Below are 576,716 nucleotides of genomic sequence, written 5' to 3'. Positions count from 1 at the left end.
AATAGCCCCCTCAAGGATTGAACTCACAACCCTGGGTTTAGCAGGTCAATGCTCAAACCACTGAGCTATCCCTCTCCCCCGCCCTGCAGCATGTATGGGGCTCTGACCCAGAGTGACCGTTTGCCTCCTTTATCTTTTGGCCTTTCTCCTTCACCCATCTACGCTGCAAGCAAGAAGGACACTCTGAAGACTTGAACTGAAAGGACTGGCCCAGATTTCAAGGGTGAAATCTGTGTACTATGAACTGCAATATCCAGTGGGTCCCCACAGAATTGCAAACGAGCTCCAGCATGGACCAAAAGGGAGACACTGGATCTGATTGCTGTATGGGGAGAAGAATCTGTGCAGGCCGAACTCCGATCAAAAAGAAGAAATGCTAATATATATGCCAAAATCACACAGGGCATGGTGGAGAGGCGCTACATCAGGGACACACAGCAGTGCCACGTGAAAGTCCTTGAGACACTTTTGAAAATATCCATTTCAGGTGATAAATTATACAGTATAGAGACCCTAATTAGTAAATATTGAGCTAATATAATTATTCTTACTGTCACAGGGTGCACCACTGGTCTGGTGCCTCTTCCTGGTTATTCTGGGGATTAGCTCTTGAGGTCAACACCCCCTTCCATGGTTTGCAGGCTGTCGCTCTGTCTCGCCTTCTGGTCTGCAGCCACACTCTTAGCCCCAGGAACAGCAGCATCCTCTTCATGACTCAGCCCTCTGGCTCAGTCACTCCAGGGTTCCCCGCTTCCCTAGTAGCAAAGTCCTTTCTCCCTAGCAGTTCTAGGCAGTCTTCCCTTCTACTGCCTCAATACCACTCCCTCAGTGGGTGGTAGGGGAACCCAGGCCTGCCCTCTACTGCAGGTTCCAGCCCAGGGACTCTCATTCAGCAGTCCTGGGCTTTCCTCTCTCAGCCCTCACTGCTCCTTCCCTGGACTGCTTCCTACCACACCTGGTCGGTCGGGTTTTTGTTTTTTTTTTTTTTTTTTTTTTTTTTTTTCTCTTCTCTCTCTCTCTCTCTCTCTCTCCCAGCTCTAAAACCCTCCCCCTCCCCAGGAAGGGTCTGTTGCCTACCTTCCTGCAGCCTTTCCCAGCAGCCCCTATCTGTTGCCAGCCACCTGGCTTTATACAGGCCCTGCCTGTTCCTGAACAGGTGAGCCTGCTTGCAATCAATTAGTTCTCTGCCCCCTGGCTCCTCCTCCAGGTGCAGCCTGTGGAGTTAATAGGCCCACCTGGCTACCTTAATTCCCCTTTCAGTCCTGTGTGGGATGGTCACGCCAGCACACTTACCAATTATATGAGTTAATTAAAGTCAAGCAAAGAAAATGCTAATGAAATAAAACAGTCAACCATTTTCATTTAAGATTACAATTTAGGGATTATAACTGAAGCTAAAAAGAAATTAACAAATCTGCTCTAATTAAATACTCCAGGAAACATGTCTCTGCAGTCTCATCTATTATCCAAATAGGTCTCTGAATGTTACGACTTAACCTTAGTTCACAATAACAGACGTGACAGAAAATCCCCATATCAACCAAACAATCATAACCACTCTGTACTCTTCAAATACTACCAAGTTAAATAGCCACACTTCACTCAATCTTCAAAATGTTAATATCTTGATAACTGGTATTAACAAATTGATTGAAGTCTACAAAGCGCACTACACTCAACTCCATATTCTTTCAAGATGTCCTTCCCTGTCCAGAGCTATCTTGTTTATTGACAGGCACCATGATCTGGATGGTTAGGCTCAGGAGTGGGAGTTGGGAGACCTTGTGGCCCAATTCTATTCTTTCCCTTACACTTGGGTCACCACGAAAGTCAATACACAGCTGTGCCATTGTAACATCCCTTGTTGTACACATTAACCTCTCTTGGCTAAAACCATCCCATGATGGAATTTGACCCCTTGTCTCTGTATCCTCTTCTCTAAAATGGGGAGATCAATATCTACCAACCTCTCACAAGGTTGTGGCATTAGTGTTTGTAAAGTTCTTCAAACATGCAAATGCTTAATAGATTTAATAATTATTATTATTATTATTATTAATTATTCAAAGAAAGAGAAAAGTGACAAGGGTACGGAGCAGAATTGTGGATTTGTGTATTTTTCCACTTCCCTATTTCTTTCTGGACTTTCTCATCTGTCAGTTCCTAATAGCCTGGCATGTCTCACAAGGCTAAAATTCCAGATGACTGGATCTCAATTTTGCCTCTGTTATATTTGGGGTGTCATAGTCAGTCTCTCTTTCACACACAATTTAGTTATTGAAAATTGGATTGATCATTGGTAGTGGAATATTTGGTATAGAGCCCAATATCTGTAGGAGAGTTTCCTCTTGAATGGAGCAAAGGGCTTTTGTTCATAACACTGGAAAGGATTAAAGATGGTTCCCTTTTGGATCATTAGGAACTCTTTGTATATCCTCAGAGTCATTTGAAAGAAGATACCCAGCTCCTATTTAGGCAAAGAAATGGAAATAAAATATAACATAGGGTTTGATGGTTGAGTTTTACAATAAGAGCTTCCAAAAGTGCATTGTAAAGTGTGTCAAGGGAGTGTAAATGGAATGAGGGGGAATACATACTAATTCATTCGCAGTGTAGGATACACAGGGTAGCTTTTAGCATCTAGAGATGAATAACTTAGATATTAAATGGCAGGTGCCAGTCAAGGAGTGACATATCTGCATAATTCATTCCAGGTAAAGAATTTTGCCAGACTGCTCAGAAATGAATGTAGGAACCATCTGCTCCGCCTCTGAATTCTATCTGCTGAGATAGTGAGACAGCTGAACAAGCTCCTCAAGGCCTTCAGAGCATCTAAAATTAATTAATGTTTCAAGTTGTTTTTGATGCATGATAAGGCACATGAAGTGAAGAGTGAATTAGATGAGAAAAATGTGTAGAACTAATCATATTTGTGACACTACACTGAAGATCATCTAGGGAAGAGATTATTTTAGGACTCAAACCATTCAAGAGAGCTATATTTTACAAGTAAAGTTTGGTTTTCTAGTAATAAAAGAGGAATACAAATGAAGGGATTTGTCAAGGATTACAAGTCAGTCATACAGTTCCTCTCAGCAGCCTTTGTAACATAAAAAATGGGGAGGCAAAGCTTCCAAAAGTTACAGTTCTTTGCACAATAAAAAAGGAGCCAATAATAATACTTTTACACTTGCATAGTGCATTTCATCAATAGATCTTCACATGCTCCACAAAGTTAGGTAGATATTATTATTCCTATTTTATTGATCAGAAAGCTAAGGCATTGAAAAGTTAAGTGACTTGTCCAAGGTCACTCAACAAATCAGTTGGCAGAGTTGGGAATGGAAACCAAGTCTACCAACTCCAACTCCCTATTGATCGGGCCACACAGCCTAAACTTTATAGCGTAGTTTCATTAACTAGAAAGGGAATGAGGTTAGTGGTCAGAGGAAGGGACGTGGAGTCAATAATCATGGCATCTATTTCCAGCTCTGCTTCTGACATGCTGATTGGAAAATTCTCATCTCAGATCTATCACTGATTTCAACAGAAGGATAGCAATCTAACAGAGAAAAACATGGTTTTAACCTCTCAGTGCCTCCGTGGACATGTCAATGAAATGAGTATCATTCTTATCTATAATGTGTGTAAATCTCAGAAAATCAATGTGATATAGGTAAATGAGGATTAACATCATGACAGATAGGAAAAACTATTTGAATCTGAAACCCAAAGAACTGAGATTTGGGATACAGGCCATTCAACAATAGCTCACTAGCAAACATGGTGAACCTTGGCTTTTCTGTTTTGTGATGAGATCAGAAATATCACTACCCTAGCATTCCTACAGTGTAACAATCATAACATGATACAAGCCTGATGCAGCTTTCCTTGGGATCTGACAATGGCCTGGAACATAAAATCAAATGTAAATGTTTATAGGCACTAATCTAAGAATTTGTGCCAAAATGGCACAAAGTATTAGTCAGACAAGGTTTCTGAATGTCCAGTGTACTTGGCTCTTCACTGTTTGGCTCTGCTCAGAACAAGAGAAGCAACACTCTTATCATCTGTGATTCCATCTATCAGACTTCAGCACTCTTAAGTAACGGAACCATCTCAGACGCATGGTAATAAAGCCTTTGTACCACCCCATTGTGTATTCTCTGTATTCATTATTACTCTTCTTAACCTCTAACTCTCCTCCAGCTCTTTCCCCTTACAATATAAGCATGCTTTAGTTTCTCCCATCTTAAAAAAAACCTACCCTTGATCCCACTTCCACCTCATCACTCTTCTCCATTTCATCTCTAAACTCATTGAATGCACTATTTACAGTTGCTGCCTGGAGTTCCTGTCCTCTAACTCCATGCTAGAGCCTCTTCCACCACTTGTACTCCACTGAAACCACTCTTGTCAAAGTCTCTAACAACTTCTTCCTAGTTAAAGCTCAGAACCAGTACTCCATTCTCATCCTCCTTGATCTGTTAGCTGCCTTCAGTATAACTGACCATATTCTTCTTGAAATCTTGTCCCCCTCTGGCTTCTGTGACTCTGTCTTCTTCTGTTCTCCTCCTACCTCTTTACTCCTTCAGCATGTCCTTTGGAGCCTCCTCATTCCCCCTCCAATTTTCTGTGGGGGTTTTACAGGGCTCTGTCCTTGGTTCCCTTCTGTTCTCCCTCTATGCCTTATCTCTTGGTAATCTCATCCACAAACACAAATTAACTATCATCTCTATGCTGACAACTCACAGATCTATCTCTCTACTCCAGACCTGTCTCTCTCTGTCCAAACTAAATTTAGTCTGTCTGACATCTTCTCGTGGATACGTAACTTCAGATCAGCTTGAACATGGCTAGAACAGAGCTCTTAGTCTTTCCCCCCCAAGTCTTTCCTCCCCCTACTTCCTTTCTCAGTCACTGTGGACCACACTCTACCCTGCCTGTCACTCAGGCCAGTAACCTGGGTATCATGTTCGCCTCAGGTCTCTAGGTCCTCACATCTAGGCTATGTCTAAATCCTGCAGATTGTTTCAAAATAACATTTCTAAGATATGTCCCTTCCAACCTAACCAGGCACCTGAAATTCTCTTCCAGGCTCTCATCATCTTTTGCCACAATTACACAACAGCCCTTTTTCTGGCCTTGACAAATGTAATCTTGCCCCACTTGTATCAATTCACAATGTTGCTGCAAAGATTATTCTCTGACCCCCATCATTTTGCCTGTGTCACCCTCTCTTTTTAAATCCCTCCATTGGCTCTGCCTTCTCTAACGCATCAAACATAAGCTCCTTGTATTTACTTTCAAGACCCTTCAAAGCACATCTCCTCCTACCTATCAAATCTCATTCACTCTTGAGATGTCTACTCCCACCTGATCCAATGTTGCCAGCATCCATCGCCACTTGCTAAATTTTCAGACAAGCACCTTCATGCTTTCCCATGCTGCCTTTCATACTGTAAACATCTGCACTGCTTCCAGCACTGCACTGAAAGTTAAGTTTTACAATGCCACATTGTATGGGGATGACTAAAAATGCCTCTTCTGTGGCCTTGAGTTTTTAATCACAGAGCAGTAAAAATGAAGCCTTGAGACATTTATGAATATCTAGCAATCAAATTAAATTCAGCACTAGAAGGAAGTGGGGGGAAAAAACATGTCCATGAATATCCATTTTAATTTTTAGTAAATTCTCTTCAGTTGTGTTTGTGCATCTGTTATTATTAATATTATTTTCATTACAGTGGGTCCTAGCGGCCCCAACCCAGATGAGGCACTATACTAACACATAGTAAGAGACAGTCACTTAGGGCATGTCTACACATACGGTGCTGCAGCACATCTGGTGAAGAGGCTCTATGCCAACAGGAGAGCGCTCTCCCGTCAGCATAATAAAACTACCTCCGGGAGCGGCAGAAGCTATGTCAGTGGGAGAAGCTCTCCCGCCGAATAAGTGCCGGTGTGGACAGCACTATGTCAATGTAACTTATGTCACTCAGGGATGGTTTATTCACACCCCTGAGCAACATAAGTTATGCCAACATAAGCTGTAGTGTAGACATGGCCTTATAAACACAGATGAAGAGACAATCCCTTCCCTACAGGGCTTATTATCTAAACAGACAAAGTGTGGGGGAAGGAAGTATTATTAACTGCATTTTACAGATGGAGAACTGAGGCACAAAAAGATTAAGTGACTTGCCCACGATCACACAGGAAATCTGTTTCAGAGCTGTGAACTGAACGAGGCCTCCTGAGTCCCAACCCAGTGCCTTACCCACAAGGCCATTATTCCTCTCTTCTTTCCTTTTGCATTCATCGTCCATGGCCTTTCAAATGCTTGAAGCTTATTAGCTCACAAGCATGTGGATATGGGTGTCTTTCCCTCTTTTACAGACAGTGAACTTGACAAAGTTCAAACACCTCCGTTTTTAGAAGCTTTTCCAAGCAGAATGCAAACTGTAAACTTTTGAGAACAGCCAAGTAACATTGTTAGTGTCATATTGCTACCACCAAGCCATAGTAGGACTGAGATGTTCACAGGATAACCAGGCAAACATCAAGTGTAACGGAACCACACAATTTGGCAATCAAAGGTTCCTCTTAACTTTTATTAATTATTTCCAAACAATGATTACATATACAGCATATTCAATATACATGCAGCTCTTGGACACCACTCTCGCCAGAGACCAAAGTCCATATCCTCCCCATATGACAATTGCTCCATACAAGTCATAAGGAGATACACTGATTTACACCAGCTGAGGATCTGGCCCCAAGGTTACAAAACAGACAGCTTGAGCTGCTACTCTGTGGCACTAGTTTTACATCCCTGTGACATGACTGATCTCAACAGAATTATACCAGTATAAAAACTGGTGTAACAGTTCTCTGAATCAGGCCCAGAAAGTTCCACCAACTAGAATAATAAAGTTTTAAACAATACCAAGTAAATCCAAAATATTCACTAATTTAAAAAAAATCGATTTTTCTTATCAACATTCGCAATAAAGCCATACAAATACGTGCATCACACAGTGCTCTTTCTACCACGGTACATTTTACACTAAACAATTTAAAAATTAGTATCATTTACTCATGTTTTTAAATGATCTATTGGGTCTAATCTCAAAGCAGTCATGAAAAGACGACTCATTAAATACTTGATCATTCTTATTATTTTTGCTCAGTAAAAATCCAACAAACTAGTCAGAAGTGAAACATCAAGTCAGACATTTGCATGAGTAAAGCAATTGGAAATCTGCATTGAGTACCTTAACCTCTGGCACTAGAGATGAAAATAATTTTCTTCAAGTCATAGCGCATTGGGTTACAGCTGGAAAAACTGATGTAGTAATGACCTGTGGCAAATTGCCGGTACGATTATGATGGGTCCCACGCTTCCTCTTCTTGTGGGGGGATTCAGGGTGCAGTTTCTTGCCCCTGAACTAGGATATTTACTGTCCCACTAGTAACCCAGAGAAGGGTAGTGGAGAGGGAGGGACCTGGGCCCACCCTCTACTCCAGGTCCCAGCCCAGGAGCCCTAGGGATAGTGGTAAACCACTTGAACTAGTGCTTCCTTCCCCTGGACTACTTCCCTCTCCTGCTCTTCAGCTTGTGGGGCTTCCTGCCCTCTCTCTCTGCATAAGCCGGGTGTCTCTTTACCTAGGGTCTTGGCCTTCTTGCCAGCCACCGCACTTCTTCAAACTCTCCTCTACTTCAACTCCTTCAAACTGCTCTCTGCTCCAACTCCTTCCCCTAGCTGATTGAAGCAGGGGTTTTTTATCAGGTGACTAGTTTCAGGTGCTCTAATTGGCTTCAGGTGCTTTTAATTAATCTATAGAAACCTTTCTTCCCTCTACAGGGAATAAGGCTTCTCCTCATCCTGAGACTTACATATCTCTCCTATATCACTCTCCTGCTGCCTTCTGGCCATGCTGTATCACAGACCTCAGAGCAAAATATCAGAGACCTGTCATGCCAGTCTCAAAACCCAGTTCCTATTTCTAGGGAAAACAAGGTTAAGCCTCTTAAATATTGAGGCTTCTTTCTATGTTGCAGGAACAATTTATGAGCCTAAGATAACGATATGAAAAGGGCGATGTAGAGCAGAGGTGGCCAAACTGTGGCTCGCGAGCCACATGTGGCTCTTTTACCATTAAAGTGTGGCTCACAAGCCCCCTCCACCTTCACCCCCCATTCTCCACCTACCAGCCTTGCAGCGTGGGGAGCTCGAGACCTTTGCCTTGCAGTGGGGTAGGAGCTTCTGCCCAGTGGGGAGGAGGTGTCTCGGGGCTTCAACCCTGCGGGGCGCACCTGTCCAGGTTCGGGGCTTCAGCAGGAGTGGGACTGAAGCCCCAAGCCCCGGCTCCCACAAGTGTGCTCTGACTCTCAAACTTCTGAAGATTGTCATATTCAGCTCAGAGGGCCAGTAAAGTTTGGAACAAAGAGGAACAAAAGAAATTGTTTTCAACTTTAAAGAGGACAGGCCCAAAAGACCCATCAAGACTTTTACACAAATATTCAGCTTTGCAAGATTCCCTCAGAAGGTTTGTGGTTTGAAATTTTAAGAACAACCAGCATTACATGTCGTGGCCTAGATTCTCCAATCTGGCCAAGCTCTGTACATCACAGGGCCAGAAGGAGGGGTTAAAATCCCCCTCTGACTGGAAGTGGAACTAGCCAGGCACTGGACCAGTGTTCAGCATAAGTCAGAGCAGCATTAGGGTCTCCTCTGTTGTCTCCTCTGAGTGACATTAAAAATCTCTTCTTGTAAATGTAGGAGGTTCACTGTGGTGTACTTGGCTAAAATTCCTCTTCCCTCCACAGCCGCGCAGAGTTCTCCTGGGGTAGCAGTACTCTCCCTCCTTAGGCCAGGAGGCCTGCGCTTCTCAGACACCTCTGGCTGAGCCCCATAGACTGGGCTTGGTGCTCGCCCCTGCCTGAGCCCCATAGACTGGGCTGGAGCTACTGCTCTGCCTGACTGCAGAACAGAACCTTGACTGTTGGCTGTCTCGCCCTACTTGAAGGCTCGATGTATAAACTGTTACAGCTCTGCCTGACTGCAGGCCAGAGCCCAGACTGTTTGCAGCTCCACCCTGCTTGAAGGCCAGGGCCCAATGAGTACCACTAATTCCCCCTTTAACAGACCAAACTGCGAGGAGACGTGGCCTCCCTCAGAGTCGGACGCAGAGCAACAGCCAAGCCAGCTTACAGAGGGACATATGTATGTAAACACCGGGGTTCCAGTGTATATTACAGAATATGCAAGGAGGTACACTACTACTGCTATCTCAAAGCTCATTGCAGAATAACGTGTTACAGAACTATTTACGAAGCTGCAAGCACGTCTTATTTGCACCTACCTTCAATAAAAGCTGGCAATGCAATGTATTGAACGTGCTGAGTCTGCTGTCATGCCTGTTAGACTTTGAAACACTATTTGCAATAGCTTTTTCTGGCATCTTCTGTTAATCAATAGCTACTAATTCAGGATAAAACCATGAATTACTTACTCAGGCACTACACCTGTTGTACCAATAAATTAAAAACCAGCAGGATCTTATTAAAGGGAAAAAGGCAAAATACCACATTTATTGTGAATACAGAAAGAATCATAGTAAGCAGTTAGTTACAGCTGTAACATTCCATTCAATCTCATCTTTATTCACTCATTCATTCATACAAACACACACACACACAGGTTCTGCAAGGTTGTTATCATAGTAAGCAGTTAGTTATAGCTATAACATTCCATTCAATCTCATATTTATTCACACATTCACACACACACACACACACACACACAGAGGTTCTGCAAGGTTGTCATCATAGTTACCAGCCTTAGAGTTGCTCATGCCAAGCCACTGGCCAGGTGGCCTGGACATGAGGAGGGAGCAGGGCCTTGTCAGATGCTCATCTGATGCTCCTGGAAGTTGGTTTGCAGAATCAGACCCCAAAGTTCTCACCTTTTAAGAGTCTATTTTTATAGGAATTTCTTCCTATGCCAGTCTATGGGAATTGCTTCATCATGCTGTTGCTGAATCAATCAGCAGATAGCACATTCCTGACGGCTCCAAGAAGTTATCTTGTTCTTTGGTTCTCCCATTCTTGAGGCTGTTGGGTGGATTCCAGTCTGCCCTCCGGGGGTCCTCTGGTTATTTCCACTTGACGCCTTCTTCAGCCGATGGACACTGGATTCTTAGGCTGGCACCTCCCTGATCATTCAGTTGTTATCCACACCAAGCATCCGTCCACATACATCCTCTATCTCTATTTTAATCACAATTGTTAATACAACAAAAGGGCGGGGAGTCTCTGGGTGCTGTTTCTGTTGTTAGAGTATTGCTTTGAGTCTCTGTGAATTGCTTTGAGAACAGATTCTGTCTTAGAATGTACTAACACAATTAGCAGCTTGCAAGTTTCACACATAGAGGGAGAGAAACAGTACCAAAACCCAAGAGACCTCTTAATTAGTAATACCCTGGAATTTAAACTATGGGGAATCAAACTCATTTGTGATTTTAATACAGAACTTCTTTAATATGATCCAACATAATCCCCCTTTTGACACTAAGATTTATAATCGTCAGTGTCACTTTCTATGTAGCCTATTCAAGAGAAGGTACTGTGAGGCAATTTGAGTTTGTGATTCCAATTCATGCCACATACACGATCCTAGTGATGTATCTTTACTACAAGGTTCTGGGGCAACAGGCAAGGTGAGGCACACCCACTTTTGAGGAGTCCATTCGATACAACCTCTAGTGTCCAATAGCTTCCCTCCCTCCCCAGCCCACTGGCTCAAGGTCCAGGGTAGCCAGAAGGATCCCATGTGTAATATGGGGAGTGGGTTAACCTTCAATACCTTTGCCTCCAGGGACTGTTGGTGTGCAATTTTGACAACAATTTCTCCCATTAACAAGTCTGGTTTCACAATACTGGAAACATATTGCATCCATTCATGTTGATAAGTGTCAAACAATGATCTCTTTCTTTGTTTTAACAAATGCATCAAACCCTTAATATTTCCCAATATGACGCAGAACATTTTGTGTTCCAAAGTAGCTCGTGCAAGTATCTGCATTTCAGTGCATCCCAGAGCTATGGCTGTGTAGTTTCCTATTTCTAATATTTTTTTTTTAATGGATAAGCCATGTGGTAGTATTAAGCCATTACTAAAGATTCCATCGGCCTTTTAGGTTAACCAGACCAATTTGGACCAAGTCTACGTTGGCATGTACTTGTTTTTGTATCAGGCTGTCCTGTAGCTGGGACAGAGAGCTTAATTTATTTTTAAGTTCCTGCAGGTCTTCAGTATCTTTTTTTTTTTTTTTAACACACAACAGTGCTAGCAACAAGACAAAACACAAGACAAAACATAGAACACAAAACACAATTTCTATTGTGACAGTAGATTCATGGTATTGGGTTACTTTTCAGCTGGCATCAGCTTTTCCTGATTTTTCTGAAAGACAAAAAGAACATGTTTCTACCCCTTTTGGGGTGGCAGATTATTGCTTAAAATATTTCTTTTACAAATACCCTTGCTGATTGCAGGCAAAACAGAGGAATTGCCCCCACATTTTCCTGTTTTTGTTCTATAGGTGGGCCAGGTTTCAATGGCTTTTATCTTTTAAGGGTTATGGGGAAATTATCCCACTGTTTAGTCATTAAATCCCTGAGTTTTCCTTCTTATACAGCAGACCAAGTTTATAATGTTTTTCCTGCTGTGTTAAGCTTTAAGTTTTATTTACAGGTAATAACTGAGAAGCATCATTACCATACGACCTTAAAGGGTTTTTCCAAAAATCATACACACTATATGTTGTTACAGGGATACTTATTATCATTAAATTTATTAAAATTATCTTGTTATCCCATGTCTTTTATTTAGACAATTTGTTTGCTGACCAGGTGTGTCCTTTATCTGCAGCTCCTTTGTGCTGCTAGTTCTTTCCTTCCTTTATCATTTAGGTAATTTGCATTTTCACAGACACTTCCTGCTTTTGGATTTAAAGCCATCAGCAGCTCAGAGACTCTATCTTAAAAGGGACACAATCAACTTTCACCAGAGTTTTGATTACTTTTAACTTCTGCTTCCAAAACACACAGCAATCTGAAAAAGAAAACCCAACCTATTGTGGCTCCCTTTGGAGCCCTAATAGCATTTTAATTAAGTAGCATGGTACGTTTGCATTTCTTTTGCCCCTTCTACAATATACCCTGCGCATGTTCTGGGGCAAATGCACATTCCTTCCATAGTTTAACTTCTATAACATTATCCATATCAATTTTTACATAAGGTGTAACTATTTCTTTTTTTTGCTTACAGAGTTTTCATGTACCTTTATCAAAGTGACAGTCTGATTACTCAGAGCCATTTTAAGACTCAGTGTTTCTAACATTGCTTCTTTTTGTTTTGTGCACCTCACCCCTGCTGTTGCTTCAGAGGGCCACTGTCTTTTTTAAATTTCGTATTTATTTATTTTTTTTACTACAGCTCTCATCTGCTATTTTGTTACAAAATCAAACAAACAAAAAGAATCCAGATTTTTTTTTTTTAATATTCTCCTGATTTTGACTGCCCTGCTGCAGCCACAACTTAAAAACATTTTAAATTTTGTAAAGCATTGAGTTACCTTTTAAGGGTTAAATGCCAAATCCAAAAGCCAAACAACACTAATTACCTGTGTCTAGCAAAAAGGTCTGTCAGTTTTGCAACTTTGAATTAAAGAGTCAAATGGATTTTTAGTGGCATTATTTAAAACAAAAACAAAACCAACTGGTCCTTAGAACTTTACATATTTACACACACAGAGATAGATACATACACATTTTCTTTAACATCCCTTCCACACTGCTCTGGTTTTTTTTACATCTTACATTCCCTTTATACATTTGAGGCAGCTAAGTTCCAATAGAACCCCCTTATGTTCTTTTAGCAAATTTGACTAAATTGTCCAGTCAAATGATTTTAATCAGTTTCTTTTGCCTGGCTAATTTACAGACATTCCTTTGGAAAAGGGCCCATTTTTCCCTCAGAATGGCTGCAAAGAAACCAAGAATGCTCTTTCTCTAACACTTTTTTTTCCTTTTTAACATTTTCACAAAGTTTAGCTGCTTAATTCCCTCCAGCCTCTGCAGAGTTAACTTTTTTTTTTTTTTTACTCTTTCTCTTTGTAATTATGCCTGGGGGTGCCATACATAGGACCTTCTCCCCCTTTACCTGCCTCCCTCCAGCCTCTGCAGAGTTAACTTTTTCACTCTTTTTGTATTCCTGGAGTGCCTCTTTCACTATTTTCAGCTGGCTTTGGGTATTTGTAGCCAGCACCTTCCAATTGTCTGCTCCCTTTTCCGTTTGTGCCTTTTCCTCTTTACATGAAGACAAGCGGAGGGAAGAATCCTTACATGCCTCCCACAACAACCAAATTGCTGCTGCATCTCTTTTGGCAGCACTAGAAGGTTTGTATATGAGGATATACTGAGCCAATCTATCCTCTAGGTCCGAAATAGTGCAGAGATCAGCTAGGGCTTGTTTAGTCCAAGGACTGTGCCCAAATTTTTGAAGGTTTTGTTTAAAAGGTGTAATTTCTTTAACAAAAGGTGAGGTTGGAGTTCCTTCTGACTCCATTCCTCCCTCTGGTACTGGCTTACCCTGTTTTCTTTTAAACATCTTAACATGGATATTTCAATCTCTTTGTCACTGCTGGTATTACTTAGCAAGTGACACAGCCTAGATTCTGAAATCATAGCTTAATCTATGCGTTTTTCCCCTGCTACCTTCCCGGAGGCCAGCAGGTCCCCTGCTACCTTCCCGGAGGCCAGCAGGTCTGGTTAACCTATTTCTCCCCGCTACCTTCTCGGAGGCCAGCAGGTCCGGTTAACCTGATCTTCCCTGCTACCTTCTCGGAGGCCAGCAGGTCCCCTGCTACCTTCTCGGAGGCCAGCAGGTCTGGTTTAATCTGTTTTCCCTGCTACCTTCTCGGAGGCCAGCAGGTCTAGTTTAATCTGTTCTTCCCTGCTACCTTCTCGGAGGCCAGCAGGTCCCCTGCTACCTTCTCGGAGGCCAGCAGGTCTGGTTTAATCTGTTTTCCCTGCTACCTTCTCGGAGGCCAGCAGGTCTAGTTTAATCTGTTCTTCCCTGCTACCTTCTCGGAGGCCAGCAGGTCCCCTGCTACCTTCTCGGAGGCCAGCAGGTCTGGTTAACCTAATAGAAATGCCTAGCTCACTAGAGCTGGCGGTGTGCACACCAATATTTACAATAACTGAGGTTTTTTACCAATATTCCCCCTTTCGCAATTCTCCACCAAAATGTTGTACCAATAAATTAAAAACCAGCAGGATCTTATTAAAGGGAAAAAGGCAAAATACCACATTTATTGTGAATACAGAAAGAATCATAGTAAGCAGTTAGTTACAGCTGTAACATTCCATTCAATCTCATCTTTATTCACTCATTCATTCATACAAACACACACACACACAGGTTCTGCAAGGTTGTTATCATAGTAAGCAGTTAGTTATAGCTGTAACATTCCATTCAATCTCATATTTATTCACACATTCACACACACACACACACACACACACAGAGGTTCTGCAAGGTTGTCATCATAGTTACCAGCCTTAGAGTTGCTCATGCCAAGCCACTGGCCAGGTGGCCTGGACATGAGGAGGGAGCAGGGCCTTGTCAGATGCTCATCTGATGCTCCTGGAAGTTGGTTTGCAGAATCAGACCCCAAAGTTCTCACCTTTTAAGAGTCTATTTTTATAGGAATTTCTTCCTATGCCAGTCTATGGGAATTGCTTCATCATGCTGTTGCTGAATCAATCAGCAGATAGCACATTCCTGACGGCTCCAAGAAGTTATCTTGTTCTTTGGTTCTCCCATTCTTGAGGCTGTTGGGTGGATTCCAGTCTGCCCTCCGGGGGTCCTCTGGTTATTTCCACTTGACGCCTTCTTCAGCCGATGGACACTGGATTCTTAGGCTGGCACCTCCCTGATCATTCAGTTGTTATCCACACCAAGCATCCGTCCACATACATCCTCTATCTCTATTTTAATCACAATTGTTAATACAACAAAAGGGCGGGGAGTCTCTGGGTGCTGTTTCTGTTGTTAGAGTATTGCTTTGAGTCTCTGTGAATTGCTTTGAGAACAAATTCTGTCTTAGAATGTACTAACACAATTAGCAGCTTGCAAGTTTCACACATAGAGGGAGAGAAACAGTACCAAAACCCAAGAGACCTCTTAATTAGTAATACCCTGGAATTTAAACTATGGGGAATCAAACTCATTTGTGATTTTAATACAGAACTTCTTTAATATGATCCAACACACCGCATGAGTAAAAACATGAGGACTTGACTCCAAATTTGCAATGTGCTTGCTATATATATAGCAAATGCCATCTGCCAGTTTGCTTTTGCCATTCACAAAGAACAACTGTACACACTGGTTCTTGTGGCTTGGGGTTATGCTCCTTGTCTACTGCTTGGGAAAGTTTGTAATATGTATCATAAAATCAGCTGGACTGGCTCCTTTGTAGGCTATCCCATAGTGCTATTGTCTGCCATGGGATTTCCTGCTCACAGAGAGCTGGTGAAAAAGACTCTCTGATTACATATTGTATGAGACCCCTGCAGGTCATAATGGTTTTCCCAGACACCAGTGCTTGCCATCTGCAAAACTACCTCTCTTGTCGACGGCCAGGAGTGTTCATGAAACCCACCTTACTTACTTCCATTTTTCAGCAGGTATTTTGGTTTATGATTGCAAACAGATGTCGATACCACTGAGGCATCAGCACTGGCAGCACTGCCTGGCCCCTGGGCTCCAGGGTAAGAACATGACATTTTTAAGTAGGCACCATGACATCCAAACAAGACAGGAACACTAATGTAGGCTCTGAAAATCCAGATAATTAAATAAAAGAAAAGGAGTACTTGTGGCATCTTAGAGACTAACAAATTTATTTGAGCATAAGCTTTCGTGAGCTACAGCTCACTTCATCAGATGCATTCAGTGGAAAATACAGTGGGAAGATTTCTGTACATAGAGAACGTGAAACAATGGGTGTAACCATACACACTGTAACCAGAGTGATCACTTAAGGTGAGCTATTACCAGCAGGAGAGCGGGGGGTGAGGGGGAACCTTTTGTTGTGATAATCAAGGTGGGCCATTTCCAGCAGTTGACAAGAATGTCTGAGGAACAGTGGGGAGCGGGGGGGCGGGAAATAAACATGGGGAAATAGTTTTACTTTGTGTAATGACCCATCTACTCCCAGTCTCTATTCAAGCCTAAGTTAATTGTATCCAGTTTGCAAATTAATTCCAATTCAACAGTCTCTCATTGGAGTCTGTTTTTGAAGTTTTTTTGTTGAAGTATTGCCACTTTTAGGTCTGTAATCGAGTGACCAGAGAGATTGAAGTGTTCTCCAACTGGTTTTTGAATGTTATAATTCTTGACGTCTGATTTGTGTCCATTTATTCTTTTATGTAGAGACTGTCCAATTTGACCAATGTACATGGCAGAGGGGCAGTGCTGGCACATGATGGCATATATCACATTGGTGGATGTGCAGGTGAACGAGCCTCTGATATTGTGGCTGATGTGGTTACACCCATTGTTTCATGTTCTCTATGTATATAAATCTCCCCACTGTATTTTCTACTGAATGCATCCGATGAAGCAAGCTGTAGCTCATGAAAGCTTATGCTCAAATAAATTGGTTAGTCTCTAAGGTGCCACAAGTACTCCTTTTCTTTTTGCGAATACAGACTAACACGGCTGTTACTCTAAATGTGGTTTGTGACAACAATATGCTTTTTGAAATGGGAATCCATCTTGAAGCTTCCATGACAATGGAAGACTTTCCATAGCCATGGTAAAATGGTCCCCACTCATCCAGTACTGAGGTGGGCTGGAATACAAAATGAAAAACATCATAGGCACATCAGACCCATGTTGGGTCCCACTGAACCAGACAGAGCTGAAGAGAGCAGGGAGGGTTAAATATTAACAGGTTTGGGCTTCAGCTCTTGTTCAGCTGAGCATGCTTATCCAAGCCTTCTAAGACCTCTTGGTTATGCATAAGTGGGCTGGAAATCTTATGAAAGAACAGGACATCGCATCAAGTTTCTGGAACTTGTGGTCACCATCAGAATCTGCATGTGAAAACACATGCACACCCCTTCAGAAACTTAAAAAGAATCAGGTGAAATTTGAGCGTAGGAAATGTGGGGATTGATATTTTTTTCTGAATTAATTTGTTGCCTGTCCATAAAGGGGATCTCCACAAATCAGGCTCCTCATCCATGTCTCAAGATAGGCTCCCTAAAATTAAGGCACCCCAAAAATCACGAGTCAATTTTGAAAATGTTGGCCTAAAAGCCAAATAGATTTCTTTTTTAAAATAATCATTACCCTTCCTTGGATGGAAATTTCCAGCTCAAAATGAAATTTATGGCTGAGTTCCCCTGAACAGAGGTGATAATAATGGAAACAGTGACACAAACCGAACTACAGCACAAGTAGCAATAAAGCTTAGTGCATGCTTAGTTATTTCATTCTTCTTATCGAATTGGGACCTGCTCCCACAAGACACCGTGACACTGGCTTGTGTGTCTGACAGTTAAAATCCCTGATATATCTGTGGCTTTACAAACAGCCAGTCTGATTGCCATTCAAAATATTAGGATAAAGATAACTATAAAAATTTAGAAAAACCACTCCCCCACACACATACAGCTAAAGCCAATATATGGTCCTGTTTCCCTCCGAAATGCACTGTCCCTGCTATCACTACTGTCAGTTTAATACAGTAATCTGCCACTATCCCAACAGAGCTGTCATTTAATTAGCCCTGCAGCATGGAAGGGAAGGGAAGGGAAAATCCCCTTGCTATGACAATTTGATGTCCTGTTTGGTGTCACCTGCTGTTGACCCACTGGCTTCAGCTCACTCCTTCTTAGCATGTCTGATAGGGGAATTTGTGGAACCACTGTTCCTTATATTGCCAGGCTGACACACCACACCACTACAAATGGGGAAGGAGAGTCCATTAAAAAAGGATACAAACTGATAAACTTGCTTAATTCTTTATTTGTGGTAGCATGCCAAGTTGTGCTATGCACTTTGCAGCAAATACAGAGCTATGCTGTCCCGAAAGTTTATCATCTACATGATGCCTATTAGGCATGAGGAAATGAGTGAGGGTGACAAACTGTCCAGAGGGGATGACGAGGAGAAGGGCAAGGGTTATAACAACACAAACCATGCAGTTACTTGGCACAAAGCAGGTATGTGTCCTGACATGAAATACTGGCCCCACTGAAGTCAATAGGAGTTTTGCTATTGATTTCAATCAGGCCAGGATTTCATACTAGGTGTTTTGTTATTGTTACTATGTTTTTAATAAAGAAAAATAAAAACAGATAGAGCTGGTCAGAAAATCCCATAGAAAATTTCAATTTTTTGGTGAAAAATCAAAATATTTCAGGCAAAAAATTACACTAAATAGCCTTTGACAGCTATTCAATGCCACGACAGTGCCTCTTGGGAGTTGTAGCTTGCGTGCCTCATGTTGCCATTTTCATCTATAGGTTGGGCCCTGCGGTTGGCCTACATCTCTTATGATGCACCATAGTCTCCTCTTGGTGATGGCAGGCGGTGTACTCAGGGAGTTCTAGTCACCCTTGTGTCAGCATCTAAGAAGACATGTCTTGAGGAGACACATGAATGAGTCAAAGATCCCCCTGGAAGTTTTGACTAGCACTCTCTGGACACAGAGCCTGGCTTGGCCACAAAAATCTGGACTGTTCAGCATCTGGATTGGGCTTTGAACCCATGTGAAGTCAGCCAGAGTCAGCTCTGGAGGGTTGGCATCCTATCTAAAGGAAACTCTTTTCCCATTAGACTATCATAAAAAAACAACATATTAGCTCCTATGGTGACGCAGCTTAGCCATTTCTCTAAGCACCTTTTATTTCCTTTATGATAAGCTTCCTCTCTTGATTTAAAATATTCTGCAATTTAAAGCCTGAGAGTAAACACTCACCCACTTTGATATAACCCATTTGTTAGACTATTGACCTGAGACAAACAAATTCAGCATTTACAATAACATCTTTGCAAAATCCAGAAGTATTAATAATAATAATAATAATAATAATTTTTTAAGACAGTGCAGGCTGCAGACAAAAGGATCCTTCCACATCAGGAGAGAGGTGCAATGATGTATAAGAGGAAAACCTCTGACTAAACTCTAATATATTGAATAATAAAACACAGTATAGATGATATTCCCCAACAGCATTTGGAACCCATTCAAGAAGGAATTAAAAAAAAAAAATTTAACTTCATAACGCTGGCCTTTTATTATGCCATTTAAATTATATTAGAACCACATGCAAAAATAAATAAATTTTAAAAGGAAGATTAAAAAGAGCAGCCATGCAGGCATTGTCTTGATGGAGTGCCACGATGATGTTTTATTCATCTGATGAGCACGCAGCTGTACAGGGAGAGCTGTTGTACATACGCGCGGGAGGACAACGTACAGCCTTGATGATGTTGTTAAGCGATGGGGGAGTAAAATGGGAGGAGGGGAGTTAAGCAATTTCAAATGAGATTCTTCCATGCTGAGGAGGCTCAGCTGGCTGCTAATCAGGGCAAGGCATTTATCCCAGTTGAAAGGAAAGGCATGTGATTCTGCTGATCTGCTGGAGGCAAGATGAAAGAAATCCTCAGGCCAGAACATCATGCTGCTCTCGCTGTATGACGGCTGATGAGTGGCTTGTGTGAAATGAGTTGTTCCTGGTATCAGTCCAGTTCCTGAGAAAGAGTAGAGATGAACTCAAGCCATAGAACTGGATTCTTGTGTTTTTGCAGTTTATAGGGTTTGAGGATTCGGGTTAGCTTAGCCATTACAGAGTTAGAGGTCATTGGTGAACCGTGGCTCAGGGTGCAAATTTGGAACACTCCCAAATCTTGGGAATGTTCTGCGGATTCAAGGTTTTGGTTCGGCCCCATTTTTAGTGGATAGGTGTCTACCTCAAAAAAACCACCATCACCACTGACACCATTTGTGATCACCCAAGTGAAAACCAAAGGCCAACGATGGAATAGGCACGGAAACTGGTGGTCTCTCATTTCAACCTCATTCACCACCATGGTAGCTGAACACGTTCAGGCATAGCAGCTGGCTGCTTGAGGGAAGTTGACGCTGCCACTTTCTTTGCTGTGCCTGTCCTGTAGCTGTGGACTGAGAGTTACCCTATCTGCACCTGCTTTGTTAAAATAAAACAATTCCTTTCCACAATTGGATCTGGCTGATTTTTTTAGCAGTCCTATGTGAGGCTGTGCAGCTTCTACTGTGTTCCCAGGAAAGCATTTCTATGTGGAAGGGTGATACTAACCTTCATGTGGAGTTTTCTTCCCAAAGAGCCCTTTGAGGTATAGGATACAAAAGCCATTGGCATGTACCTTGCTACACAGGTGGATTGCATCCTGGCTAAGCAACTAGACAATACATAATGTCTGCCTGGAACAAGTGGCAGAGAACTGTACGTGAGGTTTAAGTTGACCCTACCACAATCTGAGCCAGTTGGCCTGATTTTAAACAGCCATGCACCCTGGGTGGTCACTTTCCCCTGTGCACAATGAGTGAAAAGTGCAGATAAAACAAATTAGAATGAAAGGGCTCAATTCTGAGTTCGGGTGCGTGGAAAGTGGGGGTTGGCAGGAAGCCATTCATGGCACCCCAATCCTCAGGTGCCCAGCCCTACTTGAAGTTAAAACTTCAGGGGACCAACTTTACTTTACATTGCTGGTGGAAGCCTTTCCACCAGCAAATAATGGGGCATAATGGAGCCTCATTCACCACACACCCCCTCCTCACTAAACACGCCCCATCCCATAGTCCCACCTCCCTGCTCCTTACACAATTCTTCCCTCCTTATACCAGGCATAGGAGGCAGCGGCAGAGCAGGGGCAGGAAGGAGCAGAGCCACCTCTGCCTGCTTTACTCCATCTGAAGGTTCCCCCAATCTAGGGGGAAGTCTCCAAGGAGAATCTCCAGCTGGTGTGAGTTCACTTTGTGTTTCTGATCCTCAGTGTTTCAAACATGATGCTCAGCTCGCCAAATCAAGAAGTATTTGGATTAAGGCTCCCAAGCCACCATGGCCGGGACTTCCTGCTTTAGGCAATGCAGCTCACACAGTTGTCTATCAAAAGCACCTGTCCTCCCAATGAGTATCACTGAAGAAGTCTCCATTCCACCAATCAGCTCTGAGCATACGGTTGGCTACAAATATTTTTTGCACCACTTGTTTGACAGCATTACTATCTATTCCCCAGGAGTCACCAGGGTACATGACAACATCAAGTCAAGACAGTATTACTTTAATATTGTTATAAACTTCCTATCTCAGTTTAGTGAGGATTTAGTTCCCTGAAGCTGAGAGACATGATAGAATAATGAGCAATGAGTGTTGGAATCTGGCAATTCAGAGACAACCTAATAAAATAGATCAAAGTAGCAAGTGACAGAAAAAATAGTTATTCCCTGAAGTATTTTTCTGCAGACCATGTACAAACCAAAAGACATGTACAAAGAAAAAGACATGTACAAGGAATGTTCATAATGCCACTTTATAAAAATCCGTGGTACTCCCATACCTAGAATGCTGCATGCAGTTCTGGTCACCCCATCTCAAAAAATATATTAGAATTGGAAAAAGTACGAAGAAGGGCAACAAAAATTATTAGTGGTATGGAACAGCGTCCATACAAGGAAAGATTTTAAAAACTGGGATTGCTCATCTCAGAAAAGAGACAACTGGGGGATATGATAGAGGTCTATAAAATCAACAATAGAGTGGAGAAAGTGAATAAGGAAGTGTTATTTATTTCTTCATATAACACAAGAACCAGAGGTCACCCAATGAAGTTAATAGGCAGCAGGTTCAAAACTGACATAAGGAAGTACTTCTTCACACCACACGCAGTCAACCTGTGGAACTCATTGCCAGGGGATGTTGTGAAGGCCAAAAGTATAACTGGGTTTAAAAAAAACTTAGATAAGTTCATGAAGGATAGGCCCATCAGTGGTTATTAGCCGAGATAGTCAGGGATGCAACCTCATGTTCTGAGTGTCCCTAAGCCTCTGACTGCCAGAAGCTGGGACTGGACACCTGGATCACTCAATAATTGCCCTGTTCTGTGCATTCCCTCTGAAGCATCTGGCACTGGCCACTGTAGTTAAATAGGATACTGGGCTAGATGGACCATTGGTCTGACCCAGTATGGCCATTCTTATGTTCTTATGAAAGGCAGCAGCATCGGCGGCTTGAGCATCAGTAGAGCTGGTTGGAAAAATTCCAACATAACATTGGTTCATCAGAATATGCCAATTAGACAGAATTAGAACATTTTCCGGAGGCAGTCTATTTCACCAGAGTACCAGTGGAACCCAGGCAGAATTCTGATAGAAACCTAATTTCCTGCCACCCCCTCCCACCCCACCCCACTACACCCCCATTCTTCAGCTGCTCACCTGGCAGTTTGCTGGGGAGCCTTGGCTTCCAGTGTCTGCAGCTCCAGAGCAATCAGCCATACGGACACCCTGAGACCAGGGACTTCAGGGCTTCCAAGGTCTGCAGCATCAAAGCAACCACAAGATTGCCCTGGGGCCAAGGACCCCAGAGTTTTCAAGGTTCACAGCTCTGGGGCAGCCCACCAGGTGGGCTGCTCCAGGGCTTCATTCCCTTTTGCAGAGAATTTCAGTGTTTTTGGTTTTCGTGCCAAATCAGAACAGAACCAAACTTTAAACCATCAAAATCCACCATGACACAGAATTACCTTTGTCTGCACCACTCTAGTCAGGGGATCTGGGTTCTATCCCAGGTTCTGCCATAGACCTTGGGCAAATCAATTACTTTCCCCATACCTCCACTTCCCAATCTGCAAAATGGAGATGATAATAACTGCACCAAAGAGGGGCTGTGAACCTTAATGTTCATAAAGTGCTTTGAAATCCTTGGATAGAAGGCACTAGAGAAGGGTATCGATATTTTTGAGAGAATACCACACATCCCTCTAGTAGATGAACATAACCAAATCTTATCATGGGCAGATTTTCATTTACACAAAGGCCCCTTTACACTGCATTATCAGTGTAAAGAGGCCAGAAAGTGAAAGTTAATTACCCACATTATACCCACATTAAAAGCCCCTATATACTACCAGAGTTGTGTAAAGGGGTCCCAGAGCAAATGAAAATCCAGTCACCAAGTCTTTTTAATGCATGTAAGCAGGTGTTGATGAGTTATGGTGATACTTTGCAGATGTTTGGCAGCCTGTGCTACCCAGTAAAATACTGTAAATAGATCCATTACAGATTCCATTACATGCCATAAATTGTGAGAGGAACAATATATTTTGCAGTCAGTCTGTGTGTGCATTCTGATCTGCTTGTTCAGAGCGGTAAGCATTAATTTCCCAAGACTGGTGTAATTAATTGTATCTGTGCTTTTCAGCTGTACTGTGTTCCTTACTTGTGTACTGCCGCTGTTCGTCCCTATTGGGAATTATCCCTAATGAACACAGGACTGACTGTCATATCGCCTTAATTGTGCAAAAAGATCAGAAGGCAAATGCATTGCTAAGGCAAATGTATTATTCATACTGTTTTAAAACAATATTTAATAAGTGACTTATTATCATTGAATTATTAATTTAATTCCACGTTCTGAAAATCCACTTTAGCCACAATCTGATCCTCAGAGCAGAGGCAACAGAAGCACCATGTGACTGCACATTTTCGGAGTCCTTAACCACTTTCCATTCTACCTCTGCTCCCTCTACCCCCTGCCTCCTGTCTGAATGTGTATCCTGGGACCTGATCAAAGTGGGGTCAGTAGGTTTAAAAACGTCTTCAAGTGAGTGTTCTGGCTCACAGAACTTTCATGCTAGAGTGCTGCTCCTCTCAACTCTCAAACTAAGCAAGGAGAGGTCAGGTCTACACCACACACTTACTTCAGTATAACTACGTCACTCAGGGATTTGAAAAATCCACACCCCTGAGCGACGTAGTAATACTGACCTTAACCCCCCCCCCCCCCATGTAGACAGGGCTATGTCAGTCAGTCGGAGAGCTTCTCCCGCCAACATAGCTACCGCCTCTCACAGAAGTGGAGTAACTACGCTGATGGGAGACCTGTCTCCCATCAGCTTAGAGCATCTCCATCGAAGTCATACAGTTGCCTGAGCAGCATTTGTAGTGTAGACCTGCCCTTAGTCAGTATCTGGATGGGAGATGTCTACAGACACCTATGGGTGCTGCAGGAGGTGGGGTTGATGCTTCAGTTGATGGCTTTCTTCTTTTTGAGGCCCTGCTGAACCATGTCTCAGCCTGGTGCTCAAGGACACTATGCTGTTAGGGATCATTTTCATTAGCCTAGATCAAAAGTGTGGGCAGTGTTCACAATTGCCTTAACAAATGTGTTAACTACCTCGATTTGACTGGGAATCGATTAACTCAAGCTACAATAGCCTAGTGGTAGACATACTCCTAGGAGGTACCATCATTCCGATGAGATATAAGAAGGAGGTCCTCCTGATCATTTTTATTTCTTAAAGAGAGATGTTAGCTGTGGTGCTCTCACCACATTTCAGTGCAGGTACCTTCTGCCTCTGTTTATTCTCCACATAATTTCAAACTGGATCTGATCGTTTTCTTTACTGACGACCTCAGCCATTGCACTCAGTGTTACCTGCAGCCATTCTAAAGGGAAGTGGGCAGTTAGTGGCAGAATCCCACCCTTCAAATCAGCCACACTAAATGTTTGAAATGGCAGGAAATTCATTTCCTGAGCTTAAATTCTCTGTCATACTTTAGGAGAACAAAAGAGCAAATCCCAATTGGTGCTGAGCACCTGCTAAGACTCTAAAATTCCTGTTGATTTCACTGGCTCCAGAGGCTCCAGGATTTGGCTCAAATATCCTTACTTTGAGTATCACTTTACTCCATAATTAATCATTGATTAGTACCTTGAATAGCACCATATTCCCTATGAGTATGGTTCTCAGTCTGAAACACAGTAAATACCAACACCACTTTATATTATTAACAGCTCTTTCCTTATGTGCTGCTACTGAACCACTAGGTCAGAGGTTTCAATAACGTTCATCAAGAAAAAAATCTCTACGTGTAAGCACAGAAAAAAAAATTCTTTTGTGACTGATTTGTTTCATTTGATGGTCTGTGGTGCCCAAGGAACAACAATGGACCATCTCTAACAACCGGCTGCAAAATCCCAGCCGAAACCACTTAGACTAGAGTTCTGAGGAATTAGGATCACCCTCTTGGCCAAAAATCTCCTTAATGTTTGCCAGACAGGCTCATATGCGAGGTGTATGTAGCTTGTGTCTGTTATATTTGTTTTCTGTGTACTACATCTTGAGAGAGAAATCCCACCCTCTGCCCCCTCCTACCCTCCCAAACAGAGACAGCAGCCATTTTGTTCACAGCTGTTGCAATGTTTTATAGAGGATATACACATACACTTTCTCACAGTCACTCACTTTACTTTGGTTCTTTCTTATTAGTTGTTTCAGGGCAAGAGTCCCTCAATCTAAAATCAAAGTAATTTTAGACTGGCAGTATATGTTTTGATCTTGCTCATGAAAACTTAACATTATGTAATGACTGAAATGACTATACTCTCCAAGGAGAAAGGAAAACAAAATCTGATCCTTTCTTCTTACAGTGAAGAAACTTCCTAAATATTATGCAAACAAAATATATGGTGACAAGGGGGAATATTTTCAAAAGGGCCTCTAAGTCCCATTTTCAAAAGTTACTTTGGCACTTAGGTCTCTAAGTCCCATTGACTTTCAATGAGACTTAGGGTAAAATTTTCATAGGCATCCGCTTTCAAAAATACCTCTGGAGCCTAAATATCACTGAGGACTAGTCTACACAAGAAGCACTACAGCTGTAGCACATCTGGTGAAGATGCTCTAAGCTGACAGGAGAGAGCTCTCCCATCAGCATAATTACTCCGCCTCCACAAGAGGCGTAAGCTATGGCGGCAGGAGAGTATCTCTCAACATAGCGCTGGTGTGGATGGCGCTTAGGTCGCTGTAATTTGCGTGACTCTTTCACACCCTTGAGCAATGTAAGTTATATCGACATAAGCAGTCGTTTAGACCTGCCCTGGAAAACAATGGAACTTAGGCTCCAAGGTGCCTAGTCACTTAGGAAAATGGGACTTCAGACTTCTGATTCACTTAGGCACTTTTGAAAATTTTACCCAAGACCTTCTGTCATGGAAATTAGCCCGACCATTTGAAAAATTTTGCTCTCCTATTTGACCTATATGAATTTCACCAAAGCCGCCATATCTTCACAAAGTAATTATCTTTAGAGTATCTCATTATTACATTCTAATTTCTTAAAAACCCATCACTGTCTCTTCTGGCTTAGCCTTGACATTCTGATGTAGTAGTGCCATACATCACTGAAGCACCACTCTGAGCTGATGACACATTCCAAACTTGGCAGCAGCAGGAAGGATCCACAGGGAAATCATTTTCATTTGATTTCATTATTTTTCAACACTGAAAATGAGGGTTTTTCAAAAACAAAATCAGATATGAGTGTAGATGGGGTAGGGAGTCTGATAGGAAAGAGATGGTGTTAAAACTTGGCTCCAAATCTATTGGTGGTTCATGAACCTGAGCCGAGTTTCACGTTCATGATGAAATATGAAACCAGGGAAGTTTTAGGTTACATGATGAAATATTTGCCCAGCCCTAACTTTGAGCTGCGCACCAGCAACTCCCATTGAGTCCAAATGGTACCTCAGCACTTCACAGGTTCAGACCCTACATGCACACTTTAAATCTGCTCTCTTAATAAAAATATTTTCTTGTTCACCAGCCTGTTGTCAGAATAAATTTTTACCAACACAACAATATTTTCCACTGTCTGCGACTGAAAATTCCACTTGTGGTAACACTGCCTTTCATTGCTCTGCATCTGAACATGTCTTGAACTTTTCTCACAGACTAGACCACATAATTGATGCCTGCTTTGATTTAAATTTCTGGGGATCAGCTAACAAAATAAAAACTATCTGGAGCTTTACTTTCAGATTAAACTGTACCAGGCATGACATTATGACTTGAACTAAAGTAATGCAGCAGATTGGGTTATAACAACTGTATTAAAATTCACTTCAAAAGACAAGAGTGTGCAATAATGACACACGGATTATGGATAACAAGATAAAGAAAACCTTACTTTCCCAAACCCTGAACTGAATAAAAATGACAGTTCCAGTACACATGTTGGGAGAAATTAATTTACTTAACCGGGAGAGGTTAAAAGGATCTGATCTTATTTAAATCCTATGTCTCACAGCTTTTCTATTTAAGATAGTGAACAGCACAACTTCACAGGTCTTTGATCTTATTGCAGCTCTGCTTTATGTCTATGAACTGGAAAAAAAACTGGTACAGAACAACATGATTTCATCATGAAATCATCTTATAACAGGATACTTGTCAAGGCAATGCTGCAAGAATGCCCATGTTGGGGAATAATATATTTCAAAGCATATTAAGGAGAAACAACACACACACAAAAAGTTCTTAGTGGAGAGAAATATGCCTTGAATCAATTTACCATGTAGATGTACAAACAAAATAGAATCTCAAATGATTGAGCGTTTAATACATCGCCAGAGTCAAATGAATGACTATGTTTAATACAGAGACAAGGTGGGTGAGGAAATATCATTTATTGGCCCAATGTCTCTCTCACCAACTGAAGCTGGTCCAATAAGAGTTATTACCTCATCCACCTTGTCTCTCTAATACTGTGGGACCAACATGGCTACAACAACACTGCATACAATAGTGTTTACACTGTTTCTATTTATTACCAAATAACTAGAAATGTGTTGAAACCCACTTAACCAACAGTGAATCACAACTCAGTTTTGAGAGGTGGCCCTTCCTCCATTCAAACACCTTAAGGTTCTTGAAACTAAGACCCTTCAGAGGTAAAGGAGTATCATCATCCCCATTATACAGGTGAGGGAAAAAGCCACAAGGAGATTAAGTGGCTTGCCCTATGGACACAGGAAGTTTGTGGCAGATCTAGAGATACAACCCAGGTCTCAGAGTAACAGCCGTGTTAGTCTGTATTCGCAAAAAGAAACGGAGTACTTGTGGCACATTAGAGACTAACCAATTTATTTGAGCATAAGCTTTCGTGAGCATACACATTGTAAGAAGAGTGATCACTTTAGATAATCTATTACCAGCAGGAGAGTGGGGTGGGAGGAGGTATTTTGTCATGCTTTGTGTGTATATAATAAGATCTTCTACACTTTCCACAGTATGCATCCGATGAAGTGAGCTGTAGCTCACGAAAGCTTATGCTCAAATAAATTGGTTAGTCTCTAAGGTGCCACAAGTACTCCTTTTTTTTTTGCGAACCCAGGTCTCATGATTCCTACGTCTATATTTTAATTACAAGACCATTTTTTGGTCCCAAGAGGCAGCAATTGAGCTAGCTGAGCACTGAAGATTTCAGAAGCTTATCTGATGTTCTTTGGCACGCAAACAGACCTACTTGCAAGGTCATCAGTACTTTCTGGCTTCAGTAGGATCAAACATAGCCTCTCCCATGGTTTCTTGTCCTTCCTCTTTGCCTTCTCATCCTTCCTCTTTGCCAGTGCTTAATTTGTGCCAGAGCTTGCCAGGGCTGAGCCCCAGCACCTCTAGACTTGGCAGTTCATAGCCCCAGCACTTCTGGGTTTACTGCACCAGTTATTAAAGTAAAAAAATTGCCTGAGCCCCAGGATCTCTTTCATTACAAAATAAGCACTGCTCTTTGCTAATTTGTTTTAATGTAGCTACTGTAGGGTACACCTGTCATAAATATGCTGATTGTGCTTTAAAACCAGCATGGCCTTCTGCTAACTCCACCCCCAGTTGATTGAGAATTGTTGACGACCTCATGAGTACGCAGTCTCCCCTGGCAGATTTACCATCGATGGGTCCTGCACCCTTCTGTTGGGATAAACAAGAAGTGGCTCTAGTCCAATTGATTCCAATGTATTTGGGGTTAACTACAGGGCTGATCAAAAATTTTCCATCAATATTGTTTTCCAATAAGGAAACTGATTTTCAGCTAAATGAAACATTTTGCAAAAAGTGTCTGCTTTCCAGGGAAAATGTTGACTTTTCATCAAAAAAAAACAAAACTTCCAATTTGGAAATGCTGAAACAAAACATTTAAATGTTTTCAATCAAAATGTCTTGGTTTGGCTCAGTTTATCACTAACGTGTGTCCTCCTGAACTACTGTAGTGTCTCCAGGGAGTTGTGGATGAGGTGCTTCATGATTTTCTCCTGTATGAGCCAGGTTTTGCAGCCACACTAAATTATCATGATGCACCACAATAGCTCAGCTAGAGAGGAGGCGGACAGAGTCCAATGTTAAATTGCACCTAACCAAAATGTGTCAGTTCACAAACCAAAGGATTTCCTGATCCAAAACAAAATATTTCAAATTTTCCTCAACAGAAATTTTCAGTTTTTGATGGAAGGCTTTCCGTTTTTTGTTGAAGTCACCATTTTTTGTCGACAATTTTTGATAAAAACAAAATTGTTTTGATTTTGATTGAAATTTTCCACACACAAAAAAATAAATACCGCTGTCCCCATTTTCTGACCAGTTCCAGTGAGTCATCATCTTCTATAGCTTACAACATATAGCCCCACCAGTTAAGGAAGAAATATTCACTGCACAAGGCCTAGGTAGTCATCTGTATGGCTAGAGGACAATCTTTATTCATGTAGACTTCCAAGAAAGACTAACAGGCTGTGAGCAAAGGATCATCAATAGTGTTACCCCTTTTCAACCCAAGTACCTTGTCAAAGTTCATGGCTCTGGAGATATTCAGATTGGGATCAGAAATTAACGGAGTCTGGTATTTCCTTTGATGCAGTCTTGTTTACTTATAAGGAATGTGCAGAGTCTTGCTTCTGTGTGTGCAGAAGAAACCAAAGGCAAAAGAAACAGTTTCTTCGCTTGCAGGCCCAAGCTTCTTTTTCACACAGTACTCCCAACCCAGAAAGAAAAGGAGTACTTGTGGCACCTTAGAGACTAACCAATTTATTTGAGCATGAGCTGTCGTGAGCTACAGCTCACTTCATCGGATGCATACTGTGGAAACTGCAGAAGACATTATATACACAGAGACCATGAAACAATACCTCCTCCCACCCCACTCTCCTGCTGGTAACAGCTTATCTAAAGTGATCAAGTTGGGCCATTTCCAGCACAAATCCAGGTTTTCTCACCCTCTGCCCCCCGCAGAGTGAGTTTGGGGGGGGGGGGGGGCGGAGGGTGAGAAAACCTGGATTTGTGCTGGAAATGGCCCAACTTGATGATCACTTTAGATAAGCTATTACCAGCAGGAGAGTGGGGTGGGAGGAGGTATTGTTTCATGGTCTCTGTGTATATAATGTCTTCTGCAGTTTCCACAGTATGCATCCGATGAAGTGAGCTGTAGCTCACGAAAGCTCATGCTCAAATAAATTGGTTAGTCTCTAAGGTGCCACAAGTACTCCTTTTCTTTTTGTGAATACAGACTAACACGGCTGTTACTCTGAAACCAACCCAGAAACTCTCTCTAGGTTTCTCTCAGGGTCACACAGTTCTTACGGGCTTGTGCTTGGATTTCTGCAGGCTGTCTGTGTCTCTCTCTACTTCTGTATTCTGCCTTCCCACATCCACAGTACTCAGCAAAAACCCCTCCACACTCAGACAGTCCTGAACAAGTTCACATACCTCTTGTCTTAGGTGCGGTATTGTGATTAATTTATTCTTACAGTGAACTGTTAATTGAAGGGTATGTTCACATCCATCAATTTCAATGAGATTAAAATCATCCCCATAACATGGTTCCACACAGCTAATAACAACAAACAGGTAAAACAGTGTTTTGTGATTAAACATCAAGAGCCCTATTTATACATGCACAAAAAATATATGTTTAAGCATTTTTCCCCATTTTTATCCATTTAAATTTTCAGTTGAGCAAAAGTATGAGTTTTATGCATTTTTTCCAATTTTTATCAATTTAAATTTTCACAGTGGGGTGGGCAATTATTCAATGACAGTAGACTCATTCAAAAAGTTAAAGCTTTATAACCATTAAAACACCACCAACATGTCAGAATATACAAAGTAAATGTCTACTCCTGGGGGAATTCTGCACCAAAAAATCCAAAATTCTGCAAAAATCTGCATATTTAATTTGTCAAAATAATGCAATATAATCATACCAGTTCACTTATTTTGGTAATTTATTTAAACTACCATACAGAAAAAACCCACAGTAACTGTTCAGCATTTCCTAAACACATGAAAGTTAAGTTACAAATACTTGGTTAGTAATACTCTGCATTCCAGTTATAATCCTGGATTTTCATTTAAATTACATTACATTTATTTTGGTGTTCTGTAAAGTAGAATGTTGCTTTAAATTGCTCAGACTTTCACACATGAAAGTCATACCGTTTTGCTAATCATTGTCCTGCATATTTTTAAAATGGATAAGTACAGCTGTAATCTAACCCCATTGTGTATCTCCGGCACAGGGAAACATGCGAGAAAGCACATAGACCTTCCTAGCAGAGGATTCCGTTACTGTCATTTACAATAAGGCTCCTTTACACCACTCTGGCAAGGTAAAGGAGCCTTAATTGACTAAGAATGGGAAAAATTAACTAAGCCTGCCTACTTAGTTGGTACATTTCTGCTCTGCCTCAGGGACAGAGCCCGCTTCACACAGCCCTAGGCCTCCAAGCCTGGGATGCAGCAACAGTGAGAGTGAGAGGGACAGAGTGAGTCTCTTCTGACTCGTTCATAGGCAGGCATGTGCCCAGACCCGCCCCCTTAATGTCTTTATGCCAGACCTGTCCCTTTAACGTCTTTATACCGGACGGATGCACACACACCCAGCCTCCCTCCTGCCCCCACCCTCCTCGCAGTGATCTGCTCTCTGCTGCCAGTTGCTCCCAGCAGACGCGCGTGGGCTGCCGCGGAAGGGATGTGTGTTCCCCACAAATTTCTTGGCTCCCCCATTTTTCTGCGGGGGAGCCAAGAAACCTGCGGAAGGTATTAATTCTGTGCCCACGCAGGGACACAGAATTCCCCCAGGAGTAAAATGTCCTTACGTCAAACTCTAATAAGTTCTCAAGCAGCATATTTCTTACTTTGCCTATCCGTACATTTCTGTTGTTACTGATGGAAATATTTTTGTGGGTTTGTGTGTGTGGTGAAATTGAAGTTAACCAACATTTACTGACAAAAATCTAATCCTTCTAAGTCTATTTATAGCTGAAAGACTAATTGAAAGAAAGCCAAAAATGGAACCACTAATTCCAGGCCACAAGAGGCAACATAAAAAAAAACTAAGGAAACCACAGGAACATAGTGTTGGGTGCTTGGTTGAGTTGCCAGCCCTGGAGATTAAAATTACCTCACAAGAGGCACAGCTCAAGCAGCAGCGGTAGGAGCATCCCTCACACTGCCATCTTCCAATACACCCTCCATCCTTGACCCAGAGGGACCTCCTTTAGGGGAGAGAGCAGGTCAGTCTGATGTCAGACTGACATAACTGATGTCAGACCGTGGCTTCTCTTTTGAAAATGCCAACACAAAATGCTCAATTAATGCCATGTATGGTGATTTTTGTGAGGTGGACACTTCTCCAGTCCAAGAGGGATTAGAATGAGGCCACCAACTGTTTTCAGAGATATTAGATACTAATAACTTTGGTTCACGATTATTAACCTGTATTATTGTTCACTGATTCTTTTCCATGCTACCCAGAATGCACAGGTTCACAGACAGACTCTTGAGATGAAGAAGTATGTCATTTATTAGCTGCTTCAGTGTATGATCAGTCCACTGAAACAGGGCACAGCATAGGGTTAAACGCAAGCACACACCCACTTCCGGGTGCTTGCTGTAAATACATTGTTACGAAGTTATTCATTATATATTGTATAAACACATTTTCTGCCTTAGCACTAAGATTAGTTTGCTAACTCAGTTGTTCGCCTGATCAGCTTTTCACCTGGCTCAGCTTTTCTCCTGGCTGTTCTCTTTCCTTGCCAGACAAGCAAGCATCTTTTCACATGTCCCAACACCTAAAATATACATTTTACATATCACTTCCTACAATTATTTATGTAATGTCCAAAAGTGTGCCAGGCAACAATCTTGTAGACTAAGTAGATTATTTGTATCCCTTGTCTGTAAATTAAGACTCTTATTTTGTTCCGTTTACTAAACTCCACGCCTAGATGATGGTTAAGAAACAATAAAAACTTTTTGCCTATTGTCTTCCATTTTTCTTATCCCAAGCCCTGCCTAGATGCACTGTTTGGGGGTTGTTTTTTTTTTTAAATTAACACCTTCTCTATTTTCAGTTACTGATTTTCAAAAATGGGTTCCCAACATTAGGCTCCTAAATCTTTAGTGAGATGCCTACGTCAATGGTCTGTTTTTGAGAAGGCCTAGCCACCCTCCAGTGCCAATTCATAGATATTTAGGTCAGAAGGGACCATTATGATCATCTAGTCTGACCTCCTGCACAACGCAGGCCACAGAATTTCACCCACCAATTGACTCAGGAGCCTAATTTTAGGTACCCAGTTTTGAAAACCTTGGCCTTTGGCTAGATTTGACAGAAGGGTTAATATCCCATCACTAATCCTCTGAACCATCAGGCCTTAACTGGGCATCTCCTAGTTACTTTTAAAAGTAATTTAACTGTAATTTGTGTAAATCCATCCAATTATGGAATCAATATAACAAATATAATTACATATCGACAGTGTGGAATTTTAAATAGCTATATCTCGAATCATAAAACTATAGAATTTTTATTAACTATCATGAAAGACGTGTGCACCTGCTACATGGCTCAGCAGTTTTGAGCAGTACAATATGCTGCTTTTTACAGCAGTAGATGAAAGTGGTTAAGGGCACAAAATCCTTTTCCAGCATTTAGGACAAGGGGAACACTCAAAATTGTTGTGAAGTAGGACACCTAACTCCTGCCCTGACAATCCATGGGTTCTCTACAGATCACCAGTCTGTCTTTGGGTATATTAGTTACAGTACTCAGGAACTCCACTTTAACATCTGTACAGAGTAACAATTCTCAGTCCCAGAAAACAATTATTCCAAGTGCTCTTCTTTATTTGTTATCCATACAGCAGTACTCTAAAAAGGACCTTTTATCGTAATTTAGGACCCGGCCCAGCTCATCACTGTATCATGCAATATCAGCAATGGAGATTGTGAATATATATGCCCACGGTATTTTGTGTTGAGCCCTTTCTCTTTAAATGGAAGAACTGTGAGCATTGGTCCTCCTGGCTCTAATTCAGGACAGTGCTTAACTACATGCCTTGACTTCAATGGGACTTAAGTATGTGGTTAAAGTTAATCATGCGCCTAAGTGCTGTCTTGAATAAGACATGCTTTCCCGAACTGGGGCCTCTGTGAAGGAAGGGGAAATGAGACCAGGCAGGTAAAAGGTTGGTCTTGGGAGAGAAGAGGTGACTGATTCAATTACCCATTGGGGCCTATAAGTAAGAATGTTTGCCTCTAGAAACTACATCAGTAGGTGCATTAGGAATGATTAGACAGAGAGTTTAGATTCCTTGATTATATTCCTGTTGTAAAGTGACACTTGTCAAGAAAGAACTGTGCATATTTAAATAAAACAACTTTCACTGATTAAAACTATGCATCTGGGCAAACAATCTGACTTGCATCAAATAAGCTGAATCCAGGGAATCAGTTGCATCATGCATTCAGTTTAGGAGAGTTCCCACAGTCTGAGAATATGATTGATACATAGGAATTGTCATCCTGGATCAGACCAATGGCCCATCAGTCTAGTATCCTACAGTGACCAGCACCATATGCTTCAGGGGAAGATGCATAACACCCCACATAAGGCAGATGGGGGACAAACTGCCCCGATGGAAGTGTCATGACAACCTCTAGTAGTTAGACCCTGACGCTTGAGCTTTAATATCCCTTCCGATACTATTATCGCTAGCAGTAACTATTATAAACTATTGAGCCATGACTGATTTTTATGATTTCTGTGCATTATATATATTAAGTCAAACCTTACACTAAAAACTCTTCTCAATGGATAGCACTAATTGCTCCCAGGCCCATACTGCCCCAGTCACCTCCATCTTCTCTGAATTGACTCTTATACAGTCTATTGTCTTCCAGCCCCCATCTCAACCAGGGAATGAAAAAGCACCATTCAGATATGATGAAAAGTAGACACAGAGCCGAAAGGAATCACCAGAGCTATATTAACCTCCCACCTGGATTGCTGCACAGAAATCCAGGCACAAATCAAGGGATGCTGCTTTGGCCAGGAAGTTCCACTACCTCCTGCAGGAAACTATGAGGACACATCAAAGAGTCAGGGATGAGGCCCATGTCACTGAAGCAGCAAAACGCACACAAGGAAAATAGAAGATCCAAGCACAGATGATCCGCACTACACACAGATCCCCAGGAGACAGGCTCATGAGTGAAATTACGCCATTGTTTTTTTAGGTGTTGATAGTAGAACAGAACTACAGTCATGCTGTCCTGAATGAAAAGACCCCATAAATTCTTGGACTAATGATGCTGCCAGGATCACTGGATGAAAGTAACCTGATATAACAATTACAGTACAAGAGTGAGGGTAGGGTTATGCCATGTAGATCTTTAAACATTTAACAAATCATTATTTTAATAATTTTTGCTTTTAAAAGCTGCAGGATAGCTTACTGTTATGCTATACAAAGCACACGGGATCTTTTATAAGAGAGAAGGCAAATACTCCATATTTATTGAGAATACAACAGTTAGCATATGCTTTTCAGTCACACACACGTACACATCATGCACACAGTCCTGCCAGTTGATGTTTTTAGAGTTACCAGTCTGTTGTAGCTCAAGTCAATCTAATGGCCAGTTAGATTGAACACAAGTGAGAAGCTGGGCTCTGTCGGTTGCGATCCGATGCTCCGAGGTTTTGGCAGGACTGAACCCAGAGTTTCATGGCAAAACACCCCAGCTTTATACTTACAAATTCCCATCTGAGTCCATGCATTTTGCAATGTCATCCTGTAATCAGGTTTCAGAGTAGCAGCCATGTTAGTCTGTATTCGCAAAAAGAAAAGGAGTACTTTTGGTACCTTAGAGACTAACAAATTTATTTGAGCATAAACTTTCGTGAGCTACAGCTCACTTCATCGGATGCATCCTGTAATCATTAGTCCTTAAGTGGCGGTAATCTTGGGGTTTTCTGCTGTTATCATTTGATGGTTATTGTCTGGCTTCCCATCGTTATCTCCTATTTGTTGTCTTGCCTTCGGGGGTGGTTGCCTCACCTCTGAGGCCGTCAATGCTGCTAACATGTTTAGCATTAGATGTTTTCTGATTGTCTCCTGGTGTTTCCAAGTCTCTCACATTTTCTTGACCATCTGGACATTTGTGATGGCTTTCACACCTTATCTTTTCCCGATGCATGCATTCCTCATTCACACAAACAATCTCTCACAGAGAAGACAGCAGTATTTTATATTCAGCAGAATACATTGTAAATTAAACTTCACTAAATCTTGTGGTCAAAACAGTTTACATTGTGGCTCAGGCCTTTAACATTCCTTTAATCTAATTAACATAGACACAATACAAGATCCTGTCTTTTACTCACTAAATCTTAAACCAAAGAAATGACTAGAGGGACGTTTATAATGCATATAGGAAACAAGATCCCAGCCTCAGACGGTCATTCCTTTCTGTTATTCAAAAAGGGTGGCTGGCAGAATTAATTCAAAGTTTACATCAATTTTTATAGTACAATTATAAAATCCTGTCCCTACATTACCCCCTGCCCCCATTTAGATATTGGTTAGATTAGATCAGGGATCGGCAACCTTTGGCACGCACCCTGCCAGGGAAAGCCGCTGGCAGGCCGGGACAGTTTGTTTACCGAAAGTGTCCGCAGGTTTGGCCGATCACAGCTCCCACTGGCCGCGGTTCGCCATCCCAGGCCAATGGGGGCTGTGGGAAGCAGCACGGGCCAAGGGATGTGACTATAAAGGGACTATAAACACAAGAGAAAGAGTCTAGTCTATTTTCAGGGTGGGATCTGTAGAGGTGGCTTCACCCTGTGCCAATTGAAGTCACTAGTAAAACACTTATTGAGCTCCCTGAAAAACAGTCCAGTGTGAGTGCTATAGACAATCCCAGTCTCCTCATCCAAGTTGAGAAAAATGCAAAAAGGTGAAAAGTAAACTTGTTTTGAAAACCGATTTCAGTTCTAATAATCTCAGCTATTAAGATATTGTTAGTAAGACAGGAAAGGATACTTTTTTTTTAAAAAGTATGACTTTTAACTAGATATTATCCCTTTATCTTCTCATGTTTTTCACACTGCCCGGGCCTATTTAAATTCGGGGTCACTGAATAATGCCCGTCAACCCAACAAAAGGCCATCTTCTCACACAAAGAAGGAGCCAAAGGACCCAGAACATAACCAAGTACCAGAATGGCAGCCCTGGAGAATGAAATCTGCTCTTTATCCATAACCAGCACAGCACAAGCACTGGGGATACCAGTTCCAATGTGCCTCTGCCCTACCATGGACAGACCAGCCTCTGAGGGTCAGAGGCTTTTTCAGTCTCAGTGGCTCATTTAATTTTTAGCCTCTCGGCTGAAAGTCACAACACAGGTGTCAACTAGTGCCAGTTCCTGTGATGCTGGCATTTGTCCATTAGGAACTGGACTGGGAACCACTAACTCATTTAACACAGGCTACCAAGCAATCATCAGGTGGTAAAAAATAATTATAACCAATCTGGGCTGGATTTGAACTGCTAACAGATAAATGATAACTTCTGTATCTACTCCCAACCCCTTGCAACATCCAATCTCCCTACCTGATTATTTTTGGGTGACAGCTTGGAGCCACCTGAGTTCAGCCTGAGAGGAAACTAATTGATAAATAAAAAGCTTTAAGACTCCCTGAAGAAATATGCACTGTTTCCAAGTCCTGGCAACTCCTGTTTGAAACAGCATAGAACTATTTGGATACGAGCAATGATTAGTTAAGAATGGCAATTAAGCTATCAAATTCGTAATTACTTTACCTCTTCTTTCTTAGACTGTCCAATATATTTCACAAGAGCTGCTACTGAAAGGGTATTGTTAGGTCAGAGAACACAAACACACTTCATCTCCTTTAGTTAACGCTGATATTCTCCACACGGCTTTCACTTCTATTATCCTTGAACTTTGGTAATGAAAGTCATCATTCTTGGCCCCGTTACCTGACCGAAGAACGTATCAACTGTAAGTAAACAACCCACCTTTCATAAGAGTGGTGGAGAACTCTAAACTTGTAATACTGTATACCTGAGAAGCAGTAGCTTGAGCTGGGGGCCAGATGAAGCATTCTGCCTGTGTTGTGAAAAGTTCATACATGCATCTCATACAGGAGACATAAGATTTAGGAGGCAACTCATTCTGTCCTTCTTTATGGAGGAAGATGAGAATTTGCATCACTCATGATTCATAACGATGTTAAGTTCCAACATACCGATCCAGATGAGATTTCTATTTTAGAAAGGGAGGGCCTGTGCACTGGTACTCATGAAACATCCCAGAGAAGTTTTGAAGAGCAAGAGTCTTATGTATTCCTGCTGTTGTGTGCAATTAAATGTGTGGGTACTAGAGATGGCTCAAGCCACAGCATTTGGATCCATACTGCTAAAGTTTATGGATGTTCAAAGCCAGGGTCTATATGCAGATCTATATCTGCATCCAAAACTTTCCCAAAATCCTGGAGTGGGGTTGACCCACTGATCTAGTTTAGGGCAAGTGATTACATTTAGGCTGGTTATATATAGGGTGACCAGATGTCCCGATTTTATAGGGACAGTCCCGATTTTTGGCTCTTTCTCTTATATAGGCTCTTATTACCCACCACCCCGTCCCGATTTTTCACATTTACTTTCTGGTCACCCTAGTTATATATTGCATCAAAACATCTATCTGCTTTAAGGTGTTGCCTTTGAATTGCATTTGTGTCCCTTTATTGTCATGGAAGGGAGTGCCTATGGGTATCCAGCTGGCTTTTCCTTCATGTCATTCACTATTTTATATATTCCTACCATATCAACTCTTACTATTCTCCCCCCACCAGCTCTGCAGGCAGAAAGTGTTGTGCCTATTTGCAATGTGCATTTACCTATTAATGAAGTTTATGTGGATAATAAATTGAGACATGCACATCTAGGTTCTAGATTTCCAAACATTCACTTGCACAGATTTCAAACAAAATTGTATTATTTTGATTCTAGGAACTCCAGATGAGATCAGGGCCGCATTGTGTTAGACACTCTATATATGCATAGCAAGAGAAAGTTCCTGTCCTGAGCAGCTCAGTCTAAACAGAGAAGTCAAGCAACTGGTGGAAGAAATGATATATTATCAATCCCCATTTTACAGCTGGGGAATAGAGGCACAAGGATCAAGTGATATGTAGCAGAACCAGGAACTGAAGAGCTCTCATGAGTCCAGCACCTTAACAGCTGTCCTCCCTTTAGTGGATTTTTTTTTAATCCTTTTTTTATTTGTTTTATCTCCTAATTTATATTTCAAACCCTTTGTTGCATTTTGTTGTTTGGAATATTCCAGTTTAGTTATGACTTCCAAGCCACACTCAGGGATTTATGCAATTAGCAGCTCTTATCTGACTGCTATGATGGAGGCTTCACTTTAAAATACAATTAAAGATCAAAGAAAAAATGTTTGAAGCAATGTGATCCTATGTCTAATTCAACCTTTTGAGCCAAAACTGGTACAATACATACCCTACAAACACAACTGTCTGAGCCCTCTGACATTAGACCAGGGATAGTCAATAGGTGGACCATGGGCCAAATCTGGACCACCAGATGCTTTTGAATGGACCCAAAAATCTTTTCATTTACTTATTATCATTATTGTTGAGGTTTTTTATTATTTTCTTTGGAGTCTGGACCATGACCAAGAAATCTGGACCTTGAAAAAAAATAATTGACTACCCCTGCATTAGACCATGTGTAGTATATGGGTAGATAAACTGATGTGGCAAACCACATACACATATATCAACCATCAGCCAAAACTAAAAGCAAACCCAAACTGATACCTTTTTAATGTTCAAAATATTCAGTTGTTTTCTTCCCCCATTGTTTTAGAGCCCCAAACCTGCTCCCCGGAAAGTCAGCGGCAAGACTTCCATTGACCTCAATAGTGCAGTATCCAGAAGCACAAGGGCTGAGATATCATAAAAAAGGGGGTTTTTTTTGCAGTATATCCAGCTGGCTAAGGATGGACCAGAAGAGTTCAGACCAAGACAGACAATGATGCCAGAAGAATTAGGCACAATCACTAATCTTGTTGCAGTCAGACCCAAATGTAAAATCTCTCTCTTCACTCAGGCTCTCTCACAGTAGTAGCCCAAAACTCCTAAGCCTCCTTCCTTATGCCACGGAAGAAAGAAAAAAAGAGCGACAACATTGTCATCTTTAAGTATCAGGAAATGCTGGTGTTCAGATACTGCGATTTAAGAAGGTCAGATAAATACACAGATAGATGGACATACGAGCTAGGTAGAAGAGTTTCTTCTTATGAGTTTCCCAGCCCAGGTTTGCAGATTATAGAGTTTAGCTAGTCCACATGGACACTGGATGCTTCAGATAATGATCCAAACCTCTGACCGCCAAAAACAAAACACCAAAACCCTGTCCCTAAAGGCTTACAATTAGAGCAGGTCAACATCTTTTAAAATTTCTACAAAAAAAAGTTGCAAAAAATTTTTCCCATGTTTTGACCATCTCCATTTACAATCTAAATTAAACCAACAGCAGCACTATTCATTATTATTAGTGAGCTGTTATGTTTAAAAAAAAAGTCACTGATATAATTGTATAAATGTACATGGTACTTTACAATCGCTGGGCCAGATCTTTCTATCATTGAAGTCAGCAGCAAAACTCACAGTGAATTCAACTGATGCATAATTGGAGCTATCTGGTGAGCTGCTGAGCACCCATGAAATCCTATTTATTCTTGTAGGCTCGGATATTTAATATGACAAAACAGCTCGTGCTCAGTTAAGATAGAGTGTGGAGATTATTGATGATGAGAAGGATTTCAGTTCTGACCATACAATACATTAGCTGACAGTCCAGTCTCTAAACAGTGTTGTTGTCGTTAAGGTTACTCCTTGGTGGATTACTACTGCAAGTGAGTTTTAAGAAGGCATTTAAATGAAAAGAGACCAGACATTTGGCACACAAGAAGTGGGATTCAATATTAAGTGGGATTCAGTATGTAAGAGGGCATGAAAACAGGTATGGAAGAGATGCAAAGGAAGCAGTTAGGACACAGGCTTGGTGAAGCAATGATATTATAGCTACTCTATACAAGATCCTGTTCTGAGCTTGTATCTCAGTTTCACTTCCGCCCAGTAGACACTTGTACAAACAGGTTTTGTCCTTTAAGATAGTGGTTCTCGACCAGGGGTACGCGTACCCCTGGGGGTACACAGAGGTCTTCCAGCAGGTGCATCAACTCATCTAGGTATTTGCCTAGTTTTACAACAGGCTACATAACAAGCACTAGCAAAGTCAATACAAACTAAAATTTCATGCAGACAATGACTTGTTTATAGTGCTGTATATACTATATACTGAAATGTAAGTACAATATTTATATTCCAATTGATTTACTTTACAATTATATGGTAAAAATAAGAAAGTAAGCCATTTTTCAGTACTAGTGTGCTGTGACACTTTTGTATTTTGATGTCTGATATTGTAAGCAAGGAGTTTTTAAGTGAGGTATAACTTGGGGGCACACATGACAAATCAGACTCTTGAAAGGGGCACAGTAGACTGGAAAGAAACCCCTCATCCAGAGGGCTTAATTTATTAGTAAACAACTGACACAAGTAAACATCACTTCTAAACCATTTTAGTCTCTAGTTTATTCTCTTTAAATTCTTGCTCTTCTTTCCCTGAAAGCAGTCACAAGCCCTCGGCCTTCTTGGCCAGCTGTTCCTCCCCATCCTGGCTGGGATAACAGTCTCTCGCTCAGTGTTGCCTCTTTTTTGGGCTACACCCACCCTGGAACCACACTCTCCCTCAGGATGCCTGTCAATTCCTGCTTTGTCCCGGGGAGCCAGTCTCTTAGACTTCCTCAAAACTCTCTCTCTCTGGTGCTTTCTAGCTAGCTTCTCCCACCCTGAGAACATACTCCCCCGCACAGGGTGCTTTTCAATCACCTACTCCTTCCCAAATATCTTTTAACTGCAGGCCTCTCCTCACCAGAGACACCTCCTTTCCTTGCTGTCTAAAGAGCCCCTTTAGGCCACTCAGGTGGCCTCATAGGGAACAGGTGCGCCACCACTAACTGGCCAATAAGTCGCTTCCTGGAGTACTCAGTTGCTACCAGGTGGAGTTAAGAGAGCTGTCTGGGGCAAGTTAGGCCCTGATTCCCTTTGAAGGGCCACTTGCCCAGTGACACTCCCCCAACTCTTTCAGGAGTGTGTTGAACACAGAGGATGTGATCCTGCAAGGTGCTGAGCACTTCAATTCCCACTGAAATCAGTAGGCTCGATCCTCAGGTGCACTAGAGCTATCTCCTCTCCCCATCCCACCCTGATCATGGGGCCAACAGGGGCAATGGGGGGAGGCAATTAGAAGAGAACTTAGAGCAGACTTACCTTGAGTTGTAACAAGCCCCTCCAACTCCTGGCGAGTCCCCTAAGCCAGGCATGAGGGAGAAGAACCAGCATAATCAGTGCCATATCAGCCAATGGTTGCCCATGCAGGTCTGCTTTAGCATAGTCCATGATCTGGCCCAGTGATGAAGAAATGTTTAAAAAAACCCTACATTCAGCTATGAAAAATGGATGAACAAACACAGGAATGGACTGACCCTAAAAGAAATGGTCCTCTGGTGCACTGAATATTTTTTAGTGCTTGGAAACATGTACATCTGTGGAACCTGGCCAGATACCACAGAACCGTTGCATCTTTTTCAAATGTATTCACTCTCTGAAGGAATAAGATGTCCCTAGGATTGTCAGGCTTAGATAAAACGTCAGCACATTTGTGTACAGTATGTATAACCCCGCTAAAGCATAACATTCCCTGTATTTATGGTCAGATGGAGTTTAAATTCCTGAGCACTCCAGGGATGTCATTATTTTTCAGTTTCTCAGCTAAAAAAAAAAATTAATTATGAATACATAAATAACAAAATCCAATTTTATGGAGTTATGCAGTCTTTGGATACACAAGGACTTTGAATTGATGGATTAAGACCAGTAAAACAAAGATCTAACTAATAAAATATAAAATAGCTATTTGTTTAGTAAGATTGTTAACACTCAGGTAATGGGTTTTTATGGACCAGTGGGCAGGTTTTTTTAAAAAAATAGTCTTTAAATTGCTCTGCATTACATTTCAAAAGAGTTGTAATATGTTTGCTTGCCAGCGTGAACTACAACAAACTAATCTTAGATGATGGCCCAATCTGAAAAGACATGGAGTGATTCATTTATTTAATGTGGAACTCATTCTTCATTTACCAGGCTGTCTTCCTGAGAAATATACTATCATTTTGCTTCGGGGGGAGAAGATATGGGAAGGAAGAAGGGACATTGTGATGTTACCTCTCTTACCAGGAGCACTGTAAAGGAGGAGAAAATTGGTGTCTGAATTATTAATAACATGTTGATCCTCTACGGCACTTTTAATCTAAGAATCTCAAAATAGTTTAATCATTAATGAAATAGCTACCTCACAGGGGAACTGGGCTTAAGTGCTGCCTTTTCTACAGCTGCGGAAAGCTAAATGACTTGCCAAAACAAACCAGTGCCTGCACTAGGTATAAATCCAGGACTTTCAGCTTCCTTCTCTCACCACTCAACAATCACTACCTCAATTTACAAACAAATCAAGTATAAAGTGTCATGCAAAATGTTAATATAATGTTAAATATATACCACAATCAGATTACCATTGTAATTAGTAGGTACATTTCACACTTACCCACAGCTTCCTTACAAGGGTCCTTAGACAGAACCTGGATCAGAATCTAATTTTGATTCAAATATTTATAAATCATAACAACACCTATTGGATCACTCTAGGTTATTCTGCATTATTCCAAAAGGGTCATTGCATTTATACATTTTAAATGTCTCTCAGGATTTCCATCATAAGGCCCTGTTTTCAGGGAACTGTAAATCAGTTGTAAAGCTTCACTTTGGCACACCAGGCTGGGAAGGATTCTTAATACAGTTTTTATTCTATTTTGTTTTTATTTTTAATTATATGAGATGAAACAAAATCATTTAATTTAGCAGAACTTTGCCCTCAGTTTTCTATAATTGTCCCTATACAGACCATCAGTAGGGTGTGAACATGGGACTTTCAATACTGAAAGAATGAGTCACTCCCCTTCAGCTAAAGGACTAGGTCCGACAGCTTGCAGTTGTCAGAGACTCACTAATCTCTTATGTTGACCAGCCACTACAAGGGAACAAAGATCTATATTTTCCTTGTTTGTGTTACCTTCCGTACTTTGATGGTCAAGAGCATTTTTTCTTGGGTCTTTTTAAGGACAAACTTAGAAGCTGGTTCATCCGTGGGTTTTTTAAAAGATATTGTAGTGAGCTACTTAGAAACTATACGTGCCATTGCCTTATCTGCCAATCTATCGTCACAAAAATCCTCCTGTGACCTTAATATCTAAGGGCTTGATTCTGTGCTTATTGAAGTCAACAGCAAAGCTCCCACTGTAGGATCAGTCCCTGAACACCTCCACTGAATGAAATCAAGTGTACTCAGCTGGTTTCACATGTCTGTGGTGCCGGAGTCCCAAGGCTATGACCATTCTGTGTTAAGTTATTTATTTTCTGGAAATGATGTGCCAAAATCCATACAAAAATGGAATATGCCTTTAAAACACATCACAAATATTATGCCATCAGTACGTTCCTCTAGTAGTGGAGGTGGAGACTCTAAGGAATGCCCCTCTAGATAAATACTCTCCTGGAGAAATCATCTGGGCAATGAACATCTAGACAAAACCCCTGCTAAGTAGAGTACCTCTTTGGAAAACACAAGGGGGAAAAATACTTCTAAGACATACCCCTCTAGACCAGTGGTGGACAACCTGCGGCACGTGGCCCATGAGGGTAATCTGGTGGCGGGCCGAGAGATAGTTTGTTTACATTGACCGTCCGCAGGCACAGCCGCCCGCAGCTCCCAGTGGCCTGGGACATGGGTCGCCACTTCCCTCAGCTCCCATTGGCCTGGGACAGCGAACCAGGGCCACTGGGAGCTGCGGGCGGCCATGCCTGCGGATGGTCAATGTAAACCGTCTCACGGCCAGCGTGCCAGGCAGCGTGCAGGCCGCAGGTTACTCACCACTGTTTTAGACAGACTCTTTACTAGCTGTTTCTCTCTGAGATTTCCAAACGGAGACTTTTATAAGGCAGAGCCTGAACAGGTGAACTAAGCTCTACTATTACTCCATCTCAACGAGACCCAACAAAATCCCTTATAAAAGAGGACCTGGTTTCTTTCTCAATTTTTCCTGGCTTTTGGATAGCTACACTTCCGTAAGTCCCTGTATTGCTGCTAGTTATTAGAGATGCTCCTTCAGCTCAAGTGTTTGTGTTTTCATACACTCTTCAACACGGAAGATCTGATTTCTATCTTCACTGTTGCTGTGAAGTTATGAAAGCCACAGTATTCAGCATATAGTGATAACCATGAAATCCTACATGGCCATGGATTTATCATTCTATATATGAAAAGTGAGCTAAAAAAAGTCGTTACCTGACAAGACCTGATTCTAATATGCTATATGTTCCCTGCAATAGCTAATGAGATACCAGATTTTCACTACAGAGCAAGAAAATGCTTTGGTTTAGGGGTTTAGCAATACCAGAAGCAAGGGGAAACACAGAATCCTGAGCTCATGTCTAGGTACAGACATAAAGCAGTGGATGTATTGTTTCTTGACTTTAGCAAAGCTTTTGACACGGTCTCCCACAGTATTCTTGTCAGCAAGTTAAGGAAGTATGGGCTGGATGAATGCACTATAAGGTGGGTAGAAAGCTGGCTAGATTGTCGGGCTCAACGGGTAGTGATCAATGGCTCCATGTCTAGTTGGCAGCCGGTGTCAAGTGGAGTGCCCCAGGGGTCAGTCCTGGGGCCGGTTTTGTTCAATATCTTCATAAATGATCTGGAGGATGGTGTGGATTGCACTCTCAGCAAATTTGCGGATGATACTAAACTGGGAGGAGTGGTAGATACGCTGGAGGGGAGGGATAGGATACAGAAGGACCTAGACAAATTGGAGGATTGGGCCAAAAGAAATCTGATGAGGTTCAATAAGGATAAGTGCAGGGTCCTACACTTAGGATGGAAGAATCCAATGCAACGCTACAGACTAGGGACCAAATGGCTAGGCAGCAGTTCTGCGGAAAAGGACCTAGGGGTGACAGTGGACGAGAAGCTGGATATGAGTCAGCAGTGTGCCCTTGTTGCCAAGAAGGCCAATGGCATTTTGGGATGTATAAGTAGGGGCATAGCGAGCAGATCGAGGGACGTGATCGTTCCCCTCTATTCGACACTGGTGAGGCCTCATCTGGAGTACTGTGTCCAGTTTTGGGCCCCACACTACAAGAAGGATGTGGATAAATTGGAGAGAGTCCAGCGAAGGGCAACAAAAATGATTAGGGGTCTAGAGCACATGACTTATGAGGAGAGGCTGAGGGAGCTGGGATTGTTTAGTCTGCAGAAGAGAAGAATGAGGGGGGATTTGATAGCTGCTTTCAACTACCTGAAAGGGGGTTCCAAAGAGGATGGCTCTAGACTGTTCTCAATGGTAGCAGATGACAGAACGAGGAGTAATGGTCTCAAGTTGCAATGGGGGAGGTTTAGATTGGATATTAGGAAAAACTTTTTCACTAAGAGGGTGGTGAAACACTGGAATGCGTTACCTAGGGAGGTGGTAGAATCTCCTTCCTTAGAGGTTTTTAAGGTCAGGCTTGACAAAGCCCTGGCTGGGATGATTTAACTGGGAATTGGTCCTGCTTTGAGCAGGGGGTTGGACTAGATGACCTTCTGGGGTCCCTTCCAACCCTGATATTCTATGATTCTATGATTTACTTGTGCTTTTTAACTCTATTCATACAGTTTCCTAGGAATGATTTGAAATCTTAAATGACTGTTTTAAGGGGGAGAAGGGAAATTTTTTCTAAATCAATAGTCTCTCTTCTCTCCATTTTTTCCACTGAAAACATAAAGGACTTAAATGGAAGGCTTTTAAAGTCTCACCTCTGTCCATATCACATAGTCAATCAACACAGCAACGGCAAGAGAGTTCTTGAGGTGGGCTAGGTAAAGGACCAGGGATAGCTACTAGCTTTTTTTAATTATGAAAGGGAAAAGCACATGATTTAGAACTCTGAAGGTCAGCATTTTATTAGTTTATGTAACTACATTCTTAATGCTGTTACCTTTGCCTCTCCTCTCCCCAGTCCTTTTGTTTGTCACACTCCTCGTGTCTCGTGTAAATAAGAGGTGATACACTTTGGGGCAGGGACGTCTCCCTATTCGCTTGTATGGTGCAAAGGACAAGAAAGCCTGACCCTACCTGGGATCTACACTACAACAGTTATATGTACGCCCACTCTTTTTAGATAGAGAGGCTGTTTCTGTGAGAGCTGAATTCCTCCTGTGGGGTCTGGTGTGCCCTCAACTCCCACTGCCTTCAATAGCAGAGTGAGCAGAAATCACTGAGAGTTGAGAAGATCTCTGACTACCTCAGAGGAGACACTTGAAGGATCCGGGGGTAAACAGGCGAAGTTTTCAAAGAGGCCTGCCTCCTAGATTACACTGCCAAGATGCATGCAGTCAGGGGTGCTGGAACAATTTTTATAGTGGGGGTGCTGAGAGCCATTGAACCAAACTGTAAACCCTGTATATAATGGAAACCACTTCAAGCCAGGGAGTGCAGCAGCACCCCCCAAGCTCCTAGTTCCTGCACCTCTGTATGCAGTCATCCATGCCTTCAATACCTGCATTTTCATACCTAAGACTGCAAATGCAAATTTTCTAGACTCAATTTCAGAAGTTCCTGCGAAAATATGGCCCCATATGTTCGACAGTGGTTCCCTGTTAGACAAGCCCACAGCCCCACAGCAAACTTCATTTCCAAGAATGACACACTTGAAAAATCAAGATTTAGAGCAGAAATGCTGATGGACTGAGACATAGCAGCATGAACATAGGTGCTGTGGCAATGATGACTAACCCAAAGCCCTCCATGTTTTTTCAACACTGCCTGGCAGGTTACAGTCAGCTTTTTCCTTTCCCTGGGGAAAGGGATGTAGTAAGAGTTAGCCACTGGAGTTACTGGCAGTAAATCACTGGATTAACAGTATTTCAGGATTGTAGGTTAGGAGGTCATGCAGCATTTGTTATAGACCAGTAAACTTGAAAAGATTTCTTAGCTCCACCTGCTGGGCAAAAAGAAACTCAGAGGCCACCAGCGTTCCCTTGCATGACTCGTGATTTTATACCTGAAAGAGATTCTTATGCCAAAATGCCTTACTTTGTTTCTCCAGTTAAGAACTTGATTTACAAAAATGAAATGGACCACAGTTTTGGTGGGGTTATTTCCTGCACAATCTGTTTCTATTTCCCCACATTTCAGTTACAGGACAATGTTCTTTTTCGTTGAATGGAAAAGAAAGATTGCACCCTTTAAAATAAAATAGTACATTTTTCCAGCATACTCCCTGTGATTCCATGTATCTCAATGGAAGAAGGGTGTGCATAAATGCCAGACAACTCATGAATACCGTTCTGGGGGAAGATATCAGCTATCTGGATCAGACAAGAATGCAACTCCCCTTCATGTCTGCAGCCAATATCAGGTTTTACACCCACAGACCAACATCTGTTTACATGGAGGGGTGGGGTATGTGTGTAATGCACACAGCATGCTGGCAAATTGGGGGCAGTTATGGTCATGTATGGTACACTGGTTTACCTGTTGTGTCCTTTGCTTGTTACACAACAAAAACAAAATGGAGAAACCACATGGCTTTCTCAAACTATTTAAAGAGATACTACCCTATCCCTGTATACTACACATGTTCCTTCCTGTCTAGCCCTGGTTGTGGGAGGAAGGAGTCTGCTACAAGCACTGCAGGGATTCTAGAGGTTTCCTCCTCCACTAGGCAATTCTTTGGTCCAGTCTCAGTCCAGACTGGGGATAAAGAGCTGCAGCTTCTCACCTGCACCTACCTGCCTTTCCAGATGACATTGCTCTGCTACCCCAAAACACATTGTGCCATAGAGCTACAAAGAAGTGATTCCCCTTGCTTTTTTTGCCATTTGGCCCTTATTTTTAGATCTGCCCCTTCAACTGGTACAGCAAAGATATCCTAGAAATATGTTATCACCGTGCTTAGAAATGGAAAAGACCTACCAAGTCCTTGAGTCTATCCCCAAGATACAGTCATCTGACAGAGCATCCATCTAGCAATACTATAATGGGTCCAAGAGCTCATTGCTCTTGTATTGTGAGAATAATGGATTTATTATTGAAGGGGTTCATAATTCTCTCCTTTTGAACAAGCTCACAGGGAAGGTGGATGTTTGTCAAAGCAGCACTACAAGTGGTCTTTCAAAATGACTGTGATGCTTCTCAGGGCACCCAGGGCTGTGAGTCAGAGCCCTGCGCAGGACTTTTTAAAATCCCGCTCCTGCTATTGTGCCAGCAGGTCCTGCGGGACCCATGGGATCCCAGTCCCCCTGCAGGGCTTTACACTAGCCCCCGCAGGGCTCTACTGTGAGTCACCTTGTTACCACTTGCCTCCAGTGTCTTGCCTGTACGATTTGGGTGTTAGCTCTCTAGCACCACCAATCTGTCAGCCACTCCAGCATTCTCCTCTGGGCTACACCAGCCCTGTCTTTGCCCCTGCTGTTTACCTCTTCCCTTTACTTTCCTTCCCCAGTCTCCGCCAGCTCTTCATTAGCATTTGACTTAGAATGCTAATGACTCCTATTGTATGACATACAATATGGAATGGTCCATCTGGAGAGGAGTTGGCTCCTACCCCCTGTCTGGAGGAGTTTGTCTCAAGACCTTTGAGTGACCTATTTTTATTACAGACCTTGAGAACAAAATCTTCAGCATATATACATAACTCCTGACATATTCTCCACACATACATTTCACAATGATTACGATGTCCAGTGTGACACAGGCTTTCAGTAGACACTTTACATGACATTATTTTGGTGAATGCAGTGAACCTCTGCACCCCTCTATGCCCCAGTTCCATCTGCCATTGGATCAAGATGTTCTTGGGTCACAGAGATACCGGCAGGTTTGGAGGCTAAGTCATGTGGTCAGTCACATGCACCAGTTCTGAAAGTAAAATAATATTATGTCCCAGGGTACAGCTGGGAGGAGTGCACAGAATCCCATTCAATCTGGAGGGAACATCTGGCACCGGATTCAGCTCAACATGAAATGGCTTTGATCCACAAGATGGAAGCAAATCGAGAAAGAAGAAAGCAGAATGCTGTAATCTTGGACTCCAACTCAGACAACACATGGATCTATGGAACTTGTAACAAGCTGTGTCACTGTCAAATTGGGTTTGTCAGCCATAAAGCAGATTCATCGGACACCTGACTAGACCTTTTATATGTACACCATGATCCAGTGGATCAACAGTTGCCTATTACGATTATTAGTTAGATCAGAGGTGAGCAAACTACAGTCCGCGAGCTACATCCAGCCGGGGGACCGTTCTGCCCAGCCCCTGAGCTCCTGGCTCGGGAGGCTAGCCCCCAGCCCCTCCCCTGCTGTTCCCGCTCCCCCCACAGCCTCAGCTCACTGGCCACCAGCACAATGCTCTGCGGGTTGGGGCTACAGAGCCTGGCCTCACCCAGTTCTCTGTGCTGCGTGGTGCATGGTTGGATCCAGCCAGGCGGCACGGCTCCTTGTCCTGGTGCAGCCACGTCGCCAGCCACCAGTGCTCCAGGCAGCATGGTAAGGGTGCAGGGAGCGGCGGGGGGGGGGGTTGGATAGAGAGCAGGGGCATTCAGGAGGTGGTCAGGAGGCAGGGGTGTGGATAGGGGTCGGGGCGGTCAGAGGGCAGGGAACAGGGGGGTTGAATGGGGGCAGGGATTCCAGGGGAGGTCAGGGCGAAGGGGTGGTTGGATAGGGCAGTGGTCCCAGGGGGGGCAATCAGGAAGGGGGGTTGGATGGTGTGGCAGGGGGCAGTTAGGGGCGTGGGGTCCGGGGCGGTCAGGGGACCGAGAGCAGGGGGGCTGGATGTGGCACGGGTTCCGGGGGGGACCGTCAGGGAACAAGGGGGGCTGGATGGGGCAGGAGTCCTGGGGGGGCTGTCGGGGGCAAGAAGTGGGGGGGTCAGATAGGGGGCAGGGGCCGGGCCACGCCTGGCTGTTTGGGAAGGCACAGCCTCCCCTAACCGGCCCTCCATACAATTTCTGAAACCTGGTGAGGCCCTCAAGCCAAAAAGTTTGCCTGCCCGAGTTAGACACATAAACTACAGCTAAGATTCTGGCCCCACCTATGTCAATGAGGCCAAGATTTCACATCTGACTTTTACTTACCATGGCCCCAATCCACCCAACTGAGCTCTGTGTGGGTGCAGGGGTCTGCCAACATAGAGCTGATTGCAAGAATTAGGACCCATGTCTGCACTGCAAGAGGGGATCAATATAAAACCTGGAATGGCTTCTCAAGGAACAGTCTCTTCTTTGGTCACCCAAAGTCTGGCTCAGGTATCTGGAAGGGATGTCCCCAGGAGTTACAGTTAACAGTGCTAATGTGGCACTTTCCATTAACAGTGTTACCTAGAAATACATGACCATTATTTCTTTGTTGAGTAGATGGATTATAAGAGAAGCTCATGATAAAGAGACTCAACAATAAACAACCAAATCATTGAGTTCGTCCTTGTCCTGGTGACCCCAAACAACAAAATGTAAATATTAAATAGGTCAAATGAAAGACATGACATTAAAGTACATGGTTTCATTTAAACTCTTGATGGATTTTATTTGTCAGCCCTGGTGGCAGACAGAGTAATTTTTCATCCTGCATTATCAGATTTCTATATTAAAAAATAGGTCTCATCTCTGCCTGTTTAATTGAACCAAACAACAGGATAGTCCCAACCATTTTGTCTATGCACCCAAGCTAATGGTAGAGGCAAATAAAAGATGTTTAGTTAAATATCATTGTCTGCAATTTGGATTCAAAACCAATGGCATTAACAGTTCAGTAATCTTCCCATTCAGACAGACATATGGACAAAAGCCCCAGATTATATCTCTTTAATTGTTGTTATGACAAGTTTCTAGCCTCTGTATTCTGTCCTAGGGCATCAGAGTCCCTACTGGTACCATTTATTCACTGATGTTAAACCAATCAACTTTCACACACTGAGTTTCTGATTGAGTCAAATTAGTATTGCTCTAGATTTTTCATTTTCAGGTTTCTCTCTCTCTCTCTCTTTATCTTATTTTATTAGATGTGAATTAGTTTATTATGAGATAAAAACAGTTTCCCGATTCAGAATCACTCACAATTGAAACTGAATTCCAAACATCAAACTGTTCTTTTATTTGAAGTGTGGCTCTATATGTAAAAGTGGCTTCTTTCCAAGCAGATATGTTCCCTTTATGTCATAGTTACTCATTTTTGTTTCAAAAATACATTTTAATCCTTTTTTTCTCATTAGCAATGTAGAGCCAGCACATCTTAGAGCAAGATGTCATAGCAAAGCGCTTCAGAAAGGGGGGCATTATCCCTGTTTTACAGCTGGAGAAGCTAAGGTACAGCAAGGTGAAATGACTTGTGTAAGGTCCACAGGCAGTCAAGTAGCAGAGCTGAGAAATGTATCAGATTCTCTGGACTCCCAGTCCAGTGCTCTATCCATTGGAATAATGTTAGATCCCTTGTACATTGTAACACAATGGCTGCATGCTACACTTGTTCAGGGGGTTTTAATCACTGCAATGGTTTTTAGTGGCAGCCCTGAAAAAAGTGCATATTCAAAATCCTATTACTAGAGAGTCTGCTTAAGCTCAAGGTGGCAGGCTCGTGGTTTTGTATGTATTGAAGGTTGCAGATAGTTGAACTCTGTAGATACTTAGATACACGTATATGATTATATGAGTGATGAATGTGAAACTTTACCTATCTAGTCTAATTGCATTCAGTCTCCTAGCTACCCTTTCTACCTGAAGTGAAACAGTAATAACATTCAAAAAAAGATATTTCCCAACCTCTTCCCCTTTTCTTTTTTCATAAAGAACTGAGTTCTTGAAGTAATACTCCAGGGCAATATTTGAATGCTACAGTGAACAGCGGCAGTCACACAGAAAATTAGAACTAGTCCAAAAACAAAAAACAAAAAACCCAGCAGCTAAAGTACATGGCTGCCCTAATACCAATTTAATAGTGGGAAAGTACTTCATCTGTTTAGCCTTTTTTAAAAAAAATACTCAATTGATGACAGCAGCCAGGCACTAATGAAAGCACAATTAGCATATCAGCTAGAATGTACAGGTGGAGCAATGGATTGTTCTCTGCTCTTATGTTAAAGAACCACCACAGCCCTATCCAGAGAAGCTATTCGGTAGGAGAGATTTAGCTTCATAAAATACTCCATTCCTCAGGCATCCGAAACAAGTGAATGTGCCAACAAATGCAAAATACTGATGCAAGGAGATCAATGCCAATTATCTCTAGTGTTGAAGGGCACTCATTTGGGCCTAATTCCAGAATAAAGGCTTTAATTGCTAATTGATTTTGAAGATTTTGTTGATCATTTGCTTGTAAAATCTGGAGGTCAGACCTTAATGGGGTCTATGCAAACATTAGGCCTGATCCTGCAAAGAGATGAGTACCCCAATCATGCCCAGGCAATTGTTCAGATGGCAGGCAGCAGTTACAAGGAAATGTGGTTCCTGGGGCAAATAACAAGGGGTAAATGTAACACAGAAACTGTAAGTTGACTCTAGGCTCCCCAGACCTCTGCCAGACAATACAAATATGTACTTTTCTGTGAGCTGCTCAACCACAGTGTATTATGCTCTCCACATATTAAAAACCTACATCAAGCTTGTGCACCGTGGAATAGCAATAGTGTTCTCTTATAAATCAGAGACTCTCAGGTTTGTTACTCTGCTGCCCAATTTGGGCCTTTGGAATTCCATAACAACAATGGGGATAAAACCCATATTCTTCTGCTGTAAAAGCACTTGAGATAAAGAAGAACTGTTGCAAGCAGTATGGGGGCTATTACACACATTTGAGTAGTTCTGATTCTATCCAGTAGAGGGCAGTGACATATGCATGCCAGCCAGTTTGTTATAATAGAATTGGTTTAGGGGGTACGTAGGAGCAGCCAGCAGCCTGTTAGGCCATAAAGAAGTAGGGTATAGTCTGGTGTGAATCAGGCTCTAAGTGATTTGGAATAAAAAAAATGCATCACTGATTACTTTTAGTTTCCAAAAAGAAAAGGAGTACTTGTGGCACCTTAGAGACTAACCAATTTATTGGTTACTTAGTCTCTAAGGTGCCACAAGTACTCCTTTTCTTTTTGCAAATACAGACTAACATGGCTGTTACTCTGAAACCTTTTAGTTTCCAGTCATGATCAAAATAATGAGGAAGTAGAGAGGCCGTAAGAGACAAATCACTCAGGCAGTGAGAGAAGTACCACAGGAGATACAATAATAACCTCATGGTGAGAGGAATGTCAGAAATGAAGGGATTAATTCTGAAGCTGGTGCTCCCACATGGAGCTCCTCTAGAATTTCTGTGCATGGAACAAAAGCAGAATCAGACCCAGGGTTGTTAACACAGTTTATAGAAATATTTGATTCTGATAAGGCAGTGCTCATCAATATGTTTTAGACTGAGAAACTGAAAACCTGTACTTACCCACACAACAGGCTGATCATGGGCAGAGGGTGTGCATGCTTCCCCCACATAGCCTCAAGAGTGTGCCTCAACCATCTGAGCAATGGGGAATTCAGGTTTATTCCCCTTCACTCTTTGGCTTCTCTGATGAGGCTACTAGCTAGGGTGCCACTTCGTTTAAATTGATTTCCAGAAGTTCTGAGCGCTTATCACGCCATCTGAAATAAATGCGAGCTGCATGTGCTCAGCTTCACTGAAAAATTAGGCTCTGAAGACTACAAAGTTGAGCAAGACCACCAGCCTATTTCACATAAGCCGCCAAAGAGCTTTAATCACCTACTCCCTGAGTTACCCAACTTCCTTGTCTGGCTGTGATACCTTTGGAAATTACACAAAAGCAGTCTGTAGAGATCAGGAAAATGATAGGTAGGTGAAACTGGGAACTAAAGAGCGTGCTTAGAAAAAGAGCTATTATACCTAACGGCTTTTCAGTCTGAATCCATGTTCACCACATATGTACTCAGTCACGCATAACAGTGTCAGACTGCTGCCAGTTTTCACTACAGAGAAAAAGCAACAAGGCATCACGCTGGAAAGTCTAACAGGAAAATGTTACCTTTGGGCCGTTACTAAAAATGGCTGCATTGTCAAGAGCCCAAGTGTAATAAAAACATTGGCCTCAACCTAGGAAATAGCCATTATATAGCCTTCTGTTCTTCTTTATGGTGCTTCATCAAAATCTGATGTGTCCTTCAGCTCCTCCTCTAATCCCTGGTTAATAATGTTTTATAGACCTACACATTTTAAAACACTAGAAGCCATAATATTCAGACTCACTCTAGGAAGGAAGGATATTATTTTCAAGTTGCTTTTCTCTCTAATATTTTCCACTTTGTTGCTTCAAAGAAGGAACCTACCAGAGAGCCAGGATAAGAAAAGTGAGACCCAATTCTAGAATACCGGAATGACTCAGTATGTTTCTTTTCAACTGGTACTCTTATCTTCTAAAAATGATCTATAGGAAAGAAGAAAAAAAACAAGTTCTAACTCTGGGGCTGGCTCCTCCTTGCTAAATGATGTATTTAGTCTCATCACTGCTGGTGGCAGATATTATTTTGTTAGCTGCATGTAGGCATTTTATTTATGTTAGAAATTTTCTGATGGGTTTACATTTATTCCCATTGCCTTAAAGAAAAAACATCACATTGATTGGCCCTAAATTTTAGTTGCCTATAAAATATGTTTTACAAAATTAAATATGAATAGAAACTTTTTTTTTAATCCACTACAAACAAATCTTTTGTTTGGCTTTAAACATTCCCCCCTCACTGTTTGCAATTCAGACACCACAGCACTGTAATGCTATATGTGAGCCAAAAGTGAAAAACTAAAAGTGAAACTGATATTTTTTTCATCATTATCTAATCTCAGTGAAAAGCAAAAAAAAACCCGCATAAACAGTGAAAAATGAATTTGTTATTTAACCGTGTGTCTGTTTCAATACTTTAAATGAAAGCCCAGCTAAGTAGAGGAATCTGAACTTGGCAGTGTCCCCTTAACATAGTACAGTGCTGTTAAAACACAAACACACACTATTTATTATGGTTCGTTTGGCCTATAGGGCAATAGAGGGAGTCTGGCTAGAGCCTCTAGACAAATCTCTTCTGATAAAATAATAACTGGCCTGAATCTTCACCCCTACCTCAGAGGAAAAACCAAACATTTTTAAGCTATGGAGAAGTTTTCTCCATCCACCATCCTGCATTTTCACACACCCATAGAACATCTAGCCGCCAGGACTAGAAGCAAAAGTGCCAAAATATCACAAGACAGACTACTGTCATGACATTTCCTCCCCAGAGAGGTTTGGATAATGAAGATAAGTGCTTGGCTCTCCACTGCCTTGCAACGTGAAATAATTTACCCCTGTTTAGTGTTGGAGCAAAATGCTACCAAACCAGAACTGTAGGGGTTTGCACTCACTTTGTTCAGGTGTAAATTAGCTTCCCAAGGCACTGGGGTCTGCTTTTGCAGAGTATGTGCATCTGCATATAGGAGAACTGGCAATATACGAGGGCTAAAGGCAAAATAAGGAAATTAATGGATTCCCAAAGACAGACACTTCAAATGGCTCATATTCTGAACCAGTGATGAGGGCTATTAGTCCTTTACTTGCTTTCACCAGCTGCATTGGAATATTTGCAATACAAAACATTAGGATCCTTTGTTTTGTTTCCTGAGATGACATATTTCAGAAAATCTTGCCTTCACAGTACTGTTTTTCAGTTATTTTCCCCAGGCAGGCTGTGCCTGTAGGAATGTCTGATTACCCAGAAACACCTTCTGAAAGCTCAGATTCATTACTAAATCACAACATTTAACTTTTTCATGCGCACAGGGCAATAATTTTTATGAATGACTGCCAGTAACATTTCAGTAAATCAGAATGCATTTTCAGAGTATTCTGACATTCAGATACCACCATACCTCTTAAGTGTGCCTCATTCTGAGGGGATTCATTCATTTTAGTGCCAGAATTCCTATGATCCACACCAATTTGGTGTTCTCTCCTACACCTTTTATTGCTGAAAATTATTTACGTCAGAAATGAAGAATTATGAGACTGGGGGATGGGTTATACAAACAGCTAGAATGAACAGAACAAATCCAACAGCATTTAATATCTCCAGCCTGAATAATTATTGGTATCCCTGATTTGGGGTCTGTGTCACACATTACATTCCGCATTTGGGCTTTGGCAGGTTAAGCAGCATGGATACCATGGTGAGGTGCACCTTAGAAATACCATAGAGCTATTGGATAGAGAGAACTGTAGCACATTTCTACATTATCCTAGGAGCTGAACCACACTAAGCATCTGAAATATCCAAATAAAGATATTGGATATCTTTGGCTGTCACTATTTTTTAAAGAAAAAGACAATATAAAGAAAAGATATAATATATAATCTAGTATTTTGAGACGATAGATTATTTTTTGACTAAAGCACTGGAGAATGGGGTCAAATTCCTGGCTCTGCCACAGATTTCATGTCTGATATTGGGCAAGTTTTTCAACTCTGTGTCTCAGTTGTCCACCATAGAATGGGGATAATAATACTTCCTTTCTCCTGCCCTCTGTCTGTCTTTTCTATTTACACTGGAAGCTCAGGGCAGGGATTGTCTCGTATTGTGTTTGTACAGCACCTCAGGTCAAGATTGGAGGACTTCAGTAACTTAGCCAGAAGTTATGGGTCTATTATACGGGTGGCTTCTGTGGGCCTGCATTGTGCAGGAGGTCAGTCTAGACTGGGGTAGGCAACCTATGGCACGCGTGCCAAAGGCGGCACGAGAGCTGATTTTCAGTGGCAGTCACACTGCCCGGGTCCTGGCCACCGGTCTGGGGGGCTCTGCATTTAATTTCATTTTAAATGAAGCTTCCTAAACATTTAAAAAACCTTATTTACTTTACATATAACAATAGTTTAGTTATATATTATAGACTTATAGAAAGAGACCTTCTAAAAACGTTAAAATGTATTACTGGCACGCGAAACCTTAAATTTGAATGAATAAATGAAGACTCGGCACACCACTTCTGAAAGATTGCCGACCCCTGGTCTAGATGATAATGAGGGTCCCTTCTGTCCTTAAAGTCTATGAGTCATGGGGCACCATTCTTGGTTGGGTCCTCCACAAGTTATTATAATACAAATAATATAGAACAATAAAATCCAAAACAGATGAGCAGACCATAGCTTTCAAATCTGGGGAGGAGCAAATGGAGAAGGATTTAGAAATTAAATAATATGATCAGAGAGGAAGCATGTGCCAGACACCAGAGGTAAAATTTTCAAGAGCAACTTTACTCCATTTTCACCACTGACTTAGGGTCAGATTTTGAGAAGTATGTAAGTGCCTAAACATTCAGATAGGCCCCTAGTGGGATTTTTTGTGGCATTGTGGATGTATAATTTTGAAAAGTATACCCCCTCTGAAAAGTAAGCTCTCTCACAAAGGTACTGAAAGGCTTAACTCATTAGTATTTGTAAAACACTTTGCGATGCTTGATGGAAGGCTTTATAAACAGTGTAACCCATCTCTCAAATGCAGTTATCTCTGGGAGGGAACAAGAGCTGTTTAACAGCACAGACCAACACTACATTTTTAGTTTCCCATTGAACCTCTTGGAGCAGTTTAGTGGCTGATCCTGAAAAGTGTAGAGCACCCTCAGCGATTTAGATACCTGGCAGATCTAGGCACTTTGGTTGGCCAGGTGTAGCTGCTCACCCGGAATTTGAACAAAACCAAAATAGGGGATCTTCAAGGTCAAAATGTCAAGAGATCATTTTTACACCTTCGCTTCCATCAACACAATGTCCCCAGACACCATCCTGGAGCGCTGGGTTAGCAGAAGCTCAAAGGGGTGAGTGCCACTTACTGAATCACTCACATCACTTCAAATAGTACTGTTACTCCTTTTTTGACCTGAGCAGCTCGTCAAAGTGCAGGGCTCTGGGATTGTTCCAGCTGGGAGCAGAAATTAATGATGGAGTCTGGTATTTTCTTTGACGGCATCTTGACAAGGAGCCACCTACAAATGTCACAGTTAAACTTCTTTCCTTTTAATCTTAAAAGGCTTGCCCGCTTGCTTCTCAGAAACTGTGTTCAGCCAAGACTTCCTCCTCAAGCAGCTCCAGTTGTCTGGGACTTGGCTGAATTACAGTGAGGAAGAGTAGGTTGATGCAAAGTACCTCAGAAGCCCTGGCCATAACTCCTTTTCCCTTGTCCAGATCTTGCTGCTGCTTCTTTCATAATATTTCTAAGATTCAGCCTTTTCTGTCTGTCCACCTTTTTGTTCATGCCCTCATCTTCCTTTATGACTATTGCAACTTCCATTTCTCTGGTTTTCTTGGCAACAATCTCACTCATCTCATGTCCATTCAAAACGCTGGTGCTAAGATCATGTTCCACTAATTTACTCCCTGGTTAGCATGTTCCTTGTCCATCATTATGACCATGGCACTCCCTCCCCTTTGAGTCCATTCAAGAGACTCATGAGGTGAAACACGGCAAGAGGCATTGTTATGTGTGCTGAACAAGAGTTAGCTTGGAGACGTTTTTATTGGTACACAATAGGCACTGGGTCTGTTACGTGCTAAAGGTGATCCTAACACCACAACAATAGAGACAGTGAACACACACGATAATATTACTACTTTTAGCCCAGTAATATTGTCTAAAATTTCAAAACACAACCATAGTTACTTTGCTTTAGAACTTTTTTCTCAGCATGCTTTTTTTAGTTGGAGGGGTCTCACTTTTTTCTGCCTGGATGTGATTCCATGTCACTGTGCATTTAGTCTGACCCTGTTGCAAAGTTCTATGGTGTCTTTTTCTTGTGGAGTGCAATGGCTTGCTGCTGCTGATCAGCCAGCCACAGGCTTGCCACAGGCACAGTTAAAACCTTCCTAGGTGCTTTTCTAATGTATATCCATAGGCAGTTTGGAGGACTTAGAAACATGACTGTCTACAGCAAGCTTGTGACTGACTGATCAGCAGCAGCAAGTCATAGCCACAAGACTATATAGATCTGCTATCATTTTCGACTGACATATGTTTTCCACCTAATATGAAGGCAAGGAGTTCAGTTTTGACTATGTGCAGTTTTTGTTCATGGCAAGATACCTAACAGGAGATGTTGAAGAGATAGATTAAGATGCAGGATAGGATGGACAGATCTGGAGTAGAGAGGTAGATTTCTGAGTCACTAGTGTAGAGATGGTCGTGGAAGCCATGGAAGAGGCTGAGATCACTCACGATAGGGTGCAGATGGAGAAGAGTAGTGGGCTTAAACATAGGTCCTGGAAATAGGGATGCAGGGGGTGCTACCACGTTGGATCATATTAAAGAAGTTCTATATTAAAATCACAAATGAGTTTGATTCCCCATAGTTTAAATTCCAGGGTATTACTAATTAAGAGGTCTCTTGGTTTTTGGTGCTGTTTCTTTCCCTCTCTGTGTGAAACTTGCAAGCTGCTATCCTAAGACAGGTTTCAGAATAGCAGCCGTGTTAGTCTGTATTCGCAAAAAGAAAAGGAGTACTTGTGGCCCCTTAGAGACTAACCAATTTATTTGAGCATAAGCTTTCGTGAGCTACAGCTCACTTCATCCAAAGCTTATGCTCAAATAAATTGGTTAGTCTCTAAGGTGCCACAAGTACTCCTTTTCTTTTTATCCTAAGACAGAGTCTGTTCTCAAAGCAATACTTCGTAACAACAGAAACAGCACACAGAGACTTTTGTTGTATTTATCTCGCTTTGTTAACAATTGTGATTAAAATAGAGATAGAGGATGTATGTGGATGGATGCTTGGTGTGGATAATAACTGAATGATCAGGGAGGTGCCAGCCTAAGAATCCAGTGTCCATCCGCCGAAGAAGGCGTCAAGTGGAAACAACCAGAGGACCCCCGGAGGGCAGACTGGAATCCACCCAACAGCCTCAAGGATGGAAGAACCAAAGAACAACTTCCAGGAGCATCAGATGAGCATCTGACAAGGCCCTGCTCCCTCCTCGTGTCCAAGCCACATGGCCAGTGGCTTGGCATGAGCAACTCTAAGGCTGGTAACTATGATAACAACTTTGCAGAACCTGTGTGTGTGTGTGTGTGTGTGTGTGTGTGTGTGTGTGTGTGTGTGTGTGAATAAATATGAAATGGAATGGAATGTTATAGCTATAACTGCTCACTATGATTCTTTGTGTATTCACAAAAAATGTGGCATTTTGCCTTTTCCCCTTTAATAAGATCTTGCTGGTTTTTATTTTATTGGTATAACATTTTGGTGGAGAATTGCAAAAGGGGGAATATTGGTAAAAAACCTCAGTTATTGTAAATATTGGTGTGCACACCACCAGCTCTATTGAGCTCTGCATTTCTATTTGAGTAACCAGACTTCTGGCCTCCAGGAGGCAGAGGTAAAATATACAGAGCTCATATTACTAAACTACGATTACAGAATCCAAGTCCCTATTGTTCACTGAAGTATCAGGGGCAACAAGAAGGCCTAAGGGCCAGGCAGTGCTGCTCGCTAGAACAAGGAATAGCAGGATCAGAGAATCTAGGCTGTGTCACTCGCTGACCTGTGCCAGGTGTGACGAGGAAATTTGATTTCAGAATCTAGGCTGTGTCACTCGCTGAGTAATACCAGGAGTGACAAAGAAATTGAAATACCCGTGTTAAGATGTTTAAAAGAAAATAGGGTAAGCCAGTACCAGAGGGAGGAATGGAGTCAGAAGGAACTCCAACCTCACCTTTTGTTAAAGAAATTACACCTTTTTAAACAAATCCTTCAAAAATTTGAGCACAGTCCTTGGACTAAACAAGCCCTAGCTGATGTCTGCTCTATTTCGGACCTAGAGGATAGATTGGCTCAGTATATCCTCATATACAAACCTTCTAGTGCTGCCAAAAGAGATGCAGCAGCAATTTGGTTGTTGTGGGAGGCATGTAAGGATTCTTACCTCCGCTTGTCCTCATGTAAAGAAGAAAAGGCATCTTTACAGGAAAAGCTAAACCAAACGGAGAAGGGAACAGACAATTGGAAGGTGCTGGCTACAAATACCCAGAGTCAGCTGGAAATAGGGAAAGAGGCACTCCAGGAATGCAGAGAGGGAGAAAGATTCCTGGCAGACCAAGCTAAAGCCTCTGAGAAAACTGAAAGAGAGAATCATGTACTCCAAGGTATGGTAAAGAAATTAACCTTGAAGCAGGGCAGAGCACCTGCAAATCATAGTCGTTGTGAGTCACTAATTAAGAGTATGAGACAAAAATTGGGCTTTGCCACTAAACAGATATCAGCCATTAAGGCGGGTGAGGGGGGAGACGCTCCTATGTACGGCACCCCCAGGCATAATTACGAAGAGAAAAGAGAGTGAAAAGTTAACTCTGCAGAGGCTGGAGAGAATTAAGCAATTCTCTTAATTCAACTTTGTGAAAATGTTAAAAAGGAAAAAAAAGTGTTAGAGAAAGAGAATTTTTGGTTTCTTTGCAGCCATTCTGAAGGAAAAATGGGCCCTTTTCCAAAGGAATGTGTGTAAATAAGCCAGGCAAAAATAAACGATCTGATTCAGATCATTTGACTGGACAATTTAGTCAAATTTGCTAAAAGAACATAAGGGGGTTCTATTGGAACTTAACTGCCTCAAATGTATAAAGGGAATGTAAAATGTAAAAAACAGAGCAGTGTGGAAGGGATGTTAAGGAAAAGAAAATGTGTATGTATCTGTGTGTGTAAATATGTAAAGTTCTAAGGACCAATTGGTTTTGTTTTTGTTTTAAATAATGCCATTAAAAATCCATTTGACTCTTTAATTCAAAGTTGCAAAATTGACCGACCTTTTTGCTAGACACAGGTGATTAGTGTTGTTTGGCTTTGGGATTTGGCATTTAATCCTTAATCCTTTGGCATTTAATCCGTAACTCAAAGCTTTACAAAATTTAAAATGTTTTTAAGTAGTGGCAGTAGCAGGGCAGTCAAAATCAGGAGAATAGGAAAAAATTCTGGATTCTTTTTGTTTGGTTGGTTGGTTTGTTTTTGTAACAAAATAGTAGATGAGAGCTGTAGTTAAAAAAAAATAAGAAATTAAAAAAAGACAGTGCCCCTCTGAAGCAACAGCAGGGGTGAGGTGCACAAGACAAAAAGAAGCAATGTTAGAAACACTGAGTCTTAAAATGGCTCTGAGTAATCAGACTCTCACTTCGATAAAGGTACATGAAAACTCTGTAAGCACAAAAGAAACAGTTACACCTTATGTAAAAATTGATATGGATAATGTTATAGAAGTTAAACTATGGAAGGAATGTGCATTTGCCCCAGAACATGTGCAGTGTACATTGTAGAAGGGGCAAAAGAAATGCAAACATACCATGCTACCTAATTAAAATGCTATTAGGGCTCCAAAGGGAGCCACAATAGGTTGGGTTTTCTTTTTCAGATTGCTGTGTGTTTTGGAAGCAGAAGTTAAAAGTAATCAAAACTCTAGAGAAAGGTGATTGTGTCCCTTTTAAGATAGGGTCTCTGAGCTGCTGATGGCTTTAAATCCAAAAGCAAGCAGGAAGCATCTGTGAAAATGCAAATTACCTAAATGATAAAAGGAAGAAAAGAACTAGCAGCACAAAGGAGCTGCTGCTAAAGGACACGCCTGGTCAGCAAACAAATTGTCCAAATAAAAGGCATGTGATAACAAAATAACTTTAATAAATTTAATAATAATAAGTACCCCTGTAACAATGTATAATGTGTATTATTTTTGGAAAAATCCTTTAAGGTCATATGGTAATGATGCTTCACAGCTATTACCTGTAAATAAACGTAAAGCTTAACACAGGAGGAAAAACATTATAAACTTGGTCTGCTGTATAAGAAGGGAAACTGAGGTACCCCACCTCAGGGATTTAATGACTAAACAGTGGAATAATTTCCCCATAAGCCTTAAAAGATATAAGCCATTGAAACCTGGCCTGCCTATAGAACAAACACAGGAAAATATGGGGGGTAATTCCTCTGATTTGCCTGCAATCAGCAAGGGTATTTGTAAAAGAAATATTTGAAGCAATAATCTGCCACCCCAAAAGGGGTAGAAACATGTTCTTTTTGTCTTTCAGAAAATCAGGAAAAGCTTATGCCAGCTGAAGAGCAACCCAATGCCATGAATCTACTGTCACGATAGAAATTGTGTTTTGTGTTCTGTGTTTTGTCTTGTTGCTAGCACTGTTGTGTGTTTAAAAAAAAAACCTGCAGACCTACAGGTAATTAAGAATAAATTAAGCTCTCTGTCCCAGCTACAGGACAGCCTAATACAAAAACAAAGATTGTTGTTTGACACTTCTCAATATGAATGGGTGCAATAAGTTCCCAGTATTGTAAAACCAGACTTGTTAATGGAAGAAATTGTTGTCAAAATTGCACACCAACAGTCCCTGGAGGCAAAGGTATGGAAGGTTAGCCCACTCCCCATATTACCCATGGGATCCTTCTGGCTACCCCGGACCTCAAGCCATTGGGCTGGGGAAGGAGGAAAGCCATTGGACACTAGAGGTTGTACCAAATGGACTCCTCAAAAGTGAGTGTGCCTCACCTTGCCTGTTGCCCCAGAGCCTTGTAGTAAAGATACATCACTAGGATCATGTATGTGGGATGAATTGGAATCACAAACTCAAATTGCCTCACAGTACCTTCTCTTGAATAGGCTACATAGAAAGTGACACTGACGATTATAAATCTTAGTGTCAAAAGGGGGATTATGTTGGATCATATTAAAGAAGTTCTGTATTAAAATCACAAATGAGTTTGATTCCCCAGAGTTTAACTTCCAGGGTATTACTAATTAAGAGGTTTCTTGGTTTTTGGTACTGTTTCTCTCCCTCTGTGTGTGATACTTGCAAGCTGCTAATTGTGTTAGTACATTCTAAGACAGAGTCTGCTCTCAAAGCAATTCTTTGTAACAACAACTACTCACACAGAGAGAAACTCAAAGCAATACTCTGTAACAATAGAAACAGCACCCAGAGACTCCCCGCCCTTTTGTTGTATTCATCTCGCTTTGTTAACAATTGTGATTAAAATAGAGATAGAGGATGTATGTGGATGGATGCTTGGTGTGGATAATAACTGAATGATCAGGGAGGTGCCAGCCTAAGCATCCAGTGTCCATCCGTCAAAGAAGGCGTCAAGTGGAAACAACCAGAGGACCCCCGGAGGGCAGACTATAATCCACCCAATAGCCTCAAGGATGGGAGAACCGAAGAACAACAAGGAGCCGTCAGAATGTGCCATCTGCTGATTGATTCAGCAACAGCGTGATGAACCAATTCCCACAGGCTGGCATAGGAATAAATTCCTATAAAAATGGACTCTAGAAATTGAGAAATTTGGGGTCTGATTCTGCAAACCAACTTCCGGGAGCATCAGATGTGCATCTGACAAGGCCTTGCTCCCTCCTTGTGTCCAAGCCACCTACCCAGTGGCTTGGCATGAGCAACTCTAAGGCTGGTAACTATGATAACAACCTTGCAGAACCTGTGTGTGTGTGTGTGTGTGTGTATGAATGAATGTGTGAATATGAAATTGAATGGCATGTTATAGCTATAACAAACTGCTTACTATGATTCTTTCTGTATTCACAATAAATGTAGCATTTTGCCTTTTCCCCTTTAATAAGATCCTGCTGGTTTTTATTTTATTGGTATAACAACCACACCCCTTGGTTAGAAGTGGTTTCCATTATATACAGGGTTTACAGTTTGGTTCAATGGCTTTTTGCACATCCCCACTGTAAAAAAACGTTCCAGCACCCCCGGGCTTAGAAGAGAGGCCACTGGGCCTTCCTTGGAGAATGGCAGAGAGGAAAACATGCTGAAGAAATGACCATAGAAATAGGAGCTGGACCAGGAAAGGATAGAGTCACAAAAGCCAAGAGAGGACAAGATTTCAAGAAGTAGGGTATGATCAACAGTGTCAAAGGCATCTGAGTGGCCAAGAAGGATGAAGGTGGAATGGAGGCCTTTTACTGTGTTAACACTGCTGTCATATTCAGATTCGCTTCCCTTAAATTTCTCCCCTAAAGCTTTAATCGGTGATATTCTTTTCTTACTCATTTCCTGTCCTAAACTGATGTGTGAGGTGCTATGTCCTGTTCAACAGTTGTCATATAATACCCTAGACATGGCTGCACTTTGGCGGTTTCTGACCTCAGGCCTGTAAACCACTGACCTAATATGTAAAAGGCTTAATTTTCCATAAAACACCATTGTAAAGTACTTTGAGAGCCTCAGACAAAAAGATAGGATTAAAATGCAAAGGAGACAGCATGATTCAATGGATAGGGTAAAATAAGACTTGGGTTCTATTCCTGGTTCTACCACTGGCTGGCTGTTGTGAACTTGGGCAAGTCTCTATACCTCCATTTCTTAAAAAATAGAGAATAGAGACTGTTTATCCACCTTTGTAAAGCATTTTGAAATCCGCAGATGAATGTACTACAAGTCATTATTTTAAGACTGTTTTTCAGCCATATTAATCATATATTACAGCAACCCATTTCACTGTGACCTTCAACAATGGCCAAAAACTCAAAGATGTGTGATTGCTGTATTCTACACTTCAGTTTTACATTTTACGCAAGGTACAGTGGAGGTTTTTCATGTAAATTCTAATTAGTAGCTCTAATAAAACTGGTCTCAGTAACTTTATTCCAGCAATAAATATCAGTCATTGGCACCTTCCCCAGTCTGTTACTGTCCAAAATATACATGAGCTGTAGTCCTAAGGATTGTTCGGAAAAGGTGATTCCAAGGGAAATTACCCTGCACGGAAAACACTTCATTATAGTATACCAAATGCAGAGGCAATTAAAGGTCAAACCTGGATGAGTCTAAGCAAAGGAAGCAGTAAACCATTAAGAATATTCTGATATTCCTTGTATCCCAGTGGTCCCAGTGGCTTTGTATAGAACGATTTTATGTATTTTTATTTTACAGTCAGCTCCAATACCCCTCAACTTGGCTCGGTCTTCAGACATCCTGGCTTGCTTAGGTACAGACAGAATGTATCTAATCATATTTTCAAGTCAGCCATATGCAGCCAGGGTTTACTGTATTTTGCATTTGTTATGGCTTGATCTAAAGGAACAATAGCTTGATAAGAAAACTGCATGTGCACAGGGTAAGATATATGATCACTTTGCTTATACTTTAGGACAAGGAGCCTGCATCACTGAAGACACTCAATACTTTGGGGGACCAGGTCATAAACAATATGACAGTTCCTTCAACGTCTTCCCTGGCTTTTTTCCACCTTCAGGATGCCAATCCAAATCCAGCCCAGATTAGTAGTGACCAATGATTGCTGCCATCTGACAGCTGTTCGGTGCTCTGCATGTTAGTCCCTTTCCAGTTCTCAAAAGACAGTCCACATCACAAGAACTAAGACCACCTTTGGCACTAATTGACACCCTTATGAGCAGTCTCAGCAGAGAGACCAAAGATGGAATGGCCATGGAGACTGAATTCAACTCCCACCTTTCCTGTAATGCTTGAGGCATGCTGCTATGGTGGAGACATTTCCGTTGCTGTCACCCTATGCTATACCTGTTTGATTGATGAACAGAGAATGTAAGCCTACAGAGCTGTCAACCCATTAATTTCCCAGGCATTACAAAAAACACATGTGGGGTTTTTTTTAAAAAGTACCTCTGACAAAGGAAGAATCCAGCATTAGAACCACACCTCTGAAGTTCATTAAGCAGAGTTGCTTATCCTTATACAACAATAGTGCCACATGCCATCTTCCCCACCACATGTGTGATGTAGCACACAAATATGCCTGCCATGTCAGCTTGAAGTAAAAATGAGAAGCCACTATTTCCATGCAAAAACCATGTGCTAAAGAGATGATGCTGAGAAATGCTTGTGGGTAACGGTCCATATTCTGCTCTTAGTTACACCTGCACACTTTCACTCGCATCAGAGGATTAGCAGTGGGTTCAAATGAGAACAAACTCTGGCTTTTAAGGGCCTGATCCAAAGCCCATTGAAGTCAGTGGGACTCTTTCCCGTTGACTATAATGGGCTTTGGATCAGGCCCTAATCTTGGATTGTTATATAATCTGTGCTCCCTCTTCTGGACACCTGCATCTGCAGCAGTAGCAGAAAAGAGTAACACAAAAACAGCAGCCCGTTGTTTTGTTTTTTAAATTCTTGACAATGTATTTATCTCAAAGAACATTCCCCACTGAATCCTTGACAGGGACTCTTAATTATTCAAGGAGGCCCACAATTGTCTTGCAATGCCAAGAGTCAAACTTAATGGACATGTACATTTACATGCTTTTAAAAAGGATAAATAACTACAGTGAGTGCAGGCCTGGAATCTTAAACTCCCATTTGTCAACCAGAAAAGGGGGTTTCTTTTCCATAGGAACTCAGAACTACCCAATGGAGTTTAGCCTGTGAGATAAGTGAAATTTTCTGGCTCTTGAATTGTATAATATTTGCTTGTGTTTGTCTTTCCTAGATTAAGAGAATTGAATTCTTGCTTGAGTTTACCAGCAGTGAAAACTTGCATTCTCTCCTCATGCTGCACTTGGCCATAGAAATGTGGCCTGTGGCAGGCCACTATCCGTCTTGGGTACGTATATGGCCCCTATTACCATAACATGAGCACCTCACAACATTTTCATGTCTGCCTCCTCGCAACACCCCTGTGAGGTAGGGAATGATGATTATCCCCATATTGCAAATGGGGAATTGAAGCACAGAGAGATTAATTAACTAACTCGCACAAGATCACACAGGAAGTCTGTAGCAGAGAAGTGAATTTCACTCCAGTCTTCCAAATCCCAGACTAGCACCCTAACATCTGGACCATCCTTCCTCACCGTTTCAGGAGCTGGTGCGTTGCCTTTGCCCCATGTGATACTGTTTGCCAAGCCCTGTTCCGGCTTTATTGTCAAACTTATTTCCCATTGCTCCTTGATAATAGAGAACTGGATAAGGTCTTCTCAGCCAAACAAGTACAGCATGTAGTTGCATACACAATGGGCCAAATTCTGCCCTCCGTTATATTCAGTGGCACTACACTAATACAAACAAGAGAAGAATTTTGCTTGGTATTTCATTTAGAATACAAATTAAAAAAGAAAAAAAAATTACCTATCATCCATCAGTGTCCCAGTGTTCCCAGGTTCTTTTATTGCATGTTCCTGTCTCTTTAATTACAATAAGCAGGATGTGAACAGACCCTTATTGGACCCGGCAGCCAACTGAGTTAGGTGAAATTTTAGCTATTAGTATGTACTTTAGGCAGCTGACTCATGCAAATCATATGTGCAAATCATCCACTGATTGTCCACTGGGTTCGCATAGGCCTGGCTCATTGACCACAGCTGTCTGCAATGAGTGTCCTGAACTGACAGTTGAGTTCACAGTTTTGTCATCAGTTCAATTTTGAAAAAACAAAAATTTCCGTAGTAGAAAAGTTCACTGAAATTTTGTCTGTAGTTTGAGCCTCAAGAGCTGAATCCATGTAAGAATGAATCACAGGTTGAGTGTGTTGCTTAAGTCATGCTAAGGAAAGCAGAGAATAGGACATGGGCCAAAATTATATCCAAAATGCAGGTCTCTCAGTAAAACAAGTGTGGATATTCATTGGGAATCGGTACCAAAGATCTAGGTAGTCTAGAAATGCAGCCTGTCTCTGTAGCTGCAGGACAAAGAAACAAAGTTAACCTAATGCAGATTTTCACAACTGGTGAAACAATATGCAAATGTAATTAATTTAACAACCAAGTCTAGCTCCACAGCAGTGGCTGCTGCCATTTTGAGTTCTCTTACTTCTGGAAGAGCTGTCTGTCCTTTTAAAGATGATATCACACAGCATAGCTTTTGACTGTTGCTTTGAAAGTATTTCCAGATTTACACCATCTGGAAAGAGAGATCTCGGAGTAGTCAGACTGGCTCATTCCTGTCCCTCTAGTTACCCAATGCACTTGACAGCCCATCCAGCACTAATGTGGGCCAGAAACAGTCTAAAACAATAGAAATGACATTACAGTTTTGTAAAAAGAAAAAAGAACAGGAGGACTTGTGGCACCTTAGAGACTAACCAGTTTATTTGAGCATGAGCTTTCGTGAGCTACAGCTCACTTCATCGGATGCATAGCATATCGTGGAAACTGCAGAAGACATTATATACACACAGAGACCATGAAACAAAACTTCCTCCCACCCCACTCTCCTGCTGGTAACAGCTTATCTAAAGTGATCATCAAGGAGGGCCATTTCCAGCACAAATCCAGGTTTTCTCACCCTTCTCCCCCCCCCCCCCCAGACACACATACAAACTCACTCTCCTGCTGGTAATAGCCCATCCCTCTTTGAAACCTCTCTTTATAATGCGCATGATAATCAAGGTGGGTCATTTCCAGCACTAATCCAGGTTTTCTCACACCCCCCCCACACACACACCCCCTTTGAACTGCCTCTTGCATTCATGGAAATGTCAGGAAAATGGAAGCTGTTTTTGATAGGCACTTGCCTCATTCACAGTTCCCATTTATGTAGGCTCTGAAAGAGGAACAGACATTTCTAAGAAAACTTTAAAAAAAATGAATTTGTGCTCAGTTAATAGTTTCTAGGGTGTAATTCACCCCCTGAGCTGAAGGCCCATATTCCACTGAAGTCCACATGCTGGGCTTTTGTACCGGGTGAATTTCAACGTAGGGTATTAGAACTAATTGGTGCAGGTTTTCATTAAAGGCAAATTGAATGAATCAAACTAGGACGAGGATGGGATAATCTGCCCCTTAAGGGCACTGGGGCCTGCTGGTCATCCCACCTCATCTTTGCCCCAAATTAATACTTCATTATTTAATTAAACAGTGGAACAACTTCAGCAGGAGAGCTAGAGGAACATTCCATAGCCTAGTGTTTAGGGCACTCCTCAGGAGGAGAGGACTTGACCCAGTGGTCTCCTACATCCTGGGTGAGTACCCTAACCATTGGGCTAATGGTTATAAGACCTCTTACCCCTGGCTTCCCCCTGCCAGCTGTTTTGGATCCTAATGTTGTTCCTGTGATATTCTAGGTGCCTAAAAGTTAAGGGCCGTGACACTCAGGATCGCAATGCCTCAGTCCCTTTGCGAATCGCTTCCTAAGAGCCCAGCCCTGTGAAGTGCTCAGCATCTCTACAAATATCAAAGAGAGCTGAGGGCACTCAGCACCTGTGGGAGACCATCAACTCAATTTGCAGGACTGGGCCCTAAAATTGGAAACATGTATGTCAGAAGGCCAGACCCAAAACCCATTGAAGACAATTGCAGTGACTCCAATGGGCTTTGGATCAGACTCAGAGTACAGAAAGCAAAAAAAATTCTCCTCCCCACCCTCAAAAAATACACTAACTATCCAGCCTCGTCTCTACCCAAGAAAACATTGAATTGGTTTAGAGTCCTGCTCTTAGGTCCATTGGGGGCTCCTTAGTTTTTATGTGAAGAATAATGTGCTATCAAAGCACAGCACAGTAGGTGAATTTAAGTGAAACTGGAACATCCACATATTTTTTTACATTGTTTGCTTCGAGGTCAAAAAGCTGCTTTTTGTTGGTGGAAAAAACGCTTCTCCCAAGCAATATGTTAGTGAGTCTATTAAATCTTCTAGCTTAGTCATCAGAGAAAAGGAGAGAACAGCGCATTGCTCATCACATTTTCTCCAGAAAAAAAATCCATATTTTTGTCTTGCATATGCAAAGACTGAGCTTGGCAGTGACTTTTCGGATTAGGAGATTGCCGCGTCACCAAAAACAGTTATCAACAATCCTCCAGAGAAGTTTGTAAATCCCAAGGAACCATAGCAGAGAGTTATCATCAGTGCCTGGTGCTAATACCATAAATATTCAGTGAGAGCTGAGATGCTTAACAGTAGAAATTCCATTAATTATAACAACAACCCTACAGATTCCTCAAGCGGAAGAAGCAGAAACAGTATACACAGATACAGCACAAAGGTTTTGACGTCTCCCTGTCTTTTTGTGGGGTATTTTCTCTTTGTGTTATGCAGAAAGAATTGGCAAGATTTAGACATAGCCTGGATGTGAGGATCTAAAAAAGGTCTGAGTCAAAGATGACTCCAAGACTACAGGTCTGAGTAACGTCAGGATCAAGAAAGGAGGTAATGGGGCAGTCTTGGGGAGTGGGGAGATTAGGAGCTCTGTTTTAGTCATGCTGAGCTTGAGCTGGCTGCTAGACATGCACCAGGAGATGTTAAAAAGACAGGCAAGATTTTAGTTTAGAAAGAAGGTGACAGCTTTGGAGTAGACAGGTAGGTCTGAGCCATCACCATAGAGATGGTAGTTGAATTTGTCTTTGCCAATGAGATTACCCAGAGCTAATGTGTAGAGGGAGAAGAGAATGGGACAGTGATGGGGTATACAAACCTTACACTGGGACAGAAGGGGTTAAAGGACAGTACTGGGTCTAGCTAACCCCACCCCTCCAATCCTGCAAAGCATGCTCCAGTTGGAGAGAGAGTTGAAAAGGGAGCCACCCAGCTCAGAAGGCTGGAGAGAAGTATAGACCTACACTGCAGACTCCTACCAAAAGGGGCTAGAGATGCCTCCCTGAAGTATCAGGGCTGTATGCTGAACTGGATTGGGGGTTGATGGTTTGGTTTCCTTTTCATTTTTACTTATCTGGGACCAGAAGCAGAGGAAGCAGTGGCAGGAAACAACCCAGGAAGGGTAACTCAAAGCGTCCACACACACCCCTCCAGGAGTCAATGCTGCTGACCCTCCTAGGCCCTGGGTCAGAGCCCAGGGGAGTGGGTGGGCCTGGGCTCCCCTGCCACTATTTAATGGACTGAATGGATGCTAATCACTAGGCCACCCAGCCCACCAAGGACCCTACTACAGAGACCAAGGAGAGAGTCACAAGGAGCCCCCATAGAAAGTTGAAAGGTATGTGCCATAATTAAAGAACAATGGAGACACTTGATGAAAAGTTAGAGATGTGCTCAATACACAATGGCCCAGGTTCTCCAGACCAACTGAGAAGCATTTGGCACTAATCCCGGTGAGGGCTGGTCTTCAAACCACTGATTTGCATCTCTATGACACTCAGATCTCTGGGCACTCTGACTGGTCCTGGACACACAGATCGTTCCAGTAGCTGACTATCAACAGATTCAGGGGTGCCCCCTTTTCCCTGGCTATGTTGCCTGCCACCAGTGGCACAGGTTCCATGTCACTGGAAGATCCTCTATCATGGGAAAATCCTCCAGTAGCCAGATTCATTGTTGTTTTTGTTTGTTGGTTGGTTGGTTATTGGCATCACCAGTGCATGGGAGAATCTGGAATAACTTTGCATCTGGATCCAGATGGTGAACACCTCCTAAATTCCAAGGTGTTCAAATCCAGGTTTGGGCTCAGATCTAGATAAAGCTAAGAGACAAGGCATTAAAAGAAATGAAGAGCAAAAAGTGTGAACTGTGGCTATGTTGACTGTTATATTGAAAATGCTTTCAGAGAGTACTTGTTTTTTTTAATAATTATTGTTATTTATGTGTTTGATTTTTTTAATTAAAAAATGAACAAATAGAACAAAACAAATGGTTGCTATTGGTACATATGACTCAGTGATTATTGGGGTTTGCTATTTTCTTGTACCACACTATTTCCCCATAATAGATATAGCTCCAAATTGGTAAGAGCTTGATTGTTCTCTTGTTAGATTTGAGGTTTTTCCCCCATTTCCCTGCTTTTTAGTGCAACCTAAATTTATTTTATTTTATTTTTTGTAATTAGAAGCATACATATGTATCCTCAACCTGTGATATTCCCTCCCCCAGGATATTGTTAAGGCAACTAAAAGATGTTTTTTTAATTAGACACACATGAAAAAAACCCAGCATCTGCCCTTATACCCAAGGCCATATGCTAATCACCATCTAGGATCAGGGAAGAATTCTTTCACGTACATGCCCACACTACAGCATTGCATATACAGAAATTACTCCTGCAAGTTTAAGAGCCCTCGACTCCTGCTGAAGTGAGTACTAAATCAGATCTTAGTCAGATAGGACCCTTGGCCGGGTATTTTAATGATAATATTTAAATAATTGAGTTTTAATTACATAGGATTATTATTCCAAATATTGAAGTTCTAACTCAGTTAATACTTAGTCCTGATTCAGAGAAAACTTTCATTAACTTTAATGGGACTTTTGCCCAAATAAAACCTGAATAAAGACCTCAGGTCTTTCAACACCCACACATACACACAAAACTGTTACATCCATTTTTGTGCTGAACAAAACCCTCCACCTGAACACTCCTGAAATTTGAGTATTTGAAATTGGCATCTGAATTTTACAGCTGGCCTCTAGCTCTACAATGCGTCAAACCCAACACAAGATGTGAACATGTGTCCTAGATCTGAATGGGCTTGGGCCTATTTCTAACAAGAAGTGATTATGATAATTCAGTAGGGACTATTCCATATTAATCATTACTACCTTAGCCTGGTGTTGTGGAGCACTGTGCTGATGAAGATTAGTCAAATGATATGTAAAGAAAAAGACTTGGACCATTATTGTCAGTTTAGATCTGAAAACATTTTGGCAAGGCAGGGCTATTAGCTGCAGTGTTTTGGCCAAAATTCTAATTACAGTTGAATGAGATACATTTTCTTCATGTTATTAGCTATTGAACTGTATATTGCTAAATACCTGCAATACCATCCTCAACAGTAGGCTGCATTTCATTAGCAGGTGAAGTGATTCTTGTATATAGCTTCTAAACTGGTTACATTTCAATATTCATGAAAGACATTATCTATAAGCAGGTGCAACACAGACAGAAACACCTGATTTGCAAAAAGACAACAGAAGCTGTATGGTGTTCATTATGTATGAATGAAATTCTCTCATATGAAGAGGGCCTGTCCACCAACTAAGTCCCACTTAACCTCTCAAAGGAGGGCTTAAATGGGATTTAATTGGTGCATAGATCTTTTGCTGGTCCTCTGCAGAGGCATGAATTTCACACAGTGTGAATTTATAAAATCACACAGTGAGGATTTATAAAACAGCTTATTGAAATAACTAGCACTGCATGAGTGATGAAAGTTTTTCCATAAAATTGTGTACAAAAATGTGAGCCATTTCATAACCACACATTTTAGTTTCTAGGAATTTTTTTTTTAAATGGGTATTACATATTTGCAGAGCACAGTGATTTTTGTCACAAGAAAATTCTGTTTCAGAAATCACAGTTTTGCTTATTTTGCTTCTGGGGAGATCAATTTGCAAAATAGAACAAAATGATTAAAACAAAGAAACAATGAAGTGATAGATCTGATTTGTTCTGTAACTGGATAACAATCAACTATATGGTTGATTAAGAATTCACTAAGTAGTCAGTTCATAAAGGCATAGTTCAGAAGAACACCAACTGAGGTGTGTAGATGTTATCTGGTATAACCACATACATTGTGTATTAATACTTTACATTTATTTCATCCCAAACGATTTTATAGCTATGTACATAGAGTACCTCTGAAATTTTTGCAGCCTTCTCTGGGAGGGAAGGTTGTGGGCAGACAGCATATTGTTCAGCAGTGTGGAGAGGGGACGTTTTGGCCAAGATTAATAAGCAAACCCCTAATTTCACTGTGAAATCTTTAATGTCCACAGAGAACCGTGGTTGTTTAAGATCACATCTAAAAGATCTATCCAAAGTAAACTTAATAGACATCTATGTTTCTATTTCAAAAAGAGGAAGAGCTGTGTTAGCCCAGCCAGGATTTGAACCTGTGGTTCTAACATCCAGGTTGGGCAATCCTTGGACAATTGAACCATCCCTAATTTACATGCATTCATTTTATAATACAGATTTTTGGTATTCCCCAAAATGAATATGTCAGAATACTTTTCATTTTGAACTAAAGTTTCTCATTCCAAGATAAATGCTCTTTTGAGAGTATGTATGTAGAGTTGTAGTGACATCCAGTGGTTACTAAAAGGCTGACAAAAGGTGGGTTTTCCCTTTGTGAAAGATTTTATAATCTTCCTAGGCCATCCTCCTTATAAAAAAAAAATAAGACATTTTCTGTGAGGAGGTGGGGAAGAAACAAAAGGGTTAATTGAGTTTTAATTACATATTATTCCAAATATTGAAAAGAAACAAAAGAAACAAAAATGAGGCATTTGAAGCTGAGTTGCTTTTTAAAGAATTCACAGAAAAAGAAATCTCGGCAGCAGCCAGTCCCATAAACCTTTCCTCATTATTCATTAAGAAAGAGAGTGAAACTATCTGGTGCTGTACAAATATTATCTGCACACCATTCCTGTGAGCTGGCTAAGTAACTACTACTATCCCTCTTTCAGCTGAGGAAGAGGCACAGTGTAGTTAAGAAATTTGACCAGTCACACTGAGTCCATAGAAAAACACGAGAATTGTAACTGAAGGGATCCTTGCTCCCAGGCTTGTGTTCAAACTACTAGACCAGAGTGGCTTCCTATTTATTTTGAAATAATTTTACAAACTATGATGACTGATATCTCTGTAACACATAGGTCACTGTATTCCCAGCATAGTTTCTAATTATTATAATTTCTTTGTCTCTTTTCTCTTCCAATGCACAATCTGAAATGAAACATAAATATTCAGTTTAAACAAAGTTTCCGTATGGAATGGTACGGAACAGAGCTCAGATCTGTCATGTGTCATCTGTCACGTGTCTCATGATCATTATATATAGAAGTTATACATTAAAATCTAATATTTATTGGAATATTTTCATTGCAGTATCAAGGGCACCTCACAGCAAGTTAAAAATAAACACAAAAAAACCACCAAATCTAGATAGAAGCCCAAATCCTGCACCCAAACCATAGATATGGTCACAATTAGCTTCCTATCTAGATAAGCCAAACCAAAATTCTGTATCAGAAAGTTTGTGTCTGGATATAAATTCAGCCAAATGGTGGTTGCCCCAGCAGTGAGCAAATAAATGACCACAAACAGAGCGAAAAGGAGTACTTGTGGCACCTTAGAGACTAATCGCTAAGGTGCCACAAGTCCTCCTTTTCTTTTTGCAAATACAGACTAACACGGCTGTTACTCTGAAACCTGTCACAAACAGAAAGTCCATCTCATGAGCTGTTTATGAAATGAAGAAATGTAACACACTAAGGCTTAAATTTAGTAGTCTCAACCAAATCTTATTGGTTCATTGAGACGAATTCTTAACCTTCACCGATTTCCACAGCATTCCAAGAAGCCTCCAGTACATAGAGCTATATCCAAATTGCCTCTACCATTCAAACCTTGACAATTGTTTTTTTGACACACCATGTTTCCCCGAATAATAATGCAGCACATGTGGTTCCTATAACACTAAGCTATATAGGGTGGCCTATCTGATTAAAAGAGCATTATATCATATGACAAATTCAGCAGAATTGAGCAGCAGCATGAAAGCCAGGGAAACACAGCACTTGATTTATAGTACTAAGTGGAGGTCTGCCATGTTTTTGTACATTTTGCTATGTTGGCTGACCTCTCTCAGAGACTTATTTTCTGCACACCAACAGATTTCATATGTTTTCAAATATGGTGACAACTGGGAATACATAAATAATGAATCTCCATTGAAATATAACTGCCATGAAATATAGTCTGAGCAGTTCCGGCTCCAGGCTCTATCTGTGGTAAAGGCTTGGTGGCTTAAGTTTATAACAGCAGCTCGCTACAAACTGTAGCTGTATTATAAAAGTTTCTATGCTGCACTCACTGCCCAGATGTAGAACACAATTAGACTCAAGCTAATAATGCCTAAATATTAACATGAATTACTGCCCCTTGTCAAGGAAAGTTATACTCATGGATGGTGAATTGAGTTAGGTAAAGCCACAGAAACATATGTCAGACCAAATCTTATTTCAAAAACCAAAATACAATCAAATTATTTAATTTATTCATAGGCTATTCTATGGCACTCATCACCAGAGCATCTGAACTTCTCAGAAATGTTAATGAATTTATCCTCATGAGGGGTTGGAGCAAATGCGGTTGTATCGCAGAGCTTGGCTGTAGACGATGGATCGTGTGGTGTGGTCAGGGTGAAAGCTGGAGGCATGTAGGTAGGAATAGCGGTCAGTAGGTTTCCGGTATAGGGTGGTGTTGATGTGACCATCGTTTATTAGCACTGTAGTGTCCAGGAAGTGGATCTCATGTGTGGACTGGACCAGGCTGAGGTTGATGGTGGGATGGAAATTGTTGAAATCATGGTGGAATTCCTCAAGGGCTTCTTTTCCATGGGTCCAGATGATGAAGATGTCATCAATATAGCGCAAGTAAAGTAGGGGCGTTAGGGGACGAGAGCTGAGGAAGCGTTGTTCTAAATCAGCCATAAAAATGTTGGCATACTGTGGGGCTATGCGGGTACCGATAGCAGTGCCGCTGATCTGAAGGTATACATTGTCCCCAAATGTAAAATAGTTATGGGTAAGGACAAAGTCACAAAGTTCAGCCACCAGGTTAGCCGTGACATTATCGGGGATAGTGTTCTTGATGGCTTGTAGTCCATCTTTGTGTGGAATGTTGGTGTAGAGGGCTTCTACATCCATAGTGGCCAGGATGGTGTTATCAGGAAGATCACCAATGGATTGTAGTTTCCTCAGGAAGTCAGTGGTGTCTCGAAGGTAGCTGGGAGTGCTGGTAGCGTAGGGCCTGAGGAGTGAGTCTACATAGCCGGACAATCCTGCTGTCAGGGTGCCAATGCCTGAGATGATGGGGCGTCCAGGATTTCCAGGTTTATGGATCTTGGGTAGTAGATAGAATATCCCAGGTCGGGGTTCCAGGGGTGTGTCTGTGCGGATTTGATCTTGTGCTTTTTCAGGAAGTTTCTTGAGCAAATGCTGTAGATGCTTTTGGTAACTCTCAGTGGGATCAGAGGGTAATGGCTTGTAGAAAGTGGTGTTGGAGAGCTGCCGAGCAGCCTCTTGTTCATATTCCGACCTATTCATGATGACAACAGCACCTCCTTTGTCAGCCTTTTTGATTATGATGTCAGAGTTGTTTCTGAGGCTGTGGATGGCATTGTGTTCTGCACGGCTGAGGTTATGGGGCAAGTGATGCTGCTTTTCCACAATTTCAGCCCGTGCACGTCGGCGGAAGCACTCTATGTAGAAGTCCAGTCTGCTGTTTCGACCTTCAGGAGGAGTCCACCTAGAATCCTTCTTTTTGTAATGTTGGTAGGCAGGCCTCTGTGGATCATTATGTTGTTCAGAGGTATTTTGGAAATATTCCTTGAGTCGGAGACGTCGAAAATAGGATTCTGGGTCACCACAGAACTGTATCATGTTCGAGGGGGTGGAGGGGCAGAAGGAGAGACCCCGAGATAGGACAGCTGCAGTGTCCTGGACACTACAGTGCTAATAAACGATGGTCACATCAACACCACCCTATACCGGAAACCTACTGACCGCTATTCCTACCTACATGCCTCCAGCTTTCACCCTGACCACACCACACGATCCATCGTCTACAGCCAAGCTCTGCGATACAACCGCATTTGCTCCAACCCCTCAGACAGAGACAAACACCTACAAGATCTCTATCAAGCATTCTTACAACTACAATACCCACCTGCGGAAGTGAAGAAACAGATTGATAGAGCCAGAAGAGTTCCCAGAAGTCACCTACTACAGGACAGGCCTAACAAAGAAAATAACAGAACGCCACTAGCCGTCACCTTCAGCCCCCAACTAAAACCCCTCCAACGCATTATTAAGGATCTACAACCTATCCTGAAGGATGACCCAACACTCTCACAAATCTTGGGTGAAAGGCCAGTCCTTGCCTACAGACAGCCCCCCAACCTGAAGCGAATACTCACCAACAACCACATACCACACAACAGAACCACTAACCCAGGAACCTATCCTTGCAACAAAGCCCGTTGCCAACTGTGCCCACATATCTATTTAGGGAACACCATCACAGGGCCTAACAACATCAGCCACACTATCAGAGGCTCGTTCACCTGCACATCCACCAATGTGATATATGCCATCATGTGCCAGCAATGCCCCTCTGCCATGTACATTGGTCAAACTGGACAGTCTCTACGTAAAAGAATAAATGGACACAAATCAGATGTTAAGAATTATAACATTCATAAACCAGTCGGAGAACACTTCAATCTCTCTGGTCACGCAATCACAGACATGAGGGTCGCTATCTTAAAGCAAAAAAACTTCAAATCCAGACTCCAGCGAGAAACTGCTGAATTGGAATTCATTTGCAAATTGGATACTATTAATTTGGGCTTGAATAGAGACTGGGAGTGGCTAAGTCATTATGCAAGGTAGCCTAACCCCCCCTCCCAAGACGTTCTGGTTAAACTTGGATTATTGCTGTGCACATTGTAAGATGAGCTATTGCCAGCAGGAGAGTGAGTTTGTGTGTGTGGTTTTTGGAGGGGGGTGTTTGTGGGGGGGGTGGTGGTGGTGAGAAAGCCTGGATTTGTGCTGGAAATGGCCCTCCCTTGATGATCACTTTAGATAAGCTGTTACGAGCAGGACAGTGGGGTGGGAGGAAGTTTTGTTTCATGGTCTCTGTGTGTATATAATGTCTTCTGCAGTTTCCACAATATGCTATGCATCCGATGAAGTGAGCTGTAGCTCACGAAAGCTCATGCTCAAATAAACTGGTTAGTCTCTAAGGTGCCACACGTACTCCTTTTCTTTTTTCTTTTTGGTATCTGAAGTTAGGAATATAGTCTATGTATCTATTACAAATATGTTTACACCTCTGGAACACCCACTAGGCAGAATGCACTGAGTCTAGATGGCTGGCTGAGAAGGGCCATTAGGGAGAACAATAGATCTTAGAAGCTGCTAATCTCCCACCAAGGAGCCTTCCTGAGGACGCTACAAACAGCCTCTGAGTTATGTCTGCTATAGCCCTTACAGGGACATGTGACCAAGTCACCTGGTACTGGACTCCATCTTGGAATACCAGTTTTTCCACTGAAAGGGCTGGGAACTAAAGCTGGATACAGAGGGTTCCCGCCATATGCAAAAGCTATTTAAGGCAGGGGAGTGACATCATCGTGGTTCTTCTCTGATTCCCCGCCCAATGGAAACTGCTGGAAACACCTGAGGAAGAAGGACTGAACTGGGGAGAAGGGCTGGACCCAGCCTAGAGGGATTCCTAGCCTGTGAAAGGAATACCTGGGGTTTTAAACTGCAAGCAAGGGCAGCTGGACCCAAGAATCTCTGCAAATTGCCTAAATCAACAATTAGGGTGAGAATTTGCTACTTATATTCAATCTCTTTAGTATACTAAGCTTAGATTGTGTTTGTTTTATTTGATAGGTAATCTGCTTTGATCCGTTTTCTATCCCTTGTAATGACTTTAAATCTATCTTTTGTAGTTAATAAACTTGTCATTACTTGGAGCAAAAAGATCTTCACATTGAGGGAGAGGTCAAATGTCATGAGCTTACACTGTACAGTTCTCTGTGCAGCGCAAGACGGTATAACTTTGGGTTTACCCTCCCAAGGGGGGTGTACGCTTGAGTAACTGGGCAGTTCCTTAGCTGAGCCTTCCCATGCAGAGCTGATCTCAGCATCTGTGTGTAGCTGTAGCTGGGTGTGTCCCTACCTGTATGCGTGCTGGAGGGGGCCTGAGGGCCTGTCACAGCAGTACAGTGTAAAGGTAGCCCAGGCTGGTGGGTCAGGGGGGTTCAGTGGTACCCCAGTTCCAGGTGGCACCCCACGGAGAACCTGTCACAGTGGGATTGCAGTTCTATGGTACATTCCAGCTTCACATGGTCAGCTGCAGAGCTGCCACAAATTACGTGTACTAGAAAAGGCTGTGGAAAGCATCTGTTCTGCACAGCATGTGCCCCTTCCTAAGTGGTCTCTGAACCATCCAGCCATTGGAGGGGCACAAAGCACAAGCAGCTCAGGAGGGTCCAAAAGACAACAGGGTAGGCAGGCATAGGAAGGGATCTGTGGGGTTAGGGACAGGTTTTCCTGAGATTCCCTGGTTTATGCAATAAAAGCAGGTGCCATTCCCTACCTCTGGTGGGCCCGGTGCAGAGGAGGAGATGTAGCATCAGAAATAGAGCTCCCCAGAGGTTTTGAAGCAAGCATCCTCTCCTTTCCCTTTCTTCCTGGGAGGAAAACACAGGGAGCTGGTTTTGGATTAAACCCATTTTCTGCCCCATTCTGTGTCCTAATCAATGTTTAGCACTCCTGTGAAAAAACTGTTCCCCCTCCTTAAACTCCAGGGAGTTCTGCAGATTATTCTCACTGGAAATTGGATTCTAACCAGTACAGAACAGAAACATACCATATGACCCACAGTTTGTTCCCTGACAAAAGTAACAAAGACAGTCTGCATTTTGGAGTATTGAATTATTGCAATGTGCTGCTAGGGAATGGTATACACCTCGAGAATTATACACAGAAATTATCCTGCAAATAATTTTGAACAAATAAGCTCAGAAAAATTGTAAGGTGTCTGGGACAATGTACGAACAGAGAAAGAGGTGAAATTAAATTGTACAGCACTCTTTGTACAACACCTAGTATAATGGGAGGCCTTGATCTGACTGAGGTCTCTAGAAATTTCTGTAATACTAATAACACATAAATAATACAAATTGTGACATAAATTACTACAAATTAGTCACCCTGCTCTACATTTGCTCCTACAGCCAAGTTTTGCATAGCTGGCCTCATAAATCATAATCTACATCTGTCCTCTGTATTCCTACATGGCTTATAGCCTTAACTGCTGCCAAAAGGCAGATCTTAAGAAAATGGAAACGCTTTCCATGTCCAATGGATATAGAATGGATGTTTGTACTAGTTAGCACCTCTGCTGCAGGGAATAATAAAAATGTGTAATAAAAACTGGTCTCATGTCTAGTTAATAGAGGCAATTATACAAGTTTGTATCCTCTGCTGCACTCCACAGAATGAGGACTTGTTTATTTTAATATAGTTAGATATTTAAATTTCACTTAATCTAGTTTTTCCATGCCAGGCAACTTCTGTCTTCGGTGGGATCCATGTGTTTTGTTTGTTCTCTTGTCTTCGATGTTTAAATCAAAATATTCTTTAATGAAAATTATTGAAATTTTTTTCAGAAGGAGTCACATTCTATGGAAGTCAACCTTGGCATTGAGGAGTCATATGGGGTGTAACTGGGGAGCAGAATCTGACCTTTTAAAAATAGGTTTTATATAGCTGAGTGGAGCTCTCTGGGATTCTAACTTGCACCTCCAGACCATGTGCACAGTTAGCTTCACCTGATGCTTAGAGTACTAAGCCCCGCCCCTCTGGATAGTTAAATACAATCACAACATCTTTGGTTAGGGGGACTCTGCTCTCATTCACATGAGTCGAATCAGTGGAATTTCTCTGAGTTGACTGCAGAATCTGTCCTGCTATGTCTAACCAAAGATGTTGTGGTTGTATTTATTTTAACCTTTATGCCACCACAGGAAGGACTAAATAGTTCACTCAGAAAAACATTTCCCAAACCAAGGATTTCATTTTCCCAAATCTAACTATATTGAAAAATACTCCGAATCCCATAACTGTAATATTGATATGTGACGAGTTAAATCTCCCCTTGAGGTAAATAAAAAAAGTCTCTTTCTGCTCAACTGTTTGGATGTCTCTTTTGCCAAAGGAAAATTTCCTCTGTATAAAATCACTAATGCTTCTCTCTCCCAGTAGCATGTTCCCTTTCCTGCTTCAGACACCTGCTCTGATATTTCAGTCTCTTTGATTAGCCCTTTGATCAGTGCATGATTAAATTAGTTCTTTATAAAAGTAAAGACTTGCTTTAAAGAAAATTATTTCATTCATAGGAGTTCAAATATCCACAGGTGTCTCACTAGTGAATTTTCACCATCGTAGACTGAGAAATATATTTACCTGGAATTCTCATTTGGAGATCTGATTTTTAAAACCAGGCCTCTCTCACTTTGTGTAAAAATCAGCAACCACAAATAAATGCAGGTGCAATTTTGCAGGAGCAAAGAAAGGCATGGTGATGTCTGTCAGTCTGCTTTTGCCCACAAATCAGGTAGGTAGGGCCCAGATCTACAAATTGACATAGGCACCTAGAAAATCAATAGAACAACGATAAGATCCACAAAACCAGAGTTAGATGCCTAGCTTCCTATACAGTGCATGGGGAGAGATAGGTCCTTAAGAATGGGATGCACAAAAGCTAGCATGCAATTGGAAATTGTCCTAAACTAGCCAATGGTAGATTACAATGAGAGGGCTGTGTCCTAAATCCTGCCCCATCATAGAGTTCAGCACCTAAATCCAGGCTGCAGGGAGGCATCTATCTCTGCTTGCAATCCACAGCCAGGAACCCATCTCCTGGAGTCAGGTGGTTTAGGCACCTAAGTCACTCCTTGTGAGGAGGAGGTAGTGGTGATGCCCACTTTATTACTTTTAGCCCAGTGGTTAGAGCATTCACCTAGGATGCGGGAGACCTGAATTTAATTCCCCCCACTTTGGATAAACAATTTAATAGTTATTGGAGCAGGGGGATTGGACCCTGCATCTCCCACCTATAGAGTCACTCTCAGTCATAGGAGAGACTGAGGAAAACCTACATCAGAATATCCCATAGCCTAGCAGTTAGGGCACTCACCTGGAAGATCCCTGTTCAAATCCTCACTCCCACTCATGCAGACAGGGGAATTGAACCCAGTCTGACATCACAGGTGAGTGCTCTAGCCCCTGAGCTAAAAGTTATACGGTCACCACCAACACCTCCTCTGGCCAGATTTTGAATGCGACCTGATCCAGTAGGCATGCTCTGAGCACACATACCAGATTGGGCCCCACAGGCAAGACGGGTGTTCACCCACACACATAGGCGCTGACTCCGTGGGTGCTCCAGGGCTGGAGCACCTGTGGGGAAAAATTAGTGGGTGCTCTGCACCCACCAGCAGCCAAGTTCCCCGCCTCCCTCACCTCACTTCACCTCCTCCTCCTCCCAGCGTGCTGCATTTTCCCCCCTCCCAGCGCTTGCCTCTGCCAAACAGCTGTAGCAAGCTCTGGGAGGGAGGGGGGAGGAGCGGGAACTTGGGGTGCTCAGGGCAGGGATTTGGGGAAGAAGTCAAATGGGGTGGAGTTGGGGTGGGCACTTTGGGGAAGGGGTCAAGGACCCACCAGTGCCAGAAGAAGTTGGCATTTATGCCCACACATCTTCACCTGGTCTGCAGATCACGCTGGGGCTTAGGCCGGAAAAAGTGTCTGGATGCCTAGAGTGAGGCAGTAGTGTGCATGCTCGGAGGCAGGAACTTAGGTGCCCAGGGAACTTAATGGTGAAAGTTTAGGTGCCTAGTGTATTGATGCACATACAGAGTTAGGCAGCAGCCAAGCAGGGGTTTTGTGGATTGAAACGGTGCCTAAAACTGGGACTTGGTTGTCTAAATCCCTCTGTGGAGCTAGGCATAGAGGTCTATTATACATAACTCCATTTGCACCAACAGTTAACTACTTGGACAAAAAGGGGGTACAAGTTAAGTTTCCTTTAAAAATCAAGTCATTAACGGTAAATTACTCTTCGTTCAGCTGACAACAGGCAATACTTAATGTTTGTCAGCACTAATAAATCTATCCAAGACCCTTTATTTTGTTGTCAGAACAAGCGTAGCCTTCTTACCCAACTATTAGGTCATGTGTTTGGAGCCCTACTACCCTAGGTTCCAACTGAAGTTTCCGTTCACTTTCCATGGAATCACAGTGGTGACAAATCCCTACAAACACATACTTATTTTATTCTGCACCTCATAATACGTTCCTCATTAGGGTTTTGATCCTGCACCATTAAAGTCAATAGGAGTTTTACCAGTAATTTCCATGGGAGCAGGAACAGGCCCTGGGATGAGGAAACTGATTCAGTGAAACTAAGAACTGACTTGAACCTTCAGCCAACAATCAAAATGAACCAAAGCAAATTCTTTCATTGGGGTTTGAAATAATTTCCTCATTTCTTATTGCTTACCAGAGATGGGCCCAAACAGCAAAATTCACATCTGTATTTTAGTTACTACATTTTATTATTGATAAACAGGATTCTTGAAACAACTTAAATTGAAGGAGTGTTGAAATCAGTTCTTTTGGGGCCAGTGACAAATTCAGATCCAGGTCTGGCCCCCAACCACACCACTCTCAAAGTTTGTGTGTTCAGTTTTGTTTCTTCATTCATTCTAATTTCATCAAATTATTTTCTAACTTCTACCCATATCTGCACTTTCTGGTTTCTGCTGGGAAAAGGCAGAAAATAATAAAATAGCTTTATATTGTGCTATACATATATCCAATAAAACAGTAAAAGAGAGTACTATTCAGCCCTATTGCACTGGTAAGTGCAGTATGGCTGAATTAGCATTGCTACTGGAACCTTAACTTTTGAATTGCCAGACATTTTGCTATTTTAAATGTGCAATCTTAATGTTGCCTTAACATAGGATTTTGCATGTATAATATAAATGTGTACTTAGCCCCTTAACATAGGATTTTGCATGTATAATATAAATGTGTACTTAGCCCCTCAGTCTTGTATTTTAGGATGATGCATAAGGAAGCTTCCTGTAGTCTTCATATTACATGCCCATATCCCTTATTAACTATGACAGCAAGGTTTCAGCACAAGGTAATGCAGCTCAGTAACAATTTGGTTGAGGATTAATTATGTACTCTACAAAAACGTAGGTGGCAGGCAAAGAAAATTAGGCATCTGTCAGTTAACATCTTCTTTTAATGTAATAAATATTCCCATGGAAGCCCCTCTCTCATTTTCTCTTTATTTTTTATTCTTTTAGATTGAGAACTGAAAGGCCGCCATTTCCTCAGGGAGCTTTGCATTAATCTCATCACTGAGTACAAGCCAGCGGGTCTCATGGCTGAAGGGTAAAATCAGTGACAGGATTTGCATCTGATGCTTGGCAAACCATTACAGAATTATTTGGGAGAAATAAAACCCTTAAGAGTGCTAATTGGTGATTTGTATAAACACCAAGCAAATGTTATGGCTGTGCTATTTCAGTGTCATAAGGATTGTGTGATGGTTTTGGTGACCTTTAAAACCTGATAGGACACAGAACTACTGTGAGAGAAGAAAAACAGGCTTATCTCCTGACTGGAGAGCACCAGTTAAGCAGCAGGAATAGTTATGGAATCATAGAAATTAAGGATGGAAAAGATCTCATGTAGTCCATTCCCTCTTTGCCAATGCAAGATTGTTCCCCGCAGTGTATCCTCGGGTGCTTTGTGTAGACCATCTTTAAGGGCCTTATCTTCCTCCAACTGAGGTTGATAGAAAAACCACCATTGATTTCAACGGGAGCATGAGCAGGTGTGCTACCTCTCTGCATCTTGAGAGTGACCAGGCGTGACGTCTCCAAGATTCCAGATCAGAGGAGACCAAAAGTTAGCCAGCTAGAGCCCATTAGCTCAGGGGTGGCCAACCTGAGCCTGAGAAGGAGCCAGAATTTACCAACATACATTGCCAAAGAGCCACAGTAATATGTCAGCAGTCCCCCATCAGTTCAACCCCCCCCCCCCCGCCCCGACTCCCAGCGCCTCACGCCCACCAGCAGCCCTGCTGATCAGCGCCTCCCCCTCCCTCCCGATCAGCTATTTCGTGGCATGCAGAAGGCTCTGGGGGGGGGCGGGGGGGAGGAGCGAGGGCATGGTAGGCTCAGGGGAGGGGGTGGGAAGGGTGGAATGGGGGCAGGGCCTGGGGCAGAGCCAGGGGTTGAGCAGTGAACACCTCCTGGCACACTGGAAAGTTGGAGCCTGTAGCTCCGGCCCCGGAGTCGATGCCTGTACAAGAAGCCGCATATTAACTTCTGAAGAGCCACAGCTCTGGAGCCACAGGTTGGCCACCCCTGCGTTGGCTGGTGCAGATAAGAGGAAGTATGAATTTATGGGAGAAGGAAATGGGAGTGACTGAACTGTAAAAAAGGCTGGTTTCTCACTCAGGGTATGTCTACACTAGCTTTTTTAACGTGACTTCATTGATTTACATTCAGCATATGGTCAACTGAATATGTTTGTGCCCCAGAACAAATGTTTGTGGAGCATTCTTCTGATTAGCATCTACAAATGTCTTAGCTAACTTGAGTTCATGGACAGTGAATGAACTTGAGTTAAAAACCTCTCAGTGAACCCAGGGGCAACATGATCAACTTCAAGTATAAGGCCATGTGGAGCGCACCACTCCACATGTCAGCAGCAATACTGTGACAGCTGGTCTTCTGCTCCTGGAATCTTGTTGGGAAAAAGGAGGGGAAAGAGGAGGAGCTGGCCTTTCCGTCCCCTTGTCGCCTCAAAAGCTGGCAGGAAATCCTATCCCTACTTCTTGTAGGGATGCCAACTTTCTCATTGCCCAAAACCGAACACCCTTGCCCTGCCCTCCCCTTCTCTGAGGCCCCACCCTTCCACTCACTCCATCCCCCTTCCTCCATTGCTTGCTTCTCTCCCACCCTCACTCACTTTCACAGGTCTAGGGCAGGGGGTTGGAGTGCAGGAGAGGGTGAGGGCTCCAGCTGGGGGTGCAGGCTCTGGGCTGGAGCCGAGGGGTTCAGAGTGCAGGAGCAGGCTCAGGTCTGGGGCAGGGGGTTGGGGTGCAGGAGGAGGTACGGGCTCCGGGAGGGAGTTTGGGTGCGGGAGGGGGCTCAGGGCTGGGATTGGGGTTTGGGAAGGGGTGCAGGCTCCAGGAGGGAGTTTGGGTGCGGGAGGGGGCTCAGGGCTGGAGCAGAGGTTTTGGGTGTGGGCTCTGGGAGGGAGTCAGGGTGCAGGAGGGGGTTCTGACCTGGGGCAGGAGGTTGGGGTATGGGAGGGGTTTGGGATATGGGCTCCAGCCAGGCAGCACTTACCTCAGATGGCTCCTGGTCAGCGGCACAGCAGGGCTAAGGCTGCCTGCCCTGGCTCTGTGCAGCTCCCAGAATCAGCTGGCATGTCCAGCTCCTAAGTGCAGAGGTGGCCAGGTGACTCTGCATGGTGCATGTTGCCTGTGCCTGCAAGTGCCACCCCCACACCTCTCATTGGCCATGGTTCCTGGCCAATGGGAGCTGCAGAGCCAGCGCTCGGGACGGGGGCAGTGCGCAGAGCTTCCCTGATCGCCCTGTGCCTATGGTCTGCAGGGACATGCCGGCTGCTTCCAGGAGCCGCGCAGAGCCAGGTAGGAGGCTGCCTTAGGCCCTCTGCACTGCCGACTGGACTTTTAATGGCCCAGTCAGTGGTGCTGACCGGAGCTGCCAGGGTCCCTTTTCGACCGGGCATGCCTGGCAACCCTAATTTCTTGCTGCCAGCTTTCCTCCCACTGGAGGATGGTACTCTAGAAGAGACTGTGCAGTGGACATATGTGCTGTTGCTGGGATACAGCAGGTCCAGAACCTGAGCTCTTGAACTGTGAGACAGGCCTAGGCTGTGACCTGAGTGCATGGCCACGAGAGGCAGGGCTTCCACAGTATTGCATGCAAGAATGGCCCATTGCCCAGAGGGAAGGAGGTGACCCTGGGGTTGAGAGACCAAGACTAGAGGGGCTGTTTGGTTACCAGTGGGGTTAAAGCTCTTTTGTTAAGCATCTTGGGGTTTGTCTACGCTGCACTTAGACGGCTGCCTCAGGATTGTGGGGCTTGGGCTAAGGGGCTGTTTAATTGTGGTGTAGACATTCGGACTCAGGCTGGAGGTCAGACTCTAGGACCCTGCAAGGTGGGAGGATGCCAGAGCTCAGGCTGCAGCCTGACTCCAAACATCTACACCAAATTAAACAGCCCAGCAAGTGCGAGTCACAGTCAGCTTGCATGGGTCGGCAACTTGTTTTTAAACTACAAAGTAGATATACCCTTGGATTAATTTCATTATACTCAACTCTTCATTTCAATGACACTGTGATGAGAAAGGTGTTGGAATAGATCTTTGTGTTGCAGTGACTGCTGGGTGAATTCCTGCTTTCCCAAAGGTTGTAGGGATAAGCACCCCAAAATAAGGGTGGGGAGTTTGGATCAACATCTCTAAAAAAGGGAACCCCCACCACAAGACTATCTTGTTTAAAGATTTTATTTGTTAAAGTCTAAAAGGCTTTACTTCCTCTGCAGTCAGAAAAGGAAAGCAGCTGAAAGGTGGTGTTTAATTGCCACCTATTTAAAGGTTGCACTTTCTCCTTATTCTAGAGAGGGAAAGGATCCAAAAACTGTGTAACTAGCTCATTGGAAAGATTTACTCTTGTACTATCCTAGAGAGGAAGAGAGAAACAGATCCTGGGGGAAGAAAGTCGTCTCAGGAAGGTAGGAGTGCAAGATTGGAACTCCAAAATTCAGGGTGAAAAGGAGTTCTGCTCAGCACTGAAGGGCTATTGTCAGGCTACCCTGCTGGGACAAGGTCCCTGTATGACACTAACAACAGAGCTTCCACCAATTCTTCTGGGAGACTCTTCCACATTAACAGGTCAATTATCAGGACAATTTTCAGACAAATTGTATTTTCTTTACTTCCTTTCACATTATTTCATACTTATTATATCCTTTTGTGGACACCATTATCAATTCTGCTGCCTCCTTTCACCTTTCAAATGTTATCTCTCTCCATGGGCAACATCCATTTCATGTACTCACATCACATCTCTACTTACAATTCTAGGCATTATCTTATTCTGGACTCTAATGAATGGATGCTATTGTGATAACTGGCCCTGCAAATTTACTCTAATTGTGAGCTGAACTGTTAAAAGTATGTGAAAGTTCATGATGTCACAATAACCTATAGTAACAAATGTTGGTGGGAAAAGACAGGAAAAGGAGACAAACTGAATTAGGCTATGGCTACACTGTGCACTTTACAGCAGTGCAGCTGTACCGCTGTAACCACGCCATTGTAAGGTGAGCTGTGTAGTCGGTCTTTATCGCCAGGACGAACGAGGGGTGGTAGCTTTGTCTCTGGGAGCACAGCTCCCACTGACGAAGCACTGTCCATACGGGCGATTTGTGTCGTTAAAACTTTTGTCGTTCAGGGGGGTGTTTTTTCACACCCCTGAATGACAAAAATGTTAATCACAAAAGTACTAGTGTAGACAAAGCCTTAGTTTAAACTAAAAGGCCTACTGATATAACTCCAGGACTGTGTCTAGATTGTGCTTGGTAAACAAGAAAATGTGGGTCCATTAATCAGTGAACCAAAAACTGGTGTTGGACACTAGGCCTAACTGTTGGACAAAAGAATGAGAGGATGAATTATTCCACCCACCATTACCTTTGTGGGCCCTTAAAGAAAGAGACTTTGGCGGGGGGGAAATGAGGAAGAACAGATAGAGGTTACCAGAGCAAGCTTCATCATCATGGCCACCACCTCCACTGTTTCCTGGGACCTCAGGCCTTTGTCATTCTGATCCTGAGAGATGTCCTGATCAGAGCGGGCCAAAGAGAGGGACCCAGATGACACTGCTACCCCTACTGGCTCTGGCTCAATCCCAACCACCACCTGGGATGTGAGACTTTGTCACAAACTATCCCCCACCTTATGTGTCCTAGAATCATAGGAAGGGACCGCAATAGGTCATCTAGTCCAATCCTCTGCACTGAGGCAGGACTAAGTAGTATCTAGACCATCCCTTAGGCATTTGTCTAACCGGTTCTTAAAAGCCTTGAATGATGGATAACAAGCTCCCTAGGTTATTTGTTTCATTGCTTCCCTTACAGCTAGGAATATTTTCCTCATGTCTAACCTAAATCTCCTTTTCTGCAATTTAAGACCCTTACTTCTGGTCCTGTCCTCAGTGGTTAGAGAGAACAACTCCTCTTTATAACAACCTTTTGTGTACTGTTTTCATGTCCCTCTCACTCTTCTCCAGATTAAACAAACCCAATTTTTTCAATCTTCCCTCATAGGTCATGTTTTCTAGACCTTTAATCATTTTTGTTGCTCTCTTCTGGACTTTCTCCAATTTGTCCATCTTTTCCTCCAGTTGAGGCCTTGTCTGTGCTGAATAGAGTAAAAGAATCACTTCTTGTGTCTTGCTTACAGCACTCCTGCTCATGTGTCCCAGAGCACTGGGACTGTTTTGTCCTTTTCCTTCCCCAACCTTATTTTCTCTTTCCTAACCCTCTCCTTTTTCCTTCTGTCTAAGAGCCTGGCTTAGCCAGCCAGGACTGCATAGTTTGCAACACTGCTGTAAGCCTCTGACCAAAAGATAGCTTACAGTAATACCCTAAACAGCTCAACGCTGGTACAAGTTTGCCTGGTCTCAGAATGGCTGATAAGACCATCTGCCATGCCTGTGTTTTTCCAGCAGCGAGGTCCAGCAAGTGACCATCAGGACCAGACACAAGGTGCATTTTCTATCTTTACTGTTCTGTTCTCTCCGCTTTTGTCTATGTTTGTCTTGTTTTGTCTTCTAGGAAGTAGGATTGGACTCTAATAACAGCCCCAGCAGTGACAGCTCCTGCCCATCTTAACTAACTTCTCCTTTCCCCAAAAGGACTATTGTTACCATCTTTAATATAATCTAAGAAACTATCAGCCAAAGGGGCTTTTCCTTTGCTCCAGCTAAAGGGAAAGGGATGTTGTTAAGTATTAAGTAAGGCTTTAATTTTTACCTATTTTTCCTTCTTTTTGGTATCTTTAATAAAAAGTTTTAAAGGATTTTTAATGTTGTTTGCCCTTGTACTAAGCAAGCTTAGGTCTTTATATCAACCCCCGAACCTTGTTTAAAACTGTTTAATGTTGGACAGTGACTGACTCCTGTTAACACCTTTGGCCTATTTATTACATCCAAATTAACACAACAGTGCCAACACACCTTGCACCCTATACTCTCTTTCTCCTCCCCAGAAATAAAACAAAACGAGTATCATAGCCTCTCAAGATATAACGGACACTAGGAATGCCTAATCACTTCACCTGAACACCTTTAGCATCAGTTTTCCACCTGGTCCAAAATTCTACTCCATCCCAATTCATTTCATTCCAATTAGACTTTATTGGCATCATGAGCTACACAAGTGTTGCCAAAGTATAAGAGAAGACAGACCCTTCAGGCATCTGTCAAGTGTGGTTATGACCCTCACAGAATAGGGTTCACATTGTGTTTGTGGCCTGATCCCCTGTGTCCATTTATCCTTACCGTCCATTCCAGATCCAGTGGCAGGTTGCTATGTAACATGATTCTCTCACTTTCCTTGCTCCCAGGGTCCGGCACAGTGAAGATTTTTCCTCATCACTTTGCAATGAGAAGTCTTTTATGATTCCAACTCACAGGGGTCACTGTCTACCACTTAGGAAAGTCTTGAACTCACAATGCTCTGAATGCATTCTCAGTTCTGTTACCCAACTATCTGAGTGAATTAAAGACAAGGCTTATTTTTCCTCCAGTATAGTCAGGGCCAGTAATGCAGGATGATTACACTTTATTTGTATCTATATAGTTTTAGTTCCATTTTTATCAGAGGATGTTTTATACTGCTGAATAAAAGACTGTAAATGTTTTCAAGCTTTTACAACCACACCAGTCCCATAGACCAGCCATCCTCAGACAAGAAAGCAGTTAGCAGGTCTGAATCACTGCACAAATAATATTCCAATTATTCAAGGCATCTTTAGATATCACTGGCATAGCTAAAAAGCCAAGCTCAGTAGAGATTAACTTTCTAGAGCACCTGAGATACACTTATAGCAATTTCACTGAAGGCTTTTTATTATTATTATTTCTATGCCTAACCATTCTAACAACATTATATATATATATATGACTAGTTAAATGTATAGCTGGCTATAAGTGTTTGCCTGAACTTCTCCACTATTGTTACAAGTTGACGATCCTTCCAGGAAAGAGTTAAGTGGGTTCTGATCAGTTATGATTAGCTATCCCACCAAAAGACTGGATCTCTGAGGGGACAAAGACTCTACGGGTGTGAAATGACTAGGCCTGAGGGAGGAGCAGCCAAGGTTGAGGTGAAGGCGGGAGCATTGTCATCTTTGCCATAAAGCCAGGTCTTGCAAGCAGGTGAGTTTGGATTGTGCATACTGTGTGGACTGTTTGCAGAGTAGGTTGGGACAGGTACCTGCTAACAATAGGGTTTCAATTTGGGTCAGGACTTAATTTTAAAAAAAACCACTTATTAAAATCTCTACTGTCAATGCCAACCTCCCTTTTGCATATGTATTACAGGTACACTTAATAATACAGTGCTTCATGATTGAGTACTGGCTCAGGGGGAAGTGAACCGTATTATCCACTGAATGTCCAACAGCACAGAGGCTTCCCAGCTAAGCAGTGCCCCAGTCTATCACAACACATAGCCTGCCTCTTGATTCAGCCATTGCTGTTTCCCCAGAGTTCTGTTTGCTTTCCAATATCTAATGAGGAAGCAGGCAGGGAGCCATTAAGAAAGCAGTTGTTGAATCCCATATACGCCTAGGCTGCCAATGCACTGTGGTCTGGCCCTGGAAAACATCCCAACTCACTCTAAGTTCGTGCAACCTTACACACCTTTTCTGGTTTAAAAGACAGCCATCATTCAATAGGATGATTTAATGGCTGAATGCCTTAGAGAGCACAATAACTAAGAATATACCATATGCACATAAAAAAAATCTCAATTATTTGATTCCTTTTCATGTCTGGCACTGAGAGGACCATATGCTCAGTGCTTTGAAGGCTAAATAAATGCACATTATATTCATATCTCATTTACATAATGGATGCGTAGTAAAAAGCAAAAACAAAACTCAGTGGTGCATTAGTATCCACTTTAGGGCCTGGACAGGCATACTCAGCAGTAACACATTGGAGGAAAAATTGCTCCAGTCCACACACGTACACATGTACTTCTCACTAAGTCTCAATCTACACTTGACTGGGAACTGTGTTTTCTGAACAGTGTCTGTTGGTAAGGGCCTAGACTAAAACACTGCTATTTATTTGTAAAGCACCGACAATGTGCATGGTACTGTACAGTCCACAGAGAAATAGGGGGTAGGTCTCAGCTGGTGTAAATCAGCATAGCTGCAGTGGAGCGAGGCTGCCTTACAACAGGTGAAGATCTGGCCCACAGTTCCTGCTCCCAAGGACTTTATGATCTAAATTAGTTTATAATAAAAGTGGTGTGGATGACCAGAGAAAGTTTTTCCTCTTAAGGTGCCACAAGAGGTTGGTGAGAGGGGAGGGCATATTTAAGATGGGTGTGTTTTCTAACACAATTGCCAAGATTGGTTTATAAAGGGCTTGGGCCCATCCACAAGAACCAGCTACACTGTGGCTGCCTGAACCCTGCCCTCATTTCTGATCCATTTCCCAATGTTGCTAAGTCAGCTTGGATAACCTGGTGCTCTGAGCACAGGTAAAAGTTCTGGCAGCAGCCTCGTCTACACTACAACTCCCACTGTTGTTCCCGCTAGTGGAGCTGGATTGGTATTTGCAACAAGGACGACGTTCTTCAGAAGAACAGCCAGTGACAACAAGGCCTGTGGTTTAAGCCAAGCTAGCCTAAATTTATTCAAAACCATGGTTGAAGCTGATTAACTGAACACAGTTTGTGCCTGTGTGTGGATGGGCCATTAGCCATTCACTGTGCTTGCTTTAGAAACCATTATGGTCCCCATTAGCTTATTAGCACAGCAGCTGGGGCCCACTTTGAGAGTTACGCTGCCAGGGGACAGTGTCTCCTCATGAGAAGGCTCGCAGTAGGATAGGTACCATGACGTAAGGTTACTTCAAGGGAAGTGCACTGCAGTCAAAAGCTGTGGCTGGAGTATGGGGCTCTTCATTATTGGCTTTGCAGGAGCCTGTTTCCTTTCTTTCATTGGAAAGGTCCGGAATTTGATTGAAATATAACCTCTAACTGCCAGTGCCAACAGTGCTTCTTGTCAGTACAGCAGCCCCATGTATCCCTCAGACCTGCCTGGTGGAATCCTTCCCTACAGAGCAGGCAGTTGGGACAAAATGATGCTTCTGACACGATCCCTGCCCAGCAGTGGCTAAAGCAGCATTTGGTCCTGTGCCTACAGCACAACTGAAATTCAGTCATCCTACAGGGGAAAGGGTGCAAGCCAACCTCCACATTGCATAACAGTGGGGTGAAGAAGAAATTTTGGTGAGGTCACTGGGACAAATCTTTACCTTATGGAAACTCCACAGGATCCTTATTGTTCACATGACACCTTGTTTATAAAATCTCATCAGTGATACTTCCCCACAGTAAACAGAATTATTATCTACCTCAGAAGTCTGAAGAGCTGAGTCAACTCTTCTGGAATCTGAGCCTGTGATTTAAAGTCTAAGAATTGCAAACCTGGGGTCACGTCATTCCCCCAAGATACATCCACTAGAAAGGATAGCATGCCCTCTGTCTCCAGTCTTCTGGAAGGCTCACTGGGGACACATGCATGGGGAAGTTCTGGAAAGAACGGGGCTAGGGGACATGCATTGTCATCTCTCTCCCTTAAGTAAACATCTCTTTAAGGAATTCAGGGCAGTCCCATTGGCTATGGAAGTCTTGGCAGGAGCTGGAGACAGCAGCAAAGAGTCTAGGAATTCGTGTGAAGGCAGACGGCTACCTCACGGCTAGCCCCATGCCACCATGGGAACTTGAGATCCACATAGATCTTGTGGAGTCTTCATGTTATAGGGAAAGGCCCACTGCTTCTCCCACTAGGTGCTGGGGGGCAAACTTCCTCCACCCCAGCAGAAGAGTTTGAAGGAAACTTCATGAAAAAGACCCTTTGCCCACAGCCCCCTCCATGGCAGTTTCCATGGGAGAGTAATTAGGCCCTTGATGTTTAAGGCACTCACCCATTTCCTCCCTCTCCTCATTTGAGACAATGCATTGAAAGTGTTGCAATTATATCCTTCTGCGGTTAGGGAATAAACTGTAAAATTCAGAACTTGGAACAAAAATGTGGGAAAAGACTAGAGAGAAGGTTCTCTGTGGGTCTCTTTAAACTCAGTTAAATGGAAAACTAACATTCTTTATTCTGCTAGCAATATAATTTCTGTACTTGTTACCTGCACTACATGTTGCCATCACAGATGAGAGCCTGGGGTTGAGGAAAAAGGAAAACTGAAAAAATAGAATGACTGGAGAAAGGGATTGGGAGCTGCTGGAAACTGCTTTAAAGTACTTTATAGCCTTTGTCGCTGCATTTACAGCTGTCACTATTTTTTTTCCTTTGCGAGGAGGCAGCATTGTTTAGTGGTTAGAGCACTGAAATGGATGTTAATCTATGAAAGTATTATTGTTTGTATTGTAGTAGCACCTTGACACTCAACTGAGATCATGGCTCCATTGTGCCATGCAGTGTTCATACACATAGGGTATGTCTACACTGCAGTTAAACACCCACAGCTGACCCATGGGCTTTCAGGGCTTGGAATATGGGGCTATTTAACTGTGGTGTAGACATTCAGGTTTGGGCTGGAGACCATGCTCTGAGTTCCCAGGGAACATCCCGGAGCCCTATCTACCCTGCAATTAAAGTGTCCCTGAAAGTCAGTCTGAAATGGCTGTAGATTGTAATTGTAACTGTTCCCTAGCTCCCTGTCCTTCCCTTTAGCATCAGACAACCTCCCTGTGGTCAGTGTAGAGCATTACATGGGAAGATTGATGGATTTGGTGATGCCAATAGTGGACCATGAGCCAGCATCCTTTGGTCTGGCCAGCACTCTGACACACTATGTGGAGATGGCCCTGTAATAATCTTTTTATTGAAAAGGTAGGATTTCAGTACCTGTTCAGCAACAAGCACACTTATTCAATGGCCAAATGACCTTCTGGCATCTGATTTTTTTTTTTTTTTTTTTAAGAACATTTATGGACATCTGCTTGGAAAAGAAAGCTGGAATGCATAAACTAACAGACCTTGGAGGTTGGGGGGGAGGGTTATCTGGCATATAACACATAAATGAGACAGGCAGGTACAAAAGCTAGAGAGAAAGGAAAGATGATCCAGCCTGGGCTTCAGGAGACCTTGGTCTGATTCCTACCTGTGTCACAGAATTCCTGTATGACTTCATCTCTCCATGCTCCAGTTCCCCCCTCCTCCCCCCCATCTGTGAAATGTGGATAATTCTCTGCCTCAGAGAGGGGTTATGAGGCTGATTAAAGACTGTAAAGAGCTCAGATGTTACAGTAACCGAGGCCTAATAGACAGATAGAACCACTGTCCCAAAAGCAGAGTGGGCTTTACAGCAACCCCCGTGTATCCTAATAACTGCCGTACAAACAAAATACCACCAGGGTTTGGTTTGCTTTGGTTTTTTGGCCAAGCAGAAATGCTACAAATATGGCAAGAAAGTTGTTGTATTTTTAGCTTAATCAATCAAAACTAATGAGCCCCTAGTACCTTATGTTTCTCTCAATCAGAGCATCATCGTCAGTGACACCACACTAGCCCTTTTCCAACAAAGAGCAGCCCAGGATCCTCAGATGCAACTCCAGAGCGATTGCCTTGGAGTTTCTCCGTACCGTAAAGTAAAGCTTGCCTAAATTTGCAGAACAGATGGCTGAACTGTGGGACAATCCATCAGATGGCTCTGAAGAGTTTAATACAATTAAGGTTATGCAATCTGGAAATGCCCCGGGCTCAGACAATTTGTCCAATGATTTCTGTAAAGCTTTCAAAAACAAATCTGCGCAGCCCCCTTTTTGCATAAGCTTAGTGATTTCTTGCCAACTGCAAGAGATTCAACCATTAAGGGAAGCAAATAAAGCCTCTTAACTCCTTCGCTACTATGTGGTGTGCAGGGAATGGAGAAGAGAGAACAGTAACTGTTTTAATAAATATTAATGAAATATGAATTATTAATAAATACTTTGCAGTTATAGTACCTTTTATCTAAGGAATTCAAACATTAATTCTCACAACACCCAGAGAGGGCTGTAATTACACCCAGTTTGCAGAGGGGGAAACAGAGGCACAAAGTGATTAACTAAATTTTTTTCCAGGTCACACAGTGGGTTGGCAGCAGACCTGAAAACAGAACCCAGGAGTCATGCCTTCCTAGCTCTTGCTCTAATCATTAAACACCCTCCCTTTCTTTCTCAACTGCCATCAATCAGCTCTTCCACTCTGTTGAATTGGCAGCTCCAGAGTAACTGACAGCTTTCCAAACTAAAGAGGATAGCCTGCCTTTGACACCAAAAGAGATAGATGGCTCTTTAGAAGACACAAGTATATGTGTGCGCGCACACACACACACACCTTATTTCTAAGTGAGTATGAATTGAATCATGAAAATACGGTCCTATAGCATTAGCCAACAACAGTACTCCAGTTTCAATAGTTCTTTAGGAGATGTCCAAAATGTACTTTGCAGTTCTGTTATGCCTGCAGCATAGTTGGGGGTTGGAAGAGGGAGAGAGAGACCCCCGTTTGCCTACAAAACACCCTGTAACACAGTGGAAGTTGCACTAACCTAAAAACGCAGGAGGGGTTGAGTTCATGTTCTTTAACTTATTAAATTTTTGTAAACTCCGCAACCTCTAAAGGATTAGTGGAGGTGCTAGTTACAGATTTATAGTTAGGATGAGTTGAGTTTTGCACTTGAAACAGGGATTCAACCTCTATTACATTTCCAGACAAAACCTATGTGAAGAGGGAGTTAAGGTCAAGATATCATGTCAGTAACTGAGGGTAAATTACATCATCAGGAGGTTGTAATTATCCCAGAAACAAGCATTATAAACCCAGGAAATTCAGGGTTATGGTTAATCTTAAAAGAAATCTAACCATATTCCAGTATGGAATGCACAGTGAGGGCACCCATATCTTGTAAGGATATTATGCAATAACCATATGCATATAAGTAATGTATATTAGTGCTTGAGGACTCAGATTAAACTGATTTTAAAAGACATTTTATTTTTAATTTTTTCCCCCTCATCGTGTCCCTGCAGGGGGGAGTTAAGGTTGTTTGGGTGCCCTAACTGCACATTTCCATTGCTTATTCACCAGCTGGTTTATAGGCTAGTTCACATAGAAGCTAACATCCCTCTTCTACCCCCAATCCTACAGCTCAAGTGCAAGAGATATGTCTTGTGTCTATGATGGCCCAGAGTTTAAACACTGCTGAAGAACCAGCTAGGGAAAAAATAGTATCCGATCATGTAATTAAGGACTGTATTGTACTTCATATGCACAAAGGGACCAATGAAGGCTGTATGGGTAACTTTAATTCTGCCATTACCTAACATTTGAGTGCTTGACTTTGCAACCTCCCTTCTTTTCTCTTAACATTTTGTATGTAATATATAGGACACTCAAATTCGCTTGAGAACTCTGAAATAATTATAATTGTTTATATGATATATATTGCACAGTGTATTTCAAAGTGAATTGGAAAGTTAATATTTGTTTTGTTGTATTTTTAATATTTGTAGTCTAGTTAATGGAACACAGTGGGCCACTTGATTGTAGAATGTGTTTGGAGTGTGAGAGTTGTGTGAGAGATTTTTGTCTGTATTGAGTGAGGGAAAGACCTCACCTGTGTACACTCCAGAAAAATCAGAACTTGATTTTCTAAAGGTATCTATCCAGACCTAATGTTTCCAACTCTCATGAGTCTTGAAATATTCAGTAAGCCCCAGCTCCTGGAGACATGTGAGTATGTGAGACTTTCAGCTTTAATTTTGTAAAAAAATAAAATGGTTGCAGAGGAGAGCTTGAAAACATGAGTCAAGTGCACCCTAAAGACTCAAAAAACAGAAGGCAAATAAAAAGCCTCCCAAATTTATTATTAATTTATAAATCTCATGATTTTTAAGCTGCTTCTGACTTTGGGGGGGGGGGCAGGAGCAGGGTCTGACTGAAGAGTTTTGAATGTTTGGTTCTGGCAATACTGCAAAAAGCAACCCAGCTCCTCAAAGATGTAACAGTAGCACTTATTGGGAGACCAGATGCCTCATGGCATTGCTGATAAACTCCAGAGCCTTTCACATGTAGGTTTATCGCTTTGAAGCCCACTCCACTCTGTGGGGATTAAAAGTTTTTCCCATCCAAAGGTTGTATGGGATGAGTTTGGTGGATCTCAGTTCCAGCTGCTACCTCACAAACTCACCTCCACACTTTTGCACTGATTGGCAGACTCAGCAGAGGGGTCAAGAACCAAATGAGCCCTGGTGCCTGAACTGCCCTTGTTACCACTAGATTAAGTTCCCACCCTTCTCCTTGGATCAGGGTTGTACACGCTGGCAGGGCAATGTGGGGGAAGCTTGCCCTCCTGCTGCCTTTGAGATAAACAGAAGACTTCATTCACCAGAGCTCTCAAGCAGTATGTGTCACAATGTTAATGCAAATTATTTGCAAATTAGCTCAATACATAATTTTTCATAAACTGTTGCACAGAGATCTGCACAAAACTTAGCAGCTATGCTTTAGAGTTTGCGATCGGCTTTCCTAGTTCTCACTAATGCACATTGTCACAGATGTCTCTCTCCCACACTCTGCTCAGAGGTCCTCTCTTTTACCCCCACACTCCTCACTTGACCAGTCTCATACACAAACTCTGCTCACAGGACCTTTCATTCACACACCTCTACAGGGCCTCTCTCAACTTGTTACATGCACCAGTCCCATGGAGGAAACATCTGTTTGAGGCAGCTGGCTTAAAAAAATTCCTGTCTGTGATCAACAGCCTATATTCACAGAAGAAGGATGCATCTATTAGGCAAGATAACTGGGTCATTCTGAGTCAGTGTCCCCTGGTACACTTCCATAACATTTTCTTACTTTTATTCCACAGAACTACTGATAAAAGTCAGTGGGTGATGAAGATAAATAGTAAAAAGCAAACAATGTATTCATGCATTCTTCCACAGACTTACTTACAAAGACGTACAGCATCCTGCCAAATGCTGAGCTTCACACTACATGTGCCCCAGAGGATTAGTGGCACCATATATTAGCAGCTACCTTGCCCTGGCTGGAATGTCAAAGAAAGACTGGAGGGATTATACAAGGCAAAGACATATATGCCCCCACTGAATAGTATGGAGGTCGACAAATCACTTCATCCTCTAAATCTCTGAGGTGTGACATTTTGGCTGACAAAGATATCTCCCTTATTTTCCTTTTGATAGCAACTTTGGACGAATTAGAGTGTAGCACTTTTATGTATTCTGATTCTGACAGCTTTGGATGATGCCTTTCCCTGCACAACTGTGACATTTTCAACTTCAGTGCATTATTCAAATCTTATCATTTCATTGAACAATTGCAAATCACAACTCTGAAAAGGTCTCGCTTCTTTTGCTCTTTTTTTTTTTTTAAACCTGCCCTGGAGGCAAAAATGAAAACCTGGGGAAGTATTTGATGGAGGTTTTACTTACGTGATCGGTTATAGCTCTCCCTGTTATTTTGCTTGAATCATTTAGACTGAGACTTAAAAGAATTTTTAGTAAGTGGCATCCCACATATTAAATGATTTTTCTGGTCTGCAACAACCATCACAGAGAGAAATGGAAACAATATCAGACACAAGCAGCCTAGTTCCTGCACATGGGCACCTTAACAGGATGTCCAAATCCTGAATTACATAGCAAATTGTCACTCAAAAATGTAGGTCCAGATCCTCAGCTGGTGTAAATTAGAGTAGCTCAGCTGAAGTTAGGATCTAGTCCATAAGGAGCAAATATGGTCTGGCAACTAGATCAGAGGCCTGGCAGTAAGAAATTCTAGGTTCTCTTCCCTAGTTTACCACTGACTTGCTGTATATATACAGCATATGTACAAAACTAAATTTAGTTTACTTAAGAGTGTTACAGCTATTTTGCTTAACTGCCTGGAAAAGAAGCCTTCTGACCTGTGTATTTTTGTAATCTCATGTGATGGATGGATGAATATTGCCTTCAGTCTCCAATGTTGCTTAAGAAGTAGGACTACTTGAAAAGCTCATTAACATTGTTTACAGAAAAGTCAGTCCACCACTGGAAGCAACACAGCCAGAGTCTCATCATCATCTAAAGAAGCATCCAGTTCAGATAATATAAGTAATCTTCTGTGTAAAATGGATTCATTGGGATTGCACTGGTGTAAATGGGAGCAGAGTTTGGCCTTTTACATATTCAACATACACTTCTCTCACACCATGTCCCTGGAACATCAGTAATACACAATTGCCCCACTGGGTCAGAGAGTTACTGCTAGGAAGGAAAAAAAAAAAAGTGCCTCACAGGCATAGCAGGCATAGACTATACCTGGATTGGTCCGAGTAATTTAAATGCCTACAGAACTAAGATGTACGAGCATATAATAAATACACCACTCTTATACCCCTCTTTGCAAATATATTTAAGATGTGCGCCCTATCCCAAAGAGCTTACAGTCTGAACAAGACAAGACAAACGTAAGATAAGACATAGGATAACACGGAATAAAATTTGCAACTTGCATTTGAATTGTATCGTATATAATTAGTGTATATCCTATACATTGGACTTATATGAGCTAATATATGATCTCACATGAACTAATATGAGTGGTCCACATCATATATTCCATACAAGAATGGAGTGTAACATATAAGTGTATAAGATATACAGAATGTAAATTACATGTTCTTTCCGCACGGGGCCACTATTCAGGAGAAGGCGAGAGGGTGTGAGGATTACTAATGAGAAAAAGAAGAAGGGATAGCTTGAAGAGATAGGTCTGGAAAGATGAAAGAAATGAAATCTGTCAGATGAGTACAGAAAGACTGTTCCAGCCATAGGGGCAGCATAGGAGATGTCATGAAGATGAATGTGGGGACAGGCATGAAGGACCTGATTCAGCAAAGCACTTAAGCACATGCTTGATCCCCACTGAACTCAATGGAACTTAAGCATGTGCTGAAAGGTAAACATCTGCTTATGTGCTTTGAACTGAGACCTAAAAGTTCAGGCCTTTCTATTCTGGTAAACTGGACTCCACTATAAAATCTGACATGTACCTTTAATTAAACACCACATCTATCTGACAAGTGTTCTGCTGCATTCTGACCCTGATCCAACTCCCAGTGAAGTTTATGGGACCCTTTCTGTTGACTCCAGTGGGAGTTAGATCAGGACTACTTCATATTGTGGAAGTCATGACTTTATATATTCAATGCCTCTGATGCAATCCTGAATGAAGATTCTGAATGAGTCACTTCTAAATTTGCTTATATAATTTAGATTGAAATGAGCATTTATCAGTACAGTAAGTGAAGTGTTAATTCATCAGTTACTCAAATGTATTAGGATGTTCTTGTGTTTATTCATCAGACAAGTCCTATGGTGGGTCAAGGCTTCCTTTAAATATAGATTTCATTTTAGAAGGGGAATTTATATGCATGTATAAACTTTAAAAAAGGTCTGTCATGTATGAAGAGCAGCTGCTAATATTTATGCCCCACAGAGTCTCACACAGAGTCTAATTACAATAGTTTAATGTTCTGATTTATGGATTAGACTCAAGAATAATTTATCCCCACATGCAAATGTGAGGCAGCTTCATCATTCTCTTTTGACATTCTCAGTGGTGCTTTTAAAGCTTTTGGCACATTTGATCCCAGCATTAGCTCAACAATTCTGCTTCAGGGGATTTGTTAAAGCTATCAAAGTTCAGATTTGAAACCAGTGTTTGAACTATGATATCACCTGTCTGATCTCCCCACCTTGATTATCCATCTGAGACCAAGATATTATATCTTCACGAGTAGAGGGTGAGCCAATTTGAATGAAATAAGCACCAACCTGAAACTTTCCACAAAACGTGATCCAAATCTTCCCTGAGATTCAAGAAGATTTGGCTAGCTTTTCCCATTATTCTTTCAGTTCTGAATGATTGGTCCTATTTGGGACTGCCAGGAAAAGTGGAAAATACTATGAGCAAGCCTATTCTCAGGGTATTTTCAGCCCAACCTGAAGTAGGAGGAATTGTATATTAGATCTGGGCCCAAGAGAAAGCCCAAACTTCCTCAACAAGTGGGATGTTCAGATTTGTGGTGAGGGTTTAGACTTTTATCAACAAAGGGCCAGATTTTAAAAACAGTGCAGCATCCAGTGTTTTGGAAATCTATCCATAAGTGTCTCAATAGGAGCTTATGATTGCTGAGCATTTTTGAAAATGTGGCCCTTATTAAAGTCCTTAAATGGGAGCTGACCTCTTTTGAAAATCTGCCCCCCAAAAGTGTGGGGCACTTGAAAACTGGCCCTGAACTCTTTCAAAAATCTGGCCATAAAGACCAGCCACTGCATCTGGGAATGGATAAGGATCCAAACATTTCCAAAGTTCAGGGAAGTATGAAACTAGTGTGTGTTGGTTTTCTTTGGTTGTTTGTTTTTTCTGCCAGTTGTTAACATAAAGCTCAGATCAGGATCTCAATTTCCCCCTATTCAGGGGAGTTCATATCTCGGGCTCCGATTCTGACCCAGCTGTACTGGAAACCAGAGCTATGGGAGGGAAACTCAGCAGGCGTATACTATACTAACTGGAAGGTCACAACAGCAACTTAACTAGATGGCATTGCACCTATGTAGTATTTTCTATTCCTGATCACCTGGTTAAACATATTATTAAATATTATTTTTTGTTATGAAGTATGTGTAGCACCCTTGCCGTATTGGCAGCTACCAGCATGCTCCACAAAGAACAGAATAGATGCAGAGGCTGGTAAAATGAAACTGCCTACTTAAGCTGTGTTTGAAACAGACCAGGAGTGGGAGCTGGGGGACTAGATTGCAACCTAAGAAACACCAAACTCCATGTGTTTTAACAGAGAGCTGGAGAGTGAACCCTACTCTTGTACAGGGCCGGCTCTAGGATTTTTGCCGCCCCAAGCAAAAAATTCTTTGGCCACCCTGCTTTTTTTTCATCGTCGCCCCCCCCCCCCCCGGCTCTGCCCCAACTCCGCCCCTTCCCAGCCCCTTCCCCATATCCCCAGCCCCCTGAACAGCATGCTGCATTTCCCACCCCCCACCCATTGCTTCCTGCGGCTCCCCCGCAGCCCCCCGCCCTAGCTCACCTCTGCTCCACCTTTCCCCCCGCCCTCTCAGGCAAGGGAGAGGCAGGGCATTCAGGGGAGCAGATGGAGCGCAGATGAGCGAGGGTGGGGGGGAGCACAGGAAGTAAGGGGGGGTAGAGGAACCGCTCCCCACCTCAGCTCACCTCCGCTCCACCCCCGAATGCGCCACCGCCCAGCTTCTCCTTCCTTCCCCACTCCCAGGTTTGCTGCGCCAAACAGCTGTTTTGCACGTGGCAAGCCTGGGGGGGGGGGAAAGAAGCGGAGCGGCAGCGGCGCGCTCAGGGAAACGGGCGGAGGCGAGCTGGGGAAGCAGAGGCACATTTCTAGGGGCAGCATGGCCGGCACTGGAATGCCGCCCCTAGAAATGTGCTGCCCCAGGCACCTGCTTGTTTTGCTGGTGGCTAGAGCCGGCCACGCTCTTGTAGTCCCACGGGACAGGGAGAGAAGCCAGCCCTTCCTTTCAAGCAATCACCCAGCCGGGAGAGAAGAGAGCCAGCATGTAGATGCAGGGGAGAGGAGAGGAGCCTTCAGATTCCATTGTTCAGAAGAGGACTGTCTGCCAGCCTCACTCTGTATTGCCAACCCTTAGCCTTCAAAAGTCATCTGTCAGGCCTCAAAAATCATGAGATAGACTTAAAACTCACGAGATTTTTAAAGAAAACAATACATTTTAGGTACTTTATTTTTGCCTTCTGGTTTCTGACCTTTCAGGGTCAACTGGGTCACGCTTCCCCACTTATCTCTACAGTGATGAGGGCTATTTGCTTACTTTTTTAAAAGACAAAAACTGAGATTCTCACTTGACTCCTGGATCTGGGAGTTTTTTAGAAAAAACAGCAAATATTATAAATCTCCAAATAAAGATCACGTGAGTTGGTAATGCTGCTCACTTGTTAGGCCTCCCTTGCATCAGAAGCCCAGGGAAAGCCAGTTTGTTCCATTCCACAGGGTGGTCTGTGTGTCTCCCTGTTAAATGATATCACAAAATGAGTATTGCTTATACCCTGTACTTAAATCTCTCTGGAGTCACTCCCTAACTAGCAAAGACTTGGTCCCAGGGGCTCAGTTAAGTGGGGTGGATGCTCACAGAATTGAAAGGATATTTTAGTACCTCACTGCATCCAAGCAACAGGTAGGCCTGCAGTGTTTGAGATTATTTATCATTGCAAATATACCTTTCCTTGGTCTATCCTCTACAGACTCAGCACAAGGAAGAGTGTGTACACTGATCCAAAACCTGCAGATTACCCATCAGTTTTCACCCACTTTACTTTTATATTGTTTGGGGATTCTGATTCAGTTTAGTTGTCAGAGGGAATGTGATCATCAGAAAGAGGGCATAAGGATATTGTTATAGGGCTAATTTATTCATTGGTACAGCTGTTCCCCATGACTTCCCCTCCCTTTTCATTGACACAGTGGACAAAGCACTGCATAGAGGCTCAGGAGACCTGGATACTATTCCCAGCTCTGCCCATAGCCTGCTGAGTGACCTTGAGCAAGTCTCTGCACCTGAATTGTTCCCCTCTATAAAATGGGGATAATGGCAGTGGCCTCTTTTATAAAGCACTTGGAGATCTAGTAATGAAAAGTTATAGAGCAGAGTATATACACATAGAAACAGCTGTTCTTTGTAGTAAAGCCCACTTACTCTTCCCTCCTAAAAGACTCAGGGCATGATTTAGGACCCATGTATAGGATTTTTCATACAAATAGTATGAGCAATATGGCTGAGTTAACATTGCTTCTGCAACCATAATTTTGACATCTTATTTTTTTATTAACTGAGAAATAGTATGGGATAAGTGTCATTAAAACTGTATCATGCTGTGTGTGGGGAAGAGAGCAGAGTTAACTTTTTCTGAGATTTAAATGCTTATCTGTGCAAAGCAAACATGGGGGTATTTCCCCCCCCCCCCCCCAAAACTCAGTGAGACTGAAAACTGTTGAACCAACATTTGTGCCTTTGTTGTGCATCCTCATCCTCTGGTGACCAGGATATTCACAGGTCATAACTGGGCATGACAGAGAGAATGTAGCCTAACAAAGTTAGGGACCCATGTCCCATTGAAACTCAATGGGAGCTGGGTGCCTATGTTCTTTAGTCTCTTTTGAAAATTTCAGCCTAAATGGTTTATGGTAGAACAAAGATCTGGAGTGTATTAGAGTGTGTGTCAGAAATCAGGTCACAGTTCTGAAAACAGCAGAAAAAACCAAACCTGCCCCGTGATCAGAAATGCAGAGGCTGGAAAGGTTTGTGTTATGATGTTGGTGTAAGATTTTTATTTGATTACAGCCCACTTGAAATTCTCTGAGGCTATTTTTACAATATAAATGCTGAACTTTCATAGAGCATGCAACAAATAAACTCATCTTGCCATGCCTCCGTGAGATAGGTAGGGAAGTGTTGGACAGATGGGAAACTGTGCAGAGGGATTAAGTATCACACAGCAAGTCAGAATTAGAACTGTGGCCCTAGTCATAACCAAACCTTGTGCGCATTCCTGCAAGCCCTGATGTCTCTTCACAAAGATTTTGCAAAACCTGCTTTAAAAGTCAAGCCTATCCATTTTTAATGTTATAAACCTCTTGAATTGCAAAAGCTGAAATCCTTTCCTTGTAAAACCAAGTACCATTGTGGCAGCTGCTCTCTCGGCCTCACATTCAGTGTTTTGCTGTCTTCAGGCCAGACTGCAAAACCTAGGTCTGATCTACGCTCCAGACTTAGGACAATGCAAGGCAGCTTATGTCAACCTAACTATGGAAGCGTCTACACTGAAATTTCACTCCTGTTGACGTAACTGCCCCGCTACACCAACTTAATAACTCCACCTCCACGAGCGGCGTAGAGTCAAGGTCAACGTAATGTCATTGTAGACACTGTGCTGCTTTCATTGACTGTCACTGGCTTTCTGGAGTCATCCCACAATGCCCCACTCTGACAGTACAATCAATATAAGCGCTCCTGGTGAGGACGTGCATTGCTGACACAAGGAACAAAGTGTAGGCATGCACAAGTGATGTAATTACTGTGGCAGCTGTATGCCAACATAAGTTAGGTCAACTTAATTTTGCAGTTTAGACATGGCCTCATACACAACCCATAGTAATGGGGAGTGTGGAGCCACATCAGCCTATAGGGAGCTCTGGATGGGAGTGTACCAGTTCCAGAGAGCATGCACTGCAACCTTTAAGATGCTGCAGCCTTTGTATAGAGAGGAACGTGGACATTATATCACCCTGCCTCCCCACCCCCCCACACACACTCTTTGAGGTGGTTTGCACTTCTGGATACACCAGCAGTGAGTAATCCTCATGTTCTCCCTACTAGTGCCCTGCAAAGACCAGCCACAATCTAGCCTCCTCTGTGCTTTGAAAAGTATCGTGTCCTTCAGCTAGGAATTAGGCCCTCTCGATGTATAAAACAAAGGAGAATTTTTTGCTGTAATATAAAGAGACACCAAATGTTTTCCACCCAAGGCATGAAGGAAGAAATGTTCCAGCCTTTTTAAAGCTGTTTAGCTGACATAAAAACATCTTTCCCTTGTAGCCAACTCAGCCTGGTGCCTGCAGCATCCTCATTATCATCAGGCCACACTCTATTACAATTAAGGACTCTTATGACAGACAAAACCTAATCTGACCTACATCAAAGTGGCATCTCTGAAGTGAGTAAAATTAAATTAGCCCTTTAGAATCCTAGAGAAGACAGAGTTATGTAACATACCAGGAGACTGTCTCAGAAACTTGGACACTCCAAATTAACCCTACTACATAGGTTTAGGTTAGCTCCTGTGGCAAATTGCTGGCACTACTTTGATGGGTCTCACTCTTTCTCTTCTTGGGGAGGGTTCAGGGCACCGTTTCTCACCCCTGAACTGGGATATTAAACTGCCCCACTAGTGTCCTAGAGGAGGAGAGTGGAGAGGGAGGGACCCAGGCCCACCCTCTACTCTGGGTCCAGCCCAGGGGCCCTAGGGATAGCAGTAAACCACTAGAACTAGTGGTTCCTTCCCCTGGGCTACTTCCCTCTCCTGCTCTTCAGCTTGTGGGGCTTCCTGCCCTCCCTCTGCACAAACCAAGTGTCCCTTTACCTAGGGTCTTGGTCTTCTTAGCCCACCGCAGCACTTCTCCAAACTCTCCTCTGCTTCCTCCAAACTGCTCTCTGCTCCAACACCAATCCACTCTGCTTCAACTCCTTCCCTTGTCTGATTGAAGCAGGGGGGTTTTATCAGGTGACTGGCTTCAGGTGCTTTAATTGGCTTCAGGTGCTTTAATTAATCTATAGCAAACTTTCTTCCCTCTACAGGGAATAAGGCTCCCTTCTGGCACTCTCCTGATGCCCTCTGGCCTGGGCTTTCCTTGCTTTTTGCCCCCGCTTTCAGCTTCCCCCCCCCGACCGGGCCAGACACTCTCCCCCCTTCTCCCCCCTTTTTTCTTTTTTTTGTTTCTCTGCTGTTGCTTGGGTGCCGGTCGGCTGACGGCTGGCTGTCGGCCCCGCCCCCCTGCCCGCCCTCGGATGCTGCTGCCGCTCCAGCTGGGGCCCCCTGGGGGGGGGCATGCTGGCCCGCTCCCCGGAGGGGAGGGTGGAGGGACCCAGCCCCCAGACCCAGCCGCTTGCTGTTTGTTTGTGGACCAGTATCAGGCCGAGAGAGACTCTTATCATCTGTTCCGGCATCCCTGGAATACTACACCTGCAAAGAAAGCCCGGAAAAGAAAGGGAAAAAGCCGTCTACTGGAGGAACACTGCCTGGGGAATCTACAAATCGCCGTGGAGGGGGCCTTAAGACTGAGTAACTTTTGAACTGTGCTCTCGTGTGGGGGGAGGCCTTGACTGTGTCTTGACTGTGTTTGTAGGGACACAGGGGGTGTGGCACGGAGCTGCCCTCTGATCCATCTGTGTCCTCCCAACCCCCACACTACTATCTTCACCACTGCCCCCCTCCACCGTCTTTGCTGGCTGTTTAACATCTACCTCTGGACTCAGCTGCTCGCCCTGATTCCACCGTGTGGGCCAGAAGCACCAGCCAACCAAACAGGACTCTCTGTACAAGCGTACGGTGGTTCATGTGCCCCCCCCAAATTGTCCACCCCACAGCTTGTCCCTTTTTACCTGACCCCAACTCCTGTTAACCACCTGCCACTGCCCCCGCTGGGGCATCAGCAATGGAGGGCACCAGGGTGACCTCCGCCGCTGCCATGCCCATCACCTCCCCAGACTCTAGGGGAGCCCCCCCAGCCAGCGGGAAAGGCCAGGGCAAGAAGAAGGGGAAGGTCCCCGCTAAAACCACCAGGCCCTCCATGGCAGGGGCCACCCCCACTGCTGCAGCCCCGCCACCGACCACGGCGTCCTTCCCCGCTGCCTCCTCCACCAGCTCTGTGGATGTCCCTCCCTCAGCCCCCAGGACGTATGCCTGGGCAGCAGGAACCCCCCCGCCTGCCGCCTCGTCATCTCTCCTGCCCACTGCCTCCGCCACCATCAATAGTGGCCGGGGCCCTTTTTCCACCATGACAAGGAAGCATGGTGTCCAATGCCTCCTGGTGCCCACCTCGCCCCACGTGGAGACCTACGTGCGGGTGTTGGCGAGGGTGGTGGGGCCCTCAGCCATTGTGGCAGCCTCCAAAATGTATGGGAAGGTCGTCTTCTTCTTAGCATCGGAGGCTGCCATCCAGGAAGCGGTGGAGAGGGGCCTGGCGGTGGGGGGGGGGTGTTTGTCCCCCTAGAGCCTCTAGAGGACCTGGGCGTCCGCCTGGTCCTGACCTCTGTCCCTCCTTTTCTCCCCAATGCTGCCCTGCTACCTGCCCTTTCCACCCTGGGGAAACCTGTTTCTGTTATCAGCCCTCTCCCGTTGGGCTGCAAGGACCCCACCCTCCGTCACATCTTTTCCTTCTGCCGGCAAGTGCAACTTTTACTGCCGTCGGCGGCACGTGACGGAGTGGCGCTCGAAGGGTCCTTCCTAGTCCCCCACCAGGGGGCCCGTTACCGGGTGTACTTTTCCATGGGGGAGGCCCGGTGCTACCTCTGCCGGGCGTCGGGGCATGTGCGGAGGGACTGCCCCTTAGCCCGGCAAGGAGGGGCACCTGGGATCCCCGAGACCCGGCAGGACATCGGCCCCGTCATTGCCGATGTCCCTGGCCGCCCGGTACCTAAACCCGCCCCCCCTCCTCTTTGGACCACCGCTACTCCCACTCAGGCCCAAGGGGCACCTCCCCTACAACGCCCAGATGAGCGGGAGAGCCCCGCCCTCACTGTTGACAATCTGGCGGGGCCTATGGAGGAGGGTGTGGCAGAGGCATGGGAGAGAGCCTGCCCCAGGGAGAATCCTCCCTCCCTTACGCTGCCCCACCATTCCCCCACCAAGTCCCTGAGCCATCGCCTCTACCCCCTGACACGACCCCTGCTAACCAGCCCCCAGATGATGCCATGGAGGGCTGGGCCCTAGTCCAGGGGAAGCGAGGCAAGCGGAAGGCTCGAGCTCCGCCTCATCCACCCGAAGCGGAGAACCCCCGGAAGACCAGGAAGGGGGGCACCAATGCCGAGCCTTCCGCTTTGCTCATGAGTGCGTCCCATCCACTGGTATCAGCCGGGAAAGACGTGGCAGCACTGGAAGGTAGTGTCTCCCCTCCACGGGAGACCCTCCCCTCCGAGACCCTCGAGGAAGCCCCTTCTGTCCTGACACTACCCGAAGCCCCCGTGAACCCCGAGGCAACCGTCGTGGCAGGTGCCAGCGGGGAGAACCCTGGGGTGGCGGAAAGTGTCCTCTCCTCCATGTTCGAGGAGATCGAGGCCCTAGATCTGATCCCGGTTGCCCAGGGGGAGGACGACCTTTTGCCAGCAAACCTCGATCTGGGCATCCTCACTCCACCCCTCTTTTCCCCATGCTCCCTCCCCCTAACTGCTGCTTCTGCTCCCACCTCCGAGGAGCCCCTGGACTCCTCCATCAACCCGGCCGCTGATGGCACCCTGCTGACGAACACCGAGCCTGGTCAGGTGACAGCTGGCGCCACACGGCCGGGACACAAGTCACCAGGGGCACCCCCCGTTGGTGCGGAGCAATCAACTTCCTTCCCAGGCGGGGGCCCTATAGAAGATAATCCACCTCCTGGTGCTGTGGCCACTAAATCCACCATAGAGCCAGCAGCCGGTATCACTGAGAGCTCCCTCCCCATGCCCTTAACCCTCAAGCCTGATCGGGAGGTGCCACCATCCAGCTACTTGCCTCCCGAAACCCAGAAACTCGCCTCTGCCCCTGCCCCTGCCCCTACCCCTATCCAGTTTACCTCCTGCAATGTTATCGCCGTCCCCGGGGCTGTCTCCTTCCCTTTTCCAACTGATGACCCCCAGGGAGCGGCCTTTGTGTTCTCCTGCCCCGACACATTAGGGGCTGCTATTTTCCCTCCACCGCCCCCTATTGCCCCAGGGTTTGAGGCGGGCCTAGAAGCTTCAGCCCACCAGGCACCCCGTCGGGGATCCGCACCCTGCTTGCCCATTTTAGTGGGCCACGGGGCTGCACCAAGGGCCCCGCCGGGGAACAATCGGGAAACCATAACCCCACCCCCCCATGAGCTGCAAGGAGCACTGCGGAAGTTTTTAGAAGATGCCTGTGGCTCCCGCAACAAAGTACAGCTTGCTCTCCAGCGATGGGGGGACTTTTCTCAAATCCTCCGGGCCACAAGGGCCCTCATGGGGGAAGGTAAAGGGACGGGGAAGCGGGGTGCCGCGGCCTACTGGCGGGTCTGTGTCTTCCGTGAACAATTACTCACCTACGGGATGGGTCAAGGACTGTTGCATGGCCCGCTGGGGGATGCGAGCATCCCTGCCAGTGAGGATCTCCCCCGGCCCTCCCCATGACACCTCTCACCATCGCAATGTTGAACACCCAGGCTTGTAGGATGGCTCTCCGCAGGTCCCAGGTGCTCTCCTTCCTTGGGGAGGGAGGGTACTCTGTGGTTTTCCTGCAGGAGACCCATACGAATCCGACTGCCAAAGACAGTTGGCGGCTGGAGTCGGGGGACAGGGTCTACTTTAGCCATTCCACGGTTCGACAGGCTGGAGGGGCGACCCTGTTCTCCCCCGACCTACGGCCCGAGGTGCTAGGGGTTGCCGAGGCTGTGCCGGGTCGCCTGCTGCATCTCCGGGTCCGTATGGAGGGGCTCGTGGTTAATCTCGTTAACGTCTATGCCCTGACATCGGGCCCGGAGCGGCTGCAATTCTATCAGCAGGCGTCCACCTTCCTCGGCACCTTAGATTCTCACAAGTTCCTGGTCCTGGGAGGGGATTTTAATACCACCCTCGAGGAGCAGGACCACTTGGGGACTGAGCAGAGCCCGGCTGCCGCGAACACCCTCCGGGAGATAGTCGAACATCACTCCCTAGTGGACATCTGGCGTGACCACCACCTGGATGACACTTCCACATTCACCTTTGTCCGGGTGGAGGCCCATCGGTCGCGCCACTCCCGGTTGGACCGCATTTATTTATCACGCTTCCATCTCTCACGAGCCCAGTCCTCCAGCATTTGGCTGGCCCCATTTTCTGACTATCACCTAGTCACTGTGACAGCCTCCCTCTGTGCGGAGAGGCCGGGGCCGGCCTATTGGCATTTTAACAACAGCCTGTTGGAGGATGAGGGCTTCGTGACGTCCTTCCGGGAATTCTGGCTGGCCTGGCGAAGGCAGCAGTGTGCCTTTCCCTCGGCGTGGCGATGGTGGGACCTGGGGAAGGTGCGCACCCGGCTTTTCTGACGCGACTACACCCAGGGCACCAGCCAACGGAGAAATGCAGCGATAGAGCAGTTGGAACGGGAGGTCTTAGAGCTGGAGAGGCATCTGGCTGCCAGCCCCGAGGACCTGCTCCTCTGCGGAGCGTGCCAGGAGAAGCGGGAGGAGCTCCGGGCCCTCAAGGACCATCAGGCCCGGGCGCCTTTGTTCGATCCCGCATCCGCCTCCTTCGGGAGATGGATCACGGCTCCCACTTCTTCTATGCCCTGGAGAAAATGAGGGGGGCCAAGAAACACGTCACCTGCCTCCTGGCAGAAGACGGCACCCCCCTCACGGAACCGGCAGAGATGTGCGGGAGGGCCCGAGCCTTCTAAGCAAGTCTTTTCTCCCCGGATCCGACCGACCCTAGCGCTTGCAGAGTGCTCTGGGAGGAGCTCCCTACGGTCAGCGTGAGCGACCGAGACCGGCTAGAGTTGCCTCTCACTCTGGCCAAGTTCTCGGAAGCCCTCCATCGTATGCCCACTAATAAGTCTCCAGGCATGGACGGGCTGACCGTGGAGTTCTACCTCGTGTTTTGGGATGTCCTCGGCCCAGACCTAGTCACCGTCTGAGCCGAGCCTCTGCAGAGCGGGGTCCTCCCTCTTTCATGCAGGCGAGCTGTGCTCACCTTATTGCCGAAGAAGGGGGACCTCCACGATTTATGAAATTGGCGTCCCATCTCGCTCCTCAGCACGGACTACAAAATTGTAGCGAAAGCAATCTCTCTACGGCTAGGGTCTGTGCTGGCGGACGTGATCCACCCAGACCAGACCTACATGGTCCTGGACCGCAGTATCTTTGATAACCTATTTCTGGTTCGGGACCTTTTGGAACTCGGGTGTAGAGACGGTCTGTCGTTCGCCCTCCTGTCCCTAGATCAGGAGAAGGAGTTCGATAGGGTGGACCACGGGTACCTCCTGAGCACTCTGCAGGCGTTTGGCTTCGGACCCCAGTTTGTGGGTTTTCTCCAGGTGCTGTACACTTCCGCAGAGTGTCTGGTTAAGCTCAACTGGACCCTGACCGAACCGGTCAGCTTCGGGAGAGGAGTATGGCAGGGGTGCCCCCTCTCGGGGCTGCTGTACATTCTGGCGATCAAGCCCTTCCTCCATCTCCTCCACAGGAGGTTGACAGGGTTGGTGCTGCAGGAGCCGGAGCTGCGGCTGGTCCTGTCGGCGTACATCGATGACGTGCTCCTCGTGGTCCAGGACCCGGGCGACTTGGCGCAGGTGGAGGCTTACCAGGCCATCTATTCGGCAGCCTCCTCTGCCCGAGTCAACTGGGTCAAGAGCTCTGACTTGGCAGTAGGAGACTGGCGGCAGGCGAGCTCCCTCCCACCCGCACTTCAGACCATCCGGTGGAGTGCGGGTCCGCTGCTCTACCTCGGCATTTACCTTTCTGCCACGCATCCCTCTCCGCCTATATTCCACCTTGGTTCCGAGGCCCGTCGGGGACATCAGTTGGCGGCTCCTTCATGGAGCTGTGAGCACAGGCACGTACTTGGTGCAGTTCACCCCCATCCCAGATACTTGTCCCTTTTGCGGTGTGAGGGAAACTCTGGCGCACGTATATTTGGAGTGCGCCAGGCTGCAGCCCCTGTTCCGGCTCCTCACACATCTTCCTCCTCACCTTTTTATTTATGCACTCCCCCTCCATGGCCTCACAAGGTCGCGGGATCTCTAGTTAACCTCCTCCTGGCCCTGGATAAAATGGCCATCTATAAAACCAGAGAGAGGAGGTTGGCCGATGGAGTTTCCTGTGACTGTGGGGCTGTTTTCCGATTCTCGGTCCGTTCACGTATCCGGGAGGAGTTCCTCTGGGCAGTGTCCACCGACTCCCTTGATGCTTTTGAGGAGTGGTGGGCGCTGTCCGAGGTTCTCTGCTCGGCGTCCCCGTCCGGTTCCCTTTGTTTGACCCTTTGATTGGGGGAGAGAATAAGGGACCCCAGCCCCAGCCATTGCTGCTGCGGACACCACCACCTTAGAGGGGTCCTTTTGCACGTGGGTGCACATCCCCCCCCCCAGATTGTCCACCCCACAGCCTGCCCCTCTTGTTGGGTGCTTTCAAAGGAGGGAATTGTTGATGACACTGGGTGTGGCGCCAGGTAACTCGAGGGGGTGGCAGACCTTGAGAGTCGATGAAGCCACCTTGCTCTGGGCCACCAGGTAACTTGGAAGGGTGGAAGACCACGAGAGTCGAGGAAGCCCCCCCGCCCTGGTCCCAGGCAAGCTTGAACACTTCCCTTCCCTGAAGCTAATGAGAAAACAACTGTGATTGGTTGCTGTGTTACACATTGCATGTGCTGTTGTTTTTGCTTGTAAGTGTGTTATGCAAATAAAAACACTTTTTTTTTTTTTTGCTTCAAAAAAAAAAAAATACACTCTCCTGATGCCCTCTGGCCATGCTGTATCACACTCCCGAATAAAAAATACTGCAATATTCCACAATAACAGTCCAGAATAAGGCAGTAATACTATTGTAAATAGTAGCCTTTTGTAGCATTACGCTAACATATTGCTGTATTTCTCTATAGAAAAGTATTGATGCTCAGATACAATAATGATGGGCCGATTAGAAATACCTATTTAGCAGGGTGGATTTGATTTAAATCAAATTGATTTAAATCATGATTTAAATCACTAGTCAGGGAGACTTGATTTAATCATGGTTTTCTACATAAAAGTGCATTCTTGCTGGTTGTTATAACCTTAATACGTATTCTTCACAACTCAGAGATAGATGTAGGTCTCATTTTTAGAAGGTACACACTATGCATTTTTAAACAGTGATTTATTTTGAAAACTTTTCAGATTAGTTTTACAGCTATATCAGAAAATGAATGGTTGTTTGGTTATTTCATTTACCAAAGGTAATTGAAGCAGATATTTATGAAGTCATTGGGAGGTGAACTATCTCCAATTCAACAGGTTAATCATCAATATTTGGAGGATTTTCTTGCCATTCTGTATTAGGAGGAGAACATCACCAAACAGACATTTAAATTGTTTTATTTAACTAAAACAACAATGTTAAGTATTCTGGATTTTTTTTTCTTCAACATCAAACAAAACAAGCATATGTTTTAACAAAACAAGCATATGTCCCTCGCTTCTCACATTTACCTCCAGACTTCTTCTCCTTGTCCAAATCTATTTTTCCCCCAACAATCTTCTATTCATTGAACTTTTTGAAACTTTGCACTTTTAGAGATAGGTAAGAGATTGACTCTGTGTACACAGATTTGCAGAGGGACAATATATTTCTCACCTCTATATATTATTTATTTATTTAAAAACATTTTTTGCTGTTAACAAGCATGTTACCTCTGGAGACACAAATCCACAGTTTGAGAACTGCAAAACTAAGCTTCTCTGATGGTATCTTCTAGACTGAGCACTGAGTCCCATTGAGTAGATAGAAAGATTGACCTAAATAGTCTATACAGAAGCCTGTGGAACCCCGTAAGATTGGGTCCCTAATCCATGAACTATTGGAACTCATTTACAAAACTTTTCTTAAACACTACATGAATATATTGTCTCATACTATAGAATTAGAATTTATAATCCGTATTCTATGATGAGATATCTTTGAGCTATAATGTATCTTAATTAAAACTATCTTTAGATAAGTTTTTTCCTCAAAAAGCATTTTATCAAAAAAATCCGATTTAAATAAAAAAAATCCAATTTTTTTTCTTAAAGCATTGATTTTTATCCACTCTGTTATTTAGATTAAATATGTAGCTGGCCCATTCACAAACAGAGACCCATGAGATAGTGATGAATACAGCTGGTGTCCTTTTAGATGAGATTTTTATTGGTAATTATTTCCCCAAACTTCTGTTTCACTCCCACCTCTGTTACTTAAACCGAAGGATTGTGGACTTTTGTCCAGCAAAGGTGGTAGAATGAAATCCCCAAACAGCAAATCTATAGTGCAGGCTTCTTCAAACTCCTTTTACCAATGTGTTGTAACCCTATTGTAGAGGGTCCCCCTTTTCTGGAGGAAGAGGGGAGTTTAGTCTCTGTGGTTCATTCAATTCTTGGTCTCACTCCAACCAACAAGGTTGCCTATTATGGTGGTACTTCTTTTGTGTGTGAGATGAGGACATTTGTCCATTAGGAACTGGACTGAGACCACCAAAGTTATTTCACAAAGGCCTCCAGACCAACCTTCAGATGCTTACAACTTTCACCCATTGCCAGCCTGGGCTAGATTGGAACCAGGTGTGCAATCCTGGACCCATTGAAGTCAACAGCAAGACTCCCATTGACTTCAGTGGGGCCAGGATCGCTCCCCAGCATGCTACAGGTAAAAGACTTCATAACCAGTCCACCATGCCACATGGTGCACGATAATGAAAAACAATTGTAATTTGTTTTTGTTGACACTTATCTGGCTGTATCTTATACCTTGTTTTGTCCTTCTGTGTATAATGGCCAAATGGTTCGTGTCTGTAACTGAAAGAACAATACTTTTTTTTAAAAAAAAGTGCACATCTGAAAACACAGAACAAAGGGTCAAGTCCTGATTCACCTCATTTCTCCAACTCCCTCTGAAGTCAATGGCAGCGTGGCCTGAGGACAGTGAGTAGAAATTGAGTAAGGACCTCACGATTTGGCCAAATGAGAATATAAACCCTCATGCCCAGGGTAGAAGTCAGAACCAAAACCATAACTTCAGTGGGTGTGGGGGAGTCTCTGGACCTGGCCTACCAGCCTCATGGGCCTGATCCAAGCCCCACTGAAGTCAGTGGAAAATGTTCCACCTCACTGAAACTCACTGTCATTTGGTTGTGAATTATTAGGTTACTACAGAGTTTTAGGGGTTGGGAGGGGCTGCTCATTTGTTTTTTAGTCAACAGTACTAGATCCTTCAAACAAAAAGCCGGTGGGACTGTGAAAAGACAGCTGTTGTGCGTAGTCCTTTCACATATAGGCTGCCAAGGAAAAGCAAGTGGGCCTGTTTCGCTGATCTGTATTTATGCTGAGCTTATCACTGGTGCATAAGGTTGTCCTGTGGCACAGTGATGTGTACATGAAGAGGACAAAGCTGGACAAGACACGACAACCTGTTATGAGGCATGCCACATTTGTAAAGGGAGGCGTCACGGGTATTTATTTCAGATTACTGCCATCCAAAGCAGGTAACTGGATGTGTGTGACCAGAGGGTGATCTTACAAAACAACACAATTTGACAAGTAGCAGGATAATTAGTCTTGCAAAGAAGTTTGGAACTCTTTTAACATGTAATAGATATTTCAGGGATAGTTTAAAGCCTAGTTACCTGAAGAGACATTTCAGCGGTTTACTTCTTATGCTAACATTTGAATTCACAGCAATGCAGAAAGATCATATGGAATGTGAATTCTAAGAGCCAGACTCTGATCCCAATTAGATTGGTGTAAATTCAGAGTAATTCCAGATTAAATCACAAGTTTTGCCCTTAGTGTGGAGAAGGACATTTGGGGAATCCAGCGGTTAACCAGGATGAGTTAATACGTTTAAACAGCCTTTGTCCACATTAAAGGCAAAATCGTGTTTGACTTTGTATTAGATAACACATTTTCTAGCTTGAGGCTTTGTCTGAAGATTTGCTCCTCAGATCTTGTTCTCTGCTGTGACTCTCTCCAGGAAGAGGAAGTAGAGTCATGATGCAGCACATAGAAAGGAATAACACTCTCCCGCTCACAGTTTCATGTCCCTCTCCAAATGCCACCACAAAACCTTCATTATATTTCTTTATCTTGCAACAGACTCTCTTGTAAAAGGTTATTGTGAGCTGACCCTCTGCATGAAGAATGATACCATATATATTAAATGTGTATTGTGCTGGCATACAGGAGCTTTGAACTTGTCCTGTCTCTAGCCAGGTGCTATTAATCCCTCACTTTTATCAGCACTATCTCACTGAACACCTGAAAAGAAATAATGCTAAAGAAAGCACTGCAGGGTTTAGTACATAAAACATGTTTAATCCTTCAGTAAGTCACCATTGATTTTATATAGTGTATCTAGAGTTTGGTCTTTTCTTGTCTGGCTAATAGATTTTAAAAACTAAATTGTTATACTGATTTTTTTTAAATGTGTGAAATTCACTCTCTTTAGCCTTCTGAATCTGCTAATGCTGCTCCCCCCCCCCCTCTTTAATACAGTATTTAGGTTCCACCTAGTGGCTTCCCGTAACCTCTATATCACACTGAGGGCTAGATAGTAAGGCATGTAAACCCATGCTAGGGGCAACTAGCACCCATGCAGATTGGCATGTGCCAAAAGTGAATGGGAAAGGGGTGCATGTGATGGTCTGAAAATATCACAAACATCTGTGTCTAGTGACCAATAGATAACTGCTTTTTTGATACATATACACACAGTTTAGACAGAAGATAGCCAAGTTTCTTTTTATCGCCTAAAAAGCATTCTCTGGGCCTATTCATGATATATCTTGGTGCTATGGCTTTACACATAATGTAGCTACTAGGGGCTTGTCTGTGAGGAAAAGTTTTACCGGTCATATTGATATAGTCCCTGGACCTACATTCATGATATAAGAGTGACTTTCTGCTGTTTATCTTAGCCCTTCTCCCAAGCAACATAACTGAAAAGCGCCTTTATTAAGACCATGATTTTTAACAGCTTACTACTGCAATCTGTAACCCACTAGCTTCCTTTTTTTGTCCTATGACTGCCGGCATGTTAACAGGCCACTTCACCTTGAATGGTCCCTTAGAATATGTTCTAACCACTTCTGCTAAAGAATCTGTTCCACCTTGTATTTAGCTGTGACACTCTTAGTACCTTCCCCAGACCTAAAGAAGAGCCCTATGGAGCTCAAAAGCTTGAACCAACAGAAGTTGATCCAGTAAGAGAGATAATCTCAGCCACCCTGTCTCTCTAATATCCTAGGACCAACACTGCAAACTCAAGGTAACCCTTTCTGGGGCTGCCTGTTAAATATTGTTTTGTGCTATATTTCTATTTCAAGTCTTATTTCTGTGGGGATGGCGCTGTCTCACGTAAATGGTCACAGTGTTAGTGTTTGGTGGATTTGAGTCCTTCAGTCTGCTCATCTACTGAAAATAATACATTAGCACACTTTTTACCTATGTCAGCTGCAAGAAAATCCTAATCAGGAGTGTTTTGTCCATTATAGTGTCTGGAGTGTACTGTAGACCACACCTGATGATCATGTGCTCTGATTACATACTTGGAATAGGCTGAGCCTGATATAAACATATTGAGTGTAATGTAAATATGTAGATACTTGTACACTTATCTTCCTTTTTATTCAGTTACTATCAATGGCCATATTATTGCTGACATTTAAATTAGTCTATTTATTGCAACAAAAGGTGGCTCCAGATTCTCCCCACATCAAAGTTTGGGACGGTTAGGACCTGGGGAGTTTTTAACTCAGCTCTGACAACAAGAGAGTTTTCATTTTTTATATATATATATATATATATATATATATATAAAGTGATTTTAAAAAATAATAGTAAAAAATCTGCTACTGAACCAGGGGAGTTTCCCAGATGCAGTAGAAAAGAGGTTAATTCAGATTCAAGACGGCCCAGGTAGACAGTAATAGCTTATTAAGTCACACTAGACACAAAGATGCAGTACAGTACCAAGCATTTAGATTAACTAAAATGATAGGTGGCTCCATAGCTCAGTGGTTAGAGCACTGGTCTTGTAAACCAGGGGTCGCGAGTTCGATCCTCGCTGGGGCCTCACATTTATTTTGTTTGTGAGAACCTGCTAAATAAAATCATTTTAGGGCAGCAAGAGAAGGGGGCAGCTCCAGCCGCCCTGTTCTGTTGCCCACGCTCAGCGCGGGGGCTGCGGCGCTCCCGCCCCTTGCAGAGCCCCGGGGCTGGCTCAGAGGCACCGAGCCGGGAGACGCAGAGCCCCAGTCTCTGCCCGCGGCACGTGGAAGTTGTTAGGGCCTCCAGCCCGTTTGCTCCCCCGTCAGCACCGCACTGGGGTGGGGCTGGGAGCCCGCACGCCGGCCGGGCGGAGTGCAGGGGGACAGACACGGGACGCTGCAGCCGCTGCTCTTCTCCTGCGCTACCGGCAGCTGACGCTGCAGGACAAAGCCGCGGCGCGCCGGTGTCACCCCGGAACCCGCGACTCCGGCCCTTGGCACGTGTGTGTGTGTGTGGCCCGGGGGGAGGCCCCAGCGCTGTTCCGCAGGGCGTGGGGCCCCTGACTTGCCCGCTGGGGCCCCGGCCCCGCTCCCCGCTCGCGGAGGCAGGGCTGGGAGCTGGCGCTGCCGCACCCGTCCCCGGGCTCCCCCCCGCGGGGAGCCGTGCCAGGAGCGGGGCTGGGCTGCGGGCAGGCGGGCAAAGCCGTGGGGGAGGCACGCCGAGCTCCCCCCGCCTTGGCTTTGCCGGCCGAGAGCAGGGACTGCCCTGCCCGGGGAGCGGAGAACACGCTGCCCCGGCTGGGCTTGGCACCTCTACCAGCGTGCGTCGGTCTAACTCTCCTGTTTGTTGGCCAGGGTGGGGCATATGCCCCATCGTCCCACTACTGAACCTGTCTGGTTTTTTAATCACAGCTCAATTAGACCCCCACCCGCTCAGTGAAGTAAGTACTGTAACGATCTTCAGATTACCAGATCCTAGGCCCACTTCATGAAATCCCCTAGATACTTTTGTTCATTGGGTTTTTAACCAGTCTAAGTCTTAATCAGGCTTTTCGTGGTTCTTTCTATTTATAGAAAACAGCTGCTGCTTCTACAGCACCCAGCTTTAAATTATCTCATTGCATGATGTTTTGCATAAGGATAGGGTGACCAGATGTCCCGATTTTATAGATGTCAAGAGTAGCAGCCGTGTTAGTCTGTGTCCGCAAAAAGAACAGGAAGACTTGTGGCACCTTAGAGACTAACCAATTTATCTGAGCATAAGCTTTCGTGAGCTACATCCGATGAAGTGAGCTGTAGCTCATGAAAGCTTATGCTCAAATAAATTTGATTTTATAGAGACAGTCCTGATTTTTGGGTCTTTTTCTTATATAAGCCCCTATTACCCCCACCCCCGTTCCGATTTTTCACGCTAGCTCTCTGGTTACCCTACCTAAGAAACAATATCCAACCTCAGAGTTACCAGCAGTAACCAAACTATGTGCAGGGGAACTCCAGGGAACAGACTCACTGACAGCGGAGAGAGGAGCAGTATTGGCCCTCTGCATCTGGTGAAAGGGGTCAGGATTAGGCCCTCAGTTTATGTGATTTGGGGAGTGTAAGTTGCCATGACGGATGTCTGCCAAACTCTTTTCACAGTGTTTGGTGTTCAGTTTGCTTCAGTTGGGTGGTTTGGGTCAGCTTGAATTTTTGTTCAAAGCAATTGCCCAGCCATGGCTGGCCTGACTTTCAGCTGTGCTGAGCAACTCCAGCCCCCCTGGAAATCAGTGGGACCTCCAGGTTCTCAGCAACTTTGAAAATTAGGCACATAATAACAAATATGTCTAAGTAGACAGCTGCCTAAAATAAACACACATTCAGATTTTCTTTTGGAGTATTTAATAGAAGGTGATTCTTTTAAAAATATATTTTGACAGATAAGAAATTCAGTGGCAAAGGATGATAAAATACTGACCAAAAAAATCGGGCAGCTTCAATGTATTTATTCTATATACCGTGATTAAAATATGAACCCCCTCATAACCAGTTAAGCCCACCGATAGACACCTGCTGTCTAATCCTGCAATCCTTATTCAGGCAATATCCCTTGAAGGTTAAAAATCCAAATGCCTGAAAACCAATTCCTACCCTCACTGCACCTGTGGGACTGTCACTGAAGTCAGTGGAGGTTTTTGTATAACTGCTAATGTCAGAAAATGGCCTTCAAAGCAAGATTTGCAAAGAATGTGAAATTTATGAGGATGGGAAAACCTTGCTGCAGTTAAAGTCATAATAGGACATATAGTCCACTCATGCTAAACTCATGAAGTAGCACACATTCACCAAGACTGAATTTTCCCCCACATAATCTTATGAACATGTTATAGGCACAAAAACTGCACACAGGTCTGATTCTTCTAATAAGGTCCATGTTGGAAACCTCCAGTCCACGCCACAAACTGGTCTTCTTTTTCTCAATCACTTGCTTTCTTTTTGGCCCATTGGGAGTTCATTTGTGTTCAGAGGGAACTCCTTGATCTGACTCCTTTTTTCTTCTGTTTTTTCTCCTTCGCTGCTGTTGTTTTCTTGGGGAGAAGTTTCTTCTTGGCTCTGGTTAGCTGGGAACCTTTCCTGTCTGGCAAAGATGTCACACGTGATGCTTTGGATACCTTTGGAACCTTTGTCTTCTCTTCTGCTGGATCTAGTTTAGTCTTGGATCCTTTGGCCTGCCTCTTTTTGCCAGACACAGTTGGCTTTGCTGCTGACGGCTTGGTGGAGCTTTTTGGGGAAGCTGGCTTCTTGGCTTTTTTGGAAGTTGTTGTTGTGGTGGCTCCAGTGGAGATGGAGGATGTGTTGGGAGGCTTGGTTGTTGGGGGTTCATTAAGCAGTTCAAGGACAGTCTCTGTGAAAAATAATTAAAATGCTTCAGCATTCCTGGTTTAAGGCAAAACACTAACTCAGACATATCCCTGAAAAAGAGCCTTAGCAGACTGACAAGCAGGCAGGCAGACTAGAAACATATTTGCCTGTCAAAAGAGATTAAAAACTGTGATGCTTGAACACTGCCTCACTTTTTTCTCATTTTGAATCTGCTTCCTCCATTAAATATGAACCCTGGCTGCTTCTTGTAGGGTTGTTAAGAATAAGTTTGTTTTCTCTTAGAATGAAAAAAGATGATGGAACATTTGTTTAGAAAAAGGCCAAAATGCATAAAGAGTAAGATGGAATTTGCAAGCAGATTTTAATAAAAGGGTAGATGAAGTTTCTCTTCGGCAGCTCCAGTTTGTTGACAGGTCGTTATTATGATTAGTATTAATTATTTATCTTACAGTTGTATCTACAAGCCCAAGTGGGGCCTCATGGTGCAGGGTACTGTTCAACCTACATAATGAGAGGCAATCCCTGAGTCATAGACATTACAATCTAAATATGCAACACAGCAAAGGGCAGGGGAACTGAAGTATTATTATCCCAGTTTTACAGCTGGGGAAACTGAAGTGCCGAGAGATTAAGGGTTAGAGTCACAAAGAGAGTTAGGTGTTGTGAATGCATAACTTTTAGCCCAGTGGTTAGGGTAATTGCCTGGGATGTGGGAGACCCCCAGTTCAAGTTCCCCCCTCCACATGAGGAGGAAAAGGGATTCCACAGTGGAACAGCTTCAACAGAAGAGACTGAGGGAGACCCACAGCCTCCCATAGCTCAGTGGTTAAGCCACTCCCATGAGAGGTGAACCAGGCATCTCGCTCATTAAAGGGCAGTGCACTAACCAGTGGGCTAAAAATTATGGGGGAAGTGGACCTCCTCCTCTCCCCTTCCCTGGGTGTTTTTTGTGGAATTAGGTGGCCCATGAGCATGTCTACCAGATTAGGCACTTCAGGTAATTAAGGTGGAGGAGCACCTGTCTTCCCCTGGCTCATGAATCACTCGGGGGCCTAGGTGGGAGATAGGCATTTGGATGCCTAGAGGGAGGCAGCAGTGTGCATGCTCAGAGGCAGAAATTTAGGCGCCCAAGAAACTTTTACAACAAAAACCTAGCCACTGAGTGAGTTTAGGCACCTACAGGGTTTGGCAGCAGCCAAGCAGGAGTCTTGAGAATCGCACTGGTGCCAAAAACCTGGACATAGGTACCTAAGTCAGGAGGGTAGGCACCTAAATACCTTTGTGAATGTAGTCCACAGTGACTTTGGCTACACTGGGAGTCTGTGGCAGAGCCCAAAGTTGCACCTTGGTCCCCTGAGTGTCCCAATCTAGTGCCTTACCACAACACCATCTGTCCTCTCGTGTTTTCTGCTCATTCTGTTGCTGTAGTGAAGACTAAAAAACTTTCACCACTTCAAAACTCCTCTGAGGAGACTAAGCAGAAGCAGCATATTTAATATGCAACAGAAACATGAATTAACATATTTATTGTACGACAACAGCTGCTGCATAGTACTTTGGCTTTAACGAATGCTGTACATTTCAACCTGACAGCTCTGAGATTCTACACAATAAAATGAAAACCTAAGGACTTACTTGCCAGAGGAGCAAATGGGATACGCTTACTCTTTGTTTTCACTGGAATAGGCTTGTGTTTACACTTCCCAGGTGGAGCTCTCCTTGAAAATAGATTTAAAAGATAAAAAGGCACATGTGACTATCTAGGAAATGATCAGGAAGTTTACTTTTTCCAGAGACAGAGATCACACATCAGTCCTCCTTGTTAGGTCATGTGCCCTCAGGAGAAACCAGACCATTTGCAATTAGAGAGGGTCAGAAATTAGGAATGCTTTTCACAAAAAAAGTGTGCCTTTTCTCACTGAAAAATGTTCACGTTTTATTATTGTGGAGTAATATTTTGGTGAGATTATTGTGAAAGGTGCTACATAAAATTCTCTGTTCTTTGCTAGCTACCTCACTCTATAATATCACCAAGGTGCCAAGCTCCTCACATCTGGTCACCTTCAACAGAGAAAAGTAGAATAAAACAAAACTACATTAAATTGCAATGAAAGAAAAATCAGGATGGAAGAGCTATGATTGTGACACAACCGAGAGAGCTAGACTGCTACCCAACTCACTCGCTGTCCCTATCTGTTGAGATGCCAGAGTGTGTGAAGCCCTAAGGCCCTGACTTTCTGGAGCAACTCAGCTTTCATTGGAATTGTGGATGCTGAGCACTCCTGAAAATCAGGCCCTCACTAAAGTTAGATGCTTAATCAAACAGACAAGCAATGAGACCTAGTTAGCAGGGAACCCAGATGAGGTGCAGAAAAAAAGAAAAAAAAAATCTCCAAAGGACCATGGGCAGTGGGTATTATAGGCTGGGGGAGGCTGTACCTCCTCAAACAGCCAGGTGTGGCCCTGCCCACACTCCGCCCCCAACCCCCCTTCCTTCCCACTTGCTGCAGCTCCAGTCTCCTTGTGGGGTGGCTCAGGCCACGCCACCTGCCCTCCTGGTGCTTCAGGGCTGGGGAGGCTGGTTCTATGCTGCCCACACTCCTGGGGCTGGGGCTGGGGCTACGCCGCCCACCCCCCTTCCCGGGGCTGGGGAGGTGGGGGCTGTGCCGTGCCACTCCTCCCTCCCAGTGCTCCAGGGAGCTAGCTTCTGGCTTGGGGCTGGCGGCTGTGGGGCTCTGGCAGGGGGTGTGTGCAGAAGGGCTGGGGCCTCAGGTGGAAGGAGCAGGGTTGGGGCCTAGCCTCCCCCAGCTGGCAGTTCACCACCCATGCAAAGGACCAAGGGAAAGATTAAACACACAGTCATGCTCTAGAAGGCAGGTGAGGGGAGAAACTTCTGAAACTCAGCAAAGAAAATTGGTTCATTTCAGGAAAACTTGTAGAGCAAGCAGCAAGTCCTCCTGTGGAGTAATGCTGTTCATTAGTGAGCTGCATCCTTGCAGGAAGCTGGCCACCTGGAAACTCTCTTCAGGCTTCTTGGAAAAGGTAAAGCTGGGTTTCTCCATTTACACAGTAGAACCTCAGAGTTACGAACACCTCAGAACACATGCAGTAGCCTCTTGCAAGCCAGCTTTCCTTGTGTGCAAATCCAGAAGAAATCCCTACAGTACATTTGCCAAGTCATAGATGGCAACAATTCAGGAAAGTGCCAGCATATCACTGGTTTTCAACAGCCTCCTAAGATTATCAAAATGTAGCCTAATAGACCCACCCTGGAGAACTGATTCATAGCTGACCCTGCTAAACCCTATTAATCTAAGTTCATAACATTGGAATTCACAGGAGACTTAGAGAGTACAAAGCATTTTTAATCTGTTTTCAATTTAAATTAGTTTAATTGGGTTTTTTCACCTTTCTCTGCAATATGGGTCATGACTTGCCTGGATATGGTTCACCTCATCAGTCAGGCATTAGTGGCACCTGGGTGTCTCCTGGTCTCTGCCTGTGGCACATAACAGTTGAGTCTCCTCACGACTAACATGCTTTAGTTTAACTGAAGTCATTGGGCTCAACATAGGGGCACTGGGTGAAATTTAATGGCCTGTGATATGCAGGGGGTCAGACTAGATTAGTGCTTCTCAAACTGAGGGTCCCAACCCAAAAGGAGGTTACAAGGCTATTGTAGGGGGGTCACGGCCAGAGAGCCCAGCTGTGAAGGCACCGCCAGCAGCAGCGCAGAAGTAAGGGTGGTATGCTATGAGGCGGGGGTCATCACTTTTTTGTGAGGGGGTTGTTACAGCCTGAAATGTTTTCAAAGGGGAGCCCAGCAAAAAAAAGTTTGAGCACCTCTGGACTAGATGATCTAAATGGTCCCTTCTGACCTTACACTCCAGGACATGGGCACTTCCCTGGCACCGCCACCAATCCACTGCCAGACACCTGGGCTGCGGTTGCCCCACCCCATCCCCAAGAACCCCACCGTCTCCTCCAGTACACACACACCCCCAGGTCCCAGCTGCTCGTTGCCTCCCTCCTCCTCGGGGCGGAGAGAGCTAGCGGCTGGCGGAGTGAGGAGGCTTAGCCAGGCACTCTGGGGCCAGTGGGGGGGGGGGGCTCCAGGGGTGGGAGGAGCTGGCGCTCGGGGGGCTGGCAGCTTCAGAGCAGGGATAGGCTGGAGGCTTGGGGAGCTGGTGGCTCAGCACTGGCAGCCAGTGGCTTATCTGGGGGAGAGCCTTCAGGGGCGGGAGGGGCTAGTGCTCGAGGGGGCCAACCCAGCACTGGACCAGCCTGGTGCTCAGGGGGCCGACAGCCTGTCACTGGTGGTAGGGGCCAGCGGCTCAGGCGGGGAAGGGCCTTCAGGGGCAGGGGGCCAGCAGCAGAGGCTCAGCCCAATGTGGCTGGGGCTCCTCCAGTTGTGGGGACCTGTAGCAGGGTAGTTACCCCGCTCTGGCCCTGAAGGGGAAGCTGACTGTGTAGCTGACCACAGGTGTGACCACCTCAGTTAGGGCCCAGCTGGCCCTGATAAGAGGGCTGTGGGCCAGAAGCTGGAGGAGTCTCACTCTAGCCTTGGAGTAGGAAGGGCTAGCTGCCTGGGAACAAGATATCTAGAGCTGGAGCAGTGCTGGGGAAGGACAAATGGAGCTGAGGTGCTCCAGCCTGGTAAACTCCCAGGCTACAGGCCTTGGTAAAGGCCCAAAAAGGTACTGGGGTAGCCCAGAGATAGGCAAAGGTAGCAGGTCCTAACCCCTTACCAATGATGAGTGGCCATTACACTGCAGTCTGCCCCAGTGAGCGGGGCCTAGATGATGACTGGGGGTAGCCACTGAGGCAAGGTGGGTTTAGAGGGTTGGGGGTTCCCCTGGGAGGGGAGACCCAGAGCGTGGGGGTACTGCTGAGGCAGAACCCCAGCGTAAAGGGCACTGGGGTCTGGGAGGGACATGGAGCAAGCAGCCGGTGAGATACCAGCCTGCGGAGGGTGCTCCATATGCTGGAGAGCTAATTCCCAAGATGACCATCAGGAGGCACTGCACTGGTGAGTCATTGCTTTGCTACAGGGCTGCTTAGGGCTTCTCCTTTTATGGAGAGGGGTTCAGGGCTCCAGGGGGTGGGGCCTTGGGCAGCAGGGGGCAGGGCCAGCAGGCTAACCTCCCCAAAGCGGGCGTTTACCCGCCTGTGTTCCAAGACACTATGAAGTAGTGAACAATGTTGGCATGACAATGCTAAACACTTAAATCCTTTAAGCACAGAACCGATGCAGCAGGAGGCGTGGCGATCAAGCTCCCCATGCATGGCCCATTCAGTTCTTGGCTTGTTTGCTGAGGCTGACGGACAACAATGGGGCCAGTCTGCATTAACTGTGATCTGAACAAAAACTAGGGCCCTCAGGAATTTCCTAGAGAACACTAATTTCACATAACTCATTAGTGAGACAGTAGCCTTATGCAGGTTGGATTTGAACTAGTGGCCTAGAGGTAAAAGCACTGTAACCCATTACTGATCCCCCTCGTGTCATGTATCGTCAGCCATTTACCATGTTTTAATACTTCGTAGGTCACTAACCCCTTTGTGATGAGAGGAACATGCCAGCCAGGCTAAAGTTATGTTAGGTAAGAGAGAATTTTTGGTGAAAGGCCTTTTTGGCATTACAAAATTAATTGATGTTTATTTTATAGGGTCCTTGGCTGACATATAGACAGAAAAAGGCTACCTCCGTTGTGAACCTGAAGGGTACTGATTATTACTTTGTACTATTAAAACAAGTTTGTATCTTTGACTTGTAAAAAAGTCAACAGTTTTTAACCTTATTGTCCCCAAACTTTTAACAGATTTTGGACCAGATTCTATTCTCAGTTGTACCAGCCTAAGTCTGAAGTAATGTAAATGAATACAAATGTCAGTCTAATTCTAGAATTAACTTCACTCAAGCCAGTGGAGTTGCTCAAGATTTACAATAGGGTAACTGAGATCAAAACATAGATGGGTAGATTACTGATATATATATTCCACATCTATTGAGCCAACTAGATAATTTGTGGTGTTTATAAAGCAGCATGCAAGGGAAAACCAGATCTTAATGCTAACCTTGCAGGATCAACAAATTTGTAGATAGCTCCATGAGGTGCATAGGCACTGGGATAAGAAGTAGCCATAAAATAAAGCTCCCCTAAACAAACAGAGAAAAAAAAAGAATATAAGCTGTTTCAGATGCAAATGCACAGAATAATTGCAGGTATACTACCATTTTCCCCCCTTCCCTTGCCCCTCCATTACATCACATAATTGGAAAGGAAGACACAATCCTATTTGTTTCATTCAAAATCTTTCTTCACACCTTGGGCCTGGTCTCACAGTGTGATCCATGTGGGCAGATTGTAATGCCCACACGCAGACCCACTGATTTCAGGCATAGCAGTCCTGTGCCAATCACAATGCAGCATCAGGGCCATTGTGTCCCCCTGTGGAGGACACCCCAAAAGGTTATTTTATTGGGTATATCTTATAAGTGTACTTTCTAAAAGGCTTGTTTTTATCCAGTAAAGCAGCCAGCACTTATAAATAGAGGAAACGCACACAAACAAAATATTTAGCTGACTTATAAACTACCAAAAAAATCAAACAGGCTCTAGAATGGTTAATCATTTGGGACAAAAGTCTCTTGTTACTGGGCTGTTCAGGTTCATATTTGGAGAAATTGACTACTATCCCTAGAATTCGTATTTTTCATTAGCATCGGTGTAATATCTAGGGAGGTTATTGTAATTTGAGCAAATACCAAGCGAAACTATTATTGTAGTTCAAATTACATTACAGCACTGTGACAATTTTTAGAGGAAGAGTTGATACCGCAGTTTAACATCCATCCCTGCCACTTATTACTAGAACAGAGGCTAAAGCCTGTCAGTGTTTTACACTAAAACAACATTTCTCTATTCCCCAGGTCTCTGTGTCTCCTGCCTTATTTTTCATTTTCTAGACATGGAAGCCAAATGTGTAAGAACCTACTATTCCCCGGTCTGAGATCATCCAGGATCTTTTCCATTACAAGCACAGACCGATATCCATATTCTGCTGAACCATAAGCTATTATTGGAGGGCTTCCCCCTCTTCTTCCAAATTCTGCCAGAGCACAGCTGCCTGCTATCTAAAGCTTTGAGATCAGTTTTGCGTTATGCACTGGAGAGCTCTTTGTACTCAAGAAGCCCCAAAGGCATGACCAATGGATCTGCTGGTAATTTCACTTTTGTTATAGTCATGATGACATTTTAAATCCTTGACCAAGCTTTGAGACATTCCTACCAGCTACAGAAAAAGGAATTGTTTTTCCCCCCCGCCCCACTCTCTCTCTGCCCAAACCAGGGTCTCTTCAGACCAGAACTCCTAGTGTTGCCATTGTGAATGAGAATAGTGTCTTGATGAGGTAGAGATTCAGCTGGCTGCAAGAACTGGAGTGAAGAGGATCGCATTGCAATGACCCATACTCTTACATTGTTTGTTCGCTTGTTTAAATTTTAAAAATGTATATGGGCATGAATCCAACCACCCCACCCAACTTTGAGTGAGTTCAGATCCAGATTCAAATTTCAAGTGAGTAGTGAGCTCTATATAATGAGCTGTCATGAGTTCTGCATCACATGTGTCCGGGGCACGTGGGAAAAACTGACAAGGTCTCATGACTGGGCATATTTCTGAACTGTCTGAACCATCTGCGAACCCCAGCTGCAATGCTGAGATATTTTATCACCCCTGTGCAGTCGGTCGGTCTTCACTAACATTTCCCAAGGGCAGCCAAACCCCATATATTCGCCCTGAAACACAGAACCCAGTTTTCTGTACAAGTATGGTCAGGGAGATGCATTACCTGCCTCGTCTTCAGCAAAGGAGATGATGAATTTGTTATAGGAGCTAATCAGCCCAGGGAAAGCACAGGCTTTAGTGCTACCAATACAAATATCTTGTTTCTTCCATTTGTTTTCCCTCTCCTCTTCCTGCAAAGCCATAAGGTGACTGGATGAAAAATAAAACCTTTGTTGTAGGATTCAAATTTTCCATTCTCAGGGTTAATTCCTGCAAAAATCATGCATCACTGGAAGTAAAAGGTTAGTTGGAACCCTGATCCTTAAACTGGCTTTAATTTTCTTTTGTTGGGCCTGAATTAAAACCCCACTCCTGAAAGCTCTAACTTGGGTGAAGTTCAGATCCAGATCAGAACTTTACAGGTGCTGTCTCTGTAATGGACCAAACCAAACCATTGATCTAAATACGCTGACTGTCTAGGACGTTCACTGACTGGGCCAGAGGGGTTCAGAATGGTCAGATATGGAAGCCATACAAATATAAGGATAGCTGGATAGAAAAGAATGGAAACTTATCTCCCTCACCCACTCATGAAATCACCAAAAATGTAGAGGCCATTCAGGTTTGGGGATTCACACCCCCGGTACACGTATCCTCCAGTGATGGACTTCCCCACAGCGTGGCCATAGGCAAATATCGGAAGAATGTCATCTGTTAAATACACACAAAAGAAAAAACAGAACAGCTTTCACGGACTCGCTGATCAAAGAGCAACTGGTCAACAATACTGATGTATACAATGGAGGCCAAAAGGGCTAATGCACATGGGAGTGGCTTGGTTCATGTCAATGGGGTTTCACCCGTTTACACCAGCAGAGAATTTGGCCCAGGCTTTAAGGAGCTGCCTATGTGGCTTAACAAGACTCAGCTAGTGAACTTCATTATCATGCTGGACCAATATTCTTTACATCAGGTAAATGCTGCAGAGAGAGTTCATGAAACATTACATTTGGCTAAGTGGATCAAGCATTTTAACAAAGATTAACATTAAAAATTCAGTTTTCTACTGAAAAGACAAAATATGGAAGTAGGAAGTTGCAGCTCAGCTCAATAGATTTATACATTGCAATGCTCCCATGGGCGGCAACTGAAAATCATTCTGCTGGATCACACATATTACCAGAAACATAAGTTACTGCCACCCTTTCTGCCTGGCACCCTGAAAGGTGGTTCCAGCCCTTTTTGGGGGGGACTGACATTCTGCTCCTGAAAACTTTCAGTCCTGTCTGCACTTTTTCAGTATGACTGAGATTTTCTTTTTATGCTGAACAGCACAGATAGAAAAATGTAAGGAGTTAAAATCTGAAGCCTAGCAGCCAAGCCTAACACAGGCACATGGTAAACTTTCTGATCCTTAGGCCACAGTGCTGGACCTCGTTAAAAACTACTGGCGTATTCTGCAATAATGGCACCATATGGCAATCACCACCACATATGTGGTGTGTAGATAGATACTGCATACCTACACTCATATGCCAAGCTTAGTTCCCAGAGTCGTTTACATTTTATTAACTTAAGAGTGTGTTTGTAAACAAAATCCTTAAGGAACATAATTACACCCAGCTCTTATATTGTGCTTTCCATCAGTTGATATCAAAGCACTTTACAAAGATGATCAGTATCATTATCCCCATTTTACAGATGGGGAAACTGAGGCACAGAAAGGTGAAATGACTTATCAAAGACAGTCAGCCAGGAGTAGAACCCCGGTCTTCTGAGGCCCACTCCAGTGCTCTATCCAGTAGGCAACACTGCCTCCCACATAAGATTTGCTATAAGATCATTTCACCAAGCCTGGTAGCCTGCCTTCAACAGTGGCCACTACGTGACATTTCAGAGGAAAGTAAGTATTCCCCATAATGCATTTAGCCCATAATGCATTGAGGCCCCAATCCAGTGCCCACTGGACTCCATAGAAAGACTTCTGTTGACTGCAATGGGCACTGGCCCTTCGCCATTTGTGCAATGTGATGCACAACACGGAATTCTTGAGATGCCAGGATGTTTTGTATTTTGGTGCCTCTGGACTGGAAAGCTGGGAGGCTGTATGTTTTCTTATCAGACAGGAACATATTCCCCATCCTCCTGTACATGACTTCAGATTGCAGAGGTTCACTGAAAAAGCAGCAGTACAGTCATTAACTAAGTACATATTGCACAGTGTACTTAGCATATTGCTTTGCCTCTCCTGGAATTGACACCTCCTCATCAATTATTGGGAGTGGACTACCTCCACCCTGATCGAACTGGCCCTGTCAACACTGGTTCTCCACTTGTGAGGTAACTCCCTTCTCTTCCTGTGTCAGTATATAATGCCTGCATCTGTAATTTTCACTCCATGCATCTGAAGAAGTGGGTTTTTGCCCACGGAAGCTTATGCCCATATAAATCTGTTAGTCTTTAAGGTGCCACCGGACTCCTTGTTGTTTTTATTGCATGGGGTGTGCTTTTTCAAGCAAAGCTCCCACAAGAAGCTGTTGGCTTACCTAAGGAGGAATTATAGCAAAGCTTTATGTCATAACATTCAAATCCCTCCTTAGCTCTCCAGCCGTAGTTCCCTCCTTTAACAATGATGTCAACTTCTTCAAACCTGTTCTGTCCAACATCACCACAGAATATTCTTCCTCGTCCCTTGTGAGTGACTGGGTCCCCTCTGTCAACAGCACAGCGCCACATATTCCTGACCCCGTACGCATAGACCTCAGGGAGAGCCTTGGGGTCAGAGACAAAGGGGTTATCTGGTGGGATGCGATAATGCTTTCCATCTGGACTTTTTCCATTCACATCTATCCGTAAAACTTTTCCTAGTAATGTACTCCTGAAAGTAAGGCAAGGCATGAACAATAGGTTAAGGAGACTGTCAGGTAAATCAAGGTTCATAAATGTTAATCTCAGAGTTGGTGGGAAAATGGGAACATTGTGAAAATTTTCGTGAAAAATTTGTCCCTTTTTTCATCAAAAAATATTTAAAATTTTAAAAAATTTCAACCAGCTCTAATAAATATTGTAATGAACTGGATTAGGGGAGTGGAGGGAGTACACAAGCATCACTGCCCTCTCCTGAAGGGCATCAGAACTGCTTGGCTGTGTGCGATAGGCCCTCTGCTGCACACAGCTAATGGAGTTTTTCCTTTAGCTCACATAGAATCTGTGTTTTTCTGGCGAAGGGAGATATCAGGTCTCTCTCTGCTTTCCCTGTGAAGTTCCACGTGGCCACAGTGTGACAGCCATGAAGCCCCATTACAATATTCTTCAATCAACACAAAAACTACCGCCATAAATGATACTCATTAGCACCCTTGTCTCAGCAGAGGGGCAAAAGAATGGATGGACCATGGTAGCAAAACCAACCCTTAGAGGTGGTTCCACCAGGTCAGGGCTGAGGCACGGGGCAGAGTGGAGGGAAGCCTGCACTGCTGCTCCATGGGATGTACTGGTTCTAGGTGTGCGCAGAAGACTTCATTCTCAGGAAACATCAATCTACCATGGGAACTAACATCACTTTCAAGTTTTTGTCAAAAGCAATGTGCTATTTATATAGGTATATTCAGCTGCAAAAATAGCTTACATTAAAACTGGATTCACAAAGTGTCCCTTGTAAGGACATAAAGACTGGACTAATATAGTTATCCCGTGTAAATGACTCACTCGTGCTGTTTGGCATGGAAAACAAGGTGCTGTCTGCAGTCGCTGAATAGGAAACAACATCAATTTACAGATTTTCAACTGTCATGTAAAATTGCTCTTCACTTCCCTGGTAGCCAGTACTAGTATGCAGTTCTTCCAAGATATTAAGGCTAAGATCTTCAAAACCACTTAGGGGATTCGGATGCCAATTCCCAACAGGATTTGGACATCTGAATCTCCTACGCTTTTGAATTTTCAGGCTTTGAAAATCTTCATCCTAAAAGTAAACTGAGGATACTGTCTGATATACTGTAAATTGGGGGTAATCCTGGTTTACAATGACTAGTACAACAAAAATGCTGCTTGATCAGTCCATTCTCTTGTTTTGTTAAAAGTCCAAGTTCTGTCTCATCATGCATTAAGCCAATGCATTGCACTAGCATGAGAGATGCATAAACCTGTCCTCCAGCTTACTTGTTCTGAGCATTCCCAAATTTTCCAAAAGGGTCCCCAGCTTTCCCTCCGTCCCCGATGAACAGATATAGATAGCTATCCATGCCAAAGAGGAGCTGCCCCCCGTTATGATTTGCAGCTGGTTCTTCAAGTTCCAAAAGACTCCTAAAAAGAAAGAAGAGAGAAATAACCACAGATGTAGCCCCTGGACAAGATTCAGTGTCTTGTTGGGTTAGAGAAACATGTTACTATTCAGTCCGCACAATAAGTGGAACCCCTTATCTGCAGAACATATCCTTCCAAGATATCTTACTGTTCCCAGGCTAAGCAAGGACCTTTCATGTCCTTTGCTAATCACATCCCTCCATTTATGGGTATGTCTACATTTGAGGTGTGATTCCCACCTTGCGTGGACATAAAAGGAGCATTGTCTCCGTGGCAGCACAGGTGGCCTCTCGGGCTAGCCATCTCGAGTACAATCCTGCCTGCCCTGGGTATATGGCTAACCCAAGCTGCCGCCTGTGTGGCTGGGGACACATTGCTATTTTCAGGCACTAGCTTGAGCAGAGCTAATGCAGGTAAGTCTACGTGAGCTGGAAATGACACCTCCCAGCTCAAATGTAGAGACATACCCTAAGTCTATGATAAGTGCATAACCAGCAGGTGGGCACTGATTGTTCCCATTGATTTCATCTTGCCCTTTCAGCAAATGGTAAAATCAAATAGCTCAGTGGATCTTGTTCTTTTCTTACTGTAAAGGCAGAGCTCTCAGAAAGTTTGACAGTCCAGAGGCACTTTTCAGCCATAATAAACTGTGAAATCTATATTTACAATTGGATTTTTAAAATCTAATTTTGTTGGGTGCATTTTCTAGCACTTGATGATGAAGGTGTCAGGGGTCTGTTAGCGCCCAGGGAAATGGGCCAGACATCAAGGCCTTGGGGCGGAAGTTCTCTGTTGATCCACAGAACATGTACAGCATGGCTGCACCCACGCTACCCCACCATTGTACTTTCATCTTAACACAGACGAGCCACCTCTAGAAGTGAAAGGACACTTCAGTCCCCAGTGTCCATTCAATCCTTGACCTCTCTCCTCACACTACCAACAAGGACACTAACAAGTGCCTCAGTTTTCCCATCTGTAAAACGTGGACAATAGTACTTCCTTCAGAGGGTTCTTCGGAAACTTATTTCCTTTGGAAATTGCTTTGGGTTCCCTCTAGGAAAGGCATTACAGAAATGCCAAAACTTCATTAGTATTATTTATTAGAAGCAGAGTGCCCATCGTGCTGGGGGGTTTCTGTAATATGGACACTTGCCACTGGGAATAGGAATGAGACCCATCAGCTTTATTTCACCTGAGCTGCTCTGCAGCTATCAGCCACTATCCATATGGAATGGTTTCAGTCAGGTGACCTAACACCATTAGACTTTTTTAACCTGCTACTGGTGGGGGCTTAAAAATGTGATGTCATCTGTGCCCCTTGTGGCACAGAATCCACCACCAGCTGGGGCGCAACCAGAATTTTCCTAAGGAGGGGGCGTAGAGCTCTCCCTCCCCTGCACTCAGCCCCAGCTCTCTGCCCCACACTCTCCCCCTGTACCCAGTCCAACCCATCCACACTGCCTCTGCACCCAGCTCTGAGCTCCCTACCCCACACCCAGCTTCGTGGTCTCCACACCCCACACTCAGTCCGAGCTCTTACCCAGAAAGGTGATCAAGCTGAAGAGTAACATCCCCAGCAGGGCACAGACTAATCCCCTCCTCCTGCTGCATCTCTGCTTCCCCAAGAAGCACCAAAAAAGCCAAGATCCAGTCCCCCCACCCTCCTGGGCACTGGGAGTTTCCACTCCCCCTGCTCTACTTCTCCTTAGGAGCTGGGAGTGCCAGTGCTCATGGGCACCAGATGGACTGCTGAGGTGGGGGGCCAAGCAGGCACAACACTACTCAGCTTTGGCCTGACCATCCCAAAGTGACTGAGCCAAATTTCCAGCTCCGGTCAGGGGCCCAGGGGGGGCCCTGGGTCCCCCCCAGCTCTCCCTTAATTGCACCCCTGACCACCAACCACCAGCACAGAAATAAAATAACAGTGCTCATTCAAAAACACGAATCTTCCAATACATTTCAAAGTTTATTCTGGGTGAAAACTGTTTCTTGCCTTTTAAATGTTCACTGTGAGAAACAGGCACTGGATTTTTGTTTTATATCTGTCTTTCAGCAAGACTGTGAAGCTCACAAGCGACAAAATTATTACTAAATCCTTTTCTATGAGTGAAAGGGACGGAATCAGCCTCCCCAGAAAAGATGTTCTCATTCTGAGCAGTTTAACTTTTATTAGAGGTGAGACCAAGCTGGTGCCACTAAGAACTTCTGTAGTTCCTTTAGCCCTGTGATGTGTGTGTGATATTTATGTTATCATTGCAATAAAATGCCTTTGCAGTGGGCTATAAAAACACAGCCTATTTAATATTATTGTCTATAAAGCAATTTCAGAGCAGGAGTTAATTCTCTACGGGGGTCACAGTTTGAAAAGGTGGTGTGTTTGAGGCTGCCACTGTACTGCTACATTTCACAGGGCAAGGACAGGAGGCAGTGTGTCTAAAGGTTAGAGAAGGAGAATTTGGTGCTGTTTTCCATTCTGCTGTGGGCTCACCGTGTGACGTTGAACCAGCACTCACAACACTTTCTGTCTCTGTTTAGCAATCTCCTTAATGGGCCCAGCCAAACACCTGGATCTGCGCAACTTAGAATGGTCATGAGCTCAGTATTCAGATCCAGATGTTGCAGTTGGACAGGAACCTGTCCGGTCATATGATAAATTGATACATTCAAAATGGCTCTGAATAAGCTTTACCTTTCTGAGCGTGGATCAGCTTTGTTGACATCAGACGTTAAAACTTTGAATTCACTGATCCGGATCTTCTCCGCTTTCTTCTTGTCCATGTATGAATAATAGATGTAAAATTTTCTGTTGTGTTTGTGCTTGGGGTGAAAAGCCATCCCTAGGAAACCCCTCTCATCCCCTATCCATGGGGTAGCTAGCACTATTTTCTTAATATCTAGAAAGGGCTCCTCCAGTCGGCTCCCATCAGGCAAGTAGACCCAGATGATCCCCACCTGTTCAGCTACAAACATGCGGTGGGTGTTGTCATTAGCATGGAGCATCAGTACCGGATTCCTCAGCCCATTAGCAACCTCTGTCAGGCACAGCTGAAGGCATCCCTTGGGGTCCTCCACTACTGACCCCAGGTTGCGATTGAGGTCTGTGTTTTTCAGCACATTGGGGTAGCAATAGTCTTGGTCCTGTATGTTAAGGAGGTTACAGAAGCGGGTTTTGTTCCTCTCACAGCATTCTTGAATGTGTTTATCATTAGTCAGCAGTGTAATAGCAGAGCGGCAATTGAAATGGAACTCAGAGCAGTAGTCAAAGCAAAGTCCTGGGAGGTTCCTAAGAGGTGTCTGGGGGTTTTCTGCATCATAGAGATGTGCAGCATATGGGGAGCACTCCTATGAAAATAAATACAAACTAATTACATGTCTGTCTGTGTATACAGATTCCTGATGCACTGAGTAGCCTTCATCCAAGCAAATTGGTCAGTAACTTGCAAATAATTAGTAAGACAAAATAACCCCAATTAAACAATCTTGGAAGAGCATTTTCACTGCATTTTTCAGAGATATTTAGGGTCTTGATTCAACAAAGCATTTAAGAAAAGCTTTAAGCATGTGTGGAGTCCCATTTAAGTCAGTGCATAACCTTGAATTATGATCAAATTTAGCTTGAACTGGGATTTAAAACTTTTGGGTTCTATTCCAGGATCCCCCACTGACTCTCTGTGTGATCACAGACAAATCATTGAGGTCACCATTTTCACTCTTGCATGCCTAAAGATTGCATGCCTTAATCAGATTTTTAGATGTGCAAGATTTAGGTTAAGTGCCTAACATTAGGCAACCAAGTTTGAACATTTGGGTGCTCACAGCTCTGTGCCTCATTTTCCCCATCTGTATAATGGAGGTATTAACACTTACCTACCCAATCTTGCAAAATTCCACTAGTCTTTCACCCAGCTGGGTTTCTGTGTTACACCCTTCAGGAAATAATGTTTCTATTAATACTTGACCTGTATATTTGTTGGTGCAAGCTCTATAGAAACTAAAATACAATCAGTTAAATCCTGATGCTCCTCTCACCCTGGTTTTGCGCTGGTGTCATTCCATCGGCTTCAGGAGTTCTCTCTGCTGTACCTGTGTGAGGTGTTCAGGAGGCTAAGAACTATGGCAACTGCTATAGTATCCAAATGTGCTTGCATGTGAGCATAGCCACCGACTTTTCCCAGCGCCGGTGGGTGCTCCAGGCCCCTGCCCTCGGCCCCACCCTGACTCCACCCCTGCCACACCCCCTCCCTGCCCCATTGGACTTCTTCCCCAAATCCCCGCCCCGGCCCTGCCTCTTTCCCAAGCGCACCGCGTGCCTGCTCCGCGAAACAGCTGTTTTGTGGTGGCAAGTGCTGGGAGCTAGGGGGAGAAGTGGGGATGCGGCACGCTCAGGGGAGGAGGCGGAGATGGAGATGAGCTGAGGTGTGGGGGCAGGGCGGGGAGGTTGGCTGCCGGTGGGTGCAGAGCACCCACCAATTTTTCCCCATGGGTGCTCCAGCCCCAGAGCACCCACAGAGTCAGCGCCTATGCATGTGGGGGAGATATGCATTTCTCACTGGAGCAAGAAGCAACCTTAGCACCTCTAATCTTAATGAACTCCCTCCAGCCTCTACTCCTTATCACTGTAGTGCAAGGTCTTCTACAGTTTAAGGTATTGAACAAAGTGTACCCTCTAAGGGGACATTCTTTTCCAGCCATTCACTTAGTAGCCTTTGCTGTTTCTAAACTATTCACATTTCCAACTCATTGTTAGTGTTGCAAGGAATGCAGACAACCACCATTGTTTTGGCTAAATGTCTGAGGTGAAGGCATTCCTTAGGGTCTATGTAAAACCACCATGATTAAGCAATCTCATACTAATCACTGGTCATTTCCCATCTCTGTGGAAGGAGGGGACAGTGGGGGATGAGGAAAGGGAATGAATTATTATTTCAATTAATTAATAGAGCTGAAGATCCTCATATCCAGACGTCACTTGTCTATCATTTTCCCTTCACGACAAATGACTGATTTCTCACTAAGTGTAACAAATTGTAATTGTGAGCATAACACAATTAAATTAATTGTGACAAATCTGGGGCCATTTAGCATATCACAGTTGTCTCACTCATGTCACACAGACCTTCCTGGAAACAGTGGGGATAGAACTCTAATGCTTCTGCTTCAAAAAAGCACAGGCCCTTACCACTTGAGCTAAAGGAGAATCTCTATTAGCTATTAACAGACAGGCCCTGTGACACTCACATCTCATTCACAAATCATGAGTCAGCCCCCACCCCAATCATGATACTGGCTTAAGGGTTGGGAGGGATTTGGGGGAGGGGAGTTACAAAAAGAATAAATATTGTGTCCTTTGTAGTCATATTCTGGTTTTGAGCTTTTAGGATTCCCCCTAGCACATGCCAAGTTACAGGCACTGTGCCTCATCTGTATACAAATCTTAAAACATGCCAATTATGACATTAGCTAGCACATGCTAATATCACACCTTTCAATCCTAGTCTAAACAAGGTTTTATTCACCTTCCCCCTGCACCAGCCAGCTGAACAAGGAAACCTTACATCCTCTCAAAGGATGATGAAGCTGCCATTCTAGTGTGTGCTACCAGGGATTGCCTCCTGGGGCATCAGCTGCCACACAACCTCCACATACCTTTTTTCAGTGCTCTTTCTTAAGGACATCAAGGGCAGGTCTTGACCAGGGCTTCACATGGACTGTATGGACCAGATCCTCAGCTGGCATATCTCAGACTAGCTACCCTTTTACAGCCTCTGAGGATCTAGCCCTAAATGTTTTCAATCAGTCAATCAAATAATTAGCAAATATGGCCCAGACTGTCAGCGGGTGTAAATCAGAGCAGCTCCAGTGATGTCAGTGGAGTCATGTCACTTTATACAAGTTGATGAGTTGATCTTTTGCTTGCACTTCAGCTGAAATTATAAAGAGAAATGCAGGTGATCTAGGTTGTGACAGAGGCAAAGCTGTTCAGAAAAATACTTTCTGAACCACTCGTTACAAGAGTGCTCTGTAAACAGATATCGATAAGGTGCCAGGAGATGGCACTCAGGAACGTGTAGCATGGCTCCTGGGTTTTGTAGGACCAATAAAAGGTGTTGTGCACTACAAATACCTTCCTCTTTCCAGCGCATTACATCAGCTCTTAACACCAACTTGCTACCAAAGCAGGCCTGTTTGCTCTCCACTATTTCTAGCACAGAATGGATGCATTGGCTTCCACGCACCTGACTGAAAGGGCTTTGGCCATGTCTCTGCTACAAGTGATACAATGGCATAGCTGTGCTGCTCTAGCCCCGTAGTGTAGATGCAGACTGTACTGATGCAAACATTTTTTCCATCGCTGTAGGAACTTCACCTTGGGGAGGCAGACGCATCCTTCCGTCGACTTAGCTGTGTGCAAGATTGGATCCTGACATTGTAAGCTTCTCAGAGTCTGTTTTGTATCGTGTGCAGCACTCACCACGTGTTAACATTTAACAATCATTACTAATTATTCATATGTCCTTGATTTGGTGGAATGATGATCTGTCCTTACTACTTATTGGATCAAAGAGCTAGGGCTGACTTCACTTGAGGGGAAAAAAGCATTATGCAGAAGAACCTTGCTGACTGTGTTAATCCAATAAACAGTTGAATCTCAGGAAGTAGCCTAGCCTGTTCCCAGTGTGTTGACATTAACAGCAATAGAAGCAGAAGCAGGTCATTAAAAACTAGCAGTCACTAATCACTTTTCATCAAAGAGTTAATAGATAAGTCATTATTTTAGGATCTCAAGTTACTAAGACAATTATTTTTAAAAATATACACCAATATTTTTATAATATGCTATGAAATATGATTACAATGAATTCACACTAAGCTATACATATCAGGACTTATGATCAAAGTATAAAGATGCAACAGTCTTAATTGTTATTATTATCGTGTGTGTTTATTTTCTAACCGTCACATACAGAAAATCCTCCACAGGCCACTCAGTCATCAAACATTAGTGTGAATTATCTCTGCCATGGCCACATTAAATTTTTTCTTAGTTTATTGGTTGTAAGTGACTGATGAAATGTTGACGTTGTTTTTCTGAAAGCTGGTTTCTCCAAGGTGACTCCAGACTCTTACCAATGAGACTATAAAAGTGGAAGTATTTAGTAAACATGGATAATATTTGAAAGCTAAGAAGGATTAGCTGGAAGAATGTTATACCTTTGTGATAAGCAAAAATATGTTTTTTGGCTGCTTTGTGTTGGCATACAGTAAATCATGACCAGCATGATTAGCATACCTGTTAAAAAGTCAAGTCCTTTCTGCCCACAAATCATTGTGCACGCAGGAACCCAAGAGCAGCTTTTACTACTGAACTGCCTGCTTCCATGAGCCAGATGGGCAGTGGGAAGAAAAGTATAGGGGAAATGCAACAGCTGAAGCTTCCGGATCTTTCAGCTGCATGAATCTTCTAGCTGTTTCTTAATGTTGTTCTACTTTAATAACCACAGCGTTTGCAGTGTACTAGGCAGGAGCACAATCTAAACACATCCGTCATGAGACCTGGGAATGCAAACACTGTGCTTCATGTCCTGTATAATCTGCCATCCAAGTCACCCTGTATTTATGAGCAGAATGAAAAATAAATATTGATCTTTTTAATCCTCCCTTAGTTACAAAGGGGCTAGTATTGTCCCCCTCCCAACAGCGGGATACACTCCTCCTTCATTTCATCAGCACTTACAGCTATCAAAAAATAGTAATTCATTATTAACTATTGTTCCTGATGTTGTCACATGCAGTTATAGAACATCTATCCCTGTGGTACCTGGCCACACTTTGATCCCAATGCAAACTATGCAATAACCATTATCTAGTAACATTACCCCCACTGTCCCCTCTCCCCCAAATCCACACATCCCCACAGCATCACAAATGTAAAAGGGATGACGAGGAGAAATCACCTTCTAATGAAAACCTATAGCACATGAGCGTGCACACAAACAACTGCACAAACATACTGTAAACTTCAGGTTGAAACCCTCTGCCCTACCTGACACAGGATATCCTTGATATACCCTCCACACAGCTGGTGGCCCTGGGGATCAATGTAATCCATGATCTCCCAGTATTTAGCTGCAATGCTGTTGTCCTTATCCTGGTCACAGCAGCCAAAGGTCTCATAGGCAGAGCAGAACTCCAGGTGGAAAGGGGGCTGGAAAGGGGGTCTGTAGTCCAGGCACTGGGGGTGCCCCCAGAGCATGCCTGCTTGGCACAGCAAGGAGACAGAGAGGCAAAAGAAAAAGTTGGGGGACAAGTTGGTAACTCCAAACCTGCTGCTGTGTGGCCAAACATTAACCTTCTCCACTGGAGGTTTCTTGAGGTCAGATGTATAGGAATCCTGGCCATCTTTAAGATAAGGCCCATTCATCCTCTGAGCTTTACAAATTGCCAGCTGCAGAACTCAGTGTTTGCTCAGGTTTTTGCTTGCTCACTCGCCCTCTCCCAAGCTCTCTCTCTCTCTCCCCCTCTGAAGTTTACTATTTGTGGGCTGAGGAGAAACCCTGCAGGCTGTTTCTTTGGTATTTCACACGGCACATTGCAAGAATCTTCCCCCTCCCCTCTGCACATTTCTCATGCCCCCAAGAGCACTCACAGATCTAGTCCCTACAACTTAGTTTAAACAGGTTTCAAAATCATTCATTGAATATGTATAACAGGTAAACAGGACAATGCATGATCCAAATATATCCAACCTGATCTGCTCTCCCTATTTAGAATGCAAAGCATGCTGCAGCTGTGAAAATATTAGGGAAGGAAAATGAATGAATCACTTTCAGTCAGTACCTACCCTCTATTTAATTTTCAAGAGCTGGGTCAAACCTGGATCAGATTCTACAGGGATGGAAGCAGGGGGTCTTCCACCCTGTTTAAGATTCACTTAATAATCCCATCTTAAATTAATATTGAGTGTATGTGAGGATAAAAATCTTTACAGGGATGCTATTGCCAAGTGAGGCATTCTACAAATTCAGAGCTAGAGTTAAACTTAAAAGAAATCCAAACATGTGAAGGTAGGAAATACAAATTAAGGCACACAAACAACTTTAACTCTACCCTGTAATGATGCCAGGCAACAACCACACTTTTAGGACTGTGTGAGCTCAGATTAGTTTAAATTGTTTTTTAAAGACCCATTAGATTTTTGCATTTTTCCCTCCCAGTGTCCACTGCTAGACTGTGGCCTTTTGAGACTATACTTCTTAAAAAAACTAGTTCTCATAGCCACCGAGGATGTGCTAGGTTCTGTGTGCTGTGCTCACTGCTGATGACTCAAGTCATTTGTCCCAGACTCCAGTGCATGAGCAAACATGGCAAACAGATTGAGGCCACCTCAGCCACGCTCCAGCTTTGTCATAGCTTCTCCTGCAAAGTTTTCCTTGCTCTTTTGCTGCCAATCAGAAATTGGTACAGTAATATTCATGCAGCATATCTGGTTTGTAACACTAACAAATCCATGGCCTCTCAGAACTCAATTGCCACTATGCTAGATGCCACAGCCCACTCAGAACATCAGACCAACACCATGCAAATGTGCTGTTTCAAACTACAGGCCCCTATCACTTGAGCTAAAGAGAATCTCTCTTAACCTATTAGCAGTGTAGGGCCAATGACACAGGCCTGAGCAGTTCTGATTCCACCCCAAACAGCAGTGTTTACATGTATGTCCACACCCACCCACCAGTTCATTACAATGCAAAGCTGGCTGAAAAAAAATAAACATTTGTGGAAAATGTTTAAAGTTGTTTCCATAACCTATCACATAACATGGGGAAGTGTTAGTAGAGAGCAGGAGAGTTCACATATCTCAGCCGGGGACAGTTTTTTTAGAGATGGCGCCAGCTGAAATGACACCTCCCTTCCAAAGAGTCCATTGAAGTTGGTAAAGTGCTTTGAGCTTCTTGGGTAGAAGATGCTGATAGAGGACAGAGTACTATCAACAGACCAGGTCGAAATTTTTGTCATCAGAAATTTTTTTTTATGAAAAATGGCTTTTCAAATGCTAATGTTTTGTAGATTTTCATATAATTTAAGATGCTTTGATTTTTCTTCAAAATTAAAAATTTAATTTCAAATTGAAATGAAAAGTTGAACTGATTATTTGGGTAAACCCTCAAACATCTATATCCCGGAACAAATGTTTGTGGAGTATCCAGGTTAGCTTTTACAAAGGGGTTAACTCCCTCAAGTCCATTGGCAACCAACCAACTCAAGTGAAAATCTCTTGTAGTTGTACTTCATGGCCCCAGTTGTTCTTCTACATAGAAAAACTCGTGCAGGGGACAGGAAATTCCACAAAGTTCCCTTGAGAAGTGTGTTTCCAACAGATCATCTTTGGGAGGCAATTTATGCCCTGCAGAATAGGCGGGAGTTCAGACCCGCACAGATCTCGGGGAATCCACCTCAGCTTCCTGTGTTAAGGTCTTTGGTTCTGTGCTGCCCTGACCCACGGAAGCTCTCCCACAATTTGCTGTGACTCACCCTGAGCCTCCACTGACCTCTGCCTCTGTGTGAAGGAAGAGTTCTTGGTCTCTGCCCTTGGGATATCTTCAACTTCCTCCCTTCAGAAAACCCCATTTACTATCTGCTTCCACAATCTATTTTCGTGTGTCTCACCCTGAAAATATTGAAACTCTGGCCTTACAGCCAAAATTCGTTGTCTGCACAGTACCTCTGCAAAGTGACAAATGTAAGCACCAGATGAAAGAATGCACAGTTGCACTGTGATGGTCACTGATACCATATCCGTACTAGGAAACTGTTCAGCCCAGAGATGTTAAATAGTGACAAACTTTTGTTGCTACCACAGGTTGGAGAGCTTTGACTGCATCAGCCAGCTGCTCAGTACCCACAATCTACCAGCTTTGGTTAGGCTGCCAACAAACTGCAAGTACAGCACAACCAGAAGATTCAATGCTGGCATGGACTAAAGCAGGGGTTCTCAAACTGGGGGTCGGGACCCCTCAGGGGGTCACGAGGTTATTATGGGGAGGAGGGGTCACAAACTGTCAGCCTCCACCCCAAAGCCCGCTTTTCTTCCAGCATTTATAATGGTGTTAAATATATAAAAATGTGTTTTTAATTTATAAAATGCCTCAGTGGCTTGCTATGTGAAAGTGGTCACCAGTACAAAAGTTTGAGAACCACTGGACTAAAGTACCTTCAACAGATTTAAATACTCAAGGCTCAGTTTTAAGCCAGGCCTCACCCTGGCCTGCCCTTCCCTAACATACCTATTATCTTTGTGTAGCACCAGTCACTGCAACATCACGATGTTGCTTTTGCATCTACAAATAATTTCATCCTCATTTTTGCATCCACAGTGAACTGCAGGCACAAATATTAATGGACACCTAATTATTCAATTTGCAGGTGCCAACACAGGCTGTCTCTGAAAATCAGGCCCTACAAGGGGTTTTCGGTGGCTTTTGTTCTTTTAGTGCTACGGTTCTTCGATGTGTGGTATCCTTCCTCCTCACGCACTCTCCTCTTTCTAAGTGGCAAGAGCATTTCAATTCAAGCCCATCTCTGCCGTTATGCAAGAAGTGCTGCATCCAGCCTCATAAATTCAAATGCTACAGAGTCAGTTGTGTAGAAAATTGCAACTACTGAGTTACTTGATATCTCTACTTGTAGACAAGAGCATTCCCTGTCTCTCCTTTGAGTAAGGAAAAGCTAGTGTGGCTTTTCGCAAGTTTGGGCTGAGAGAATGAGAATGTTGGGTGCTCAGAGACTGCACAATACACCACAGAGAACACTATTAAGCAAATCCTCACCCCCATGGCCCAGCCACCAAAGACTTTTTAAACTAGGCTTTTTTTCTTAAACAAAAAAAAGGCGAACGTTGTCTGAAGGCAACAAAACAGGACCAAAAGCAAATGCACCAACTGTTTATACTATGAAAATGAGACTCTGGTAATGAAAAGCATTAAAAGGAAAACCGCAACTGTGGAATCAGATCTTAGCTGGGATCTCTTCAGATTTATTGAATATCTTTCTTTGTTTAGTGCTCACACTGTGCTGAGGGCTGCACCAGATGTCAAAAATAAAGACAGGCTCTGCCTTAGACCGTTTACAATGTGACAGACGGACACTCATAAGATGGCTACACTGAGGCCCCGTCGACACTGGCAAGTTTGTGCGCAGTAAAGCGGCTTCGAGTGCTGTAACTCCCAAGGTGTACACACTGCCAAGCCACTTAGTACGCAGAAACTGCCCAGCTGTAGCGCTCTAAAAAACCACCCCGACGAGAGGCGTACAGCTTTCTGCCCCAGGGCTACAGCGCTGCGGTACCAGCGTAGACACCATGGCGATTACAGCACTGCGATTGGCCTCCGGGAGGTGTCCCACAATGCCTGTTCTCACCTCTCTGGTCATCAGTTTGAACTCTACTGCCCTGCCCTTAGGTGACCAACCGTCATCTCCACCCCGTAGAAACCTTTGCAAATTTGAAAGTCCCCTTCCCGTTTGCTCGGTGATGTGTGCAGTGGTCTCAGCGCATCTTTCCAGGTGGCCAGGCCTGCTCCATGTGCCAGGCGATCCCCCGCTTGGAGCAGTGCCGAGCTGCTGAACCTCAACGGCATCTGGGGAGAGGAAGCTGTGCAGTCCCAGCTGCACTCCAGCCATTGGAATTATGATACCTATGGACAGAATTCATGACGCATGACAGAAAGGGGCCATGACCAGGACACACTGCAGTGCAGGGTCAAAGTGAAGGAGCTGTGGAACACCTACCACAAGGCGCGGGAGACAAACCGCTGCTCCAGTGCTGCACCCACGAGCTGCCGGTTCTACAAAGAGTGGATGCGATACTCGGTGGCAACCCCACCTCCACTGCGAAGGCCCCTGTGGATACTTCATTGGTTCACGTGCCAGTCGAGAGTGGACCAAGCCAGGAGGAGGAAATCTTGGACAAAGAAGGGGAGAGGGACCGAGAGGCAGAGGATGTCTCGGAGGCCAGAAATGCTTGCACTCAGGAGCTCTTTTCTACCCAGGAGAAGCCTAGTCAGTCACAGCAGTTGGATCTTAGCAAGAGCAAACAGGAGAGGAGGCCTCTGGTAAGTGGATCTAATGTTGGGAATTCCTGAAGCGAGTTGTTGGGGGCAGGATGGTTGCAGAAAGCAGGCTTGTCTCCCGCCGCATGCCTATTCTGAGCGGCGGAACAGGCTGTTGATAGACTCTCTCACTTCACGGGAATCTCCCTCAGAGATTTCTGGGGAACTCTCATGGAGATACTGGGCAATCCACTGCCACAGGTTCCTTGGCAGAGCTGCTTTGTTTCTTCCCCCATTAATGGTAACTTTCCCGTGCCACTGTGCCATCACAGGGAGGTGGGAGCATGAGCTGCATAGGGGCCAGGGCGGAAACTGCAGGCTTGGAGAAGACCCTCCCTTGATTCCCTGCTTACCCTCAGCGCGATATCTTCCATAATTATCACAAGCTGTGGAAAGTGTGGGGTCAGGAATGATTATCAAGCCACCCCCTACAGTGCTGGCTCTCCCCAAGAGCCACGTGCGCAGTGTACATCAGGGTCTGGGAAGAGTGATTCACCCTGCCCCTGTGGCTACTTACCATTTTGGGGGTCTTGTGGCTCATATGTGCTTGCCTGGGGTCAGCCAGTTAGTGACAGGTGTGTGAGTACTGGCTTTGTTTTAAAACACTGTCAGTGTTGTCTGTGTTGCAAACAATACTGCTTCTGTAAAATGCTTTTAAACTTCACAGAGATGACCTTGGGAGGCCAGCCTCCCTTATCAGTGGCACAATGGCTGAGCAGAATTAGAAAGCGTCCAAGAAGAACTAAGGAGGACTTTCTGTGTGAGGTAATGATGCACTCCGCCCCTGAGAAACAGGAATTGAAGGAGTGGCAGGACAGCAAAAAGAGGGACTGAAAGGAAGATGCAGCACGCCAGAATAAAGCCACGGAGTGGCTCTTAAATGTTATGGAGCACCAAGTGGACATACTCTTCAAACCGAGCAGCTCCACACCCACCCTCCCCAGCAGCCGCTGTCACAAAATTCTTGCCCATGTGCCCCCACCAACCCAGCCAACACACTCTTATTAACCTCCTGGCTCCAGGCTCTACCCACAGCATTCCAGTCTTCCCTCCTCACAGTCCAGCACTGTGGACTCCCACTACCCACTGCACTCAACACCTGTCCCTCTGCAGTTTGGCCCTGCTGAAGTACAGCACCTGCTGCATTGTACTGCAAAGGAGAAGGTTGGGTATGATCCCTGGACATACACAAGTCTTTAGCTGTCCTGGGACCCCTCCTCCTCCTCTGGAGACCTTCCCTTCCCCATCCCTGCTGATGTATTTTTGTCATTTGACTCTCTCCTCTGGTTGTTGTCTCTTCATAAAAGAATTGTGTTGGTTTGAAAGCAATCTTTAGTCTATTAAGTGAAAGCAAAAAGAGCACTGCAAAGCAACATACAATTATGTTAAGGCCCCTTCTTGCATCATGTGAACCAGTCAACTCCTAGCATTACAAGCACTGCAATCCCAAGCATAGCAACAAATATTAGTGGCTTTCAGCCTCAAATTGCTGCCTCAAGGCATCCCTGATCCTTATGGCCCTGCATTGCGCCCCTCTAATAGCCCTGATCTCTGGCTGTTCAAACTCAGCCTCCAGGCGCTGAGCCTCTGCGGTCCAGCCCTCAGTGGATCTTTCACCCTTCCCTTCACAAATATTATGGAGCATACAGCACGTGGCTATAAGCATAGGAATACTGTCATGGGCCAGGTCCAGCTTCCCACACAGGCATCGCCAATGGGCTTTTAAACAGCCAACTGCACACTCAACAGTCATTCTGCACTTGCTCAGCCTGTTGTTGAACCGCTCCTTGCTGCTGTCAAGTTGCCCTGTGTATGGCTTCATAAGCCATGGCATTAAGGGGTAGGCGGGGTATTCCAGGATCACAGTGGGCATTTTGACTTCCCCTACAGTGATCTTCTGGTCTGGGAAGAAAGTATGTGCAGCTTCTTAAAGAGGCCAGTGTTCCGAAAGATGCGTGCGTCATGCACCTTTCCGGACCAGCCTGCATTAATGTCCGTGAAACGTCCATGGTGATCCACAAGCGCCTGGAGAACCATTGAGAAATACCCCTTGTGATTAATGTACTCAGTGGCTAGGTGGTCTGGTGCCAGAATTGGAATGTGCATGCCACCTAGTGCCCCTCCGCAGTTAGGGAAGCCCATTTGTGCAAAGCCATCCACTTTGTCACGCACGTTACCCAGAGTTATGGTCTTTCAGAGCAGGATGCAATTAATGGCCCTGCACATGTCCATCAACATGAGTCCAATGGTCAACTTTCCCACTCCAAACTGGTTAGCGACCGATCAGTAGTAGTCTGGAGTAGCCAGCTTCCACAGTGCAATTGCCACACACTTCTCCAATGACAGGGCAGCTCTCATTCTCATGTCCTTACACTGCAGGGCTGGAGCGAGTTCATCACACAGTCCCATGAATGTGGCTTTCCTCATGCAAAAGTTCTGCAGCCACTGCTCGTCATCCCAGACATGCATCATGATGTGATCTCACCACTCAGTGCTTGTTTCCAGACAGACAAACACAAGCTCAGCACACAGCAAGTAACCCCCAAACACAAACATACACTACAGACAGCCATTTACCAAGGGTCCCGTATTTACTCCTCCTTCACCTGGAGAACTCGCTCTCGAAACTCCCTGTTAGCGGTCCCTGTTTGCAAGGAGTAGAAAGGAGCAGTTCAACTATAGGCTGAGCAAGTGCAGAATGGTGGTAGAATGTGCCTTTGGACGTTTAAAAGCTCGCTGGCGCTGTTTGCCGACTAGGTTAGACCTCAACACAACCAACATTCCCATTGTTATTGCTGCTTGCTGAGTGCTCCATAATATCTGTGAGAGTACGGGGGAGAAGTTTATGGTGGGGTGGGAGGTTGAGACAAATCGCCTGGTGGCTGATTTTGAGCAGCCAGACACCAGGGCGATTAGAAGAGCACAGCTAGGTGCACTGCGCATCAGAGAGGCTTTGAAAACCAGTTTCATGACTGGCCAGGCTACGGTGTGACAGTTGTGTGCGTTTCTCCTTGCTGCAACCCACCCCCTTTGTTGATTTAAATTCCCTGTAAGCCAAACACCCTCCCCCTTTGATCGCAGCTGGCAAAGGAAAAAAAGCAACTATTGTCTTGAAACCATGCATTCTTTCTTTGTTAATTAAAAAAAAAATGAGATAACTGATAAGGTAGCCCTGGTGGGGTGGGGCGTGGGAGGAGGGAAGGACAAGGCCACATTGCTTATTGTAGCCACACTACAAATCAAAACTGTTGAATGACAGCCTTCTGTTACTTGGGCCATCCTCTGGAGTGGAGTGGCTGGGTACCCGGAGCCTCCCCGCCCCACGTTCTTGATTGAGCATCTGGGTGAGGAGGATATGGAACTTGGGGAGGAGGGCAGGCGGTTAAATAATGGATGCAGCGGGGGTCTGTGCTCTTGTTGGCTTTCCTGTAGCTCCAACAGATGCTTCATCATGTCCGTTTTCTCCCCCATCAGCCTCAGCATCACCTCCTGCCTCTGCTCTTCGCGCTCACTTAATGCTTTCCTGGCCTCTGCCACTGAATGCCTCCATGCATTAAGCTGTGCCCTATCAGTGCGGGAGGACTGCATGAGCTCGGAAAACATGTCATCGCGAGTGCGTTTTTTTCGCCTTCTAATCTGCGATAACCTCAGGGACGGAGATGATAGGGGGAACACAGAAACATTTGCACCTGGGGGGGGATAAAAAGGGAGAGTAAAATTTAAGATGATACATTTCTGAGAACAAAAGGGAGACTCTTTCACAATGAATCAAGCAATTCACAGCAGACAGCACATGTGCTTTAGGTACAAGGCCGCATTTTGCCTTTTATATTGAGCACCTGCTGGTATGGTGACACATCACAAATGGCTGGGCAACAGAATTCGGTTTCCAGGTAGCCATGGTAAGCCTTTTGGTATGTGGTGTTGGCTTCTTACGCCTTCATAACATGTGGGAATGGTTTCAAACTGCAGCACCATCCTTTCCCAAAGCAAGCAATGCCGGCTGGGTTTCACATTTAAAAGGAGGGGCTGCGGTTTTTGGGTGGATGTGCAGCACACACCTCCCCCTACATCACCGCATGGCTATTCTCTGGGATGATCCCTTCACCCCTCCCCCTGCCGCGTGGCTATTCTCCGAGATGATCCCTTTTAGCCAAGCGCAAACAATCCAGCATGAACAGGGTCATGTTCCCTTACAAAAATTCCCCTATTTCAACCAGGTGACCATGAACGATATCACTCTCCTGAGGCTAACACTAAAAGATAAAGACCAAATGTTGCTTGAATGCGACCAAAACCCAGGACCATTCGCTGCCATGCTTTGTGCTGCAATGATTCCAGACTACTTGCTACTGGTTTGGCATGGTAAAGTGTCCTACCATGGAGGATGAAATAAGGCAGCCCTCCCCAGAAACCTTCTGCAAAGGCTTTCAGAGTACCTCCAGGAGAGCTTCATGGAGATGTCCCTGGAGGATTCCTGCTCCATCCCCAGACACATTAACAGATTTTTCCAGTAGCTGTACTGGCCACAAATGCATCCCAATTCTTCAGAGCAAATCAAACATTAAACACTATTGCTTTTAAACCCTGTACTGTAGTTACAAATGTGCACTCACCAGAGCTGCCTTCTCCGGCTGCAGGGTCGGGGATCCCACCTTGGGAGGGTATTGGCTCCAGGGTGATGAAAAGGTCCTGGTTGCCGGGGAGAACGGATTCACCACTTGCCTGCTGCGCATTCTCCTCCTCCTCCTCTTCCTCATCCACAAAATCCTCCTCCCTGTTGCGTGAGACTCCCTCCTAGCAGGTGTCCACGGACAGTGGTGGGGTAGTGGTAGGGCCCCCCCCTAGAATGCCATGCAGCTGATCATAGAAGCAGCGTGTATGGGGCTCTGACCCGGAGCGACTGTTTGCCTCCTTTGTCTTTTGGTAGGCTTGCCTGAGCTCCTTGACTTTCACGTGGCACTGCTGCATGTCCCTGTTGTAGCCTCTCTCCACCGTGCCCTGTGCAATTTTGAATATGTATAATATATATAATATTAGTATATGAATATATACTATTTATATATATTAGCATCTCTTCTTTTTGATCGGAGTTCGGCCTGCACAGATTCTTCTCCCCATACAGCAATCAGATCCAGTGTCTCCCTTTTGGTCCATGCTGGAGCTTGTTTGCGATTGTGCGGGGACTACATGGTCACCTGTGCTGATGAGCTCACCATGCTGACCAAACAGGAAATGAAATTCAAAATTTCCCGGGGCTTTTCCTGTGTACCTGACTAGTGCATTGGAGTTCAAAGTGCTGTCCAGAGCAGTCACACTGGAGCACTCTGGGATAGCTTCCGGAGGCCAATACCGTCGAATTGCTTCTGCATTACCCCAAATTTGACCCAGCAAGGTCAATTTTAGTGCTACTCCCCTCGCCGGGGAGGAGTACAGAAGTCAATATTAAGAGCCCTTGAGGTCGACGGAACGGGGTTGGTTGTGTAGACTCATTCATTTTAAATTCGACCTAACCACGTAGTGTAGACCAGGGCTAACTAAACCATACAACAAAAACTAAAAGGGCCTAATTTGTAATGCATATGGGAAACAGGATCCCATAGTCCCAGAGGGTCATTCATTTCTGCTTATTCAAAAAGGGTGTCCGGCAGGATGGAATCAAATTATACATTAATTCTTACAGTACAATTATAAAATCCTGCTCCTATACTAGCCCCTTAAGAATCTGTAGTTTGCTTGTATCATCTCTTAGGGTGACGATCTGCAGTTCATATCCAATAGTATATTAAGCTTGGATTGTGTTTTTGTTTATTTGTTAGGTAATCTTCTTTGATCTGTTTGCTTATAATCATTTAAAATCTATCTTTTGTAGTTTATAAACTTGTTTTTGCTGTGTCTAAAACCAGTGTATGGGAGTCATAACTTGGGGTAGAAAGCTGTTGTGTATTCTTCTCCACATTGAGGGAGGGGATGAATTTCATGAGCTTAAGGTGTGCAGCGCAAGATGGTATAATTTTAGGTTTACACTCCAGAAGGGGTGCGTGCCTGAGTAGCTGGGAAGTTCCCTATCTGGAACTTCCCCATGCAGGGTTGGTCACAGCATCTGCATGTAACTGCAGCTGGATGTGTCCCTACCTGTATGTGGGCTGGGCAGCTCGTCACAGCAGTACACTGGAAAGGGATCCCAGGTTGGTGGGTCAGGGGAGCTTAGTGGTACTCCAGTTCCAGGTGGCACCCTAGGGGGAACCTGTCCCAGGTCCAGGTTGCAAATTTTCAACAGTTCCCCTGTGTTCTTGAACATAGTGTTCAGATTCACAGTTTATTCAGTGTATCATTGATCTGAATATCCCCATCATTTGGTGAGATCTGCTCCAGATCTGAAATTGGCAGTGTAGTCTTATCTGTAATTATTCTAATGATGATATTTTGACAATGGTATAAGATTCCTAGCAGAAAAGGCCAGATAGAACATGATGCAAGAAAGAGATATCACCATATTTTCTTCTCAGGACATGGACATTCTTCACACCACTTGTCAGTTGCTGGCTGTGTGTGTGTTCTGTCTGGGTACTGCACCAGCTCTGTGCAGATAGCTGAGGCAGCAAACCTCAATCAAACTGCCCAAGATAACCCCAGACTCAGGTCAGTGGCGGCAAAGGCGCTCGGCCCGGTTTATTACCGACAAGGCACGGTATTAGTGCCCTATACGTGCAACAGGTACACTTAATACATGTATGCCTGTGACAATGGACTCCGCTCAGTGAGTGGCAGGACTTTCCAATCCTCCCCAGGGCGGACAAAGGGTTAAGGCGAGGCATCCCACCATTTACAAATTGAGATAAACAATCTGGGATAAACAACTTATGTATCTCCTAACATGACATATTTGTTACCTCCCCTTGTAACTCTCTCCTGGTGCTTCAGACCAACCATCCCATTTCAGCACCTGTCTTTGTACTTTTTCTCCTCATGTTTCAGGCAAAACATCACTATTCATCACTTCTATCAAATCGTCTGATCCTCTGCTAGGTTGGGGTGTTCTTGTCCTAGCTTGCTGGAATGTGTTTACACATTGTGTTTTAGCAATGTTAGCAATACCAGTGCCAAGTTCATATATCGGACAGTGAACTTGCAGGCAAGCATCTGCTTTATGACAAGGCCTAACTCTTGCTCATAGCGTAACGTTTGCCAACTTTGGTTCAGGCCTTAGGTCTTGCACCAGGCCCATGCTTTCTACTACAACACTCAGAAACAGTAAGATCTCTTCTAAAAGAAATTCTGTCCTCTCCCCCAACCCCCCAAAATGCAATCTTTCCAAAACTTGAGCTAGGAGCAGCTAGTGATTAGAGTTTTTGTTAGGAAAAAACATTCTAAATACCTTAGAAAACCTGAGGACGGACAGATACAAGGGTGGTTGTTGCAACAGTGAGAGTTATTACTGAAGGCAAAAAGGATGAATTCTGATTTCATTTATATAATGTGTATTCACTGAAGTAAATTGTACTTGGACTTTCAGAAAGCCTTTGACAATCCCTCACCAAAGGTGCTTAAGCAAAGTAAGCGGTCATGGGATAAGAGGAAAGGTCCTCTCATTTATCAATACCTGGTTAAAAGATAGGAAACGAAGTGTAGGAATAAATGGTCAGTTTTCACAGTAGACAGAGGTAAATAGTGAGGTCCCCCAAAGATCTGCACAGGGACCTGTTCTGTTCAACATATTCATAAATTATCAGAAAAATGGGTAAACAGTGAGGAGCTAACGTTTGCAGATGATACAAAAATAGTTAAGTCCAAAGCTGACTGTGAAGAGTTACAAAGAGATCTCACAAAACTGGGTGGCTGGGCAACAAAATGGCAGATGCAATTCCGTGTTGATAAATGCAAAGTAATGCACATTGAAAAATGTAATCCCAACTATACATACAAAATGAAGGGGTCTAAATTAGCTGTTACTACTCAAGAAAGATCTTGGAGTCATTATGGATAATTCCTTGAAAATATCTGCTCAATGTGCAAGAGCAGTCAAAAAAGCTAAGAGAATGTTAGGACTGTTAGGAAAGGGACAGATAATAGACAGTAAGTATCACAATGCCACTATATAAATCCATTGTACGCCCCATCTTAAAAAGAGATATATTAGGATTGGAAAAGGTACAGAGATGGGCAACAAAAGTGATTAGGGGTATGGAACAGCTTCCATACAAGGAAAGATTAAAAAGACTGGGACCGTTCAGCTTGGAAAAGAGATGAGTAAGGGGAGAATATGATAACTGTCTTTTAAATCATGAATGGTGTGGGGAGAAAAAGTGTTATTTACCCTTTCCCGTAACACAAGAACCAGGGGTCACCTGATTAACTTAATAGGCAGCAGGTTTAAAACAAACAAAAGAAAAGTACTTCACACATCGCAGAGTCAACCTGTGGAACTTGTTGCCAGCAGATGTTGTGGATGCTAAAAGTATAACTGGGTTAAAAAAAGAATTAGGTAAGTTCATGGAGGATAAGTCCACCGAGGATAAGTCCACCAATGGCTATTAGCCAAAATGGCTAAGCCTCTAACTGCCAGATGCTGGGATGGATCACTTGATAATTGCACTGTTCTGCTCATTCCTTCTGAAGCATCTGGCATTTGCCACTGTCCGAAGACAGGATGTTGGGCTAGATGGGCCATTGGTCTGACCCAGTATGGCCGTTCGTATGAGTTACTCTGGATTTGCATTGTTGTAACTGAGATGAAAATCAGGCCTAAATAATGTGAGGACGGAGATAGGGCCAAATTCTCCTCTCAATTAGCCTGGTTTCACACTGGTGTAACTAATTACTTTAGTGCAGAGATACTTCAAAGCCATCAAGCTGTTCCCTACCCTCTTATTTCCCTCACCTGCACCCCAATCCTTGCTGCTTTGTTTCATGTTTCTTTTTCCTAAATTAAATAGATGGAGTCTCAGCTACTGTAAGCTTTAATATGTAGTGCACATATTTCCTCCCAGGTGGCTGATGCTAGAGCTTTGAAGGGTTTGTGGTTCTTAGTTAAGGACTCCATCACTTGCCAAGCAGGTCAGACAGCAGGGTCTACAGGAACTGACTTTTTAAAAATATTCTAGAAAGGTTTAGCAATTGTTTTTAGATGAGCCTAAAATCAAATACCATTTTTCCTTTTCTTTGGAAGTTACTGGGCTTAAGTTGTTTAACATCTCTGTTCTTTAACCTCCCCCTCACTTCCCCGATTAATACTTTTAATTTCAGGAGACAATTACGATTCAGAAGGATTATTGGAAACCCCTTCTCTTCCAAGGGGTGATATGCACCTCTCAATTCTTGTCGAGTCAAAGAAAGATGGAGCCATCCTGAAGTGCAAGACCCCAGAAGAAAGCACAGACCAGAAAAAGAACAGGCTGACAAAGTAGCCTTAAGGGAAGCAAGTACCTTTGTGTGGACCATTCCAGAAACATGCTAAACCCGAAAGACAATAGTAATGAGATCTGGAGAGAGAACTAACATCAGGGTGTATCCATGTTAGTCCGTATCCACAAAAACAACAAGGAGTCTGGTGGCACCTTAAAGACTAACAGACTTATTTGGGCATAAGCTTTCATGGGTAAAAAACCCACTTCTTCAGATGCATGGAGTGAAAATTACAGATGCACGCATATATTGACACAAGAAGAGAATGTGTCAGTATACCTGCATCTGCAATTTTCACTCCATGCATCTGAAGAAGTAGGGTTTTTTACCCACGAAAGCTTATGCCCAAATAAATCTGTTAGTCTTTAAAGGTGCCACTGGACTCCTTGTTTTTGAGGGAGAAAGAAACCCTCCCTAAACCCAGGGAATTTTGCAAACCCTCTCTTCAAGTCTATCTAGCTTGACTACTGGTACCTGTGATTTCTAAAGAAAAATCAAGCATAACTTCTATGAATCTTGTACATTAAGAAGTTCATCCTAGCTAGGATATGTAGAATGAACCTAAACTTTGTCTCTCAGAAGTTCTGTTCTTCTGATGAAAGTCTAATGCTAGCAATCATATAAATTTGACTTGTAATCTTGTCAGATTTCACAAATAAGGCCTGATCAAATCTTGATTTAGAGACTGCCAAGAAAAAACAAAACCCCAGGGTATTGCAAAAAGTGGTGTTACCATTCTTATTACTAAGTCCCAATTGAATTAATGTCCACTTTAGTGCTGGATTTGGCAGGGATGGAATGTCTTTCAGATTAGTTTTACATTTAAGGTCCTGACCATTTGATGTTATTAAAGATCAGCTAGCACATTTCCCATGAGCCAATATTACTCCTGGCCAAATTCCCACTTGGATAATTACAGTCTGCCTATCTACACTTACCATGCAGTTTCAGTTGGACATGCTGTTCTATCATTATTCACTTGCTATTGCGTTGTTGAAGAACTTCTTCATTCCATCCCAGTGGCAATTCACCAAAACATGCTTTACAGGTTATGTACAGAGGAAAGACCCTATATACCTCTAAGTTGTAAGAACTGGTTGTTAGCAGTAACAGTTCTAAGTAACTACTGTGTGAAAGGTAGTTGTATGAGTTTTATTTTAATATAAACAATATGTGAACCTAACACCTTTACCAAGTTTGTAACCAGGTTGCATCATGACTGATTTCACATATAGTTCATGACCATATGATATTAACACCTGAATCCTAAGAAGGGGGGGGGGGGGCTGTGAAGGATCCACAAGGTGCAGCCTGGGACTGTGGGACCACTGTGCCCCCTGAACTTTCCCCAGCTTGGGCTGTCTCTCACATTGCCTTGCTAGTGACCAGCACAAGCCCCTCCAGGTACTGTGATCAGTCAGCACAACAGCATGTGGAGCCCCACACCCAGCTAGATTGCATGAATGCTTCCAGAGCCACTCATGAATCACGCAGAGAAAGGCACCAGCCAAATCCCCCCAGCTCCCAGCACTGCACCTCAGGAATATACCGTCTTGCACTGTTCAAGACAAGCAATGCAGATTTATTAATAGGTTCACCACTTCATCAATGGAAAGTGGCTATACACCAGCTTTTGCAAAACCCGAGCAGATTTGCCACACACATCATACAAACTTACTGGTAAAGATAAACAGTTAAACAAATTTATTGACTACAAAAGATAGATTTTTAAGTGATAGGCAAAGAGTCAGAGTTAGTTACCAAAAGAAATAAAAAATAAGCATGCAGTCTAAACTCTCATCCCTATTAGACTGGGCAACAACTAGATTAAGCAATTTTTCTCACCCCACTGGATATTGCAGTTCATAGTACACAGATTTCACCCTTGAAATCTGGGCCAGTCCCTTCCGTTCAAGTCTTCAGAGCGTCCTTCTTGCTTGCAGCATAGATGGGTGAAGGAGAAAGGCCCAGCGTGTGGGCACTGTGTCTGTTTTATACCCTCGGTCCTGTGTGCTTGGGGAGCACAAGTCTGGGCATGCCTAGGGGCATTTCTGAGACTCCAGGCAAGGTTGAGCAATTCCCCTGGGGTGGCCTCATGTAGGCGAGTCATTGCATTGTAGCTCCCTTGCTAGACAATGGCTGTTGATGGGTTGTTTGATACCACGCCTGGGCGTTGGTTACTTTCCTTGCTGTTGCCTCTGGGGAGCTAATATCTGGCTGATTCCCCAATTTGCAGCATATTTTAGTGACAACCATACAACACAATTCTCATAACTTCATATGCATTAATGATATACATATATGGGAAAAGAAATGACTTTCAGAAGATCATAGCCTTTCCCCTGATACCTTACAAGGCATGCTTTATATGTAAGATCACAAAAATGAGGAATATGGAAGTTACAAGATGCTTCCCCAAGGTACAATATGTCACACCTCCCCCCTTAGTTTACTGCAAGGGGAATAGCCACTGACTATCTCGAAGGCAGTTTGTGTTATACTTCTCTTGGCATCCAGCCATCAAGGCCATGAGGTGACATGCCTCAGTTTCCCCTTTACACAGCAAACCAGGTTTCTCTGCTGTGATAAGCTTTAAGTCTGTTTACAGATATTAACTGAGAAGTAGCATTAGCATAAGGATTAACATTAGTATCAAAATTCTTATCCCAATACTTAACATTAATAGCAAAATTTTTATCAGAGATGGGTGTTTACAAGTATCATACCATACCCTTTGTTCAGAGAGTCTGGTTTGAGGTTGATTTGTTCATTACCCATGGTCTCCTTTGACTCTCTCCCATGTAATCAATTACTGGCTTTTCTTTCCCTCCAGTGTCCCCCTCTGCCTGGTTTCTTACTTTAATCATGTTTCTGGGATTTTGGTACCTCAGGGTCTGACAAGACAGGAGTTTTGGGGGATCCTGCATATTGGCTGGCTCTTTGGGGAGCTGTCTTTCAACCCCAGGACTGTACATATGCAAAAAATCCAGTTCCTTTTTGAGGTTACTCTGTGTTTCCCCCTCCCAGCACTGAGTTCTTCCCTGCCCCCTAGAGGGCTGTGATCTGTGCTACGTTTGTTTACCCTTTGATCAGATGCACCTTTTTACAGCAGCTTTCCCATAACTGCTCTCTCTGTCTCACCAGCCTGGGGGAAGACACCCCCTTCTCTGCCAGTTGGGTCATTTGCATTCTCACAAACCACCACCTGGCAATTTCCTGGTCTCAACTCCTCTGCTATCACAGGCATTGGAGCTGCACTGCTGGCAGCTAACAATTGGGACAATTCTCTCCCTGACAGGCATTACACCCCTCATCCCTTCCGGATGTGGTGTTGCCTCCAGATACAGTGCAGGAGCTGGGCTCAACCACACCCACACCTGGAAGCATGTGGCTTCCCCCTGTTGTAGGGGAATCAAGGAGGCTCTCCCCCATTCCCTCAGCAGTTTGAAACCTTATCCTTTCCCTCGGAGGTCCCAGCATAAGACTCCCTCCCGCTGCAGACAAATACTTTAACTTGAGCTACATGAAAAAATCATTACCAAAAAACAGGGACACTTCCTAGTTGACAATTACCCCCCCAGTCAAAACACTTTCCAAACCTTCCCACACCACATGGATTTAGCTAGTGGTATGAGAAATCCGCTTTTGCCCACCCCCACAATCTCTGCCATTTGGCCAGGTAATATACTAGCCTTTGGGACCATGCTCTGCTTAACCAGAGAAATCCGGGGCCCTGTATCCTTCTGCCCCAAGTACTCCCTGCCATTAATTCTGACAATCTTAACGTGCGCCATATCTGGTTCTGCAGAGGCTAATCTCACAAAACCAGTATGATAGGTTTCAACTGCTTGGGGGGGTGGGGGGTTCTGTGTTGAGGACGCAGAACTAACATGAGCTATTCATTGCCTGCTTCCTCTGAGCACAGGGCATTTATTCCTCAGATGATCAGTGAATTACACTGATTGCACCTTTTGGGCTCTTCTGCTTTTACAGGAGATTTGGGATGAGGGTTAGAGGAATGATTTGGGAGAGGTGAGTACCCAGCATCCCAGCCACCCTCTTTGTTGCTAGGAATAAAATGGGATCTTCCCGTCCCACCAGCTTTAAACACCTCTTTCAGTGGTTTGTTTTCAATAGATGGCTGGGTCTGTTCAAAGGCAACAGCTAGAGATGCCATCTCATCCACAGACTTTACATCTTTGTCCCATAGATACTGCTTTACATCCACCTTACATATACCTAGGAAATGCTCTTGAGCAGCAAGATACAAGCTTTGAGGGAATGTTGGAACACGTTTGCCCCTCACCCATTTTCCCATCCGTTCTTTTATTTTGTTCACATATTCCCCATTACTCCATACCAATATCCCTCTTACGGTCCCTAAAATTTAACTCTATGTTTCAGGTGTAATCTGAAACCTTTGTAAAACTGTTTTTGAATTTACAGTAGTCTAAAGCATCCTCAATAGGCATTTCACTGAATACACTCAGAGCTTTACCAGTTAATTTTGCAATCAGGGTAGGAACTCTCTTGGCATCAGGGATTTCGTGCACTGCATACAGCCTTTCAAAGGTGACCAGATATTCAGCAATATCATCTGCCTCATTGTATGCAGGACATAAATGGTCCCAACTGTGGATTTTTGCCGTGACGGAAATCACTGGGGTTGGTGGATTCTCGTTCTGCTTCTCTAGCAGGTTCAGTTGGTGTTTTTGATTTCTTTCTTTCCGCTTCTCGTTTATCTCCCGTTATTTCACTTCCAATGGTCTCTGGTGCTCTCTCTCTTTTTCTGCAACCTGCAGTCTAAAAAGCTCCAACTTTGAATGACTTCACTGCTTTCAGTCATTTTCCTGCTTTTCTGCCTACTTCCCTTTCCCAAAATAAGCAAACAGAAAACAACAAATCGGTAGCCTCCTCCTGATTGTCCTTAGCCATCACACTTAAAATCTTTATAGCAGTGTATGAAATGCAAATCTTGTTCAATACAAGCAGCTGTGTATTTCACCCTGCTTGCTGCACCACTGAGATGGGATCCCAGGGTGCAGACTGTGACTGTGGGACTGCTGTGCCCCCTTAACTCTCCCCAGCCTGGGCTGTCTCACACAACGCCGGACACCGTACAAGGCATGCTTTATATGCAAGATCACAATTATATAAAAATGAGGAATATGGGGGTTGTTCGAGTGATTGTTCATGTCCATTCATATTAGGAGTGTGTGCTCGCCCCATGCACCGGTGCCGGAAGTTTTTCCCTTAGCAGTATCTGTAGGGGACCAGCTCTGGTGCCCTCTGGAGTGGCACCCACCTGGTGTGGTATAAAGGGCACCGCCAGCTCCCCCCCACCCTCAGTTCCTTTTTGCCACCAGTGACGGTGCTGCAACTTCTGCTGCTTCGTCTAGCTTGTGCTTAGTTCACGGTCTCATGAACATTTCTTTGTAAAATAGTTGTCTATAGTTTAGTATTTACCCTTAGTATTAGTTCTAGTTAGTTGGCCCCGGATGGGACTCAGCCTAGAGATGGGGCATGCCCCGATCGCCAGGCTTTAAAACCATGCGATCGTTGTAAGCAGCCTATGCCCATCAGCAACCCACACCTTAGCAATTTAAGGCGTCTAGGAGAAGGACACGTAAGCGACAAGTGTCGCATCCGTAAATCGTTCAAACCCAGAACGGAAAACGAGAGACATCCATCTCAGGGCACTCCTGATGGAGTTGGCGCTGATCCCAGGACCAGAGCAAAGGTCTGACTCGGCCCCGAGCACCACAGCATCAGTATGGAGCGCCCCGCCGGTGCTGTTTACGAGCCAGCACTGATTCTCTCTCTCCCCCCTGCTCCCCGTCCAAGAGATCGATGAGGGGAAGATCTTCCACTTCCCATAAGGGAAAGGAGGGGCCAGAGGAGAGCCAAGACCCGCGCTGGGTGGCTCGACACCTCCGTCAGGGAGTTGGGCCCCAGCTCATGTTGAGCAGTCAAGCCCCTCCTTTACTATGCCTGCCTGTTCTATGCCTGCCACAGAGGACAGCGACAAGGGGCTCTGTCAACTCAAAGTCCCGTCGATGCCTGAGGCCCTGCAGGAAGTGCAGGAGATCCTGATGGTAAACCTGCCTTGGGACCATTCTGAGTGTCCCTGCCTCAGCAGCACCACTCCCCATTGCGGGGGACATCCTGCTAGCGCTTGCCTACACGGAGCCGTCAAGCCTCGGACTTTGGGAGGCAGACTCAAAGAAGCCCTCTTCAGACTCCAGACCCTGGGCACCGACAGCGGGATTCGAGGTGGCGCAGACCTGCAGAGGCACGCGTCCCTGGTATGAGCGTTGAGACCGACCCATCGGGTCTCCAATGTCTCAGCACCAGTCGTGCAACTAATCGACAAAACGGGGTCACCAGTCACCCGCCCCCTGCACCCATCACCGACACATGAATGCCCTCGATCGGGGAGATTCTATCCACAACCGGCCTGCTCCGACTCCTGGTCCCGCTCTAGGGGATACAGGTCAAGCAGCGTGAGGTGTAGATCGCCAGTCTACCAATGCAGATCTGCTGAACGCTGAAGATCCCCAGGGTCCCACAGGAGGAACTCGTTCCAGACAGGTCGGCATCGAAGCACAGCGGCTGGCACTGTAGTGAGGCGGGCCGCCAGGCCAGCCAGTCACAGTCAATCCACAGCGTCTGTTCCGCTTACGACTCCGGTGCTGATCAGGAGTCCCTGGTAGCAGGATAGGCCTCATCAACCTCATCGGTGCTGCAACTGACCCCATGGCCTCCAGGCCAATAGCCGGCAGCGTAGTACCCTCGAATCCATGGGAGTTCACCCAGCCTTCCCGATCAGTGGCGGGGACCTCAGATAGGCCATCGGCTGCACATCCCCCCCTTCTGCCGGAGGTGGAGGTCCCAGAGGGGAAGACCCCCCAGGCCCATGTGGACCTAGGGGAGCAGCCAGTTGGACCATCAGGGGAAGTGGTGGAACCCTTGGTGCTGGTTTCATCCTCATCATCGCCAGACAAAGCGATTATGGGTCCCCCTCACCCAGTTCTGCAAGATGACGCCAAGGCTCATCAGGAGTTTTGAAGAGGGTCGCCTTTGTTTGACATCCTTTGCTTCATGGCACCTGTTAGGGTGGCTTTACCCCTAAACGAGGGGGTATCGAAAGTAATTAATGCCCTATGGCAAGCCCCCTCCTCCCTGCCACCCATCTCAAAAAGGGCTGAGAGCAAATATTTTGTGCCAGCTAAAGGCCATGAGTACCTCTATACTCACCCGGCCCCAAACTCCCTCGTAGTGGAGGCCGTTAACCAGAGGGAGAGGCAGGGTCAACCTGGGGCTATGCCCAAGAATAAATACTCTAAGAGACTGGATCTGTTTGGGCGAAAAATGTATTAGTCTTCCAGCCTTCATTTGAGAGTGGCCAACCACCAAGCCCTCCTTGGCTGCTATGACTACAATATGTGGCAGTCTATGGCCAAATTTGAGGTCTCGCTACCTGAAGGGTCCAAGCAAGAATCCTTCCTGGCGCACATCCCTATCCAGGACATCTGTAGAGCCACAACATGGTCCTCGGTTCACAAGCTTTCCTCTCATTATGCCATCACCCAGCAGGCCAGAGACAGACACTGGGTTCAGCAGGGCTGTGTTGCAATCTACACATCCGTGAACTAATACCCACCTCCAGGTGCACTGGTTTTGAGTCACCTAATATAGAATGGACATGAACAAGCATTCCAAGAACAGAGTGTTACCGTAACTGGTGTTCTTCAAGATGTGTGGCTCATGTCCATTCCACAACCCGCCCTCCTTCCCCACTGTCAGAGTTTCCGGCAAGAAGGAACTGAGGGTGGGGGGAGCCGGCGCCACTCCAGAGGGCACCAGACTGATCCTCTACAGATACTGCTTAGGGAAAAAAACTTCCAGCACCGGTGCATGTGGCGAGCACACACACCTAATATGAAATGGACATGAGCAACACATCTCAAAGAACACCAGTTACGGAAAAGGTTACTGTCTTTTACAAGACACTCCCACAAGGTATTGTATGTAACAGGGTGTTCCATGTTCAGTCTTGCCCATGAACAGGACTGCAAACAAGTTCTATAAGGTTTCTTCTGCAGAGTGGAGAAATCTTACACAGTCCTATGTCCTTGGTTTCTCCAAAGATGTCGTCTCCAAGAGCACAGTATCACATGAAAAAATATCCACAATTCTCTGTCTATAGCACCAGCCACTGAAGGAATATGGAAAGACTTTCCCAGTCTCTATTGATGCAACCATGCAGTGTAGTATGGTGGGTGTGGATGAGTCAACAACATATGGACAGATGGCCTGGGAAAATGATGTTTGGATATGCTGAACTTTAGTGGTTTTTACACTAAATACATAGCAACCATGTTCAGTGCGACCAGATTCTGATATGCTACAGTTCAACACATGGTCCACAGTGGCAAACAGTTATTGATTTTCCATGTTCCTGACTCCGATTCAATTTTCTAAATGCTTCACATAGTCTGCTACCAAGCCAACCTTCATAGTTTTTTGTCTGGATGAGTGTGTTCTGCCATGTACTGTAAGTAGGTTTGGAAGGACCAGATTTTTATTGGTAAATGTCTGTAAAAGTCATACACACAAATCAATGAGAAAAAATATTTCCATAGATAACTAAGTGTACAATTTAGTCACAGAGATCACAGATTCCATGACTTTACTGGACCTCTGGTGACTTCTTCCACTTCAGCTGTCACCAACTGAAACCAGGGCTGGAGGCGGGAATGAGCACCCCTGCCCTACAAGTGGGCTTGGATGGCTGGAATCAAGACCTTGCAGTCACTGCCCTGCGGTTTGAGGGTGGAGAGGGGACCCTGTCCAGCAGCTGCAGCCAACTCTAGAGTGGGGGCTGTGTGCACCCCCGCTGGCTCCAGCCGGAGCTTGGCAGGGGCTACAGCAAGGGCCACGAACCCCTGCCCTGCAGCTGCGGCCAGCTCCAGAGCAGGGACTGCGCGCCGCCCATGGCTGTGCCCCAGCCCTACGACTTCAGCTGAGGTCTGGAGCATGGACCGTGCACCCCCACCCAGTGGCTGCAGCAGGGGCCATGTGCCCCCCTTGCGGCTTCCCAAGGCTGCGGCTGGGGGTTGGCGGGGGCTGCAGCCGGGGCCGTATACCCCTGTTCTGCAACTGCGGCCAGCTCCAGAGTGGGGGGGGCGTGAGCCCCCCTGTGGCTGTGCCCCCCACTGGAGCCACGGCTGTGCCCCCACCATGGTGGGGGGGCTCAGCCTGTCAGTCCTCCCTTCCCCCATGATACTTCACTCCTCCCTGCTGCCCCCCCGGTTATTTTTAGTAAAGTCACGGACAGGTCACTGGCTCTGAATTTTTGTTTATTGCCCGTGACCTGTCTGTGACTTTTACTAAAAATAACTGACAAAATCTTAGCCTTAATGATAACAGAAACTTATAAATGGGCAAAGTAAGAAAAATGCTGCTTGAAAACCTATTGGAGTTTGATTTATGGTTATTTATTTTGTATATTTTGACTATTTGTATTTTCATGGTTATAAAGCTTTAACTTTTTAAATCCGTTTTTAATCATTAAATAATCACTGTCTGACCTGCCTCCTATTGTCCAACCCCCCCATCCCCACCCCCACAAAATTTCCTGCAACTGTGAAAATTTAAATAAATAAAAATAGAAAAAATGCTTAAAAATAGATATTGGCCAGTGACATTACTTAAAATATAAATATATATATCAAATTCTGCCAAGTCTAACCATAAGCCACTATTAATTAAGCCTATGTACTCCACACACTTTTTTCATAGTAATTGATTCCACAGATTTCTCAGCACAGAAGATAATTCCTAGATGGAGTCAACTAGCAACATGTCTTGCTTACTTGTTTAAGTATTTCTCAGACTGCATTTCTTGCAACATAACAAGTGAGAGGGTGGGAAGTTCCCCTATGGGAACACATGACTTGGAAAACTCCAGCTGCAGCCAGACATTAACTATTTTATGTCACTGTCAATTTGACTGGATTTGAAACATGGCCTTCCTCCGCTCCCATTTAAGGCAATGTCAAAACTCATTTGGACTTAAATGGGAGCAGGATCAGTCCCAATATCAGCAAGCCATAGGTACATTGCTCCACAATTACTAAATACCTCTCAAATATATTCTTGAGGCATCAGCTCTGCTTATTAAATCTCACACAAACAAATACGGAATAAAATATTAAAGAAAGCAGATTCCCTTACCAATGGATTTACTTCCCTTTTATTATAAATAAGAATACAAACCAAAGAATGTGGCCAGCAATATACTGAGTCTAGTACTGAGCTAGCAATCCATTCTCAAAGTTCTTTGTAGTGAGAACCTGTAAAGAAAAGCCTCACAGAAAAACTGGGAAAATAATTTAGCATTTTTAATAAGAGGACCTTAAAAGATATCTTGTAAACATCAAAGATGCGTGCAGGAAACCAAAACACCAGATGCTCTCAAATGGGTAGAGCTGTGTTTCTTCACAAATTTCTTCATTGTCCGAAACTTTTCCTTCTTGGCTTTGCAGCCTTCATGTGAAACATATTTGAAGTATTTGCAATCTAAAACAAAATGAAATGACGTTATAAACCACAATGTGATACAAACTGAAGAACACAAAATGCTTTTAATTTGCACAAGAGGCATTTCCCTGAGCATAAATGTTCCCTTAAAAGAAAAGTTTCTATAATAGGAGTCACATGCATAAGGTATATCACCACCACCAAATAAGCAGGTATAATATTTAGACCAGGAAAGTCTTCCACACATCCTCAAACACAGTGATAAGTTAGGTGTAGGTAATTATACATTTCATTGGGTTTTTCTGGCAAGTCTAATTTTGTAATGCCCTTCAGATATATTAGGACTTAAGAGTGCAAAAAAAAAGTTTATTTTGCCCCAGAAAAATAAGTATATATACACAAGTCCTAATATTTAGTAAAACTAACGTGACCTATTCTCTCTTCATCGTGTGCATATCGCTTCCTTAGCTTAATGGGCTTCAAGAAAGTCATCCTACATCTGGAACTAAATTAGTTAACTGCCCACTTACTGGAAACAGACAGGTGTTCAGTGGCTGCTTGTTGGAAGTAAAACTGGGCTCCTGATATTAAAAATAAGTCTGGAAGGTGTTAAAATGGAAAAGCTGACCCATTAAAAGATGAATGACACTGCCTTTTGTTGGAAAATCCCAGCTACTTCACAAACTTCAGACTAATGCCTGAACCATCTACTCTACTACTATGGGCAGAAGGGACCTTACTCAGACAGGTCTCACTCTGGGGGGCAAGGAAGAAGGCGTAGTGCAGCCTCCATGGCATTGTGCAGCCCTCCTTGGGAATCCACAGGAAGTCCTCTGCCAGAGTTCTGGTGAGAGTGCTCTGCAGGAGCAAGGGACCAGCCATTTTCCACTACAGTCATCCCCCTCCTGATAGCATGGATTTTTACCTGGAAGTCTGATTAAGAGCTTATGCCGTTTGCAACTCCTCACAGCCACATGAGGATTCTGCGCCTCTTGAATACAGGCCTATTTGTGGGGACGATGAGAAGTGGGACTTGAACTGGAAGAACCTAGGGCTACTGAAGCAAATCAGAGCTGTGCACTGATGAGCCACAAGTGATTCACCCAAACACAGCTCCACTCCACATCTCTATCCTCCCTGTTTCAATTCCACTTCTCCCACGTGGGCTCCATGAGTTGCCATCAAGCTACCCACCTCCCATAACTCCGCTTGCCTGGGCTCGACAGACAGAGGACTGCTATACTCCAGTGTCAAGGCTTATAAATCAAATCATTCTCCTTGTATGCAAGTTTGGACACACAACATTAAGCAGGAAAGCACTAAATGCACAGCGTATATTCAAGCATTAGGAAATTTGTTTGAATGATGACATGATGGTATCTCTCAAGCATACACATCTTTCTATATGGGAGACCTTATTGATATCTTAGTGGTCACCGCAGATCTGTTCTCAGAGTCAGCCACCCAACTAAACAACCATGCCCCTAAAGACAGTTTCCAGGCAAACCACACCCAACACAGGCCTAGCTTTCTTGGGGTCATTCATTCAAAACAGGATGAATGTAGCTCTGTGTCCTTTCAAGGGACCCATAGCTGCAGCAAGACCTGTGAGATGTGAACTACACCTCAATGGCAAATACCAAGCATTTTAGAGCCTCTCTTGTATTCAACCTTGCAGGATCAAGCCAGCCTCTTTTTTCAAATGGCAAGGCTGAAAATTCTTCCAGAACACAAATTAGACACGTCCCCTGCCATTAAAGCTTGAACTAGCCAATATTTCTATTCCACAGAGTAAAGAAGAAGATTTAAAATTACCTTTTCCCAACAAGATTCCAGCCACCAATGCTTTTTCACAAGCAAGACTTTCATTTTCCTGCCAATTTCTTTTTGCCAAGTAGTGGCTAAAGTGGAAGGCTGGCCACCAGTCCTTTCTGGATTTCCACTCCTCCCTGACCCAGTCAAGATGCTTGCTAGAGCTGGAGAGAGTCAATAGGTTACAGCTAAACTTGAGTTTGGTGGGAGGCATCCCTTTTTTTTAAATAAAGTGGAAGTTACCAAAGCACTGCTCTGAGTGCTGCACCTTTCATATGTTGCTTACAGGGACCTGGACTGTGTGTGGTACTCAATCTACCACATATTTGATAGCCCTGTGGTGGCCACTACCACGTTTTTTCTGAGTGGCACTGCCAGCTGAAAAGAAAGCATTACACTGCAGAATGCAGCACCATCTCATTTAAAGTCTGCATGCTGGCACTAATTAGGGTTTGATATGAGAACTAAATTTTATACAAAAAATGGAGTGACATTTTAGCTGGCGTGCCAGTTTAGTACAATAGTAGGAAGCAAATTTTATAACTAGGTTTGCGAGAAATCGGATAGTGAAGTTGTTTCAGTTTAAAGGGGTGTGTAAATTTGAAGTGATGCCAGGGATGAATTTGTCCCAGTTACCACCTAAGGGATGACAAACTGGCTGTTTTATGGAGGTAATTCTTCAATAAAATTAGAACTGTTACCAGGTCATTTGGATATACTCTGGGGTTGGCTCACGGACCAGGAGATTGCAGATAAGGCTGGTCTTTTGAACAGATTTCACTAAACAGAAACACCACTACGACATTCCTGGTTTAATAGGTCAACCGTGAAAATATCTTAATTGACCAGCCACGAGCCTAGGAACATTGGTTGATCTTTAAATAAAGGCTGTATTAAATCATTGAACATTGGCCTATATGCTTTTCAAACAACACTTTTACTCAACACCAGATCTATTTGTAAAAAAGCATTACATTTACAGGGTATTTTACACAGTGAGATATAATCCTGGCCTCATAGAGCTTACTATTTGAGAAGTGTTTTTTAAAGATGGGAGCTAGAAACAACCTGGAGCACCTTTTACATACAAAATGCGCATACTATGTTAAAGGGCACCACTGACACACTCAGCCAATCTTATGAATGGTTCAAGTGCACAGTTTGCCTTTGACAGAGTAGAGAAGCCTCCAGGAGCACCCCTTTGAATGCCTTCATTCACCACTCCTCTGAAGTCTACTCATCACAGTAAACTTCTAACCAGGGTGGGCTGCTTGGAGATGGCTTCCTTTGGAGTTGTAGTTAATGTCACTCAGTGCTAGCCAAAGAAGATAATCCCTAGTGGCTCCGAAACTCACTATCCACACAATGATCACCTTTTTAAAAAAATTCTTGCAGTATTCTAACAGTAGCAGACCAAACACTGTAGTGTAGCCACTGAAAGGACTTGCTAGTTTACTCTTCTGTTCAGTAACACGGCAAGCATGTGAGAGGATATAAGAGGACAATTTTCTTGCTACCGAAGTGCATATATCTTAGTTTCTATGTGGACTGACACTGTAATGTTTAATTCTCCTAGTATGGCAATAGAAGATATACTATACTTACTTCTCCAAGATCTGTTTTGCTAAACAGCTCCAAGCTTTTACATGCTCCTTCCACCCAGCAAAATCCAGGAGTGTGAAAATAATCTCCAGCCCCAGTCTATGGTGTTTTCTTTTTTCTGGAATTAGAATAGGTCAAGTTAATGAACAATCCTGCATTTGTTCATAAGACAAGCAGCAACAAGAGGTAGTTTGCCTTCATTCTGCTGGCCGTGGTGATGCCCTCTTCACGATTCCAGACCCAGTTCTTCCTCCTCCTACTGGAAACCTGGCAAGGTATATCTGTACTCAAGGACAGCTGCTTAGTTTTTGGAACACAGCTTATATTGGAGCTGCTCTCTGTTCTTTTAATCCTGCTCAATGACTGCTGACTGAAGAGGCTGCAAGACCAACCATGCAGCAGAACCAAGTTCACTCATCCCAGATTGACTGTCTTAAAGTGTGGCTGCTGCCTCTGATCAGCAGATCCCTAGAGCTCAATAATGATGCTCCTGACTGGTCAGTAATGGTTGCTACCAAAGATCATCTGCCCTTCCCGAGGGAACTGAACACCTGCTTCTGGTTTGTTCCAAGTTCCCTCAAGCCCACAGAGAAAAAAAACTGACTCAATCACAAATCCCTACAGCAACCCACAGTGTTAGTCCACAGACCTCCAGGCTAGTCCAACAAGACAACATTTACTACTGTTTACTAGATACGATACTTTTCTCTTATAGTCAGACCCGTGCTATGAATACAGTTCTTAAATTTCACTTGCAGCATGTCAGAGTAAGAGATCAAGGAAGCTATGTTTGTTCCTCATTTGAAGTGACTCACCACTACACAGAGTAAAATACAATAATGAACAATAAATCTTAACACACATGGAGGCTAGGTAGCAAACTAATTTAAAAGCATCTGAAAAATTATCCTAATATATGAGATGTTCCCTGCCAAACTGATCATTCAAAACAGCTAAATGGATTTTCCAAAAATATCATGTGTGTGCTGATAACACACGAGCTACTTCAGCCTAAAGGGGAACTTTATAAGGAAGACAAGTGAGGCCGGGGGAAAAGGAAGAAAAGAACTTGGAATTAAAGAACCGTCACCACACTGCCTACATGCTACACTATACTACATTTCAGAGGATCAGTTCAAGAAAAGAGTCCAACTTACATTGTAAGTGATTAGCATATCAAGATGGGGGGTAGGCCAATTCTGGAGATTATTTTGGAGGAGATGTGGGTTTTGTTCTTGGATTTAATGAGTAAACATACTGAATTCAGGCAGAGTGTTGCACATCAATCCTTTCTGAAAGTCAGAGGCCTCATTAAGGTATCACGTTGGGCACATGACACTAAGGTACCCCAAATCACTAGTCAATATTGAGATCTTGGTTGTTTGCCTACACACTCTGACAATTAGTGTCTGCATATTTTTATTTAGACAAGCATTTGGTTGCAGAGGTTTGTAACTATCTGTCAATGCAACTGTCTTCTAGACTCCTGTCCTCCTTACACCTTAGTTTTAGTATGTTTAAAATACATTTTTTTTTTTTAAAATAGGAAAAAGCCAACAGCCATTCTAGGAAACTTGTATTTAGAATAACCTAAAGGAAAAGAACATGGGTATCCAAAGACTTACTTGATTTTTGAAGCATGGCATTATAGTCTAACATTAATTCATGAGAGGGAACAATCTCGTGCAAAATCTGGAAAAAAAAAGTTTCTGTTATAGAATCTTCAAAAAGATTTGCAGAGTCCACACTTCTGCTTCACCCAGATATCTGGTTTTTATTAAAACAAACAATTTGGTCCTTTAATTTGATCATACAGAATAACTTCAACAAATAACACTTAGGGCTAGATTGCAGTTTTAAGACACTTCCTATGATGGGGAGTAGCAGTAGCTTGGTGGCAGGCAGTTCACAGAGGCATTGTGCCCAATGCAGACAACATTTATCAGGAGCTGCCGGAGGCAGCATATAATACACCCTTTAGCAAAGTGCTGTGCGCGCTCCTCTTGGACAGACCCAATTCCATTGGCTAGTGATGCACTAGTGCTGGTCTCATTTTCTCCCACATTCGTTCTCTCTGGAGTTTCTAATGCAACAGATGGTGCTAGTCCACAATCCTTGCATAGCAGGAGCGCGCAGACTGAGAATTTACTGCAGAGGAGCAAGGTGTGTTCCTTGTGCCTGCCCTCCCTTTTGTGTACCCACATAGGACTAGGCACAACCTAGCTCATAGTGTTCATTACTTCCCTCTTTTGCATTAATTTCACTCTTCCCCCAGGGTTTCTTTAGTACACTAGCTCTACACAGTCTTTTCCATTTTGACTGACCCAGTCAGATGTTCCATTTATTTATTTTAATGACTGGAGTAAAGAAATCTACTAGGACCAGAAAAGACATCATCCAACAGCTGGAGAGAACTAGATTAATTAAACGTTTATCCAGATGGTGAGCTTTAAGAGGTATATCTTGTACTTATTTGATATTTGATCATTAGACTATAGAAAAATGCATTAGTTAGTAGAAAGAACAGTATATGGAAATAGTCTAAATCAAAGACTTAAGGTACAGTGGTAAACAGCATTCCCCTCATTAGGTACTTTTATGGTCCTCGGTACCATAGTATCTCAGCATCTCAAAACACATGGTGAACAGAAATAAACTTCAAAATACATAACAAAGACAAAGAACAGCCACTGATTAATTGGGGAATTCTAGACAAGTAACTTCATCTTACTGAGTTTCACTTTACCTCGCTATAAAACTGTCTATAAACCATTGCCCTCAAAGGGGCATTGTAATTACTAGACCACATTGCCTTTTAGTTAGTGAGGAACTGGGAAGAGATACCTGGTTTCTACGCCCTAACCCAGGCACTGACTATGGGCCCTTGGATAAGTCACTCAATCTGAGTGAGCTCATGGAGTTTTGCTATTGTCTACAATGGTGTCAGGATTGCACACTCTGTGCCTACTTTCCCCATCTCGAAGATTAGGCTATTGGCTTTTTAAAAGCACTGAACCCCATTATTTATATCGCTATATCTGTGCCTTATAAATACTGCGATATGCACACTGTGTACACATGTATTATTGGTAAAATGGTCTGTTTTCCCATTTTCAAACAACTTATATAAATAATATATACAATATTGATTTTAAGATACTACAAGTGAAAATCAGCTATATTGAAAGAGAAGAGAGCTTTCTTAACTGCCAAATAGTTTGTAAGCTTTTTTTTTTTTAGAAAAATTGTGACAAACTGGTAAAAATCATCCTTGTGGTCTCCCTCAAGAAATTTCAATGCAATTTTTTGCTTTGACTCTAATTTGTAGAATGGGGTTAATTTGCAGAACTATTGTTTAGTTCATCCCAAACTCCTGGGTGAGATGAAAATCGCAATAGTACTGGGTATATGCAATTTTGTAAAATATAGGAACATTTGGTGCATCAACGTTTAAGTTAAAAACAAGTCAAACTTATGAAGCAATGTTAGAACATACACATGAAAGTGTTTTGGTGCCACCAAGTGGTTAAAAATATTATAAACACGGTAAGCAAAAAAATTTACTGACGTTTGGGGAGCAAGGGCAAATCAATTCATAATTACCTAAAAGGAACAAAATTAGCTTAGCGTAGAGAGGGCACAACTACCAATGGACAACAGTAATAGGAAGTTTTACTGTATCTTAGTTCCACAGTTCACTGAAAATGTCAGAGAAACCAACTGCTAGGCAGGATGACTGAAATCAGTGTGCAGAAAGAGCAAACACCAAATTGTTTTCTTCAGTAAATTAAATGTAAAGATAAAACTAGGACAACAGCAATGTATGTTGTATGCAAGCCTATTTACGTGGGTCCAGAAAACTATACCAACACCTTTTCTGAACTAACTGGAAACGGTTAACATATAAAATGGAGAATCAGTCCCAAAACTGATCAAGACTAAACAGACAGATTTGAATTTAGACATGCCGTGTGAAAGTAAGACAGTAGAAGACGTTATTTGCTCTGCACTCTACCAATTCCAAGTTTGAGTTTGCATTTTGGTGTCCTGTCAATCTCACCTAGGCATCCCACTTCTTTTATGATCAGTGTACACTGCAGACTGCAAAATCCGACTTACCAAAATGGTTGGATAAGTTCTACTTTGCAGCAACACCATGTGCACACTATACAAAGAAATGAAACAAGATAGCCAAGAGTTCTCATGTGCTGCAAGCTATACAATATGAAACTTATTGAGTTAACTGTGTGATTGGCTGAACATAATGGGAATGAAACAGTAGAGAGAAAGAACAGAACAAGAAGCGGATGATGCTCTGGGCTGTAAAAACCAAAAGAAAAAGAATTTTTTTCAGAGACTAAGATTGTGATCCTGCAAAGCCCTTAAGCATATATGTAAGTTAAGCACGTGCTTGAGTGTTTTACTGCATCAGGGCCTACATGGGCATGCCTATACTGCAACTGGAGGTGTAATTTCTAGCTTGGGCTAGCGCACTAAAAACTGCAGTGTAGCTGCCCTGGCACGAGCAGCGGCGTAGGCTAGCTGCCCGAGTATAAATCACACCCAGGATCACAGTTCTGTACTCAGCCAGTTAGCCTGAGCTGCCAGCCATGCTGCCACAGCTACACTGCTATTTTTAGCACAGTAACTCGATCAAAGCTAGAGTACATACATCTACCGGAGCTGAAAATTACAGCTCCATGGTGAGAGAATCTGTAAGAGCATTAACAAAAGGAAAAGAATGTGTACGTGTTGAACTTATTGTGTGCAAGTACATCCCATCAACCCTCCTCTTCTGTCTGCAGACAGATACCTATCTTTCACCCTCAAATGCCTTGCAAACTGACAAAATGACCCTTAAACCCCCCCCCCTTTTTTTTCCTGACAACCTTTGTTAAGTCACAGGCAGATCAACATTAGTGCTAGAGAAGTAGAGAGTTTCTTTCCCCAACAACTCTCTGGCAGGTACTCTACTCTTCAGAAATAATTTGTATGTTTAATCTCAGAGGAATACCTGTTATAGTTATATGGTAAATACAAATAATCTAAAAAGGAGAACTACCATGAGACAAATTCTCAATCCAGCATGGTGCCTAAGTAATTGCCCATGTGCTTTTTAAAGCTAACAAAGCAGACCATAACTATGGCATACATTAAATAAAACATCAACCTCTCCTTCCCTGGAACAGGTTGATCCAGAAATTTCCTGACATTTCAGTTAAACACAAATATAAAACTTACAGGGCTGTAGAAGGTGATACCAAACATGTAGGGGGGAGAAATTTAAGGGTTTATTTTAAACTTCACACAATTTGCTATGTGGTGTCAGGAGGCTCGCAATATTTTGAGGGTAGAATTTGGTTTCTCTTCTGTCCAAGTGTGTTAAAAATTTTGGACAAAATCTGTAACAGCTGATACAGGTCATCAGCATAAAGCGGAGACAGACTTTTGAAAAAAATTTTAATTTAATTTATGTTCTGTAAATAAAGTTATAAAAACATCTATTAAAACAGTCCAAAACTTGTACCTTGAGCACAGACATCAGTGTCTTCTTTGATTCACCACGTCTCTTTAGGAACTGATAGTAATAAACATGAGCATTGGGATTGGGAGGAAACTTCGAGTTGTAAGCATACTCGCTTAACACCTGCCGGACTTCATCATAATCCTCATAGAATTCCAATAGCTATGGAAAAGAAAATGTGAGCACACTGTTGGTGCCTGACAGCGTAATAATGATCAGAAATATCCACAACTAGTTTTAGATTGTCAAACTGTACAGTTATGACAATCCTGTTCATACCACCACTAGGATGGAAAGGAGCCTTTTGCTATCGTTACACAAAGTAGTTCAAAATGTTACTCTTAAACCCATTTTAGTGTTTGAGAGGTCCTTGTTTGACAACCCTGAAGAATTAAGTCCTCTACAGGTCAGATAGAAGTAACTGCACTGCAAGCTTCCCCATACTCTTGCCCCACACAACCTCTAATGCATTCCAACTTTAACCTGGAGAGATCCTCTCTAAGCACCAAGTTAGTGCTCCCAATGACTAATTCTATCCTGGACGTCTTTGCAGCTCTGAAAAAGACTCCGATCCAAATTCTACTGGAGTCAAAGGAAATACTCCCTTAGATTTAAATAGGAATTGGACTAAGACTAGCGAAAATTAAGGAAAAATGTGGTGAAGCTTTTCTGTAACCATGTGAGGCACCAAATTTTTGATTTTACAGTGCACAATACAGTAAGCCCAGCAACACTAGATGCTTCTGGACTAGTACTTAACAATGCTAATAGATTTCCATTTAAATCTAATGTCTCTTAATAATGCTCCTCTTACATGCAATTCACTTTCCACTACATATATGAAAATATTCATATCTAGAAGTCATTAAAAGCACTGCAAATACATTAAACAGCTAAATATTTATATATTAAATAATTGCTCTCACTGTTTCAGTATTTCTTTTCAGTGAACAGGACTGCTGTCTCTCAATGAGACAGCACAGCCCCAGGAGGAGCTGGAATCATGTGAGGCAGGCAAGCACTAAAGAAAATCAAGGGCCATTAGCAACTCTAGAAAAATCAAACTGTTTCAAAGCTATTTTAAGTTTAATTCAATTTTAAAAGTTAGTTGATTTAGCGGTTATATTCAGAAAATCAGACTGTGGGATTCCATATTTGTTCTGTGACTTCAATATCCAACTACAATCAGCTGATAATTAAAAGAGGATTGTTCCGTTTGTGCAGTAGATACAACCTGTGATCTGAAAAAAAAAAAAAAATCAAGCCATGCTCTAATTCTGGCACCATCACCAATAACAAAAAAGTCTAATCAGTTTACCTCATGATTTTACTAGTAAACTCCTTGCTTGTATTCTCATAGTTATGTTGGACTTGCAGTGCCACCAGGAATAAAAACTTGCTTTCATAAGTAATGTAAGCAGATCTGACATGAAGACACTACATATATTGTTTTAAAAGGTAGCATTTTCACAGTGTCCCTTTCCTAACTATAACGTAATTGCAAGTGGTGAAACATCAGAAAACGTTACGCTTTGATCTAAGCACTTTGTCTAAGATTAGACAAAGGAGCATTTAAGTAATATTTGCAAAAAAAAAAAAAAAAGAAAAAAAAAAGTGCTCTTACGTCCACATAGCACTTCACAAAAGGGTCCCAAACTCCAGGTATTTTAATTATCTCCTTGAGATTCACTGCTGCCTGCCGAAAGAAACTGTGCATTTCCTGTTCAACAGAGTCTGCAAAATCACCATCTGCCAAAAGATAGAAGGTTTTTTAAAAATTTACATGAGTGATAGTCTCACAAAGTCAGGACTCAAGCCATGGTGGGCTTTACAGAAAAAAAGTCAACACCTTGAATCCAACTTCAAAGAAAGCACCTTAACCCAAAAGAATGGAGCTCAGTGAGAGCTAAAAATGAGAAGGACAACGGAAGAGTTAGTATATTTATAAAACAAGTGCAGAAGGTAAGAAATATTTTTATACTGAATAGAGTTTTAAGGAGCTCAGTTTGGGAGGATTAGATCTTAGCTGAAAAATATTAGTAATCATCTTCCTGCCTCACCTCCCCCCACCCACCAACAGTTAAATGAACTGTGGAGCTAACTAGTCTTGTGGTGTGGGTTTTTTAGCAATTAAGTTAATTATCAAATTATAACTTATACAAATCTTAGGGATCTTGCCTTATAGACATGACAGTCTGACTAAATTATCTGAAGCTTCATTTTCTGTTACAGCAAAATAGGTAAATAAAATAAATCTAAATAAATGTCCATTTTATTCAAATAATACATGCAATCCTGTCAGCTCTACAAAGGTAATAAACTAAAGAATTAACAATTAAATATGAAAGTCAGCTTCTAAATATGCATATATGGCAGGCAGCTGACATGCAGAAAAGACTACCTATAAACAAAAGTTTTCTGATGGAACTCCTTTAATTAAGCATTCTCCATTAGGAACCAAAGATCTTTGAGACTCTCATTTATGCTGTTGCCAAGTTATCTGAACTCAGTAACTGACAAGTCTCTTTAGTAGTATAGTTTTAGAATATTTTCAAGGACACGGAGCTTCAGGTAGGTGATTTTTTAATGTCTACTTGCAAAAATCTAAAATAAATGGTGTTTCTCTTAAGAAGAAAGTATTTTTATAGTTAATACTTATAATTTTCATTCAGATAAAACTCTCAGTTGCTGAATGTAAGAGGAATTAAGGGCTCACACAACTTTTTTAGATGACCAGGATCCTGAGCTTGGATTTTCCTCTACCTTTATTTTAAATTTGGCTTATAATAAATATGACTTCTTGCAAAAGTTTCAGGGCACATAGATACAACAAATGACTTTTTAAACAAATGTCAAACAAGATTCCAGTGTGACTTTCCACCTCCTCCCCCAACTATCTGGCATGAAAAAGCATGAGAAAGGAATTCCAGAGTCAAGGGCTTGCCCTTGAGAACACGAGCCAGCTTCCCCTTTTCTTCATTTAAATGTGGGGACTGTTAGCTCCTATGTCCCAGCTGATCTCCACTCCCATGGTGGTACACGGAGGTGATTTCTCAGGAAGCCAAGACACTGCCACTATAAACCTGGCCTCAATCAGATCGAGTTTATCATGAAGTAAATAGAAAATTACACCCAGAAATTCAGATTCTTCTCACTGAGAAGGCAGCCAAGATTCTTGTCCTCCACTCAGAACAGTTCTTCTGGAGGAGACCTTGCAGATCCAATGGATGAAAGCATTTTATTTTTAAATAAAAAGCATGCATCAGAATTTTAAAAGTTCTGTGCTGCAAGTAATCAGACTGAATGCAGCGTTCACCACCAATGTTCTAACCTATGTCCATGTTTCCTCCTTCAAGAATCATCTGCAAGCCACGGTGACTTATGAGAATGACTGAGCTGAACAGCTCCTTTTATCTAAAGAATGCAGCACTGGTACTCACCAAGCTCTAACACGGCTCTTCTTTTTTTGGCCCAGTTATAGTAGTCCAGCAGCCCCTTGTAAGCTTGAATGAGTTTCAATTCTTTATCCTGAGCAATTGTTTGTTCTCCATACCTCCAGCCTTCTGCCAGGGACAGGTTTTGGTAGGCATCATCTATCAGTCCATTACACAGGAGGTGAAAGACATGCTCTAAACAGACCTACAACAATTTACACAATTTATAATACTGAATTTTATGTCATACAGATCAGACTGTCCTGACAGCATACTGCAATTTTACCTCCTAACCATACACCTGAAAAAAAGAGCCATATTATTGGCATCAATACAACGTAGTCTAAATACATTTTAATTAGAACTGTGACTGAATTGGAATATTTTAATTAGAAGTTATTTTTAGGGCTGTCAAGCAATTAAAAAAATTAATCGCAATTAATCACACTGTTAAACAACAAATTACAAGTATTTGCACTGTAAAAAACAAAAATAGTATTTTTCAATTCACCTCATACAAATATCGTAGTGCAATCTCTTTATCATGGAAGTTGAACTTACAAACCATGTAAAATTTTAGAGCCTACAAGTACACTCAGTCAATGTCACCTGAAAGTGAGAATAGGCATTCACATGGCACTGTTGTAGCTGGCACTGCAAGATATTTACATGCCAGATGCACTACAGAGTCAAATGTCCTTTCATGCTTCCACCACCATTCCAGAGAACATGTTTCCATGCTGCTGATGGGTTCTGCTTGATAATGATCCAAAGCAGTGAGGACTGACGCATGTTCATTTTCATCTGTCAGATGCCACCAACAAACATTCATTTTCTTTTTTCGTGGTTTGGGTTCTGTAGTTTCCGCATCAGAGTGTTGCTATTTTAAGACTTCTAAAAGCATGCTCCACACCTCGTCCCTCTCAGATTTTCGATGGCACTTCAGATTCTTAAACCTTGGGTCCCGTGCTATAGTTATTTTTAGAAATCTCACACTGGTACCTTCTTTGTGTTTTGTCAAATCTGCTGTGAAAGTGTTCTTTCTCTGAGACTGCTATAACATGAAATATATGCAGAATGCGGGTAAAACAGAGGAGACATACAATTCTCCACTCATGGAGTACAGTCACAAATTTAATTGATGCATTATTATTATTATTATTATTTTTAAGGAGCATTATCAGCATGGAAGCATGTCCTCTGGAATGGTGGCCAAAGGATGGGAGGGGCACACAAATGTTCAGCATATCTGGCACTTAAATACCTTGCAACGCCGGCTACAAAAGTGCCATGTGAATGCCTGTTCTCACTTTCAGGTGACATTGTAAATAAGAAGCAGGCAGCATTATCTCCTGCAAATTGTAACCAACCTTGTTTGTCCGAGTGATTGGCTGACCAAAAAGTAGGACTGAGTAGACTTGTAGGCGCTAAAGTTTTACATGGTTTTGTTTTTGAGTGGAGTTACGTAACCAAAAAAAATAAAAAAATCTGCATTTGTAAGTTACACTTTCACAATAGATTGCACTGCAGTACTTGTATGAGGTGAACTGAAAAATACTATTTCTTTTATCATTTTTACAGTGCAAATATTTGTAATCAAAAATATAAAGTGAGCACTGTGCACTTTGTATTCTGTGTTGTAACTGAAGTCAATATTGAAAATGTAGAAAAACCATCCAAAAATATTTAGTAAATTTCAATTGGTATTCTATTGTAAAAGTGCGATTAATTTTTTTTAGTTCATCACGTGAGTTAACTGCGACTGACAGCCCTAGTTATTTTGCATAGATTCTTTCATTCACATGATGTATCTGCAAAAGTGTTGGAGATAAATACAATATTAGGAAAAGGAGAGAGAAAAATGTATGGATATAGGTAAGTGTGGACATTGCTGAGAAAAGAAATGATTTTTTGCATCAGTCTTCACCGTAGAGGATGATGCTGGGGAGACATATCCCAGACCTGCTCTTTTGTGGTAATAAATACGAGGTACTATCAGCAATGGAGGTGTCAAAAGAAGTAGTGCTAGTACAAGCAGTTTATAAAGCAATAAGTCACAAGCCAGATGGTATACATCCAACACTTCTGAAGGAGCTTAAGTATGAAGTGGTTGAGCTGTTAGCAAAAATATCCAATCCCTCACTAAAAACAGCCACTATTCCAGAGAATTAGAAGATAGCAAATATATTAGGCCCTTCATTTTCAGTTTACTGATTTTTACCAAAAATTTCCCAGGTTTTATAAATGCTTTTTTGTTATTGAACTGCTTTTCACCTGAATTTTGAACAAATACATGAACATACTAATTATGTTAAGCAAATCCAACACGTTACATTAGGTCAATGTGTTTTTGTTAATAAATTTGTCTAAGTGTAAATGAGAAGCTGTCTGCTAAAGGCAGGCAGTGTTGGGGAAGATACAGACAGACACACACGTTTATGTACTGGTAATGTACAGTTCACAAAATAAGTCACAGCAATAAACTGCTTTTACTTACAATACCCTGATGATTCTCTATTGGTTGATTTTTTTTTCTGTCCTCCCATCCCAATATTAACTCTGATATTTCCCCAGAAAACTGAGGTTAATTTTTGCATTGATTTTCACCCACTTTTTAATTTCTGTAATAAACTCTGGGAAATTTTAAACAAAATAAAATCCTGAAAACGCAGGAGATTGCAAGTGCTGTAATTTAAAAAATACAGAGGGTTTGTTTTTTTGTTTGTTTTTTTCTTAAAAGGAAATGGTGGCGATCTGGTGAATCATACCAGTAAACCTTGCATCTGTAAATGTCAAATTGGTTTAAAACAAACTAGAGCAAGAAAACGTCTGTAAGATCACAATATGATGGTGCCTTAACCAGCACAGATTCAACAAAGGAAAATCATGTCTCACTAATCTATTACAATTCTTTTAACAGGTTGATAAAGTAGTATATAAAGGAGAATCAGATGATAATTTATTCAGATTTTGAAAAGGCCTTTGAAAAGGTCCTTAACGAAAGTCTAGTAAAGAAACTAATTAGACATGGCATGGGAGTCGAAGTAAACCTTTGGGGGCAGGGATTCTCTTCAAGTTCTGTGTTTATACAGCACTTAACATAATTGGGTCCTGTTCCATGACTAGGGCTCCTCAGTGGTATGGCAATAAAAAATAATATTGTCATGAATCACAAATTGGCAAGGAGACAGAAAGCAAAGAGTAGGATTAAATGGAAAAATTTAATCATAACAAAAGACTTACAGAAAAGTACCTCAAAGTTCCTGACTAGTCTTGTGTTTTGTATATGTATTATGAATCTGGAAAGGGGGGAAAAGGAGTTAGGCAGCAAAATTTGTAGATGACCAAGTTATTTAGATTAACCAGGATCAAAGCAGATTGTGAGGTGCTACAACAAGACCTGACTAAGCCAGGTGAACAGGTAACATGATGGTAATGGAACTTCAATATTGATAACTGCAAAGTAATACACATTGGAAGGGAAAAAATTACAGGCTATCCATATACATGACATGGTTCTAAATTAACTATCAACTTAGGAAAGGGACCTGTGGACAGCTCAATGAAGACTTCAGCAGAATGTGCAGCTACAGTCAAAAAAAGCAAACAAGATGTTAGGCTATATAAGGAATGGGATGAAAAAATAATGCCATTACATAAATCTAAGGTGCGGTCTCTTGATTCTATAATCAATCAGAGATAATATTCTTAAGAGTTTCTTAAGAGTTGCTTGTAATACCAGAAGGTAAAATTTTCAGAGAGAAGCATGATTTAAGTCTGTAGTGTCCCTTTAAGGCTATCCTCACCCCTAAATACTTTTTCACTCCTAGATTTTTCATCCGCTCAGCAAAATAGTTGAACTCTTCAATGCTGCTCTTGGAATGATGGCACAAAATTTCAGTTCCTATTCTCCAAATCACCTGCCAATGGAGAAAAAAAATCCCAAAACAATTAAAAATTTCAGAAGTGAAAACACTCTGCGCACAGCAGCCAGAACAGCATTAGTCTCTCATCACTGCACTATGGCTGTTATATTTAACCATATTATGTGTGGTTTAAATTGCAAATAGAAAATATTGTGTATTATTTGCTGCTATAGTAAAATATACCGGCATGTAGTAAAAGTGAAAATAAAGTTTAAATGCAATGGAAACTTCACAAGTGGTCATCAAAATCCCATACTTCAACAAAACGCACCAAAACCATATATAGAAGCCAGAAGGTGCCTGCCATGGACTGACAACAACTCAAGCAAACAAGAAATTTTCCTTTCATGTTACCCCACTAAAATGTAGGGTGTAGGTAGCCCACATTACCTTGATACAACAAAGGTGAAGGTAATCAGATGAAATTGTAAATTGAAATACATCCCCTCCGTCCGGACACACCCTCCCCTCCCCAAATATCTCTGTGATCAAGATTTGTCTACAGAGTTAGATCAGCAATTCCAACAAACTGGCAGCATCCAATGATCTCTGCATTGAATTAATTTTTTTAAATGGCTGTTTGTCAATGTAATTATTACCCTTTCCATCTGTTGAGATGCAGAGGAAGCAGGGAAGGGACTAGCAAAAAGGTTCATGCAGTACTGGAGAAAGATGGTGGAGAACTAAAAACAAGATGCAGTTTTCAAATGGACACCAATATGTACGGGAACCCAGTGGCAAATGTGCTTATTTCTCTGTTTCAGAATGAGATTATGAAAACCTGTATTTTAAGTGGAACATGCTACTGGTGTGACATGTGGCATATTTATTCATATTTGGGCCCATGTTCTTATCTGTTGTGCAAACAGATGAGAGGTGACACCTGAAAATTATGAAAACATCTCTGACAATTAGATTTTTGTGAAGTTTTAGGGATTTATATTTTACATAAACAAAGCATCAGTATGGGTCCTGGATTATCTCAGATACCCCTTTAAATTATTTCCATCAACTAAGGAAAAGAGTACTGATTTTTCCTTTGTACGTACCTCTGGGGCAGCCACCCGTTTTTCAGCAGAAGTATTCTCCAATGTTTCCAAATAGTTCGTCATGAATTCTGCAGCCCTCTGCCACTGGTGTTGTAGCAGGGCATCCTGAATGTAATTTAAACAAGCTTTCTTAGTCTCCTGAAATTCTGTTGACTTTCGACCTCTGGTTGCTGAAAAAATAAGGTTAGTGGCTAACTACTGACTGTGATCTTTAAAAAAAAAACAAAACAAAACAAAAAAACCAAAACAGCACAGCTGTTACTTTAGTATCTATATCTTTGCCAATAACAAGGTTCTAGTCTTCCATCCTTTGATCTTTAATCCCTTTAGAATACCTTGACAAGGGGGTAGGACAAACTCAGGGAGAACAGGGATTTAAAAAACCAGCTCCTAAATGAATAGAGAAGCTAGTGAACAGAAGCAGCAAACACAGGAGTTTAGAGAAGGAGCATAAAAGCCAGATACACCTAACATACGCTAAACGGAGATCTCTCCCCCCCCCCCCCAAAAAAAAAAAAACACACACACAGAACAAACACAAACCCTGAAAGAGTAGAAATAATGCTGACAGAAGTCCAGCAGCAGAGTGGGGGTATCCACTATACTGCACTGAATGCAGCATTTATGATTACCTGCCTTATGGACTGGTGGCATATACGTCCATTCAGAGCAAGCAGCTCATGGCCCTCAGAGACTGAATATGGGCTCTTGAGACTAGCATGGCTGAACTGAAAGAGCTAAGGGAGACAGGGAGATACACAGGTGAGAATTTCAGGGACCCAATAAAGCAGTCCCACCCCTAGTCTGACAGCCTCTGTGCTGAGGATGAAAGTCTTGAGGAAGGGGAACATCAAGGTGGAGTGGAGAGAAACAATCCCATCTTTGGGATCCTCCTTCCAGATGATGTCATGTTATCCTCTCACACGGAGGATACACCTTCAAGGACAGGGAACCCCAGTTATAGGGAGAGGCAGGTAACAGTCATGGGGGATTCAGTTATTAGAAACATATATGGGTTTGTCTTACACCAGGAGAACTGCATGGTGAAATGCCTGCCAGGGGCATAGGTTGTGGACCTCTAGATAGATATATGAGCAGCGCTGGGGAGGAGCCAGGGGTCAGGTACCACTGACATAAGGAAGGTAGGAGAGAGGTCCTGGAGATCAAATTTAGTCTGATAGGTAAGAGATTAAAGTCCAAGACCTTCAAGGTACCATTCTCTGAAATGCTTCCAATTCCACATGCAGGGCCAGTTAGACAGGCAGAACTGCAGGGTCTTAATGCGTGGATGAGACAGTGGTGTTCAGAGGAGGGATTTCAGTTTATTAGGAACAGGGGAACCTTTTGGGAAAGGAGAAGCCTACACAGGAAGGATGGGCTCCATCTAAACTAAAATGGAACCAGATTGCTGGCATGTAAAATTAAAAAGGTTATGAAACTTTCAAACTAAGGGCTGGGGAAAAACCAACAGGTGCAGAGGTGTGGAGCACCCGGTTCGAACAGAAACATACCTTAGGGGAGGATTTATTAAAGGGGATGGTCTATATCTTAATAAAGAGGAGAGAATAGAAGTTGATAAAGAACAGGTGGGAAATGAAGAGAAACAGTCAAAGACACCATCCCTTTCAATTATGTCACATGAAGGCAGACAATTAAATATTGACAAGTTTTATAAGTGCTTGTATACAAATGCTAGAAGTCTAAATACTAGGATGGGGGAAAATGAATGCCCAGCTGTAAAGAAGGATATTGATATAAGGCGGGGGTGGGCAAACTATGGCCCGCGGGCTGGATCCGGCCCTTTGGATCTGGCCCACGGGATTGCCCCCCGTGGTGCCGCAGGCCCCGCGCCACTCTCAGAAGTGGCCGGCACCACGTTCCTGGGGCCCTGGGAGGCGGAGGGAAGCGCCAGAGGTGTTCGTCTATTGCCCTTGCCTCCAGGCACCACCCCTCCTCCCCCGCAGCTCCTATTGGCCGGGAAAGGGGAACTGCGGCCAATGGGAGCTTCGGGGGAGGTACCTGGAGGCGTGGCAAGGGCAGGGTGCAGAGCCCTGTGCCCCCACTTCCCCAAGGGGCCGTGCAGGGACGTGATTCCGGCCGCTTCCCAGAGCGGCGCAGCATGGGGCCAGGGTAGGCATTCAGGGAGCCTGCCCTGGCCCCAGTGTGCGCCACTGCCATCCTGGAGCCGCTTTTGGTAAGCAGCTCCAGGGCCGGAACCCAAACCCCTCCTGCACCCTGCCCCCCAACTCCCTGCCCTGAGCCCCATGCACCCCAACTCCCTGCCCTGAGCCCCGTCACACCCTGCACCCCTCCTGCACCCCAACCCCCTGCCCTGAGTTCCCTCCCGCAGTCCGCACCCCTGAGCCTCCTCCTGCACTCTGCACCCCTCCTGCACCCCAACCCCCTTCCCTGAGCCCCCTTATACACTCCGCACCCCTCCTCTGCCCCAATCCCTTGTCCTGAGCCCGTTCCTGCACACTGCACCCCTTCCCACAACCCACACTCCCTCCTGCACCTCAGCCCCCTGCCCTGGCCCTGCATACAGTTTCTCCACCCAGATGTGGCCCTCAACCCAAAAAGTTTGCCCACCTCTGATATAAGGTATCAAAGAAACTTGGTGGAATGTGAATAATCAATGGGACATGGTGATACCAGGGTACAAAACATACGGGAATGACATAGCAGATCATACTGGTGTGGGAGTGGCACTATCCCATGAAATAAAGCATAGAGTCAAATACAGTAAAAATCTAAAATGAATCAAACACTACCATAGAATCTCTGTGGAGAACAATTTCATGCTTAAATAATGAGAGTATAGTAGAAATATACTACTGACCATCTGATCGTGATGGCAATTGTGAAATGCTCAGGGAGATTAGAGAGGCTACAAAAAACAGAAAAACCAATAGTAATGGGGGATTTCAACTATCCCCTACTGACTGGATATATGTCACCTCAGGATGGGATGCAAGATAAAAAGATGTGAGATCAAATTTCTAGAAACCATTAATGACTGCTTCTTGGAGCAGCTAGTCCAGGAACCCACAAGGGGAAAGTCCTAAGTGGAGCGCAGGATCTGGTCCAAGAGGTGAATATAGCTGAACCGCGCAATAATAGCGACCACAATGAAGTTAAATGTAACATGCTTGTAGAGGGGAAAATACTAAAGAAACCCATCACAGTAGCAAGTAACTTCAAAAAGTGAAATGACACAAAAATAAGGAAGCTAGTTAAACAGAAATTAAAAGGAACAGTCACAAGAATGAAATGCCTACAAGCTGCATGGAAACTATTTAAAAACACCATAATAGAGACTCAAACTAAATGTATATCCCAAATAAAAAAAAAGTCATCATCGCTAAACAACCAAGTAAAAGAGGCAGTTACAGGCAAAAAGACATCCTTTAAAAATTAGTTTCAGAGTAACAGCCATGTTAGTCTGTATTCGCAAAAGAAAAGGAGTACTTGTGGCACCTTAGAGACTAACCAATTTATTTGAGCATAAGCATCGGAAGCTCACGAAAGCTTATGCTCAAATAAATTGGTTAGTCTCTAAGGTGCCACAAGTACTCCTTTTCTTTTTTTAAAAATTGGGAGTCAAATCCTACTGAGGAAAATAGAAAGGAGCATAAACGCTGGTAAGTCAAGTATAAAAATATAATTAGGCAGGCCAAAAAAACCTTTGAAGAGCAACTAGGAATAGACAAAAACTTAACAGCAAAATTTGTTTTAAGTCCATCAGAAGCAGAAAGCCTGCCAAACAATCAGTGGGGCCACGGGATGTTGGAGGTGCTAATTGAGCACTCAAGGTAAACAAGACTGTTGCAACAAATTCTTTGCACTGGTCATCACTGCAGAGGATGCGAGGGAGATTCCCACACCTAAGCCATTCTTTTTAGGAGATGAATCTGAGGAATTGATCCAGACTGAGGCATCAGTAGAGGAGGTTTTGGAACAAATTGATAAATCAAACTGTAATAAGTCACCAGGACCAGATGGTATTCACCCAAGAGTTCCGAAGGCACTCAAATATGAAATTTAAGAACTACTAACTGTAGTATGTAATATATGGCTTAAATCAGTCGCTGTACCTGCTGCCTGGTGGTGAGCTAATATAATGCTGATTTTTAAAAAAGGCTCCAGAGGCAATCCTGGAAATTACAGTCAGCAAGCCTAACTTCAGTACCATGCAAATTTGTTAAAAGTATGGTAAAGACCAGAATTCTCAGACACATAGATGAACTCACTATGCTGGGAAAGAGTCAATACAGCTTTTGTAAGGGAAATCATGTCTCACCAATCTATTAGAATTCTTTCAGTGGGTCAACAAACATGTTGAGCCACTGTACTTGGACTTTCAGAAAGCCTTTGACAAGGTCCCACACCAAAGCAAGCAGCCACAGGATAAGATGAAAGATCCTCTCATGGATCAGTAACCAGTTAAAAGACAGGAAACAAAGGGTAGGAATAAATGGTCAGTTTTAACAGTGGAGAGAGGTAAACACCAGGGTCCCCAAAGATTTGTACTGCAACCATTGCTGTTCAACATACTCATAAATTATCCGGAAAAGGGGGTAAACAGTGAGGTGGCAAATTTTCCAATGATTCAAAATTACTGAAGATGGGTTAAAGTCCAAAGCTGACTGTGAAGTGTTACAAAAGGGATCCCACAAAACTGGGTGACTGGGCAACAAAATGGCAGATAAAATCCAATGTAGATAAGTGCAAAGTAATGCACATCAGAAAATATAATCCCAACTACACACACAAAATGAAGGAGTTTAAATTAGCTGTTACCACTCAAGAAACAGATCTTGGAGTCATCGAGGATAGTTCTCTGAAAACATCTGCTCTATATGCAGCAGCAGTTAAGAAAACTAACAGAATGTTAGGAATCATTAGGAAAGGGATAGATTAGGCAAAAAATATTATAATGCAACTACAAAAATCCGTCAGTCATCCACACCTGGAATACTGCATTCAATCCTGGTTCTCCTATCTCAAAAAAAAAAAAAAAAAATCAGAATTGGAAAAAGTGCAAAGAAGGGAAATAAAAAATGACTAGGGGTATGGAATAGCTTCCATGTCAGGAGAGATTAATAAGACTGACACTATTCATCTTAGAAAAGAAATGACTTAAGGGGGATACAGTAGAGGTCTATAAAATCATGAATGGAGTGGAGAAAGTGAATAGGGAAGTGTTATTTACCCCTGCCCATAATACAAGAACCAGAGGCCACCCACTGAAATCAACATGCAGCAGGTTTAAAACAAAAATAAGGAAGTACTTCTTCACACAATGATCAACTAACCTGTGGAACTCGTTGCCAGGGAGCACAGTGAAGGCCAAGAGCATAACTGGGTTCAAAAAAAGAAGTTCATGGAGGATAGGTCCATCAATGGTTATTAGCCAAGATGATCAGGGACTCAACCCTGCAAGCTCTTAAAACTGCTCACCAGTAGGAATGCAGCTCATCTAAACAAACGTGCTCTGGGTGTTCCAATACCTTTGACTGGATGACAGGGGATGGATCACTCAATTTAACAGGATTCACCTGTTCTGTTTGCTCCCTCTGAACTATCTGGCACCTGCCACTGTCAGAAGACAGGCTACTGGGTTGAATGGACCATTGGTCTGACCCAGTATGTTTTGTTCTTAAACTATATCTGCCTTGGAAGCTATGGGAAGTGATCTTCGCCTATGTGGATCTGAAGTTATTCAGAGAAACATATTGTCTGAAAAATAGCAGAGGAGCAAAAGACCATAGCAAGGGCTATAAATGCAAAGTTAAATGGCACTCTCACCTGTTCGAGTTAAGGAAATTTTGGAATTATACAAGGGTCATTCACTGTACACTACTGCCCTTGAGATGGGTCCATGCTGCAAAATTCAGATCCAGACTCTCTCAAAATATAGAAGATTTCTGTTCTAAAGTTTTGGTTTTGACCCATTCTCTATTTTTACTAAGCATTTGTATTAGAAGCTAATAGAGGCCTCAATCCTGGCTAAGGAGCCAGGTACTGTATACTATTAACATAGTAGCATTAAAGATGTTAGAAGTTTGCAGCGTGGCATTTTTTTTTTAAATTGGGTACAGTCGGGTCTGTGTCAAGACACAGAAAGCAGTGATAGCATCTTTATGGCACTCCCACCTCCCAATCCTGTACTGTGGGAGAGCCCTCAACTCCCAGTGAGTTCAGCGGCAGTGACATCTCTACTGCTACTATGTTATTTACCAGTATGTGCTAGTAAGGATAAGCAGTCAACAGAGAATTACACTTACTTGGATGCAGAAGGTACCGTGGGAGTAAAGGTAAATAGATAGCCGGAAGTGAACTGCTTGTGGTGTTTACTGCAGACCCATCCCATGCAGACTCTTCTGTAAACTCTTCCTCTGTCCCCCTTTTCAGTTGTTCAACAAAACTGTCCATGTCTTTAAAGTGCGAGGAAATCTTTTACACCTGAAAAAAATTCACACACATGAAATAATGAAGATATGTACTGTTTCTTTAAAGTCTCATAGGAGAGGAGATAGGGAAGCAGAGTAGTTTTATTACAAGAGCACCACTTTACAAATGGGAAACTGAGGCACAGAGACTAGCTTACCCAAATCACACAGGGGGCCCCTGTCAGAGCCAGTAGCTGAATCCAGAACTCCCGAGTCCAAGGCTAGTGCCTAATGCCCAAGGCCACCCCAAGGTTGCCAACTCATGGTTTTTTCACTGGCCTTAACTCCCCAGCTCCGGGAGTCACGGGATTCTCCGCTTTCAGCCCAGGGCTGTGCAGAGGCACTGCGGCTAAGCCCACTAAACAGGAGCCAGGGATCCGCCCAAGCCCAGCCCTTTCACCCCTGGCCCCAAAGGGCAAAGGGCCCGAAGCGCCCCACCGCCCTCCTGGGGCCCCAGGGCAGCGCCCCCCACGAGGCCTGCGGAGCTAGCCCGGCTCGGGCTGCAGCCTAGCCTGGCCCTGACGCTGGGTGCTCGCGCCTGGGCAGAGCAGGCGCCAGCCCCCCAGCGCCGCTTCGGGAGGGACCCTGCGTGCGCACGGGGGGGCGGGGGCGTCCCCGCTCCCGCCTCACCTGCGTGAGCCGGGCCTGGAGGTCCCCCGCCGACCTGTCACGTGGGCAAGGCCAGGCCCCCCCGGGGGTGGGCGAACCCAGCTCCTAAACACGCGGCACGTGCTGGAAGTTGGGCCGCTCCCAACGGACGTTTCCGCACGGCTCCAAGGAGGCGGCCACGGAGGATTTGCGCAACCGCGTCTATCCGGGGGCTACTCACATGGCCGCGCGCCCTTTCGGCGACATTGCGGTTTAAAAGTGGGTGCCGAGAGGACGGTCTGAAAACGTGCTTACGCGTGACTTTGACCCACGGGGCGGAGCCGCCGAATTGATGCGCACGCGCGGTGTTGGGTCCGACGGCGGAGTCGGGAGTGGTGAAGCTGCCTGTGACTGATGGAGGGATCGGCGCGTGCGCCTGGGTGTTCGCGCGCGCTGAGAGCCGCGGCAGGTGCGGTGTGTGCGGGCCCCTCCTGCCGCCTCCCTTGTGGCGGGGCCCGCTCCCTAGTGAATGGGGGAGGGGCCAGTAGGCAGGAGCCGCCGCCGCCGCCGCCGCCACCAGAGCCAGGCTGCGGGGCGGCTCTAGCAGGGGAGGCGCCGGCAGCCCGGGCACGCTGAAGCTGGGCTCAGCTCAGCCCCACCCCCAGCCGCGCGGGGCGTGTCCGGTCCTCGCTGGCGTGTCCAGCGCAACCCCGCTGGGCGCGGCCCTCTGCCGCGGGACCGGGCTCCGGTATGACTCCGCGCTGCGGGCTTTGATGTGATTCGGGGCCTGCTGTGACCGCGGACGCTGGCACTGGGTAACGCAGAGCCAGCCCTGGACTCCTACCTGAGCCTGGATCTGTTGCCTCGTGCCGCGCTAGGGCCGGGGCCTGGCTTGTGAGATAAGGAAAAAGCCCCACTTTTTGCTGCTGACGGTGGGGGAGAGAGGGGACGAGGGTTACAGCAAGGTTATGTGTGGCGTTGTTTGTAGCCATGTCCGTCCCAGGACATGAGAGAAGCAAGGTGGGTGAGGTAACAGCTTTAATTGGACCGGCTGTTGTTGGTGAGAGAGACGAGCTTTCGAGCTACACAGAGCTCCTCTTCAAGTTAGGTGGCTGTTTTCATGTGCTATGATATAACTCTGTAATTTCTTTAAAAATAGGTATACATCTCCTTTATTTATTGACAGGGAGCTATTCAGTGGCTTGGATTTGCAAAGTAGGGTTACTCTGATCACTTAGATAAGTAATTGTCCTATAAGTATGATGATATTTAATGTAAAACCAAATTAAATGCTAAAAAGCCAAGATACAGTAGCAGCATGTAGTTAAACTGGAGTGCGTACAGTACAGGATAAGGGCTGGTCTACACTGAGAACTTATATTGGCATAGCTAAGTCTGTCAGAGGTCCATACCCCTGTGAGATATAGCTAAGATGACCTAACTTTGTGTAGCCAGTACTAGGTCAACTGACAACTTTGTCCATCAACCTAGCTGCCACCTCTCAGGGCGGTGGATTACCTACGAGGATGGGAGGGATTCTCCTGTTGGTGTTGTAGGTAGTGTCTGTACTAAAGCACTTGTAGCTGTGCTGCTGTGACATTAAGTGTGAATAAGTCTTAAGTGTAGACTTACCCGGACACCATTGTTGATGGGAGAGATCTCTCCCATCAACATAATAAACCCAGCTCAATGAGCAGCAGTAGCTTTGTTGGTGGGAGAGCATCTCCCAGTGACATAGTGCTGTGGAGGTGAGTGCTTATGCTGGCAAAATTTGTTATTCGGGGGTGTTTTTTTTCACACCCCTGAATGACAAAAGTTTTGCTTACATAAGTGCTAGTGTAGACATGGCCTAAGTGAGGCCCCAATACTGAAAATGTACATGCACTTAACTTTACACGTGAATAATTTCATTAACTGTGGAAAAAGATGCATTAAGTATATAGAATCATTGGGTTAAAAGGGACTGCAAGGGTCATATAGTCCAGGGGTTCTCAAACAGGGGGTTGGGACCTCTCAGGGGGCTGCGAACTTATTACATGGGGCGTCGTGATCTGTCATTCTCCGCCCCAAACCTTGCTTTGCCTCCAGCATTTATAATGATGTTAAATATATTAAAAAGTGTTTTAAATTTATAGTGGAGGGTTGCACTCAGAGGCTTGCTGTCTGAAAGGGGTCAGCAGTACAAAAGTTTGAGAACCACTGATCTAGTCTAACCCCCTTCCAAGATGCAGGATTTGTTGTGTCTAAACCAGCAGTTCTCAAACTGTACGTCGGGACCCCATTTTAATGGGATTGCCAAGGGCTGAAATTAGCCTTGCTGGGGCCCAAGGCTGAAGCCCGAGCCCCACTGCTCAGGGCCAAAGCCCAAGGACTTCAGCTCTGAGTGTGTGTGGGGGGGGGCGGCTCAGGTTACAGGCTCCCCACCTGAGGCTAAAGCCGTTGGGATTTGGCTTTCCCCCCACCAAGAGCAGTGGGGCTTTGGCAGGGGGAAAGCCGCCTGCTGCCCAAGGTCACCCTGCCTGGGGCGGCAGGGCTCAGGCGGGCTCAGGCTTCAATTCCCCCTCCTGGGGTTGTATAGTAATTTTTGTTGTCAGAAGCGGGTTGTCATGCAAAGAAGTTTGAGAACCCCTGGTCGAAACCATCCAAGACAGATGGCTGTCCAGACACATTTTGAAAACCGCCAGAGAAGAAGCCTCCACAACCTCTCTAGGCAGTCTGTTCCATTGTCCTACTGCTCTTACACTTAGGAAGTTTTTCCTGAGATCTAATCTAAATCTGCTATGCTGTAGTTTGGACCCACGGCTTCTTGTCCTGCACTCTGTGGCAAGAGAGAACAACTTTTGTCCATCTTTTTATGGCAGCCTTTCATGTACTAAAGACTGTTATCATGTCCCCCCCTTAATCTCCTCTCTTCCAAACTAAATATACCCAGTTCCTTCAGTCTTTGCTCCTATGTCTTGCATTCTATCACTTTGCTCATCTTTGTTGCTCGCCTCTGGATCCTTCCTGGTTTCTTCATATCCTTTCTATACATTGGTGACCAAAATTAGACCTCAGCTAGAGTACTGTGTCCAATCAGTGCCAAGCAGAGCGGTACTGTCCCCTCCCCTGACTTGCATGCTATGTCTGTTAATACAACCTAATATTGCATTTGCTTTTTTTGCAACAGCATCGCATTGCTGACTCATGTTGTGGTTGTAATACACCACAACTCCCAGATGCTTCTCAGCAGTGATGCTGCAGTGCTAGTTATCCCTCATTCTGTATTTGTGTTTTTGTTTTTTGCCTAAGTGTAACAACTTATATTTGTCTTTGTTGAATTTCATTTTGTTCTCCAATTTATCAAGATTCCTCTGAATTTTTTAGCTGTATCCTCCAAAGTGTTGACAACCCCCCACACCCCCCCAGCTTTGTGTCATCTGCAAATTTGATCAGTATGTGCTGTCTTCCTACATCCAGGTAATTAATAAAGACGTTAAACAACACCGGACGCAGAACAGATCCTTGTGGAACACCACTTGAGACCGCCTTCCAATCTGACATCATTCCATTAATAGTTACTCTTTGTTTGCGATTATTTAACCAATGATGTATCCACTTAATGGTAGTTCTGCAGAGCCCACATTTCTTCAGCTTACTTATGAGAATGTGATGTAGGTCTGTGTCAAAAGCCTTGACAAAGTCCAGGTATATTATGTCCACTGTATCCCTCATCCACCAAACCAGTTACCATGTCAAGAAGGAAAGCAAAACGGTTTGGCATGATTTGTACTTTGTAAATCCATGCTGGCTGCTAGTGATTACCCCTTCACTCTCCAGGTATTAGCAAATTGAATATTTTATACATTGCTCTAGTAGCTTCCCAAGTATTGAAGTCAGACTGACAATAGTTTCCCCAGCTCCTCCTTTTTCAAAGATGGGCACTACATTAGCCCTTCTCCAGTCTTCTGGGACCTCTCTTGTCATCCAGGAGTTTGTAAATATTGCCAGTGACGCCAAGATTTATTCAGTCAATTCTGTTAGTACCCTCGGGTGAATCACATCAGGCCCTGCTGATTGGAATTCTTTCAACTTGTTCAAAAGATCTCTGACGTGTTCTTTACTTATCCCGATCTGCATCCCCTCCCCTTCATTGTCTCTGATATCTTCGCTAGTCGTCCGGTCGCTTTATTTTTTGTGAGAAGACTGAAGCAAAGTAGGCATTGAGCAGCTCTGCCTTCCTATCATCTTTTGTTACCAGCTCACTGTCTCCATTGAGGAGTGGACCCACACTGTCCCTGATCTTTCTTTTTTGTCTGACATATTTGAAGAACCCCTTCTTGTTGTCTCTAACATTTGTCAGCTATAACTCATGCTTTGCTTTGACTTTCCTGATTTTTGTCCCTACACACTTGCACTAACCCCATATATACTTTCCTTGGTGATGTGCCTCTCCTTCCATTCCCTGTATGTGTCCCTTTTGGTTTTTAGATGGCTTAAAAGCTCCTTGTTCAGCCACGGCCTCCTGTGGCTCTTCTTTCCTTTCCACTGCGTTGGAATAGCTTGATATACAGTATCTAGTATTACATAAGAATAAATTTCACTCCAGGTGTATTAGATGATAAACAGAATGGTTGACAAAATAGAGATTACAAACTCTTGAGAGAAGATTAGATAAGTTAAAGATTTTAACAAAATTAAGCTTTATTTGAGAGCATTGGGCAGGGCTGAATTGGGGGGACAGGTCAGGATTTTAATGGGATGGTACAAGTGGAATGGACTTCCTTTTAAAAGTGTCTTATCATATTTCAGTAAAAAGCAAATTCTACAAATGTAACATTTTACCTTGAGGAGTCCAATAGTCCTTTTTAAAGACAGAAATAATAGTTTAAAAAAAGGGGGGGGGGCAGGGGTGAGCTCGTTTAAAGGCTCGTTCTATTACTAGAGTACAACACTAAAAACTTTCAGAGCTTCATTGTCCATCCCACAGGAAGTGAGTGGGGCTGTTTACTAGACAGTCTGTTTTGTTAGTGCCTGCAGCTGCAGATTAAATGTGTTTGTCCTTGTTTGGAGGTGAAAGTGGGGAAGGGGCAGTGTGGGGGACAGACAAGGAAGCGGAAATGGATAAGAATGAGAGTGAAAGGTTTGGTGGGCTTTTGTATGAATGCTGTGGAGGACTGAAATGATGGGGGGTGGGGGGGGGACCGTGTATGGCTGGAATGGGATGGGGTAGTGTATAGGGGAACGCAGGTAGGGAAAAGGGAGAATAGTTTCTGGATATATGTAGGCAGAAGAACAGGAGTGCAGCAGACTGGAAGTGGGGGAGTTCTCTGAAGTGTGGATAGGTAGTCTATGCAGGGATATAGCAGAGGATGTTGAAGTCAGGGATAGGTTTGTATGCACAGTTTAAGGAAAGAGGGTTAAGTAAGTGAGTCATTGGATTTGTAGGGATTAGTAATGCATTTGAGGATTGGAAACAGAGGGTCTTTGGTTGTAGGAACAGGTGTGTATATATGGGGACAGGCAGGGAAGCAGAGTTTGGAGGTAAGGGATTGTGACCCTAAGAACTCCTGAATGGCAACTGGTAAAGGGGGTTACAAGAATATCGTGATTCTGGTGTGTACATCCTGGTTCACCAGAGAATATTGTGCAAGGAATCAAAGGAAAACCAGTGTCACCCTGGTTATAAATATTGTTGTAAAATATATGTATTGCTACTATATAAGGAGTGATGTATATGTACTGAAAATGTTCCTACAGTTTGTATCAAGGTGTTACTCTGCAGTAGAGGTGAAAAACTGGCTTCCTGCCAGACCAGAGATGTATGTTTATCTGATGTGAATGAGACATTACTCAGTTTTCATTTCAATCAGCAGTTTGAGCTAAATGCAGATGAAGAATTGTGAGATTTAACAGAAAGAAGAACAGCAGGGGGAAAAAAGCATAATCTGAGGGTGCACCTCAAAGATTTACTGGACTATACCTGGGGGACAAGGAAAGCATCCTGTAATCCTGCACCTAGGAAGTAAATGGACAGTATGTTTACCTTTACAAAAACTGGACTCTAGGCAGCCTTGATTGGAAGCATTGCAAAAAGGGCTGTGTGTGAGATAAGACTCTAGACAGGAGGTTAGCCTATTAAAGGTCCCTAGAAAGCATGTATTGATTTTGTTGTATATGTAACCCTTCTGTTTCCATTATCCTTAATCACTGCTCACTTGAATCTTTGAATCTCTGTTCTTTGTTAATAAACCTATTCTTGTTTTCACTAAAAATTATATCTAAGTATTGTGGTATTGTACAAGGAGCTAAACCGGAGCTGAATCATTCAAGCTAATGTGTATCCTATTCCCTTGGGGCAGCATACTTGGTATTACTTGTAGCGTTCAGCTCCTCATACACTGAACACTCAAAGGGAATGCTTCAAAGGGCTTGGGGACTGGGGTGCCCCCGTTAACCTGCAAGGCAACGTAAGGGCTAGCAAAGCCCAGAGATTGTTAGGGTGCTGACAGGACACCCAGTTAAGCACAAACAAGTCTCCCTCTCACTGGAGACAGGAGGGTAACAAGGTGACTCTCAGTCCTGGGCACCCTGTGAACAGTCACACTGGTGTGTGGAGGGGACAGTCAGGTGTTAATCCCCACCTTTTGAAAAACTAATAATCTTTTATTTTGAAATGGTGCTAATCTTTTATTGTGAGATTATAGTACAATTTGATCATTTTATAACAAAATGATGTACCACAATGAACTTGAGCTCTTAGAGCTGGACTTTCTCACTTTCTGTATTTTTGGTTTGTTGCCTGATTAATTTTAACCAATTAATTACACATGTGTTTCTTGTGGCCATGTGAAGATGACTACTGTTGTATTTTTTTGTAGATGGTTTTTCTAAGTAAAAGAAAAGTTGAATACAAGATCTCATAAAATGGATGAAGTACTTCATCTGGTTACCAAGTCTCATTTTGATACTTGTTGATTTGAGTTAACTTGAAATATTGGGCAAAGTCTGAGAATTGAAACAGAAGCAGTGCTGGAAAGCTACTATAACCCATTTGCTACACAGCTCTGTTGGGCTGTGTGTTTGTCCAAGTGCTAAAACATTTTTTATCTCAGAAATATTTGAGACTGGGCAATGTGCTTGTGTACAGAATGCCAAAAGGGAAGAGGCTGGCAAAATCAGACTTGTGTGTGCGTTCCACCATGGTGAAGAAGCTGGAGGAATAAGTCAGAATGGCTTTTCTAGTACCAAAGACTACATTCAGAGAAGCCCAGTCATGTTGGAGGAACTAACAGCAAAATCAGATAAAATACAAAACATCACTGATGGAAAAAATTGATGTTCTGGACACATAGCAAATGCCATACTGGATCAGACACCTGGTTCATCTAATCCAAGGATCCCATCTTTGACAATGACCAGCACCAGATGCTTCAGAGGAAGGTGTAAGAAATGCCACAATAAGATGATGTAAGATAATCTACCTCCCAAAAGAGTATCTCCCTAACCTCATAATAGTTAGAGATTTGTCTTAAAACCTGAAATGTAGTGTTATTCCTTCTGACTTTTTTTTTAATAGTGTGACTGTGGATATTTGTATCCATAACACACAAATTTAAATACTTGGATCTCAGCTACATGATAAACCTAAAGTCAGGAAAACAGAGAAGGAAAAAGACTTCTGGGTTAGATTCACAGTTGACCGTGTAGATTTCAGTAAAGAACTTACAAAGCAGCAATTTTTTGCTGACCAGAGAATAGAAAACCACATCAGAACTAGGAACGCACCCTGTGGTTTCCAGTTGACAATGAGATATCTGAACCAGTAGCCTGGATTGAAATAAAATCTGTTTATCGGAGCTGGCAGTAAAGGACTATGTATACACTACAGTATTCCATAGAGAGAGAACCAGAAGCAATCGGAATAGAGAGCATTGTGACTGCTACAAGGTAATAAGACAGGCTATGCAGATTTTTCACTGCTGTCTGTAACAAAAGTGACTTAGTAATAGATGGATGTTCTCTGCTGAATTTTCCCAGACCTGAGCCCAAGTAAAACAGTAATAAAAACTACAAAACATTAACAGAGAAGGTTCAAAAAGGTCCATAGATGCTGAAGTCCAATATTTAGATGCCATTGGCATTCACAATACCCCTGCTCAGGTGCTGCTGTCTAACCAATGGAACAGCTTCACTAGGAGAGGCTGAGAGAGACCTACATCAGAATATCCCATAACCTAGTGCATAGGGCACTCTTGTGGTAGGATTTGAAAAAGTGTCTCCCATCTTTCTCCCCATCAAGTAGAGGAGAGAATTGAACCCAGCTCTCTCACATGCCTGGTGAGTGCTCTAACCACAGGGCTAAAAGTTGTAAGATAGGCATCACTGGTACCTCCACCACCTCCTCAGCATTTCTTGCAAGAAATGCCTAAGCTACTTGTCTCCAGAAATGTTGAGAAACCTATTACTAATAAAAGTACATCTGTAGGTACTTATATAGCCCTCAGCACTGTAGTAGACCTACCTGTAACTATTTTATATGATCAGTATTAATTAAAACAAAAAAATTTAGAGACAAGGATGTTGCCAAACTCATGGAGGCTCAACTGACAAAGATTTTGTTGCCTGAACTTGGTTCATATGCCCTTTGCTTTATTCAGGCTTTCAAACCTGCGAGCTGCTGCCCCTTACATTGTAAACTCCTTCATGCTGCAGTTGTCTTTTCCTGTTCTGGTCAGGGTACGTTGTGGGTGCTGTGTATACTTTAAATATTTGAAGCTGATTATTTATTCTCCTATCCTCTCTGGTAGTCATTTCAGCAGACCTGCACATGGTGGTTATTTTAAGTGTTGAGGGGTTTTTTCCCCAATGGAAATAAAAGGTGAAGTTGGGGATTCACCTCAGTATTGCACTCCTGGGCCACATCTATACTCTTGCAAGAACTATGTTTATGTGCAATTCAGCTAGCAGGGTGGGAATGTGTTTTCCATAGAGAAGGGCTGAACCATGTCATGATCTGTGTTTTAAGAATCACTATAGACTAAGTTCTTGTATTAAAGTTTCTCCTGTGGATCTTTCAATACTACTTTTGTTGGCAATTCATTTAGAATATAAGCTCCTTCATTCAAAGAGTCTGGCTTCTTCTGCGTCTTATGTCATACAAAGCAATACTAAAAAGCCATCCAGCTCCCTACAGCAATAGCCAGTTTCTTGAGGTCCGAACACACCAAGCAACAATGAGGAGTATATAAACCAGGGATGTGCAAACTTTTTGGCCTGAGGGCCACATCTGGGTATGGAAATTGTATGGTGGGCCATGAATGCTCTCAAAATTGGGGGTTTGGGGCAGGGGGTGAGGGCTCCGACTAGGTGTGTGGGGACTGGGCATGAGGGGTTTGGGATGCAGGAGGGTGCTCTGGGCTGGGACTGAGGGGTTTGAGGGCAGGAGGGGGATCAGGGCTGGGGCAGGGGTGCATGCTTTGGGCAGCGCTTACCTCAAGCAGCTCCCGGAAGAAGTGGCATGTCCCCCCTTCTGGCTCCTAAACACTGCCCCATCTGCAGGTGCTGCCCCTGCAGCTCCCACTGGCTGCTTGGGGCAGGGGCAGCGGGCGGAGCCCCCGGCTGCCCCTGCACATAGGAGCTGGAGGGCGGACACGCTGTTGCTTGCGGGAGCCACGCAGAGCAGGGCAAGCCCTCGACACTGCTCCCTGGATGGAGCGCTGGAGCGGGACAAGCCCTGGACCCCGCTCACTGGCAGGAGCTCGAGGGCTGGATGCGGCCCCCGGGCCGTTGTTGCCCACCCCTGATAAAAACTATCAAGGAACTTGTTTCACTAAACCACTTTCAAAAGTGTTGGGCTTGACCCAGTGTTGCTTGTAATGTTTGCATGTCCTTTTGTGTTTGTTTATTTTTTCCTGAAGAATAGTTTGCAGAGTTTTAGAGTATTCATAAGAATGGCCATACTGGGTCAGACCAAAGGTCCATCCAGCCCACTATCCCGTCTGCCGACAGTGGCCAATACCAGGTGCCCCAGAGGGAGTGAACCTAACCAGTAATGATCAAGTGATCTCTCTCCTGCCATCCATCTCCACCCTCTGACAAACAGAGGCTAGGGACGCCATTCCTTACCCATCCTGGCTAATAGCCTTTAATGGACTTAACCTCCATGAATTTATCCAGTTCTCTTTTAAACACTGTTATAGTCCTAGCCTTCACAACCTCCTCAGGCAAGGAGTTCCACAGGTTGACTGTGTGCTGTGTGAAGAACTTCCTTTTATTTGTTTTAAACCTGCTGCCCATTAATTTCATTTGGTGGCCCCTAGTTCTTATATTATGGGAACAAGTAAATAACTTTTCCTTTAACAGCCGTGTTAGTCTGTATTCGCAAAAAGAAAAGGAGTACTTGTGGCACCTTAGAGACTAACCAATTTATTATAAATTTATAAATAAATTGGTTAGTCTCTAAGGTGCCACAAGTACTCCTTTTCTTTTAACTTTTCCTTATTCACTTTCTCCACACCACTCATGATTTTATATACCTCTATCATATCCCCCCTTAGTCTCCTCTTTTCCAAGATGAAGTCTTAGCCTCTTTAATCTCTCCTCATATGGGATCTGTTCCAAACTCCTAATCATTTTAGTTGCCTTTCTCTGAACCTTTTCTAATGCCAGTATATCTTTCTTGAGATGAGGAGACCACATCTGTTTGCGATATACAAGATGTGGGCGTACCATGGATTTATATAAGGGCAATAAGATATTCTCCGCCTTATTCTCTATCCCTTTTTTAATGATTCCTAACATCCTGTTTGCTTTTTTGCTGCTGTACACTGTGTGGACACCTTCTGAGAACTATCATACACTCAAATAATATAAATATGAAAATATGTCTTAGTGATCACACTGGTAGGTATTTGATCTGGTATAGTCCCCTGCTCAGGAGGACAGAAACAAAAAACAGGTTATTATAATACAGTCCCTAACCTTGCAAAGATTTACTCGTGCCTACTTTTAGTATGCAAAAAGTCCCATTAACTTCATGGAGCTACTCACATATATAAAATTAAGCACAGGGCCAGAGATATTTTCTCTCAAGGAACTTTTGCCCAAGCTACCCAGTAAGTTCAATTACCTAGAACATTTCTATGCTCTAGATGGATAACTGAACTTACAGGGTAACTTGGGTAAAACTTTCTTTAGAGGAGAAAAAAGAAGTTACACAGGTATCCATAAATACTTTAAATTGTAATGACTAGCGAGAACTTGGAGTGGTAAATCCATGTTTGTAAGCCAACAAAAGCCATGAGGCTTTGAGAGATGGTGATTACTAGAAAAAAGGGATCTTGCTTCTCTTTGTCCGTAGCAAAGACTTGTCAAAGTGGCATGTTTCATTTCCCCCTTGCTTCTGTCCATTAAACTGTCACTATTACCTGTTTTGTTTTTTCTGTTTCAGAAACCAGTAGTGAGAGGTCATTATCAAACAGCTGTGTCTTCAGAAACTAGCACCTAAAAATCTGAATGGGAATTATGCTACAAGAAATTCTGACATCAAACTAGTCAGCTAAACTTCATTCTTTTGTTCTGACATTATAGAACTTATGAGCTCCATGTACATTGAAGCACATTATTAAAATATTTTATACATATGTATATGTCTTCTAATTTTACAGTGTTTACATGTATATTGTTTGCTCTTCCATAAAATCTAATTTTACGGCTAACGCACTCTTGGCAGGGTCTTCAGTCACTTAAACATCAATCTTGGAAAGCTATATTTCAAAAGAGAATTTCAGACTAAAACGATTTAAATTCAGGGTGGATATCAGAACTGTGTGTGGCTAAATCCATTTGTAAACTTCATACTACTTAGAACCTATTAGGGCTTTTCTATGGTGAGTATCAGTATCCACAGTCTACAGATGGGGGACCTGAAGTAGAGAGAGTAATGAACTGATTTACAGAGATACTTATGCTGCATGGTACCATCAGCAGCACTGTGTTGTACAGTCAAGGCACTATGCTAGGGAAGTACTGGCTTAGAGAAGGGCCCCAGCTACTGATACATCCTGCAGCAGCTGAGTGTTTCTTGATCATCTCCCAGCCAAGTACAGAGAACTAACAGGATGCTCAAAGATACCTGTACCCAAACTTGTCATCAGAGATTTTTTCTTAACATTGTTAGGTTATATATAATATAAACTATTATTTTAAATTCTCTTACCTTGCTGTTGTCTGGGGATATGATAACAAACTGATCTTTTTTGGGGTGCAGCAAAATATAGAACCTATATTTTTCCAAGGGTATGTAGTATTAACTTTGCTACATCCTTTGGGCTCTCAGTTCTCCTCCTAAGAGAATGTAGAAATGGGTTATAAAGCAAAAATCAATAACCATGAGCATATGATAAGAACACGAACAGTAATTCTAATGTGATTAGTTCTGGTGATGATTGCTAATCGTTTGAGATAAGAGCTGATAATAAATTGAAGAGCACGAAGGACTGCACTTTCTGGGGTCACAGAATAACCTCCTGAGCATTTAATTATTAATAATCCTTTGTGCTTCAGTGATGATCTCAAAGTGTTTTTCAAATGTTAATTACTTTAAAAGGACTCTGAATCACAGCTTGCCAACTCCATTTTCCAACGTGTACGAAGAAACAAAACCCTTTCACCTTGATCATCAGACAGCTCCACTGGGCATCCCCATTCATAGCATCAGAGAAATGTAGGGCTGGAGGGAACCTCAAAAAGTCCTCAACTCTAGACACCTGTGTTGTGGCAGGACCAGGTACAACTTGACCATCCCTGACAAGTGGTTGGCTAACCTGTTTTTAAAGACTTCCAATGATGGGGATTCCATAACCGCCCTTGGGAGCCAATTCCAGAGCTTAACTACCCTTATAGGTTTTTTGTAATATCTAACCAAAATAAAAATATCCCTTACTACGGATTAAGCCTATTACTTCTTGTCCTAACTGTGGTAGCTATAGAGAACAATTGATCATCCTCTTTATAACAGCCCTCAATATATTTGAAGACTGTTATCAAGTCCCTCTCAGTCTTCTTTTCTCAAGACTAAACACCCATTTTTTTAACTTTTCCTCATAGGTCAGGTTTTCTAAAGCTTTTATCATTTTTGTTGCTCTCCTCTGAACTCTCTCCCATTTGTCCCCATCTTTCCCAAAGTGTGGTGCCCAAAACAGGACACAGTACTGCAGCTAAGGCCTAACTGGTGCCAAGTACAGTAGGACAATTACCTTCCATGTCTTACATATGACACTCTACTTAATACGTCACAGAATTATATTACCCTTTTTCACTGCTGCATCAGGAGTGACCCCTGCAGTATGCCACTAGATATGCTGTCCCAATTTGACAGCGAACCATACATAACTACTCTTTGCGTGTGGTCTTTCAACCGGTTGTGCACTCACCTTATAGTAATTTCATCTAGACCCCGTTTCCCTAGTTTGCTTTTGAGAATGTCATGTGAGACTGTGTCAGAAGCTTTACTGAAATCAAGTGATATCACATTTACTACTTCCCCCCACTTGGTCAGTAGCCCCCCTCATTTCAGGATCCAGTTCAGAATTTGATTTTAAATCTTCTCCCCCCTCCCCCAAATTTGCTCCCATTGAACCTAAGGGGAGTTTTGCCATTGACTTCAACAGAATCAGCAACAAGCATCTATTGTCCATCACCTATTCCCCCTAAACTATATCCTTTTGTCTGCTTGCAGCCGAGGAGCCAGGTTGAATGTCTACAGATAAACTGAGTATATGGAAGGAAGGAAGAAAAGACATTCCATGTAGCCACCTTTACCCTTCAGACAATTCTCTGTGGCTTTCTTTGCCCTGAACTGTTAAATAACTATAATGTAATGTAAGAAAGCATGCAAGGTACAGGTACAAATGTAAGGAGCACGTATTTTATTTACAAAACAGCCGTAATGTAATTCATATTAATATATAGCAGCAAATGCAATTTACAGAACAGTTATAATAAGCACCTTCAGGGCCCAATCCTACCAGCACTTACCTGAGTAACTTCTACCATAAGCAGTTGCATTTAGTTCAATGGGACTATTCACATACATTTATGTGCTTAAGCATTTGTGAGATTGGAGCCTAATCAGCCAGACTTGTGTGAGGACAGGTATGGCTTTTTTTCTCCAATAATGAAGTCATGAAGCTCAGATCTAGATCTGAACTTCTGCAAGGATTGATGGGGAGAGTTAAGATCCAGTGTTTGGTTCAGCCACATTGCTACTGTTAACCTTTCAGAAATACATTTTATTACTGTACCATATTCACAATGTTGATGTGTTCTCGTTAGTTATATATGTACACTCATCTAGCATATAGATACAATGTACTCAAAGATAATATGAAGAGTTACCATTATTTTTGCTTCACTTCTTGCCCCATTTTGAGCATCGCTACCCACCAGAAATATGTACAACAGATAGAACCTATTCCACCTTTACACTCGAAGAGGGAAAGTACCTGTTAAGTCATCTAGTTCCCCTAGCCAAGGGAGGCAGGATTACTCCTTACAGTGAACTGAAAAGGAGGGAAAAGGTTAAAGGAGACCTCTCGACTTCTGAAAGAGCTCATTCCCCACTTCCAGGCCTCTTATCCTGTTAACCCAGCCTTGCTCCAGACAGTGACTTTGGCTCAGTACTACATCTGAACAGAAAATATTTTGCTTTTTGGAATGCACTAGATTACATGTACGTTCAGCCAAATTTCCCTTCGGAAATGAGCAGGACTCTACTCCTGTATACAAGTTCTCGACCTCCAAGACTTCACTTTTTCCATACGTGGAAAAAATTCAGCCCTTCAAGTGAAGAAATAATCACCGCACCCCAACTCCCGGGCTCTGAACAAAAGCAACGACTTGCCACCTCTTTCAAGGGTGAAGAAAGTTCTGCAGGGAGCTCCTCTGCCATGCACTACCCAGGATATCTCTGCTCCCTTCGTATTAAAATCTGCATGTAGGAGCTCTGTGGGCATCGGGCGTCACGCCAGGAGGCTCTCAAAGCTGGGACGGTAAGTGTTCCTAGGAGGGAGGGGAAATGGGGTGGGATCTGGCCGAGGTTAGATGGAAGTGGTAGGAGTCTCCTGAAAGCAGCCAGTCTCTTGGATGGGGCACCAGGGGGTCCCTAAATTCCTCCGGGGCTAAAGTGAGAGGGGAGGGGTCCTTGTCCTCGAGGGCTGGGACGGCCGGGGAGGGGTTCCTCGCCTCCATTCTGGGACAGGCGGTGGATTTCTTGCTCTTCCCCCTCCCACCCAGGTCCCTCCTCCCTCCACATCCTCCTCCATCCCGGCTCTGCTGACGTGTCGGCCCCGCTCCCTCCTCCCACCGCTGCCAGCCCTGCGAACATGGCTGCAGCGCGGCCGCGCGTCTCCCTCCTGCTCCTCGCCGTAGTCGCCCTGCTCCTGTCCGCGCAGCGGCCCCTCTGCTCGGCCGGCAAGCACCTGGACCGGCGCTTCGCCGAGCGCAAGCGCTGCGCCGACCCGGAGTGCAGCAGTAAGTGGGTACGGGGCGCTGGGGTCCCCGAGGGCGGTCCGGTCCCGGTGTCTCTGCTCGGCAGCGGCCAGGAGCTGTTGGCATCTCCAGGGGCCCCTCCCAGGACGGGGCAGGGCTTGGGGGCCTGCTGGGGTCACTCCTGCTGCGGGGAGGGGGAGATGCTGGGGTTTACCACCCTGCGCCCCCACACCACTGCTGCACCCCGAGCGCCCTCTTGTGGGGCGGGAGATGCTGAGGTTACCCTTCTCCCAGCGCTGCCTCTCCCTTGTCGAGGGAGGGAGGGAGGGATGCCTGGTGCCCTTCCCGCTGCCCACAGCTTCCTAAAGATTGCTTGCAAACTTGTTGCTTAGTTTATTACAAATAGTTGTTTGCAAGTACGCCGCCTGGTGTGTGGTATATAGGGAGAGGGACAAGGGCCCGGGCTGGTTACTGGGGGATCTGGCTAGGGAAGGAGACATTCTCTTGTTTTCTGTCTAAGCATTTGCCCCTACTTATGGGAAGAAGCGTGTTTAAAAGCTACTCCGGTTTTTGGAGGCGCGGTGTCAAAGCGGAGCTGGGTGCTGGTAGAAAGCTCCTGCGTTCGGGTTATTACCCTTTTTGGTGGCTTGCTAGCCTTGTTGGTCTGAGGATGGCCAAGTCCCCTTCCCAGTTTCCTGGTGTATTACACTGTTTGTGTTTTAGATTTTTAGTAAACATCAAAAGTTTCCCCTTCCATGTAAACAAAACCGTGTCTTCCAGCCAGAGAGGATCCATTCTTAATATTTCTTTTTAAACAAAGAGCAAAGAAAATAGATTTCACACAAACAAGCAACACTTGAACTCATCCTCCTTATGCGTGGGTTTGCTATTTCTTTCCCTACATCAAGTAAACCCAGAGCAACCTGAGTTCTTGGAAATATTATACAAATATTCAGGCATTTCCTGTCTCCCTAGGGGACTTACTGTATTTATTTTGTCTGACAGGGAATGCTATGCTCCAGAGTTCAGTCTGAAAAGGTACCTGACACTTGGCATATTGACAGTCCAGCAGAAATAATTTTCCATCATCTTTGCCACGGATTTGCAAGAATAAGCCTTCCAAAATACTTAGGAAACGAATTGTTGTGGCATAAGCCACAAGAGTCTGATTTTTTGTTTTGTTTTTACTTTTATACAAAAAAAATCACAATTATTTAAAACTGTATATCACAAAAAAGTCTTTGCCTTACTGCATAGACTTCCTAAAGACTTGCCTTGATCAACTTGCCTTTCATAAATTGATAATCTTGACCAGTTTTTTTTAGCCTTCCCCAGCTCTCTTCCTCCTGCAAAAACCCTCTTCAAAAACAAAACAAACCTCCACCCTCTACAGGTATAGTTTCTGCACTGAGTAACATGAAAGCTGGTTTGTCATGAAGCACACATTGGATCCATCTAATTTAAAATTATTATTATTAATAACACCTTTTTCTTAGTGTGCTTTTAACATTTTCAAAAGTTCTTTGTAAAGGTTGTAACTTTTAACATCACATCATGAAACAATCTTAATATCACCCTATACGTTTTTGTCTCTTATACCAGTCATATTCTTATCCCTTGACAGATGCCCCTAAATATATTAGTCATATTCTGCATACAACAAGGCCTTCTTTCCTGCTAATTAATACAGATACTGTTCAGGGAACTGTGCTTTATTTAAAATGCTATATTTTGTTTTCTTTGCACAGTGTTGATGTATCGAGGGAAAGCAAAGCAGGATTTTAAAGGTCCGGACTGTCGCTTTATAAATTTGAAAGAAGGAGAAGCAGTGTATGTGTATTACAAATTAATTGGAAAATCGACTGAGCTTTGGGCTGGAAGTGTAAGTATTGCAAAACGCTTATTTTATTTCAGTTGTATTGGCCATTTTAGCTCTGTACATTTCAATAATCTTTATTTCTTTTGCCCCTTTTCAAAAATATGAAAACACTTTACCTTTTTACAGAGAAGAGATAGTATAACAGATGTAATTTTCACTTGAGACAAGATTTTAACACGCACTTTAATTTTTAAGGGGTGCTATTGGGTCATATTTGGATCAAACATTAGGTTTTGTAAGAGTGAACTTCTCATATATTAAATAAAGCAAGAGAAATATATTTCCATTTTTAAAAAATTCCCCTGCAGTGTTTGCAGACCGAACATTGTGCTAGTACATGAGAACCTGAAAGTGATTAGAAACTAAGATCCCAGTCCTGCAAAGCATCTGTTTAAATTTGCACTCTGTGTGTGGTCTCATTGGCTTCAGTGACACAACACACACTGCATAAACTTAAGCAAATGAATAAATCTTTGCAGGATTGTGGCCTATGGCTTTTTATATACTCATCATCCTATCATTCAATTGACTAGGTATTGTTATTGTCCAAGTTGAGTAAAAAGTAAGAAAGAGAGGAAAAAAAGCAAAAAGAGTGTAAAGTAAATTGGACTTTGAAAATTATTTCAGTTTTAATAAGGAAGTGTTTGTAAAACTTAGGGTCCTCAGTGGTACTCACTGATTTTTCATAATCAAACTGTGACAGACCTTTAGACAAGCCTGTCTTCTTGTTTTATTCTGTTTAAAGATAAGTCACTTGAGTAGGAAAAGAAGAGCCCTTCAGCAAACCCTCTCAGACCCTGATCCTGAAGTCATTACAAGGCAAATTCCTGTTGACTTCGGTGGGAAGAAGTTTTGCTTACATGAGATCTGCAGGATGGGGACACTCACAGGGAAGAGGAAAGAAGATTATTAAAACATACAAAAAGTCTAACCTTGCAAGGTGCTGAGCAGCCTCAGATTCCACTAATATCTCTGGCAGTTGATGATGCTCAGCATCTTGCGGGGTCATGCCCTTAAAGTCTTTATTCCTGTCTTTCCCCTGCTCTTCTCCATGTCTTTACTGTTTTGCTCCAAAAGATGAATGCTGCTGTTGACAACTAAGTCTTTGTGCCTCAGTGAGCTGAGCTGGACTGGACCTTCACAAAGCCATGCTGGCTGTTATTGTGTGACTACTGGCTTCATGCACTGGCAGGAGGTGTTGCTTAGGGTGGGGACAGGCAGCCTCATAGTAATAGTAGGATCCAATTAAAATAGCATAGAAGAAAGTGGAAAGCTGTGCCATGTTGGTGAAAGAAGCAGAATTTATAATTATATCATGCTGGCAATTCCCTTCTGACACGTACTGTGCCATAAATAACCTGGATAATTAGATGGCACCAGTTTCCAGGGCTGCCTGTTCTCCACAAACACAAAGAGCTAACACCTGGGCCAAATCCTGCAGCTCCTACTCACAAGCTAGCAAGGGCTGCAAGATCAGGCCCACAGATTATTCAACAAAGAAGAAATTGCAGAATCAACATTTTAACCATATTCATTAACAGAGCTAGTGCCAGTAGCTTAAAGACACGTTGTCAGGCTTATGGTAATATACTTAAAAAAACCCAAATCAAAAGTCCTTATTTGTGTTAAAAAATAACACCTTACATTATTAAATTTGAAAGAATTTTAAAAATCCAATTTATTTTTCACTATTTAGGCGGCTTTCTGCATGTCTAGCCAACAATGAAAACAGACTAACCAGTTTAATTTTTGTATTTTTAGCTTCAAGTCAATTTCACTTTCAGCTTCTCCTGATAACACAATGCTGCAATAACTAGGTTGCAAGCTCTTCAGAGAAATACTTATTTATACATGTTTTAAAATTTTCAATTAATGTATGTAAATAGAACCTTTTCTGTTCATATTAGGGCTTTGTAAATGTGCCTTTGTAAATGTACTAACTTTTGGAAAAAATTTGACTTCAGTGCCCTCTTATGAAGGGATAAGAGGGAGTTATAAAACAAAGAAATAACTACAGGGATACTGTACTTATTTATCATACAAGGAGTTAAGCTGATTATATTGCAACCTGCATAAACAGTTTATCGTCTGAAATGTATTTCTACAAATTTCCACCATGAACTTTAATTTTATTGACTCTTAAATATGGGGAATTTTATTTGTTTGAATAATTTATGGCTATTTCTAACCTACTTATAGTTATTCTGTCCTTGCTTTGGGCCACCAGATGAAACTGTATTTAAGGATCTGAATTACTAAAGAACTGGGCCCATTCCAAAACAAAATTTATACATATAGTCCCCATCTTGCAAGTGACTGTGCCCAAGTGGAGTCATTTGTAAGATCAGGGCCATAATAAATATGGGTGACTTAAAGGACCATGATCAGATGAGCAAGGGTTAATGCAGGTTGGAAAATCTAAAGCAGTTGTTCATTGTTTTACATGCTCCTTTACTTGCCTATTAACTCATCCCTCTATTCAAGCTGTTGTTGATGATTGCAAAAATCCTTCAAGCTGTTGCAAGAATAGAGTCTTAGTCTTGAGTTCATTCTTGGATGCCCTCAGTATACAGATTTCTCATTGAAGTGTAGGGGAATTCTGCATGCGGAGGGTTTGCAGGATCTACTCTGTGGTTAGTACAATGGAAGATGCTCAGAGTGTTACAGAATAATTCTGTTTTTAATTCCATTGAAACATCAGTTCAGAGAAAATATTGCTGCCGGGTTTTCCTCAAAGCACGAAGAGTTGATGGTCATATCATACTTCAGTTTTTTAACTCTATACATTATCGTCTCTGTAAGGTATCCTCCTCCACTCCCCCTCCCCCTTGAACAGTCCATAACACCAAAATAAAGAACACCCTACATTTATAATCATGCCCACATTTTAATCAGGATCTCTAATATCCCAAACTTCTGAGCAGCTGCAAACAGCTGCTCCTTTTTAAAGTAACAATTTTTCAGTGTTAGACTTCCTATTTCTACCCCACAAAAGTATATATTACTCTGTGGTGCAGGATGAAATATTATTCAGTCCTGCACCAGATAAATGTTTCCTTCTGTTTCCTTGCCTCACATCCAAAATAAGAACTTGGCTTGTGGCCATCTTTCTCTGGAATCATGGTTGTGGATGGAGTTACTTTAAAAACAAATTATGTGAGAGAGAATTAATTTCTGGAAGATCCACATGGAGTTCAGGAATTGCTCTTAACGTTTGGTTCTAATCTTTCTGAGTGATATACAAAGGCTACATAAAACGGTAGAGCAAACTAACCCTCTCTTTGCACTTGTAACTCAGACATAGCAGGATAATATTTCATCTTTCTGGCTTCTGTCATTGTGGTATTCAGCAGGTGGCGTGAAGTGATTGCTTTCTGTGGTATCAAGATGTCAGTATCATTTTGTGAATCAGCTACAGGAGGTCGCTGTCATAGGGAAACACTACAAGTACAACTATCTCAGACACATACAGACTTCAGAGACTGCCAGTTCTTTAATTCTAGATGCAAGTTTGTTTAAACCCATGTCTCATTTGCAGATCAGTTCAGCTGCCAATTAATTTGGAGCATCTTCCAGACAGGCTGCAGGATGCATTTTTTCCCCTCCATTCTCTGCCATGACATTCTATTTTCCTTTCAAGCCTCAATCACTACTGAATAGAATAAAGAATATTTTTCTTTGCATGCATGGCAATATATAGGAATAAGTTTTTCTGTCATAGGCCATGTTAAGTTGCAAACTGGGTCATGGCAAGGGACTTGTATGCTTGGAAGCTTGGATTATAGTAAAGTAGTGTGAAATCGTGATGCCTAATTGTCGTCATTACGATTAGTCCCTAAGGAAGCTACTTTGAGGCTTTGGCTTTTGCACGTGAAAGAGTCTTTGAAAAATGGAATATTAGCTGGCAAAGAAAAAGATAGAATAATACTATGGGAGTAAAGGGGAAGGGATTTAGAACTAGCCTTTCTAGGCTAATTGCACACTCCCTGTTACTTGGCTTGCTCCTATCGCAAATATAATACACAGGGTTTTCTTTAACATGGTAGCAGTTACTTCTCCCTGCAGTGTATACAAAAAATTGATATCAATTGCGTAAACATTACTGTTACGTAACTAGGTTCCACAACTATTTCATTTAGGATTTGAATGGTAAATATTTTAAAAAGGTAACTCCATATCCCTTCAGTATTTCATTCATTTGTGAGTGTATTACTAGGTCTATGTATTGCACACCTAGACCAAGTTCTAATATTATTTGCACCGTGGCAAATCCAGAGAGCTTCACTGAGCAGTTTGAAGCTACTCTGGATTTATAAACCAGTGTAATCGATATCAGAGTGTGTCCCATCTGAGGGTGAACTATGTTCTTTTTTTATTTTGATCCTTAATTGAACGATCTTCACGCATACTCTCCAAGAAAATTGGCAATTGCCTTCTTGCCCCGACAATAAAAACATCAAGATATCGAGGAAGTGAGCAGTGCTTTCTTCTTGAGCATATTTTGGCTTTCTAGGGACTCTGTACTCTTAATAGGGTGTCCACCAGTTTCTCATTGCTTTGGCTATCTAATCTTTGAAGCAATACTATGCTATTCATATTGGCTTCCTGACAGCAGCTATCAGAGCTTCCAAGTGAGAGCATTATTCTGTGGATCTTTAACTAGTGAGTGATAAGAGAGCTTTTTGTCTCCTACTGTTTGCGTTTGATCACCACATCACCTTATTCTTAACTGACCACCTGCAGCTATTGCTCACATGGAAACACTAGCTACCGAAGAACAAGTGTGTTTGCAAAGAGGGTCACATTTTACACACTGATACTAAGGTAGATAATACTAGTGGTGATAAAAGGCTACTGTTCAGCAATTTGCAATAGCTCAGGTGCAATTATGTGTTTTCTAACAGCTGGCTTTAAGAAATCTTTCCAAAATGTGAAGTGAGAGGTATAAAGTTATGGAGAAGGTTGGTTGTCTGCTTTAAAAATGTAACATTTTTGCAGACAGGTAGGCCTTATCACGAAAAGATATTTTTGCTAATTGTGCACAAGAAAGTGGTCGGAGCATTTGTGAAGTCAGTGAGAGTATGTTATGAGCCATGACTCCTGGGTTTCATTCCAAACTCTCCCCATAACTTGCTATGTGGCCCTATGCCTTAGCTGGCCCTGTCTTTGAAAGGGGTGTAGAAATACTTCCCTACTTCTCAAAGGTGTTGTGAGGCTTAATTAATGTTTAGAATCTCAAATTAAACCATTGAAAGTGTAATGTATTACTGTTCTGTTTCTCCAATTTATTGTGGTAACAACCTGTATGTCTAGAAATATTTAGGTTTGATATCTAACTTGATATATTCTTAACTACTAATTGTATTTTTAAAGTCGCTTTTTTCCTAATGTGGCTTTACAAGCGTCTTTACATTGAAACTTTTCTTTTCGTTTTGTTGTTTTTTATTCTGGCAGGTTGGCAGTGAATTTGGATATTTTCCAAAGGATTTACTTGAAATAAATTATATTTATAATACCAGTGATGAGCTAGAACTACCAACAGATGTAAGTTTTGATTGTGACTTTTTTGACTGGCTTTATTATACTTATGGCTCATTCCTGAACTGTGAGTGAAATCAGTGAGAGAGAGAACTGGAACCTCAATAACCCTAGAAGAAAAAAAACTGTAATTACTTTTCAGTCCGTGAACTAATATTGTGTGTATATATGTCTATATCCACCATAATTTGAACACTGGATTTGTCTTAAATGAAGCATTCTTTCTTCTGACAAAAAGTGACTAAATAACTATACATAGAATGGTCTCAGAATCCCTGAAGAAGTGTTACTAGCTGGGTTGTATGGAGGCTGTTTCATACAAACTCTGAATGAATAGGTTTGTTTCCCAGAACTTCTGGAACTTAGAGAAAAACTTTGGAATTGTGTAAGCCTCTTTGTTTGCTTTATTCTATTAGCGTATAGATTATCAGTCTGATTCGGCAATTCTTATTGACATGGCTAATGCGATTGTAGTTACTGGAAATACATATGTGAGTAAGGGTTGCAGGATCAGACTGTATTTTGGCCCATATGTATCGTGTAAGTACAAACCTTTAGTTTGTGTCACTATTTATTTATGGCGGCACCCGCTATGTGCTAACCACTTGATAAAGAAGAACTTGTCCTTGCCATTTTACTGACAATAGTTCCAATTTCAAAGGTGCACCTGATAGTTTATTTAAAATATAACCAACTCTGCCATTGACTCCCTATCTGTTCATTACTGCTTAGGATTTAGCCCGCTGCTTGGAATCCTAAGGTCCTTACTTGGTTTTCCTGCTCAGTCCTTACTCAAGCAAAACTCCCATTGAGTCAATGGAAGTTTTGATTACGGACTTAAAGATTTAGTCCCCAGTTAATGGAAAAATGTAGAAACATACATAATGGTAAAGAAAATTGTTTGAACCTTTCACATCAATGTAATAGAAAAAACTCTCTGACAACTGACAATGCTTTTTCCCCCTCTGTTCCAGGAAACGGATTTTGTTTGTTTTGATGGAGGAAAAGATGATTTTGATAACTATAACGTGGATGAGCTTTTAAAATCTTCAGAAGAAACTGTGGTGAACAGGGGCAAAGCTGAATTGAATGCTCCAGGGACAGAAGTTTTTGAAGAAACCAAAAAGGAGGAGGAGACAGAAGGGTCTGATACTGTAAAGCCCCTTGATGTTTCTGAGACTGATGTTCTTGAGCCAGGTCCAGAAGAAAACGAGGAAGTCCTCACCAAAACAGAAGAAAAAGGCAGTTTTCTTTCTGAAAACACTGAGAATGTACAGGGACTCCTCAAATCTGAGAGGGATGACCTCAACATATATAGCCATGAAAAAAAGTCTCAGGGAGACCAAATTGCACATCCTCACTCAGAAGGAATGCTACAAGAAAAAGTGCTAGAAAGTGAAAATGCCAAAAATTCTAATAATCCTCAGGGTACAGCCAAAGAATCAGATAAGGAGAGTGAGGAGATTGATGCCTATACACTTTTAAACAGAGAACTGTCTATGGACTTGAAAACAAAATTTGGTTCAACTGCAGATGCCCTTGTGTCTGATGATGAGATGACTAGCCTTGTGACATCACTGGAGGATGATTTTAATGAAGATTTGAATACTGATTCTCATGACACAGAGTTGCTGGAAGATCTTAAGGAACAATCTGAAGAAATCCCTTTGCTATCATTTACAAAAGAAGAAACCCCAGTGGACTCAGAAGCTGAGAAGCATTCAGCTGATAAATATGCTGACCGTGAGTCAGAAAAGAATAAACCTTATGAAACCATTGAGGATGCTGCAGAGTTAATTACCCAAAGAAATAATGAGAAAAAAGACTATTTCGGTTTATTAACAACTGTAGAGGATACCATCTTTCCAACTCTCAGACGGGGTGCAAGAACAAATGATGATACGGATGTGGGCAAGTCTGATTCGTTGGAAGAAAAGGAGGAAGAGGATGAGGTGATCCCAGTTAGTAAGGAGGATAAAACAGCAGCAACAGCTCAGCTTGACAATCTAACTGAAGAATACCTTCTCAAAAAGGAAAAACATGTTGTAAATGGCCAAGATCCAAAGGAAAAAACAAACAAAACTGAACAGTATGAGGAAGAGTTCCTGGATGATAAGACAGAATCATTTACTGAAGAACTGCGCGGCACATCTGTGCATGATCCTAGAGCTATTCCTAGCCTGGAGTCTAAACTATCCATTGAAGAAAAGCAAGAAGCTTTAAAACCACCTGTAGGCAACATCAAAGATGATCCAGAAGGAATTACTCTTCATAAAATATTGAAAGATAAAGAAAAGGCAGAGGAGGAGATTTTGGAGGACAGCTTGGAAAATGATACAAAACCCAACACATTATGGAAGAAAATAAAGGGGAAAAAGGCAGCTGGGGACCAGCAATCTGTGAATTTTCTACCAGAACCACTGGAGGAGCTAAAAAGTGCATCCCAAAGTGACCTAGGGGATATTGACCTCTTAGAAGGCAAAAGAGAGCATGAAACATCTGCTACAGAGAAACAAGATATTCAACAAGATGGAGAGGATTTTGAACAAACAAGGGTGCCTGAGAATGAGAATCAAACAAATGTTGCTATTAAGGAAGAAACTGAAATACTAAGGGAAAAAAAGGAAGACCTGAACAATCAGCATACAAGTAAAGCAGCTGTTGAGCAATCTAAGCAACAAGAAAACAAGACCAGGTATTCGGAGGAAGATGTGGAACAAGAGCTTTCCAGAAACACAGGCAAGAAGACACTAGAAAAAAGTATTGGTGAAATATCCACAGAGACTGCACAGGATGTTGACACAGAGAGGCTGACCCAACAAGACACTGCTCATAGTTGGGATGAAACTAAAGACAAAGCTCTTGGAACCGATATAGTTGGAGAAAAAACAGTAAAACCAGAACTTCAGTCTGAAGAGTTGGAAGCTGAAGAAGATGATGACCTAAGTCAAGCAGAGGAAGAACTATTAGAAGATGACAATGCTGCAAGTGCAGCATTGTCAAAAGAGAGGCTTGCAAATAGACAGAGTAATAAATTAGATGGAGAAAGTACAAACCTAGAATTGGAAATACCAGATGGAGCTATTTCAGGAACTGCTAATCCTGTTTATGAGAGCGATGAAACAGGAGAGGAAGCAAACACAATGTTTATGCATGCCAGAAAGAACAGCATGCAAGATTTGAGTGAGACCAAGAATGAAGAGGAGGATATACAATTCAGTGCAGCTAAACTGAATGAGATGGAAGAAGACGATGAGTCTCCAGAAACAGAAGACACATTAGTAGCACCTGAAGTGGAAGAAGAGGATGAAAGGACTTTGCCAAATGACAAGTCTCTTGAAACAGTGGACAGCAAAAATGATTTTAATCAAACAGAAGATCCTTTCCTAGAGGATCTCGTGCAGAAAGACCTGAAAGATCTTCAGAACGTAACAGAGCAGACAGGGCCTGCTGATACTTCTGTAACCACAAATGAAGCTGTGGAGCCAGAATACAGAGAGGCTGTGAAGCAGCTTATTATAATAAAAGAATTTCTTGATGAAAAGCGAGTGGCACGTTTACAAAAGTATCTTGGGCCCCAGCACATTGTCAGGGTAGAAGCCATGTTTCACAACATGAAGTTGAAGCTGGATCTTGCTCAGGAGGGTAATCATGATTATCAGGATATCCAACAAGCTTTGGACCAGATCCTTACATTTTCAGAATCTAGGATAATGGATATTGTGGAAAATGTTTTAGATGCAAGGCAAGCAGAAAATAAAGAAGAGGTGGTGAAAGAAATAGATTTGTGGGATGAAGAAGCTGCACTGATGGATGATGTTCAGGAAATAATATATTTGTTAAGGCACAAATACTCATCTGTTAGTGAGAGTGCACCACTTGTGTCCGTTTCAGAACATGAAAAGGATTATAGCATGCATGATACAGGTAGGATCTTAGGTTTGACAATTGCTCAGGGGAAGTTGAGGGTTTTTTTTTTTTTTTTGCTTGTCTATGGAGGAAAAAAACCCTAAAACAAACATATAATCCTACTCCAAGTAGAGTTTTTATAGCATAATTGGGTGGGGTAGGGTGGGGAGGGGAGGAAAGAAACCCAGACTCCATTTGGGACTTCACTGTTGCTAATCAATTTTTATGTGGAAGGGCCCAGATACTGTGCTGATGGCCATATAAACCCTGAGAGAGATGATGGTTATTGAGCCTCAACCATCTGCTTCATTCTGATGAACAGGCCTCCTGCATATGAGACTGAAGTGATTGGATGTGGCAGGAAAGACCCATCCACATAGGGCCTCATTTAAAAAAAAATTAGAGGCATGCAGTGAATTTTTAGAAATATGTAGTAGGTGCTGAACTTCCATAGCAACAAACTAAAAACTATTTCCCCATGCTAATTTTCCCCACTACTGTTACTCACACCTTCTTGTCAGCTGTTTGAAATGGGCCACCCTGATTACCACTACAAAAGTGATTTTTCCTCCTGATGATGATAGTCCACTTTAATTGAATTGTCTTGTTAGAATTAGTAAGGCAATCCCATCTTTTCATGTACTCTCTCTCTATATAGATCTTCCTACTGTATTTTCCACTCCATGCATCTGATGAAGTGGGTTTTAGCCCACAAAAGCTTATGCCCAAATAAATTTATTAGTCTCTGAGGTGCCACAAGTACTCCTCGTTGTTTTTCCCTTTAACTAGTGTGCCATTATCTGATATGTGCAATGATTTTATATTAAACTTAGGCACTGAAAAATTATCTAGATAAGAATCCTATCACCACAATATCATCAAAACACTGTGAATGAGTGGAGGAAATACTCAGTATGCCAACCTTGGCAAGGAAGGTGAGCCACAGGCACCATGAAGTCCACCAGAGACTTGCTGATGCCTGCCTGATTAGTCAGATAATAGTGATGGGGACAAAGATAAAGGGCAGTACAAAACCCTAGTATAAATAGGGCCCTTTTAACAGAAGCAAATAGTTGGCCGTTTATTTTCTGATACATTCTTGTTACTGAGACACAGTAAAACTAAATTCTTCCATCTGGTCAGTGTTTTTACCTGGCATAATTTCCACGCAAATATTTAATAGGGTGTCACTGAAATTTGCCTAAAAATATGCTAGAACAAAAAAATAGCCATCTGGAAGAATATATTTAGTGGATGATATCGGTAAGGCTTTCTCAATCACAGTCTTCAAATATCTTTCACTGAACACAGCTGCCAGTGAGAAAGACAAGCCAACTATGCCACATCCATGCTTTTCTCTCTACTATAGATACTGTAAAAGAAACTGAATATGACAGCCATCTTGTGGGAAGCCCAAGTTCAGCTGAAGAAATTGGTCAGAAGTTCCCACAAGTTGAAGATGAGAGGCCAGTACAGCATATTGAAGAGGAGGAGGAGGAGGCTCTAAACCTGAGGGAGCCTGAGCCAGATATGAATATTTTGGAAGAGGTGGGGCTCTTGGATAAAAAGGAAACCCAGGAAATCCTTGATACTGAGAAGGGATTGCCACTGACGGATATGTCCCTTGGGCCAATTCAGAGTAACAGAGAAGATTTGGCTGCAGGTAACTTTCTTGATGTTTTAAATTTTTTTAAAGAGAAGTATGGCTGAAGTGACATTAATATGTTATGCCTGGCAAATTCTGCCTAAAGCTTTGAATGATTCTGATAATTGCACAATTCAGCTCCTGTTGAAGTGAACAGAGAGTCTTTTGCTGTGTTTGTGCACTACAAAAACAGCACAAATGCAGTTTCTAATATTAATACTCAGACTGGTGTGCCGAACCTGATGGACAATCTAACTTTGTATCTTAGGTACCTATATGGCTCCCATTACCATAGTAATTGAGAGTACCTCCCAGTCTTTAATGTATTTATCCTCACAACATCCCTGTGAGGGTTTCCCTAGGCTAGCTCCCTAACCACTAGACCAGGGGTGGGCAAACTTTTTGGCCCGAGGGCCACATCTGGATATGGAAATTGTATGGCGGGCCATGAATGCTCATGAAATTGGGGGTTGGGATGCAGGAGGGGGGGGTGAGGGTTCTGGCTTGGGGTGGGGCTGGGGATAAGGGGTTGGGGGTGCAGGAGGGTGCTCCAGGCTGGGACCAAGGGATTTGGAGGGCAGGAGGGGAATCGGGGCTGGGGCAGGGGGTTGGGACGCGGGAGGTAGTCAGGATTGCAGGCTCCAGGCGGCTTACCTCAGTCAGCTCCCAGAAGCAGCGGCATGTCCCCCCTCCGGCTCCTACATGGAGGTGCGGCCAGGCAGCTTTGCGTGCTGCCCCATCCGCAGGCGCCGCCCCCCTAGCTCCCATTGTCCGCGGTTCCCGGCCAAAGGGAGCTGTGGGGGCGGCTCTTGGGGTGGGGTCAGCATGTGGAGCCCCCTGGCTGCCCTTACGCATAGGAGCTGGAGAGGGGACATGCCGCTGCTTTCAGGAGCTACGCGGAGTGGGACAAGCCCCCGACCCTGCTCCCAAGCTGAAGCGCCAGAGCAGGGCAAGCCCTGGACCCCGCTCCCCGACGGGAACTCGAAGGCTGAATTAAAACGTCTGGAGAGCTGGATGTGGCCCCTGGGCCGTAGTTTGCCCACCCCTGCACTAGACCATCTTTTCTTCTCACTTTACTATTACACATGATTGAGAGAAAGTGATTCACATTAATCTCTAGTTACCCAGTATAAAACTTCTATGACATATCAACACACTATACGAATTTCAAATTTAAAATAGTCATAAGCTAACTATAAAGAGGAAATGGAAGTGATATGGCTCAGAGGATTGGTAGCTGGTTGTTTTAAAAAAATGTATACAGCGCTGTAAAAATCTACCCAGTGCTGCATACAATAAGATTTTCACTTTAGGGAATGGAGCCTGTCCTTTTCTGAATTCAGCCCAGGCTCACAGGACCGTCTGATGACTGTTTGGCATATGTGAAATGGCAACTATTCAATTCCCAGTGGACAAAAATGTCCACATCTCCAAGCCCGTTGTTTGCAGTCTCAGTGGAGAGGATAAGGCTTGAATGGGCCTGGAGCTGTCCTTTTACTCCTACAAGTGAGTCCAGGTTAGGACTGAGTCACAATGGCTGAGCACTGTAGAGTAAATTGCAATGGTACCATCGGTGCCTTTGTGTTATCTGTGGCTAGACAGAGGACTTCAGTCTGCTGGGCCAGCAATTTCAGAGAACTATCCACAATGACTCAAAAATCTGTTTCTTGAGTGGTAATGGCTAATTTTGACCCCATCACTTTGTATGTATTGTTGGGATTATATGTTTTCCAATGTGCATTACTTTGCACTTATCAGTATTTAATTTTATGTGCCATTTTTTTTGTTGTCCAGTCACCCAGTTTTGTGAGATCTGTCTGTAACTCTTTGCATTCAGCTTTGGTCTTAACTATGTTCAGTGATTTTTGTATCGTCTGCAAATTTTGCTACCTCAGGTTCACTCCCTTTTCCAGATAATTTCTGAATAGGTTGAACACCACAATCGTAGTGCAGATTCCTGGGGAACCCCACTATTTACCTCTCTCCATTGTGAAATCTGACCATTTATTCCTACCCTTTGTTGCCTATCTTTTAACCTGTTACTGATCTGTGAGAGGACCTTTCCTCTTATCTCATGACTGCTTATTTTGCTTAGAGCCTAATGATATATACGATGTAATGACAGTAAGAGTAAAAAAATCATGTTAGGTATTTTAGTTAAAGATCAGCCAGAGGTATGCTGGAGAGAAAGATGATGTAAAAATATAAATGCTCATGCTTTAGGGCATAAACCAACCTCTAATTTAAAGGGGTTAGGAAAAACCTGCGCTAATGGCCTGCTGATTCCACAGTTGTCTGGCAAAGGGTTTCTTGCACCTTCCTCTGAAGCCTCTGGTACTGGACTAGATGGACCAGATTAGCAGTCTGACAATTCCTATATTTCTATGAGATGGGTCAGAATTATTAAGTTTGGATCCAGAGTGAAAGGTCCTAAAACTAAAGCGGATTCAGGCCAGACTCATCTACATTTAGTATATTAACATTGCCTTCTAAGAACGCTAAATCCCTCGGAATCCTGCTTTTGCACCTACAGAACAGGAGAAAAGTATCACCATTTACTGAAAGAATTTAGCAGAGATTCCTCCTCAACTCTCTCCATGTAAAATTAAATTAAAAATCGTTTACTCGCTTGTAAGCAAAGTAAGCTTAGAAATGAGTATATACAGTAGTAGGAAACCAACAGGGCTGGCAGCAAGTCCTTCCTGAGATGACCAACCCTGAGCCTATGTCTACAGTACCCCCGCCCCATCCACACCCCGGGGATCGATGCACTCGGCTCGATTTAGTGGGTATAGTGAAGACCCGCCAAATTGACCGGAGATCACTATCCAGTCGACCAGTACTCTACCCTGAACGAGAGGAGTAAGGTAAGTTGACAGGAGAATGTCTCCTGTCAACCCAGCGTAGTGTGGACCCCGTAAGTCAACCTAAGATACGTCCACTCCAGCTACATTATTCATGTAGCTGGAGTTGCGTAGCTTAGGTCGACTTACCGTGGTAGTGTAGACATAGCCTTAGACAGGCAAGAGATGAGGCACTAGGGAGCATGTGGAGTTTATGGACTCTGTACCTCTGCCATTCAACTTCTGCAGAGCTAATTTCTATCATCCGCTCTTTCCAATCTGACTTTGATATAAGATAACCACTCCCAAAAAATTAGCCCTAGTTTTTGGCTGACATAAAGCTGAACGTAAGTACATATACATGATAGCCCAATTTTCGATCAGGAGTGGCCAAACAGCACTTTCAGGTGCTATTAGTAGGAATTCCCGGTAATGGTGGAGAAAGAATTTGCACATGCATCTCTTGCCACAGCAACAATTCCATGGTGAAGAATTGTTAGATCAGAAGTCTATGAGCCAGGTACTTCTGAGGTCCAATCCTTGGTCTCACAACCATGTGAACGCTCATTTTAGAAAACTTCCATATTGTAGACAGGGCCTAGGAATAAATACTAAGGAGTACTGTAGGTTTACTTAAAATATTTCCAAAATTAACATTTTCCTCCTTTTAACGAAGGTATAGTTACTACTCTGGATGATACTGTGAAGACTGAAAGTCCTCATTTAGAAGCAGATCCTGCTGTACCGCATATAACTCTCAATGATGTGGTTGTTTTAGCTAAAGAAAACATGCGACCATTCACTGATATTGTAAGTACAGTATGGCATGTACTTTTTAAAATTATTTAATTTTATGTTGATTTTTTTTAAATTGAGCATTTATAGTTGGCCTACTGAGGCATCTCCAAAACAGTTTTGTGAAATGTATGAAAAATGGGTTGTTTGCAAAGAAAGCTGTTTAGGGAGTGGGGGACTAAATCATAGAATCATAGAATATCAGGGTTGGAAGGGACCTCAGGAGGTCATCTAGTCCAACCCCCTGCTCAAAGCAGGACCAATCCCCAATTAAACCATCCCAGCCAGGGCTTTGTCAAGCCTGACCTTAAAAACTTCTAAGGAAGGAGATTCTACCACCTCCCTAGGTAACACATTCCAGTGTTTCACCACCTAGGTGGTGAGGAGAGGCTGAGGGAACTGGGATTGTTTAGTCTGCAGAAGAGAAGAATGAGGGGGGATTTCATAGCTGCTTTCAACTACCTGAGAGGTGGTTCCAAAGAGGATGGTTCTAGACTATTCTCAGTGGTAGAAGATGACAGGACAAGGAGTAATGGTCTCAAGTTGCAGTGGGGGAGGTTTAGGTTGGATATTAGGAAAAACTTTTTCACTAGGAGGGTGGTGAAACACTGGAATGCGTTACCTAGGGAGGTGGTAGAATCTCCTAGGTCCTTTTCTGCAGAACTGCTGCCTAGCCATTTGGTCCCTAGTCTGTAGCTGTGCATTGGGTTCTTCCGTCCTAAGTGCAGGACCCTGCATTTATCCTTATTGAACCTCATCAGGTTTCTTTTGGCCCAATCCTCCAATTTGTCCAGATCCCTCTGTATCCTATCTCTGCCCTCCAACGTATCTACCACTCCTCCCAGTTTAGTATCATCCGCAAATTTGCTAAGAGTGCAATCCACACCATCCTCCAGATCATTTATGAAGATATTGAACAAAACCGGCCCCAGGACCAACCCCTGGGGCACTCCACTTGACACCGGCTGCCAACTAGACATGGAGCCATTGATCACTACCCGTTGAGCCCGACAATCTAGCCAACTTTCTACCCACCTTTTAGTACATGAGTATAATATTTACTATACTATAGTATAGTATAGTAAATGACCCCATCCAAATGGAAAATTGTTTATAAAGAGGATTGTATTGTAGGAATACATGAAATTAAATTCGGTGTGTGAGTTCTGAGGGCTTGTATAAACAGAGAAGTTGCACCACTTTAGCTTGAATGGGTTTAGATTATGCCAACCGCTTTTGGGTGTGGGCTCACATTGCTTGAAAATCGTCCATCTCTATTTAGCTTGCACTTGCATATCTACAGACACAAGCTAAACCTGGCATGTGCCCACACGCAAGCTGTACTGGGTAACTAAGATGATATCAAATCACCCCCCCTTAGTGCTCGGTGCCCGCTAGGCATAGCCAGGGATAGCGGGACAGGTCAGCCCGGCCGAAGAGCTGGCTGAGGCTCTCTGGGGCGCAGGCTCTGCTGGCAGCTGCGTAGGCTGGGCAGGGGGAGCGGCCTGGGATTGCAGACACGCGGGCAGGACACGGAGCCGCCGCTCCTCCAGCGCAGCCTGGGGCCCGGCCCGGCGGCGCGCGGAGCACAAGGCATCGCGGCTCGCGCACTGCCCGGCTCCGCCCGGCGGGGTGGAGCGTCTCCCCCTCCCCACGTGGCTCAGGCCGGGGACTCGGGGCCGCCCCGCTTCCGGGTTCCCGCGCCTCCCCTGCCGGCGCCGGGCGATGACGCGCGCGGCCGGCGCCGGGGTCACCGTGAGGTGACGTGTGATTGTGGGCTAGCGAAGGAGGCGAAGTTCGCTCAGCGCCGCCGACCGCGGTCCCCTCTCCCCATGGAGCCCACGGCCCCCCCCGGGGCAGCCGCCACCGCCGCCGGCCCCGCCGCGCTCCTGCTGGGGCCCCTGTCCCGCGGATACGCCGCCCTCATGGGCCGGCTGCTGCAGGTGGGAGCGGGGCGCGGGCAGCCGGGGAAGGGGGGAGCCCCCGGCCTCCCGGCACCTCCCCCTCCCCGGGCGGCTCGCGTGGATTGCCCAGAGGGCGCCCCGGGATCCCGAGCCGGGGCCCGAACCCTCTCCCCCGCCCCCTTTGCCCGGCGCCTCCCAGCCGCGTGTGGCAGCGGGTGCGGGGGCCGCCGGGGGAGCGAGCGCCGCGAGCTTGGCCCGTAGTCACTGCACCACCCGCCGGCCTGTTCCCCTCCCCCTTCCCGTCGTAACACACTGACCCGGCGGGGCGGCGAGCCAGCACGGAAGCCTGGCCTGGGACGGGGCACGGAGTGGGGCGACCCCCTCCTCGCCTGCAGGCGGTGGGTCAGTTGTCAGTGGGCGGCGAGGGGGGTGAGAAGGAGGGGATGGCTGGTTATTGAGAGCTAGGCCTTGGGTGTGTTGGGGGAGCAAGAGAATCTTCCTTTCCTCAGTGTTCAGTAACTTCCCAGCCAGGGAGTACATTCTCTTGCCATTACTTGTTCTTTCCATTTTGCTGCTGTTTGTTATTTTATCACCGTTGACCAAATATATTCTATTATAATGCTGTCATGGACCTCGGCTTTGTCAGGTGACTCCCATTCTCTTCCAGAATGTCACAAATCACTTTTACCTAAAGCTTGCAGGTATGAGAAACAAAGTAGGAAAATCGGGAGGGGTTTTTGTCCCTCTAACATTAGATGGACTGTTGTGGGCTGTGTTGTCTTTCGCTTAGGCTTGTGGATTGGTATTATGATTTTTTTGGTATGTAAGTGCATTGTATAGTCAAAAAGACTGTTGAAACAATACAGAACTCTGGATGAGCTGGATCTGGAGCTTTTAACATTTATTTTTTCAAAGGTTATTGAAGATTGCATGTTTTAGTTGTGTGGTTGAAAAGAGGACTGTGGGGCTAAATGTGTTTAAAATTAATTTAACTTATCCAGCCTCACTTTTATATCAGGGATGGGAAGAGACCATTTGACAAGGATGAAGCTAGGGAAGTGAGAAATTGTTCAGACTATCAAGTTTCATTATATTTTCTTATGGTTTCAGTATAGTGCTAATGACAGGAAATGTAAAAAGGAATGACTTCATGTGCTGAAGAGCTAATTGATTAGTTATGTATAACCACAAATGTCTGTGATCCACTTGGCCTTGTTTTTAAAAAGAAGCTGGTGGCTTCTAGGGAGTGTTGGATGGTTAAATTGTATAGAAGCCCCTTACTTCCAGGTTCTTCAGATATTCAAAAATATTTTCAAGTAGAAATGTGATCAGATTGCTTGCATCTTTGTTGCCAAACCCAACCATCAAGCTTCTTCATGGCTCCACAGATGCTTCTTTAGGCTAATTACATTTACTTGGCATGTTCTAGTGCTGAGCTCTTTGCAGGCCATTTGAGACCATTATGACTACCCTAGAAGTCTTTGGATAGTCCTCTCTGGTTTTATGGGTAGATGATTGTTTTCCTTCTTTTGCTCTTCCTGTGTATTTTATTAAAAGGTCTGTTTTTGTTTTGTTTTTAAATCATGGTTGTCAACCCTGTTGTTTTAGTTGATTGCTACGCTGCCTGAGGACATTCGGCCTGGGCCTGACTTCCATGGACTTCCATGGGAGCCCATCATTATCACTGCCTTGGTGGGAATTGCTACTTTAGGTATACTGTTCTGGAGAACCTGCCTTTCAGTAAGTACACTTCAAGTTTATGAGCATACTGATGTTTAGTCCTTTGTGATGTTGGGCCTTTATGGCTGAGTACTTGTAATGCTACAAGTATCAAAGCAATATTTTTCTTTCCTTTACCATCTAGATCATTAACATTAATTTAGTGTTTAACAGTTTCTTTTAAAACTGAAACCAATATTCTTTAAGTTATGGAGTGAGTCTATCAAACTATCACAGTGAAAATGTCAGTAACTGTCAATGTATAATTCCAGGATTGCAGGGAGTTGTTATGGAAACCTTAGAATGCTGAGGAAGAGTAAAATTGTCTATGCAAATTGTGCCTCCTAAATGCCTGATTGAATCCCCAACCAACTACATAACAAGCATTTGACCACTCAGCTGACCATTTCAGGTTCCCTGGTAGGAGATCTAGTCTTCATTGCAGCTGTAGAGCCCCTCCCCATACTCACCTCTTGCCCACTCCACATAAAATGTTTAACATTTCCCTTTCCACAAACAAATCCCCAGGCAAAGTATTTATCCCTGACCAGCCTTCAAATTTCTTTTCCAGTGTCATCTATGTGGGAATTAGTATTTAAAGTTAGATTGTTAAAGTGCCAATTTATTTTGCAACCTTTAAATTAAAGGAGAGTAAGCACTTAAAAATTCTACACATTTGTCAATGCCACTTACTGTGTTAAAGTAGAATAATATGGAAAACAAACATGTTTTGGGACAGCATTGATTTTTCATCACTCTAGCTTTGTTGGTTAATTCACTGGTTCCGGATCTCACGCAAAGTCTTCTTAATTTATAAGGGCATAAGAAGGAGAGTTTTATGTTTTTTTGTTTTTTTTTTTAAAGTAGTATTTGCTTGGAAAATAGTAATTTCCATACAAATGTAGTTCATTTTAACTAGTTGATTGCAGCTAGGTTTGTGTGTCACCCTTTAACTTCTACAAATTCAGGATGATCATTTGATGTACAGTTGGTTAATATTTTTTTAATTTATTCTAATTTGGGTTATTTGTGCCCTCCTAATGGTTGAATAAACAGTCCTTTTCCCAGGCTCTGAAATAGGGCATTAGCCTAGAAGCTTTTATTAGCTAAGCTTGTTTATTCAATGTTACTTGACACTTTAATTGGCAGTGATATATATGTAGATCTTTCCATACGCTAATTCAGTCCACATACATTTAAGGCTAACTATCTCCCTCTCACAATTGTTTTCCCCCCTTTGGGGGGGGGATTCATAGAAGCTTTTGAATAACTCTTTTTGTGACCACTTCCTTTTGTTCTTGTTTTCTCCTGTAGGTAAAGAGTAGAATGTATCAAGGTAAGATTCTTTATGCTTTTCAGTGTTCTTGCTGTCGTTGTTTAAAGACTTTGAACATGTTATGAGGGCTAGTATTAGTCATCTTTTCCTTTCCAAGAGAACACATATCTAAGATTATTGTATATGCTAGGGGAAGCCAGTATGAGCCATGTGTGCTGTGCTGTGGCAGCGCTTAATATTAAAAGATACGGTGCTGCACAAATTGGCTGCCTGGATTAAGATGAAACATTGGATACTAGGCCTTCTGATCGCTACAGCCCACACCTCCAAGTTAAGGATAAAGGCAGAAGCCACACGCAACACTTCAAATGCCACCCTCGGTAGGGCAGAGGTTGGGTGTCAAAACCCCATGTGTAGTGGGGAGGAGAGGGGCAGCAGTTGCACTGCAGTTTATGGGTTACTGGAGCAATAACTGGGGCCCCATGCCATGGATGGGGAGGATGCATAACTTCCTTGCAGATATTGTCACTGAGGAAGCTGGAGGTTTTGAAAATGGGAGAATTGGCGCTTATGACACCTGGGGAGATGTGGGAAGCAATTTGGGACTTGGATAAGCATACTAGCTGGATGTTTCTGCAAAAAAAATTAACATCAAAATAATATTGACACTTAACACTGAAACCTAAAGATGACAATTTTAGCAAGCTGTTTAGATGGAGGAGCAAGTTCACGCCTCTCCAGGCTATTGCTTCATCAGAGAAATACTCCCTATAAGGACTCTACTGGTGAGCAGTGCTCCATCAAGCTCACCAGCACCGCTCACCAGTTTAGGATCTGTTCATGTTCTCAGTGTTTCCTTCATAGCCATGAGAAGTAGAAACCTTGGCCTAGATTCTCTGCTATATAGATTTTAGTTTTGGTGCAGTACAGAGAGCCAGCCATCAGGGAGCCATTTACCGTTTCCTGCGTCTCGGGGCAGATCTCTGCCACCACCTCAACCTCCACGTGAGTTGGAGCTGTCTGAGGTTGCAGTGGTTCCCAAGGAAACATGCGCTGTCTGGGCATAACCAGAATGCATCCTACTCTGACCATGCTTCCTGTGCTCTGTGAGGAAGGATGCACAGGAGCCAGGTACATCAGCTCTACACCAGCTGAAGTTTCCCCATGGCAGGGGAATACTTAACTCTGTGTCCAGTTGCTTTCCAACCCTTTATGTAAATGAAAGTTTAAGTTCTATAGCACAGTTGTGCAGGAAGGAGTGAGTGCCATGGAACTGTGGAATGCACAAGGCCCTGCTTTGTGATATAGTCCTCTCTTGAAAAAAGTCCACAGAGTGGTGACAGCAGCTTTGTTTTCTCTCAGGACGTGGAGTACAATTATTAGCTTTATCCTTTTTCCCTTAGTGACTGAAAAGCAACTTGCTGAAAAGATTAAAAATCTCCTACAAGAAAAAACAGAAATCTTAGAGAAGATGTCAGAATATGATCAAAAGGTATTGCACTATTTGCCTACTTCATGCCTCTTAATTGTCTGTCGTTGGCTTACTGTACAGTGAATAAACAGCTAATGTCTTAGCATCATTTCTGTAACCTACATGGCATATTGTCTTCTGTCACGTTTCTCTGTTTGGCATCTGGGACACAGTTTGTAAATAACATGCACGAAACTTTTATTGTAATACTATTTTTTGTTTGTACTGCCTGTGGTGTTATCGTATTGTTTCTGTGCACCTAGATTAAGGAAGCCAAGGAATCTGTGAAGGTGGCCCAGAAACAGAACACTAGTCTCTCAGATGAAGCTGCAGGACTTAAGGTAAGGAGCAGCTCATGCTTTCTATGAGGTGCATGAAAATACAGAAATAAATACTGTGCTTTAGTTGGTTGGGAATTGTTTCTGTTACAGGATGTTATCAAGGGGCTTGAAGAAACAAACCATCTCCTAGATGACAGATTGAGAAACGTGCAAACAATGCTAGAAACAGAGAGACAGCAGAATGTGAAGAAAGAGGACAAAGTAAGATATCCGTAAGGGCCAGTGGTGCCCTAAAGGGGTTTATGTCAGGAGTCACTGTGCCTGAATTACTGAGGTGAGGAGGGCTGGGTGAACTAGTTCAGAAAAAGAACTGAAGTAAACCTTCTCCCAAAACTCAAAGTAGAGTTTTGGCTGACTTTTTATTCACATGATTCTGCACTTCTTTGTCTCAACCAAAAGCAGAAACACTGAAATCCACGGAGAAAGATTGCTTTCTGGGATTTCCTTGCAATATTGGTTTCAGACTATGTTCCAATAGTTATCCTAACCGATCTTCTGAAATTTTACCATCTCCCTAGGAACCTCAATTTTGTTACGAGGATGAAGTTTTCTGAGATTTCCCTTGCCCTTATCCAAGTCTTTTCATGTTGATCCTCCTAACACAAAGGATATGTCTACACTGCAGCTGGGAGCATGTCTCCATGCCTGGGGAGAAAGACGTGCCCTAGCGCTGGCCAAGCACAGCGCTTCTCAAACTGTGGGTTGGGATCCCAAAGTGGGATGTGACTCCATTTTAATGGGGTTGCCAAGGCTGGCATTAGACTTCCTGAGGCCTGGGGCTGAAGCTGAGGCCCTTGGGCTTCAGTCCTGGGCAGTGGTCTCAGGCTTAGCTTTTGCCCTCTACCCACCTTTCTCCCCTCCACCCTCGTCTGGGGTGGTGGGGCTTGGGCAGGCTCAGGCTTCAGTCCCACCCCTCCCTCCTCCCCCCCCGGGATCGTGTAGTAATTTTTGTTGTCAGAAGGGGGTTGCAGTGCAATGAATTTTGAGAACCCCTGAACTAGCATATTCAAAGCAGCAGTCTGGCTGTTGCAGCATGAGCAGCAGCGTAAGCTACTCACCTGAATATGGACCCTAGAAGCAGGGTGGGCATGTACTCAGGCAGCTAGCCTGTTTCTCAATATCCGCATCGCTATTTTTAGCATGCTAGCTTGACCAGAGCTCGTGTGTGTCCTGGGAGGCATGCTCCTAGCTGCAATGTAGACGTACCCAACGATGGCTAAACTCAGATTCCACTGAGTTCCGGTGGTGGTCTTTCGTTTGGTCAAAAGTTGTTGCTAGGTGGCAGCAGCAAACTGCACCTTTCACTTCAGGCTGGAGAAACTGATCCTGAAACACGGTTAGCTTAGAAAGCAAGGGTCGTAGCTTGGTCCCAAACTGATCCTTTTCTTTTCATTCCCCTGCCCCTGGTGTGGCAACGTGTTTGTGCTCCAATTAGTATGAGGGCTGGCTCTGAAACTCTAGTTTGGTTGGAGTTTCGGGTATGTTCAAATACCTCGAAAATATATTATTTAATAGTAACTGAAATTAAATTTCAATTGTGAAGCTAAAATGGAATCACCTTTAATTCTTTCTTATGCAGATATTTGAAATGCAGACGGCTTTGGAGAAACTCCAAGAAGTTATCATGCTGCATTCTGTAGAGCTTTCAGAGGTAAAGCACTTTCTAGATCTTCCTTCAGAGTCACTCTCGGAAGCTGGTTTTTGTACCAGCTATCTTCATGTATTAAGATTGTGACCTTAAGCACTCATGTATTTACACCTTACCTAAGTTCCCTCTAAGCTGCGCAGCTGCCTAATAAGCACCGCACAGGCCCTCAGGGCCATGGCAGGGAGCGATGCCCTCCCCAACCCCTGGATCTGCTGTGGCTGGGGGACAGGCACCCCTCCCCTGGCCCCAGCCCAGCCCCGGACCTGCTGTGGTTGGGGAAGAGGCGCCCCCTCCCCTGGACCTGACCCAGCCCGACCCGGACCTGCCAGGGCTGGGGGACAGGCGCCCTGACCCAGCCCAGCCTGGACCTGCCTGATCTTAGGCAAAGATTGTACCTTGCTAGATTAAGCTTTAGACTTTTACGTGCACGTGTTCACTTTTGTTTTACTTGTAACCCTTTCTAACTTTCTTTTACATGGCATCACTTAACCTATGTTCTAATGTTGTTAAATGTGTTTTTTTATTACTATAAACCAACTCAGTGCTGTGTTTAAATGGAAGGATGTATTTATCCCAGTTAAGCTTGATGTGCTTTGTCTCTTTAGAGGAACAAACAAACCTTTATTATTTCTCTGAACTATCCAGGAAGTGACGGGACATTACAGAGCATATGGTTTTGGGAAAATTCGGGATGTTGAGTGTGTTGGTGTCACCTTGCTGGTTAGTTTAAAAAAGAAAGAAAGAAAAAAAGAGAGAAAAGGCTGATGGAAGCCAGAGTGGGACTGTAGACAGGCTGATCGGGTCAGAGCTGCTGAACCAGGGCTGTCTACCACAGAGACATTTAAGGGTGTGACCTGAATACTTGTAGTTTGGTTGTAAGCATCCCACATTGGGAACTACAACAGCAAAGCATTGTGAGGCACCCGGGGTTGCAGGGCAAGCAGTGACACAACTCCTCACCAGTCTAAATTGCACCCCCAGACTGTCACAAATATCTGATAGCAAATCTTAACCTACCAGGTTGGGGATGGGGGAGGAGCTTGCTTTTAACCTTTTTTTTTTTTTTTTTTTTTTTCCTATTTTATAATCCGTAATTTACAATTCTTAAATGACATGTTGAAATTTTGTAGGTTCAGATAGTCCTCAATGAAGCTAAACTAAGTGAAGAAAAGGTGAAGTCTGAGCTTCGTCATGTACAGGAAGAGAATGCTAGACTCAAAAAGAGAAAGGAGCAAGTAAGCATTTCAGGCTCACTAGCCTTTTGATGCTACCTGCATTTCTTCCTTGAATTCTGTAGTATTTTACACTGTGCACTAGGTCTGTTGGAAAACTGAGCATTTTGTTTAAAAAAAAAAAAAAAAAAGTCCCACAACTATTTCTTCTGCAATTAATTCTTGTTGTCAAATACTAGAATAAATAAACCTATGGGATTTATAAGGAGGTTTCCACAGCACATGCAAACCTTAAACTGTTGCTTTTCAAGTATTTATACACTGATACACCAAGCCTTTCTGCACTTTGTGGTCTTAGCACATTTCTTCCTATCATCCTAATATTAGTATCTTATGTTGATCGGATCATCTTGGTATGAGCCAGAGGTATGATAATACTCAAGCCCACTATTTCAGAGTTAGTCCTGATTGACAGATGTCTTCCAAAGCTTTACAGGCAGGTTGATTCCCATTTGTATGTTGTGAAAGCTTCACCAGTTCCAGTGAGCCAGCTGCTAACCCTTCTATGAAATTGTTGCACTGTTGATGTGGTGGCCAGTGTCTGATCAGAAGCAATATTTCAGACACTAATGTTACCACTTACGGACAGGGCCGATTGAAGCCCTGGTGAAGAACTGGTACTCTTGCTACATATTGGAATGCAAGAGGCCATTCTGAAGCTATGTCTTTTCCTTGGTCCTGAAACGTGACCCATCTTTGTAACAAAAGCTACCTCTTGTGTTGTGTGTCTTTCTTCTGCCCCTCTTTAGATTGATTACTATATTAGGGGTGTGGCTGGGATGCTGGTAACCTTCAGGTAATTTCTACTATTTAGGAAAAAATGAGCCCTTTGACTCTAGTGTTGAATAATAGATGCGTGAAGAGAACTAAAATTCATAGAACTATGTAACAATACAAGTTGCAGAAAATTTTCTAGCACCTAGATTTTCAAGTAGTCCGGGGATTATCTATCCTCTCATGTTAAATGTCAGGTTAATTTAAGCATACGCTCTCCATAGTCACTGGTGATCAGTTACCATTTCAAAGTTGGCAATACACTCTGCATACATAGTACTAAAAAATAAAGCCAAAAATCATGTTGACTTGTTGCTTTTTTAGCTGCTACAAGAAGCAGAAGGCTGGAGTGAGAGACACACTGAGCTCAGTGAACAGATCAAACAGTATCAGAAGTCTCAGAAGGACATAGAAGAAGCACTCGCCTACAAGGAAAATGAAATCGAAGTATGTTCTTGCTAAAGAGCAACCATCTTAAATATTCCATATGTTAAATGGCTGAACTACTCTGCAAAAGTAGAGTGACTTCTATGTATTGTTCCTTTGATTTCTTCATTAGGTTTTGACTAACTGCATTATGCAGCTAAAGCAAACTGATCCAGATTCGGAGGGCAAGAAGGATGGAGAAGGAAATGGATGGGACACGGGGGATGATCTGGCCAATGGAGAACTGCCAGGTATAGAGATCTTAAATAACAGCTGGCTTGTGCATGAGGTAATTAAACATATATAGATGATGAGGTGCAGAACTCAGGCTCTTTGGATAAGTAAAATGTCTTTAAGGACTAATAAATTTGTCCCGAATGATGGTCCTGGAACAGTGATATGAGAGATTTAAAGTCTTGACTCTGTTCTTGTTTCAGCATTAAAATATTTGTCAGATAATTTTTTTAAAACTCTGTATTTTCTAAACAATATTGGAGAGAAGAGAATACAAAGCAAGGAAAACAATTACTTTTCTCTTCTAGATAACCAGAGTGAGAAGATGAAGAATCAGATTAAGCAGATGATGGATGTCTCAAGGGTATACCCCATTATGTTGTTTAACAAATAGTTCCCACATAACTTTTAATTCTGTCTAGGTTTATAAAATACTGTTGTTTCCCTCTTTACAGGTAAAAACAACATTATCTATAGTTGAAGAAGATAGAGATCTTTTGCAATCCAAACTGAGCGATGAAATAGCAGCAAGGCATGAGCTAGAAGGTAGGCTCAGCAGAAGAGCCACTTAGTGTGAAATACTCTGTCTATGATTTATAAATTGCTTGGTAGCAGTTCCTATCACTGCCTTATGTGCCTCTTTGTCTCCTGCAGAGCAAATAAAAAAGCTGGAACACGATTCCTGTTCAATACAGACAGCCAAAGCTAGATTTGAAAATGAATGTAAAACTCTGCAACAGAAGGTGGAGATTCTCAATGAGCTCTATCAGCAGAAGGAGATGGCGCTTCAGAAGTAAGCTTTCTACCTTTTAGGAAAGGAAACAGTAGTTACTCTTTCCCATTCTGCCTATATAAGATGCACCATCTAACTGTTTCTTCTCTGTCCTATCCTCACTTTGAGTTGCTTGGTTAAAATTTTATATACAAAACTCTCATAGAGCGTTGATAGCCACTGCTTTGATAAGGTTGAAGCTAGCTTCTGGTTGTAAGCCCAGTATATGATCACAGCTTCCCCAGAAACTTGACTTTCTTGAAATTTTCACATATCTGCTCCTAGAGCAGAAGCTTTCGGGGGGAAGTTTTGCTGAAAACTTTTGATTTATCTAATCTCTAAACAGTTTGTCGTACAAACTCAGTAAGAACGCCATCACAAATAAAGAGACGTTCCTTTTTAGTATCTTGCAGAGAGAATAGTAAATACATTTCTGTTCAGTAATCGGGATCAGTTTCCAATAATTTTTCAGCATTGCATTTTGTCTCTTGCATCTATTTTTTGCATTTCTAGGGGGAAAGTTAAGATGGGTAGGCAATGTCTGGTGGAGTGAGTGGTGAAGGGTTAGGCCAGGTCTACACTATTAAATGTACATCGGTATTACTGCGTCACCGAGGGATGTGAAAAATCCACACCCCTGAGCAATGCAGTTATTCCAACCTAACGTCTGGAAGTCACCATTGACATAGCTTCCACTTCTTGCAGAGATGGATTAACTACGCCAAAAGGAGAAGCTCTCCTGTCAGTATAGTAGCGTCTTCGCTGAAGTGCTACAGTGTAGATATGCTCTTACGCAGCACTGGGAAGTTAGTTAAATCCCTTTACTGTTCATTCCCTATTTGTTAATGTTCGAAATTTTTTAAAGTTGTAGAAATGTTGTTGAAGTACAAACCTGCTTCTTTGGCAGGGGGACATGAGCTGGACTCTGAGCCACACTTTCAGCTAAAGGGCAAATGTGACTAAGAATAACACGGTTCTGGAAGAGACAAGTGTTTAAAACTATTGTTTGTGTGGAAGAAAATCAGTAAGGGATGGAAACTTAAGGTACTATAAGGCCATCACAAACAGGACATAGTACCAAAGAAATTGCGTTACCTGATTGGACCAGGGTCCGTCTGCTCCAGAGTCCTGTAACTGTCAATGGCCAACATCAGTTCTTTCAGAGGAGGGTGTAGGAAACCCTATAGGAGGCAGTTATGGGACAACTTGCCCTCGGGGAAAGTTTTCTTCTAGCCTCCAGTAGTTCAAGGTTGGCTCATGCCCTGAAGCATGAGGATTCAGATCCTTTTCAAAACTGATTTTTTAAAATGAATTTACTGTTAAATCTGGATAATCCTCTCATCCATCTAATACTTTCTCTTTGAATGAAACACTTCCAGTGGACAATTCTCATCCTCTGGGAAGTCTTTCCAAATATAGCTAATAAGTAAGGCAAAGATTTTATCATGGTTATTTTTAGTAAAAGTCACGACAGATCACGGGCAATAACCTGTGGGGGCTGTGGGTGCCATCCCTGCTGGGGAATGTGGGAGGGGCCCACTGCCTGCAGCAGCTGGGAGGTGCGGTGCGGTGCGGGGGGGGGCAAAGAGGGGGCTGACAGCTCCAGTCCCACTGCCCCGGGGCTGAAGTGAAAATGTCAGGTCTCTGGAAGTCACCGATTCTGTGATTTCCATGACCTCTGTGATTACATCTTAGCCTCACTAATAAGGAAATCACCCACCCAAAAGCAGCTGCTAGTAGTTATTAGGTTTAGAGTTACTACCAGTTTCTTCTTTTTTGAGAGAGTTACTTTTAGAGTTGCCTGTAACTTGGATACTTCAGACTGATTGCAAAGGAGTCAGAAAGAAGGCGAGTGGGAACTAAACACAGGGTGAACAAGGGGCGCTGGTAACTGGTCACATAATAGTAGTAATTGGCAGGGAGACTGTTTACCAGAGGCTTCAGTTCCCTTAAATAACCGTTGTAGAAAGAGGATGTTTTCTCTCTGCTCTGTTCCCAGACCCCCAGAATTCCTGTTTACTTGTACTTACACACACTATTGTACTTCTTGAACCATTTGGATGTCAAGTGTAGAATCTGTCCATCTCTTTATCAGTGTCTGTCTCTAGAGCTGAATTAACATCTGTCATCTGCACAGCTCTAGATAGGGAAAACTCTCCCAGAAACAGAGAAATTGGGAGTTGTGGAGCTGAGCTGCCTACTAGTAACAGACCTCTGAGGCTCTCGCACTCCTGGTCAGCTCTGCACCTGAGATTTTGGGTTCTGAGGATATAGATTTGGTTTGCTTGTCTGGCTCAGAAGGCTGTGAATATTCTGGGTCGGGAGCATTTTTCTCCTCTTTTGTACTCATGTTTCTCTAGTGCAGCGGTGGGCAACTGTCAGGGTAATCCGCTGGCAGGTTGCCAGACAGTTTGTTTACATTTGCATGGCTGCCCACAGCTCCCAGTGGCCGCGGTTTGCTGCAGGCAGCTGTGCAAATGTAAACAAACTGTCTTGTGGCCCACCGGCAGATTACCCTGATGGGCCACAGGTTGCCCACCATTGCTCTAGTGTCTCCTTTCTTCTTGTAGGTAGAAGGCATGAGATACAGCCAACTGGGTTTCTAGTTTTCGTCTCTAAGATCTTAGATGTGTAGTATAGTGAAGTAACTTTCTCTCTCTTCCGTCCAGGAAGCTGACCCAGGAGGAGTACGAGCGTCAAGAGAAGGAGCAGAAATTGTCTGCTGCAGATGAAAAAGCAGTGTTGGCTGTTGAGGAAGTGAAAGTTTACAAGTAAAGTTCAGATACTGGAGGTTCACAGTCTTCTAACTTTGGATATTGGGGAGAATTTGTTTTAACCTTTCATATTTTACAGGCAAAGAATTCTGGAAATGGAGGAAGAACTGAAAAAAACAGAGAGATCTTATAAAAACCAGGTAAAAGACATTCCTGCTCATTGGTCATAGTTGGCTTGGTTTATCTTATTATATATTCTGATATATGGGGAGGAGTGTGGGATAGAGTAAATATTGGATAAACCAAGCTAAAACCACTTTTTTCCTTTTTCTTAAATCGAAGATTGCTGGTCATGAGAAGAAGGCCCATGACAATTGGGTAAGAGTGTGTTCCTTTTTCTGACCCTTGTACTACAGTTCCTAAATAGTCTGCAATGTTAGATTCATTGAGTTTACATTTAGCTTCCTGAGTGGAGCAGTTCGTGCAGTTAGGAAAACAGATTGAAACTTTGGTTTATTTTTTTGGTCCCAAGTGCATTCAGTTTCTACTGTACCTGTTTTGCTCTTTCCCTGAACAGCTCATTGCCCGTTCTGCAGAGAGAGCTTTGGCTGAAGAAAAGAGAGAAGCTGCCAACCTGAGGCAAAAGTAAGCATGTGACAAGCTATTTGTGGAGTTTAGTCAGTGTGCTCAGCACTATTTGGGCACAAACTAAAGGAAGTCGCAGTCCTGTCCCAAGTAGTTTACACTTTCTCGATTAAACAAGCAGGTCAGCCATACAATTCATTTGAGTAGTGGTGCACCTTTTTAAAATTCACTTGACTGTTAAATATATCTTCATGCTGAAAGACATTAGTAAGCTTTTACAATACAGGTGGCCTGAATAGTATATTGTAACAGACAAAGTATACTCAACGTAATTATTTTTTAACTTGTGCTTATTTTTTTAGATTAATAGAAGTGAACCAAAAAATTGCAATGCTTCAAAGACCATTAGTTGTAAAACCAACTGCAGGCAGACCTGACCGTCAAGTCCCAGTACGGAGAGGTAAATACTGATCTTCCCTCCCTCACCTGCACCATTCCTCTAAAGATTGTGAAGTCCTGGGTGTATTTGCTCTAAATATTTATAGAGTGAAATAACTGTGCTGGACTAATGAAGTATTGTTGCACCCTTTACACAGGTCCACTGAGCCGTGATGGCTCTTTTGGGCCATCACCTGTGAGTGGAGGAGGTCCTTCCCCACCACTGATGATGGAAGCTCCTGGTCAGCCCCTCTCTGCCACAAGAAGGGAAGGTTCAAGAAGTGAATTTGGTAAGGAGTGAAACTTCTCCTGCAGCCATAGACATTTATGGGAGGAAGCCCTGAACACAAAAATTCTGAGGTCTAATCTCAGTTCCCACTATGGCCTTGAACAAGTCAATTGACTTCTGTGCCCGTTTATCCTTATTTGAGAGAGGTGTTGAGAATGTATTATTGTTTGTGGAGCTTTTTGGGGAAATACGCAAATGCTAAATACTGCCTTTTACTAGTGCTTATTGTCCCTAGATAGTGTTACCAGTGAACTGCAAGAGAGAACTTGAGTAAAGCTGGCATATACCCTGAAGGTCCTCACTTTAACCACATTGAGAGGGGCAGTCAGCACAAAAAGGCATTGCGTGACTCACGTTCTTGAAATTATTTTTTTTGTCTTGTGAAATTCTCTGGATAGGGTGAACCATATCTGTGGTGTTGCAGAACAATGCATTCTAGTTTGCCAGGGACAGCCCAGAAAGTCCCAGAGAACTCATTCAGCACAAGTTTATGGGTTCATGTTAATTTTCATTTTAGCTTTGAAGCTTATTGTTTAACGTATGGGTTAGTCCAAATGCAAATTTGTTAAAAAGAAACTGCAGTCTGAAAGTCTCAGTATTACTGAGATCAAGGGTGGGGGGCCTGGTAGCAGCATTTGACTTTATTTTTAATCAGCTTGGTTTCAGCTAGGGATTCCATCAGTTATGCTTATAAATAGATGTATTTACACCTCTGAGTTTTTCACATGCAACACAATGGTTGGAGAGACTGCATCTGTCCACATTAGATTAAGTAATGAGCTTACCGTCACTGTAAGGGTTCACTTGTTTAAAAAAATAAATCCATTTCTTACTCAAGTAATCCAAAATGCTACACCTTGTGAAAATTCTTAGAAATCTATGCTGTTTTATGTCTGGAGGTGCTAAAGTGTCAACCCGTTGCCTAACTAAGGATTTCTTGCACTTGCACTGCTGGCTCGTAGGAGGATAGTGCTGGGAAGTGATCTCCATCAAAGGGTTCAAAAGGAAACTGCTCCCAAAATTTAGTTTTCTCTCTCTACCCCTAGTGGTGCCACTGAACCTGTACGCAATTAGTGACGTGTAGGTGCCAGTGTACAGAAGATATGGATTTGCTATAAAAGTAGGTAACTGAATTAACAAGTCTGGGTCTGAGCTCTGTGTTTTATATTTCTTTTAAGGTGCGGTGGTGGATGGCCCTTCAGCTCCAAGGAGGCCACCTGAGCTGTCTGGAAGATCATCTGTCCCAGGTGAGTTACATGAGCTGCAGCCTCCAAGCCTTTCAGTTAGCTAGCTAGCTGTTTATTGACTGGAAACGTGTATTTGAAGGCCCGGGTTCCTTTTCCAAAGCAGAGTAAAGTCACATGAAATTTCTGCTTTTCTTACAGATCTCGGCCCTGCTGTAGCAGCCCTGGTCAATAGTGGGCCAAGAACCTCCTCACCTTCCACATCCATGGATGGAGTGGTAAGCTGAAAACTTTTCCTCTGCCAAGGGAACACTTTAGGCAGCATTTCTTGTGACCCACTGTACCTGCTGCTTCTCTTCTTTAATTGTGTATCATGTTCTATCTTGTCTGTATCCTCTGTATGTCATTTACTGCCAAAAACAAAAGCAAAACCCTCCCAAAGAGTCTGAAGCCCCCTGTGTATCTACTGTTCTGCCTTCATCTTCGGAAGCAGCAGCAGTGAGTATTTGGCAGCTGGATATGGTGCTGGTGCACTCCTTGCTTTGATGGAGAGAAATAAAGGGCATGGTGTTTTAAATTGCTGAATAGCTAAATGCTCTGCAAAACTAACCATGGGTGCTCTGTTTTTAAAGGTTTCTTTACTCCTGTTGATGGCTCTGTTACAGTTTTATGTCTGATTTTTATTGCAATATGACAAAAACCCTATTGCTTTTGTCAAGGACTGCATGCAAACATTTCTTTGGGAAGAACTTGTAAGAGTAATCCAATGAAATGTGATATTTGTGGTACCTAAATATTTGTAGTACAGAAGGATTTAGATGATCTCAACCCGTACAACAGGAAGAAAGGTGGTATTTTGTTTTAGTTTTTGACATCCAGCAATATTGTATGGGCCTACTGGCATCTGTGAGGTGGGGTTAGTCTAGACTGTGGTGTACTATAGGAGCAGTCATCCCAAAGGTATGTTTAATGTGAATGCATTTGAGTGGCCTAAACCAGATTCTTCCAAAGGCAGCAAACTCCATGCTCTGCAAAGGGCTGGGGGAGGTTTGACAACTTGTTGCTCTTTGGCTGTTTGCCCTTACTTGTGTTTAGTTACCTTTTGGCACTCAGGTTAAGTTCTGGTGTTTTAGCATCAGTATGTTTGGTTATTGTCACAAATCATATTTATTAAAGTTTCAAACCAACATCTTGAACAGGTAAACCTAGGTCCTAAAGGTCCATCTTTTCCTGGGACACCGATAATGACCTCTCCAGTGACTGGACCGCCACCTCCAGTTCGATTTGGAGCACTGCCACCTCCGCTGCGTGGGCACTATGGGTCTCGGCCCCTTCCTCTACCCTTAGGTATGATTACCTTATGCTTGAGTTTAACTTAACTTATTTTTTTCAGCCATGCCTCTTCTTACTTCCAGTAGCTCCTCCATATCCTATTGCAGCAGTGAGAGTCCCTCCTTAGGGGGGAGGGTCCCAGAGCCCAGCCCTGAATCTCTACACTTGAATTTTGCAGCCCAAGCCTGTCCTGGGTGTGTGTTTGCTGAGTAGACCTACCCTGTGAGTTCCTGTAGCACTTTGCTGAGCATGATTCATCAAGCTTCCAAAGGAGCCACATTCAAAGCATCATTCATATATATATATATATATATATATAATATATATATATATAAAATTTGATTTAATTGGGGATTGGTCCTGCTTTGAGCAGGGGGTTGGACTAGATGACCTCCTGAGGTCCCTTCCAACCCTGATATTCTATGATTCTTTTATATCTGTTTATTGTACAGTAATAAAGGAAATGCTAGCTGCCAAAAAATCCCCCCAGGCATTTGTGGCCTTAAATGTTTGTGTTTGCAGTTTCTATTGGCACCTATCTTTCTTTAGCTAAAATGCTTTGGGCCAGGATGGGAACAGGCTGACATGGGGAAACTTCTGTATCATTTCCATTAAATGAGTGTAGTCACTACTTCAACATAATCACGACTTCCATCATCACCCACTTTCCCCTTTCCTTTCAGTTTGTGGTCCTCCACCACCACCTCCAGCTGCAAGAGACTATTTACCTGGCCCACCATTAGGAATGAGAGACCTGTCTCCTGGCCCGTTACCACCTCCTGATTCAAGAGGATATGTACGTTTCCCTCCTCCTTTTCGACCTGGAGGCCCTCTTGGCCCACGAGATTATCCTCCTGGTCCACCGCTACCCCCACAAGGCTTAAGGGACTATCCTCCTCCTCCAAATAGAGACTTGCCTCCACCAGGACCTAGAGACTACCCACCAGCCCCTCCTTGTCCACCATCACCAGCAGGTCCCAGGGACAACACACATCCTCCAGAACGAAAACCATAACTTCAACAGTTGGATGGCAGCTCTGTGGAATGGATTCTAGCACATTTCATGCAGTTACGACTTTAAATGCCTTCAAAAGACGACTGTCTTTTAATTTTATTCTTAAATTTGGTTTCAGTATATCTAGTTTTTGAAGAATTACTTTTCCCTCAAATTTCCCTAGTCATGTGCATTTGAGATCACTTTAAAGAAAAGTCACCCTCTGGGGATGCAAAAATCATATGCTATGATGGACTTGAAGCCTGCTTCTTATAGCTGTGGTCCACCTGCAGCTCTTTAAATGTGCAATACAAAAGTACCTGTGTGGTTGGTTTTAATTAATGTAGCCTATGTAACCAGTTATTGAATGACTTAAAATTTCATGAAAAATGTAATCAGAACATTTCCTGTGGAAATATTTTTGTAAGTAAAATGCTACCCAACTTGTCTTCTCCCTCACATTAACCTGCAGTTACTGTAGACCAATGGTTTACAGAAAGACTCTAAAAATATTTACCTTTTTTAAGATGTCTGGTCAGAAAGATTGAACATGAGCTACCCTGTACTTGAAGGAAAATTCTAATAAAGAGCAAAATAAATTTGCTAGATCTTTGAGCATGCAAGTGAATCTGTCCTGGAAGCCACTTGTGAGAAGTTAACAGTAACCTTGTGTAAGACTTGAGCCACTCATGCAAGCAGTTGCACAGCTCTTTTAAATTCAAGATCAGGCTCTAGCAAAACCCTGAAATTTATGTCACTTCGGTTTTATGGAACTAATCAGACCTACATCACTTGTGCCCATGTACACAGCCTTGAACTGACATATATGGCAGTGAAAACCAGGCTAGCCTGTGACCCATTTGCTTAACTGCACTACAGAAAAGTTTAGGGTCCAATGCAGTTTAAAAAAATTCATCTTCCCCAAAGCACAACTCTGTATATCAAAGTTTTGTGCATAGTTTTGGGCTTTTCAAAAATATAGAGGCTAGAACTTCAGTTAGTGGGCTGAATTCAGATTATAAATAGTAAATAAAGTGCCCTTTACAAAGCACCTACTTTGATCCTGTGTAATCATGGAGTTTAGCAAATTGTTTAAACAAATGGAACTATACAAAATCAAACTTCAGGGAAGGTAGATTTATATTTTAAGCTTACAGGATTTCCCCTTTATCAAATGGTTTGGGAGGGAAAAAAATGTTTCCTGTAAGGCTGAAGTGGTGCTAGTCTAGAAGCACCAGTAGCCTCTACTGGGCTTCAGGTGAGGTGGTTAAATAGCTACAAGGCAAGACAGGATCTCACTTGAGCTATTCCCTCATACTCTTAAAATAGAGGTGTGGCTAGTAGAAACTCAGAGTTACAAACTGACCAGTCAACCCCACACCTCATTTGGAACCAGAAGTAAACAATCAGGCATCAACAGAGATAAAAGTACTGTATTGTGTTAAACTACTAAAAAAATAAAGCAGCATTTTTCTTCTGTATAGTAAAGTTTCAAAGCTGTATTAAGTCAATGTTCTGTTGTGAACTTTGTTCAGAGTTACAACCAACCTCCATTCCTGAAGTGTTCATAATGCTGAGCTTCTACTGTACTGGGAAGCTAGATCCATTCCAGGGAGAAAAGTGAAACCCTCTGCCATACAAAGCTTTGAATAGTTTCTCTTTTGAGGAGAGGGATAGCAAAAAAAATCTAGTGCAGGGCCAATTTCAGGAACTACATCTTTACTTGCAGATACGAGCAGCCATTAATTTGACTTGTAAGTGTAGGTAGGTTATTCAAATACCATAACAAGAAATGACCTTTTAGCTAAACAGACATCTGACAGATATAGCAGAAGTGTAGATCACCCCTGTACATAGCAATACAAGCAGCACCCTGTGTTTCACTTTTGGGAAAGTCTTTCAGGGATCACTACATCATGAAGGATGGAAAAAATGGAGAGAGAAGGGACTTTAAAAAACATTGTACAAACATTCATCTACAATTAAATACAAAGCTCTACTTGTATATTAAACAAGGTTTCAAACTGTACTGCACATGACATTCCGTACAATTGCAGTTAATGGGGACTTCAAGGGTGATAGTTTAGAACAAGTGGATCTGTTTCACATGAAAACATGTTTAATTTGTAGGCACTAGTGTACAAATTGGCTCATTAACCATTCACCAGTAGACATGTAACTGGTTAACTGTACACATCTATAACATATGCATTTTAAGGACACCCATCTTTGAAAATCAAATCCCTCAAGTTGAAGTTTAACCTATTATATTCCCCCCAAAGCAAGTTTATTCCATTTCATTTAACCCCCCTAAATTAAAATCTTAAATAGTTCTTAACTTTGAAAGGATTATCCCCAGCAGTCAGTATAACATACAGAGGGTGTGAGTACATCTTATCAGAGACAGGACTAGACTCAGTTTCAGTACTTTTCACCTTTTCCCCATTACTGACTGACAACCGGACAGTTTATATGGAGATGCATTTGAGTACTTCATGTGTAGACAAGTACATAGCCACAAAATATTGTTTAGTATGACAGATGTACACATCAGAAAAAATGGAAGCCTCTTGGACTTTTAGAAGGCTACATGAGGCCTAGAACCTTATTCAGCAAAGCACTGGTGCATGCAGGGAGACCCACTGACCTTAACTTTAAGCATGTGAATAACTGCAATTAAGCAAGTGCTTTGGATGATCAGGGTCATACACTACACCTTTTGGTGAAAGATTGTAGTTTTGCACCTATAAGATACGGTCAGTTTATTTAATGAATGTTTCCTTCCTTTGTACAACACCAGCAGACACAATGGAGGAACACTGTCAGATTATATTTACATTTATTTTAACAAAACTAATCAAGATATTTAGTGTTTGTTTCAGGCATGACATTCTGTTGTAAAAGGTTATAATGTAATTGGGTCCCTTTAAGAACTGTTAACAGGAAAATACACAGTTCTTCAGCCATTAGCCAAATAATTGCTCACAGAGGTGAACTCATCCACAATTAAGCCAGAGGAGAGGAAAGAAGGGGAGAACACAAGATTAAATTCAGCTTCTAACTTCCACAAGGCCTTATTTGATCCCCGTTACAGTTCAGTTCGATTGCTGTACTAGAGGCAGAAAGGAACACCCCTGACATACTCCATAAACAGACTGCCATGAAAAGTGAAAAAATCCTTTTCCCTCACTTCTTTAAACAGTGTTCTGGAGTGAGTTAGTATTACATGGTGCAGAAAGAAAGGCATTAATGGTACATTTACATCCAAGCAATTAGAAAAAGCTAACATTTGACACTGCATTCTCCTGGAGCTGGTCCTTTGTTAGCATAGCAGAGTGTATGTAGGCACTATTTAAGATACACATGAAGCACATCAGACCTTGAAGAACTGTATTAAATATTCCACTCATTGAATATATGAAAAGTTTGAATGGGTTCTACTTCGGTCCCTTTATTAAGTCAAAAGGTGGATGCAAATATTCATGTTATAATAAGCCAATGCCCTGCAGCTTATTATACACTATGCATCTCAATAATATAGAAAATAAATGATAATCCTATCTACCTACATAAAAACCAGGTTATTTTAGACTAAGTTTCCAGACTTGCATATGAACAGAGGTATGCAAAGATCCACAATCAGGTTTTATGAAAACAGTTTCTCATGGGAAGGCATGTCTGTCTTCAGTCGACAGCTTGAGATAGCCAGAGCACTTCTGAGCTGTTCATGTTTTTGGTGGGGGCTTTATGCTGAGTAGTAAGGGCCCGATCCTACCACCTGTGAAATCAATGGTAAAACTCCCACCAACAGCAAAGGGAGTAGGATGGGCCCCCAAAGCTCTCCCACACACTGGCTGGGAAAGTGGATAGGAAATACAAAGTATAGAAAAGAGAAGTTTATTCCCTTAAATAAGTATTCATGATTTTTAAGGGATTCCAACACTTGTAATAATAGACAAGTTCTACCTGAAATCACATGATACACTGGATGCTGCAAGTCTGGGAACTATCTGAATGGGAATGGGATTGAGATCAACAGTTGACAATTTGGTTGTCTCATCAGCACCTTCCCTTTTATCCTCAAAACACTCCTCCCTCCTTTCCTCTGCCACTTAGCCAGCTAAGACGAAAGAGCAGGCTGACAAGATGTTCTTGAGCAGCATTTCAACTTTGGATTGAATCTCTCTCTCTAACCACCATCCCCTGATTGCTTCTTAAATCACTCACAGACACTTTCTTTCTACAAAATCCCTTTTCTATCACCTTCCCCCACCCTCCCAACGAGACAGAGTGAAGGACTCTAAAACCTGAAGGACTGCAATAGCAAGCATAGCAAGAGTACACAAGCTAGCAAACTTGCCACGACATTTTGCGGTATCAGGCATGGTGAATGGGGCACTTCCCATCCTCTAGCAAGGTTTTTGAAGGAAGGGTAAAAACAGAGGTAAGTTACAAAATTGAAATTTTACAAACAGCTCAATTCTGAAGAGAAAGTGTCACAAAATACTTCAGTACACTTGTGATAAACCTGGTATCCAAAAGGTACTGGAAGAAACTTGCACCTGAATGGTAGGCTTAACCTCTGACCCTGTGGTATTGCTGTGCAGTGTGTGATGGTCTCATCTGACCTACTGGCATGAGTACAGCTGTTTTCCTGCCTGTTGAAGGATGGGGGTGCTACACATGCAGCTACCGTGATTTGTGACAAGTGGTTTAGTTCACAGAAGTCTCACAAAAGGGTCATTCCTTGTGCAACGTTTGATGGAGGTGAAGATAAAGTGGTTTCTTGGTCAACAATTGCAGTTTCTTCCTTTTAAAGTCAGTGGGTTTTTTGTATCTGTAACCACAAGAAATAAAATTGAAGGCGAATGCTAATGATGACTAAATGCATCTGAATAAACCCAGGCACAAATGCCCATGTTCCAACAGTACCCAGACCCCCATTGACACTATTTGGGAAAGTGCTTCAGGTATGAATTTAGGATTCATACAAGGGAACATAATGAAAAGTAGGTTAAACTGAGTTTCTGCATTTTCTGTTCTTTGGATTAATATTTTAGAACAAGGCATGGCAAGTTAAACTTTCAAACACATACAAGCCTGAGTAGAAGAGAATTCGGTTGCAAGCTATTCAGGTTACCTTGCTTTGCCTCACACACACGTGCAACCTGTTACTGCAGGTTTAATTCTATTAGAAAAAAAAAAAAACTATCTAGTAATTCTGACATTTAGATTTGTTTAAAAAAAAACAAACAAAAACAAAAAAACAGATCTTACAAAATTGCTACTATCAGGAGCCTTTTTCATTAGATGTTTCCCACTAAAGTTACTTCTGATTAAAACACTTCCCCATGTGACACAGTAGTTGAGACCATCAAAGTAGGACCTTCTCCATCCCCCCTCTTCCCTAAGTGCATGACTGCTCTTAACAGAATTACTTTGACCTGCATGCCTTTCTGGGATTGGCCCTTTAAATTTGGGAGAGTCAAATAGCTGCAGTCCTAAAATGGCCATTTTGCAACTGACACCTCACAACTCCCAGCCCTTCTCTTCCAGCTGATAAATAGCGATAAGAAAGAAAATAAAGTTAAGGAGATGAGGCAAATTGTCATACCCCTCAATGTTTGCAACTCATATTACAGCACTACAATAGTGGCACCAGGAAAGTCAGAAATCAATACAGATTAACCAAAAAAACCAACTAGCCAGTTTACTTTAATTTTCCAATCAGAAGACAGTACAAGTAGTGAGTCTATAACTGTGAAGGGGTTTTAACATTTTCAGTTTTAATATTCAAATTTACTGTAGTAGGTCATTTGTTTTTGAAAGCTATTTTTGACCAGATCGCGTCCCTTGGGTGTGTGGCAAGCCACAGGGATTTCATTCCAAAAGAAGGCCTGCGTGGTAACCAGGAAGATGTTTGTTATTTTAGGAGCAGATCTGATTACTTTAGTTAAGGATCAAAACATATATAACCTGACACCTTTATGCTGGTGTGTTCAAAGTTCCTACCAAACCAAATGCTGGGGTTTGTAATTGTATTTTCAGGATCATAGGAATAAAGTAGCAAGAAAACCAGGAGGAGATAAAGTGGTAAGTTTGACAGTAAACAGTTTCCTATATCTAATATAGCAAAGCATCAGCAGACAATACCAAGCTCTAGATTAGTTCCTTTGTATCATGTCACTGGAATCTACCATGTATATTTATATATCATCTATATATCAGATTGTATGCTAGGTCACTTACAGTTCTATAACAATTGTCCCAGGTTTAATTTCATCCATCTCCATGAAAGCAAAGCACTTGGTGCTGGTAAATCTCTTCTTGGGCTTATAGTGTTTGAATTCAAAGAAAATAGCTGCACCTAAAGGTGGAAAAAGTTATCAGAGAAAAACTAGTCAAATGTTGCCTATAACAGATTCCTTGGCATGAAAACATGACTGTCATCATAACCTGTTCTACATATATCAGAGACAATTGCTTCTATTATTTCTCTAGATCTCCTGAATCGATGAGAAAATTCACGTTTCTTGAAATGTCAGAATTACTCCCCTGAGCTCGTACCCCCATTCTGTTACTCATGAATGGCAGAACCACAGCTAGACAGTGTGACTGGTCCAAACAAGTGTAACAGAGTGTACTAGTTGAAAGCAAAATATGCCAAGCCACTACTCTAGGACTTGCACTGAGCTATAGCAGTGATCACACAAGAAGTTGCTACTGCACTGTAGATTCCGACCCTGGCTTGCCATGCAGTAACTTGCCATGTAGACAACCCCTGGGTCTTGAGCCCCATGAATCTTCGTGGCAATAGTCTTGACATTGCTCCTACTCTGGCTGCTCCTCCAAGTAGAAGCAGTGTTAAGACTACGGCCCTGAAGATTCATGGACCCCATTTCAGAAGTCTAAAATTACCCACCTTTTGTTAGTTTTTCAACATGTTTCTGGATCTCAATGTCCACATTAAAATGAACATAGGTGTCCTCTTTCCTTGAAGCCACCGGAGTATCCTGCACAGGGGTCAGGTCTACCCCATTCACATCTGGAGGAAATAAAAAATTTGCCCCTTTTAAGGTCAAACCTCTTAAAAAAAACTTGTCATTTTATCATTAGCATACATGCACTTTCCATCCTAGTATTAACAAATCTTATCCATAATCCATATTTATTACATCCTATCATCAGTTCATTGGGTTCAAATTCCAAAACCAGCACTTTATCTAGAATCTGCATCCTCTCTCTTCTGCTTCAAAAAGAGCCCCCTGAAATCAGAGTCACTATTCTGTCACCTTCCTTTTTGCGACAGGTCAGAACTAGTCCATTTTATTTTCAAAAAGGGCAATTTTTATGCTTGCCAGTGAAGTATCAAATTCCCTTTTGAGGAAAGTTTTCACATAGAGCTTAAAGGTCTATTCTGAGAAAAGTCTATGAAAAAATACAGTTGTAACTCATTACCTCTAACTGTCCAGATGCAGATATACCTGCTTTCCTGGCTAGAAACAGTACTCACTACTTTTCACTCCTATCGGCACTCTAGAGCCGGCACAGGTATCGGGGAGGGAACTGGATTCCGTTATGCGAGCACAGATTAACAATTGTGTTGCTCCAGCATAAGCCAGAACAAGCAAGACTGCTGCTTGTTCTACTTATGGTTGTTTGACGGTTACTTTGTCCCTTCCCACTTCCGCCCTCCTCCCCCCACCTGTTTGTTTCATCCATCTGTTGTGCCTAAGCATATGGTAAGGTCGTGAGCTCTTTGGGGCGGAGGCTGTCTTTTTTATTGTGTGGGCACGTGTGTGGCAGTGCCTAGCACCTGAGCCCTGATGAAGGCATCCAGGGGCTGCTGAAATACATTAACAATTAGTCAGTGGCAGAACTCTTATGGTTGAAGAGTTAGCCACCAACTTTCAGATTCCAGACAGATTTTAAGGGTATGGAGTCAGAAACAATGAACGCGGCCTCACAATGCCTTTTTTTAAAAAAATTAAACCAACAGTCACTTTTCTGAGTAGACTCACTTTAAAAACTGGGGAGGGGAATTAAAGTACACCCCTTCTCATTTCAAATAGGTGGTACAGTCTCCCACTGGGGAGCTAAGAGATTGATAGGTAAGTGGAAAGCAGAGTCAGACGATCATACAATTTGATAGCATAGCATTGCTTGGTAATTTCTGCTTCTCAGAAAAATACCACATGTACTGTAGGTCAGGACTGAGGGGCAGGGTTATATGAGGAAAGCTTGCACAGCTCTTGTACGCGCTACCCTGCCTCCTGCCTGCAGCTACTAGCATTTGTGGTTTTACAATATATAATTAGCAAAGGGGAAATTTAACACATTTCGAACAACAGAATAACGTGACAGTTTATAAGATATTTGCTTTTGAACTCTGAAATTTCATTACCCAATATTAGGATGGTGTTAAAAATTGGTACTTTACTATTAGCCAAAAGTGAAATGCATTCCTTCATGCTTGATTTGACCTAGATCGGATGTTGGACTCCAACAATAACTGTAACCCCTGGTCCCACAAATCTAGATCTCTAAGCCAGCTGGGGGGGCAAAAGAACAGAACAAGAAATTACTGACAAGGAATACTTGGGAGGGATGCGAGGAATGACGTGTAATTAAAGAGTCTAAAAATAATGCTGAAGAACCACAGCAACATTATTAAAAATAAACCTTTTGCGTCTTCAGCGTCTCACTGGGAGAAATGCTGGGTGAATGTGTGTCAGGAGAGAGCAGGATTCAGGCTCCACAGTTTTCCATCAGACAGAAGAGGCTTCAGACTGAGGGCTTCTCTATCCAAACAATTAGTTTGCTGCAAGCGGGGGTGTGAATCTGCTCCACACTAACTGACATGGACCTAGTGTCCATGTGCACCCCGCTGACATGCACGAGCAGTTCGTTAATGCACTTTGGTCTAGTACTCTCTTTGAGGCAAGGCTAGATCAAAATACTCTTAATGAACTCTTAATACAAGTCAGCAGGGTCCACACAGACAAGCACAGCGAGTGCAGCAGGCTTGTGAGGGTAGATTCACACCCCAGCTTGCCACAAACTAAGTGTTCATGTAGACAAGCTCAGAGACACAGGGTACATCTAACACTGCACTTAAAAACCCGTGGCTTGCCATGCCAGCTGACTCGGACTCAGGCTAAGGGGCTGTTTAATTGTGGTGTAGTCATTCAAGCTCAGGCTGGAACCCAAGCTCTGGGACCCTCCTACCTTGCAGGGTCCTAGAGCCTGGACCTCAGCCCGAGTTTGAACATCAACATTGCAATTAAACAGTCCTGCAAGCCTGATTCAGCTGGCAAGGCCCAGCCACAGGTGTCTAATTGTACAGTAGCATACCCAGAGAAGCAGGGGTCTGAACGTTTAATATATTCACAGGAATCAAGAGAGCGGAGGAAGGGTCATATCCACTTGTTTTGGTTGATGGATGGTGGAGGAGATGCAGGACCCTACCCAGAAGCAAAATCAGAATCTTCTCATCCTTGACTAAGATAACTGCCTCGTAAAGCCACAAAACGATTGTACAGAGAGAGGCGCTCTGAGTGCCAACAAGAGTGCTTCACTGTATGGGGAAGAGGGAGCCTAATTTCCCTAAAACACATACGTCCCTTCACAGAGAACAGAAGTCAGAACACAGCAATACTTACCCTTTACACTAACTGTGATATAAGGATCAATGCACTGCCCAGCATCTTTCAGACCAATTTTCTCTATTCTGATAGTGAGTAACGTCATCCCGGGTTCCGACGGCAACCTGGGTAATAAAGTACCTGGCAACAGAGAGCAAGCCAAAACATTAACCCTTTGGGACTCTTACAGCTAGGGCCCTACTTCAGTCCTTCCCCCATTTGCATTGCTCACGGAAGCCTTTGTCCACCACAACGTACAATGGACAATGAGAAGGGATAGGGATTAGTCCTAAGGCCAAGGATTTGTATCCTGATGAGACACACAGTTATCTAACACCAACAGATCTCAAAGTGGTTTACACATTTATAGGGTGCAAAGAAAGTGACCAGCTCTGAAGTGGACAGTGGCAAGTCAGTGCATAACATATTAAATAACACTGAGAGAGACGGGGTAACATCTGTTTACAGGAAGTGCTGTGGGATCTTTAATGTCAAGCAGAGCAGACAGGACCTTTGGTTTTCAGGTCTCTGATTTGCATGCATTGTAAATTGCGATAGAATTCCATTTCTATAGCTCTTAAGGGCTGAGACCACCCTGCTAGGATTAGAACTTGTGGTTACAGGGTGTCCAGGCATCCATCCACCAGCTTCATGCTTATCATTTACAACTAGTAAAAGAGATGGGAGCAATAGAAAAGGGACTGTTGCACTGGTATGAACCCCACCACCTAGTGAGATAAGAGAAATACCAGATCAGCAAGGTTCTTCTAGAGCAGTGTTTCTCAATGACCAATCCGTGGACCAGCGCTGGTCCCGGAGATTTCCCTGACACAGTTTAAGGAGGCAGCAAGCTGGTTCCTGGTATCAAAAAGGTTGAGAAACACTGGTCTAGAGTATTTAGCATCTATTGGCATTAGACATCAAAAGGCAGCAGCATAAAAAAATAAAAAAGCATTTGCCAGAACTGAGAGCATGTGAGGGATGCCAAGTCATTTCCAACTAAACATTAAGAAAATCAAAGATGTTCTTATGCTAAGATACAGACTGATGTTAATGGCAACATGGGTCAGACCAATGGTCCATCTAGCCTAGTATCCTGTCTTCCGACAATGGTCAATGCCCAGTTCCTTACCCCTAAAGCACCTAACAAGGCAATTATCGAGTGATCCATCCCCTGTTGTCCAAGAAGTCAAATACCCTTGAAATCAACCATAGAATATTTCCTTCATGCTGATTTTAGACAAAGCTGGGAGGTTTTAAGACAGAATCTGGTGTTAGTGGTGCTAGATTCACAAACAATGTAAGAGAAAGTAATCAAACTCATGAGCAAGTCTGATGTAAAGCCTTGTTTTTGATTGCAAGTTTTATGACTCCAGAAATGAAAAGAAATAATTTCCCTTGGCAAATGGAGTCAGTCATCCCCTCCACATGTTTAAGTTTTCTTTACTACATTATGACAGAGACACAGGCTTCAAAATAAAGGACCAAATATTCTGCCCATAGAACTGCACCCCCAGCAACCAGGACTTCTATAGGGGTTGTCTGACTACTCCCACCACCTCATTGGGGTCGTTAACAAGGTTGGAACCCAGAACCTTCAGTAACAAAAGCATGAGTCTGTATGGCCTCAGTTGACAGCTGTAATGACTTATGGCTTCTATACACCAGCCACCACAGGGGACCACATCTCACAGCAGAGTGGGTCATAGCTCCACTCAAGACAGGATTTGGCCCCCAGCATTTAATGTTGATGGGACAAAGACTGCTAACTGTAGAGTTGGGAACAGATGAATACAAACCAAAGACTGAATTGGATAGTCCGCAATACCAATGAAAACAGGCACCTTTCATGTTGGGGAAAGTTGCTGACACATCCTGCTTCAACACAGAGCCCTTTCTCTGGCACTGTGGTTAGCCATGGGTTTTCCTCCCATGTTTATTAGACATGCTTAAAATGAGGGCTTGTATCTCAACCAGCCCTTTCCTGTGCTCCCTACATGCTTGTAGGTGTGCCCTGCCTATCCTGTATCAAACACAAAAATGAAGGAGGCATGCCAAAGCCATCTCCAAACAGCAAGGAATCCAGCCAGGGGCATAATATAAAAGCTATGATTTCAAGTCTTCGCCAGCTATTGCTTGGGAGGACAGAGGGTTTTTGTTACCAGTGGGATATTTAATAAGTAAAAAAAGCACTTTAGGAAGGGGGCAGACTTGGGCCTTTTCCTTGGGTTTGTTTTAAGAATTTTATTTTTTCCCATGTTAATTTACTAATCCTGGAGGGTGCTGGATTGACTGTGTGAAGTCCCTTATTTGCTCATAGGGTAGATGATAAGGAATAGCGATTCAAGCTTCCATCAGATGTCCCTCTCCACCTCCTGGGTCTCTAAGGCAGCCCAAGTCTCCTTACCATTTTAATCCCTAGCACCTCTAAGACCACTTAAGAATGTGACAGTTATGTATGTCCATGTCATACAAGCCATCATGTGTGTGCCTCAGGATTTGGATTGATCCATCTCACACAGGCACCATTAGTTGGTAGCAACCTTTGAAAAGAATTTGATCCTGTGGTCTAGTGGAGAAAAGACTAGACATGAGAATGCCAGTCCCTCCCTCCAGGGGCCTGTCAGTTTTTAACAGTCTTGAGTGAAACTATCCAGGAGATAAACTTCAGTCACTTTAGCCTAAGCGACAGGGAACCCTACTTATTTCCATGCAGGACACAGAACACACTGGGGTAACATGCAAGAATGAAATAGTGTATTTGTGAGGTCACTTTGTAGCCCAACTTCTGCCACAAAGCATTTCCGGTTAGCAATGCAAAGCCAGCTAGGCATGCACCCCATTGAAAGAAACCCAGCTATACATGCAACCAGCAATGCTGCTAGACAGAGAGCAAGAGAAATCAAGACAAGGAAAACAAGCAAGTTTCTAGAGAGACATCTAAGGTGCTACACTAAAACATGATCCTTCCTTTCTCTGTAGCTGCAAGTCAGCTCACCGGTTACTTATACACAGAGAAGCCCTCAATTCTTTCACTACAAAAACAATTATACTTTGACACTTAGAATTAAGATATAAATGAAAGATGCCACAGCAATGACTATACACATTAAAATGTTATCATACCTTCAATGACTCCTGAGTTAGATGAATGGTTTAGCATGTGATAACATGATGAAGCCATGCATGCAGAAGACAAGACCATGGACAATTAGACAATACAGTAATCTAATGTGAATTAAAAGCATACAGAAGCAAAGTCTACAAGTGAAGAAAGTACAGTGTAACCAACTGAATCAATTAGGACAGTCTGTTGCTTAGATTCATAAGCCTCAAGTCATGAATAGTGAATAGTTTATTTTATTTTTAATTTAGTTTGAGCCACAGAAAAGTGACAAGCCAACATCCAAGATTAAGTAATTACGCCACACAAATATTCCTGCATGAAAGGCAAAAGAAACCCAGATTGTGCCAAGTGGCAAGACAATTCAAAGCCGTTAGATTGTTTGCATTAAGGCTGACTTCCTTTTTGAAGGCAACATCAAACTAAGTGAAAGGCAGGGTGTGCAATTCATGCTACAAGTTGGGCAACAAACTAAATGTGTTAATACTAAGTTTACAGGGTGCCCTTACCTACTTTTGAAGGGTGGTCCTATCCTGAAAAGTGATTCTGTAAGAATGGCTCTGTGGGGCCCAATGTGTATTATTTCACTCTGATTTTATATCTAGTGTGCTAGGTTTACCAATAAATGTGTCTTTTCTAACAGTCAACCCTGCAAACCCAATTTAGCTTCTACGTCAAGCTGGGTTCTTCCCTTCTTGCACATCACTTGTACTAAAGGTTCTACAAGTTCCTAATTAGTGGCACCTGCGCAGCTCCACTGCCTTCACTGGGGTTGCAGAGGTGTATTTGATTGCAGCTTAGTAACTGTGCTGTTTATGAGGCTCGAGGAGGAACAGAATCCTGCTCATTCTCTCATCCCTGCAGAGCCAAGACATCTAAAAAGGAACTAAAAGCAGTAAACACAATTCTGTAACAACAATCAGCAGATCTGTGACCACACCCCGGGAGTCCATCTGCTCAGTAAGAAGGTACCATGTGTACCTCATTACTTTTCAGAACAGAGCTGTGTTCTGTTCATGTGAACTGAATGCTTCTTTAAGAAGTGGTGGGTTCAGAGCTCTGTGCATTTACCCTCAGAACAGGTGTACCACTGGGAGGCCAGTGCAAGCTTCTCCACACTGCTCTGCCATTGTACCTTCACCGACTCTGAAATGAAGATGCCACCTCTTGGAATGAGATGTTAATTCAGTCTCTGCGGCTCATTCTTGGTGTCTAACATTGGCATCAATGTATTTTTAACTGTGGTAGTTCTGAACTGTAAAAGACCTGTGAATTGAACTGGAGGCCTCAACCCAATTCTTACCAAGCATCACTCACTATATGGTGGTATTTTTCAATTGCTGCCAGTATGGGCAGGACTCAAAATAGGTGACCTAAATGCAATATGGTTGCACATTTCTCTGAGTTGCCCAGGGCCCTTCCAACTCTTTACCTACTTTAAGCATTTTAAGTAGCCAGTATGTTGAATGTTAGACACCCTGTTTTATTTAAGCATCTCCCTCTACCCCAAACCACTGTAGCAATTTTGCTTCTTACTAAGGTAAGATCATTTGGCTACAAAAGTAGTCCCCTTACTATGTGTAGGATTTAATCCTTAGATTCACTAAGAATATCTTCAACTACAATTTGTCATGTTACTTCTCATTAATAGAACTTCAGAGGTGACAAACACCAAAGACAACACAGACGTACAGCCATACCGAGAGGAAGACAAAAGCAATACCCTGGGAGATGCTTATTTAAAACTGACAGAACTCATATTTACACAGTTTCTCATGATAACAGCAAGACAACAGCATTCAGAAATTGCAGTTATATACTATACCACAAAGCTAGTCATGTGTAGTCTGCACACTGGCATTAAGATTTCATACTTATACTAAATCAGCAGTTGCATATATGAATCATTTATATTATAGTGTATATGCACAGATGAATAGAGTCGCTGCCCCAATTATGTTGCCTACAATTCTAGTACCAAATTTTTTCCCCCTTCCCAGAACTTAAATTTGGTAATTTGCTCTGAAGAAATGAGGAGAAACAATAAGGAGGTCAAAATCCCTCTGATTCTAATTTTCCACTCTCTTATCCCCATGAATCTTCAGCAGACAAAAATGTAATTAACAAGGTGTGTCTTCACTAGGACCTGTAGATGTAACAACTGCACCACATGCTTTCATATGGACAGTGATTTATCCTTTGGATAGCAAAACCAAAGCAACACCCCACAATAGTTTAATTCAAACTAGTATCTCTCACAAACGATTCACCATGAAAGCAAGACAAAAAATACCCAGCTATAATTTCCATCTCCTCACTGAAGGGACAAATATGGCTCTCACTGATTAACTCCATCTGGTTCAGCCACTAGTCCAAGATTCCTATGAGATATGTATTGCTTTGGTGTCTAACCATTCGAGAAGTTCTGTTGAAGATGATCCACGAGTGACTGGAAATGGCTTCCCCTTACAACAGCTTCTAAATAAGTCCCACGTCCCTTCCTTGGCATATGAAATATTTCAGATGATGAAGCTGGTCACCCTACCTGGAACTCTGGCAGGAAAAGAATCTGGAGACCCTGCTCCAGCTCCACCATCCTCATCATCTTCCTCAAATTCCAAGTTCTCCTCTTCTCCAGGTGCTAAAATCTTCCTGTAAGACAAAACCTAGTGACTTATCTTAAAATAAAGTTTACGATTGGAAAAAAGTCACCAACTCCCAGGTTTAGCGCAGAAGCAACACATTGTCCCAAGACACACGCTTAGCACTTTTGATCATCTGAATGCTATACGCACTAACCAAATTGAGCCTGCAAAGCTAGCATACAAATTAGACAGACAGACAGAGATTATGGGCCAAATTTGAGTGGACTCTAAATTTGGATACCAAGGGCCTGATTTTTCCACTAATTTCAAGTGACATTGAATGTTTAACAAATCTGAGGCACGAAAAAAGGCTATGGGCATCTAAAGTTTAGGTACCCCAAAATACGACGCTGCTTTAAAAAAAATTGTCTTACCAAAGCAACATGGCAAGTATGCGACCCAATGAGTTCATGTCTCCCACTTTTTTGCTCTAACCACTAGACCATGCTGCCTTTCATACCAATTCAGTTTTTACATGTACAAATCCACAGTTTTCCTTACCTGAGTGGGACAGGCTGAACATCAAAGGGGAATTCTTTATTATAGGTGAGGATATTCTTTAAGACTATAAAGAAAAAAAAAAAAGCAGACTTCATTTGCTAAGAAAACCAAGTTTACAAAAACAAAACAAAAACAACCTACCCTGCACAACTTAATGGTGCTTTCTGTGTCCATTCTCATGGTGTCCTTGTGACAGATACATCAAAATGCACCAAAGAGCCAGTGACAGTACAACTAGAATTACATCATCACAATAATGGTCGCTTCCACGTAATAGCTTAGCTCAAGATGATACAGCTACCCAGAAAGGCGAGGGTTTAGCCACATTTACATTGTCAGAAGTATGAAGAGAAACAATGAGCCTTAGTGTAGTGGGAACAATCCAGGGACAATAACTTTGGTACTGGCAAGCCTTGGCAGGAGTTCTCAGATGTTAGCATTACAAGCATCAGCTCCAATCAGATTGACAATTCCCCAGAACTGACATTCCTTAATACACACCTAGGATACATTTATAGCAAATACAGATTTATAGCAAATACATCTAGAACAGGTATTATTAAAGTCTGACTGTAGTGCTGTTGAAGTGTAATTTGGTTGAGACTTCCTAACCCACGTAGGCATACAAGGCAGGCTAACATGAAGAGCCAGGAAAATTCAGAGCAGAGCAAAGATTAATATGAGACCCTTAGGAAACCAGTGGATATTGAAGGCTGTAGCTGCTCCCAGGAAAGTAGCAGCAAATTTGCAGCTCTGCGCTTAGTACAGGAAACTTACCCATTTCAATTATGGGGTCTTATTCTCTCTTTCACATGCATTTCTTTTTTAAACCAGTAGATTCAAAAACAAAGTGGGATTTTCAGAAGCACCTCAGCTGGGGATCAACCTCCCTTCAGCACTTTTGAAAACTCCAGCCTCCGATGTTATCATCAGAAAACCCAGATGAAACTCCCCAATTTAAATCTGTCAATTTGTATGGCGGGGGTCCAGTTCAGGAGCAAGCCAAACTGGTTCCAAAGGCACAAATGGCAGTTAGGTGCCTAACAGCTAATGACTCTCCATGTGTCTTGGGTGCCTAATTGCTCTTTGTGCTTCTGAAATTCTCCCCCTAAATCTACATTCCAGCCAAAAAACTACGTTAAGGGTGTAAAGTCAAGCATTCAAAAATTAGGAAGTGCCAGAGTTACGGTTGCATATGCAACCTTAATTTGGCCTGCTTGACTGTATAGGTCACAGGGTAACCGGCACCTGTAACTGAAGTAGGTCCACCTCCAGTGTGTCAGAGCATTTGGTCACTTAAGAGGGTAGGGCAGCACCTGGGACTATAGAGGGAATTCCAGTGAGGGAGGACTGGCTGTAAGAACAGAAGTGGCTGAGAGTTACAAAGCAGGAGTAGCAGGACTGCCAGAGTCCCCTGGGAGAGAAGGCAGTGAGACCAGAGATGTGAAGGATGAGCTGAGGAATAGTTTTCTGGTCGATTGGTTAAGTATAGACAATTAAAAAAACTCTTAAGAGACTGTGGGAGTGGCAGTGAGTCCTTCAGAAGCTGGGGAGAAGCCTGTCTTGTGACAGTATACATTATGATACAGTCTTTACTTAAACGGCCATGTACTATTTCCTTCCACAGCACCCCTGCCTCATTCTGTACACAGAATGGATGGTGCTCATGGAACGGGTAGCTAGTCAATATTTATCCTCATCTGTCACCGTGCACACCATCCAAACCCTACAGTACATAAGGAACTATTCATTACTCATGGGGTTTTCTATGATGTTTGTGTCACATCTTTGTTCTTCATAAATATCAGTGATTTAATCTTCACAACACCCCTATGAGGTGGGATTTATTATACCAATTTTACACTTGGGCAACTGAAGCACAGAACTTAAAACCAATTTAAGAAGCCTAGGGCTTGATTTTTAAGAGCATTTGGCATTTTAACACATTTTATATGTTCAGAGCCCAGCTCCCACTGACCTCAGTTGCAGCTGTGACTACTCAGCACATCTGCAAATCAAACCCCGGGTATCTCAAGATAGATACCCAGTAAACCCCTCCCTACAGCCCCAGTTCCCTTCCTCCACTCCCACTCCCCAGCTGCTGCCCCTGCTGGGTTCCTGTGCCCATCATCCACCACATTCTTCACCCCCATATCATTTGATTTGGGTCAGGCAGCTTCCTCCTCCATGCTGCCTGGGTACTGGTAGGAGGGAGTACAGGTGGGATGCTCCTGCTCTCAGCTCCTTTGCCTGATACCACTACAGCCTGTGGAAGTGGGGAGAAAATTGCCAGGAATGTCCTGCTTGGTCCTTCTGAGTGGATGACACATGTGCAGTCTGGTCACAGATATGAGCTGTGAGAGGATGGAGAAAGCCCCGAGTACAGACCAAATCTTCAGAGAACTTAGCCGCCAAATTCCAATAAGTCTAATGAGCATGTGCCAACTCCAAAATTTCAGAAGCTCATAACCTGCCAAAATTCAGGCAAATTTTCATGGGAACCACAGAGGGCACCAGGGTGACATCCCTTCACCAATCAAAGAATGGAAGTAACAGAGTTTGCCAACTAAACAACAACTGTAAGAATTTTACTCTGGCATAACATTTTTCTCAAACCTATTCTACATAATTGCAGTAGAAGAACCTATTTACAACAGTACCTGAACGCCTTCAGCAACATAATTAACATCTGTCATGTGTGTGTTCTTCATGCATTCTCTCATCCTCCCCCCAAGAAGAGAAGTGTGGCTGCAGGGGAGCGTTTTGATTTGGGGAATATTTTTTAAATGTACATATTGCTATGCATTTATTAGAGAAGACTAGGTCAAAGTGCACCTTTACCTTAAGTGGAAGGTAGTGAGGTGTGTCATGGTCCTTGCTCCTGTTGGAGTTCACTCCACAGTCTCCATCTTCAAGGAAAGCTCCAACTCCTGGAAGTGAGCTTTATTCTTATGGTAGGAAGTTCCACTGTACCCAAGGATCAGAGCTGATGACCAGAGTCTGTATCCTGGAGCTTTAGGTGATATTTTAGATACCCTGGGCTCAGGCCACTCAGGCCTTGAAGATAAGGACTGAAACCTTGAACTTTATTTGACATTCTCTGGCATTCACTGATGCAGCCACTGCCACTTCTAAAATGTCAGACTGCCTACAGGAAATTAACTCTTGGCTGAAGAGCAGCTGGCTCAAGCGGGATTACTGTAAATCATTTTATCAGAAGCTGAATGTGAAACTGACTCACAGCATTCATATGGTACAGAATGTAGCTGCCCCGATTCTCCACGGCTCAGGCTTCCTTAAGCATATCATGCTTGGGCTAAGCTCCCTCCCCAGCTCCCAGTTGGCATCCAGTGTCAGTTTAGGGCCTTGGTCCTAATTTTCAAGGCAATTAATGGATCAAGCTCCACCTACATCAATGACCAAACTTTGATCTGTGAACCCCCATGACAGCTGCGCTCCTCCGGGACAATTCAGATCACAAAGACCAGGATGAATCATGAGAGCTCAGACAAGCATTCTCTGTGAAGGGACCCAGCTCTGGGACAAACTTCCAGAGGAGACCCAGGGAATCCCAAGTCTGACCCTGTCAGGGTTCCCTCCCCACTCTGAACTCTGGGGTACAGATGTGGTGACCCGCATGAAAGACCCCCTGAGCTTATTTCTACCAGCTTAGGTTAAAACTTCCCCAAGGCACAAATCTCTTCTTGTCCTTGGATGGTATTCACTGCCACCACCAAGTGAGTTAGACAAAGATTCAAGGAAAAGAACCACTTGGAGTTCCTGTTCCCCAAAATATTCCCCCCAAGCCCCTTCACCCTCTTTCCTGGGGAGGCTTGAGAATAATATCCTCACCAATTGGTACAGTTGAGCACAGACCAAATCCCTGGGTTTTAGGACACTAAAAACCAGATTCTTAAAAAAAACCCCAGAACTTTACTATAAAGAAAAAAAATTAAAAGAAGCACCTCTGTAAAATCAGGATGGAAGGTAATTTTACAGGGTAATCAGATTCAAAACACAGAGGATTCCCCTCTAGGCAAAACTTTAAAGTTACAAAAAAAAAAAAAAAAAAAAAAAAAAAAAGGGATAAACCTCCCTCTAAGCACAGGGAAAATTCACAAGCTAAAACAAAAGATACATCTGATGAAGTGAGCTGTAGCTCACGAAAGCTTATGCTCAAATAAATTGGTTCGTCTCTAAGGTGCCACAAGTACTTCCTTTTTTTAAAAGATACTCTAACGCACTTCCTTGCTATTACTTACTATTTCTGTAATTTTAGATGTATCGTTCAGTAGGAGCTGGATTACTTGCTTGGTCTCTCTCTGTCTCCTGAGAGTACACACACAGAGCACAAAAACAAAGCCTCCCCCACCAGCCCCATTTGAAAATATCTTCTTTCCCCATTGGTCCTTCTGATCAGGTGACAACTAGGTTAATTGAACTGATTAATCCCTTACAGGTAAGGGGATTCTGTACCTCTGGCCAAGAGTGATTTTATATTACTGCATACATAAAGGTGGTTACCCTTCCCTTTATATTTATGACAGACCCTCTTTAGAAAGTGGTGAAAAGCCTTCTTCTTTGAGAAAGCCTTTACACCATACGCAGTGCTTAATTTGGCAGGGCTTGCTAGGGCTGGGTCCCAGCACCTCTGGGCTTGGCAGTTCATAGCCCCTCTAGCGCTGCATCAGTTATGAATGGAAAAAAATTGCTCGAGCACCGGCACCTCTTTCATTACAAATTAAGCACTGACCATACGTGATACTCACTTCGAATACCCCTTCTATGACGACACACTAGCCTTTCTTTTTGAAGTCTGCTCACTTATTCACTAATTTGAAAATTCAACCAACCAGTTTCCCAGTCACGGATGTAAGCGAGTGAGGTTCGTCTGTAATTATTCACATTTGCCTTGAATTCTTTTTAAAAGGGATATTCTATAATCACTGAGGACTTGCCCATTTGCAAATTAGGGTTAGTATTGTTCCAGCCTTTTTTAGGAGGCCTGCTACTGAACTATTAAAAAACCCCAAACATTTTGCTTTCAATACTAACAGCATAGAGGGCTTTAAAAACATTGTACACCTAAACTTAGGCCCAGAATGAAGTTTTGTAGTATAACATTTTTGCAAAACCTGATAATTGTTTAATACTCTTAAATGTTCAATGGAAAGAATCATTTGGATTTTGTATATTTAACCTGAAACTCTCAATTTTACTGACATTATCTACCTAGGTGAGGATAACTGCCTCATCATCACAGTAGCTGAGTACCTCAGACACTAATGAATTCACCCTAACTCACCCTTGTGAGTAAAGTGGGTATCACCATTTTGCAGATAAGGAACTGAGGAACAGTGAGATTAAGAGATTTGCCCACAGTTCCACAGGGAATCTGTGGCAGGCTAAGAAGTGTACCCAGAGCTCTGGAGCCTCACTCCAGTGCCTTAATCCCCGAAAGGTCAGTAAGGGAGATATAGCTATTGCTTCTTGGAAGGAAAGCAGTTTTTAATAGCACACAAACACTACAAACAAACATTTTGGGTGAGGGACAGAAGAGGTTTTCATGAATTTCAAAATTCCCCTGCAGTGCTGGAAAACATAGCTAAGCAGTAATGTGTATGAGACACTGAAAGTGAAACCATCCAAGTTTAGTGAATTGCAAGAGGGAACACAGCCTAAAGACAGAAAGAAACTTGATCAGACTTTTATATTAACCCAGTATCAGAAAAAAAGTTTACACTTCATTTTTCATGTATAAGCAGCATTAGATTCTTCTCTGTTCTCAGAGAGAAATAGACGTGTTACTATGAATACACAACACTCTGAAAGACTTATTCAGTAATTCACCTTTATTGCCACTGGAGGACAGACAACAGTTATCAGTTGTAAATAGGAAAAAATTATAGCTCTGACAGGATAACAACTTCAGATATCGTCATGTATTATGCTATATGGGTAAAATGTAAGTAAAATAACTGAAATAAAGTTAGAAACAGCATATGTCTTCACAGGCAAAATGTGTAATTTAATATCTTAAACATGTTTCTCATGACAGAGCCTTTTTAACAAGATACCACAATATTTTCTGTCTTTAAATTAAATTACTACATTTAATTTGTCTGTTCTACATTTCAGGTGAGATTCTTACTTGATGTTGTTCCACTGATTTGAGCTATAGTGATTTACATCAGCTGAAAACTGTGTCAAACACCCACTAATGGTGGGATTTTTGAAAGCATCCAAGGAAGTTAGAAACACAAAGCCCATTGAAAGTGATTTATGCTCCTAACTTTAACAGGCAATTTTGAAAATCTCACTATAAATCTTTTACACAGCATTCTTTTGGACCATTGTAGAATGCTGACGAGGGGATTTTCAAAGACATTCAGCATTGGCCTAACTACTTGCCAATGCTGTATGCATTTGAAAACCTCAGTATTGCTCCATGCTTACAATTAAATGTGCAGATCATGTCAGAGCAAACGGATTAACGTACAGATGGCAATAACTTTGTATAATGCTATGCAAGCTTAACAGAAATCCATCAAAATGCACCGTGCCATCTGAGGACCTGATATGTCTGGAGTAATCAGCTTTGCTCATTATTCATTGCTGTAGGTAAAATGTGGGCAGTACGTTACGTTCCCCTCCCCTCCCCTGAAGCTTCTTGTGTATTCTTCCCCGCATCCCTCACTTTGAGAGCTTCTGGTTTATAGAATATGCTGAGCAGAAAGCTAAACAAAATATTAATACACTAACTTCACAAATGATCACACTGACAACAAAAGACTTGAAGGGAGAATACTTGCCCTTTAAGGCCAGAAGGGGAAGTCTGAGAGGCCAGGTTACCCTGTTCCAAGAATTCTGAAGCAGAGGAGGGCCTAGGAAATGGCAGAGGAAGGTGACCCTGGGGTGATAATGTCTGGGAAAACCCAGACTATTGTTTCTTTACATGTTCGGGATAGGGAGCCTTGTAGCACAGGGTCAGACAAAGCTCCCCTCTCTCAGCCACCCAGGATAAATTCTGCAAAAGAGGTCAACATATAATCTGCCTCTTTCCTTACACAGGGGGACACTCAGGGAAGGACTGTCTGCCTGCTAAGCCTTCCCATTCACGGGAGAAGGGACTGAGGTGGTGTGACCTGGCCGCCAACTGGCAGAGAAAGGCTGGAAGACTGCACCCAACAGAGATGCCTGGGAGGAAAGGACTTTTGCTATGAAGGTTTGTTTGTGTTCAGTTTGGTTTTTTAAAAGACTTTGTGGCTGCCTGGGTGGAACCAGCTGAAGGAAATTTAAAGGGGCCAGCTCAGAGAAGCTGCCTGAAGGACTGCAGCCTGCTACAGACGCAAACACTGAAAGTACAATGGAGGTTATAATCAGTAGTTGACAAAACGTTTATTATTTTTGCAAATAGCTCGGAGAAATATATATTTCAGACCACAGTCTAATCCCAAATCTACTGTTGTGAATGCCAGGATGCCAGACAGGGGAGGTGGAGTATCAGAGACCAAAATATGGCCTTCCATTTCTAAGAATGGCATTTAGGCCCCAATTCAGGAAAGCTCTTTAAAGCATAACTTTAAGCACATGCTTAAGTACTTTCCTCAGTAAGGATGCTTTCCTCAATTAAGGTCTTAATAACCTGTCTCCACTGAAGCACAGGGACTTCAAATGCATTGTGCCCACTGCAAATTGTGCCCATAGAGATGGAGGCAGGATGGCCCAGTGGTCCAGGACTTGAGACCTGGGTTCAATTCCCTGCTCTGCCACAGACTTCATACATGGCCTTGGGCAAGTCACTTAGACTTAGGCACCTATGTCACTTTTCAAAATGAGACTTTGGCACCTAAACGCTGAGCAGAGCAATAGCCAAATATCTTTCCCTATCTCACAATGGTGTTGCAAGTACAAATACATTAAAGATTGTGAGGTGCTCACACACTACAGCAATGGGGGTCATATAAGAGAGAGAAACCTCAGCAGGAAAACTTGCTTTTATACCCTTCTTGGTCCCAAGAAAATACCTTGAAATATCCAGACTCCATATTTTCATCAGCAAAAGTATGAAAAAGTTATTTTGCTGCCCAAAACAATCATTTAAGTGATGCGCAGTCTGATATCTGAGCAGAACGTCAGACAGCCACATGACAATGCACCACCTCTGCTTAGTCTCATGACAATGACATCACATGATAATAATGAAATATCAGATCGGTCCAGTAGGAGATATGACTGAGAGGCATGTTAGAACAAGTGGCCTGGGCTTGCTAATTTTCACTCTTTTGGGGAAAAGGAAAAACGTATTTGCTTATGAAGGAAGCGTTAGAAGCTGACTGTCTTGTAGACATTCATGGTACTTTGCATGGCTGCAGATCCTCTGACTTCAAAGACAATGTCTGGTGTTAAGTCAATAGCCAATATTACCAGAAGGAGAATGGAGCAGACAAATTTGGTTTATTTCTGAAATGGAAAAATGACTTCTGAATTGAGAGATACCAACATTTTGTCTCAGTCATTACTGAAATAGACTTAGGACATAAGGGTTTGAGATTTACCTGACATCATAAAAACATAAGCATGGCCATACTGGGTCAGACCAATGGTCCATCTAGCCCAGTATCTGGTCTTCTGACTTTGGCCTGTGCCAAATGCTTCAGAGGGAAAGAACAGGGCAATTTATTGAGTGGATACATCCTACCATCCAGTCCAAGCCTCTGGCAGTCAAGAGATTTAAGGACACCAGAGCATGTGGTTGCATCCCATTTTGTCTAACAACAACAGATGGACCTATCCTCCATTAACTTATCTAATTCTTTTTGGAACTCATTTATACTTTTGGCCGTCACACTGCCACCTGGCAATGATTTTCGCGAGCAGTCTGTGCATTGTGTGAAGAAATACTTCCTTATGTTTGTTTTAAAACCGCTGACTTAATTTCATTGGGTGACTTCTGGTTCTTGTGTTATGTGAAGAGCTAAATAAAACTCTTTATTCACCTTCTCCACACTATTCATGATTTTATAGACTTCTATCATATCCCTGCTTAGTCATCTAAGTTGAACAGTCTCAGTCTTTTTAATCTCTCCTCATATGAAAGCTTTTCCATACCCCATCTCTGTACTTTTTCCAATTTTTACATATATTTTTTGAGATGGGGCAACCAGAACTGCAAGCAGTATTCAAGGGGTGTACAATGGATTTATATGGTGGCATCATATTTTCTGTCTTATTATTTACCCCTTTCCTAATGTTTCCTAAAATTCTGTTAGCTTTTTTGACTGTCATTGCACACTGAGTGGATGTTTTCAGAGAACTATCCACAATGATTCCAAAATCTCTTTATTAAGTGGTAACAGCTAATTTAGACCCCATCATTTGGTATGTATATATAGTTGGAATTATGTTTTTCAACCTGCATTACTTTGCATTTATCAACACTCCATCTGCCATTTTTTTGACCAATTGCTCATTTTTTGAGATCCCCTTGTAAATCTTCACATTCAGCTTCGGACTTAACTATCTTGAGTAATTTTGTATCATCTGCAAAACTTAGTCTTCTCACTGTTCATCCCTTTTCCCCCAAAAAGAATATTTATGAATACATTGACCACCACCGGTACCAGTACAGATCTTTGAGGGATCCCACTATTTATCTCTCTGCCTTCTGAAAACTGACCATTTATTCCTACCCTTTGTTTCCTATATTTTAACCAATTACTGATCCATGAGAGGACCTTCCCTCTTACTCCATGACTGCCCACTTTGCTTAAGAGTCTTTGGTGAGGGACCTTCTCAAAGGCTTTCTGAAAGTCCAAGTACACTATATCAACAAGATAATGCTTGTGCATGTTTGACAACCCCCTTCAAAGATTTCTAATAGATTAGTGAGACAGGTTTTCCCTTTACAAAAGTTGTGTTGACTCTTCCCCAACACAATGTTCATCTAGGTGTCTGACAATTCTGTTTATTACCAGGCAAACTGTAACTATAGTAAAGTAGTTAGACTTCCTGACCTGTACTTACCAGGATCACCTCTGGAGCATTTGCTAACCACCAGTCAACTAATACAGAAGCTGATTGAATTGACAGTTCTGCAATTTCATATCTGAGGTCTTTCAGAATCCTTGGTTGAATATCAAGTCCTGATGTCTTATTACTGTTTAATTGATCAATTTATTCCAATACCTCCTCAACTGACACTTCAGTCTAGGACAGTTCCTCAGATTTGCCACCTAAAAAGAATGTCTCAGGCGTGGGAATCTCCCTCACATCCTCTACAGAGAAGACCAATCTAAATAATTCATTTAGCTTCTCTACAACAGATTTGTCTTCCTAGAGTGCTCCTTTAGCACCTCGATCATCCAGTGGCCCCACTGATTGTTTGGCAGGCTTCCTGCTTCTGATGTGCTTAAAAAAGTTTGCTGTTAGAATTTGAAGAGCAACTAGCAGAAGACCCAAAAAAAAAAATTAAATTTTTTTTTGGGCTTGCCTAACTATACTTTTACACTTGACTTGCCATAGTTTATCTTCCTTCTATTTTCCTCAGTAGAATTTGACATTATTACAATACCACCACCAGTGTGTTGGGTAAGAGTTGATTTGGTATCAGAGTATATTCTGAATTATTTGCAGAGGCCTGGTGTATTTGGCACTGTACAGAGAAATACATGTTTCCTGCCCCACTGAGCTTACAACTGTAATACAATACCATTCAAAAAGATACATGCAGGTTGAAGATTCAACTAAGCAGTGTAGAATTTTTAAAATGCTTGTATTCTATACTGCAGTGGTTTTCAAACTGCGGGTCACAACCAAGTACTAGGCCGCAGAATGTAAGGCACTGGGTTGCGGTGGCTCTGGTCAGCACCACCGACTGGGCTGTTAAAAGTCCCATTGGCAGTGCTGCCCAGCTAAGGCAGGCTCGTTCCTACTAGTTCTGACACCACACTGCGCCCCATAAGTGGCCAGCAGCAGGTCCAGCTCCTAGGTGGGGGGGGGCCACAGGGCTCCACGCACTGCCCCCGCCCCGAGCACAGGCTCTGCACTCCCATTGGCAGGGAAGCCAATGGGAGCTGAGGGGGGCGGTGCCTGCAGGCGAAAGCCACACGGAGTCGCTTGCATGCCTCCGCCTAGGAGCCGGACCTGCTGCTGGCCGCTTCCGGGATGCAGCGTGGTCTGCGGTGCCAGGACAGGCACGAAGCCTGCCTTAGCACCCCCGCTGCGCCACTGACCAGGAGCCGCCCGAGGTAAGCCCGTGCCCCAACCTTGCGCCCCAATCTCCTGCCCAGCTCTGATCCCCCCCCACCAAACCCAGAGCCCCTTCCTGCACCCCAAACCCCTCATCCTAGAGCCTGCACCCCCAGCCCAGAGCCCCGACCCCCTCCCACACTCCCACCCCCTGCCCTAGCTCAGAGCCCCCTCCCATACACTGAACCCCTCATTCCCAGCCCCAGCCCGCAGCCCTCACCCCAACCCTCTGCCCAGCCCTGAGCCCCTCCCACACCACAAATCCCTCATCCCCAGCTCCATTGTGTCGTGGGCATCAACAATTTTCTTCAACTGGGTCACCAGAAAAAAAAGTTTGAAAACCATTGCTATACTGGATGGATTCTGCTGTGCTATAATACTATTAGTGACCCTAAAGAGCACTGGCCATTCAAGGGAGGACAAATTCCTAGACTACTGAAGTGTAAGGACATCCATATATAAATCAGCACTACACTAAAGCCTGGTTATTAAAGAATGTATGTGGTAGCAAACATTTGGAGGAATCACCTTACCAGCATTGCTGTCTACCCACATTTAGGCCAGTCAGCATTACTGTGGCTATCAGACTTTCCACTGTAATTATTAAAATCACCCACTTAAAATGTCAGATACTACTTACTTGGTTCTAGCTTCTTCAGATCCTCCAGCTTAAATTCCTCCTGCGACTGCGTGGACTAGATAGTTACAAAGGAAGATAGTATTAGGTTTCATTATGCACCGTCTGTTGCTATTTCAGAATGGGCATGCAGAATTGTTCCAGCTTTTAAATCAAAACCTTGTAGTCTTAACATATATTGTACACTAGACTATGTTTAAAGTCACAAAAAGCAAACAGAGCTTATATTTTAAAATTTTAAAAGCAAGACTTTTCTGCTATAATTTTGACAAAGGCCAGAGCTACTTTACCGGCAAGACTGAGTTTGAGGAATTTCTTATAAACCAAATCATATTTAACACACACAGTCCATAAATCATCATGAAGTACATCCCCTGCCCGTATTTTTTGTGACTGTAACTATTAATTATTGTTTCATAAGCAGCCAGGATAATAGAAGGGGATTTTAAATAACTTGCTCATTAGCTACTGAAAGGGGTGGAAAGGTATAGAAAATATAAGCCAAGGTCAAAATGCAGGAAGAAACATCTTAAATTGATTTCTACAAGACCTTATTTAGATGAATAATGGAAGAAACAAAACCCACACCACAGCTCAGAGCCTAAATTCATTTTCTGTCACCTCGTCTCCCATTTTTAGAAGTCCCTCTCACCTCCTTTTTAAAGTTAACTCTCTTCCCTCTGCCCCCCAACATTTGTATCTGCACAGCTTCCCCTGGAGGAGGAGTAATGAGGACATGAATCTATGCAGAGTGAAAATTGCTGAAGTGCTTCCTTGAGGTCTAGGAGGGACAGCGTGAAAACAGCTAGGCTTGTGTGAAGTTCACTCCAGTGCTATTTCTGCTCCTGTCTGTACAGCCTCTGTGCAAACCACCAGCACCGTCATTTTCTGTGGAAGGAATCTAAAGTGACAAGGAACAGGAAGCCTGCAGTTTCACGCCCATTTAAACCCATTGAAGCAAATGCCCCGAAGTATTCAGAGGCTTTCAAGCAACTACCTGGTGGTGGAAGTCCCAGCATTCAAAGAGATCGCTAACTTTGTCAGCCAGAAATCATTACCTACTTCCCCACTTCATTCCACTGAAACTTAGAGAGAGGAACAGAAACATTTAACATTAGAAGCAAAGTCACTTTCCCGACAGCACAAATCAGATTTCCATACAGAATTGTCTTCCCATGTTTTTGGTTGACAATCATTAAAACACAAAAGAAAAAAAAAAGAGCATAACAGGATATGGCAGGGGAATACATTAAGTTACTACACCTGCAAAGCTGCACTCCGCAATTCTAGGCATGTTGCAATTTTAGCTATGGTTTTCTGTAAGGAAGAGAAGGAAATTACTTCATTTGTTTGCCAATTAAAGCTGCATGCAAGAAAACAGCCCCCTTCTTTAAAACAAGCTTACAAACACTTCTTCACACCCCCCAAAATTTGATTACACAGAAATATTAACAGATTAACATCAAACATTCTTTTAATATTTGCATCGAGAAACAATATATACAAGCCAGAGAGATTGAAAGTGGAATGGACAATATTACATAACCATTGGCAATTGAACTCCTTCCACATAGCTCATTGGTACAAATGTGTCAGTGAATGAACTGCAGACTGGGGCACTGCCTCCCACACCATAAATTGGTTATAAACCTGATGATTACTCTGGGAGTGATGGGGGACATGTCTGAGAATAAGATCAATTACTTTGAGAATATGAAATTACTTGTTCTCATTTGCCCTTCCAGGAAAGATTTGTAGATTCCCCCCCCAAATCGATTACAAAACTAAACGAGGACCTGATCCAGAGATGTATACTGATCACCCTTCAGTGGAAGTTGTGGATGCTCAGAATCTCTCAGAAGCAGGCCCTATTGTACCTTAAGCATAGGTTTGTTTTTGTTTTGCTGTGTGTGTTGTGGGGAAGAATAGAAGAGGACTCCCTTGAACAACAAAACAACAACTTATTGGTCCATATAATTGCAACAGCTGACATATTCTAGGAATAGCAGTCCCTATGAATTCAAAGCAAGTCTTGTAAAACTTTTTAGGCTACTTAAACTCTGTGAAACGGGTTAACAATTTCACCCAAATAGAGATAACTCTTCAGTTAAAGTTTGTTAGCCATGTAAGATTGCCATTGATCAAGGGTAGGTTGTAATTTCTCCCTTCATATACAGAAGTGATGCGCGAGATGCTGCAGTGAGATTACCGCAGGTGGATTCCCTAAAAGACCTCAGTTCATCTAGTTGTGGAGGAGAGAGCCGGAGCCCTAGACAAGACTAGATAAGTCTTTCAATATATTACATCTCTCATAAAGGCCTTTCAAAGTGGACAGCTAGAGAAATAGAGAACGTTAGAAGGCTTACAAGCAATGATGCAGATAATCTCCAGTGCCACCAGTATAAAAGCTTTCAGGAAGAACAAAGCTTCCAATCAGGTAGGCGCTAATAATCAAGACTACCCATTAGAAGCATTTTGCTGCAATGGCTACAGTTTTGAAAGTCACAAGATTATTCAGCACCTAGAAGAAAATGTCTTGGTGATGATGGGGACAAACTAACTAGCAATAGGTTAACAAAAGATAGACAGAAAAGTGCAATATGGCCAATAGGACAAAAATGGTGACTATGATAAAGCTATAGAGAAAAGCAAGTTAAATACAATGGGTGATAAAGTTTCTCGGGTGAAAGTCCAATAAATGCATCTGTTATTGCCTAGTTTAAAAAAAAAAAAAAAAAGAGTTTGGGTTCCTGATGTAGCAATTCTACTACCTAAAAATAGAAAAGAGGCTGATCTACTACTGAGTCCAACAGTGTTTAGGTCAATTCCCAAGCCATGCATGTCAGCCAAAAGCCAATACCTACTGTACAGTGATCCTGCCTTCTTTTTTTTTTTAAAAATATTGCCTCATGAGATGGTGCTGATCTAGGCATAGCTTCCTTGTAGTTTATACTATGTTCTGTTCTATACTACACAGGTTCTTATACCATGCTTAGCACTGTAGTATCTGAGCGCTTTCCAGCAGTGCACTAAACAATGTGCCTAACACAGTGGACCCCAAACTTTTGAGGGTCGTGCCCGCCCCCAAAGCCAGGAGTGGGGCCACGGCTCTGGGGGAAGGGGCTGGGAGTGGGGGGAACAGGATAAGGGGGCCGAAGCTGGGGGTGGATCTGGGACCGGGAGCAACGAGCCGAACCTGGGGGTGGAAGCAGAGCCGTAGCCAGGTTGTGGTGGAGGCTGGAAGCTGGGTGCGAAGCCATGCTAAAGGTTGGGGGCAGGACCAGGCACGGGGCCGGGACCATGGCTGGGAGGCGCTCCCTCCCTGACGCCCATGGGGGCTGACCTGGGCCCTGCCCCCCTGAACATTCCTGGGGTGGGCCCTACTGTTTGGGAACCTCTGGCCTAACATCTGTCACGTGTTTGTTCTCTTCTCTCCCTGGCAGAGAAGTGTGTGCAGTGGAGTGTTATGTTTTGGAGTTTTTTGTTTATAACATATATACAAACACATTCCTATGTGTTTACATTAGAGAAGGCAAAAATCAAAGAAGCGTGCCTTGCACTTCCACTGGAAGTTGGTGAGGTTTGTGATGGTCCTTCATTCTTATGGGAGTTCATTCCAGTCTTGGGCTGGACCCTGAGAAAGCCCTGTCTATTTTGTGCTTGAATGACATCTGCCTCATGTTAGAGGGTAAACAGATTGGAAAACTATGCTTCTCTGGCCTCAACCAATACACATTAGAAATCATGTACATCCTGCTCTGGAGTACGCTCAAATACCTTAGAGTTAAAAAGATTGGAGTACCATGTTCCACACATTCAGTTTAATGAATGGCCTCGTCTCGCGGTCAGGGTTGGGAAGGGGGTGGGGGAAATCAAAGATAGTAGGGCTACAGATGTAGCATGCTCAACCCCCAGAAGGGAATGTCTGGTATTCTCTCTAGTCAGTTAAGCAGCAGCACTGGGAGTTCTTTATTGTTGAAAACGGGAAAGAGGCTGTCCACAAATGTAGGACCTCCCCTGAAGTGATGGAGAAAGACAGAGGACTCCTCAGAGCTCCCCTAGGGGGGCAGAATCTCTACATATAAAATGTAATTCTAATATTAGTGCAAAGGGGCAGTGAGCATGCCAACTGAGTGTTAAGAAAATACAACAGATAGATAGTCTCTAGAATCATAATCTGGTCTGAGAGCAATGAGCAATTGCTCTTCCAATTAGCAAGAGGATTGGTACACTAAGAATCTCCAGCACTGTGTGATGTAGGCAAGACATGTAAACATAATTTAACTTCTGCTCGGCCTCACACACACAGTATTGAGCCTGAGATGTAAACGAGATCTTCAGAAATGCTACTTCGTTTCTTCCCCCTCTCCCACCCTCACTGACATGCTTAGCAGACCCCATCCTGAAGTTAGATTCTAACAGCTGCCTGGACTAACCAGCTAATTCCTTGCAGTGGCGCAAATGAAACTTTGCAAAGTGTGTCGTTAGGCTCTTGGGAGTTGAAGAATGATAACACAGCATTAGGAACAGATTAACTTTGGAGAGATTTGGAGTTTAAAATAGAAAAGAACAGGTTTTATATGGAATCTATTGAATTATGGCAAGATACCAGCAGCCATTATTCATAACTATTTTTAAGGGACCACACCCAACCCGAAAGTACAAAATGCAGCTAAACACTATCGTTTTCAGCTGCAACTATCCCATGCAGAGGCTCCTTTTACAGCAATGAAAACACTTAATATCTTATTAGCAGTACTGAAGCTGTAACAAACTCTGCTAGTTAGAGCTGTTAAAGATCCAGTTTCAATGTAAACTAGTGTTTAGAAGAGAAAAAGTCAGTTGATCTAGTAGTCAAGGCTTCCTCTGTACTGTTGTGTGAGTAATGACTGTGCTAACTGTAATGTAGTTTGAGATGTTTGCATAAATAGAGAGCCTAAGCGAAGTTTGGTTTTCAAGAAAGGTCCAAGTTGTTAGCAGACCAGTAGTTTAATGAGACATGCTAAGATTATACAGCTGTGCAAGTGTTTCAGCAAGTTATCAGCACACAAAAAGTAAGATTTTTTTCAACACTGCATAAAGCCAAGAATAATTTTTAAAAAGGCTCATGCAAGCACTTTTTAGTCAGAAACTTGAAAGGTCACATGCATTGTGTAGAGATCTGGATGAAAACAACTAACACCCTGTGCAGAAGGGCAGGCTGACAGACATAGCCAAAGCTAAGGAGATCAATTAATGTAATAAGAACAGCCACACTGGGTCAAACTAAAGGTTTCCGACAGTGGCCAATGCCAAGTGCCCCAGAGGGAACGAACAGAACAGGTAATCATCGAGTGATTCATTCCCTGTCGCCCATTCCCAGCTTCTGGCAAACAGAGGCTAGGGACACCATCCCTGCCCCTTCTGGCTAATAGCCATTGATGGACCTATCCTCTAGGAATGTATCTAGTTCTTTTTTTAACCCTATTATAGTCTTGGCCTTCACAACATCCTCTGGCAAGGAATTCCACAGATTGACTGTGTGTTGTGTGAAAAAATACTTCCTTTTGTTTGTTTTAAACCTGCTGCCTATTAATTTCATTTGGTGAAATGTTCTTGTGTTAGGAGGAGTAAATAACACTTCCTTATTTACTTTCTCCACACCAGTCATGATTTTATAGACCTCTATCATATCCCTGCTTAGTTGTCTCTTTTTGAAGCTGAAAAGTTCCAGTCTTATTAATCTCTCCTCATACGGAAGCTGTTCCATAGCCCTAATCTTTTTTGTTGCCCTTTTCTGAACCTTTTCCAGTTGCAATATATCTTTTTTTTGAGATGAGGCGACCACATCTGCCCAAAAGATGTGGGCATACCATGAATTTATACAGAGGCAATATGATATTTTCTGTCATCTTATCTATCCCTTTTTCTTAATGATTCCCAACATTCTGTTCGCTTTTTTGACTGCCGCTGTACACTGAGTGGATGTTTTCAGAGAACTATCCAGAATGACTCCAAGATCTCTTTCTTGCGTGGTAACAGCTCTGTCATCATTTAGACCCCATCATGCATAGTTGGTTCAGGGGTGTGTGTGTGTATATAGCTGGTATGTATATATGTATAGTAATAAGCTATGCTTGCTCACTATAGGTATGTCTGCACTGCAAAGAAAGGTGTGATCTTAATGTGAGTTAGCTTGTTAGCTAACTCACAATAAAATAGCAGAAGACACAACAACTCTGCTCTTAACTCAGGTTAGCAGCTCAAATACAATCCCCTAATAGGCTTTTACTCAAGCTGCTAACCCAAGTTAAAAGCAAAGTTGCTGTGTCTTCACTGCTATTTTAACCTGAGTTACAACCCCCTGCCCTTTTGTTTTGCTTTGTTCTTTTGCAATGTAGACATACCCTAACCAAGTAGAAATCTACTTGGGTCCCGGCCAATGGGAGTGCAGAGGTGGTGCTCAGGATGGGGGCAGCGCATGGTGCCCCGTGGCTCCCCCGCCTAGGAACTGGGCCTGCTGGCCGCTTCTGTGGTGCGGCGCGGTGCCAGGACACGTAGGGACTAGCTTGCCTTAGCCCCTTAGCACTGCCAACTGGATTTTTAACAGCCCTGTCAGCAGTGCTGATCAGTGCCGCCAGGGTCCCTTTTCAACCGAGTGTTTCGGTCGCAAACCAGACACCTGGCAACTCTACCAGGCCCTACAAGAGAGATGCTCCACAGGGAGCAGCCTTCCCCTCCCCATGACACACACACCCTTACCTGGGGCAAGGCACTATCCACAAAGTTCAAAGAACCCAGCTTTGTGATCATCTTGAAACAGTGAAGTTCATATTGATACACAGCATAAAGGACAGCATGCTGTTAATCACAGCCTGCCATAAGTGAGATTAACACCACCTGCTAACAAACCACACCTTCCAACTCTACTTCCAACAATGGGTGGGGGTTGGAATATACAATCAAAATTGGTGGGAAGGGGGAAGTGAAACTATAACAAAAGACTAAAAACTATCTGCAATGACAACAGAAGCCATTAAAGAATCAAAATTTGCTGACTTACCAAAGAGATCTCCTTAGTCCATGGGTTCTTGCCGGGGGGGGGGGGGGGGGGGAGGAGAGCAGGAAGATGATGGTCACAATCCCCATGGGGGCCCAAGACAAGTTAAGGGGGGGGTCATGAACATGCTCTCTTTATGACTAGATAAAGGGGAGAAGAGTCCTAAAGCTTTTTTGTTTTAATACATGGTATGGAAAAGGTTGAGAACCACTGTCCTAGCATGTGTCTCCGTGTAGTAACTAAAGGCCAATGTGGACATTTTAAAATAGCAGCATATTCATTTCTCAGATTTTTTTATCCACCTTGAAGTTCTCAGTCCACAGCAGATCATAAAGCATCTCTTACTAGGTTCTTTTTCTGTAATCCACACATAATTCTGTAACTTGTATATTGAACTGAGTTGTGTACTAGAAAATTCCATTCCCAAATAAGCTATTGCTCCCATAAACAATACCTGTAATCACAAGTCTTCTCCACATGGCCATCACTCCTAATAAAACCCTGTCCCTTCACAAAATATCACAAGGGTAGCAAAGTCACGTGTATTACCAACATCAGGGTGGGGGAGGTTAATTATACTGAATACACATCACTAAAACTGGTTTTCAGTGCTGAGAAAGTCTGTTGGAGTTTCCATTTTTAACAAACCCCCTTCCAGAATTACACTAACATGATGCTGACAAAATACAACACAACACACACCAAATACACACTACAATCTTGTTCAGTCGAAAGCATGTGAATACTCTTGATCAGTGGTTCTCAACCAGGGGTCCGGGACTCCCCTGGGGGGCCACGAGCAGGTTTTAGGGGGTCTACTAAGCAGGGCCAGCATTGACTTGCCGCATGGGGCTGAAGCCCAGGGCCACGAGCCTTGCCACCCAGGGCTAAAGCCTGAGCAACTTAGCTTCATGGGGCCCTCTGTCGCATGGAGCCCTGGACAGTTGTCCTGCTTGCTACCCACTAATGCTCGTCCTGGCTTTTATATGCAGAAAAACAGTTGTTGTGGCACAAGTGGGCCATGGAGTTTTTAATAGCATGTTCGGAGGGCCTGAGAAAGAAAGTTTGAGAACCCCTGCTATAGAAGACTTTGGCAGTCCCACTACCCATCAGGTGTTACATGTTAATTTAACATCCTCCCCCACACACTAGACACATCTGCAGTTCAAGACATTTTACATTTGGACTTTACAAAATTAAATTAATTCTTTGCCAAAGTTCTATAAGTAATTTATCAAAAGGTCACCCAAAAAGAAAAAAACTCTGGTTATGAAGGATTCTGGCCAGATTGTAAGACATGACTACTGCACATCAGAATATCTGTCACATCTAATGATAAACATTTCAGCCATGCTGTTCTCTATTTTCACAGTACTTTATACTTCAAGGGAGAAGAAAAACAGAGGGCTCAGTCCTCTGAGAGCCTTCAAGAGGATTCAGGTGACCAGGATCTTGCAGGATCAAGCCCCCATGGACTGAACGAACAGTAACATACCTTTTGATCTTCTGTGAACTCTGAGTTGTTGTGTTGAGACTGGGCCTCTTTCTGTAGGTGTCTTGCTAATCTGGATGGGGAAAGGGGTGGAGAGGAGTATCAAATATTTTCTGTAGATTGGGAACAACATACTGAATCCCATGGTGCTGTCTTCAGAAAACATGTTAGTTAGAAGTTTTGTAGACTGTTGTGCTTGCATATTCCTAATATTAAAAACCCTTAGACTGTGGACATTGTACTGGAAAACACATGATCATACCAGAAAAGTAAACAAGACTTACAGGTGATCTACAAAAGGTAAGAGTGGGATTGCATCTTTTTATGATGTATAAGGACCACTTAAACTTTCTAATGTGAAAAACAAGCACAACATTTATTTAGAAATACAGGTCTTGTTTACCCTGGATAATTCTGTAATGACTGGAAAACTCCTGAAACTAAAGCATCATGAGAGTCAAAGTAACAATTTTCAGTCTAGAGTTAACTAGGTGTTAATAAAGTTAATGACAGACATTCTGGAGAAGAGATGTCTGTTTAAGATTCAATACAACTCCCTCAGTTAAGATGACTGATTATCAAGACACAAAAGATCTTCCAGAAAAAGCAGCTTTTACATCCCTGACACATCTAAAGTAAAAACAAGCAAACACTTTTCAGAAGCACCTTTCAGGCCTCATATATCATAAAAGAGCAAAATGAGGATAAGCTCAATTAAAGAGTCATTTTTGTGCATGTCATAGTAGAAGGGACTGACGAAATCACTTGCTTAACAGAAGTGGTCTTCTCACAAAGCTGTAGCAGAACTGGACTTGTTACATTTGGGGATACTTTAGACAACCTCCTGCCTTGAGAGCCCTCCAATGAAGGTGATCTCTTCTATAGGTTTCATTGTACTTTAAATATCAAATATTAAAACAAGTTTAATATTCATATCTATCATACAATCAGAAGACTGTCACACTTCAGTGCAGATACCACTGTATAGCCCCTCAGAATGCACTACCAGAAATTAGGAGACCAGAGTTCTTCTCTTGAATTGATCACTGACTCACTGTGACACATTGGGTAAGTCATTTAACTTCTCTGGACCTCAGTTTTCCCATTTATCAAGCAAGGACGGTAATTACCAGTCTCTGTAAAGCACTTTGACCCTTGGTTGGAAAGCACCAAGTGCAAAATATGCATTTATTTGATTTCATCATATTTTAACAAATTGGATATTGTTTAAAATGTTAATTTTCTGGATAAAACTGAGAGTAAGGCTCATAAAAACCAATGCCATCTGCTAATGGGCAAGAAAGCATTAACAGGTCTATCCGCTATCATAGAGCATGAGAGTCATGGAATTTAATTAAGCCAAGGGAAAAAAGAGCATTGTTACTTATATAGAAGAGAACTTGGAGGAATCTGGGGTATAGCCCTGACCATACCATACACAGGAGGACTTGATTCTTTGAACAAGGGAGCACATTTTGAACTTGTTCCCTCTCCAGTTTTGTGAGTGGCATTTCTAAATTTCTTTCGCTGTTAATTAAAAAGTTTAAAATGTCCAAAGTGAGAACAAAACATTCTGTTTGATCCGAAACAAGGTGGTTGGATGGGGTGGAGCGGCATTTGTTTTTGCTAGGAAAATAAAAATTTGTTTTGGGTCAATCTGAAATTTTTTTTTTTTTCCAGTTCAGACAGCAAACTTGCACAGCTCTATTCATTTACCATTGGAGAGAGGATGCCAGGATTAATCCTAATGGTGTTTTTGTTTAACTTAATGCTTTTCTAATGTGGCTGTTTTTACAGATGTCACATGTTAACAAGACCCTTACTCTCTCTCTGTAGCTCAGTTTTCTCATCTGTAAAATGGGGACAATGATACCTACCCTCCTTTATAAAGCACTGAAATCTATGGATGAAAAACTCTATAAGAGCTAAGTATTTTTAATAGATGAACTGTTACTTTCCAAAAATCTTTTCAGAAGTTAAACTTTTAATCCTGTTCTAACACAGCAACTGACATCCTCCATTCTAATGAAGTAAGAGATGTTAGAGCACAGGTTTATAATTCCAATTTGGAAACAAGATGAATTAAAAAGCTTTTAGAGGCAGTTTCGTCAAAGATCTATGGAAGAACAAGTAAACTCATTACAAGTTTGCAATAAGTTACTGACAAGGAACTATTGGGATTGCATTCCATGTGAACCTGAAATAGAATCTCAACCTTTCTTTTAAAAAAATCCAATATATCAGCACTTCTGAACTTTCTGTACCAGTAGAAGTACAGAACTGGGTATACGAAAGGGAAAGGAATCTCTCCCCACAGCTGCTTATCATTCTGAAAGGTCACTTAGGAAACTTTTTGGAGGAGAAAAAAACCTAGAGAAATTCAAAAGCTCATTCTTGATTCATCTCTCACATGCCTACTGTACTTGCTAGTACTTGCTAGTAGTACTGTACTTGCTGTACATGCCTTCATTGGTACCCGATTCCAAAACCTTATTTTTTGTGAGTGTATCTTCCTCAGTGAGAAACATAATATTGAAAAAGCAAAACCTAGTTTTTATGGTCTTTTTAAAGTTCCACTTTAAAAACTGTATGCGAAGGGGGAAGGGGGAAGAATGGATGACTCAGCAGATTAGAATTGGGATATAGTGACTTTCATTGTCCTTCCAAACTTGGCTTAGGTCATTCGTGATCAAAAATTGCTAGCATTAGACGGCTGTTCAGCGAAGAGTCTGATCATCTCAGTCAGATTCCCAGTGAATGTGTTTAACACAAAACACCCTGCAACACCTTATATCAAGACACTCTTGCTGGCAGTCTCAGAAAAAAAATATCCAAGGACTGAATGGGCCCTGGTTCCTCTCACTCCTAGACATGGTCCTTTCAGAACAGGGTTGAGATACGTTAGCAGGACAATGTGTGGAAGAAGCTTGTACTTTTGCTTATTGTATTGTTCTTGTTCTATGAATAAAGAGACTTGGGCTGTTAGTCCAAACACTAGCGCGCGCACGCATGCACGCACCGTACCTGAACACTGCAAATTTGGTTTGTTAGTTATTCTTGGATTAACTTTAAAATTTTAATTGCCAAAAAAAAAAAAAAAGGTCTAGAAGCCACATTGTCCTTTTTCACCATTCAGCATGTACTTTCCTGAATTAAGAACATAAGATTTGAGAGAGAGATTGGATGGAGGGTATTCAATTTAGAGTATAAGCTTCTTGAGTGGGGACTGACGTCCTCTGTGTAGCACTGAGTGCCCCAGTGGACCTCTATAAATGAAAAATAATGCAATGGTCACATGCCAGACTTCAGCATTTGATGACAGCAAGAGCGTTCCAGTAGAAAAAACTGGGCATTTTCTTACCAGCCCAATTCTTGTTTTTAGATGTTAATGTAGTGCTCATGTAAGGTGTCTGACTGATAACATGTACTGTAGGAACAGATTTTCCCAAGCCCAGGTCACCCAGAAGGGGCCATTTTCCAGCAGTCAGAAGGTAGTTTCATTTACACGGCTCATTGGCAAAATAAAAACAAAGGGGGAAATAAGGATTCCACAAATATATGAGGGGTGTAAATGTTACAGAGGCAGAGTATTTATTTAAGAGTACTACTTGGGATATAACTAAAAGTAGTGGGATGAAATTTTAAAGAGGAACACGACATGTTTTCCCTTGTTGCATAGCAGGGGGAAAAGAGCCCTGGCAGTTAGATCATGGAAATTTGACAACGCATTTGAAGATGTGCTCTAGGGAATGAGTCTGCATTGGGAGATGGACTGATAGAAGCTAGAGATGGAAAAAACCTATTTGTTCAATGATTCTACACCACATTTCAGCTCATGAGGAACTTTTAGGATTAAGGTACAACTCCTCAAGATTGCATTGTTACAAAGCATCTTCAGATCTTGCTATGGGGCACTGGCCTGCAACACACACCCCTATGGGACCTTGAGATACATTGCATTCAGTTGCTACTCAGGTTGTTTCAATCACCCAGACTAAAGTGGTTCAAAACGCATACCTGTAACAGTCTCTATCCCTATATCCGCCCCTTTTGCAAGGCTATGATAAATTTTGTACAATGAAATCTATGCCTGGTAAAATAATAATCTGAAAACTCATGATTTGCTAATCTTTATTGTCCTGGTAAAATATGTGTGGCAACGTATGTAAAGTTAAGATTTCTACTGTACGATGTTACTAAGGGCTTGTCTACACTTGCAAGTTTTTTCGATGAAACTAATGTCGCCAAGGAAAAATTGACAAAAGCAAAGTCGCCAAAGCATGTCTACATTTGCTCCCTCCGGCGACAGATCGTGTCCACATTTGGGGCACCTTTGGAAACAGCGAGAGCAATGGACTGTGGGTATGTATCCCACACTGCCTGGTGACACCATCCATCGCTAGGTGTTGTGGGAATGCGGAAGCTGAGCGCATCCGGGGATGGGCAAAATGTACCGTCATGCACCGCTTTGTGTCCCACCCCTCCAAACGTCTCTGGCTTCCTTTTGCGCTGTTTTTCCAACTGTCATTCTTTTACAGTGCGCACCAGCATCTGCAGTGAGAGAGGATGGATCCTCCAATTCTCTCCTATGCGCTGTTAGCTGTCCTGAGGACATCGTGCATGGCAGCAGAGTTACTCACCGAGTTGCTCACAAAGTTAGCAGAGGATTAATTGCAGGCACCCGAGTGTGATATGGACAGCAGCAACTTATCAGTGCTTTGTGCATTCACAGACCAGCTGCATACAGTAGACCGTCGCTTTTGGGCTAGGGAAACAAGCACTGATTGGTGGGATCGCATTGTCACGCAGGTGTGGGATGACGACCAGTGGGTACAGAACTTTAGGATGTGTAAAGCAACCTTCATGGAGCTATGTGCTGAGCTGTCCCCAGACCTGCAGCACAAGGACACCAGACTGAGAGCTGCCCTTCTGATAGAAAAGTGTGTTGCAATCGCTGTGTGGAAGCTGGCAAATCCAGACTGCTACCGGTCAGTTGCAAAACAATTTGGACTAGGAAAGTCCACTGTTGGGGCTGTATTACTCCAAGTGTGCAGGGCAATAAATCACATCCTGCTGCATAGGACTGTGACTCTGAGAAATGTGCATGACATAGTGGATGGCTTTGCAGAGATGGGTTTCCCTAACTGTGGTGGGGCGATTGATGGCACACAATCCAATTTTAGCACCAGACCACCTTGCCTCTGAATACATCAACAGGAAGGGATACTTCTCCGTGACGTTGCAGGTGCTTGTGGATCACCGGGGGTGTTTCACTGACATCAGTGCAGGCTGATCTGGAAAGATTCATGACACATGTATCTTCAAGAACAGTGGCCTGTACAGAAAGCTGCAGGTGGGGACTTTCTTTCCAGACCCCAAGTTCACAGTGAGGGATGTGGAAATGGTAATCCTGGGAGACCGGGTTTACCCCTTACAGCCCTGGCTCATGAAACCTTACACAGGGCACCTGGACAGCAGCAAGGTGTGTTTTAACAACAGGCTGAGCAGGTGCCGCATGGTAGTCGAATGTGCCTTTGGCAGTTTGAAAGCTCGCTGGAGGTGTTTAAATGGCAGACTAGACCTTACCAAGGATAATATTCCCATGGTCATAGCCAAATGCTGCACTTTGCATAATCTGTGTGAATCCACGGGTGAAATGTTTGCTCAGGTGTGGAGCACTGAGGCAGAGTGCTTGGCTGCACGGTTTGAACAGCCAGATGCTAGGGCTATCAGAGAGGCCCAAGGGGTTGCTATTAACATCAGAGGGGCTTTGAGGAACCACTTTGACAATGAGGGGCAGTAACACAGGTCTGCTTTGGAGTTGCTTCCCTGTTGCATCCATACACAATTTTGGGGCCCAAGATCCATGCAACACAATGCTTTAGAAGCCTGTCCCCAAGAGTGAATTGATTGTTATACGCTTTTGTAGAACACAGAATAAAAATGTTGTACCATTAGATACCTTAGCCTTTATTTATTGTGAAAAACGATAAAACCTCACAACTGAACGTAGCTCCAGGTATCTTTGTGCAAGCTGTAAGAGGGGGTGGAGTGATGGGGAATGGGAAGTGAAAAGGAATGTGTGGGCATAGAGGGGGGTGGGGTTGGCAAAGAATTGTATATCTGCTGCAGTGGCGCTCCAACTCGGATCTGCTCAGTGTGCAGCTGTATCAATGACTTGAGCATCTCTGTCTGATCCTCCATAACTTTTATCATCATGCCTAGCAAAAGCAGTATTCTCTTTTCTGTCCTGCCTTTCGGTTTCCCAGCACTCTTTCCATTCCCCGGTCTGTCTCTCATCATGCTGTAGAACCTTGCAGAGTACGTCTTCTTTGTTATGCCTAGGTTTTTTTCTTATCTGCCGCTGCCGGTCTGCGGGGGTGCATGATATGTTCTAACAGAAGGGGGATTGTTACATTCAAGCAAACGACTGAAACATTTTAGTAACAAGGGCCTTTTGCTAGTAGAAATCACTCTCTCTCGGAGACTCTAAGCAGGCACACGGCTCTGCAAGCACCCCAATCATGGTGAGTTTCAGGAGTGGGGGGAAGCTGGTTGTGTGTACAGACAAAAAGGTCACGGCTTGCAGGGAACTCATTCTAAAATTATCCCATACTTTTTCACAGGCGGCCAACCTGCTGGCTGACATCCCCCTGCTGAGGGTGACCAGAGAAACCAGGGCTCAGCCGCTGAATGCTTGCAGCTTGCATCCCAGTCTATATGCAGCTCAGCTATGTGCTGCTTTGGTCCCAGCTCCAGTGATTGCTAAATGGTATGGTACAGTTTCGTACAATGGGGGAACTAACAAGGCTGCAATCCCTTGGAATCTGAGGCAGAGGATTAACAAGTACCTCCTGGAAACTTTCCAAAGCCTCCCTCTCTGGAGGATTCCCTGCAGAACTCGATGTACATCGACACCCTGCTTGGCCATGCAGATTAGCTTCACAGGACAACGTCCAGCTCACAGAAAACACTACCTGCCTCCCACTTTTCAATTCCCTACACAAGCCACAGCAATTTACCTGGAGTCTCATCTGCTTCCTGCTCTCCGCTGAGCACTTCTGCAGTGGAGAAAAGTTCCTGGCTGCCTGCCCCACTGGGGGACCCCGCTGGGAGTACCACATCCTCTTCTACCTTGACTTCTTCATCCACAATTCCAGCCTGTGGGTTTACCCCCTCTTTCCGCTACATGTGAAGTATCCACAGGGCAATCGGCAATGGAGGTGTGGTCACCACCGAGGATAGCATTCAGCTCCTTATAGAAACAGGAGGTCTTAGGTGAACCACAGGAGTGATGGTTCGCCTCCCGTGCCTTATGGTACGCCTGCCTCAGCTCCTTTATCTTCGCTCTGCACTGCTGCATGTCCCGATCATAGCCCTTTTCGCACAACCCTTGAGAAATCTGCCAATGTGTCCTGATTCCTACGGGTCACTCACAGCTGCGACTGAACAGACTCCTCTCCCCATATATTAATCAGATCCAACAACTCAGCAGTGGTCCAAGTGGGGGCGCGTTTGGTGTGATAGCCCACCATGCTCACCTGGGAAGCTCCTCTGGGAAGCCAGCAAACAGGAAATGAGATTTAAAAGTCCTGGGTCTTGCATGGGGGAGCGACGGGTTGGCTGCAGGGCAGTGGAGTTCAAACTGCTGACCAGAGCGGCAGCATGGGAATTGTGGGATACTTTCTGGAGGCCAATAAAATCGAGAGAAAAAAACCTGTGGTCGTCTACATTGGCTGTTTGTCAACAATAAAGGGAGGGGAAAAGACAAAAGTCTCTTGCAGGGGTGGAAGTTTTTTGTCGCCAAAACTAGGGATTTTTTTCTGAAAAAAGTTACCTTGCAGTGTAGACAAGCTCTAAGACATATTCCAAATTTGGGGAAGCAGCCACAAATCAGTTCCTCAGAGATAAAAAGCAAACTGACGCCTTAGCCAGGTGTCAATGAAATCAAATAGACCATTACCTGGTTAACTGGCCATTCTTTGGCAAGAAAAAGAGGGTGACCAAAAAATTTACATCTTTCCCATCCCCACAGACTTTGTCTCCTGAACCCCAGCTGGAAACGATTCTCAAAAAAGAGGGAAAGGTATAAGAATGGGGAACAGATGCCCCAAAACGTCCTCCCTTTCTCAATCCACAGCAGCTACGATATCTGAGGAAAAAAGTAACAGCTTTGGACTGATGGAGGGATCCTGTCTGAAAGGAATTCTGCCAGTAGGACTACTGAAGCATGTGGTGAGAGACAGACCTTTCGCTTTCTAGCTTGTTAAGTGAGATATTAATTGTGAAAAGAAAAGGAGTACTTGTGGCACCCTAGAGACTAACAAATTTATTTGAGCATAAGCTTTTGTGAGCTACAGCGCACTGCATCCGATGAAGTGAGCAGTAGCTCACGAAAGCTTATGCTCAAATAAATTTGTTAGTCTCTAAGGTGCCATAAGTACTCCTTTTCTTTTTGCGAATACAGACTAACACGGCTGCTTCTCTGAAACCTGTCATATTAATTGTGTTTTACTTTTAGTTTCTTTGTAACCAATTCTGACTTTTATGCCTCATTATTTGTAATCACTTAAAATCTATCTGTAGCTAAACTTTGTTTATCTAAACCAATGTGATTGGATTGAAGTGTTTGGGAAACGCCATTTGAGATAACGGGATTTGTGCATATCATTTTCTATTAATAAAATGACATACTTTATATGAGCTTGTGTTGTCCAGCAGAGGCCTGGGCAGTACAAGACACACATTTCTAGGGGCAAGTCTGGGACTGAATTTGCTGGTTTGCTCTGCAATGTAATTAAAGAGTGGCTGGCCATACACTCATTGTATAGCTGGGAATACTTACATGCTGTAGGCTGTGTATGAGTGGACCTAGAGTGGTTGCCCTCACACAGTGAAGCAGTGTAAAAGGCACCCCAAGTTAGAGAATTGAGAGGACACAGCTGTTCAACAGTCCAGATTATACCTTGGGTAATGCCACAGTATCCCTTTTGTGGGGTCTGATTTATTAAGTCTTTCTATGAAGTGCAACTCAGTTTAGTAGTTGACCCAGTTCACACCCATTCCAGGCCCATATAACAGTCCTGGTCAGCTTTCTTGCCCCTGTTCAGGAGGCCCCTTTATGGAGCTTGGGTTGTACCCTAAACAGTTACTCTCATGCCAGGAATCCCCTGCTTTACTCCCTGGAGCGGAGGTGTAACTTAGGCCAGTTGTAGGGCCTTAACAAGTTTCTTCTTCAGCTGCCTTCTTTTCCCCAGTTAGTCCTCAGGCTTAGAGAGTTCAGCACCAGCCTTCTCCTGCTGGTATGTGCCATGCTATGAGGGAGGAGGCAGCATATACACTAGTTCCCTTCTCCCAGCTTATACCCGATTGGTGAGGGGAGCCTTGTCCTCTTCCTTCCTCCTCACACACTCTGCAATGCTCCTGGCCTTGGGTCCTTAAAGAAACAATAACCGATTTTCTCCAACACACTATTAATTCCCGGGACTGCTTCCCCTCTACCAACACCCTCTTATTTCCTAGGTCTTTGCAATCATCGAAACCTTTCAAAATCTTAATGGGCCATTTCAGGTGACAGGGGTTGGGCTGACCCCTAGGCACCACCACCCATAAGGGGTAGACTACCCCATCCCAGATTCTTAATCATTATACAAACATGTCACTGGAACAGGCATTCATGGAGATGTTCACTCAAGTTCGATGGGGGGGGGGGGAGGGAGGGGAAGAAACAGACAAAATATACTCAGAGCAGCACCAAACACATTAACCTCTTTTTAAAAAATGAAAAAAACAAGGTACCATGGGGCTTTAATATTTGCTCTAAGCAAACTGGGAAACTAATGCCCTTCACAACCTGCAGCCACTTTCACAAACAGGTACTAAACTTGATTTTGTTTTCTGGGGGTTTTTTTAAAACCAAACCAAAAAATTAGCTCTAGGCTATACTGCCAGTAGAGGAAACCTGGTTTAATGAAAGTCAATGCAGGCTTTATAGCAGCTGTCAGATCCCCCCATAAAGTTTCCACAGGTGATGGGTCTAGGAGGAGAGTAGCAACTGGTGCAGTAGGTAATAACCACATGTTCTCTGATGTTGGAGATAAAATGCAGGCAAGGATGGGCTGAAACTGTATTGCATAGCTTAGTTGACATTTGCTCCCCTCATCATCACATCCTGAATGGAGACTCCACCCACAATCAAAGAGAGAGGAGCATCAAGGGGTTGGACTGGAAAGTTACAGTAAGCAAATAGCCCAAGAAAGTGAAAGGAAACTAAGGGGCATTTTGAAGAGAATCCATGGGAAGAGCTACAATTTTCCTTCCAGTGAGGAAGGAAAAAATTAAACAAATGGAGCTTCAGTGTCAATTGCTGTGATTGCCTATAAATAAAGGGACACCAAAACAACAACAGTACTCAACATTTTTCCAGCTCCTTCCATCTAGGATTTCCCCATAACTTACACTATTGAATGAATCCAGCTTTACAACCCTTGTGAGATGTACATTATGCCATTCTACAAATGCAGAAACAAAGGCAAAGAGAGATTAGGTAACTTGCCACTGGAAGTCTGAACTCCCAGTTCTGTGTCTTAAGCTCAAGATCCTACAAATCAAAAACCCAGCAAGAGGACATGTGGAGTTGGAGCAGTTATTAAGTTCTTATAGCACCTTCCAACCAGGGGAGGGAAAAATAGCATAGACACAACACAGTGGTTTTAATCTCCCTTTTATAGACAAGGAAATAGAGGCAAAGAAAAGTTACATGACTTACGCAAGGTCACACATGGCAGAAATAGAGCTCAGATCTACTGTCCCCGTGCTGTGCTTTAACCTGTGTGAAGATACACTGTATGCACAGTAGTACTAATTGTAATGATTTATAAAGAATTTATTCCCATAGCAGAACCACTGCTGTTGATTATAGAAGTATCAGCACAACCATCTTTCCATTTGTCAGAAATGTAAGAAAGCAATTAAGTAAATGCGTCTTGCATTGTTCTCTAAAGTTTGCTCTATCTGAACTGCCCAGGGAAGAGAATTCCAAGGATAAGGGGTCTTTAATTGAGAAGGTCCTGATGCCAATCCACAGGTCTTCCAGCCAATCTGAACTGCTAGGATGGTTCAAGAGATGGTCACTCAGACAGGCTGTCCTTGTCATTCAGGGCTCTACCAACACTTTGCATTGCTTTTGGAAGTGCAGGAAGCCAGTGCAAAGACCTGACCACATGTTCACAGACACTTGCAGGAGGCAAGCAGTTGTTTTGCCCCATAAGAATGACCATACTGGATCAGACCAATAGACCACCTAACCCAGTATCCTGTCTTCCAATAGCAGCCAGTGCCAACTGCTTCAAAGAGAATGAACAGAACAGGGCAATTTCAAGTGATCCATCCCCTGTTGTCCACTCAGAACTTCTGGCAGTTGGAGGTTTAGGGACACCCTGAGCATAGGGCTGTCCCCCTGACCATCTTGGCTAATAGTCATTAACAAGTCCATGAACCTCTCTAGTTCTTTTTTGAACCCACCAACAGCACTAAAACTATGCTATAAGCCAGCTTGTACTCAGGAAGCCATTATGCAATGCAAGCAAGCTTGCCAGTGACCACCCCATCTCCAACCTCCACTTCCCGGGTAAATTGATACCATCGGAGCTAGTCAACTTCAGCCAACTGCGACAATTTAGACAGACCCCTTCTAATATGGCTTCAGACTAGGGTTTGACATGCAACAGCATTAAACCATGCTGGTGTATCTCCCTAGGCTAAAAAATAGGTCAAAATATCCATGCTAGTGCTGTTATTTATTAGCGGCCTCCATGGGCCTGATCAAGAGATGCTACTAACCTGCCTGTAGTACCCAGAAGATGTGAACAGAGTCATGTTAAACTGGCTTTGCTCTTTCCTATGAAAGATCAGAAGACTGCAATGGGACCCTCTTCCTCCTCATGAAAGGTCCCCTCTTGTGGGGTTCTTCAAGGCTCATGCCTATCACTTCTCTTATTCAACATATAAAACCACTGAGATCATCAGCAGATATGTACTACACTGTCACCAACATGTTGATGACACCCAGCTGAATGGTTGTACACTTGTGTTAGAAAAGGAGTCTCCTGTTACAAATCAGACAGAAATAAGAGTGCATGTGAAAGACACCTGCTTCAGCTCAGTCCTGACCAGAAAGAAGTGAAGCTGGTGAAAAGAGAGTAGTAATTAGAGCTGATGTTCTCAAACTGGATTGTTCTGCAGAATTAAGTATTTTACAAACCAAGCAGTAAGAAGATACATACTCTCGGACCCGGCACCCTCATGAAGTGACCTCAGAGTGAAAAAGCCTGGAGAAACCTTCACTTTGGGAAACTGATTTCACCCTCTACTGAGATTTTATGTTCTTAGATTGCCAAGATGATTTCAAACTTTCAGGTTATGGTTGACTCTTTTTTCCTTATGGATGTCCACATAACAATAACTATTGGAAACACCTTTTACTTTCACCTGGTGAAGGAACTCCACCCCTTTTCAAGTACTGCACTAGCAACAGACCTCCTTGTTTTCCTTCCCAAGGTTTTATTATTACAATACCCTGTCCTTATTCAGAAAACCAATAGGAAACCAAACTGTTCAACTTGTGTCACCCCATTTGCTAAGTGGAGAGAGGTGATGACAGCATAAACATCAGTGTTTTATAATTTACTCTGATTTACAAGCCCAATTTCAGATAAAATTCAAAGTCTTGGCCCTTGTCTTCCTAAGTCATTTAGGATTTTGATCAGGCTATCTTTCTCTGAGAATACTACGAATGATGGAGCACAAGTGTGAACCTGAAGGATTTTCCAAGCAACAGGCCTCTTAGGAAATTCACCACCCCATGATCAAGCTGAGCCCAAGATCTGCAATCTTCAGATCACAGTGCAAGATTCTTCTCTTTTGGTAGGCATTTTCCTAACAGCCAAGCTGTGGCGCAGCCCAACCAATCAACTGTCCAGATACTGTTACTGTATGAAGTACTTTAAAATATAGAGCAAAAGAGAGGGGGGCTTTTACGGGAAGGATGAACTTGCTCAGCACTGAGACCTTTCCAAGTTTAAGGAATTAACTCATGGAAGAGTTGCCGTTGTCCACCCCTGCAGGATTCCACAGGCAGTCACCACCATTAAATCAATGGTGCATCAAAAAGTTGCGGATGGAACAAATATTAACAGACAGTTGAGTTTTTTCCATCAGTAGGAGGAGATCAACAACTGATGCCACTGCAGTCTGTTCTATACACAGAAAAAGGGATCAAGGAAATCTACAGACTCAGAGTATAGCTGAAATAGTCTCATAATTACCTTGATAATCTTCCTATCCACCTCCATCCCCCAAAAGGAAGTTAGAGACAGGGCAGTATATGGCAAAGGTTATTGGTTTTTTGGTTTTGTTTGTTTGTTTTACATACACACACACCAAGGATGATCAAAGGTCTAACCAGTGCTGCTGTGTGCGCTTGGCAGCTTGCCCTCTCAAGAGAGGCACTAACAACTGCAGGCAGTATCTGCCCTCCACCCCAAGGGTAGTTCCTCTTCTTTTATGAGGGAGCCTCCATGATGCAAATGGGGCAGTAAGCCCTTTGCCCATGCAGATTGGGCTCTGACCCCCGCCAAGTGAACAGTGGCTCATACATGCCAAAGAGCAGGGTGGGACAGCCCTTTCTCGTAAGTAAGTAGGGACTAGGCCCATCAATGCCCCATCTGCTTCCCCCCAGCCCTGGCACCCACATCTCATACTCAACTATTCCTTCCAACAGCTGTTCCGAGCCATTGCCAAGTCCCATGCTCAGGTGTCACCTTCAGCTGCCCACAGGCTCCATGATGCCCACAGGCTAACATCCAAAGCAAATCGACAGCCTCCCTAACTTCCCCAGATCCCCCTTGTGGAGCCCCAACTCCACAAGACAGACCCTTAACCCCCCCTCCAAAAAAAAATCCCACACCACTCATACTCTAATCCAGGGGTTCTCCAACTGGAGGTCAGGACCCCCCAGGGGGTCACGAGATTACATCATAGGGAGTTGCAAGGTTATTACATGGGGGGGCACGGTGATCACGAGAGATCAGCTTTCACCCCAAACCCCACTGTGCCTCCAGCATTTATAATGGTGTTAAATATACAAAAAAGTGTTTTTAATTTATAGGGGGGGCTTGCACTCAGAGGCTTGCTATGTGAAAGGGGTCACCAGTATAAAAGTTTGAGAACCACTGATCTCATTGCTGTGCCCAGCAGCCACCCAGCCTGCCCACAGCCCCACCCCTGCCACCACCCCTAGGAGAGACCAGCCACAAGTGCCAGCCCTAGAGGCAGCAGGATCAGTTCAGCTGCCTCAGCTGGGTACGTTACACGGTGCCAGGACAGGGAGGGGCGCTGCTCAGGTGGGAGCGGCCTCTCTGCCCCCGTCCCTCACAGGGCACCTGACTTCTTGGACTGTGAGGGACAAGACCTTGCGTGGCGCGTACAGCACCGGGCACGCCAGGGCCGGGCACTACTGAACCAGTCCCTTCTCTAGCCCCAGTGCCCCCTCCCGCCCCCAGCCAACGTCCTGCCGCCCCACTCCCAGCCGGTGTCCCGGCCCGGCCCCGTTCCCAACCCCCAGCCAGGATCCCAGCCCCCTCCATCCCTGCCCGTCTCCGCTCCTGGCCCCCCGCCCGCGTCCCGGCGCCGCCCCGCACTCACATCTGATACTCGTCTATCGCCTCCACCAGCTGCCCCCACGAGTCGAAGTCGGTTCCCTTCCTGAAGCTAGCGCCCCAGCGCTGCAGGAGGCTCCGAGCTGCCTCCGACATGGCCCCCGCACTAGGGCAGCATGCTCAGCCCGGGGCCGGCCATCACACAGGCGAGCCGCTCCCTCCAGCCCAGCAGCCACCCCAGCCACCGACCAAGCCCATTTGCGGCGGCAACCGAACCTGGCGGCCGCCTGCAGTCAGCCCCGCCCCTCCCAGCAGGCTAGTCTGCGCCGGCCACGCCCTCGGCCCCAACGGGCGGGGGAGGCCGTTGCTATCGAAGCCGCCTCGCCCTCAGCTCCAGGAAGTCGGCGCAGACCCTTCCGCTTCGGTGTGTGTCATGGGACAGGAGGTCACGGGGTCAGCCGGCAACTCTGCTCGTCCTGGGCGGGCCTCAAGTTCGGTGTTTGGTCGCTGGGAGCAGCGTCCTGCTCCTGAGCCGGTGCAGCTCCAGCTGTTCCTGTGCGGGAAGTCCCCAGTGCCAGGTGAGCAGCAGGTGCCTCCCCCATCCCCCCCAGCCGTAGTTGGGGTTGGCTTGCGCCTTTGGGCAGTAACGAGGCGGCCCGGCTCCCAGTGCTGCTCGGACCAAGGGTTGCGCTGGGGTGGGTGTCCTGTGTAAGTGAGTAGGGGGCGGTTCGTTCCTGTCAGAGGGCGAGTCTCCTTGCAGTAGGGAAATCCGTGTCCTGGCTGTCAGCGTCTCCCTTTCCTCCTCCTCCGGCTACCGGGGAATGTGTTTAATAACCCTCGCGTCACACCCTTCCCTTTCCTCGCTGGGGGTCCGTTTCCCGGCAGTGGTTAGTCTCCTCTCCTGAGGCAGGTGTGTTTTCCTGCCTGTATTTGGGAGACCCACGTGGCTTTCCCAGATCTAGGTACAGTTCAGTTGCAAACGGTCTCAATCAGACTGCCCCCCATAGGCCGATACAGTTGCTCCCCCAGGCTGTCATGAGGCGCAAACACGAGGTGCTGAGGATTCCTCCCTTCAGTGGCCCCTGAAGGGTGGGACTGGCTGGGAGAACCAATCGAGCCGCGTTTTATGCGCTTCCTGTCTGTAGTGCTAGAGCGGGCACAGTTCAGACGAGCTGGTCTGGGTGAAGGTGTTGTACTTGTCAAGTCTTGCCTGGAGCCAGTGCAATTGTAATGATAATAGGAGGCCATCTGTGTGGAGGAGGAGCAACAAAAACCTGGTGGGGGTACTAACCGAGTATACATATCACCTACACGGGGACTGAAACTCGGAACACTGTGCCGGGCTAGATGTTAAGTATGTGGGTGGATGCGGGATTTCTGAATTTGATGGGGGTTACGTTAATAACGTGTGACCTGTTTGAAGGGAGCCGCAGCTTTGGGAAATAATGAGAGCGGCTCTCTTTTTCTTCGGACTGGCTGCGCATTAGCCGTTACGGAAGGCTCAAGTCAGGACTTCAGCTTGTCATCAAATCAGTCTCCGAACAGCATCCTCTGGGGCTCGAGTGGAGGGACCAGTTTGTAACCTCTGCATCGCCTGTAGCATAGCGCTGGCTCCATCTGTCACTCGCTGCGAGTGGGGTAGCGGAGGAAAGACACTTGCCCTGTCAGAGGTGCTCGGATATTGTGTGTGTGAGAGAAAGGGGCGGGCGGGCTGGCTGCGGGCAGAGTGTGACACACGCAGCCTCGAGAAGGGAGAGCTTGGCTGGATATTTCAGCCAGACACTCGCACCTCTCTGTGGATCTGCTCATTCAGAGGTCTAGAGCCCGAGTGGGGGGGGGGGGGAACAGCGGTAGGGTGACCAGATAGCACGGGTGAAAAATCGGGACATGGGGTGGGGGGTAATAGGAGCCTATATAAGAAAAAGGCCCCAAATATCGGGACTGTCTCTGTAAAATCGGGACATCTGGTCGCCCTAAACAGCGGCCTCCATTCCACCACCTTCCTTGGGGTGCGGGAGAAGCAGGTCTGTATGCTTAGTTGCCAGAGATTTGGGGGAATCCGTTCTCTAGCACAGCTGGCAGGGATCAATGCCCCCGATCGTCCGCAGGCTCTCAATGAGATCGGCTCTCCTCTACCTGTGCCTGCGTGGCGGCGGCCATTTTGCGCACGGACTGGCGTGGGCTCCATACTGCGCCGGCGCAAGCGATGAGGGCGGAAGTAGGGCTGCTTGGAGGGGGAATCTAGGAACAGTAAGGGCGGAAGCGGTCTCGCTGTGAGCTGAGGTTGCTGCGCCAGCGCGTAGCGGGGCGGGTTCTGCATCAGAAGCAGGCTCGTCCACGGAGGTAAACAGCAGCCCCCACCCATAGTGTAAGAGAGCGAGGCGGCGGCTGGGTTGTGCGGGCCCGACGCCTCGTGGGGGTGTCTGCCCGTGAGTGAGCCTGGCCAGGGGAGGGGTCGGGGCGGGACTCCGTTGCTGTGAGCTTGGCCTGGCTGTCGCGCTGGGTTTCTTGGCCTTTGAGGGCGCTGGGAAGTGCGGCCCTCCTGCTTTGGCTCGTTGCGTGGGCTAAATCCTGGCTCTCAAGCTGGGGACCACAGACGGGGGACAGGGTTGGGAGCGCTTTGGGAGAGGGGTCTCCGGGGTCTAGACAAAGTTGTACCCCACTGGTGTAGCTGTGGCAGGCGGGCCCGCAGTCCCTCGCGTTCCCCAAGCAGCTGGTGAGGCGCTGTAACTTTCCCAGCAGCTCTCCATGGTCGTGTGTATATTACTTGCAATACACCACGAAACGTGGTAGTGATACTACCAAGTGCAGGACAAACTCACCCAGCTCTTGACTTGGCAGATTTACAAGATCTTTAAAATTGTCCAGGTTACTAGTCCCAGTTCTTTAAATATTCTGGGTTTCTGCTTAGCAGAGTAATTTAATACAAGAATTATTGAACAGTTTTCATACATACTTGTAAAAGGACATAGTTATTTGTAATTGCTCTGAGCACTTTCTTTGGCCGCCTGCTTCCTTGTAATGCCCAAAGAAGAGATTGCTTCATCGAAAGTTGCTGAAGTGACAGTTTGCTCAGACACTTGACCACCATGGTTGTCATTGTGCTGCTATATTGAGGACAGGATTCAGAACAGAAAAGAGAGCTCTCTAGGTGTAGTCTGATACCTTCCTCTAGTTCATCTTATTTTGAAGCCTCTCAAATCTTCCCTCTTGCAAATGTTACTAGGTGCATTATGCCTTGGGGAAAAATACAGTGAGGCATTTGCTGTCCACAAAAAGATTCTCCTCTCTTCCCCATGCCAGAAAAAAAGTTGACTAATTATCTAGGCCAACAATCTGTTCTTTTGCTTCTCTCCACCTCTACTCCAGAAAGATCTGTAAAAACAGAATAGCCACACACCATGGCTCTAAACAGTAATTGACTTTAGAACTGTCTGAAATACATTCTGATGTCAAGGGGCCTCTGCTGCATATTCTGTACTATTAGACCCAGACAGTTAGCTCTAAAGACTGTTAGTATGAATATTATTATTTGTATTACTGAATTGCTTAGGAGCCCTAGTCATGGACCAGGAGCCACTGTGTGAGGCACTGTACACATAGAAAATGAAAAAAAGGTGTCTCGTAGTCAGGATCCTCTCCATAAAAGAACTTTCTAAATCAATGATGCACCCTACCCAAAAGTCAGGACAGTCTTCAGAAGAATCTTTCTGCTAATGCTATAGGGAAGCAGTCTTCCAGTCTCCAAATGTAGGTTCAAATAGCAGGCATTGCAATAATTGAGTATGGATATCAAAAAGGCATGGATAACTGTGCCACAGGCCACATCAGACAAACTATTGCCTTACCAGACAAAAGTGAAAAAAGGCACTTCTAACAACTGATGTCTCCTAAAAGTATGTTGCTGTATGGAAACACCCATCAGATTGCAAATTGCCTTGATTGTGGTTGAGCATGCTTTGTAATTGAGCGTCCAGCCCTCTGTTAAAGGGAAAGTCGTGAAGAGTGGAAGACTTCTTGGTGCTGAGGAAGCATGGGAGGAAAGACAAGTAAAACTTTATGGCCTACCACCTTAAAGAGTTTCTCTTGTACTATAATAAGGGCTTGCTGCTGTGGGTTTTCCTGTGCAATCTCCCATTTTTTCAGTGTGAGCTAAGCCTGTAAAAGAGCTGTGGAATAGTGCCCTACAGTGGTGAGTTCAGAGTTTCAAAAAGTATGTAAATACATATCAATATATCTAACAGGTCTGGGATCTCCAACAATTCTCCCTCCACCCCCTTTAAAATTACTTATAGCGCTTTGCGAATAAAAAAAATGTATCTCACGTGCACTTTATAGACCCAAGTGGAGCATCAGATGCACTAGAGAAATAGGAGACCCCAGTTACCGTCATGTAACTGTTTTCTTCCAATCTTTAGGTTTCCAATAAGTAACATTGCAAACAGTACTTGAGAGATATGACCCACTGGTTTCATCGCAACCCTTTAAAGGCTACAGCTCCTGTCACATTCAATTTCTATGGGGTAGCCAGCAGTCCTGCTGCAACAAAGATTTGCAAGTAAGTATGTTTCAGACTAACACTGACTTCTTTTCCAGTGTTCAGGGTGTATAATGGACATCTTTCTAGTGTTAGTGTTTTGAAGAGACTAGAGATTTGTAGGCTGGGAGACAATAAACCACTGATAGCATTCTCAGCATCTAGTTCTAGATAATGATTAATCTAATCTTACAAATCTGATGCTGCATAGAAAAACCTGTTGTAACAAAACAGAGACTAAAAGGACTAGACGTCTCATCACTTTTTTTGCTCTGTGTGTATCCTATTGTGGAAGGATTAGTGTAAGTAACGTACATAAATTAATAAACCAGAAGTGTTCTATTGTAGAGATAAGAGTGTCTCTGAAAAAGCATTTAAGTCAAGCTTATAAATACAGCAACATGATTACAATTCCATCTATTCATGTAGTGTAAAATCCCAATGCTGATATTGCCCCTGCCATGTTAACTTCTCTGGAGAGGATGAACATCAGTTCCTATGCATTCTGGCATACAAACACATGGCTTCATTTACAAAAGCAAGAGAATCAATTACACTGTGTGTGCATATATCTTTGATTAAGAGACTTTGAGTCAGGGCTCCTTGGTTTTATCCTTAACTTCTGTCACACTCTTGCTGTGTGGCCTTGAGCAAGTTACTTACCTTCTTTGCTTCCGTTTATGGATCTGAAATGAGTACAACACTGATCTATTTCATGTGAGGCTTAATTCATATAAGGGATGTAATTTGAGATCATTGCATAAACACAATTATAAAAAGGTACTATTGGAACGTGCCATTACGGATTTACTTCTAATTATAATGTACTCTACTAGTGCACCACTGGTACAGTGATCTACCTCTGAAGTTTTGGGTGAATAACAAATATTTCTGTTGGGTTAAAATTTGGGTTAAAAAGTAGTTAAAATTGTTCATTTACTAACATTGATAACTACTACATATTATGTGTCCAAAATGAGTCATACTTTAAACTGAAAATACCAATGTTGAAGTGACTGTTGGGTCCTACAAGAGATAAAAAGACTTGTTAAATCTGTTCCCTTCCTGAGAAGTGTTTGATGTGTCTTTTTTTTCCAGTGGCTATCAGATATTAAATTGGTACTTCACTTAGCTAGAAGGATAAGAAATAGTGTGGGGGACTATTAAAAGGATCACCTTTCGTATAATTTTTTTTTTTTTTTTTAAACACAGTGACTTAAGATCATCCAGGGTACGACTCTTGGAGCTATTTACTGATTTGAGTTGTAATCCAGAAATGATAAAGAATGCAACTGATTTGTACTTTTCACTCTTGCAAGGTAAGAACTTTGCAAGCTGCAAATAAAAGGTTTTATGTAATAATCTTAGGTTTAGTGAAACTCGTAATCATTTGTTATACCAGCTTATGTAGGGGCATTATCTGGTCACCAGGAAATACAGTGTCTCCTGTTCCTGTTACCCATTATAACCGTAGAAGCTTCAGTCAGCATCCTGGCAGTATTAGGAGCATGGACGATCCTTTGCTCTCTGCCTTTTAACCAAGTTTTCCAGGTTAGGTATCTCAACCACCTTCTGCTTTCTGGGGAGGCGAGAAGTTCATTTTCCTTGTCTCTGGGAATAGACTGCATTACTCCTAAAAACAGGTCTATGACTTCTCTCAGAATGGAGAGGATACCAAATCAAAAGTGTAAAATAGTATCAGGTCTAACATTAGGTAATAGTTTAGCTAAGTAAAGCAGTCTTGCAACTACAGTTATCCAGGTGCTGATATGGCTTTTGTCACTTTGGTATCTGAGTTTTCAGTAGATATTCATTTACATTTTATGGCTCAGATGTCTGTCATGCTTCCTCACGTTCTTTCTTGCCCCTCAGCATGCCAAGATCTCAGTAACCCACTCTGAGTCAGCATTTTCCCTGTGTGTCCAAATTGCTCTACAGGCCAGTCAAGTAACATCATTGAATTCTGTGCAATGGGCAGAGCTGAGCTTAAATGAAACACGTTAGTTATGGCTTTCTAGGCTATATTGGCCTACGGACAATTACTCTTTTTTCTGCAGCCATTTTCATTTGAAATCTGCCCCCCTCCCAGCTCCACTGTACTGTATAAGTTTATTCAATATTATATGAACCTCTGCTTCCTTGTCCACCTCCGTTCAGTTCTTTCCTACATTGATTTGAAACATTGTTTTGAAATTACATAAATAATAACTTGCCTTTTCCACAAACAGTGGTGTTCTGTCTGTTAGTGATGGTTCATTAGTATGCTTATAGCCTTCTATGTCCCAGCCTGACATGTGAATCTTTCAAATCAAGTTACCTTTGGCTTAAATTACAATTACGTATTCTCTCTATCAGCCTTAAAATCCCTTGTATGTTTAATCACTCATTTTAAAAAAATATAATAATCTATAGTAAATATTCCTCTGTGTCACACAAGGGTCTTGAGACTGCAGACCAATCAGGTTCCCCAGATAGAGGAGAGGTTACCGTCCGAGCTGCTGCAGAGAAGACAAGTGGAGGAGAAGGATGCCCTCAATAAAGGGAATCCATATCCAGTCACTGGGACTTGTCTTCACAGTTAGTTTGAGTGAGTTCATTTGGTTTATTCCACTCAAGTTAGCCTACCCTGAGTGAGCGTGAAAACAACACTCAGGCTACCTAGAGTGATTGGATTAGCGTCTGAGTTGTTGCTTCCCCAGTGCATTACTAATGTGAACAAGTGTTGCCAGTACTGAAGCTTCAGTCGCTCCCCTGACAGGCCAACTAACTCAAGCTTAAAGCACCACCTAAGAGATTTGTGTCTGTGGACAGGAATCAGGTTGGGACAAAATTCAAATTATAAATTGAACTAACACTGCAATGAAGAGGAGGCCTAAAACCTTTTCGGTGTCAAATAAATTTTTCAAATATTTCCTATCAGCGTTAGCAGTATTAGGAACCCTACTTTAGAGGATGACTCTTTCAAGCACCATGTTGATTGAACCTCTCCTGAGTATAGTTAGATGACAAGGTATTTAAACTGCCAGCAGTCCATTTATACCAGGAGCTTAGCAACAGTGAAATCTTCAGCAGTGTTTCCCTAGTGTACACAAGGCTCACAGGGCTGAGGCAATAGCTTGTTGGAGCAGGGAGTGTCTGATAAGACCAGTTGGTCTTTTCTGTTGTAAATCTTGTTCTCTGAACTTTCTGAAGAATAAAAGCTTTAAGGAGTAACATGAATGGCCTGAGAGGGACTTTTTGCTGTTCCAACTGTCTACATCTCTACTTGCATCTTTATATCGCTGCCTTCTAATGTTTAAATTGCCTGTTGGCGTGTTTTTTGTTTTGTTTTTTTTTGTTTGTTTGTTTGTTTTTTGGACAGGCTTTATAGTCTCACTGGATAACTCTTCCCAAGACTGCAAGTTGCGATATATTCAGAATTTTAAGTGGACAGACACATTACAAGGACAAGTTCCAAGGTATATGTTCTATGGAGTCTGCAATGTCTGTGGCCAGGTTCCTTAGATTATAGTATAGATCTGCCACTGTAGTAAATGTTGCACAATGCTGATCATTAAGTAGTTCCCAAGAGGCTGATTACATTAGTGTTTTAATAATTGCCTTGTTCTTCTGCTTTATATCTATTACTGTGTTGTTCTGGAGATGCCAAAGTGCCTCTCTTTCATTTATTTGAGGTTAAGACACAACATTGAAATGCTGGATCCAGTCTGTTGGGGCTTTCTACATCCTCTATATGCAGCTGAAGACAGACTATTATAGTGCAAAATAGGAAATAATCATACAAAATTAATAATATAAAATAACAATTAGAATGTATATAATTGTAGTGGTTTCTGGTGCTGGAAATCTGAAACTTAAGTCTTACCTTTATATTTTCTGGTGATATCCTCACTCCCCTATTGTGTCTCGCCTGAAACGTAGACAAAACTGTTCTCGTCAGGGTCTTTCTCCCTGTCTTCTGAAGCATATAGCATGCTTTTGGGTGCTGTTGATAAGCTGTAAACAGATTCTTTAATAGATGTTTTTTCTATGTGTTTTCCTATTGCCACATCCTTAAATCAAGCTGAATAAGTTACCCTTTAAGTGCGATGAACTTGTTGTCATAAGAGTATTTTAACATCTATGCAACTTTCTATTCTTACATGCCTTTTATTTGTAATTAGTAACTGCATGCAGTAGAAAGCACTTCAGAATAACTGCCAAGTTAACAGGTCTGAGACTACATCTTTTTGTTTGTTTAAACTAGTTATCCCAGACCTTGGTTTTCCACAAAACAAGCATTTTAAAAATAAATGAAAGAGAAATGTTAACAGGTTTCAGAGTAGCAGCCGTGTTAGTCTGTATTCGCAAAAAGAAAAGGAGTACTTGTGGCACCTTAGAGACTAACCAATTTATTTGAGCAGCTGTAGCGCACGAAAGCTTATGCTCAAATAAATTGGTTAGTCTCTAAGGTGCCACAAGTACTCCTTTTCTTTTTGAGAAATGTTAACCTCGCTCAATAAAGCATGTTACCCTGTTAACATAAAAATTCTACTAAACTCTCTTCCCAACCCCAGAAAAAAATCCATGTGAAGGCACATATTTGAACACCCTGTGGGATTTTTTCACCTGACTTCTTGGGGGATAAGCAAAATATTAAATTATTGTTAGGAAATCCAAGAAATAGAAAAGCTATAAAATGGAAGTTTCTGACATTATAAATGAAAACCAAACCTACTTTATGCAGGTAGCTACAATTTGTTATGTTGCAGAAGTACAAGTTAGAGAACTTGTCTAAACAAATTGGAAAGCATGAAATTGCTTGTTTTGCTTTATTTTTTTATTTTTAGTGCCCAGCAGGATGCTGTGTTCGAACTGGTTTCCATGGGATTTAACGTGGCTCTATGGTACACAAAATATGCATCGAGACTGGCTGGAAAGGAAGAGTAAGTGTTTTTTCCTCCTTTAGCAATTCTGTTGCAATAATATCCCAACAAAAAGGAAATCCTCAGTTAAAGCAGACTTCATTCACATGCTTTAACATTCAGATGCACTCTGGCTCCTTGTCTCCCCAGCAAACTTCATTTCACTTACAACATGTAACCAACCACAATGCACACACCAAATTTCTCTACATCATGGTCAGATGCATAATTTAAACTTCAGCCACTCCTAGATCTAACATATTTTTGTAAGCCTATTTTCCACTGAAATCTACAATATTTTATTTCTGCATAGAAAAATGTCACACTGGAGTGAAGGCTAGTTTCCCCCATGTTCACATAGCTCCTCCAACATCTCTTGCTGCCAAGTCTACCTCCCTGGCTCCCCAGGGTCTGTTGACTGGGCAGAGCTGAACATTAAGGGAATTGGGCTAGCAGCATCAATGAACAGAAGTAACTGGCAGAACTTGACAATTTATTGGCTTTTCTTCACAGAGGTAAAATAAGTTATAGCAAAGAAAGGAAATAACTCTTTGTAACTCAGATTGTCTCAGCCAGCTACTTTTCATTTTCTAAATGAGTGTGTGTGGGAAGTTTCTAGTCACTGTGGCTCTTCACTTGGAGAAGCCTGAAAAATGTTAATGTGAAGGGAAATCTTAGTGTTTTCTATGCAAATGATTAAATATTGGACTGGAAATATAGAAAATTCAGTTCTCCCACAATGAGCATGTTTAATGACTGGATTTAGTTTTGAAATTTAAGTGTGAAGTAGAGGGATTGAAGTCCTGCTTAAAGTGCAGATATAAACACAGCCACTATGGTGTCCTCATAAGTAGCATTTTGCTGAGGAAAAAGTACAGCCAAGCAGTTCTGATAAAGGTCAGGCAATAAAACTAAGGATAGTGAACAAGTAGAACTACTCTACAAGAGCAATGTATGGACAAAATCCCAGCCTTTTAGATATAAGGCAATTAACGAATGTTTGAGTAGTCACTTATGTGAGATTATGAGCTGGTAAATAATTCCGCTGTGTAATATTAACTTGAATGCAGAATTACATATTTCATTAACAATCTTTCAGTATAACAGAAGATGAAGCAAAAGATGTTCACAGAAGCTTGAAGATAGCAGCTGGGATTTTTAAACATTTGAAGGTAGAAAACGTACCTTTATTCCTATTTCTTAAGTTGTAAGTTTCTCTGTACAGAGCCTTTGTCTTCTACTTGTCCCGTACAATGTTCAGTGAATTGTCAGTGCATTACAAACAGTTTTTTTACAAAAAGACTTTTTTGGTTCAGATGCAGAGGATTTATGCAGCGATAGTGGAGCTTTTGAATGCTGCAGAAAATAATGTACCATCAGTGAGTCATGCTACTAGTCAGTTGCTATGGCTGGCTGTTAATCAAGGTAGAAGGGTAATGGCAAGAGTGTATTATAGTGAAATGGCCAGCTATCACCTTGACTCCTTCACTTGTAATTTGTACCCATTTAGTAATAGCATATGTATTGTGACAGGGTCAGGCCAGATGGCTACAGGAGAGTGTGAGAAGGCAGATATATTAGTCCCAGATTAAGCAGGTCCATTTTCCCTGGGTAAGGTACCAGGGGCAGTTCCAGAACAAGAAGGAACTTGCTGGAACAAATTCAGGCAGGCAGACTAATTAGGACACCTGGAGCCTATTAAGAAGCTGCTAGAATCAATTAGGGCAGGCTGGCTAATCAGGGCACCTGAGTTTAAAAAGGACCTCACTTCAGTTTGTGGCATGTGTGTGAGGAGCTGGGAGTAAGAGGCACTAGGAGCTGAGAGTGAGAAGGTGTACTGCTGGAGGACTGAGGAGTACAAGCATTATCAGACACCAGGAGGAAGGTCCTATGGTGAAGATAAAGAATGTGTTAGGAGGAGGCCATGGGGAAGTAGCCCAGGGAGTTGTGGCTGTCGCGCAGCTGTTCCAGGAGGCACTCGAGACAGCTTCAGTCCACAGGGCCCTGGGCTGGAACCCGGAGTAGAGGGCGGGCCCGGGTTCCCCCCAAACATCCCAACTCCTGATCAGAAACAGGAGGAGTTGACCTGGACTGTGGGTTCCACCAGAGGGGAAGGTCTCTGGGCTGTTCCCTGAACCACGTGGTGGATCAGCAGAGACTGCGGGGATTGTTCTTCTTCCTTTTTCCCATGCTGGCCAGTGATGACGTTAGCTGAGTGAATGGCAGGTTTGAGCCACTAGCAAAAGTGGCCAAACCGAGGGCTGCCATGCATCTCTGAGGCAAGCAAATCTGCCAATAAGCGCAGGACCCACCAAGGCAGAGGAGGAACTTTGTCACGGTATCTGGAAAAACCCATGACATTTAGTAGTGGTGTCTTAGATTTGAACTAACTTTGAAACTGAGTGTCTGTCTCTCTACTACTTAGGAGAGCCATATCCCCAAGCTGATTACACCTGTAGAAAAGGGAAGGGATTTAGAAGCTCGACTTATAGACTCCTACATCATCCAGTGCCAAGCTGAAGCTCAAGAAGGTAAAAAAATAATGGGGTATTTATCTGTGGATTTCTTTTGTGGTTCATAATGTCTCCCGGATGGTGACAGCCAGTGTTCTCCCAGAGTACTGCGGTTTGGGGTTGATTGCATCGCCAGAATCAAACTCTTCACTTTTGTTACACAAATGACAATAAAACATTACAATTATTTGTTGATCAGTTTTAGAGAAGTTCTCTAGGAGATTCTCGTTCTCCACCCTTCTCAGGCACCCTTGCTTAACGCAATACAAAAACGTCTAATAAACTAAAGGTCTAAATATTTTGAAATAAAGAAATTGAAAACTAATCTCCCTGCAGCCTACCATGCCCATATTGTCAGGTTTTCTTTTGTACTCATTTAGAGCTATTCTATTCAGACAATAGTTATGCCTTAATTTTATCTATAAAGTTGACTGTCTGCAATTACATTTTATTAATGGTTTTAGTGACAATTGCCCGAGCTATTGAGCTGAAACACAATCCTGGTCTGATAGCTGCTCTGGCCTATGAAACAGCCAATTTCTACCAAAAAGCTGGTAAGTTAAATTACAATGTCCTTTGAGTCCTTAGTGATTTAGTTTGTATGCCTTGCAGAAAAACAAACAAACCACTAACATTGCAATTAAGAGATGTAACCCTGCTGCAGTTTCTTTGTGGACAGTGTTAACAGCATGTCTGTGCTTCCAGTCAGTAATTTGAAATCATGTCCTAAGTGACAATCATCAAGTGTCAGTTCTCAATATAACAGATTTATAGTGGGCGGGTCTAGAGGCAGTGTCCTTCTAGCTCTGTGGGTGATTTTGTTCTGGTTCTGTTCTTCAGCCAGCTATGATAGTAAATTAGTAGACAAGAGGGGGTGGATGAAGATTAAAGGAGTGTCTTGAGTTGTTCAACAGCAGCTCCTCAGGGCAAGGCTGGCTATTTCCTAGGAAAAATTAGTTTCTGATAGGGCACTGGTAAATACCAGTTTGAACTGGGGAAAAATAAAATTATTATTAGAATATACTAACGAAAATTACTGAAAAATATTTAAAAGTTTTGTAATAGTTTTGCAGTAATATGGGCTGTTTAATTTAAATAAAAGGAAATACAGAAAAGCTTCAACCTGAAGCTGTGTTCTTTTGCCTTGGCTACCTCAAAAAGAAACTGAAACTTTTGAATCTGGGAATTCCTTGTCTTTGTTTAGCAATGAAAATTGCATGTTTGTTTAGCAAACAAAAGGGAATTCCCAGATTTTTTTTTTTAATTGGGTTTTTTAATCATTTTTTAACTTGATGCTTTCATGCAGCTTAAGTCTCTTTGCAACTGCAGGTATAATTGGTGCACTTAATTGAGGTTACAGCTATTTCATACTTATGATCTATAGATACACTTAACTAGACCAGAGTGCTGCTTTGAATATGGGGGGGGGTTTTTAATGATTTAGAAAAAAATATTGTTTATGTAATTCTAGATCAAATGTTATCCAGTTTGGATCCAGCATACACTATTAAATGGAGAAAGTACTTACACTTGAAGACATGTTTCTATATGGCTTATGTGAGTACTCTGTAACCAATCTGTGAACACTTCAAAAGGGTTTCTAAAGGTTATCTAGGAGTTAGATGGGGAATAGAAGTCAATTATCATTTGTCCTTGTCACCACATTGACATATTGCAGTCCCTGTAGTATTTAAAAATACACTGTTCTAGAATAAGGTGCAATTTGTGCCCTGTAGAATTTAGTGTAGTTACTCACCTCCACAATTGGGGCAGGTCAATCTGAGCATTTAGTACTTGTGCTCTATTCTCTGCACTGAGATCCAATCTACTTCCAGGTGTAATTCAGAGTTGATCACATCTCTAAATTTATGAATCATAGACTATCAGGGTTGGAAGGGACCTCAGGAGGTCATCTAGTCCAACCCCCTGCTCAAAGCAGGACCGATCCCCAATTTTTGCCCCAGATCCCAAAATGGCCCCCTCAAGAATTGAACTCACAACCGGGGGTTTAGCAGGCCAATGCTCAAAGCACTGAGCTATCACTCCCCCCTGTTATTCCTTTAAGAGAATAATATGCACATAACTTGTTACCCCAAATAGAGTCATCCAGACCCTTCAACTTGAACACTTTTGGATTAGATTTAGATAATAAACTGGTTTTACTGTTTTAACTACAGAGAGATTTGGAGTACAAGTTATGAGGCATAAAAGTCAGAAAGTTAACCAAAACAAAAAAAGAGGTAAAATGCTTACTGGTGCCTAACAACCTATATTAGATTCAAAACAAATTTCTTTTGCCACATGCTTTCAGCGGTTTTACTGACCAAACTCTTTAGGTCAGTACCCCTCCCACAGAGTCCAATGGCTGCTTCCTTTGTCTCTTTAGTTGCAGCGAATGTGATGGGCAGGGAGAGAGAGGGGGGGTGTGTCTATCCCTTCTTTCTATAGTCCTGTCCTCACTTTAAGAAGCATTTCCAGCTGGGAGCAAGGCAGCAGGCAATCTGTGTAGAAGGAAACTCCATGCTATTTCTTCACTAATACGTAAATTTTTGCCCTGCCTCCCCTTTCCTGCCAAAGAATGGTCACTTGGCAGGTAACTGTCCATCAGCCTTGTTTACACATGGCTCAGGCATCAGCTTGCCCTTTGTCTCTGAGGAACTTATAGGTCACTCCCCAGACTTCTCAGGAAAAAACATACTTTGGTCATGATTTTAGCTTGTTTATATAGGGAAGAAGTTTATAGTTTCAGATATTATGCTACTATTTTCATTTTGCCATAATAATGCTGATCAGCAAATCATGCATTTTTAAATCAGTGCATCTAAAACTGGGGGTCCTAACACAAAAGAGGGTCACAAGGCTATTGTAGGGGGGGGTCATGAGATCACAAAAAATATTGCCAGGAAGAAGGGGAGCTGGGGGTACAGCAGCTGCTGCTCTCCGGCCACCAAGCTCCGAAGGCAGTACAGCCACCAACAGCAATACAGAAGTAAGGGTGGCAATACCATGAGTATGCTCCTGTGAGCATCTACAGTAATTTGCTATCACTTCTGGGGGGAGGTCATCACAGCCTGAAATATTGAAACCAGTTTTAAATGATACCTTACAATGCATACTTTGTAGATTGCGAACAAAGGTGTATATTCTGTCTACACTGGGATTAGATATGGATAAGATAGGACCTGATAACATCAGTTGCCACCCCCAAGCTGCCTTTAGCATGCATGTTCTGCTAGAGCCTGGTTGATCTCCTGGCGTAACATTCTCCATCAAGAACCAGCAGCTCTGTAATTAGTTGCTGCTTCTGATCTGACCATATTTTAGTTTTAAAAAGAAAAATACTTGGACTTTCTCTTAGTTTGTGTCTGTAGCCAGAGGCTGTTTATCTTGTGAATGGGTGAGAAAATTAAGGCTGGGCTGGGTTTGATTTGTGCTATTTGTTAAGACCAGCTGTGTGTAACCCTTGTAATATGGACAATGATGGAATACGGTAATGCTGTTGTATTCAGCTTCACAATACAGCAGGGAAAATATATATATGTTGCATCTTGAGAATATTTATATTGTGTGTTGGGCCTAATCTAAATGGAGTGGGCTTTTACAAGTGAAAAGGAGCATTTGATATTGCACTCCAGTAGGAACCCTATTTGAGCATAGGAGCCCAAGCTAGTTTTATGAAAGGGAGAAAATGGGAGTGTGGTGAAGTCGCACTTTGACCTTGCCATTACAGGTCAGAAAAGCTGGAATGTTTCTGTTGCCTTTCTGAATTCAGTGAAGTTTTTTCATAGATGTAAAAAACCTAAACTCTCATTGTACCTGGTTTTCATCACGAAAACTGGGTTTCTTCCCTGCTGAAGGGACTTGTGCTTAGGCACCAGTGAGTGCTGCGTCATGTTACCTCCCTGCACCCTCTTCTGGTTGACTGTGCAACTGATGGCAGCCGCAGAGAGATGCAGATCTTGCCATTCTGGCTAGTGTTCAGCTGTACACGATCCCCATCCAGTGAGGAGGAAAAATAGCAAAACTGATGTGGTGACAGGAAATTGTCGATTGATGCCAGTACCTATATTCTTCTCTCATCAGTCATACTGCTACCATGGTCAAACTTTGCTGGCCAGTGATAAATGTGGAGAAGCAATCAGATCTCTGCAGGAATCAGAAAAATGTAAGTATGGATGCCACATTCTCAAATCCCTCCTGGAACATCTGCTGTCATACTGTTTAGAGAATATTAAAAAAAATTTTAGTTTTCATAATTCAGAGTAGCTCACAAAATATCCAAATATTTGTGTTAAAGCCAAATAAACACATTATCAAGGTTGTATTAGAGTAGGCTGTTAGGGGGCTTATTCCTTCACCTGCTTACTTCCCTGGTCCTTCTCGCATGAACAGAGAGCAACAATACCCAAAGACCAAAGGTGTAAACAATTCAGTGTTTATTGGGGTGAACTTCTTCCAGCAAGCATGATTCCAGGTTCCTTCCTTAGTGTCCCCCTTCCCAGCTCTGACACCACAGAGCCTTACCTGTGTCCCTGTTCCCATTTCCCCCCGCCTTAGCAAAACATGATTCCAATTTCCCCACCCCCATTCCCTGTTCCCATTTCGCCCTTTTCTTCCTGATTGACTGCAGACTATATCGTAAAACTTGAGTTCTGCTTAGCTGTACCTTAACCAGTCATTTTACTGGAATTTAACTAACGAATCCTAACATATTGTAACATGATTATTTAACCAATTATATCCCATCACCTTAATTAGTTTACACCCAGAAAAAATAATTATACAGCAGACAGAAACAATCACAGAACCAGACAGAGATTATGCAGACAAACAATAGGGAAATGGGGACTACAGTGATAGAACAACAAAGAAAGGAGGATTTCACATCCTAGCTATTGATAAGCGAGTTCTTGCCAGACAGGATGCTATCAAACTAAGTTTCCTTTTACATCTTCTAGGCACTTCCCTTTCTCTGGAGTTGACAGTGATTTTGATTCTTTGATGCCTGGCCCTATCAGGAAATATGTCGCCATATGTCCTATGCTTTTCCAGGGATACCTGGACAGGCAGATCCCAAAAGAAAAAGAAAAAAAACCGGGTGGAGTGTTAAGATATAGACATTCAAGCCTGTCTGTAAAGGCCTGTACTCTAAGAATTTAGGTGTATTCTTATCACTTAACTAGTTATAGAGGTATAAAAAGAGAGAATCAAAATCACTGTCAACTCCAGAGAAAGGGAAGTGCCTAGAAGATGTAAAAGGAAAAAGTTCAGTCTTACCTAATATTACAGGTTCTACCCCTCATTTTGGGCTGGGCAGACTGAGTGTGCATGGTTGTACTGAATGGCTTAATATGATGTAGTTAAAGACTGAAGTTCCTGCGAGAGGGAGTTCTGTCAGTTTGGGGAGGAGAGAGATCGTCGGGAGACTCCATCAGGGGAATCCAGAGAGGAAAGAGATCTTTAGAGGATCACAGAGGACTGTGGAATGAACTGTCCATGCTAGCCAGGTGAAAAGGCCTGGATGGAGCAACCTGTATTGGGGGAGGGGGCAGAAGCCTTAAGAGGGAAGAGACTTGAGGAAATGCCAGGCAGCAGAACCTGGGTTTGAAACAAACTATGAGCCCATTAAAAGTCTGCAGAACTCTGGTGTTGGGAAAAGACTTGTTTTAAGTTGACATTTGTACTCTGTTTTAATAAACCTGACCCCAAAAAGGGATGTTGTGTGACTTGCACGACAGTCTGGGTGCAGTTATTGGAAAGTCCAAGAAAGGGAAACAGAGGCAGGGTCCAACTCCTTGTTACATCTGGTAATGCAATATTCCATTTTATCATAATGTACTTTATCCTGTTAGCCTAAAAACACCAGATAAATTGAAGCTTTTGGCAGGCTTAAAAAAAGTGTCCTAAAGATGGCACCATCAGGAGCTCTTGAATTACCTGAAAATCATAGGGGAATCCCACAAAAAGTAGAATCATGGATGAATTCATCTATGAATCATGAATTGCTAAGGAAGAGTTACAAAAGAATAGCACAAGCATGTAGGGACAAAATCAGAAAGGTGAAATAACAAAATGAGTTACACCTAGCAAGGGACATAAAAGGCATTAAGAAGAGCTTCTTTAAATATATTAGGAGCAAGAGAAAGATGAAGGAAAGTATAGGTCCTCTACTTGGTGGGGAAGGAGAGCTAATAACTGATGCCATCAAGAAGGCTGAGGTGTTTAATGCCTATTTTGCTTTAGTCTTCACTAAAAAGGTTAATGGTGACCGGATATTCAACACAATATTAAGAACAAGGGGGAAGGAACACAAAGCAAAATAGGGAAAGAACAGGGTAAAGAATATTTAGATAAGTTAGATCAGTCGTTCTCAACCTATTTACCATTGTGGGCCGCAGCTATATGCCAGTTGGGCTGCATGTGGCCCATGGGTTGCAGGTTGAGAACCACTGAGTTAGATGTGTTCAAGTTGTCAGGGTCTGATAAAATTCATCCTAGGGTCCTTAAGGAACTAGCTGAAGCAATCTCAGAATGGAGGACAGTTGAGGTCCCAGAGGACTGGAGAAGGGCAAACATAATACCTATCTTTAAAAGGGAACAGAGTGGATCCAGGGAATTATAGAACCAGTCAGCCTAACTTCGATATCTGGAAAGATACTGGAGCAAATTATTAAGCAACCAGGTTGTAATCACCTGAAGGATAGTAGGATTATAAGAAATATGCAGCATAGATTTGTTAAGAACAAATCATTTCAAACGAACCTAATTTACTTCTTGACAGGATTACTGGCCTAGCGGATGGGGGAAGCAGTAGATGTGGTATATTTTGATTTTTAGTAAGGCTTCTGACACAGTCCCACATGACAGTCTCATAAGGAAATTAGGGAAATGTGGTCTAGATGACATTACTCTGAGGTGCGTGCACATCTGGCTGAAAGAACATACTCAGAGTGTAGTTATCAATGGTTTCCTGTCAGGCTGGGAGGGCTTATCTAGAGGGGTCCTGCAGGGGTGAGGCCTGGATCTAGTACTATCTAATATTTTCATTAATGACTTGGACAATGGAGAGGAGAATCCACTTATAAAATTTGCAGATGACATCAAACCAGCGAGGAGTTAGAATTTTGGAGGACAGGATTAGAATTCGAAATGACCTTGAGAAAGTAGAGAATAGGTCTGAAATCAACAAGATGAATTTTAACAAAGACAATTGCAAAGTACTTCACTTAAGAAGGAAATGCACAATTACACAACGGGAAGTAACTGGATAGGTCATGATACTGCCGAAAAGGATCGGGGTGGGGTATAGTGGATCACAAATTGAATATGAGTCCACAGTGTGATGCAGCTGTGAAAAAGGCTAATATTCCAGGGCAGGGGTGGGCAAACTTTTATGCTCAAGGGCCGCATTGGGGTGTGAAACTGTATGGAGGGCCAGGTAGGGAAGGCTGTGCCCCCCCAAACAGCCTGGCCCCCATCCCCTATCCAAGCCCTTCCACTTCCCGCCCCCTAACTGCCCCCCTCAGAACCATCCAACCCCCCCAGCTCTTGTCCCCTGACCCTTGCCCGCGTCCCCCCCCCAGAAGCCCCCTCCCGTTACTCCCCCCCAGAAGCTCTGCCCTATCCAACTACCCCCTGTTCCCCGTCCCGACCGTGCACCCCAGAACCTCCACCCCATCCAGCTGCCCCCTAACTGCCCCCTGGGACCAGCCCCCTTACCATGCTGCTCTGAGCGGCATTTCGCCCAGCCGGAGCCAGACACGCTGCCGTGTTGCCCTGCAGGAGTGCGCAGCCCTGCTGCCCAGAGCGCTGCGTGGCTGCCGAGGAGGGCTGGGGGCTAGTCTCCCCAGTGGGGAGCTTAGGGGCCGGGCAGGACGGTACTGCAGGCTGGATGTGGGCCGTAGTTTGCCTCTAGGGTGAATTAACAGGAGTATCTTTTGTAAGACAAGGAGGTAATTGTCCTGCTCTATTCAGCACTGGTGCAGCCTCAGCTGTAGTACTGTGTCCAGTTCTGGGCGCCACACTGAAGGAAAGATGGGAACAAATTGAAGAGACTCTAGAGGAAAGCAACAAAAATGATAAGGTTTAGGAAGGGTTAAAACACTGGGCATGTTTAGTCTTCAGAAAGGAAGACTGAGGGGGGCAGAGAGGGACCTGATAATTGTCTTCAAGTATGTTGACTATTTTAAAGAGGACTCTGAGCAATTGCTCTCCATGTCCACAGAAGCTAGGACAGGAACTGTAATGTTCTCTCGATACAAATTAAGACTTAGAATTTTTTTCCTTAATATCTAACCTAACTATAAGGGTAGTTCAGCTCTGAAATAGGCTTCCAAGGGAGGTTGTGGTATCCCCATCACTGGAGGTTTTTAAGAACAGGCTGGACAAGCACCTGTCAGGGATGGTCTAGGTTTACTAAGTCCTTCTACAGCGTAGGGGGCTGGATTTGATGAGTTCCCAAGGTCCCTTCCAGCCCTACGTTTCTATGAACTTAAATATTTGTATCAAGGGACTAATGGTAATATAAAATTTGAGTTAATACTCAATCATATAAATGAAGATATTATCTAAGCTCCCATGGCTGGAGAGCGCAATTATTTTACTTGATCTTGTTTCTAAAGTTGCTATTATAGATGTCTGTAACCTCATGTCTACACAGGGATAAAAGACCTGTAGCATGGCCATGGCCAGCCTTGAATCACGGGGCTTGGGCTGCAGAGCTAAAAATACTGTCAATATTCGGGCTCGGACTGCAGAGTCCCAGTTGAGCACGCAGGTCTACACAGCAATTTTTCAGCCCTGGAACCTGAGCACTGCAAGCCTGAGTCAGCTGACCCAGGCCAGGCACGGGTTTTTTTATCCCTGTGTAGACATACCCTTATTCCCCTATTCCCACCATTCCTCACGGTCTGCTGGCTTTCCTCAGGACCATTCCTGACTGCAACTTGTATCTGGGTTTACTTCTGGTGCAGCTTTCTCATCTAGGTGATCCAGGGTAGGTACTGTTTCCTTCCCAATGACTATACCCCAGTAACTTTACCACAGCGCAATTGACGATTCAAATGGAGTAACTTTAAAACATTATATATATTTTAAAGAACAAATAGAGGAAAATCAGTTGAAAAGTCTACATAACATATGTCTTGTCTTACACTTGGCAAGAGTGTCTTACACTTTGGATTAGCTTTATTAAAGTAAGCCTTGCATTTCTAGAGAGCACCCCCCCCCCCAAAAAAAAAAAAAGGCTACGCAGAGAAAAGGGTCATAGAAAAGCATCCTTCTTGAAGTTTTCCCTTGGTCCTTCAGGGCACAACTGTACATTTCAGGCTTCTTTCATGTGCTTGGCTTATCATCATACCAAACACCCACAGTGGTGGTCCCCTTAGTCTGTCCCTGAATTCTTTTAGGACTGTGTTCAGTTCCGTAGCTATGTAGTTCCAGTTCTTGTTTTACAGTCCCACTTCTACTTGTCTCTGCAAATAAGAATACTTGTCTGTCCTCCTCACCCAAAAAGTTGTCTACCTCTTTTACTGACTATACTGATGTTTTGGCCATGGTTGGAGGAGTCACCCTGAAACCAGCTGCTTCTGCTTTATCTAATCAGAATCCTGGAGGGATTACTGGGTCTGTTCTTATCTCTTACTTGAATTGTAAGTGCAGTTTTATGCCAATTGTAACTTTTTCACATTCCTTTCTTGTGAAGTTTTTGTCAAGGCTGAAGCGTTATGCAAAGAATATGGTGAAACCAAAGGGCCTGGGACTACTGCCAAACCCTCTGGCCACCTCTTCTTTAGGAAACTAGGAAGTCTGGTTAAGAATACCCTAGAAAAATGCCAGAGAGAAAATGGATTCATGTAAGTATATGTTTCCTACTTGTTTTTTTTTTTTTAAATCCTTCATTTATTATTATTTTTAAGGTTAGATTGTTCTTCGTAAAGTTTAGAATCTTGCCCTTGCTAAAGAATTTGCTTCAGTGTGTTAAAGAAACTGGAAGAGTGTCTATGTTCTGCATGTGTATGTAATATAAGTAAACTTTGAATCTTGTCTTTGCTTGTGGCTTTCCTAAACTTAGCCATTGTTTTTATAGGACCTAAATAAAAACCTATATTTGTACTTTAACTTTAGAAAAGCCAGCAAAGAAATCTATAATATTGCCTGAGCTGTGTGGCCTTGCTAATTGCACCAAGTAACTATGGTAAATGCGGCATTCAGTTAACTGATTTATCAGCTTACTCTTGAAGGGACATCAACTTTTAAATCTAGTGAGTTCAGAATAGTTACAAGAACTACACCAGCCCCTGAATCCCCTTGCCAATCGTAGAACACAAGTGGTGTCAAATAACACAGTAAACTAAAAATAGAGAAATTTATTTTGCTAATCTTCAGTTACATGGATTGTATTTCTGACTTGTAACAGTAGTATATAAAGAGATTCATAGAAGTCTGATGGCATGTCCCTTCAACAAAACACACAGTCAGATGCCCAGGGCCTGTTCCCTGAGATGTTGTTTATGCCATACTGCTGACAGAGCAATAGTCACAGAACTCTGCTTGAGCATAAACACGATATGTGTTGAGCATAAGGTAAGTGGCAGTTTCTATTGTGTGGTGTGGCTTTGCAAAAGATTTTGATATAAAATACTGTGTTTCAGGTTTTGTAATCTAGCAGGGCTCTCTGGTGGTTGCAGTGTTGCCAGCATCAGTGCATGCTGGCATGCCAAACATCTGACTTCAGGGAGATTGAGGAAAATGGTTGCGTCTGCCTCTTCCCCTTTCTCCTATAGCGTTTTAAGTATCTGTAAATTGAAACATCATTTATCTCCGCTTCCACCAAAACAAAGGGGAGAAAACCAATCTGTTACCAGATGGAAATGACTAAAGTAGCCACTGGGGAGGAGGAAGCACAAATGGGAAATTGTCTGTTCTTGTGAAGCATCAGGGAAACCTGCTGAACTGAATGCCTTTTCATAATACCAGCATTAAGATTCTTAAATAAAATGGGACCACTTCAGCAGTAATAGTGTGATGCCTTTGGAAGTGGCCAGATTACTCCCAAAAGTGAAGAAAGATGAACTAACTGCAAATCTTTGTTTACTGTGTTTTTAAAATATTAAATTCTGTCTTAGTTACTTTCAGAAAGTGCCACCCGAGGCTCCTCAGCTGGAGCTGAAGGCGAACTATGGCCTGGTAGAGCCCATCCTTTTTGAATTTCCTGCCTTGCATGCACACTGGACCCCTGAAACACTGGCTGCATTTGATCTCACCAAGAGGCCAAAGGATGACAGTGTAAGAATATTTTACTTAACATTGTTCCTCCTCTCCCTCCCATCAGCTTTATCCCGCACATAGTAGAGAGTTGGCATGCTGCTTTTCCACCTCTGCCCTATGCTACTCAATAGAGCAAACACAGAGGAAGGATGGTCTTGAGGTGTAGGCTCTATGCAGGGGAATTGGGAAACCTGGGTTCTATTCTTGGTTCTACTATGTGACTAGGCAAGTCACTGAACCTCTCTGTGCCATAGCGTCCCCAGCGGTGAATCTGAAGTAATGCTGTCACACCTCAGGGGTGTTGAGGTTAAATTCAGTGAAGTTGGTGAGGTACTGAGGTACTATAGAAGCTAATGCCATGGGACAGTGTAATGTAATTAAATAAATAAACATTGTGTACTTGGGCACAGAATGTTAATGCATCTGCTTTTAGTAGCTTGAGGTATTGCTAAAGAGCATCATAGGACAATATCCTTCTGCCAGTCCTTACTATTTTGCCTTTTTATAGCACTCTTCATTTGAGGCTTCATTTAAGCTTTGTCACTCCCCTGTGAGGTAGAGATAGATGGTGGAATTCTCCCTTCAAAAAAGGCACACATTGAGTCAGTCATAGGTCAACAATCCAAGCTCCCAGCACCTTCTCTCCTCATGGAACAATTTCTGTTAGTCCAGAGCCTAGAAGCTACATTGTTTCCTAGTTGTCTTTGGCTCATATAATGACATTTACCTTCTTTGTAAAGCACTTTGTCTCTGAATGAAAAGTGCTAGATGGGACTTAGGTGGTGGTATTATTCTGCCTGTCTCCATTTCTTAAGGTAGAATTTAAGGGTCATGTCATTAAGAAGGCAATAGCCTTCAAACTCACTGCAGCTGTACTTCTAAAGTAGGTGTAGTAAGTTGGATGAACTTAGTTTAGTCCAGTCTCTGCTTTCCATTTCAAGCCATCATAAAATACAGCAAGTTTAACATTTTTGTGTTGGAGAAGCCAGAAAGCCCTGAGCTGAGAGAATAGAGAAGACTAGTGGACAATTATATCTAAACTCTGCATGGTCTTGCTGCTGAAACCTATAATATGGACATTGTGTGAAACCCATGACTCTTTTAATTAATCTTTTTCAAACTCTTTTCTTGTCTGCAGGCTAAACCAAAACCAGAGGAAGAAGTGAAACCTATGAAAGAACCAGATATAAAGCCTCAAAAAGACAGTGGATGCCAGATCTCTTAAACACCATAAGTGCTTTGAATTCCTTCTACAAGTCGTATTTAATGAACTCTGGGGCTTTCATTTCAGATCCCCTTTTCTAATTCTTCTTAATCCTAAAGTTTAATTTTACTGATTTATGTTTAGTAAAAGTCTCTTAATTGAGAATGTGGCTGGATTTATAAATGAAATTATTTATAGCCATGCGCTTTTTTTTTTGTTTGTTTGTTTTAGTTGGGACCTCAGAATGAGCTCATGCTTACAGAAAGTGTTTTAAGTTTAGGTGGTGGTTCTCAGGCTAGCTTCTATACAGAGAATAGCATACTGAAGTTAGTATTTCCCACCATAGGAAAGGGTGGTAAAGTTAAGGATATGGTTTCTTTCCATGAGATTTAATTCTTTACATACTACTTAGTGTCAGGTGCCCAGAACAAAAGAGATACAAATGGAAATTTGCCAGAAGCAATCTTCTAGTCATGGTTGTTCCAAAGGCTTAAAACCCTAACTCATTCCCATTCTCTTGTTTCTGATAAATAAGAAAAGTAATTCTCATTTGGGCTTTATCCATGTGAAAACTTCTATAGTGAAGTCACTTTACTATACTTCAGAAGCAGAATTTCTCCATAATCCAAATGCAGTTTATACTCAGTTGAAACAACTGGACACTCCATTCTACTTCACTTTAAATCAGGTTTCCCTATACCCAAGTTCATAGTAACCTGCTTCCGCTGAAGCTTGTTTATTTTATCCAACTGCTTACTTTTAAGCCTTTTAATCTCAAACTGGGAGTCTTCTGGTGGCATGGGAGAATTAGGCAGCAAGTAAGTGGAAAAAAATCTTAAAATGAATATATCATGGTGTCAGACTTCCAGACTTTTTCCAAATTTAATACTGTGCAAGGTCCAGAATGATTGATTGAATTATGGGTACTTAAAATTCAGTGGCTTCATAGAACTCGGATGAATGCATTTAGCTGTAATTAATGTGCTGTATTTTCAGTTGGGTAATACCTGCTCTGTCAGTGGTGTCATAGAAAATGAGTATTGCTGGTGTTTTAGCCCAAAGGAGACCCATCTCTAGATCTCCTTTTTCTCAAACATAAATGGCATCTTCTCCCAGCTTCTGTAATGGCTATCTGAAAACAGCACCTTGATAAAGAGCAGTTGTGGAAAAAATGACCCCAGGCAAGACTGAGGCTGATTGGAAGAGGGAAGTGCTCTGCAGAACTTGTTCTTTCTATAACTTCCCCACTGTTGAGGACTTATGCTCTCAGACAAGTTAGTTTGCAGCCTTGGTGTCCTATGGGCATTCAGCAGTAATGTGTTCAATACAACTGTGACAACAAAAACGTCTATTTTCATTTGTAACTGGTCAGAAGATTCTGGCACACACAGCTAGTCACAGTGATCCTTGTGTGTATGTATGTCTTCCAGGCTTGAGCTTTGCAAGTCATTACACCTAGGAATGAAGCTACACACCTTGAAAAAGCCTCAGCTGATGATAAACACAGCAACCCATATGGTTAGCATCGCAGGTTACAAGGAAAGTATGCTCCAGTGCTCTGCTGTCTCCATTCAGTACAGAGTCCAGTTCAATGACTCTGTCTTGATATTAAAAATCTTCTGTGGAACTGGATGTAGCTACCTGGCAGATCGTGACTTTCCACAACAGCTGGAGCAAAGAAGCTGCTGGCCAATAATAGGCAATTTATGAAGTTGGGAAACTGAACTTCCACAGAAGCTGGACTGGACCAGGCAGCTCATTGCTACAAGACATATGAATGATTGTGGTGCTAACCAGTATGGACAGACCAGATGCAAAACTCTTTTCAGTTTCCTAGAATATCAGGGTTGGAAGGGACCTCAGGAGGTCATCTAGTCCAACCCCCTGCTCAAAGCAGGACCAATCCCCAATTTTTCCCCAGATCCCTAAATGGCCTCCTCAAGGATTGAACTCACAACCCTGAATTTAGCAGACCAATGCTCAAACCAGTGAGCTATCCCTCCCCCCTTTACCTTTAAGTTTACCTTTCTCCTAATCAGTTCAATACACATGTCCCTATAAACTAATCAAACTATTTCTCCCATGGGTTGTGAAGGACAAGATCATTTCTATTTTTAACTATTTGAGGTGTTTAGATGTTTGGGGAGGGGGGCAGGGCTGAAAGTACCTGGATAGATATTTCTCTCTCAAAACTTCTCCACTTTTCTTTTCTTTTCTTTTCTTTTCTTGTTGCATCCCAAGTTTTGAAGGAAGGGAGCTGAGTATGTTTGGCCAAAGTTTCACCAAGTGTTGATTTACTGATGAGAAACTTCTGGTCTCCTGCATAATTATAGGGGCCGTTTTAGGATCTCCCACACTGGTAGTGGTGATGGAGTTGAAGGTGGAGGATGGGGGTAGGAAGTAGGACAAATATGTGGTGTTGCCAAAAATTCAATTATTTTAAAGTATATTCTATCCTTACAATTACGTGGCTTTCATTTTACTGAAGGATAAGCTGATTAGCTCCATGCTCCCAGTCCTAAATTTGCAGTATGTACTGTTACTCTTTTTTATTCTTAATAACCTGTATGAGGCATTTTTCTACTGACAGTTTTCTCCTCTAATCAAAGTTAAGATTTAATAAAACACAGTTTTCTGTTAATCCCTGCTGCTGACTATTGCACAGATTCGCCTAAGTGTTTTTATTTTCTTGCACATGTGTGTTCATGATTTGTACCTGCTTTGGTGCATTTGACCATGTGTGTGCTGTAGCATATACATTTTTTCCTAAAATCCAAATCTATAGTTTTTGTGTAACCATTGTCCAGATCTTCCCCCAAAAACCTTCCAAAAGCTTATTTTATGAACTTGCATATTTACTGGCATTTGGACCTTGGCATTGTATTATCCCCTACTTTCTGGAACTAAGTGGCTTGTTTGATTGAAATTCACTGTAAATGTTTGCTGGCTGTGTACAACTCAAGTGTTAGATAGTGGCATTACATAAGCCAGGCTGTAACCTTGTGTTGGTCCCAGGCTGTAGCTGTTTTCAGTAACCACAAGACGAGTAGCTTTAAAAACTGATTAAAGGAAGGAGTTTGTGCTCTTAAACTTTGTTGCTTCTCAAGACTTACTTTTGTTTACTTGTATTTTAAAGCCTATGGTATGTAGTGAGTAGTCTTGCTTGTGGGCAAGGAATATATGCAGTGTTATAGCCATGTCAGTCCTGGGATAATGAGACAAGGTGAGTGAGGTAATAGCGTTTACTGGACCATCTTCTATTGGTGAGAGAGACAAAGCTTTTGAGCTTACACAGAGCTCTTCTTCAGAACTGGGAAAGTAAGTGTCACAATGCTGTGACACTCTTAGTACCTTTCCCAGCCTGAAGAGCTCTGTGTAGCTTGAAAGCTTGTCTCTCTCACCAACGGAAGTTGGTCCAATAAAAGATCTTACCTCACCCACCTTGGCAAGGAATATAGACATTTTAGTCCTGAAAATAAGTAGAGGATGCTGTTCTGTAATGGGTGATCCTTTTGAGTTGTTATGAAGCGGGGAGATATTGTTAAGGTATTTAAATAGACACTCCATTCTTTGGGTTAACTATTCCATTTGCTCAAGCATTTAGAAAGTCTAACTGGGGGGCTTCAATCGGTCTGCACATACGTGTATGTAATACGTTTCCTTCTGCTAAGGTTTCCTTTAGTAATTTTTTAAAAGATAATGTATTTCATAAGGTGACTTTTTAATATTTATTAACATCAGCATTAGTAGGCCTCTGCTTTCTTACAATGAGGACGTGGTTTTAGTGATGGCCTCTATCTGTGGGTGCAATTTTACTTTGTTACACCCAGAAAAAAAAATTGATGTAAACATCTGATGTCTGACTCGATACTTGTGCTCGCACTTCACAGTGGAGGCAAAATTTGCAGCCACAAAGAAGTCGGACACTAGAGTACTAGCTGAACATCAGGCTCTTGGTGTTTTTGTCCTTTTAAAATATTTAACATGAGGGCTCATAATAGCTGCTTAATTAAAGCAAGACATGTCCTTTAATAGGAAAATATTCTAAACTCGTTTAATACACTTATGATGTGTCTTACTCCATGGTCCATGTTATTAGATTAATATGAAATGTAATCATTTAGCACGTAACACTCTGTACAGCCAAAGGACTAAATCAGGTCCTTGAATGTGCATGCCCATCTCTCATGGGCTTCTGTTGGAGTCTTGTATGTGCATCCAAGTGCAGGATTTGGTCCATTTATGTATTTAGTATGACTAATTGGCTGATATACCATGACAATACAATATCTGTGCATAGTCTAGGAAAGCAAGCAGACACTTGTTTATGTACAGAATTGTATAGCCAACTTTGCACTTTAGAAATCTAATCATTCATTTTCATTACTGTACAATGTGCTTGTAAATACGCCTTTATTTTTGTTTCTGTTGTACTGATTGCTGCAGTCTGATACTAGTGAGATTTCATGGGAAAAAATTAAAATTGTATTGTCCATTGTATGTATAAAATAAACTGTTAATGCAATTCTTGATATGCTTCTTCATTTTTTAACAGGCACAAATGTACATTGCATGCTTTCCAAATTCCACACTTGATTTTTTTCCCCCCAGTTCTGGTGCCAGCAGTGGTGAAAGCAGAAAAGTTGTAAGGATGTAACTCAGCATTTGGACTAGGATGTTAAAGTTCCTGATTAGGCTCTCAGGTTCTTACATAGCACTGATATCAAAGTGTGTCTCGGAAGCAGAAAAGGTTCCAGGTTGCCTTTTATTAATCATGACACTAATGTCCTACATGACTTGGACTGTTCAGATCCTTTACACAGTAGGTTATTGTGAACCATTCTAGCGAGGTGCTTTGAAGATGTAATCTCACCCAGTTCCTGGTCTGCATCCAAATGGAGTCTGTGCTCTTGATGTGGTCATATCTAGAGCCTTCTCCCAAGATCATGAAGACCCAGTTTGGTTACTACCCAAAGTTATTGTCCTGTTTTCCTTTTTCAATTCTGAGTTGGGGGGCGGGGGAGAGAGAGCAGAGGTTTATATGCTTTTAATGTTATTACCTGCTACCTCCTGACCTATGTTAATATGGCTCATGGGGGATCTGGAGGAAGACTTTGCCCCTCTACGCTGGAGGATATTTGTGGTGATACCAAATATGGGGCTAGAAGGAATCTAAAATCTCTGAAGCTGAAGAGTTAACATAGATCCTGCTAATGCTTATTTCTTGCATTTCTACTCTGTCCCTAATGATTTGCCTTGCTGGAGGGAAATGCCAACATGAGGGGTTTTGGCATTGAAAGAACAGGATGAGAAACTTTACGGAACATAAATTCAAGATGACTCTTAGCCTATAGGAACTGTGCAAAGCCCCTATCTTTCAGTACTCATCTTGAGATTATTCATGCCATTTTCCTTTTTTGGTGTAAGTAGCTCACAATAGCCTATAGGATATCTTCTGATTTCACGTAGTCCCTCTCAGTGCCAGTCATGCTCTTGAGAATGTCTGTCTGCAGATTCCATCTGAGGGACCCAGGACTGTGTGGTCTTTCATGTGCACAGTCTCTTCCCTGCTTGATATTAGTACCTTCAGGGGCTATGACCTAATATTTGAGGTGAGAGACTCACTGGTTGATCTCTGAATAGAGTAAATTGAGGAAAGAGTGGGGTACTTCACTTTTAAAACAAACAAAAAAACTTATCAACCGCATATTTGGTCTGAAAATTATGACTGCACACTCTAGAACACGGAGTAGTTTATCATTTTTATTCTAACTTTTGTCCATCTAAAACCTGTCCCTTTTTTGGCTTTGCTTTTCAAATTTTAATTATAGTAGTAGGGAATATTTCTCTTTGAATAAGTTAAAATGAGTATTATTATTGAATTTGCACTAAATTGAAAATATACAGAACATTCTTAACACACTGAGAAGATAAAGAATGCCATGTGCATATGCCTATCTGATCAGGTGATTTGGTACTTCACTATTGCTATTGGGCAGGTTACGTAAGTAGGTACCTGGAGCAGGGGAAGAAATTGTACTTCCTAACTAGGAGTAGGCCTGGTCTCACCCACATCTGTAGCCTCTTCTGTTGTTCCAATACCAAAGATGCCAGATAGGTTGCATTGATCTGTTTTATTAATTTCCTTTGATGATTGGCTAGTTCTGCTAAGAAGTTATTTAACAGTTGCTGATATATGGGCCTATTCCTCCAAACTGCCAGTAGGTGTCATACCAGTTGCAGGAATTATTTGTTTGCAGGTGCGTGTTTGGTTCCTTCACTTTGCTGGAAAAAGTAAATATTATACCTGTGACTTAGCCTTAGTAAAGTCAAAGTTCACTTCATAAATGAAGCAAAAACCAAGGGAAGCAGAATGCTGAAAAATGTCCTCAAGAAATGTGATATGCTTTAAAAACAACCAGCTTGCAGGGTTTTCAACATGCCCCTCTGGAGTATCTACTTGCAATGTCTATGTCTGTGCCCACATTCCTTTTGCCACCCCAACCAGTTGTCTTAACTCTGCTGAACATGCAAATAAAAAGGTCCTGCCCACAATTCAAACACAGCCCAGTCCTTTCAGATAATTGCATCCTGGAGCACTGTGTTTACCTTTCTTGACTTGCCTCCAGATCTGAGCTCTGCAAATGCTACAGAGACGTGTTTTTTTTTTTTTTCCCCCATGCACAAATTACATACATGATCAAGTGTCATGGTTCTAGGTTTTTTCCCTTACTTGTCTTGGAAACAACTTAAACAGTTTTTGCACAACTTCTTCAAGTGATGGAAGATACCAGAGAGATTCTGCAGGTGAATTTGCTTTTGATTTGTTGTTGGCTAGAGATTTCTCACATTTATATATTTCAGCAATGTATTTGATCCCACCAATGTTCTCCTTCAAACATAAGGAGAACACTGTAAACTAATATTTATTGTCTTTGGAATGTTAAAGTAATGATCTTATTGTCTTGTTGTTTCTGACTGATTCTAAATTGATTAGTGAAATGGAATGGGGAAAACATAGTAGCAAATAGCATATATAACTTTTCCTATTTGACTTTAAAGTAAGATTTTGAAGAATGCTATATATTTGAAGGGAAAATATCAAAGAAATTAAATATAAAATTATGGTACACCATTGGGCTAAGAGCATAAATAGTTTAAGAAATTTATTATCTTAAGGGTTTCTCCATAGTTACTGGATACCTATTTGCCTTCTTAACTCTAGATTATATTTTATATAGCTGTTAGAAATTTGAAATTATGAAAGGATTAAACTTTTAAAAGATGTATGCATTGTCCATTTTGCTGTAGTCCTAACAGAGACAAAACCCAAAGAGGCCCAAGTTAAGCAATTTAAAAGGCAAATGCTAATAAACATGGGGCAAAAGGGGAAAAAAAAACACTAATTGTGGAAAAAGGAAATCATGATTCTCCCCCATTGGATCTGTGTCCATTTAAATGGAAGCTCTTTGGGGGGAGTGGGAAGGGGGGGGACCTGTCATCCCTATTTGTGAAGCCCTCTGTGCACTTTTTGGTGCTATATAAATAGTATTGCCTTGTTATTCAATTGCACGGTAGTAAGCTGCAAATTGTTCATTTAGGCTGTGATCTTGCAAAGTGCTGAGCGCCATTCATGTCTACATGTTGCAGGATTTAGCCTTTCTGACTCTTTGTTTTTTGCTGTTTTGAAGTGTCTCATATTAGATCGTAGTAGTATACTCTGAGTCAATGACAGAAAACATGCACAGACGTTTGAAGACCAATGGAAGAGCTGTTTGAGACACCAACAATTGTACCTGTTCTTGTAAGAGTTGGAAGCACCATCATGACACAGGCCAGGTTTCTGTAGCTCTGGCTATGCCCTGGGCCTCTTCTTCCCAAAACTGAACTATGCAGGGCTCTTTATACCTTTTGAGGGTTTAAATAAGATTCTCAAACCCAGTCCTGATATTCCTTAGCCTAAGAGTTAAGGTGAAACTGAACACTATGCAGTCCATTGTCCATTCAGTGTACTAATAGGGCACTCCTGGCGGGTGTTTTCTGTTGAGCAGGAGGATGGCTTCCAGCACAATGAGATGGAGGATAAAGACGGGGGAGAAACAAGGTCTCCCAGGAGGATCATTTACTTTGCCAGTGGAGAAACCATGGAAGAGTACAGTACAGAAGAAGAAGAAGAGGAGCAGCAGCAGCCACTTGACACAGTAAGCCCCGTTATTGGCTTTTAGGAAACTCTGGGGAAATTGGAAGAGGGGAGGAGTGTTTCTGCTCTATGCACATTAGAGAACACTGCACCCTTCACAGCCATAATAGCTAACTCTGTAGATGATCATTTACCTCTTTTCCCACCCCCCCCCGTAAATATTGTGACTTCTCTAACCAGTCACAGAACAGATTTAGTACAATTTGGATAGCAACAGTTCAAGCTTCTTCAAGTTCTCCTGGTAACGTGCTTTATTCCTGATGGCCACGGGACTGACTGCTGAGGAGAGAGTAGTGGTTAAGCAGATCAAAATAGGATCTATTGCTATACCCCTAGCTAATGATAGCTTCATCTTGTGGTGAGAAGATGCAGCAAGGCGACGAGAAGAAACCTACACAAAAGGAATTCATGTCCCAAAGCAAAAACATGCAGGAGCATGTCCCCTGGTGCTCCGTGACCCATTCCTAAATGCCATATGTCTGTTTCCTCATCTCTAAAATGAGAACAAGACTGAGGGCTAGTCTACATGGGGACACCTGGGGAAAGTTAAGACTAATTAAACCCTTGTCTGGACACTGCTTCAGAAGAAAAGTGGCCTTAGGGCATGTCTACACTAAAAACTCTTAAGTCGACTTATAGGTATATATATTTTACTGTGGTGGTTCATGTCCACCCTACCCTCCTTAAGTTGGTGGTGCACACCCTCACCAGGAGCACTTCCACCGACCACTACGAGCAGTGTGGGGAGTTGAGAGCCAAGGCTCTCAGCTCTGCTCACAGCTCTCCGCTAGGAGCCCAGCTGCCCCACAGGCTCCCCGCTCCCTCTGGCTGCGCGCCCTTCCGCCCAGTTCTCTGTTCCCTGCTTGGAACCTGGCTGCTCCCCCCATCCACCCAGCTCTCATCGCTCTGCCAGGAGCCCACCCAGGCTCTTGCCTCCCAGCTGCGAGCTGGGACCCCAGGAGCAGCCTGGCTTGGAGTGTGGATCCTGGGTAGCACCCCGGGGGGAAGCAGAAAACCAGGAGCACAAGGGGCAGCCCAGCTTGGAGTGGGGAGCCCAGGCAGTGGGTAGCAGCTTAGCTGGGAGGACTTTCTTGTCAATGTCACAACTCCAGCAAGGAGCCATGAAATTGACAAGAAAGCCAGCCAAGGGCTGATGTAAGTAACACACTGTCTACAAAACACTATCGCCCTAACTACACCTACATAAGCCCTACACCTCTCGTGGAGGTGGAGTTATGTTGGTGTAGTAGGCACTTACACCAGGAGTTAGGTCGATTTTAATTGTGGATTTTTCACACCTCAGACCAATGAAGTTATATTGACCTAATTTCTGAATGTACACAAGGCCTTAGTTAATTTCTCTTAATTCATCCCCATATAGACAAACCCTAAGTTACTGACCTCGTAGGGATACAGGGAGGATAAGTAATGTTTGTAAACATCTCTGAAAATGTAAAGCATTATATTGTGTTAGGTATTGACATTTACATGTATCTATTTCTGTCCAAAATCTCTAAATATTTTTAGTATTTTGGCCTGATCCTGCAAATACTTAAACCTGTGAACAACTTTATTCACACGGAGTTCAAAGTTCCTCAGAGGTTTATGTATTTTGCAGGATTGGACCCTTTGTGTTCTATTGTATATGTGTTCCTTATGTTCATTGTACTGATGTTTCTTGTTGGCTTGGTAAATGAGACTGGTATCCCTAGTTTAAATAGACAGAGACTTGCTGTAAATCAGCTGAGACTAGCTAGCTTGAACAGCACCCTGTGTAAAGACTGAAGTAAAGAAAACAATTAGCTTTCTCCCCTACACCATGGAAGATCCTAGCATACAGCAAATATTATGGGTCAAATTAATCTCTGGTACAAGCCCATGGATTAGTTCAGCTCTGTATGTCTAAAATGAAAGTTTTTTCCTTTTGTTCTTGTTTTATAGTCCAAACTCTCCTGGGGGCTCTATCTGCGGCTGTGGGCAGTTCGAATCGCAACAACTTCACTTTTTAGTAGGTATATTTTTTTCTTGCATCAATGGGAGAGTTATTTTACATTAGTTGAATATAATTACTGTTCAATATTATTAAGATATAAGATCATCACCAGAATTGTTTCCTTCATCTTATTTGTTTTATGTATTCTCAAAACTGGGTGTTGCTATTCTATACAAAAAAAAAAATCTCTCTATTATATATATTTTATAATATATTAAATAAAATATGATATTTTCCTTCAAGGAGGGAGACATCTAGGTAACACTATTAAATATGAAATACTTCAGGTTAGATTATTTGAGATCAGGCCATCCATTGTCATTTAAAAAAAAAAAAACAGTTTCTTATAGCAACAAGAAAGAAACTCCCACCAATGTGGGGACTGCCTCAGCATGCTTAAAGGAGCAACCTGAATTCAGTGGCAAGAGCCTGATGGCTGTACCAGTATGTCATGATCTGGCTATGCAGTCTTGGGGACTCTGACTTTTGTGCTACCAACGCACCTAGCACAACGTGCCATGCTGCAGCTACTGAAGAAAAGCAGGTTTCATTGGCAATAACCTCCATGGCAGATGATTTCCAGTGGGTCTGCTGACATGAAGCTCGTCTCACTTTCATTCAGCCCTATAATACTAAATCAGTTTTTCATTGTCACAGTGATGGGTTTAACCAATACTAGTCTGTCTGTATATGTCATTTTAGTTGGCAGATGCTAGGTATCCTTTTCATTTCTAGTGTGACAGTATATCAAATACTGCATCCAAAATAACTACCTTGAAAGAACATTAGTTTCAAAGTCAAGCAGTCAAAAACTAGGAAATGCCCGAATTAAGGGTGCCTGAGCAATTTTAATTTAGCCCCCTTGTGCATAGGAATTGTGATATAATCTTCTTAATTATATGATCACATACTACTTTTCCCCCCAAACCCTTATTCAGTACACATGTGGGGTGGTGCTCACTGAATGGTTAGCTATTCAGTATCTGATTTTATCCTTCTCATTCCATGTGTGGCTCCATGTATTATTTACTGCACACCATCAAAACCCTAGAATTATTAATTTCTTCTTGAGCGTCTCTATGATGGTGTCATCATAGTACTGTCTTCGGAGTGTTTCACAAACACAATGGAGTTATTTTCACAACACCGTTCTGTGGTATGGGGATATTACCTCCCTTTTGCACTTTGGGAACTGATACACAGAAATTAGAGCCAAAATTGTCAAGTGTCAACTAATTTTGGGTGCCCTATTTGAGATGCTGTAGTGGGGCAGGACTCACCCCTGCAGCGCCTCCTGCTGGTCATCCAGGGAATTAGCATTTCCAGCCTCCAGAGTGCCCTCTGCAGGCCAGTGTCCTGCTTGCGGCTGGGCCCCCAAGTCCCTCCCAGTGCCCCTTTACTCAGGGGTTCTGCCCGCCGCAGGAACCTCCAACCCACTATCCCCCCTCAGTGGCTACTGCCAGTCACCATCTAGCCCTAGCTCCCTGGGGTGGACTGCAGTATAATTGCCACTCATTATTGGCAAGGAGGGTCTGGACCTGCTGCTTCTGCCTACCCTTGGGCTGCCCTCTGCAACCCCAGTACCCTTTTCCTAGGCCTTCATCAAGGCCCGCAGCCTGGGGGTTTCCCAGGCCAGAGCTCTCCAGCTCCTCTGGCCTTCCCCCAGCACTGCTCCACTTTAGGTACCCTGCTCAGCTCCGAGCAGTCAGGCCTCTCCCTCTCAACATCTAGAAAGAGACTGTGTCCTTCTGGCCCACTACCCTCTTATAAAGGCCAGCTGGGCCTTGATTGGGGCGTGGCCGCAGCTGTGGCTGTTTTCCCAATCAGCCGAGGCTTGCTGCTTTCCCTAGCAGCAGCCCTCTCGCAGCCTCAGCTCTCTCCCAGGGCTGATTTCAAGCACCCTGCTCCAGATGCATATGGGTTTTTTTGTAAGTACATAGCATATTGAGGTGCTTAATGCTCTAAGCAAAGCTCCCACTGACTTCTGTGGAAGCTGTGAGGTCAGCATTTCTACAGTTCAGATCCCACGTGTGTCAACCTGGGACTCAGAAAATGAGATGTGTGCACACAGTGGCCACCTGTGAAAACTTTTGTTATTGCCCGACGCCACATAGGAACTTTGCAGCAGAGGCTGGGATCAAATCCTTTTCTCCGGGGCAGCATTCAACTATCTTAATCATGACACCATCTTTTCTGTTCCTGCAGTCCCTGCCTCATTCACTGCACGCTTTCCAAATTCTGCAACAAATGAGGAAGCGATCCTGCAGACAGCAATCTCCTTCACTGCGCAGTCATGATCCATGCGCAGTCTGTCCTGTGTCCCGAATGAGGCAAAGGTCCTGTGGAAAAAAGTGATAATTAAAGACTACCACAATGCATATATACAAGGCAATCTTAATTCTGGCCTCTCTTGATTTTGGCACCTTTAATGTTCTTTTAACTTAATTTTTAAAAAATATAATTTCCTACTTTTTTTAAAAAAAAGGAAAAAACAATCCTGTGAAACTATATTGACCCACACATACATACACGGGTCATCACCAGGGTTTGGATATTTAGATCCACAGCACAGTCGACTCCTCTGTCACTTGAGTTAAAAGATTAACCAGTAGCAGTAGAATGCTGTGACCCCTTCTTGTGGCAGGTCAACATAAAAGCTAAGATGCAAACTTTAGCCATGGGTTTCACAGCTGTTTGCTACACAGCAAAGGAATAGTGGGACTTGGGAATAATGGGTTCAGTTCCAGGTTCTGGAGTAAAGCATGCTCTAGTGGTTTATAACCACTGGCCCTGTTCCCTTCTGCTCCTACCTGTCACATTCTCTGTTCCAGTTTCCCTGCCCTGCATTTCTCTTCCCTGTCTCTCCTGCTCATACCTCTGCATTCTAGTCAGGCTGCTTCCTCCTCTGTGCTTTCTGGGTACCAGCAAGGGGAGCACTGAGGATGCAGGAGATGCAGTATCCCTGGTCTCAGTTACAGTGGCTCCTGGGAACTGGACAAAACAGTTGAAGGGAAAGAGCTACTCAGCTAGGGATGGTGTATGCTCAGCCACTCTTCGGGGATGGTGTATGAACTGTCTAGTCAGCACATAGGAGCTGTGAGGATGGAGCATGGTCAGTGCACATGGAATCTTCTGAGCACTTGGCTTCCAGCTTTTAACAAATCTTTACTGAGCACATGCTAACAGATTTTTTTCAGGGATGTTGTAAAGACCAAAACTATAACTGGATTCAAAAAAGAATTATATAAGTTCATGGAGAATAGGTTCATCAATGGCTATTAGCCAAAATGATCAGGGGTGCAACCCTATGCTCTGGGTGTCCCTAGGCCTCTGACTGCCAGATGGCGAGACTGGACGATGGGATGGATTACTTGATGGTTGCCCTGTTCTGTTCATTCCCTTTGAAGCTTATGGCATTGACTGCTGTCAGACAGGTTACTGGACTAGATGAACTATTGGTCTGACTCAGTTTGGTCATTCTTATATTCTTACACTATGGCTTATAATGTGACCAAATGTGGGCGGATTTTCATAGGGATGGCAAAAGGTGCATCCTGACACTAGGGCAAAGCCCTGTCAAATCTCAAGTCCCTGCTCCAAATCATGGAGGTGCTAGAGCTTCTCAATGAAACAACTGTAACCATTTTTTTATGTGGGCTACGTGTATTTTCCCCTAACCTCATTCTTGGAAATGACAATAATGTTAGTTGAAACTTTTGCAAAAATTTCAGCTTGAGAGAGACACCAGGCATGGAAAATTTCAGCCCCTGCAGCTTAAGTTTGGCAAAGTTATAAGCAACTGAAAACAGGATCTTTATAATGGAAAGTGTCAGGCAACTTTAACTATAGTTGTCACTACCTGCGCCACCTTTAATAAATGGCATTAATTGGCAGGCAGGGGGTAAAACTATGGGTGGACAAAATCTGCCCGGACTGTAGGAAAATATTTAATAGTGTTCCAGATCAGACTGATATAATCAACTGAAAATTTGCACCAACAGGGCACAAATAAGGGTAGAACTACTGAAGCAGATTAGAAATTGGCAGAGGGACAAGAAACTGAGGCCATAAGGAAAAGAAAATGGGCCAAGTGGAGACAGGTCAACAAGCATAATACTGCAGAAAGATGGATTAGGACAATCTAACTGTGCCAACTGACATCATTGCATACAATTTTGATAAACTGTGATACTCCAGGCAGGCCATTGCTAAGTCTGAAAAAGTGGCACCTGAAAGCAGTCACAACTTTTTCCCCCCTTCAAAAATCACTAGCCTCCTAAACACAAGAGATACAAAGTCCATCTCTTCTCCCTGATACAGAGGAAGAGAGGCTTCTGTCAGTTGAAAGAAGATCCTGAAAGGAAAGAAGACTTGTCTATGACCTCTTGACTATTTGAGAGTGAATTGCCATGGAAAACAACCCAGGCTGAATTTGTTTACGCAAAGTGTAGTTGAAACACAGTATGGAACAAACTGCCTAAGGCTGCAGCTGGTGTAAGTGGCATACATCATTTCCAGGAATGCTGGCTAAGTCTTTGGAAAAGGATTGAAATGGGTAGCCATTCAGTAGTTTTCTGGAGTCAGGACTAGGCTTACTGAAAGAGGCTTTTATTTCCTGAGCTGATGAAGACAGCCCTTGTCCTTTTGTTCATATATATATCAGTGTGTAAAACTATTTATTTTCTCGCACCACATAAAGTGCCTCTCTAGACAAGCCCCTTACTTACATAAGGGATAGAATTGCTGTTATTCTTTCTCCTCCCTGTCTTTTCAGCTTGCGAATTCCTCGGTGGGAAGCTTGCCACGCTCTTTGGACTCAATGAACCTAAATATCAATATGCAATAGATGAATACTACAGGACACAGAAGAAGGTAAATGAAATGCATACATAGCTTTTTAACAAGTGGAGAACAAAAAATATGGGACTTAATTTATCATGTTTTATTATTAAGAACCAACAGTCTTCTTTCCAAACAAGACACACAACAAAAACACTCGCCCCCAAAGAATTTACAATCTAAGCAAACCTGTGTGTTTGTGTGTGTTCTTTCTCTTTTTTCCCTCTCTCTGTATATGTAATTTAAAATCTTCTCAGTGGATCACTTGTGGGTATCCTTGAAGCTTTACTAAGGTCACTAGCTCTGTACAGATCCTATGAAAAGCTTTGAGATGTTCTTGCATCAGAATGTACTATATACACTGAAATGGCTGTGATTAAATTTTCAGGCTGCAGGGGTTTGATTTTAAACGTTTGTATTGTGGATTAGTTCTCTTCCAGAACGACTTCCAGAGTCTTACTTCCTGAGTTGACAAGGTTGAGCTCCATTGTGAAGACAATCTGGATATGTATCCTGGTGGTGGCAGGAAAGTTTGGTCATTCATTCTAACATCACCCCATGTTAACAGATTCAGAGACCACTGTCGGGATGGGTGTTGGAGAAAAATGTTTGCCCCACCTGTCTGCACTGAGTCAAGGTGCTGTATTGGCAACACCTAGACAGAAGATGGTTGAATGGTGGTCCTAGAAGAGAAAAATAAATGAAAATTCCATGAGGACTCAGCAAAACTGTGGAGAAGCCTTGGGGTGTGAACAACACAAACTCCTTCAAAAACGTCCTATTTTTAGTATTTATTTTTCTGTCTTCAGCTATTTACAAGGCTCTAGAGGTTTACTCTCCTGAAATATTTCTCCTAGCACTGCTGGCTTGTGGTCCAGAAGACTGTTCCCACTGAATAATGTAGTGTAATTCCAATTGTCCTCTTACTCATTCATTCCAAAACTTGGAACAAAATGACCTACCCTGCCCTGCTATGTTGAGAAACTGGTTACTGGTCACCGTGATATATGGCTGTTTTGTTGTAGGTTAAGTTGATCAAAGGCATGTTTGTTTCTTGAGGAAACTGCTGTGCACAAACGAGCATGCAGATGAAATTTTATATTCAGCTACAGATGCAGGAATTGGATGAGTTCTGGCAACAAAGTTTTACAAGAAATAACCTTTTGACTTCTGGGGGGAGATGAATGTATAAGGACACCACCACATTTTCAGACAATTTTGCATGGTTGAAGGCTGCTTGTAAACAGAGATGAGCCCAAGCTGCAAAATTTTGACCTGGGTCTGGATTTTGAATCTGCCCCAAATTTCAGAAATTTCCTTATATATATTTGAATTTGGTCCTGTTATAGAGAAGGACTAGTCACAATTTTTTTTGTTCTAAACCCACCACAGTCCCCCAAAAATCTGAAATTACTTGCTGGGGGTCAGCTTTATTCTTTAAAAGATGGTCCTGTTGCCTGATCTATGGATTGTCTTAATTTGACTACTTAAGAATTCCCAGTTAGCACCTCAAGGTTTGATAGGTTTTTGTCCCAAGATCAAGGCCAGTAGTATTAGAATTACTGTTCAGTTGGGAACCCTGATGTACACAGTTGCAACACTCACGCATATGAAGAAGCTTCTGTACATGTGATGAGTTTTATTAATACAGTTAGCAAAGTCACAAACATTCCAACCCAGTAAGATAGACAGAGATAATACAGAATGTGCATCTGAGCATCCATATACTCGCACCATCCCTTGCAGAACAATCGGAAATGTTAGTCATTATCTGCCTCACCATCATCTCCTTCCTCATCATCATCACCAGTGGTCATCATCCTGTCACCGCCCCAGAGCTATGCATCTCCCCTCCAAAGCACATAGGCTGTGAGACAACTTGTATATTGTTAGGCTGACATCGCTATGCCTAACGCATATTCAGTAAGGATTTCTTTCCTTGTCCTTATTTGTATTTCCTCACCCTACTAATGTTGGGGTGCCCTCGTCCCACAAGTCAGTAGGCTTTTTACCTCAAGCTTAATTAGAATATACGTCAATTGGTTACCATGGCACTCTTGTGATCAGACATCTGTGAATGTTCCTAATTTAAAATATACCAAGCCAATATAAACTAGAATCTTATGGTTACCTGTTAGCAGTTCAGTCATTACAGCATTCTCTTATGATCTGGGGTTACTCCTGGTTAACTGCATAGGCTAAGGCTTTGGGGCTTTATTCCTTGTTTATCTAAGCTATTGTCTTACAGGCCTGTGGCTTGTAAACTCCTTGCTTTACTGCCTTAACTTATGTCTATGCCTTACCTAGCAAATACCTATCCCTATAGGCTACAGTCCTACTTTGTGTGAAAATGGCATTGTGGGTTTTCTGTTTGTAGACCAATAATTTTCATATTAAATATGTTTTTACAGGTGTTAAAAATACAAAAATCTCATCTCCAGCTCTGCAAATTCAGCCTGAGATCTTCCACTCAAGCTGGTTCTTTCTGGCTCTTCACTAGTCAAACGCTCTTCTTTCCATCTGTGCAACCCCATTTGTCCTCAAATTTAAGCCCCCAGGTACATCTCTGCAGACCTATTTAATTCCTGTTAGTGGGCTTGATAAGGGAAACTGAGGGCATAATTTGAGGACAATAGGATTGCATAGGAGGCTTTGCAACTGGAACATAATAATTCTGACCCCTGAGGGTGCCCCCCCAAATCCAGCTTACCTTGCCAGAGCTGTATGTTCTGCAGAACTGGCACAGCTAAAAAAAAAGTAGTAAAAATAACTTTTTTTCACTAAAGCAATTAGATCTCTTTCTGAATAAACTCATGGAGCAGAGCAGTAAAAGGGTGGTGATTTTACATAGTTTCTTTTCACGGTAGACTTTAAGTATGTTTCATGGCTTGTAGCATTTTTAATTCTAGAACAGATCACTACTTCAGAAACTTAAAACAAGTTTCAAGCTACAGTGCTGGCCTTTCTCAGAGTTCCTGTTACTTCTGTGTATAATGGTTACAGGCAGTTAGACAGTAACCCAATCTTATGTAATGGAGCTACTCAGCCCAAGGTAACAGAAAACTCACACTGCTATCGCTGTCAGTGTCTCCTTATAGAAGACATCAGAACAGGTTTCATTTTGTCCAGTAAATTTTTCTTATTGTCTTGTCTTCATTGCAGGAAACTGAAGATGATGAAGATGGTGAAATGATCTCTGAGACGAATGAGGCAGAATCTCTGAATGAAAAACACCACCTTGAGGTACAGAGTGTAGAATATGGATCTATTAGACTCAAGGATGCTATGGAGTTTTCTCAAAGAAGCACTTTTGCAAACATTAATGAGGCTTCAAAACATGACCTACAAAGTCCAAACTCCATCTCAGCTGTTAAGAAATGATGGCAACATTGTCAGTGTGGTCTCCTCTGATACTGAAATAACTCTATAATAGGACATTAACATATCATTAGCATGCTCTGGGGCTAACACATCACATTCCTTTGTCCAGCAGTGTTATTCCAATGTCCAATAGCCAGCTAGATAGAGCCAAAATAGCTCTGTGATGGAGAAAGGTAGAAAGGAGATGGTGAAGATTTCATGCTGCCTTCTGTGACATCTGACGCTTTACTATTTGAGCTAAGGAGGTTGATGGAGCATCTGCCACCTGGTTCCCTATGTTTATGAGCATTGAACTGGAGCCCTTACATTCCAACGTGTGAATCACGGACTTGACATTAGATGGTTACTTTTGAAAGTGGAAAACATCTGATTGGGACTATGCAATGGAATTTGATATGCTAGGGTACCTAAAGCAGCCTGCTGAATCATAGTCTATTCTGGGTAGCTACAGATGCTTCCAAGTCAGCGTAAGAATGATGTAAAACTTGCCCTTTTGTTTTAAGTGAATGAGTGAACACTAAGAAAACTAATAGTCACTTTATGGATTCCCATGTTCTTGTATTTTTAGTTTTCACTTTTCTGTTCCTCGACCTTAAGTTGCTAAAGTAATGGGTCCTTTTGTATAAAACCTAGGACTGTCGATTAATCGCAGTTAACTCATGCGATTAACTCAAAAAATTAATTGTGATTAATCGCACTGTTAAACAATAGAATACCAACTGGAATTTATTACATATTTTTTGGATGTTTTTCTACATTTTTCAAATATATCTATTTCAATTACAAAACAATACAAAGTGTACAGCGCTCACTTTATATTATGTTTGATTACAAATATTTGCACTGTAAAAATGATAAACAAAAGAAATAGTATTTTTCAATTCACCTCATACAAGTACCATAATGCAATCTCTTTATCGTGAAAGTGCAATTTAAAAATGTAGATTTTTGTTGTTGTTACATAACTGCACTCAAAAACAAAACAATGTAAAACTTCAAGAGGCTACAAGTCCACTCAGTCCTACTTCTTGTTCAGCCAATCGCAAAGAGAAACAAGTTAGTTTACATTTACGGGAAATAATGCCGCCCACTTCTTAATTACAGTGTCATCTGAAAGTGAGAACAGGCATTCACATGGCACTGTTGTAGCTGGCATCACAAGATATTTATGTGCCAGATGCACTAAAGATTCATATGCCTCTTAATGCTTCGGCCACCATTCCAGAGGACATGCTTCTGTGCTGATGACGCTTGTTTAAAAAAAAAAATGCGTTAATTAAATTTGTGACTGAACTCCTTGGGAGAGAATTGTATGTCTCCTGCTATGTTTTACTCACATTCTGCCATATATTTCATGTGATAGCAGGCTCGGATGATGACCCAGCACATTGTTCGTTTTAAGAACACTTTCACTGCAAATTTGACAAAATGCAAAGAAGATACCAATGTGAAATTTCTAAAGATAGCTACAGCACTTGACCCAGGATTTAAGAATCTGAAGTGCCTTCCAAAATCTGAGAGGGACAAGGTGTGCAGCCTGCTTTGAGAAGTCTTAAAAGAGCAACACTCTGATGCAGAAACTGCAGAACCCAAATCACCAAAAAAGAAAATCAACCTTCTGCTGGTGGCATCTGACTCAGATGATAAAAATGAACATGTCAGTTTGCACTGCTTTGGATTGTTCTCAAGCAGAACCCATCATCAGCAAGGATGCATGTCCCCTGGAATGATGGTTGAAGAAATAAGGGATATATGAATCTTCAGTGTATCTGGCATGTAAGTATCTTGCAGCACCAGTTACAACAGCACCATGCAAATGCCTATTCTCACTTTCAGATGACATTGTAAACAAGAACCAGGTAGTATCATCTTCTGCAAATGTAAACAAATTTGTTTGTCTGAGCAATTGACTGAACCAGAAGTAGGACTGAGTGGACTTGTAGATGCTAAAGTTTTACTTTATTTTATTTTTGAATGCAGGGGTTTTTTTACATAATTTTACATTTGTAAGTTCAACTTTCATGATAGAGATTGCGCTACAGTACTTAGGTGAATTGAAAAATACTATTTCTTTTGTGTTTTACAGTGCAAATATTTGTAATAAAAATAAATATAAAGTGAGCACTGTACACTTTGTACTCTCTGTTGTAATTGAAATCGATATTTTTTTAAAATGTAGAAAACATCCAAAAGTATTTAAATATTTTATTACAGTTTAACAGGACGATTAATTTTTTAATAGCACAATTAATCGCGATTAATTTTTTTAATTGCTTGACAGCCCTAGTAAAAACAAAATTTACTTCACCCCAGGCCTAGTTGATTGATTTCATTTGTGTGGTATCTTGTCATGGTCTTATTTTGGTGCATGTCCTAGGAGCTATAGAGTTAATGTTTGTGTGGAGACATGGGTCTGAACCATGTATGAACACCTCCCTGCATTCTAAGGTAGTTCCCAATTGGATCAGAATTCCAGGGAATGGGCCAGTCTCTAATTTCACACTATGAGTTGGGTATCACTTGCCAAGATACACACACGTATAATTACATGATTTCAGCTCTTCTTCCCCTATCCTGTGAGACCTAGGCTCCAGTGCCATGTCCGCAGGAAGGGGTGGGTCTCAGTCTCACTGGGAATGAATGAAGGATGGGAATGAATGAAGGATGGGAATAGCAGAACAGAGAATGGGTCTGGCACTGCTTTGTCTGTGTGTAGAGAATTGGAGACGTAGTAGATTGAACAGGAAACCTCAACAGGAGTGCAGAATTCTTTTGCATAAAGCAGCTTATTTTCCACACCATTCAGCCCTTAAGCAGTAGGTGTTTTGTTAGTACTGGGGGGCTTCCTACATTCCTCCTTGGAGACTTGCAAGGAAGCAAAAAGGAAAGTCTGCTGTGGTTGTGATTAGATCTGTCTCCCTTCAGAGAGGCTCTGCTGCCCTTACAACAACATACTTTTTCCTGGTATGCACAGGGTTCTATCCTGTGTAGCGCAAACAGTGATGTAAACGGTGGCTTTATCCTACACCTCATCTTTAAGCCTCCATTTAGGGCTAACAGCACTTCTGTCGCTGCTGAATTTGACCTGAAGACTCATGAGAACTGCATCTAACTATGTCAGACTTACTCCAGGCTGAATTATTGGGACCTTTCTGAAGAATAAGGCCCCAGTTGTGCTAGATACTGTTACGCATGTCATTTGAAAAGGCAGTCCGTGCTCCAAAGAATTTATATCTTAGCATATGATGAAAAACAAGTACATACAGCAAACAAATGGAGAGGCGGAGGACAAGGTGTGACAGACTGACAATTATATCCTGAATAAACTTTACTGAATTAAGTTAAACCTATTGAATTAGTTTTAACATCTCTGGAGTTCATTGTACTAAAAATGCAATTGCGTATGTGTTTTGGAATTGTATGTATTTCCCTGGGAAGGGTAAGTAGGAGAACAGCAGGGGATGATTAGACAAATTCACTCAGGTTGTAACATCTCCAGAGAAACTACCCCCCTGGATAGGTGACACATTTGTTAGTCCAAGGACCAACAGACAAAGAAAGGGGTTTTGGATAAATAGCCTGGTTTTAAACTGGCTCAGGGCCTTCTTCCTGATCGAGCAAATGGACAGGACCCCTAATCCATGGAGGACTCCAAGCCTTAGAGTATGGTTGGAAGGACTGGGCCAGCCAGAATCCATATTTGGATGGGGTTAATTTTGGTAGGCTGAATAGCATGCATGTAGATTCTTTATTATTTTTAATATGTTTTCTCTCTAGTGCTTTTTACCTTAAGAAACCCAAGATATAAAGTAGGCTTACATAGAAAGAATTGTATGGTACCTATAACTAGCAATTATACCTATTAACGGTCTCTAAAGAGAAAGCATGCAGGTGTCCTTGGGCAACCTGTGAAGGCAGGGAATTGTGTAGCCTGGAAATCCCCTGGTCAGAAGGGAAAAAAACACAGGTCTACACACAAGACAGGCAACAGCTGGGGAGCTGAAAGCCAAGAGTGGGTGTTCTGCTAGACCACTGAGGAGAAACATAGGTGCAGTTGCCCTGAACTCTGGCACAAGGTACCAGTGAAACATTCATGTTAATGTAAATAAGCAGGAGGTGTGGGGGGGGGGGGTGAGCTGGGGGTGTGGAAGACCTTGCCATGGGAGAGAAGGTCAATGACGGACAATGGAGAAGAGTGGCCAGCTCTATTACCAATCCCAGGCATTAAAATCTTGAAATGGTAAAAAAATAAAATCTTGTTTTTATTTGTCTGCTGCTTTTTGAGCCTTTACGTTTTCAGATCTTTTTCCACAACCACGAAGGCTAGAAAGCTGAGATACTAATCACCTACTCCAGGACCTGAAGCTTTAAGAAAAACACCAAATATTGCCAGATTGATGATAAAATGTGAGAACTGGCAACAGTGCAGGAAGGAGGGGAGAGCAGAGGAGAAGTCATGGACACTGATGGACTAGAAATCACAGAAGGACTGGATGGTGAGAGGAGAAAGAAGGAGCAGGTGAGCAATACTGGAGACAATGTGATGTCAGACAAGGGAGTTCAGCAATGGAAGTGTGAGCAAAGGCACCCCTGTATTCACACCCTACACACTACTGCAATAATATTTGAACAAAATATGCCTTGTGAGAGATCATCTGAAAGCTAAAGCCACACTGGTTATCAATATCATTGTAAAATGCATGTGTGAGCTTTGTTTGAAGTTAGAATTCCATCTGTACAATGTTACTAGAACATGTTCAAGACAAAGACAGGTTAGCCTAGGTAAAGGTGATAAACAGGTGCATCCTGGACAAATGAATGTGGGTTTATCTCAGTTTTTACATATTAGCTATAAACAAAACTATCAAGCTAAAGCAGTGGGGATTATCTTGAGACTGAACTTGAGAGACAAAGAATTAACCTGGCTCTTGCACCCCAGAGGGACACAGGCGACTGAGTCCCCAGGAGGCCTATCTGACTTGTAAAATGAAGAAATCCCTTTGGGAATAGGAAGAACAGAGAGAGACTCCACCTTGATCCTGCACCTTAAGGAGACAATGAAACCAAGTGATTTGATCTCTGTGATGGGTCCTGGCCAGGCTGGCCAGTAAATAGCTGAAAAGGAGACTGGGCGTGAAAGAAACTATCTTGAACAAAGACTGTATCTTGCTAGATTACATTTTTTACTTTTAGATGCGTGTTTTCACTTTTATTTGCTTGTAACCATTTCTACCTTTATCTCTTTTACTTGATATCACTTAATCCATGGTCTTTTGTTAATAAACTTGTTTCACTTTTACTATAAACCAAGTCAATGCTGTGTTTGAAGGGAAGGGAGCATTTACCTCAGTTAAATTACTAAACTGTGACGTACTGACTCTTTAACAGAGCAACAAACAATCTCTTCTGTGAATGAACAGTGGTAGGGTCTGTGCATTTGCAGAGAAACATCTCTGAAGAGCTTGGGGGGCTGAAGTTCACTGACTGTTACCTGCTAGGCAAGGTCTGGGCTGGGAGAGCCTTGAGGAGTTTGCTATTGAGGAAGACAGGCTGGTGTGGCAGGGAGCTGACACACACTCTAGTTGCCAGCAAAACTCATTCTTGCTGAGGCAAAGAGGTAACACAGTGGCTTACAGTTCTGCATATCCCCAGCAGTGTGTTACAGAGAGTAAGAGCTTAATCCACGATTGCAAGTTAAACAAGGTGCTGAGGGTGGTGAGACAGGAGGTTAGTGGGTCAGATGCAGACTTCATCTGTAAAAGTTCTGATTTCCTCTCCTCTACCCATCCCCTTTATAAGCCTCTTGATAACACAGAACATCTTCATTTCCCCCCCTCTCGCCACTGGAAAGTTTGTGTGTCAACAGGGGCCTACTATGCGGAAAGAAGCAGGCCACAAATAAACACAGGATCCTGAGCCTTGTTTGTAGGACAGTGGTTCTGGACAATACAACACATATAAATTTATACAAAAATCTGGAATGCACAATACTGGTAACTGATTTTGTTTCCCTGTGGAGGATTTCTCTGTGTACCAACACAGTCACTGATGTGTCAACAAACTTTATAATGTGGAGGGTGTGGTGCCTCCTTGTCACATCCCCCTATAGATACATATTTGGGATTGAGTTGTTGGAGACCCTCATGTTCCTCCACTAGCTCCATTCCTGGCCAGAACAGTTATTTTCAGATGTAGACCCAAACTGGGACTTCCTCAAGGTTCAAGGAGAACTGGATTTGGTGTTCCTATTTGAGCCTGGAGCATCCCTTGTGTAAAAGAAGAGACAGGGCTCAGCTGTAATGAAGCTATGGGGGAGTTCTTTACTACCTCAATAAAGATTACTGTAAACAGCAGACAAAAAGTTGTATTTCTCCCTAACCCTGCTAGCCTAATACAGCTTACGCTGTCTGTCACAGTTCCCAGGCAAACTGCATCCCTGACCTCTGGTCTTGTCAAGTGCATCCCCTCCATGCTTTTAAGCCTCCAGCTGTCACCTGGCTTTGAGTGGAGTCATGCAATTCTCCCACCCCGAGACTGGGCCTTGGCTGCAGTCCCCAGCCACTAACTAGACCTCAGTAGATCTGACTTAGGCTCAGACTCTGCAGTTTTGTTCACTCCACGAGCAATGACAGCAGTGACTGGGAGTGGACAGACTCCTTAAAGCAAAGTATTATTAAATTTGAACAAAAGAATTTAAGAGAAAATGGGTCTTAAAACAACAAATATACTGAAAGCGTTTCTGGCTTTTCCCTAAGTCTTACCATTCCCTGTATTTGGGAAGGAACACTTCTTTAGGCTCCCTCTACAGTATCTTTCTCTCTCCACCTGTCTTCCTAAACAGCTGCTGACAAGTCATGTCTTCCCTTGAAAAGTGCTTTTTAACTCTTTAGTGTGTATTTGATTTCCAGGCTCCTAGCTTTAGCAAAAAAAGGCTTGCAACTTGATGGAGACAGACAGTTTGTCACAGAGTTTAAAATGTGTGCTGGTGTGTTCTTATCTAGATATACTGTGTTGCTTTCTTGTTTGCTTTTCCCACTACCCCCTGTTAAGTTAGATCCATACAGGTAATTCTAATAACCCACCATAGTTATACAATAATTTTATCTGACTGACTAGGTCATTTACAATGTTCAAACCATTATTCCATATCAGTATTCATAGATTAATGTATATATCAATTCCTTGTCTGTCACACTTCCTTGTTTCATCAGATAGAGCCGCTGTAAGCGCTGGCATATAGACCAAGCAGCTATGGCAGGGATTGCTGAGTTCGCTACAGAGCACCTCTCTCTTCTAACCCTATAAGCAGTTAAAAAGACCAACAACATGATCAACTTACAGTTTCATAAAGTTTTCAGTAGCTTTAGGAGTGAAAGGTCAAGTAGAGCTTTTACTGTTAATGAGAGAGCGGGGGGGAGGGGTGAGAGAGAGCATGCTGTTATCAAGATCCAAGCATATTCTTGTGGCCAGTCTGCCACCATATTAATATCCCATCTACCATAGTGAACATTATTTCTCTGATCAAACTTCCAATGAAGGCTGTAACATGACAGTGCAACAAGTCCATACTAAATACTGTGACAATCTCAGTATATATACTGAAATCTTATTTACTGTAACTTTATTAAAGTGCTAAATAAACACACAAGCCCAGATTGCTACAAGCCGGCAGGATGTAGACATATGGCTAAATGAGCTTTGATGGTAACTTCAATGCATGCTAATTTCTGGCTTTAAAGAATGTGAATAAACACAGCTGCCAGAAGTGTGATTTGAAATTAGACACTAATTAAATTAAATTCCCACTGGAATGAGAGTAGCTGTGCACCTTGTAGTCTATTTTTTTTTTTTTAACCAGAGTAACTCAAATGATGATGACTTTTTCTTCCATGGCTAGGCAGGGGGCCAGCAGCCATTAGTGAAATCTATTTTGGTTTTTGTTTATTTCTTATAATATGATCTAATTGTTCACAAAGCTACTGATGGAACCAAGAGTTCCTTTCACTTTTACCCTCATCCTCTCTTTCTCTTCATTTATTTAATACATTCATGTTTTGTATCTTAATCAAGGTTACAAACTCTTCAGGGTAGGGACTCTCCCTCTGTGTCAGCAGTGTCAAACACTTGGTTTGCAGGCTACATGGGACCCATATAACGTTTGGAATTTAAGATTTAATTAAAACAAAAAAGAAGTTACTAGGCCTTATGGTCAGAGAGAGAACCTTCTTTCTAAATATAACCATGGGTAAACAAAGTAGTATTGTCTTCCTGAGTCTGCAGCCAGCTTGAAACAATGAGGCTGGGAGGTATGAACATCTTTAGATTCTCCCCACTAAGTAATCTTGATGAAGTGTTAATGCTAAGGTCCACCAAGGACACTTTAATGGAAGCATGAACTATTTTATTGCTGGTCATTTAGTGGATGAAATAGGACTGGGGATGGGGACAGGAGCTGGGAGTTGCTGAGCGACGAAGTTAAGCTGACCTAACCTCCTTCCCCCCTCCACCCTGTGTAGACAGCACTAGGTCAGCAGGAGAATTCTTCTGTCAACGTAGCTACTGACTTGTGAGGAGGTGGATTAACTACAGCAATGGGAAGACCCCTCCCATCTCTGCAGTGAGTGGCTATACTGAAGCACTACAGCAGCACAATGGCTGCACTGATGCAGCTGTGCTGCTACAAGCTCTCAAGTGTAGCCACTCTAAGCTGAAGGGAGAGCTCTCTCTTGTCAACTTAATTAATCCACCCCCAATGAGCGGCAGTCGCTGTGTCTGCAGGAGAAGCTCTCCCGCTGACATAGTGCTGCCCACACCGGCGCTTAGGTGGTATAACTTATGTCGCTCAGAGGGTGGCTTATTCATATCCCCGAGCGACGTAAGTGGTAGTGTAGACACAGATTCAGCTAAGGTGCAGAGAGAAACAAGAAAGGAACATGGGGAAGAAAGAAAGGGGAAAAAAGCACAAATAGCTTTGAGCCTAAAGGGGGAGCATCTTTTCCCATTGATTAATGCTGAATGCAACCATAAGGTACAGGATAAATAATGTCCCTTTAATGTTGCTTTTAAATAATGTCCCTTTATTGTTGCATATTATTTGTTAAATTCTTATTCCATGTGTGGTGCCATAAAAGACACAGGATGACATGGTCCCTACCTATGGAGATCAGCATCTAAATAGATAAGCAGAACAACACCAATTCCCTTGGATCACCAGGGGAATTTTATTGGAGTGGTTTAACTGGAAGATAAAAGTATTGTGTGTGTAGCAGCACATACAAGTTAGGTGTGCTAGCACGGGGTGGGAATGGAGGAAGAATTGTATGTTATGGAGGGATTTGAATGAAGAGAGAATGGTAGCATTTTGTGTCAGGCATAAAAGGGCAGCCTGAGGTGTGGCACAACAACAGAAGTAGCACAGAAAGAGGGACTGGCAGAGCATGGCCAGATGAAATGAGATCATTTTGAAGAACTTAACATTTATAATCAACTTCTTCTAGACTAGTTTAGGGCCTATATGTGCAATAAAGCCTTGGGTTGAGACTTTGACCCTGATGACCTCAATCTTTTCAGGGGCTTCAGGGTGAAGTTTGATGGCAGGCTTGACGTGGTGGGTTTCTTTAGTGATTGTTGCCACTGCTATGGAAAAGGTTGCTTAACTACTGATAATGGTGGATCCAGAAGCAAATTATTGACGTATATATTTGATTGATTTCAAATATTGCAAAGTGTCAGTGTCAGAAATTAGTGCCATAAAAATCTAAATAAGTAAATGTTACTCCCCATTGACAATCCCAATACGAGCAATATACTGTATGCACAAGCATAACATTTTTGCGTCTGCCAAAATGCTATTACTTTACAATGATAAACTCAATTAGTAAAACTCATTAATTTCCAAAATGTTACTTATTTATCCTGAAACTACTTATTTATCTGCCAAAAAGTTCCATTAGTTACAATATATGTATCTCAGTTTCTACATCTAGTCACTAGATGGCACTGTCTGATAGGAGATAGATATTTCTTAACAGACCTGTTTAAATTTCCAAAAATGTGACGTGTTCTGCCACAAAGAGTTAGCAAAAGAAAGACACTGAAGCCCAAGTTATATTCACTAGATACACTTCATTGAATTTAGTGAAAGGGCAATGAGAATTACATAATCTATTAAAATGATTGTGATAGGTAGGGGAAACAGACTCCAATCTGTAAGAAAAGCTGGAGACATCTAGGAAGATCTGAGAGTAACAGCGTCCCACCCTCTGGCTGTAATTAGCCAATGAAATATTGTTCCTGTGATGTAACTGGTTATCCTTCTGAGGAGCTTTGGTGGGCAAAGTTTCTGTAGAACCAGACAGAACTGGAATTCTCCTTATTCACCTCAAATTAATGGCTTTCTAAATTCACTTGCTTTTTCTAATTTACCTCCACACTCTTCAAGTGTAGCTCCACCCAAAAAGTGACTGCATTAAAATGTAACCTTCTTCTGCAGCAATTCTACTTCCTGGGTGTATTCAAAGTCTTATTTGCTTAACTTAATGACTAATATGTCAAATACAAGTTACTGGGCTCAACAACAGGTGCAACAGGGTGAAATTTAACACCCTGTTATGTACAGAAGGTCAGGCTAGATGATCTGATGGTTCCTTTTGGCATTAAACTCTATGAATATATGAGAAAAGGTGGGTGAGTTAATATATTTTATTGGACCAACTTCTGTTGGTGAGAAAGACAAGCTTTCGAGCTACACAGAGCAATTTTTCAAGTCTGGGAAAAATACTGATGCTATGTCTACACTACAGTTATGTCGGCATAATTTATATTGCTCGGGGTGTGAATAAACCAACCCCTGAGTGACATATGTTACACTGACCTAAGCACCAGTGTGGACAGCACTATGTTGGTGGGAGAGCTTCTCCAGCCGACATAGCTACTGCCGCTCATTGGCGGTGGATTAATTAAGCCGATGGGAGAGCTCTCTCCCATTGGCTTAGAGCGGCTACAGAGAGCATACTGCGGTGCAGCTGCATGATACGGTAAACTCTCTAGTGTAGTCATGCCCACTGCTAAAACACAAGATGGAACAGATCGTGTATATTCTAAGGGATCATTCAAGGTGAAGTGGCCCAGTAGGTGAAGGTGGATAGAAAGCTGGCTAGATTGTTGGTCTCAACGGGTAGTGATCAATGGCTCCATGTCTAGTTGGCAGCCGGTCTCGAGTGGGGTGCCCCAAGGGTCGGTCCTCAGGCCGGTTTTGTTCAATATCTTCATTAATGATCTGGAGGATGGCGTGGATTGCACCCTCAGCAAGTTTGCAGATGATACGAAACTGGGAGGAGAGGTAGATACGCTGGAGGGTAGGGATAGGATACAGAGGGACCTAGACAAATTAGAGGATTGGGCCAAAAGAAATCTGATGAGGTTCAACAAGGAAAAGTGCTGAGTTCTGCATTTAGGATGGAAGAATCCCATGCACCAACAGACTAGGGACCGAATGGCTCGGCAGCAGTTCTGCAGAAAAGGACCTAGGGGTTACAGTGGACGAGAAGCTGGATATGAGTCAACAGTGTGTCCTTGTTGCCAAGAAGGCCAATGGCATTTTGGGATGTTTAAGTAGCGGCATTGCCTGCAGATCGAGGGACGTGATCGTTCCCCTCTATTCGACATTGGCGCGGCCTCATCTGGAGTACTGTGTCCAGTTTTGGACCCCACACTACAAGAAGGATGTGGAAAAATTGGAAAACGTCCAGCGGAGGGCAACAAAAATTATTAGGGGACTGGAACACATGACTTATGAGGAGAGGCTGAGGGAACTGGGTTTGTTTTGTCTGCGGAAGAGAAGAATGAGGGGGGATTTGATAGCTGCTTTCAACTACCTGAAAGGGGGTTCCAAAGAGGATGGATCTAGACCATTCTCAGTGGTAGCAGATGACAGAACAAGGAGTAATGGTCTCAAGTTGCAGTGGGGGAGGTTTAGGTTGGATATTAGGAAAAACTTTTTCATTCGGAGGGTGGTGAAGCACTGGAATGCGTTACTTAGGGAGGTGGTGGAATCTCCTTCCATAGAAGTTTTTAAGGTCAGGCTTGACAAAGCCCTGGCTGGGATGATTTAGTTGGGGATTGGTCCTGCTTTGAGCTGGGGGTTGGACTAGATGACCTCCTGAGGTCCCTTCCAACCCTGATATTCTGTGATTCTATGATTAACACCTCTGTAGTCATATGTTATTGGGCCACTTCACCTTGAATGGTCCCTTAGAATATGTGACAGGTTTCAGAGTGGTAGCCGTGTTAGACTGTATCAGCAGAAAGAATGAGGAGTACTTGTGGCACCTTAGAGACTAACAAATTTATTTGACCATAAGCTTTCATGGGCTAAAGCCCACTTCATCAGATGCATGCAGTGGAAAATACATTAGGAAGATATATATATATATATATATATATATACACACACACAGAGAACATGAAAAAATGGGAGTTGCCATACCAACTCTTAATAAGACCAATCGATTAAGGTGGGCTATTATCAGCAGGAGAAAAAGAAACTTTTATAGTGATAAGCAGGATGGCCCATTTCAAAGAGTTGACAAGAAGGTGTGAGTAACAGTAGGGAGAAAATTAGCATGGGGAAACAGTTTTTAGTTTGTGTAATGACTCATCCACTCCCAGTCTTTATTCAAGCCTAATTTAATAGTATTCAGTTTGCAGATTAATTCCAGTTCTGCTGTTTCTCATTGGAGTCTGTTTTTGAAGTTTTTTTTGTTGAATAACTGCAACTTTTAGGTCTGTAATTGAGTGTTCAGGGAGGCTGAAGTGTTCTCCGACTGGTTTTTGAATGTTATAATTCTTGACGTCTGAATATGTGACGAATATGTGCTAACTACTTACAGCTAACTACAAGACGGAACAGATAGTATAGCATGCCACTCTTGGATTGTGTTTCCACTACCGCTTATTTCGGCAAAATTTATGTCACTCAAGGGTATGAAAAAACCATAAGTTTCGCTGGCATAAGTGGTAGTGTGCACAGCGCTATATCAATAGGAGAAGCTCTCTCCCATCGGCATAGAGCGGCTACACAAGTGATCTTACAGCAGCGCAGTTGCATCACAGTTGTGCCACTGTAAGCTCGCTAGGGTAGACATGGCTTTAGTACCTTTTCCAGACCTGAAGAAGAACTCTGTGTAGCTCAAAAGCATGTCTCTCTCACCAACAGAATCTGGCCCAATAAAAGATATTACCTCACCCACCTTGTCTCTCTAATATGCTGGGAATGACATGACTACAACAATACTGCATTCCGTCTACTAATATATAACATAGAAAAAATGTCAAAAGAACTTTGTTATAAAGTCAAGCACTGAATTTGGAAATGCCAGATTTATGGATATTAGAGAGACAAGGTGGTTGAGGCAATACCGTTTATGGGACCAAATTCTGTTGGTGAGCAAGAGACATGCTTTTGAGCTTACACTGAGCTCTTCTTCAGGTCTGGGACATGTAGTCTGATTTACAGAGGTCAGTGCAACCTTAGTTCTGCCCTCTTGTGTGTCCATTGTGTGCACTGAATGAAGGAGGGGTCCTATAGAAAAAAACAGTATGTGACCATGTAATTAAAGACTTTGTCATAAGGCATATGTACAAGGAGGCTGAACTAAGGTTGCATGGACAACTGCAAATCTGGCATTGTTTAACGTTTTTAGTGTTTGACTTTGCAGTCTAAGTCATGTTCTTTTAGTGTAGTTTTTGTTTGTAATTTTATGTATTTTTTAATTAAAGTTTTAAAACAAATTCTATTCTGTGCAATGAGACAACCCCCATGTAATGCACACTGAATCTTCAGTATTGCAGAACAAGTTTAGCTACAGTACTCACATTAGAAGGCAGCAAGAGAAGGCTGTTAGCCCAGAGATGGTGTACTGGGTCCAGAGGTGGATGCGGGAGACTGATCTGTCTCTCTTTCTTCCCCCTTCCAGGAGTGTGGGGGTATTCACCCCATGTGGTGCCCCAATTGGAGGGATGGGCTGCAGGAGCCATGTACAATGGCCAAGAGGGGTGACTGGGGGGAGCCCAGTATGGGTCTCTCTCTTCCTGCTGTTTCCTCGTCCCCCTAGGATGGAGTAGTTCCTGCCCTATGTGGACTCTCCAAAAGTTTAGACCACTGGGACCATGAACCATTCCAGCATGGTTGTTGGTGGAGTGGTCATGGGGAGCCCAGCCTATTTCTCTCCCCCTTGCAACAACTCCTCTAACAGCTCCCTACTGTTCCCAGTGCAGAGCCCTCCTCGCCCCTGAGATATTTTCTTTTAAAAACGTAGCCGTACTTTTCAAATACCTTTAAACTGAAAACAATAATTTTAATACCAGATGTGGTATAACTTCGGTTTATGTGACTCTAATTCCCCCCTTTTAATTCCACACATAGCTATAAATGTCTGTTTATCTCTAACATGTATCTCAGAAATACTTGTTCTTTACAGAGTTAAAGAAAACCATATCCACTTCTGTGTATTCTATGGGCTGCATAATTGCACCATCTCTCTTTCCAGCATCTCAAAATATAAATTGACAATATTTTTGGATTTACGCTGGCCTTTTGGCCAAGGAAAATTCAGCTCTTGTTTCAGACTTGCAGTCCAGAATCTAAAGAAACCTTTTTCCAGATCTTTGTTTGTATAGCTGTCAGACAATTACATGACTATAACCAATAACTGACTGAACTCTGGCATCTGGTTACAGCAATTGCTCCTAAGATTAAATGACAGAAAATGTCAATTACGTGCTCAGCATACAAATCATGTCCTGCATGCCTTACTTTTTGATAGATGTAGTTTGGACTGCACTGCACTTAACTGTCTATTGCCGAAAATTATAGCAATGGTTTCTTCTAGTTTATTCACCCATTTAAGCCCATAAATCACCAGTTTAGCTCCATGACACAAGTCTAAATAAGTGTACTCCTAGGTGTCCTACTTACACTATCTTGGTTTAGAAACTAGTATTATTACTTCTGTAAATGTTGCTGTCCTTCCTAGTGTTGCTGGGATGCTGTCTAACTAAAGAGACCCTCTTGAATAACAACCCGATTACCAGCCTCCAAAAGCCATTAAAGAACAGAGCCCCACACCCCTCTTCCCATTTCACTTGAAATGTCTAAAACCCCTCAAAGTCCACTGCTCTTTGTAATTTGACATGGCGACACATATCCAGTGCTATCTATCTTTACGGTAAGTGTGAGCACTATGAAAAACTTGTTACCCAGACTGAATTATCTCAGGCACATGCAGTCTTGAAATAACTGATCAGTGTAGTATGTCAGTGAGTGCAAAGAAGAGAAACACCATCAGCAAAGTCAACAATACTGTTGAACAACACTGTAACAGGGTAGCTCAACTCTTAAAGGCTGGAGGTACTGAGGCTAGCCAACCCTGACTACTCAAAAGGCACACCTGGGTTGGATCAGGTGGTTTCCTATATCAATCAGCAGGAAATTGCAAAGAAAGAGAGAGGCTCCTGTAGCAAAGATCCTGATGTCAGTGGAGTTTTGAGGCTAGAACCTAGTGAGTAGGAGGCTCCAGTGGGAAACCCTGCCTGGGTTTGGGCCAGGAAGCTGAACTCAGCCAAGTAGGGTCTGGGAGTAGCCTACTAAAGCAGGGAAGGCCTGGGAGTACAATGATCAGAGACTGCTAAGAGTGATCAGGCTCCAGCAGAGAGTCCTGGGATGTGGGGCTGAGGCTACAGGTGGGAAAGGCTGGGGAGTGATCTGACAAGAAGATAAAATGAATGGATTGTGTTTCAGCTATTTGAATTTTATTTGAGTATATTTTATCTGAATAAACACAGACCCGAAGAAAGGGGTGAGTGGAAAAAAGGGTGTGGAATTTGTTAAAAAGTCCCTTGGAAGCGAGGCAGGCTGCCTGTTGGGTGACCCCAGGCCAGGAGGGGGTGGTTGGGAGGCAGTGGGACAGATCACCAATACTATATGTAGCACCCTTCATTGAGGGATCTCAAAGAGCCTTGCAAACCTGCTTGTTGAATGTATTAATCCTTACAGGATTTCTTTGAGGCCCCATTTTACTGTTTGGGAAACAGAAGCATAAAGAGTTTAGTTGACTTCCCTCTGATCAGAGTAAATGAACTTGAGAGTCCAGATTCCTTATCTCTTCTAACCAGAGGACTACCCTGCTGTCCTTCAGATAATCCTAATCTCCTTCTCCTCTAGTGCTCAAACTCAAAAAGCAAACAAGAAGGAAGAGCTCTTGGGGAAACTAATCATTAAAGAACTCTGATTAAAAAAAACTCGTTTCCGGAGTCTCTAGTTGCAGGGATATGTATAGTCACATTGTGGGGTGCAATCCACCCCAGTAAGTGATTGTGTTACTGCCTGTAGCCCTGGGTGCCATAAATGCTCTGCTGCTGTAGCTCACAGCCTGAACACCAGTAGACAAGCAAGCACTGAGTGTCTCTGTGTTAACCAGCTGTGATTTAGCAACTCTGATTCTAGCAGCCTCCTTGTTACACTCCAGCCACACTCCAGTATCCACCAGCTTTTGTTACACCTGGCAAGAGGACCACAACGTGCCCCAGTCTTTCATTTTCACAAAACTCTGTGGTTTGCAGTTTCCAGCCCTGTCTTGGACCATGCAGAGGAATAATAGTTTATTTGGTCCTCTGAAGAGACAAAATGCCCAGCTTTATCATTTTAAGTGGCCTCACATCAAAAAAGATATATTGGAATTGGAAAAGGTTCAGAAAAGGGCAACAAAAATCATTAGGGGTATAGAACAGCTTTTGTACGAGGAGAGATTAATAAGAGTGGGACTTTTCAGCTTGGAAAAGAGGTGACTAAGGGGGGATATGATAGAGGTCTATAAAATCATGAGTGGTATAAAGTAAATAAGGAAGTGTTATTTACTCCTCCTCATAATACAAGAACAAGGGGCCATCAAATGAAAGGTAGCAGGTTTAAAACACAAGAAAGTGTTTTTTCACGCAACGCACTGTCAACTTCTGGAACACCTTGCCAGAGGGTGTTGTGAAGGCCAATACTATAACAGGCTTCAAAAGGGAGCTGGACGGATTCAGGGAAGATAGGTCCATCAATGGCTATCAGCCAGGATGGGCAGAAATGGTGTCCGTAGCCTCTGTTTGCCAGAAGCTGGGATTGGGTGACAGGGCATGGATCACTTGATGATACCCTGTCTGTTCATTCCCTTTGGGGCACCTGCCATTGGCCACTGTAAGATGACAGGATACTGGGCTTGATGTACCTTTGATCTGACCCAGTATGGCTGTTCTTATCATTCAAACACAGCACTGGGGTCATTCAGAAAAAAGTAAAGCAAGTTTATTAACAAAAGGAGATATGATTTTAAGTGATACCACGTAGACGGAATTAAGTTAGAAAGGGTTACAAACAAAAGTAAAAATACATTTTCTGATGCTAAAACTTTAACAAGTATTGTCTAGGTATCAGGTAAGATTTTTTACCACAAACTTCTTACAGCAAGATAGCTGACTGCCCCTATGGTCAAGATCTCGCCTCAAAGACTAAAGTGTTCAGTTTCTTTGTCATCTTAGGTGAAAAGATAACATGGGGCTCTTTGCCCTTTTTCTTTTATAGTCCAGTGAACCTTTGAAATGGATCCTTCTGAAGATTACCCTCCAAAGGAAAGTTCATTCAAGCTGTAAGGACAGAGGCTGGAGCTGAAAAAAATTCTGTGGGGTGGCTTCTCTCCAGCTTGTGTTTGCTAAAATGCAGATTGAGCTGTTTCTGCCCTCTGATTCAAATGAATTAGTGCTTGACATGTTTCAGAACAGCAGCCCTGTTAGTCTGTATTCGCAGAAAGAAAAGGAATACGAGTGGCATTTTAGAGACTAACCAATTTATTTGAGCATAAGCATAAGCCAATGGCCCTTTGTTGCAGCCTGGCGGCCTTGGGCTCCTCATCCCCCGCGGGCCGGCGGACAGGGCGCCTGGAGCTCAGGGCCTGTGAGTCAGCGCTGCTGGGCCCTCGGGGCGGCTCCGCGGCCCCTTCCCCGAGCAGGACCGGCGGGCGGGCTGCGCCACCAAACCCCTTCGCGCCCGCCAGAGCCCGGGGGCGAGAAGCCCCCGCCGCGCCACACTCAAGATGGCGGCTCGCCGCGCATCTCTCCCTGCCCCTTCCCGGCAGTGGCTTCCGGAGAGAGAGCGGGCGCCCGTCCCATGGTAACTGCGCCGCGCTGGGGACGCTAGCGGGGCTGTTCACACGCTTCCTGCCGCACAGAGACAACAACGGAGTGGGGCGGGGGTAAGAGAGAGAAAGGAGAACCCCGCCCCCCCCCTCACCGGGCAGAAGCCAGGTGCACCCCTCCCCGGTCCGCCCTGCGGGGCTGAGAGTGAGACGCCCCCCCGGCTGCATTGCCCGGTGGGGGGGTCACCCCCGCACTCCCACCCGGGGGGCTCCTCTCGCGGCGGGGTGTCTCGCGGGGTTGCCCTCGCCTCCACGGCGTGGTGGGGCCAGGGCTGCCCGAGCCGGCTGCCCCGCGGCGGGTCGGGCTCGGGCTGGCCCCTGGCCCTGAGCCCTGCCCGGCGTAGGCCTCACCGAGCCGCCCGGTCCCCCGGCGGGGGCCGGCTCCTGTTTCGGGGTGGGGGTGGGGGTGGGGGGAGTTTTATTCCGCTGCTCGTGACTCGCTGCCCGGCTGTGGGATGTGCCCCGCTCCGGTCCCTGCGCCGCCCTGGTCGGGGCAGCCGGTCTGGGGGGCGGCGGTGCCGTGGCCGGGCAGCCCGGCTCCGAGATGGGTTTGAGAGCGTCCCCCGGCACTGTCCCCGGGACACAACCCCAGGTGTTTCTGGTAGTAACGGCGTGTCAGCAACGTGTGTGGATGTGTCTTGAAACCGGCATATGTGGTATTGTGTTGGCTTCATGGCTCCCTCACTGTGTGTGTGCGCTGGAGTATCTGTTTCATGTGTAGGTGCAAGTGCCTCTTGGGGTAGCAATAGGGGTGGCCTTGGGCTTATCCGATCTCTTCTCCCTTTCTCCCCCATCTCAACAACAGTAATAACATTAGGGTACTTGGGTTTGTTAGGGATTTAGAAGTACTTCTGAGACAGATTTTCTGTGGATAGTATCCCATTGATAAGATTTTCCCATCGCTTGCCTAGTCTCCTCCTCCTTTTGTATCCCTCTTCCCAAATAGGTTGAAATTCTAGCTCAGGAAGACATTAGCAATGCCTCTGATACTTTAATTGGGGCTGCCACTGCTGTAGGAAAACTCACTGTAGGAAAAGTAATATTTCTATCTTTGCAGTGATTCTAGCATCAAGTTAGTCACTGATGGGAGTGATGGAGACCTCTAGTGTGTATGTGCAAAGTACTGAATACTTAGTGGTTGTCAGGTGATGGGGAGGGGGGGAAACTTACCTGACAATCACCTGGGTCTGAGATAGGACACAGCAATTATTATTCTATTTAAAGCAGTGCTAAATGAATAGCCTTGGTTCTTTCTTCTGTCCCTTATCTAAAAAGCCTTGCATAAGAAATGGCGTGATCTTTGCGTTCATTCCTAAATATGTGTGTACATTAAGGATTTAGTCTTTTTCATATTCATATTAAAGTGGATAGTTCTGAAATCTGATGAAACTTGAACATGCTTTTGGATGCTGGTTATGTTTTGAAATGTTACTCTCCTTTCCCACCAGTTTATATTCTAGGACACAATGTGGTTGAGAGGCTGCATGAAGGAATTAGAAACTGTGTACAATTTGGCAAGCTACTTCATTTTGGGACACATCATATCTCTGCTCTTGTGTAATAGTTTCTCATGACATCCTTCTCATGTAAAAGCAGTGCTTGAAAAACTTGAGGCACCTGCTAGTTAGGAGCAAATATGAAAGCTGGAGTGGGGGCACTGTTAAAGGATGATGTCCTGATGGAAAGAACAAGCTGTTCTCCCTTCCTTTCTCTGCTGAGAAGAGGAAGGGAAAGGGTGCTAGGATTCCTATTGTTCCTGGACTCTTGGCGGGGGCGGGGGGAATCTTATATTAGCCTTTGGGTATATGTCATATTTCTCTGAAACACTGCGCTGCTGTTCTACATACAAGTTGTAAAGCAGGTTAACATCTTTAGTTATGGCAAAAATACTCCTACAAGCACTAGGCCAGCAAATGCTAACACTCTAAGCACCTGGGCTGTCAATGGGACTACAGTACTCATACACATGCTTCACTTTAAATTAGGGCTGTCAATCGCAATTAACTCACGCAATTAACTAAAAAAAAATCACGATTAATTACACTGTTAAACAATAGAATACCAATTGAAATTTATTAAATATTTTTGGATGTTTTTCTACATTTTCAGAAATAATTGATTTCAGTTATAACACAGAATACAAAGTGTACAGTGCTCACTTTATATTATTTTTGATTATTTTTACAGTGCAAATATTTGTAAACTCAATAAATGGAATTTTTCAGTTCACCTCATACAAGTACTGTAGTGCAATCTCTTTATCATGAAAGTGCAACTTACAAATGTAGTTTTTTTGGTTATGTATCTGAACTAAAAAACAAAACAATGTAAAACTTTACAGTCTACAAGTCCACTCAGTCCTACTTCTCATTCAGCCAATCGCTAAGAGAAACAAGTTTGTTTATATTTATGGGAGATAATGCTGCCCACTTCTTAATTACAATGCACCTGAAAGTAAGAACAGGCGTTCACACGGCACTGTTGTAGCTGGTGTCACAAGATATTTACATGCCAGATGCGCTAAAGATTCATATGCCTCTTCATGCTTCGGCCATTGTTCCAGAGGACGTGCTTCCATCCTCATTAAAAAAATAATGCATTAAGTAAATTTGTGACTGAACTCCTTGGGGAACAATTGGATGTCTCCTGCTCTGTTTTACCCACATTCTGCCATATATTTCATGTTATAGCAGTCTCAGTTGATGACCCAGCATGTTGTTCATTTTAAGAACACTTTCGCTGCAAATTTGACAAAATGCAAAGAAGATACCAATGTGAAATTTCTAAAGTTAGCTACAGCACTCGAACGAAGACTTAAGAATCTGAAGTGCCTTCCAAAATCTAATAGGGATGAGGTGGAGCATGCTTTCACAAGTCTTAAAAGAGCAACACTATGATGCGGAAACTGCAGAACCCAAATCACCAAAAAATAAAATCAACCTTCTGCTGGTGGCATCTGACTCAGATGATGAAAATGAACATGCATTGCTCCGCACGGCTTTGGATTGTTATCGAGCAGAACCTGTCATCAGCATGGACACGTACTCTGGAATGGTGGTTGAAGCATCAAGGAACACATGAATCTTTAGCGCATCTTTGACATGTAAATATCTTGCGATGCTGGCTACAACAGTGCCATGCGAACTCCTGTTCTCACTTTCAGGTGACATTGTTAGCAAATAGCAGGCAGCATTATCTTCTGGAAATGTAAACAAACATATTTGTCTGAGTGATTGGCTGAACAAGAAGTAGGACTGATTGGACTTGTAGGCTATAAAGTTTTGCATTGTTTGAAAGGGAGTTGGTGCTATTTGTTGAATAGGTTGGAAGCAACAGAAAAACACATCAGCGATTATAGCATCATGTATTTTGCACAATATTTGTGATAGTAAAGGAGAAAGCCTTAGTGATGGGTGGGAGGCTGAGGTGCAGAGACTTGCTCCGTGATTTGAGCAACCAGCAAAGCATCTAATACAAAATGCAAACAGCCAGGACAGTATTATCAGGGATGCCTGTTGCTCTTATTTTGAGGCTCAGGCCTGAATTGTGCAGCTGTACATCCAGCTATTAACTCCTGGAAAGGAGGGGGGTTTGAAGTCTTTTGTTCAGTTCAGTGTAGTTTATGGGTGGTGGAAGTGCAACAGAGCCAGCACTCCCTGTTGCACCAAGTGTCTTTGCCTGAATGTGTTTGTAAAGCCCTATCAATTAGTGCAAACATAATTTTCTGTGTAAAATGAGCTGTCATCAACTCCATATGAACGTTTGACATTTTAAAAGGTTTTTATTAATCTGTTATGTAACAAGCAGAAGTGAACATTCAGCTGAAACAAAGCTGAAAAACAGCTTTTAATTATGACACAATATATTAAACAACAATCTATTATCTAACTACAAAGAACCCTTTCATTACATCATCAGTGAAACGAAACAGTCAAGTGCAACAGTGCAATGCAGGGCACAACACAAAGTGGGAAGGGGGTTACATTTACAGGCTAGTGCATGTCTTTGCTCAGTCTCTTCTGGTTTGTGGGCCTTCTGGTGTGGCATGCTGTGGTTTGAAGTTACAAGGGGCAATAGAGGGCTCAAATGAGCTGGGGTCCTAATTGCCCCAAATTGTTCTCTGTGCCCTCAGCTTGGGTCTGAGAGGGGAATGGCCTGGGAGTACTGCTGTGGGGTTACACCAGGGAGGTGTGTACTCTTGTTCCTTGTAGCCTGTATTGTTCAGGGGCTTCATAATATGGCTGGGACTGGTTTGCACTACTGTATTGCTGACTGCCCTAATAGTTAAATGCTGCAATAGGGCATTTCGGATTTGTGTTGTCCCCAGGACTTGCCTCTGCATCTCCCTCTTTCTATGCTGTTTTTGGACATGGCAGTGCTTTCCCTGGCCACTGCCACGCTGTCCTTTGCCACTGCAACAATCTCTCAGTCCTTAGATACTGCTTCCGACTCCCTGCATTTTTTGGGGGGCGGGGAGGGCCTCTGTAATGATGCCACAAACATTTTGTCACAAGCTTTCTCCCCTTCAGGTTTGCCAGCCATTCTGCTATTGATAAGGGCCCTGTCCTTGAGTCTGTCTCATGCAGATATAATTGCTGTGGTGGTATTTAAAAAAAAAAAAAAAAGGGGGGGGCAGTTACTGTTCCTAGTCCAGGGAGGCTCTGATAACTTTTTTTTTCACATGCATTTCTGCCTTTACCTCCTTGAGATTCTTCCATTCTGAGGATTCCCCGAGACTGGGTAAGTGGTATGTGCTGTGGGTTTGTTGTCTGTGCTTCATACGTTGTGTGGCTGGGGCAGGGATGGAGTTGTAAATTGTGTTCCTGGTCTGGCTGTGCAGCTTTGCTGTGCATTGGGTGTGCTTATGTGGTTTTGGAGGGGTTAGTGGGCTGAATCTGGGGTGAGATGGATAATAAGCACCTCTACATCCCCTTTAGGTTGTCCTGACTCTGGATGATGATACACTGAGGTGGGTGACTAGGAGCTGGTTGGAGGTGGATGGACAGGTGGAAAGTGAGGTCCTATACAATAAGTGTGAAATATGGACAGTATAATGGGACTTTGAGAGTATATGAAGAGAATGATATGAAATCTTTCTGCTGTCTGATGGATGGGATGAAAATGTTATTTCTATATGGAGAATAAGATGCCAGGGTTTCTTATCTGTAGTTTGAGACTGGATGTGGCTATGAGAGCAGAGTTAAGTTTGGTTTTTCATTTTGCAATGTGATAATTAAAAGACTATATGAACTGTGATTGTATTTGAAGGTATGCCTCTCCTCCCCTAGCTGTTAATTTCTACCTTAAACGCTAAAGTTTTTGTTGTAGCATAGTAGCAGCCATTACTTATGTAATAGGTGTGAGTGGGTCTTTTTTTAGCTCTCTTAATACTAGAGCTGATCAGAAATTTTGCAACAAAACATTTTTTCAGAAAGTGCTGATTCATTGTAGAGAGATGTTTTGATGAATCTACTACAGATTCGATTAAACTTTTGCCGAAACACAGGCAGGTTTCAGGGTCTTCAGCTAGGCAGAAAATCTGCCAACTCCTGGAGCCCTGGCTAGATAGAGCTGGGACTCTGGGTGCTGGCAGTCTCCCCTCCTTCCAGCAAGCAGCCCTGGGAGCCTGAATAGCAGTTGTGAAATTGACACAAAATAAATTTCAGTTTTGTTTCAGGAGCACTATATTTCAATGTTTCTAAAATAAAATTTTTTGGGGATCTTTGGTTTTGATGAGAAATTTTGGTAAATTTGCTTTCATTCTAAATCAGAAGGAAAGCAAATGTGTAAGTAGCAAAATCTGCGAATAAACCCCTTAAATTTCAGCCAGCTCTACATAATACAAGAAATGTGAGTTCAATATCAAGGTTATGCTTCTGCTCCCTCGATGATTGAGTGTGAGTTGGAAGCCTGGACGGGGTGAAAGGAGGAAAAGGAGTACTTGTGGCACCTTAGAGACTAACCAATTTATTTGAGCATAAGCTTTCGTGAGCTACAGCTCACTTCATCGGATACATACTGTGGAAAGTACAGAAGACATTTTTATACACACAAACCATGAAAAAATGGATGATTATCACTACAAAAGGTTTTCTCTCCCCCCACCCCACTCTCCTGCTGGTAATAGCATATGTAAAGTGATCACTCTCCTTACAATGTGTATGATAATCAAGGTGGGCCATTTCCAGCACAAATCCAGGTTTTCTCCCCCCCCCCCAAAAAAAAACAAACAAACAAACAAAAAAAAAAAAAACAAAAAAACCCCAACACTCTCCTGTTGGTAATAGCTTATCTAAAGTGATCACTCTCCTTACAATTCTCTCCCCAGAGAATGGCATGTCTAGCTCTCCTTGATTGGTGGGAGGGTCACTGAAGCAGGAACAAAAGAGAGTGAAATGAAGGGGTGAGCCCAGAGGGCCCCAGGAAGAAAGAGAAGGCAGTCAAATTAGTAGCTCCCAAAAGTCTTAACGTGTAAAAGGTGAGAAATAAGACAATAAAAGAACAAAGGTAAAACAACATATGCAAACACTTAACAGTTCTCATAATGTTACCCTTTCCCATGAGGAGGCTGCTGAATGACTCTCAGTAATGTTTCTCATATGTTAACTGTAGGTCTGAGTAGTATGCATTCCTTTTCCGCCAAACCCTTAAAACTGTGATAAGGTTGTAGAATTAATCAGACATCTGAGTTGTTAATATTGTTGAACATTAAATTTAGTGGTTATTTCAATAAAACGCAAAAATAACAAAGTACAGAGATCTCCAAATTGATCAGTAGCATTCATTTGGTTTAGCAACTGCTGCTATTCTCTAGTACAGTGACCGTATGCTATTTCTAACCTTTAGTGTGACTTGCTTGCCTGTGACCAGTTTTTATCATGTCAGCTGTTCTTTGGTAATAGTGTTTAACTTTTGCCGCACCTATAAGCGGGAGTAAAAGCACTTTTTTTGCTAAATCCTATATAAACAGATAATTTTCAGTTTGCAGCATAAGAATAGATTAAGAAGGCTATTTCCAACAAGATTACAATAATTTTTTTAGGCATTTCAGAACTAAACATTAATTATTGCTGCATGTGTAACACTTTGAAGATGTTAAGTGTTTATTATCAAAAAGTTGCGTGACAAAATCCCTCTTCAGCAGTAAGTAAAATATTTTATAACTTATTTTTAAGCTTTGTTGGCTTCTCAGTTCTAATTGTTTTTGCCCTCTTAAATGATCTTTCTCATGCAGTCTGTAAATTAATACACTTCTAATTTCTTTGTCACTTGCCTTTTAACATTGTCTCTTGGCTAGAATTGGACCGGAATTTTATGGATGCACATTCTGAATTTAGATTTTGTGGTTATAGTAACCTGAAAAGATGCTAATTGGGAAGACTGGTAATGCTATCTCTTACACAGCTTTGAAATTACATGGAATTATGCAAAATGAACTGTTAAATATCTGAGGAGTGAGGTAACTTTATTATAAAAGCTAAATATTTAACTTTAATCAGTTTGACTAAAATATATTTGAGATATTTTGTAGAAATAATAATGATCTGAAAAATATCTGAATTACACTTCAGTCATTGAAGACATATAGTAGATTTCATTCTTAGGGAAAGAGGCTACTTAGATAAGATGCACATGGGATAAAATCCTGAAGAGCTCTTATATATTAAGTAAAAAGAAAAGGAGTACTTGTGACACCTTAGAGACTAACAAATTTATTTGAGCATAAGCTTTTGTGAGCTACAGCTCACTTAAGCTTATGCTTAAATAAATTAGTTAGTCTCTAAGTTGCCACAAGTACTCCTTTTCTTTTTGTGGATACAGACTAACACAGCTGCTACTCTGAAACCTATATATTAAGTGTTGTTTCACACCTAACTGTTTAACCCCTCCCATCTGTCCTATGGAAGGGCAATATGAAGCCAACAGGGGAGGCCCTCAATCTTTCTTGAGACTAGAGAAAGTATTAATTCCATAACCATATGCTTAAAAAAACAAGATTAACAGCCTCTATTCAAGTTTAGAGAGGGGGTCTGTGATGCTTTGGGGTTCAACCCAGACCACTAAGGGGTTTTCACCACCTGCCCGGCAATTATGGATACCTTAAATGCTATGCTGCTGTGTTTCACAGCCCGGACACCAAACAGTCAGCCTTACAAGCATGTAGGTCACATACTGGCTTCCACCATCCAGTTACTTTTTGCAGTGTGACCCCATCCCCCAGTCCTGAGTTTCCCCCAAACCATCTGCCCTGTAGTGTCCAGCCCTCTCCTGGAACACTCCTAGAAGTTAAGTTCGCTGCTCCTTTAAAGAGACAGTAAACAGCAGGAGGAGGGCAGAATGGAGAGCAGTGGTAGCCTGAGCACACTGTGCCCATGAGGAGAAAGGAAGGAGCCCCTCATGGGCACAATGTGCTCAGGCTAGCAGAGCTATTGAGTGTCTGATCCACTAGTTTACTGTCTGCTGGGAAAGTGACTAATCTGCATGTAAAAATGTTGAATGCAATGATAGACTGGCATGTCCATCCTGAGGCTGAAAATGGAAGTAAATCAGCCCTCCGCCCTATTAAGTTTACTTTCTGGGCGCAGGTCTTGCTGCCCATAATATATCCTATAATCTTATGTGGTTAGAAAACATTGGCACGTATAGAAAGTGAAATGTTTCTAATACACACAAAGATACCCAGGTATAGTTGTATGTCTTTCTCTGTCTTTCATGCCCAAATAAGAGCTGTTTACTCATGATCTGCTGCACTAAAGAATATTGATGGAAATTGTTTTCCATAAAAACAGACTAACTCAACACAATAGTGAAAACAGGTTTGATCATAATTAGGTCTTACACAGAATCAGCATATGCAATACATAAGAATGACTTGAATATTGTAGAGCACCAATTAATCATAACACTTGTAAATATTTGCTGTGATTGTTAGTACCTGGATGCCTCTTGCCTCTATTCTCATAACTTTTGTCAATGGTCACCATATGCAGTTGAAATGGTAGGGAAGGAAGCTTTGGCCCTAATGGAATGAGACTTACGTTCTACTTGCTTGCATCAGAAAATATGTATATTCCTAGTTAAGCATGCATTCCAAGCAAAGAGAGCTTTCTTATCTTTAGCCATAAATAACATTTATGAAATCAAGGTCATTGCTGCTCGAGGATTGTCAAGAATCAACATAGACCTCCAGTGCTTTTTTTCTTGATCTAAGATTGGCAAGGAGGTTGCAAACACACTTCTAATGTGGACTTCATAATAGTCCTCTATGCCATTGGCATCTCTAGAGTAGATGAATGCACTCTTATTGGATGTAAGTACAGGGCATATTTCTAAAGTACCTGGTGCCACAGCTAGTACTATGCTTCTTACTCCTATTCCCAAAGTAGGAAGCTCACCACTCAGATGCATTTGAATAGAATATTGGTAAGTGTCTTGTCTAAGATCAAGAGCATATAACTGTACCCACAGTACCATCATCTTCCTGTTACTCATACTTGTCCCAACAAGGAGTGGACTTTAAAAAACAATACTTTCAGAAAGATGGACATGGAGCTATATGAACCTCTTTGCATTTAGAGTTGTATGTATTCAAGCTATCCAACGTACATAGAATCTCATGACACCAACATAATTAAAAGAAGACCCTTTACACCCATAAAAACTTCTCTAGGGCTTCCATGGTAATGTCACATTTAACTTTGCATTTCTTTACTGTATCAAAAACTTTAATTTATTTTTGCCATAAAATATTTTTTCCGGACTGGAAAATGTGGAAAGTCTGCATTTGTCTGTATCTTGAAATCGTTTGATAGTTAAATGTTTGTACCTGATTAAATTTCTAGTTAGGGGATGGAATATCAACAGTGAGACTAGACAAAGCAGATTAAGCATGGAAACTATTCACATAAAACTTCAATTCACCTGGAATGTGAGGGGTATACTATATCTCAAATTACGACTGTGCTGAAGGGCTGGGCTGAAATTGAAGATGTGATTTTAAAAATCCCCCTTCAAGTCTTTTATTACTTTCACAGCCATAAATTACTGTCAACTGTAATAGGTACGGTGGGTTCTCTGACACCTCCAGTTTCAGAGAGTGAAGAAGTTTCTAGACTTGCAATAAACTTTTGGATAGATTTTGTGTCTCAAATTTAAAAATGTATTTAATATAGGTTTTTTTCAATCTAAGATATTTATATGGCCTTCATTATGATAATATTTGAGCACCTCACAGTCTTCAATGTGTTTATCTTTAAAAGACACCTGTGAGGTACAGAAGTGTCATCCCTGTTTTATAGATAGTCTCTATGCCATGGTTCCCTAAGGCCAGGTCTACACTACCGTTTACTTGGTATAATTTACTGTGGCGGTTCAATGACAAGACAGAACACAGCTTTTAGCAAGCAAGCAGGCTGGTCTCTAACGGGCTTCTGCCTGTCAGCTTTCCACCTTCCCCTTTATTCTCTCTCTCTCCCCCCGCGCATTACATTCTCCAACAGATAAAAGGAATACATTGGCTTTGTTTAACATTCTTATTTACCAATTTCTATCTACCGCATTCCTTGCTCTCGGGCCTTGAGCCCAGTCCTGGGAGGCTTCCCATGGTTCATATCATCTTGGCGAGATTCCAAGGTTGATGCCCTTGAAAGAAGCTGTGTGTGCACTACTCCTACACAACACTCCGGGTGTGCCCTGAATGTTGCCAAGCGCATAAACCTTTATGAATCCTACAATTTACGTTGGCTCAGGGGTGTGAATTAGCTACCCTGCCAAGCAACGTAAGTTACACTGACCCAAGCACGGGTATGGACAGGGCTATGTCGGTGGGTGAGCTGCTACCACCTCTCGAGCAGGTGGATTTATTATGCCGTCAGCACAGAATGTCCTGGAACATGAGATGTACTACAGCAATGCAACTGCAGTGCTTCTAGTGTAGGCTAGCCCTTAGTTAAACTCCCACAGGAAATCTGTGCAGAGCAGGGACTTGAACCCAGGTTTCCCAAAGTCCTAGCACCCTAACCACTGGACTGACCTTCCTTGCATGACTTGGTACTTCTAATAGGAGCATTCAGGGACCAATTGTTTTTTGTTTTGTTTTTTAAAAGGTTTTGAGACAAATAGAAGTAGGACAATTCAGTTAAGGCTGCTACTGTTATGATTTACTTGGAAAATTACAGATAAGTTTGCATGTGAACTAAAATAACTATCTTTCTTATGCACAGTATGCTAAACCATTGTGGAATAGTACCAGGAGAATTTCTGCCATTCAGAACAGATTTCATTCTAAACTTATACACACATTCTCACTTATTATAGAAACTGTCAACAATAAAGTCAATGCATCAGACACTAGGATAATGAAATATTTTAATTTTATTAAGACCCTTTGAAACTAGGGTACATGACGTATGCATCATCATGACCCTTTTACACAAGTAACATAGTAAAACAAAAATCATAAATGTTAGTTTTATTTTATTAATACTTTTATTAATTTTATTTACTAACATTTTTAGTACAGCTCATTGTGTGTTTCTATGGTAGTCTGATAGTTATTTAAATACCTAGTTTAGAGATGTTCCTGATCATATAAAAAGTCTGAGGCCCTGATCCTACAAGGAGCTCCATGTAGGCCTAAGTCAACAAAAATATCATGGCCAATTATGACAACGAAAGTAATATAAGCATACAAGAATGAAGAAAAAATTACAAGATGTTGTGGCTGTGAATCTAGAAAATAATACATATTGTACTTGAGAAATAGTATGTTATCATAATGCATGTGCACGAGGAAGTTGTATTAAGGCTGACCATACAACTTTAACTTAACATTTTCTGATGTAGATACTTAACTGTTGCATTAACATAGCTTTTTGCATTAATTTATTTATTGTCAGTAGTGGACAGTAGTTTAAGGTTAAATTTGGTCCCTTGGTAATTGTTTTCTGTTAAAATCAATAGAGATTATGGAAACAATTTGAGGAAACAATTACTTGCTTTTTGGGTGGTGGTGTTGAATAATGATTAAGTACGTTCATTTGTCCAGCCAACATACATCCAAACATAGACTTTTCTATGGTCTTTCTGTTGTACCAATAAATTAAAAACCAGCAGGATCTTATTAAAGGGAAAAAGGCAAAATACCACATTTATTGTGAATACAGAAAGAATCATAGTAAGCAGTTAGTTATAGCTATAACATTCCATTCAATCTCATATTTATTCACACATTCACACACACACACACACACACACACACACACACACAGGTTCTGCAAGGTTGTCATCATAGTTACCAGTTAGTTATAGCTATAACATTCCATTCAATCTCATATTTATTCACACATTCACACACACACACACACACACACACACACACACACAGGTTCTGCAAGGTTGTCATCATAGTTACCAGCCTTAGAGTTGCTCATGCCAAGCCACTGGCCAGGTGGCCTGGACATGAGGAGGGAGCAGGGCCTTGTCAGATGCTCATCTGATGCTCCTGGAAGTTGGTTTGCAGAATCAGACCCCAAAGTTCTCACTTTTTAAGAGTCTATTTTTATAGGAATTTCTTCCTATGCCAGTCTATGGGAATTGCTTCATCATGCTGTTGCTGAATCAATCAGCAGATAGCACATTCCTGACGGCTCCAAGAAGTTATCTTGTTCTTTGGTTCTCCCATTCTTGAGGCTGTTGGGTGGATTCCAGTCTGCCCTCCGGGGGTCCTCTGGTTATTTCCACTTGACGCCTTCTTCAGCCGATGGACACTGGATTCTTAGGCTGGCACCTCCCTGATCATTCAGTTGTTATCCACACCAAGCATCCGTCCACATACATCCTCTATCTCTATTTTAATCACAATTGTTAATACAACAAAAGGGCGGGGAGTCTCTGGGTGCTGTTTCTGTTGTTAGAGTATTGCTTTGAGTCTCTGTGAATTGCTTTGAGAACAGATTCTGTCTTAGAATGTACTAACGCAATTAGCAGCTTGCAAGTTTCACATACAGAGGGAGAGAAACAGTACCAAAAACCAAGAGACCTCTTAATTAGTAATACCCTGGAATTTAAACTATGGGGAATCAAACTCATTTGTGATTTTAATACAGAACTTCTTTAATATGATCCAACATTTCCATAAGGGGATGATGTGACTTTGTTTTATCTTTGCCTTGAATACCTTCAAGTTCTACAAATATCTTGACCATGAAATTAAGCAGCTGTTTTAAAGGATTATTTAGCTTATAGTGGTGGGGAGAGGTATGGTCAGTAAAATGAAAAGAAAGTTGTTGGTATTTTCTCAGCTGTATCCTTTTATCTTTTAAAAAACAGGTACCTTGCAGAAATTTCCATAATGCTTTTTATATTGACTTTTCTAATCAGCACACTGAACAACAGTACATGCAACAAAGATAATAGGTTGAGTTTCAGAAAAATTCAACAGTGGGTCTGGCATTTGGCTATCATTCAAGTATGTACAAGTAACTTAGCATCTGTAAGCTTATGATCTAAGTGTTTCTTTTTGGAATTATCTTGATCTTCTTCCCCTCTAGCCCTAAAGAGAGATGGTCTGGATATACTGTTTGTCTAGAACTTCCTGGTGCAGTTGTGACTTTGACTTCTTGTGCTGTAAGAAGCCCAGGCTAAAGCTGTGATGATGGGATGACAAGACTAACGCCTGGTTTACACTAGAAAATTAGGTCAGTTTAACTGTGTTGGTCAGGACGTGAAAAATCCACACCTCTGAGTGGCATTGTTAAGCTGACCTAAGTCCCCATGTAGACAGAGCTGGGTCAACGGAAGAAGTCCTAGCTACTGCCTCTCAGGGACGTGGATTACCTACACCAATGGGAGAACCCTCTTGTCAGTGTAAGCGGTGTCTGCACTGAAGCATTGGAACTGTAATGGCGCAGCTGTGCCACTGTAGCATTTTAAGGGCATGGCTACCCTTGCGAGTTAGAACGCATTAAAGTAGCCCCGGGCACCCTAACTCACGACGTGTCCACACTGGCAAGGCACATAGAGCGGTCTGACTCCGCGGCTAGAGCGCTCCTGGTAATCCACTTCAGCGAGTGGAATAACGTTTTGTGCACCCCTGCTGGAGCACTGCAATGTCAGTGTGGACGCCCTGATCTGTTAATGCACTCTGATTGGCCTCCAGAAGTGTCCCACAATACCTGTTCTAGCCACTCTGGTCATCACTTTTTGAACTCTGTCCTGCCCTCAGGTGACCAACCATCAGACCCGCTCTTTAAATTTTCTGGGAATTTTGAAAATCCCCTTCCTGTTTGCTCAGCCAGGTGTGGAGAGCTCTCAGTGCATCTTTCCAGGTGACCATGCCTCCACGTGCCAGGCGATCCCCAGTATGGAGCAATGGCGAGGCGCTGGACCTCAGCAGTGTTTGGGCAGGAGCAAGCTGTCCAGTCCCAGCTGCACTCCAGCTGTAGGAATTATGATACGTTTGGGCAGATATGAGGGAACATGATGGAAAGGGGCCATGACCGGGACACAGCGCAGGGTTAAAGTGAAGGAGCTGTGGAATGCCTACCGCAAAGCCTGCGAGGCAAACAGCTGCTGCAGTGCTGCCCCCGCGACGTGCCATTTCTACAAAGAGCTGGATGCGATACTTGGGGGGCGACCCCACCTCCACTCCGAGGACCACCATGGACACTTCAGAGGTCAGTTCAACAAGGCGGGAGGAGGCGGAGGAAAGCGGGAGCGAGGCAGAGGAAGACACCCCGGAATCCCTAGCTGCATGCAGCCAGGAGCTGCTCTCAAGCCAGGAGGAAGGTAGCCAGTCGCGGTGGCCGGTGCTTGGGGAAGGACAAACACCAGAGGAGGTTCCCAATAAGTGGCTTTTATTTTGGGAATGAAGTTATTCGGTGCAGGCACTTGGGGTGAGGAGGGTTAGGGCTGCATGCATGCCTAGATGCGGAATAGGGTGTTGATGTGCTCTCTCACATCGCAGTAATCGGCCTCAGTGATCTCCTCAAAGGTCTCATCCAGAACTTGGGCAATGCGCTTGCGCAGGTTTCTTGGGAGAGCCACTGTGATCTTTGTCCCAGTCAGGCTAACATGTCCGCGCCAGTGTGCCGTGAGGAGCAGGGGGACCATTGCTGCACACAGGCAAGCTGCATATGGGCCAGGGAGGAAGCTGCATTGTGGTAGAAGACCCTCCCTTGCTTCCCAGGTCACCCTCAGCAGTGAGATATCTTCCAGGACAAACTCCTGTAGAAAATGCGGGGACAGTGTTCAGTATAGGGGCCCCCTGCTGCTGCTGGTTCTCCCCAAGGCACAGAAACCCAGAGGACGGGTTTCTGTGAAACAATCAGTCCCCCTTGACCCTGTGTTTACTCACCATTTTGGGGCTCCCGTGGGTTATGTGCGCTCGCTTTGAGACGGGCAAATTCTGCTATTGTGTAGACTGTGCCTGCCCTTAAGTACGGGGGAATCATTACTTTGTCTGGTGTGAACAATGCTGCCTCTGTTAAGTGTTGCATTTTGCCTTTAGAGATGCAACCTTGAGATCTCAGCCATCTATGTTGTTATCGGCCGAAAGACTGCAAAGAATTCGGAAGAGGCCACTTAGAAGCAAAGATGACATGCTGCATGAAGTCATGCAGCAGTCCCTTAATGGGAATCTAAAAGTGCAGGAGTGGAGGGAGAGTGAAAGGAGGATCTGCTAGCAGAATGAGGAGTGCCAGCACAAAAGCGCGGAGCTCCGGCAGCAAAGCATGGATCGGCTGATAAGCATCATGGGGCACCAAGCAGACTTGATCCAGGTGCTTGTAGCCATGCAGGCGGAGCAATACCGCCCCTGCATCCCCCTGCAGCCCTTGTCCCAAAACTCTTTCCCTTGTGCCTCATGTCACCTCCAACCCACTTTCCCCAACATCTGTGTTTCTGTCGCCACCAGCTGCCTCCAACACCTGTAGCTTCACCACCCAGCCCTGAAAACTACAACCATTACCCACTGCACTCAACCCCCATCACCATGCATTATAGCCATCCTGAAGTGCAGCACTCAGACAGGAAGTCTGAGTATGAGAACAGGACATACACAAATCTGTGATTGAACCGTTCCCCACCCCAGCCCCTTGCCCTTTCTGTTTCCCAAGCAGTTGTTTCTTTTCAATAAATGAATTTTCGGCTTTGAAAACATTCTTTATTAGTGCATAAAGTAAAAGATACCTCAGCCCAGAAAAGCAACAGGCACCGCAATTCAGCGAATGAAACACAGATTCCAGCTAACATTGGAACCACTGCACTTCACTCCCGTGCAGGGCACCAGACATTACTGGTGGCTTTCAGCCTCAAATTGCTCCCTCAAATTGCATCCCTAATCCTTGCAGCCCCGCGCTGGGCCCCTCTAATAGCCCTGCTCTCTGGCTGTTCAAATTCAGCCTCAGGTGTTTAACCTCCGAGTTCCATGCCTGAGTGAATCTTTCACCTTTCTCTTCACAAATGTTATGGAGGGTACAGCATGCGGATATAACTGCGGGGATGCTGTCATCAGCCAGGTCCAGCTTCCCATACAGAGAGCACCAGCGGCCCTTTAATGGCCAAAAGCACACTCCACAGTCATTCTGCACCAGCTCAGCCTGTTGAACCACTCCTTGCTGCTGTCAAGGCTCCCTGTGTAGGGTTTCGTGAGCCACGGCATTAAAGGGTAAGCGGGGTCTCCAAGGATCACAATGGGCATTTCAACGGTGATCTTCTGGTATGGGAAAAAAGTCCTGGCTTGCAGCTTCCTGGACAGCCCAGTGTTCCAAAAGATGCGTGTGACAGGCACCTTTCCGGGCCAGCCTGCATTAATGTCAATGAAATGCCTATGGTGATCCACAAGCGCCTGGAGAACCACAGAGAAATACCCCTTCCAATTAACATACTCAGAGGCTAGGTGGGCTGGTGCCAGAATTGGAATATGCATCCCATCTATTGCCCCTCCGCAGTTAGGGAAACCCATTTGTGCAAAGCCAGCCACAATGTCACGCACGTTACCCAGAGTCACGGTTCTTCTGAGCAGGATGTGGTTAATGGCCCTGCAAACTTGCATCGACACAATTCCAACGGTCGACTTTCCCACTCCAAACTGGTTAGCGACCGATCGGTAGCTGTCTGGAGTTGCCAGCTTCCAGATTGCAATAGCCACCCACTTCTCCACCATCAGGGCAGCTCTCAATCTCGTGTCCTTGTGCTGCAGGGTGGGGGCGAGCTCCTTATACAGTCCCATCCGAAAGTTCTGCAGCCACTGCTCATCATTCCAGTCTTGCATGACGATGTGATCCCACCTCTCTGCTTGTTTCCCGAGCTGAAAAGCGGCGTTCCACAGTGGTGAGCATGTCTGTGAATGCCACAAACAGTCTCATGTCATATGCCTTTCTCGCGTCTATCATCGTCGGAGCCCTCACTGTCACTTTGGATCTTAAGGAGTAACTCGACTGCCAAATGTGACATGCTGGCAAGACTTGTCAGCATATTCCTCAGCAGTTCGGGCTCCATTCCCGCAGACCGAAAGGGAAGACAGAGCGCGCAGTACAAAAAACGTTGAAAGATGGCGCCAAATGTGGATGGAAGCACAGGGATTGCTGGCATGTGAACTGATGCATCACGGGGTTTTGGGACAGGACCCAGAATGCCCTGCATCCCCCGCCCCCTTCCCACAAGACACAGCACCAGAATGCGAAGAGGGGCTCTGTGGGATAGCTGCCCATAATGCACCGCTCCCAATGCTGAAGCAAGTGCTGCGAATGTGGCCACGCCTGTTTGCTTGCAGCTGTCAGTATGGACAGACTGCAGCGCTTTCCCTACTGCGCTCTCCGAAGACTGGTTTAACTCAAAGCGCTCTACATCTGCAAGTGTAGCCATGCCCTAAGTGTCGAAAGCCCTAAGACATCTCTCTGCTCTGGGAGTCCAGTAATGTTTACCAATATATAAACTTGGCCAACAAAGTTCCTGCCTGTCCACTGTGTCTTGCAGTGTTGTTCGTTCTTTTTTGTAAGCAGGGTAATGTGAACAGCTGCCTCGCTATCAGATGTCCAAAGTTCACTATATTTTAACTGATAATGGTGCTAGTGTTGAGTAGTTCATCTAAGGCTGAGCTATGTCACCAGAAGGTTATGTGGCTTTGCTAAGGTCCCCAGCTAGAGTTAATACTAAGGCTGACTGTATGTAAGTCTCCCTTTATTTCACACTTCTGTGACCAGTTTTCTTCCTTTTATTATTATGGGTTCATATGATGAGTGTTGTATTGATAATAAAATTATGCAAAAGAAAACAGTGTTGTGTTGTTACAATGTAATCTCAATTGTGAAACTGAAGATAACTGTTTCTTACTGGGCACTAATTACTCTAAAGTTGCCTTATTTGAGATTGTCCCAGTTGGGGGTGGGAGGAAAGAGTTTCATGTTTAATTAACACATATGGGAAAAGACTAACATGTATCTGTATTGCTAGCACTGTTTCACTCAATAAGAAGATGATGTGGCAATTTTTTCCCTTTTTGAAGTATTAACTCTTCAGCTTCTCATCCCCTTGCCCTTCTTTGTGTATTTGAATCTGTATTGGTTATTAATTCATAAATCTTCAGTAAGTTAACATTAAGTAATTTAGCTATTAATAATAATAATAATAATTAATAATAAATAAAGAAGTTTACATGTTATAGTGTGACTGCACATGCTTCCTCCTGCCCAGGATGCCAGTACTTGTTTTGAAACTGATACCAATGCTGTTCAGTTTAGTGACATAACCTAAACTCAGTCATTTAGTTAGTATGAGTTTGTAGATCAGAAATGTACTATTACAGTATTCAGGCAAGGCCAAATATTTTTAGTAGCTTTATTTAACAAGTTCCTTGTACCAAAGTAGACTGGTCGCATATGAAGACTGCTTGCTGTTATTGTGCTGTTGAGCACTTAGTTTACTACAGTGCAGATGACCAGATCAACAGTTGTCATAAGTAGAGCTGGCTGGGAATTCTTCAACTAAACATTTCCATGTCAAAAGTTTTTTAATTTGTTATTATGTCCTGTTTTGGCACTTTCAAAGCAGAAGTTCCATCTTTCGATTTGAAATACCTTTGTTTTGAAATTTAAGTTAATTTATAGTGAAATTTAAATAATAATAAAAGTCAAAACATTTCAAAAGTATTTAGATGAAATTATGTTTGAATGAACTGTGAGTTGTTTTTTTTTAGTTTCAATCTGAAATTTTTCAAGATTTTGATCTTCTCCCAATTTGGAAAGGGAAAACTGTTTTCAATATTAAAAAATTTCCCAGCATAGCAAAACCATTTCCCACACAACTTTTGTATACCTGTAGACTCTGACTGGTTTTGTGCATACTTTGGAGGAAAAAGAACTTCAGAGATAATTTTTTAGTGCTATAAATAGTAACAATCAAAGGCCTCTTGTGTATAATTGTATGACTAAATGCATACTGTTTTCCCTTTTAGGTATCTAAAAGCAATTGGCACAGGATTTTGGCTTTGTACTCTTAACTGTCTCAAAGCGTGAGTTTTACGACGTTGGGAAACGGCACATTTCAGCTGAGATCAGAGCTGTGACATTGATCTAAAGGTAGGTCATGCAGAATTCTGAAAGTTCCATTCTTCAGAAATTTCGAGGTTTAATCTTGGTCTGGTTTAAATATTGTATAATGGAATTCATTATGCAATAAAACAGGTATTTAATAGACATTGAGTTTTAGTGACTCTTTTTTGTCTTGAAATCACTTTTCTTTTTTCACCAGCCAACTTCTCTCTAAATCAAGGTACACTATATCTGAATTGCAATGGGCATACTATGATGCACTCTTTGAGCTCAAGGCCTTTTCTTCTTTTTCACTGTACATATAATAAGAATACGGCTCATTGCAACAAATATAAATAAAAAGAATACAATGGTGGCTGTTAATCTCAGGTCCTCATCATGCATTTTCTCCTCTTGTGATGATGTTGGGCCTTGGGTATCTGAGTAAGTGTCACATCTTTATTATACATCTGGTATTCCTACTCCCTCCTTCTCAAAGAGAACTACTGCATCTTTCCTCCAGCTAGCAGGACAGGACAAGAACCTTCTACTGAAACTCCACACTGCTGCTTTATACAAACAAATGGTATCTTGGGATCAATGAGTGAGGTACACATTGCTGCTGCACTGCAGACCCCCAGAGCTGCCTTTGAAAAATCACATCTCTCGTCAAATTATGTTGGGTACAATATGTCAAATTTCAAGGTTTCAGTCTGATTTACTTATTGCTCTGGTTGGAGTTGAGATATGAAATATAACCATCTCTTAATTTGCAAATGCTGGTCTTTTTGTCGTGAACTAACAATTAAAAGTAAAAGATGCAAAAATAAGAGACAATATGGATCACTGGAGGGAGACTAGGCCTGGCAGACAGAACACCCTGAAAGCTAATCTCAACTCTGACACTAAATTACTTTGTGACCTTAGGCAAGTCATTTAATTTATCTGCCTCTCTTCTCCTCCTATAGAATGTGGCTAATGCCTCAGATGGATGCTGTGAGAATTAATTTTGTCCAGCTCTTTAAAGATTAAAAGTCCTCCAATAAACCTTTTTATGCAGAAAAAATGAATTAATATCCAACATAGTGAAGACTTGAGACTAAGTATATTTAAAACTTCCTTCTTTAGCTTTTTAGCTGCAGAGAATGAGTAGTTAAGATTTTGCTAGCTAAAAACCACTATAGCTGTAACATTTACCATGATGGCACAAGTTTTTCTAATTATCTTTACCTGTTTTTGCGTTTTTTTTAATGATAAAAAAAAATTTGCTCCAGGATATTTCCCTTGTTACTTTGAAGACTTCTGCAGAATGCAGTGCATATTTTTAGTTGGCCTACTATGGCAATACATAAAAAAAATCTGCCAAACCTTGCAACAGAATATTTGAAGAGCTACAGTTCTGTCACATTTAGGGCTTGTCTACATGGGAGATTCATACCAGTATAAGCAAGGATGTGTATTTAAGCTGATATAGTTATATTGGTGTGTGTAATAGTTGCTTTTTTCGGTTTAGCTCTTGTTGCTTTTAGTCCCTCTTCTTTTTATAGTTCCCATGGTGACTCCTTATCTCAAGCCAGTAAACCAGATAAACAGCTTCAATGAGCCAACTAGGGCACAGAACCAATATTTTGGAGGTATTTTTAATTTGTATTATTAATCTGACTTTTCTGTAGCTGCCTCCCTTTTTCAAGGGCACCTTTTGCATGAAAGGAATAAGCCCATATTTGAGCATTTGGAATAAATTTAGTTGGCTGCAGATGTTTTCATACTCTCAGCTGAGGAAAAAATAGGTGTTTTGAAAGTCCAGGGTCTGCACCCATGCACTACCTAATTGGGCTAGAAGCAATACATGACAGTTAGCTAGCAAACAGGAGCAGCAAATGAGAGTTTTGTGAAGGAGTGCTCCAGGTGAAAGAGGAGCAACTATGTGACCCTTGGAGTGAGTTTGTTGTCTTATTTCAGAGTAACAGCTTTGTTAGTCTGTATTCGCAAAAAGAAAAGGAGTACTTATGGCACCTTTAGAGACTAACCAATTTATTTGAGCATAAGCTTTCGTGAGCTACAGCTCACTTCATCGGATGCATACTGTGGAAAGTGTGGAAGATCTTTTTATACACACAAAGCATGAAAAAATACCTCCCCCCACCCCACTCTCCTGCTGGTAATAGCTTTTCTAAAGTGATCACTCTCCTTACAATGTGTATGATAATCAAGGTGGGCCATTTCCAGCACAAATTCAGGGTTTAACGAGAACGTCTGGGGGGGGGGAGGGGTAAGGAAAAAACAAGGGGAAATAGGTTACCTTGCATAATGACTTAGCCACTCCCAGTCTCTATTCAAGCCTAAGTTAATTGTATCCAATTGCAAATGAATTCCAATTCAACAGTTTCTCACTGGAGTCTGGATTTGAAGTTTTTTTGTTGTAATATCGCAACTTTCATGTCTGTAATCGCGTGACCAGAGAGATTGAAGTGTTCTCCGACTGGTTTATGAATGTTATAATTCTTGACATCTGATTTGTGTCCATTTATTCTTTTACGTAGAGACTGCCCAGTTTGACCAATGTACATGGCGGAGGGGCATTGCTGGCACATGATGGCATATATCACATTGGTGGATGTGCAGGTGAACGAGCCTCTGATAGTGTGACTGATGTTATTAGGCCCTGTGATGGTGTCCCCTGAATAGATATGTGGGCACAGTTGGCAACGGGCTTTGTTGCAAGGATAGGTTCCTGGGTTAGTGGTTCTGTTGTGTGGTATGTGGTTGCTGGTGAGTATTTGCTTCAGGTTGGGGGGCTGTCTGTAAGCAAGGACTGGCCTGTCTCCCAAGATTTGTGAGAGTGTTGGGTCATCCTTCAGGATAGGTTGTAGATCCTTAATAATGCGTTGGAGGGGTTTTAGTTGGGGGCTGAAGGTGACGGCTAGTGGCGTTCTGTTATTTTCTTTGTTAGGCCTGTCCTGTAGTAGGTGACTTCTGGGAACTCTTCTGGCTCTATCAATCTGTTTCTTCACTTCTCGAAGGTAGCTGGGAGTGCTGGTAGCGTAGGGCCTGAGGAGGGAGTCTACGTAGCCAGACAATCCTGCTGTCAGGGTGCCAATGCCTCATACCACACAACAGAACCACTAACCCAGGAACCTATCCTTGCAACAAAGCCCGTTATTATGAAAGGTAACCTATTTCCCCTTGTTTTTTCCTACCCCCCCGCCCCCCGACGTTCTTGTTAAACCCTGGATTTGTGCTGGAAATGGCCCACCTTGATTATCATACACATTGTGAGGAGAGTGATCACTTTAGAAAAGCTATTACCAGCAGGAGAGTGGGGTGGGGGGAGGTATTTTTTCATGCTTTGTGTGTATAAAAAGATCTTCTACACTTTCCACAGTATGCATCCGATGAAGTGAGTTGTAGCTCACGAAAGCTTACGCTCAAATAAATTGGTTAGTCTCTAAGGTGCCACAAGTACTCCTTTTCTTTTTGTTGTCTTAGTTTTTTGTCATGTGCTTGCTTGCCATTTGCCTGCTTGATTGAATTTTATAGTGTGGTCTCTTTAGGGGGCTGTGTGCTGAGCCTAGATTCTTGCTAGGCTAGGCTGAAAGCTTCCTAATGAGGCTCTAGCTTGCTAGCCTTTGATTCCTAACCTCTTTAGGATGCCTTGATGAGGAGGCGGGGCTAACTCAGGAAGAACAGGGTTTTTTTTTTTTTAAACAGGGGTTTAAAAAACCAGCTTCTAAGCAACCAGAGGAGCTAGCGAACAGGGGAGTTTTATGAGGGAGTTTAGAGAAGGAGTGTGAGAGCCAGATAAATCTAACAAACATACTCTAAATTTAGGCCACTGATGCCCCCCCAAAACAAATAAACAGTCATAGAATGAACGAACGAACGAACAAAAACCCCTGCAAGAGTAAAAATAATGCAGGCAGAAGTCCAGCAGCAGACTGGGTGCTATCCAGTTTGTTGCATTGAATGCAGCATTTATGATCGATTACCTGTCTGTGGGCAGGTGGCAAATGTGTACATTTGGTGCAATCAGCTTATGGACCTCAGAGACCGAGTACAGGCTCTTGAGACCACAGTAGCTAAGCTGGAGGAGTTAAGGGAGACAGAGGTACGCAGATGAAACTTTTAGGGACAGACACAATTGAGGATGACAGTATTGGGGAAGGAGAACATGAAGCTGGAGCGAAGGGAAATGATCGCATCGTTGGGACCCTCCTTCCAGATGTCATGATATCCTCTTGCACTGAGGATACCCATCTAGGGGAAGGAACCCCAGTTATTAGGAAGAGACTGTTGTTAATCATGGGGAATTAAATTATTAGAAATATAGATAGTTGGGTTTGTGACGACCAGGAGAACCACATGGTGAATTGCCTGGCAGGTGCAGACCTCTTGAGACATCTAAATAGACTTATGGGCAATGCTGGAGAGAAGCCAGTGGTTGTGGTACATGTAGTTACCAGTGACATAGGGAAAGATAGGAAAGAGGTGCTGGACCCCAAATTTAGTCTGCTAGGTAAGAGATTAAAGTCCAGGACCTCCATTGTAGCATTCTCTGCAATGTTCCCAGTTCCACCTGCAGGGCCAGTTAGACAGACAGACAGACAACTGCAGGGTCTCAGTGTGTGAATAAAACAGTGGTGTTCAGAGGAGGGATTTAAGTTTATCAGGAACTGGGGAACCTTTTGGGAAAGGAGGAGCCTATACAGGAAGGGTGGGCTCCACCTAAATCAAAATGGAATCAGGTTGCTGGCATGTAAAATTAAAAAGTTTGTAGAGCACTTTTTAAACTAAAGGCTGGGGGAAAGCCAGCAGGCATGGAGGAGCACACTGTTGTGGCACCTTAGAGACTAACCAATTTATTTGAGCATAAGCTTTCGTGAGCTACAGCTCAAGAGATATCCCTTAAGTGAGGATTTATTAAAGGGAATACACTAGATCCTAGTAAAGAGGAGAGGATAGAAACTGATAAAGTACAGATGGGAAATGAAGAGAAACAGTCAAACGAAAGAATCTCCTTCAATTACATCACATGAAGGCAGACAACTAAATATTGACAAATTTTATAAGTGCTTGTATACAAATGCTAGAAATCTAAATACTAAGGTGGGTGAACTTGAGTGCCTGGTTGTAAATGAGAATATTGATATAATAGGCATCACAGAAACTTGATGAAATGATGATACTCAGTGGGACATGGTGATTCCAGGGTACAAAATATATGGGAATGACAGAATAGATCATACTGGTGGGGGAATGGCATTATCTGTGAAAGAAATCATAGAGTCAAACGTAGTAAAAACCTTAAATGGATCAAAGTGTATCATTGAATCTCTGTGGATAGCAATTCCATGCTTAAATAATTAGAATATAGTGGTAGGAATATACTACTGACCACCTGACCAGTATGGTGATTGTGATTGTGAAATGCTCAGGGAGATTAGACAGGCTACAAAACCAGAAATTTCAACAATAATGGGGGATTTCAACCTCAGGAAGGGATGTAAGGTAGAAAGACACAAAATAAAATTTCTAGACACCATTAATTACTGCTTCTTAGAGCAGTCACTCCTGGAACCCACAAGGGGAGAGTCCTAAGTGCAGCACAGGATTTGGTCCAAGAGGTGACTGTAGTTGAACTGCTTATTAATAGCAACCATCACGTAATTAAATTCCCCCTTGTAGGGGGAAAATGCTAGTGAAACTCACCACAATAGCATTTAACTTCAGAAAGGGGAACTACACAAAAATTAGGACGCTAATTAAACATAAATTAAAAGGAACAGTCACAAAAATGAAATGCCTTCAGGTTGCACCATAATAGAAGCTCAAACTAAATATATATCCCAAATTAAAAAAAAAAAAAAACCCCACCATGGCTAACCAGCAAAGTAAAAGAGGCAGTTAAAGGCATAAAGACATCCTTTAAAAAATGGAAGTCAAATCCTGCTGAGGAAAGTAGAAAGGAGTATAAACTCTGGCAAGTCAAGTATAAAAATATAATTAGGCAGGCCAAAAAGAATTTGAAGAGCAACTAGCAAAAGGCACAAACTAACAGTAAAATGTTTTAATTCCATCAAAAGCAGGAAGCCTGCCAAACAGTTAGTGGGGATCACTGGATGAAGAAGTGCTAAAAGAGCGCTCAAGGAAGACAAGACCACTGCAGAAAAGCTAAACAAATTCTCTTCATCAGTTTTCACTGCAGGGGATATGAGGGAGATTATCACACCTGAACCATTTTAAAGTGACCGATCTGAGGAACTGTCCCAGATTGAGGTGTCAGTAGAGGAGGTTTTGGAACAGCTTGATATATTAAACTGTAATAAGTCACCAGGACCAGATGGTATTCAGCCAAGAGTAGTGAATGAATTCAAATACGAAATTGCAGATATACTAACTGGTATGTAATCGATCCCTTTAAATCAGCCTCCGAGGACTTTCGGAGGATAGCTAATATAAACTCAATTTTTAAAAACTGCTGCAGAGGTGATGTGGCAATTGCAAGCTGATAAGCCTAACTTCAATTCCAGGCAGTTTGATAATTCTGTTGTTTACTATAGTTTCAACAAGATACATAGATAAACACTCTGTGTTGAGGAAGAGTCAACATGGCTTTTGTAAAGGGAAATCCATACCTCACCAATCTATTAGAATTCTTTGAGGGTGTGTCAAGGTTCCTTCCCCACTCTGAACTCTAGGGTACAGATGTGGGGACCTGCATGAAAACCTCCTAAGCTTACTTTTACCAGTTTAGGTTAAAACTTCCCCAAGGTACAAACTATTTTACCCTTTGCCCTTGGACTTCCACTGCCACCACCAAACGTTTATCCAGGTTTATTTATTAGGAAGGCGTTGTTTGGAAACGTCTTTCCCCCAAAAATCCTCCCAAGCCTTGCACCCCACTTCCTGGGGAAGGTTTGGTAAAAATCCTCACCAATTTGCATAGGTGACCACAGACCCAAACCCTTGGATCTTAAGAGCAATGAAAAAGCATTCAGTTTCTGAAAAGAAGGATTTTAATAGAAGTAAAAAGTAAAAAAGCATCATCTCTGTAAAATCAGGATGGTAAATACCTTACAGGGTAATTAGATTCAAAACATAGAGAATCCCTCTAGGCAAAATCTTAAGTTACGAAAAGACACACAGACAGGAATATCCATTCTATTCAGCACAGCTTAATTTCTCAGCCATTTAAAGAAATCATAATCTAATGCATATCTAGCTAGATTACTTACTAAGTTCTAAGACTCCATTCCTGTTCTGTCCCTGGCAAAAGCATCACACAGACAGACTCTTTGTTTTTTCCTCCCCCCAGCTTTTGAAAGTATCTTGTCTCCTCTTTGGTCATTTTGGTCAGGTGCCAGCGAGGTTATCCTAGCTTCTTAACCCTTTACAGGTGAGAGGATTTTTCCTCTGGCCAGGAGGGATTTTAAAGGGGTTTACCCTTCCCTTTATATTTATGATAGGGTGTCAACAAGCATGTGGACGAGGGGGATCCCATTGATATAGTGCACTTGTACTTTCAGAAAGCCTTTTACAGGGTCCTTCGCCAAAAGCTCTTAAGCAAAGTAAACAGTCATGGGATAAAAGAGAAGGTCCTCTCGTGGCTCAGTAACTGGTTAAAAGATAGGAAACAAAGGGTAAGAATAAATGGTCAGCTCTCACAGTGGAGAGAGGTAAATAGCAGGGTCTCCCAAGGATCTGTCCTGGGACCCATGCCATTTAACATTCTCATAAATGATCTGGAAAGGGGGGTGAACAGTGAGGTGGCAAAGTTTGCGGATGATACAGAATTATTCAAGACCGTTAAGTCTAAAGCTGCCTGAGAAAAGTTACAAAGGAATCTTGCAAAACTGGGTGACTGGGCAACAAAAGGGCAGATGAAATTCATTGTTGATGATTCAAAGTAATGAACATTGGAAAACATAATCCAAGCTATACGTATAAAATGATGGTTCTAAATTAGCAGTTACCACTCAAGAAAGAGATCTTGGAGTCATTAAGGATAGTTCTCTGAAAACATCTGCTCAAAATACAGCAGCAGTCAAAAAAGCCAACAATGTTAGGAACCATTAGGAAAGGGATAGATAAAAAGACAGAAAATATCACAATGCCACTATATAAATCCATGGTATGCCCACACCTTAAATACTGTGTTCATTTCTGGGTGCCCTATCTCAAAAAATATATATTAGAATTGAAACAGGTATACAGAAGGGCAACAAAAATGAATAGGGGCTTGGAAGAGCTTTCTGATGAGGAGAGACAGAGACTGTGACTGTTAAGCTTAGAAAAGAGACCACTAAAGGGAACATGACGACGGAGGTCTATAAAATGTTGACTGGTGTGGAGAAAGTTAATAAGGAAGTGTTGTTTACCCTTTCACACAACAAAAGAACCAGGGGTCACCCAGTGACATTAATAGGGAGCACATTTAAAACAAACAGAAGGAAATATTTCTTCACACAGTGCACAGCCAACCTGTTGAACTCCTTGCCAGGGCTTTTGTGAATGCTAAAAGTATGCCTGGGCTTGTTTCAAAAAAGAATTTAGATACGTTCATGGAGTATAGATCCATAAGTGGCTATTAGCCAGGATGATCTGGGAATGCAACCCCTTGCCCCTAGATATCCCTAAGCCTCCAACTGCCAGAAGCTGGGACTGGAGAACAGGGGATGGATCACTTGAAAGTTGCCTTTTTTTGTTCATTCTCTCTGAAGCATTTGGCACTGGCAACTGTTGGAAGACAGGATAGTGGGCTAGATGGACCATTGGTCTGACCCAGTATGGCCTGCCTTATGTTCTTAGTTCTGTTGTGCTTTTTTCCTCCTCTCTCCCTGAGTCAGTGCAGTGACCTATTTAACTAGACTGACCTTTGGGAAGACTACTCATTTAATCCAAAATGCTTTGTATTGGCATCCTAGAGGGAATGCACAAAATAAGTATTTTCCCAGTCCCATTCTAAATGTTAAGTGTTGGCATATGAAGCGCAGTTAAACTTCCTTAACGGGAATTGAAGACATTCACGCAGTGGGGTGGGATCATTAATCAACGACCTTTTGTCTCGTTAAAACTATCTGAGTATTTTGTAAGTATGTCTTCAGGTTTTCAGAGAACTGAAACTTAGGGTATGTCTACACTTACATTTTATAGCACTCTAACTTGCTGACTCAGGGGTGTGAAAAATCACCCCCTTGAGCACAGCAAGTCTGAGCACTTTAAAGCGCTAGTGTAGAAAGGCTCCAAGCGCTGGGAGCTGCACTCCCAGGGCTCGGAGCTAATCCCCTCGTGGAGGTGGAGTACCAGGAGCGCTGGGAGAGCTCTCTCCCAGCACTCATGTGCAACCACACTCACACTTCAAAGCGCTGCAGCGGGAGCGTTTCCATGGCAGCGCGAAGTAACTTGATAATGGTTTTGGGTGCACAAAATCTTTTTTTTGTGAGGTGGGGTAGTTGTAGAATCATACTACAGTACACTGAGTCTCTGTGGCCTTTATTGTCTTGTACAGTTACTGTTCAAACTTATCACACAGTTAAGAAATTTATTGGGTCTTCCTTTCCCTAGAGTGGCAGACAGCAAGTGTGTTTTAGAGGTGACATGTTTGGGATGGATGAGTACTAGTCTCATGCTGCAACCAGCTGAGCTTCTTAATGACATTTGCTGCTTCTATTGGTAGAAATTTAGCTGGAAGTTTGAAGTAGAGAGTTCCTTTAGCTGGTGTTTGTAGTGAGGGTAGAGATGGTTGGCATCTAGCTAAAAGGTCACAATAGCCCAGGCTCAACTTCTTAATTTGAGTGACACTGTAAAAAGTTTTCAATGTTCTTGCAACACGAATTGTTCTTTGTAAGATGGGACAAGGTGTTCACGTGTGTCAACACTAGAGAGTTTCACCTGTTCGCTGTCTTTCTCCTTTTGCCCCCTTTTGGGAGATAAAATTGCTGCTAAATGTTTTTACGTTAAGTTCAGTATTGAAATTCTATCTTCTGGCTTTGATGGAGGAGAAAAGCTAAACTATACAAACAAATTAGATTGATTGGATTGTTGTGAGCACAGTGACACAGTAAGTGCAGCAGTAAGTGCAAAGATAACTTCTAGATTTTTAGTAAATGTGACCTGGAACCTTCTGAAAAAGGCACAAATGGCCTTTTGTTATGACTATTTCAGCTTCCAACTATGTTTAGAATGCAGGAAGGCTACAGAAGAGAGAAAGCAACTGAGAGTATGTCTACATTTTTAACTTGGTGCAGGTTTTGTTTATCCATGTTAAGTGATGCGCAACAACTGTTGCACAATTAATTTCCACACCCTGCATTGTTATCCTGCAATCAAGTTAAATTACTCCTGAGGGAATTCTGTGCCACTGCACATGCAGAATTTGCACAGAAATTAATGTGCAGGCAGAATGTTGCTTCATATCTTTGTGGTCATCCATTACAGCACTGTTTTGCAATGAACACAGTATTCTGGTCAGACATCGCATCATTGTTCTGCCACTCTGCTGCATGCCTTCTGGGATTTTTTATTTTGTTTTTGTTTTTTGCCAGAAAGCAATGGAATTCTGGGGTTTGTGGTCAAACAGAATAACGTCTATGTTTCATCTTGTTTCACCCCATCAACCTTCTTGTTTCTGTGATCTGGTGCCACTTTTAAAGCACTGTCAGCATGGAGGAAGTGTTGTTGAGCACTGCAGTCCTTGTTGTCACGTATATAAAGACTGCTGGTATAATATCTCAAGTTGTGCAACGGCTGTACAACCAGAATAATAAGGGAACGTGAGGAGGAGGAGGCTGAAAACAATCACACTTCCTCGGCTTTTACTGGTGCAGACTCGCTCAGGACACTGCTTTTTGGCTTTGCCATGTAGTGCTGACTGGTGGGACAGGATAGTGCTGCAGACCTGAGATGACCAGCTGTGGTGGCATAACTTCAAGATGTCAAAAGCCACTTTCCTAGAACTGTGTGCAGAGCTTGCCCCTGGAGCTGCAGTGGTAGATCATGTACATGAGAGTTTCCCTCAACATGGAGAAACATGTCGCTACTGCCATGTGGAAGCTCGCTACCCCTGACTGCTACATCAGTTAGTAGCCAGTTTGGCATTGGTAGATCAAGCATCAGGCGGTTGCAATGGAGGTGTGCACCACAATCAAGAAGGTGCTGTCCTTCTAGGTCATAATTCTAGGCAATGTGCCGGTGGCTATTAATGGCTTTGCATGATTCGGGTTCCTTAATTGTGTGGGGGACATTGATGGGACCCATGTGCCCGTTCTTTGCCTCCCACTTCAGGGTTCATCAACAGACAGGATTATTTCTCTGTGGTGCTGCATGGCTTGGTTGATTGGTGTGGAACGTTCACTAATATTTATGTGGGGTGATCTGGAAAAGTCCATGACACCATGATTTTTAGAAGGTTTGGACATTTTCATGTAATGACAAATGGAACTTTTGCACCAATGGTCTATATGAACATTAATGGCATTGCCATTCCTCCAGTCATTCTAGGAGGTAGTTTACTCTCTGCTCTCCTGGCCTAAGAAGCCTGTCACTGGAGAGGCAAAAGGAACTGGTTAATTATATCCCGAGTAGTTGCAGAAAGACTGTGGAATGTGCATTTTGGAAGACCGAAAGGTAGATGGAGGATACTGATGTCAGGTCTGGATGCTGATGAGGGACATCTTCTGATTATATCTGATAGCTGTGTATTTTACAATCTTTGTGCATGCAAAGGAGATCATTGCACATAATGGGAGTAGGATGTGCACACGTGGTGAACATTTTGAACAGCGAGGGAGGAGGCCTATGTGTAGAATAATTGTGATGAATATGTTGTGCTCCTACTCATGAGAAATGTGTATGTTGTATAAGGCATGTCATAACAATACTGCACATATTTCTTTGTTCTTAATGCATTGTATGTGCAGTTTGTAATGCAATGCTTTTTAATATAGTACTTGTTTTGATGGAATTATTGTACCAGTAAGGTGGTTTTAACTGGATGCTTTGCAATGAAAGGAGGGTCTAAGATTCAAACATGAATGAAAACACACTTTCAAATTATTTTAGTAAACAATATGAATAATAAATAAAGATGAAATTTATAAGCATTTTAAAAGTTTATTGAGCTACTACACTGCTGTGCAAAGTTAGTAGGCCATTTGCTTTAGTAACATAGCCTTCCCCTCCATAGTCCAGTGTATTTCTATCTGTGTTTTTCTTCTCTTCCTGATCCTGCTGTCATGGTGAAAAATAAAGAATAAAAAACCATCATTTTTAGTAAGCATCTTTACTTTGAGTCTCCTTTCTTGTTAAGCTATGCAATTCCACTATTTTTGTGAAAGAAGGGGAGGAGACTGTGTGGAGGGGGAAAGACTAATAAGCACTGCGATGGGGGTATGGGACAGGACACAGAAAGGTTACACAGTGTTTCTGTGGGGTTTTTATTACTATAAAAAGAAACAGCGTTTGTGCAGTCTCTAGTGCCACCTTTGCGTTAAGCATTGTGGGTGGGGTTTAAAAGCCCATGAATCAGTGAAAAGTTATGCCAACATGGAGACATCCTTACAGTTTCCAACATGTGTAACCTGCCCTCTTGTTATATTGTATTTTGAGGTATCATTTTAATACTTCCAGGAATTGATCTTATCCACAGTATGGGTGTGTGTCTGTGGTTCAGACTCATCCTTCTGCTCTGAATGGAGGTGGTTTGGGACCTTCATGACTGTCTGGCTCAGGGTTCACCTAGGTCATTGTGGATCAGTCAGACTGTTCACAACAAAAACTTGTACAATGGTGACACATCCAGTCAAGGTCCTCATAGTAAGGTCAGACTGTGCTACTTCTCTATTCAGACAAATTGTACTTTGAATTTCTGTAGTCCCAGCTGGAGCTCCTCTGTTATACTGCAACACTGGAAAGTGTTCTGGTTGTGCACCTTACTGAACAAGAGCCATGATGCTTGCTTGCATACCAGTTTACTGCCAGCCAGCTGGGCTGGATAAAGCTCCTATCTCCAGAGGTCTAAAAAGCCAGAATCCTAGTGTGGGCTCACAAAACAGCAGCATGAGGCATTACTAGAGTGTTATCACAAGCATAACACAGCTATGTGTGAACACCTCATGATGGAATCACAAAGGACAGCACTTGGCTGAGGATGACCTTTTAAACAGTGAGGTGACATCCGGTAAGGATGACCCCAGAGCAGAATGAGGTATATGGGCGACCAAGGTCGACAGCAAAGCAATATGGGATACTAGTGGGAGACCTGATAGATGTGCAACGCTTGGTACAGGATGCAGATGTATCCACGCATATTTTGCTGTGGGTAAGCTCCTCCTGCATCTAAGTAAACCCACCTCCAAAGTGGGTTTTACAACATGCATTAAAGAGCAAGATTTGTAACAAAACATTTTGTGTATGGCTGTAAGATTTTTTAATGAGAAAGATTTCAAGATGATCTACAACAAATCTGACCTGGAGACAAGCTCTTATGGTTCATCACACTTCTGAAAGTCTGATGGGAATATATCAGTTTATAAATATGCTTTGTATTTTAAGCAAAGTACTAGTTAGGTCTTAAACTTTATTTTAAACAATTAACCACTTGATAAATGACCTCAAAATTCTTGCTTTAATTCTTGCCAGATGCTACTTTCCAGATTTTACTTGATTAAATTGTCAACTTTCACTTGCCTGCATCTTTGGTTTCTTTCTTGGCTTGGAATGTGCATGCTTAGCATCTCTGCTTGGGTGAGACAGTTCCTGTTGTTGCTGCAGACTTTTTAATCTCTCCACAAAAATGTTCTAACAGTAAGATATTGTACAGCCTTTTGGATTAATAACAAGTATTAATTTACACACATGAGAATTTGAAAATCCCCTGTTAAGAACTTCCTAACCATGCAGTGATCTGGAAGCTTACATGCAGGGTTCTGCACAGCTCGCCTCCTCTGCTGTCCTTAGCACAATCAGAGTGGCACAGCTATTTGCTGTTCTTGCAGATAAAAAACCCTAAAGTTTGAATTACAGTAAATGGTCTTAAGAACAAAATGAAGAAAGCGGTGTTAAATGTACATATATATTTACAGAAAGTGTTGATGCATTTGTGAACTATATACATCTTTAGCAGAGAGTTTTTGACCTGTTTAGTATAATATAGCCATTAATAATTGTCCCTTCCTAATCCTTGATATTTTAGACCCTTCAGCAGCTGTTGTTGATTGTACAATAGAAACAGTTTGAATATTAGTCGGAAACAGGTGGTATATGTTCTAAACTTCTGAAATATGGACCATAGTCAACAAAGTTGTCAGAGCATGTCATGAAAAATTAGATATTGGTATAAGTCCTGGGATAGCTTGTGCTGATTTTTTTGGTTCTTTCAGAGAAGTGTAAACTATTTGCTATGGAAAAGTACCTGCAGGGTTTTCTACAATGTATTTCTTCAGGGGAAAAAATTGCTTTACAATTCATATCCAATTATCATTATAGCTTGCATTGAAATAGGTTAGAATTTCTAATTTAATTGTAAAAGAAATAAATTGTCAACAGGTTGTCTTGATTCTTGGCTAAAAAAGCTATTTTGTAACTTGCATTTCATAGCTTGCGCTAAATCTCCTACACAAAGTATTAGTTGTTTATGGAATGCAATTTTTAGGTTGACTTTTGGAGATGCATTGATACAACGGTGAGAAGTACTCTTCTTTTTAAAAATACTTGACTTTTTAAAAAAAAAAATTAATTTGGGTTTTTTAATTAGTTTCAATGACAGAGCGGTTCATTTTGCTATAGAAAGAAATGATTCTTTTCTGCATGTGACCTACTGTAGTGTGACTCAGGACTGAATTTTTCTTCTTTATTCCTAGAGCTTATGTTTAATTTCATTGTTATTTAAAATGCGTCTCATGTCCTGGTAACTCCTGAGGCTTTGATAAAGGTGTCGCACATCAAAATATGATGAGCATGCCAGAAGCTAACTGTGTATTCTGTCTAATGCTCTCTTTAATTAGCCAAAAGACTGCAATAACAACAATCACTGGACAATTAAACAGTTCTCTTTTTTGTGGGGGGTGGGAGGGCTACGGGGAATGACCTTGAAGAAATGAATGCAACAAATACATTAATTTAAAGTGAAAATTCAAAGATAGAATTAGATTGGAAGTAATCTGGACAACAATGAGAAATTCTGCTGTAGCCTGAGAGGACTGATATTCAGAAATATGTGTATGGCCTTAAGTATATTGGGTAATCTGTTTACGAAGCCCCTGTCACCATGATATCTGAGATTCTCAAACATTAATTTTCATAAAACCCTTCTGAAGTAGGGAAGAATTAATTTTATTTTATACACAAGAGTACTGAGTTTTGGATATAAAGTGATAAGCCAAGGTCATCAGGAAGTCACTGGTAAAGCAAGGAAATGAATCTCCTAAATCCAGTCCTGTGCCTTAACCACAAGACTACCCTCTACCCTTTAAACACTTAATAGGAACTTGTCAAAATAATTATTTGAAGAAGTTCTGGTAGAAACTCCCAAGTCCAGAATCCTAAAGTTAAAATTGTTTCTTTTCCTTTTACTGGTTCATAATCCAGTACATAAAATCACTCTTTTAGGGGTACATCCTATTTTTCTGGTTGTCCTCACTGTCTGACTTCTTAAAATTCAGTATTTGAAATCATTCCCATAAAGAGGTCAGCTTAGACAAACTTTTTTTTCTGGTATATGGTTCCTTCAAAGCTGTTAGGTCTTTGTTGTGCAAGCAAATATTTAGGGTATGCTTAATTTTACAGAGCAAGATCAGTTGATGTGCCTTACCTGGATAGGTGAAAATACGTATTTTGCAATGGCTTAGATGTTAGCAAAGCAGAGGTTTAGGGTCCTGAATCCACCTGTAAATGGAATTTTGTAAGCTTGCAGCCCAATAGCTTTAGCAGACCATAACTAAAAGATTTAGGAGAAGAATCAAATTCAGCCAGTTACTCAGACTTTCTTCATTTAATCTGTGGTTGAAATGTTCTTCATATTTATTTAATCTTACTCCAAGTGTTTGGCCATATATCTGCATAGTGTAGTACTGACTAATCTGTGTTCATTTGGGTAAATGGAAGTTGATTCAGACTTTTCTCTTTTAAGTGAAATCCCTAGTGCATTAGACCAGTTTAAAATATATTCAGACATTTGGTTTTCATTAGTGTTGTAACTGAAACAAAAACATTTTAATGGCTGATCCCAGAGTATTTTGAAGTTAATGTGCAACTTTGCTGGGAAGGTATTTAAACTGTAGTATCAGTTGCAAGTCGGCCATATGCCAACTTTTCAAAGCTGTTTCCAAGCAAGATGTTGGATTTTTAAAGTGCAAAAGATTACGTTGTGTAGTGTTATGATATGTGGAGATTTGGGAGGGGAGGAACAGAGGAAAACAATTACAATAACACTTGCATTTATAAAGTGAAATAATAAATTATCCACAAGACAGTGACATAATCATGCTGTAATACAAATAACTCTTTTAAAGGGACATTACACTTATGAGGTGTGTTTTGTTTTTTTTTTATAGTTGTATAAAGGCTCCCAAAACTTTAAGCTGCCCCAAAATTGCAAAGCATTTTAAGACTTAACAAATTAAGCTGGTAAAAGATAGGATTTGCTGAACTTGCTTAGAAAGAAGACAAGCTACTATATTTTAATATTTATGATTTATATTATGAAAAATGTAAACAGATTTGAAAAAAACTGAACAAAATAAAAATGGCTAATGAACCAGGGAGTTATATTTGCTCTATAACTAAGGAAATATTCAGCTGCTGAATATGCACAGGAGAAGCTGGAGATATTTCAAAGCTGTTGTAGGGTAAATTCTATTTTAATAGGGCATAACATGAACAGTATCTGTTTTTCTCCGCAAATCTTTCTAGAACTTAACTTAAAGTAGATGAAGCTTCAGCTCTTTCTTATTCATTCTCAAATGCTGAGAAGCACTTCATCCAAAACTGTTAGCACTGCAGACTAGTCTGCTGCTGGGAAAAGCAGTAAAATGGTGGTAGAGTGCAAGGCCCGGTCTTCACTAGAAAATTAGGTCAGTTTAACTATATCTTTTAGGGATGTGAAAAAATCCATACCCCTAGTGGCATTGTTAAGCCAATTTAAGTCCCTGTATAGACAGTGCTAGGTCGCCTTTCGGGGAGGTAGATTACCTATGCCAGCGCGAGAAACCCTCCCACCGGCATAGGTAGTGTCTATGCTGAAACGCTATCATGGTACAGCTGAGCCACTGTAGCGTTTTAAGTGTAGACAAGACCTGAGATAGGACCAGCATTCACTGTTACAGAGATACCAGACAGTAGCATGTATTTGTAGAAACCATTTTGAAAATCATGATTGTCAGACTTCAGACAGATTTTGGATTGATAGTCATAGGTTTTTTGCAGGTCCAGCAGTAGAAGCATGACTGCCCCAACTGGTCAGCCCTGACCTAGAGGGCTAGCGGCAAAAGTTAGTTCAATTTTATGCTTACTCAGTCCTTGGTCTCTATGCTGACATTGTTACTAAGGGTGCTTTTTAGGGTAATGGTGTGAGGTTTATGGCTTTTGTGTGTGTGTTCTAATATGGATATAGGTCCACTAAAAACTGGAATGAACTAGTTTCTTATAGGCCAGTAAGAGGGTAGTAACTATGAGTCACTACAAATTAGGACTGGATACAGATTGTTCTGGAGTCAAAAAGCTCCACATCCCCTTAATGTGAACCATCCAGACTTCCTCCTTAGCAATCTAAAGGCTAAATTCCTTCTCTAATGCATGCACTGCTTTTCCTGGTATCAGTTCAACTCTTCCTGTGTTGTTGAAACTCCTGATGAACTCACTGAGGGATTTTGACACATGCCAGGGGAGCAGAATAGCCAGTAATATGTTCTGTAAAGGAAAATGTAACCCTAAGGTATTAAAATGAAACACATCAGTTTTCCCCTATCTACGTGGAATTACTAAATACTATATTGTCATTTATTTGGATTATAAGTGGGCTTGTGCATGTATTGAGCTATAAAGTGATCAAACTGATAAAATGATATAACCCTGCTTCTGACTAAAACAAAAAAGCTCTTGCAGAAACCCATATGGTATGAATAAGTAGTAGTAACATTAGTATGGTTGAAGGTCTGGATAACTCATGAAATCTTCATGAGGAGTTCACAATTTATATGATTATACTTGATTTTTTTTTTTTTTAAATGTTCATCATGCCTTGTTATGAGGATGGCTGCTGCCAAACTGATCTACAGTCAGGCCTGGTCTACATCGATATAGCTACATTTCTCAGGAGCATGAAAAATCCACACACTGCTCGCTGGTGTAGCTACATGCTGGTGTAGAGTAGACAGCACTTGGTCAACAGAGGAATTCTTCTGCGCTACCGCCTCTCGGGGAGATGGATTACCTACCCCGACAGGAGAATCCCTCCATCAGTATAGGCAGTTTCTACACTGAAACACTACAGTGGTGCAGCAGCACAGCTGTGCCACTATAACATTTTAGGTTTGACAAGCCCTAAATTATACTGCATGACCGTTGTGTAACTTTTATACGTGGTTGAACCATCCTTTCTTTCCCTGGTGTCTTTGAATTGTATTATACTCTTTGTTTCTCATGTGCCAGTTTGTAAAGGCTGTGTAACTTTCTCTGTTTTTAAGGGGAATATGCAGTTATGTACAGAAAAATATAGAAATGTGGTATTCATTGATATAATTCAAAGTGGTTTTCTGCATATAAGAAAAGTGTGTTTATTTCTTTAAATGTTTGAATTAAGGGTTCCTAAGAATGTGTGATAATCCAAAACTACTCCAGTCCCAAGAGTTTGAGTTAATTAGGGAGAATCCAAACTTGCTCTCCCTTGGCAAAATGGTTGTATCTGTGTTATCACTGGTTATTGTGAACTGATTTTTATAGCTTCTCGTAAAGCCTGTGGAGACTGCATCAAAATTCTGCAATCAACATGGATTAAGCTCAAGAAGATCATTCTATTTAGTTTAACAAAGAGGAGGTTAAGGGGTGACTTAATTACAGTCTCTAAGAATCTACACAGGGAACAGATGTTTGATAATGGGCTCTTCAGTCTAGCAGAAAAAGGTATAACACAATCCAGTGACTGGAAGTTCAAGCTAGCGACAAATTCACACTAGAAATAAGATGTAAATTTTTAAAGGTGAGAGTAATTAACCACTGAAATAATTTACCAAGGGTTGTGATGGTTTTTCCATCACTGACAATTTTTATATCAAGATTGGATGTTTTTCTAAAATATATGGTCTAAGAATTATTTTAGGGAGGTTCTATGGCCTGTGTTGTACAGGAGGTCAGATGATCATAATGGTCCCTTCTGGCCTTAGAATCTATGAATCTGTGAAAAAGTCAATGGTCAGTTTCTAATGAACGTATGGAACTGACAAATGTTGCATACCAATGCTTCCACATCCTTAATTCGGAAGAATTAGATTCAAATACATAGTTATTTTAGTATTTACCTTCTAGTTGAAAATATAATCACTCTTATGTTAAGTTAAATACAGTTGGAAAGGTTTTTATTCTAATTTTTTTTTACCCTCAGTTTCTCATAAGTCAACTAACTACATTGTGTCTAAATGAAGGTGCTCTTCCTTTATTGAAGGTTTTATATTAATACCATGTATGTGGTGTTCCCACAGTTAGTAGAACATTAGAGCACTGTGTCAAACCGAAAGTAGTTCAGTGCAAAAATTCACCTCTGGATCATGATCTTTAAAATGTTCTGGTATATTAGAATGTGTTCTTCTAACATGCTGTTTGAAACAAGTTCAGCTAGATTTCATTGATTTGTCCTGTTTCACTCTAATTGAACATTCAACAGTTTTTGCTAGATAGCAGTCTCTTTGTAAAAGAAAATAAAACTTTGTATGGTTGTTTCAGAGTAGCAGCTGTGTTAGTCTGTATTCGCAAAAAGAAAAGGAGGACTTGTGGCACCTTAGAGACTAACAAGTTTATTTGAGCATAAGCTTTTGTGAGCTACAGCTCCCTTCATCGGATGCATTCAGTGGAAAATACAGTGAGGAGATTTATATATACACAGAACATGAAAAAATGGGTGTTTATCATGCACACTGTAAGGAGAGTGATCACTTAAGATGAGCTATTACCAGCAGGAGAATGGGGGGGGAGGGGGGAGAAAACCTTTTGTAGTGATAATCAAAGTGGGCCATTTCCAGCAGTTAACAAGAACGTCTGAGGAACAGTGGGGGGGGTGGGGGGGAATAAACAAGGGGAAACCTGGTCTACACTAGGAGTTTAGGTCGAATTTAGCAGCGTTAAATCGATGTAAACCTGCACCCGTCCACACGATGAAGCCCTTTTTTTCGACTTAAAGGGCTCTTGAAATGGACGGAGGGAGGGGCGACTGACGACATGGCTTACAAGGTTGGCTTACAGGGAATTAAAATCAACAAAGGGCTTGGCTTTGCGAGAAACTGAATGGCCCCCTCAAGGATAGAACTCAAAACTGGGTTTAGCAGGCCATTGATTTCACAGAGGGAAGGAGGGAGGGAGGAGAAAATTAATACAAAACAAATCTGGTCTATTTCTTGTTTTGAGCCACTTCATCTATCTTTATACATCTTGCTGGCAGCAGACTGTGCAGTACGACCGCTAGCCGCCGTCATCTCCTGGATGCTCAGCAGAAGATGGTGCAGTATGACGACTAGCCATGATCTTCTGCTGGCTGGAGGTTAAAAGACAGCACACTGCCGGTAGGACTGAATCGCCACGAGACGAAACAAGGGAAATGACCTGGCTGAGTCACTCCCATGTTTGCCCAGGTGCCCGATTAAAATTGCACCCAGGACTACATCGATGACGGCTACCAGTCATACTGCACTGTCTGCTGCCAAAAGGCAATTAACTGCTGCTGTGTAGCAATGCAGTACCACGTCTGCCAGCACCCAGGAGACATACAGTGATGGTTAGCTGAGCGGGCTCCATGCTTGCCGTGGTATGGCGTCTGCACAGGTAACTCAAGAAAAAAGGTGCAAAACGATTGTCTGCCCTTGCTTTCACGGAGGGAGGGAGGGAACAGGGGCCTGACGATATGTACCCAGAACCACCCGCGACAATGTTTTAGCCCCATCAGGCACTGGGATTTCTACCCAGAATTCAAATGGACGGCGGAGACTGCGGGAACTGTGGGATAGCCACCCACAGTGCAATGCTCCGGAAGTCGACGGTTGCCTCGGTACTGTGGACACACTCCGCCGATTACATGCACTTAGAGCATTTGTGTGGGGACACACACAATCGACTGTATAAAAACACTTTCTACAAAACCGACTTCTATAAATTCGACCTAATTTCGTAGTGTAGACATACCCCCAGTCTCTATTCAAGCCTAAGTTAATTGTATCCAATTTGCAAATTAATTCCAATTCAGCAGTCTCTCGTTGTAATCTGTTTTTGAAGTCTTTTTGTTGAAGAATTGCCGCTTTTAGGTCAGAAATCGAGTGACCAGAGAGATTGAGGTGTTTTCCAACTGGTTTATGAATCTTGACATCTGATTTGTGTCCATTTATTCTTTTACATAGAGACTGTCCAGTTTGACCAATGTACATGGCAGAGGGGCATTGCTGGCACATGGTGGCATATATCACATTGGTAGATGGTGTGGTTGTGGAACTTACTTACATTTCTTCAGCTGTTATTACATTTTTGTAACACCATCATTTTTCATGGCACTTAACACAGATATTTAAAAAGACATGGTTACTGCCCCAAGGAGCTTACAATCAAAATTAGATCACCATAGGACCTGAAGTTAAAGGGGTTTAGTAAAGGAAAGAAATGCTAAAACAAGATTGAGTCATTTACTATAGGAAAAGAATATTAAACATTCTGATAGTTTAGGTAGAGTTTGAGGTAGGAAAAGAGTGGAGGAGTTGACAGCACGGGAATGGAAGTTAATAGTGGAAGGCGGGGTGAAACAAATATGTTCTGAGGCAGGAAGTGAGGATGCTTGGTGTAAGGGCTTCCCTCTTCCTATGTGAGCACAGGGGGATAGTGTGGGGAAAACAGGTACAAAGCTAAAAATGCAGAGAGGAAACAAATCGAGCAAAAAAATCAATGTAATGGCAAGTAATTTGGTTAATTAGCAAGGCAATCAGTTGATTAAGAGCTGATCAAAAAACTAAGCAAAAAAAGTTAAGCAAGATTAAATGTGATAATTAAATCAGTTTAACAGAGAGAATCAGTTGATTGTTGCCTATTGAACCTGCTCTTAATCAGTCAGGCAACTGATAGGGTACAGACCACTTGGATGAGTGTGAGTGAGGTAGTGATGACTGACAACCATCTAATTAAGTACAGAGCAGACAACTGATGGCATAATATAGGCTATATCTACACTACAGACCTTACAGTGGCACAGCTGTACCGCTGTAAACTCTCCTGTGTAGCTGCTCTTTGCTGGCAGGAGAGAGTTCTCCTGCCAATATAATTAAACCACCCACTCTGAGCGACATTAGCTATGTTGGCGGGAGAGCTTCTCTCCTCCTGACATAGCACTGTCCATACCAGCACTTTTGTCAGTGAAACTTACGATCTGTGTGGAAAAACACCCTCCCTCCCGCCCCCGACCAACAAAAGTTTTACCAACAAAAGTGGTAGTGTAGACAAAGCCATCCATAGTGGTGAAAGTTTAATGGGTGTGGCCCTTTCTCCACTGCTGGCTAGTTGGTGTTTGCCCTGCTTAAGGAACATGGATGGAGAGGATGTGCAGACCGGGAAGACAGTGGCTCTGGTATGTCTACACTGTAACTAGACACCTGTAGCTGGCCTGGACTGTTTAATAGCGGGGTAGACATTGAGGCTTATGCTGCAGCATGAGCTTTGGGCCTGATCTCGAACATCTACACCGCAGTTAAATAGCCCCTTAACCCAAGTACTGTGAGCCCGAGTCAGCTGGCCTGCCGCAAGTTTTTAATGGCAGTGTAGACGTTCCCTTAGAGGCTATATTTATACTTAGATAGACACAGATAGTGTTTTTGAAAACGTACATAGGACATGGATTATTTCTGTTGATTATTGTAGTGGTTGGTTTCTTCCTTAAATTGATTTGCTCTTTGATTTAAACTTCGAGTGAATGTTGCCTGGGGCTTGACCCAATAGGAACTTGCATTTGGAATTAAAAAGGAAACACCTTTGACCAAATAAGGAAAAACTCTGTCTTACCTAAGATGTGGTCTTGGAACTAGCATACTATGCCACTGAAACAGGTCTATTTCTTTGACTAACAGAACATACATAATTATGGTACCCTTCAAATCCTCCACAGTGTTGCTGAATCTCTCCTTTTTGTATACATGAAGCCACATGTTTTATACAAAGTGATTTTCATCTAAGAAATCCTGTGAATTGAGGAAATGCCTTCAGTGATCACAATTCAAGGGGCTGTAGACAATTTCCTAACAAGCAGTTCTAACCTCATAGGTTACATATCTCATTGCCGTAATAGGTCTGTGGCTTTCCTTTACCCCAGCCTTGTGGGATATATGATTCATAGTCTGATGTTGTCTGCAAACCCAGATTTGTCAGGAATTACAAATGATCTGAGACAAAAGACAAATGATCTTAATTGGCTAGTAATTAAAATGTACAATTTTTTTCTAGATGCTTTTCTCTACACACTTGTAAGCTTGCTTTGAGTTACATAAGCATAAAATATTTTGATCTCTGGTTCCTTCCCCCCTACAAGCTTTCTTCATTCTAGAATAGTATTTACAACTTACCTTTTGTAAATGTAGAACATCTCTTGTGCTTTGTGCCTAGTTGGAGAAAATTGTTTTCCATTATAAGTCTAAATCTGATTTTAGATGCTCTAGTTTTGCCAAAGCTAAACCAGTCTGCCTTAAACATCATACTTTTAAAACAAAAAAGTTGTAACCATGGTAGAATTTCTCTGGACATGTTGAGGCAACTCTGACTGCATTTGGGAGATAATTTTAATTGTTTGGTGTGTATTGATTTATTGTAGCTCCCAAGCAGCTTGGCCTTGAAACCCTGTGTTTGTTTTAATCTGTCTTGGAGAAGATTGATGTCTTTGATTACTTTTGAGTGTTTTCCTGTTGGAATTTGGATATTAAACCAACTTTTGTATGTTATGATCCCTGTGAAATTCTTAGTATCACATGCTATCTTAAGAAATCAGCACTAACTGGATGTGAGAGTCCAGAAATGTACAATGGCATTGTGCACACTCTCCACATGAAACAGCTGCTTTGCAGGCCTTAGAAATCTCTCGGAACTGCTGTGGTATACAAAGTGCCCAACTTGTACATGGCACAGAGATGTGCATTATGGTGGTTCAGTCAACTCTCACGTGGGTACAGACTAAGGCCATGTCTAGATTACAACTTTTGTCGGTATAACTTAGTTCGCCCAGGGGTGTGAAAAAACACCCCCCCGAGCGACAGATGTGCCGGTGTGGACAGCACTTTGTCGGCGGGAGAGCTTCTCCCACCGACATACCTATTGCTGTTTGTGGAAATGGCTTTATTATGTCGACAGGAGAGCTCTCTCCTGTCGGCATTGTGGCTACATGAGCGATCTTACAGTGGCACAGCTGCATCAGTACAGCTGTGCCATTGTAAGCTCGCTAGTGTAGACATGGCCTAATTAAAATGCATAAAGTGGAGAAGGAAGATAGTGCTTGCCTAGAGGTCATGTGATCTAGAGGAATGCACACAGGGCTAGGAGCCAGAGTTCCACTTATTCCATACATTGGCTTTGATACTTGGCACAGTATATAGCGGAGGTTAAGAACAGCTTTTTGTTTAAAGGTAGACTCTTCTAAATGCTCGAAGTTCCCACATGGTCATTGGGATTGATTTTTGAAATTTGCTGTGTCTCATGGAGATGCGATATAGGGCTAGCAATTCCAAATTTGGAGTCACTTGACCAAAACTGAAAATGGTATTCAAAAGAGAGTTTAGCTTTATACATAACATAATGCTTAGGTGCCAGCATAAGTGCCTTTCATCACTCTTGGGCTCTCTACTTTCACCCTCAGTGCAATCACTGAGGGTGTGAGTAGAGAGCCCAAGAGTGATGAAAGGCACTTATGAGCCTCAGGGCTTTATGTAGCTCTGAGGGAATGCTGTAGTCATCAAATCTGTGCACCACCTAGGCACTGAGAATTCAAATCCAACCCGTGGTAGAAATCTGAAGTAAAAAAGGAGTCATCTTGCTACTATCTGCCTCTGTCATAGGGTGTTTTGTTTTACTTTGGTGAAATATTATCTGAGTATAGCAGACAGTTCAGAAGGCGCTCCAATTCTTTTTGAAAAAGGGAAAAAAATTACATATGCTAGTACTTGCTGGGAGGGGAGATTAGGGAGTGGGGGAATAGGGAGAGAAGAATTTGGGGCAGCCGTGGGGGGAGGGTTAAAAGGGTGGTAGTGGGGAAGTCTGGAGGGGGCAGGGATTAAGGGAGTAGGACCAGTGGGGCACTGGGAGGGTTGACATGGGGGGAAGGGGTGGCAGGGTCAGTGGGAGGGATTGGAAGAGGGGCCACCTGTCAACCCCACATTCTCCCCTCCCATAGGTGTACTAGGATCTGGGGGAGGGGTGCCCCTGGAGGTGTGTGAGTCCTTCTCCCTGTCCCCCTCATGTGAGTGGGGTTGGGAGGCCCTATGCTTGGGCAATCTGCCCCCTCTCCCTGTTTCTCCCTATGTGGGAACCAGGATCTGGGGAAGGGTTCCTGTTCTGTGGGTTTCTGATTTCCCTGCCCCTCTCGTGGGATCGGGGGGGGGGGTCTTGTCTTTGGGGGGACACGGAGTCAGAGCTCATCTCCCTTCCTGTGGCCCCCTTGTAAGCTAGCATTTGGAGAAGCCCTTCCCCTCTGGATGGGGAGCTGAGAACAGACATGTTGAGAACAGTGGGCTGTCACTCAGTGGGCTCTGTTCCTGGCTCTGACACTGACCTGCTGGGGGCTCCCCTGCTGCCACTTCTGATTTTCTGCTTCTCCGGTGGGGAGGAGAGCCCTTTTCTCTCATGAAAAAGAGAAGAGGGCACCATTCTGCTGCTCCCTGCCCCTTTGGAAAGGAAGGGGACTCCCTGTTACTATCATAACAAGCAAAGAGCTGGGCCATTGGGCGTGGTGGGTGGGGGGGAGGAGAAGGGGGCACAGTTTCATGGTGTGTCTAGGATCCCAAACTTTCTTAATCTGGCCCTGAAGTCAGGTCAAGATGTGAGATTGGAAGGATACAGGTCAGGAGTGGACAGGTAGATTTGTGTGTAATTGGTGTGAAGATGGTACTTAAGTCCAAAAAGTGTAATCAGATCAATTTTGTTGTAAAGTACTCTTCCCAGTTGGCCTAGACGCTGAAATGGATGTCTACCTATTTGATCAGAAAATAGAATATCCCAGCAGATAATAAAACAGATCAGAAAACTAAGAATAAGATCTGATAATGAGCATTTGTGGCATTAATTGTAAAAACAGCCCAAACATGCGGTCCTGAGAGTTGCATTGAAACAGTTTTGACAAATAGAGCATGGAGTAATTGCAAAACAAGAGAATCCTCTGATTTCCCTCCCTCCCCCGTTTGCCCCCCTCCCCCAAAAAATCATCCTTAAAATCTCCCGATATGTGTAGTTCTAGAAAACATAGTCTTAATATAGGATATGTACAAAAAGCACATGTTGCAGTGGATTCCTTAGTGCAGAAAGACCTATATCACTCCTTCAAGGTCCTTTCTTTTGCCTTGGTTATCGGGATCATATGGAAAATAAACTTTTACTTTTATACCTTCTGTTCTCTAATCTCTTCTTCTGAACACTTCTTATAGTCATTTTGGTAAAATAGAACAACTCTTAGTTTGGCTGGGTTTTGGCCTTCTGCTAGGTTTACTCATACAAGTGCATTGTATAAATTATGAAGGTTGTAAATGATACATACCTAAATATTATCTTGTAAGTCCAGGAGCACAGCAATAAAACTTTCAATAAATATTGTCTGCTCAAGATCTTAATCCATAGGCATGCCAAGAATATGGATATTTTTGCTCAGGACCTAGCTTGAATAGTGATTTCCTTCTGTCACTACCTGGGAGTAACTACAGTTAATTCTGCAAAGGCATTTTAAGTATAGTGAGACCTATAGAAATGGGACTGCAGAAAAAAGAGAAAATTTGCCTCATGAATCACCCCAAGAAAACTTCTATCATAGATTCCTGCTTTCGCCAAATGCGGAGAAATTCTTATGTAGAAAACTAAATTGGTTTGATATCCTGTGGCATTCATTTCACTTCTTCATAGAAGAAAGTGCTTGTGTTTGCCAACAGAGCACTTTGATTTACATCAGCTCCTTCTTAAGAACTGTATTGCAGTAACCTCTCCTTGGACAGAGGAAGGCTGGGGCCCATATGCTTGTCTCTGATTGTTCACAACTAGTTTAATTGAAAAAACTAGCCAAATAGTAAAAGATTTTAACAAGTGTATACTAGATAATCCTTAATCTTTCCTCTGCAATATGCTCCATTTTTTGATTTAGTAGAGTATTTTTCCTTTTACATTCTCAACAGTCCCTAGCTGTCAGGAAACAGCTGTGAAACTCCCTTGCAAAATGTGATCTCGCTTTAGTAGGTGGCCCCCATCCCACATACAAGATGGGAACCTACTGCCATCAGTGGCTCTGTTGGCACAAGAGGCAGAGACGGTTCCAACTGTGCTGATGACTGACATGGGGATCAGTATCTTCAAAGAACGTTACGGTTGCAAAATCAAGAACTCTAACTAGGAAGCGCTAGAATTAAGACTGCATCTCCTTATGCATATACACAAGGGGATTCATTAAGGTTCACCTCCTTGTCCATATGCAGTATGATACATGCTCCCCTCCCCTGGCTCTCTGCCTTATTCAGTACACAGGATGCATGGTGCTCAGGGAATGAATCTGGGTTGTGTATGATTCTAGGAAAGTCACTGAAACCAAACTTTTTTTACAGGTGGCTACTAATTGTGTGTTTCTCTTTTTCTGGGTGCCCACCTTCAGATGCTTGGGGCCAGTTTACAGAAGTGCTGAACACTCATAAGGGTAACTGAAGTCAATGGGACCTGTGCTTTGAACCTAAAAAGTGCCAACTGCTAAATATTGTGAAGAATCAGGGCCTGAGTCTGATTTGGTAGATGCTTTCCAGCTACTGGACGCTCAAGTCAGACACCCAAAATTAAAGCTCATTTTTGATCTTAGTCTCTCTCTCTGCCTCCGTTACCCATCATTAAAATGAGAATATTAACACCACAATACCTCACAGGGGAATTGTGAAGCTAAATTCATTAGTGTCTGTGAAACACTCAGATCCTATGGTGATGAACACTGTACATAACCCCATGAGAAAATTAGCAGTTCAGTCTTTAGAGCTGTGTCCGAAGAGAGTGCAGTAAATATGACAAGAGGGCACACATTGAGTGATAAAGATAAAAAGAAATATTAGGTAGCAACCCATTCATCGAGCACTGTCCATCCTGTGAAATGAATGAGGCAAGGGTCCTGTGGAAAACATGCTAGTGATCATTCAAATAAAGACTGTATCATAATGTATATGCACAAGAGGCTCAAATTAAGGTTGCATCAACCTCAGTTCTGCATTTCCTAGCTTTGAGTGCTTGACTTTGAAATTTTAATGTGTGTGTTCATTTTTTTTCAAATGCAATTTGTAATTACATTGATTGTCAAGAGTTTGTTACACCGAGCTAGTCTGTTGCATCTCAGCGTGATTTTGGTTGAGGAAGCTTGGTGAGGTTTTTTTGCATCCCAAGTTCATAAGTAACTTCAGCCTTCTCAGGTGTCCAATAACTGGCATTTTTCACATGATGGTGAAGCAGGGAAGTGTAGAAAAGTATGTATTGCTTCAACACTGTGTTCCCTTGTGATGGTGCTGCTTAATTTCAACCATTTAATCAAGATCAGGTCACAGGTGCAGACTATATAGGAATCGGATGTCTGGCTGCATTTCACAGCTCTTAATCCTGTGGTTTTTTTTAAATCAGAAATAAGTGCTTGTCTTTAGTCTTGGCAAATACAATGTGTAGGAATTGGAACAAAATGATGAGTCTGCAGAAATGTCAATGTTATCAAGAAGACACCCAATTAAATTAAGAGAAAACACATTTCAAGGGACATCATCTTAATCCCAGTTCTGCTTAAAATGTTTGCCTACTAGTGTTTCAAGTAATATCCAAGATTATAATACCTAAAAACTAGAGAGATTTATTTTTTCTCTTTTTTTTTTTTTACTTTGTATACTTAACTAACTATATACAAAGGGATGCTTTCATTGCTCTCCCTCATATAATCATTTAGCGCATAAATACCTTTTAAAAATCTGGCCCTTAAACCCCAGTCCTGCATTGGTTTCTGTTGGAATTCAGAGTTCCACCATAGTGGTTCTCCATTTATAACTGAAAATACTTGTTAACTAATTTTCTAAAAAATATTAGATTTCAATCTGATAGCATCTCTTTACAAATTGACATACTTTTTTACACCGTACACAACTAAGCTGCAGAACTGACGGCCACAAGGTAGTATTGAGGCAGAGAACTTAAGATTCAAATCAGGATTAGGTATTAATATAAATAATACCATTTAACATTTATGCTAGTTTGATGCTCCTCAACTCTACCAGCCATGGGCAACATAAGCATTCCCCTCCCAGCCTGTGCAGGCTGTGCTGTCCCTCTGCAGGTAAGCAATAGACACAGTCCAACCCATCATCACTCTTAAGACATGGGGTGTCCAGCCCCTGCTCTGCACTAGGAGCCAGGACTCCTGGTTTCTATTCCCAGCTCTACCTCTGACTTGCATGTGGCCTTGGGTAAACTGAGGTGCAGAGAAGTTAGGTGAATTGCCAGGCTGCAAAATGTTGTACTGTTGTCCATTTGATGTGGACATAGAGAGTTAATGTTTATAAAATTCCACATTCCTCTGATAGTTGCTGTAAATGTAGAGTACTAGGGACTCTGTTTTTAGAGTTAGGTCTTATAATATGGATTTCAACCTCCCTCTTCCCATCCCTTCCCCACCAAAAACCCATCTTTCATAATTAAAGTTAATGCCAACAAACCCCCAGTCACTAAAATAAGTGGCTAGCTGCCATCTTATCTGGACTGCTTGCTGATTATGTTGCACCATTGGCCAATTTGTTATCCAGCAGCCATAATTTACCCCAGCGCTATTTATAACCTTTTAGGGCAAAGATTTTAACTAGCCATGTGGCTCCACCACCAAAACTGCTGGCACCTTTCAGTCAGCACTGACGGAGATGAGCTTCTAGAGCCACCACCCTCTTGTGTTTACAAGACATGTAAGACCATGTCTACACTTACAAGCTTAGAGTGGCACAGGTGTACCGATCTAGCTGTGCCACTTTAAGAGTGCTCTTGTAGCCGTATTATGCCGATGGGAGAGAGCTTTCCCATCAACAACATAAAACCAGCTCAACAAGCGTCTCCTGCTGACATAGTGCTGTGCACACCAGTGCTTATGGTGGCAAAACTTATGTTGCTTAGGTGTGGGTTTTTTTTCCCACACTCCTGAGCAACAAAAATTTTGCCATCATAAGTGCTAGTGTAGACATGGCCTTGTAGATATTATTGTTGAAAATAGTTGTATCCATTGAATACATCCTTGAGAAATTATATTATTTTACATAAAACTAGAATTCAAATTTTAAAGAAGACTTTTAACCTGGGGAGAAAAACCCCAAATATACAGTTGCATCACTTTACCTGGATTTTATTTATTTATTTTCACTTTCACTGTAGCTTTTGTTTAATCAGAAAATCAACTCATTGCCCTTATTATCCTGTTGTAGGCATTTAGCACAATATTGCTTATGTTAACATTTTTAGTTACCTTTGCATCACATGGCTTATTTACAAGGAGGTGTGCTGGATATGTGTGTAGAAAATCTAGGTCTTTGCAGCACCTCTGAACTGAGTTGTGTATTTGTGGCAGATAGAGACCTTTGTAGACAAAGGGGCCTGTTGTCCCATCAACGTGTGTGGGTTTTAACTGCATATAATGCTGACAAGAGTTATGCCTATAAATGCTTAGCTTGTTAATGGGAGAATAGTCTTCAGGATAAACTAATTGTCCAACTTATTTAGACACCTGAATATGAATGCAACCTTACAGTTAAATGATCACAAACTCGAAACAAAACATTCTGAATCAGAAGTAATGTTTATGAGTTTTATGAGCTGTGATCATTGCTATCAAGGCTGAATCCCCACTCTGGCACCTCGAGTGCAAGAAGTGGGGGCCCGCAAGGATTTTAAAAATGAATACTTGCCACTCCAGGCTTGTATTATACTCCCAAGCTTACAGCTTCTCTCTGACATTGGCTTGGTAAACGCTGCCACCACCCAAATGCAAAAAAACTCCTTTGAACCCAGGATGGAGCAGTTGGGAATTCCTCCCTGTGGGGTACCCTCAAGCCCTTTCACCCCCCCTCCCGCGGGCAAGAGCTCAGAAAGGAAATTAGTTGTAGCTATCAGCTAATCAAACATCGTGCACAAACCTCTTAGGACACCAAAAATCCAATCCTGTTCTTAAAAAAGGAAAATTTTATTAAAAACAAAAAGGAAAAAATACATCTGGAACTTAGGTTTTTCACTAGATTTTAAAAGAAACAATTACAAAAATTAAGCACCCAAAATAGCTTTCTTGAGGGTTCAGCTTAAAGGTTAAAAGCAAACAAAAGCATCAGGGGTTAGCACAGAGGAGATCCACAAGCCAAAATAAAGAAATAAACCTGATTGCGTCTAGCTAAACATTCCTAATTTACTTACATATTTGGGAGGTTTCAGATAAGTAATTGGAGGTATGATCTGATGAATTTTCATACCTGGTTCAAGCCTTACACAGCATTGCTGCTCCGTGTCTCCTTCTCTGGAGAACAACAGACAAAGGGAAAGTTTCTTTCCCATTTTTAAAAGTTCTAGCCTTCCTATTGGCTTTTTTGATCAGGTGCCCACTCCTTTTCTTTTACTGTGGGCTTTTTAACCCTTTACAGGTAAAGCAAGCAGAGAACAGCTACCAAGAGGGATTTTACAGCTAACTGGCTGGCTGGATGTCCATCAAAGGGAGCTACCCCATCACTTTATTTACCACACGCCTCCACAAATATCAGACAGTTCTGGCCAGCCTGGGTCAGGTCAGGTCCACACTGGCTGGGATTTCTTCCTGGAGGTGTAGGAAACAGAGTTAATAAGATACATGCACCTTTAATTTTACTAATAATTACATGAAGAACTAAACAGTACTTTTTACATTTTAAGGACTACAATTACTTAGAATGCAGGGACATTTTTTCCCGGCTGATTCTGGGAAACCTTCCTGGGAGAGTGCGTAGCCACTTTGTTAGAGGCTCCTGAAATGTGTTGTATTTCAAAATCAAAATATTGAAGAGCTCAACTTCACCGAAGAAGTTTTTTGTTAATCTCTTTGACAGTGTGAAGCCACTTTAGTGTAGCATGGTCAGTCTGCAGGTGGAACCGCCGTCCCCAAATGTATGGGCGTAGGTTCTCCAGAGCATACACAATGGCGTAACATTCTTTTTCTGAGACTGACCAGTGGCTTTCCCTCTCAGAAAGTTTTTTGCTGAGAAACACGACAGGATGGAATTGTTGATCTGGTCATTCCTGTATGAAAACTGCTCCTACACCATGCTTGGATGCATCTGTGGTTACGATGAATGGTTGGTCGAAGTCCGGGGCCTTTAGTACAGGGTCGGACGTAAGGGCTGCCTTAAGCTGGTTAAAGGCTGTCTGACACTTCAGTCCACTGAACGGCATTTGTCTGTTTTTTCCTGGTTAGGTCTGTTAGTGGGGTGGCAATTTGGCTGTAGTGTGGTACAAATCGTCTGTAATATCTGGCTACGCCCAAGAAGGATTGGACCTGCTTCTTTGACTTAGGGACAGGCCAATTTTGGACAGCATTTATCTTAGTCGGTAGGGGGTTGATAGTACCTTGACCCACCTGGTGTCCAATATTAGGCCTATTTGACACTTTTTGGCCTTAATGGTTAATCCTGCCTCCCTTATGCACTGGAAGACAGCTTGGAGGTGCTCCAAGTGTTCTGCCCATGAATCTGAGAATATAGCCAAATCGTCAAGGTAGGCGACTGCAAATTCCCCAAATCCAGCCAGAAGGTTATCTACCACTCTCTGGAAAGTGGCAGGTGTATTTCGCAGTTTGAAAGGGAGCACATTAAATTTATACAACCCGATGTGGGTGATGAAGGCTGACCTTTCCTTGGCTGGGTCATCTAGTGGCACTTGCCAGTACCCCTTAGTTAAGTCTAAGGTGGAGAAACGTCCCAGTTTCTCCAATAGCTCATCTGTGAGTGGCATTGGATAGTTTTCTGGGCGAGTTACAGCATTTAGCTTACGGTAGTCCATACAAAAGCAGATTTCCCCGTCTGGTTTGGGAATCAGAACCACTGGAGAGGCCCATGCACTCTCAGAGGGGCGGATTACACCCATCTGTAACATGTCCTTGATCTCCCTTTCTATCGCAGTTTTGGCTTGAGGAGGCATCCGGTTTGGTTGGGCTCTAGTTGGGCGAGCATCATCTATGTCAATGGAGTGGTACGCCCATTCTGTCCGTCCTGGGGTGGCTGTAAACATTGGGGTGAAACTGGTGCACAGCTCCTGGATTTGCTGTCGCTGCTTACGCCCAAGGGTGATGGAAAGGCTCACTTCTTCTATGCCACTGTTGCTTTTTCCTTGATAGTAGACTTCTTCAGGCCACTCAGAATCATCTTTCTCCTGGGCTGTAAACTGGAGAACCTTGGTTTCTCAGAAATAAGAGCTTTAGAGAATTAACATGGTATACTCTAGGTTTTAGGGTAAGGGCTGAGAACTCTGAGGTAATTAACAACTCCCAGGCGCTCTTGGACCATAAATGGTCCCTCCCACGGCACTTCTATCTTATTGGCCTGGAGCACTTTCAGGACCATGACTTGGTCACCTACTCTGAAGGAACGCTCTCTGGCATGTTTATCATACCAGGCCTTTTGCTATTGCTGAGCATCCTGTAGGTATTCTCGAGCAAGGGCTAGAAAGTCTTTGAGGGTGTTTTGCAGGTTGGTTACAAAGTCCAAAATGGTAGTTCCTGGAGAAGATGTAACCCCCTCCCATTGCTTCTTCACCAACTGTAAGGCCCCTTAACTTCGTGGCCATAAACAAGTTCAAAGGGTGAAAACCCCAAACTGGGATGTGGTACTGCCTTGTAGGCAAAGAGCAACTGCTGCAACACTAGGTCCCAATCATTGGAGTGCTCATTTACGAATTTATGTATCATGGCCCCCAAAGTCCCATTAAACTTCTCCACTAGGCCATTCGTTTGGTGGTGGTAAGGGGTGGCAACCAAATGGTTTACCCCATGAGCTTCCCAAAGAAATGTCAAGGTCCCTGCCAGGAAGTTAGTTCCCGAATCTGTAAGGATGTTGGAATGCCAGCCAACCCTGGCAAAAATGTCTGTCATTGCCTGGCTTATGCTTTTAGTCCTGGTGTTGCTTAGAGCTACTGATTCCGGCCATCAGGTGGCAAAATCCATGAAAATTAGGATGTACAGCTTTCCTCTGGGTGTTGTCGTAGGGAAAGGACCCAGAATATCCACAGCTACATGCTGAAATGGAACCTCAATGATGGGGAGTGGCTGGAGAGCGGCCTTGACCTGGTCTTGGGGCTTTCCCACCCTCTGGCACACCTCACAAGACCGGACATAGGTAGAAATGTCCTTGCCCGTACCCTCCCAGTGGAATGACTTCCCCAAACGGTCCTTGGTCCTGTTCGCTTCAGCATGGCCACTAGGGTGATTGTGAGCAAAGCTCAAGAGCTTTTCCCTATACTTAGTTGGAACTACCAACTGTCTCTGAGGATGCCAGTCCTCCTGGTGCACACCAGAAAGGGTCTCCTTGTATAAGAGTTCTCCTTCTATAACAAACCTGGACCTATTCAAAGAGCTGAGAGGTGGTGGGTCGCTCTGTGTCACCGTGCAAGCTCCCTTTAGTCTCTCATCTGCTTCCTGCTCTGCCTGGAACTTCTGCCTTGATACTAGAGACATTAGTTCCTCCCTGGGTTGTGAACTTGGGCTTAGTCCCACTGGAAGCAATGCAGGGGATGGGGTTGTTTCCGTTGACTGTGAACCATTCTCCACTGGTGCACTAGGTGGTATTTCAGGCTCCGGTTGAGCCTCTTGTGCCGGTTTAGTTGCTGCTGCAGGTGCAGGCTCTGTGGCGCCCTTTGGTGCTGGCTCCCCTGACTCTGATGGGGTTGCAAGTACGGGCTCTAGTGCTGACTGCTCCGCCAGTTTCGATTCTTGGGCTGGCTCTGGCTGGGTCCTAGGAACTGGATCTACAACTGCTGCCATGGACTTTGGTTTGGGGTCGGATTCCACCACCTCTGGCTGGGTCCCTGTAGGAGGCTCAGGAATGGAGTTAGGTGTGGAGGCCTCTTTAGCCTGGCTGCGGGTGACCATCCCCACCCTTTTTGTTAGCCTCACATGGTTAGCCAAGATTTCTCCCAGCAGCATGGGAATGGGATAATCGTCACAGACTGCAAAAGTCCATATTACTGACCAGCCCTTGTACTGGACAGGCAACCTGGCAGTAGGAAAGTTAAAGGGCTGCACCGTCACTTGGGCCTCTGGGTTGAAGAATTTGGGGTCCACCAGGGATTGGTGGATAGCTGACACCTGTGCTCCAGTTTCTCTCCACACTGTAATCTTCCTCCTGCCCACACTCACAGTTTCCCTTTGGTCTGGGGGAATTTGCGAGACATCTAGGCCTGAAGGGTCTTGATGGGACTCCAGGGTGATGAACTGTAGTTGGCTGGGGCTCTTGGGGCAGTAGGCCTTCACATGGCCCAGCTCATTACATTTAAAGCATCGCCCAGCTGAGTGTGGGCTGGGGCGAGGTGGGTGGTTGGAGAGTGGGGTGGTGGGACGAGAGGGCATCTTGGGTCTCCTTGGCTGTGTGGAGGGCTCCTCCTTGCGAGGTGAGGATTTGCACTGACCCCGATGATGGGTGTCGTCTTGGGTTGCCCCTTCTGGTACCCCCACCAACTGCTACTAGTTATCTTCTTCTCCGCCACTCCACCCATTTGGTTCCGATCTCCCCTGTCTCAATTACTGTTTTGGGCTTCCCATCTAGGATGCACCTTTCTATTTCCCTCAGGAACACCCTCTAAGACCTGCTCCATTTGCATTAGGAGAGCCAGATCTTCCTGAGACTTAACGTTTGCTCCTGATATCCAGGCATCCCAATTTTTTTACAATGTGGTAGGCATGTCGGGAAAATGCCACATCTGGTTTCCACCTTAGGGCTCTGAACCGCCCACGGGCATGCTTGGGGGTTAGCCCCATCCTAATTCTGGCCTTTTGTTTAAAAAGTTTATACTCGTTCATGTGTTCTTTAGGTATTTCAGCTGCCACTTCTGCTAAGGGTCCACTGAGCTGTGCCTCAGTTCCACCATATACTGGTTTATAGGGGTGTTGTACCCAAGGTAGGCCCTTTTGAAATTTTCTAAGAGGGCCTCTGTATCATTGCCTACCTCATATGTTCGGAATTTCTTGGAATGGGGAGCGGTACCTGTAGGAGGACTGTTAGGGTTACCTGCTGGACCCAGCTTAGCCCTTTCCAGCCCTAAGCGCTTCAGCTCTAATTCCGCCTCCAAGCGCTTCACCTCTCTTCTCTGCTTCCGCCTCCAAGCGCTTTGCCTGCTTTTCTGCCTCCAAGCGCTTGTCCTCCACTTCCAAGCGCTTCACCTCTAGGTAGAAATTCCTTTCTGCCTCAGTTAGAAGTCGGCCTGAGTTAAACGCATTTCTCCATCCTGGCACCAGGATCTCGGTTCGGGGAGGGCTGACCCTTCCCTCCTGGGAAGTCCACATTCCCCCATCCCCTCCCTTCATTTCTGTCGTGGAGTTGGATGTCTGGGGGTAATCTGGATCTGTATTCTCCGTGGCATGCTGCTTTGGGAAGACTGGTTTTTCTAAGGTTTTGGTGCCTGACCTCAACCTCTTGCACTGGGCTGCCCTACTCTAGCCTAACTATTTAGTTGCCTCGAAGCTAGAAAATAAAAAAAATAAACAAACAGCTTGTTGGACTCCCTGGCTTTGCAGGCCGATCCCTTTGTAGGCCTGTTCCCCCTCAGGCAGCAAAGAAAAGAAAGAGAGAAAAAAACCAAACCTCCCTGGCTTTCAAGCAGCCAAAAAGGAAAAATGTGTCCTTTTAAAATTCTGTGGTCGGTGCGTCTGGTTCAAAACTATCCCACCGCTCTGCCACCATGTCAGGGCAGAATCCCCACTCTGGCATCTCGAGTGCAGGAAGTGGGGGCCCACAAAGATTTTAAAAATTAGTACTTGCCACTCCAGGCTTGTATTACAATTGCAATGTTAGTAAATGTATTTCTTTCAATGTTTGCAAAAAATTTTAGATCAGATTTGTTAGTGCTCTGACTTGAATTTGTATTGTTCCTTGCCCTGAACTGCCTTGCTTTGATATTTTAAGTACAAGGACTGAAAAGAAGTAGTTCGTAATTTCTGTAAAGTGAAACAATGGATTCTTTCACAGTAGCATTTTTTTACTTTCATGTTCAGATGTCTCTGAAGAAGTGGTTTTTTACCCATGAAAGCTTTTGCCCAAAAAAATCTTAGTCTTTAAGATGCCACCGGAGTCCTATTGTATTTTCCTCTACTTCACACATCTAGCACTAGAGTTTTTTGTACCCCACACGTTTATAAAAAACCCCCATATTTTAGTCAAATGCTCTGTTTGCAGCACTGATACCACTTTTTTCACTCCTGAATACTGTGTTTCAGTCATCAGCACAGATGTGTTGCACTCTACAGTGGGTCAATGTTTAATTGTCTTGTTGAAAACTCCCAGAAAACAGCTCCAGCTAGAAATTTCTACACTGAGATTCCTTCCTGCCCAGATGAAACTAATAGTTGCAAGCTGTGTTTCTGTCAGTCATTACTAATCCAGGTACAGGTACTGCTTTTAATGTTCTTTTTCTAATTTTCAAGAAACAGTTTGTACCTTGAGATCCAAAGAGTAATGTTCCAAAATTTGAGACAGCTTGAGGCAGGGTTTTCTGACACACTTCTAATTAAAAACTTTGATTTTAAACCTTTTGTCTGGAGGGAGCTTCAAAAAATGTTCTGTGCAAAAAAGGTGTGGTCTTGGGTAACAAGCAAAAATGTGCTTAGAGCTAAATTATTCACCACCTGGAGTAAAGAATCTGTAGATTTTGAGATTATATTCCTGACATAAATCAGTTTTTAAGAATACTAGAGGTCTGCCGCTACAACACATCAATATACTTGCATCTGCTTTTATTGTTTAAGATAACAAATTTAGTTACATTTTGAGAATGGCTGGGGAAATTTTCTGTTCATATGGTAGATGAGATTAACAGGGCAGTCGAGTAAACAGACTGCAGAATTGTACGTCCTAGGTGCTCAATGCAGGGTGTGCTCCTCAGAGTGTCCTTGACTCTAAAATCTGCATGTTCCACATCCACCCTGAGTCCAGTGGAGCTCAAGTTCAGTCTTCAGGGTACTCTGCAAAGCAAGATTTATCTGTTTTCTCAGGCATTCCTTTAAGGAGAAGAAATCTTTTTGCTTTGGAGAGATGAGATCGTTGTTTTAAAAAACAAAAAAAAACCCCAAACCCCAACACCCTGAACTTTACCAGCAGTGAGGAAGAAGCTTGATGGTTGCCCAAGAATTCACTGAACCCTATGCTAAAACTAACAATTGTAAACCGAGATCACAGGTTCATTTTACATAAGCAATTAAAAAACTGTTCGATTATTTTTGATCCTTATTGACCTGTGCTGGTCATAAACTAGTGGTTTAGAGATAAAAAAAAACTTCATATCCCATTGCTAATCCCTGTACTATTTAGTTATTTTCTGGACCATTCAGCATGCAAGGGATTGAAATTAGTGTTCTGGTATCTTACTGGTTCTCAATGCTTATATTCAGTTAAAAAGAACTGTCAGGATAAAAAAATCCTTACCTGTCTCATTTATAACTCCTGAGATTATAAATGTTTTCAATTTCACTTCAGGCCAGTTTTACTCTTTGTTAATGCCTGAACTAAGCAAAATAATGTAAGCAAAAAAGTAAACAAACTGGCCACCTTCATTTTCTGGTTCTTCTGCCCTAGAACTGCTGCACTTTTTTGGGTTGTAAATGCTGCAGAGGCATGAATAAATCCAAACCAATTGTATTCAATGGAATCTTTTAAAGCCTAAATAGCATTTATTTTAATATTGTGCTTTGTAAAACCTTATTTTACAAAATCTACATTTTGGGGGCAGTAATGTCCCTCTTAAATATATTTTGGTTCTCATTTGCAATTCACCTACCAGTGAGGAAGGAACAAATTATTGAATTGAATGGATCACCAGGGCAAGGAGGCAGCTCAGACAAAAACTATTTGTTCTAAAACATCACCTATAAAAGACTAGTGTTGGACATGTGACTAGAGTTAACAACATCAGTCAGGTCACATTAATTGGCAGAGATAGAAGTTTATTGCTAATTAGACTCTTTTTTTAATGGATTAGTTTTGTCCTAGTAGTTGAGGAGAAAACTTTAATCTATTATAAGTAGAGACTGCTACTCATACAAAGACTAAGGAGAGTGGATCCACTAATGCACCTTTTATGAGCTCTCTTGGCATGTGTAGCTACTGTGCCTCTAAAGGGGATTCTGTGGTAGTTATCCTTTTTTTCAGTCATTTTGTTTTGATTCCCAAATATTCCTGATCACCATCTTATTGTATTTTCCTCCACTTCACACATCTCACACTTCGAGATTCTTCATTACACTCCATCTATCAGCTGGAAGGATGGCGGGTCTGGTTTATTTAGGATATATCTTAACAGCAGAATTTACCTGGGTGTGGAAACCTACAGGGGCATCAGGTTTTTGGTGGTGCCCAGAATGGGTCCAAGTACCCCCCTCCCCACCTTGTAAGCCGATATATATTTTGTGTGCGGACTTTGGGGCGGGGCTGGGGCCAGAGAGGAGTTTGGGGTGCAGGAAGGCTGCCCCGAGGCTGGGGCCAGAGAGGAGGAATCCACAGTTCCCCCAGCCGTCTTCCCACTGGCAGCAGTGAGCTCTGGGGGAAAGGTCCCACTCTACCCCCCGGCAGCACACTCACCTGGCACCGTCACTGCACGTGCTCTTAGAGGCTGGGCCCCTTTCAGGTCCAGGAAGCCCCCTCACTTCCTCTGTGGTGGGGGCAGGGGGCGGGGAGGGCTGCCATCACGTGTGCGCCGCCTCCTCTCCACCACTGCCTCAGCCTGCTGCTGTCACCGCTCCCTTTTGTAGCTGGCAGTGGCTGGCGAGGGAGCGCAGTGAGGAGCTGCAGGGGGCAGCCACCTGCTGCCCAGGGCAGGTAGGGACATTGTGGGACAGGCATGTGGGGGCGGTTGGCGGGGCCGGGGGAGAGACCTGGCCCCCAGCATTGGTGAAGCCGGGCCCTGAATTTGCTGGCTCACAGGCACCACAGGCCCATATAACTCGCTGCCCTGAGAACCTGGGCTAACCAAGCCCAGCTGCGAGCATGTGTGCTGCAAAGCCACACTCAAGTCAGACCCATGGAGCAGCATCCACACTGATGCTGCAGTAACCTGGGTTAGGTGCTAGGGTTTCTAGGGGCAGGTAAGCTATGCTGCTCTATGAAATGTTTCACAGTATTGTCTGTCCTTCCTGGCCCCTGTACTGAAATGATCTTTGCTTATCAACACAGTTAACTGTTGCACTTCTGGCTTGGCACACTTCTCATTTCTGCCTGCAACCTCCATTCTAGATGGTGCCCAGGCATGGATCCAGCTCAGGACTTTTGGCGTAGTTAATGCAATGCCCATTTCTGCAAGTAGAAGCAGAGTGTTTGAGACGCAATCAATGACATTTTGGCAGCATCTTGTCACCACTTCTGAGGGTGACATGCCTTGACGAGGAGGGCTGCATGAAAACATGATGGAGTGGAGACAGCTGATTCAGGTTGTAATAGCTGTGGAATCTCCTCTTTGCTGACCAGTGGTCTGGAGCAGGGCCACGAGCACAGAGTAGTGTGACTGTATCATCCTGCAGACCTGGGATGACGAGCACTGGCTCCAGAACTACTACATGAGGAGGGAGAGCTTCATGGTCTTATGTGAAGGGCTTGCCATGACCTTCCAGCACCAGGACACATTGATGAGGAAGGCCATGCCAGTCCAGAAGTGAGCTGCTATTGCCATCTGGAAGCTTGCTGCCCCAGACTGCTCTCAGTCAGCGACTAACCAATTCGGTGTTGTCAAGTCAGCTGTAGGTGCTGTGGTGGTTGAGGTTTGGGAGGCAGCTATTGTTGTGGTTTACCCATGTGTAGGGCCCTACCAAATTCATGGTCCATTTTGGTCAATTTTATGGTCAAAGGATTTTTAAAATTATAAATTTCATGATTTCAGCTATTTAAATCTGACATTTCACGGTGTTGTAATTGTAGGGATTCAGATTCAAAAAGGAGTTGTGGGGTGCTCACAAGGTCAGAGGTGGATTTACCATGAAACAAACAGTGCGGTGGCATGGGGCCCCCAAAATGCAGGACAAATTTCAGCTGACAACCTGCCCCTGAGTCCTGGCCGGCGGTGCAGTAGGGCTCAGGAAGGCAGGCTGCCTGCATTCCGTGGCTGGTGGCCCCACACTGCTCCCTGAAGTGGCTGGCTGCTGGCATGTCTCTGTGTGCCCCTGGCGGTGGGAGGTGGCTCCGTGTGCTGCCCCCGCCCCAGGCAGTGCATGGAAACCCGCTGTCCCCCTCCCCACAAGGGGAGCGCAGAGATGTGCCAATAGCAGGGCTAAGGCGGCTCCCTGCCCGTGCTGCCTTCCTCCCTCCGTGCCGTGCCACTCCTGGAAGCGGCTGGCATGTCCCTGCAGCCCCGGGGGTGGCGGGGTGGGGAGTGTCTCCGTGTGTTGCCCCTGCCCTGAGCACTGACTCCGCAGCTCCCATTGGCCGGGAACTGCAGCCAGTGGGAGCTGTGGGGGCGGCGCCTGTTGACAGTGGCGCACAGAGACCCCCCGCCTAGGAGCTGCTGCCAGAGGCCTGTGCCGGTTGCTTTGGGAGCTGCGCTGACCCCCCCCACCCCGACCCCTTCCGAACCCCAACCCCCTGCTCCAGCCCAGAGCCCTCATCCCGCACCCAAACAGCTTCCCAGAGCCCGACCCCCCACCTCTCCTGCACCCCAACCCCCTGCCCCTCATTTTATTTTCATTTACATCCTATTATAATATAGGAGGAGGATGGGGAAAAAAAATGAAAAACGGGAGGTAGATAATGTTCTTTTTCTTGGCTGGGTCCCCTGGGGGGGCCCCCCAAAATGAAGCTGTGCACAGGGCCCCACTAACTCTAAATCTGCCACTGCACAAGGTTATTGTAGGGGTGGGTTACAGTACTGCTACCCTTACTTCTGCGCTGTGGCAGTGCTGCCTTCAGAGCTGGGCAGCTGGAAAGCGGTGGCTGCTGGCTGGGAACCCGGCTCTGAAGGATGGTGTGGTATAGTATTGCCACTCGTCTCTGCTGCTGCTGGTGGGGCACTGCCTTCAGAACTGGACACCTGGCCAACAGCTGCCGCTCGTTGACTGTCCAGCTCTGAAGGCAGCAGCACAGAAGTAAGGGTGACAATACTGCAACCCTCCTAAAATAACCTTGCGATCCCCATGCAACTCCCTTTTGGGTCAGGACCCCCAATTTGAGAAACACTGATCTCCCCCATGAAATCTGTATAGTACACCTCTACCCCGATATAATGCCACCCAATATAATGCAGGTTCACATACAACGCGATAAAGCTCAGACACGCTGCTCTGAGCAGCGTGTTAAGGGTGCTGGGCTGGGGCCAAGGGGTTGGATAAGGGGCAGAGGGTCTCGGGGGCATCAGGGGCTCCCCCCCCCAGAGTCTGGGAGGCAGGAGCGGGGGGGGCACTTTTGGGGGCCCCGCAGTCCCAGAGTGGTCTGGGGGATTAGTGGGGGGCTGGGAGCAGCCCGCTCTGCTTCCCTTGCCCCGGCCCCAGCCTTGTCGCTTTGGGGAAGGGATACCCCCTGCACTCACGGACAGTGGCGGAAGCGGAGCAGCCTGGTCCCAGCCCGCTCCACTCCGCCAGCTCCCAGCCGCAGCGCTCCGCTTCCCGCTGCTGGTGAGTGCAGGACCTTTCCCCAACCCCCACCCCGCCAGCAACACGGCTGGGGCAAAGAAAGCGGAGCGGGCTGGGGCCGCGTTGCTCCACTTCTGCTATCAGTTAAGTCAGACAGGATTGGGGGAATATTTTATCTTTTTTACTCAGATACATTTGCTTGACAAAGTTGTCTGACAAGTGAAGAACCATGGTGTACTTCTGTTGTCAGTTTCTCTCCTGCTTGGCCATTTCCTTAGCTGTTTGCTTAGGTAGTTAGTACTAGGCTATGTCTACACGATGAACCTGACAGTGGCACAGTTGTACCTCTCTAAGGTCTCCTGTATAGCTGCTCTATGCTGGCAGGAGAGAGCTCTCCTGCTGGCATAATTAAATCCTCCCATTGAGCAGCGGTAGCTATGGCAGCAGGAGATGTTCTCCTGCCGATATAGTGCTGTCCACACTGTGCTTTTGTTAGTGAAACTTTAGTCAGTCGGGGGTATTTTTTCACAGCTGTGACCGACAAAAGTGCTAGTGTAGACGTAGCCATAATGTTAGCTTTTCTAGGCATAAGTAACAGGTAAAATTTCCATAATCTTCAAAAAATGTCTGAAATTCAAATCCCTCATAGTCTAGCCTTTGCTGATGAATGTAAAAGACAAGCTGCACAAAGATAAACCATGTTGCCTTTAGAGGTTTTAAACTTTTTTTTCTTAGCAACTGTAGCGTATGTAAGTTGGCTTGCAATTACTCTATTTTTGTGCCTCTCTTTGAAATGTTTTTTTAAAATTTTTCCTCAATAACAATAAAAAAAGAATATTTCTTAGAGAGGGGAAAATTAAAGAAAATATGGATCCAACTTGACTGTGTCTTTATATAGCAGCCTTCAGTGTGGTGGCATCCTTTTTGTAACCATTGTATTTCTTTTCATTACACCCACTAGGCTCTGCTTTTACCTCATTCTCTCACTCCCTGCTGCCTTAGCACTATCTTGCAATTAACATCATATCAGCTGAGCAGGAGTGGACAGAATTCCCTAAAGTGCCATGAAGCACCACAAAAACCATATGGAGAACATCACAGAAGCACATAATATGTTCTCCTATGGCCAGGTCCCTTGACTTGATTTTTTTAACGTATATACAAGGCTAATATTCGTTTAAGCCCATTTCTAGTGCAATTTGACCAGTCAATGTGGATGGGCTGTTCTGTGGTTTTTAAAACTACTGTTTTTAACTTAAGTTAAAGTTACGTGCCGCTGACTTGCTATTCCGTATTGCAAACTTGCTTAATCATGTTTCCTAAGCTCACTTCATAGCCTAATGTGGATATGGCTTTAGTCTTCCATATCTGTTAGCTGCTAAGGAATAAGGATGTTCCCTGTACGGTTTTAGGGTCTCGGTCAGACTTTTAGTCTGTCTAGGACAAAGCCCATCTTTCAGCAGTGTAGCTCTTCAGTAAGATGAATGGGAAAGCTTGTAACTTATTTGGTAAAACAAAGGTTTCTAAGAAGACTGATTCAGATTCAGTTGTACTTGAGCCTTTGGTTCCTGCATTTAAAATATAATCAAAAGTTAACTTTGATATATTTTCTTTAGCTTCTTTGTTTTGTTTTACTTACTAGTTTTGAAGTTCCATTACAAGCCAAAAGCTGTGTTAGCTAATACATCAAACAAGCGGATAATAGTATTGTGGTAAAAATTTAGTTTTGGAAATATTTCCCTTTGATCAGCCTCCATTGTAAAATCTCACCAGCACCTGAGGCACTGCACAACCTTGGAAAGTTATAATAGAATTTAATACACAATGACCTGAAGATTTTAAAAATTATTTATTACTTTAGAGAGGTCACAAATTCTAAACATCCTAATAAAAAAAGCATAATTGTTATCCACAAGTAGTTTTGACAAGAGAGGGTAGCACAGATTTGGTTCTTAAACTGGAAGAAATTAATGATCAAGATTTGTTTGTCTAGTAACTTGTCTTCAGCTACTTTTTACTTTTTCATCAGCTGAAAGACAACCTTAATGTCATCCTTCCAAATTTCAAGGATCTTTTTCTGCAAGGCAAACAGTGTTGCTTAGAGGGAGTGAGAGGCAGGAGGCCTATTACTTACTCAGCTACACTCAGCGTGGCCTTTGGCAGCGTTCAACTTTTTGTTCCCCAGTTTTGCTATCTGTAAAATGAGGTTACTTACCCATCTTTGTAAGGGGCTTTCAGATCCTTGGATAACAGATGTCCTCTAAGGCCTCGTATACACGGGCATTTTTCTTGAAATTGCCTACCGTATTACTCTTGGTGGGGCAGCTCCGCAGAAGAACCACTAGAATCGGGCTATGACCTCTGAAGTTGTTCTAGACCTGCTCTGAGAAGGATTGACGACACAGTGATTAAAATGCTGGCAATAAGTCTGTTCTAGTCTAAACACAAGTGAGATACAGCTCAAGTTTCTATCCTGGCTGTACTCACCACCAAGGTTCATAGATAGAGCCCTACATTGATACAAAAATTTGTATCCACATCCGATCCACAATCCTCAAAAATTGTCTGCGGATTTGCAGGGCTCTGAACAGCTCCACAGGTCACCGCACATCATTGACGGAGAGCTGTGCCAAGCCTCCGACTCCCAACTGCCCCCCACTTCTCCCCAGAGACCTCCTGCCCCACCATCTGCTCCGTCCCTGCCGTACCTCCTTCCTCACTCTGAGTAGGAAGGCTACAATCCTGGGCCCTCATGTGCAGCACCCCACTCCCGGGGATGGGGCTCAGACACCACTATGTAGCTGCAGCGACTGTAATGCATACAGACCTGGCCCGGACAGAGAGTGGTGACAACTACTCTCTTCATAGCATGCTCCCTTGCCTCCCGCTAGTTTAAATTACAACCACACCTCTTTCAAAATGGCGCTTGGCTCACTCCCCTTTGGGAGTTGTAGTTTACCTCCTCCATGCAAGCAAGCTGAGGACTACAACTCCAGAATGCCCAGCAGGCGATCCCTGCTGCTGTGTGTGATTCAGAGAGCTAAGCTGGAGCCTGAGGACTGGGTGACAGCTGCTCCATTCTGGTGAGTCTGTGCTGCAGAGCCCTGTGTGGATATAAAATTTGTATCCGTGTCCGAGCTGTGATCCGCAAATATGGTCCACAGATATAAAGTGGATACCCACGGATTTGCAAGGGTCTATTCACAGAGTAGGTATTTTCTCATACATGTATGTCTGCCAATGTTGCCTTTTCTAAGGGATGTTTATAAATATCTGGCATACTGTATATTCTATTTTCTGTCTCTGACTATCATGGAGTATGGTGTAAAGTAATGACCATACTTTTGGCAATTTCTATGGGGCATGGGTTCTCTAACTTTTCTAGTTTCCAATTTACTGTTGGAGACCATGGTTTCACTCGCAAGTGAAGTATTTTCAGATTATACAGCAGCCCGATGGAAATTAAATGGCATATAGCACATTTTGGTTTAGCTTTATTGCAAAGCAATTCCTAGATAATTGCAGAGTTTTGGTAATTGCGGTTTCTTATCTAAAGTATTTTTAGGCTGTCAGTCACTGTAAATTCTGTAGCATTTACAAACTATAAATATGTTTTTAATTTATCTGGGTGCATGCACAGAGGTTGGAAGTACTGCAGAATCAGTGGGCTCAATACTTTATGTTAACTGAGGAACCCCTCTAAGGGTATATCTACAGTACAATTAAAAACCCGTGACTGGCCCATGCCAGCTGACTTGAGCTTGGAGGGCTCCGACTGTTTAGCTGTGGTGCAGCTGTTCATTCGGGCTCAGGTTGCAGAATGAGATCTTGTACCTTCCCACCTTCCAGGGTCTTAGAACCCAGGCTCCATCTCCAGCCTGAATGTCTACACCACAATTAAATAGCCCCGTGAGCCTGAATCAGCTAGCATGGGCCAGCCATGGGTTTTTAATTGCAGTGTAGACATACCGTCCTTGTGGCTAATACTCCGAACACTCAGGGTAACTGGGTTAAAGACACTGAAGGTGGCATTTAAGTGAGCGGGAAATGATATGCCTTTTGGGGTCCTTAAAGAATGTAGGTAAAATTGAAAGCAAAGCAGTCAAACTGCCTAAGTCTTCAAATTTGTCCACTCTTTTTAAGAAACTCATAAGTTTCATGCATCTGAGACCGAGGAACATGAAATAGCTGAAATGAAACAAGTTGGTTACTGTAGGGCCCATTTGTGATGGAAAATAGGAAAGACTTCTAAACTTTTTTTTATCACTTTCGAATTTTAATGACTAACAGTAAGAACATCAAATTGTTCCTGTACATTTTTTTTTTTTTAAGGCTTATCTAGTACTAAAGAAAAGTGCTTTAAACAAGAAAAATCAACTTCTGAAATAATTCCGTAGTAACTAAAAAACCTCACCCCACCTGTCTTAATATTTTTAAACTTCTACATGTAAAGGCCCTAAATATTAGAGACCTATTTTAGGAGTTTAAACAAAGGCAGGGGCTTGATAATTAATAGGTAAGGTTTACTCAGCAACTAAGCTCTTTTGATGGTTTTGTGTAATTAACTGGTCTGGTTTGAAACTAATTTAGGGCTGTAACCATTTCTATTCCAGAGTGCTGGCAGTGTTGTTGTAGCCATGTTGCTCCCAGGATATTAGTGAGACCTGATGAGTGAGGTGGTATTTTTTTATTGGACCAATTTCTGAAAGAGATGAACTGCACAGGGCTCTTCAGCTCTGGGAAAGGTACTCAAGAGTGTCACAGCCATAGTACAAGTAGTTAATGCAATAAGCATTATTACAATAAGTAAGAGACTATTCAAAGTGAAGTGGCCTGTTAACACCTTTGCGGTCATAGGACAAAAAAGGGGGGTTATCAGGTTACAGGTTGTTGTAATAAGCTTTAAATCAAATGTCTTTATTAAGAGCATGATTTTTAGTGTCTAGCAAATTTATGAATTTAAGCTCCCAGGTTCATCGTTTGAAGGTGTTGTGCAAGTTTCTTTTGAGGATAAGGACTGAGAGGTCAGATACAGAGTGATTGTTTGTGAAAGTGTTCACCCATAGGTGATGTGGTGGTGATTTTGTTTTTTTTATCATTTTTCTTTGAGTTCATTCAAGAGTGTAGAGATTGTTTGGTTTCACTCACATAGTTGTTGTTGGGACAGTTAATGCACTGGATGAGGTACACTCCCATGTTGCAATAGGCATATGTAGAACCCATAGATCTTGAAAGGTATGTTGTGGGGGGTGTTGATCATCATAGCAGTGGAGATACGTCTTCAGGTTTTGCATCTGTTCTGGCAGGGTCTGCATGCTGCTTAAGTTGGTGGGTCGTGGTCTGTGGGGAGCTTGGCAAGGTTAATTTGTTTTGTTTGGGTTTTTTCTGAAGGACAGATGAGCGGATTCAGGAAAGATTTCTTTCAAGATGTGGTCCCCATTGAGTATGAATTGTAATGGTTTGATACCCCATATGGGTTCTAGAACGGGATGGTAGATGACAGGTAGGGGATGTAGTCAACGGTGGTTGTTTTTCCCCATATTGAAGCTGGGTCTCTCAGGGTATTAGTGTGGCCTGTTCCATGATGCAATCTACTTCCCTGGTGGAATGTTGTTGTTTTGGTAAAGGCGATTTTGAGTATAGTGAGGTGTGTATCCCGGACAGTCTCCTTGGAGCATGTTCTGTGGTGTCTAGCTGAAGATAACAGATTTCTTGGTTTGTTTGGGTGGTTTCTGGATCTGTGAAGGTAAGTGTGATGATCCATGGGTTTCTTGTGTGCAGTTGTTTGTAGGGTTTAATTGTTGTGTCCATGAAGTTGATGCTGGTAGGGGGGTGTTCTGGAGAGAGTTTGACGGATGGGTGGTAGGGATTGAAGTTGTCTGTCCAGAGAATGAAAGTATCTGGCATATTATTGGAAGGGACCACTTCAGACAAACAACATCACATACTCTCGCACACTGGAAAGAAAAAAATAATCAGGAAACCTACCTGGAAATCATACATGAAACACAAACTACCCAGAAAAACCTGATGACAGTTATCCAACACAAAAACAAAAAGTGGAACAAATTCCACAGCCCACAGAACACCACCTCAGGGAGAAACCATGGCTCCAAGACCCACTCCCAGACACCCCAACATCATCAATTTATCAAAACTACCTGTAACTGGCGCTGCGTTATCTGTTCTTTCCAAAGGACTGAACTTCTGCCCCACCACAGAACCTGATAGCATACTAAAATGTGGAGAACTAGAAGAATTCTTTCACAACAATGACAACACCTCCACACCAATAATCATAAGAAAAAAGAATTATCTGACTAGACGCCCCACAGTAGGCAAAATCACACACTTGATCATTACATTAATTGTTTCAGGGGAAAAAATTGACTGTGAAATGCTTAATCACATCCACCACAGTCTCTCCACTGCCACAAGAACAGCTATACAGTCTTTGAAATCCGACCACCAGATAGTGATCAAACCAGCAGGTAAAGGGGGTCCCATCGTAGTTCTCAACTGTGATGATTATAACTCTGACACCACCTACTATAAAGAACTCAAAGATCCCAAACCACAGTTCATCCAGGAATTTAAGAATATCCTCAAATCCTTTCCCAAACATCTCCAAGAAAAAGTCTACAACCTCATCTCCCATGAACCCACCCCAGAGATGTTCTATATACTTCCCAAGATATACAAACAAGGGAACCCAGAGAGACCATTTATGTCTCTCCACAGAACTCTTACTGAAGCAATATCAATGAAGGAATATGGTCCAAGGAGAAACCATCCTCAGATCACTCACTATACAAAGGACCAGCTTCCTCCAGGGCACAACTGACCTCCTCCAGAAAGACCCCAACATTAATCACCTCCCCCAGAACACCATCCTCACCACCATAGATGCCACTTCCCTATACACCAACATTCCTCAAAATGATGGCATCACTGCCTGCCTCAAATATCTACAAGACAATGGACAGTGCTCACACATACATTTCTGGTTAGTCACCAAACACATCCATTTCGTCCTCATCCGTAACAGTTGTACATTCAACAATAGTTTGTCCAAACCACAGGCACAGACATTGGTACTTAGATGGCTCCCCAATATGCCATACCCTTCATGGTCTTCCTCAAGGAAGAATTTCTGGACAAATACACTACAAAACCAATGATATACCTGAGATGCATGGATATTATTTTCCTCCTCTGGACAGACAACCTAAACTCCCTCATAATTTCCACCACTTCAACCACCACTACCCACCCATCAAACTCTCTCTAGAACTCTCCCGCACCAGCATCAACTTCCTGGACACCACAGTCAGTTTCAACAATGGGACCCTACAGGAAACCCACGGATCACCACGCTTACCCTCACAGATCCAGTAACCACTCCAGTCACACCAAGAAATCCATTATCTACAGCCAGACACTCAGATACCATAGAATATGGTCCAAGGAGAAAGGCTGGGATACACACACCCCCACACTTAAAATCACCTTTACCAAACAAGGACACTCCATCAGGGAAGTATATCACATCATGGAACAAGCCACACAAATACCCCAAGAGAACCAGCTTCAGTATGGGAGAAAAAACCCTCTGACCACACACCCTTAGCTGTCATCTACCACTGCACATTTTGAAAGATCTGACTAACATATTTTCGAGATGGTCACAATGCCTCCTTTAAAAGTTAGTCACTGATACAGTCATTTAAAGTAGAGGTTCTCAAACTGGGGGGTGCAGACTGTATTCGGTGAAGGGCGTGAGATGCTTTGGGGCGGGGGGGAAATGCACACATTTTACCCACCGCAATGAATAACAAGCAAAGCTGATTCCTCCAGACATATCAGGTCCTCAGATGGCACTGTGCATTTGACTCTAACTGGCGCTGTGTGTTATGGCTTTCTGTTAAGCTTGCGTAGTATACACAAAGGTGTTGCCATCTGTACATTAATCCGTTTGCTATGACACGGTCTGCACATTTAATTATTAGCATTGACCACAATCAGGTTTTCTTTTGCTCTTATTACAATGGATCGTTGGCTCATTCATGGAATTTGTGGAATTGCTCTGCTCCAGAAAACAGGCGCACCCATCACATTGTTAACAACAGTGTGATGCCGGAAAGCAGTATCTCACTTACTGTATACTTAAATGCCTCTGTTTGAATCAATTCCTTATTGGTTTTAATATTTAGTGAGAGTTGCATGTTTTTTTTTTTAAATCGGTATATGTACTTTTGTGGCAGGAGAAAGGGTGTAAACTACTACAGACACAAAGAAGAGGGGTGTGATCAAATACGTTTGAGAACCACTAATTTAAAGCACAGCAAAATTCCTATTTTCTGTTTCTCCTTCTTCTTACCAGTTTAGGCCATGTCTTCGCTAGCAAGCTTACAGTGGCAAAGCTGTACCGATATAGCTGCCCTGTTGTAAGTTGCTTGTGTAGCTCCTCTGTGCTGACAGGAGAGAGCTTTCCCATTGATGTAATAAAGCCACCTAAATGAGCAGTGGTAGCTATGTCTGCGGGAGAGTCTCTCTCCCGCCAACATAGCGCTGTGCCCAAGAGTGCTTATGCCAGCAAAATGTATGTCGCCCACAGGTGTAATTTTTTCCCGCACCCCTGAGCGACATAAATTTTGCTGACATAAGGGGTAGTGTAGCCATGACCTTACATTGCTTTGCGACTATTATAGCCTAAACATGGAGAACTTGACATATATCTCATAAATGAGCTGTATGGTGGCTGACATTTCAGTATTGTAGCGAAAACAAGTGCAGTGAAGCTCACTGTAATAATTAAAAGGTGAAACTGGTGAATGGGATGGCATTATGGTGCGTTAATCTGTGGAATCAGCATGCATACAGAAATATTTTAGTGATTTGTTACAACTGTCTCCTGATTCTAAACATTATGAAATGATAAATAGTGTTTATACTGCTAGATTTACTGTACACTGAGCCTGCCTGTGAAGACGGATACAGGGATTTTTCCTCCCCCATTTTGAAAGACAATGCAAGAAACTGCTGCTTCTAGAAAACCTGCCCACAGCATGAACAAACCTTTTCAACTGCCAGTCTGACTCAGAAAGTGGTATGATCCAAAGGCACTAGGGAAAGTAAGGAGGAATGGAAATAAGTGATCAGGGATAGGGGAAAGAAAAGCAGAAATAGGAAAGAGTGCCATGTTTTGGAGGGTGGGGAGAGACAACTGTTGGTAGACAAGCAGTGCTGTGTGAAATGGTTTTGTTACACAGAGCCACATCTACAACACTTCTCTTCTGGTTTTGTTGAAATTATGGCTTGCGACACTTGTATCATTGGCTGAAAAACAGAATTTAGCAACTGCCGCCTTCTTTCCTCCATCTCTAGTTTTTTCGAAGTAAAAATTAAAGGCCCCACAATGCACATGGGAATGCACTCATGAATCACTAACACACCCCGTTGTGTGTTACTGCTGGATTATAATCTGTTTTGTGAAGAGGGCTTTATATTCACTTAATTTTTTTATATTCCTTTGTCAATTACTGTACTTATCTTAACAGGTGTCTATAAAATTACAGGATATGTGGGGGCACTGGAATGACTAACTTTTCCCACCACAGTTTAGAGCAACCATGGAAAAGATTCTAGCTAGATAGTGACTGTGGCATGAGAGCAAAGAAATACAATGCCATGGAAACTGTCACCTCTGTGAGACACATCACCTTCATATTGATGCACATCACAAAATTCATATGGTGGTGGGGCTGAGGGGTTCGGAGTGTGGGAGGGGGTTCAGAGCTGGGGCAGAGGGTTGGGGTGCAGGGATCTGAGGGCTCCAGATGCAGGGGTGGGGCCAAGGATGAGGGGCTCAGGGATGGAGCATAAGGGTTTGGGGGGTGGCTCCGGCTGGGGATGTGGGCTCTGGGGTGGGGCTGGGGATGCAGGGTTTGGAGGTGCAGGAAGGTGTTCCGGGGCTACAGTGGGGAGACAGGACTCCCCCCAGCTCTCTTTCCGTGCAGCAGCACTTGGGCTGGGGAGGGGGGGAGAGGCGCCGTCCCCTGGCCCCCACAGGTCTGGGTTTGGGGAGGGCCACCTGGGTTCAGGCCAGGCCACGCTGCCCCAGCTGCGAGCACAGCTGGGTCTGTGTCTGGGCCTGAGCTGGGCCACCGCGCTGGGTCGAGGCCAGACCACCCGAGTTTGGGGCTTCATTTAAAAACTATGAATTTGGGGCTGGACCGGGCTGTGCCCTGTCCCTGGCTGGGGCTGGGTCTGCTGCGCTACCCCGACCGTGACTGGGTTCGGGCTGGGCTGCCCGGGTTCGGATCTGGGCTCAGGTTTGAGCCGGGCTGCCCGGGTTCAGGTCTGGGCTCGGGTTTGAGCCGGGCCGCCTGGGTTCGGGTCTGAGCCGGGCCGCCCTGGCTGCAACAGGTCCCTGTGCAGGTTCCCTGAGCCCCTCTGCTGTGCTAAATAGGGTGCTGCACGGCCACGCAGCTGACAGGGAACTTAGTCTCTTAGTAACACAGAATAATTTAAAAACTTTTTTAAAAAATCCTCAAGTATTTTTATGGATATATAATTTTAATGAGGTTGATATGATCTTTGGTTTTAGCCTCTTTTAATTGTTCTGTATGCGTTTCTTCTTACACACATTGTGATGTGTATGGAGACATGCTTTTTCACCACCACTATATACAGAATCCAGTGCTGGTCTGACTAGGAGGAAGAAATCTTTCTGTCACAGTTTTGTATTTTAGAAAGGAAAATGAATTCAGCTTAACTTTTACCAAGAGGGGATACAGAAAACTGACTTTGTTTCTAGTAGCTTTCTGGTAGCTTTTGTGTTTACATCTTATTTAGGCTTATTGTAGCTTAACAAGTGATTTGGATTTGATTTAAAAATAAATCAATAAAAGAAAAATGGAGCCTCTCTCCTGCGGGTCACCAGTTTGAATGCAGCCTATATCTGCAATGAGAAGGTTTGCTACCACAATTGGCACTAATGGTCAATCTTGTTGGCAGTCTCTGCAGAGACGCCAGTGATTCACTGGCCATGGAAATGAAACTTGAATTGCTCAAAGGTTGAGTTGTTTCCTATGCTGTTCCTGTCCAATGGATAGACAGAAGCCTTAAATCTCCAGGACCTGTTTGTTATCTAAGTACCAACTGTGTGTTTTGGTGTTGTATGAGGCATGAATAAAAAAACAAGTGAGGAACTTAAGCACCTCTTCCCCCAGTGAAAAGGTGCAAAGTAATCTTAAATTTAGTGAAGCATGATTTTTGTGTGTCCTTTCCTCAGTCTTGTCTGAGAAAGCTATAGTATTTATTTCTTTTTATTGAACACCTTTCTAAAATATCTGACAACTTGAAGCTTTGGTACATTCAATATAACTTGATTTTTTTCAAAATAGAAAACATTGTTTTCCAGTTGAGATTCAACTTGATCATATCTTCATTTAAACACTATGTAAAAATGCAGGAACCTACAGTTCTCTGTAGACTCTTAATCACTGTCTTTAAATTCATGACACCAAGATGTGCAAGGAAGGAGTGCTCAATAGCTTATACTAGAATGATCATTTTAGCTTTCCTTTTACATCTATTAAAGATTAGTTTACACTGTCATGAGCAAAGTATCTCTTAAATCCAGTTCTTCTCCAAGAAAGTGTGAAAAAATTTTCTATGACTTGATGTCTGTTCAGATCATCTGCACTAGAAAGGAACTATGTCTCATTCCATTTTAGTAAACTGGGAAGGGAAAATATTTAGGCCTAGTCTACATTACAGAGTTAAGTCGATGTAAGGCAGCTTATGTCGACCTAACTCTGTAAGCGTCTACACTAAAATGTAGCTCCCACTGGTGTAATTCGCCCACTAAACTGACTTAATAACTCCACCTCCATGAGAGGCTTAGCAATTAGGTAGATGTAGTTTGATCGACTCAGTGTCCGTGTAAACACTGCATTGCTTACATTGACAGTTGCTGCCTTTCAGAAGCTGTCCCGCAATGCCGTACACTGACAGTTAAATTGGTGCAACGCTCTTGGTGAGGATGCGCGCGGACAACATGAGCATAGTGTGGATGTGATGTGCAAAAATGATTTAATTACTGCAGTGGCTGTATGTTGACAACTTAGGTTGACTTAATTTTGCAGTAGACTTGACTTTAGAAGCACTGTATAACAATAGTGGCAGGAGGAAATTAAAGTTTTTGCGATCTTGTTCTGAGACACATTTGGCTTAAACTGTAGGTGGAAAAACTACAGCTTTTTAGTAGGTTGATTAAAATATTATTTAAATTTGGGATTAAATAAAGTAAATTTAAATATTTTATATCTCAAAACAAAATTTCTGCAACTTGCAATCTGATTTTTGAAGGGATGGCCTGTTTGTTTAATTTGATTTCTTGCTTTCATGTCCATACACTTTATGCTGTTTGGTTGCTTTATAGAGCAGTGAGGTCACAGACAGACACAATATTTCACCAAATTTAGTAGACTGATAGATTCATGAACAAATGACTCCTTTATGGAAGACTGACTACTACTGCTGTCATGAGAACCAGTGGAATCTAAGGTTAGCAGCAACAGAATAAATGAATGTACCAAGTAAAATTCATTTCAGATTGTGACAAAGAAACTTGTGGGGAGATTGTAATGACCCCTATAATTTAGGTTGCTGATGTTTTATCATTGTAAAAGATCCTTGCAAACATTTTTTTTGGAAAGCTATAGCACCTTCATTGTTTTTAGGAGGCTTTAGAAATTCAGCAGAGAGCGTGAGTCCTTTTCTTTGGCCCATGAAATTCGATTCAGGTTTAGCTGTTTTAAACTGGTAAAAAATCACAATTTCCCTGCTGTAGTTTGCATTTCTCTGGAGATATTGGCATCATGCCCAAACAAATGAACCTGAGCATTCTAAAGAACTAAATCCACGCTGCTGCCAAAATTTGCCATATGGTACATGATTGGTACTTGGGGTATGCAGTGTTGTTATTGCCATGGTGATTCTACCTTGTATTTAGCTGTGACATTCTGAGTACGCTTCCCAGACCTGATGAAGAGCTCTGTGTAAGCTTGTCTCTGTCACCAACAGAAGTAGGTCCAATACAATACCTCACCCACCTTGCTACTTTTGGGTCCATTTAAAGGTGATTTTTTCCTTGCAGTGATTTTTCTCCTTATCCCCAGGTATATTTGCAATATTAAAAAAAATTCCATTTCAGATTCAGAGGGTTTAAGACCAGTAGAAACTATTCTGATCTCTTGTATAAACATAGGCCGTAGAACAGTGGTTCTCAAACTTTTGTACTGGTGACCCCTTTCACATAGCAAGCCTCTGAGTGCGAACCCCCGCCCCCAACTTAAAAACACTTTTTAATATATTTAACACCATTATAAATGCTGGAGGCAAAGCAAGGTTTGGGGAGGAGGCTGACAGCTCGTGATCCCCCATGTAATAACCTTGCGGCCCCCCCGAGGGGTCCCGACCCCCAGTTTGAGACCCCCTGCCTTAGACCCTCACCTAGTAATTCCTGCATCAAACCTATAACATCTGTGTGAACTATAGCTTATCTTTTAGAAAGACATCCAGTAGATCTGGGTGATGAAAATTAATTCCGTTTCATAAAAGATTTTGATATTTTGAAATTTGGTTTAATTCCAATTTGGAATGAAAACCAAAAATTTCAAAATTCTCAGTGAAAAGGAATTGAACCCTGGCGTGGGGGACAGTTGGTCTTGCAGGCTGCCATGGACCCTCAGAGGCAGGAGCACGGGCTGCTGAGCCATGAGCCTGGGAGCTAGTGCTCTCAACTCCCCATCAGCCTGCCAAAGAGGCCTCCCAGGAGCTGGAGGGCGAGATGGCAGGAAGCCAGCCAGGCTTCTGAGAAACCTAGGCTGCATGGGCTCCATTTTGGAATTTCATCAAAATTGAACCATTTCAGCAAAATATTTCAATTTTGAGAAATCTGCAAATTCCGATGGAAAAATTCTAACTAAACGTTTTTTCAGTTAGCTCTAATATGAAGTCTTGATTTTCAAGACATCAAATAATGGAGACTCTACCATACCCCTATGGAATCTCTTTCGATAGCTAGATATTGAGAACTTCTGATGTAGGAGAATGAAGCTCTCTTTCTCCCTGCTTGCTGACTTTCAAAACATCACTTGATGTGCTGAGAGCTAACTGAAGTTTCTAATAACATTGATGTCATTTGCAGCATGGAAAACAAGTCCCCCCCAAATCCTGAAAAGTAATAAAGTACAAGTGTTTAGTACAGTGTTTAATAAAGTAAAGTGTTGTTTGAAGATGGAGTAGTGTGGACCACCCTTGGACTGTAAATGCCAGAATTTCTGAGGAAGAGAGTTGATATTTGAGACAGGTGAGTACTACTGTGGATTTGTACTGATTTTGAAGTTCTTCGGTTGTACTAACCACACCTCAGTGCTTCGTTCCAGGAAGTACCCTGTCATCTGTTAGCTGACTCTTACTCATTTTGTAAATCTTATGAAGTGGAATAATTCAAAATAAATTTTTTTTTTTTTTACTTCAACAGGGCCATTTGTGCAACCTAGAGATCTGCAGAATAAGCCCAGTGCCAGAGGTAGTTTAAGGCCACTTAGAATATTCTCCTGTGCCACAGTGGTATGGAAAGTGACATTTCAGAGGAGAGATCACTAGCCTGGCTTGTTCAGAGGAGCTGCTGTGCCACTCAGAATAATCAGTGATGGATCTTGCAGGTCCTTGTTGGCTACCTCTGAAAGCTTTTGCGACACTGCTTTTCCCTGGGCCTTCATGAAAAATTGAGGGGAGCAAGTGATTGACTGATAAAAGAACTTTTAAAATATTCAGCACAACTTAATGGGAGTAAATTTCTGTTTATTTAAATGCATGAAATAGTAGACTTTTTCCTAAGAAGTAGCAATGTACAGCATGTATCTGGGGTTAGAATGTGGTATAAAACATTTTTGTACTTTTAACAGTTCTTGAGATAGCTAACGCTAAAATAAGTCAGAACTGAACAGAGCCTACAGTGATGGATGCATTCAAAATACCTGAATGGAGTACAGGGAGAAGAGGAAAGAATTCTGGTCCCACTGAAGTCAGTGAGAGTTCTGCCACCCTTTTTTGGAATTTTGTTCTAAATTTGTGTATGTACCTAGAGATTTATAAATCTGTTTTTTCCTAAACCTGGTGCTTGTGAGATCTCGAACCCCAGAACAGCCACTGGACTCTTACAGCAATAGTATTTTTGGCATCAATTCAGGATAAAATATATTTTATGTGTTTTTATATTGTCTAGGCAACAACAGTACATGATCACACATTTTTATAAATCAAAGGAGTAATTTATGGGCGTTAGACCGGCATAATGTTCAGTCTTTACCATAACTTCAGGCAATCTTTCAGCCTCAGAATCTTCTATTCTTAGTCCTTAGTTCACAGGATAAATAACATACTCCTCTTGCAAGTGTCATATGGCCTAACACCTCCTGCAATGCAGACATCTATCTAAATCATAATTAACTGGGAAAACTATATTGTGTAGACCAGTGGTTCTCAACCAAGAGTACACATACCCCTGGGGGTACACAGAGGTCTTCCAGAGGGCGTATCAACTCATCTAGATATTTGCCTGGTTTTACAACAGGCTACATAAAAAGCACTAGCAAAGTCAGTACAAACTAAGATTTCATACAGAAAATGACTTGTTTATATGGCTCTGTATACTATACACTGAAATGTAAGTACAATATTTATATTCAAATTGATTTATTTTATAATGATGTGGTAAAAATGAGAAAGTAAGCAATGTTTCAGTAATAGTACGCTTTGACACTTTTTTGTATTTTTTATATCTGAGTTTGTAATTTTTTACAAGTAGTTTAAGGTAGTTTTAAAGTGAGGTAAACCTGGGGTATGCAAGACAAATCAGACTCCTGAAAAGGGTACAGGAGTCTGGAAAGTTTGAGTGTCACTGGTCTAGACCTACCACAGAAAGAAACTCTGAGGTTTTTGAGGTCAGGCCTTTTCCTGCTACTCATGGCAGAATCCCCTTGTAGCCGCAGTCTTAATTTGGTGATTAAGCCTAAACACAAAAATTAGCCACTATCCAAAGGGATTAACATCAGGGGGCCTGTCATTACCAGGTATCTACATCAAAGGCATCACCATGGTTGTGCTCCTTGTTAGTATGAAGTGAAGAGGCCAAGTCTGTACTACCTTTATTTTCTGTCGCTGTTCAGGTCAGGCAAGGCATGTTGGCAAGGCATTGAAGTGGGGAGGAAAGTTGGTACTACTGTTAACCAACTATTTATGTTGATAAAAGGAAAATGCATGTTTCCAAGCAGGACTGTCTGCATCTGCATCTGTCATAACTAATAAACTAAAAATATTTTTTAAAAGTATTTAAGTACTTGCTTACAGATGAAGGAAGACAGAGGGAGAATATCTAAAGAAATTGTAGGCTTGGCAATGAAATGGGTGAAAAATATTGTTCAAATTATGTTTTATATAACTTGACAGTGCCCCTTTTTTAAAGTTCTGTTTCCACTGTGACCAATAATTCTAAATGCCCGTAAATCCTCTCCTTTAGTTGGATTTTTTTCCTCCGTGGATTGATAGAGGATAATGACTCTGCTTTTAATGATATGCATGTATTTAAATTCAGTGATAAAGTTTCTCTCTTGTATGCTGTGGCTGTCATGCACAGTAAAAGGCTACAATTAATTTATCTAGAAAAATGCAAAACACTTCATTGATGCTTTCTGGGTCTTGTATATCTTTTCATTTCATCATGCTCTATTTGGGGTTATGCTAAAATCTTGCATTAAAATGTGCTTTCATCACTGGGCAGTCTCATATTAAAGTGATTTTGAGTGAGATAACTGGAATGCTGAAAATGTAGTCCGTTAAAGTAACTGAAGTTTATTGGAGTTCATTTTGCTTTGCACATCTCCACTAAACAGCTGGATTTACCCATCTTCAGTGAGTCCACTAGACATCTTTGCTAAGTATATTACCAGATGGATTACTCTTATTGTATTTCTCTTAACTGTATTTCTGCTAAGGCTATCATAGAATTTAAATACTATGCTGAAAAGGAGCAGCACAGATTTTATTTACATCCTCAATTTACATATGTTGTTTCTTCCATTCATTGTTAGCACAGAACATTAGTTGAATTAAGTGAGTTTGGGCCCAATGACACTTCAGTAATAAGGATGACTTTGAAGCATACCTGTAAAGGAAGATGTGAAGTTTGTTAGACTGATTGTTCCTTTCTCCAAGGGAAATTGTAAACTCTTACTTAAAATATCTAGCTTTAGTTAACTTCTATGTGATAAAGATTGTGCATGTATGAAAAAAGTAATTAACAATAGTTTTATTACTAAAACTTTTAAATGACAAGGCCTAGAATAATCCATGTGTGCAATCTGCAGATTGGTTACCTTTTTGAATTTAAGATTGCAGTGTTGTTGCATTTCTCCTGTGAACGTATTATTAATTAATGGTAGGGGGACTTTCCCTCTTGGAAAATGGCTTCTGTCTGAGGATTCTTTTAAATGTGGTAACCAGGAACCAATTTTTGTAATTCTTGGAAAAATGATTTTTAATCTCACTTTCTAAATTCAGGTTAGTCTTACATTTTTAGGAGGGAAATTTACACGTCTCAAATAATTGGAAATGCTAAAATGTGGATATAGAACTTAATTTAAAGTGTAATATTTGGGGATGTAGTAAGTCAGGCTATTTCTCAGTTTATAACCTTTGAAGTGAAGAAAACAAAAACAATTTGTACTTTAATGAAAGTACAGTAATTAAAATCACTGTGATAAAACAATTTTAAGATGTTTACCTCTAATTTTGACAGTTTAAAACTCACTTGTCATTAGTTAACTTTACAGTGGCAGTTTTAGGTTTAGAGGAAGCTCTAGTGACTGCCTCTAAGAAGTAATTCAATGAACCTGTCGCTAATAATTTTATTCCGTAGCCAATAATACTGGATTTAATCCAGAAATTGAGAAATTCCCTCCGCAAAGAATTATTCCGTGTTGAAATGTATGGGGGTCTGTGCAGTAAATTTAACTGGAATTAGCTGTTCTTGTATTTTGATAAGATATAGGGGCTTTCTCCCCTGTACAAACCTCAACAATATACAGGATAAGTCAGTTTTTCCTGAAATATTGTTCCATCAGAATTCTAACAAGACGACATGTTTAAAAATCATGTCAGTGTAAATAGTCAGTAGTACAACTTTTTTTGACTGTCATTTGTGCCTCTCATTCTAATGGCTTGCAAACTAACTCATGACACTCGATATTCTTAAAACAGGCTCTATAATGAGAAGTCCAACCATTTTATTTATGATCTGTATATTCTTCTGAAAGTATGGACATTTACTTTCTGACCATTGTTCACAGTAACCGAAAAACTTACCAATGTTATGAAGGCTACTGTATACATGATAAGGATAATTAGGCTCTCTGGTTGAACAGTTACAAATTTCTATGCTGAAAGAGGAGTACAGTAATTTGGGTAAAAATGAAAAATAGAAATTTAGATTCAGTTCTGGAAATGGAAGCCCTTTGGTTATTCAGAGTGGGTGTGGCCTCAACAGAAGCAATGCAGGTTCCCACCAATGTCTTAACTCTGACTTGCAGAGACCAATTCTAGGAGGGTTGCTCAGTTCAGCAGAATGCAACTTGTGGTGGATCCTGTGAGAAGTACAGGCAAACACTAGGAACTAGACAAACTAACTTGTGGTAATCTACCAATCTGGCCAACTTGGGTCAGCTTTGAATTAGTGGGGTGGAGGTGAAAAACTTTGAATTTAATCACTAATGTTCTGAGTCAGCCAGCCCCATACCAGTTTAAAACTTTGAAGCAATCTGTCAGTCTTTCTAAATAACCATAAACTAAATACAGCTCATCATCACAGTATGTTTCTTATAATTGGAAACATTTGGGGGTTTTTATAAAGAAGTGTTGTGACCAGAAACACATCATAATCCTTTTGTTTACTGTAAGAAAAATACAAATGGGTGAAGGAGTCAGGACTGAGCAAAATGTCTACCCAAGAAAATTGATCATGAAACTTTCCTTATGACTGGAATGTTTTGAACTTTAGAATCTGAAGAACACCATGTAGTAAAAATAATTTTTTTAAATTGTTTTTTAGGGGGAGGCGTGCAATCACATACACAGAGACCCAGCTCTTGTAATTTGAATAGAAATTTGCTGTGAGTACATTAGTTAATAGAACTATGGAGTATGTAGTTTTCCAGCATGCAAAAATTCCAGGTAAATCTATGAATGGGCTGCTTAGTAAATGGTATAAAATACAAAGTTGTGGCTCCTTTTACTAATCAAGAGACTTTTGCACCACATAAATATTTGAGAATTGTATTGATGCTGGGAAGGGTCAATATTACTGTGGTGACAGGTACAACGCAGTAATATCTGGCTGAAGCATGTTGAATACTGTAGACTAAACATGGCTGTTCTATTATGATTTAATATAATAATATATAAAATAATAATATATAATCTACATAAGATTTAATGTAAAAAAGTCTTCACATTTTAATATTATTCAGCAGCTTGCTACTTAGCTTTATTAAGGATATGTCTACATTACAAACGCTACAGTGACACTGCTGTAGTGTAGATACTTGCTATAGCGATAGAAGACTTTTTCCCTTGCTGTAGTAAATACACCCTCTCCAGAAGCAGTAGTTAGGCCAACTGAAGAATTCTTGATCCTGTGGGCATTCTGCGCCAAAAAATTTAAAATTCTGCATACAATATTTTAAAATTCTGCAAATTTTATTTGTCAAATAAATGTGGAGGCTCCAGCATGGCACTGGGGAGTACAGGCCACTGGCGGCACAGAGCTGGGAGATCACTGTGCAGCTCCCCTCCGGGACACGGACTTAGTGGTGAGGCTGCACCCAACTCTGACACAGCGTAAGGACCCGGCCAGCCCCAGAAACATCCCAGAGCCCTGCCCCTCTGTGTGGGCAGGCAGGTTCAGCAAGGCAGGATCCAACCGTGGAGGGGCTTAATGTGAGGGGATCCAGGTGTGGGTTGAGAGGGTTCTGTGTGGGGCAATCTGGGTGCAGGTGGCTCAGTGGGGGATCTGGGTGCAGAGGGGATCTGGATGCACAGGGGCTTGTTGCGGGGTTCTGGGTGCAATGATAAAGGGACTCTGCAGGAGGGTCCAGGCAAAGGTGGTTGGGGTTCAGCAGTGGCGGGGTGGGGGTCTGGCTGTGGGGGAGGGTGACAGGTTGGGTCACATAGACCCCCTTGGAATTGCCAGCTGATGTGCTGAGACAACCTCTGAGCCCAGTTTCCCTGCCAGCCTGGGACTTTAGTACACTGTCTTGTTGAGCCAGACTGCTGCAAACACAGACCCAGGTCTGAACCACGTCTCCCAAATGCTGCGGGTTTAACTGAAAACAGCTTAAGAAGTGCTCCTGTCTCCAACACCCAGATACCCAGTTCCAAATGGGATTCAAACTCCAAATAAACCCGTTTTACTCTGTATAAAGCTTATACAGGGTAAACTCATAAATTGTTCATCCTCTATAATACTGATAGAGAGATATGTATAGCTGTTTGCTCCACCAGGTATTAATACTTGCTCTGGATTAATTAATAAGCAAAAAGTGATTTTTATTAAATATAAAAAATAGGATATAAGTGGTTCCAAGTAATAACAGACAGAACAAAGTAAATTACCAAGCAAAATAAAACAAAAATACGCAAGTCTAAGCCTAATATAGTAAGAAACTGATTACAGATGAAACCTCACCCTCAGAGATGTTCCAGTAAGCTTCTTTCACAGACTAGACTCCTTTCTAGTCTGGGCCCAATCCTTTCCCCAGTACAGTCCTTGTTCCAGCTCAGGTGGTAGCTAGGGGACTTCTCAAGATGCAGCCCCCTTTGTTCTGTTCCACACCCTCACTCATCTTGCCTGTGGTGCCTCGGTGAGACTCACCAAAAGGACAAGTGCCACCTTTGCAAGGGTTTCTGCCCAAGAACCCTTAAGGACAGAGAGCAGAGACTAAAACTCCTGCTCATGGAGGCGACTCTGAGACTGCAATCTGACCCGGGACCCAACAACCTGGCACCGAGCATGTCCTCTTCGGTGCACAGCACTCTGGCACCAACGGCGCGCGAAACGGGCCCAGCTAAAGACTCTAAAGCCCACCGGCACTGCCACTACTCAGGCCATAGGGCGTCGGCCTCCGTTCGGCACCATTCTCCATCTCCGGTGCCGGTAAAGAAGAAGAGGCTGGTGAGATACCGATCATCCTCCTTGAAACCTAAAGGGCTGGCGAAGTCCGTGAGTAGCTCGGGACAGACCGCCTCTGCCTCGCTTCCGCCCAGGGTTTCGTCGACTCCTGCCCCGGCCAGGTTCCAGTCAAGTCCGAACCCTCCCTGGTCCCCAGACCATCTGGTGGACATACAACCACCATCGACGCTGGAGGCGTTCGAGGCGGCAACGGACCTGATGTGCCTCCTGGTGCCATCCTCCCCCCAAAGGAGGGACAAATCTCCGGTGACCGCACACCCCCTGTTCCACTCCAGGGGTAAGCCAACCATGATGGCCCGTCGCTTTCCATCTCCGGCACCGCCTGTAGAGACGCAGGAAGCTCCCTGGAATCAAATAGTCGTTCGTTGGCGACCCAGGGCACTGCTCCTCCATGGTCGTCTTATTCGGAGACCTCGGAGTCGGAGGTGGACTCAGCTCCATCTAGCAGATCGCGGAGCAGAAAATCCAGGTCCCGGCGCAGTCACCAACCGTATCTGGCACCGTGGCAACAACAGTGGCAACCACCTGCTCAATGGCCCTTCTGGACACCCTGGGCATACCATCAGAGGCAGTGTCAAGTTCATGGTCCACGCTCCAGAATGGTGTCGGTGTCCTCGGTGTCGTTCGTGCCACAGTCAGCGCTTGCACCACCGATGACGACGACGCCCTCTGGCGGAGTGTCCCCGCCAACTCACATGGTTTCGGCACTGATACCTTAGCTAGCTCCGGCACCAGCTCTCCAGGTGACGGCACCGGTGGAAGCCTCAGCTCCGTCCCTACCGACCCCGACGGTCTCGGTCCCACTGGATTTATCTGCCCCAGCACTGGCTGCGGCGCAGAGTTCTTCATCAGTACAGGCTCCACAGCCCGAGTACCGCTTGCCGAGGGACCCCGGGGGGGGCCGAAGGCAGTGATCTGGGCCCACCTCCTGTTCTCTCTTCCTCATCCTCACCCGATGAAGCGGTCGAGGGGACTTCAATGGACCCAGCTTTGGAGGACAGTTGGGTTCTTCAACAGCTTTTGAGGCAGGCCGCCCAAAGCCTGGGGATTCAGGCAAAGGAGGTGGAAGAGGATTTAGACCCTGTCATAGACATCCTGGCTCCCTCCGGCCCATCCAGGGTTGCATTGCCATTTATCAAGTTGATAACCGAAACATCTAAGAACTTGTGGCAAACTCCAGCTTCTCTGGCACCTATGGCCAAGAAATCCGAGCGCTACTACTTTGTTCCCTCTAGAGCGTATGAACATCTTTACACCCACCCTCCTCCGGACTCTTTGGTGGTTGACGCGGCCAATCAGAGAGAACGTCAAGGGTTTCAAGGATCCACCCCTAAAAACAGGGATGCCAAGAAACTGGACCTCTTTGGCCGGAAGGTCTACTCGACAGGAGGCCTGCAACTTTGTATAGCCAACCAGCAGGCCATAGTAAGCCGCTACGGGCATAACACCTGCCTGTCTATGGCTAAGTTTACAGAACTTCTGCCCTAGGAAGCTTGGGGAGAGTTCTCTGCGCTCGTGGAGGAGGGGAAACTGGTGTCTTTGCAAGCGGCCTTGGACGCGGCGGATACAGCCTCCTGCACTTTGGCCACAGGGGTAGTTTATGAGGAGAGGCTCCTGGCTACAGGTTTCTGGTCTTCCCCACGAGGTCCAGTAGACCATTCAAGACCTTCCCTTCGAGGGTGTAGCTCTCTTTGATAAGAGACTTCACAGCTTGAAGGACTCGAGGGCTACCCTTTGTTCGCTGGGGCTTCTAACGCCTGCTACCCAGCGCAGACGTTTTAGGCCTCAACCTGCTCCTTGTCCTTACCAACCCCAAAACCGCCAGGATGCTCCGCGTAGGTGGAACAGGAGCACTCGGAGGAGGCAACGCCCTCCCTCTGGACAAAGCTCGGGCCAGTCCAGGGCCCCACCGGGCTCTAGACCACCCTTTTGAGGGTATGGTCGAGGACGGCTTGCCAGTATGACCTTTGGATCCTTCCCATCTTACTTTCTCGTCCCGTCTATCTCCTTTCTACCGTGCCTGGTCTCGAATTACTTCAGACAGATGGGTGCTCTGCGTGGTAGAGAGGGGATATTCCATCCAATTCTGTACCCTCCCACCACCCCAACCCTTTTCCCATCCCTCTTCAGGGACCCCTCTCACGAGCAACTTCTAATTCAAGAGATGTAGTCCCTCCTCCTGAGGAATGTCCTCCACTGCCCTACTTGGAGCTAAGGCGCAAGGGTTTCTACTCCCAGTATTTCCCCATACCGAAGTCCAAGAGGGGGCCTCAGACCCGTACTGGACCTGTGATAGCTCAACAAATACATAAAGAAACTCAAGTTTCACATGGTCTCACTAACCTCCATTATCCCCTCACTGGATCCAGGAGACTGGTAATCCGCCCTCGACTTGAAGGACTTGTATTTTCATATTGCAATAGTCCCACATCACAGACACTACCTCAGGTTCGTGGTGAATAGAGGCCACTACCAGTTTGCCGTCCTCCCGTTCAGACTGTCAACTGCCCCCCGAGTATTCATGAAATGCATGGCAGTCGTCATGGCGTTCCTGCGCAAGCACCAGATACAGGTTTTTCCATACCTTAATGACTGGCTGATCAAAGGATGTTTGAAAGCCCAGGTGGAGGCTCTGGTCAAGTTTATAAGGAGGACCTTCCTCGACTTAGGTCTCCTCCTGAACGAGGAGAAATCTACTTTGTCCCCAGTGCAGAGGATTGAGTTCATAGGCGCGGTCCTGGACTCTACCCAAGGCACGGTGTACCTCCTGGAGGCCAGGTTTCGCTCACTTCAGGACATCATACAGAGCCTCAGACTGTTCCCCACGACGTCGGCAAGAAACTATCTAAAGCTGCTGGGACACATGGCCTCCTGCACATACGTGGTGCAGCATGCCAGGCTCAGGCTGCGCCCACTCCAGTCTTGGCTGGCGTCGGTGTACTGACCAGCCAGCGATCCATTGGACAGGGTCGTAACACTGCCCCGCCTGGTACTGGACTCCCTCCTATGGTGGCTCGACCCTCGAATGGTTTGTGCAGGAGTGCCTTTTGCCAGCCCTCAGCCCTCGCTCACCTTGGTGTCAGATGTCTCGGATATGGGTTGGGAGGCTCACCTAGGGGACCTCAAGGCCCAAGGCCTCTGGTCTCCGGTGGACCTCGCTCTTCACATCAATGTCAAAGAGCTGAGGGCAGTGCGTCAGGCATGCTACGCTTTCAAAATGCACATAACGGGCAGATGTGTTTCAATCCTCATGGACAACACCTCGGCGATGTTTTATATCAACAAACAGGGGGGTGCATGCTCTTCTCCCCTGTGCCGAGAAGCCCTTGCGCTGTGGGACTTCTGCACAGAGCACTTGATCTACCTGCCGGCTTCATACCGCCCAGGGGTGCGAAACACACTGGCAGACAGCCTCAGCTGGACCTTCAATGGCCACAAGTGGTCCCTTCAGCCAGATGTGGCGAGCTCAATCTTCCGATTCTGGGGCTCTTCCCGGATAGACCTGTTCACCACTCCGGGCAACAGGAAATATCAGACGTTTTGTTCCCTTGGGAGCCACAGCTTGGGGTCCATCGGGGATGCCTTCCTTCTCTCATGGAAGGGCTGCCTGCTATATGCTTTCCCACCTATCCCCCTAGTCCACAGGATGCTCCTCGAGATCCACAGGGACCGGGACCGAGTCATACTAATAGCACTGGCGTGGCCACATCAGCACCGGTTCACCTCGCTCTTGGAAATTTCCATAGTGGCCACACTCACCTTACCCCTGGTCCCTGACCTGATCACACAGGACCAGGGCAGACTCCGGCACCTGAATCTGGAGTCACTCCACCTTATGGCCTGGATGCTCCATGGCTAAGTGCCACAGAGCTGTCTTGTTTGGACCAGGTCAGACAAGTCCTCCTGGGTAGTAGAAAGCCCTCCACCAGGGCTACTTACCTGGCCAAGAAAACAAAGAAAGAAGAAGTGGGACCACTAAACACTGAGGATGGAGTGGAGGTCAAGGATAATCTAGGCACGGCTCAATATCTAAACAAATACTTGGCCTTAGTCTTTAATAAGACTAAAGAGGATCTTAGGGATAATGGTAGCATGACAAATGGGAATGAGGATATGGAGGTAGATATTACCATATCTGAGGTAGAAGAGAAACTCAAACAGCTTCATGGGACTAAATCGGGGGGCCCAGATAATCTTCATCCAAGAATATTAAAGGAATTGGCCCATGAAATTGCAAGCCCATTAGCAAGAATTTTTAATGAATCTGTAAACTCAGGGGTTGTACCGTATGATTGGAGAATTGCTAACATAGTTCCTATTTTTAAGAAAGGGAAAAAAAGTGATCTGGGTAACTATAGGCCTGTTAGTTTGACGTCTGTAGTATGCAGGGTCTAGGAAAAAATTTTGAAGGAGAAGGTAGTTAAGGACATTGAAGTCAGTGGTAAATGGGACAAAATACAACATGGTTTTACAAAAGGTAGATCGTGCCAAACCAACCCGATCTCCTTCTTTGAGAAAGTAACAGGTTTTTTAGACAAAGGAAACGCAGTGGATCTAATTTACCTAGATTTCAGTAAGGCGTTTGATACCGTGCCACATGGGGAATAATTAGTTAAATTGGATAAGGTGGGGATCAATATGAAAATTGAAAGATGGATAAGGAATTGGTTAAAGGGGAGACTACAATGGGTCCTACTGAAAGGTGAACTGTCAGGCTGGAGGGAGGTTACCAGTGGAGTTCCTCAAGGATCGGTTTTGGGACCAATCTTATTTAATCTTTTTATTACTGACCTCGGCACAAAAAGTGGGAGTGTGCTAATAAAGTTTGCGGATGATACAAAGCTGGGAGGTATTGCCAATTTAGAGAAGGACAGGGATATCCTACAGGAGGATCTGGATGACCTTGTAAACTGGAGTAATAGTAATAAGATGAAATTTAATAGTGAGAAGTGTAAGGTCATGCATTTAGGGATTAATAACAAGAATTTTAGTTATAAGCTGGGGACACATCAATTAGAAGTAATGGAGGAGGAGAAGGACCTTGGAGTATTGGTTGATCATAGGATGACTATGAGCCGCCAATGTGATATGGCCGTGAAAAAAGCTAATGCGGTCTTGGGATGCATCAGGAGAGGTATTTCCAGTAGGGATAAGGAGGTTTTAGTACCGTTACAGAAGGCACTGGTGAGACCTCACGTGGAATACTGTGTGCAGTTCTGGTCTCCCATGTTTAAGAAGGATGAATTCAAACTGGAACAGGTACAGAGAAGGGCTACTAGGATGATCCGAGGAATGGAAAACCTGTCTTATGAAAGGAGACTCAAGGAGCTTGGCTTGTTTAGCCTAACGAAAAGAAGGTTGAGGGGAGATATGATTGCTCTCTATAAATATATCAGAGGGATAAATACCGGAGACTGAGAGGAATTATTTAAGCTCAGTACCAGTGTGGACACAAGAACAAATGGTTATAAACTGGCCACCAGGAAATTTAGACTAGAAATTAGACAAAGGTTTCTAACCATCAGAGGAGTGAAGTTTTGGAATAGCCTTCCAAGGGAAGCAGTGGGGGCAAAAGATCTATCTGGCTTTAAGATTAAACTTGATAAGTTTATGGAGGAGATGGTATGATGGGATAACATGGTTTTGGTAATTAAATATTCATGGTATATAGGCCCAATGGCCTGTGATGGGATATTAGATGGGGTGGGATCTGAGTTACCCAGGAAAGAATTTTCTGTAGTATCTGGCTGATGAATCTTGCCCATATGCTCAGGGTTTAGCTGATCGCCATATTTGGGATCGGGAAGGAATTTTCTTCCAGGGCAGATTGGAAGAGGCCCTGGAGGTTTTCGCCTTCTTCTGTAGCATGGGGCACGGGTCACTTTCTGGAGGATTCTCTGCTCCTTGAAGTCTTTAAACCACGATTTGAGGACTTCAGTAGCACAGACATAGGTGAGAGGTTTTTTGCAGGAGTGGGGTGGATGAAATTCTGTGGCCTGTGTTGTGCAGGAGGTCAGACTAGATGATCATAATAATCCCTTCTGACCTAAATATCTATGAAAAAAAACGTAGTTAGTCGCCGCTCCTCGCCTCCATACCGTTTATACTGGACTACCTTCTTCACCTAAAGCATCAAGAGTTGTCCCGGTCATCAATAAGGGTCCACTTGGCTGCTATCTCCAGCTTCCATCTGGGCTCAGATGATCTCTCGGTCTTTGCAAACCCTATGGTCAGTCATTTTCTCAAGGGTTTGGACAGGTTCTTCCCACACACGTCAGCCTGTCCCTGCCTGGAACCTCAATTTAGTCCTCTCCAGGCTTACAGGCCTGCCATTTGAACCTCTGGCCACCTGCTCCCTGTTATATCTCTCATTCAAGGTTGCGTTTCTCGTGGCAATTACCTCGGCTTGACAGGTTTCAGAGCTCAGGTCCTCACGTCTGAGCCCCCTTACACAGTTTTTCATAAGGATAAGGTCCAGCTCAGGCCTCATCTGGCTTTTCTCTCGAAGGTCGCCTCCCATTTTCACATGACCCAGGACATCTTCCTCCCAGTGTTTTATCCCAAGCCACACTCCTCTGATAGGGAGCGCAGGCTGCACTCGCTGGACGTGCATAGGGCCTTAGCCTTCTATATAGAGAGAACTAAGTCGTTCCGGAAGTCGGTCCAACTCTTTGTAGCCGTAGCGGACAGAATGAAGGGCCTCCCGGTATCCTCTCGACACATATCATCATGGATAACGTCCTGCATTAGGGAGTGCTATACTTTGGCAAAGGAGCCCACTCCGCAGATAACTGCTCGCTCTACCAGGGACCAGGCCTCCTCTGCGGCGTTCCTGGCACAAGTCACTATTCAGGAAATTTGCAAGGCAACCACATGGTCCTCGATACATACATTTACGTCACACTATGCAATTACACAACAGTCCAGGGACGATGCGGCTTTTGGGCGAGCCGTGCTCTTTTCTGTGGATAACTCTGACCCCACCTCCTGAGCTCTAGCTTGTGAATCACCTGCTTGGAATGGACATGAACAATCACTCAAAGAAGAAAAAACGGTTACTCCCTTTCTCGTAACTGTTGTTCTTGGAATGGACATGAACAACACATCTCGAAGAACAACAGTTACGAGAAAGTGAGTAACCATTTTTTCTCTTTCTGTAGTTAAACTGTTTGAGGTTTAGATCCCTTTCAGATAGTTTAATTCCTGTTTGGGAAGTATTAAGAGAATTGAGTTGTTACATCTTATCTATTTAAAAAATAATAATTCTCCAGTGGTAAATGGAAATGTAATATTAATTTAACTGTCACCTAAAAATAGAGAGAGCTCATACAAATAAGTATAGCTCAAAACAGGTAGCCTTGTTTGTCTATCTAGTAATTGTACATGGAGAGATCTGTTTTTAACAGAAAAATTATAGCCAAAATAGTCAGAATTCATCCTGATTCTGAACTCTTTTTCTTAGCCAGATGTCCCATTGCACATACCGAGCCCAAATCTCAGATATACTTCAGGTTTGGCAAGCCTTAAAACGAATCTTTTTGGACAACTGGCCATGCTGGAAAGACCTAACTTTCAGGATAGTATGTGGAGTATGTTGAACTGGTCCCAAGCAAAAAAGTGTGTATGATTTCAAAAATAATTTGGGGGGGAGTTTTAAGTGTTTGGCTGTATTGCAATACAACTTCCTGCAGCACCTGTGTTTTTTCCTAGGAGTTTTGAGACTCCTGTCAAAGTAGTGACTAGTCATGTATAGTTCAGGAGAGCCAACAAGAATATAACCCAAAGTGGTTTGGTTTCAGGTAATTGATGAGCGCTGCCGCTTTGCTGAAAACATTGGACCGAGTTTTTTAAGGTATGACTTTTTTGAATAAGTGTAAGAAGCGTGATACAAAAAGGATAGATGTCGCATTTGAAAAATCATGCAGACAAATAGAGAGGCTACAGTACATTTTAAGAGCCATATATGATGCATATATTTAATAATTTAGGTTTCTCTGTTATAGGGTTTGAGACCTACAGTAGTAAATGTAAAAGCATGTTTGTCTCAGATTTGTTTTAGAGAACTGTGTTTGAAATGATGAAGTCCCCATTTTATTATATATGAAATAATTTTGTTTTGATTTTGAAAAGTGGTGACTTTGGTGTAATCTAAACAATGTAAAGTCAGAGAGTCCCAGAGAAATCTGACATCTCCTTCTAAAGGTACTAAATGTTAGTGGTCTGAAAGGTCTGGTTCTTGATTTATCTGAAAGCATGAGAAATTCCCAGGCTCCCATATGTTTGCTAAGAGACAACTAGAAAAGATTGACTCTGCATTGCAAGAGCTATGTTTGGGCAACCCTCTCAAAGGCAAGCAGTCTAGTGAATAAACATTAAATTTGTGCTCAAATAACATTTTCTCTTGCCTTGTCTGCTTGGACCTTCATTAGTGTGTCAGCAAAGCGAAGATCAAATAAAACCTTCTGTATGAGTTGTAGCAGTGTCCGTTTACTCAAACCACTTGGAGCTCTTTTGTGAAGAAGAAAAGTAATCTGGTGCTTATTTCATTTCTCTAATCAAGAAAGGTGGGGATAAACTGTAGGTGCTGAACAAAAGCGGTGTGGGGGGGAAGTAGCTTGTGCATTATTTGAAGATTTGGATATTGCTTTTTGGAAATCCCTTGAAAAAACAAGAGATTAGAGTGCTTGGCATAGCAGGTTTTTTGACTAAGCAGTAACCTCCCAGGTTGAAGTCTGAACTCTTCATTCGGTAGAAGAAATGTTTGAGAGCTACAAATGTTGCATAATTTGCTCTTAATTGAACACTTCCAACTTTCTGCCTTCATCCATGAAGGAGAATAACAAACAAGAATAATTCTGAACTCCACAGGGTATGTATTATATGTATTATTAATATTTTTGTGGTCATAGTAAATTCTGATTTTAAGTTTAGTGCTTTTGATTCTTAAAGACAACAAATGTTCTGTACTTTTTAAAAATCAGTACGCTTGATACCTGAATTAATACAAACAAACAACGTAGGCATTTTTATTATCTGAAATTGGAACATGAATTTGGACAAAAAATTTCTGTGGTTACATTAACTTGGTATAGTGGCAGTTACTTTTTTTTTTTCTTTGACTACTGTTGCCTAAATTTTTCCAAATGCTAGGAGAAAGCACACTTTCATGTTGTCTGCATGATTAATTGCACTGGTCATAAATGTGTGATATTTGCTGTAGAATCCAAAGTGCAAAGAGTTTTACTATAGCATCACGATAGTGCTATTAAGTGGTTAGAATATTAATGTTGTACAAAGGATGGCTTACTACATATCGCTATTTGCATCATTTGTTTTTTGTGTATACAGATAAAGCACTCCTTTATAGCTTTCCCTCCATGGTAATTTGTAGAACGGCCTAGTTTGATATTCTGTGCATGCAGCTTTAAGTAAGATTCATATTAGTTATAGCTCATAGTGGAAAACATACACCTGTGGTAAAGGAATGTGCATAAAAGTATGTAAGTGTGTGTGTAAATATGTTTTTACAGCTGCACTTCCGTGTAACTTATTCTCTGTTTACAGAATCATGCAGTGCATTTCGGTTAATAACAGAACTATTAAACTTTGCTTTGAAAAATTAGGTACCATTACTAGCAGGTACCTAATGAAACCAATCAATTTTCCTCTTCAAATAGGCTTTGCTTGGAACAAGATGCGCTCATGTCATCACTTGAAAATTACATAAGATATTAGCAACTTGTGTCTTAACTTATATGCTTTGCCTTACTTATGAAGGCATTTTTGCATAGTCCACATTATTTGCACAAGAATATATTAAATCTGAACTTGCTGCTTGTGATACTTTCTGCTTAATAAATTACTTGGATTTTTTTTATTTTAAAAGTATAACTGTTGGCTCCCAAGCCCATGTATGGGGGTAAGGGGGAAAGTGTTAGTTTGTTGTGCATAATTCTGTGGGAGCTAGGACTCTGTGGTTTTTGTGGAGCAGTGTAGGGCTACTTCCAGTTAATGTCAATATTAATGCAAGGACATTGTCAGTAAAACATTTATCTCCATTAGATCTACATTGAAGAATCACTTAACTGATACTGTAGTTTTCCTACTCATCTACAAGTAGGCAGTGTGTAACAAATTAACTACTAGAATACAATACCTATGTGGTAAGATGCAGCTATAGGCACAGTTGGGATGTATGGTACAGCCAAGTTCTTCTCAAATACTCAAGTCCGAGAATCACTGCTGGAGAGAGTGGCTTGTTGCCATTTTATGTAAAAACTAGAAAAACATGACTGTCATACTTGGAATGGCTGAAAATATTTAATAAATAAGTAACCATTATTTCTATCCTGCTGTATTTGGTTGCAGAACCATAGTGATTTGAGTGTCTACTCCAGTCAGCATTGGGACTGCATAGTACTGGGGACTGCATAGATGAGTAACAAACACTGTGTTGCCCTAAGAAGTTCAACTCTTATTTTGTTACAACATTCTCTGAACTAGACACCTTCAGTCTGCGCTACTTTGCCTTCAGTATCACTTAAGATGATGCAACTTCAAATATGTCCTTTTCACTGTGTTTAAACAAACAAATAGTCAAAGGTGTCTAGTTCTGTTTAATAGAGTCTTAGAACTTAGTGTTTGGTGGATTTCCTGCTTCCAAAATGTTCTAGATTAAGAGCCTGAAAGCATCTGTTTATCCATCGACCAAGTTACAGAATGGGCAGTATTGACCCCTAACGTTTTCCTTTCTTACTCCCCGCTCCCCAATGCATTTCCACCTGGAGCTGGAAAGACCGCTTCTTGGGGCTTAAGTGTAGGCCAATCTCTACACTCCATTTGTTCTCCAAGCTCAATGCTTGTTGTGGAAAATTTTGTGATAAAGGCCTATTGAGTGGGAACTGGATTGGGACAATCAATTTACATCACATCTACTGACTATCTATCAGATGGCAGTAATCTTTGGCCCTCACTAAACTGGGGAGATTTCAAACTGGCAGCCTAAAGCTGAAAGGCCCAGTACTTAATTCCTATGGATATGATGATTCCCTATGTTGGAAGAGATTTGCATATGTATCTGGCAGTCTTGTTAGACCTGTATTTGTATAAACATTGCTGAAAAGAAAGGATATTTAGATGAATGCCAGTATAAAGCAGCAACCATTTTAAATATCTTGGATCCTTTCCATCCATTTCCTTCTCTCCCACCATACCTCTTAACTCTTTCCCCAATCCACAAATATGACAAAAACACACATTTATTTACACAGAAGTACATATGTACATTCTTCAGTACCTTTGTAGTTTTGTTTTCCTTCTCCCGCTCCAATCCCTTAGAATAAAGCAGCTTGAGTTACTCAGGTTGTGTTTTTATTTTTATTTATTAAAAAAAAAAGAAAAAAATAAGTGGCTCCTGCTCCTTCAGTGTTTCCTCCAATAGACAAGGAAACAATTTAATTAAATACAAATTGTAAAAACCCCGCCCTCCAGCTCCTAAAAGTATAGATAGTACAAAGGTATATGCTTTACTTGTAATTATTCTTACCCCCGTGCCATGGGATGATACAGTCTTCCACCAGGCTTTGAATAGTCCTTTTGTACAGCTGCCACATAAGTGGTAGCTTAAATGATGAGAGATGGTTGGGTAAGTACACCATCCTTAGTGGGACATGGACTAAAGGGATCCTTGCCCTCATCCTGAGATGAGGAAAATTAAATGCACATAAAACACAGTAACTATTAAGCAGTTGTAGCAAGTCAAAACTTTATCTACAGTTTAACTTCTAAGGCCTACATCCTGGAAATGTGTGTAACTATTCACCTGAGTAAAATTACATATGTATACGTGTTTGCAGGATTGGTGGTTAAGGGATTTACCATTCCCACCACTCCAGCCTTTTCTTTCAGTCCCGCCCACGTATTGTGGCCTCATCTAACCACACCCTGGATAAAGCACCAAACCACTCCACTTGATGTTTTAATATGTTGTTTGCTTATTTATACAGTTTAACCCCATGCTGTGCTAAACGTTTCAGTCTAGTACATAGTATATGCAATGGATAAAGCATAAATGGAGCCTGAAACCACCAAAACCTTGGACTTTTCTGCCTAAAACCAGGAGTGAAATCCTGGCTCCATTGAAGTTCATGGCAAAACCCACCCATTAATTTAAGTGGGGCTAGGATTTCATCTCAGGTGATTGTAGAGGAGTAGAGTGTACTTATCAGCTGCCTTTGTGGCTCCTTTGAAACTAGGTTTGTGACTGCAATGCCCCTTTTGAAATAAAGGGCTTGGATCTGCTTAATCTACCTATTTTGTACCATGAACAATTGAAATGAAAGGATTCATAAAAAGATTGTTGACCTGCTTCTTGTCATACCTAACATCCCTAGTACCATTACCCTCTCCTGTTTTATTTTTATCAGAGCCTCGGTTTTTACTTTGTTCTTGACCCAAAGGAATTGGATAAGCAGCAAAGAGTACTTTGTGGCATATAACATGTCTGTGAAAATGAACAATCCATCATTCCCTACCCAACAGAAATGGAATGCCTTTGCTTTTTGAATCTGGCACCTTTTCCATTTAACAGATAACTAATATGCATGGATCTTGATTGGATTCACAGCCTAAATTCTCTCTAAGTTGCGCAGCTGCCCCAGACCTGCTGGGGAAGAGGTGCCCCTCCCCCAGCATGGACCTGCTGCGGGAGAGGTGCCCCTCCCCCGGCCCCAAACCCAGCCCAGCCTGGAGCTGCCATGACGATGAGAGGTGCCCTTCCCCCCTCCCCGCCTGCCCAGGTGCTGCTGCAGGGGGAGAGAGCTGGTGGGGGGGAGTCCTCTCTCCCCGCCATAGACTCGGGACAGTCTGCACCCCAAATCCCTCATCGCCGGCCCCACCCCAGAGCCCACATCCCCAGCAGGAGTTCTCACCCCCCCCAACCCCAAACCTCTGCCCCGATCTGGAGTCCCCTCCCGTACACTGAACCCCTAATTTCTGGCCCCAGGCTGGAGCCCCCTCCCACACCCTGAACTCGTCATTTCTGGTCCCACCCTGGAACATGCACCCCCAGCTGGAGCCCTCACTCCCAGCTCCAGCTCTGAGCCCCTTATCCCTGGCCCCACCCCAAAGCCTGCACCCCCAGCCAGAGCCCTCACCTCCCTGCACCCCAACCCTCTGCCCCAGCCCTGAGCTCCCTCCCACACTCTGAGCCTCTCGGCCCCACCCCCGCCACATGACTGTTTTTTGTGCACCAATATGGAGGTGATGTCACACATCACTTCCATACTGGTGCACATAACAAAATTTATTTTGTACATGCGTGGGGAAAATTAGAGGGAATACTGCTCACAGCCAAATTTTGCTTTTTCTTTTGTCCCCCTTCCCTTTTTTTGTGAATAAGATTAGCTTCATTGCTTACTCTGTATTTTATATTGGCACTGAAGTTGCAATAAGCATATTCTACACAAGAAAAATACCAAGAGTAAACTCTCGTAGAGTGATAGGAATTATTAAAAAAAAAAAAGTAAAGATATTTAAAATACTTGCACAGTATTGTGTGTCTCATGTGGAACAACAGTCTATCTTGGCCATTTTAACCTTTGATTAACTTTTTTACTCTGCTCTCTATAAATCTCTCCCCTCTAATCCACCACTCTTATTTCTCCCCAGTCCTTCAGCATCTTGTAACACCCTGACAGCATTCCTACAGTGTCCTCTAAAGCCCATTAGCTCCCCCCGCCCCCGAAAAAGAGTTCTGTGTAAGCTCAAAAGCTTGTGTGTCTCACCAAGAGAAGTTGGTCCAATTAAAATTTTTTTACCTCAGCCACCTTGCCTCCTTCCCACAGCATTCCCAAAGCACCTGAACTCCTCTCTGGTTGCAGAGTAAACCTGAAGGGTTATAGAAGTGTGCAGAGCTCCCACAAAGACCCTTATCTCTCCTCTTAGCATCCAGTACCAGCAAAGTCCTTCAGCCCCCTTTTTGTGGGTATCTTTCTTCCTTCAGAAGACACTGCCATGACAAAGGGTATCTGTGATGCTTCTCCCATAGGCATACTAGGCATAGAGAAAGGCGAGGAGGGAGCCAGAGAAGGTGGAGGGAGGAGCTGCTGCCATGTTTGAAAGGTGTTAGTCACATGGTCTGGTCAGTGCCCCAGCCTGTGACCAGTATCCTGGAAGTGACCCTGTCATGGGGTTTACTGCTCACTGCTGTGATGCCTCCTTGTGGGGATTAGCTTTCGACCAGTCTGATGCCCCTTCCTTTGGTTGCTCATGCCATGTCTCTCCTCTCTCTTTGGACTCGATTGATCCCTCTTCGTAACTCAGGGTGGTCCCCCTTTGTGGTTTCACTAGGTCATTATAGTTTTCCCATTCTGAGGTATCAAAGTCCCTCTAGACTATCTGTCTCAGGAAGTCTTTCTTTCTATTGCCCAGATTGTGCCCTTCCCCAGTGGCCGATAGGGGAACCCAGGCTTCCCCTGCACTCCAGGTTCCAGCCCAGGGACCCTATCTCTAACAACCATGATCTGCTCCAGCTCCCAGACCCTGTTGCTATCTCCGTGAACTTCTTCACTACCTTCTGGCCTACCCCTGGGTTACCAGTGAAAGAGTGGTAACCATTTCAAATGTAGCACATTTAAGTATAGCTATCAACTAAAAGTGTATACCATTCATACTAACTATCTGCTTCAATGGTCTGAAAGCTTAGACATCCATTTCTAACTACTGTACTTGCTCTGAGTTTGATGTTGAAGGTGGAGAGAAGGAAGTTTGTGTGGTGTAGGTGGTAGATGTGGAAGTAATATGGAGACGGTGAAATATAGGTTGTTTGGTAAGTGACTAAGAGAGATTAATAAATTATAGCAGTTATTCAGGTGGCCCAGTGGTTGGGACTTTCAAAAGCGCCCAGCTTTTGACCTTACTCTGTTTTCATTCAAGCCAATGGGAGCACAGTTAGGCAAATGCAAAGAGCTTTGAAAATCTTACCATAAATCAATAAAAATCATGATAGCTTTCTTTCCAGACTTCTGAGGGTTTTTCAAGATGTTAGTGAAGCAAAGGGACCTCAGACAGCATCTGTTTATCAACCACCTCCCTCCTGTAACTACTACATTTGTGCTTTTGTATGTGTTATACACAGATGAGTTCTCTTAGGAAAGTAATTGAAAATAATTTTAAAATATTTGTTGGAAAAATTTGTATTGAAGATTTTTAGATCAAATTTCTGTTACAAGTTAATGCTACATTAGAAGTATTAAATTGCTATCAAATAGAGTCCACACTGAAGAAATAAAAACAAACATTTTATAGCAAATATTACAATTTTAAGCTTCCTTATGGTGCAATGTTTTCCACAGTTAGGGGTTTATTGTTTTTTGTTTTTTTAAGACTCAAATTCACATTTCCAGCTCTCTTGCTCCTACATTCCTCAGGATTTGAAACCTGATTATAACCTTATTCTTTGCCTTTCAAGAACATCACAGAATGATAGGGGGGGCTAATTAAATATTTGGAATAGTTTCTGGAAGCATAATTTTTGGAGTACATGAACTGCAGTTTCCATGAATATCTCATTATTTTCTTTATCTCAGTTTAAGACCACTCCACCATACTTAACAGGTATACATTTTAATCCCCAGTTTTACAGTTGGTTGGTGTATGTCTCATATTTTGTTGGAGATTTCATTGCTCTACAAAGCAACTAGACTAACAAATAATTGTGTAACTGAATTGTTTTCATTCTAATTCTTTTAACCTCACTTACTTTATAAGAAAATATGAAGTTATTTTGGGACTGTCTTTGTGTTTTGTACAGCCCTGAGCACACTGGCACTTGACTGATCATAATGAGATACTTAGCAATGGAGCTATTCAGCTGCAGTATGTTTATCTTACATGTGTTGAAACACTGCCAAATTAAGACTAATAAGTTACATTTTGTAGATTCTTTGTAACTTCTAGGAGATTTTGCAGTTTAATGTGACCAAAAAACATTACTTAATAGGTTGTTATAGTGTATTAGTAATTTTATTACTCGAGTCTCTTAGTAAGGCTCTGGTCAGATTGGGACCTCGTTGTGGTAGGCATTTTACAAACACAGGTACGCATGATCTCTGTCCTATAGGTTTTTTCAGTCAAACTAGTAGAAGATGCGACCAGAGTGAGTAACAAATAGGAGAGAAAGATGAGGTTACCAAAATTACGTAGTGTGGCAGGGGTAGGCAACCTATGGCACGCGTGCCAAAGGCTGCACGCGAGCTTATTTTCAGTGGCACTCACGCTGCCTGGGTCCTGGCCACCGGTCCGGGGGGCTCTGCATTTTAATTTAATTTTTAAATTAAGCTTCTTAAACGTTTTAAAAACCTTATTTACTTTACATACAACAGTGGTTTAGTTATATATTATAGACTTATAGAAAGAGACCTTCTAAAAACGTTAAAATGTATTACTGGCATGCGAAACCTTAAATTAGAGTGAATAAACGAAGATTTGGCACACCACTTCTGAAAGGTTGCTGACTCCGATATAGGCTAATGATGTGTTGAACTTGATAATTTACAATATTTTCAGTTTTTAATTTTTCACTTAAAAAGTTCCCTGTCAAACTGTGAGTCCCTATTTCCATTAACACTTTTACCCCATTTTCCAGTATACGAGAAAAAGAGGCATTAGGCTTTCTGCCTATTGTACATATTCCCTGCCACCCGTCCATTTAGGCTATTCACAACTTTCCTTGGACCTTGTCAAGGTTCCTTCCCCACTCTGAACTCTAGGGTACAGATGTAGGGACCTGCATGAAAGACCCCCTAAGCTTATTCTTACCAGCTTAGGTTAAAAACTTCCTCAAGGTACAAACTTTGCCTTGTCCTTGTACAGTATGCTGCCACCACCAAACATTTTAAATAAAGAACAGGGAAAGAGACCACTTGGAGACATCTTCCCCCAAAATGTCCCCCCAAGTCCTACACCCCCTTTCCTGGGGGAAGGCTTGATGATAATATCCTCACCAGTTGGTACAGGTGAACACAGACCCAAACCCTTGGATCTTAAGAACAATGAAAAATCAATCAGGTTCTTAAAAGAAGAATTTTAATTTAAAGAAAAGGTAAAAGAATCACCTCTGTAAAATCAGGATGGAAAATACCTTACAGGGTAATCCAATTCAAAACATAGAGAATCCCTCTAGGCAAAACCTTAAGTTACAAAAAGACACAAAAACAGAAATATACATTCCCTCCAGCACAGCTTATTTTACCAGCCATTAACCAAAATAAAATCTAAAGCATTTTCTAGCTAGATTACTTACTAACTTAACAGGAGTTGTAAGGCTGCATTTTTGATCTGTTCCCAGCAAAAGCATCACACAGACAGACCGAACCCTTTGTTCCTCCCCCCCCCTCCAGATTTGAAAGTATCTTGTCCCCTCATTGGTCATTTTGGGTTAGGTGCCAGCGAGGTTACCTTCACTTCTTAACCCTTTACCGGTGAAAGGGTTTTGCCTCTGGCCAGGAGGGATTTTATAACACTGTATACAGAAAGGTGGTTACCCTTCCCTTTATTTTTATGACAGACCTAGCATTTTATTATTTCCTGGGGAGAAGGGAGATCCCCACAATTCTCAATCCCACAATGCCTGACCCACTTAGGCATTAGTCTGCTAGGACATTCTCTCTGCGCAGTTCAGGGGATTGGTCCCTGAAAACTTAAGAGGACAGAATAACCGATCACTTGTAAAGCATATAGTCTGATTTTTCCAGTAGTCCAAAGGTGTGAAGATGCCAGAGAGGCAGGGGTGAAAGTAAAGCCAAAGACTTACCGGTATGGGAGCCAGCTCCAGCCCCTGGAAGGGGCGGGGCCTCCGGCGGGAGGGGTGGGGCTGGGCCATCAGTGTCCCCCAACCAGCCCTTCCATGCTGCCTGGCCCGCACCGCCCGGGGCTCCAGCGGCGATTTAAAGAGCCTTGGGTTCCGGCCACCGCTGCTGTAGCAGCAGAGGTGGACGGAGCCCCGTTCCCTTTTAAGTCGCCGGCCCCGGTGCGGCTGCTCCTTTTGCCCCCCCCCGGTCAGTGGCTGGGGGGAGTGGGGCAAAAGGGGCAATCACATTAAAGCTCTGTGATGGCAGCACTTTAAGCAGGGTCTTTAAAGCACTGCCACGGCCACTGGTACTGTACTGGTGGCCACTTTTTACTGGTACGCCGTACCGGCTTACTTTCACCCCTGCAGAGAGGGGCCTCTTACAATACTTTATCCCTCCCAACAGCCAGTCCACCAATTCCAAATAATAACTCAGATTCTTAGCGTTGCCAACTCTCGCAATGTTATTATTGCAATTTTTGCAAAAGTTGGTACTCTTCTTAAAGCTCCAGGTGCTGGAAGCATGTGATTTGGTGAAAATCTCTGCTTTGCTTTTTTTAAAGTAAGTTTCAAGCCCTCATTCATAGAAGAAAAACTTGAAAATATGACTTGAGTGTATTCTAAAGGCTTAGGTATCAGAAAGCAAATAAATGAACCCCCAGGTTTTGAAAAAAAAGCTCATTTTTAAGATAATCCCATGATGTTTTAAAAAATGCTTGGGGTTGGCAGTACTGGCTGGAGCTGCTGCTGATCTTGGGCCTCCTGTGCTGCAAAAGTGAGGTCCTGTTTCTGTCAGGAGGGGGCTTGGCTAGGCCCCTTGCCTTGTACCTTCGGGCAACCACTGATGCTGCTGAGTAATACTCAGGCAGTTACTGATTTGGAAAGCTTTTAATTCAAATTTATGATAGTGTTTATAACTAATGTATATAGAAAGCTTATTAATCATAATGCATAAATATGTATTATACTTTCATTTTAATATCATCCTAGGAAATAATTTGGCTATCATTTGTAGATGAGCCAAGATATAGTAACACTGTTTTTAACAGTGCATGTAGTGTTGGAGCATTTTAATAGATCGTCATACTCTGGAGTTTTGTAGTGCTTTTCCTCTAAGATATCAAAGTGCTTTACAGATATTAAGCCTCTCTTCCCTCCGGGAGACAGTTAACAAATATGTATGGAAAGGAATCACTTGACCCACCATGGAGGTGAAATACAGCGTCTGTATGGGAGCGTACAGCAACATTTACAACAGTTTAAGACAGGAACTGTAGAATAATATTGTATCCAGATGAAACTGTAAAATAGCTGAAGAACTGGTTTTATGCAGTTGGCATTATGTTGTTAGCCAGAACATTGTGGCTAACACCTTGACTTTATAAAAGTGGTATATGATCTTTAATGACAATAAACAGAAGGCTTATGAAGGACATAAGCAGAGATTTGTGTGTTGGGAGTGGCCCATAACCAATCTAGATTGATTCAGTGAAAAAAGACCCTTCCAAGTCAGAGTTAGTAGTACTCAGATCCCCTTGGCTTAAACATTTTAAGGTTGTACATTTTGAAATGTCATACTTCAGAAATGGATGTGTGGTTTTTTTGTAATCTTTTTAAAAGATAATTTTGTATGGTTATCAAGTATGCTGTCGTTTCTAACAAGTGCTTCAATCTGTATGTGCAGTCTTTGTACTCTGGCAATATTTTAAGTGTTTGGGGGGTTTCCCCCAAAAGAATCACTACTGAATAAAATAATTTTCTGTTTGTGTTCCTAAAATGAAAAATTGGCAGTGCGATTGTGCTTTAGTTGGTAGTGCTGAGACAACGGTTCGTTCATTCATAATAGATAAGGGAAGATATCAATTTGTCTTTACTATTTTACGTTAGCAAGTAGTATTTTGGAGTTTGATGCCTTCTCTTATATTTTAAATATTGGTAAAAGTGCCTAGAGCCTTTGGGAAAGGTGCTTTCAAGAAGTTTGAAGAAATAAACAAAACAGTAAAAATAAACAAAGTTATTGAGCACTGTCAGCATTCAAAGCATGGTCCAAATTACAGAAGACACAGCTCATGCTCCAAAAGAGATTTGTCTGCATTGGACAGATCATCATTCAGACACTGTACGCTAGGCGACAAAGAAGATCAGAAGTTCTGATCTCAAAGTGGTCTGATAACCTATCATTAGAATGTGCCAATTTATTTATTGTTGAAAGACTTTGTGGAAGAAATGTGTTAAGGAATTTTAAGAGCTGATGGCAGGTCAGCCTGTTGGATGGGGAAGTCTTTTCCTAAGCATCAAAGATGGAATGGAAGCAGGCACGATGAGGATATGTCTACGCTACAATGGCAAAGGGTTTTTTCCCATTGAAGTCGGTGACCCACCTTTCAGAGGGGGTAGCTAGTTTGATGAAAGAATTCTTACATCAACCTAGCTGCTTCGATAGTTGGGGTTAGGTCAACATGACGCAGGGTGTGAAAATTTTCACAGTGCTGAGCATTGTAGCTTGGTTGACCGAAGTTTTAGGTGTAGACCGGGTCTGATGAGAGTCTAATGATGGGGAAGTCATGTTAGCTGGCTATGTTGAAGCCTAATGGGGAGCCAGGACTACATCGTGGGGGTTTCAAAAACTCTTGTGGTTGCTGTTTTGCTAAAATAGTTATGAATAAGACCTATGGAGTTCTGAAAACTATAGTAGTGCCAAGTTTGATAACTTAGCTTGTTGATCATCCCTTTGTTTTTTTTTTAATAGTCATGTAACAAAACACCGTTTCACAAATTTAAAAACAACACAAGGTAAAACACTGATATGGCTTACACGCACCAGAATCTCTGTCTGCCCCACCCACAATTGCTTTCACTTTAGAGACGACATTTTTCAATTATTAGTCGTCTACAGTTTTTCTGGAAGAATTTTACTCTTTGCTTTTTAAGGTGTTGGAGTTTTTAGATTTTACTTGTTTAGGAAAGGTGAGGTATGCTAGTTTCCTGTGTCATCTGTAAACAACACACTTGTTCTTCATGGTTTGTCAGATTTGTTGGGCTTTTTGAGAGTTGTGGTTCAGGAGATAAGAAAGGACCAGAGTGATTTTGAAAGGAGCATACTGTAACCAGTTCTATCTTTGGTATCCCGTTTTCCAAAAATTATTCTCCTGTCAAAAATAAACAAACAAACAACTTGGTTTTGGAGCAAGTTGCACCCGTTTATACTTCCCCTTAGAATGTAAAGGTAAGAAAGAGTTTGGTCTGCAAAATACATAGAAATATACACAGATTTAATAACTGATCATATAAACTTAAGTGATAAAACTGATGTGCTAGAAAGCTGAATCTCTAAAACTTAAAATAAGTCTAAGAATCAAATAACACCATCCAAAAGGCTTTAATCTACTAACCTAAATCAAAAAGATCAAAGAAAGTTGTAACTAACAGCAGCATTTGGTGGAATACTCCTGTAGAAGCAGGAAAAAGCTAGAAATTACATGTCACCTTCATATCCTGGCTTCCTGACCTTGTTTTGAGATCAAGCCCTCACCATACCAGCTGTAACCATTAAGATCTTGCCCCCAAGGGTTAAGTAGGAGAGAAACTCAGCTGTCTATAGGAGAGCAAACACTGAAAGTTCCAGCCCCTAACATGCCCAATTCAAGGCAATCTGCGTATGCTTGTCATTCAGGCTTGTCTCTGCAGTATTGTAGGGCAGCTCCAAGCAGCTTGTTTGTTTCTGTTGTGTTGCTGCTGTTTGAGCAGTTCACAAATCACACTTTTCTTCAAGACGATTTCATAAAGACGATAGTCGTACCTTGGAGATACTGTTAGTCAATTTCAAGGTAGCATTTCTTTCTGTAACTGTTCATCTGTTTTATTTGTGTTTAGGAAGCATGGAAAGTATTTTACATAAAAATGTATTTAAAATCCAACCATTTTTTCTGTAGTAAATTTTAGGCTAGAGGTGAAACTATTTGATATTTCAGAAATTATTACAAATGCAGATTTAAGACTTTGACATATGTTCAGTTTATTTTCACTAAAATGTTACCCGGACTGTAACAAGTAACTCCTTTCTTGTAAAAGGTTACAGCTGTTCAGAAACATTTGAGTGCCTGGAACAGAACAGTGCTAATACAAATATCCATTGTTACTATAGTAGGTAGTTCTGATCTTTTGTTAAAGCATTATTATATGTAGTTTCTCACTTGTTTTTCAGAGTCTAAATTAACTAATGTGAGATTAAATAGCTGTTTTTGAATTTAATGCAGGGATGAAGTACATTGAAAAGTATATTGCAAAAAATTATTAGGATGTCTAGCTTAATAAGAAAAATATTGCTGAAGTGCGATGGTTTTTAAAAAACATCTGTTTTTGCACATACAGTGGCTTTGGTAAAGTGTCTGCAACTACTTACGGATAATGCATTTTATTTTTATTAGCAAGTAAACTGATATAGTGGCTAAAATAGCTCTGCTTGATGTGCATTGACATGCATATTTATCACTTCGGTTGCATATTTAATACACAGTATTTTTCTCAATTAAAGAGAAAAAATTAAAATAATTATTATAAAAAAAATAGTCATGGATTTTTTAAGGATATCCAAATATAATTTTATTTTGAAATTTGGATGTGTACAAAAAATTTCAGCATAACATTTATCAGTTTATATCATAATTACAATTCAGTGGGCATGATATAATCAAGAGATAAACAGAATTTTTTTTGGGTACAGAGCCTTTGTTAGTGCAACACACTGCAGTGGAGTGATTCTGTAAAATATACAGGTTTTTAACCTGTTACATAACATATCTTTCAAATTGGCATTGTGGTGGTTTGTTATAGCGGTAATTGTACCATAGCAGTGGGTTTCTTTTTGGTGTCGTTCTGCAAGTAACTCCTTGTACACACCCAAAAAGAGAGAGAGATTTTGATTTTGAGTGTGCATGGAGTAGGGTTATTTTGTATAAGAGTATTAGTGATTATGAAAACTTAAGTACCCTTTATATGGTAATAGACAGGTTTCAGAGTCACTAAACTATAAATAAGATTAAGTGTAAGGACAGTACTTCAGTTGCAGGCAATGAGTTTTTACTGCTTTCTATGCTCTTAAATTTTGCTGAGCTATTTCTACTAATACACTGAGATAAATAAAACATAAATAAACATATTCATAAAACACACTTGTCTATAGCTATATATCTTTTTTCAAAACAGGTTTCAGAGTGACAGCCGTGTTAGTCTGTATTCACAAAAAGAAAAGGAGTACTTGTGGCACCTTAGAGACTAACCAATTTATTTGAGCATAAGCTTTCGTGAGCTACAGCTCAGCTTATGCTCAAATAAATTGGTTAGTCTCTAAGGTGCCACAAGTACTCCTTTTCTTTTTTCAAAACAGTAATTCTTGCAGTGACTTATTATAATTCCTTTTTTCCCCCCCGTGCGTTTCTTTTTTTTGTTAAACCACAAATGTGATGGTATTAAAAACAAACAGCAATAAACTGGTATATCCTCTTCAGGTAGTTTGCTCATACAAAATTATTAAATTATGTTTGTATATATTTATTTATACTTCAGAAAAAAGGGCTGGTCAAAGCACCACAGACGGTTCCAATAATAATCTCTTTTTCATAGCTTGTACTAAACAAGTTAACTTCTGGTTAATAAGATACTTACGAAGGTCTTAAAAATATTGTTTTCCCCACCCTTGGCTCTTTTCCCCAATTCCCACTCCTTCACCTCCTAGCTGTTGATGGGTTACTTTGTGTGCCAGCTGAGTGAAATCAATTCACTAGGTGCCCATTTGCAGCATGATCTACGATCCTGGCTTGGTGACATCTGGAAACTCCCTGTCATAGGAATTGCAATTCCTGACCCAGCCTTCAATGCAGGAAATGAAATCATGGTGTCCCAGGTTTAAGACAGGCCAGCTTGTTAGCATATCAAGCTGTTGAAGGGGATGGAGGAAAAACAGCTTAACAGAGATACTGAATGTGGCAAGAGAAGGAGAATAATTTTTTATTCTGTAAATTTGATGCTTTCTTCTTCTTCTTCTTTCGTATGGCTTGGGTAGGTAGCAACAACTACATGCTTTATTGTGATTGTACCCTAACCATTACTGCATGTCACAAATATTTAGATTACTGAAAAGCTATTTATCAGCAAAGAAAGGTATGAATATATTCAAAAGTGAGACTATTATGATTCTGGTCCACCTAGTTCCTGTACAGTGAAAAAAAATGCACAAATCCCAGACAAATAGGAAACAAATAGGTTCAGTACCATCAAACATCCAAAATGTAGTGGTAGCATTCATAAATATTTAACACTGATATACTCAACATGTTAAAAAGACTGTAACATGTTTAAAAGTTAGTGTTTTAAAGGTTGCTGAGAATTTCTTATAAACAATTGCTACTGAATAAAAACTGAAGATGTCTCTTCTTACACAGATGGTAAATTTTAAAGTAGACATAAACTAAGTAAATGAAAAGTGTTCTACATGTGGAGAGGACAGACCTTTGCTTTTTGTTATCTTCAAGTAGTTTTCCTTCACTAAATAATGAAAGCTTTTCAAGGACGAACTAGCGGTTTACAACCAAAATAAAAAGCAAGAATCAGGAAATTGAAAGCCAGCTCCCACATATTGTGAACACACAAAAATTAGATGCTAGAGAATTTTAAGAATGTCCATCTGAGAGCCAAAAACAGAGATCAACAATAATAAAGCATTTAAAAGTTTATTGACTTCTGAACAAATACTGCCTTGATAGAGAACTAGGCTCTCCCATGAAAGCCAGTATCAAAGACTAGGCACCACCTGTTACTTTTGTGAACCTTTGGGGAAGGGAAGCAATGGCAAAAATAATGTTGGTGAAGTGAAAGGGGAGAAAGGCCTCTTCAGAATGGTTGTGCATTGAATGAATGGTATAGTGAATGGAGTCTTGGAAGGATTTATCTGAGTTTATAGAACTGAGAACAAGGTACACACTTGTGTACTAAAAAATCTGTAGTATTATGGGATTTGAATCCATTATACTGTTTCTTCTGGATGGAGAGTAATGGATAGCTAAGAGTGTTAAATATTGCTCAGTTTAAGAATGTGTCACTTCTTGCAACACTTAAGATTAAATTGTTTCAGACAAACTTTTGGCATGGGGAGATATTTTCATCACATCAAGTATCATGCTTATTATCAGGACCATCATGTGCTCTTAAAAAAACCAAAATAAAAACCAAGCAGTTTTAATAGGCTGTTATATATATATATCTATATATATATATAGCCACTATATAAATCCATGGTATGCACACACCTTGAGTACTGCGTGCAGTTCTGGTTGCCCCATCTCAAAAAAGATATATTGGAATTGGAACAGGTACAGAGAAGGGCAACAAAAATGATTAGGTATATGGAACGGTTTCCCTATGAGGAGAGGTTAAAAAGACTGGGATTGTTCATTTTAGAAAAGAGGAGACTAAAGGAGAATCTGATGGAGATCTATAAAATCATGAGTGGTGTGGAGAAAGTGAATAAGGAAGTTACCCCTTCCCTTGCCCAATGAAATTAATAGGCAGTAGGTTTAAAACAAACATAAGGAAGTACTTCTTCACACAGTCAACCCTTGAAACATGTTGCCAGGGGGTGGTATGAAGGCCAAAAGTATGACTGGGTTCGGTTCAAAAAAGAATTAAATAAATTCATGGAGGACAGGTCCATCAATGGCTATTAGCCAAGATAGGGATGCAACCCCATGCTCTGGGTGTCCCTAAGATCCTGACTGCCAGAAGCTGGGAGTAGGTGATAGGGGATGGGTAACTTGATACTTGTCCTGTTCTGTTCATTCCCTCTGAAGAATCTGGCTCCAGCCACTGTCAGAAGAAAGGATACTGGGCTAGATGGACCATTGGTCTGGCCCAATATGGCTGTTCTTATGTTCTTAACTTCTTTTAAAGATCTATCAATTATCTGTGCTATATAGCTGCTTCTACCAAATTTCCACTATGTCATTCACATCTGAATTTGCACTTCTGTCATTCTCAGCTGCAAGCATTATTAGTCCAGATGGTATTTCTTGAACTAATGTTTTTTTAAGCCTGTGCGGTTTTTTGAACAAAATTTAAAGCAATGAAAATTCTTTCAGTTGCAGCCAAAGTAACAGGTGAACTTAATCCAAGTTTTAAAAGAACATGGAAGTTAAGGAACACCAAATCCTACGTTTTTAACATCGTTAGGTATTAGGTATTTCCTGAAGGCCTTGCAACCCAGATGGTAGAGAGGTCTGCTGAGTAAGCAGGGTTCAGTGTTAATACTACAAATAATAGAGGGATCACTCATAAAACTGTTCTATAACATTGCCTTTATATGGTGTAGCAGCTTCCAGATATGACAGTGCTCCAAACTATTGGCCTTGTCTGCATCACTGAAGTACCTTCTCTCAGCAATTTCCATTGTCAAGTATATAACAGTTAAAGGCAATTCTAGCTTCCTTTTGGTGGTATAGTTTCTAGATGGACATTAACCTTCAAAATGCTGGCCATTCAGCCAGCCAGACCAGTGGGTGAGTTTGTGTATGCTATATTAAAATAAGACTAAAGTTACAAGCAGTCTTTAAGAGTCACCAGAGCTGCAGTAGCCATAGCCTCAATATGTGTCTGGAGTTTCCATCCATCACTTCAAAACTTTCATTTGTCAATCTAAATAAAACTAAATTCTGGTGATATACAGCAGTGAAGTGAGTTGTTAACTGTTGAATATTCTGAAAGATTTTACTGAATCTTATTTTAGTCTTATTCATAATTCTCAATTTTTCATTTTTAAGCCGGTATGATACCAAAATCTTGATAAGAATTTGACTCATTGCCTTTTAATATCAATCTTTGTATACACTAGAGTCTGACACAATGGAATTAGAATACTGTAATACGTTATTCTTACCTTCTGCTTGCTGTGTAACTTCCTGTACTTTTTAAAACCTAATGAACTTTGAATAGAGAACAGAATAGTTCAGTGAAGTTTTCAATTAAACTCTGTATAATGAGCTAATTGAGACAAAATTCAGACTTCTTGGTGGTACTCTCTTGACAAGTGCTTTTTAGTTTATATAAAAGCAGAAGATATATCATCAAACCTAATGAATAGAAACAAACCAAACTCTTATTTTGCTTTATGACCCTTATATTACATTGCTCTCTCCAGTTCTGTTCCAGCAAAGCACTGAGGCTTGTGAGGTAGTCAGTCCCATTTACTTGAATGAGGCTAACGTGCTTCAAGATAAACAGGTGCTTAAATGCATTGGTGGAAGACTCCATGAAAACTGACAAAATTCAAGTTTCTGGTGCCTTGAAGGAACGACTACATCAGCTTCATTTGTCACAATCCTTATCTCTTGAAATAGTTCACAAGTAGTCTGATCACCAAGAGAGGTGCTTGAACAAATACTGAGCTGTATCAAATCTTATATGCCACCTTGTGGAAGATGGCAGGCTGTAATGTGATGTGACCTGACTCGAATCAAACAGCTTCTAAACAACTCTTTCTGACGATTGTCTCTAAACTTCCACATGAAGAGATTTCTAACATTCAGGCAGAGACCGCATCTGTTTAGAATACCACTTCATCTGGTCTTCACAGAAGATGTTAAACTGATGCTCCTTTGCGTGTTTTTAGTGGAGGCTGAAGAGTCCCAGGGTGCTGTCCGGTAGTAGAAGTAGTGGATAAATGTGATGTCCAAAGCTGGCGTTCCCTTAACACTAATAAGAGGACCTAATTTCCAAGTCCATGGATGGACTACTGTATATACACTAGCCACTCCATTTACCAGTAAGCATTGTGTATATACATTTAACAGTTTCTTCTTAAAAATTTTGAAGTATGATTTATTAAAATAGTGTAATTTTAGTAAATATTTAAGCACTTGCATGGTGCTTTTTATCTGTATATTTCAAATTGCTTTACAATCAAGTAAACATCATCCCAATTTTTCTACAAATAGGGAAACTGAGCCACAAAGCTCAAATGGCTTGCCCAAGGGTGCACAGTGAATCAGTAGAAGAAATTATCTTAGATCTCTTGAATTCCAGTTCTGTACTGAATCCATGGGTTTTACATGTTTTTAAACAATGTGATACTTCCTTAATAATAGAGCAGCCATTATGTAATTTTACCTATAGAGACCAACTTCCAACCCATTTTGAATGTACTTTCATATCCATTCATCTAGAATAGTTATTGGTGACATCACATAAAGACTTATTTCTTTTCATCTTTTCAGACTTGATTTAAAATGACCATGATGCTGACAAAGATTCTACATGAACTGATTATCCAGTATGATTATAGATGTTGTGGTACTTAACTGCTACAAAACATGCCACACAAAATCACAGTCCTCCAAGAAGTGTTCTTACATTCATTGGTATATGCTACAAATATGTTACACTTTAAGACCAAAAACCAACAGCTTTCATCTGGCTGAAGTGTATGGGCATCTGGTATTCTTGCACACTTTGTTGTATTATTGATAGCACTAATAAATACTGATGCACTGTAATTTCCTGTTCAGAACTAATTAACGTCATCCTGCAGCATATCCATCCTATCCATCAATGAGCAAATATAAGCAGACAAAAATTCCTAAAATGTGGCCAGAAAACTCAATAAGAGCTTTCTTTTTCTGGATGTTGAGCTATGTCCCCTTTAGCAGCCTCTTTTTGAAGCTACCATGCAGCTCGGGAGAAAACCAGGCTGTTTAAACACAGCAGTGTTTCATATAACTAATGTCTTTTCACACTGAGACAAACTTTAGCAGCCACTTGAATTTACTCTTCTGTGCTTGGTGAAAAGTTTTTTAAAAGGGTTGACTTGTTTGAAGCAGGGGAAGAGAATATTCAGAAAGAATTTGAGGAATTGGACCTTTCAGAAAATACTCCTGTTTAGCAAATGTGTTGGTTGTCATGTTCTGACTAGTTACTATTTAGAGTTAACTTCACAAAGAATCTGGCTCTGCATATGATCCATAACAAATAGCATTGGGTGCATTATCAGAGGTTACATTTTCCTTTAGTTTTAGAAGTTGAGGATTCGGAAGGATAACATCTGAGACACAGCACCAGGGGTTGCCACGGGCAGCATTCCATTGTGCGAAAGCACTTTCTGCTCAATATTAGTTGTTCAACCAATTGAATAGCTCAGCTGGCTGAACATTCTTAGCACTCTAAATGCTCAGTGGCAGTATAGGAGAAGAGAGCTAGTTAAACTTTCTTGCTTATCTTTCATTCTTTATCTGTGTGTTATGTCTTCCTGCAAAGTCTAAGGCTATGTCTACACTAGAGACCTTACAGCGGCACAGCTCTTCACTCCCAAGCTCCCTCCTGCAGTCTCTGGTGCTCTTCCATGGCCCAGGCTGGCTAGGGCTGGGGCTGGGGCTGGGGTGGTCTAGCCTGCCTGCTGCGGGGATTCAGAGTGGCTGGGGCCAGGGCCGTGCCACCCACCTGGCGCTTGAACTGCACAGCCTGGCACTTGGACTGCGCCACCCGGCGCTGGGGGTGCTGTGGCTGCACCGTCCAGGGCTGGGACTGGGGGCCACAGTGGAGTGCTCTGGGCTCCTGCAAGGGTGGAGGGTTGAAGAGGAAGGAGAGGGATGGGACTTCAGGCAGAAGGGAGGGGGTCGGGGGCTAGCCTCCTCCAACGGCCGGTTCACCGGCCCCCCATGCCTGTCAACATAATTAAACCATCCCCAACAAGCAGTGGTAGCTGTGTTGGTGGGAGAAGCTCTCATGCTGACATGGTGCTATTCACTCTATCACTTACGCCGGTGAAACTTACGTCATCCGGGGAGGTGTGTTTTTCACGCCCCTGAGTGACATAAATTTTGCCGACATAAGTGGGAGTGTAGACATGGCCTCAGACCAGTAAGTTACTACTCACACTTAACACCTGTCAGACTATTAATCCTAAATTTTAATGTTGCATTTAATCAATTAAGATAGCTAAAGTGGTTTTAATGACTTGATTTATCTTATTTTTAAAAGTATGAGGAAATTATTTTTAACAGTATCTTATTCTCACCCTTCTTCTATCCAAAAAAAAAAAATCTCCAGAGGTAACTTGTGAAACAAATTCCTATCTTTTTTGTTTTGTTTTGTTTTTTAAAATTATCCAAATAATCTTCTCATTCCTTCTTTCAAATCTTAAAACAAAATTATAGTTAAAAAGAGAGGCAGATTAGCTGTTGCTGGCACCTTAGACTCTCATTGGCTTTCAGCCACCCTCTCTCAATCGCCGCTCCAATGTACGTAACTATGACCTATTTACTGTGTGTGTACAGAACAAAATCATCTGTAAGAAAAACTTTTTCTTTAATACCTTTCTTCACTGTTTAAGCTAATGCTTACAGCACAGTGCACATCCTAATTGTCTTCAGGATTGCTGCTACTAAGAAGGGTGAGTTCCTCAATGGGCTCAGTGGAAAATAGCTTAAGCCTGGGATTTTGTCATATTTTAATTTTTTTAAATTGAAGTTTTGGAAAGCATGTTGGTTGTGTTAGGTATTCCTAGTTTAACTGTACGGTTTGTGCTGCTATTATACATTATCTCAAACATCTACAGAGACTTCTAGGTGGAAAACTAAAGTGTTTTGATTTCTTTAAATAGCCTTTAAAAAGAATCTCTTCAAAATATTTATAAGCTTGGTTTTCAATGGCTAGTGGTTGATGTGAGGGGAGGGCAAAAACTGTAACCACCACATTGATTACTGCTAAATGCTGGCTGCCATGCAGCCCTGTCTCTCTCACTAACTGTTAAAAGGTGTCAGCAAACTGCAGTGGACGGTTTTGATGGTTACTTTTAGTTTACATTGAAGTCTGTTTTTATAAATAGTACTCTTTCAGTTAGTCTTTATACTGACGGAAGTGAACTGTTTCCAGCCAGCTCAAGGGTGCACCACTGCTTCTCAACCACAAGCTGTCTGTAAACCAGAGGCAGCCAACAGTGTGTGTTCATTTGAATTATACATTTTGGTCTGGTGTCACTTTTAACTTTGGGTTTTGGTTGAACAAGTAAAAGGCCTTTGAAACAGCCACACAGCTGCCTATGGCTCACTTCCATTCCCTCCCTGCTGATGCCCTTTTTTTGGAGAGCGCTCATGCTGTTCTCTGCCTCTTTTCTGTATGCAATGTAGCTCCCTGAATGGGAGGCAGGATTTGGGGAGCCCAAAGCCCAGCTCTTGAAGGACTATCTGTGCACTCATCTGCAGGGATATTTGGAGGGCATGTTGGGGCTGGCAGTAAGAAGACTGCGAAGATCCACAGGCTGTGGCCTTCCAGGAAGCCAGCTGGCCGTAGAGACTAGGACATCCCTAAGAGCCCACTTGCAAAAAGCATTCAATCTTCACCTTTTGCTTTTGAAAACTTTAACCTAGGGGCTCCCAGCTAAGAGGCTGATGGTTTGAGCTGTTTCCTGCTGAATTGCCTGAGGCTTTGTGCCTGTGGTTGCTACATACCACCTTGAAGACAGTTGTTTTCTTATTTAGTGAAGAGTGGAAGTTGGATAAAATCAACTTTAGACCCCAACTATCGTGTTGACTATGATCCCCAAAGGTGATTATTATGTCACAGTTTAGCTTTTTAAAATCTGATGCATTTTTTTAATCATTACCATAAAAAAAACCCCCATCTCTTATGTGGTATTTATTGTGATCTTCTTATCAGGCTTTAACTTTTTGTCTCATTTATTCTGTTGCCCAACTTAATCATTTCCACTGATGTAATAATCATTTTTTTAACATATAAGATCTCCTTTTCAGCGTGGTTGTCCTTGATTCTTGGAGAGAAGCTTATTTTTCCATTGAAGAAATGTACAACAATGATGTACTCTGCATGGAGAAACAAAAACATGTACTGAAGTACTTTGCTAAATTGGGGCTTTAGGCCTCAACAATACAGTTAGATCCACTGGCAGACCCTTATGCCTGCAGAATGCCCATGCTGTTTAATGTAGGCAAGAGTCCACCTACTCTTGGATCTAGTTGTATGGACTGGGGCCTATATGGGGATCTAGTTTCAGGACTAGGGTCTTACCATTTTCAATATAAACTGTTTTGAATTTTTGAACACTGGAAAAAATTATGCCACCTGCTAAATTTGGTTTATTTAATTTTCTCTAGAAATACTGCAGACCCATCTAGCAGTCGGAGTATGGCTATGAACAATGGCAATAATGATTTTGTGGTCCTGAGTAATGGCAGCATCCTCTCCAGTGCTACCGGTCCCAGCATCCTTTCAGCTACTGATGGAGGCATTGCAGCCCAACACCTCCCCTCCAAGGAAGCACCAAGAGCAAAAGTGAGTCCAAATGGATGCCTGCAACTTAATGGTACAATCAAACCATCCTTTCTGCCTTTAGACAACCAAAGAACTCAACAGATGTTGACACAATGCTGCCACCCTTGCCCATACCATCATCCTTTAAGTAACCATAATAAACAGCAAGAATGTCATTCACTGGCCGGGAGCACAGCACCATCTCCTATGACTTCCTGCTGCCTGCAGCCACATACTGAATATTCAACCTCTGTCTGCCAAAAACATACACCTATGTATCAGACCACCTGCTGCCTTCAACACCCCCCATCATTCTGCCTTCATCATCAGTGGCCTGACCATTTTCAACATCAGTCTGTTCAACAACATGTAGCCACTGTAAGGTGAGTGGAATGAATTTTCAATGGTGTTCAATATGCAACTAATTCTACATGTATTCCATTTTACTTTTTACAAAAATAAGAAAAGGTCAAAAAGGAGAGTGAGTTAAATCTTTTATACATACTGTTTTGCAGACAATAATAAAATCTGAGGCATACTCCACTTAAATGCATGCAAAATGTGTGGATGATATACTTTATCTTAATAAGAAAAGGAGTACTTGTGGCACCTTAGAGATTAACAAATTTATTTGAGCATAAGCTTTCGTGAGCTACAGCTCACTTTATCGGATGCATTCAGTGGAAAATACAGTGGGGAGATTTATATACACAGAGAACATGAAACAATCGGTGTTATCATACACACTGTAAGGAGAGTGATCACTTAAGATGAGCTAATACCAGCAGGAGAGCCATGGGGGGGGAGAAAACCTTTTATTGTGATAATCAAGGTGGGCCATTTCCAGCAGTTGACAAGAATCTCTGAGGAACAGTGGGGGGACGGGGGGAGGGGGAATAAACATGGGGAAATAGTTTTACTTTGTGTAATGACCCATCCACTCCCAGTCTCTATTCAAGCCTAAGTCAATTGTATCCAGTTTGCAAATTAATTCGAATTCAGCAGTCTCTCATTGGAGTCTGTTTTTGAAATCTTTTTGTTGTAATATTGTGACTTTTAGGTCTGTAATAGAGTGACCAGAGAGATTGAAGTGTTCTCCGACTGGGTTTATGAATGTTATAATTCTTGACATCTGATTTGTGTCCATTTATTCTTTTACGTAGAGACTGTCCAGTTTGACCAATGTACATGGCAGAGGGGCATTGCTGGCACATGATGGCATATATCACATTGGTAGATGTGCAGGTGAACGAGCCTCTGATAGTGTGGCTGATGTGATTAGGTCCTATGATGGTGTCCCCTGAATAGATATGTGGACACAGTTGGCAACGGGCTTTGTTGCAAGGATAGGTTCCTGGGTTAGTGGTTCTGTTGAGTGGGGTGTGGTTGCTGGTGAGTATTTACTTCAGGTTGGGGGGCTGTCTGTAAGCAAGGACTGGCCTGTCTCCCAAGATCTGTGAGAGTGATGGGTCGTCCTTCAGGATAGGTTGTAGATCCCTGATGATGCGTTTGGAGAGGTTTTAGTTGAGGGCTGAAGGTGACGGCTAGTGGCGTTCTGTTATTTTCTTTGTTGGGCCTGTCCTGTAGTAGGTGACTTCTGGGTACTCTTCTGGCTCTGTCAGTCTGTTTCTTCACTTCAGCAGTTGGGTATTGTAGTTGTAAGAATGCTTGATAGAGATCTTGTAGGTGTTTGTCTCTGTCTGAGGGGTTGGAGCAAATGCGGTTGTATCGTAGAGCTTGGCTGTAGACAATGGATCGTGTGGTGTGGTCTGGGTGAAAGCTGGAGGCATGTAGGTAGGAATAGCGGTCAGTAGGTTTCCGGTATAGGGTGGTGTTTATGTGACCATTGCTTATTAGCACCGTAGTGTCCAGGAAGTGGCTCTCCCCTCCTTCCCCTCTCTCGTACTGGTATTAGCTCATCTTAAGTGATCACTCTCCTTACAGTGTGTATAACACCCATTGTTTCGTGTTCTCTGTGTATATAAATCTCCCCACTGTATTTTCCACTGAATGCATCCGATGAAGTGAGCTGTAGCTCACGAAAGCTTATGCTCAAATAAATTGGTTAGTCTCTAAGGTGCCACAAGTACTCCTTTTCTTTTTGCGAATACAGACTAACACGGCTGCTACTCTGAAACTTTATCTTAATAATTTCACTATTTGAACCTAAGGGTTTACTTTTCAGGGGGACCTAATTCATTTCAAGAACATTTATGTAGTGTAAGAAAGCGTCCCTTTTTTCTTCCCACAAAGACATATATCCTCCTTGGAGTTGTGTGGGTCATCTGGAAGTCATGCAGTTCTTCCTGTTAATTAGTAGTCACTTATAGCTATCGAAACTCCATGATAAAAGCTACTTCTCATTGCTGGTCAGCTCTTGGGCTTCTAGGAGAACAAATAGTGATAGTTTTAGGTGAGTTGTGAGAATGATGCAGTCAGTTGAGATGATCACAGATAGCAAATGGGCTGGAATCATTCAGTATTTCTGTTGTTATCTGGTATTTTGGATCCCAAAGTGAGACTCATTACTTCATCTACCAGTCACTTAGCCTCCCAATTCAATCATTTCAAGGTTTGTTAGACTTTATCTAGATAACAAGAAAAGGAGGACTTGTGGCACCTTAGAGACTAACAAATTTATTTGAGCATAAGCTTTTGTGAGCTACAGCTCACTTCATCGGATGGTGAGCTGTAGCTCACGGAAGCTTATGCTCAAATAAATTAATAAATAAATAAATTATGCTCAAATAAATTCGTTAGTCTCTAAGGTGCCACAAGTCCTCCTTTTCTTTTTGCGGATACAGACTAACACGGCTGCTACTCTGAAATTTATCTAGATAGCGGCTATTAAAATGACAGCAGTCTCTTCAGGACTCTTTTTGTTCAAAGCACAGCTCCTGCTGTGAGTGCTCAGCAGTTTTGCGAATCAGGCTCCACCTGTCTCAGATTGGGTGCCCTGAAAATGAGGAAAAGCCAAACATTTCACAGGTTAAGTGACTTGCAAATCATCACAGAGGAACTCTGTAGAGTGAGGGATAGAATCCTGTTTTCAGAGTAGAATCACACATTATGGAGCAAATCGTATTCGTTCCTTCATAGCTATAGAGTGCCACAGACACAGATGAAAGATTGCTGCATTGGGTGAAGACTACAGGATTTAGGTTTCAGAGTAACAGCCGTGTTAGTCTGTATTCGCAAAAAGAAAAGGTTTCAGAGTAACAGCCGTGTTAGTCTGTATTCTTAAAAAGAAAAAAGAAAAGGAGTACTTGTGGCACCTTAGAGACTAACCAGTTTATTTGAGCATGAGCTTTCGTGAGCTACAGCTCACTTCATCGGATGCATAGCATATCGTGGAAACTGCAGAAGACATTATATACACACAGAGACCATGAAACAAAACTTCCTCCCACCCCACTGTCCTGCTGGTAACAGCTTATCTAAAGTGATCATCAGGGAGGGCCGTTTCCAGCACAAATCCAGGTTTTCTCACCCTTCCCCCCCCCCCCACAGACACACATACAAACTCACTCTCCTGCTGGTAATAGCCCATCCCTCTTTGAAACCTCTCTTTATAATGCGCATGATAATCAAGGTGGGTCATTTCCAGCACTAATCCAGGTTTTCTCACCACCCCCCCCCCCACACACACACAGAAAAGGAGTACTTTTGTGGCACCTTAGAGACTAACCAATTTATTTGAGCATGAGCTTTCATGAGCTACAGCTCACTTCATTGGATGCATACTGTGGAAACTGCAGAAGACATTATATACACAGAGACCATGAAACAATACCTCCTCCCACCCCACTCTCCTGCTGGTAATAGCTTATCTAAAGTGATCATCAAGTTGGGCCATTTCCAGCACAAATCCAGGTTTTCTCACCCTCCGCCCCCCCACACACACACACACAAACTCACTCTCCTGCTGGTAATAGCCCATCCAAAGTGACCACTCTCTTCACAATGTGTATGATAATCAAGGTGGGCCATTTCCTGCACAAATCCAGGTTCTCTCACCCCCTCACCCCCCTCCAAAAACCACACACCCAAACTCACTCTCCTGCTGGTAATAGCCTATCCAAAGTGACCACTCTCCCCACAATGTGCATGACAATCAAGGTGGGCCATTTCCAGCATAACCCCCCCCTCCAGACGTTCTGGTTAAACTTGGATTTATGCTGGAAATGGCCCACCTTGATTGTCATGCACATTGTGGGGAGAGTGGTCACTTTGGATGAGCTATTACCAGCAGGAGAGTGAGTTTGTGGGGGTGGGGGTGGGGGGGTGAGAGAACCTGGATTTGTGCTGGAAATGGCCCACCTTGATTATCATGCACATTGTGGGGAGAGTGGTCACTTTGGATGAGCTATTGCCAGCAGGAGAGTGAGTTTGTGTGGGGCGGGGGGAGGAGGGGGGAATTACCATGTGTCCATGCTCAGTAGAGGCTTGTTAGAGTCTGGCAGCTAGATTTTTAGGGGATTCCATCTGGATTGTGGGTGATCTTTTGCCCAGCTAAAAAGGACTTTCCTTGCCATTGCTCCTCCCAGTTGCCAGGGGCCACTGTCACTGGGCATCAAAACTGACAGCAAGGAGACCATCTTTCTTGTGCTCTCAGTGCTAGCCTTTGTTGGAGCCCAGAGGTAGAAGGCAAGGAGGAAGTTTCTGGTGGAGTGGAAGGGGTGTGGAGACCAGGGCAGAACATTCCCTCTCCAGAACAGAACCGAGGATTTCTGAGTCCCAATAGTACTCTACTGTCTAGCAAAGAGTTATGCACTGGCAGAGTGTATGGGTAGTCCCCCACTCCACAGCAGATCAATATAAAAGGATAACAGCCCATTGATACTCCCAATTAGTAGAGCTGTTCAAAATATTTGTCAAAATAAATGTCATTAGTTTTTCAACCAAAACAAACATTTTGGTGGAAATTTTGTTTCATCTAAATGAAAAACCAGGAACCAAAATTTTGGCAGTAAAAATATTCATTTTTAGTGAAAATGTTTTGAGTTTTTGAAAATAAACTTTTTAAAATAAAAAATGATTTTCAAAACCCAAATTGATATTGTGTTTCATCAATTTTGTGATCAATTTCCAAGAGGAATTTTTTTTTCAAATTTTCTTGCATAAAATAAGTTTTTCACCAGCTTTCTACTTAATTGTGTTAGCTCAACTGGTAGAAGTCTGTGGGCCCAAACTTGCTGATGACCCAAGTGACAGCCAGTATAATTCCATCTAATGAATTTGTTTTCTGGTTTTTTAAGCTTACAAAATCACATACCAAAAACCTCCTGCATTATTTTAATGTTAAGGTTCAAATTCAACCACTGCACGTCTAAGAAATACCAAAATTAAGGTTAGCCTGTGCAACCTTGATTTTTCCTCTTTATGTGTTTGTATGATATAGTCTTAGTGCACAGGATGGATGCTGTTCAGGGAATGAATCAGGTCTGAGTAGTGAAGGAGACTGTTGTCTGTAGGATAACAAGGGAGGGATCTGCAGGAAGAGAAAAGATGGTCTCGTGGATCAGGCAGTTGAATGCTGCCCAGAGAACTTACTGGCTGAAATGGATGACGTGAATTTACATATATATTGTGATGCATTGATTTTCAAGTCAAATTTGCTCAATTTTAAAAGTAAAAAGATGTTTTTTCTAATGGCTACATGAGGGATCTTGAGGCAAGCTGCATTTTTTCCTCATTGCACCTCATCACCAGTAATAATAATTCTTTAGGATAAGTTTCAGAGTAAATTGCTACACCTATATAATCCCTGTGCCAGCAATAGGGTTGCATTGCTGCAAATACAGACAGAATTTGACCCTGCAATTAAAACTTTATGTAGCATCTGCTACTATTAACTATTGGTGTTGGGGTTCTCTATCCATCATTATATGAAAATGTTCAGGACATTTTTCCCCCATGTTTCATTCCTTTTATAGTGAGCAAGTTTTCTCAGAGGAGATTTTGCAGCACTGCTAATAGGTGGTCAGACTCTGAATTTCTCTAGCTTATTCCGAGAGCTCATTCCCCTAGCCAAATGTCTTTGATAATCTTCACCTTGTCATTTAGGTTTCATGAGGTGACCAGGACTCTGAGGCTGGGTTCTATGCTGAGAATTGAGGGGAGATACCTTATATATGAGGAGAGTATGCTCTCATAATTATTTGAAGTGCAACACCCCCCTCACCACTTCCCCCCTTCTGATCAGGGTCATTTTGGTTTTGCTTGGGTTGAGCTAGCTGCTGTACATCTAGGTGCTGGTCTCCTGTATGTATTGTGACATGGCTTGGATGGTTGCATTCACAGAAAAAAGTGTACAACAGAATGTCCTCAATTATGCTGTTGGCAAGAGAACTGGTGTTTCGCTACCTCCCCTACAAATGGTCTCACGGCTATTGAAGAGTGGGGATTGATCCCTGTGACCTTGCTTGTGAAGGCGCTTGAAGGGGAGGACAGTTGTCCAATTCACTGTTTGTGGGCTTTGCCGTGTTAAAATGAGTATAAAACAGTAAAACCATATTTCTGTTGCTAAATAAATCTGATAACATTGAATGCACAAAAGGAATGGATCTGTTGAGTTAGTGCCATTTTTACATACTCACTTAACCATACTTTAAACCTCAAAAATTAGATTGATTAGTTTCCTTTACCAGAGATGTTTCTTCATACATAAACTACTTTGGAAATCATCCAGTTTTAGAATATTTATGTGTTTTGACAAAAGTATTTTTAAATGCAAGTTTTCCTAAGTTTAATTAAATTTAGTGTATAATCAAGCTAGCTTTCATTGCTGCTGTTCAATTGTATAAATATATATTCCGGTATTGGTTATAATTGTGGAGTTGGAGAAGAAGGTACATTATATGGAAAGAAACTTTGCACAAATCTTTTTGCTAAAATTTAAAGCTTATAGGCAAGTAACCAATTATTTCAGCATGGCTGGTTGTCGTTTTTCAAGCCTAAAGCGTAACATTTGTCAGTGACCTAATCTTAAAAGAATTAAGGGCTGGTATATCCCTGTGGATTAAAGAGTATAAAGAAGAGAGATTGAAGTAATGCACATTTGTGCTCGCCTTTTAAACTGAGCTGGATTGCAGGCTTTATAATGTGTTCAACTTGAAATTTTGTAGTTTGACTACATTTACAGTAAAATATCTACACCTAACAAGAACTGTTTAAATGAATGCAGTCAAATTAATATATTTTTGAATAACTTTTAAAATCTCATTTTACTCAGTTTTTATAACCTTTTACAGCTTTAAGACTTAAATCTCTTTCATTCACTAAATATTTGTGTTTACATGGGAAGAACTAGTTATCTGTATACAGAAGGTTGCTCATGGAGGGGCCTGGGCTGCTGCTATTTTATTTTACAATGGGGGCGGGGGCAACATTGTAACCTGTTAGGAGTGGGCTGAGTTTTATGGTGGTGGGTATAACACATAGAAGAATTGTTTGCGAAGTCCATGCATATAAAAGTAGATAAAATAGATCAAATGTTGGGCCTAATAACACTGACCATGGCCTTTTAACAAATCAGACCTCTGAGATTTGAAAATCTTGGGTAAGAGATGGCAAATGTCTTCAGTGTTAATTCAGGACATGGTTAAGAAAACATTTGAATTAACTCTCTTGCCATGAGCAGAATATGTCACTGTAAAATGGTTTAGCATCTGTGAAATCCCAGCTGTCTGCCCAAACTATAGAATTAAATTACCCAGACATTAAATTTCACTTTCAAACCAATGTTTTCTGAACTTTATTTTTCATATAGAGGGTTGTGGTTTATTTTTAGTTAGTTTTTTGGAGGGCTTTCTACCCCCTCCTCCTTTTCAAACACCCCCACATCCCAATGATCCTCACTGGGGCTGAGAGAGGCGGAGCTTGCACGCATCAGCAATTCTCAAACTGTAGAGCTTAGAAAACTGGCAGGTCACATTGGTCTTATTCTTGCTGCACCTGTGTTTTCAGCTGCTTCTATAGCCAACCAGGGTACTCACCACAAAGAGGCAGATGGAGACAAGGGGGAGGAACCAGCAAAACCATGATTAGAGTCTACTATCCTCCAAAAGGAGGGGAAGTAGTATGACCCACCCTGACAACCAGAAGCACTGGTGGGACTGGAGCTGCCAGGGAAGATGGAGACTATGCAGCATACATGGGGGAGAGAGGAAGAACAAAAGACAATGTGATTAATTTTTCAAATGGAACAAAACACTGCAATAAAGAACATTAAAAATACTTTTAATGCTTTCTTTATACTTTCCCATTTCAGTTATTCACATAGGGCTGATATGCAATATAAATGGAATGGGATGGTAAGTGCAAAGATTACCTTTCTTAAAATGTAGTCTGAACTACGGAAAGCATGATGATCCTGCTGTAGGCGATTTCTTTTGGAGCAAAGGTGCACTGTTTTACTCAGGTTCATGTGCTTTTTTAAAAAATAGACAGCTGTAGTCAAAATACTGAATGACATCCTTGTTAACCTTGATGTTGAGTCTTCTAGAATAATCTCTTTTGTGTCATTCAGCCTAGAGAACTTAAATCTATATATTCAAATATGAACTGAATAGAGGCAAAGGGGAGGAGGTCATACGGCAGGCAAGTGAACCATTCCACTTAATCTCCTATTAATACGGCAGTTGCACACCTATAGGATTGGGTCCACAAATGGGACACCAATGTTCTTCGCACATCTCCAAAGTAGAGAGAGGCTCAATATCTTCCCAGATCACTTGCATTTTGAGGTGAAGTTGCAGAAACTCTTGACTGCAGCTGATAAACAAGTAAAATGTTCTGTGTGAGGTGACAGAAGTATCGGAAAGTTAAGGAGACTAATTCATGATTCTTGATAAAAGTACAATACTCATTCATGGTGTTTCACATATACAAAATACTATACAAACAATTGAGCCTTACAACTCCCTGCAAAGAAAGAAGGTGGTATCCCCATTTTACATATTGGCAAACTGACACAAATAGGTGGTGGTTTCTCTAAGCCAGTGGTGGGCAACCTGCGGCCCGTCAGGGTAATCCACTGGTGGGCCGGGAGACAGTATTTACACTGACCATCCGCAGGCATGGCCGTCCGCAGCTCCCAGTGACCGCGGTTCGCCATTCCCGGCCAATGGGAGCTGCAGGAAGTGGCAGCCAGCACGTCCCTGTGGCCCACGCCACCTCCCGCAGCTCCTGTTGGCCGGGAACAGTGAACCGTGGCCACTGGGAGCTGCGGGCGGCTGTGCCTGCAGACGGTCAATGTAAATACTGTCTCGCGACCTGCCAGCGGATTACCCCGATGGGCCGTAGGTTGCCCACCACCGCTCTAAGCTCACGCTACAGTGTTGTCAACCTGAAGCATTCAAAAATTCAAACCACAAAAATATCTTTATATTGATTTAAAATTGATACTTCTAAAATAATAAATTTGGCTTTATTTTCCTTGTTTTTTTTAGCCTTTAGCTTTACATCTTTTTCTTAGCAACCATGAGTGCTAAAAATTTACTTTTTAAATGAAAGCTGAACTTCTCATCTTATCACGTGATTCCAGGAGCTGAAGCTTTAATAAGCATATCACATTTTATGAGAGGAGATAAAACTGCAGAAGTCCACAACAGGTGCAGACGCAGCACATCAGAGGCAAAGCTGTTCACATTTGAAGTAAGACTAAAATACACTACTTTACATAGATACATAAAGTACCAACAAAGTGCTAATGTTTTCAGACCTATCATTCATCTTCCGTTGCAAAGGTAACATTCAATCGATTTAAGTCCACTTTTAAAAAAACTATTGTGGGGTCACTAATTTAAGTCTTGAGTTCTGGGATTCTAGGGTCTGCTATATCTCAGAGTTTTGTGTCACACGCTTGTCTAAACCGCATTTTCCAAATGCGTTAATACAGTTGTCCTTTTAATGAGTGCCTTTAAAAAAAAAAAGTGTTTTATAAAAATAAGTGGCTGAAAAGTTGTGAACTGGGGATGGAATTTTTTTAGCTGCCTCCTATCCATTTTACAGTTTGCTGCTAGTTACTTGGCAGACAGCTGAGAAGCAGAAAGAAATAAAAAGTTCTTGTTTTTAAAAAGCCTTTTTAAAAAGAGTGGAAAGGTTTGCCAAATACCAAGTCATAATAACATGACTTTGTTATGAAACAGCTCCCTCCTCAATTCCAGGAAAAGGGTATTTGTTATCTAGTACATTCCTCAAGTGCTTGCAGAGCTGCTATATATTATATTTAAGAAGAAATTACTGACTTTAACATTTTAGGTGGTTATTTCTCACTTCAGAAGTATTTTAAAACGGTTCTAAAAATACTTCTATACTGTATCTCATTTAAAAATAAAAGATTTTGCATACTTCCAAACACTTTTCAATATAAACATATTTAGTTTACAATGTATTTCACACATTTAAAGGTTCCTTTGTTTTAATTTTTATGTTGAGGTATAAATAATTTTTTGTGTACAGTGTATGTGCATAAACCATAATAAAGATCTCTAAGACAGAGACTTATCCCAATAAACCTTGCTATAAAACTAAAATAATACACATGTTTCCAAAAGTAATCACTTATTCAGATCACTCCAGAGGGGATGGTTCTGATCTGTTTCATCAACATTCAAATAGCTAAACGGCAGTTTCTGTTGTTCAGTTACTTTGCTTCTAGTACCCAGTGGTTTGATGTCCGCCCATAAATGCACTGCGATTCCACAGTATGTGCCAGTAATTGCTGCGTGGTAGTAATCTACATGGTGACAATAAAGCATTCCCAATCCCGTCCATCTCTTTATTCTCATGGGGGGGAAAGGTTTGCTTCACACACTCTTGTGGAATTATTTTACTCTGAGTTCCCATGGCGGCTGAAATTATAATGCTAGGGAGAGCAGGGGCCCCAATTTAGCCAGCTCCTTTCCTACCCACGAAATACCGTTGCTCCATGGGATACCTATACTGGGGCTTCCATGAGTCAGGGAAGGGAAAGGATAGTGAAACAAACTGTTACATCCCTTTTGTGACACCAGCCAGGTTTGCCAAATCTGGGTTCTGTCCTCTTGTGCAAGTGAAGGGAAAGAACTGTCCCTCTGACTGAAATGTCAGGTTGGCTCTATTTTCTTCCCCCAAACTGACTGATCTTCGAGTGTCCATTTGTCAGCCTAGGCTTTTAGTCTTCAGTTGGACTTGCCTTTTATAAATTAGTCATACTCAGTCTTAATAGGCTTGTTCTGGCTTAATAGGTATTCTTAGATCCCATGATGATGACTATTGTACATAAGTTGCTTATGAAAACAATATTCTATATTTTTCATTAGCACTTGCACAGAGCTTCAGGCAATGGGATAACATGCAGAGACCACAGTGGAAAAAAGGCAGTTCATAATTAAATGCTTGACAAAATTAAAATAGTCTGTGCAAGTCAAAACTAAATGGTCTTAAACAACTTATTCATTAAGCAATCTAATGACTTTTTCAGGCTTTTTAATCATACTAATTAAGCATTCTATCTGTCTAGACGTCAGATTGCTTTGAGCTAAGTGTCTATGCAATAGCAAAAAGAACTTCTAAAATTCCTGCTTTGGTCTGTGTGCTGCAGAGTACCAGAGTCTTACAATCTTTTGACCTTTAGAACCTGGTGCTTGTAAGTGGCAGAGACCAAGTGTGTTTGAAAATGAATTTCCCATGCCCTGGGTTCCTCACCTTTCCATGAACAACAGAATAGTTAGTACTTAACAAGTGATCTACTAGGCCTTTGAACTGTAGGCTTCAGAAGAGATAAATTAACAGATAATAGAAGAGGAGTGGCAAACAACATAACAAGTCCGTCCTTGTTTACTAAATTGGCTGGAAAAATAGCATCAGCTGTGCTCCCCTTTAATAGGATGGTCTGGTTTTGTGGTAAGGACAACTTTTAAAATTTGCATAAATTACATAAAGCTTTGTTTGTGAAAGCCTTAAAAAGTACATGCAGAGCAAGAAAACATGGCAGTTTAAAAAGAAATGTGGGATTTTTTTTTTTTTGGCCAAGTATATTGTCTGTTTTCATTCTCCAGACACTTTTTATAATAGGCTTGTAACAAGGTTCAGTTTCAAAACAAGACCGCACTAGACATTTTGGGGCTTGAGGGAGAAACTAGACTCAACAAGGCTGTTTCTGTGGTTTTCAGTATTCTCATGGAAAAGGTGTATGCAGGGGCTGGGTATATTCCTAGTGTTCTGAGGCTTTTTTCTATGTGGGGGATGAAGAAGATGGGTTTCAAAAAGCAGCTTGTAAATAACCACAGTTCTCTATATCTAGCCTTCCTACAATCTGTCCATCCTTCCCTGTGACAGCATTTCATAATGCCTCCTTCATCCTGCAGCAAGTAATATAATAAGTGACACACACATTTCTCAGTGAAGGAAAAGTACTTGAACAGAGGAGGAGGAATAAAAGTGTCTGTGTGAGAGAAAACAGCATGACCATTTCTACACTACAGGGATTGTTACCAGCAGAGCTACAGCACTATCGCTGTGCCACCGTAATCCCATAGTGTAGAATGCAGAGTATGCAAATGGAAGGGTTTTTCCGTCAGTATAGGAACTCCACCTCCCCGAGCAATGATAGCTAGGTTGAGGGAAGCATTCTTCTGTCAACCTAGTTGCGTCTACACTGATGTTCGGTTGGCATAGCTAAACTGGTCAGGGATGTGGATTTTTCACACATTGTATGACATTGCTATGGCAACCCAGATTTAAGGTGCAGACCCAGACCAAAGTCTGAGCCTCCTGAGTGTAATTGACATTAATTTTGTTACAACAATAACAGCAGTGTGAGATTTCTCCCCACCACCCTTGCTAAATAAGTCTTTATCCATATTGCATTGATGTTCATTCTACAAGTTGTCCAGTTGCACTAGTGGAACAATATACATGTTTTTACATGTAGAAATCCTGGGTTTACTGGAATCTTAGTAATCATTCATTGACATTATAGAATGTATTTAAACATACTCTACAGAAATAAAACTAGTTTTGAAAATAGTATTCCGTTGCTCTCGTATAAAGGAGAGGAGGTGACTACTGTTATATAAAAGCATGTACTATATATTGAGTGGTTGAAACATTTTTTTGAGAGTACGCATGACATGATTTACTTAGCTGAGTATTTACAAATATGAATTATACTGGAAACTGAACTTTATTTTGTTTCTAGTTCGGAGGTGCAATGTGTGTTAAAGGGTGATAACAAAAATAAATTGTAGGCGTTATATGGGAATTCTAATAAGTTGCTCATTATGATAATTAAGTGAGATGACAAAAGGTTTGACATTAATTAGAGCCATAGCAATCTGGTCATTTATATTATGAATGCTCACTTTTTTCATCTTTGTATCGTCTAAAGGAATAAACTGTCGATTGTTCCTCATGGAAACAGTTTTTCAGTCTTTGGTTCTTTCAGTGTACAAACCTTGGAAATCTAAAAATATAGAATCCTTTTAATCTGCAACATAGTTTTTTCCACTCTGGTGCCTGTTTTATTACACAGTTTGTCTGCCTTCCTTACAGCTATCATACAAGCAATTCTCTGTCTCAAGCATGTATGATTAAAGAAAACGAAAACTATGCAAACAATGTTAAGACCTATTTTTGCCCTGGGAAAATGGTAGTTATTAGAAGACCTATAAAAGGATTGTAAACTGGAAAGTTTGAGGGACAATAATAAAAATCTGTAGTCTTTTACTGTAGGACCGCAAAACTCTTTACAAACAATTTACATCTTACAGCACACTTGTTTAGGTAATTACCTACCTGTAAACATTAAGATAAGTGAACCTGAGGCACGAAGACCCAGATTGTGAAAGGTGTTTAGGCTGCAAACTTCCATTGATTTCAGTGGAAGTTAGGAGCCTAAATCACCTTTGGAGAGCCGAGACTGAGGGCTACATTGTGAAGCCTCTACTCATGTTCAGTACCTTCTCAAGTATTCTTATTGATTCCAGTGAGACTACTCCTAGTGTAAGGTACTATTAACTGTGAGTAAGGATATCATGATCTGTCCTCAATTAATTCCCCAATTTTACATAGCAAATTGGTAGCAGAGCTGTGAACAGAACCTGGTTTTCCTTACTTCCAGTCCCATATACTAATTAGCAGACCACAGAATAGTGATTTAGTGAATGCCAACTGTAAGCAGCATTATAGAATTTTGTGGAAAACAAAATTTTGGTGACTAGACCACGGAATCTAATTTGAGTTATGTGTGATTGGAATCTGCAGCCTTCTGTTTGCCTTTTAATAAAACTGTAAAAATTTCATGCATGTTAAGAAAAGGATCATTAGAAACAATGATCAAATTATTTTCTCTCTCACATTTCCAGTATTCACTGGCATATCCCTTAAGAGAATACTTCTGCAGAATTCTTATTATGTTATAATTTAAAAGATCATTGTGTATCTAGTTGATTCCATTGACAGATGGTTTTATGCTGACTTTTTATTCTTCTCATAGCTTTTTTTATGCTGACAAACACTGATTACATTAATCCTGTTTTCTTTAGTTTATCCAGTAATCTAGCACTGTTTTTATTCTTTTCCATAAATAAAATACTGAACCACTGAAGTTTTCACCAAGTCCTGAATTTTTTCTCACTTGCTTCTTAATAAGCAAACCAGATTCAAATAATGAATTTCTTCTCAGGAAATAAAGTAGATGATGTCTGAACAAGATGAGTGAATTTAATAGGCAAAGTCAGCAATGGATTAGAGAAGCCTTTTTTTTTTAATACAAAATAAATGGGTACATTAAGTCACTTTAATGTTGTAGTACTGCTGTTGAATATGCATTTTTATATGCTGCTATTAAAAAAAAAATTAATGTAACCGTGGCTCTAAAAATTCTAATATCAGAATAGCTCTGTGGGATGACTGTGGAAAATCCTAAGCAGAAATGCAGTTTACTTAGGTTAAACTGTCCATTGAATTATTGGCTTCCTGTACAAATTGTCTGTATGCACATTTACATATTAATGGTTACATGACTATAATCTCAAACTCGTTTTATGTTGTGGAGAATCCAAAATGGCTTTCAAAGATTTATTTTCATTAAACAGATGTGAATTTATATGTAAATGCTCATGCAAATGTTCATAACCACCATTTTGACTGACAGTAGGGATTGAACCAGAGAACTTCTGTGCTTAAAAAGCATGAGTTTCAACAGCTTGAGATAAAGGTCTAGGCTCTGTGGTTGGTCTCTAATTGACAATCATCCTCTGGATCCAACACAAAGGGTGGGTTACATTTGCATTGTAGCTAATATTGCTCATGTGAGTAATATTGAGTGCAAGACGGCTTCCTGGGCAGACTGGTATGAGTTTGCCTTCAGTGCATAGTCTCATGAGTAGATATATACATAGGATTATAAAGTCCATAAGGTGAAATTTTACCCTCAAATACTCATGTAAATACGATAGACTTCAATGGGAGCTATGCTCGTGTATTTATGTCAGAATGTGGCCTTAAAGACCCTGATTTGGCAAAACATTAAAGCACATGCTTAAGTCCATTCTTATTAAGGTGAGCACTTAAGTACATGCTTAATTTCAAGCATACAAGTGCTTTGTTGAACTGGGGACAAAATTGTTGAAGTAAAGCCAGAGTGTTTTTAAAGAAGATTTAATAATACAGAAAGGTAATGTTTCCCATCTCCATAATGTGTCTAAACGATTTAGCACTTCGGAAGTAACTCTAATAGATTGTTGCCTGTCTTCAAAAAGACTTGGATCAAAGTTTACCACACCTGCAGGGCTGTGCAATAGATAGAAGTGGACCCTTTGACAACTAATTCACATGTCCTTGCATCTGCACAGGAAGGAAGCCTGAAGCATGTACCAGCTGAAGTACTAATACATGGAAAATCTGTAGCCTCCTGATTCCAGAGTCAAACTTGTACATGCTTCATTTGAATCAGTTTAGCTTGTAATAAAATAGTGCAAAACCTTTAGAAATTGTTTAGAAATACATTTATTAAAATATGTGCTCACATACATCCGTTTTGTCCTGTCTGGTGTCATTTGATAGATCATCCCCCCCCACACACACACACACCCCCACCCCCGCATATGTATATCGTGTTTTGTTAGGTCATGTTCGTTTCCTGTCCATCAGAGGCATACAAGATGTGAGCATGACCTTACATTGCTACATTAAACTGGGAAGTATAATAACAGCTTAGTTTTTTAATATGTATATTTATATAAATAACATTTTGTAAGGAAGTAACTTTGTGCCAAAAAAGCTGCTGAAAACTACTCCAGTAATCATTTAAGTCCCAGAACAGATCTGTTAATTTCACTGTAATTATAAAGAAAGGAAATAAGACAAATGGCTTCGGACTTATGAAGGATCTTGAAATAATATTAGTCTGCTCCAAATTAGTTATTGGCTTGTTTTCAAATAGTGATTCATGATGGTATTATAAAAAGCCTTTTTATTGTCTTCCTGAATAGTTCAAAACTTTTGTTTAACTTGCAAAGCATTGTGTAGCTTTGCTTTTAGTGCCATTTGAAAAGAAATATATAAACTTCATTTAGGCCTTAGGAAGAAGAAATTACTTTGCACTAAATTTATAAATTCTGTCATTGAGAATATTACTACAGATATGGTTAACTGTGATGAGACATTTTAACCGTGTTGTTGGCAATGTTCTTATTTGTTGTGTATATAAGAATTGTCTTTAAAAGTGGTTGCCCTGTTTGGAGAGCAGCTGTTTGGAAAACATTTAATGTGATATACTATTATCTCAGAATATATCTTCAGAGATCTAGGTTCTATAGTGAAAGGGAGATGGAGGGAAAATAAAATCCATGGTGTGTAGGGTTTTGTATATTAGCACCCACAATATGCTGGGTGGCCTACCAGACAGAAAAGGCATGGTTTCTGTCCCAGCATGCTCACCATATAAAGGCAGTCAAACAGACTATAAACTGGGGGAAGGGGCACAACCAGCAAACAGAATGGATGAGGTGATGCTTGGTCTTTCCTTAGCGAACATGGAAGGGAAGTGTGGAAAGGTTAATTAATTATTTTAGGGATCTCAGTATAAATCAGATGTCAGCATGGCAAAAATGAGTCTCCTAGGAGCTTAAATACAGAGACGGAGGCCTTACAAATAAATTCAGGAAGGATGTTTATCCATACGGGGCAGCATGAAAGAAAGTTTGGAGCATTTATGTGAGAATTAGATTTAAAAGTAATCTATGGGGTATGTATTTCTGAACATTATATAAGCTTTAATTTTAAAAATAGTATATAATTACACTCTGACATTAAATATCAAAATAAAAATATCCAGCTCAAATTAAGCATGTACAAAACTGGTATATTCTTTCATTCAACTCTTCACACATCTGTTTGCCCATCAGAAACCTATTTTCCTGCTGAACCAATCTTCATGTCATGCCATCAACTGAAAGCTCATGATCAGTAGATGTCTAAAGTGGTTTAGCTTTTTCAAAAGCGGGTCAGTAAACTGCCAAATGGATTTAATGTAGGTTTACTACCAGAAAGACATTAGTGGAGTTTTGCCATGGACTTCAGTAGGGCCAGGATTTCTCCCAATATGTTTGCTACACTAACTCACCAGAGCAGAATTTTCCTTGGCAAAGTCATCCGTGGTAGCAAGCAGCATTTAGAGAGTGTAGCTTTTTTTTGTTGATTCTCTTAATTGCACTTCCTTCCCTTGCAGAAATCGGCAATTTTAGTTGCTCACATTTACTGTGAGTGTAGGGCAAGACGTCCCAAATAATCTGAGGATTGGGATAGAATACAAGCAAAACATGAGACCCCTTAAGTCTGGATGTCTCAGTTGTAAAAATATGACATGCTATGTATATTTTAGTCACAGTTGTAAAGAAATTTGATTTTTGGCCTCTATACTGCAAAGACTTGCATCCATGAATCACTTAATGCATGTGAACTATCTCATTGAAGTAATAATTCATATGCATAAAGGTTAGCACATGTGTAAGTCTTTGCAAGATCACTGCCTTAACCTGTGATCAGATGAACCTTTAGTTAGTATTATTTTAAGACCCATCCTAACAACATGAGAGAGAGAAACAAAAGCATTCTGGATTACTGCTTGTAAATGTACATTTAAGTTGATCAGAAGTTTGTCTGCGCCTTTCTTAATGCTTTCTGCTAAAGGGAAAACAAAAGTAGTTATCAAATGAAGAATTCAGCATCTTGAGAACTTTTACAACATTGGTGCAATGTTCTGCTGTGTGTTGTCTTTTTCTAGGTCTAAATAAGCAAAGCTAAGCACAAATCAAGGGTGCAAACATCACGTGGTTAAACTGTTTCAAGAGCCAGTCTGTGATTAGAAGCAAAGAAGGGTATAACAGAAAGTTAAATCAGTATTGTTTGTTAAACATTTTAGGGTAACTTGATCTAATCATTAAATTAAATGATAGTTTAAATGATCAGATGTTGTTTCCAGTTTAATCACCAAAAAAAACCATTTAAAAACGATTGAAGTGGTTCTGATGGTGAACAGTATGCTGAAAGCATAATTATTTTCCCAGTAGGGATTTAGCTTCTGTTGTAAGTCCTGATGGAAGATGTACACTGTGGTGCAGATCTAGTTCTGTCTTGCAGGGTTTTAGCTTATCCCTCAGTGTAGTAGATGATAAAAAGCTATGTTTTATCACTACTTGTAACCAGATCTACCAACAAAAGGGAGAACTTCCCTTGGGCAAAATAAAATGCCGGTGTTAACTGCTTCATAATCCTTGAACAGGGGAGTCTTTCTATTGATAAGTCTTTCATTAAGTATAGCTATTTGTAACTTAATATTTTGACTCTCTTAAGAGTGAACTTCAGAGCAAAGTGAAATGCAGTGACGCAAGTTGTTGCCGTAGGAAGATGGAGGTGAGGGACTCATTCAGTAAAGTATAAATGGTCTTTGACCTTAATCACAGAAATTGGAGCTGGAGAAGACCTATTAAATTGTCTAACTTCTGGGTTCTTAAACTGTCTCTGACAGTGGACTACATCTCATTATAGTGATTCTCATGGACCGCCTTCTCAGCTATTTGTTATCAGGTGGACCATCTTACTGGTGATCACTTAATATCCTTATTGCAATTGCAGCAATTGTTTATGTGGAAAATATTTAATGTATTTTCAACTTTTGGTGTAACCTAGTAGCTGAAGCCAAGGAGAACAGCCAGCACTTTGACCAGCCAACTCTCTCTGAACTACAGATCGGAAGCCATTGGTCTAGCCATTATCTTGCCCGTACAGGATTGTCCCATTCAATATGATATCTGTGTTTTGTCTAGATTTATTTTAAGTGTCTCAAGTGATGAGATGCTTAGGATCCAATTGTTTACTATTAGGCCTGCATAAATAAAGATTTATTTGAGGTTCATGTTAGGAAGGAAAGGGGATTCCATTCCTTACTCTCCCATAGTTGTCTTATATAAATTTGAGTGAATCACTTAACTTGTCTCTGAGTTCCCCACTGGTAAAATAGAAATAACACTTTCTGGTTTAACAGATATGTTAAGGAGAAGTCCATAAATGTTTGGGAGATGCTTAAGATATTTCAATGATGGGGGGGCATTTGGGATTCTAGATAGACAGATATGTGCTCTGCTCAGCTTGAACAATAGTTTTAAACAATTGTTTTACCTTAGTTATGTGGGGTGGGAACAGAAGGGCTCTGGACATTTCTTTGTTAGTGGCTAAAATTACTTTGAGAATAATTTTGTAGACTAAGCCTTTTTGGGTACGTAAATTCCTTTAATTGTTGTTTGTTTATATTTTGTGCAGTAGTACATAGGATTCCTAATCATGGGACAGACCCCCATTGTACTAAGGGACTGTACACAAATATAACCGAACCCATATTCTTGTCCCACCATCTATAAGATTTGCCAGGAATAACTAGATGCCAGTTCTCTATATCTGTGTGACTTCTATGGCAAAAGTATAAAGCAGTATTGTTTTAGCACCCTTTTGAAGCGTCATTGTAGGAAACAAAGAGTGAGAGGCAAAATAATGGACTGGATCATAAACTGGCTAAGAGAGAGGAAACAAGCTTAAATGGTCAGTTCTCCTGGTGAAAGGATAATGGTGGGGTGCCACTAGATTAAACTAAGGCTGGTGTTTAATGATCAGGGGAAAGGGTTGAAGAATGAAGTGTCAAAATTAGCAGATGACATATGGCTGTTTAGATTAGTCAAGACTGGGGGACCTTCAGAGAGACTAACCATGCTAGCTAAACGAGAAACATGACTGTAGTTAAAGTAAATGCTGACAAATGCAAAGCAATGTGCATATAAAGGAATAATGTGAATTACTCATGTACCTTACTGAGTTCCAAGTGAGCTGTAACAACTTGGACAGAGAGACCTGACCATCACAGCGAAAAGCTTAATAAACTCGTTGGGTGGTTGTGGGGCAGCCATTTGGAAAAAAAAAAAAAAAAAAAAAAAGCAAACAAAATCTTCGGATATATAAGGAATATGATTGAGACTAGTACTAAAAATAAAATGCTATATAAATCATTAATATCTCCCCTTTTGGAATACTGTGTTCATTTCTTGTCATCCCAGCTCAAAAAGGATAGAGCAAAAAAAGATGAGGTTCAGAAATGAGTGACAAGAATAGTCCGTCATGGAAAAATTCTCTTTAAGAGAAATAGAATAAACTGGAACTGTTTATCTTGAAGAGGAGACAATTGAGAGAGAATCTAATAAAAGCATACAAATTAACAAATGGTGTAGAGAATGTGGGTCAGGAACTTCTGTTCACTCTTTCTAATAATACATTAATGAGGGGACATTCAATTAATTATCACAAGGTAACATTTGAAAAGGTCAGGAACTTAACAGGATTTGGAGAAGGTTTGAACACTTACGTGGGTAACAAGAATATCTATAGTTATAATATAATTTTTTTTTAATGTTTTGGAAGGAACTGTCTATGCCTATAGTAGGTTGTGTTTTGAAATGTGTGTAGCTAACAGGTTTTAACCAACAAGATTTTTAAACATTAGCATAGAAAGGGCAAGGTATGCTTTTAAAAAAAATGCTGACTGGTCATTTGTCAACCCAGCGAACACATTTTTAAACACAATTAACACTGTCTACACTGTGGAAAGTTCTTTTTAAAGTGAAAAATTTGTTGGCTAAACAGGTTTCAAACCACAGCCTATTTTGCTAATTTTCCTGTGGCCTTGTGGGTTGGTTAATCCATACCGGCCTTCTGTAGCATTTCTAGCACCTCCTTGAGCATCTACTAATGATCCAGTATGACCGTTCCTATCTGTGGGGTAAAAAGAGTTTCTCCCAACCTAGAAGTGCAATGGGAGGGCTGAGAAAAAAGCTCTATGTAATTTTAAGGAGCACCACATGTCCTTAAACACGTTTGGGTTTCCTGCAAATTGTTTTCCTCTAACGCACTTTAGGTCAAAGAACCAAAGAGATTGCTAAAAGCATCAAACCATGCATAACTTTTATTGATGAGCATTAAATTCATTTAGCACAGTTCCATATTGATCCATCTTGCTTTTAGTAAGGCTTTTGACACAGTCCCAAATGACATTCTTATGAACAAATTAGGGAAATGTGGTCTAGATGAAATTACTATAAGGTGGGTGCATAACTGGCTGAAGGACCGTACTCAGAGTAGTTATCAATGGTTCACTGCCAAACTGGGAGGCCATAGCTAGTGGGGTGCTTCTGGGGTCTGTCCTGGGTCCAGCTGGAGAATCTCCACCATTGGAGGTTTTTAAGAATAAGTTTGACCAACACCTGTCAGGGATAGTCTGGATAAACTTGATACAGCCTCAGCACAAGGAATGGACTAGATAAACTTTGGAGGTCACTGCCAGCCCTACATTTTTATGATTCTGTAGTGAGGCACGTGCTAATGCAGCACTGCTTTATGCAAGGAAGTGTCCAGGTAAAAGTTAGAGACGTGATGTGAATTAATAATACTTTTGTTATATCCAAAGGCTAAGAGTTTGGGGACCAAACTGTCCCCTCTGTTACACCTGTGCAACTCCATTGATGTCTATGGGAATACCTGGGTGTAACTAAGAACAGACTTTGGCTCCCTTGTAGAGCATTGGAGACAGAATATGGCAGAACACTCTGCTCCCTGCTGTTTAAAATAAAAACTAAATTGCTAGTCGAGGTTGCAGAGGGAATCTTTCTAATGCTGCATTGTGCTTTCGTTTTAGGCACACAGCCTAAAACAGCTCTGTGAATGGTATCCTGTGCCTCTGGTGGACCATTAGGGAAGGATGGAATGGGGTATGAGGGCTGCAACTACCATGGTGGAGGGCTCACAGTAAATTGTGGAGGAGTTCAGGTCTACCACAAGGTCCCCTCTTCAGTTTTTTCCATAGGGTTTACTGCAATTGTACTAGTGTTGTGATGCAGCAATTCAATCCTGCATTGTCCTATCTTAAATCCTTGCTGTATCACTTTTCAGCATTACCCCTGTTGTGCTAAGCACAGAGGTATTTTAGCTTTGAGTTGAATTTGAATCCTCTCCAGTTAGGCTTTCTCATATGGGTAACTTACGTACACTGTTAGTGTGTTCAGTGAAGTTCTTACAAAACCTACAGTTCCTTTCTCATGAAGATTGATGAGCAATCTTTTTCTTCACCAAAACTTTCTTTAGAGTTCAATAGAGTTACATAAATGAATTAAATAGAAGTACAGTGCTTTAAAAACTACCCACAGTAGGATTAATTAATTAAGAAGGAAAGATCCATTTTGCTATGCATTTCTGTATTTTAGGGCAGAACGAAAGAATTTTTTAGTGAAGTTTGTGGGGATAACTTTTCCTACTGACCAGTGTAATAAAGATATTATAACAGCTGCAAGGTATTGGTTACACTGCTGGAATTCATTCTGGTGTACACAGAATTTTTTTTATGCATGCCTTTTGAAAGAAAACAGTTTGATAGCAGGTGTGACCTTTAACCTTTCCAGACTTGAAGGACTTAATCATCGTCATTTGTTCAGCTCTGAATATACTTTGAGGAGAGAGGAAACAGAAGGGAAATGTGGGTTTGAGGCGTTTTTTCACAAAGATATTAAAGTTGGAGGGGTTTTTTTGTTCCGTATAAAAGAAAATGAGGTTTTTTCCTAGGAAAAAGACTCCTCACGATAGCCTTATAATGGAAATGCTCAGTGAGCCCTAATTATGAGACAGATGCAAAACGAACACAGTTCCCTATCCAGCCTTGTCTGACGGAACAGGCAGCAGATGCTGTTGCAGTTCTGCTGGGAAGGTGTCATAGCATACTTCAGCAATACATTGTTCCAACCAGACCACCTTCCGGGGGTATTTTGGGGACAAGGGTAGAGGTGTGGCCATGGTACCCAGATGAACCAGCTAAGGGTTGAGGAGAGGGGGTAGCTGCCATGGAAACTATTGCAGCAGCTCTGCAGCCTGAGGTAGGTGGAGTGGTTGGGGAAAGGGGAGTGCTCTGTTCTCTGGAGCACTCCAATGGAAAGCCAGTTTTGTGGAGAGGAGAGTATTTGTCCCTACAGAGCAGCTACTTAATTAATTTTTCTGTTTTTATGGTTTAATTATCTGCTGATTAAAGTGAAGCCTGTTGGAACTGATGCGAGTCAGGCAGGTGCTTGGCAAACTTCTCTACATAACCCTGCCAACACATCACAAATCTGCTTGCAATAGCTCATACTGTTCCAATACCAGACCGATCTCTCTGGGTTACATGCTGCCAGTTGTGCCAAATAGTGTGGTGGTTCAGTTATTTGTAATTATGTCCAGATTAGAGAATGAAATTCATTTTCACAGGTGACAGAACGTGCATTGAAATGCAGATCTTTTATTTCTAAAGGCTAGAAATTGGTTGGCCATGGGGTCAATGTACTAAAGCTAAGAGTGTAGATATCCACCTGTCTCTTGCACTTCAACCTGAGTTGAAAAATCTTTCCTTAATTTTCTTCCCTCAGCCCTCTACTCAAAGAGCTGATCATGCCACCAAAGCTTTGACCTTTTTTATTACATGAATGAAGCTAAAGGTTCATAATTTGTATAGTTATATGGAACGATACCGTAAATTGAGAGTGGCTGTCATTCTGAAAAATTCTACAGCATTTAATTATAGCTTTCTAGCTAATTTGCCCTTTGTTCTTGTTTATAAGCCTTTTGGCTTTGAGGTAATCCAAAAGCTTGTTGATTTACGTGAACATTTCTTTTCATACATGGTCTTATTGCTACTCAACTCTGATTCAAATGATTTTGAGTAGAAACCTCTTCATATATTGGTGATACGTTGAGAGTGGTCTGCAGAACTTTGTCCATACCACATTCAGAGCACTCAGCCACGCTGTCTACCAATTGGGCTGAAAGAGGAAGGGATGGTCTTGTACTGGGAGTGAGTAGATCTGGGAACTGTTCCTAACTCTGCAACAGAATTCCTGTGTGATCTTGGGCAAGTCACTTAGGCATAAAATTTCAAGAGAGTCCACTAGTTTTGGATGCTACAAATTTTGGGTTTCTAATTTGATGTTTTTTTCAGAGGTAACTGCATTGACCTCAGCTGAAGTTGAGACTTTTCAGCATCTCTGTTTTAAGTTTCTCACACTGGACAACCAAAGTTAGTGGACATGTGATAATTTTGGCCTTAATCTCTCTGTTTGAGTTCCTGATCTGTAAATAGGGAATTATAACCGTTCCCTCTGGATGTTGAAAGAATAAGTGCAGGTTTACTGTTTGTGTGATGCTTATATGCTACAATAATGAACACGACAGAGAAACCTATAAATAAAATTGATGTTCTAAGTAGGTCTCTAATGTAGGTGGAAAAATGATACCCTATCGTAACTTCTTCCATGGAGATGTTTTTTTTTCTTTTAATATTTATATAGAGATTTATATGCGTGTTGTGCTTTTCAGAGACAATAAAAGCCCAATGATTGACTGATGGAGTTTGCCATATAGGCTGGAAGATTTGAATCTAGATCAAGGTTGTTACATCAAGGCTTAAAATTTTTTTGCAGGCACCTATTTGCCAGATAACTTAATCTACTTTCCAGACTCCATTGTGAAAGATGGGAAGGCCCTACTGTCCAGAGGTAGTACCATGGTGAGAAGTCCAGTCCCTCTACTCCTAGAAATGGGGAAGGGTGATGAGATTCCTACTAGATCCTGCTTAGGGATTCCTAGATCCCTCCTAGAGATTCCATCTTTCATATCACCCTCCAGCTAAAAGGAAGGTTTCAAATGTGCCAGCCCCCTTTGGCTGCTGGAGGGAAGGAGCAGTTATTCTCTTCTCCTTCCCATCCTAAAGCCTCCTATCTTCTGCATAGGTAAGGGACTCCACAATGCCTCCTCAGCTTCCTGGCTATTGTAGCTGGACACTGGGCATTCTGCCATTCTACCATTTCCCTCCAGCTTCCTGGCTGCTAACACAGAGCAATGTTTGCTAATCTATATTCCCCCATTTATATCCGAGTTAATAGCTCTGCTGCCTGTTTCCACTGCTGCTCATAGCTTTCTCAAGGAGTAGTACAATCGATAGGATGTCAGTTTGATGGTTGCCCACAGTTTTCAGAATAGCAGCAGTAAAAGCTAACAACAATCAAGTCTGTTTTCACTCTGTTAAATCATAGGAGAACTCTGAGGAGCATGACCAGCAGCAGCAGAGAGGGGTACTACAGTCCTCTCTCTCTCTCTCTCTCTCTCTCTCCAGACCCAGCAAGATAGCACTGCATTGTTAACCTTCCAAATGTGAAATGCATTTAATCTTCACAACAGCAAGGGATAGAAACTCTTTGTTTAATTAAGTCAAAGGAAAAGTAAAATTCTGCAGAATTTGGCATAGGTTCTTCTACGCGCCAGGAAAAGCTGCTTACTCTCCAGTGGCAGATGGATTTTTCAAGTCCTCCATTACGTCAAGTCTCCGAATTTGTTCAGCACCAAATGCAATGAGACTTTCCGTTTTCCCTATAAATTCTGGGAATTACGAGCACCTGCTCCATCAATAGTGACGAATTCCATGATCATTTACAAATGTGTGTTCAACTTCTTGAAGTTGTCGGCTTGGGTTTAATCAAAATGTAGCACAGCAGTAGGAAAATAAATGCTTTATTAAATATTCTAAAAACAATAAAACATATCTGTCTATAAAGTTTTTAGTTTTGTTTTTGTTTTTTAAGGACTTATGCCTTTTAGCCCTATTTTGGTTATAAAATGAAAACGTTTGTTTTCTTGTGATTCCTTTTGTATTTCTAAAGTACAGTTACATTCAAAATGCTGTGTCATTTTAATTTATCTTTTGATACAGGAATTAAGTAGTTAAGAGTTGTAGTTATTCTTTGTATCATTTGACCCAGACCACAAAGACTTAGCCATGATGCTTAAAAGATAGATTAGAAACCAGGTTTAGTTTGTCTAGCTTTATCTGTTCTTTCATCTTCACAGCTGATGTAAGGAGTGTGTGTCATTGATGATGCTCAGTAATAGGTATGCTAACATGTAGTTTATTTTATGCTTTAAATTTGAGTATTGCTTGAAAAACTTATTTTTGATTATTCCTTTCTTATCACAGCAGTGCTGGTCAGCATGTGTGTGAAGTGGTATGCTAAGTTATTCTACATAAGATTGTGCTTTCTGCTTGGTCTAAAGAGTCCTAACTTTTTAGGGGCTGTTTTATACATAGATGGTTTTTGTTCCTTTGTTTTTGTTACCATAACTATATTGGTTTAGAAACATATGGAGTTAAAGCAGTACAGCCCCCAAGTGTGAACACAGTTATACCTGTACAAAGATGCCTATAATGGTACAGCTCATTCCCCTGAGCCAGGATTTCACTCAGTATCTCTTGCAGAGACAATGTATCTTATTCTTAGACAAACTGACTTTTTTAGTTGCGCCTGGAACAATCTCAGAAGCCCTCATAAATTCTGAGCCATTAATGCATGGTGTGGGAATTAGAAAACCTGTACTCTTTCAGAGAACTGAGAATTTAGTACTATAAGAGACCATTTTTCGCAAAAAAAAAAGTCACTTTAGTTAGTGTCTTCTGTCTACAGAATATAGCAACAGTATTAAAGATGACCATAGAAAGTAAAACCAAGTTCATACTTCACCTGAAACTGTGGTTTTAGTTACATCTTTGTAACATCTGTTTGTCATATCCATAGATATTGAATCTTTATGTGGATTTATGGTTTTCCCCCAGAGACCGCTTTTTGGTCATCTTAATTACAATTTTTTAAAATGCGAAGTGTATACTGAAGATGATTACTCCATGAAATAAGATCCATTTGAAGAAGAGCAAGTATTAGCAACCAATACATTTGTGCCTGCTCTCTCTTGCTGTTCAGAATAACTTTGGTAGAGCTAGATTTCTAGTAAAGAAGCAACAACATCATTAGCAGTTGAAATGGGCTTTATTTGGGTACCTTTTTGGGTTCCATTTTTCTGGATAATGCCAGGATAGAATATGCCAATTTAAAATATTTTCTTCCCTGGAACTGCACAGGAAAAAAGTATTAGTGCATTTTGCCTACATTCAATAATTCTTTTTTTTTTTTCTTTCAGACCAGCCAGACCATTCAAGTTACCAAAAAGGTAAGGTACCGTATAAGCACTTATAAATCTTGTGCATGTTCTTTCACGTGTTAAGAAAACCATGTCTCATACACAGGTGATAGTGTATGGTAAAATCAGCTGTTGTGCATATGACTAGGTTTCGCTCTAAAAACAGAAGGAAAGAATAATATTAATTGGAGACATATCCCGTGTTGTCTTCTGATTCTTTTTTAATTTTCTTTTCTTTTCAAATACTGTGTGCGCGCGTGTGCGCACACTACCCACATCAGGCACACAGAATCCACAGCTGACCACAGTCCTGCTCCTGAGTGTACCACCAGAAACTCCCTGGTCTAACACCAATAATTATAAAACAGCCTGATTTAAAAAGCTCAGGAGAGGGCATTGCAATAATCTTTCCTGCCCTTAAACAAAAATTTGGCATAGGTACTGGCTCTGTACATTTAATGGAAGAAAGTAGAAAGGCCTACCCAAAATTGTGCATGCACCTGAAATATTAGATACCATTTCAAATGAACACATGTTAAAGGAATAATCCACATGCAGGAATTGCCCTCAGTAAATAATAGATCTGTTCAGTGAATATACTGCTTATAAATCCAATCAAATAAATTTCCATTGTACATGAAACAATGAAAACCTCTTAAATATACACAAACTAGACATTTTGAAAAGTTGTATATATCTTTTTGTGTGCAACCAGAATGTGATGAACCAGGTTTTTCTCATTATACGCACACAGACAGATTCACAAAGGGAACTCCTAAGCATTATTTTATTGCTTAGTATTCAAACACGATTTCCCAGCTCATTAGAAGTGCAGTGAGGCAAGTAAAGAATCACAAATATATGTATTTGGTAGATTAGGAAAATGTAGCACCATACCACAAAGCAGTGTAGGAAATGTTAACATACTACTGACTAGACTGAATGCAGCAGATGTTTTGGCATAAAATAGATTTCAGGCAGCTATGAATTTTGTGGTTAGTGGGCACTTCCACTTGATTCGGACTACTGAATGGCCGAAGAAATGGCTTGCTTACCAGTCTGGCCCAGTCCTCTGACTCTTTTCAGCCAGTTGCACCAATGTATTGGTGGGTTTAATCAGCTGGTATAAGTCAGGAAACTGAAGCCTTGATTCAGGAAAGCTCTTAAACATATATGTAACTTTAAGCGTGCCGTTTTTAAATTTGAGCTCTTTCTTGACTAGGGGTGGATTTAAGCAGATGCTTAATTGCTTTTCTGATTTGGGGGCAGAGGTCTGAGGCCAGTCGTTTTCATCTTCAGGTCGATGCACCCACATTTTTTAAATTCAGGTCAAATCCACAGCTTGCGTTTTAGAGCAAGAAGTACAATTTAATTTTAAAACTCCCATCTCCCACACAATGGCTACAAAATAAGTAGAAGTGGAGAGACCAGCTTTTCCTTTTGGATGACAACTTAGGATCTCAGTTGTTTGTGGACAAATCACTTGAAGCGATTTCTTGCTTTACACTGGCATCATTAGTGGTGCCAAATGAAGCTCAGACAACCAAAATCTGAAATTTTGAAGTTGACAAAAGAGAATTAATTACTGTATCTCAAAAATGTATGCTAGCTGGAAAGGGAATGATATTTCCAGATTTGTCAGAGGCTACTTAAAATTATTGTGAATCTACTTGATACAGATACTCATGCCGTTTTTTTGCATTTTCAGTGAGCTGTGAAATTATTTGCATGTTCCAGGTACTAAAAAGCACATAGGCTAATTAACAAAGACTACATCAGAGAGTTGAAAACCAACAAGGACTGCAAATTATGTTGAAACAAATGTTGTTGTCACATAGTTCAAATGGATCCTTTTGCTATTCTGGCTGCAGTGATCATTGCTGATACAAATATCCAGTGTATGACTGTGATGGGACCGACACTGAACCAGGGTGGGGAGTGGAGCAATGCTGGTCTAGGGAGGCTGCGCCCCTTAACAAGTGCAACTTGCATAGCGTGTTCTCAGTTCAGGAACAGTTTTAAAAGGACACTATTGCTAGGAAAGGGGGGAAATGAGTGTATGTGATGCCAGGAAGCCAGGCTGATGCTGAGAGCTGTGTCAAGAGTAGCAACAGCTCTGTGAAAGCTGCTTTAGCCACAGGGACTTGGATTTGCCCCCTTCTTTAGGAGTTGAAAGCTCTGAGAGAGATTTAACTAACTGAACAGGACACTAAGAGACTGAAAAAAGTCTGCTTAGCCTATGATTATGCCCCAAACTAAGGAGCTCCAGACTGTTAGGAAATGACCTTGGAGAACACATAATTTGGGGTAGCTCAGTAACTAGGCTGGACACTTGGATAACCTCTAGGGCACTGCTTCAAGACCCAGTGAAGTAGGTGGGCCCGGGTCCCCTACTTTGCACCCTTTCTCCTGCTCCTCTGTATTGACTGGATTCTGGGGGACCAATCAGAGCACAAGTGGGTGATTGAGACCACAACTGGGGCCCCCTCTGGGATGACTTGGCCAGCAGAAACCATAAGGCCAAGAGGTATCCACTAGGCCTGATGGTCATCAGAGCTTCCCACTACAGTGACATAAAAACATAGGACAATTTTACAAGAGTAAAGACCTGGTAATGTTTCCTATGTAAGGTTTATTAAAGTCTTTAAACAGGTCACATAGGCCACAACTTTCTTTAGTGTTAGTTATTGATTGAAGAGTTCTGCTCAACTGAGATGAAAGCAAGCTGCTCAGCAGAGAATGGAATCCTACACACAACAGGGTAAAGGGATAATTCTTGCAGTGGCAACACACTGGTGAAAAATAACTTTTAAGTCTTCAGAGCTCTCGACAAACATTTAACTAGTTAATGTACAATCTGGTGTATATAGAAATATTGAATCTTGTAAATAGAAAAATGTTGTTAAGTCATCTACTCCCTCTCTCTTAAACTTTGCGCAATTGGTTATTTGGGCAAGTTGTCCATTTATGATTTGTTTAATAACAAATTGCACTTCAAACAGATTTAGAAACTTTAACTAATTAAGCTTGAGAATCCTTCTGTGAGATGGGTAAAAATTATTCCAAATTTATCTATGGAGAAACTGAGGCAAAGCCATAATAACACTTGAATCTTCCCAAGACTGTGCTGAAACCTGTAGAACATACCCCGTTCTCATTGCTGAAGTGAAGATTTTTCAGGTTGAGGCACGCTGCAGAGGACTCCCAGGGCAGTCAGTAACAGCATTGTTGAATACTGTTGGTTTTATGATAGAGAAATGGTTAACTGCTGCCAGAGAGGCTGTCCTGTTGCCTTTGAATAAAAAGGCGTATTAGATCTTGTTTTAGCAATAGGACAGAAAATCTTTGGACAGAGGGTAACTGGGTCCAGGTAAGAACAAACAGATGTTGTGCTGATCTGATTTTCAAAAGAATAACAGTCTCTCAGGGTAGTGACAGTAGGTGCAGAGAGAGCTGTAATATCAGCTAACCTTTATTTTATGGAGATTGTGGAGGAAGTGGAATATAAATTGTCCTGATCAATATTTACATGTGTACGGCTACTATCAATATGCTATGATTCATACTCAAATGTTTTTTCAAAATGCATCACAAACCTCACCGGACTTTGTCCCTTCTGTTCTGAAGACAGTATAACCTTTCTGTGAAGTTGTCCTTGGAACTCAAGGAGCTTGATTTCAAGTGACTGATGTAAGACTAATTACTGTATAGTGAACTTCGTACTTCTGGGTTTCATTTTCTTGCTTTATTATTTCACACTTTTTGTCAATTTAACAAGAACCTCTTATTGAGATAAATATTTAATTATGCACGTAACAGCTTCTTTGCTCCAAGAATTTATTGGCAAGATATGATATATTCTGAAATCTGAGTATGTATGTGGGTGCTGCAGTTTATTTTCACCCTTGAACTTGCAGCAAATTCTGTCGACTATCATAATAAGCTGTGAATAACTTTTTTTTTTAATTGTAGATTTAAGTTACAAAGCAAATGGTTCTTCTGGCTTATGCAAAACACTTATTTTCTTGTGTAGTGCGGATCAGGGAAAACATTCTGACCAAACCAGAGCTATAAAGTTGAGGAAGTAGTATAAAAATCAATAATGTATACTTGGTCTCATGAAGCAATTTGACTTAAAATGATGTTAATTGTGCTTTATCCAAAGTTGCCAGAATAGTTTGAGTAAAAGTAGCAATTATCATTACCTGACCTGTGAACCAAAGAAATCTATTTTTGAATAAGTCAGAAATAATCATCTTAGCAGCAGCAGCACACCAAAAATGCTAAACTGAAATCTATATTTTTATAAAAATCTTGAAAGAAATACCAATAGACTGGTGAAAAAGACTTTTCCTAACAAGAACCCAAATGAAGTTTCAAGAGGAGAGGGATTTGCTGGAGATTAACAACATCTGTTTTGGTCTGTTTCTCACTTCAATTTGAAAAAAAATGAAAGTGGAGGCTTCAGACCTTTGCCTGGTATCTACGTGAGATCCAGTTTAATCTCATTTAAGTGCAATAAAAAAATCGTACCATGCTTTAGATGGGTCTTATTCCATAAGGAGAGAGGTGTGAAATAATTCTGTTCTTGTCTTCTTTTGTTTTCAAATTCCTCTTTCCTTGCTAAGATATTTTTTTTCTTTCCTTATAGTTATGCAGCCCTGATAGCTGACTGGCCTGTGGTGGTTCTAGGCATGTGTACTGTGTTAATAGTGGTGTGTGCATTGGTTGGCATATTAGTTCCAGATCTTCCAGACTTCTCTGATCCTCTGCTGGTAAGTTAGCAACAGTTTCCTGTACTGTCAGATAATTTTCTCGGCTGTACTCTTTTCCCCAACAATAATGGTAAACAGGTAATGTAAGGAGTGTTTGGAGAGCTTGTTACATTGCTTTCCAATACAGATGTGCCCAAACCAAAACCCCAAATCTGAGCACACATGAGCTTTTAGGACATTTGGTTATGAACTTTGCAGTCCAGACCCAATGATATTTTCACAAGGGTTGAGAAGCTGCTAACAAATGTAGTGAGCTTTATCTAATGAATCCTATGGAAGAGCATAGTAGATCTTACAGTTCCTGGTATTTCTTCTAATGCAAATGTCCTAGCAGATCATGACACCAGAAGAGTGAAGTGGGATACAAAGAGGTGGTTGCACATCAGAGTCTGTTACCCACTAGATTTGAATTCCAGTACCCAGCAGACAACTATCCAAAGCTTATACATGTCCAACAACTGAATTACTATGCATTTAATATTGTTGTGAATTTGCCCCACACATTAGAACATAGTCACAGAAGACAGGCTCTCTGTCCTGGAGATCATACGTTCTAAATTAGGTTTCGGATTGGGGTGCCAGGATCTGTTAAAGGAAGAGGGAACCTAAGAACCTTTGAGTGATGGAGTCCTATCCATATTGAAGGTCTAAAAGGAATCTTTATCTGAGTCTGATAAACACTGGGGTCCGTTCTTATTTGTTCTGAACCAGCTCAACCATGGATTTAGAACTCTCATGGAAAGAGTTTTACTTGACTACCCTAAAGTACTACAAAGTTACTGTTGTTATATTGCTACTATAATAATGTTCCGCTGCACAGAAAAAATGGAATATAGTAAACTAGTATTTCTTGAAACAGTCAGCAGTCCTTTAAATTGCATTAGTCAAGAAAAATGTTTTCTTTTAAATGGTTCTAAGGCTTTGAGTTATTCTTCTGGGGATGGAGAAAAGACAAGAGACATGCAGAGATAACCAACAGAGATAATTACTCAAGCTACAAAATATTCTGTAATTGAGATAAGTTAGCTCAAACCATTTATCTGCTGAAAATACTAAGAGCCAGTTTACTGATTGGTTAGGCAGTATTGACAATCACTGTTTCTTACTGAAGGTGTGTAACATACATCAGAATTTATAACCACCCGGTAAGTCCTATGCAATTGGTCATTATTGTGTCAAAACATCCTGTTATAAAGCAATCCACCTCTAAACTAGATGTCTGGAGTAACTGAACTTTCTAATTATAGCTGTCCGTCACTTTGATGTTCATGTTTTCCATTCTTCTTTTAAAGCAATGGAATGAAATGTACTAATAAAATTCTGTAATGTTCTGCCTTAGGGTTTCGAGCCAAGAGGGACTGCAATAGGCCAGAGATTGGTCACATGGAATAATATGGTGAAAAACACAGGGTACAAAGCAACATTGGCAAATTATCCTTTTAAATATGCAGATGAACAGGCTAAAAGGTAAGAAATTTTTAATTATGTTATTGTCTCAGCTTACTGAAATAGAGCCTGCTCCAATGCCTCCTGAAGTCAATGAGTACACTCCCATGGACTTGAAGGGACATTGGATCAGACAATTCCCCCCCCCCCCCTTATATTCCTTAGGCCTCATGTATGGAACTAGGCTGAAGAGAGGGTTTGATAAAACTTACCCTACCACATAGTGTAACCATTTAAAATGTCTTGTGTTTTCCACTTTGAACTACAAGAAGTGTTAAGATAAAGATAATATGCTTTAAGGTCCCTAGTAGGATAAAAGTGTCATGAATATCTGAGTTATTGAATGTTGAAGTCATATGAGCACTTACATCTATTTTCTCTGGCCAAAGCTAATAAAATGTGTAAGTAGTTAGGAAACTCCTTTTAAGAATCTTATATTCTGTGTTCAAATAAGATAAAAATGTTTCCTCCATTTTAGTCATCAGGATGACAGATGGTCAGATGATCACTATGAGAGAGAGAAAAGGCAAGCAGATTGGAATTTCCACAAAGACAGCTTTTTCTGCGATATTCCAAGTGAGTGGAATGGTGTTAATAGTAAATCTGAATATTGTGGGAATATTGAATATTCACAGGAAATGTCTCACTATTAGAAAAAAAGTCTCGCTCCCTATATTTATGATATGCACCTTTTTCCTCTTTGCATAAGGCTCTGAGAAATTTAGATGAAATCACATTTTAAACTTCATCAACAGTTTCCACCAAGCACTACACCTCACCTTTTCTTATAGAGCATTTCTTTAAAAGGTTTTGGTTTTGGTCTTAGTTGTTGACAATCCTAATTGTTAGTACCTTAACATACATTAAATACATTAGTAGTGCATTATCTGTACTTCAGCTTAAATCTAAAAACAGAAATTCACTTTTCCTTGTATATTCTTCTAGCAACACTATTTTTAAAGGACATCTGTGAGGTCAAATCTGGCCCAAAATTTAGATTTTATAAAACGTAAGACCAGTGGAAACATTTCCATGAAATTTAAAATATACAGGGGGAAGGCTATTTAAAACAAATAAACATTCCTCTTCACATTTAACCAGCCACATATTTCAGCATTGTGTTAGTAAGCACTTTTTGGACAGGAACCATGTCTTGGTATGTGTGTGTACAGTACTTACCCATGGGCCGCAGTCTTGATCTGGGCCTTCTGGGGCCTACTGCAGTATAAATGTTAATAACAGTGCATGAGAACATGAATGTGAAATTGACGAGAAAGTGACTAATTTGTTTCTATTGTCTAAGCTGAGAGAGAGGCAAAAAGTGAATACCAAAGTAGATTTTATAAAATTCTTTTTTTAACACTATAAGGTCTGTCTTCTAACAAAGATAAGAAAATTTGGCCCCAGATCATCCTTTCTCTTTTCATGAGTGGAGATAATTGAGACCAAGCAGATCTCTCCTGAGCAAGAGCAAATGTGGGAGGATCTATCTTGAAATCCATGTGAAAGTTAATACTGCTTGAAGCAGCATTAACTCCTGCAGTCCCATCCATGACAGCATTTACACCATCCCCGGGGACTCAGGCAATGGCAAGATGGTAGCTCTCTCATCTTGGACCCCTTTGCCTTCTTTGTTCCTTGACTTCTCTCCCTGTGTGCCTTTACGATCAGCAGGATTTGGGAGGCTGTGGCTCATATTCCTAAGGCATTTAGAAAAGCTTGTCCCATCTTCCGTGACAATTCTGCTTTGTGCACCTTATGCTGGTTTTTTTGGTCTCCTATACTCATTGACAGTAGGAGAAGATCTGCCTATTTTCTTTTTTTAAAATAGGATTTTTAATCTGATGATGGCTGTTGAAATCATTTTTCATAATAGTGCATGTTTTAAAGTTCTACTACAAAACTAGGCAGAACATAGGGCCTTCACCGCTGTCTCCCATCTTTGATGTTCTCTTCCTCTTAACTTCTTCCCATGTCATTTAGATAGCTTTCAGTTCTGCTTCTGTTTTGCACTGCCATGTTATCCTGGGCCTATCTCATCTCCTCTTTCCGAGGGAGATCCAGTCCAATGCCAGACTTGTTGTGTTATTTGAGTCTTTCCTCCATGTATGTCCTAGTCATCTCCATTTTAATTCTGTAATTTCCTCTCCTGTAGGTTTCTGTTGCATCCTCCTCCAGAGTTCATTTGTGATTTTTGTTTTTTGGCCATCTCATACTGAGGATTCGTCCAAAGCAGTTGTTTATGAAAAACTTATTAGTTATTAAGACCTTACTAAGTCTACAAGTTTCAGTGCCATATAGTAAGACTGACTTTACAAAGATGTTAAATATTCAAATTTTAATTTGGAAGGCAAGAGTTTTGTTTCTTGAGATCTTCTTTAGAGTTACAAAGGCATGTCTGGCTTCCGCTATTCTGGCTTTAGTATTGTCATCTGTTCTACCTGTTGTACTTACAGTGTTTCCAAGATATGTGAATTATTGGACTTCTTCTATGTCTGTCCCTAAATTACACAAAATCAGGCAATATGAAGCCCAAAGTACCATATTGTACTCCAAGGTACTTAAGATTGGTGTGTGTGTAATATGCATTCCTGGTTAGCTAAGCATAAAGTTCTGGTAGCCACTAAGACATTACTCCCTCTTACTTTTATTTGAAACAGCTTTCAGTAACTCAAAATTTTAAACTGATAAATTAAGCTTCTTTTACAATGGAATTTGTGTTCATTAGACGTATATAACTTCCAGAATACAGATTTTTTTTAATAAAAAAAAAGGCCCCAAGGACTTTCCAGAAACTTCAACTGAAGTCACCAGCCTCTAAAGCAAAGAAATCATTTTATAAATGTCCTTGTAATTATTAATGATATCCCCAAGTGTATTATTTTACTAAGGCAGCCTCTGATTATATCATGTATCCACTACCAATATGCTGTGAATTAAGATAGACCTATAATAGTTTGCTGCTGAGACCTTTCCGTCTTACTTGTCAGATCTGAGAGGGCAGACAATAAGCATGGCTAGACATTTTTAGGATTTCTGAACTGTATAAAATTGAATAAAATAGGAGACTGAAGTTTAGAGAATTCTTTCAGCTTTAAGATGTTGAGGGAGATTGAAGCTCTTACAGGACTCAAGTCTTTCAGATAGAGATCATCTCCTCTCTTGAAAAAGGTAGTTTCCCACCTTCAGACTAATATTCTGAAGACGTACAGTTAAAATAATTTTTATCTACTTTTTGAATGACGGGAATCTGTTTTAGTCTCTGATATCAGACATACCTGAGAAATTCATAAACTTTCTTACTATATTTCCAGGTGATCGATACTCACGAGTGGTGTTTACTTCCACAGAAGGAGAGAACTTGTGGAACTTGCATGCAATTAAATCAATGTGCAATGTAGATAATTTGAGGGTAAGTAAAGAAAACCTTTACTCTGCTTAATCCAGATGAAAATATGTATTTGAAACTCCTTGTGCCTTATATCTAACCACTAGATGAAAGCATTTCAAGTTGTTTTCTTGTTGCACATTAAGCAATCCACAGGCAGGCACTAGTTCAAAAACAATTTTGCCAGATTACAGATCAGAATTTCTGTTTGTGCACCTCAAGTGATCTTCACTAAAGATAAAGCCTATTTCTGTGCTTCAACACTTTCTGTACTGAAGAGTATATTTTATTCTTTTGCAATGTATTTCCTTTCATAATCATACACCAACCTTTTTGTTTCCCAAAGAAGGCAAGGATTTCATTTCTTTGTCCCTTACTTTTATTTCCCTTAAGACAGTCTGTCTGCATCTTTGTTATATTCTGTATACATCTCTTGCTGTCAGTGGGTCACTTCGCCCTATGAACTCAAAAAAGAATAACTTGGCATCAGAGACATCAAAGGGACATAAATACAGTTTCTAGGCAAACAGCAAAAGTAATGCAGGCCAGATTGTATAGTTCTGAAATAAAAATTTGCTTTCACCTTAGAACGTGAGAGAATGAAAGAAGACACTTTGTCCCTGTCAACCCGGACTAGTAGATATTTTTTCCATGTTCAGTGTCGTTAGGGCCTTGCTCTCATCCCGAAAAGAGTCAAAATGATATAGGCAACAGCCAGCCTAAGGGAATTTAATAGTTGCTCTTGCATGTGTTAGAAGTTAACTGTGCACATAGTTGAGACTGGTGTCTGGTTTCAACTAATAATGGACGTTAACTGACCGTTACAAAGTCCATTCTGAACTAAAAGGTATGATGTATTTGAATATACATCTGACAAGTATAAGCGTCTCATTCGCTGAAAACACTGTGCTTTAAATTGCAATGAAACTGTAACTTTTTGTAAACTCAGAGACCTGGTGTAGAAAACAACTTAGGCCATATATTTTTCATTTTATCTTAGTAATGATCAGTTGATTTCCTGGGTAGAGGCCCATTATCTTTCCCACTCACCAAATAAAATTCCCATCACCAGTTAACCTAACAAATATGCCATAAGCATTTAACCAGAAATGTTTTTTTAGATTGTGATATTTGATCAAGGATTGATTTTTCAGTATTGTCAGGCAGTCACCTTAACACAGCCAATTTCCTCCCCTTTTTTTTAGCTGATATTTGCTTGCCTAGGATTCTGAGTTTCCCAATATAAGCAGTGAAATATGTTACAACCAGTGGTGCCAAGAAATGAATCTCACTGAAATTTAGATTAACAAAATCAAGAAGACAGTGAAAAGAAAAGAAGGACTTGTGGCACCTTAGAGACTAACAAATTTATTTGAGCATAAGCTTTTGTGAGCTACAGCTCACTTCATCAGAGGCATTCAGTGGAAAATACAGTGGGGAGATTTTATATACACAGAGAACATGAAACAATGGGTGTTACCATACACTCTGTAACGAGAGTGATCAGGTAAGGTGAGCTATTACCAGCAGGAGAGAGAGAGAGAGAGAGAGAGGAAAAAAAAAAAGAAAAGGGGGGAAAAAAAACAAAACACTTTTGTAGTGACAATCAAGGTGGGCCATTTCCAGCAGTTGACAAGAACGTATGAGGAACAGTAGGAGGGGGAAATAAACATGGGGTAATAGTTTTACTTTGTGTAATGACACAACCACTCCCAGTCTTTATTCAAGCCTAATGTAATGATGTCCAGTTTGCAAATTAATTCCAATTCAGCCGTCTCTCGTTGGAGTCTGGTTTTGAAGTTTTTTTGTTGAAGAATTGTGACCTTTAGGTCTGTAATCGAGTGACCAGAGAGATTGAGGTGTTCTCCGACTGGTTTTTGAATGTTATAATTCTTGACGTCTGATTTGTGTCCATTTATTCTTTTACGTAGAGACTGTCCAGTTTGGCCAATGTACATGGCAGAGGGGCATTGCTGGCACATGATGGCATATATCACATTGGTAGATGTGCAGGTGAACGAGCCTCTGATAGTGTGGCTGATGTGATTAGGTCCTATGATGGTGTCCCCTGAATAGATATGTGGACACAGTTGGCAACGGGCTTTGTTGCAAGGGTAGGTTCCTGGGTTAGTGTTTTTGTTGTGTGGTTGCTGGTGAGTATTTGCTTCAGGTTGGGGGGCTGTCTGTAAGCAAGGACTGGCCTGTCTCCCAAGATCTGTGAGAGTGATGGGTCGTCCTTCAGGATAAGTTGTAGATCCTTGATGATGCGCTGGAGAGGTTTTAGTTGGGGGCTGAAGGTAACGGCTAGTGGCATTCTGTTTATTTTCTTTGTTGGGCCTGTCCTGTAGTAGGTAACTTCTGGGTACTCTTCTGGCTCTGTCAATCTGTTTCTTCACTTCAGCAGGTGGGTATTGTAGTTGTAAGAACACTTGGTAGAGATCTTGTAGGTGTTTGTCTCTGTCTGAGGGGTTGGAGCAAATGCGGTTGTATCGTAGAGCTTGGCTGTAGACGATGGATCGTGTGGTGTGGTCTGAATGAAAGCTGGAGGCATGTAGGTAAGTATAGTGGTCAGTAGGTTTCCGGTATAGGGTGGTATTTATGTGACCATCGCTTATTAGCACTGTAGTGTCCAGGAAGTGGATCTCTTGTGTGGTCTGGTCCAGGCTGAGGTTGATGGTGGGATGGAAATTGTTGAAATCATGGTGGAATTCCTCAAGGGCTTCTTTTCCATGGGTCCAGATGGTGAAGATGTCATCAGTGTAGCGCAAGTAGAGTAGGAGCGTTAGGGGACGACAGCTGAGGAAGCGTTGTTCTAAGTCAGCCATAAAAATGTTGGCATACTGTGGGGCCATGCGGGTACCCATAGCAGTGCCGCTGATCTGAAGGTATACATTGTCCCCAAATGTGAAATAGTTATGGGTGAGGACAAAGTCACAAAGTTCAGCCACCAGGTTTGCCGTGACGTTACCGGGGATACTGTTCCTGACGTCTTGTAGTCCATCTTTGTGTGGAATATTGGTATAGAGGGCTTCTACATCCATAGTGGCTAGGATGGTGTTTTCAGGAAGATCACCGATGGATTGTAGTTTCCTCAGGAAGTCAGTGGTGTCTCAATTGCTACAAAAGGTTTTTTCTCTCCTGCTGATAATAGCTTACCTTACCTGATCGCGCTCGTTACAGTGTGTATGGTAACACCCATTGTTTCATGTTCTCTGTGTATATAAAATCTCCCCACTGTATTTTCCACTGCATGCATCCGATGAAGTGAGCTGTAGCTCACAAAAGCTTATGCTCAAATAAATTTGTTAGTCTCTAAGGTGCCACAAGTACTCCTGTTCTTTTTGCAGATACAGACTAACACGGCTGCTACTCTGAAAGAAGACAGTGGTTTACTATAGTCACTCCCAATTTTTGAGGATTTCTGGAGTCATGGCAGTGACTTGGAAGTTAAGATGTGAAGTTATATTTTATTTGTATGTGACACTTAAATATAAAGGACTAATTCTAATTGCGATCTAAGAAGTGCTAGTCTGTGAACGTCCACATAGACAGCTGTTTCAAATAAATGCCACTCATCATTGTCCAGTTCAGGGCACAGCATATTTGTGTCATAAATTAAAAGGAAACATTTTTTTTGGATAACTAAATGAAGACAGCTTGCTACATCTGAAGGATAATTTTGTGGAGCTTGTATTGTTACTGAGAAAGTTTACCTTTTTAACGTAAATATACCTTGAAATTTTAGAATGTATTATATCAAATACTACTTTTTTAAAAGTCCTGATTGCCAAAGAGTAGTGAACCCTTCTCAAGGGAGAATAAGAGGAGGCTACTTTGAAGAAAAAGCACCATATAGTAAGCCATGAAAAACATCTCTCCCTTAAAAAAACAAACAAACCACCACTTAAGTACTAGGATCATGGAAGCTTTAGCAGTGTCTGTAGATATTTTATATAGGATATTTGTAGCAGATCAAACGTTTTGGACAAGAGATCTTTTTCTTGTAACCTCGATTTGTAGTTAAGCATTTAATCATCAAGCAGTGAGTTGGAGAGCACAATTGCATGTAGCAAGGTGGTGGTGTAGCTAGCTAGTTAGTTGGATTTACAATTTGATAAGAACAGATGTTGTAATTATTACCTGTCTATATGCACAGTACTTTTAATTAAAAATTAGTTAAACCAGATGCCAGTTGCTTAGACAATCTGGACGAAAACTTGTTTTCATAACAAAATTGCTTCTAAATGGCTCGTGCTATTGCTTAAGCCATATAGAAATGTTACTCCTTTTTGAGCAACTCCGGGATCTCATGAGGTGCTTAGATGTACCCTGCTTTCAATTGCTATGTTCTTTTGCTGGTATTTGACCTCCTGGAGTGGATGCTGACTTGCGCTGTAACTAGTCTCAAGAAATTGGTGTGTTTTTTGACCTTTAGTCTTTGTTAGACTCTCTCTTCTGTTGGCTATATTTCACTTATTAAATTCATGCCTGATTAAGGGTGCCAGTTCTGCTTTCATTGAAATCAGTGGCAAAACTTTTATTAAATTCAATGGTAGCAAAACTAGGCAGTACATATTCTGGAATTTTGCAAGTTAAGTTGAAGTGCAAACTTAAGGTTTCATATATTTTACTCTTGATATGTAGGATTTCTGTGCCAAACTATTATTTGCAATAATATGAGCTATCTGTATAAATCCCCTGCACATCAATAGAAGAAGGGATCTCTAAAATCGTATTTCCAGCTGTTTAGCATTTAAACACAGAAACTATCTTGGGAAAAATAACAACTTTAACCATCTGGTTTACTAATACTTAGGGCGCCGTCCTGCAACTGCTCAGCACGTGGCATTCCCATAAACTTCAATGAAAATTCCACATGCAGACTGGCTACAGGATCAGGCCCCTAATTTTTAACTAGAATTAGAGAAGTCCTTTCCTTCCCACATCAATTACAGGAAGCTTTCCTTACTATCCGTATGCTTCTATTTTTCATAAACTTCAAAGATTCCAAATATAGGAGCACAAGCCTACATCACCAGGCAGATCCATTTGCCAAGCTGACGTGCCCTTGTAGGTAGTAGACATGCAGAATGCACAACTTCACTTCTTTAAATATCCCAGTAACAAATGGAGATGTTGCCAGTGACACAGCTGGTCTGGCAAGTACCAGCTAACCTTGGCAATATCTTTTGATTAGCCAACAAAGTAGGGCCTAATCCTGCAATGCTAATGTTTTGTAAATAATGTTTTTGCATAGTGCTTTTAAAAGTTATTCCAGGCTAAATTTTGTTTTTTCTTTCCAAGTTTCAGCTGCCAGCTTGTGTTACTTGATCTTTGGCAACAGTTACTTTACCAGCATTTATAGCTTGCAGCGAGTATTGAAGAATAACATATAAGCTTCATTGTCCCATCTTGAACCTGACTATGTAGAGAGGACAATGCAATCCTTTCCTCCCAGTTGGCTTGGCTGACCCAGAGCTTGCATGTTACATCCTCATAGGATAAATCTGGAGATGTGCCATGAAAAATACAGATATGCTATTCCAGTGCTTCCTTTTATTTATTAGGTTGTTCATTTTTCCCTGAGTTTGCATGTTTGAGTATATTTATCTGGAAACAATCAAATGTGAATTATCCTGTTTTTATGGAATGTCAGGTCATTCTTGTTCAGGAATTGTTTGACAATCATAGAATATCAGGGTTGGAAGGGACCTCAGGAGGTCATCTAGTCCAACCCCCTGCTTAAAGCAGGACCAATCCCCAATTTTTGGCCCACATCCCTAAATGGCCCCCTCAAGATTGAACTCGCAACCCTGGGTTTAGCAGGCCAATGCTCAAACCACTGAGCTATCCCATCATGACAATCCTCAAATTGTGGGTTTTGTCTGTGCTACAAGTGATCACTGGTGATAACCTAGTGTAATAAATAAGAAGTAGTATGTCTTATATTTAGCTGATCTGAAATCTGCATGGATAAAGGTTTCAGGGCCCAGTCCTGTAAACACGTAGGCACATGTGTAACGTCACTCACTTGAATGGTCCCAGTGAATGAAGTTATGCCCATTCTGGAGTGTTTGTAAGATTGGTTCCAATTCATTGTTTTTTCCAAGCCAGGAGTTTGGACTGGCAGCATGTGCATGGAATCTGGGAGTCTTAAATTCTTCAAGTCCTTATTTAGCTTTTAGGCTTTGTCTACTTGGGAAAATTTTACTGATTTAACTATATTAAGTAAGAAACTGATGTATTTAAATCAGTACAACCCTCTTTTTGGACACTCTTACTTTGGTTGAAGAATGCTTCATATTGATTTAACTTAAGTCAGTTCCTTACCAGTTTAAGTTAAATCACTATGAAGCAGTTCTTAAACTGAAATAAGAGTTTCTACACTGATGAAGCTAATTTAACTTATTTTACTAAATCAGTTTCTCAATCTAAGTAGTTAAATGGGTATAATTTCATAGGCAGACAAGGCTTTGGAGTCATTCAGAGGAAAAGTCAGCCAGGTGCAGAAAGGCAAAACTCATGCACAAAGTGGGCTGTAGAAGGGAGCTTAGGTTACATAGCTCCTTATCCTGGAGCTGTCCCATCCGCTTGTGCTAGAGCTGCCAGGAGAAGTCCCTATAGCTTCTAGGATCATCTTTATGTGGTCTCAGGAGGGGTGAGGAATACATTGGAACCAACCTTCTGGGCAACTGATCAGTTTAAAAAAAAACATTGGGGAGCAGTAGAGGGAAAGAGTGCACCTCAGTTGCTTCATCTTCAGGCAGAAGTACTAGAAGAAGGTTTCTGGAGTGAGGTTCTGGAACAGCCTTCCAATAGGAATAGTGTGGGCAACCTAATGGGGTTTAAGATGGAATTTGATGAATTTATGAATGGGATTATATAACAGGGTTGCCTGTGACAGCAGGAGACTGGACTCAATAACCAGAAGGTTCCTTCCAGTCCTGTGTTCTAATGTACTAGACCGTAGTGGCTAATGTAAAATATTCTTAAAATTTCTGAGCATATGGGCCTGATTGTCATATCACTCATACTAGTTTTTACACTTTGGGGACTCTATGAACTTCTGTGGAGGGTCTCCTGATTTACCTTGATATATGTGAGAGGAGGATCAGGGCCTGTGTGTACATGTGCTTAAGAAATTTAAGTATTGGCACAGAATTCCATGAGTGTCACTTTCACCCCTCCTGGATGAACCTGTCTGTGAATTATTTGAAATTTAAAAATTAAATGCAAAGCACCCCTTTTAAATGGCTCTTGCCCTAATGTTCTAATCCTGTGTCTGTCTCTACACAGATAAGATCTCATTCCCAATTTGGTGATCTCTGCCAGAGGACCACTGCTGCTTCGTGCTGTCCCAGCTGGACGCTGGGCAACTATATTGCCATTCTAAACAACAGATCGTCATGTCAAAAAATTGTAGAACGAGATGTTTCTCACACCCTAAAGCTGCTTCGTACATGTGCCAAGTACTACTACAATGGAACCCTGGGGCCAGATTGCTGGGATGTGGCAGCCAAAAGGAAGGACCAGCTCAAGTGTACAAATGTGCCTCGTAAATGTACAAAGTACAATGCTGTTTACCAGATTCTGCACTATCTAGTGGACAAAGATTTTCTAAGCCCAAAGACTGCTGACTACGTCTTGCCAGCTTTAAAGTACAGCATGCTCTTCTCTCCAACAGAAAAAGGAGAAAGCATGATGAACATTTACCTGGATAATTTTGAGAACTGGAACTCTTCTGATGGTATAACGACCATCACGGGGATTGAGTTTGGAATAAAACATAGTTTGTTTCAAGATTACCTATTAATGGATACTGTGTATCCTGCCATAGCCATTGTCATTGTTCTCTTAGTCATGTGTGTGTACACGAAGTCCATGTTTATCACGCTGATGACCATGTTTGCAATAATTAGTTCCTTGATTGTATCTTACTTTCTTTATCGTGTAGTATTTAATTTTGAGTTTTTCCCTTTTATGAACCTCACTGCATTAATTATTCTTGTTGGAATTGGCGCAGATGATGCTTTTGTCCTGTGTGATGTTTGGAACTACACAAAATTTGATAAATCTCACGCTGATACTTCTGAGACAGTCAGCATCACCTTGCAACATGCTGCTCTTTCCATGTTTGTAACCAGTTTTACCACCGCGGCTGCCTTCTATGCTAATTACGTCAGCAATATTACAGCAATCCGATGTTTTGGTGTTTACGCTGGCACTGCCATATTGGTGAATTATGTTCTAATGGTAACATGGTTACCAGCAGTAGTCGTGTTACATGAACGGTATCTTCTCAATATATTCACTTGCTTCAAAAAACCTCAGCAGCGGGTCTATAGCAACAAAGGCTGCTGCACAGTGTTGTGCCAAGTGTGCCACAAGATTATTTTTGCAGTCTCAGAAGCATCCAGGATATTTTTTGAAAAAGTCTTGCCATGCATCGTTATCAAGTTTCGATATATTTGGCTGTTCTGGTTCCTTGCTTTAACTGTAGGTGGAGCATATATTGTATGTGTTAATCCAAAAATGAAATTACCATCACTGGAGCTCTCTGAGTTTCAAGTGTTTAGGTCTTCTCACCCTTTTGAACGCTATGATGCTGAGTACAAAAAGCTTTTTATGTTTGAACGTGTCCACCATGGAGAGGAACTCCACATGCCAATTACAGTAATCTGGGGCATCTCTCCTGAAGATAATGGAGATCCTCTAAATCCTAAAAGTAAAGGAAAGCTGAAACTAGACAGCAGTTTTAATATTGCAAGCCCAGCTTCACAGGTCTGGATTTTACATTTTTGCCAGAAGTTAAGAAATCAAACATTTTATTACCAAACTGAAGAACAAGACTTTGCAAGCTGCTTTATTGAGACATTTAAGCAGTGGATGGAAAATCAGGACTGTGATGAGCCAGCTCTTTATCCCTGCTGCAGCCACTGGAGGTTTCCATACAAACAAGAAGTTTTTGAGTTATGCATCAAGAGGGCCATCATGGAGTTAGAAAGAAGCACTGGGTACCATTTGTACAGCAAAACCCCAGGGCCTCGCTTTGACATAAACGATACTATCAGGGCTGTTGTACTGGAGTTCCAAAGCACCTATCTCTTCACACTGGCTTATGAGAGAATGCATCAGTTCTACAGAGAGGTGGATTCATGGATTTCAAATGAGCTTCGTTCTGCTCCTGAGGGTCTTGGCAATGGATGGTTTGTGAGTAATTTAGAGTTCTATGACCTCCAGGACAGTCTTTCTGATGGTACTCTGATTGCCATGGGTCTTTCAGTTGCTGTTGCATTTAGTGTAATGCTACTTACAACTTGGAATATAATTATAAGCCTTTATGCAATAGTTTCAATAGCTGGAACTATATTCGTTACTGTTGGTTCTCTGGTTCTTCTTGGATGGGAGCTAAATGTGTTAGAGTCTGTCACTATTTCTGTAGCTGTTGGCTTATCTGTGGACTTTGCTGTTCACTACGGAGTTGCTTACCGCTTAGCTCCTGATCCAGACCGAGAAGGAAAAGTCGTCTTCTCTCTAAGCCGCATGGGCTCTGCAATTGCAATGGCTGCATTGACCACATTTGTGGCTGGAGCAATGATGATGCCTTCCACGGTCTTAGCATACACCCAACTTGGCACTTTCATGATGCTTATAATGTGCATTAGTTGGGCTTTTGCAACCTTCTTTTTCCAATGCATGTGCCGTTGCCTTGGACCTCAAGGCACTTGTGGCCAGATTCCTCTGCCAAAAAAATTGCAATGCAAGGTCTTCTCCCAAGCTTTGTCAGGAAGCCAAGGAGACCGGGGACAAAACAAAGCACATCTTGCCAACACATTTCAGTTGGATTCCGGAGGGCAAAAAATAGAAATGGAGCAGGAGCATTATGAGTTAGAGCCTCTGGCATCACATACCAGTAATTGTAATTCATCAGAGAAAGTAAGTTATGAAGAAACCCACATCAGCTCAGAACTTTTCAATGGCAGACCCCCAAATGCATGCACTTCTGTGCATTCAGCATATAACAGTGAATTGAATAAAAGCATCAGAAATGAAGCTGGTTCAGCCCTGGTACAGCCATGTGTCGACCAGCATACCATGTGCCCCCTCTCCTCTCAGAACAGGCAGTGTAGCTGTCCAGATGCATATAGGCCGTTAAGTGACACTTTGTGCTACCAATGTGCCCCGTCATCTGGTAATGTTGTGCAGATCCAAAACTCTGTGCCTCCTGTAAATGTTTTACAGCAAGCTGTTGAAAGCTATGTTCCCCCAGTCCAACATGTGCTCCATTGCAGTTGTCTTCAGGGGAGACTGAAAAGACCCATGATGCAGAACTCTCTGCCTAGAAATTTTTTTCTGCATTCAGTACAGCAGTTTCAAACACATGAAAGAATAAACAGGAGAGATGCAGCTAGTCTTCAGAATACAGAGGAGATTGTAAGAACTCTTCCAAAGGTGACCAGCTCCTCACTGTTTATCTGCAGAAGTGCTGGTTCTCTTATAAAACCTTGTTCTGAAGCTGAAAATAATGTATCAAGTAACCAAAAGGGACTCTGTAAAAACAGAGACAAGTGTGATTTAAGGGGTACAGAAGTAAATGGAAATGAAGACAAGCGAACTTCAGTATCAAAGCAGAAGAAGATAACTGAAATCAAGATAGATCCAAATTCATCGCAAACTGACCAACTTTTGAAGGCTGATCAAAATGATCAGAAACACAGACTGAACAGTACAGTGAGAGAGGCTGAGTATGAGTTTTGCCCTGAAAATACACAATATTGTAACAGAACTATAACAGTGAAGTGCAATTCTGCTGACAGTCAAATGCCAAACATTGAAGCCAATGTGCCTGCTCTGTTAACGCATCCAGAACTTTCCAATGAAAGTTTGTTAATAAAAACGCTATAATAAATCTTACATTTGGCAATCCTGTCTCTTTTTAAATTAATTTCATTAAAAAACAACACTCTGGATAAAACAAATGATAATTTATATTTTAGCACTATTTTGAAATGGAAAATATATTTTACCGAACAATGAACATTTGTAAATTGTAAAAAACCCATTACTGTGTAATGAAACCTGATGTTGTTGAGAATGACTTTCTGTAAGTAGTAAGAGGGCTTACACTTAATTTAGTTTTTGTCCCAGATATTTGAGTCTGAGTTCTCCTTTCCCCACCATGCTGAAAAATAAAGCATTCCAAAGGGAGTGTCCCCTTTCTGAGACCACGACTTAGGAGATTTGATGAAATTTGGAGGGAAGGGGATTCTGCCATATTGTCCAAGTATACTCCCTACTCTATTCCTTTGCTTTCTTAGTAGCCTTACAGGAGGTATGAATCATTCAAATCTAATCAGCCCTTCTGCTGAACACAATGCTGGCACCTGAAAGAGCAGGAGTTGCCATGGTTGTTTTTGAACCAAGATCTCCTGTAGCCCATGTTCTCAGTGTGTTCAGTTGGGAGTATGTTTCATTGTTAATGTGATATTATAATGAAATAAGAAAAGCAGCCCCTTTGGAGGTCAACAGAGAGAGAGATACACTGGACTGCCATTACTAGATATATATGCCGTACAGTAGAACCCATTTAAAACTGGCCATTAGTGACAGTTACTATATAGAGACCTCTTAAGGACATAGGTAAACAGTGGTAACCTTAATTCAGATGGGAACTGGAAAATGGCTACTTTTTAATGACAATAGCAGAGAAATCATATATGTAATTTTATATTAAAATCAGGAGTGAAAGGCCTTCCAATATAGTATTTTTTCACTGAGTACTGTACAAGTTGGAAGTGAAACCTCTGCAGATGAAGCACCGTTGGTAACTATGTTATAGTCTTGTTGATGGTAGGCTGGAGGAGGTCAAGTCAAAAAGGCTTTAAACAATTAGGTTTTTATTTCACATTGAGGTTTGCTTACCCAAAGGAGTTCCAAACCTGACATAATTACAAATATTGGTCCAAGCCACATAACAAAGAAATTGGATTACAAGCATTGTATTCACATAACTGCAGAGTTTTCTCAGATGTCAGATATAGATTTGTCATATATACAGCTGCAGGTATCAGTGGTTTACCAAAGCAGATTTCAGAAGTGAAATTTTATAGAGTATCTTAATTGAATATTTGTTAGTGTTTAATCTTGTGCCCAGTAATTGAGCTGTTACAGCAAACATTATGCTGAATTTTTTAAAGATAATATAATTATAAAAGATTTGTTTAATAGAATGGGGTGTTGTCCAATATTAAGCACGCTCTGAATCAGTGAAAGAGGAGAGTAAATTTTTCCTGTTCTACTTTTCATGTCCAAGGGACGTGACAATCAGTGTCATGTGACAAACCCCTTCTCTTTTAGCTGTGAGCCCCAGCATGCTCAGCATAAGAACCTGAAGATTATAGAATAGACTAGAATAGCATAAGAGATTTGCGTAGCATAATTGACTTCCCTAGGTCTACAAATACAACTCAGATTTCTCTGGCTTACAAATCTTCACTAAATTCAGGGCCAAATCATGCCTACCCCCTTACACAGATGCATAAAGGGGAGGGGCCACCCAAGGAATCTCCCCACCATACAGGGGCTGGACATTGGACACATTTTCTGGCTCAGTAAATAACTGCATGAGGTTAGCGGTGCTAGCAACTCACAGAGGGGATGGCGGGAAGTAAGAAAAAGGCAGGGCGATAGCCCCAATGGCACCAACTAACAGAGCTGCCCAGTCATGAAAGGGAGGCTACACTGCACTTTCTTAAAGGGCAGGGGCCCAGTAGCTGTGCTTTCTTATAGTGGAAGATTTCTTCATAATGCTTCCTAGTGCACCTGCGGTGGTGGAGTTGCTATGTAAGGCACATTAGAGCTATGAGACAATAAGGTGTGAAATAAAAGGGGAAAGATGCTGATGCTAGTTTAGGCTGCCTTCACTCTAGTCTCCCAAAGTACAGTGTAATGCTTGTGCTGCTTTCGCCACACCTGTTGTCATCCATCTTCATGCCATCGGAATCCATGGACCGTTTGGAAGTCCCTGGTCCAGACAGCTATAGTGCTGGGCACGCTACAGGGATGTGTTAGTAAGTTTGGCAGCTAGTTACTAAATTACATTTTCATGAAGGCTCTTTGCCTAAGGAAACCCTGTCCTACAGGTCTTTAGTAAATGTTTTTATAATAGGGGAGGTAAGCGATAAAGGAGCAACCCAATATTTTAAAATAGTGATGTGTATGTTCTTAAGAAGGGCTGATATAGCAAAACTATCTGGGTAGGTAAGGCGTTGTGAAGTAATGTGTACTTACAAAAGATTAAAATTAGCTAAGGTACTTGGCCGATGAACAGTAGCATTTACCATTTGTGACTTTGTACTCTGATTACATCCCTGCTGACATCTTTATTCCTGCCAAGTCAAACTTAGCTGGACAAGTAACAATCAGAAATATCTAAAGGAGAATGAGTTCATTGTTTGCGTAGACGGCATTTCTTTATAACAGACGTGTGCGTGCGTGTGTTTTTCATTTGTGTAAATGCATACGTATACAGTACAGAGCATATCCAACAAGGCAGGCATTCCAGCTCCAACCCACCCCATACAGTGGGAGGGAGAGAAGAAAAGAGGAGCTCTCAATGACTGCTGGAGGCAGGTGAGGCCATGTGGGACTCTTCCCCTAGGGATCATCCCCAAGGAAGAATTGAATAATAGCAATCCACCCCCCTCGGGGGAGCTGTCAGTGACTGCTAGGAGCAAATGAGAGAATGTGGGATCCTTCCCCACCCCATGATACTGCACAAGCCCCACACATACATTGGGTGTAGATAGCAAGAATTGCTAGTGACTGCATGGAGGTAAGTGAAGCACCTGCCCACAGGAGACTACAGCAAACCTTGACCACAGGCAGAGTCTTTCTAGCTGTCTCCTCTACCCCATCTCCTAATGAGCCTGAATCTATATGTAACACACCAACTAAGTGTGCTGTGTTCCCCGTGGCCGGTCTGCATAGTGTCTAAGATCCCTCTACTGCTAGCAGCTCACAGTTATTCCTTGAGCTCATGTGATCGAGTCCTGTGTTTTGGTGTTGAAGGTCCTGAGCTCTGTCTTTGCAGATGCCTCATGATGGGAGGTTGTTACACGTGGCAAGGGGTTGGTATGGTAGAAGGGGAGGGTACATTGGGGCAGACATAACAGAGCAGGTTGGTTGGACTACAGGTACAAGACGGAAGGATAATAGGAAAAGATGATCCAGAGGTGGGGAGGAAGGAAAAAACCGCAACAACAAACCAAGATCTAAAATATAGATGACATTTTGCTTTCATGTGTTGTCTGTCATGTCTATTTAGATTGTGTGATCTTTGAGATAGAGACAGTGTCTTCCCATGTGCTTGTACTGGATGGTAAGTAACATCATTCTAATAAAAATAATGTATTTAACAAAAACAATATACTAGGAAGCTTACGCTAAACCCTTTAAAATATCTTGCCACACCCAATATGCAAGCATTCTACATTTAGCACAACTCCTTCATGTTTGGGAGGAGCATCTAGTAGTCTCATAAAATACAAGAAAATGAGCCACATTTTTAAGGCTTTCTTAGCTTGTATTAGCGGTAAGGCTTTCTTTGTTTTAATTTGGAGGGATACAAGCTAACTCCTTTTGTGATCATCCGGCTTCAGCTGTAACTGATTCTGTATTTTGGCAAAATGGGAGTACTCCCTTGAAAATGCCTTGGATTTGGAGGACCTCTGATTTTGCCAAATGGAAGCTGGGCAGTCAATCCAAGAGAAATTGAAACATATAGGTTAACCTATTACAAGATTTTAACTCTGTAAGAAATGTCCAAAGTGATGAACGCAAATGCATTTTATTTTAATAGAAAATCTTACACTACTTCATGTAAGTAGCAGATGGTTTCAAAAAATCGAGGGATGCTTCTGCTCAGTGCTTACTCAGATAAAACTCCCATTGATTGAATTGAAATTGACCTTATATTTTTGCCACAAGCTGGGAAACTATTAAATTTCATTTGTAGCAACCGCATGTAAAATATCAGTAACAGTATTTGAATTACAGTGGCAAGAATGGAGCACCATTGTGTTAGGCACTGTATAGACAAGACACACATCGGGAGACCATGACTACATTAAGAAGTTCGCACACTGTATAGGCAAAATAAAGGAAGCAGACTTACCCAAGGTCATTCAGGAAGAACCAGAATTAAATCCAGATCTTCTGAATTCCAATCTAGTGCCTTAATCACAAGACAATCCTTCCTCTCTGTGCTTTTTTATTTCATTACCCTTCACTTGCTGATTCCTAAGATACTGTATTTGTGCATAATTTTTCCTTTTTATTTTTAAAATTTATGTATTTTTACCTTTACATTTACAAGTTTAAGGCCTCATCTACCTTTAAAAGTTTGCTAGTATTGCTATTGCCAGCAATTACTCTTCTTACTAGAGTAGATGCAGCTTATACCAGCAAAAAAGTGCTTTTGCTGGTATAGCTTATATGCAGCTCAGTGAGCAAAATACACTATACCATCAAAAGCACTTCTTTGCCACAATAATTGTATCTACACTAGGGTCTTTTTCTCCCCAAATCAATCCCCTAACTGACACTGATGTACTAGCAAAAGTTTCTAGTGCAGACATGGTGTAACATTCAAATACTCCTCAGCAAAGTGAACTAAACCGACAGTTAATCATGATTTAATAATTAAAAAAAAAATTCTGAAAACATGTGCTTTCATACAATATGGGCCTGACACTGCTCCTACAGCATTCTTACAAATTCCATTTATTTCAGTGGAGTTAGCCCTGATTTACACTGATGTAAACAAGAGACTCTGCTCTGGCAGTGGCAAGGAGTGAGCATAAACCTTGTCTGATAGTTTAGTAAGGAAATACACTTGTGGTAAGAGGCACAGGACATGGGGAACAGGAACTCCTGCATTCCAATCCCAGTTCAGACAGACTCCATCTTTCACCTCAGGCAAGTTAATTACTTTACCCAGGCCTCAGTTTTCCCATTTGTAAAAAGGGGATAACACCTACATTATCTCACATGGATATTGTGAGAGCTAATGTTTGTAAAGTGCTTTCAAGACAAAAAAGGCTAATTATTCTTTTCAAGGATAGTAATATAGGAAGTGGCAACGCTTTCTACTCAGGCTTTCAGCAGCATATATATTTGGCTGCTGTACTATGGAGTTGGTTCTTTGAGATCCTTGAAGACTGAAGAAAAGATGATATGCACTGAGAAACCAGCACTCCCAGGAAGGACTCTGCCTAGTCTGCTCGTTCACTGGAGGCATTCATTTCAAGCTGCTTGCTGGCCCAGGGCTATGGCTCTTAAGTATGGGAGGAGCTGGGTTCAAATCCCCCAAGCAAGCTCTCAGGTCAGATAGGAAGAAGGCAGCATGGCCTAGTCTAGTGGACAGGGCCACAGGCTTACAGTCATGAGGCCTTGTTTCTATTGCTGGCTCTGACGCTGACTTGTTCCGCGACGTTGAGCCAATTACTTCACCTCTCTGTACCTCTCTTTCCCCTCCCACACTTCACCTGCATCGTCTACTCAGCAAACATCTACTCGGCCACTGGGGGTGTCATTTCCAGTTCAGGTAGATGTAGAGCTAGCATGCTGAAAATAGTAGGGTAGCCTTGATGATTGCTGGTGGCAACTTGGGCCAGCTGCCCGAGTACACACCTAGGATCTCTGATGGGACTGGACTCGGGCAGCTAGCCTGAGCTGCTGCCTGTGCTAACATAGAATCATAGACGATCAGGGTTGGAAGGGACCTCAGGAGGTCACCTAGTCCAACCCCCTGCTCAAAGCAGGACCCATCCCCAACTAAATCACCCCTGCCAGGCTATGCTGCTCTTCTTCGTTCACTAGCTCGATCCAAGCTAGCATGCATACATCTGCCTGAGCTGGAAATTATAGCTGGTGTGGAGCTGGACAGTGTGTAGCACAAGAGGGCCTCAATCTCGATTGGAGTCTCTAGCCGCTATTGTAATACAACTAGTTATTAATAAGCAACTTTAAACTGAGAGCTCTGGCTTTGCTCATTCCCTGTGTCGCGGGGTAGAAGGAATTGTGTTTGCACAGGGTACAAAGATCCATAGACCCAGGTACTTTGTAGAAACAGCTCATTTTTTGTGGATTCCAGAGAGATTTTGACCATAATTTGAAATGTATCCTGCACAATGTATAGTTTAGTTTAAAATGTCAAAGAAATATAAAAAGGTTTAAATGGCAAAAATGTCACTTTACCTGTGAATGGATAAACACATTCCAAGGAAGAAACAGGACAGCAGCTGGTTCTTGCTTGTATTTAAATTCTGCTAGTTAAGCAAGTTTGTCTGGTCTAGTTTCCAAGCCATTAAAGTTAATTAAAACTGGGGCTGATTTGTCATCTTACACGCAGCAGGACTAACATTTGTTCTCTTGCTTCAGGCTAGCCTCAATGATTGTACTATTAGAGCTCCAATTCTCCCACCAGGACTCTTGAGACCAGATGGATGTTTTTTTCCTTTGGGGTCTAAACCAACCTTATTAAAGACTAGAAAAGAGTGTTTACCAAAAAATACCCATAGTCTTCTCTTGGTGCCACTTCTCGGAAACTTCTCTAATATTTAAAAAGGGATCAAATTTTTAGCTGACTGTTAATTACAATCACATTAGAGCCATGTTTTGATATCCCAACCCTTTATCTATATTTGGATTAAAACCTAAAAATGACACTCAGGATTCTGACATCTACCCTTAATATTTGGCCAAAGATCTACCTTCTTCTTCTTCTAACTATTTCAGAGTTTTCAATGAAGTGACAAATTATGGTTTAAGGCTTTTAGATGAATGATGCACTGATTTATTTCTGGACACACATAGTAGATATATATGATTAACTTACAATGAAGTGTGTGTGTACACACATACAGACATATACTCTTCAATATCTCATACATATATATCACACATATGCTTCATACATTTATATACATACAAACACACAGACTTCATTATAGGTTAATCTCTCTCTCTCTCTCTCTGTCCAGCAATAAATGACCATCCTCCCCCCGGCCCACACACACACTTGGTTATAGGATAATCTTATACAAATGTCATTCCAGAGATCTGATTCTCCTCTCACAGTGGTGTAAGTCAGGAGTAACTTTGTTTAAATGAACAGACTTACCCTGGTGTTTTGAGAGAAGAATCTCAGCCCTTTTCTTTTTGGTTGTCATAAAAATTCCTGTTTCACTTTAATGCTTGGCCTTAAACCCATTTGCAAAGGGAGATTATATGTGTAAAGCCACAGCCCATCAATTACCAAGGAGTCCAGAGTGCTACAATGAGCAGAACAGGGTGTTCCTAGTAAACCAGGGCATGTGGCATGAGTAGTAAGGGCTTCATTATACTTTCAGGGTAGATTTAGGAGAGGCGGGTGCCTTTCTGCGGATTGCAATATGTGCAGAGCTAGGTACATCCTCTCATTTTGGCTGCAATAAAATTCCTAATTTTTTAAGGAATTTGTAGAATTGTGGGGACCCTTTCCAAGTGATGGAGACATTAGCGTTCTCAAGTTGGAAAGAATCATGGTGCTGACTTGTGCCAATCCTCGTCTTCAATACACATTTTTCTATCCACCCAGCTCCTCAATCCTGATGTGAAACTGCTAAGATCCATTCTCCCATGCTGCATTCCTCTCAATTCTGGGATGCATCTCATCTGGCCTTGGAATTTTGTCAGTTTTCCAATGTCCTAACTGCTTGACTTGTCTGTTCTGGCATGATCCTGAATCCTTTAAGTTTGTCTCCTTTGGCAAATGTATCTCATACTGACCTCTCTCCATTACTCTTAACGAACGCTGAGGCTGGCTATTTAATCTTCCATGTACTTCATTTATCAATACATTACATTTGTCGTTGCTTAAAGGTCATTCTGTTGCTTTTGTTGCCCTCCCCCCCCCCTTCTTCCTTGGGGTCTTGAAAAATGTCTTGAGTACCATAGCCTTTCTAGAACTCATACTTCCATTCATCTCTAGCATTTTCCTTCTTGGCTTCATTCTGTAGGGTCCTAGAGCTCCTCATTCTGATGTTTTGATTGGTCACTTCTTATTGTTGTTTGTTGGTTATCAATGTGTATTGCAGTAATGAATAGGAGCCCAAGCCATGGACCAGGATCATGTGCTAAGTGCCGTACAAACAAAGAACAAAAAGATGGTCCCTGCCCCAAGCAGCTTACTCTGTGGTACTTTAATATTTTAATATTTAGTACTTTAATATTCCTCCATAGTAAATATTTTTACTCCTGTAATATTCCTTGTCAGATGGCAGACCAAAACCCTTGATTCATTTACCTACGTCTATTTTCACCAGGCAGGGGACTTTATGGGACTGTTCAGTTAATAATTATGCATCCTGTGGCTTTTATTCCACCTGGCTGTAGCTGTCGAAATCTAACCTATTGCTGGAAGATAACATTATTTGGGGGCACTTTCCTTTTCAGATAAAACTGTTCACAATTTGGAGTTTCTTGATTTCTCCTTGAGCGTCTCTTGATAGAGTCACACACAGTTTAGATAGCTCTTTTCTTCTTGAAGGATCTCAGAACATTTTCTTTTTGACGGATCTCAGAGCATTTAGCAAATTGATCTCAAAACTTTGCCCAGGACTGATTTCAACCACTTTTGGGATGGCACTTTCATAACTTACAGCTAGATTACACCACAGCAGAGGGCGGAAAATAAGCATAGACTGACATTACATTGAAGATTTACACCAGCCTGCAGTTACATGAGTTGGAATTATATTCTTTGGATACTATATAAAATCTTCACAGACTAAGACATAGGCAAAGTTCCTATTCTGAAGAGTTTATGATCTAAATATTCCTCCTTGTATCATATGTAAATGGTATTTATGTTTGTGTAGCATTGTATATAGTGTATGTTAAATAACTAGCAAAGAAAGATGGGTTTTTTTAAAATCAGGAAATAGTAAGCCAGAGAAAATGGGAAAAAATATTAGGGTTAAGCTGATTTGCCAGGCAGGGCACTTGGTACTTACTAGGTTCTAAAAAGACTTTTGAGCTATCTAGTAAAACGAATACGTCCCAGGCAAAAAGCATGCAATTCTCCATTACAGAATGAGAATTCAGTAAGTTGTCTGCAAGCATCATTAGATGGTATCACTTTCCAGAGAAGTTTGAATAAATTACATAATTTGAACGTCACTAAGGAAAGATGATACCTTACCAGAAGAAGGTGTCTTAATGAAGACAATCACTCAAGTGTTACTCTATCCTGGCACTTTCATCATTTGCAGCTGAAAATCAATATGGGACTTGAACTGAAATATTTTAACTGCAAGATACTTCAGCCCCTAAGCAAGAATTTGAGACCGCTCAGTAGGTGCGCTGGACAATTTAGATCTATAGCCCTCAATTAGTCCAGTAAAGAAAAAAAAAGCGGTACCCCAAAGCTATATTTATATTGAACACTTCCACAGGATACAGATGGAGTTTAATGTTTAAAATATGCTAACTTTTCCACTGGCTTGGAAAGCGTCTGTGAACCACAATGTTTAAGATCCCTGAGTTGGGAACAGAACAAATATAATAAGAACTTGCATGAGGTTTGGGGGTTGGTTGGTTTGTTTGGGACTCCTCAGGGCAGTAAAAACTCTACTCATGGTAACTAATGTTTGCAAGCCCAGGGCCATGGAAAAGAGCACTATAGTCTATGTAGGGATGTCAGCGTTCCAAGTGTTTAACATTTACCAGTATTAAATATGACACATTTAAAAGAACAATATCAACCTGTAGAGAGCATCAGGATTTGCTCAGAATGAGGCATAAGCACTGCGGGCCCTGTGTGCTGTAACTTAGTGGATAGAAACAATTTGAAGCTTTAAGTTCTATAACCTTGGCACTGTCTGCTCAGTGCCCTGTTGCACAGGAGTCCACACCAAGCACAATCCAGCACATTTGGCTGTCACTGCTTGGGACTTCAGCTAGAGATTGAATTGCCTCTCATTTCTAGAAAGAGTGGCTCAGAGTTGGGGTCAGCCTCGGGACAAGAAGTAAGGAATCCTGTTCCTCTTTTGCCTGTTTGTAACTGGCTGGGCAATGGGAGAGTTTCAAGTTGGTTACTGCTCCCTGCCCCTTAAGAAAAAGTCAGCTGACTTTGCTGAGCCAGGCAATCTGAAAGTTCAGAAGGCACCTGGAACCTTTCTGTGGGAGTCTGATGTGGACAGTAGATGTCTGGCTCCATTGCTTAAAGTTATTTATCTCCTCCAACTAAATACGTGGGTTATTTCACCCAAACAGTTACCTGTTGCCATATGAGTGAGCTATTTAATTTTGCTCCTCACCCAGCCTGAAGAAGGGCAGTGAACTGGTCAGTTTCATTTTCTGGATGTCTTGAAGAAATGCAATTTTGTTGCGTTTTTAATTCATCCTTCTATACATCCTGCAGTAACGGCCCCAAACACTGCACTCCTATCACTGTCAGCTCCTTTTAAAGTGATGAGCCCCCTTCCTCCAGTATTTCTATTCGGGGCCCAGCACTGCAGGGGCACAGGGTTTTTTTTTTTTCCATATTTCATGACTGGCTCTAGTCACCACATTTTGTAAAATGCCTTTTTAAAAACAAATCTAAACCCTGGGCCTCAGCCACTCGCCTGACTGTGTTTATCCCTTCAGGCCAGTGTTCAGTGGGCCGTAAAACTGGTTGGAAACAAGTGGGAAATGTTTTTTGGCGCATAATAGTTAAACACAGGCCTAAATACATTCAGCTGCCAGTGCCCCCTCCTCTCACATCTTCCACCGCCATCTTGGCCTCCACACAACCTTCCCTCCGTGATCTGCCTCCATTTCTCCCTCTTCCGAGCCCTCCCTTTTCTCTCTCAGCCCCAACTCCTGTTTGCTGTGCTGCCTGAATGGCCTAAGGGGACAGAGCTGGAGATCTCACTGAATGGATTCAAATCAGTTTTGGGGGATCCATAATATTGCAGTTATGGGCTGTGTGTGCCCTGCCTTTATCCTCCCACTTCCCAGAGAGACATCCTGGAAAAGACCCATTAAGTAATCGAGTCCTAGTGTTAGAATGGCCACTGCGGTCGCCCAGCCACTAGCCGGTGATTGATCTCATGTACTTGAGCAGGTGCGACATACCCCACACCAGGGAGTAGTGGGCCAAGTAATCTCTTGGAGGATTATTCTTCAGTCTAATGAACCTCTAAGCAATTTATCTGCCTCAGATTAGGTCTAAAATTTTCCTTTTGCTCATTGTCTCCCTGTTACTTTGCTAGTTGTTCTTCCCCTTTTCAAGACCTCTCCCTCCTGGGTGCTTGTTCTCTTCAGATACTGATAGGCTGTATCAATCATCACAGTGACTCATTACAAAAACGACCCTTTCCACACCACTACCACCCCCAAGCCTCCAGTTCACCAGCAGTTGCTCCTGTCCATCAAGCCAGCCCCCTGGTTTGCATTCCAAACTGCTCATGTATGGCATTGACATGGCCCATTTGTCAGCGCACAGGAGAGCTGGTGGCTTTCACATTTGTAATAGTGTCCCCCCTGAACATAGCCCTTGTCTGTATTAATGTTGGCGTGCTCTGCCATGGATGGAGCAGAGAATGGTCAGTGTGCACTTTCAGAGATGGACTGTGTGTCTGCATAGTTGCTAGTCTGATTATACATGGGGTTGGAAACAGCCCTGGCATCTAATGACCAAACTCATGCTTGCTTCCTCTCCCCCGCCCCTGGCCCCCAGTTCTCTAATGCTCTGTAACATTAAAGAGGAGGGACTGATGTGAAAACCAGCTGGAGTCCTCAGCTCTCACACTTGCTCTGGTTTCACACTGTTGTGATTTAGGATTAAGAGAACAGAGATTTCTATCAGATGTTGTTGATGTTAGCGCTTTCCTCCCCAACCCTGTGCCCCCTCCCTTTGCCCTTCTCTCTGCAGAGGGGTCCGCCCTTCCTTAGGAAACCCAGACAGCAAGGAAGCCACAGCCTCTTCGTGTTTGCTACTTTGGGACGTGCCTTAGCGATTTCCTCCAAGCTACCACAGCCCTCAGATTGGCATGTTTTCCTTTAAAGGACCTTGAAGTGGAAACTGGTATGCTGGTCTCCAGTGCATCCAACTGGCCTAGACTCTTGGGTGTGTGCCCTTTTCTAGAGAGCAAGGGACATGGGAAAGATGGGTTTGGATTGGCTCAAGAGTCTTGTTCTCGGTATCTTGTCCCTCATTTCCACAAGGCAGCAGCTGTTCTGGTGCATCTCTAACCGGGCCCTGGACAGGAGAGAGTCTCAGCGGAGGTCACTAAGGGAAACAGATAAATAAATCCTCCTGATGCAGTGTCTGTATATAAAGCATCTGCTTCAAGTGGGACTCCTTTGCACATCGGGAAGGATGAAGTAGGCTCTGTGAGTTCCAGGCCGCAATCTGCAGGCACGGAGTCAGTGCGTAGTAGGTGCCATGGCACACAGCTGAGTGCTGCCAGGGCTGGACCCAGGGAGCAGGAGGTGGCAGTGCGTCCTAGGTGCCCTGCAGCTCCTCTGTTGACTTTGCAATGAGTGACTCAAGGGACAGGCAGGACAAGAAGGAATTGTGGGCCTGGCACTCTGTGTTTTTCCAGGGGCTGACTTGTTTTGGTGGCTATGAACCCAGTATAGTCCTAACCTCACATACTAAGATGGGAGAGTGGGATTAGCACATGGACAGCTCACCTTGCCTCCCTTTCTCTCTGAACTAGCAAGCCTGGGAGTGCTGCGGGAGCGATGTGTACGTAGCTCCCAGTGCAGAGAAAGAAACTGATGGCATCTGAGGATGGGAAAGCATTCTGCTCTCCTGAACCACAGGTGTAGCTGCCGTAAGGAGGCCTTGGGTCATAAAGAAGACAGGGCCTCACTCCCTTCATCCCAGCAGCATCCCCTGCTAGCAAGCACGAGGAAATCATCATGATAGGAATGAGCTTCGGGTGCTCTGAGCACTCAGTTCAGTATCTAGTTCATATTGCAATGAACTGCTCTCAGGCCCTGTGATTACTATCAGTTTATACCCTAAAATAAACTATGGTTTGTATTACAATAGCTGGAGCTCCAGCTGAGACTGGGGTCCCATTGTGCTAGGCTCTTGCTCTGTGTTTGTATAGATGTAACCCCTGCCCTAGCAGAGAAGACAGAGCAGAAGTTGTATTAACCCCATTTTACAGACGGGGCACTGAGAAATTCAGTGGCTTGCCCAAGGTCACCTAGTAAGTCTGGAGCAGAGCCGTGACTGAATCCAGATCTCCCGAATCCCAGCCCAGTGCCTTAAGCAAAAGACCCTCCTTCCTCTCTATGCAACCAGTGTGTATGTGCCGAGAAGGGGAGCTCTAGATCTGCTTTTCAATGGGATTCAATGTAGCAGGTGAGCTCAACTTAATTAAGATAGTCTCTGTGCAGACTTTATTGGCACCAGAGGGTCACAGCAACTCCCATTCTGTCATATCAGGGCTTGTCTTCACGTACAGTGCTACAGTGCGCTAGCGCTTTAGTGAAGATGCTACTATGCTTCTCCTGTCGGCGTACTTAATCCACCTCCCCAAGAGGCGGGAGCTACGGCGGGGAGAATTTTTTCTCCATCCCTGAGCGATGTAGTTATACGAATGTAAGTCCGTAGTGTAGGCCTGGCCTCGGACTCTAGCATTCTTCTTCTGCAAGGTTCTTTAATAACAATCCTCATTTCCCGGAACGAGCTGGTAGCCTGTTTCAAGATGAACCCATCAGCAATTTGATCAGGCGCCTGGCTTCTGTCTTCCCTGCTGTTGCTGCTGCTGCTTTAAAGCCAGCTCATCATCTGGGCTCATAGCTCTTCCAGCTGCTAAACACAGGCGTGGAAAGCCTGAATTCAATTGACTAATCTGCCATTCTTTGTTTTTGTGTGACTCTTCACAGGAAAAGCTGCTCAGGACTGAGGCATCAGCGCAAACTCAGCCAGTACCGCTGGCCTTATTTCCTTTGTGTCCTGCAATTGTATTAGTCAGAACCTTAATTTTTGCATCTTTTCACCAAGTTAAAAGCTGGAGCTTCAATTCAGAGTTTGCCAGCATGAAAATCTAGAGGCTAAGGCAGTGCGAAAGATGGCCCCTCCAGAGCAGAGCTGGACAGGAAGGTCGCTGTGCTTACAGCTGGGCAGCTGAAAATTAGGTCCATTCTGTGAGACCTGGTTCAGGTTTTTAATAATTCCTCTGTGTGCCCTGTACAGACCCTTCTTGTAGCAAGGAGGAAAGAGCGAGGGTGGTTCTCGGGGGATCAGTTTTTCACTGAAACACAGCTAGCTCCGGCAGTATAGCTGAGACAGCAACATCTGCTTTTAAAGGTTTGTTATTGTCATAGAAGTGACACTGTTAAAACCATCCTGTTCTTATTCAATGAGTCTGCTCCCTGTGGGTCTTTGAGTCACACTGGCTCATTTTACTGACTAAAGTTCATGTTTGTATCGGTTTCCACAAATGGTTTCTTCTTCAAGTGGTTGCTCATGTTGATTCCATTCTAGGTGTATGCGCGCCCCCGTGCACAGACCTAGAATGGAATGGACATGAGCAACACATCTCAAAGAACAACAGTTACAAAAGGTAGGTAACCGTTTTCCCTTCCACCTCCCGCTTGTCAGGGAACGTCATTCCTTCCTCCTGGGGGAGGCCCTGTCCCCAGTGAGCCAGGCCTGCGTTGTGTCCAGCCTGGATTGCTGTACCACATCAAACCTGAAGATGATGCACATCCTCCATCTGGTACAGAGCATGGATGCCTGCAGAGCATCAGGCCCCTGTGCTACAATCCCGCTGCTGGCTCCCAATGTCAGTTTAAGGATTTTTCTTAGTAGAAATGATGTGAAAGGCAGAAAGATTCTGGCTTGATTCTGAGATCCCAAGTGGGGCCTGCACCATTGTCCGGTAAAGCGAGCAGGTGTAGGTCCCCTCAGTGTCATTTCAAAGGTAAGCCACTCGGAAGAGAAAAGCTGAACCAACATGGAATAAGTTCTAGAAGGGATGTAAGTGAAGTGGGTCAGGTTTTGCTCTCTCTTACACGTCCCTCCCCCTGAAGTCGAGTTGCATGAGTTCTGACAGCAGAATTCAGCTCAGTGTGTCTTCCTGGCACTGTGACTAGTCTTGTACATGGACACAGCAATGCTTTAGAACTGAGTTAAAAAACCAGGCTTGATAAAGGAGCTGGCTCTTGCAAGTGTGGAGAATTGTCATAAATAATTTAAGCAGCCTGTTCAGAAAATGCGTGCAGCCATTATTTTGGTTCTGGACAGGGCCATATTAACTTTTTGTGGGCCCGGCGCCAAACATATTGGTGGGCCCCTATTGGGGAAATAGGGCATGTGATGAGGGGCGGTCCGCAGAGTGAGGGGCTGGTTCGGGGCAATGAGCCCAGGGCACTGTTAACAAACCCACAACTGCTAAACACACACTGGCCTGCACAGCCCTGGGCTGCCAGCATGCCCCTTCCACACTGCACTCCTGCCCAGCGCCCCCCTCGCCCAGAGACCTCCCCCACAGATCCCTATGCCCAGCAACCCCTGCCCAGAGACCCCTCCCGCTGACCTCCCACCACAACTGCACAGCACCCTGCACACCATACCCCCTGCCAGCTCCCCCACCCATAGATCCCTTACTGTCCAGCACCCCCTTCACAGTCCCACCATCACAGCTGTACAGCGCCCCGTATTCCTGAGGGAATTCTGCATCAAATTCTGTGCACAATATTTGTAAATTCTGCACTTTTTTTTTTTAACAATAAATAAATGTGGAAGCTCCACCATGGCAGTGGGGAGCACAGGCCATTGGCTGCATGGAGGTGGGAGAATACCCTGCAGCCTCCCCCGCCCCCTGGGACAGGGACTTGGCAGTGAGGCTGAACCTTACCCTGACACAGCACAAGGGCCATGCCTGCCACAGAAACACCCTGGGGCCCTGCCCCTTTTGCGCCAGGCACACCAGATGTGGGCAGGGAGGCTCAGCCTGGCAGGAGGATCCAAGTGTAGAGGGACTTAGTGTGGGGGATCCAGATGGGGGTAAGAGGGTTCTGTGTGGGGCAGTCTGGGTGCAGGCAGCTCAGTGGGGGATCTGGATGCACAGGGAGGTTCCAGGTGCAGGGACAATGGGAGTCTGCAGGGGGGACCAAGTGAAAGTGGTTGGAGCTCAATGGGTGGGGGTGGGGGTCTGGGTGAAGGGGAGGTGGGGTTCATTTGGGTGGGGCTCAGTGGGGAGGGTGTCTGGAGGGGCTCATTGGTGTAGCATAGATGCAGGGGAGCTAGGGCTTGTCAGGGTGAGGGTTTGATGGGTCTGCTTAACAGGGGAGCCGCAGCTGCTGCCAAGGGGATCCGCATGCTGGGCCCCCGCTTCCCCTATCCCCTTCTCCTCCCCATACCACCCCCTACCTTCCCCCCTGCTTCTTACCCCTGCCCCCGCTTCCCCCATTCCCTTCTCTTCCCCATCCCATGCTCCTTCCCCACCACTCCATCTCCTCCCCACCCCACCCCATTTCTTCCCCCCTTCCTCTTTCTCCCATCCCATGCCCCTTCCCCACCGCTCCATCTCCTCCCCAGGCTTGGAGGGTAGCGGAGCAGGCTGGAGCTGGGTCGCTCCACTTCCTGCCGCCCAGTGATTGCAGGGCAGGCCTGACCCCCGCTGCAGTCCCCCGGGACGCGCAGCTCAGGGGAAGGGGTGGAGTGGGGGTGGGGTTGGGGCAGAGCAGGGGTGGGAAGAGGCGGCGCGGAGGCGGAGAAGGGTCAGGGCTGGGGTGGAGCAGGGGTGGGAAGAGGCGGGGCGCGGGTGGAGCAGGGGAGGGAAGTGGTGGGACGGGGGTGGAGCAGGGGCTGGGGCAGCTTTCCTGGCCGGCTCAGCCGGCGGGGGGATCAGGCTGGCCAGGGCCCCTTCTGACTCTGGGCGGGCGCCATGGTAAACCCGCTACTGGTTCTGGAGGAAAAAGTGATCAAGGCAGATACAATGGTAGGCAATGTTAGTACCACCTTGACAGAATGTTGCAGCTCTCATTTGTACGTGCAGATCGCAGAAAACAAATCCACATGCTTTGCCTTATAAAACCTGCCAGAAAAGGGACATTGGGAAGGGAGGGGGCAAAATCCTCGTATATTACCTTTATCTGGCCCAACATGACAAGTTGTCTCTTGTCCATACTTTGGGTAGCATCATAGGAATTTTCCAGATAAATGAAATGTCTGATCAGGTATCCTGCTTCCCGATGCCTCTGGTTTCAAAGGAAGGTTTAAAACCTCATCATGCACCTATTGTCATTGTTTTATCCTGTTCCCTGGGCAGGGGGAGGTTTTTTCCTGACCCCAGCTGGTGATCAGCTTATCCCCTTGAAGCATGACAGTTGATATGCCCTTTTAATTTTTACCTAGCTAACGTAACATCAGATGCTATTCTTATTCAGACAAATGTCTAATCCATCTTTGTGTTCTCTGAGCTGGCTCTGCAAAAAGGATATCCGAGCTGAAGAGAAACGTAGAACAAGCCAGACAGTGTCCTGATGCTGTGTGACTGATGTTACAGGGAATGCACAGTGGTAATTACAGGCTTTTCCTGATGAAATTTCCTGTTCCTTTTGCTGGTAAATTAATGAGGATTTGGAATAATCCCTTAATATTTTATGTGCACATCACAATAATTAGTGTTATGAGAAATTAGGGCTTTAAAACTGCAAAATATTGACACGGCATGAGGAAATGATGTGTGTTGCTGCTCCCTCTTCCCCCAAAATAAATAAAAGCGGTGTTCACCCAAAATATATATCAAACAATTCCAGTTCAAGTAAGATAGGAAGTCAAAACCTTTCCCAAACCATTGTGGTTTAGGAATTTGTTCTAAATACTAACAAGGAAACATCTTGTCTAAGAAAGCAATTCATGGAATAAACCAGAATCCTTATGGAACCTTTAGGACCGCACTGTGATGTTCTTTTCAGACAGTAGCCTCAGCGAAGACTAAAATAAGTACTTCTTCCCAGCTCTCCCCATCCCATCTTCTCTTGCCTCCAACCTAGGGGGAATTGGTAGAATCAAAGTCCTGCACTGTAGTGTAGTTGCTGAAAACACCCAAATTTCCAGGTTTGGGATTTTAAGCAAATACCCAAGAATCTGACACAAACTTTCAATTAAAGCAAAATTTTATCACATTTTCACTGGAAAAAGCCCATTTCCCAACCAGCTCTTGAAATTATTCTCTGTTGGCATCTTGCCAGAGTACTCGGCCCCAGAGTTGTACTTGCAAATGCCAAGCTAGTACGGGTTTCTGCTCAGTACAGGGTTCTGTGGCGAGGACTATAAAAGGCTTGTCAATGTTCATCTTAAAAAAGATCAGCTGGAAACACAGAACAGGCACAAACAGCCACATTACCATGCAAAGCCGCCCACTTTACGTTAGAGCTGAGACTAAGAATCATATTTGAACCTATAGACTCAAAGCAGCAAGGTTTTTTGCATTTAGCTGTAGCTTGAAAACTCTTGAAATGTCACGTGTTTTGTAAACCCTCTGGAGCATTTTTTAGTGGTTGTAAAATGACAAATCAAACTAATTATGGTACAAAAAAGGTCAAGAATGTTCATAAAAACTTTTAAGACCTTTTCTTTCTACAGAATGATAATTTTGTTTGTTCAAAACATTTTGCCAAAATTTGTATGGAAAACATCCGGTTTTTCAATTTTGGGGGGCCAGATACTCAAGTTTCTCCTCTTTCTCTTCCTTTCCCCTCCACCCCCCCAATTCCTTCCCATTGTTTCTTTTTTTTCCATATTGCCACTTAAAAGGGAGCAAGGGGAGAGGAAAAACGTGGAGGAAACCCCAAGAAATGAACACTGAAAATGCTGTAGTTTGTGGATTCATTACAAAAAAATTAAAAGAAGACAACTCAGGAAAAAACTGAGGGAAAGTTAAAATTTCTACTTTTGAAAAGTACCATTTTTCAATTTAAAAATACTCAAATAATTTGGATTAGCTTTATAGAGCCCTATGATTCTTTTGAGGTTCTCCTGTCTCTGGCCTCTGCTCATCTTTGGCTTCTCTTCACATAAACTACAGCCTGTTTCTTCACTCCAGTTTGGGAAGAATGTCAGGCATCCATCTGACAAATTGTCTGCATAACCTTCACCGCAATGTGGCATGCACAGAAATTAAGTTGTCTGTGTGACAGTGTCAAAAAGTATCTGGTTTATCTCCATCACTTCAAAGTAAAGGGGATCAAATCATGCATTGACTCACATCCAGCTAACTTAATGGGCCCATATTTGTTAGCTCTGCCTTCTGCAGGTAACGGTAGTTCTGTGAATGACCTTTCATCACAGGGACATAAACAGAAACCATGGGTGAACTCCTGGCTCTGCTGAAGTCAATGGCAAAACACCCGTTGACTTCAATGGAGCCAGGATTTCACCCAAAGGGCCACCCTTCCCAACTATCAGTCAGTGAGCTTCACTGTATTTGGAGACACCTGCAACACCTCTACAGTCCCTCAACCTTGTTTCCTTCTTTCCTTTTCATGAAAGGAGGGTGCGCTTTTTTTTTTTTAAAAAAGATTGCTGGCACTGTACAGCCTGCCAGCCAAATGAATGCTCAGTAGGGAAGCCGAGATCAAGCTGTAGTTTTCATGGGGTTACTTGAGGTGCACATGTCTCTCATGGAAGTTGTACATAGGGTGATGTACCAGCTTCCTTTGCAATACACCTCAGTCCTGATCTGCAGCATCCTTCTATTCCAGTCCTGAATTAGTCTAACCCAAACAGCATCTAGTTCTACTGTTTTGCTCATTTCCACAAAGAGCTCTTTAGTTGAGGACATTTTGCTTTTCAATGAACACTTGGAAACGAGCTGGATTTATAAACATACCAGGACAACTCACGGACCTTCCTTGGCTAACCAAACCCCTTCTCTCTTCAGGGAGGCAAGGTCTGTGGGATCCGAACTGAGGCTTGCCAACAGGACCACACAGGGGAAAGGAACCTGCCTCCCCAGCGGAGATGTTTATGCCTCCAGTGAGTTCACTCAGAACTTGGCCAACAAATCCTATGACTGTCCCAGGCAAATTAGGATATTCATTTACTCACTCATGAGATGCTTTATATTTGGATGTCCAGAGAGAGTTGTCTAGGGGTTTGAGCAGGAAACTAAGGGTATGCCTACACAGCAAGCAGCAGCCCGTTGCAGTGAGTCCCAGAGCCTGGGTCAACAGATTTGGGATTGTGGGGCTCGGGCTAGCTGCTAAAAACAGCTGTGTAGAAGTTGTGGCTCAGGCTGGAGCTCAGACTCGCTTCCTGGGTTTCAGAGCCTGAGCTCCAGCCCAAGCTATTTGTAGCACGGTAGCCTAAACCCTGCAAGTTTGTGTCTGTTGACCTGGGCTCTGAGATTCACTGCCGCTCGCTGTGTAGACGTACCCTTAAAGTTCCAATCCTGGCTCAGGCACTGATTTACTGTGTGATTTAAGGCCAGTGGCTTATACTGTGTGCCTCAGCTTCTACAGCTAAGCAATAGGATTGACAATACCCAACGACAGGGAATTAATCAATGTTTGCAAAGTACTCAGTGGGTATAAAGTGCTGTGTCATTCCAGCCATACATGTTAAATCTGCCTCTGCTTAGCTGGTGTACCCAGCATTCCAAAGGCATCCCAAACAACCAAACAAGCAATCTCTTCCATTCCTAAGGCAGATGGGGCAGGGGTCATGAAGGAAGGAAGATGAAGAGCAAATGTAAACCAGACCGCGCTCCCACCCCCCCCCCCCCGCCTTTATCCTTCAGGGTTCTGGTTCCAGAGGAAGCTGGGGTCAGGAGGGGTGTAGCCAATGTCTTTTACAATATTAAATATTCTTTATTTATCTTCTGTTTATGCACAAACTCAACCCCACGTCCTGTTGGCCTCCTTAACCACAGCTGGGGTTTGTGCCTGGGAGCATTAGGGATTTCTCTACATGGATTCCCCAATCTCTTTGCTACTCAGTATGCTGCAGTATGTGTCCCTGTGGGGTCTGGCCCTTTCCAGAAAATTCTAATGCTGTCTGAATAGAGAGGAAAGATGCTGAGAACTCTCCTACAACCTAATTCTGCCTCTAGGTACATGCACATAACCCCCATTGGAGTCAGTTTTACCTGTGGTTAGTTGCGTGTGTAATTAGCTGTTCGGGACAGTTTTGTTCTATGTTAGTTGGGTGCAGTTTCTGTTGACGTCAGTGGAAGTCATGAGCATGTGATCAAAGGCATAGGCACTGACTCCGTGGGTGCTCTGGGACTGGAGCACCCACAAGGAAAAATTAGTGGGTGCTCTGCACCCACCGGCAGCCAAGCTCCCCGCCCCGTCCCACCTCCTCCTCCTCCCCTGAGTGTGCCACATCCCCCCTCCTCTGCCTACCCCCCAGCGCTTGCCGCTGCCAAACAGCTGTAGCAAGCTCCAGGAGGGAGGGGGGAGGAGCACTCAGGGGAGGAGGTGGGGAAGAAGTGGGGCCGGGGTGGGGATTTGGGGAAGGAGTTGGAATAGGAGCAGGAAGGGGGTGGGGTTGGGGCAGGGACTTTGAGGAAGGGGTTGGAATGGGGGTGGAATCGGGGTGGGGATGGGGGCAGGGGGTCGGGCACCCACCAGCGCGAGTAGAAGTCGGCGCCTATGATCAAAGGCAGAATCTAACACTCAGTACGAGAAGAATTTCACCTTTAAACTCTTCTCTACGGAATCCCCCCATCCCTTATGTTCTGAGAACAGCTTTTCTGTCTGTGATATAACAGATTCCTCTCAAAGATGGAATCATGTTATTTTGGCATTCAGAGAGCACCCAGCGCCAGATCATCTCAAAGCACTTTGTGTTGATCAAAGCCATGTGAGCGTAGGGTGACCATATTTCCCTATGCTGAATACAGGACACCTGGTAAAATTACTCGTATTCAAGCGAATTCAATCAGAACTATGCAGTACAAACATTCAAATTAACATCAAGTTGACTGAGCCCCCATTAAAAAGAAATACTGTGTAGTTGGATTCTTTTTATTTCCCTTCTTATCTTTAAGGCTTTAGGGTCCAAACAGGAAGGGGTGACACACACCCCTACCTCCCCACACACATGGGGAGAGGTGCCACACACACTTCTGTACACCTCCCTCACATGACCCTCCCTGTCTGGCGCGCTCTTCCCTCCATGCTGGGCTGGGCCCCCAGAATGGACCTGCCTCTCCTGGTGCTGCGTCTTCCCGAGGCAACATGAGGGCGGGAGGGAGGGCACCCAGGGTCACACATCCCACCCTCCCCAGATTTCTGCCAGGGTTCACACCAGAATGGGGCCAGCAGCAGCCTTTGGGCACTGTGTGGAAGGGAAGGGATGGGAGCGGCTTCCAGATGCACGGGAGGATGGGTAGGGAAGGAATGACCTGGCCTGTGTCTTTGCAGAGTTTATCTCTTCCCTCTCCCTCCCTGCCCTCCCCCCAACACCAGTGTGGCTGGAAGCAGCTTGTCCCTTCCTGCTCACAGAGTACTGAAAAGCAGCTAACACCTCCAGGCTGCTGGCCACTGACGTAAACCAGCCACCTCTGACTACAGCACAGGCAGGAAGGGATTAAGCCCTAAGGATGCATTGTGCACCAGGGCCCAGGGGCTTCAGCAAACCGGGCCAGAGAGGTGGCTCAGCAGGGGAGGGTACCCAAAGGATGGAGCAGCCCCACACTCCCTGGGGGCAGGACCCAGGGCGGCTCAGAGGGTGGTTGAAAAGGGTTTCTAAACCCCTGCCCAGGGTGGTTCCTGTGCAGTCTGCAGAGTCGGGGTGCGAGCAGGCTGGAAATCGCTTCCCACCACCACCACTCCAGAGCTTAGCTGAGGGACAGGGAGGGTTCCCTGTGCCAGCACTGTGCAGGGCTTTGACACATGCAGGGCTCTGCTCCTCCTGGGCAGCATCCCAGGCCAGAGGGTCTTGAGCTTTCCTGGGGTGCCAGCCCAGCCAGAGGCAGTGGGGGAAGGAAGGAGCTGGCCAGCCAGCCAGGCTGTTGGTGGGCTGGTTCTCCACATGGCACTGGGAGTGGGATGTGCCCCACCAGGGAGGATATGGAGAAGCAGCGGGGCTGGGGTGGTGAAAGGGCAAAGCAGGGAGAGGACAGCGAGAGGGGGAGCCTGTAAAGGGCTGATGGGTGGGTAGCAGAGGCCACACATAACCAGCCGCCACCTGGCACCTGCCCGCACTCACCAGCCAGCGCCAGCCGGAAACAGGACCGGGGGGGAGTGGGGCTCTGCTGGCACGCTGGCATTAAGGGCCTGGAACACCCAGTGAAATAAATAGGAGCTGGGAGTGCCCAGCTCCTTTCAAACTTGGGCCTCAAGTCCAGATAGTGTCTTTGGAAAAGCCTTTGAGTGCCTAATTCCCATTGATTTCAATGGGCGTAAGGCACCTAGACCCTTTTCAGAAAAAGCTATCTCTAAGTGACTTTCCTGAGCTCATGCAGGAAGTCGGTGGCACTCAGGAAAGGAATGCTGCAGTTCTTGGAGTGACAGTTCTTGCAACCCCATGAAGTATCTTTGGGAACCATACTGTATCTTACATTGAAAGCGTGACAGGCCATTATATTGGCTGGGCCAACAGTATGAGCTGTGGAATATTCACAGTCCTTTGTATCAGTATAGGTGATGTGTATGGCTCACTGGGGTGGGGGTGGGGGTTTCTTGCTGAATCGCTAGGGGCTGATTAATGCAAATTCCTTCACACCTGTTATGCAAGAACCCAGCCTTTTGAAGCTTCGCCCTGAAGAGAGGGCCATTGGCTGGTAATTACCTGTCGCAGGAGGCCAAAGATCAAAGGCCCAAACTGTGTTAAACAAACATTTGGACTGTCCCAAAGTGGTTCTGGTTCTTGATCTGAAACCTGCCGTGAATTGGTAACCTGGAGAGCAAACCCAGCTGAGGGGTTTGAAAGACTGACACTTCCCAGAGCCCTAGTTGGCATCAAGGGGGTGACCTCTGGTAAGCTTTTAGGTTCCTTTCTTGTTTTTTATGTTTTCTTTGTAATACACTTGCCCTTAGAATAAATGTACTACGCGTTTGTGAAGGCTGGTTAGTAACTGGTGTACACTGGAGTATCCCCTGGAGAAAGAGTTAACTGCATGTGTTGGACACTGGTCAGGCCTGCTGGAGCAATCACAGTGAGAGTCAAAGGAACTGCCAGCCTAAAACCATGGTCTGGAGGGAGGGGGACGCAGGTCTCCAGCTAAGAGAAGTGACAACTGAGAGCCTCAAATCTTATGTGGGTGCCCTCAAGGAAGCCCAAGGCAGAGGTGAGTTCAAAGGTGCAGTTAACCCTGAAACTGTGATTCTTGGCTCCCAAACCCAAGTTCAATTCCCTTGGCTACGGTACCTCTCCATCTAGTCCTATTGACAATGACAATACATTATAATATCTAGCTCTTAGTGTAGTATTTTCCTCAGTAGTTCTTTACAAAGAGGTCAGTAATATTAGCCCCATCTTACAGATGGGGAAACTGAGGCACAGAGTGGCAAAGTAACTTCCCAAGGTCACCCAGTTGGTCAGTGGCAGAACTGGGAATAGAACCCTGGTTGTTTGAGTCCCAGCTCTCTCCATTAGGAAACACTGCCTTTAATAAAAGAAAAAGAAAAATAAAAAGCAGAGATAGCAGCAGTGACAATGTTGTCGTCCCCAGTCAGAAAGTAATTCTGGAAAAGTTGCCTTTAACTCACACTACATTTCGTGTGGCGGGTTTGACTGTTCAGGCTGCAGAACTCACCTACAAGGAGGAGAGCACAGAGTATCTTTTAATTAACATGATATTTTTTTTAAATTACTATTTACATGTTCCGCTCTTTGCCCTTTTTCAGCTGCAGGGCGATGTTCTATTTTAATGGCCTGGGCAGGGACTTGAGGCATGGAGACTGTAGCCAACTCAAACAGGAATCTCTCCATCCTGAACAGAGGGTTGACTGATGATAATTACTATCTTCCTGAGCCTTTAAAGATCTGCTCTTCCAAAGACACTATCTTATCTGAAAGCCTCTGGCTTCCCACTTGAGGGTATAAACATCTCTCTGAGGCAAGGGAACCCTTTGACATTAGGAAAGTACAATTCAGAATAAGCCAAAGAAGCTTTTATGTCTAATCTTGCTCAGTATTCAGAGGCTGTGAATGTCTTTTTATCCCAGATTGTTGGGGGGTTGTTTAGGTTTTTGTGTGGGAGCACATTTTGCTTGGTGTTTTACAGCATCTTTGATGGGGTTTTTTAGCCAAGCTGTCAGCACTGTACTTGTTTGGTCAGTACTTGTGTATTCATCCAGCATCTTCAGCACATAAAACCAGCACTGTGTTAGCAAGGCTTCCATGCAGCCAATTCTGCTAATATTTTAATGCTCTGACTAATGTGGCTTTAGTGTAAATGTTTTCTGATTCTGTCACACATTGCTCAGGAGCAAATGTTGATGGCTTCCTTTGCTGGCAGAGGATGTTTGGTTAATTCACTGTCTTGCCTATTGTTTTGATTTTTTTTAATAGGTGGCAAAGTTTTTAATTCTTTTTCCATAGGGCTCAAGGATCCGGTCAATTAACAGAAAATTAAAAGCCTGTTGCACATTTGTACAAACTGATAATTTATTCATGTGATAGCTGAGGCCAACGGTATAAGCTTCCCTCCCTCCAGCATTGGAAATCTGTTCCAGTGTGTTGCAGGAGTCTGTTACCGGCTCCTCTGGATCCCTTTATTTGTTCCCTGTTTTACATCCCTTCCAAACCCTCATGACCTTGTGTCACAACCACTCTCCTCCTAGCTTACGTGCACTGAATGGGACTTCATTCAAAGTCTGGCACAGACGCCTCGTCACTGGCCTCAGGGAGCTGCTGCTGTGCTGAATGAGATGAGATGCTCACGTCACACAAGGAGCTGCCTGCATTACTTCTGAAAAATTCCCCATCTGATGGTTTGGGAGAATACTGGGAAGGCGTCTCCTCCGCCAAACGACAGTACAGAACCTTGTCAGAAGCCTATCAACCATATCAGGTGGGAACCATTTAGAAATAAGGCAAAGAAATTCCAGCATAAGATTTACCAGAATGAGAGAGGTGACTATCAGAGGGGATAAGTCTGCAGTTGTTGTAGCCGTGTAGGTCCCAGGATATTAGCGAGACAAGGTGGGTGAGGTAATATCTTTTGTTGGACCAACTTCTGTTGGTGAGAGGGACAAGCTTTCGAGCGCCACAGAGGTGATAAGTATCAGCAAAGGCTTTATTCCAAGCCAGTCATGACTTCAGTTCACCTGTCTTCACATGGAGGAAGCCTGAGAGTTCTTCACATTTCCTGTAACAATCACAGGTAACTGCCAGGCTGGATGTTTCCCTTCATTAATTCCAGATGCACCTCAACCGCTTTCACTCCTTTCAGAGGCTTTCTATATGGGATCCATCCCTTGCCTATTGGCCTCTCTCACTTCTTCAAGCCACATATGTTCAGCAGCCAGAATGAACCCTCCATTTTCAAACTTTAGCTGATGCCAGCTTCCAACAGGATGATTTTTCTGTTTGGGGGAATGCACTGAAGATGCACATGGACAAAGTCTGTCAGGATAGTTCACCTAATCATTAAGTTGGAATATATGCTATTTGCACTCTGCTGTCCACGGGCCCAGCACTTTCCTATATAATCACCTCCAATTAGGATAAATGGCTGTTTCTGTTTCATTACTGTCAAGTAAGTTATTAAAGTGCCATTTATGTCTCATGCTGCTGACAAGGATACCTGCACATTCCTCTTCTCCTAGAGTTGTATCCAGTAGCGGGTTCACCATGGCGCCGGGCCCAGAGTCAGAAGGGGCCCCGGCCAGCCTGATCCCCCCGCCGGCTGAGCCGACCAGGAAAGCTGCCCCTTTCCCTGCTCCGACCCGCATCTTCCCTCCCCTGCTCCGCCCCAGCCCTGACCCTGCTCCGCCCCCGCCCGCCTCTTCCCACCCCTGCTCCGCCCCACCCCCACTGCACCCCTTCCCCTGAGCTATGCGTCCCGGGGGACTGCAGCAGGGGTTGGGTGTGCCCCGCACTCATGGGGCGGCGGGAAGTGGAGCGACCCTGCCCCAGCTCGCTCCGCTCCGCTGGTGAGTTCTCCCCAGTTCCAAGGCCGGGAGCCAGGCGAGCAGAGTGGAGTGGGCTGGGGCCAGCTTGCTCCACTTCCTGCCGCCCCGTGAGCGCGCGGTCGAGCCTGCCCTGCAATCACCGGGCAGCAGGAAATGGAGCGACCTGGTCCCAGCCCATTCTGTCGGCTCATGCTGGGGGCGGTTTCCCCCCTACCCTCCAAGCCTGGGGAGGAGATGGAGTGGTGGGGAAGGGGCATGGGATGGGGAAGAGAAGGGGATGGGGGGGAAGAGGCAGGGGAAAGAAGGGAGTGGGATGGGGAGGAGATGGAGCAGTGGGGAAGGAGCATGGAATGGGGAAGAGAAGGCAATGGGGGAAGTGGGGGCAGGGGGGAAGGAAGGAGGTGGGATGGGGAGGAGAAGGGGATAGGGGAAGCTGGGGGCCAGCATGTGGATCCCCTTGGCAGCAGCTGGGGCTCCCCTGTTAAGAAGGCCCATCAAACCCGCACCCTGACAAGCCCCAGCTCCCCTGCATCTATACTACACCAATGAGCCCCCCAGACACCCTCCCCACTGAGCCCCAACCACCTACACCTGGACCCCCACCCAAATGAACCCCACCTCCCCTGCACCCAGACCTCCCCACCCCACTGAGTTCCAACCACTTTCACTTGGTCTCCCCTGCAGACTCCCATTGTCCCTGCACCTAGAACCTCCCTGTGCATCCAGATCCCTCACTGAGCTGCCTGCACCCAGACTGCCCCACACAGAACCCTCTTACCCCCATCTGGATCCCCCCACACTAAGGCCCTCTGCACTTGGATCCTCCTGCCAGGCTGAGCCTCCCTGCCCACATCTGGTGTGCCTGGCGCAAAAGGGGCAGGGCCCCAGGGTGTTTCTGTGGCAGGCATGGCCCTTGTGCTGTGTCAGGGTCAGGTTCAGCCTCACTGCCAAGTCCCTGTCCCAGGATGTGGGGGAGGCTGCAGGGTATTCTCCCACCTCCATGCAGCCAATGGCCTGTGCTCCCCACTGCCATGGTGGAGCTTCCACATTTATTTATTGTTAAAAAAAAAAAAGTGCAGCATTTACAAATATTGTGCACAGAATTTGATGCAGAATTCCCTCAGGAATACGGGGTGCCGTACAGCTGTGATGGTGGGACTGTGAAGGGGGTGCTGGACAGTAAGGGATCTATGGGTGGGGGAGCTGGCAGGGGGTATGGTGTGCAGGGTGCTGTGCAGTTGTGGTGGGAGGTCAGCGGGAGGGGTCTCTGGGCAGTGGGTGCTGGGCATAGGGGGTGCAGGGAGATTAGCCATAGGGATCTGTGGGGGAGCTCTCTGGGCGAGGGGGCGCTGGGTCCCTTAGGGTGAGACTTCTGAAGGCATTAGAATGATGGAAGTGATTTAAAGTAAACACAGGTGTGCTGCTTTTTGGAAACTCATTTCCTGCTGCTACCGTGGAAGTGCATGCATGACTGTTATAAGGAAAACCCAGAGACTTCAGCCTTCCAGTGCCGGTCCCGGTTGCTTTAGTACACTAGGCAAAGCGATGATTTCTCTCCCCTCCTCTATCCCTCCCACCCAGCTATGGAACCAAACCCATACGGATGGCCCCTCTCCAGAAGTACATGCCATGTGCTAGTCAGCCATGCAGTGGTGCCGGAACAGGGGTGGGGAGGGGGGACGAGGGCCCTCCCATTTTTTGAAAGTGGGGGGGCCTGGCCTTTCCACTTTTTGCCAGGTGGACCCTGCCCCTCCCCTCCCCCCAGCCAGGCCAGCAGCTGGTGGAGCCTGGACGGGGAGCCTGGGCAGTTGTGGGAGCTGCATGGACCCTCCACCTGCGTGCGTGTGTGTGTGTGTCCCCCCTGAGGGCAGCTCCCAGCCCTGTGTCCCTGCTCCCTGGGATCTCAGTCCAGGCAAGTGGAAGGTCCGCGCCGCAGCTCCCCACAGTTGCCCACGTGACTCTTGCCATGGCCAGGTTGGGGTAAGAGCCACCGCGCAGGCAGCTGGGGGGAGCCTGGGTCCCTCCACCTGCCCTGGGCCCCGTTCCCCCCACTTTTGGGAAGGCTCTGCCATCCCTGCAGCCACGTGCACCAGGCATTCTATTTCCCACATGCCCCGCCCGATCACCTGTGCTGTTGGACACTCTCGTGCTATGACCATGGTGCTGCGAGGGCAGGATTCTGGAACACATCTGAAAACCATTACTCAGCAGAAACAGGCGCACCCTGGGGAAGGGGTGGGGACACCAGACAGGCAGAAATGCTGCAGCCTGATGAGAGATTTAAGACTGGTGAGTCACCCAAGTGGTCCCAGTGCTTTTCCAACAGCACCCTCCCTTGGATGTGGTGTCCTAGGCAGCTGCCTAACTTACTTTGCACCTAAAACCTCACCTGCAGAAGAAGCCATTGTGGTCATCCTTTATGCTGTGGGGCAAAGGGTCTGCCAGCCTGAGCTGTCAAGGACTGAGGCCCACCTGGTCCACTCCACTAGGATCTTGCGTAACACAGAACTTTTCAAGAAGCGTTAAGAGTTTGGAAAACAAAGTTTGTACTTCTGCTGTAAAGTGGAACTGCTCAGAATGAAAGGAGAATGGATTTGTTTGACTGAGGGCCTGGCTGAACTCCTGATTAATCTTTCCATTGACTTCAGCAGGCGTTGGGTCAGATTCCAGTCAGATTATTGTTTAAAAAAAGCTGTTAGTCCCCTGTGCCTGATTCTCTTCTCTCTCAACACAACATGTGTCTGTCTGTCTCCCAAACAATCTCCTGCCAGCTCTCCCTGCTTCCTACCCATTTAGGTATTTCTATAGCCCCCATCACTACAATATCTGTGCACTTCCCAACGACTGGAAAACGGATATCACAATAAGCATCTTTCTCCTTTCCCAGCCTGTAAGCGAAATAGGCACGGTTAGTTTGTAGGGTTTGTGTATGTGTGGCTGTGTGAAGAAACGCAGATGAATCTAAGGGTATGTCTACGCTATGAAATTAGGTCGCTTTTATAGAAGTCGATTTTTAGAAACCAATTTTATACAGTTGATTGTGTATGTCCACACTAAGTGCATTAAGTCGGTGGAGTGCGTCCTCACTACCGCGGCTAGCATCGAGTTACAGAGTGGTGCACTGTGGGTAGCTATCCCACAGTTCCCGCAGACTCCGCTGCCCACTGGAATTCTGGGTTAAGCTCCCAATGCCTGAGGGGGCAAAAACATAGTTGCGGGTGGTTTTGGGTACATGTTGTCAGCCCCCCCCCCCCCATGAAAGCAACGGCAGACAATCATTTCACGCCTTTTTTCCTGGGTTACCCGTGCAGATGCCATACCACGGCAAGCATGGAGCCCACTTAGCTCACCGTCACCGTACATCACCTGGATGCTCCTGGCAGACCTCGGTGAGGTCGATCAGGGGCGCCTGGAAAGACATGGCTAGTCTCCTCTTAGAGCACTGAATTTTGAGCTAGAGACTCCAGGTCATTCTCTTCTTTAAGTTTTGTCTCATGGAGATTCAGTCATGCCTGGAATATCATGCGAGCTGGAGGCTTCTGCCTCAGGCTGCTCTCCCAGCCGGCAGCACCGTGTGGTCGCCCCCTACCCCAGCCTACCCCTTGCTCCCATGGCTCATGAAGCCTGGACAGTAGTAAGGAGCAGTTCAGCTATAGGCTGAGCAAGTGCAGAATGGTGGTAGAATGTGCCTTTGGATGTTTAAAAGCTCGCTGACACTGTTTGCTGACTAGGTCAGACCTCAGCGCAACCAACATTCCCATTGTTATTGCTGCTTGATGTGTGCTCCATAATATCTGTGAGAGCAAGGGGGAGACGTTTACGGTGGGGTGGGAGGTTGAGGCAAATCACCTGGCATCAGATTTTGAGCAGCCAGACACCAGGGCAATTAGAAGAGCACAGCAAGGCGCACTGCACATCAGAGAGGCTTTGAAAACCAGTTTCATGACTGGCCAGGTTTCGGTGTGACAGTTGTGCTTGTTTCTCCTTAATGCAAACCTGCCCCCTTTGTTGATTTTAATTCCCTGTAAGCCAACCACCCTCCCCCCTTCGAAATAAAGTAACTATTGTTTTGAAACCATGCATTCTTTCTTTATTAATTTTTAAAAAATGAGGTAATGGACAAGGTAGCCCGGGTGGGCTGGGGGAGGAGGGAAGGACAAGGCCACATTGCTTATTGTAGCCACACTAAAAATCAAACTGTTTGAATGACAGCCTTCTGTTGCTTGGGCCATCCTCTGGAGTGGAGTGGCTGGGTGCCTGGAGCCTCTCGCTACGTGTTCTTGGGCATCTGGGTGAGGAGGATATGGAACATGGGGAGGAGGGTAGGCAGTTATACAATGGATGCAGTGCGGGTCTGTGCTCTTGTTGGCTTTCCTGCAGCTTCACCAGATGCTTCATCATGTCCATTTGCTCCCCCAACAGATGCTTCATCATGTCCGTTTGCTCCCCCATTAGCCTCAGCATCGCATCCTGCCTCCGCTCTTCACGCTCACTTAATTCTTTCCTGGCCTCTGCCACTGAATGCCTCCATGCATTAAGCTGTGCCCTATCAGTGTGGGGGGACTGCATGAGCTCAGAAAACATGTCATCGCGAGTGCTTTTTTTTCACCGTCTAATCTGCGATAACCTCAGGGATGGAGATGATAGGGGGAGCGTAGAAACATTCTACGCTCTACGATTCTGGGGGGACTGCATGGTCACCTGTGCTTCTGAGTGCTGCTGAGTTCGCCACACTGACCAAACAGGAAATGAAATTCAGAAGTTTCCGGGGCTTTTCCTGTGTACCTGGCTAGTGCAAAAGTGCTGTCCAGAGCGGTCACAATGGAGCACTCTGGGATAACTCCTGGAGGCCAATACCGTTGATTTGTGTCCTCACTACCCCAAATTTGACCGAGCAAGGTCGATTTTAGTGCTACTCCCCTCTTCGGGGAGGAGTACAGAAGTCGATTTTAAGAGCCCTTTAGGTCGACGGAATGGGGTTGGTTGTGTGGACGCAGTCATTTTTAAATTGACCTAACACGGCTAAATTCGACCTAACCCCATAGTGTAGACCAGGCCTAACTCAGAGAAATGAGTTTTGCATTTAGCACTGCAAGAGGTTAGTTCTGTGGTCACTCTGATCTCTTGCGGGAGTACTAAAAACAACCTAAATAGACCCTCTATATTACTTTTCATTTTCCCAGCACTGTACTAACTGAAGCATCTGCACGACCCACAGCCACAAAGGAACCATTTTCACAGGCCTCTTAGGAAACTTCCCAACCGTCAGTCTGAACTCTAGAGCCAGAAGGTCTGTTTCCCCTCAGACCTGTTCCCCCTGGAACAAGCAGCAGTGATGGCTGGGGCGGGGACTGAGGTGGTAATTTTCAGACATGAGATGGTTTCCCAATGAAGGCCTCTTCCCTTCCACCCTCCATTCCTCTTCCCTTTCACCCAGCATTCCTTTCTGCCGCCTTGCCTCACTCACGCAAAATGGGTCTGAGGCCTGGTCTCCTCACAATTTGTTTTAGTGATGGTGACAAGCAAGTCCTGGATAGGTGTACTCTGTTGCTTGGGGAAAATATGTACAACAGGGTGACCAGATGCCCAGTTTTCGACTGGAACACCCAGTCGAAAGGGGATCCTGGCAGCTCCAGTCAGCACCGTTGATGCCATGTAGCGGTGCTGACAGGCTCCCTGCTAGCCTCCATGCCATGTGGCTCCCAGAAAGCAACCAGCATGTGCCCCCTCCGGCTCCTGCATGTAGGTGTAGCCAGGGGGCTCCGCACACTGCCCCCACCCCAAGCACCACCCACACAGCTCCCATTGGCTGGGAACCATGGCCAATGGAAGCTGCGGGGGGTGGCGCCTGCGGATGGGGCAGTGCACAGAGCAGCCTGGCTGCACCTCCATATAGGAGCCGGAGGGGGGACATGCTGCTGCTTCTGGGAGCTGCTTGAGGTAAGTGCCGCCCAGAGCCTGCACCCCTGACCCCCTCCCACCCTCCGAACCCCTCAGTCCCAGCCTGGAGCTCCCTCCGGCACCCCAAACCCCTTATCTCCAGCCCCACTCCAGAGCCTGCACCCCCAGCCAGAGCCCTCTCACTCTCCCGCACCCCAACCCCCAGCCCCAATCCAGAGTCCCCTCCTGCACCCCAAATCACTCATCCCTGGCTGCACATCGGAGCCTGCACCTGCAGCCAGAGCCTTTGCACCCCATGCACCCCTTCCCCAGCCCAGAGGCCCCTCCCACCTCAGCCACCACCTGGAGCCCCCTCCTGCACCTCAAATCCCTCATCCCTGGCCCCACATTAGAGCCCACCACCCCCCCGAGCCGGAGCCCTCTCGCATCCCAACCCACTGCCTCAGCCTGGAGCCCCCTCCTGCACTCTGAATGTTTCATTTCTGGCCCCACCCAGGAGCCTGCACCCTCAGCCGGAGCCCTCCCCCCTCCCACACCCCAGCCCCCTGAGCCAGCCCAGTGAAAATGAGCAAGTGAGTGAGGGTGGGGCGAGCAAGCGACAGAGCAAGGGGGAGATGGAGTTAGTAGGGCGGGGTCTCGGAGGAGGGTCTGGGCAGGGGTGTTCAGTTTTGTGCAAGTAGAGAGTTGGCAACCCTACCAAACACTGTGCTGGGCTAGATCTTGTCTGGGAGCATGGCCTTCTGGGAGTGAATGTACTTCCAAGAATGAAACTGCAGCATGGGGAGAGGGGAGATGCAGCATCTTCTTTCTTCCCTTTGGCAGAGCAGCCCATGGGGATGCGAGCAGGGGAGATTCAGGTATTATTCCCAGTGCTACCGCTTTTGTGACCTTAGGAGAGCTACTTAATTTGCCAGTGCCTCAATTTTCCTAACGATAGGGATATTTGCTTACTGTTGTGAAACACGGAGACCTTTGGGTGAAAAGCATCTGTTTCTCTGACAGTTACTAGAATGGCAGGCAAAATACACAGTTTTTCCTATCTGACAGATGGGTACCACGATAAATGGAGGAATCTGGGCTGTTTCTCCTAACTTCAGTTATCACCCTCTTCATTTTTTCCTTTCTGTTCTGAAGAACAGCGTCCCCTCCTGTAATACCAGCTTGGATTTCTTTAAATAGAGGTGTAACATGGTGAAATATTACTCAACCATAAAACGTTATTCTTCAAGGTCCCTCTCTTGAGGTGTCCCCTTCATCACTTGCACATCACAGCCTTCATATGCCGCTTTTTAGATGTAGGCTCTAACTTTCTTGGTGAGCTGACAAATCATAGCCTAATAGAGCTTGCTAATGCATAGGAAACATCCATTTCTTCTCTGCCGTGACTAGAAGAAGGTAACTCAGTGGCTATGGTTTCAGTGGAGAGCTCATTCTGGAAATCCATTTGGGGACTTGTGGTAGCACTTCACCACAGGGTTTTGTTGGGGTGGGATCTCTGGACTGAACATGAATTACATGTCAATGCATTAACGCCCACCACTTCTTCAGAGTCTCCAGATGTAATCAGATTGCATATTGTTCTGGCAAGGCAAGGCATGAATCATAAATTGCACTAATTTCTTTCTGGTGATCAGGGGCTAGGCGGTGAGATGGGAAGCAGTCATGAACTGCTGACAGACTTACTTTCTGGAGACTTCATGAGAAGGGAAATAAAGATACTAAACAGTCGAATCAGAAATGTTCTGATAAGGAAAGGAGTATTGCATTTTCTGTCCTCTGGCATCTAAGCAGAGGCAAAGCCAAAATTCTTGTGAATCAAAGTTTTTAAGTCACCGGACACCACCTTGTCTTCCAGCATGTGTATTATTACAGGGAAAAGAAATGACTGTAAATGGGAGATCATTCTTCCCATTCTCCACTAAGGCATTGGCTGCATTGCAGGCTGTTTGGCAACCATCTAGACCAGTGTTTCTCAATTGGTCACAAAAGAGAATCGGGGGTGGGGGAGTCTGAGGGATTGAAAATGTTATTACAACCTAAAGCAAAGAGGATCTTGCTCCCCCACTCCACACACCCTTGTCCTTCAAGGTCAATTAGTCTCTGTCAGCACCTCAAAAAACCTGCCCAAATAGATTATCGAGGGTTATTGTTATCATTGATGTTTTTTTTTTAATGCTTTTACAGTAAATGTAAGGGGGGGGTCACAAAATGTTTTTGACTTAGAATAAAGGGTCACTAACCTGAAAAGATTGACAGCTATCGAGTCTCTATTACCGAGAAGCCTGAATCAAGCACATAGGTGCAAAAACTCCCAAGGTCTGTGGTCATCTAAATACTGAGACTTGGGGCACATCTCCAGCCTTTATTTTAAGCCAGAACAAAACCAAGTGTTGCCATTCACACGTTCTGGTGCATGCACTCTGCTGTCTTCACTGTGACTGATATTCCTGTGGCAGAGCAAAGCTTACAAGAGAGCTCGGAGTTAGTTGCAAGACTCTAGGCCCTAGCATCTTTTTTCCAAAGGGCAGCCTAATTTTAGTGTGTAGACCAATCCAACATGGTCATCAGACCACATTAGTTTATATATCCTGGAGCTCGGAAGGTGAAAGACCCAGCCAAAGGTTCCTGGGTTCAAACAAGATGTGCTGCTTTGTCATGCTAGTGAAAGACAGTCAGCAGGAGGCGGGAAGAACTCCAACAGGAGTCTAAGGGCCTCAGCAGGGTCACAGAGAAAGAGCAGCTGCTTCTCCAGCACATGGCGTTGAGCTCACACGTCTCCAGGCACGCTCCTCCCCATCTCCTTGTTGCAGAATCATGGAGGAAAATGAAGAAGCCAAAGTTTGGAGAGTCACATTTTCTTGAATGAAGAACTTGGTGAATTCTGAGCTTGGCTGAGAACCACAATGAGGCTCATTTACAAAACACAAACCACAACCATGTCAGAGCACAAGAACATCCATGTATGAGGCCAGAAAGTGCAATCTTTGTACAGAGGAACCATAGCTGGGCTCTGAATAAAACCCAGGATCTTCAGCAAGGCTCCTCCTCCACCACTGTCTCTAATGCATATTGAGTATGGGCCTGTGGAGGGCATACCTTGAGGCACTGGAGATGCTGCCCCACGCAGAAAAATTAAAAATAAAATCAGAGTAAAATAAATCCACCTTCAACGCAGCCTTAGGTGCTATTCACAGCTGTCTGTTCTAACTGAATACCTCTTCTGTGAAAGATCCAGGTGGAGGGAAGGACCCCAAATGCTCCAGCAGGTCCCTTGTAGCCCCTGTGCCGCAGCATTGAGGGGTACTTCCCTAATGGCCCTGTGGGACTGAGCACATGGAGAGCTAAGATAAGTTACAGGGTCCTACCTAAACTGTAGACCTAGACTACAGGGGACTAATATAGCTTATCCACGAATGGCAATGACTACTGCTTAATCAGGCCAGCATCCATTGCATTGCTTGAATGCTTCCCGAAGTAGTTAGTGGTATTTGACCAGTGTTATGGGTGAAACCCTAAACTGTGGCCTACTGGTTGATTAGAGAAGAAAAAGGACTGAAGAAAATGGAAATGTGGCCAGTGTCCCTTTTAGACTTGAGTTTTTATACAATCCAGTATTTTGTTGTTTAAAATCTCTAAACTTTTAAGTGGCTTCACCTAACCCAGTACAGCCACTCTATCAGCATAACAGGTGATCCCTGGGGTGTGTCAATTAAAAGGATTGTGGTGCATTCCTCAGGTGCCATAGGATCAACACTAAAGCATGGTAGAAAAATTGTAATACCCTGGCTGCTGGCTGGTTCCTTGTTCTTCCTTAAACCTCTTATTACGCACAATCTAACTGCGCCCCCTGCATCTACATGGCAGTTTTTAGAACCATAGTCCATCAGGATAGTCTCCTGGATTTACTCTACCATGTTTTGGTCAAACAGAGAAGGAATCAAACTGTTTTAACCATGAACTTTACAGTGCAGCACCATGAATAAAACGCAGTTTGGTCCAACGCCACCTACACAGCTAGTAACAAACCCATCTTCTCACACAGTGGTTCCTAAACTTCAACAACCTGTGAACCCCTTTCACTAAAATGTCAAGTCTCACCAACCCCCTCCTAAAATGAATATTTCCAGGGAGTTTCTCCTTTAAACGGAGTATAAATTATAAAAGCTGTGATCTTGGAAACGTAAAATTTGTTGTTATGACATGCTTATTACACACTATTTATTATTATTATTTATCATTAAAGTATTTATTACATTATGAAAACGGCAATACTCTTCCAAGATCTCATTTTCATAGCTTGTATCACTTTGAATAAGCTAGGCTTGTAAGACAAGGCTCCTATGTTTCATCAAGGAGTATCAGATGTGAAACAGCATGAAGGTTTTTAAGAAGCCAACTCAAAGAGTTCCTCCTACACAAGGATTCAGGTCTTGAGCAGTCCAGGCAAACAACGCACGTTACAACAAAGCTTAAACTTGTTCTTCATAATAATTTTAAAAACAATACTAGCTGCCTATTTAATTTTAAAAACAGCAAAAAATATCCACTTCCCTTTCCATTTCTTATGAGTCTTGAAGTTTAAATCTCCTCAGAGTGATAGATATGCTTGCTTTGATCTGCTTAGCTCTTGGAAATCCAGGGGCTAAGGGCTGCTGGCCCCGTGCTGCCCGGGGTCCCTAGGGACAGCTCTGTCCGCCATTACGGAATTTTTTTCCCGAGAACCCCCTGTAACATTTCACAAACCACAGTTTGGGAACCACTGCTCTAACACAATAAAAATGTCTGTATAGCCAGACCCTTACTCATTATGAGGTACAATGCAAGCAGGGGGCAGCAGACGGGCCTATTGTTTGTACATTGAAATGGCTGACTCCACCCCTAATTGCCTACCTCTTCACGGAGATTCTAGTGGCTTATTGGAGGTGTTTTCCAGCTACCAATTGAGCATGGCATAAACATTGATCTCTATCCCCTAGTCTGAAGGGTAGCCTGTTCCTTCCCCACAAGGTGTACTGTACATGTTGTTCTGGCTGCAGACATGTCCTGGTGAGGAAATACAGTCATACTGCCAAGTCCTCTCAATATTGTAAAATTCCCAAAGCCAGTCCAAGTCTGAAAATAGAACGTGGCTGTGAGCAAATTTCCTGTTTTTTTAACAGCTCTTTGATGTGTGTGTTGGTGTATGAATGAAGTTGTAGATTTTTTTTAAGTATCAAGAAGGCGCATGTGTATATACTCAAATGAGAATATTATGAATGAGCCTCTTCAGAGAAGAACACTGATGAAAAGGACACTGTTAGTACAAATGACCACAGAAATATGAGAAAATACTCTAAAAGGAAAACACACAGGGGGAGCTGGTTCCCATTTCCTATTGACCAGTATTATTTTCTTTTTACATTGCTGGTAAATAGGAAAGATTTTCCAGTTTTAGCAGAACACTGAAATAGGTAGTGTTTGTCTTGGGTGAATGTTCTTCTTAATGTGAACTTGCGTGATGGTGAAGTTGAAGCTGCTGTCAGTGAAGCACTTGTATCTCATGCACACAATAGGTATGGCAAGGACCATGGTAGAGCATGATACCCATCGCGTGTGCCTCAACTCTGACATTGAGGAAATGGATTTTGACCCCCACTGAGAGGGTACTTACATGGCCCCCCCACTACTATATTAGCTGAGCACCTCACACTCTGTATTTTTCCTCACAACACCTCTTTGAAACAGGGAAATATTATCCCCATTTTACAGATGGGGAACTGAGGCATGGAGAGACAAACTGATTTATCCAAGATCACACAGGAAGCTGTGGCAGAGAGGGAAATAGATCTTGGGTCTCTCTGGTTCCATGCGCACACACTAATCCCTGGACCATTCTTCCTTTCTCATTCATTCCTTGATCTATCTGCTGAGACTGGAACCAGCTGTGGTGCCAACAAATGCAAACAATGGGTTTTTGAAGGGGAGCACTTGATCCTTGGAGACAGGCCAATGCTACAGTGTATATTTACTCCTTCTCCCCACTGGAAGAGGAGATTACTTACTGTAACTGGAGGATTTCTGAGATTATGAGGTCCCTATCTTTATTCTACACATGGATATACACGCACGCCATGCTCCTGAGTCTGCAAATTTCTCCATGCACTGTCCATTGACTCATACAGTATCTGTATACAGTATACAGTGCAGTATCTCCCCTCGTGCTCCCAACTGAGGGCATAAGGGGCAATACAGGTCGACACCTCTCTAGTTCCCTCTCTAGTCCAAGGCAGAGGGGAAGGAGGGCGTATGGTGGAATACAGATAGGGCCCACACATTTCAAAGAACCTCCAGTTACAGTAAATAATCTCCTCTTCTTCTTTGAATGCTGGTGCCTATGTGAATTCCACATGTAGGTGACTTGTGAGCAGTGATTGGCCTGGAGGTGGGTGTGAGGAGGCTGGCGGCAGACCTGCTTGTAATTTCTGCTTATAAGCCCTTCTTATTGCTGCATCTGCAGCTGTCGCTTGAGTTAGGGCATAGTGTGCAGTAAATGTGTGGACAGATCGCCAAGTTGCAGCTTTGCAAATGTCCTGCAACTGGACATCAGATAAGGATGCCATGGAGGCTGCTTGCGCTCATGTGGAGTGAGCTGGAACACTCCCAGCAGGGGGAATGTTTGCTATCCTGTAGCATTCTAGTATGCTTCCTTAGACTCACGTAGAAATTCTCTGTGAGGATATGGCTTGGCCCCTTGATCTTTCTGCTATGGCGACAAAGAGTCTCGGAGACTTTCTAATGGACTTGCTTCTCTGCAGGTAGAATGCCAGGGTGTGTCTGATGTCAAAGGAGTGCAGTTTCTTGTCCTCAGGAGAGGCATGAGGTTTTGGAAAAATTACAGGTAAGATCATTAATTGGTTGATATGGAATTTGGACACAATCTTGGGGACGAAGAGGTCTGCCATCATGGCCACTAACTGACAGACCCCTCTGGCCGAAGTGATGGCTACCAAGAATGACACATTCATGGAGAGGTGGGTCATGGCACAGGTTGCCAGAGGCTCAAAGGGTGGCCCTGGGAGAGTTGACAGGATGAGGTTAAGGTCCCACTGGGGCAAGGTTTGATGACTGGTGGGAAGGTTCAGATCAAGCCTTTCATAAAGCGTACTGTTGTCGGGTGCGTGAAGATAGAGCATCTCTCCACCAGGGGAAGAAAAGTGCTAATCACTGCTCGGTGTACAAACAGCGAGCTAAAATACAAGACAGGAATGTTCAGGTTATCTTAATTGCTAAATGTTTTGTACACTGTTTTCATTTAAAAAAAAGAAAATTAAGATTATGCATGTTTAATTACTGCTAGGTGTACACACAGCGAGCTAAGAGTTTTCAGGGCAGGGAGATAGTCGAGGATAACTGGCATGCTCACCGTGGCGAGGGAATGGTGGTGACGGCGCACCCAAACTGAGAAGTGGCACCATTTAGACCAGTAGCATGTTCTGGTTGACTCTCTCCTGCTTTGGTTAAGGATCTCCTGGTCTGAGGCAGAGCATGAGTTTTCTAGGTCCAACACCCATCCAAACACCAGGCTGTGCGGTGGAATGAGCTTGGTTTGGGGTACTTGAGCCTGCCGTGGTCTTATGTCAGGAGATCTGGCAACAGACAGATTCTGATGGGTGGGCGAGTGGACAATTTTAGGAGATCAGTGAACCAGAACTGGGCCAATAGGGTGCTAGGAGGATGATGGTAGCTGCGTCTCAGTGAATCTTCCAGAGAACTTGTGGTATGAGGGGAATAGGGGGAAAGGCGTATTGGAGGTCACCCATCCAGGGAAGCAGGAAAGCATCGCCCTGTGAGTCGCTGCCTACAGCCCGCCTGGAGCAGTACATGGGAAACTTTCTGTTAGTCTGGGATGCAAAGAGGGGAGTACCCCACTGTGCAAAGATGTTGGTCAGTACTGTGTAGTGTATTTCCCATTTGTTGCCTGTGTAGAGACTTCTGCTTAGTCTGTCTGCTAGGGAGTTCTGAACACCCGGGAGGTATGCAGCCTATATGGTAACCTGATTTGTGACACACCAACGCCACAGCCTGACTACCTCCAGGCAGAGGAGATGAGATCTTGCTCCTCCCTGTTTGTTTATATAGACCACTGCAGTGATATTGTTCCATAGGATTTGCACACTGAGGGAATGGATGAGGGGAAGGAAGGCCTTTCAGGCTAGGTGGACTGTTCCAAGTTCCAGAAAATTTATATGCAGCCTGGCTTCCTGTGGTATCTCCATACTCTGGGCTGCGTGGCAGTCCAGATGAGCACCCCATCCTGTCAGGAGGCATCCGTCATGATGGTGGCCCTAGGTATTGGAGGACTGAAGTGGGTCCCCACCATGATCTTGGTCAGGTTGGACCACCAAGCAAGAGAGGCAAGAGCTCCTGAGGGAATGGTGGAGTCAATGAGGTCCCTAGTCAGCCAGAAGGTTGAGTGGAGCCAGACTTGTAGGTACTACAAGTGAAGCCTGGCAAAAGGTGTCTGATATGTGCATGTAGCCATATGGCTCAGTAGGGAGAGGCACTGATGCACCGTTGTGCAGGGCTTGTGGGTAATGCAAATTATCAGGCTGTTCATTGCATAAAATTTGTCTGTTGGAAGGAAAGTTTGTGCCAAGACCAAGTCCAGCGTTGCTCCTATGAAATGTAACATCTCTGTGGGTGACAACACAGACTTGTCTTAGTTTATGCAGATCCCTAAAGAGGCAAGGAGACGTCAAAGAATCTCTATTGCAAAGACAACTTCTTGTCGGAAATGTCCCACCAGAAGCCAGTCGTCTAAGTATGGGAACATCATATGTCTCAGGTGTCACATATGGGCCACTACTACTGAGAATACTTTCCTGAAGACCCTTGGTGCTGTCACAAGACCAAAGGGAAGGATGCAAAACTAGTAGCATTGCTGTCCAATCCTGAATCATAGGAATTTCTTGTGTGATGGGTGAACGTTCACATGGAAATATGAGTCCTTCATGTTGAGAGCTGTGAACCACAGTCCCTTCTGGAGGGCAGGGATTATTGCTGCCAGTGTAATCATCCTGAATTTCAGCTTCCTGATGAAAATATTGAGCTGTCGAAGGTCCAGGATGGGTCTCTGCCATCTACCTTCCTTGGCGTCAAGGAAATATGGGGAGAAGAACCCTCTTCCCTGGTATTGAAGCGGGTTGCTCTCTATTGCTCCCCAGTGGAATAAGGAGTCCGCCTTTTGTTGAAGGATCGATTGGTGGGAGGGGCTCCCCAGGGGAGCCGTGTGGGAGGCTTGTGAGGAGGGAAAGAAAGGTACTCTGTGGAATATCCGTGATGGATAATCTCCAGAACTAAACTGTCATGGTGATCTTGTTCCAAATGTGGGCGAAGAAGGTGAGTTGGCCTCCAAAGATGGGTGGCAAAGTCGGCGGCATTGATGGTGGTGCGTGGGTCTTGACCTATATGTGAAAAGTGGCCTTTAGCCCATGGTTGGGAGGATGTGGTAGTGGTTGGGGCTGGGATCTCGGTCGCTTGCAAGAAGATTCAGGTGAATGTTGGTAGTCGGAGAGCCAGGAGGAAGGTGGCTGTGGTCTGAAGGGCCGGTTTTGATGTTTTCTCCTGGAGGCTGGAGTGTAGGTCCCCAGGGACCTCAGGGTGGATCCTGAGTCCTTCAGGGAATGCAGAGACTCATCCGTCTTTTCATTGAAAAGATTGACCTAGTCGAAAGGGAGGTCCTGAATAGTATTTTGGACCTCCCTTGGGAAGCCCGTTAATTGGAGGCAAGAGTCTGTACACATGACCAGCCCTGTGGCCAAGGCCTGGGATGCAGTGTCAGCCACAGCCACTGGGGCCTGGAGAGCTGCCTTTGCCACTAGCCTTTCCTCATCCACCACAGACCGGAACTGGGCCTGATCTTCCACAGGGAGTTTGTCTTTGAACTCTGCCAGTCTGGTGTACATATTAAAGTCATATTTAGCCAACCTTGTAGTTGGCTAAATGAAAATGAAGGTCTGAGGAGGAGAAGACCATCCTGCCCAGGAGATCCAGCCTCTTTGACCCTTTATTTGGTACCGGATTTCTGCAGGTACTGCTGAGCCCTTTCCACAGCTGCTTGCACTACCAGTGAATTAGGGGCAGGGTGTGTAAAGAGGAAATAAGCCCCTTTGGCCAGCACAAAATAGCATCTCTTGGCTCGCTTTGGGGTGGGGACACATGTTGCCGGTGTGTTCCAGACCATTCTGGCTGATTCCAGTATGGCCTGGTTTATAGGAAGGGCCACGCTGGATGGTCCCTGTGGCTGTAAGATGTCCAGGAGACAGTGCTGGGGGTCCTTGACCAACTCCAGCGGGATTTGCAAGTCAGTCGCCACCCATTGGAGCAAATCTTGATATTGTTAGTGGTCATCTGGTGGAGAGGGTGGCAATGGGATGACCGTGTCATCCAGTGATGAGGAGACTCCAGTCAGAACTGGTGGTACCAGCTCAGCATCTTCCTCCTCAGACACCAACAGAATCGACAGACAAGAGGAGGAAGAGCAGTAGGACTCCTGTGATGGTGCTGGGCATCTGCTATAAGGGTCCCTGGCGCCCCGGTATGGCCAGAGGACAGATCTATTTGTCCCCTTGGGATTTGATACCAGGAGTCCCAGCCTGGGGATGGGGTCATAGCCAGGTGGAAGGGTTGCCGCAGCTCTGTCCAAGCTCCTGAGCCAGGTTGGAGACATCGGTGGGACTATCTTCTCTGAGTCTGATGATGGTGCTGTCAGAAACAGTGGTACTGTTGGTTCCCGGAGGCCCTGTCTGATGGATAGGTAAGGGGAGTCTCTCCTGAAACTGTAGAAGTGGTTCATCCTCTGGGATAGGAACCTCCCTGAGAACCATTGGGTCCGACAGAAGTGGAAACTGTGGATAGGGGCGGAAGACTTCCTTCAGTGTCAGAAAAGTCTCCATATGGCCTGGAGTCTGCAAGGTTCCCATCGAGACACGGAAGGAACCCAGTTCAACTGAAAGAGCTGGCTTGTCTCCATATTGCCGAAGTGGTTCCTGTGGTACATCTGGACCGTGGATGGGATTTGCCTGTCTTTGTGTCTGGTATCGTGGTCACTGTCTGATTCCTCTTCTTCTTCACCTTCCCTTCCAGTTGCCGGGGGGCTTTGGCGCCAGTTCCATGGGATCCATACAAGACATCTCACCCAACCTGGCACAACTTGGGAGGGGAATGTGCTTTTTGTGGGGATCTGCCCTCATGCTTATGAAAATGTTTCTTACTGTCATGGGGAGCCCTGTGTCCTTAGTCCTTGGGCTTTTGGACAGCGGCTCTGCTCCATGGCACGTGCTCAGAGGGGCATGGCTGGCCAGCTGAGGCCTATGTACGGGGGTCTTCCTGGCCAGGATCAGATCAGGGCCTCATCAGGTGCTTCCTCAGCCTGAGCTCTCAGGCCTCTCTGGTTCTGCATGGGAAGGACTTGCAGATGATGCACTTCACAGAGATGTACACCTCACTCGGACACTAAAGGCCCCACTAATGTTCATCACTCATGGAAAAGGAGTGAGGGCAGGAGTCGCAGTTCTTGAAGCCTGGGACCCTGGGCATAGTCCTTGGGGTAAAGAGGGTTTCTCCCCGACTTGGGGTGCGGGGTATTCTTACGCTCTACTGGACTATATATACCACTAAGATTTCTAAACAGCAAATATATACGGAAAGTCTTTTAGCGATTAGAAGAGCAAAGGAGGACAGGGTTCCGACTCAGACTATGTGGTGGTGAGAGGGAACTGGAGAGGCATGAACGCACACCGCCCCTTCTACACTCTGTTGGGAGCATGGGGGAGATAGTGCCCATGTGTGGGTCAATGAACACTGCTAGGAAAAACTCTCAGCTTCAGGCATATGGTGCGCATGGTACCCATGTGTAGAATACACATAGGGACCACCATTGGACGATGAAGCTTCAGTTATCACTAACGTTACCATTTTGTTCTGTTTTTTTACTCTAGGCTTTAACACTGAGGATATTCTTCTGGCAACTGAGGGGTGGATCTCAAATGTTCAGAGTACTGGTCCAATTGCTTATTGGAATCTCTTGAGTCTAACACGGGACTGGAGATTTTATGGAGACAAGTTCTTCTCATGTGATTTGTTACTTTCATCCCCAGAATCTGGGAGAGGAGAACTGCACAAACATAGAAACAATGGGGGGAAGAGGGAGGAAAGCTAATTGATTATTTTCAAATGTTGGAAAAAGTTCAGCTTGGGTTCATGACTGTGTCACCTGGGTGAAGGTCCAGGGACTGAGAGAAAGGAATTCCAATTTTATTTAAACTAAACTGGCACGACCGTGCCTCACTAGAGTCTGTTCTCCAGCAAGTCAGGTTCCAAATGATTCCTGAATTGAATTTTAAAGATACAGGCTAGTGAATATTGTCACTCTAGTTAGCTTTTATTGATCTATATCTTAATCATCTCATCTCTCTAGGTGTGTCCCTACCAAGTGCCAAGCACCTTCTTGGAAGTATTGGGTGCCCTCTTCTCCCATTGGCTTCTACTCAGCAGAGGAGCTGGTTCAGCTATAGGTATCTGGCTGGGAGGGAACTTGCATGTAACCTAGTGCCATCAGATCCACTAGAAATGTCAGGGCTACTCTTTCATTTTAAAAAAGCAATGGCTTGATTTTTAGAGTTGCTAGCACCTGCAGCCCACAATGACTTCAGATGACATTGTGAGTGCTCAGCACTTCTGAAAATCAGGGTCTAAGTTTCTTGCTCCTTTCCTTGCAACTATAGCCTTCAAACTGGAAAACTAATTGCGAGAGTTGGAAATTTTTCCTACAAAACTACCTGTCTAGGTACTTATATCATACTCCTCACCAAAGGATCTCAGCTAGGTAATGGATTTCTCACAGCCCCGTCTCTGCTCCCTGCTATAAACTTGTCAAGACTGGTCTTTGAAAACAATTCCCAAAGATGCCTTGATTTTGGGGAGGACCCCAGATCAGTTTGCAGCTGTGACAGAATCCACCCCTCAATAGTTACACTCTACACACTATTTTAATAATCTTTGTACATAGTATACCTAGTAAGGTATCATTTGAACACTCATAATTTGCTGGTCAGTATTGTCCTGGTAAAATGAGTGTGAACATTGTATGTGAAGTTATCAGATTCTGCTGTATGATATTAACACATTCCAAACCCCACAGCCCTACCCAGGCAGAAGACAGGTCTGTCCTAAACAAAGAAAGGAATGTATGCTTGCCTTAATTTGCATTTAAGCAGTAAAGAGAGTCATCAAGGAAGGAGGGAAAACAAAGGAAGTTCAAATGGAGGGTGGAGGGGGGAACCCAGCAGAGAACATCCTTCCACATAAACTCTTTGTCTCCTGGGTCTCAGCTAAAAATGTTTTTCAAGAAGAGGACTGAAACTATAAAAATGAGGGCCAAACACTCTAAGGCACCCGCCCCTCCCTGCCTACCTCATTCTCCATACCTGAGAAGACAAAATGAAAGAGCCATTGGACCCTGGGGGAGGGCTCCTGGCTGCAAAATTTGGTCAGTAATCTGCTGGAGCATGTGGTGAGAAAGTTTGCTTTGCAACCAAGATCATTTCTTAAGTTGATACTAGTAAGTGTTTTATCTTTATTTTTCCTGTGACCATTTCTGACTTTTATGCCTCATTAATTATACTCACTTAAAATCTCTCTCTTTGTAGTTAATAAACTTGTGCTACTGTTTTATCTAATCCAGTGTGTTTAAGTTGAAGTGTCTGGGCAACTCCATTTAAAGCAATAAACTGGCATATTATTCCCTTAAAGGAATAAATGACTTAATAGATTTGTACTGTCCAGAAGAGTGCAGGTCACCCTGCAGTATAACCCAGGTTGGCGAGATCACAGTATAACTGGCAGACTGCAGTTACACAGACGTTTAGGGTGTGGCTTGCATGCTGGAAGGCTGCTTGTGAGTGGTCCAGGTGGGAGCTACTACAGCAAGGCACTGTAAGACACCCAAGGTCACAGGGCAGCAGTAATACAGCCCCTCACTAGTCTGGTTTGTGCCTTGGTATGTCACAGCAGCTGTGGCAGTGTGGGCCCCGAAGTCTAGCTTTCAGAAAGGTCACTGTTAGAGCTAATTAATGAACCTTGAGACCTCTAGACAAAAAGAGACTATAAGAAGGCTCAGCTTTGTTCTTTGTTCCAGATATTTGCCTGTCCTCTAATTTTCTCTTTTCTTTAGTTTGATATAACTTCCCCATTATGCTGTCACTCTCACTCGCTCTCCATTTAATTCCCTAATTGGTGTTTTTATTGTTTTGCAAAAAATGGCCTCTTTTCAAAGTAGCCCCTTAATTGCTGATGCATTTTTGACATCCTTGAGCTCTCCAGTGGGAAGTTTGGAAGGAAATAAGACAGACACTCCTCCACCCGCAACTCTGGTATTTCAAAAGGCGCTCCCAAGCAGGATTGAGCCTAGAACAGGCCTAGGATCTGCTGCTTTGAGTTAGGTCCTAGGTCCTTTTCCTCATTTTCACTACTCCTCTTTTTACTCCCTCGCAGCTTAACCCCCAGGCACCCACAGGGAAACATTTCCAAACCCTGCAATCAGCTGGGAGGTTGGCAGTGATGGAGATTCTTGTTACAGTTTATAAGCTGGGTGCTCTGAGGTGCTTCCATCAGCAAGGCCTTCACCCCTTTCAGTTTCTGTCTGTAAAGCCCTTTCTCACACCGGATTGCCTCAGGAAAGCTGGAAGAGTCAGCTGGAAGCCATATCCAGTGAATATTTATCACTGGTTCAAATCTCACCGAGATGGGTAGTGACCCAAAGGGGCTGCTCTCTAATGAGTGTTTAATGGCTGCATGAAGTGAGCTGGTATTGGTCGTCTCAATCAAGTGCCTAGTGGACAGGTGTCCACATCATGCCAAAGCTGTTGGCATCCTAGGTGCCAGCTTTAGTAAGCACCAAGCCTTAACTACCTTCTCATCCCTAGAAAATTGTCCCTGCAGGCCAGACTAAGGCAAATTGGTGGGTAGTGTGTGGAGAATTCACTCTGGTGCTGAAGTGCTTTAATTCTGAGGCTAAGTAGAGGACTCCAGTCTCCCTGATGATCAAAATACACTTTGAAAAAAATCTTACAAGGTAGAATAAATAGTACTAGCATCTCAGGAGAGTTTCCGTTTCTTCCCCTTGGTGGTTGACACTCTCTCTCTCTTTCTCTCTCTCACTGACTAAGGGAGGCAGCATGATCCTGTGAATAGGGCAGTGGACTGGGAAAAGAAACCTGAGTTCTATTCCCATCTCTGCCAGCGAATTGCTTGGTGTAACCTCAGACAGGTCACCTCCCTTCCCTGTACCTGAGTTCCCCCATCTGTAAAATGGAGGATAATAAAATGCACTCACCTTCAAAATGTACCATGAGCTCTACTGATGAGAAGTGCCACATCCGTGCTAAATATTTGATTAATACATTATTAATATTTGAATAATACCAATATTTGATTAGTATCATATCTCAGTAGTAAAATTCAGTTGCCAGCTCATTGTTATGAACAGTGATGACAAATGTGGACTGAAATGATCACCCGTTTGTCAGCATTAAAATTACGTGAAGCCCAGACACATTCTTCTGTGTTCTGAAAGCCACTGCCATATCAGTGTCATTTTCTAACCTTGTTCTCTATTGGCTCCATTGCAGAAGACATACATTTGCCCTCTATGCTGTAATTCACACAGATCTGAGGCAGCCTCATATTGCCCCCCTCATACTGTGAGAGCCTGGGTGAGGCATACAGGTGATCAAACTGGAGGAATCATTGCTCCTGAATCTACATCTGTGTGTAACGCCCATGAAGTGGCCAACAAACAAAAACTCGAAACAAAATGATACCATTCAGCACACACTAAATAAACAGTGCAATCATCTTTGATACTTATTAATGTTTACATACCACTGCTTTATGTAATTATTATTACAATTTAAAATCCCAATTTCCTTTCTTTGGCCATAATGTCTAAACAGGAAAGAGCTAACCTTCCTGTTTGGAGAATTGCTAGTTTCAGAAGGAATACAGTTTTTTTTCTCCTTACTTGCAGTTTTCAAAGATTTTATTTTTAATACAAATGGAAAAGGCAAACAATAGGCTTGCCGAAAGGAAGGAAAAGCCTGCCTCTAAAACAAATGGGCTCCGCTATGACTAGATAGTCAAACTTTGCACTATAAAATAACTCATGTCATACCTGCAGTGACTTGTGCATATTGGGACAGGAAAGACTTATTTTTAGCATGCAACACACTAGGCATGTGCAATACAAAAAATAAAGGGAGCGTAAGATGGGGAAATGCCCCTTTTGTCAATTTCTGTACAAAGGGAAAGGCTTGACCACGTTCTGGTGACCGCTCTTAACTTTGGTAAAAGTACGACTTTATGCTATATGTTAAACCTGTGGAGCCTAAGGTGCACCCACAAAATTTAATGCAATGTACTTTATGGACTGGTGTTTTTGAGCATTGCTGCACTCTGCTGAGAGGAATCAGAATATCTCAGCTGATATTCCTTAATACTCAACAGCTACAAGTCATTCTGTTTTAGCTCGGTGGGCCTATACTTGTGGATTAGAATGAGCAGCGTTCTATCCTTGCTGTAGCTGTGAAGTCCTGTAGGATCACACTGGGGGGGGGGGGGCAGCAGAGACACAACTTTGAGAACCCAGGTATTCAGGGCATCCTCAAGAGGGGCAAAACATATTTTTGTGCAGGTAAGCAAAGGGTTACTAACTGCATGTGCAAACAGCTCTTGTGCACCCATGGACAGGCTCTTTTGCACACTCTGCGGTGTGTTTGAATATAGGGGGTGACTGAGGCATTGAGATTTGAAAGTCTAGCCCTCTGGAACAGCATAGTAGACCTGGTAGAGGACATCAATTGAAAATGGCTCTGCTGAAGGAGACTTAATATTGTTGCTTCTCTTTCGGGTTTCCTCTTTCCAATATAGGAACCACACTTCGTTGTTTTACTTAACATCAAATAAACAGTACGAAACAAAGGTGAGGAGTCTAAGCACATTCTGAAAGCTCTCCTCCACCCCCACAAACCCCCTCTTTATTCAGTGTACAGGGAGTGTTGCCAACTCTCATAATTGTATTGTGAGTCGTGTGATAGTTGGTGGGCTTCTGAAAGCCCCAGCTCCTCGATTTCTGTAATTATGTGAGAATCTCCATTGTCGTTTTAAAAAACAGTTGGTTTCAAGCCCTCAGGTTGCATAGAAAACCTTGAAAATGTAACCCGAATGCAATCTAAAGGCTCAGAAACCAGAAGGTACATACAACGTGACCCAATTAAAAAAACAAAACTAATATTTTTTAAGCCAATCTCGTGGTTTTCAGAGGCCTGACTCGTGATTTTTTAATGCTTGGGGTTGGCAACAATTGCAAACAGTTGCTACCAAGCATAGTGTTTACTATCATGAATTATCATTATCCCATTGAACTCAATCCAGTTACTCATCATATTAACGCACTATGCTTGGTAGTGTGTGCAGGATCAGGCCCTAAGAAGGTATCCTGTCTCCATTCCTTTTTGCTTGGCACAGAACCCACACCTGGTTAAGAGAGCGTCCCCTTTAATGTGACATGGTGTTTGGAGAGCTATGGGTACCCTCCCTGCCTTATAGTGAGCCCCCTGGCTTCTGAGTTTGCTCCTTGGAGTTGCATCCTTGCATCCGATGAAGTGAGCTGTAGCTCACGAAAGCTCATGCTCAAATAAATTGGTTAGTCTCTAAGGTGCCACAAGTACTCCTTTTCTTTTTGCGGATACAGACTAACACGGCTGCTACTCTGAAACCTCCTTGGAGTTGTTTCTCTCCCACTTGCAGTGTATTCCCTCCTCTTCCTGCAAATCTCTTACCACGCTTCTGTGCTTTGCTCTTTGTGCAAAATGGTAAGTATTTTGCCAGATACAGTTCCTGTTTTAATGATTAAACTGGGCTGCATGAATTCACAGTTCCAGCAGGAGAGAGCATGTTAACGCTACTGTAAAATAATCCAAGTGGCATGAAAAGATGGTGGGAAACGTAATCTGAAACACAGGCATTCACAGGCACTGGCAGGGAGACTCAGCAGAGCAGTAATGCTGAAAGAAACAAATGAGATGAGTTTGCAATGTGACACAATAGCAAAAAAGGGACTGTGCGGCTGAGCAGCATACATAGAGATCTCAGAGTGCAGGCAGGGCATTGTCCCCCTTGATGGTCTTGTCTGGGCTTGTATTTTTTCCTATCAGTGGCCTCGCACCAGTGCAGCCTCCCTGGTGGTAGCAATGACAGAAACCAGGGTTTAGGCCAGGGGTGGGCAAACTTTTTGGCCCAAGAGCCTCATTGGGGTTGCAGAACTGTATAGAAGGCTGGGTAGGTAAGGCTGAGCCCCCCCAAACAGCCTGGCCCCTGCCCCCCCCCCCACTTCCCGCCCCCCTCAGAACCTCCAACCCATCCAAAGCTCCTTGTCCCCTGACCACCCCCTCCCGGGACCCCGGCCCCTGACTGCCATGACCCCTATCCACATCCCCGCCCCAATCGCCCCCCCGGAACCCCCCTCCATCCAACTCCGCCTGCTCCATGTTCCCTGGTTCCCCCCCCAGAACGTCCGCCCCATCCAACTGCCCCTTGGGACCCCCTGCCCCTTATCCAACCCCCCCCCCCCCGCTCCCCACCCCCTTGCCATGCCGGAGCCAGCCATGCCACCACGCTGCCTGACAGGAGCAGCGGGCCAGAGCACTGCCTGTGCAGCACCATGACTGTGGGGGAGGGGCTGGGGGCTAGCCTCCCCGGCGGGGAGCTCAGGGGCCAGGCAGGACGGTCCCGTGGGCTGGATGTGCCCCTGGGCCGTAGTTTGCCCGCCTCTGGTTTAGGTTGAACAAGGAGAATACTTCCTAATGGTGGATCTATTTAAATGTGGAATAGTCACCCTTGGGAAAGTGGCAGAAACCTCCATCACTTGGGACATTTAAATTGAGATGGGAGCAAATACTGTAGAGGACAGTTCTGCTCCAGCCAAATGATAGACTGTATGACTTACAGTGAGAGGTCTTTGCCATCTCTAGTACCTGGGGGCGAAAATCTTTCTGTTGCACTTCAGCAATCCCAGTGACTTCAGTGGGGTAGCACCAGTGAATCTGAGAGCAGTGTGTGGCCTTGTGATACCTTGCCCTGTACATTATGCATATTGGTGGAAGAGGATCCCTTCACCATATTATATCTGTACATTATACATATATTTTGCTGATTTCCTTCAATGGCCTCAGAGACTCTGCCAGGTCCTGGGACAGGCCCTGGAGCCAGCACACCTGGATGCCAATCCCAGCCTTGCTAAAGACTCCTTGAACAACCTTGGGCACATCAGTTAACCACTCAATGTCAATGTATCCAGCTGTCATACCAGAAAAATAATACTTCTCCTAGCAAGGATTAACGTTTGCAAACCACTTTGCATGGGGGACGCTCTGAGTTTCAGTGTAGCACGTCTCTATCTGCCTCCACTCGTAGTTTATGGAGGTGAGCCATTGTCCACTAAATCTTCTCTGTGCTGCTGCCGCAAATAAATTCAGCAGCTTCCGCCATAATAGTCAGTTTTAGAACCTGTGTCACACTTTACTACCCTGCTCTGGATGCTCTCCAATGACTTAATGTCTTTCATCAAGCGACGTGAATAAAACTGATGAGTGTATCTTTAACGAAAAAGCCATAAAGTACTAATAGAGCAGTAATGTTCCTAACAAGCCTGAAGGGAATCCAGTCAATAGTTATGGGGCTGCGGCTCAATTTATGGGCTTAATTCATCGAACATAGTCATTCCCCCTTTTTTGCGCAGGATGGTTTTGGTGGTTCCTGCTAGAAGGGTAATATAAAGGGTGCATGGATGGCTCTTTCTTGACAATCCCCCAGGCCTTTGGGAGGAGGAGGACAAGGCTGCATACAGAAGTTGATCAGGAGCCCCTGTGAGCAGGCTGATGTGGTCTTCCCTTAGAATCTTCTCATTGTAATGGCTGCAGGTCCATTAGCCTGGGAAGCTGTATTTGTTCACAGGGAGACGTGAGGGGCTAAAGCCTGCAGTAGTTTGGGTGGTTAGGAAAGGGGAGTGTTTGGCTTCCACTGCAGACAGAGGGATGTGGATAGCCCAGAACTCACGTGCAACTTTCTCCTAACAAACTAGCGAGGAAATAAGTATTAGCATGACTGAATGTTTGTGAAAAAAGAGAAACTTTAAAGCAATGACTTAAAATA

General features: G+C 43.0%; 7 protein-coding genes and 1 non-coding gene across 21 annotated transcripts; 5 read left to right on the top strand and 3 right to left on the bottom strand.

Annotated features, from left to right (window-relative positions):
- The first annotated feature begins 123,205 nt into the window (after positions 1-123,205).
- Positions 123,206-123,278, top strand: TRNAT-UGU (transfer RNA threonine (anticodon UGU)). Its single transcript has one exon. It is a non-coding gene; the product is annotated as a tRNA-Thr (tRNA).
- A 2,258-nt stretch (positions 123,279-125,536) lies between these two features.
- On the bottom strand, positions 125,537-146,642 carry HHIPL2 (HHIP like 2). Its single transcript, XM_074947109.1, has 9 exons — positions 146,195-146,642; positions 140,840-141,492; positions 138,004-138,147; positions 136,389-136,720; positions 134,427-134,553; positions 133,907-134,052; positions 132,130-132,211; positions 127,687-127,769; positions 125,537-126,073 (listed from the first exon to the last, which is right to left on the bottom strand). The coding sequence occupies exons 1-9, from the start codon at positions 146,570-146,572 to the stop codon at positions 125,691-125,693; spliced, it is 2,328 nt and encodes a 775-aa protein (XP_074803210.1). The 5' UTR covers positions 146,573-146,642; the 3' UTR covers positions 125,537-125,690.
- A 23,796-nt stretch (positions 146,643-170,438) lies between these two features.
- On the bottom strand, positions 170,439-196,208 carry TAF1A (TATA-box binding protein associated factor, RNA polymerase I subunit A). Of its 6 annotated transcripts, none has more exons than XM_074949223.1 (11): positions 195,909-196,205; positions 194,841-195,018; positions 188,554-188,723; positions 187,385-187,498; positions 183,585-183,783; positions 181,769-181,893; positions 180,148-180,306; positions 176,246-176,312; positions 174,624-174,738; positions 173,022-173,182; positions 170,456-171,245 (listed from the first exon to the last, which is right to left on the bottom strand). In XM_074949223.1, the coding sequence occupies exons 2-11, from the start codon at positions 194,986-194,988 to the stop codon at positions 171,103-171,105; spliced, it is 1,401 nt and encodes a 466-aa protein (XP_074805324.1). In that variant the 5' UTR covers positions 194,989-195,018; positions 195,909-196,205; the 3' UTR covers positions 170,456-171,102. The 6 variants fall into 6 exon arrangements, with proteins under 6 accessions (XP_074805325.1, XP_074805326.1, XP_074805324.1 ...); XM_074949222.1 differs by lacking the exon at positions 195,909-196,205 and adding an exon at positions 195,164-195,472 and having other exon boundaries at positions 170,457-171,245; XM_074949221.1 differs by lacking the exon at positions 195,909-196,205 and adding an exon at positions 195,636-195,824 and having other exon boundaries at positions 170,458-171,245.
- Positions 196,209-210,572: 14,364 nt separating this feature from the next.
- Positions 210,573-248,447, top strand: MIA3 (MIA SH3 domain ER export factor 3). 3 transcript variants are annotated; one of them, XM_074949209.1, is made up of 29 exons: positions 210,573-210,625; positions 212,813-212,946; positions 218,398-218,487; positions 219,456-222,408; positions 223,760-224,053; positions 227,555-227,688; positions 231,186-231,317; positions 232,611-232,632; positions 233,976-234,064; positions 234,307-234,384; positions 234,475-234,585; positions 235,964-236,035; positions 237,163-237,267; positions 238,363-238,485; positions 238,598-238,715; positions 239,007-239,062; positions 239,154-239,244; positions 239,353-239,491; positions 242,140-242,241; positions 242,324-242,384; positions 242,527-242,562; positions 242,762-242,829; positions 243,132-243,229; positions 243,366-243,497; positions 244,675-244,743; positions 244,882-244,958; positions 245,107-245,178; positions 245,880-246,027; positions 246,696-248,447. In XM_074949209.1, the coding sequence occupies exons 2-29, from the start codon at positions 212,818-212,820 to the stop codon at positions 247,025-247,027; spliced, it is 5,931 nt and encodes a 1,976-aa protein (XP_074805310.1). In that variant the 5' UTR covers positions 210,573-210,625; positions 212,813-212,817; the 3' UTR covers positions 247,028-248,447. The 3 variants fall into 3 exon arrangements, with proteins under 3 accessions (XP_074805310.1, XP_074805308.1, XP_074805309.1); XM_074949207.1 differs by lacking the exon at positions 210,573-210,625 and adding an exon at positions 210,933-211,106; XM_074949208.1 differs by lacking the exons at positions 210,573-210,625; positions 245,107-245,178 and adding an exon at positions 210,933-211,106.
- A 229-nt stretch (positions 248,448-248,676) lies between these two features.
- AIDA (axin interactor, dorsalization associated) lies at positions 248,677-298,536 on the bottom strand. The gene is made up of 10 exons (XM_074949218.1): positions 298,042-298,536; positions 283,342-283,411; positions 276,071-276,124; positions 274,811-274,865; positions 262,921-262,984; positions 262,320-262,426; positions 256,669-256,791; positions 253,929-254,051; positions 253,256-253,373; positions 248,677-251,843 (listed from the first exon to the last, which is right to left on the bottom strand). Exons 1-10 carry the CDS (start codon positions 298,149-298,151, stop codon positions 251,747-251,749), a joined length of 921 nt encoding a protein of 306 aa, XP_074805319.1. The 5' UTR covers positions 298,152-298,536; the 3' UTR covers positions 248,677-251,746.
- On the top strand, positions 298,419-326,940 carry BROX (BRO1 domain and CAAX motif containing). Of its 3 annotated transcripts, none has more exons than XM_074949215.1 (13): positions 298,419-298,573; positions 302,414-302,553; positions 303,745-303,851; positions 305,894-305,990; positions 307,362-307,457; positions 308,536-308,608; positions 309,862-309,967; positions 310,414-310,503; positions 311,421-311,506; positions 314,033-314,114; positions 319,653-319,803; positions 321,076-321,235; positions 322,356-326,939. In XM_074949215.1, the coding sequence occupies exons 2-13, from the start codon at positions 302,453-302,455 to the stop codon at positions 322,440-322,442; spliced, it is 1,236 nt and encodes a 411-aa protein (XP_074805316.1). In that variant the 5' UTR covers positions 298,419-298,573; positions 302,414-302,452; the 3' UTR covers positions 322,443-326,939. The 3 variants fall into 3 exon arrangements, with proteins under 3 accessions (XP_074805316.1, XP_074805317.1, XP_074805318.1); XM_074949216.1 differs by lacking the exon at positions 298,419-298,573 and adding an exon at positions 300,266-300,338; XM_074949217.1 differs by lacking the exon at positions 298,419-298,573 and adding an exon at positions 304,970-305,119 and having other exon boundaries at positions 302,541-302,553; positions 322,356-326,940.
- A 2,261-nt stretch (positions 326,941-329,201) lies between these two features.
- FAM177B (family with sequence similarity 177 member B) lies at positions 329,202-340,834 on the top strand. The gene is made up of 5 exons (XM_074947108.1): positions 329,202-329,228; positions 330,470-330,622; positions 332,563-332,629; positions 337,389-337,486; positions 340,616-340,834. Exons 1-5 carry the CDS (start codon positions 329,202-329,204, stop codon positions 340,832-340,834), a joined length of 564 nt encoding a protein of 187 aa, XP_074803209.1.
- Positions 340,835-358,939: 18,105 nt separating this feature from the next.
- On the top strand, positions 358,940-523,602 carry DISP1 (dispatched RND transporter family member 1). 5 transcript variants are annotated; one of them, XM_074949211.1, is made up of 9 exons: positions 358,940-359,042; positions 378,521-378,644; positions 475,139-475,678; positions 502,869-502,898; positions 507,520-507,643; positions 508,983-509,110; positions 509,568-509,665; positions 512,404-512,501; positions 519,774-523,602. In XM_074949211.1, exons 3-9 carry the CDS (start codon positions 475,170-475,172, stop codon positions 523,380-523,382), a joined length of 4,596 nt encoding a protein of 1,531 aa, XP_074805312.1. In that variant the 5' UTR covers positions 358,940-359,042; positions 378,521-378,644; positions 475,139-475,169; the 3' UTR covers positions 523,383-523,602. The 5 variants fall into 5 exon arrangements, with proteins under 5 accessions (XP_074805312.1, XP_074805311.1, XP_074805314.1 ...); XM_074949210.1 differs by having other exon boundaries at positions 359,006-359,124; XM_074949213.1 differs by lacking the exon at positions 378,521-378,644 and having other exon boundaries at positions 359,018-359,124.
- Positions 523,603-576,716: the final 53,114 nt, after the last annotated feature.

The sequence above is a fragment of the Natator depressus genome, chromosome 3 (assembly GCF_965152275.1).
Source record: "Natator depressus isolate rNatDep1 chromosome 3, rNatDep2.hap1, whole genome shotgun sequence".
NCBI lineage: Eukaryota > Metazoa > Chordata > Testudines > Cheloniidae > Natator > Natator depressus.
Note: the sequence above shows the minus strand (reverse complement) of the source record. Positions and strands in the feature narration are given on the sequence as shown.

Coding starts and splice junctions, on each gene's coding strand:
- HHIPL2 (XM_074947109.1), bottom strand. CDS start 146,572: ATGAATGGGCCTTATCTTAAAGATGGCCAGGATTCCTATACATCTGAC. Junction 138,148..140,839: donor GCTGATCCACGCTCAGAAAG/GTAAAGCTTATT, acceptor CTTTCTTTTTAG/GAGTCTTTTGGAACTTGAAG. Junction 136,721..138,003: donor TTTGGGAATGCTCAGAACAA/GTAAGCTGGAGG, acceptor CCTTACTTTCAG/GAGTACATTACTAGGAAAAG.
- BROX (XM_074949215.1), top strand. CDS start 302,453: ATGACCCACTGGTTTCATCGCAACCCTTTAAAGGCTACAGCTCCTGTC. Junction 302,554..303,744: donor GCTGCAACAAAGATTTGCAA/GTAAGTATGTTT, acceptor TTTTAAACACAG/TGACTTAAGATCATCCAGGG. Junction 314,115..319,652: donor TCTGCAGGAATCAGAAAAAT/GTAAGTATGGAT, acceptor TTTCTTGTGAAG/TTTTTGTCAAGGCTGAAGCG.
- MIA3 (XM_074949207.1), top strand. CDS start 210,959: ATGGCTGCAGCGCGGCCGCGCGTCTCCCTCCTGCTCCTCGCCGTAGTC. Junction 234,065..234,306: donor TGTCAGAATATGATCAAAAG/GTATTGCACTAT, acceptor CTGTGCACCTAG/ATTAAGGAAGCCAAGGAATC. Junction 238,486..238,597: donor ACAAGGAAAATGAAATCGAA/GTATGTTCTTGC, acceptor TTTCTTCATTAG/GTTTTGACTAACTGCATTAT.
- TAF1A (XM_074949223.1), bottom strand. CDS start 194,988: ATGGACAGTTTTGTTGAACAACTGAAAAGGGGGACAGAGGAAGAGTTT. Junction 180,307..181,768: donor TTGTGAAGTGCTATGTGGAC/GTAAGAGCACTT, acceptor TCTTTTCCATAG/CTATTGGAATTCTATGAGGA. Junction 173,183..174,623: donor GCAAAACAGATCTTGGAGAA/GTAAGTATAGTA, acceptor GACTCTCTCCAG/CTCTAGCAAGCATCTTGACT.
- FAM177B (XM_074947108.1), top strand. CDS start 329,202: ATGGAAGATACCAGAGAGATTCTGCAG. Junction 330,623..332,562: donor AGCAGCAGCCACTTGACACA/GTAAGCCCCGTT, acceptor CTTGTTTTATAG/TCCAAACTCTCCTGGGGGCT. Junction 332,630..337,388: donor CGCAACAACTTCACTTTTTA/GTAGGTATATTT, acceptor CTGTCTTTTCAG/CTTGCGAATTCCTCGGTGGG.
- AIDA (XM_074949218.1), bottom strand. CDS start 298,151: ATGTCGGAGGCAGCTCGGAGCCTCCTGCAGCGCTGGGGCGCTAGCTTC. Junction 262,985..274,810: donor TCTGAAGAAGCTAGAACCAA/GTAAGTAGTATC, acceptor TTTTCTTTATAG/TCTTAAAGAATATCCTCACC. Junction 253,374..253,928: donor TGTTGAAAAACTAACAAAAG/GTGGGTAATTTT, acceptor TTCCACCTTTAG/GTGCAGCTATTTTCTTTGAA.
- DISP1 (XM_074949211.1), top strand. CDS start 475,170: ATGGCTATGAACAATGGCAATAATGATTTTGTGGTCCTGAGTAATGGC. Junction 502,899..507,519: donor CCATTCAAGTTACCAAAAAG/GTAAGGTACCGT, acceptor CTTTCCTTATAG/TTATGCAGCCCTGATAGCTG. Junction 507,644..508,982: donor ACTTCTCTGATCCTCTGCTG/GTAAGTTAGCAA, acceptor GTTCTGCCTTAG/GGTTTCGAGCCAAGAGGGAC.